This window comes from Crocodylus siamensis, chromosome 9 (assembly GCF_052110815.1).
Source record: "Crocodylus siamensis isolate JL-2025a chromosome 9, ASM5211081v1, whole genome shotgun sequence".
In the NCBI taxonomy this organism is placed as follows: domain Eukaryota; kingdom Metazoa; phylum Chordata; order Crocodylia; family Crocodylidae; genus Crocodylus; species Crocodylus siamensis.
In genome coordinates this window covers 15,732,403-16,234,766 of record NC_143403.1, presented here as the reverse complement: position 1 = coordinate 16,234,766, position 502,364 = coordinate 15,732,403, and the positions used below count along the sequence as shown (strand labels likewise).

General features: G+C 41.5%; 6 protein-coding genes and 2 long non-coding RNA genes across 30 annotated transcripts; 5 read left to right on the top strand and 3 right to left on the bottom strand.

Moving 5' to 3' along the window:
* Positions 1-23,012: 23,012 nt before the first annotated feature.
* On the bottom strand, positions 23,013-36,478 carry LOC149857154 (uncharacterized). Of its 8 annotated transcripts, XR_016444140.1 has the most exons (6): positions 36,340-36,478; positions 32,183-32,333; positions 31,627-31,714; positions 31,290-31,376; positions 30,208-30,336; positions 23,013-27,744 (listed from the first exon to the last, which is right to left on the bottom strand). It is a non-coding gene; the product is annotated as an uncharacterized LOC149857154 (long non-coding RNA). The 8 variants fall into 8 exon arrangements; XR_016444141.1 differs by lacking the exon at positions 31,627-31,714; XR_016444136.1 differs by lacking the exon at positions 30,208-30,336 and having other exon boundaries at positions 32,192-32,333.
* Positions 33,893-87,784, top strand: KCTD15 (potassium channel tetramerization domain containing 15). Of its 7 annotated transcripts, none has more exons than XM_090062598.1 (6): positions 33,893-34,024; positions 41,005-41,180; positions 70,033-70,177; positions 72,067-72,168; positions 77,885-78,190; positions 84,190-87,784. In XM_090062598.1, the coding sequence occupies exons 2-6, from the start codon at positions 41,017-41,019 to the stop codon at positions 84,343-84,345; spliced, it is 873 nt and encodes a 290-aa protein (XP_089918724.1). In that variant the 5' UTR covers positions 33,893-34,024; positions 41,005-41,016; the 3' UTR covers positions 84,346-87,784. The 7 variants fall into 7 exon arrangements, with proteins under 7 accessions (XP_089918724.1, XP_089918723.1, XP_089918721.1 ...); XM_090062597.1 differs by lacking the exon at positions 33,893-34,024 and adding an exon at positions 34,901-35,430; XM_090062595.1 differs by lacking the exon at positions 33,893-34,024 and adding an exon at positions 35,623-35,824.
* LOC149857152 (transcription initiation factor TFIID subunit 4-like) lies at positions 85,910-292,772 on the bottom strand. Of its 7 annotated transcripts, none has more exons than XM_090062592.1 (16): positions 291,685-292,772; positions 280,968-281,140; positions 265,353-265,490; positions 264,587-264,814; positions 264,042-264,164; positions 259,185-259,274; positions 257,754-258,011; positions 243,824-243,929; positions 238,354-238,468; positions 224,042-224,211; positions 204,437-204,567; positions 202,377-202,502; positions 190,471-190,527; positions 149,792-149,914; positions 140,559-140,611; positions 85,910-89,619 (listed from the first exon to the last, which is right to left on the bottom strand). In XM_090062592.1, the coding sequence occupies exons 1-16, from the start codon at positions 292,754-292,756 to the stop codon at positions 89,544-89,546; spliced, it is 3,039 nt and encodes a 1,012-aa protein (XP_089918718.1). In that variant the 5' UTR covers positions 292,757-292,772; the 3' UTR covers positions 85,910-89,543. The 7 variants fall into 7 exon arrangements, 5 of the variants coding, with proteins under 5 accessions (XP_089918718.1, XP_089918715.1, XP_089918712.1 ...); XR_016444134.1 differs by lacking the exons at positions 85,910-89,619; positions 140,559-140,611 and adding exons at positions 109,185-109,286; positions 112,110-112,371; XM_090062586.1 differs by lacking the exon at positions 85,910-89,619 and adding an exon at positions 138,200-139,570.
* A 7,867-nt stretch (positions 292,773-300,639) lies between these two features.
* Positions 300,640-325,443, top strand: LSM14A (LSM14A mRNA processing body assembly factor). 3 transcript variants are annotated; one of them, XM_090063034.1, is made up of 10 exons: positions 300,640-301,079; positions 312,236-312,399; positions 313,782-313,914; positions 315,197-315,316; positions 318,293-318,469; positions 318,823-318,885; positions 319,600-319,779; positions 320,901-321,081; positions 321,613-321,841; positions 323,513-325,443. In XM_090063034.1, the coding sequence occupies exons 1-10, from the start codon at positions 300,959-300,961 to the stop codon at positions 323,534-323,536; spliced, it is 1,392 nt and encodes a 463-aa protein (XP_089919160.1). In that variant the 5' UTR covers positions 300,640-300,958; the 3' UTR covers positions 323,537-325,443. The 3 variants fall into 3 exon arrangements, with proteins under 3 accessions (XP_089919160.1, XP_089919161.1, XP_089919162.1); XM_090063035.1 differs by having other exon boundaries at positions 300,646-301,079; positions 315,194-315,316; positions 320,901-321,072; XM_090063036.1 differs by having other exon boundaries at positions 300,661-301,079; positions 315,194-315,316.
* Positions 325,444-325,697: 254 nt separating this feature from the next.
* SS18L2 (SS18 like 2) lies at positions 325,698-329,081 on the top strand. Its single transcript, XM_090063037.1, has 3 exons — positions 325,698-325,844; positions 325,929-326,005; positions 326,510-329,081. The coding sequence occupies exons 1-3, from the start codon at positions 325,776-325,778 to the stop codon at positions 326,595-326,597; spliced, it is 234 nt and encodes a 77-aa protein (XP_089919163.1). The 5' UTR covers positions 325,698-325,775; the 3' UTR covers positions 326,598-329,081.
* Positions 329,082-330,135: 1,054 nt separating this feature from the next.
* Positions 330,136-435,294, bottom strand: GARRE1 (granule associated Rac and RHOG effector 1). Of its 2 annotated transcripts, none has more exons than XM_090063030.1 (14): positions 435,208-435,294; positions 382,112-383,429; positions 361,793-361,999; positions 358,460-358,600; positions 358,117-358,212; positions 357,810-357,971; positions 357,020-357,178; positions 350,935-351,032; positions 349,349-349,474; positions 346,414-347,411; positions 338,467-338,632; positions 333,353-333,487; positions 332,577-332,655; positions 330,136-331,626 (listed from the first exon to the last, which is right to left on the bottom strand). In XM_090063030.1, the coding sequence occupies exons 2-14, from the start codon at positions 382,604-382,606 to the stop codon at positions 331,300-331,302; spliced, it is 3,189 nt and encodes a 1,062-aa protein (XP_089919156.1). In that variant the 5' UTR covers positions 382,607-383,429; positions 435,208-435,294; the 3' UTR covers positions 330,136-331,299. The 2 variants fall into 2 exon arrangements, with proteins under 2 accessions (XP_089919156.1, XP_089919158.1); XM_090063032.1 differs by lacking the exon at positions 435,208-435,294 and adding an exon at positions 385,982-386,003.
* On the top strand, positions 434,797-462,823 carry LOC149857148 (uncharacterized). The gene is made up of 3 exons (XR_016444214.1): positions 434,797-434,905; positions 459,572-459,770; positions 462,000-462,823. It is a non-coding gene; the product is annotated as an uncharacterized LOC149857148 (long non-coding RNA).
* A 4,832-nt stretch (positions 462,824-467,655) lies between these two features.
* On the top strand, positions 467,656-495,677 carry GPI (glucose-6-phosphate isomerase). Its single transcript, XM_090063033.1, has 18 exons — positions 467,656-467,852; positions 472,203-472,293; positions 474,058-474,126; positions 478,732-478,851; positions 481,230-481,313; positions 481,387-481,533; positions 483,464-483,535; positions 484,723-484,767; positions 486,223-486,276; positions 487,790-487,850; positions 488,592-488,635; positions 488,950-489,102; positions 489,682-489,811; positions 490,226-490,302; positions 492,343-492,471; positions 493,063-493,138; positions 493,244-493,310; positions 495,130-495,677. Exons 1-18 carry the CDS (start codon positions 467,734-467,736, stop codon positions 495,251-495,253), a joined length of 1,662 nt encoding a protein of 553 aa, XP_089919159.1. The 5' UTR covers positions 467,656-467,733; the 3' UTR covers positions 495,254-495,677.
* The last annotated feature ends 6,687 nt before the right edge of the window (positions 495,678-502,364 follow it).

The window sequence follows — 502,364 nt, the reverse complement described above, 5'->3', positions numbered from 1 at the left end:
TGAAGCAGCAGTTGCTGTCAGCAAGCCCAAGTAAGCTCAGTGCCAGCTGACGAGACATCTCATGCCAGCTTCCAATCCCCTCAGCTATCCGAGTGGTCTCTCATCTCCTCTGGCCATCCCTCTGGCGCGAGCACCCCATCCATCCTTCCTCCTCCAGAACCACTGCCCCAGCTTCTTTTTTTCCAAACCAGGCCTTCATGACCACTCATCTCTTCCATGCCTCCTCTGGTGCCTCACCTGCATTTCCTTCATTAACATCTCTAATCTCGCCTTTTCCCCACATCCTCAGCGGTGGCGCTGGTTTTCTGTGCTGCAGGAAATTCACCATTTTGGCAAAAACCTGAACAAAAAATCTATTTTCCCATATTTCTTGCAGACACGGGAGTCTATACCATGAAAACCCTGACTAAAGAAGGGCCTTTTGGGGCCCCCAAGTAGGTCTCCAGTGCAGGGAACCTGGAAGTGCAAAAAACCTGGCTTGATCTGAGGGTTTTGAGGTCTCTATGCTCCTTGGTGCAGAAATAAGAGCTGAGCAAGACCAGGGACCCTGAAAGCTCCAATGATGCTGTCTGCCCTTCAGTCCTGGATCCCATAAATATTGGGAACCCCAGCCCTAGGCAGCCCCCAAGGCAGGGCTACCCAATTGCCACCACCCTTGATTTGCAGAAGGTATCCTGCAAGCCTCCCCCAACAGGGAACCTAGAAGTCCTGCAGCAGCTGCTGCCCACCGCTAAGGAGTCTGGAAGCACCGGGATTCTCAGCCACCCACTAGAGATCTAGGTGGGGCTTCAGGGGAGTCTTTGAGCCATAAGTGCCCATCAAGCAGAAACGGGGAGAAAAAAAATGTCCAAAGTCAATTGGCATTTTCTGACGGAACAGAATCTTTCCAACCAGATCTAAACCCCCAAGGATGCTTCCCATGAATAATCTTCCCCAGTGTCTGTTCTCTTATCATCTTCCAGAAACCCTCACTCTGTTATCTCCCCCTTATTCATCATGATTGAAATGTTTCCAGCCACCCCTACCTGCCTATCCTAGCCGTGCCTCCAGCCCTCCCAGACAAACAGAGCCATGTCCCCTTCCTTTATTCATTTCAGTCCATTGGTCCCATACCATTCACCATCTCCTTCTCCCTCCTACACATCGTCATGCTCCCTCCACCCACACAGTCTCAGTGATAAAAAGCTCCTCTCCGGGAACTGTGCTAAGAATGAGAGTTGTTCGGCTGTGCAATACTTTCTAGGAAACAGGCAAGAAGCAGTATCACTACATTCATTTAGAGCTGGACAAGATAGGAAACTTCAAGGTCTCCCTGGGGAGCAATCCTGACCTGAAAGGAAGATACTTGGGAGGACAAGAGGGACCTTTTTCAGTACTTATTTCTATTATGTGGCCTCATTCTATTGCATCTTCTTCTAGAAATCTGACAAATACAATTGATTGGTATCTATTAGCCTGTGACAAATGATGCTAGCCTGGTAAATGGATTTTGAAAGTTATCCTTATCTCCATGGGAATGAGTTCAGGGCATTTTTTCGATGAATACTCAGTGAGGAAAAATTAGTTCACAGGCAAAGGTAGAGTCCTAATTTCATGACAAGTTTCAGTCTCCAGTTCTCTCATTCATTCTTCACTTCTAAAGTCAAGGTTCTGTTGGGGGAATCAGTTAATAAGTATATGGACTGAGGTTAAAGGAGTGATGGGGCGGCTCTTTGCAGGAGTTATTTGATTTTTCCAGTATTAAGCTTTAGTCAGGCAAAAACCAAGCCCTCTTCTAGCATGTGTTATATAGCTTTCCACATACTCTTACGAAACACAATAAAATGAGGGGGAGTAAATCTGAGTTGAATATAAATTATTATAATGGCGAAATATTTTAAATGAATACACCATTGATTTTCAAAAGAGCAAGAAGGGAGTTTGGTACCTAAATCCAATTGAAATGCAGTGCAAGTTGTGTTCCCAATGCCTTAGACTCATTCAAAAATCCCAGCTACTGGTACCTGATGCCTCACATAGACAGATGTCTTAATCCAGCACAACACTATTAGTAAATGATGGAGTCATTCCTTCCTCTAGCTACACAGACTACTCAGCAGGCTTGTGAGGGTCAATAATGATTATTTCACAGATTTCATAGATTTCATAGACATCAGGGCTGGAAGGGACCTCAGGAGATCATCGAGTCCAGCCCCCTGCCCAAAGGGCAGGAAGTCAGCTGGGGTCATAGGATCCCAGCAAGATAAGCATCCAATTGACTCTTGAAGGTGTTCAATGTAGGTGCTTGAACCACCTCCGCTGGCAGACTGTTCCAGACCTTGGGGGCTCGGACAGTAAAGAAATTCTTCCTTATGTCCAGCCTGAAACGGTCTTGCAGGAGTTTGTGACCGTTCGACCTCGTCATCCCTTGGGGCACTCTGGTGAACAGATGTTCCCCCAGATCCTGGTGGTCACCCCTGATAAACTTATAGGTGGCCATCAGATCACCCCTGAGCCTACGCTTTTCCAGGCTAAAGAGTCCCGTGGCTCTCAGCCTGTCATCGTAAGATCTGTTTTCCTGACCTCTGATCACATGCGTGGCTCTCCTCTGGACTCTCTCAAGCTTCTCCACATCCTTTTTGAATTGTGGAGCCCAAAACTGGACGCAATACTCCAGCTGCAGCCTCACCAAGGCCGAGTACAAGGGGAGAATGACGTCCCGGGATTTGCTCGAGAGGCATCTATGGATGCAAGCCAGCGTTTTGGTGGCTTTACTAGCCGCAGCATCGCATTGGAGGCTCATGTTCATCTTGTGGTTAATGATGACCCCCAAGTCTCTTTCTTCTGTAGTGCTAGCCAGCGTAGGACTGCCGAGCCTATAAGGATGCTTCAGGTTTTTCCTCCCAAGGTGGAGAACCTTGCATTTTTCGGTGTTAAACACCATCAGGTTCTCGTCTGCCCATTTGCTGAGCTTGTCCAGGTCAGCCTGGATCACCCGCCTATCTTCTGGTGTGGATGCTTTGCCCCAAAGTTTGGTGTCATTGGCGAACTTGGCCAGTCCACTCCTAACTCCATTATGTTGGAGTCTTTTACCATTCAAAATCTAAGATGACTGTGGAGGCTAATATTTTTGGTCTACTAATACTCCCCTGATCCTAGTCTTAGAAGAGAAGTAACAAAAGAACAAGATATGGCATGGATTTCATGGTCTAAAACAGCTGGGCTATGGGATCCTCCCACCTCAGAAGGTGTTAAACTGGGAGCATGACTGAGAGACCCAGGGTTACAAGTACAGACCAGGTGGTTTGCAGACCCAGAGACATATAGGATTGAATGCTTGAGTTCTCAAACAACAGACTTGCAGTCATTCAGAGACAGGGTCCGAGCTAAAATGTAATCTAAAGAATTCTCCTATTCTTAGGCAGTTTAGCACTTAACCACTAGTGTTGTCTGCTAGTTATCTTTTCATACTAAGCTTAAATGAACGATCAGGCTGGGAAGAGTCGCACATTCCAGCCTGGAAAGAGGACATATAAGACAGAGATATCTCTTCCCCCAAACTAGGCAGTAAGCTCCCAGCTGTGGTCCAACTGAAATTCACAGTGCTCCCCTAAGCCACCATGTGGAAAGTCACTCTGTTTGGCTCCGGGCATTCATATTTTTGACTTAGAGTCCAAAGCAAACCTGACTTTAACCAAAGGCGCCTGCAGCAGCCATATCAGGCAGGATTACAGAGGGTGCATTTAAAAAAAAAAAAAAAAGAAAAGAAAAAAGAAAGCGATCAGCCCCTGTCTTATCCTGTGTTACAAGAACAAGAGATCCCAAGATGAAAGGCAAAACGATTATCTAAAAAGGAAGCAGTACCATGTACAGTGTTTGGTCAGCTACAGAATTCACTGCCACTCTTTTTTTTTCTTTTTTTTTTAAAAGAGGCTGAATAATTTTCTGATTGTTAATAATGCAGCAAGCCTGGCTAAGATAATAAAAAGGGAAAGCAAAGCTCATATTTCAAGACACAAAACCATGAGAGGATTAGCTGTCTCTTCCAGAAATCATACCAAAAATGCCTAGGTGTACTATGAGGAGTTTTCCTATTTCCTCTCCCCTGAATTATTAGACACTGGTTATTGCTAGAGGCTAGATTCCAGACTAGAGAGAGCAATGGGCTTATGCACTACAGTAAATCTGATATAACTTCTTCTAGAATCATTTCTATTATGTCCTAATGCCTGACTCCAGCCTGAAAGAATAAGGCCATTCTGCTGTCTGGATTAGTTGGTAACAGAGGATATAAACTATTCATGTAAAATATCTTGCTGTAGATTTAATGTCTTTAAAATCCAATGTTCCTATTTTGAGGAAGACAGAGTATAATGTTAGCAGGAAATAAGATTCTAAAATCTAATTAAATTGCTTAACCAAAAGCATTTAAATTATGACACTACATGCTACAGGTATTTAATAGGCCTATTATGCAAAAGAAATGACAGGACTTTTACTGTCTGCTCTTTCAATAAACGTGAAAGACCTTAGAGGATGCTGCCCTCACCTGGTAGCACAATACTAAGAACAACAAACGGAAAGAGTTACTTGTTCATGTGCTATTCAACTGCTTAAAAGATAGGCGATAGCAAATGCACCTGGATTTTAAAACCTGAATAACTAAGGTAAAAAAGTCTGCACTAGTTGTATGACCAAGATAGCCCGTAACTCAATATCTGCTTCTCTCAGCGGAGGCATCAAAAGGAGCAAAACCAACTTCAGCCCCCTGTCAAATCATATTCCCCTATTACAGGAGGTGCATCTTTGAGACAGAATTATATAAAATGATGGGTGAAGGGAGAACTGAATATGTACTAAAAACCTGAGGGAACACAAACCCCAAATCCCCCATGCAGTAATGATTACTAAAGAGGAGTGTTAGCTTCAGAAAATAATATGTGCTTTAGACTAGAAGCTGTAAAAATATATATGCACATACTTCAGAGGACAAGAGACAAACACCCATTTTGGTAGCCCTGTACTCCATCCCCAAATAGCTCTTCTTCCTCTGAGGAAAGCCAATGGGCCTTGCCCCCTTCCCTACCCCCATCCCACAAAAAGAATGCTTTTAAAAACAATGCTGTAGTGTATGAGCACTACTTACATGCACAGTTAACTATAGTTGTGTGTGTAAATGGAGCATTTTTCACATACAAAGAGTCACCAAGACACTTAAAAGATCACTTCTGGTCATCCTACTGGTCACCTGTGCACACAAACACCTACTGTATGCATGCAAATACAGCTATTTCTCATGCGATGAATGTATACACTTGCATGTGGCCTTAGGTTGCTGCCCTTTTGAAATGTCAGGCCCAACATAAATACTGTCAATGCAGGTTTGTCCCCAGCAGTACCTCCAAGTGCTTTGTCTAAGGTATTGCTCATTCTCATTTGAAACATCCTTAATCCTTTCTAAAATGAGACAATGACCTCCGTGGAAGTTTCTTATGTCTTGGGAACCGCTATGCATAATCCCAGATTTTCACTAAAAAAAACCTGTTATTAAGACCCTCACAGAAATGCTAGGGTGCCTATACATGAGCAACAAGGCTGCTCTGGTACACTGTAATTACAGATTAATTGAATCTGCTGGAGTGTGGCAATTACTGCGCTCCAGCAGGTTCCAGTATCTCATGTATCAGTGTCCCCATGCTCAAAAGTGGAGGCGAAGCACTTTAACTAAAGCTCATCCTTCGACAAGGATGCTGATAGGAGATACTCTGGCACTTTAATTAAAGCAGCTCTTGGAGCACCCCCTGCTCCCAGAGCATATGTATAAACACCCCTGGATTCTCATACTAAGGTATAGCATTATTGGACCATACATCCTCTTGGTCCAACACACTACACTACACTACACTAAATCCAGTTCCAGAAATGTAATTTGCTATTTGAAACTTAAAAAGAGCTAAATACTCATAATTCTTACTAGCAAGCCCCAAGAGGGAAGACTCTCCTCCAAGAGAAATGTCTAAAAGTACAACCCTCTTTTCTTCTCACATTCAAGGTTTGTTTCCCATTTGTTTCCACTTGGTCTTAGACTGATATTAAGTTTAAATATCTACTTTGGAAGATACGGCCATTCCCTTTTGAAATCAGAAACATTATTTTTAATTTCCTGGGACAGCAACATCAAAAATTAAAATCAACAAAATACCCCACCCTTCATAAACTTCCCAGCCCTCTTGAAAAAATCCAGCAGCTGCCTAAAAGCCAAAGCCAAACAGTGCCCCAGTAATGCAAAGACATTGCTGCCAGAAAATGTCATTTCTAAAACTGTTGATCATTAGCTGAGTACCATAGATCAGGATCTTCTTAACCAGCAGCACTAGAATAACTTGAGAGGATGGCTAAAGCCACAGAACACCATTTTTCCTATAATTACTGCATAATGAAACTAATTTCTTTTCACCCTGGATGCCTTTCACCTCTTGCCAGCAGCATTAGTGCAGAATATGGATGTTAATAATGAGGGTAGTAAGAACAGAAAGTGTTTTAAGATTTGAAGCCTGACTATTTAATGGTGTTCATCCATAGTATAGCATGCAGTATAATTAATACAACTGCTCTTTACCAATTCAAAGGACATACTTGCCTACTCTCGTCAGTAGTCTGATACGGCAATGAAAATACTTAGGCCCCTTTATATACTTTCTTTTCTTGAATCTTTAGGTACTTTATAACAAAAATATAGTAATGCAGCTGTCACTCAGTTTAGGAGACTTCTAAAAATAATGCATTGGTCCCATAGAGTGCTTTACACACTCCTGAGAAAGAGGGTTGACTGATGAAGTATTCAAGAGAATTAGACTGACACACAGAGCTAATTCCTGCTGTTGTGTGCAGGGCTGTCTGCACTTTGGTCAGAGGTGTGATTGCAGCACAGGTGGGCATTCTCTTCCCAGCTTGCGCTGACCTCACAACAGCATGACTCCAGCATGGGCTGTACAAGCTTGCCGAGGACACTGGCAGCACACAGGTTGCTAGGCCACACCGAAGGCTATGTTGGTGCATATTCACTGCCACAGTTACCTGTAATGGCTAGATTAAAGCTAGCAAGAGTATGCCTGTGTTTGCTGCAGTCCCAACTCTCATTGCAATGTGGACATGTTGGAGCTGGGCAGAGGAGGGAACTCCTACCTGGTGAAGGGTTTGGAGATTCCCAAATCTGGTTTTGCTTTTCTTTGGAAAATTCAGCCAAAAATTCAAAAATCTTTCCAATCAACTGAAATATTTCAACTCTGACTAGCTATTGCCGAGTTGTCTGAACTTTTGAAAATTTTACCTCCAAAAGTAATTTTGGGAAAATCTATGTAGTTTTGCAAATCTCTTCAATGTTGACAAGTCTGCATTTCCAGCAAAAAAAAGATTTCTAGTGAAGTTCCCCAGCCCATCCGCGATTCCCTGCATCTAAAATCACTGCACATAACTCCTGCCCTCTTATTTTCTTCCCCATTCCCATTGTTTTCACAGAAAATAAAACTGAATTAAAAACGTAACCCTTTGGTTACTTGAATCTGTGTATCCTTTAAAGCAGGGATATCCAACATACGGGTCGTGGGTCAGATCCAGCCCGTGGACCACTCTACCTGACCTGCCAATGGATGCTGGTGTTGTGGCCAGAGAGAACAGCCCGTTCTCATAATACTGCAGAATCTGAGGTTCTCAGGGGCCCTGGTAGATGTGGCCATCTGCAGGAAGACCAAGACCAGGAAGACCCTGCATGCCAAACATAGAGAGTTGCCTCATGCCCTGCACCACAGCAGCAGCTCTAGCTCTGACACAGGACAGAAAGCAGGAGTGGTGTCTTCTACTGATGAAAAGCAGCCTTTTAGGTACAAATACTGCCTTATTGAAGTCCATGATAATCTAGGTTCAAGTGGAAAAAAACAATACTAGATTAAACCAAAGTCTGGAGAGAATATCGGTATGGTATAACACACCAACACTAAACCACTTCTCATTCAGAGCCTTGGCCTCCTCTTCATTGGGACTTGTGCTCCTAAATCACCTACGTATGACAAGCATCTTTGTATATAGACCTTGGGAAGACCTTGCCTATAGTCTTGGACCTGTTGAAAACATTTTCTGAATATTTGGAGGGGAAACTTATGCAGGAGCATTACAGACTTTCAGTGATAATTGAAGGGAAGAGTCATGAACAGCCTTTTGAGCCACAATCAGTTTTGTACTGAATGTATTCTCCATATGCCTGGAGCCAAAGGATGTGTCATCCCTATTAGAGACTGGGTGAGTTTACAGAGACCGCCCCCAGAGAAGAAAAGAGGCTATGAGCAATTATACTCACATTATTAATATACTGCAAGAGGATGAAAAGACAGACTGCAGAGTGAGGAAAAGCTACAATGTGAGGATGTCACCTTTAAGATTTATACTGACATTAAATTGTGAAGGTCACAAATAAAAAAGAGAAGAGAAGAGAATGAGCTGTTGCTTGCAAGCAGCTAAGTGAAGAAAGACTTGCACGGGGTAAAAACAATTGAATTCTGCTTTGAAAGTGGAGATGGGTATAAACACACATTCAAACCCACCCCTGATAGTTTTGTTCTTGTGGCATGGAGGACTCACCACCTCAGGTCTAGAAACACATCTGCTCTCTCTCTGCTGCTTCAACTCAAGATAAAATCTATCACTGATAGTTGGGTTTGTGATACGCCTGTAAGGCCCCAAGCCGATAGAAGAGGAGACATTTTCAAACCAATATGAATACTCATCTTCCAAACATTTAGGCAAGATAAGAAACTGGACCTGGTATTCTGCTGTGCAGGGCACAGCAGGGATTCAGAGTAGTCTCAGCATAAAAGTGTGAACAGCTGCTGTGTATGCACACATAATTCACACAAGACCTTCAGTGTGTCAATGAAATGCTTAGTTAAATGCACCCTTCCCCAGCTTTACCTTTGCAGTAGGCAGAAGTAGCTTGTTGGCCCCACAGCGGAAACAGCAGAATTGAGGTAGGGCAGCCTCAGGCATCACCTTGGGGGATACAAAAAGAGCTCCCAGTGAAGGTGGCAACTGGCTGCCCTGCATTTTGTACTGCCACCGTCCAAGGCACAGAGCTGCCCTACAGAGATGCTGCTGTAGTACTACTTTCACTGACACTGGCCTAGTACCATAATACAAGAAAACCATTTTTTCTTTTGTAGTAGAATATTTGCAAAAACTCAGCCCCTTTGATGTGCAGAATCAAGCTTCACAATTATTTTTGCCTGGCAGAATGATGCTGTTCCCATTGTACAGACGAGCATGTTGAGGCAGGCCATTTAAGGCTTGCCCAGAAGCTAAAAGGGTGCATGAGTCAGAAACAGGAATTCCCAGCTCCCACATCTGATATTACATTTACTTTTCCTGTACTTTTGAGCAGGTTGCCATGATGTTTCCATTTCATTATACTTCTGTACTGAACTGCCATTTTGCACAAAATGTAGTTCTGGTGCCAAACTACACCCAGTTCCACCCAATCCACAGTCATCCTGCTGCAGGCAAAATACAAAGAGAATTCCTCGCATGTTGGTGTTGTGCCATGAGGGCAAACTAATCTATAATAGCACCGGATGAGGTAGGCTGTCACCTACAAAAGCTTCTGCCCAACCTATAGTAAGAAACCTATAACAACGTCTATAATTATAATGAAGAGACAGGGAAGCAAATAGAAATGCCTCTTATAGAGCAGAGAACCATTGAGTATAAACTTAAATCTTCACCTTTCCACAGGCCAAGGAGAGTGGATTATGAGGGCTGTGTGCTTCTGCTGTTCCCAGAAAGAGGAGCAGGAAGGTGACAAAGGGTAAAAGCACTAAAGAAGAGAACGGGGTCAAATCCTAGTTTGGGAGCACTGGAGTTTAATGATGAACAAAAACAAGCCGCTTCACAGGTAGATTTTTCTCTTTGGGGGTGGGTTACTAGTCAGGGCCATGCACATTTAGAAGTTGTATTAAATTATTGAAAGCAATGTGCTCAATGGACAGTAAATGAGGAGACATGCCAGGCATGTCACGGTTTTGTGCTCCCTCAAAAGGCTGCCAGGTAAGGAGCTCCATCACTGGATGCAGGCGGCAAATCCCTAGAAGCTGGGTGGTGGCGAGGCCCATGTACCCTCTCAGAGAAGGCTCCAAGTAGGCAAGCTCAATTACTGCAGTTTTATGTACTAATTACCAGCACACATTTTCTGGGGTCATTGGAAATAGCTCATAAACTTCAAAGTACTGGTTAAAACCCAATAAATCCCATCCCCTGTCAGGAGCAGGTCAGATTCCCAGCGCAGATGGGGCCTAAGGGCAGGTACCGCAGCACAGCTGGAACTTCTTGATGGCACGGACAGGACAGTGATTTCCACTGACACTGTAAACTTACTGTGTCAGTCACAATGCTATCTGGGTCACTGCCACAAGGTTATGCAGCATCAGTGCTAGTGGCATTAGCCCTTAGTGGTGGCTCACGCGGCACCTCGTTAGAGGCAGTTCTAATAACTAGACATGTTGTTAGAGCACAGTGCCTAGCTCAGATGAAGCTTCAGCCCAGGTCCCAGGAGTGACACTAAAGCCATCTAGGATCAGTAGCTTAATTAACTGTGGCTCTGGCTGTTCTACATTCAGAGCAGGGGACTGCCGCAGCTGCTAGTCCGTCTTTGGCAGTGAAGCTATCAAATTTGCTATCCCCGTCTCTTCTCCCTTCGTTTGCCTCAGTAGCTAGTTGCGGGGAGACAGAATAGCCCTGCATTTTAACCCGTTCCCTCCCACAGCCTGAAGTAGGTCATGCACAAGCTGCTGCTACTAAATCCCCAATAAAACCATGAAGACTTTGGAGCCTGAGGGAAGTGTTGCTCCTGCCACTGTTTCCATGGCACTGCCAAAACCTTTAGGCTGAAGCCCTGCTGTGAGTGCTCTCTTCCAGCTCTCAGAAAATAAACTTGCTTTGAGGCCTCTGTGGTTATTGTTTCCCATCCCTTCAATTCTCCTTTGCACCATATCCTTTTCCCTGTTTTGCCTCCATTTCTCCCATCACCGGTAGAATTATTGGCAGCTCACGGACTCGAACCCATAGTAAGAACCATACTCCGAGGTACTGCGAGCCGTAGGTGGAGACAGTCCTGTGCTGAGAATCTTAAAACAATCTAAGCAGATTATTAGGCCTAAGGGCCTAATAAGAAGCCTCCCAAGTCTCTTACCCCCTCCCACTATACAACTCCTTTTTCCCAGCATGTAAGATGAGCTGTATGGTGAGAAAGCAAAGCAAAAGGGAACTAAGTAAAAATGAAGAGAATGAAGTGAGCAGATTTTTGCACTTACTGCATTTCTGGGAATTTTTCTCAAAAGCCTTCTCCCAAGATACCCACGCGACCTCTCCCCCAGCAAGTCTGAGCACTGCTGAACAGGTGATTGCAAATGAGCGTGTGAAAATATACTAGTGCCAGCAAAAAAAAATACCTGTTGACCTAACAACCCTCCCCCAGGAGAATGGAGTCTTGTTTGTGCTAAGCAAAAAAATGTTCTTTTGAGCACAAAATATTTTGCACTTGAGGTGGTAAATGAACAGACATTTGAGAAAGTGACCTCCTGCCAACCTCCACGGCATCCTCAAAATGTTAAAAGATGCAGATCCAGGTATGATTAACACAGAAGTACAAGTCAAAGAGAAACAAGTTAGTTAAAAGAGCAGCCAATTTTTCTTGCATCTGACTCCTTTTCTTTTCAAGAAGATTTTACCTTACAAAAAGAAAGAAAGAAAGAAAAGAAAGAAAGATAGCAGCAGCAGCATGTCATTCTCCCCTTTCCTTTCTTGCAACAAGCTGTCCCTTCCAGATATGGCAAATGTATCAACTTATTGCTGGAGAGAATAAGGGCATGATTTTTCCTTCCTTTGATATGAAAAAAAAAAAAAAGATTAAAGTATAAAGAACTAAGACAGTGGAGATATAGGGAGAGAAGAATTTATACAAAACAAAAAGTGGAGCTAACTTTATTTTACTATAATATTCCATGAAGCAACAGTGGCATCCAGTGGTATATTTCCATAAGAAAATATTGTCAAACAATTTTACTAACCCTGCCTTCCATTATCATCGTTTTCAAAAAAGGTTTTCCAAAGCAGATTTTCTATCATATACTTACAGTGTTGTAGGCACAACCATTAGCACCCAGTAAGAGGAATATATATGAAAAGTCCGCATCCGAGTCTACCAGCTAATTAAAAGGTAATATGCCCCATTTTCACAAACATTGGGTCCAATAACAATTAGCATGCTTTCAAAATTACCTTCAGAAAAATCTGGAGAGCTTTGTGGATCAACTTTGAAACTGATATGACATCTGGGCAGTGTTAGATACCAGCATCTTTTAAGTTATTTATTTAATTTTGGAAATGTTAGTGATAGATTTGCCCTTATGTCCACAAGAGGGCAGCAAATACATTATTCTGCACTGTTCAGGCTCTCCTACCCTCAATCTTCTCTTACTGTCCTGTGCAAGTGTTTGTTCATTTTTGTTTCATGTGGTGTAAGTAAATGGACTCTGTTATTGAGAATATTTATTTAACTGCCAGTGCAAAAGTGGGCTTTTTAGAGTCACATGCAAGTAAGCATGTCACTTTTTCTGCCTTTTTATTATTGCTGAAATGGGGAAGAACATAAATAAGCACTGCTAGCCTTACAGAAGGATTCTTAGCTTGTCATGCTATGCCTTGCACTTGGAATAAGAGAACAGCCTGAAAATTGTCAGTGATAAAAAAGAAAGCCTCAGTGCCATCACTAGATAGTAAGTGGGCAAAATTTGATAGCGCTATCATCATTATTAGAGTGAGAGAGGGAACAGTGTGTAGTGATTGAAGTACAGAACTGAGAACAGGGAATCACAGGTCCTGCTACCATCTTAGCCAGTAACCCACTCTGTCTTGGGCAGGACAATCAATTAATTCATAACCCACAGTTCCCTTAACTATAGGATGATAATTCCTCCCTTATAGGCACTGAAGCTTCATTAATGTTTGCAAAGCACTTTGAAAGCCTTAGATTAAAGGCACTGTCAAACGGCAAAGTATTAATGTCAGCCAGCTATACAATGAAAGAAGGAAATTGTTTATTAAATAAGCGGGCATACAAATTAATTCTATATGCAGCTCTTCTGCCAGAGGCAAATAGCAGTAAAAAGGACCAGGTTCAATAAAATATGATTTTTAGATCAGATCTGTAGATAACTTTTGAAATGAAGATGTCGCTTTATTCCAACTTAGAACTGCATTCACACTTACAGATTCTGTGAAGTTAAAACTAAAGCTGCCAATGCCCTTTAACCATCTTTCTTCCCCACCCAGCCACCCCGGAGGTACCTTTAGAAACCTGATTACCCAGTTACCTTCCATCTGGAAACCTGGTTATGCAGTTACCTTTTGCCTGGGAAAGATACAGCATTTCATTAAGAAGAAATTGATGCTTGGTGAGCATCTTATTTCTGTATGTAATTTTACTGATTTTGTACCCATCTGGTTAAAATGGGAACAGCCTACAGGTGGATGCAGTTATGCTATAGAAGCATCTTGTAACCCACCTCCATGTGGAAAATATTGATAACTTCCTCTATATTAAGGGATCTATCATTTTAACTATACAGGAACCACTGTATACATGAAATGCTGAGTGCTATTGCAGACTCCATAGGTGAGGTTTTTTTACTTCATTAAGCTGAAGTTTGGGGTAGGGGAGAAAAACACACCTTTTATTAACATAGATGACTCTACCAGCAAAGACACTGGAGCAGTCATACCTGGTTTAAATGCCTTTCTAGGTAGAATCGCTGTATAGCTTAAACCCCAAATAGAATAAACTATGCTGGCAAAGTTTATTTGGTTGGGGATTGAAAGGCATCCCAGCTAGGCAAATGTTAGCAGAGCTCTGGTAGCAAATCCATTTTAATCAAAGGCAACCCTGATGTCCTTACTTACTGAGGTCTCAAAACAGCACTCACTGCATTTAAACCTCACTTGTGAATCTAGTTTGACACTGCAGCAGTCGAGTCAACTCAAGAACAGGGGTGAATGGTTGTAGACTAAAAGCAAATACCTGTTCTGTTGAAGTCTGCTCTATTAACAGATCTAACACCACCGAACCAGGCCTGTCCCAGTCCAATGCAGGCAGCTCTAAGGAAACCTTGAATCTGTTTCCTCAGCTGGAGTTTCTGTCCCTAGTGGGCAGTCTGAGCAACACAAACACTTCCGCTAGCTTAGCTTATCTACCCTGGGTTCAGCTTCCCAGCCCAGACTCTCTGCCAATCAGATCAGGGGGACTTTCTTTCCTCCTGGCAATTTTCTTATTTTCCCCACAACTAATTTAACAATAAAGCCCAAAATACAGTTTATGGAACCACACTGATTATCCAGATGTAGCCTGCCAGTCACTCTCTAGCCCTTTTATTCTGCTGCAGGATGAGCCAGCAAGCTTCTGCTCCCTGTAAGCTCATCCTGTCCCAACCCAATCATCAAGACATATTCAGCAGCAGACTCCAAAGCTTGATCTGCAAGGACCAGATCCAATCTAGGGGGAAAAAACAGAGATAAAAATCCTACTTGAATATTCATTTTCAGCTACCTCTCTTTTAAATCATCCCAAGGCAGGTAGAGACAGCTCTCTCAAAAGCAGATTCTCAGGCAGGAACAAGCTTCCTGCTCTGTACTGCAGGATGAGCCCATGAGCAGCAGCTCTCCTTGTCTCTAGCAGACAGCAAGACAGATCACCCGGTTACATCCACATCTATGTTACCAGAACACCTAGACCCCCCCCGGTCAGACATATTCCCCTTACAAAAGGCAGGTTTCACCCTGAGAACCATAACACTCATGCAGACAAGACCTGGAGCTTGTGGGGAAGGAAGGATTACCCTCCCCATATTACTAAAGGGGAATAGAGAGATTAAGTGACATAACCATGGTCATGCAGCAAGCCTTTGGCAGAGCAGAGACTTGAGCCCAGGTTTCCAACTCCAAGGGCCTGCTTTCCTTGATAGCTTTTACCCATGTACCTGCTTAGGTGCCAGCTCCTAGGAACTGGGGTCCTGCGGGGAACTCAGGAAGAATGCCAGCGAGCCCGGGTCAGATTACAATTGTCTGCTTCATGTCCAGGGCACTTAGGATGCAATTCACAGTAGACTCTAGGTTTTTCCTAAAATCTTCCATATCTGGGAGCAACCTGCTCTCAGAGCAAGGAGGCAAAGCCACGACAGGGATAATGAGGGGAGAAAACAGCTCCCTTACAACACTGCTCCCAGCCTAGACCAGGCTCTGCCCCACCTGCCACCATCCCTCTCACTCCTCCTCCCCACACATAATCCATCTTCTAGAGCCCCTCTCCAGTCCCAGACCCTGCTGCCCAACAAAACCCCAGCTTCTGAGGTACGCGAGGAACTACTTTCTGCCTCCCCCACATATGCCAGTCAGGGGAGCCCACAGAGGAGATTAGCAACACAACTCCTGTATTTTGTTTCTTGGCAAACAGTCAAACTCCTTATGGGAACATCAGATTATCAACAAACAGGCAAAAACTTGCTGAGGATGGAGTCTGCCTCCTGAAACACCTGACACACCACTTTACTTGCTTTTATCATAGACTATTTTCTAGAAAATAAAAATTTAAAGAAATGTAAAATAGACAAAACACACAAAAGGCTATCAAATACTGCTACATCTCCTAGACACTTCCAAAAGTCCAACTGATCTCAACAGAATGGGAAAGGGACTTACCAGATGTGGGTGTCAGTTATATGAGAAACCATAATTTGACCCATATTAGATCATAGGATAATGCAATCTACAACAACAGAAGGTGATGACATGGAAAAACCTCTAAGTGACAGGGAATGACCAATGTCAGATGGAGGAAAAGCATCACAATGATCTCATTAGAGACTTCATAGCCTTAGAGTCTTTTAAGAAATGATATGAAGCTTGTTCTTTTTTTCCACTAGGGGCCTCTGCCTCTTCTTGGCCAAGATGGTCATCTCCCCCAAGTTCTGAGCATAGCAATTTGTAAAGGCCTCATATATTTGGAATGTGTTCCCACAGCATAGACTTACCATTCAAAATCAGTACACTAGCAGTGATCTTGGCTCCAAGCCTACAGTGGTTTCAGGTGGCGTTTTGTTAGCATAAGGACTACAAGATTATTTGAAGAGTTTGCAGATGCTAACCAAGGGACAAGTGTACTCTTTCCACCTCTCCCTCCCAAAGGACTCCTCCCCTTCTCTGTTTTCATCCTCCCTTTCTCCATCAGACCAGGATATTACAGTATTAATTGCAGGCACGAGCACTGATGAGATTATTAACATGTTCTCTCTGTATATATTTAAGGCATATTTCTGTATATCCACACACTTCACATTCAGTCAGCTGAGAAGCATAAACTAAACACTCGTAAGCTAAGGTAGCAGTGACTGAGTTCCAGAAGCAGCTTGTTCAATAGGTAGCGTTCCTTCTTCTGAGGTGATTTCTGTACTGCGGACGTCTGTGTTTTGTACAGAATCCAAGCATTAAACGAGCTAACTCTGATACTAAAAGCAGTGCAGCCAGCACGGAGCTCTGTGCATTAGATGACAGTAATGGCATTTTTCTTTCTTTAAACTGAAGTCCTGATAGTTTTACTTTCTACAGGAATAAGTACTGATGCTAGCTCTGGTCAGATTGCATTTCCTCCTTTATTTCCAATCCACTTATAAATTACAGCAGACTGCAGCTTTTACCTACAAGTTGTAGGGCTATAGTCTGTTTCCTATCTGCTGCTCAGCACATACTCTAAATTGGTGTTCTGAGGCTTAATGTTTTGAGATCCTTGGAACAAAAGCTACTGTAGAAATGTTATTTAGCAACATATTTTCCCTCTAGTCATTAGGACTGCATCTTCAACCAGTATGGATTGGGGTGAGAGGAGACTGAGAATGCTCACACACCTACTTCACTGCTTAAGTACTGAGCTTCCCACTTGTAAATGCCACTTCAAATTTTGTGAAATATCCTCTGTTGTTATTTGCAGACATCGTTTCCTGGAAAGATCATCTTTCCACCAGATGTCACACTTCCCTCTTATTTCTTGCCCACTCCTTTACCTTTGTAACTTCAGATCCGATTCACAGAATACAAAGGATGTTTCTAGCCATTCTGATTTTTGTCTCTTACTGCATGCTTCCACAATCAGACCTTGGATATCAGTCACTCAAATCTGGTGCTGATAATAAACCTTAACATGGATTCTAGAAAGTAGTTTTATACTGCATAGTTATATCCCAGGCCTTATTTAAATAGTAGCTCTTAAAACATCACTCAAAAGAAATTTCATATTGCCAGCATCATAAAGTACTAAACATGCAGCTACAGAACAAGTCATGGGAATAAATATGTAAGTTTTGCTTCATTAGACAGCTTGTTTCCAAGGTTCCTTGTTTGCAAGTGTGAATGGGTAATTAGAACAGCTGAAATCCCTTCCCTTAAAGGTTTTCATCTCCTGATATGCTGTAATTGAGAATGGCCACATTTCTTAGTGGCTTTATCTTTCAACCATACCCAGCTAATATTTACTCCATAGAAGGAAGACTCATAGTTAAAAATAACTGAATAACTAATGTAAGAACCCAGGGTAAAATGATCAAACGTGCCTAGAATCTGGTACTTAAATCCATATGTAAACACCAAAATAAGTGGCATAATTTTCAGAAAGTGAGAGAAAATGAAGTTATCTGAAATCAATCAAGGTGTTTGTATGCCTGTGCAAAAGATCAGGATTAGATCCAATATAGCCATTGTCCTTCACAGGATGGAGTTTATGCACACCACTCAACATCTTTTCAAGCTTTTCTTGTGCAAGTTTGCTATCAAGATATTAGCAGCAGCCACCTGAACAGCTTGCAATCAGCCTTTCCCCATTTTGATAAGAACAGATTGAATATCATGCTACAAATTAATCAATGGGAAGCAATAATTTTAACATACATAATCCTACAACATTGCACCAGAGGTGCAATAAACATGGTATAGTATTACACTCCAAAGGTTTATAGTTTCTAACTTTATATATTATCCTTCCTATCCTTTAACAATGACCTATTTTTAGACACACATCACACTGACTGGGCATGTCATTTGATAGAATACCGTCCTGAAGATTCAAGTCTGTCAAAAATAAATATGAAAGACAAACTGGTACATACAGGTTGCCTTTGAGACCTGCTTTCAAGTCCATTCTGGAATGCAGTGAATGAAAATCATTTCAAATGAATGTCTGCTGGTCTCTGCCATGTTTCTTCTGTAAGCAGTGCACATCACAAAGCAGCTGAGCATTTCCAAACAGACAGCTCAAAGAAGGTACAGAATGAAGAAGAAAGCAACAAACCTTCCCCAAGCCCACGTGCCAGCACCTTGCCACCTTCTCCTTGCCTTCCTCAGAGATTGAGGTTGCATCTGAGTGCTGGAAAAGTTCTGAGATTTAGCTATTTTCTCATTAAACTCTTCTCCTTGCTGCAGAATTAGGTAAGCTAGTTACTGGTACCAAAGGCAAGACCAGCTACATGATACAAAGTAGATTTTATTTTTTATAATAAATACAGAGCAGACTGTATTTCTCCACATAACAAATATCACCTAGCAACACTGAGGAAGACCTCCTAACAAAATGACTCCTGCAGGTATTGGCTGTTTACTCCCATGTAGGACTTATGTTTCTACCTTGCCAGATGACATCAAGGCCATATTGCCAGAGGCACTGGGAGTTTTGACCTCTAAAAGGCAATCTTCTCACTCTCTGTTCAAAAATGTAGCATTTTTTCATATTGAAGGCTTTTATCTCATATCGGTAGGTATCAAGTCTATAAATAACATACCAAAACCTCCAACATAATACAACTAAAGTTAATGACAGTTTTGTGATTAACACTGTAAATATTTACAAATTAAAAAGTTATCACTACATTACCATGACTGCCAGCTCATGAGAAAAATACACAAGCTCAATTCCATCACTGAACATAGCAGGGATGCCCAGAAAGAGAAACTAGATCAGAAGTTGGCTCGGGTGGTGCAGAAATTCAGGATGGCAGATACTGTCTAGATCAGGAGTAGGCAACCCATGTTTGGTATGCAGCAAATTGGAGAGGGAGAAGGGAACACAGTGGCAGATAGGGCAGGGAGCAGAAAGCAAAGTAGCGGATAGGGCAGGGAACATATGGAATGAAGCAGAATTGCAGATTGTGGGGGAAGGGATCAAGGTGACACTTGTAGAGGGAGCAGGCCTTATTTGTGGCACTTTTGCCAAAAAGTTGTCTGCAGCTGCTCTAAATCATCAAATCTATCCCTAAGCACAATGTTTACAGTCTCTCTTACTAATCTACTACTAATTAGTGATGATGAATTACGTGTTCACCTGATACTGTTCTCAGATTATTTACTAAAGGCAAGTTTTCTTTCTACCAAGTTAAACTTTAGGATGTTTTCAGTATTGACCTGACTCTGGTGGAAAACGGTTCTAGTCTTAGAAAGGTTTTTGCATAAGAGACTGAAAAGGTACTCTAGAAACAGTTTTTATTTTAACAGACATGACTGACTTGTTCTAATATTTTATTAAACACATTAATCCTTTTCCTTAGGGGGAGTCTAATGGACCAAGCAAGTTAATATTTTAATAGCATCTCCCAATACTTTTCTTTTGTATCCACAACTAGCAATGAATTTTTGTTCTAGAATATTACCAATGTCCATCCATTCCCCACTACTCAGCAACAATACGTTTAATTTTGCACTGCAAGGATTAGATAAAATCCTTAGCCAAAGAGCAACTTTTCTGCATAGGAGCTGATGAAACCCAGGCCACCTGGAACTTTACAAGTTACAGTGGGTTTTTCAGAGGTAAAACTGTGCCTTGCTCACATGGCAGTAAGAAAACTAACAGACTGGCCTTGCCAAGGAAGGTAGTAATTTCTAGCAAATACAACCTTCCTAGTAAAGTATGTTTGATAAAGTGTTTTTATGGGGCACTGCCACTGGTCACCTTAAGTATCTAGGCAGCAAGTACAATATTAGTATAAATGTAATATATCCAAAATGGATTCAGCTTTACCATACAAGGATTTGAGTGCTTAAATGCAGATCTCCCCATACAAGTGCACTAGCCCAAACTCACAAGGATCTTGTTAAACTTTTTTGCCTTGACAGCACTGCTTAAGTTTATAGTATAATTCTGAAGTAGATCCTAGGGCCAGTATTCATATGGCTGCTTAAATAAAGATATTTTCCTCTGTACTAAATAGCAATTCATCCTGCTAGTACAAGTCTTCCTCATTCTAAAATTTTAAATAAACTTTTCAAGGAATATAATCATTTAGTTTATATCTCAGGAAGGTTTATTATAAACAAATTTATAATAGAAGGAACATGCCAAAATGGAGAGAAGGGATTTTTGGAGGTGCAGAAATTTTGACTGGGTGAGTGATGGCATTGTCATCTTTTTCTGAAACAAAAATATCCCAAATGTTTTAATCAAAGTGTTTCTGATATGTGTGTACCACATGTATGTTTTGAAAACATTTCCTTTTTTCTTTTAGTTTTTAATCCTTTATCTTCCAAAGAGGGGAGAGATAGAGAAGTATTATATCACTTATTCATAACTTGATCAAATTTTTGAAGCCCCTGAAAAAACAGCAACCTGAATTCATGTTTCCAGACACCTGAATTAAAAATCTATTTCTAGGGAGAGAAGTGTCAGCACTACTTGGAACAGCACTCCTGAGAAATTCAACAGTTGAAAAAGGCACGCCATACTTTGCAATGCAGTGTGAAACTTGGAGTTTGTTGCTATCAAGGTTGTTGAATTTCTTCAGCTATTAAACACACTGAATCCAATTCCCAAACAGTCTCCTTCCAATCTCACTTCTTAAGAGAAAATAAGGTCCTATGTTATTAAACTCAAAATTCAATCAACTCCAGAGTATTGGAAATCTCTGAATATTAGGCCAGCACGTACAACTGAAGTCCTTTTGCCCTGTTCATAGGTTACTTAGCTTGAGCAGTATTACTGTGAAGTGGAATTAGGCTCAGTCATTTCAATGTCCATGATTACCACCTTTTAAACATCCTGCCTCCACTGCATCAGAATTTGCTTTTAGCAATGCCCGTATTTTCTTTAGCATTAGGCAGGTGATTGTATTTGTTGAGGTTAAGCATAAGAACTAGTCAACATAACATACAATACCCAGTAACACTAGGTTAATCCACTTCTGTTTCTACTGTCAATCAGCAATGATTACCTGCATTGCCCAATTTACCATGTGAACTATGAACGAACCTAATCATGTCCAAGCCTTTATGCAGACTATAAGTTATATATGTCTTATAACCAAGTCATGGCATAGTTGTTGTAATAAGGTCCCCTGGCAGTTATATTTCCTGTGGGGATGGTACTTTATTCACTGTTCTCTGGCATTTATGTGAGAATCTTTTTCCAGCAAGAGAATCAGGAGCAAGAAGTAAAGCCAATCCCACTAATACATATATATTTGCAGCTTGATGGTTCCCCCCGATTGCAAAACATCTAAATATATATATAGTCAGTGGGGCTGGCTTTACTTCTTCCTCCAAATTCTTCTGCTGAAAAAAGATTCTCACATATATTTGTACCAGGGGAAAAAATAAGCATATAGATAGATGCATATGCAAGAAAGATTATTAATTAACATTACCAGCAAGAATTACATTGCATATTATCTGTATAATGGTACCGCTGTATAGACTCATAGACCCAAAGCATGAAAAGCTAGGACCATGAAGCTTGGATTAAGATGGGACCCATATCAATCCATACAATGATTTTTAATTAATTGAACCCTGAACTGCAAATTGGCTGCTGAAAATAGGAATGAGAACCCAAATGGAATATTTTTTTTAATGACCATGTCTGTCAATAATAATGAGAAACAAGAGCAGTGTTTCCTACCTCTTGAGGGACTGCATTTTCCTGGGCAAAAGGTAAACACCGTTTATCATTTGAAGAGTCTGTATCCTAGTTTATTGTGAGTTGCTATTAACACCACTAGCAATTCTCACAACATGCCTGGACAGCTAGCAGATAGCTAAAAACAGACAAGGGCAAACCAGCTGGATCTAGAGCTGAGAAAAGGCAGTCTCCAGACCCCTTTCCACACAGGTGCACCCTCCAAACCAATCACCTCCTCACAGCCTTTAACTGCTCTCCAGGTAAGGGGCTCCACCTGCTCCGACTAGCGCAGAGCCCCTCTCCCTGCTGTCCGGCCCCGCAGGTCTCCGAGGATCCTCATTCAAAACCAACCCTGGCAGGTCCCCTGGGAGCAGCAGCTGGTTTCCTAGGCAACCACTAGTGGCCTAAAAACATCCCTGCATCATTTACACAGCTGATAGGGAAGCTGGAGGTTACCTCAGTGGAGGAAATAGAGTGAAGGGATGCTTTTGGCCCAAGAGGGCTTCCTCTTGAACCTGGACAAGGTGCACCTCCACCCAGGGCCACAGAGCTCGGCCAAGCTGCAGACCTGTTCCCCCAGCTGCAATTAGAGAAAACCGGAGAGGCTCCTGTAGCTGCTCTGCACGAGCTGTTTACACACAGCAGGGACACTGGGCTCTCCCTTTCTGCCTTGGTGCACTTGGCAAACACGCCTATCTTTTAAAGCAAAAAAGAAAATAAAGAAAAAGTCCCGATGCCAACCTGCATTCTTTCAACCTCAAAGCAGAAGACGGAAAAGTGAGAAAGTTAAAACCTTGTGATTCATATAAAACGTTCTTCGTAATGTCCATTAACAATTCAAAGGCAGTATGAATTCCGAATTTACTGGTAATTAAATGTTTATTCAAAAAATAGATATATCCAATGAAAACGAAACCTAAGACTCACAGTGATTTTGATAAGGAGTAAAATCAGTAAGGCTGGCAACTCTCTCACTTACATGGGGGCAAAACCAGTGGGTCAAGACACGTGGGGCTTTGCTGTCGTACTGGAGACAGAGCTGTTGAATGACAGAAGAAACCAAAAGAGAGTTTTGTCAACCTGTTTTTTTTGGAGATTACAGGCTTATATTGAGAGAGGTCCCTATAAAAGGGCTACATTCAGCCTCTAAATTTCCTTCATTCACCCAATTCCTAATAATCCTCCTCAAGCCAAACATGGGAGAATGTAAAGGCTATTCTATCCCTGGCTGGCTACTCCATCCCTACCACAGACGAAGAGGGGTTCGGAGCTTGTAGCCTTCATTTCCTCATTTGTAACACCTTTTTTTTCTTTAGGCAAAGAAAATATTGAAAGTCTTGAAAGTAGCTTTTTTTAAAACCCGTGTTTTCACAGTTAAAATAGACCGTGGCTTTAAGGATCTATGTTTGGAGCAGTCAAAGACTGGCTGAGTCAAGTGTTTGACAAGGTCAAACACAGCTCAGAGAGCCCATTCCCACTGCAACCAAAGTGAATAGAAAAGAAAGGTACAATGCCAGGCCCTTAATGCACAAGTCAGCTGGACAGCCCTGGCTTATACCCTTCTCCATGTAGTCACAACATTAAAGTCAATTGCTCTTGTAGACACTCACCAGATGGAGTAAAAGTTGTACATTGTACTCCCTAGCAAATTTAGAAGAATTATTCCCAATTTACATTGCTTTAAGTGAGTGCAGGATGCAATAGCTTTAATATACAGAGGCTGTGTGTGCATGCAGTTGTCTTTACCAACCTGCTGTGATCAAAGTCCACACATTGTGTAAAACCAAAATTCAATGCCTTTTTGAAGCTTGGCTTTATTAACAAACAAAATCAACAACAGCATAGAAATGCTCACCTCAGGTTTTTCCACAGCTCTTCTCTCCTCCAAAAAATCACTTCCATTTCCCATCCAGCTGAGCTAAAGAGCCACCTGCTTCAGTGGGTCAGTGGGACCTGCTTAACTCTTTCCCTGCCTGATCAATCCAATGAGTAGTTTCAAGGAAAATCAATCTGCCTGGTAAAATGTGTTACCTTGTAACAAGCTCACAAAGGACATCAGATAAGATACGAAGATTTTATTTTGTAAATTTAAGAGTGCTGTCTAAACTAAACAAGGAAGAAAAATGTGAGCTAGATCCCAAATCTAAGTGGTAGCAGTAGCATGTTAGAGACATGGTTAGCTGTGTTGATCTGAAGTCTGATAGCATGTTAGGATCAATATTCACCATATAATGTCTGGAAGCTCAAGTCAGGACCAGGTTTCCTTTGTGCAAAAACTTCCTATGTTTTTTATACAAAGGCTTTACACAAGGGAACATGGTGATTGTCCAGAAAGTTCAAAATGTATTTTGAAATCAGACACAACAAATGAGCATGAGAAACAAAAGGAGGAAGAGGAGAAGGCATGAAGAATAAAAGTAACAAGGTAACATGACACAGCTTGATGGTTCCCCCTGGTCGCACAACATCTTGAATGCTTATTGCTACTTATGTATCTTAATAAATAAAATGATCAATTCCTGATTGCCACTTATCATAGCCATCATTAGCTGGCTGATCTCTTGTGGTATATTCTTGAGGAAGGATTTTAGAAAAAGGTAGTGGTCCAGCAGAATAATTTGGGATGGAGCTCCATGGGCATGGACATTTTGAGCAAAGCAGGGAAACAAGTATCCATACCTAGTATCACTGGGATACACTGTGTGCGGGCGCAATGAAAAAGGAATACGAGCAATAGACAAGTAATCAATGGGAGCCTCAGACATTTTAAACATATCTTTTCACAAATGAACTATTTATGTCAGGAAATCGTTCAGTGCAGGCCTAGCCTGAAAAAATTAACATCAGGAAGTTAAACTGAATAATGGCTTACTGCATATTTAATTTTTCTCTCCACCAAATTGAAGTGAACTTGTATAATGTTCCTAAAATGGACAGAAATATAAGAGCATAATTGTTACTATAAACTAGTTTAATAAGTGTGCTACACTGAGTGCCGTAACACCAAATCATTTTTATTTCAAGCTAAATTTGCTGAAAAGCTCTTCCTGCAAATTCCACAATTCAAAAATCGACTGTAAAGTAAAAGCTGAATATTAAATACCATTGCTCTCCTTTAACTAGCTTTCTTCCAGAGTGATGATTTTGATGGACAAGGTTGCAAAGCATTATAATAAAACATGCAAAAGAGGCTGAACAAGAAAGTTGGATATCTCCAAAAATAAAGTAGCATGTATCCTTTTTCCTGTGTAGAACTCCCATTTATAGCAAGAATCACTGCATATTTTAAAATAGGATTATGTCTTAATTCTCATGAGTAAGGAAATCAGACCCATAAAGGCAAAGACATTCTATCCAGGGCAAGATTCTGGTTTCATCTGAGCAGTTGCATATGACTCAAGAAAAAAGAACGATCCCTGCGTTTTAAGGACCTAACAGCACACCTCCTCAAGACTGATGCATCTTCCAAAATGCTTGCTAGGAAAATATGCATGACTTAGTTGTTTGCAAACTGTCTGCATGTCAGAGTGTTGGCATGTCTGCTTTATTCATTTAATATAATTGAGCTGATGCATTTGTATTGGCGCTAGTCATGTTCAAAATTCTGCAGAGTCAGGATTCTCTTTGAAATATCATCCCCAGTTTTCCACATACAGAATATTTGTCTCTGCTGTTTTAACCAAAAACAGCCCTCTGAGCACATGCTTTTCTAAGGCCCAAGAATAGGACAAAATAAAGTCCCAGAATCATTGTTGCATGGAAAGCAGTACAGTGGAAGAAAAGGGCCATCCAAGAGCTAGTTAAAAATCCCTGATTCTTGGGTCCTATGTAAATTCAAGCTTAGCTAACACCTATCCCCAAGAGGCTAGTTGAGGATGGATGAAGTACACCATTTTCCATCTACTACACCTCTGATATAATGCCAACCTTCAAGGGGATGGATAGTTTGGATATGCACCAAACAAAAGTGCCCCTGAATGCCACAGGAATGAAACAAAGGGACTAGAATGAAAAACAGAAGCCAGCCCCATGGTAGCATAGGGATCAAATAAAAAAATAAAAACTCCATCCGCTCCACAAATAAAGGCTGTCTTTCATGAGGACAGGAGTATCCATCCTTCCTTCCTTCTTTTTGTTGCATGCCCCTTCAATGATCTTTAGTGCCAATGAGTCCCACAGTGGTCCCCAATTCATCATCATTCTCCCACAGATGTATATTGTGAACCCTAATTCACTTTTTCACTGAGGATTGCCCTCTAACTGTAATAGATGGAGGGGCAACTGGTTGGTTTGGGGTGGGTTGGTAAAGAATCTTGGTTTTCATGAAGCTGATAGTGAGTCCAGTCATTTTATATGCTTCACAGAAATGATCAAGAGTGACCTGGAGCTTTTAAATTAAGCACACATGACACAATCATCAGCATATTTGAGATTGGTAATGAACATGTTGGTTATCTTGTATTTGGACTGTAACCAGTTGATGTCAAAGACATTCCTGTCCATGTAATACTGGCTGCTGACTCCAGATGGAAGTCTATCAGCAATGAGATGCAGAATAGCGGTGATATAGATGGAAGATAGTGTTGGTGCAATCATACATCTTTGCTTGACTCCAGTTCTAATAGCAAAGGAGTTTGTTTCTGAGCCATTGCTTAGGATTGTCATTGTCATCATTGTGAAGACGTCTGATAATGGTAACAAATTTTGGTGAACATCCAAATCTCATCAGGATCTTCCATAGGGCCTCTCTTTTGATTGAAACAAACGCCTTACTCAGTCTAATGAAGGCCGTGTAAAGGTCTCAGTGTTGCTCATGGTGCCTTTCCTGCAGCTGTTGAGCAACAAAGACCATAACTTTTAAACTTCTGAATGTTCTGAAATCAAATTGGGACACAGGTAGTCTCCTCACTGAGGAAAGTGAGGCTGTTAAGGAAAATGCAGGCAAGGATCTTCCCAGGTATGAACAGGAGCACATTACCATGATAACTGCTGCAATCCAATCTATCAGTATCCTCCTTTCTTCTATATGGTAATGATTCTGGCATCTCTCAAGTCACTGGAAATCTGTTCATATCTTCAGATTTTCATAATAATGATGTGTAGTTGGTGAAAGAGCCTTTCCACCTCGCTTATACATTTCAGCTGGTATTCCATCAGGACTTTATGCTTTGTTCATCTGCTTAGCAGCTCTGAAGGCTTCTTGATAAGTTGGTGGAGCTGCAAGGTGTCAGGGTGTTGCAGAATGGCTTTGATGAGCATTTCCCCTACCTGAGTCACCACTTCTTCAAAAAAATAAACACAGCTGATGGCATTCAATGCTGGATAAAAAATCTGCCAGCAATGCCTTTGGAAGTCTCCAGAATTGTGTCTTTGATAATCATAACATTAGGACTCAAATCATACTTCTTGTCTACCAGGTTGTCATCTCCATCTTGAATAGGAGTGAAACTTGGACAACATACTGGAGGCACCTAAAAGCTCTAAAATGTTACCATCAGTGTTGTCTTCAGAAAGTCTTCCATATCAATTGAAAGGACAGACGGATGAACACCAGTGTTCTGGCTCAAGCAAACACCACCAGCATTGAAGCCATGTTCATATAAAACTAGTTCTGCTGGACAGGACGTGTCATAAAGATGCTTGACAACCATCTCCCAAAAAAGGTCCTATATTTCCAATTCATTGATGGTCACTGCTCTGGGTGGGGGGGCAAAAGTCGACTCATGGACACCTTGAAGATCAACCTGAAGGAATGAGATACAAACATCAGTACCTAAATTAGGAGACTGAAGCACTGAATCATCTCCAATGGCACCATGAGGTATGACAAGGCATCGGTCTTTCTGAGCAAACTTCTCTCTCAAGAAAGAACTGTGACCTGACATCACCAGGATCTACTCCTCCCTCCTGGAACTTTTTGTCACATCTGCAGTCAAACATGAGGATCTCAAATCAGCCTCCTCAGTCATCTCTGGACTCACCGATGACTTCCCTATTTACTGGAAGACTGCCATCCTCACATCAAGGGAATGCCAACGACAACAAATTTAGTTTTTGAGCATTTCTCAGCTCCAGTTGAGAATTTTGTTTTCTGTCATTCATGTGTTTTGCAACATAGACATGTTTAACTTTCTCCTCAGAACCCATTAAATTCACCTCTGCTTTAATAGCTGAGAATTCATCATGTATTGTCTGTCTCAAGAGAATGTATCTGTCTATAGTTTATTGTCAAAAGGGATTACAGCAACTTGCAAACCATTTACATTAGAACTGATCTCATCCAAAATTAATTCTAGGGCCTAAAACTCCTCTTCGGTTTCCACAACCAACATCATTCCTCCTCTTCTCTTTGCCTGCATCAAAGCCCTTAATCAATATATTTACTTATAGAAGAGATGATGAAGAGGACAATTATTTAGATGGTGAAGAGGATGATTACCAAGACAGATGCATTAGAAATACTTCCTGATATGTTTGTGCCCAGAGAGCCTTTAAATACATTAAGATTAGACGCAAAATGAAGTTTGTATCCCTTTTCACCAGTTCATTGTATCCTACCATTCAGAAACATTTTTGAGTATTCCAGACCTTAGTTGGAAAAAAGAACCTTCCTTAGATGTGTATTCAACAGGGAGTCGTCTGAGTACACAGGATTTTATACATCGTTCAGCTAAGTCAGCGATCCGTATGCAAAATCAAGCACTCAGGGACACCATGTGGATTTGTGACACTCTTTGGGTTACTTTGTGTCTGTAATAAACCAACGAATGGATTCAATTAATTCATGCAAGTGCTTTCTCATCTGTGACATATATAATATGGCTAATCTTTATTTAACAAGTAGCAAAAGGCTAATATGATGCAAGTTACAAATGTACATTAAGAAATCCGCCTTAAAATTGGCTGTTTAAAAAGATGTGAGAGGACCTTACAGAATGACAATCTAAAAAAAAATCTGGGCAATACTGTATTGAAAAAATGTTGCATGTATTGATTAATTAAATAGCATTTTTGGGTGCTATTTTTGTTGTTAACAGTCAGGAACAGAAAATGAGAATAAAGTACTTTCTATGATGTGAAAAAATACTTTCTGTAATGTATTTCTTGCCTAATCTAAGTGTGCTTAAGCTAATGGATGCTGCAGTTTGTTCTGAAGATTATTTCCAATATATAATACAGGTATTGTCAAGTGTTTGCAGCTGTGAACAGGGAGTTGAATAATGGGCAATTTTTAAAAATCCAACTATATTTAGGCATTTCAGTAGAATAATGTCTTGTAATTCACGTAGCAGTCAGACTGTCTGATAAAGAAAATTGCAGAATACTTAAGGAGAGAGAAGGACACAATTTACAGATTCTGTAATCATCAAAATTCCTTATTTGTACAGTCATAACTAATGCTCCCATAAGACAAGGTTTTTTGCAGATGATATCTTTTATTGGACCAACTGCGTGGAATAGACTTGTGTTGGGGTAGACTTAGACAAACTTTCACCTGGAGTGTCTTCTTCAGGTCACTCCCATGACATTCCTCCTCACCCAACCAATGGCAAACTATGATGCCAGTCTGACTGGGAAATACCAAGATGAACTTCTCATGACGGTCTGACTACCACTACAGTTGGCTTTAAACCCATTCCATGTCCTTGTCTGCTCTGGTAAATTTCCCTACTTCATTTTTTATTTTTTCCTGCTGACAGAACCAAGAAGTGTTGGGCTGTCCAAGGTATTTTATCTTTTGAGGTTTCTGACCCAAATAATTGCTTCTCCACATGGGCAGAATATTTCCAGTCTGAAACTCATCTCACCAACTTGTCACATCCTCTGGGTCAATCTCATTCTCTGTTGTTAAAATACGAGGGCTGGTTACAAGACCTGCTGCATCTTGGTCTTGTTTCTTATGTACTTCTCTGTGTAACCTCATTTTTCCAGAGAGAAGGCCCGGTTCTGCCCACGCTTATAAATGCTGCAAGGGTTTCTTGGGTCCAGAAATTATTTCGGAAGCATTTTTCACTCAGCAGTTCTTTTTTCCCCTCAGACAAAAGTACCTTTATGAGACAATGGCCACGGAGCCATGAACAGAGAGAAGCGTCACTCATAATGAAGATCTTAGGTTTAAAAGAAGTGCCACATATGTTATATTTACACCAGTTAAGTGTGGCCCTCAGCCAGCCCCAGCCACATGAACTGTCCCATCTATATCTTACCTTATGGCCTGCCTTGCTGCTGTATTCACTGCATTTCCTGTTTCTCTATCAGAGCCATCCTAAGAATATATTGCAGACTACTTCTCTTTGCTTCTGGCTTGACTTTCATGACAGGCAGCAGAGACCAAACTGGGGTGAAGAAGAGGCAGAAATTAGGACTGAGAGTTGTAGGATTGTGGCTGGCAGACTTCCTGTGCATGTGGAACAAAACACATTGGGGTTGTCCAGCCTGAAGTTCACCAGACCTTCTGGGTTAAGTCGGACTGAAGCTGGGGGTTGAACTTAGGGTTTTTTAGTGGAGGTTGGTATTCATGACTTGAGGGTGTCATTAAGATGGATCCTCCATAGCAGTGTAGACACAACCCTAGTATCCCTAATTCTTCAGAGTTCAGTACTTGGATTTTAAAAATATTCTCAAGTGATCAGTATCTTTAATTGTTATTATTGATACTTTATAAAACGTCCAAAAACAACATGAAGCACCTTACAGAAATCCAAAGCCTAGGTCTTTGTTCCAAGTCATTATAATCTTTGGATCTGATCCTGGACTTTTTGAAGGCAGAATTATAATTGACTTCTGTGAAAGCAGCATCAGCCCTTAATTTTAGACATAACACAAACCAGGTGAGTGGAGGAGTAAAATGGTGAAGCAGAGCAAGGCCTATGTGACAACAATACTGAGCACAGACTGCAATGTTCATATTTATTAAGATTCTTTTTTGGAATAAGTAAGAAATAATATTTAAGAAGCTGTTATTGAGATTCCAGTATTCATGGAAACAAGGTGGTTTTATTTCCACTAAATTCAACATTTGTTGATATGCTTCCTAATTTTCAAAGATGATTATTTTAAAGCCCCAAAAAAGCTGGACTGAAAGGAGTTATATGACTGAAAAACTGAAGTTGTGCATGAGTTCGCAATATTTCTTATTTTAAATTCCTTGATATTAAATACACATGACGTGTTGTTTCAGGATAGCATGAGCAGAGGTTGTTGAAAGCTGAAATGTAGTGACTTTAACAAGGCTTCTATTTCAATGCTGAGTAAGGCTGACAAAACATTATTTGATCAGCATCCTTACCAAAATCAAATTTAAACTATGGGATAACAAGATGGAACCACATGAAATGCAAAATGGTTCTGTCCATTTCAATCCATAGTTCAAGATCTGCAATAGGAAAGAAAGAAGTATTAATAAAGAAAATTATTTTTTACTATCTGTGCTATTTAATACCTTCATAAAATACATGTTTGACATTTAGTCAAGAACTTTTAAAACACTTAAGGAAAGCTATCCTCTGACCTATCTGATTTAATTACAACATTCTAAATCTGAGCTCAGAAATTTTTATGTCATAAATTTTGGTTTGTTTTAAAAAGGGCATAATCATATGGTTGAGAAAATAAGTTATGCTCACTTGTAAAATTGTTTCTTTTGTGTTTGCTGCATAGTATTTAGTATTTTCCTTTGTACCTTTTTTTAATAGTTGAGCTTTAAGAGAAACTCTGAAAAACAACAATGTTAGAATTCAAAATAAAGTGGAAGATTTTATTTTCAGGGTCACAAGTACCATAGTGAGATTTCTCTCTTAAACAATGACACTTAGTATCTCTGTAGTTCTATGAATACTTTTGAAGTGTCATATTAAAACCAATCTCTTGGCCTTCAGGCAAAGAGAAGCAATTAGTCTTGGAGTTGTGAATAAATAAAAATCCATTTATATACCCGTCCTTGACATGTACCTTGCAAATCTTAGAAACTTCATCTAGTGGGAAAAGAAATGGTAAATCATGAACACCAATACTAATCATATTGCAATGTTGCTTCCTAAAACTGTTTAGTTTGTATCAATCTTTTAAGTATTAATTCATATGTATATATTCATACATATTGAACACAACAACAAAGAAGCATCCACACACTTGAGTGAGAAGAAAGAACTAAGTGAGTGCATATAGAGGTATCCAGTATACCTTTAATACCTTCTACATTCGTATAGGCAAAAAAATCCTCTCAAGAACATTGTCCTTTTCTAGTCACCATAAAAACAATGCCGAACAAGTTGCCTGCAATCAATATGCTTGTCTTTTTCATCCTCAACTGCTATTGTGTCTTTGCTTTGATCTGCAAACAAACAGGAAAAGATCTGTATTAACCACACCATGTATTATCATGCAGCACAACTGTATGGCACCTTGTGGAGATGGGTTGGGGTTGAGTGAGGAAGCAATGTCTACTTGTTGTTCGGGAAGATAATTTTATAAGCTCTACTGCACCTTGATTCAGGAGCATTAGACTGTATGTTGTTTTCATTGCTGCTCAAGATTCTTACATGTCTTTTACAACTGGCGCTGAGCAACCTACAGATTAAACAAAAAATCAACTTGCTGAGTTTTATCAGATCTTCAGTCTGTGCCCCACCAAGAAGATAATTTGACTTTGGCTGCACAAAGCATTACATCTCAGTTCTCCCCTCCCTCCCTGGGGAACTGCACTTGTTGAACAGAATGCTGTAAAAGGGAAATGACTTGGCTAGGCTCTTGTCCAGTGCTAGGGTGAAGCAGCTCTTCAAAGCCATCCTTATGTTCAGAGGTTAGCTGCAAATAAAATCCACCCTTTTGCACTGCGCTGTCACAGGTGAAACAGTGACATGCCTCAAGGGTCAAAGGAGAAACAGTTGCCCCAGCTACAAAACATACCTGGGCTGGTAGGATGGTCAAGGCAAAACAAATCTGAGTCTGTACTGGATGCAAATCTCTCAGCTGACCTAGTTCTCATTCTCCTTTTCATTTCAGAAGCTCAGCTAAAAATCCATAAATTAAGGAAATTAACTGATGGAGCCTCCGGCATCTTTGTAAGCTATTTAAATCTTTAAATTTACAACATCTTCTGCATATATCAAGTAATTGAACTAACTGCAGGGATGTAACTTTAATGAGAAAATTTCCCTCTTCTCCTGTAGTTTGTACGCGCTCTCTCAAAATAAAAAAAAAATAATAATAAAAAAATAAAAACTACCCTTAGGAAAAAAAGTTTCTGTTTATTCCTGCCATGGAAGATAACTTTCAGAAACCTCCATTTGAGGGGCTTCTGCCTTCTCCACTTTGTTCCTCGATGGTGGGATTTAAAAAGAAGAGCAGTCAACCAGTTTGCAGCCTTCCCCGCTCAGCCCGAAGTGTCAGGAGAGCGGAGAGTGGCCGCCCCACGCATCACCTCCTGTCTCTGCTGGAAGAGCTCTCGGGTGAGGACAAGCACTTCTGATTTCCCTTTAACTGTAAAAATGGCTTGACCTTTGCAACTACGACAACAACACAATAATAATAATTACATAACTTCTTTGCACTTACAGTTCTTTGCGGCTAGTAGGCGCTGGAGTTTTAAAATTAACCTCCTCCTGGTCCACAGAGCCTGACTTTTATTTGCAGTGTGCACACCCCCCGCCCCCACAGCCCATCCCCAAGGGCTGCACAGCAATACCCCGCTGGAGCCATGCGGGGAGGGGGGGGTCAAGGAAAGAGCCGTCCCCAGGGCTCCGCACACAGGGGACACACGCTGCTGAAAGTTTATTGCGGGGGAAACCTCCCGTGCGTGGGGGCGGGGGGAGGAGGAAGATGCCACGTTGGGTGGCACTGCCTCAGCCACGGGGATGCTGTGCAAAACCACCGGGACCCGACTCTCTTTTGCTTTTTTTTTTTTTTTAAAAAAAAGTTTATTCGGGGGCTTGGCGAAGGGCTGAAGAGGAGGCAGAGCACTATGCCACCTGGGGCTGGCAGCAATCCAGCCAGTGACCCCCAGGCGCCCAAAGTTTGTGCGAGGTAAACTCCCCCGGGGTGGAGGCAGCAGCGGGCGGCGAGCCCCGCGCCGCAAGTTTGCGGGGCCGGGGGAGGGGAGGGGAGGGGAGCGGAGGGGAGGCGGCTGCCGCCGTGGCCGAGCCCGGAGCTGCCTGTCTGCCTGGGAAATCTTCATGGCAGACATCTCCATCTAGCCGTGCGCTATAATTGAAATGGCGCTTTTGGCCAGGGGCGGCCTGCCAGGGCGCTTTCTGCAATAGCACAATGCATGTCGATAGACGTCATTTGGTTTTAATGGCCTACAGGAAATTTGGCGTTTACAATGCGAGACATTAGCAAAGGGTGAAAGGGAAAAAAAAAAGGGGGGGGGAGAAGGGGAGGGGAGCCAGGCTCCCCCCACCCACATGCCCCCGGCCCCGCGCCTCCCGCCTGGGGCTGCTTCCCTCCTGGGCTGTTATTATTATTCGTATTATATGGGGGATTATTTTAAACTTGGGCTAGTTTATCAACAAGTGCAGAGCGGGTGCGACCCTAATTGTAGCAGGAGAGTCAAGAGCTGTGAGAAACGTGCCCTGTGTTACTTATTTGGGAGCTGAAAATTTATGCCTAGTTGGAAACGCCTGGGGAAATATTACATCAGACCAAATGACAATGATTAAAATCAGCTTCCCCCCCCCCTTCCTCCTTCTTCTTTTCAGTAAGTCTATTGAAGGACGTGACAGTGGCCTGATACTCCACAACATTAAACCGTTATCCCCCCAGCCAGGCAAGGAGAGGAGCTGGCAGCCCAAACCGTTAGCAAAAGGCTCCCGCCGCCGAGGAGGGAAGCGAGGGGATTTGGGGCGGGGGCTGGGGCCGCCCGGATTTGGGGGGATTATTATTTTATCGCTTTTTTTCCCCTCCCCCCCGTTTTTTTTCCCCCTCCGTCTGGACATCGTCCCCAAAAGGAGGGGGGGAAAAAATCCCATTTTCATCGCAAAAATTAGCTAGGGCGAGAGCAAAGGGCTGAGCTAATTGTAGCCTAATCCTCTGCCCTGGAGGCGTTTGCAAAGCCCTGAGCAAGAATTCGCTTCTTCTTTTTTTTTTTCTCCCCCTCTTCTCCCTTCCCTCTGTTATTTAGAGACGGGATTATTGCCTTTCTTCTCATAACAGCCTCGGCGGTTTCATTTAAAGGCTTCTCTCTTTTTTTCCCCTTCCTTTTTTTTTTGTGCACACACAAAATAAACAGAAAGAAACAAAAAAAAGAGAGAGAGAGAGAGGGGGAGAGAGAGAGAGAGAGACAGGGAGAGAAGCTTTAAAAATCATAATAATCCCAGCAGGATCGTAGGAGCAAAGCTAGTAATAAGCGGGGGGGGACACGAGCCCGTCCACACCGCCGCCCGCCGGAGCCCCGAGCAGGAGGGGGCTCGCCGGTCTCTTCCGCGCTCAAGGTAAGACGCTGCTCCGAGTCCTGCTCCCGCGTGTCCCCGCATGGACTGGCGAGTGCGCATTGCAATGCATGGGCTTTTTTTTTCTTTTTTTTTTTTTTTTTTTTTTTGGAAGTGCCTCTTCTTCAAACTCACTCCGGTCTGGGCTCGGGAGGAGAGGCAGCAGGCGGCTTTTTTTTTTTTTTTTTTTTAAAGCTACAGGCTCCATTTTCGCCCGCCCTGCTCGGCTCGTGTGTGCATGCCGGGCTTTGCTCGCCCCCAGCATGGGCAGCCCCGCCGGAGCCGCGCTCCCCCGGCCGCCCGGGCCGCCGCCGCGCCGCTGAGCCGGGCACGGAGGAGCCGCCGCCGCGGCGCGGAGGAGGGAGGCAGCGCTCGGGGGGCCGCGGGCTTTTGAATGGTACACACGGAGCACTGGCAGCGGTTGCGCTCCGCGAGAGGGCTGCTCCGGGAGGGGAGGGAGGGCCGGGGCTGCCGGCTGCCCCCCGTTCGCCGGGGGGGAGTGGGGACTTTTGGTGGGGGCACAAAGGGGGGCGGCACAGGGGGGCGAGGTGGCCGTGCAACTCCAGGAGACTCGCGTGCGAGGAGCCATTGGCGGCCCGGGCTCGGGCTCGGGCTCGGGCTCGGGCTCTCTGCTTCGCATCCGTCGGAGGCATCTCCTGCTCGCTCCGCTCCGCCAGGCTAAGCCGAGGCGCCATGTTGTGCTTTTTTGGGGGCTGAGTGGTCCCTTGGGGCAGGGCTGCGCGGACGGACAGCCCCGAGGGCCGCGCCCCGCGCTGCCCACCCGCGGGGACAGGCTTGCGGGCGACGTGCAGCTCGCCCTGGGGAGTGCCAGGAGGGGGGGAGGGAAGGAGATTTCTAGTCCCTTTTTTTTTTTGTCCCCCCCCCCCCCAAGCCAGAGCTGCACAAGCTCACCAAAAGTTTCCGAGCGAAGCCCCCTCCTAGCAAGGGGCCCGCGGTGTGTGCGGCAGCGCCAAGGTGTGAGCGTGCGCTTGATCTTTGTAAGCCATTGGCCGAGGGTTTCCAATAACCTGATCGCTTCTTTGTCTCAGGCTGGGCTCCCCAACTCCACACTCGCCTCCAAGTCGCTTGAGAGAGAGAGGCTGGGTGTTATTTGTACGTGTGTACAGAGACAAAGGTAATTGCCACGTCTCTGACATGCTGACCCTCTGGCTGGGCTGAACCCAAGCGCCCTGGAAATAAGAGGCAGTGCCATGAAGCCACGAGAAGGCAAGGTTAAGTTCTTTAGCTGGTTATTCTCCAAAAGGGCTTGAGCTGGGGGGGTCGGGGGCTGAGACCGGGGCTTTTACTCTTAGTGCGATAATAGATCTGCTGTTAAAGAAATCAAGGTCTCTGGGGTGGGGTGGGGGGGTGGGGGGGGAGGAAAAGCTTCAACGAGAATCCAATAAAGGAACCAGTCAGGGAACAGATGTTGGTGCTGATCTCATTAAAGACGAGCCAGTGGTCCTGCAGCAGACTGGACTTTGTGCCTTTGATACACGCAGCTAGCTGACTGCATATGGGTGGAAAGATGCCCCCTTTCAACATCTTAGAGAGCTGTTTCATGGCAGGTCCTTAAACCTGCAGTTTTCATTTCATGTCTTAAATGTGCATGAAGGAATTAAACTGCACGAGTGAATAACAGCATTAGTTTCAATTAATTTTTATCCTGGCAACAATAAACTTTAGAAACAAAGCGCTTTTTACATCCTTAATTAGCCCTGCTTCCCATCTGTAGTCTTTTAAGTGTCTGTTCCTTGATTTAACTTTGTCCCTCCTTCAGAGCTGCTTTCTTTTTCATTCTTTCCCTTTTTTTCTTGTTATCCCTTCCAGACTGTTGTTTCTTTTCTGCAACCTTTCACCTCCCCTGTCCCTATCTGTCTGCCTGGCTTTGTGCAGTTTATTTCTACTGTATTTTCCCAACATCAACAGCAGTATTGGTTACCATGGCCCCAAGCTATGTGCAGAGGTGGGAAAGCTTCATCCGCCCAAAAGTTCTTACACTTTTGAAGTCTTTCTTTTAGTAGGATCTGAAATGTATCATCTAGAGTGTGTATTAAATGAACAGTATTCCTAAAGGCTTTAGAGCAAGAAAGGCAACACCCTGGAAAATTCTGCAGTCTTTCAGCATTCTCTGCCCTAGGGTTATAGCCTTGGGCATGGAGCTGAATGGAGCTCTTACAACTGCCTTCTGTTTACCTTTTATGGTTAAAATAACAGCTTAGCAAAGAAGCAACTTCATGGAGAAACGATTCAGTGAAATCATCTCAAGCTGTAGCAGCAGAGCTAGTTTAATCACCCCTAGAGAGCTGAACAACTGTGAACACAATGGGACACAAAATCATTTTGTGTGTAAATGAGCATGGCATTGTGATTATTTCACTTTGCATGGGCAAATAGTTTTTACAAGCAGTACTTATGCAGTTAGCTTAGAAAGGCAGGAAAAGATGAGCTGGCTGGGAAAGATCTTGGTGTGCAATGTTTGAAAAACCAAATATTCAGATAATTTGGGAATCAGGCTCTATTGATTTTGCCTTTAGCAGGCTCCTGTGTTACTTATGAGAACAGGGTTATTGCTTGTGCCACTGGTAGTGATGTTATACCCTCTTGTAGACAGCTGAAGAGTAGGGATTATTTTACATGGTTTAATAAATGAAGTTTGTTAGTGTTTCTGCAATATTTACCCTAAAGGTTTTAATTTCACATCAGTATTAGAAAACACATGCATAAAGGCTTTCACAGGATAAGTACTTTTAGGATTTTAGCTTTGTGCATAGAAGAAATACATTACTTGATGCAGTGAATTTTAGGTCAGTTTACGTGAGAGAAGAAGCTGAAGAAGGCAGTCAGTAAACTTAGGGTTAAGGTAGCTTAAAGAATTTGGAATATTTATATTTAAGATGAATGGAAGTCCTTACCTGACTTATGTAGTGTTTCAGCATTATGCCCTTTTGATTAACAAAAATATGACTGGCTTCCAGAGCTTTCATCAACATTTTGGGTCATTTTTAAAATATTAATCTTCAATAACTAAACAATAAACCCGCATTTTAGTTCATCTGCCCTTTCCCTCTGAACATCCTCAGTAAGTATGAAAATCCATATAAGTTTGAAAACTATTTCAGTTTGCTGGTGATTTTCTATAATTAAGCATTTTTTCAACACACACTTTAGCTGGGAGATGCCAAAAGCAGAGGATTGTTCAAAAGGTCCCTCCAGTGAATAGTATAAATTAAATATCTCTACTGTATGGGTATGGCCTCAGTATGAGTCTCAGACAGTTTGCAGATCAAGGAATTTGCTGGTATACTAACATTAAACAAAATCATAAGATAGCAGCAGTGTTTAAATATGCACAAATGGACTCAGATCACTTGATCTTTAGCTATCTGTGCATATTTTAAAATGTACGTCTGTATTTCCAGACAAACAGTTAAATGTAAGACTTGTTTAAAGAGTACTGCAAGTCCTTTGATTTCATTTAGAAATTGTATCAAGGGGTGTGGGTAAGCCCTAATTAGGCATATTTTTTATGTACATCTACATGAGCTGTATTTCCATATACAGGCAGCTCTGTATCCTGCAAGGTCTGTAGCTTTATCATTAGTGATAATAGTTAGGGTCAGAACAAAGGCAAAGTTGACATTTAGAATGTAGCTACTGACCCTTACATTTAAGTGCAGAATGCTCATGAGTTTACAATGCTCTTTGGTAGGGAAAAAAATCTCTGTGTTGGTAGATAGATATAGCATCCACATTTGTAAAGCTAAATGCTAAAAGACTGTGCTGGTTTAGATGTTAAATGGTTTTAAAAAGTTCTTTTATTTGGGTTATATGACACATTTCCTAAGAATGCCTACAACAGGACTTTGTAGGAAGAAACATCTTCAGTTGTTAAAAGGATTCAATCACTTTCCTTGAAGGTGGTGCTATAGTAGAAATGTTAATGCCAATTTCACGTCGACTGACACAGAAGTTCCAGGACAGTGTTGATGTTTTGTTCGGTGTTCAGTGCAGATGTCCATTCTGCATTTGAAGAAAAAAGGATGTGGATTCATAATGGGGTGATGTATTTCTGAACTTTAGCTGTAGAAAATACTTATGAGCTAATCTAGACGAAATGTGGAAGCTAAGATGTTGTGGTGCCTGTATGAAGATGTCCAGATTAATTATGTTTTGAATCCCTCTCCATGTAGGTCAGAAGTAATATATATTTTAAAGACTCTTGTGAATACTGAGTTCATTGGATGATTTGAACAAGTATAGTGTGCAGAATATGTATTGTTAAAAAGTGAGACCAGTTTTGGAATTTTAAGAAACGTGGTCAAGTCAATCTTTGAAAAATGGAAATTCACTTTGTAATACAGTATATAAAGTGCCTATCAGATGTTGGGAAGAACCTAGATGTTTGGTAGCCTGATTGCAAAACAAAATACCAGGAAAATTAGATTATATTTAAAAATGTCTCTAACTATAATGTTTTACATATGTTGCTCTCCACATAAGGGACAGAAAGAATGGGCATATTCTAAAACTTGCAAAAGCTTGAACAATTTTTCCATGTGACATACGTTCTGTATAATGATTTGTTTAACTTAAATCAGCTGTATGAGATGCATATTAGTACCTAATAAAGAATCGGTCATTATCTTTTTCTTATACTATTAAAGAGATGGTTAGACTGGTTTTTTGCTTTAATAAGTCTATTCCCCATCTCCGGTCTTTTTTACAAAAATAATGTTACTTTAATTTAGGAGAAACAGAAATTCAGCACATGGATTTGTAAATCAGCTACAAGTCTTTGGCTGCAATTTGGTTAATTTCAATTTTTTTCTTGTAATAAACATACACATGATTATTATATATACATGTGTTTGTGCGCGTGTGTTTGTGTGTATGTATATTTCTAATTTCACATGACATTATATAGTAGCCATGAAAGCTTTCTGTCATGAAACACTGGTCATTTTATGTATCTTTCTGCCTTAAGAGCTTCTGGGCATTAATTACCTTCAGTTTGAGAGCTTATTACTTCTTTTTTATATCTAATATTAAGATTTAACCAAAAGTTATCTAGTTATTTCACAATTATTAAAAATAAAACCTAAAATTGTTCTTAGTTTGATGTGAAATTTACTACATGTATAAACTAAATGCCTTAGGTACTGAGGAAGTCACTAATTTAGAGGTGTCTCGTTACTGAGACAAACTTGCAAAAACCCCTGAATCCCAATTCACAAATTGGTTATTCGTTTGTCAGGGGATATTTCACATCTAACACATAAGCCCGCGACCTTTAATTAGAATTTTGCAGTTTGTTTTATGCCCCTTGAGGCTGACACCTTGAAAAAAATTTTTCTTGATTTCTTATTGCTAATAAGCATCTTTCTCTTCCCCTCTGGTACTTTGAAGAAAATGATGCAAATACACTTAATTACAGTGGTGGCAATAATTTGTTAGCTGAATATGTGATCAGGCAGATGCAAAAATGATCTGATTAGATCTGTGATCACACTAGAAAGAAAGGTAACACGCTGCTATATTTAAGAGAAACTGTTCTTTTTTGTCTTCCATTTCCAGGAGGGAAGAAGCATGTCCCGTCTGTCTCTAACACGATCCCCAGTTTCTCCCCTGGCTGCTCAAGGAATTCCTCTCCCAGCTCAACTCACCAAATCCAATGCTCCTGTGCACATCGATGTAGGAGGACACATGTACACCAGCAGCCTGGCTACCTTGACAAAGTATCCAGATTCCAGGTAAGACCTCAGTGTTTTCAGGCTGTGCACCTATTTCTTTTCATTGCATGGAGATACACGTTTATCTGTGGAGAATATTTCAGGTTGAAGTGTGTTTTATTATGTATTCGCAACTTATAAATAATTCAGTTTCCAAATTATACATTAACTTTGCTAGGGTTGTATAAGGAAGAAAAAAACAACTGAAAAATGTATCTATTATTTAGAGAGCCTATTCATTTCCTTTCTCCACATCTTCCGCACCAGACTGACGTGTTTGACGTACCTGTTGATGTGACTGTCCTAGATTATTCACAGGGTTATGGAACGGCTGATCTCTTTTAAAACAAAAAACGTTTTGTGGGGGGAAATTATATTCAGTAAAGCTAAAGGTTATACTTGTCAGCCAGCAAAAGCTTTAAATATGGCTGCAGCTCTCTTGTTTGATAGAGCTCTCAGCTGATGTGTACTCGCTTATTCAACGCCAGTGACACGAGTCATTTTCAACAGAATGACCAGCACACTAAAACACATTTCTGTGCAACTGCCTATGACATCAAACATGTGTAATTGTTTCCTGTCCAGGCTAATGACATGTCTGATCAGGATTACTGAATCCTGGTCAGGACTTTAAGACAGTGGAGCCTGCATGCATATAATATATACACACACAGCTGCTTCCGTCTTGTGTTAAGGCCTAGTTCCTGCAACCTGTTTGGCACCATGGAAGGAATGCAAAGACACATGTGAAAGGTTCATGCCCTACTCTGATAGCCTGAAAAATGCCAGTTATTTAAGGGTTAAAAGCATATTCATCAGAGTGCCCCATGGAGTATACTTGGTATCTATAGATGTGTAATTTAGTCAAAATGATCCCACATGCAAATCAGAATTCAGGTCAATGGATTTTATTGTAAACAAGACCTGTATTTCTACAAAGGAGCAGACTTTTTGGTAGACAGAGTCTGGGTGAATCATTATTGTCAAGGTATTTTTCCCTTTCGAAGAACTAGGGTTTTTTCTCACAGATTTGGCAGTTTCCCAAGCAGTAAATGACATTTATGGAGACACCTTGAAATGGCTCTGATGTCATAAAGCAGATGGCTGTGATTTCATTCCAAGGATAGGTAGTGTATTGAACTGGTCTGTGGAAAAGCAACATTCATTGAAATGCCAATATTTTTAAATTAGGCAAAAACAACATGATTTTCTGGACATCTTCTGTTTCGAGAATTCAGTCTGGTATTTAATTGCCAGGAAGAAATCAATCCAGTGGGGAAAGATTTATAACACAGAAAAACAGACGGATGTTTCATAGTACAAAGAAAATACTGAGAGTATGCAGCAATTGCAGTGGAGTAGCACATCTGTTTGCACATTAAAAAAAATCACTGCTGACACTATTTTAAAAATACGCCTCATATCAGAGTTATTTAATAGAAACTTCAATTGTATAACTTGCAAAAATATAAAGATGCCAAAAATAAATACACAGATTTTGCTTAAGGCATTTTGGTTGTAATATAGACCTGTTTCTTCTATCTGTTAAAACAGCAGTGTATCCCTCTTGGCATTTTAATCACAAGAACAGTGTCATTCCTACCTAGATGCTGGTGTACTGTGTGATACTTTATTTTGTCGTGTCTCACATTCATATATATTGAGATACCTGATAAGGCCTGAGCCTGAAAAAAAACCCTTTTATGCAAATAATCCTTGCCTGTTACTTCATTGAATCTACTGATAGGACTGAGAGTTTGCAGAATTGGACCTTTGAATCTGAAAGTTTGAGTAACAGCATACACTTGGTAGCAGCAGTTAAAGAAAAGTTTTGCCATGTATGTATTGAAGTTTCATTGAAGTATACACTTCATATTTCAAGACAAATTCTGGTTGTTTTGTTTAATTTTGCCATTGGGCTTCTTGCAGTGTTCAATATTTGACTTAGATGGTTACCCAAATCCACACTTAACTCTGCTCTCATTCTCATTGAAATCAGTGGCAAAACTCCCAATGACTTCAGCAGGAACAGGTTTGAGTCCTCAGTCATGCTCTTGAGAGAAATTCACAGAACCGTTGTTTTCACTGATCTGGGGATGTCTCATGAGGACAGAGATTGCTTTTACTGTGGTCATGAATGAGAGAGGGTTTCTGGTCTTCAGGTGATGAGGAGAAAAGGAGATGTATTTTTGAGTGAGGCAGCTAATAATAATGCAGAAGCAGTGTAAACCCATGCTGCAGTAATGATGTACCTGGCTACACTTGGAGATACGACTATATTTGCCTTCACACAGACCTTACTGGGTTACTCAGACAGGTTAAACTCTTTAGTTTGGTCATCACTATTTCAAGTCTCTAAATTAAACAAATTTATAGGCCTGGTTCAGCAAAGCATGTGAGTATGTGTTTAGGTCCTTTGCTGAAAAGGCCTGATCTTCATATGCTTAAAATTAAGCACCTACTTAAATACTTTGGTCAATGTGGGGTACAGTTCTAGAAAATAAAGCTTTGGTACACTTAAAATGAAAGCGTGGAGGATAATTTGCTTGTTTACTGCATTCCATTCTTCGTTTGCTTTTGAATGCTTTGAAATCCTAGATATACTTTTAGCTAGTCATTTGTACTTACATGCATACATGGACATTGTGTGTGTATTTACATTTATGCATATCCCATACTTACGGGAAATAAAAAAAAACATTAAATCACCTTTATGCTTTAATTGACTTATAATAGGCCCAGTTCCCTCTGGTCCTGAATACACTCGGTTGGGTCCCACAGAAGTTAAGGATTCTCAGTATCTTAAAAGATCAGGTCTAATAGAAGCCAATATAGATATGACAAGTTCCTGCCTATACCTGTTTTCCAGTCACCCCTATGCTGTGATATTAATCACGCCTAACAGGAGGCAGTGCCATATATTTCTTATTGTAATTTGTTAGGATTGACCGTGCTCAACCCACTCATGGCTTGGTTTTGCTCTGCCATTCATTCATTCTACAGTCAGCTCTAATTTATGAAAATAAAGAGTTTGACTCTACAACCTTGACTCATGAGAAATCATTGATTTGAATTCAGTGGGCCAAATTCTGCACTTAGTTTCCCAGTGTAATTTCAGAAGTGACTTTGGTGAAATCGTTGATGTTACTGTCATCAGGATAACTGGTAAGAAGAGAATTTGGCCCTCTGAGTAAATCTGGTCCTAAAACATGGTAGTCCTGTTTCCATTCGTTAAATTTCATAGACTCTGTGATGGTGCATGTCCTTCAAGGGAACTCAGTTGTCTATGTGACAGAAGTATAAAGCTCTCTACTGTGAGAGGCACATTAATGCTGTGCCTTGATGATCTGTGCAGGTTGTCTGGTTTGAAAAAGAAAACAGTGAAGCAGCATGTGGCTGAGAAGATAAACAGATGCTTTCAAACATACTTTTAAAATCTGCAGTTTTTTACCTTAATCATGATTAGAGTATGATACATTTTTCATCTGATAGAAACAGTAGGTTAAAAAAACCAAGTTGGCCTTTCAAAGGTTGAAAGGCAATGAGGTAAAACAGCCCTCTGAAAAATAAGGAATGGACAACAAATGTAATCAACACACCCATGACAATTAAGGATAAAATTATCTCAGCACTGCCATTATTGACCTTTGTTTTAATGGAGAATTGCATTTTGGGGGCTTGATCTTCTTTTTCTTGTCTACTAAAACTCCCTTGAAAAGTTAGTAAGTGCCTTGGATGAGCAAGAATATTGATATTCTGCTTTAGCTGGGTTTGTGCATTGAGTGCTCCATTTTTTTTTTCATTCATTTATTTTTAATAAACTCTGAAAACAAAGCTTTAATCTGGTAGATTTGTGTTAGAGGCCTATAAAAGAAACGGCTGTTGATTTCAGACACCTTTGTGCACACCCACAGCCAGTGTCTCACTTTTAAAATAAACAGCCAAGTTATTCATATTTGAGTGCTCACCCCTCCAGAAATTTCATTCATGTTTTCACCATATTGACACTAAAACTATCGTATTACACACTGATGCAGATTTACATGACAGATGTGTAAGCTGTGAAGGATCTATGATATCTGTAAAATGAATTGAAAATTATACCTATTTATTCAATATGATGGGGTAGTTCTCTTTTTAAAAATCTCTTATTGGGCAAGCATGTAGATAGCAACAAGCTACCAAAGCTTCTGGTCCTACCTCAATGAATTCAGTAACAAACCTCTCACTGGAGCAGAGTCAGGTCCCAAATCCATATCTTCCAGAGCTAGTCAGAATCTTTCAAAATGTCCTTGAATGTTTTGATCAGAAAACGATCAGAAAAAAGAGAACAACTTTTCTCAAAATGTTTGTCTGATTTTTCCCACCATATCTAGTATTTGACTCAGAAAGTGCTCACTCTTCATGCTAGGTATCCTGCTATGTTGGGTAGATACACTGACAAGAAACATTGTTGGCTAATATATACCTGTGTCATCTTTAGCTCTGGGCTACTGTATTGTCCTTTTATTTAAGAATTGTAATAACCCTGGATGAATAAAAGGAAGCAAACATGAGACGATTGAGATTTTGAATGAATGTAGTTTATGTACCCATGTTCCTGGGATCAGAGAGAGGTCCTCTGTTCTTGGCTAAAGCCCTCTGTACCGCTTTGCCCTGTAACAGCTGTAGCACAGTCCCACTGCAGCTCTCCCAGCAAGTCACTCCCCATGTTGCTCTGTTTGGGTCCTGCCACTTTGTGACTGCCTGCTCTTTAGCTTCCTATAATGTGAGTCACATATAACCATTGCCTTTTCTGGGGTGTTTCTGGAACACTTTTTGACCAAGGGTCTCTGTCTATTGCTTTGTGCAGCTGAGTAGTCCAGATGCGCTACCCTCAACAGCATAAGTACACCCCTTCTGAGATCTCCAGCTATGTGGGCATTCTGGGTTTATATCTACGTGTACTTCGGATGGAAACAAACAGATGCAGATGATATATGTGTTCCAAAATGATTGGGTTTTTACTCTAGTTGGCACAAAAAATATGAAGCTGTAGACAAAATAACTCCATGAATCTTTCTGCCTCAGTTTCCTCATCACTCTAGAGCATCCCTTGGGCTTAGGCTCAAGAATCCATAAGTGGTCTATGCCCTCTTCCTGTACAGGGCTTCTCTGAATCCCTGACTCCCCCTCTTTCCTGTGCAACCATTTTCCTTCTTCCTTTCCTAGTCCTGCAGTTAAACTGGCTTTGACACCACAGTGTGCCCTCTTCTGTCTCACTAAAGCTTTCTATGTCTCTGTGAATCCATCTCAACTCCCCATAAGTCCATGAGGGTCTTAATCCCTGATCTCTTTTTGGTTTTGTTTCCCCCACTCCAAACCTTCTCCATGCAGACAAACTTGGCTGGAATGATTTCCCTATACTTCAGTCAGTAACATAATGTGTTCCCACTTGAATACGATCCATCACGATTACAGGATTACACGATTCTGGAAAAGCCATTGTCCAGAATATGGCTGATGATTCCACATGCACAAAGCCCCCAATTGATATAGCAGTTTCATAAGATGGACCAGAATTTTAAGATGTGCATAAAGAAATTTCCCAGATAATCACAATCACATGAGCTAAGGAGAGTGTTCACGTTCAACTTTGAAAGTCTTGGTTTTCCCAGTCAGGACTGCTTGGGTATGATTTGGGGTATATTCTTTCAGCGATATTCATGCTTGAGAACTCAGCTAAGTACAAACAGGCAAAAAGCCTGAGGCTGAATTGATTCAGTCTTTGCTGGTTTGTCTAAGTTGCAAAGCTTGAACCAATAAGCAAATGAACAAACATTCACTTTTGATCCAGGAAATGCAGCCACATGCTTGCAGTGGCTCAAGCCAGAAGCCAGGTGGTGCTGGAGCATGGCTAGCCAGCATGGACTGTGTGTTTCCTCTTCCTGCTGCCCGCAAGACCTCTCAGATTTGCTCCAGACTCATAGAAGCAGGACTCTGCAGGGTTGCTCATCACTTCCTCTTCCTGCTTGCAGGTGCCTCTGGGATTTGTAGTCCACAGTAGCAGCCAGAGCTAAGCAAGCAGGGCAGGTCTGTACTCAGGGGAAGGGAAATTTAACTCCCCCCCAGCCCCAGCCTCCAGCAGGGGTTTGCTGGGACGACAGTGAGACAGTCCTCACTGTTCCTACTAAGGAGTGGAGGGGGGCAGCCCTGCTCTCTGGAGCAGACAGCACAGTCCAGCCCAGCTCAGGGCTGCAAAATACTGGGGGACGCTGATTAAACTTGAACCAGGAAGGGGTCTGGGACAGAAATTTCATAATCCGGTTTGATATAAATCAGTTAAGTCTGATACTACATTCAACCTTAAATCAGTTTCAGGCATTTTGAAACTGGTGTATGTACACTGAACCTCTGCTCTGTTACAGGTTTAAACCAGTTTCTGATCACTTAAGCCCATTTATGTGCAACTTTTGTCCCTACCCCTCATGTTTCTGCATATACACAATCAGTGTTGTGCCATTTTTATCAGGATGTATTTGCCAATGTGCTATCGAATGTCTATATTTTTGCTGTCGTATCTGAAACTGAAAATTATGGCCATTTAGAAGATATGGCAGCATATTATACATTGGCATTTAGACTGAAATTCACCCGTCTCACACAAGACTTTGGGCTTGAACAGGGAACTAAGTGTGGTGGGGGTGGAATTTGCCACCCTGCAATCAGGTTGTGGTCATGAAGCACAGAACCTTTGAGGCCAGAATCTTTCCTGTTGGTTGGAGTGACATCTGCTACCCCATTGCACCACCTCTGCAGTCATTCTGGGCTGTTGGGACCTCACAGTTGTAGATACAGATTTAATGTTTGCCTGATTATCCACAGCCCTCTCCATTTCTGCCTGCAGTGGCATGGGTGGAGTATGTTCTTCCTTAGCACTTGGTTTTCATCCCATTAGGCAGTTCAAATGGAATAAGGATGTCAGGCCACTGCACACTTCACTCTTTTCCCATCAGAGCCAATGGTAAATCTTTCTGATGTCACTGGAACAGAACTGGGCTCACACTTTAGGGATTTATACCGTAGTATGCTATCCAAAATGCAAAGATTTTTTGAGTCTTCAGGCACAAAAGGATCATTATATTAAATATACATTTTGAACTTAAAACTCATGAACTTTAAGGCAAAAACCTAATGAGGAGTCACTTTTTTTCCCCTCAGAGGTGTATGGAAGACTCAAGACTATGGCATAAACATTACACACGTATAATTTAGACCACGTTTCGTGATTCATGATTTTGTCAGAGAGGCAAATCTTCTTGTGGGTCACGTACTTGGAATTTGGCTGTTTAAACCAAATAGGCCTGTGTTACAGATGAGAGCAATTAAAAGTGTACAAATAGTTTTCGACAATTTAATGACTGTGCACAGTCTTGTGTTGTATTAACACTAGAACTTTCATTGACTTGAAAAGTAACTTGCTGTTTCATATCATTCACAGACCATTTAGGGCCAAATAGTGTGGTTCTTACTTTGTTGTGGCTTGGGCAAAAGTCCCATTGGTTTCCAAGGGAATGCTGGGTGACAGTGTTGTGTAAAACCACCATTATTTAGGATCAAGTGGTGCTTCTCTGCCTCCTCAAAATGTCTGTATAAAAGCCTACAACCCCCGATACAGCAAGAAAGAGTTGGAGATAAGGAAGAGGGATTATCACTCCCAACCTGACGTTTCTTGACATGAAGCGGCTGCATAAAGCATCAGCTCTGTCGCTGATGATGATGTCCAGAGCAGGGTGAGAGGAAGGGAAGGATACCTAGGACTAAAAGTGGGGACACCTGAATTCTATTGCCAGGATTTTGGAATAAGTAGTTTATCTTAAAACCCACTCTCACCATTTGTAAAAAGGGATGTTCCTGTTTCACAGGTGTGTTTACTGCACTGTACAGTGCCATGTAATCCTCCTTTGAATAGTGTAAAGTATCATTCATCCTTAATCCACTAGCATCCAAGGCCCCACGCTTTGCAGTTGATGGGGCAGTTTGGCACAAGGTGGATACAGTAACCATTCCCTCGCTTCACTTCAAAGCTTACCTCTCATGCCGCTCCAGGAGGAAATGCATTGATTAGCATTCTGCTGAGCGTACGCACAGGAAGCTGCTGTGTGACCTCCCCGTAGTGCGGGGAACGTGACTCGGTCTCTCTGAAGAGAAAAGAATGACAATAGCAGGATTACAGCTTGGAGTAATCATTTTATACAGCCTGTTGCTTTCTTGCATGACAGGGTAAAATCCTTGTTCTGAACATAGTATGAGTAGCTGGATGGGGCACTAGGAGCTGCACAGGGTAAGGGATCTTCATTTGTTGCCCCAGAAAGCTAAGCTGCAGGTGCAGCTGCAGCCATAAGGCCACGTCAGGCCCTCTGGTCCCCTAAAGCCTCACTTCTGAGACACAGGGACAACAGGAGGGCCTGTACCTGCCCACCTGTGCTCTGCCTCCTGTCTATTAAAATGCAGGGAGTGACTCTGGAGCTGAGCTCTGTGCTGGCCCCACAAGTCCTGCCTGTCCTTGCACAACACAGCTGTTGCTAGTGGACTTTACCCAGCCTTTGAGGTGGGGGCAGACTTCACTCTAAGGTCGCGCACCTCCTATCTTAACTGGACGCTGGCCGTAGGGTTCTCATCGTGAATGAATTACTTGTGTGATGTTTACCTAGAAATTGAAAGGAATTTGCAAGGAAAAGTTGCATACCTCATCTGTGCTTGCTGTTTTCCTTATAAGTAATACTTATCCACATGTATGTAGGTACAGCCTTGATTGTTTGAAATTCTTTGGCAGGAATGAATGTTGCATTACTTGTGGGTTGGGGGTGAAACAAGTGAAGAAGGGGGAGGAAACAGACGTTAAGCTCAAGCTTATCAGATTCCTGAAAATGTAAGTGGGTCTACATTGCTATGTACAACAGGGGATGCCTCGAAAATAGGATTAGAGACACAGACTGTGTTTCCTTGGTCAGCTTAGACAATCTGTTGGGGAGAACAGCAAGAGTTTCTTTTGATTATGGAAGGGTCTAGTCTCCTCTCACTGAAAGCACCATCCTTATGACTGACATAACCAACAGTCAAGTCAGCTTTTCACATAGCGTTGGGGGTGGAAGGTAAGGGGGTAATAATTTTGGTAAGGAAGAGTGGTGAGCAGGATTTCCAGGCTGTTGTAGCTTGCCCTGTCTTCATTTTCCAGCTGCTCCACCTTTCATTTTTCCATTCATTGGCAACATTATTGTTTCTGAGCACAAAGCAAAATGGCTCTTTCCATTGACCTCTTTAATAATTCTCTTGCAATGCTGCCTGATACGGGTGAGAATGCAGACAGGGTCTAGGTTTTGTAGAGGGCTCTGCAGAGCTTCAGGAGGCTTCAACAACCATAGAGGGGCCTGACACTTTTCAGTTCAGAGCATCACCCAGATTTTCTGCAGTTTCTTGAGTTGTAAAACACTTGTTAGTTTTACAATTTCTTCATTATTCATTTCTCCATTTCATTCTGCTCCCTTCTAACCCTCACCCAACCGTGGCACCACCAGCATAGACTAAATATGCCGCAGTTTTCAGAGCATTAAAATGGAGCATTAAAAGCATCAGCATGAGCAGAATATTTTGAGAAACTTCTCCCACAGGATGTTATGGAAGTAACCTGATTCTGACTCTTATGTGCTAGCAGAGCCGGTTTTCATGTTGATGAACACGGTGTAAAGTATTCTGTGTGTGTTCTCTGTTGCAGTTACAGCAGGCTTTACGCTCAAAACAAAGGGGATTCTCTTTTATTGATTTTTTTTTTCTTTTAATGCTGTGCATCCAAAGCTTCATCACCACATAGAGGAATTATGTAAAGATGAAGATACAGTGTCTTTCCATTGGAAATAATGTCCTGAGGTAACAGTTAACCACTGTAAAAATGCAGTAGAAGTGGTGTTACCTCCTGGTACTTGGCCTTTGAATTTCACTGTTGTTTATCTAGTACAAGTCAAATTTTGATTTCTGTAAGCCCTATCATGAAACACAGGCATGGTATGAAATGGTCTGTTCAGGAGACTATTTCATGAACTCCTTCGAATGCTTATGAACCGCTTCTCCAGGTTGTGTAGGTGATGGGTATCTGTTTGCATGAACATGTTACAAATGAATTTCTCCAGGCTTAATTATGTTAATGTCCCACTGGTGGTTATTGTAGGTAGGTGCATGTGTGTGGGGCTATGTATTAAGGACTTACATGCTTGTGTTGACCTATGATATCTAAGATTTTAAAAGATATTGGTCCATATGAATTTCCTGTGTAATCCCACTGAAGTAAATGGAGGTAAATCTGAGACAAATGTGGTCCTTTATCTGAGGTCAGCAAGGGTTTTACCACAGTCTTTAACAAGTCCAGTAGTTATTGAATTCTCTGTAATGGTTCTTCCTGGAAAATACGTTGGACCAAACGGATCCCGTAGGTAACCCTGTTGACCTCATTGGAGTTCTACGGGGGATGAACACGCGCACCAGATGCCATTGGAGATTACAGGTGCTCCAAGGAAATGATTACACGTGCGACTAAAAGACAAGTGAAGCTCTAGAGTCGTGTTTTGATGGTAATATGCGTTTTGCCTTCTGTAGCTGAGGAACTAATTCTTTTGTTCCACGGACTTCACAGCCACGTGATTCCCTTGGTTTCATTGGAGTTTCCCCAAAGTTATAAGTGAAATCAGAACCAGTGTGTTCTGGGGCTAATGAAGACTTTAAGAGAAAAATGTATATTTTAAATAGAATAAATACATAGCAAGGCAAGGTATCAGATTTAAATAATAAAAGACTAAAGATTACTGAACAGGGAGTCAGCAAAAGGCTTTTGCTAATACAGTTAAAGCTACTTTTTACTTTTATCCACATTTATTTTCTTGATTTGGCCAAATATCCCTACTATATGAATTTAATATTAAATTGATTACAGTGTAGATATCCTTATCGAGTGCTGTACTTTACATTGTCATTAAATAATGACTTCACATATCCTTATCTTCACTTAGATACATAAGTATTATTAAACCTCATTCATCCCTAGCATAACTCCATTTATGAATAGGCTTATGGCAGGAGCAAACATAGCCCGTGATCTCAATTTTACAAATGGGAGACACTGCAGGGCTGGGATTAGAACTCAGGAGTTCCTAAATCCCGGCCTGGCTCAGTCTACTGGGTTGCAGTGATGTATGTATATATCTTTTTTTTATATTATAAAATCAGGGTTCTCACCCTGCTTGATTTGTTCTTGTTTGAAATTTGCTCAAGCAGGATGGTCATTAGCTTAGCATGAATGCACCCTTGCTCTGAACTCATACAGTCAGTGAGACAACTGCCTGCTTATCAGAGCAGGCGCACCAGGACAAACAGGCAAAGCAGAGGTATTGCAGTGTTCACATGTGCTATGATGATTTCACTCGACTGTAGTATGCTGTGCGTTCAAAGGCTAAAATTGCGGCTTTTTTATCTGCTGAGGACCACATAAAGCAGTACCTGAAAGGAATCCTGCATGTGGATGGTGGCAAGCTACTATGCAGCATTTGCAACGTTATTCTTGATCATACTCAGAAAGAATCAGTTGGCAAGCACTGGAAACTGAAATGTGCAACGTAAAGCTGAAACGATGAAGGAATCACAGTCCAAAGGGCAGGCTCCTGTTACGTCTGTGTTTTAATGGAGTGCAGATGCTACACAGTGCTGGCAGGTAATGCGTTTAGAACTAGTAGAAACTTTTGCAGCAGCAAATCTTTCTTTTGAGAAAGCAGACAATGTGTAACTCAGGGACTCTAATCTCTGGTGTCATACTGTTCTTCAGGGGTTTATGCCTTTCTTTTGCTGAGTTGGGCCAGCGCTGTCCGTGCCAAAGTTTGCAGCTTTGCAGTTTGGAGAAGGTGAAGGATGTTGTAGGAGACACTCTGTGCTCAGATAAACCCCATATAAGCTCCTTGGGATGCATTCACGTCTAATGTGAATGTGGCTCCACTGTTTATGGTGGTATTACACCAAAGGTGAATTTGGCCTTATGACTTCAGTGAAGTTTCATGGGCAGAATTAAGGTGCTAGTATTTATGCTGTTATTGAATACTGGAAAGTTTTCATGGCAGGGCTTTAGAGTAAAAGTCAAATATAAATTTGTAAAATAAAACATAAAAACATAAAAAGAAAAATAGAGACCTAGACAAACACATTTCCTTGGGGTTTTCTAATATTTTAATTAAATTTAATTTTTGGGTCTAAGTATTCACTTATGGGCCTATTTCTGTTCCCAGTTATCTCAGTGGAAGTTTTGCTGTTGACTTCAGTGAGACCAGAATCAAACTCGTGGGCATATTGAGAACGAATGTCTCTCAGTCGAACTGAAATGGACAAGTAGCTGGAGAAGTCTTTATCAGTAATCCCACTGAGACTACCAGTTCAGGGTTTACTTACTGAATAGATTTCTAGTTTCACCACATTGCAGAGTGGAATCTAGGACATTTTTAGGTAGCAAGCATAGTGGGGTCTTCCTCCTTTAGGGACAGTTTTCTCCACGCCATGCTGTCAACAGGTCATAGGAGAAGGTCTTTCTTTTTTTTCCGGAAGGCAGCGTCAGCATGCCTTGCTGCTGCTAGCAGGTGCATCTTTACAGTGAGCCTGCCATCTCCTTTACCCCGTTCCACTTTGCTGCAGATCCCCTGGAAATGCCATTCAGGTTGTGCCTTGCCCCTGCAATCTGCTCACCTCCTAACACAGTTAGCATATGGGCATTCCTAGTCTGTGTGAAAAGAAGCATCTTGTTGTCTGAATTTCCCTTTCCACATTATTTTGTTACAAATCATTCCTGACACATTTAGTTTCTTTAGTGAGCCACTGAGAAAATACTTCAACTTAACCAAATGTGAAAATAAAAAGGGCCATTATTCATTTACCAGCTTAAGTGTGATAGAGAAATGTGGCTAGGTGAGACCAGTCTCAGTGTTCAGATCACTTGTAAGTAGAGAAGGGTGGCCGGTCCCAGTCTCCAGCCTGCCTGGAAGAGGTGGGTGCAGCTCTTATGGAAGTCTTCAGACAAAAGTGGGAATGTTAATAACAGTGGGTGCATCTATGCAAGGCATTTACTGCAGTTGATTAATTGGCTCCGCAGGAAATGTCTTGGTGTCTACATGTGCAGGGCTATGAGGCTGGAGTAATAAACTCTGCAACAGGGTAGTACTTATAAATATAAGTACTATTCTGTTGCAGAGTTTTTTACTCAGCAACACCACATGTGGGTGCTGATGCAGCTGTCTGGGGCAGGAGGGTGCTTTGGTGCAGGGCCTGCCTGCCAGCTAGCCCTGCACTGGAGAACCCTCATTCCCCAGACAGCATCTCTGCAGCACGTTGTGCTAGGTCAGAGCAGCCCTGGGCTGGCAGGCTGAGCCCCCTTCCCTGCGCCAGCTGGGGCAGCTCAACATGCTGTGGTCTGGGACGCACATGGAAATGCAGTGCTTGGGAGCAATAAAATGGTGCAGTAAGCGCCAGAGTTTTTTGTGTCACATTAATATGCACGTGTAGGCATGCCCAGTATGAGTTGCACCTTGGAAATTCAGTAGTGTAACTTGCATTGATTTTTGTGGTCAGGGACTGTGCAAAATTAGTATGACTTTTGTGGTAAGTCAACAGAAAGAAAAAAAGCAAAAAAACAGAAGAGTGGAAAATTAAACTTGTTTTTTCCTATTTGACATAGGCATGCTCCTAAAATATTACCAGGACACTGCATCTTGCACTGTTTGCACACCCATTGAATGTGAGTTGTACTGCTCTGCTCTTTAAGCAGTGTGATAGCCAGTAGGCCAGAGCTGCTTTCAAAGCCAGAGGGTAGTCATCATCTTCTTGTATCCTTCTCATAAACTAGACATTCTTCCAGAATTGTGCACAAGTGATGGCTCTTTCCAGTGCTGCAGCAAGGTCCTCTTTCATACAGGTCTGAGTCAGCAAATGAGCAGGTTCTCTGTAGTCTGCCCTTCTCTGAACTCACATATATTCATGTCATTGGAATAGCCCCATTTGATCATGTTTGTTTTTGATCTCCCAGTTCGCGTGCGCAGGCAATTCAGGCATTGCCATGTTGGCCAGTCTAGATCTGCCCCTCTGGGAAGGTCCTCCTAGGGGTCAAGGTCCATTTCAGAGTACCGGATTGTGTATAAGCTTCCTTTCCACAACCTCAGTCGCATCCTGTCAGCTGTCATGTCCAAGGCACAACACTGATCACAAAACTCTTTCCCGATTCAGAAGGTGATTCCTGCTTATGTTGGTAGGAATTGCATTTGTAGGGCTGAGGCAGATACAGGTGCTGTGAGTACAGCTGTGTTCAGATCCCACCAAATTTGGCCTCAGATGGTTTTGAGGAGCTACCAGCTTCCTCTGAGAGCTTGTGCTCTGCTGCTCTGAAAAACCAGTTTAAGAGAAAATTGTTAATCTTACCTATCTGAAGCTCTTGCAGCCCCTGCCTCCCACCTGAAGGGAGCACGTGGGGAGAACATTTAATGAGCACATTTACATATTAAATAAAGAGCCCTGTATAGGCCTGGAGATTCCCACCCCACTCCTGCCATGTGGCAACATCCCAGCAGTTTCACAGCACCTGGCCTTGGCGTCCCTCTACACCTGAAGGGGGTGGGGAAGGACAGGGCTTGCACCATCAGAACTGGACAAGTTACAGATAGAGTTTTCAAAGCCAAGGGGAGGCATTTAGACACACAGGGTGAACTCTTGGCCCCATGGAAGTCTATAAGCATTTTACCCTTGTCTTAAATGAGCCAGGATTCTACCAATGGCGTCCATTAACATTAATGCAAACTACTACCTTAGTGGAAATGATACCCAAATCTGTGTCCACCTGTCTCCAGCTGATTTTGTATAATAAGAAAAAAGAAAGAGAACCCACATTTGACAACACTACAAATACATCTTTGTTTTTTTTCAGTGCCCTCAAAGGAGAAGGAGGGGGGAAGTTACTTAAAGCAATAGCAATAACAGGCTCGTAAAGGCAAGAATACTTTGAGCAGTGTATCTTCAAATGTACTAACAGCCAGATTCTGGCAAGGGCATAATGCCTTCGTCTCCTACAGAATGTATATTGAGATGCAGTTTCTGCAGGATTAGGTCTTTGGGGAAATTAGGGACCATGGCAATGCTAGTATTTGAACGTGTGTTAATAAAAAGCATTTTCACACCAGCGCTACTTTGTAAAACAAAAATTTAGAAAAAAGTCTCTGTTAACAAAACAAAATGCAGAAGACCAAGGACTCTTCTAGTGGTCACAGTGGAGCAGTGGTAATGATGACATTACAAAATAAGATATTTTTAACAGGTATGAGTGAGTCTTCATTAAATTTTTATATTTTACTAACCTATTTGTACAAAAGTCCTAGGTGTCAACAACAAAGACCCAAAAAGAAAAAAAAACTATGAGAGCTTTATCTTGGAGAAAACAATTTTGTTGGAAATAACAGTTAGTTGAATGCATGCGGATGCAAAAATCTAATTTAAAAGGATGTGCCTGCCCTATGACTTGTTAAAACAATTCCTGTGGAACTGGCTGGACATCAGTACCTTTTTTCATTGTAAGCATAGTATTTTATTCCTCTGTGTATAGCATTCAGAGTTTCAAGTGTTTGTGCTTCATGCTACTATGGGGTACTGCCAACCGAAAGTGTATGGGAGGGTCAGATTCTGGCAGCCTTACTCTTGCTGAATGGTGTTTTCCTCTGCAGAAGCCCCACTTGAAAGTAGCAGGACTACTCTCACAGAAAGTTACTAATAACCAGAAGCAAGAATAGAAACACCAGCTCCTCAGCTGATTGCTGGAATAAGTCTTAGATTGCTCCAGGTGCTTAAGTGTATAGAAGAGGCTCCTGAAATGCTTTGACCACCCTGAATGGCTGACAAGTAAATTAAATAAATTGATTTTGTCCATGTCACACAGATCTTTATGATTGGCATGTTTGTGCCAGTGACTTAATAGTCCTGAAAACTGAGCTACCATTCCATCCTCCAGGTTGATCTTTCCAAGCCAAGGCTGAAATATATGGTGGAAGTGGATTGTCAGAAAACCTGTGCTCTTATGGCCAGAAATTATAATGTATTTGTGCCTTAAGGAAGGGACTGTCATCCGCAGAGTTCTTGTGGATTTATTAAATAAGAAATAGATTCGTATAAAAATAAAACAATCATCAGCCTAGTTTGGAATAAGTAAATAGATCATTTTCCTGAGTTACCTATTATAGTCTAACTTATGAGTTTTTGACTGGTGTCAGATATTTGGGAGGAAAGGGTGATTGCACATTAATTAAACTACTAAATTTACCGCACATGGCCTGTTTATTTAAGTAGCAAAGAAAAACTGGAAAGTAGTTTATTTCCTCTTTCCCTACTGTGAAAGATTGGAAAAATTAGTGGAATGATGTTAGTGATAGGCAGATAACTTTTATAGAGATGTGCAACTTCTAGCCTTATTTCAAAGTTTTATTCTCTTTCTTGGTTAGAACAGCAAATGTATTTGATATCTGAAGGCTAAGTGAACACGGCAGAAATATGGAGTGTATACAGAGTGGTAGCCTTTCTTTCTGTATGTGCTTCTACTTACTCAGCTATAAATGTGGTTAGACACTGAAAGGAATAAAAGCATTCATAATACAGCAGTTAACAAACTATCAACTGTTTGTTCAGTGAAATCTTTTTACAGCTGTTAAAATAACACTAATAAGCATACGAAAACTAGTTTAAAAGGGGGAAATAAAATCATTAGACTGATTTAGAGCTGGATGTTGATTCATTTACTCATAAAGTAGTGCCTTTCTCCGTGAGTAGTTTCACTGATTACTACTCATGTGAGTCGGGGCAGCAGCATCAGGACCCTGAGGAACATGTATACTACTGCCCAATTTGCAAACCTCTGAAACATTCAGAGTTCATTCTGGTGGGCCTAATTCAGACCTTGCACTAAAGTTAAGTCAAGAGGAAAACCAGTAGACTTAAATCAGCAGAACCTGGTGGAAATGACATCATAACTGAACCCTGCACTAGCTGTTTTCCCTTCAACCCTGGTCCTCTAGCGATAGCTCCCCTCACTTCCTCTTTCTTCCACTCATTACAAGATGCACTGGAAACCCAGGCAAGTGGAGGCATGTGCTGGTGTGTGCAGGTCTTGGTGTGTGCATTAGCTGAATTTTCAGAAAATATCCCTGTACCTGGAAACAGCATTGGCACTTTCAGTGTTAAGTGTTAATGTTGATGCAGATTATATTTTCATTCTTTACAAATAAACTGTTTTTATGAATTATTTTTTTAATGATGTTCATTAAACAGAACACAAATTACCCCATTCTTAGAACCAGTCAAAGCTGAATCCAAAAAGACACTGAAGGTCTTCAACCATAATTTCCAGCACCTCCAAAATATCAGATTCTGAACTCTTCAGTGGGCACATTTGATAAAACCTGTTCTCAGACTATTGTTTTGGCAGGTTTTTATCCACTTGATTTATTAGCTGACTAAAATAACATCTACCTTTTCTGTCATCCCCCCCTTCCCCACTCCCCTCCAAAAAATCTGTTGTGTGGTTAATTTTTTTACTTTTTCATGGTAGTATTATAATATCCTGCTGGAACTTTAAGAATCATTTTGCATGGTGGATGGTAACGGTCCCTTTGGATTATTGACTTTTAAAAATACATGTTGATACTATATATACCAGCTCAAATCTATTGCAAAAATAGATATTCTTGCCTGAACGGCCAAATATAAAGTATTAAATCTAGGTAATAGTAATAGATCCAGTAGTTCCTCCAGGTGCTTAATAGTTAATGAGTGTAATATCCTTCAAAAGCACTGCAAAGTGAGCATATGGCTCAAAAAACTCCTATGGCATTCCAGCATCAAAGTTAAAAGGCAGGAACACAAGGTTATAGAAATTAGAGATGGATAAACCTATTACCTTGTAGGTTATCTTGTCTATCCTTCTGCCAGGGCAGGACTGTATTCCACGGCTTGTCCTTTGCTTTGTTCAAGTCAGCTGTTCAATAATGAAAGATGAACATTTTGGGGTTACAGTTTTTTACAGCCTCTGGCTTGTTCCCACAGAGCAAATTCTGTATTTACACGCCTGTATTTTATCATTTACTTCCATAGTTTTTTATGGGTAGGATTTTGAAAAGTGCCTAAGTGACAGTGGCACGCAAAGGTCATTAATATGAAGTTGATGATGAGACCACAATGTAAAGAAGGGTTAGTGGGCCCAAATGACTTTACCATATAGGCCCACAGGAGAAGGGAGAGACAGGGCCATCCCTGGGGGGGTGCAAATTGGGGTGACCGCCCCTGGCCCTGGACTTTTGGGAGCCCTGTGGAGCCAGGAGGAGTGGCTGCGGCCCCTCCTGCAGGACCTGCCTAGTACTGGTGAGTCCGCACTGCCACCGGCTTCGCATCCAGCCACTCGCCAACTCGCCCCAGCCCACTGCTGCCACCCCCCCCAGCCCACCGCTGCCACCCCCCCCCTTCTTCATGTCTGGACCCTGCACAGGCTGACTTGTCCTGGGCCCCACCCCCTGCCAGGGTCATATCTGGGGAGAGACACTAGGAAACTGGCTAAATGACATACAGAAAGGTAGCAGTGGGTCTATGGTATTTTCCTCTCTCTCTGGTCACAAGAAAGCCTCTAAATTAAGGGTGCACTCATAGAGATTTTTTGGGCTGATACCAATGGCTGATTTTTTAAGGAGCCATATTGGTCAATACCAATCCAATTCTGATATGCAGCTGGGCAGCTTGGAGAGCAGCATTGGGCTGGTAGGTCCATTGTGGGGGGAGGAATGGGGCATGGAAAGGGCAGATCAAGGCCCCAGTGGTGAAGGAGGGAGTGAGGCTAGGGCACGCACTGCTCAGCCAGGGTGGGGTGGGGCATGGGGCGGAGCAGCAAGTGGCTTGTTGAGAAGGTGCAGGGAGGGGGTGGTGGCTTCTGCTGCTGCAGACACCCCAGGAGGGCATAAGGGGCATGTGCCCCTGGATCTGCGTGCGGGGCAGGGTGGGCTGCCAATGCTAGCTGGGGCTGAGGCAGCACCAGGGTCTTCCCAACAGGTGCTGGACTGGGCTGTGCTTGGGGCGGGCAGCAGCAGCACTGGGAGGGGGGCTGCAGGGAGTGCTGCAGCCACCCCAAAATTTGCCATAGCCCCACCCCACATAGTCCTGCTCCCAGCACCACCTGTCCCAGGTGCTGCCCAACCCAGCTCCCCTGCTGGGAAGAGCCCCACACCATCTCAACCCCAGCTCACAGTGGCAGCTGCCCTGCCCTGCATGCAGATCCAGGGGCACATGCCCCCCATGCCTCCGTTAGGGGATGCTCACAGCGGTGGGAGCTGCCCCCTTCTCCGCACTCCCTGGAAAAGCCACTCATGGCTCTGTCCTGCACTTTGCCCCACTCGGGCTGAGCAGAGCCTGCCCCACTCCCTCCCTCACACCGGGGCCTTGATCTGCCACCCCGTGCCCCTTCCCCCACAACAGACTTACCAGTCAGTGCTACTTTCCAAGCCACTGGGCTGCACTCCTGGCCATGCCCATGCTGTGGCTGTGCACATGCACAGGGCATTTATTGGTCACAGGCAAAAAAGGCCGATTGCCAATACTCTCAATTTCCCATGTATTGGTGCCGATCCGATATGGGACTGATGTATCAGTGCACCTCTACTCTAAATCTCTTCTTTCGATTGTATAATGTGGTGGAGAATCTGCATTGCAGCTCTGTCAAGGTTAATTCATTTTCTCCCATGGGGATGGGATTTATGGGGAGGTATGTGGGGACTAGAAGCCCCATCCCTGTGGCCACCTTGGTTAGAGAGGTCATTGCAGAGTGACTCACTAAAAAGCATTGTTTTTCAGCAGATTTGCAGGATGACATTTGGAAATTCGAGTAAGAGCTAGTGCTGATCATTTTGACATCAAATCCCCAGGGCAGAGGCCTCAAGAAGAGCTGTGGGCAGTCTTTCTGTGGCAGCAGGTCTCCTGAGTGAGCTGTGCTGCCATAAGAGGCCTGGGAGAGTGGAGAAAATGTCTGCATACTTTGGGACATGAGCATGGTTGGAAGGGCATAGCCTCTGCACTCTAGCTGCCTGTGGGCCCATGTACCCCTCTTTCCTGGTAGGATGGTGAGCCAAAAATGTCTTAAGTCTACGGAGCAACTACTCACCTTTCACAAGTTTTTGCACAAGAGCAGAGCCGGTTCACTCCTTATTGTCTGTTTGTGTTCTTGTTTGGGGGATAAAGGCCAGGCTGTGGTATTTAGGTCTTAAGGATGTGGAGAGGCATCTTACTGGATTTTAAATCAATGGGGCAGCTTAAGCTTTACCTTTGAAAATCTGCCTTCAGTGTCAATGAAACCTTGGTGTTAACAGTATGTAAAAAAGCCTCTAAACCCCCAACTTTGCAATTCCCTAATCTCCCCTTTCTCTTACACTATAAAAGTGAGCAATGGACTTTTATTTTTTTAGAAAAAATATTTCAAACCAAATTCTCTCTTGCTCTGATGCCCTTGTGCCAGGTTTTTTCCTTAAGCAATTTTATGTGGGTAAGTTTTTAACCTCTGAAAGTAAGCAGTCGTTTTATATACCGTGGCAGACCCTTTCTGGGCACGGCACAAATGGCTGCACGTTTTGCCCTGGAGTGCTAGAAGGGATAATGGTGCAAGGTGCTCCTTCTCCCTCACACTCTTGGCTGCTTGTCTGGCTGTCAAGATGAAGATAAAAGTCCCCGTTGGATGGATGACAATGTGTGAGTACACAGAACTCCCATACAGTGTACTTCTGTGTCTTGAGCTTTGTACTAATCATAGATGAAGTTTTAAAATATAAGCCAGATTCCAGAGAAGCTAGAATGGAAAGGTAAGCTTACAGCTTCAGGCTTCAGCTGACCCCCGGCATGTGCTCTGGACAGAGGCAGGCAGTTTTCATCTCGTTCCCTCAGAATTTCCATTATGTCCCAGCATAGGGGGACTGATTTAGTGGGAGGCTTCTTCCTGGCCTGCTTTTCAGGCAGTCTTAGACCCTGAAGCCCACCCTATAAAGAGGAGGTTGTAGCTGTTTTTCATCATTGCCGCTTGGTCCTCTGAGGACTTTTGTAGAGACTCTGGAGTGAATCTGTGCCACTAGTTTTATAATGGAAAGAGTGGAAATGTGAAAATAAACTGCTGGAAGTATCAATTGGCAGACAGCAGTACTAGAGCTAGAGCAGGGTGCTGTGGCTTGAGCATGGAGCTAGGAGACAGGATGCCTTAGTTCCAGTCCTGGCACTTGCGTGTCGGTCATGACAAACTCGTGTGGAAGAGGCATTTGGCAGCCAATCATTTCTCATGCTGGTTTTATGGGGATTCATAGCTATAAATGGACGAGTGGTAGAAAGAGGTGCTCCTTAACTGTATAAGCAAGGGATGGAATAGTTCTCTGTGCCCATTAGCAAGTCCCCTAAGCATTCAATAAAGAGAAGTGCAAAGTCCTGCACTTAGGAAAGAACAGCCCCATGCACCAGTACAGGCTGGGGGTGGCTGGCTAAGCAGCAGCTCTGCAGAAAAGGACCTGGGGTTACAGTGGACAATAAGCTGAATATGAGTCACCAGTGTGCCCTTGTTGCAAAGAAGGCAAACGGCATACTGGGCTGCATCGGTAGGAGCACTGCCAGCAGGTTGAGGGAAGTGATTATTCCCCTCCATTTGGCACTGGTGAGGCCACAACTGGAGTACTGCATTCAGGTTTGCTCCCCCCACCCCCACTACAGAAAGGTTGTGGACACATTGGAGTCCCCTGTACTAGCCATACAGCTGGGTTTTGATCCTGAACTCCCAGCTGCTCTACTCCGTGAGCTCCTGTTTTTCTTCAGAGCAGTAAAGGGCCAGCATACATGGAGGCTTGGACCAACTAGGATCCCTTCGCACCAAACGCAAGCCAACTGTTTTATGCCTGCTTTTGAAAATGTACATTCCCAACTAATTTGACATTGGGCAGAAACAATGTCTACAGAATCAATTTTTAATAAATGTAAACGAATAAATTATAAATGACAAAAATATCACTGACCCGTTAATTATTAATCAAGTAATTACTTAAATTAATAGTTTTAGTGCAACACTGTGATGAAGAGTTTTGCTGCCATCACACCACATGCTTGTTAGTAGAAAAGTGAACCTGATCTGTGGGGAACCCTGGCATGGTGGATAGGGCAGGTGCGGGGGCAGGAACGTGGTAAGTGACATTTGAGGGATTAGTGGCCCCACTTTTATTTCTTCCCGTCAGGTCTTGCTCTCTTAATGTTGTCTGAAGTCTTCTGGTATTCATTGTTTTACTTCAAGCCTGTTGAAGAGAGATTATTAGGTGAGAATCTCAGCCCTCGTATTCAGAGAAGAGCCATGTTCGTCTGTCCCTCGCAGTCGCAGAGAAAAATCTCAAAGAAAATTGTGACTCTCCCTCCCCACCACAAAAAGAGGCAGAAGGTAAACATTTTGACCCCATAATCCCTGCAAATTTATTAAAACCTGGTGATTTGGGGGTTTGAGTTGTGAAATCTTGGGGGTCAGTAGTTCTGCCATTGCTCAGAATGCCTCTCTGGAGACTAAGAAATTATTCTGATGAGCATCATGGAGAGGCTCGTCCAGTTCTCCAGGTGAAGAGCTGGTGGCTGGGGTTTCTGGAGTGTCTGGACAGAAATGGGGGTGTCTGTAGATACCTAAACACAATAAACTATTTCTTTCCCTCTCCAAGGAACCCAGAAAAGCATATCCTGGCATTGTTGTCCATTGTTGTGAGTCGGCTGCCTGCATTGTTCATTTTCAGTCTAAACAAAGGGATCCTTAATATCATAGTAAAATCAGTATACAGCTGGAAACTCACCCTTTGGCATTTTGGCTAAATATAGCTGAGAAAGTCTTTAGCAAAACCAACAGCAGCACAAAAACAGAAATAAAACTGACAGGTTACATTCAGAAAGCAAAGGAAAGTAGGGGGGGGAGAATGTTGGATCAGGGGTTAAATTGACCCGTAGGCCCACTTGACTGGAATTGGGACCACAGCCATTCTGGGGGCACCAATCTGCTACGGCAGGCTTGAGAGCAGCAGGAGTAAAGGGGGACGGCAAAAAAGTGGACCCTATGGAGCATGTCACAGCTCAGCATGTGCTTAGCATCTGCTGCGTGCTGCTGCTGAGCGAAAGGGATGCAGCGCAGCCAGTCAGGGCACTGGAGGGAGTGAAGACGGAGCCGGGAGGAGAATCTGCAGAACCAGGCAGAAGGGGCCGGTGTTTTAGGTCAATCCTGGATCTCTGTCCTGCTCCCCTGATGCATCTAAAAAATAAGGGGTGAGAATAGTGATGCTAGGGGATAGTAGGCTCAGCATCTTAAAGCCTGTGGGTACTTTTCGACTTCGTTCAGTGTGGATTTGATCTAATGTCTGAAACTTAAATCCTTGCCAAAAAACGTTCATTATATCGACAGTGGAAGATACGTAGAAGTCTGAGACCGGGGAATATGAACTGCTGAGAACGTCCCAAGTCTCTGAGCCTGGGTCAGAGTCTTCTGACCGGTCTTCACTTTCTTGAACTCTTCAGTGTCTTCCAGAAATCAGTGAAAACGGGACTCCTCTCCCCCACCCTCCCCCCACAAGCTCTGGCAGGCAAGTGGTGTCTGCTAAGGCTCATTTCATCTCACCACAGATTCTCTAGTGCTGTTGAATTCCCCTGTTGAGTTGCTTATAAAAATAATCACTTGTAGACTGAATGGTCTGGAGGTCCCTTGCAGTGTAAACCATGCTGTCCTGCCATCTTTTCCATTTCCCTTCCCCCCCTTGCCTCCCTGAGAATGTCTGCTCTGGGACATGCCTGGACACCGCCAACCCAAATCATGAAAGGCCCCAGGGTACTCGGCGCCCAGCTATCCCAGCGCAGTGCTTCAAGACACATGACCCTCTGTTGCTGCACAGTCATATACATGTCTGCAGATCTGGCCTCAGTCTAGTCTTGTAAAGGATACACATAATTCTTGCGGTTTACAGACAGGCGATGTGTGTGCTATCGTTTCCCTAAATTGCTATGTATTTATTCATTACCCTGTTCCTTTACTGAACAGCATACCTCTTTGTTTCGTTGCAGCCCGTGAACAAATCAAATGTCAGTTTGCGCGCGCTGCTAACGCATGCAATTTTCTAATGCTCCTCGTAGAAACACGTCACAAGCAAACTTGTTGTGTAGGGCTTCTACCTGAAGCCAAATGTTCTTGTCATTTTCTTTGAAATCACCTGGTGCTGGGAAGCATGTCTTCCTCTGACCGACTCCCCACAGGTGGAGTTTGTCTGTGCAAAGCTGGTTACAAGGGAAAACTGCTTCTGGATGCAGGAGGTGCTTGGAAGTTTTTTTCCTGGAAGCTAACAGCCCCCTGAAACGCCAGCCGAATCCTCACAACATTGCTCCACTCTGGTTTTGGGGTGGCCGTTAAATCTTTCAATGCTTTGTGAGCTTCCCCAGCCACAAATTTAGAAGTGAAGAAATAATGCTGCAGGCAATCCACAGAGGCCTGAAAACTCGCCTTTTGTTTTCAATACAATAACAATCCTGCACTACATTAAGCACAACCTAACTAGAAATCCTTTATCCCAGCCTCCCTGCCTCCCTCCTCTGTTGACAAACATTCGCCTTTTCTTGTACCAGAAACCTGGAGAGTAGCCACTGGATTTCCTTCATGCACCTTTTTAAACACAGAAGAAAGGCTCCCAATGGGTAGAAGATCAAAGCTGCAGCCTACCTGTAGGAGCTCGCAGAACTGCTCTGTCACCAGGCAAATTTAATTCAAAACAAGTGCAGCCTCGAACATCAGCTGGTGTATCCCTGAACTTCTGATCGTTTCCAGTTTAACCGGGAAAAACCCAGGCTTCGGTGTAGCTTGTGAGGGTGCCTTCTGCAATTAACCCTTTAGTTCCTGACCTAATATCTAACACTTACACAGCATCTATTTAGTCTATAGCATCTGAGATAAATGGCCCTGATTGTTCCTAGTAAAACAGTTATTACAAGGGAAAACAATGGCATAAAGATTAAATAAAAAATGAATTCAACTTCTGGAGGTTTCTGGACTACTGCATTGCATAGAATAAACATGGCAAGGAAAAGCAAATTGCTTTTCTTGGTGGAGTTGCAAAGATAAAGATTGAAGGCAAAGTGGTAGACATAGTTGGGGTTTAGGAAAGCATTTAATATATTTTCCTAATTACTTCCAACCACCTAGGATACAGACTTTGCACAAGTATTGATGTTGGCCTTAATGATAATAAACAACAGACAATGGTAAATAGCAAAGTATGGATCCAAGCTGGGGTTGCAGAGTTTGTAGCAGACATAGCACAGCAGGGAATTGTGTTAGATCCAGTCTTACTTAATAATTCCATAGTTAATATAGAAATAAATGAGACATTAATTACATTTGAAGATGATACTAAATTAGAAAGAGTGAGGAACTTCTGATTTAGGAGTGATAGCGGAGAACAAATTACACATCAGCTGCAAGTACAATGCAGCCTTTCAAACCAGTGCAGATTTGGGCGGCAGACACAAAGGTATCCATCATGGGCAGTAGCAGCCGGATTGTCACAGTCAGTTCAGGGCAAATTGTTATCAGAGCTATTGATGAATTAGGAAGTTCCAAGAGCAGTGAAAAAGATAAAGTGGGCTGAAGAGTTTAATTTATGCATAAAGGTTAGAAAAAAGATCTTTGCATATATCTATTCACCGCTACAGGCTTGGGACCAACTGGCTAAACAGCAACTCTTCAGAAAAGGACCTGGCGGTTACAGGGGATGATAAGCTAGATATGAGTCAACAGTGTGCCCTTGTTGCCCAGAAGGCTAACTCATACTGGGCTGTGTTAGTAGGAACGTGGCCAGCAGATCGAATGAAGCGATTCTATTCAGCGCTGGTGAGGCCCCATCTGGAGGCCTGTGTCCAGTTTAGTGCCCCCCACTACAGAAAGGATGTGGACAAATTGGAGGGTCCAGAATAGGGCAGTGAAAATGGTGAGGGGCCTGGGGCACATGACTTATGAGGAGAGGCTGAGGGAACTGGGCTTATTTAGTCTGGAAAAGAAAAGACTGAGGGGATTTAATAGCAGCCTTCTGCTGCCTGAAGCGTGGATCCAAAGAGGATGGAGCTGGACTGTTCTCAGCGGTGGCAGATGACAGACCAGGGAGCAATGGGCTCATGTTGCGGTCAGAGGACTTTAGGTCGGATATTAGGAAAGATTGTCTCACTGGGAGGGCGGTGAGCACTGGAACGGGCACCCAGAGAAGTTGTGGAATCTCCATCCTTGGAGGTTTTTAAGGCCTTGACTGGAATGATCTAGTTGGGATGGGTCTGCTTTGAGCAGGAGATTGGACTAGAGCACTGGTTCTCAATCTTTTTTGTACCAGGACCCATCTGTAATCATCAGTGGCCTGTCCTGAGCCAGTGCCCTTCCCTGCCAACCCACTGCCTCCCATGCCCAGCTCCCTACTGTGTGGGGTAGGGGCTGGGAGCCAGGGGGTGGTTGTGTGGCATGGAGGGCCCCATGCAGCCCCTTGCAGGCTGAAACTCTGCCAGACTGCAAGGGAAAAGTCAATTTCCCACATTTTTCATTTGTTTTTGCAACCCTTTCATATATTCTTGCGATCCACTTTTAGGTCATGACCCACGGGTTAAGAAATACTGGGCTAGATCACCTCCTGAGCTCCCTTCCAACCCTAATTTTCTATGATTCTATATTATAGATTGGCTAAAGAAGGAGGAAATATGTTTGTGCACAGTGTAACTTGGGAACTATGGTTAGCTAAGGGTAGAGTTGATGCAATTACTTTAAGAGCATAAGTGCCAAGAAGGGAGAATATTGCTTCTTGGTATAGCTAGAAGTACAGGAGACATAGCTAAATTAAATCTATGGGGAAACTTTCTGACAGTGAAATCCAAAGGGTTGTAAAATAGTGTTATAGGTAAATAACAGGACTCCCAATAGCTGGGACATTTAAAACCACACAACACTGTAGCAACCCTGCAGTAGGGAACAGTGCTGCCTTGTCAGGGAGATGGACTCAGTAGGTCTTTTCTGTCTATTTCTTTTATAATTTTGCAAGAATACACAAATGTGTTACTTCTCAAGGAAGGAAAAACTAGAAGTGTGAAGAAGAGGGAATGCCAGCCAAGCAAATGCCCAGGTCTCTTCCCGTGGAGTACGTTGTTCAGAACTTTAAAGAGACCAAGACTATGTTCTCATGAAAAAGGAAATTTTTCTAACATTTTGGTCACCTTTATACCTAGCCAATTGGATATTTGGTGTCAGATCTAAATCCTTTTTCTTTGCCAATAAATAACTTCTCTTTATCTGTCTTTCAGTAGCCAATACATTGGCCACAGCACTGCAATTTCAAATGTAATAGCTACAGAAACTTGGATGAGCCACTCATAGCTCTGCAAAACTCAATTGTCTAAAATAGAGGTGTCAAATACATTTGGCCCCATGGGTCAGATAGGTGGCATGGGGGCAGTCCATGGGTCGGATCAGGCCCATGGACCCTTTCTCAATCCCCTTTCCCCAGCATACCTGAACTGGCAGCTGCTCCCACCAGTCCGGGACCTGCGCTGCATGCACCATGAATCTTAAGAGTGGCTAGTTTGGGCACTGCATGCAGCATAGTCCAGCTGGAGTGATAGCTGTGCTGCATGCAGTGGCTGCCTTAGCTAGAATGCATCATTGTGGTCCCTGCCTTGATGCTCCAGGACTGCACTGCATGAAGCACCTGGTCCAGCCTGACCAGGACTTGTGCTGCATGTGATGCCTGTGAGCACTGTGTGCACCATGGGTCCTGGACTGGATGGAGCAGGTGCAGTATGTGGCAGTTCTCAGTGGGCACCACGTGTGGTGCTATCTGGTTGCTCCAGGGTTTGCACCTCACTAGTGCAGGTCTCAGACCAGCTGGAGCAGCCACCGGATCAGCTATGCCAAGGGAAGAAGAGGAGAGCGTCCATGGGCCTGATCCAGCCTGGGGACCAGCCCTACGCCCCTCATCTGGCCTGCATGCAATGGAGAAGGGGAAAAGGAAGGGGGAGGGGGAAGCAGAAGAGGGTCTGTGGGCCAGATCCAGGCTGTGCCCTGCATGGGTCTGATCAGACGCAGGAGCTGGATTGCGGGGCTCCATGGAGCCGTGTTTGACACCCTGATCTAAACCATTCAACATCAAAAGCTTAGATGGACTGAGATCTGTCTGGCTAAAATTAGCTAATTTAAATTACTTCTCTAAAACATAAATGATTTTTCACTAATGACAGCCAACCTGGGGAAAAACCTATTGGCTAGCAACTCATCCCAGAACAGCAGTTCAATTCTAGATGAGCTATACATGGTAAACAGGGATTTTTTTTGCATCGTCAGCAACCCATATCCAGATCAGCCAAGCGTAGTCCACTGCAGGGCAAAAGCGTCTTAGACATTTCTGCAGTCAGGATCATGGGCCTCATTTGCAGCCCTTATTCTGGTCAATGAGAGTTTTGCCTGAGGAGCAACTGCAGGATAGGGCCTGACTACAAATATGTGTCTGTACAGATGTGTGAGAGTTGCATACGCTTGTATACATGTCTCTGTTTGTGTATATGTAACATTGATCGTCGTGCACCTGTTTGCATGCGTCATAGAATTAAGGTAATGCATTAATCTAACATTATGCACCTTGAACGAATATAACTGAATTAGATGGAATGTTTTTAAAAGTCTTGAGGGTGTGATGGAAATCTTGTCTCTTTCTTTTGCTCATTTTTTTTCTTTTCTTTTTTTCAGAATAAGTCGTCTGTTTAACGGCACAGAGCCTATTGTCTTGGACAGTTTAAAACAACATTATTTCATTGATCGAGATGGTGAAATTTTCAGATATATATTAAGCTTCCTAAGGACATCTAAATTGCTACTCCCAGATGACTTTAAGGTAAGGGAGGCCATAGTGCACAATCCATTTTTTCCTATTCAGTCATTTATTTTGGTGCGGGTCGGTTTGTGTGCTTGACCCAAACACACTTAACTAAACGTTGCTGTTTATTGTTAGAATTTTTTGCACTTGTGTATTACACTGGGGATGCTATCATTTAATAAATGGACCAGTGGTTGTCATGGATACCATAAAAAGTTAAACGATGAAGCTCACGGCTAAATCAGTTTTTCTAAACTAATTTTATTTTCTCACATTTTTAGCTTATTTATCAGGGTATAACAACAATTAAGAAGCGGCACCAGCAGCTAGCACTTACCATAGCTTAATGTTCAGCATCTTAAAGAAATGTTTTACATTTGATAGTTACAGGAATTAAAGTTGCAAAAATCTGTTTCTTATTGGTATTAAAATAGCAACGTTAAATAAACCCATGAGGATTTCTATTAGATGCATCTAGCGAGGACATTTGGATTTCAAGGAATGATCCCTAACTCAATTCGTGAAAGGCAAAATGGTCTCAGGGGGCTGGAATTTATTGAGGGGATTCTGTGGAGTAAATATGTTAACTGCATCTTATTTTGCTAATTTTGAATTTTTGATTAGCATGATTCATTTTTCTCATGATGTTACATTTGTTCCTTGTAGCGCTGTGTTTGGATTTACAGAATTAATGCTATCTCTATACACATGTATTAGAAAGAGAAGACAACAGCATCCCAAATGTAGGTGACAAGTGTCAGCTAGAGATCTGACTCTACAGTTAAATGATACTTCCTCCCCATTCAGGAGCTGCATGTCTCTGGCAAAAGAATCTGCCTTAGCTTTCCAGTGAGATTTCAACTTTCATGCAGGGCAAGATAATAAGTCTTGGCTGAATCATTCCTCAGATGACTAAGCTTCTTAGATGAGGATCATTACTAGATTTTGAATGGAGAGAATAACTCATCTCCCTCCCTGAAAGCCAACACTTAGCCCTATTTGCACAATTAAGGGTTGGGTCTTTTTATATAATGAGGATATGCTTACATGGCCACTACATCAAAGAGTTTATCATTTAAATTGGACAGAAAATGCAAGGCAGACACACAATATATAGTGTGGAAACTGGGATCGGAAGATACAGTTCAATATAGGGAAGTTTAGTCTCTTGTGATTATTTGCTATAAAAGTTTCGTACAAGAAATGTGGTCTAGAGGAGCTATTCGGAGGAGTGGTTGCTTAATTCAAGGAGCATGGAGAAGGGGAGAAAAGCTGGAGGGGACGAAGCAGGGTGGAAAAAGCAAAAAGGCAAGTGGGGGAAGTAAATGAAGAGAGGCAAGTAGGAATTTTACAGCACCAGAAAGCTGCAGACCCAGAAGTTCTTTTGGATGGTAAGAGAGAGGCGGGGAAGGGAGCCGAGTGGAGAAGTATCTTGCTGCAACTGGTAGGTGTTTTGGATAAATGGGTGGGTGCAAAGCAGAGGCGACAGTCCTTCATAAGAGGTGATAATATTTGTGAGAAATGGTCATAGTATTGGCTGAGACTTAGGAGGATGGATTTTTAGAGAGGCTTTGAGACAGGAGCCAACAGGATTTGGCAAGAGCCTGGATGTGAGAACATCAGTTCTCATTGTGAGCATTATTTGCACCGTGAGACTGTGGCAGAGCTGGGGGGTGTGCTCAGGACAGAGTTCAGTCTGCCCTTTGGACTGCCAATTTGGGCAGGGTTAGTTCTGGTTTATTTTGATCCTCCCTGAGAGAGCATTAGTTAAAGTAAACCCCAGGGTAGTGAGGGCTCGGGAACAAAGTAAAGCATTGCTAGGTAGGGAGTAACTAAATAAAAACGTGTAGAAGAACACACTGCAAAGCTGTATTAAAACTGCATTGTAAACGGATTTGACTTCACAGAAATCTTGTAATTTTACCAGCGTGATTAAAGTGACAGAAGACAACAATCAAAGGCTGCAAATGGAATCGTTTGGTGTTTCTAAATGCAAAACACTATTTAAGGTATAAAAACCTGACAGGTTTTCCAGCGAGACTTGCATTAAATGTTCTTTATGTCAAACAAAGCATTATCAAGCGTTTTGAATATTTATTAGTTTTTTACCCCTTAATTTAATCAAGTAGTTTATTAGCCTGCAGGTTCAGCCAAGTTGCTTTTCAACTTGAATTGCTGCTCAGCTGGTTATTTTGGAAAGTTTGGGATGTTAGTACCACACCAATGTTTTTGTGTTTGCTATTTAAGTGTTGTTTTCAGATGGAGTTAACACTGAAATTCAGAGAAAGTGGAGTATGTGTTCCTAGGCTAGTGATTCTTTATTATCAAGTCTGACTGGTGTGTTTACAGTGAATATTAACTACAGATCCAATTACTAATAAGCCAAGACATGAAAGTATTCTGCAGCTGACAGGTCTCCCTCCTGAGAGCAACATTCCTAACAGTTTATGCAGTTTTTATTTATTTATTTTGTGGCTCTTATATACAGCATAATGAGCCTTCAGACACTATAATGGTTGTGATTAATTTAATGCAATGATTAATTTAATTACCAGTATAATTAAAATCCAAAAGTTATCATTACAATTCCCTCCTTGCCTCAGCATGGGGAGGTGGAGAGCAGGTAGGAAGCTGGATACGGATCTCCAGCCCTGCACCAGTTTAGCCACAGTGAGTCACATCGCCCTAGGGACTGCTCTAATGTAAGCCCTCAGCCTCCTGTCCCTAAATGAAAGATTGACACAGCATAGAGGAGCCCTCAACCCTCCATGTCCCCTGTCCCAATCTGGCATGTTCAGAAAGGGGTGGCTGAGGCGGCAGGGTTTATCCTAAAAGGAAGAGCCTTTCTGCTATGGGAATTTCCCCACTTCTTTTATAACCAAAGTTTGTTGTCTTTACACTGCTCAGGGCTCATTATTTACCCCACAAGTCCTCAAGCAAAATGGGAAGACTATTGTGCTGGGTCTTATACATCCATATTCCAGAGTCAAGTCTGGCCCAAAGGTCTCTACATTTAAATAGGCAGCACAGGGGCAGCGTGGGGGAAAGGGAATATTAGTATTCCCGTTTTCCGGATTAGGTTGTTGGTCACAGAGATACGAAGTGACCTGTTGTGGGTCACATCCACATCTGGTGAAGCCAAGTGCAGCCTGAGCCACAAAGCCAGCCTTCCTCATTCCTCAGCCTTGTGTGACACTGGCATAACCATATTTAAGGATGCTCTTATCAGGGTGATATGTGGCTGAGCATGGATGACCGGCCAACTCTTTACTCACAGCCAGCACACCTTTACTCCACAAGCAGTCCCACTGGCTTTGATGTGGTAATGGGAGCAGATCCCAACCCTGAAGCCTCTCCTCCTCTCTCCTACTGCCAGTGAAATATAAAAGACACAAAATACAAAATGTGCATCTTAGGGTGGTTCTGACTCACAAGCACGCTGCCAGCCATATCTGAGGAAGTCAGCAATTGAGTGCACAAGCTGCAGTCTCCGAGTAGGTGCAAGGTAGTGGAGAGTCAGGCAGTCATTTGGGTTTCCTTTGTTCCTGATCTTTGTGATGTTCCTTCCTCTGCCAAAAACTTATGCCCATTCATTAGTGATGCTTGGTTCACGAGGCAGAGAAAGGCTACAGCTCGTTAAGTTACAGGAACCAACTGCTGCTCATTTGTAAGGAATGGACTAACTTGGGCTGGCTCTGAACTAGCTGTCTAGCATGGACAAGCTTGCGCTGCCACTGTGCTGTGGACTCGAGAGGACTTCGGACTCCAGGGTTATAGTCAGGTGCAGCATTATATTCTCTGCAACAAGAGGGTTTTCTTTAATCTTCCTTATCTTCTTGCAGATGGACAGGACACCCACTCCCCTCACTGCTACTGCTGGAGTCGCAGGCATGAGGAGTGGCTGGACAGCTTCCCTCCACACTGCACGTGCAGTAGGAAGAGCTGTTTGTGCTAAGAGAGGGATCCTAAACATTTCCACTGCCTTTTCTTTCAGGTGGATTTATGCAGGACACCAGCTGTAAGACTGAACTACCGAATAGTTAAACACTGTGCTGTGTTAAATTCTAGCCTGAGTGGGGATGCAACGAAGGGGTCAGGAGGGCCTGCTTTCTGTCTTTGTGGGCGGGGGGGCGGTTTAATAAAAGAATTATGCATTATTGGTCCAAGCCCAAGAATTGAACTGTTGGGTGCACACTTTTGTACACAAAGTAAACCTTTGATTGTCATGAGTGTGTTTGTGCAGTCAGAAGTTGGCCTATAGTACTAACCTCACGTGAGCAAGGGTCTGTGGTTATGGAAAGGAAGGAGCCACTTTGAGTTTGAAAACTGGTTGCTGGCTAATCACTGCAGTCACCAAAACTGGAATCGTATCTTATTTGTGTTCTGATTAAGCAAAAAATGCGTAGGACCAATGGTGAGTAGTCAGTGGTGACGTCGCAAGTAGAATCTAGACTGCGGCTAACAAAAAGGCCAGATCCTGATTTAGTTTGTTACTATTTTTGTTACTGTTGGATCAGAGGACTCTTGAGGCCATGCCTACACTGGCCCCAGACCGTGGTAGTGCAGCACAGCACACCCGCTCTGTGTGGGCCAAACCTGGAATGGGTGCAATGTAGCCACCCTTATAGCAGTGCTGGGCACATGCCGCTAAGCATACCTGAGGCAAGGAGTTTATCAGTGAGTACTTATTGCTGCTCTTAAGGCAACTACCTCCCATCTGTTCCTATAATTACTCTAGGCAGGGCACACATGCCCATAAAGCAATACAGCTGTGCCTTTGTGATTCCAGATACTGAGGGTGAGCTCCAAAGCCCAGTGAGGTCAGTGCAAAGACTCTCATTGAACTGAATGGCTTCGCATCATTGCATTAGGACTAAATGAATGGCTCGTTTGGTTATACGGTGCTTTCTATTTCTGACAGTGATACTCTTGTGATTTCTTCCTTGGAATGCTAATATTGGCTACATTAACAGCATGTTCTTTAATAGTGACCATGAGCAAAAATAAACCCAGAAGTAGACTGAGCACCTAGAGGTAGATGCAGTTGATGGGAGACGTACCATTTCGTCAGAGAGTGCTGGAGAGGGCCATGTGTGGAGGGAGCTGTTCCTGCCTGCCTTGGGCATAAGGTTTCTAAGAGCCTTCTGAATGCAGACTGGTAATCCCTGTAGATTTAGACTGATCCCTTGTGTATTCAAATTCATGTTCAGGGAATTCTGCAAGTGTGGACCAAGAAGCAGGGCTGGCTCACAAAAGGGTGTTTACTTTTGAAAATAAATTCACTGTCGAGCTTCATTTCAAGAATGTTTCTAAATGGGAGAGAGTCCAGAAAGCGGTTCTGAAAGTACTTTCCAGACCTGTAGTCCGTGGTGTCTAACAAAGCCCCCACCACATGGAAGCACAGCTTTGCCATGGCTGGTCTCTTACCTTAGGACGGTTGTGCGACTCAGCCGTCTTCCCTCCTGTGGACCAGCACATAAATCCAGTTTCCATGTAGTACATCTCATCTGATATTGCTCAGTGCTGTTCCTGCTAACACATGTTATTTGTAGGTCTCCTCCTTCACTGCTGTCCTCATGTCTTCTCCCAGCCCCTTACCACTTACTCCTCTCGCTCTCTATGATTCTCCATCCCCCTTCCCTTCCCATTGTGTGCATGAGTCAACCTCAAAATGCAACAAAGGGTGCAGATACCCTGTGTGTAACTTTATACATCGGGGTGCTTATTCATTAGCCTACTCGTATCTCTTGGTTATAATCAGAAAGAGCATATCCAGCTGTAGCAACAACAGTGGGGTTGCAGTACCAGATTTGACCCCAGTCTGTTACCAGCATTGCTAAATACTTTACTTCAATACAGTCCGGCAGCAGCGGATTCTACAGGCTGATTTTAAAGTCACACCCTTTATCAGTGGTACATTCATTTTGATGTAGTCTATTTTCTCCTGGGTTATGGCTCTAGAGAAGTATCCAGAATTGTTTTAATGCCACTAGCTTTTGCTGTAAATCTCTTTAATTTCACTCTCATGAGTATGCATTCCCCTCCCATGCTTCTGGGGACAGAGCATCTTCTCGTTAGTGGAGCAAAGGACTTGCGGGTTCCATTTCTAGGAGCTGGCTGAAAAAGTAATCTGAGAAAGTTGCTAACTCTCTGTCCCACAGAATAGCATTATGTATGACAGTCATTTGAACAGGGATTTTTGAGGCATAATCGACTACAAGCCCTCTCATGGAAGGTGCAAAGGCCCAGGAGTTACTGTTATTTCTGGAATGGTTATTTTTGTTACATTTAGTTCTCCATTTTCCCCCTCTCAAAACTGAAGGTGGTAGTTGAGGTAGGAGACACAAGCTACATCCCCCTGTATCTCCCACTCTAATGAGCTGTAGGGAAGAATCTTAGCATCTGGATTAGATCAGCACTGCTGCTTCCCCTGCCTGCCAGGCCCCTTGCACCCCTGCACACTGGTGGTCTGGTTTGAGAAGGAAGAACAAATCGGAAACCTTTGCTGAAAAGTGGCTAGTAAGCATATGCTGAAATCATCCTTGTGTCCATTAGTTGAGCTGCTTTATTTACTCTAAAAGAACCAATCACATGATGGACAAATGGCTGGCAAAAATATATTTTGTTGTTTAAATCGTTAAAGCCAGCAGAGTCCACAACCAAGCTCCTGGCCACACGCATGCACCTTGCATTGTACTGAAACTGCCTGGGTTTTCCATTTCTCTGTTTTTAAGACAATGGCTGCCAAGGCCTTTCCTGGTTGCACTGCAGATTTGGCCTCTTGGGAGTTTTCACAGCTGAGTTTAAAGTCCACAGAAAAGAAGGGGCTAAAGTGAAAGCCTGAGCAGAGTTACTGCCGCATGGCTACACAGGGATGCATGTAATGCGGTAAAATGTAGGCACACATTTGGTACTGTATTGATTTGCAAATCCCCAAAAAGACAAGCATCTTGTTTTGAGAAGGCAGAATAAAGAAAAAAAGCTTTTTCCTCTTAACCAAACGGTTCAGAATCAGTTTCCCCATTTAAGACACGGCTGCCCTTGGCTGCGGGGCCCCTTGCCAGAACCTGCAGCCGCAAGGGGCTGTGCCCCGCTTGTCCCCTGCTGCCTGTGCCATGTTTAAAGGGCTCGATGTGGCCAGGGAGCCCCTTTCCAGCCGAGCACGGGAGGAAATCTTGGTTCTGCTCCTGCTCCAGCTCTGGGGAAGGAACCCAGGCATCCCTAGCATGTGCTGCCCCCATCCTACGCCCCCCACAGCGTAGCCCACGTGCACACAGCCCAGCCTTGACTACTTTATTTCAGTGAGTTTATACCGCAATTTTGATTTTTCAGCGGATCGAGGGGCCCCAAAACTATATCTTGCAGGGAGCCACAAAATTTGTGGGCCGGCCCTGATCAGCAGGCCCTGCTTACTTACAGCCAGTTAACTTGGGATTTCTTAATCAAAAAGAAAAGCCTTTTGGCATTGAACTTATGGGGTAGCAAATGTGAGAGAATGATTCAGTACAATAGGAATGTTCCCCTCTTTTCAAGTACACTTAAAACTGCTCTACAGTGCAGTGCTTTGCATAGGTATCATGAAGGAAAAAGGGAAGATAAACTGTTTAGATACCTGTTGCCTTTGCACTGTTGCTAACAATTTTATAAGCCTAAGTAGGTCAAATGGGAACAATACTCATTTTAAAAAAGAACCATAAGCATTTCTAGTCTCTCTTTTTTTTCCAGGACTTTAATCTTTTATATGAAGAAGCAAAGTATTACCAGCTGCAGCCAATGATTAAGGAACTTGAGCGATGGAAACAAGAGAAAGAACAAAGGAAACATTTCCAGCCTTGTGACTGCCTGGTTGTAAGAGTGACTCCAGATCTCGGGGAAAGGATTGCACTGAGTGGGGAGAAAGCTTTAATAGAAGAGATCTTCCCTGAGACTGGGGATGTCATGTGCAACTCTGTAAATGCAGGTTGGAACCAAGACCCGACCCACGTCATTAGGTTTCCTTTGAATGGATACTGCCGGTTGAATTCAGTGCAGGTAATGGCAATGCTATCTCATCTCACTGCTGTTTCTTTATTTCTTGCTCAATTATATGCAAATTAGTTGCTTCTGCCCAATTACCTTCAGTGCTTAGACTGCAAGGAGACATTTTCTGCCTGGTGAGATCACAGTCTTTCAGGTTTTCCTAAGTCTAAGCAGAAAAATAGATTTAGATTTTGTGTACGTTAGTGCCATGCTGGTCTCATAATGGTGTTATACTGATAAATGCTAATTTTTTCATCAATGTATAGCTCGCAGCAGTTTTTTTCCTCCAAAGTGCCCCTAGGAAGAAAGAGTGAGAGTTCCAAAAACTACAAAAAAAAAAAAATCTCTGCGCCATTTTATAGAAAATGCAACAATGTGTAAATGCATAATTTATGTCTCACTCATAATTAAATGATGGTGCCTGCGGGATGGACTTAAAAAAATTGATCTCTGCACTTTTTTTTTCAAAAGGATGTTCTATAAAAATTGCCCAGAGTATTTTAAACAAAATGTATTTCATTTTATACTCAGAGTTTTGACATTAGGTTTAAAATTAAACATATGAAACAAAGGAAGATAACTGGACAGATAGGGTGGAAGTGGGAATAAATATGTGGCTGTCCCTTAGGCAGCAGCCTCAGTGGTCACGGAAGGTCTTGCACAGAGCATTGCACCTTGCCCCATGAAAGCCAAAGGTCTGAAAGTTTGTGGCTGTTCTCGTACTGAGAAGAAAGGAGTGTGCGGACTACACTGTTAACGCCAATGTTAAATAGTGCAGGCCGCACACAGAGCTCTTCTTTTGGGTGTCTCTTTTCCCAGGCAGCTCGGTGTCAGAGGTGATCACAAAGGAGGCCTTTTGCCTGTAGATGACTAGTCCAGAATTATAACTACCTGCAGCTATTTTGCTAACCGGGTTGTGGCAAATGCTTTTGTGGTCTCAGCCTATTTCCTAGTGGACAAGCATGTCCAGAACAACTGGCTAGGGAGGAGGGCTCTTCACACCTCATAGTGGTCTCCCCCCAAGGCATGCCCCCGGCTTAGGACATACAGTACGTAGCACTGCAGACCCATCTGCCCACCACACACTGCCCATGCAGGCATTCCCTGCACTGCTGCTTTGCAGCGTGGGGGGGATGATCCCAGGAGATCCTGGGGTCAAAAAAACCCATGCCAAAAAAAAGCAGAGTAGCACATGTGCGGCAGTGTGACTGTTTAACACCGGAGCCTGGCCAGCTGCAGCCACACTCCGCCAGCCTGCTCTACCCCACCCAGGGTAACCTGCTGGGTACCAAGCACACCTGGCACAGGCATCCCGCGGGGGCAAGTAGCAGAGGCACAAGTTGTGCCACTGCTGCTCGTCTCTGGGGAAACGCACGCTCCCACTCATCTGGATGTGCCCTTAGAGGGGAGGTGGAATGGGGTGCAGAGCACCTCACCTGCTCTGTGACTCAGTCTCCCGTGCTGCCAGCATAGCACGTTTCTGGAGAACTAACTTCCCCGGAAGCGGTATGGAAGGAAACATGCAAACGCTTTTTACTAACCTGCAAGCAACACCAGTATGAGCAGTTCTTCCTTCTTTCTAGGATGCGAATCATTGATGCGTTATACAGTAGCAAAGCCTTTTGTTTTAAAGCTCTCTGGAAAAGATATAGATATATTGGTAAATTTGGGTTTAGGACTAAATATTCCCATTTACTTCAGCTGGTGAACTCAGTGCCCTTGGCTAGTTTGAGATGATTCTTTGTGTGGTGGAGATTTAGGCTGGGTCCGGTCGCACAAAGTATGTCTGCAGTGTGATGGCAGGGTCCTGAGTCTCACTGGCATGGCAGTAAGCTCTGCCCAGCTGCTCTCATCTCAGCACATCAACCCCAGGAACAGGGTGGTGAGGAAGGACACCCAGGGAAATGGGGAGGCGGGGAGCACTCACGACCTGGTTCCCAGCGTGCTCACTCTGCCTCAGGGCCTGGGAGGCATCTCCATCTCAGTTTTGGGATTGACAGGCATGGAGCGGGGCAGGGTTATTTCCTCATTAGTGCACATTATCCAAATGCCACAGAATGGTGCGCTGAAAAAAATGTTGGAAAAAAGTGAAACAACTAAGGAGCCTCATTAGCTAGAGACAGACTCAGCAGTGCCCCTCATTTGGTACTGGATGTCTTCAGTTCACAGTGGTGTCAGTAGGAGTTTGGCAGATCAGCCAGGGGAAGGGGATTGGAGTGGCACTCCAGGAGGGTTCAAGGCTTACCTTGTGACATACCTGCCAAAAAAGGTTGGCCTCCACTGGCAGAGGCACTCCTACCCCTTTCCAGGTGGTACTCGGCAGAGCAGCGCGAAGGTGGGAAATTCTAATGGCATGAATGTAAACACAAAGACTTGGAGAGATGTGAAGAGGCTTGTGGCAAGAAGAAGAGAGAAATTTCCACAGAAAAGCAATGAGTAATGATGATGCTTGCTTGTTCTTTAATGAGACACTTGTTTTCACCGTTATTTCACTCCAGTACCCCCCATTCCTGGTGGGTCTATATGGGAGCACAGCATTTCTTACTACAATATTTATGAACTCTTTGGAACTTTTTCAAGTTCTTTCATGAAATGTTTCATATCAAGGGCTCTGAAACTGCACATGTGAAACAAAGAACATGGTAGCAGATTACAGCCAGAAAAAAAAAAGGCAGTTCTCAGTTTAGGATTCCTGGCTGGAGCTTCACGTAAAGACCATTCTTACAATTGATTTTTTTTAGCTTCTAAAAGATTTTGTGAATTATTTGAGCACACTTCAGAGAAAATGCTGTGAAAAATGGCACATGCTGAACACTGAGTCTTCATAATTAAGACCATATTTGTTAATGTCACTCTGCAAAATCTAAATGAAATGCATTAAATTAAAGTATCACATTTCTGCTTGGAGACCTTCCCAACAAAATAGCAGCCTGGGTCTGCACACACTTCGTGCTCCTGACAGAGACCGTACTTAACTCTGACATTCATCTATTCTTCAATATTGCTTTAATATAATACCACAAGGCAGTGGTAGATCTGATTCAATTTTGTTCTAGCTCATCCTCTTGGTGATATGCATCAATTTGCAGCCCTCTTGGATCTTACATTTTGAAAGTATAACAGAGAGCAAGGGTCTCAAAAGGTAGCTTTCACTTTTCCATGCTCACACCCTAATTGGGCACACAAAAGTATGCAACATGCGCTCACGTGCATGGACTGAGGCAGCATCCCAGGGATTCGGCCCATAAAATTTGGTAGAACTTTATTCATGTTACGGTTAAAAAACAGATTTAAAAATCTCAGCAATGTGGCAGGATGTGACCCATTTTGGTTCCTGCCTAAAAGATTGATGACCCCCTGGTTTTTAATGCTAGATTGTAGCCTGCAGTCTACTCCTCAGAGCACACAGGTAGCACAAACGAATCACTTTGTTCTGTGTGCAGTGGTCTACGGACGTAATGTCTGCCTGACTAGTGTGTTTTTATACAGCTGGCTCAGTAAAGAAAAGCCTTATGTTGTAACATGCAGCCTGCCATACCCATGGGCTTAGCCAAGCACCTCAGTACTAGTGGAGGGTTTTATAAGCAAATTGATTTGTTGGAAGTTTTTAGCTGGGTTTTGAAATCTGATCAAAAATTGAGATTTGACCCATCAGATCTGCCTTTCTCGTTCCAATTAATTGGAAACACCTCTGCCAGCGCGCATGGGCTCCTGGCTCCACCTTGCCTCCTTTAAGACCCGGGATATTTAAAATAAGTAAATAAAGTCTGGGCAGTGGAACAACTCAGTGACTTCCTTCCTGCTCATACTACTCCCCTTATAAACCAGAGGGCAAATGGTAGTAAAAATCATAATCAGTGCTACATTCCCCTGCTTGCTCTCACACCTACCTGAATCTGGATCCTTCCCTTCTCCACTTGCATGATACTTTTACATTAAACACTCCATCCTTCTCAGTTTTTTCCCCTCTTTTCATCTGCTGGGGAGGTTTTTCCCTTCCATCCTGACACTTCCTGACATGTATAAACTGTATAAAAACCAGGGCAAAAGTCAGTGAGATCTGGCACACATAACTCTGGGAGAACACTAGTCACCTTATCCCCAGGCCAGGCCAGGCAGTGCTCCTAGAGCAAGCTGATTCAGAGCAGCCCCTCCCTGGCTCTGGCAAAGCTGTGCTAGCAGGAGCACTTCCTTTCCTTTGCTCATCCCTCAGCTAGCAAGCACAATGCTCCAGTTGTCTGCCAAAAATCCAAGGAAGCAATTAAAATGATACGGGCTAATACTGGAGACTTCACAAGAACATCCCCATGAATGGACCGTGGGGATGTTAACATGGGCTGTGCTATCCTGGAATAAGCACTGAATTCTGCGTCCTGTTACAGTAAATGCTGATAACTGAGCAGTTTCTGGGGCAAAAAAGAAAACTGAACAAAAGAAACAGCACCCTCAAAAATGTACCTTGCCATTTGTGTGGTTCTCTGCAAGAGGCCAGGGCAAAGAGGCTAGATAGCATTTCTTATTCTCCCTATAGTGAACCCCTCATGCCTTGAAGCAGATTTGTTGGCATGGGTTTTAGTACGTGTAACTACAAACCTAATCCACCTAATGGTGTCACTCATAACAAGGCATGAAAAGAAATTAGATTTTTTCCTTAGCATAGATTCTATCAGGGCACGGTCTTGAGTTTTCCCCTCCCTAAGCGCATGGCTTTGCTGGCACAAAAAATCTAGTCAAATGAGCAACTTTTTAAAATAAGCCAACAGCACGTCCCTACCTGCTTGGTGAATGAGTCAATATATTGTGGGGGACTTGGATTTTAACAAATAATCAGCCTTGAGTTTTAATGCAATGGACCCAGGATTTCATGGCTTTGTGACACAGTGATTTATATGGTACCTCAGTGAAGAGAGAGACCTTTATATACTCTAAGAATAGTACAGTCTGCTCACTCTTGGTGACATTTATAGGTAGTAGAACAGGCAGGAACCGTTTTCCCTGTCTGTAAAATAAATATTGTGTCAGTTCATTTAATCATACAAAGAAAAGATGCTTCTCTGACTTTTCAGTTACATGCTAGTATTAGCATTTCCCCTGAAGATCATTTCTGTGACACTTTGGTTGGGCAGGATTTGGTCAAAAGTTGCTTTACAGTGTGGCGGTAGTGGCCTCTGGGAAAGGTTTAGCTGGGAGAGGATTTGGATGCAGATATCACATCTGGGCGTGGGATTCTTGTTCCACCTTTTTATTCAGCAAATCCTGATGGGGCTGTGGGGCAAGACCCACTTTCAGTCACATGCATGCTACCCTGCTGGGAGTCTGCAGGACAATGGGATCTTGCTTTGCATGCTCCACTGCCTTGGCTGGGCTTTGGAACTGCTTGTGTTCCTGGAAGATGCTTGAGGCCACTGCCTTGGTGCTTTATCCCATATGGATGTTTGCCATGGCTGATGGCTAAAAAGCTGCTGCCAAAGCACTCTAAGCAAATATGAAAAAGAGCATTCGTGGGAGGTTCTTATAACAAACTGGATCTCTCAACCATTCTCTAGCCCTCAAAACTGAACTTCAGTAGGAAAACAACAGGGAAGGCCACTTGTGGCACTGGAATACTGAGCACGGCTCAAAGAAGCAAAGGTGCAGCCTTTTTCCTTGATGCTGTTCATATTAATAATGAATAATGGGCACTTTTTATTATGACTTAAACCTAATGTTGCTTTCCAGTAAGAGATAGCATCAATATCACTGCAGTCCAGTATTTTACTATATAATGTACTAAACTGCCCGGCAGAGTGCTTATTTGTTTGATTAATTTTTGTTTTCTACAGAGGTTTGCTTTAAGCGAGACTTTAATCACAGTGTAGTCATTTAAGAATAAGTTATAGAATTATAGCTGTATAATATTCATTCTATGAGAAGTGGAGAGAGCAGATGCATCATTCACATCCACTGCTCCTGGATGCCTTTATCACATTCAGATTGGCCAAAATTAATCTGCATTCTTTTTCACATTGCAGGTGCTTGAAAGATTATTTCAGAAGGGATTTAACGTGGCAGCTTCATGTGGCGGTGGGGTGGATTCCTCTCAGTTCAGTGAATATGTGCTGTGTCGTGAAGACAGAAGACCACAACCCACCCCAACGATCAGAATAAAGCAAGAGCCCCTGGACTAGAACCTCCCCTTTCCTCCTTTGTAACCGTAGAAGTGTTTAATAGTCCCTCATGTGAAACACTAAGGATTTGCAAAACAGTATTAGCAAACAAATTTTGACTTTATGTTGCCAATTAGTGGTATTCTCAAACTACCTGTCACCTAGCCAGCCATGAAATGCATTTGAAAAACCAGTTGTTCGTTTTTCATGATGAAATCACTGAGCATGCTCAGCGTACCAGGCTTTGTGGGAACATACTTTCAGCCAAGCAGCTGTGATGTTGACAAAAGCAAAGCTTCACAACATACTGACCCTTGATTGGACTTCTGCAGAAAGACCTATTAAAGCAATTTGAATATGTCAGCTGAAGAAATGAATCTGACAGCTTTCCCGACTGCCTCTCCCATCAGCGACACAGTAATGTAGGATGCAGAGGCCCACAAAAGGAAGATGGTACATTAAAAACTGCACTGAATATCTTCCCTGTCTGAATGCCACACCTCTCATATCAAACATGCTTTCCACCTCCGTATGTTATGTTACACTTCTGTGATTGTACTCATTCATGCTAGCAAATGGCTTATTTTTATACATTTACAACTGAAATAACTCTGTCCACAGAATCAGAAAGGGACCAAGTCATAGTCATCTGGTGCTCAGTATTTTAAAAGCAATCGACAAGACTAATCCTGGCCAAACTTTGCAAAGGTAGGGATCTGGTAGTACAAGTTAAAGTAAAGCCACTTGACCCTGAACTACATAAGCCCAGACCCCTGACACCCTTCTTTTAAAGTCAGTTTTGCTGTCTTTAACTCAGTTTCCAAGTCTTGCATTATCGGAGGAGCAGTCATTCTGCTGAGCAAGTTCTGTTCCCCATTTCTTAGTCACATACTAAGCCTGTTTAGTGCCCATGTGCCAGAAGTGATGTTAAACGTTTTGGATGCCCCCTACTCTTCATGGCTCTGGAATTTTTGCTATGTGATGCTAAACCCTATTCTTCTCTTTAATCGGACAGGAGCAGGCCAACTTTTGTTTGGAGATTCTTTTCTACTAATTTGAAACGACAACTAAAATACTAATTCTGTACCTGCTCTCTGCCTATGTACTTTTCTCTTTAAAGCTGCCCTTTGTCTACTGGAGGCTACTGTTCCTTTAACGAGTACAGCATCAATCTTCTGTCTTATGCAGCTTCCTTAACTCAGGAGACAGCACCATGTTTGCAGGTGCAAGTATATAAATAGCATTCTGCTAAATCCTGTTTATTGCTGTTTAGCATGATTGGGTCCTCAATAACTAATTCACGTGTTAATCGCAATTTAGTTTCTCCCACATTAATTTATAGAACACTGTTGTAGACACTGAATTTTAACTAAACTGTTTTTAGATGTATAAGTACAGCCATATAGAACAAGGGAAGAGTATGAAGCAGTCAGCAATATTTGACAGTTCTCAGTCTCTAACTCCAAATGATTAATTAGGCAGAAATCAGGACTTAGAGGTGAGGACTAGAGCTTTCAGAAGCGACAAGTGATTTTGGGGGCCCGAGCTGGAGTCTGTATCCAGGCCAGGTTTTTGGATGGTGCTGTGCACCTGGGTCCATCTGAATATCAGCTTCGCAAACCGGACACCTGAAAACACAAGTCTCTTGTGAAGATCTTAACATGCTTGCATTGGCCTGCTACCTTAGCAGAACAGTTGCCAGACACTTGGGCAAATCTATCTCCTTTAAAGAGTTTTAAAGCTATTTTATTTTGTGGTTTTATACTCGTATGACACTAAATAAAATTGCTAGGTACTGCCATATTTGAATAGATGGCACGGCATTCACCTATGTAAGATATCTGTAGAATTGTATATTATACATTTAATATTGTAAAAAACTTAACGTATAATTGTCATGTATTTGTGTATACACATTTCTTATACAGTTCTTCATGCCATAAACATTTCTGTAAAGTAAAAGATCAAAAATAAGCAAGTAGGGTGGAACACTCACTTTCTCTCCCATATTCTTAAAACAGGTAAGAAGGTTTGATTGCATCTCCTCTACCTTTCGCTCAGTTCATTATAGCTATCCCTTCAAAAAGAAGATTTATTTATTAGTTTGATACATTTTGTTCAATTTCAGGTCAAATTCCCCTTAAAACCATCAGTGCAGTTTTTTGTTTTAACCACATACAATTTATGTTTACAACCTGAGCAGGAATATTCAGCATATGCTGTTCTGTTCATTAAGAGTTAGTTATTGGAGGGAAGTTCTTACATAACTCTATTACGTTTCAATAATATGGGCCCAATTCTGCTCTCCTCACTCAGGCAAAATTTCCACTCAAATCAACAGCAGTTATCGTCTCTGCACAGGATCTGATCTTAAGGGTGTTGATATTGAGCTGCCCCAGCAAGATTAAGGTCCCCCTTATGTGAACTAGAAATTGAAGGTGCTCGTGTCCTCTCCCAAGGAATGCTTTTAGTTGTATGCAGAGAATCATTTGGAGTATTTGTGGTCAGTTAGTTTGTTTTTCCTCAGTTTGGTAATCACCATATTTTTATAGCTCAATAAAGCAGCTACAGTACTTCTAGCAGTTTGGTAAGGTGGCAGCATAAAAGGTTCCAGACTTCGCCAAGTGAGTTAAATGTGAACTTGAGATGGAAAGTTTGAGCCGTGACATCACAACATTAACTGCAAACTAGCAGTGAAGCAAGCAAGACATGTGGAAACAATCACTTTGTTAGGAGAAATATGCCTTTTTAAAAAGAAAAGAAAAGCTAGGACATATTCTTTTAGTTAGTGACTTGAGGTCACTTATTTAAAGTTTATTACAGTTTCATTTATATCTTTTGTACGTCTACCCCTATATTCTAAAGCAGCAATAGTAACAAAACAGATTTGATTTTTTTAAATGTCTGACCCAGTGCACCTTCAGCAAGATCATTGCTCAAAGTCATATAAAACTATCAGAGTATCTCCAGTAAAACTGTGGTGTGCAGACAGTGAATGTTTTTAGTTTGAAGACTAAAAAGTAAACGTGGCTTGTTTTTTAATCTAATTTGACTGAACAAAATTGTTTGGATTCTCTCTGGCTGAGTACTGAAATTGTGGTTTTAAGGACTTCAGTCTTCTCTAGCACTTTTATATATACCCTTCTACACCACTGTACTGCCAAGTTTGACAAAAAAAAGTGAAAGAAGAATGTTATGTTGTGCTCATTAGCCAAATCTGTTTTAAATACATTCACTGGACTGTATTTAATAGCTTCAACATCTGATGACAACTTTATCAGATGTTTGAAAAAGAGTAAGAATCAGCACAACAGAACATTAAATATTCAAGTTTAGTATTTCTTTGTGGATATTCTGTCCATATTTTATTGCAAAATGTTTCTGAACAGTGCTTACAAACTACAAGACAATGTGAAATTGAAATTCTTGTTTGATAAATTAATACTGTGCGTCACTCAAATGTGTTACTTTAGTAAATTGTTTATTTCTTTACAAAAGAAGTACAAATAAGGAAGTATGTTTTCACACAAATTGGGGTATTTACGAGTATGTACAGAAATCGTCAAAATAACATAATTCTAATAAACACAAGGTCTTTATAAACAATATGTACAAATTATCAATACATTTAAAACATAATTTTACACTTCCTGGCCTTAAATACCTTATGAATAATCTTTTGGCTAAATAGCAGCAGTATAAATTTTCTTCTGCTTTTCATAAACCTTAAAAAATAATTAAAACTTTTGTTTTTAAAACTATTGGACAAATAGTTCTATTTGTGCTTTCACTATTGTTTTCCATCAAAAAACAAAACAAAAAACCAAAAATAATTGCCTCAAAAAGTGGCAAGCATAAACACATAGTAAAAATCAAAAATATAAATAAGCAAATGTTTCCCTTCCATGGTTTCAGATAACACTGTTATGTCTGAAGCATAATTGGTGCCCACCTGCTCACTCCTTATCTTAGCCAAAGCATACTGAAAAGATTCACACCAACTTCAATTGGCTTTCATCTGAGGCCCTTAAAACTCCAATCCATCAAAACATTTCAGTACACGTGCATACATAAAGTTATGCATATACTTCAGTGGTTTTGTGAATTGGAGTCTTAAGGTCCAACCATGCAAGGTAAAGTCAACTCTTGTCACTTCAATGAGGACCCTGACAGTCTTGCAGGATTGGACCATTAGGACTGAACACTGTTCCCCGGGCTCCAATGAGCAGGGCTGGCCCCTTGACAATATGCCTTTGCTGTGACTTGAAAAAAACAGGTAGCACACTAAAACCTTTACTGAACAATTTTTTTTTTAAAACCACCATCAAACCGTACACTTCACAATAAATAAATTAAGATTTTTTTAAAAAATTAAAAAAGCAACTTTGATTCCTGTTAGTAACCAGCTGCTACAAATGTGCAAAAGGCTGAGTAGATTTTAAAAACAACTGGAAGCTAGTCAAGGTAAGTCAGCTGGGACCCGAATGCACAGATTTCATACACTTGGGATTTGGTTCAGCCAATGAGCATCATGTTGTGCAGTAAAAATAAAAACGCTAAATATGTAAAATATGCAGGAGTGTGCAGTGGCTATTTCTTTTAGCTGTGCAAAAAATTGCAAATACAACTGATTTAAAATAATAAGAGGCATCACTGGTTAGTCAGTGAAAACAGCACTAATAAAAGGTAAGAAGAAACAGAAAAGCTAGCAATGCGACTGAATGTACTGCTAATAAAACCAAATGTCATGATTAGGTCCCGATCCTGCAAGCCCATCTTCTTGCAAGCTGCCCCTTGTCATCAATGTAATGACCTGGGTATGCTTTTGCAATCTGGCCCTAACAATCTGTATAACTTTAGTGGCATTGAGACTGTCTAGCCTCATCTAAAAATGGCCAAATGTAGTAAGACATTAAGCACAGATTCCCCATCAGTGGATTTAACCCCCGTTTGCACATTTTTCATTGCTTTATTTTTACATAAGGGAAATTTATTGCATGGTCTGACAATGTTACTAAACAAATAACTGGAACACTGACATCTGAAAAAAATAGAAGGCACATTAAAATGACAGATCTTCAATGCAGGCTGAGCTTCTCTATGAGGAAACCAGTATAATTCTTGGCCTTATTTAAGCAAAGCTCTGTAGAGCAGGAGAGAATGGCTTGTTTCTCTTTCCTGTTCCATGTAAAAGATGAAATCCCTGAGGTTTACGCGAGTTATTTTCTGTCGTGCATACTGCCTGGATGAAGGAGTCCCAAAACCAGCCTGGCCTCCACTGGACATGCCCAAGACCTACAAAAGACATGCAAAACAAAGTCAAGGCTGTAAAGCTATATGAAGACTGTCTTTTGTTTCCAGATTCTATGGCTTCTAATTGCTGGACTATTTTTCAGAATCTTAAAATGAAGATAAGAACCTAATCCTGCACGCATTCAAACACAAGCAACTATCCTATGGTGAGCACCCATTGTGTTAATACCAGCAAGGATACTTGGCTTTCAAGACCTGGCCTTGGCCCTGGTTAACGCCTCAACAGTCGCATTATACCAGGGAAATATCTGACCCAATAAATTTCAAGAACATTTTCAGGGGCCTGTTTGGTTGAAGTAAATGAAACCATCATGGAGAGCTAACGTGCAATCCTACCTGATGTTCTTTGCACCCAGGACTAAAAGAAGGTGGGCGCTGTGTGTTTATTAACATACTGCTACTGTGGTAACCCAACAGCTGTTGAATCTTGGAGACCTAGATATCTTCCTCTGGGCTGCAGACACAAAGGCTTAATGTGGCATGAGACTGAAGCAATCTTGCTAGAGGCTACAATCAATCCTCTGCTGGTAGGTGGACAAAATTATACAGGACAGGAAATCTGGCATGAGGGGACGTCTGTTACTATGACACAGTGCACACAAATAATGGCAAAAAAATTTCCAAAGCCACCTTAAATAATTCCTTTGCCAAATTATGGCTAATAGGGCTCGAGGTTTATACCCCTCTACACAGAGATGAAATTCACTCTTAGACCAAGAAAGCCAGGTTCCCAATAGCTAAGACCTTGAGACCATCGTTCGCAGATCCTGGACAGGAATGTTCGTTCTAGAATGAAAAGTCTGGTCACTGGAACTTCAAATGGTTTGTCATCTACCTCCATTTAGGAAGCCATTGTTTTGAAAGTCTTCTTGTGGCTTTTGATTGATTTTTAAGAAAGAAAAATAAAGTCATTTGAAAAACATTACCTTTAAAAAGACCTAAAATATTTTGCAAAGCTCCTGGAATTTTTGAAAAAAAAGTTGGAGAAGTCTTTGAAACCCAAACTTACCTTGATCTTTCCGTTCTAGCACATTACAAACATGACTTAATGCAATTTTAGTACTGAAGAGAGGGATGCTGTATTCACAGTATGAACATTATGGTTGATTCCTCTTACTGCATTTCCTTTTACATCCCGGAACAGACAGATTTGCACTGATGGCTGTTCTGCTTAAGAGTTATTTCTTCTCTTTCTGATCATTAAATCACTGCAATGAGGTAAATCCTGTTTTCCATATCCCCAAAGACTGAATGCGATGGCACGACTATGGATGTGTTGTGGGGCAGGAGGGAGAGAGGCCTGCAACCCCTGTTTCACTACAAGGATTTGATCTGTGGCTCTCAGCTCCCCAGCATGGGTAATTTTTGGGGGGAAAGGACAGTGAATTCACTGATTCAATCACTAGATCTCACTGCACAGAGGGAACGTGCTGCAGCTGCAGGGGCGGTTCATTCCTTGTTCAAGCCTCGGGGCCTCCCCCATGCACAGCCCATTTACCCTAGCTGTGCTCTGAATCCTGGTTTCATGCCACATCATTTTGCATTCTTAGCAGGGAGCAGCACCATGTGATCATGTATTTTTACAGATCCCACATATACAAAAGCAATATCCACATGATAAACTGCAAAGCCATGCAAAGAGGCACATTTATCATACCTCTGACTGCCTCTACCTGTACTCTGACTGCTCATCCATTTCTACAAGGGCCACTGCCATTATTTTCAAACCTCTAAAGAACCACCTTTTAATTCTTTTAAATCAACCTGACCCAGAAGTGAATTCCTTCCTGCTTTACCGTCAAATGGGAAATCTCCTTTCCCTCTCCCACAAATTGAGAACCATATAGCAGACAACGTTGGACTAGTGACAAATGCACTTTTAACAAAGGTGGAGATCCCAAACTCATGCCAATAAAAACTCTACAATGTATTATCATATATAAAAACTCTATACTGTATTATCATATATGTCAGTCTAGAAACTCACTACAAGCACCAATAAAGCATTAATGGACAAATTTTCATTTTTTCACTTCAGAACAAGTGGAAAAAAAAACTGGGTTGGGTTCTTTTTAATAATCTAAAACCATTAGAGCTAATAATAGCTCTGCATTTGCTGACCAAAGGAGCTGGAATGAAGATGATATAAATCAAATTCATTACATTTATCTTCTGAAGTAGTGAACTTTTGGTAGAAAGATCATAATTTTTTATAGCTGGTATAGTAACTGTGACATTTGCAACATGAAAGCAAATTTTGTGTATTCATAGCAGCACCTATATTAAAATAAGCCACTCAGTTATCTAATAACATTCTGTAATTTAGTTTTACAATGTGAATTTTTATGAACAATTTCAGAAAACAAAGCATGCATTTAAATAGACAGCCTAATAATTTATACCTGTCATTACAATCCCTAATTTGAGACCAACTTTTGTTTGGTCTTGCAGAGTACTTAAAATTATTTGCAATGCTCTATATGGCAAACGCACACACTAAGAATTACCACAGATTTTTTTTAATTATCTACAAAAATGCCAACATAGTTCAAATTAATTGTCAAGAATAGTGGGACTGAAGTAAAGCACATTTGTCAAAAATGCATCACGGTTTTATCAGCGCGATAGATTTTTCATTAACCCAAACAAGCCCTGTGTTGTCTGTATCCATGGTAACTAATAAAACAGTTACAAAGATAAAAGCTCTAATAAAAACATAAATGGTTCAAAATTGTTTACATCCTTTATTTCATGGCCTGCCACACCCAACCTATTACAGAACCATGCCCATACTCATGTACATCAGAACCACATTTTGTAAAGCAAGTAACTTCTCTATTTTTAATATGAGGGGGATTTAGAAGACAGGCTTTAGACCAGGAAAACATTTCATTTACATTTCGGTCTGTTCTGCCCTTTCATTTGGAAATGGTTTAAATCAGCTCTGGGCAACTTCCTTCCTCTACTCCCTATTGTATCCTCCCTCTCCTTTGTCCCCTCTTCTGTTGTTCTGCCTTGCTGCCTCAGTCCCACTCTGTTCTGCTGAAATTTATGAGAGCCAGGGGTGAATGATTTCTACTCTGCAGGCTGTAAATCTCCAAGGACAAGAAGGAAGCCGGCAGGGAGCAGTTGGCTTCTCCAGTAGGCTCTACTCATTTCCTCCGTGCTTTGCATGTGTGTGGACTGAAAACTTATACTCATCAGAGCAACTTTTACTTAGCAGCCACCATGCACAAAACAGAATGGAAAGAGAGACCCGCCGGACACCACGTGCAGGAAGAAGACAGCGCAGAAGATGGAGCGCTGCCATGTTCCCTGTAGTGGAGTGAGGCAATGGCTAGTGAAGTGATAGGAGTCCATCAGCTTTACCAGGCTTTGGATCAAACCCCAGGTACACATGGCAAATCACTGAACATCTATCTAAATCACATCAGATTGCCAGGCACATGTCAACTGACTCAAATGTGTGACTTCCATCAGAGAAGCAGCAGAAGAGACGACCTCTGGGGCGTTAGCATGTTCAGGACATATTCGAGCTATTCCAAACTTGTTTCAAACATAAGGCAGAATTCGGGACACATCTCCGCCTGTTCTTACAGTTGTCCCACATGAGTAAACAGATGCTGCAGGAAAGGTAGATTAAAAATGGTGCAAAATAAAACTCCACCTAACCCTTGCTCGGCCATGAGGTAAAGTGTCAATAACATTATAAAGAAATGCACACAGTTAACATGGACGGGACAGAAATTAACTGCTCCTCTCTCCCTTGCCCCCAGTTTTACTGACTACACTAAAGCAACACCAAGCATCACTCAGAGCCAAACCGGCTCTGTGCATTATGTTCCAGCATCCTCTTCAACAGCAGGAGATTAAAATTAAACACACAAAAATATACTAGTACTTTTAGTAAACATAACTGCATAATTCACGTGTGACATAAAGGACATTTGAATGTATGCAGAAGGGTTTTCAATTAAACTAATTAACCAGTACTTTTTTCCCCCAAAACTGAAAAATTTCAAGTTTTAAAAATGTTAAAAGAACTGTGGAAATATGCTCTGAGATACTTGCTGGGAAATGCTAAGATGAGGGCAAACAGAAGACTGCATTTAATATTTTATCCATCCCTCCTTTACCAGAAAACAACTCAGTCTTGACATCTCTCCTTTGAACACAGTCTTGAACTGAGGCTATTGCTTCTCTGTGACCCAGAGAGACAAGGCAATAATGATAAAAAGATCTACTGGTTTTCTTCCCAGGCTACATGGCACGTCCTTGTGGCAGACTAACACTTCAAGCCAAAGTCTAGAAGTGGGAATCATACACAGAGTATTCAAAGTAAAAGCAAGATACGGATGCCTCTGGCTCCTGGGGTTCCTGATTGTCACGTCTAAGGCAGGCAGGTGGGATGAGGGTTACATTCCTGTATTTTGACGTAGGGATGCAGCTTCAGAAGCAAGGGCCTCGGTGGGAGGTTGTGGGTTGTCTGACACTGGGTGGGGAAGTGGGGGGATAGGAGATGGGTTGAAGATATGGGGGGTCTTTACCTCTAAGCCCTCCTCTGTCCCGAACTCATGCAAGACAGAGAAGGTTAGGGAATATATCAGATCAACTGATTTTTGGAATAGGAACCTTTTGTGGTCACAAGTAGTATTTCACAAAGAAATGAGTCAGGATCCTGGAAGAGGACACTTAAGCAAGTGAGCCAATGCTTGCCATATTGCAGGCTGGATGGATCTGACTGGCTGGGAATAACAACTTGGAGACTGCGGGAACAGGCCAGAGTTATATCAGCCCTTTCGCTTGATGGTAGATGACAACTGCTTTTAAATCATATTTGCTGTTTTGCTGTCCTGTTAAACTTGTCTGTCTGAAACAAGACAGCAGTCAGAGTGACAAGAGTATTTTCCCAACAGCTCACCCTGAGATGAGACTACTCCACCTGAGGCTACGCTCTGGGCCAGACCGCAAGACAATCATTGCCCTAGGCACAACTAACTGTGCCAATCAGGATCCAAATCTTACCTGGCAGGGGAAGCAGTGTGACCACGTCGGCGAGCTTCCCCAGGGTAATTGTCTCTGATATGTCCTCCATAGGAGGTCTATATTGAGCAGATTCTTTTTGGTATTGGGTGGTGGAACCAGAGCGTGCTCCATCCACTCCATGCATTGACCTGGTATTGCAGTGCTTCCAGGACCGGCGCAAAAGAAAAGAAAAAAAAAAAATCCAAATCTGGAGGTTGCAAAGGGACATGTTAGTGCAGCAAAGTCTTCATCCAAATCAAATGCTGCACTCTCCAGTAACAGAAGCACCACACTGAAACAGAGCAGGAGCTGCTGGCCAAGCCTCTTCTACGAGGGCCTTTTCATGCTGGAATATGGACCAAGACCCAGAAATATGAGGGCCATTATGGGCACACTGCATGGTTCTCCCTTCTTGGCCACATCCAAACGAACGCAGCCGTGCAGTACGTGGCGCCACAGACGCATCTGCAGTGCCACATACCATGTTCAGCTGTTTTCCATGCTACAAAGGAGCACACCACAGTGAGTTTTTTTGACCCCTGGATATCCGGAAAACACAAAAACCTGTACAAAAAAAAAGCAAAAAAAAGCAGAGTGGGGCACACAGGGGCAGTGTGCACAGCTCAAAACCAGAGTCTGGCCAGCCAGCCTCTGAACAGCAAGATTGCTGCTTCTGCAGCCCCAAGAGGCCTGCAGGACTCCAGGTAAGGCTACTGGGGCTAGCCCAGCACTGCCCCAGCCTCCCCTACCCCACCCAGGGTAACTTGCCATGCTTCAGAGAGCACATGGCACAGGCATTCCCCAGGGGCAACTAGCAGTGGCATAAGGTAGACCGACACTAGTTGTCTGCGGGGAACTAAACGTCCATGCTCATCTGGACGTGGCCCTTGTGAGCATCTGGGAGAGGGCTACAGATAAGGGCACAATGAAGGGCTTTGCTAACTGAGGTATAACAAGCAGAATTTTGTTTGTTATACCTCAGTTAGCAAAGTAGCACATTTTAGCAGGTCAATGCAATTTTCAATTACTGTCTGTTTTTCGATGAGGAGTCCCAAGGCAAAAGAATGATGGTCCCAGTGGGCGCATCTACACATGACACTAACTGCGCAGTAGCCTAATAACACTGTGCAGTAGCGTGCCAGGCAAAAACCGTGCTATACACTAGTGCACAGTATTATCAGGCTACTACTCAGTAAGCATCACTAAAAAAACAGTGTGCTGGCACTACTGCACTGCAGTGTGCATTACTGCACATCAAATTAGTATTTGGTTAACCAAATACTTGGCTAACCAAGTACTAAACTTAATGCGTAGTAACTATGGCATATTAATGAATGTGTAGGCACACCCAGTATGCGTGCTTGAGAAACAAATCTTAACAAATGAAGATGTAGGGATGGAAGGCAAAGATACAGATACTTAGGCAAAGATCTTAAGGAAACGTGGCACTTTTGTGCCAGTTAGGTTTAGCACAGAAAATGGAGACCTAAGCTCAACTGCTTGTTCTGATCGTGGCTTTTTGTATGACTAAGGAAAAGACACCTTTTCCTGCACACCTGCTCTCTCTGTTGCCTTAGTTTCCCCATCTGTAAAATGAGAAAACTTACTTCCTTTTTAAAGTAAGTTTAGAACTTTGGCTGAAAGATGCTTTATGCATGCAAAGCAGTTACCATGTGTAATTAGCTGCAGCTATGATAAGCACCTAATGAAACTACCAGGGTGACTACTGATTTCAATGGAAGCGGAATCAAACCATTAATCATATAAACAACAAATGTAGTAATATGTAAATGGATATCAGCACCTCTAAAAAATATATTACACAAAATTATAATTTCAATCCCACAATTAGGTCTGCATGACATGGTTGCTTTATAATTCTTCTCACAAAAGACTCTTCACCAACCTATTTTCATTTCAAAATGTTTTTAGCCAAGGATAGTTTAGTGCAGTTGCTTCTAAATGCTCAGTTCTGACACGCGTTTGCTTGCTACACCCTCTTGGATGCAAATGCATTTCATTTCCCCTGGGCATATAAACACACACCTTACCCTGCAGTCAAACATCAGAAAAACTGATTTGCACAAGTATTTACAAGTGCCTCAAATACCAACACAATTGCAACATTTTACAGACACTATGCAGTAATTTTTAAGTTACGAAATAATAAGAGGAAGGTAAAGTACAGTAAAAGCCATGGATGTGGAGAGAAGTCTCTCAGTAAAAGTGATTGTTTTAAGTTTACAATTACATGATGTGACTCAGAATAAGAGAAGTGGCTGCCACGCAAGAAGAAAGCTATCTGATGTACTTGCTTCTTGCCTTTATTATGTTAAACACAGCCACATCTGGAGGGCCATTATAATGGAAATGATCTTCTTTGTTACAAACTGCATCACCCCAACAAACTACCAGTGGAAGTAGATTGGCATCTGCTACTAATTTGCCCACCTAGCCTTTCTTATAAGAAAACTACAAAAGCTTGGTCTGAACTCTTGTAGGAGCTGGGCATGCAACATTATTTCAAAGAAAAATAATCCTCAGCTGTAGCAGGCTGCCTGAATGGAAAGAAGCAAGGCAGGTTAACTCTAAAGTGGATACAGGCTATTTAGTTTGCCTGCTAAAGGGCAATTAATACAGGTGGTCATTCTCAGAGTGAAGTTAGTCTTCTTTTAAATAATTTCAGCTCCCTAATCAATTCATCGCAACAGGCCCAGGCATAAATTCTGCATGACGGCTGGGAAGAGAAACTGAAGCTCTGCATAAACACAGGTCCATTTCTTGCATCGCATTTAGAAGGCTGGTCTCAGCCCTTCAAAGATCTTTCTGTGTTCTTGATTCTGCACAGCTGGGATATCCAGAAAAGCAGATGATTTACATCCTCCAGTTTCTTAGCAGATGCTCAGGTTGGCCTCTGCATTCCCCATACTTCTGTATGTATTGGTTACTAACCTACTCTTCCTTTGCCAATGTCTAAGTCCCCAGACATCTTGCAGCTACTACAATACACTGCCTTGCTTAGATTTGAACATATTTCCTTGAAAAAGAACTGTAGGATTTGGACCATTCTATTGCACTGGTAATTCTATATGGAATATCCTATTTATTCTATTTCTATCATACACATTTTCATTGTACCTGGAATGTTTCTCCTATGTTTAAATCAAGTACTGCTCCCTTTGAAATACTGATCTTGCCAATTTTCCTGGCATTCTGGCTCTCTCACTTGTACTCATCTTTCAACATGAGTTTACATTATAGTACAAATAGCTTTGTATTCTTGCCCACCTTCCTCCAGTCCAATACTATTGCATAACCCCTGAGCTGTCCCTTGGCGGGGGGTGCCAAGGACAGTGCCATACAGGCACATGCTGAGGGCACCACCACTCCGTGCGGCTGCCACATGCTGCCAGCTCCGTATTCTGGCCGCTCACAGGCTGACATGCCCTGCACAAGCTGACATGCCCTAGGCCCCGTACACCCCTAGGGGCAGCTCTGCATATCCCCATATTTTTCTTCACTGGGAGACAAATAACTTCAAACTGCTCAAACATTCACCCCTATACGCACTGACTTATCTTTATCTTATTATGTTTTCAATACAACGATTTAACAGCAACTATCCCACAACCTTCAAAACTCCAATAGGAGTATCTTTGGGGTCTGCAAAGCAGACTCAGATATTAGATTATGTAATCTCACTCTTACAAAAAGCAAAATGAAAAAAAAATGAAAACCCAAAAGATTAAGTTTTAATACTTGTTTAAGAAAAAAATCTTACAAATGTGAACCATGTAGCTCAATGCAAAATCATCTTCTTGACTGAAGAAGAAAATCATCATCCGAAACAAAAGCTCTGAAAGTGAATTGCCCTCATTCATCTCATCTGACTTGTGGTCATCTCACAAGTGAGCAGTGACGGAATTAAGCCCTAAATACTAATACTGTCAGTTTTCAGGACAAATTGTTGGCTTGAAAATGAGATGTTAAAATCTGAGGGTAAAGTATATTTTAACCATGGCTATGATTTTGCAATTATCAGAGAAAACAATTAATGTTTCATGTGACTCAGGTGAGGCTATAAGGAGTAATGAAGGATCACCCACAGTGAGAACTGATTTTATCCCTTGGCCATTTATTTCCAGATTTCTTAGCATTGTCAATCCTAGTTCTTTTCAATCCAAGATTGTTGTGTGTTGGTTTGTTTGTTTAAAATTTCCCTTCTTTGAACAAGTTCCAGGAGGAAGTGGAGGACAGCTCCAGCAGAGGGTGGGCTCAATTGCTGCAGACATTAGCAAGTTCATGGGAGTGTGTACAGCAGGGAAACTGTCTGGCTAGGACACAGAGGCAGTAGATTGTGGAAGGGAACAGAGTGGGACAGGAGGAGTTTTTTCAGCATAAAAAATAAGTGCTTAAAGCTTCTTATGTATTAGAGTAGTAGTAGAGTAGAGATTGTAGTAGAGTATTTGAAAATACTGTCAACATGGAGGCTCCATTTCCTTTCTCTCTCTCTCTCTCCGCCCTGCTCCCCCTACCTCTTCTATAATTAGTACCATCTTCTTTTTGTGCCTTACTCTGATGCCTTTCAGATGCTGTCCAAGATTTACCATGCCTTCCTCTTTCACTTCCATGTTCTCTGCAGCACTTACCTTTCCATACCCTACTAAAGTCTCCCTAACACCAAAGAACTGCTTTTTATACCCTGGACACCCACTCATTCCTCAGGCTTGCACAGCAACCCTTTTTCAGCCTCATTCCAATATCCTGCATAGCCTTCTCCATACCTAACTCTTAGTCCCCAAATCCCATTCCTGATGGCTTGGCCTTTTCCTGCCTCCGGTCCATCCTTCCCTCATTCAGCCTCAATGTTCCTCAGTATCTTGCTCTCAGCCCAGATGCCAACCCCAACGTGCAAAACCCAGCACGGGTTTGTTGTGGGTAGGTCTTGCGTGACCAATCTCATTTCCTTCTATGACCAGGTGACCTATCACCTGGACAAGGGAGAAGAGATTGATGTCATATATCTTGACTTCAAAAAAGCCTTCAATCTGGTATCCCATGATCACCTCTTGGCGAAACTGGCCAATTGTGGCCTTGGGTCCACCACAATCCACTGGCTGGGAAATTGGCTCCATGGTTGGACCCAGAGGGTAGTAATTGATAGAAGACAATCATCATGGTGTCCTGTGACTAGTGGGGTCCCCCAAGGCTCTGTCCTTGGACCCATATTGTTCAACATCTTCATTAATAATGTGGACATTGGAGTCAGAAGCAAACTGGCCAAGTTCGCTGATGACACCAAATTTGGGGGCAAAGCATCCACACTAGAAGACAGGTGGGTGATCCAGGCTGACCTGGACAGGCTCAGCAAATGGGCGGATGAGAACCTGATGGTGTTTAACACTGAAAAATCCAAGGTTTGCCACCTTGGGAAGAAAAACCTGCAGCATCCTTATGGGCTCGGCAGTCCTACGCTGGCTAGCACTACAGAAGAAAGAGACTCGGGGATCATCATTGACCACAAGATGAACATGAACCTGCAATGTGATGCTGCAGCTACTAAAGCGACCAGAACGCTGGCTTGCATCCATAGATGCTTCTTAAGCATATCCCGGGACATCATTCTCCCCTTGTACTCGGCCTTGGTGAGACTGCAGCTGGAGTACTGCGTTCAGTTTTGGGCTCCACAATTCAAAAAGGATGTGGAGAAGCTTGAGAGAGTCCAGAGAAGAGCCACGTGCATGATCAGAGGTCAGGAAAACAGACCTTACGATGACAGGCCGAGAGCCATGGGGCTCTTTAGCCTGGAAAAGTGCAGGCTCAGGGGTGATCTGATGGCCACCTATAAGTCTATCAGGCGTGACCACCAGGATCTGGATGAGATTGAATGGTCATAAACTACTGCAAGACAGTTTCAGGCTGGACATAAAGAAGAATTTCTTTACTGTCCAAGCCCCCAAGGTCTGGAACAGCCTGCCAGCGGAGGTGGTTCAAGCACCTACATTGAACACCTTCAAGAGTAAATTGGATGCTTATTTTGCTGGGATCCTATGACCCCAGCTGACTTCCTGCCCTTTGGGCGGGGGCTGGACTCGATGATCTTCCAAGGTCCCTTCCAGTCCTAATGTCTATGAAATCTATGAAAATCTATCACAGCAACCCGATCATGAGACCATAAACTAGTTTAGACTACATATTCAAGGATTCCTAATCCATATCCTTACCAATCCAGTTGCCCATCCCTATACACTCTTTTCCCTGATATACCCTCTCAGTTGCTCCTTTACTCTACACCTCTCATATAGAACTTGATGAAACAGCAAAGCCCCAAGTCAATGCCAGGTCATCTTACATTTATAAACATTGAAGTGATAACAAACTACTCTTTACAAAACTGAAAACAATGCTTAATCTCCTCTGCCCACATGCCCAAATTGTTGTCCCTATCTGCCCCTTCCTACCCCAAAATCAAAAAACAACATTTTAAAGGCCCTTCTCCTCAAATATGGTTAACAAAGAAACAGAAATTGAAAGTCCAGACCAAAAACATAAGCCTATTATTTCAAAACTCTCTTTATGTTTTTTAAGCCACATTTCTAGAAACATCTTTGCTGAGAAAAGAGATACAACACGACCATTTTCAGGACAATCAGCTTCTTTTTTTAGCAAACTGATATTAGTAAGTACAACTAGGTAAAAGGGACTGAAAAAGAGAACTCTCTCAAGTACATGAACTGAGGATATAATGAGAACAGGAACGTGTCTGCAAGAAATTTAACAGTAACATTCTGAATACAATATAGCCTCTGGAAAGAACAAGCCACAAGCCCAACTAACAAAGACTTAAACTAATTATATCTTGATATGACAAAGATATGACCCAACATTCCATATCAATAAATAACAAAATCTGGACAAATCCCTCATATGATATAAAGGGGCGTAATGACCTACCCAAATGTGCTCTTCAAATGCTAATCAACTCTTAAGTTTCATATCCTGTTAAAGTTGAATACCATTCAGAGTACCTAAGGGAAACTGGAATTTACAAGTAAACACTACATGCTCTATCATCATTTTTGCTTTATTAGAAATCAATTTCAAATAATATAGTTATTAATGATTTCACATAAATTACATAGGATGTTAAAACCAAGACCGTTAAAAAACCAGGTCTGGGGACCAGCACAGTTTAACTAGTAAAACAGGTACTATAGTATATGATGACAAAGAAGTCTGAGAGAGATTCAAAAGAGCTCCCATGCACAGAACAGCAGAAAGCCTATGATAAAATTGCTTGGTACCAGTTTCCCCACAGTTGACAATGGTGAGCATATTCACCGAAATCTTTTACACAAATAAATGCCAAGAAAACAAAATGCCACAGCTACAGAATAAACATATTTTCCAAAATACTAGCCAAAAATAGAGATTAATGATGGGATGGATTTTGGCAAAGTTAAACAAAAGGCAGTGATGTGTAATACATTCAGTATCTTTGGAAGGGAGCTGGCACAACCAATCAAAAGCAATATGAGAACCTGAACAGATGATGATGGAGGGCAACAGAGCAGAGATACACAAACACACACATGCATACACAGCAAAAGAGCTTAAATTAATTAGCAGAGGCAAGTAAAAAAAATAATATGGGCTCAATAGTATAGAATGATGCTACTGGCCTATTTTTACCATTGGCAATAAGATATGAGAAACAGCTAGCTCTAGTAGAAGCAAGTGCATTATGATACAACACAACATGAGCATTATAAAATGCGAGATGAATCTCAAGCCCAGAGGCTCTTTAGCACCACTCCAAATCACAACTCTCTGCCTTCATTTTTCTTCTTTGCTACCATTCCACTTCTCCCAGTATTTCTGATTTGATTAACCCTTTTCTCTCCTTATTGTCTGATATTTTCATTTCCCCCCACTATAAAATTAGATCCATAAACTAACCTGAATAATAATGATAGAAATTACAGATTGTGGGCCAGAATTCCCAAAGTGTTCTGCACTATGCAGTTCCCATGAAAACAATGGGAACATGACAACAGCCACTAAAAGGGAGCTGAGTTCCTTTGAAAATTTAGTCTAGGTTATGGGTAATGTGGATTTTTTGAAAATCTAAGCCGAAATTAATGACAACAGAAACTAACCTGTAATTTAACTTGTAGACCACTTTCCCATAACCCATCTATAAACATCCTCAACAAGTTTTAATGGAATGACCTTCCTTACATTTTGCCTGTTAGGAATCACCAGTTATATATTGACTTGGACTAAGCTCTCTGCACTCTAATTTTGTTGCTTTAAGTTCTGTAGTCCAGTTCAAACAACTACAGCACTTCTATTTTCCTGGCTTTAAATACATCTTCACTTTGGTATTCTTGAGAAAGTATTTTATTCAAGTAACATTTTCATCTATACTTTTCGGGTGTTGTGAAAAATATTTTAGGATTGCTAATTTTTTCCACACAGGATACATATAGTACTACCTGAATGCGGTATGCAGTAACATATGGTATAGTAGGTTAGAACCATTTGCCATCTGTTGCATCTGAACTATAACCTTTATAATCCCATATCAGCTTTTGCCACTAACTACTGCAGTCCTTAGATCTTGGCTTCTACTTACCCTTTTAAAATTAAACTGCAACAAAACTGATGGCTAGGTTATATGCTGTTCTTCTGAAGCCTTCAAAGTTCCCCGGTTGATATTAGATGGGGTTCTTGGGCCAAAAAATCCTTTAAAACCAAAAGATTCTATTGTATGCCAATTTTTTTTCAATTAACAAGGAAGACTGTAACCAGGACATCTTTTACCATTCTCAAAAGACTTTAAAGATCCTGACAGCTTTATTCATTTATTCATGAAAAAGAAGCAGGCTCTGCCCTGTTTAGGCCTTATCCTGACAGGTGAATTGCCTGCAATGGGATTCATCTCAAGATCAGGTTTGTGTTTTTTCATGGAAGTTTCCTGCACTTGGCTCTGACTCTAAGCAATTCACTGTATCAAGTAATCTATTCTTCTGCTTTGCACATGACACAGGATTACTACTGAGGCATCAGACTGGCACTCCCACAGCTTGAATATTTTAATATGAACAAATATAAAACTCAGATTTAAAAAAAAAATCAATAATGCCGCAAGTTGAAACCAGAAATTGACAAATGATCCAAGACAAACCATTTTTACTAACAAAATGGAAGGCTACTGTTTTACTAATAAATATAACCCCAAACCTGTTCTCACAGGAATGGTCCTTCTTTGGAAAGCAAAGATATACAGTTGACTGATGTAAATTAAAAGCTAACTGACAATATATCAAAGTTCAGCTAAATGAGTAATGCTTAGTATGGGAAAAAGTCAGAAGGTTCTCAGAGCTATGTCTTTGTTTATTTGTAAAGTTTTACTACACAAAAACAATGAATAAGTCTTAAGGTTCAAAAAAATGTTCCAGTGGAGCAGTGTTGTCTTCACTTCCAGGTTAAATAAAAGCTTGTATTTCAGAATGAGTAATACCTAAACGGTTTAAGAGATATGTTACCAACAAAGCTGATTTCTTGGTCCCACTAACATCCAAGGAACTTCTACCATTAACTTCAATGGCTAAGTACAGACAGTCAAAAAACCCAAGGCTCAGTTGATTCAAGCTTGGCAGACTTGTCTTAAAATGCATAGATTGAACAGATAAACAAGTGAACAGACATTTACTTTTGATTCTGCAAATGCAGCCACATGCCTGCAGTGGCCCAGGCTCCCTGCTCAACTGGGGCAGACAGCTTGAGCCAAAGCTAGCCCACCCACCTTGTGAGAGTGGGTTTGTGGGGAAGGTGCAAAGTATCCTGGGATGCTGGGGGACTGAGTTAAATTGAATCTGGAGGGGATCTGGGACAGAAGTTCAATAAACCAATTTAATTTAAATCTGTTAAATCTAATACAGCAAAAGCTTTGTTATCTGTCACCCATTGGGAGTGGGGGGTGCCAGATAAACAAATATGCCGGTCACCTGAGAGGCCCGAATAAGTGTTTTTGCCTGTTCAGGCCGCTGCCTCTCCCTCTGCATTTGGGGCGCCGCTGCTTCTCCTGCCCACCCTGCTGCGTTAGTGTGCTGGGGGACAGGGAGGTAAGCCCCATGCAGGCTGCTATGCCCTGGGCCGTGGGGGCTTGGCAAAACCAGAAGTGCCATGGTGGGCTCTTCCAGTTTCATTTTTACCTTACAAGCCAGCATGTCGGTTAATAGAGCATGCTGGTTTGTAAGGTGCTGGATAACATGGCTTTTACTCTACTACATGTATCCAGGTTTATTTTAAATTGGTTTTGGCCATTTTTTAAATAGTTTATGCATACTGAACTTCAGCTGAATTACAGATCTGAACCAGTTTCCAATCACTTACACTGGTTTGTGGGTCATTTCTATACTGAACCAATGACAACAGAATTTGACTCCACTTTATGATTTGCAAATTCTGCAAGACAGATCAACTAGTTTCAGCCATCAACAACCGTGCTAAAGGTGAATTTAAGTATGAGCTAATGTTTGTTATATTGAAGTGAAATTGTTTTGCTTACATAGATCTATATTTTGTTCCCAGCCATTCAAGTGTGATACCTTGGCAGGTTCTCCAAGATACTGAGAAACCCTTGTAGCACAACACTTTTTCAGGAATGATTCTATAAATTGAAGGAGGAGTTCTTTTTCGCATCGAGAGATGTTTTGTCATCCATGTTTAGTTTAATGCTGATGTTGGGTTTTTAAAGGGAAGGTTTCAATTCTAATTATTTTAGAATAGCTTTTCTGGCATACTGCACTTCAGTTTTAAGTCAATCCTCTGTCTTTCCAACAAAAGGGCATGAGAATATTGAGCTAAAATATAGGAAAATATTCGTGGCCTGGTTGTAATCTGTTCCACCTTTACAGAAATATTATTCCTTTATCATATTAGAGAAAACTAATGACATCCATAAAAAAATAGGCACTTCTGGTTTTATTATATTTAATAAAGAATTAGTATTTGACAGAATCATTTCCTGTGGATGGTGAAAATGAAGGGGAAATCAGATATGAAAATTACTGTTCTTCTCTAACATCCAGACTCAACTCAGAACATTAAATTATAATACCTCAATATGCTTCTCTTTTGACTTATTATCCATCAATATCATTTAATGTCTAAGTAGTAGCAAAGGACCCAAGGAGTAAATTTATATAGGAATACATTAGTGAAAGATTTTTCTACTAACTTTTTCTTTTTTTTATTTAGATAAATATATATACCTGTTCCTATTAGGAAAAACAATGACTTCTCCATTTTGAAATATATGACTTCTACAAACATTCTTACCCTTATGGTTTCTGTTTAGTGTTTGAACTAAGAGAGATTTAGATTTCTTCTATGTGTGAAGAATCAGGACATGATATAATTTTACTTTTTCACACATGAGTAGGTTAAATATGTTATTCAATGTTATCTTGAGGCACAAACAAAAGGCATGTAGGTTAGAAAATCAAAACTACAACTTAATTTACTACCTACTTCAGATATTTTGTTTAATATGCAAATGATGACATCATGAAAACAATGCTGGATTAAATTGCATTGTAGTTGTAATAAGTCTCCCACATCAAAATAGGTCAGTAACAGTATATGCTTCATAAATAACTTCTAGCACATAAAAACATTATACTTTTTCCAACCTTTTACTGAGGAAAAATGCTTGATTTTTCTTTTTGGAATTCATGCTAAAATGCTTCTTTCCTCACAAGTACAATAGTGATAAAAACTTCAATGGGCAACAATTAGAGTATACGCTTCACTTTTCCTCCCCATTGCAGGAGGATGTTATCTTTTATATTTTGCAATTCTCTTTTGCATTTAAATATTTCCTACCTCTACATTAAAAATGCCTTTTATTATGCAGTTCCACAGGCTTTCTCCTAGGTTGGCACCCCCAGAGCTTAATCCTGATTCACAAAACAAAAACGTCTAATTACCCCAGCTGCATAATTCATTGGCCCATAAATAGAAGTTGGCCAACTCGTGATCTTATCTGAGAGACTCTACAGAGCATGTCTGAGGAGCTCACTACACCAGGGAAGCTTTCATCAAGGCTGAGTAGCAATAAAGTTCCTGCCAAACAGTATGAGAGGATTTTGCAATCAAAAATAAAAAAAGAGGGCATAATGTTCAGTTACAACTGCCCAGGCCTCTCCTCCTGTCATCACCAAAACTGAAGAGAGTTTCATTTTTGCAACTCAGAACTTTATTGTCCTTAATGGCTCAGTCTGCTTCTAGGTAAGTTGCTTGACAAAGTACTCGGATCAGATTCATGACCCACCACAGTCACATGCAGCACACTAAGGTATACACACTTCATTACTGGGACTAAATTAATCGACTCTGGAAACTTAGCCTACTAAAATGTCCAGCACTTTAAAAATACTCCAGTGATATACAGTAATCATATACAAGAGCAAAATGAAGGATAGGTATTATCCAGATGAAAAAAAGCCAGAATACAATTATCAAGCGCTCCTTACTTTACATAAATTTTTCATACCATTGCAAATGGTGTAATGTTGATGAAAAGCTATGTAAATTCACACCACTCAGACAGACTTCCTAATGCAGCTCAGCAGATCAAAATCTTATTAGCACTGTCTGTCTACAGAATTTCTTCAGGTTTCTATTTTTTATTTACCAGATTTCCTTCTCAAGTTTCATATGATCTTTAAAAAACTGCATCCGATTCATTTGTTTAAGATGTCATGCTCAAATAAATAAGGCCCACTATATTACAAATAAGGCAGAAGACCTGGGCCACTGTCTAGTTCAGTTAGTGACATATCTCATAGTTTCTTAGAATCTTAAAATAAAAAGAAATTACTTTCACGAGTGTAATGAAATGGTTTCTATTCAGCAAAACCTGTACTATGTAATGATGAAGGTTAGCCAGAGAACAACAATCTTATTAAGAAATATTTCAAGATTACAAAATTTATGCTGGTTCTGCATCACTACTATGTTAGACAGCCTTTGCAGCCCAACAGGAGCTGGCCTTTCCCCCATACCCTAGGCCACGCCTTAACAACTGGGCTAGACAGAACATTTTTCTCATTAAAAATAAAGGAGGCCAACTCATTTTTGAGGTGGTCTCCTTTCAGAGCCCATCTTGGCCTGTCCTCTGGAAGCATTTCATCAAAAATGGTTTTGAACCTAATCCATTTCAACAATGTTTGGGTTTTGACAAAAAGGTTTTTTATTTATTTGTTTGATTTTGGATAGAAAAAGCTTCTCCAAGAAACTTTCAACCAGTTCTAAGAGCCTAACGTTCTAGCCTGATTCTCTGAGAGCCTACTCACATAAGTACTCCTTACTCATGCAAGTACCCAAAGGGCCAAAAGGACCGTTCCTTGACAGGTTTGCAGGATCTGGTCCTTCCAGTATAATGAAAATATATACCAACAGTACTGGCCAGGACAGTGGTTTACCTGACCATTACAGGTTTTACTCTACAACAATTATTAGCTGTGGAGTTTACCCCCTACCCTCCAGTGTGGGGTTTAAAAGACTGAGAATAAAAAGGAAAGTTACTTGAAGCCAGATTGTGCCCTCCTAAGCAGGTCTCCACAGCTATGTTTGAAGGGCCATGTCGTATACTTCAAGTAGTAATTAACAACAGAAATGTTTGGAATAAACGAGAAAGGACAGGGCATTTGAAAAAGAGTTAACAGATGTCCTTAACATTGCTGCTGGCCTGATAACATTGTTGCAGTAATTTATTTGATGTGGAGTTTATTTAGCTGCTACAAACATATAGGAGTTATAATAATCATAAGCAGGTTGCATTAAGCACAATACATACTGGATATACAACATAGTGTTAAATTAACTCAGAGCCTGTATACTTCCATGATAGCATATGAACAGTACCTTCTATATTCTGACTTTAAAAAGCTGACAGAAAAGCATCTTATAGACTGCAATGAAAAAATATTAGAATTCTTTTAAATATAATTTCATCTGTATTTTGTGAGAGCAAACAGATTCGATTCAAACACCAAATACTGGCATACTTCAGTAAGCTATCAGCACAGCAGTGCTGCCTTTTTTCCCTTTGAAAAATGAAAGAATTAAATTCAAAACAAACAACTTCAATTTAACACCAAACTACAGGATAACCAATCTTAAAAATGTCAAATTGTAATGGATCTTAATACCCATATAAAACACAAAAATAGTGGCATTGTTCCTTGGTAATGCATAGCAACCTTACAGAATTTCAGTGAAGGAGAAAGAAGGGAAAAACACCTTATTACTTCTAACTCCTGCGAGCCATTTTGGTCTCCAAAGGTTTTAGACTGCCTGAGGCCATGTGTCTGCAGTGTTTCGGGAAATGACTTGCCTTCGCACGAACACTGCTATGTTCTGCAGCACTGCTGCCCCCCAGCATCCCCGCTCAATTTCTGTTTAACTCTTCCTTACCTGTATCAGCCTCTTTTTTTTTTTCTTTTTTTGAAGCAAGATTTGAGAAAGGTTTGGGGTTTTTTTTCTTAATATTGCTTTTCTGCCAACTTCTCTCAGAAATACAAATAAGAACACAATTTATCTCCACATACCTTTAAAAGAAAAGAGAATTGCAGAGTTTATGCTCTGCAAAGCATTTGCTAACTGAACTAGTATAACTAACTATGATCACAGATCTCTAAAGTTTGATATTGTTCAAATGTTTGTATATTTTGCCTCAATAAAAATAAAGAATTAGTTAGGAATAGGTTAAAAATATCCTCATAAAACACTAGTGTAGCACCAACAAAGAGCTTGAAAAATGCTTCAACTAATATTGTATTTAGATTTTTAATTACATTCCAAACACTGCATTATATGCCATGACTAATTCTCTGGCTAAAGCCTCATTACTACTAACTAATTTGTCTGAGCACCAGTATATTAAAGGGAATAGGAAATACCTTATCTCATAGAGGCGAAGGAAAGAGATTTCTTCCTACTGATAATTTTCTAAGTAACTTGGGCAAAATATTTTCCCCCTTTTCATTTTATGCACAAATTCAAGTCTAGACACTGCAAGCTATTTTGTTTCATAGGTTAAAAAAAAAAATACCTTGAGAAAATTCCTAGCCAAGGTCACTGCTGATTGACTCAAAATATGACAGAGCATGAGGGTACTAAAATATTCTGTTAATCTCAGAGACTGAATAAGCAGCACTAACTAAGAGGAAAATCAATATAATACTCCTCAGTGAGGAAGAAAACAGAAAAATAGTTTAGCAGTTAAGTGGTTAATGCAATTCCTAAGTGTTCAGCAATCATTGCAATTTAGTGCCATTTCGATTATTACACAATAAACAGACCATGTTGTCTGGAAGCAAATTTTTATGAGTATAGCTGAAGGGGTTGCAACTTATTTAGCTGCTGAAACTCTAAGGGAAAGAACATTTCTGAATGCTAACACTACAGATCAGAAATATACAGGTACACTAGAAAGGTTATTTTTAGGTCACTACTATGGTAACTAACCACACTGACCTTTAAAATTAGTATGCAGTTAAAGAAAAATAAAGTTCAGTAAAATGTTCTTTAAAAGGACCTTCTTAATAAACAATATTTCACATTCTCATGGTCGAATATGCTATCCATTTTTAAGCTATTAATTTCACAAAGGAATATCATAGCAACCCAGTCACGAAATTCTGCTAAAGCTGGAAAAACTTGCAGACTGATTTACCTACCATAAATGTATGTTTAAAGGTAAACTTTTTTAAAATTAAAATTTGTGACATTTATTTTTGTGATGTTATCACATCACAACAAAACAGAGGTTAAGACAGTGTTAAGACTCAAAGTGGCCAAAGCAATGTCTTGTTTTGGCCCAATTCTCACCAAAATACAGAATTTAAAATTGATTTCAAGGGCAAACTGTGCCCTTGAATTAAGAAAACTGAAGGTTATTCTGTAAAAAGCAACCAGGAGACAGGTTAGGGAAGAAGAGAGCTTAATAAAAGGACATTAAGGATGTACGGTGGGCAGCAATGGGGCCTCAAAAAAAGAAATACTATACTGATGGAAAAATACTTCTAGGCCTGATCTTGTAGTCTTTATTCAGGCAAAATTTCAATTAACTTAGAACTCGTCCTTTGTACATAAGTAATGTTACCTTAGTTGTATGTTTCATCCCTCTGCTAGGCAAGAAACAGAAGTTCAGTTTTGGTGGATCAGAAATGTATGTTGGCTAGTTCAATAACACACCCATTGAGAAGAGTATTTTAACAAGCAACATCATATTCAGCACTGGCAAGATGCATCCTTATCCTGCCTAATTACAGATTTCTGAATAGAGATTTCATTTATTTTAATTTGACTGACATCAGCCTTTCAATGAACAGCTTCTAGAATATTCTAGAATACTGATTAAAAAAGATGGATAAAAATAGACTTTTTTATTTTTTACTAAATCTATGTCACATTTTAGATCTGTCAGTTTTTGCTCTTCTAAAATCTTTTTTATTTCCCTTTTAAAAAAAAACCAAAACTTGCAAAACCCAGGCTGTAGTATTTTTTTAAGATGCCCTAGATGCTTATTGGTGATATTTACCACCAGGCAGTGGTCACTTTTATATTTATTTAGTTACTGTAGTACGCATGCATTGCACTTAAGCCAGAGAGCTATCTATTGCCCAGTTGTGCAGATAGGTAAAGCAGAATGAGTAGCCACCATTTATCTTTATTACCTATAGTACTGTATCACCTTAGGTGCCACCTGAAACTGAGGTCCTAGTATCTTAGGCCCTGCACAAATGTATGGCAAGACAGACCCTCAACCCAGAAAGATTTACAATCTAAACATAAAAGACAATGGGTAGGAGAGAAGAAACATTACAATATTTTCTTGCATTCAACCGCCAAAAAAAGCTGGGGAAATTATGAGAAAAGGGCTCCCCATGGATCTTGGAATTTGGCAGCCAGGTGGGGAAGGGCGGGCAAGGGGTGGGGAGAGAAGGCAGAATGGTTGCAGTGTTAATGACATGGCTCCAAATTTCTGGACCCATAGGGGAAACCCCCACCCCCTGCAACTGCATACTGGATCAGGCTTGTGTGGAGTTGTTCTGTGGCTGGGGTGCTGAGTCTTAGAGAGCACATGGCCCCAGACCCAGCATGCCAGGCTTCAAAAAACAACAGCAAAAAAGAACCTTGAGAAAATTCCTGTACACTCGCTCCAGAAGCATGTGCCAGGTACAGTGAGTCTGGACCCGTAAGCCAAGCTGAACCCGGTGAACAGCTCCAGACCCAGCGTACAGGGTTGAACCTGCTGCATAGCGCCAATGCCAGCATGCCATATTCAGCCCTGCCATGTGGCCCCAACTCTGGCATGCTGGATCAGCCCCCAGCCCCTGCCCCAGAGACCCCAGACCTCAGGTACTTACCTGCACTCCAAGGTATGAGTCTTTTTATTCTTCAGCCCTTCCAAAAATAGGGTGCAGGTTATAGTCAGGGGCATTTTATATGAAAGAAAATATGGTAATATCCCCATGTTAGAGACGGGGAACTGAGGCACAGACACTTTAAGCAACCTGGCCATCACACAGGAAGGCTGTGGCACAGAAGGGACGTGAATCTGAATCTCAGCGACTTTACTGTGCTCCATGTGTCCTCACACTTCTGATGAGTCCCATTATAATGAGGAACCTAAATACAAACAAGAAGTCTAACCTTATGCAACCAGATTTGAACATTCATCTCAATGTTTTTACAGAGTTACAATTTTATTGAGACATATTAGATCAAATGGACATGTTTTGTGCATTGCTTAGCTATGCTTCAAACGAAGCATACAGATGATATGCCAAAAATCTCTGCTGGTATGCACTGCCAAAGTAATAAATGGAGTTACACCAACAGATAAATTGTTTCCCTACTTATCTTAATTATTTAGTTAATTTCTAACAATATTCTGTGTATAATATACCTGAATAATTGTTACAGCATAGCTGCATACAGGAAAAGTGTCTCTATGCCAAAATGTAAACAAACATTTTACACCTTTCACTCTGAAAATTTCAGACCTCAAATACACATTCAATTAGCTCCACCGTTCTATGCAGTTATTTTGGTGGTAATAAGTAATCAGAATTGTCACTTTTTGAAAGCCAACCAAAATTCTGAGCATTCTTCCTTATATCTTTTGAGCCAATCCTGTTCATAGCTTCTGGCCATCACAGTAGCTTATTTAAGGGACAGAAGATTGTAAATGTGCCAACCAGATGAGAATGTTAAACAGGAACAGACCAAGCTAATACAACAGGTAGACTTCTTATATTGAACATGTTCATACATAATACCAGAGCTGGTCTAGATCATCATCAAGGATGACCAAGAAAGCTATCCGTTTAAGCTTTATTATATAGCACATATAGCACAACTTCCAAATTAATGTTATGTTTAAAAAAAAAATCAAAATTCTTATTTGATTATATTTAATTTCAATACTGCATTGCTACTTTATAAGGCCGATTACTTTGATGTACTGGACCTTATAACAAATTATTTTTAACAACTTGAAAAAAGAAAAAGAATTTGAAAGTGGGGAAAACTCGTATTTATGTAAATTAATTCTAAATGTACACTTTTAGCTATCCTGAAGAGCCCAATCTGATACAATACAGAGAAACTAGCAATTGGAACAAAAAGTAGAAACAATTATGGTAGCACACTGATAAAAATGCTGTTGGTTAACTATACAGTTTGCTTTAAAACACAGATTTTACTTGCCATAGACCATCTAGGAACCAGTACCCAGGGTTTATAAAGATACCTACTCAAAGAACACAGTGGGTTAATATATATTTTATTTCACCCTTTTTAGTATGAAAATATATTTAAAATACAATAAAATGATATGTAAGTCTAGAGACTACATAGAAAAATCCAAGAATGTCAAATGAACAAACTTTTTAACTCTGCAGTTTTTATTTTATTATTAGATGCTATTCCTAACTTGTTAAAATTGATCAAATAGAAAGCTCTGAATAGAGAAAAAATTAAGCCAACTAGAAAAGTGTGACTTGGATTTAATATTTTATAATTGCCAAGGGACATACTGAGATCAATGAATTTTTGCCCGAGATGAACGTCAGAAAGAGATGTACTTCAGTCTTTTAGGGAACATTGGTCTATTTAATTCTTGTGTCTGATGCATGTGAAATATGCCTGTCTTGGCCTTCTTTCTTGCCTTGAGGCCATGCTGGAGGCAGACATTACCACTTTTAATAGGCCGCCATCTGAGGAATGGCAAGGGATCCAATAACCCATCGACTCTAATGGATTTGCCTGTTTATTCACTTACACCTTTTTGCAGCTAATTTTAGTTTTGCATGCTGAGTTGTTTCACTTTAAATTAAATGAATAGAAACAAAGGGAAAAAGACTGTGCAGCTAATAAACCATGATTATTTTCGAAGTTCTTCTCAACAGGATCCTCCATATACTAAGGTATATCATTTGAGAATAGATTCACTGCTGTGCTTTTCCACTTGTTGTCCAAATTAACATAGGTTCTTTCAAATTTAGTGAAACAAAAAGTAGGTTATTATAAACTCTTACTGTAGCAGTATTAACTACTCAGTTTATAATAGTGTGATTGGTTTGAGCTGTAGGTTACATTACAAATTAAAATATTACCAGCAAAATGGTATAATAATTTAATCTAGCCCCCTATCTATATTGTTAGACGCCCAGGTTTTATGTCATTTATTGTAAGCTGCTCTGAGCTCTCCTGGATAGGGCAGGGTATACTACTACCATGAATACTACTACTAATTATCATGTCAACTGGAATGCTCCTATATGCAAATATTTAAGTAACATTGTTTAGTAAAAATATCCTACAAGCTTTATTTTGAAGAAAAACAAACAATGTATGCAATGTTTTATTAGAAACATTAACTCTAAATTTGGCATGGATTATTTGGCTGCTCAGTAAAAGAACTGTGTTTGCTACTCTTAAAGAGACCTCTTCCTCCCCACCCTCCAAACTGGTACTTCATGAAAAAGCACTAACTATTTACAACCCCCTCAAAATCCAATGTTTCAGCAACCGCCTTTCCTGGGAAAGGCTGAATTAAACTCACCTCAGATGTCAACAATGCCATTCTTGGCCGAGCCACAAGTATGTGCTGTAGCAGGTTGCAAGAACCCTTTTTCCAGAGGCCTGTGTGCACTTACTGGGCCTGTATACTATATCTCTCTCATGCAAGATGCATCCCCCCCCTCTCCCCCCCCAAATAATTGGAGTATTAAGTAAGGGAAGCTGATTTTCTGACTGCAATAGAAGCACTCAGCTTCGATTCCTGCTCTAATTCCGGCAACACAGGGAGTCAACAAACTTAATGGCTTCCTGTTCTTCACTCCAAAAATGTAAATGATCACCTTTTTTTTTTTAAATGGCCTTGATGTTCCACTAATCAAGCTAATTTTTATTAGGGCAATGTTGCTGTCTGCTAGCTGCTTCTGGTCTCTCTCCTCCTATTTAACAGCCTTGGAGGCTCTTTTCAAAATCACAGATCCACCCTTGGAGAGCAATCTTCTGCAACAGCTAGGGTTTCTGCTTTAATTAAGCAGAAAAGGGAGGGTGAGTCAGGGGAAGATTAGGCTTTGTGCCTGTTCTATTCAACCCTAACTCTAGAAAAAAACAAACAAATTTCTTCATTCTGCCTTTCAAAAACAAGGTACATATTACATTCTGGAGCGTATGGTAAGAAAATATGGTAGTGCTAAACTATCCTAGTTCAGGCAGAGAAACTGCAGACCAACAGATCTCATCTCTCACGTGGCAACAAGTCTTTCCCAGGATACAATGAATTTCAAGAGCCTCCTGGGTATTCCCACTTTTAGGAACTGCACTCCTTAGGTAAGTTAGGTTTAGACTCATAACTATCTGTATCCACTGAAGGAAGTATTATTATGGCATTGATCATTCATATCTAATTGGAAGCTGACTGACTTCTTGAGGATATAAGCAGAAGAGAGGGAAGGGCAGCACCTTAGAGGTTTCAAATAATATGACTTCTGCTTTGTGTTCCATCATCAAGGTACTTAAAGAAATTTTCAATAAACACACCAAGAACTAAAGAACCAACACCCAGCCTTGAACTACCTCAAATAAAAAAAAAATACTTCTGTATCAGAGACACACATCATGGGTTAAAACACAGCAGCACTGGGCCATCTGTTTCCTTTTCACAATAGAAGCCTAAAAATGTATAAAATCTATAAAGCATAAATAGCAATTTGCCATGTGATTTGTGGAGCAAATCGTAGGTACATGGCCATGTAAACCAGAAAACAGTTACATAGCTATAGTTAAAAAGTTACATAGCTATAGAATAATTATTTTTTTCCAAATCATATTTGTAGACCTGGATACTAACTCCCAGACACAGTGTGCAAAGAAAAATGGGAACAACAGACTGAAGTTGGGATTGATTTACTTCATTAGCTGGGATTACAAGTTTAACTTACAAACCAGAGGTCAAAATTTCTCATTAACAAGGGGGCCATGAATTGCTGCAGGGCTTGGTTCAAGAGGAGACCACTCTTATTACTAACTACACATTTCAATCTGTCTTTGATGTTCTCCTTCTGCCCTCCTCCCTTTTATTTTTTGGCAGAGGAGTTGATTTTAATTGTAGCTATACAACACAGCTCAGTTTGCCTGAGAGCCAGCCTCCACATCTGCAGTGAGTGCAGTTCTAGTGATATTGGGTGCAGTCCATAGCTTAGGGCTAATTTTAATGGCTCCCCTTTTCATACAAGGCTCAGATTGTTTTCCACGTGATTCCTGTTAATTTAGCTGCAGGAAAGGGCATCAGTTTTCCTTGTGAGTTTTTGATCCATACTCCTAAACTAGGTGAAATGTATTAAAAGAAGAGAAATGATCACAAAGTGAGAGATTTTATATTCTACTAACTCCTTAACCCCACCCCAAAACTAAATTTCTTCATATTCCAAACAGAAAAATAATATTTAAACAGACTTTTTTTACTCTCCATTTCTGCTTTAATAATCCTTTCATTTGTCAAATGCTGAAATGAAGCTGTTGATATACTTATGGCTGCCATGTAATGGTAACAGTTAAAAAAGTAACAACCTAGAATATTAAAAACCTATATATTGTATATTTGTCAAAACCTCAGAAAATTAAACTAAGATTTCATAGTATATTTAATGAAAAATAAGAGTTCTGTGTACTATGGCAGCAGATGGTATAGTGCCCCAGCAAGTAATGAGATGTTTAATGTATGCTTTCTGTTTTTGAAGAACAGCAGTGAAATAACTGAAAACACTCAAAGGTGAGGTCTTCTCACCCAGCTGAAAAAGTGGTTATTTTATAAGACTTAACAAAGACTTTAACTTTTTTTAAAGAGGAAACATGTTACTGAAAATGGCTGAATTATTAAAACATTTATAATTCATACATAGTGATTATCAATCAAATGGGGTTGTATGATCAAATTAATGCTATTCTGTCTTTACCTAGGATAACATTTAAAGAAATATATGTTTAAATTCAATTTGTATGCATTATTCTGAGCTCTTAGCTGTAAGAAATGCCACAGACGCCTTACTGTCCTTTTAACAAAAAACCTATGCAATATCAATCTGCTAAACACCCAATGCAATTTAAATGCAGAAAAAAACTGCAATCTGTAAGGGTAACCCAAATAAACTTGCATATAAACTGAGATAAGTAGCCTTAATTCAGTAAAACTGTCTCCTCTTTGCTTACATACACTTATTTTGACTGCAAAAAGATATCATCTCTAGCTTCATACCTATTCATTACTACTAATAAAAGGTAACTTTGCACATGGTGAATTCATACAGGTTTATGATGCACAACCCCGTGCTGAATAGAGGGGAAAATTAGGTTGGTCATTTTTATTTAGGACTAAATGCAAACCCCTCTGCTTATTCCAGTAGACAAAAATCTTCTGCATACCATTAAACTGATCTGTTGTGCTGTGTATATACCATTTTCTACTAGGTCAGTTTTGGCTTCAAATGTAATTTGCAGAAATACATATTTTCAACCAATCCCTCTCTTTCAGGATTTATATTAACAATTCTTTTAATACTTAATTTTCCAAGTTGCTCCAAAGCCTAAATGAAAACACTGAAATATAAGCTTTCAACAGACACCCTGAACGATCAGTATATTAACTTTTTCTGGTAGTAAAGTCAGACCCCTTTTTGTGAAAGTCTTCTATTCCTAGTTTGTAACTAGTCTGCCCGCTGGAACTTTGTAAAGACCCTTTGTTTGTTTCTGGATGTAAGATTTAGTGAGAGACAAAGCTAAGCAGTCTTGGTTAGCTATCAGTTTCATTCCTTTTGGCAGCATAGGTCAAGACACTGGCCGTGACTTCAAGTCACCTTTACAAAATCTGCTAAAGCGTCAGTTTCGTCTTATCAACACAGGGTGCAATGGCTACCTTTAAGTTTCAACAGGGGGTTATCTTAACAACTAGGCATCTTTAAAAGGTCATTATTGCAGTCTAATTTCAAACTGGCACCAAAATGAAGGGTTGTCTTTGTATGGGATTAATTTTAAAACCTCAGGATTTGATGTCAGTGGGAAATAACCAGCGTGGGACTCATAATGCTGCCTTCTCCTGCTTCTGGCCAGTGCCTAGGGCTAATTTCTTAGGAGATGAAAACTATGACAAGCCCTTCAGTTAAGCTGAAAGCAGGCAGCAGTCCAGTAACACCCACAGGCCTTAGAGGCATCCTGTGACCCCCTTAGAAAAGTCACATTCACTTTGCTCTTGAGAAAGGAAAAATAGTGCTAGAGGCATTTTGTTTTAAACCATGTGAAATAAGGAAATGTGAGGATGTGAAAATGAAGTGAAAAAAGTTAGAATTCATTTCCTCCCTTTGCAATGGCTTAGAAGCAAAACTGGTTCATTTTGAAAGAGTGTGTAAAAATCTGATACATTCACCAGTAGGCAGTGTCTACAAAATGCTTAAGGTAAAATATGTAAATATGTAAAATAATCTCTTGAAAACCATCTCCTTTTGTGCTTGAAAGCATTTTCTAAAAGCATCTTTATTTCTTAGTAGCATTAATACACAGCTAGAAATAAAAGTTACTTTTTGACATAACAAAAACAACAACAAAATTGAAGGCATTGAAAGAAAAGAATAATTTTGAAATAAATCTTTATTGTGATGGAGAAGAAAAATAATGTACAATTTCCTTGTACTTCTGCTGCCCTTTTAGTATTAATCTGAATAATAATAAAGTAACATGTAAATTACAATTTCTAAATTTTAAACAGGGTTATTTTAACTATCTTAGACTTAAGGCAAAGCTAATCTGCCAAGTCTCCACTGTCATTTCATTCTAAAACTGTACCTCATTTTTTACTACTATTATGCTTTTCAACTCAGACTTGCTTTTTATCTCATAGCAAAGCAGATCTAACCTAATTTCCTCTTTAATATGTCAGAGGTCTACACAAATGTACATTCAGACTGTTTATTATTTGGCTAAGCACTGCTAACCTTGTTCCAAAATACTCTTGTTAATAAAATGTTGTACCTTGAACTGTTATTTGAATGCAAAAATAAAAGTATACGAATACTTAAAACATTTTATTCTTTGGCCTAGTTTCTTGAAACATCTCCATTTTTATAAAAAAAAAAAAAAGAATAAGTAAAAGGAAAATTCATTAACATGAATCTAATTCACAGAAAATCTGTTTCATTCCAATTTATAAGTGAAGTCTCAATCCATGGAAACAAACTCTTTGCATTAAAAAATTAGCCTTTAATTTATTTTTTGTTTGTTCTGGGTATGTGTGTGTATCTGCATTGAAGGGAACAGGATGCAAGGGAGAAGAGAGGAAAGACAAAGGTAAAAGGTGGTGCCCCGAAGCCAGCAAGCAACCCAACTGAGTGATAGTTTCAACACAGGACTATGGTGGGATATATACTTTTCAGTTATAGGAAAATAAACACTGCATCAGATTTCAACACATTCATCTTAATCTTTGAATCTTGACCAAATACCAAATATATTAAACTAAAAATAGAAGTAGGTACTAGTACTTGTATGGTTACATCTCAACATGGTGCAACACAAAGATAAATTAGCTCTTGCAAAAGGCCCTAAAATGCTGTCTTAAGTATCTACTGTGAATTCTGGCTGTTATATAACAGGGTGGGAGTCAGAGCTAGCCATCTTTACCACAAACTGGAAATCAAATCTTCTCAACCCCTGGCCCCTTAAACTTTAACAAATCAGCATTTGAAGGAAAACGTAAGGGGAGAATCTGACAATGGCCCTTTGGCTCCAGTCAACTGTAATGTGCATCAGTGTTGGAAGTGTGGTGGCTTGCATCTAGAGAATGAAACAATGGGAACTAACCTGACACTTAATTATTTTATTCCTTCTTCCATCTACTCAAAGCTCAACTTTTTGTATAATGTGTTTCATTGAACCAACTGTGGGGAGGAAAAGATACATTTTAATATGTCATTCATTTCTCCCCTGGTTTTCTGGAATGCCTTCTTAGCAAAATCAATTTAGCTCTCTTAGTGAAATCAATTTAGATAGGGCATGACTGGACAATCACCTTGCTGTGGTCACCTGACCACAGTTGTCTTTCCGGTCTGGTGCAGGGGGCTGGACCCGATGATCCTCCAAGGTCCCTTTCAGCCTTACAATCTATGAACTATGATTCTTAAAATGTTCTTGTCCTGGTCAAATTCTGAATTCTCACTGTCTACATGAATTAAAACTTCACATGCACAATCTTAGGTCTTGTCCAACTCGCACTGGATAACAAGTAGGTGACCAAAAGTCCCAGCTGGAAATATGGGGCACTGCCTCCTCTTCCCCTTCCCAAGTCAGTGCACGTGGCGCCACTGCAGGAAAAGGCAGAGAGGTATGGTGCAACAGGCAAGCAGCTGCTGTGTCTGCCCTCACCACTTCCTGAGGCATTGCACCACTCTGCCTCACTACCAACTCTTCCTTGTGCCCGGGATGCTCATTTTAATCTGCACCCCATGCCCAGAACCACTCTCCGAAATCTGAGGCAGTCCCAGGAAAAATGGGACACCTGGTCACCCTATTAATCGGTCAAAAATATCATTTGCCTCTCCTGTTTTGGTTCATAGACACCTGAGCAAGTGATATTCATGTGACAGTTGTCTGCTTTATCATTCTGTGCTAGTGATAAATATTTACAATATTTAGTCTCTGAAGCAGGTATTGAACAGATTTCTTATAAAATTGCCTGTATTAAAGAAAGGGCACACTAACATAATAGGCTTGCACTGCTGCTTCACCACATGGCTTACATATCTCATTAGACCAGTAACTCAATATTTCCACATGTGTTCCTGACACTCCCCTTTGCTAAGTTGTTATAAGGAGCTCTGAACTCCATTATGGTCAACCAGAATACTCTGGCCCGTTGACTGCAATTTCTACTACTCACATCAGCCACTGAACTCTCATAGCATATGGGCACAGCAAACATCAAGCCTGTAAGAGCCACAAATATCCAAAGAACATGGCCACAAGGACATTTTCACTCAGTTGTGTCTAAAAGGGAGAACTCTGATGGCAAAGCCGGCATAACTGAACAACTTCTTCCTATGACTTCAGTATTTCCATTTACTATATTCTCTTTAAAAGGACTTAATCTGATAACCTCTGCAATATATGGTAAAAAAATAACAACTGCTGAAAGGTTACATGAAGAAGAAAACTGTTCTACTTTTCTGTAACACTAACAATAGTATTTCTGTGCATATGGTTATGAAAGACAATGTACTAGTAGAGAAAGGAAAGTTAGCAAGAATATAACAACTACTAATTTAGCTCATTATATTAACTAAAGCAGCATCTCTTAGTAAACAATGTACTCTTCCAATATCATTTTCCCCCCAACAATCTCCATATAATGCTAAAAAACAACTTGTAATAAGGTAGCGGTAGAAAGTCTTATCACTTTGTAGCACATGGATTTTCTCTCCTACTCTTCCACTGAAATACTGAACTGCATTGACCCTAGCTGAGCTCATAAGTCCATTAGTCAAGAGAATAGGTATGTATGATGTGGGCATTTGATGTAAATAAATAAAGACTACAATTTAAAAGGACATGTAGCACCAAATGCAGCCATTCTTTAAACATGCATACACAAGACCTAATATCCTTTTGTTCAGTGAATTTCTTTTCCTTTTTTGTGTCCTTGTGACAAGAAATTCACAGATTCATTGAAATCTGACAGGGCTGTGCTATAAGCGCTTCTGCTATGGCCTCAAACTTGTGACCTCTGAGCTGTCAACTATGCACCTTAGTGCCTGCACCACCCCAACCCCCCCATTCAGTGACTGAGTGACTACATTAGCCTTCTTATTCAATTTACCACTAAAAGCTATACACAAATATATTAGAATATTGCTTATAAAAGACAAAAATTGGGTTAGGCCTCTATTTTTACGTCAGATGTGTTAAAACATTCTAAAATAATAAATACTAATCATGACCATAGTTTCAATTTGGATTTTACCCTGCTCTGATAACTTTTCTCTTTAGGTGACAAACTGGCAGTACCTGAATTCATTAAAGTCTGATTAATTATGCTGCTTTTATACAAAGAGAAAAAGACTTCAATCAGAAGTGGTAACCCTTACACAGTACCTACCCAGCAGTACATCCGAACAGCAACTCCAAGATCCATTCACTTCCTATCTGATTTACAAACTCTTAGTGACTACTTGTCAAGTGCCTATCAGATAGGTCAGCTAAACTGAAATTGATTAGATAACTGAATCAGAAGTCTAAGATATCTTACAGTTGTAGTAAACAGAAACATAAAAAGAAATCTTACACAAGGTACTAGAGCACTTTTTCTCAACCTGCTTGGCACAAATCTAGCTTGATTTCTCAACAATTCTTCCCCATTTCAGTATTTTCAGAGAGCCAAATAATAAAAGATTTTATCCTCATCTATGCCAAGGTCAATCTCAACTGAATATTTACAATATTTTCTTGTCTGTGGAAATTTCCTTATATTCTTCTGAGCGTTAGTATCATTTATTCCAGCTGTGCTTAACCCCTGGCCCACAGAGGCTGTCATTTGACTTGCAGGGCCCTCCAAGGGTCCTGAAATTTGATGAGATAGGAGCAGTGGCAGTATAGATTGTTGGTCCCATGCTGCCAAACTTCCGTATCCACGGGGAGCTTTGTGGGCCAGATGACATGGCCGTGTGTGAGAATGTGTACCTGGATCTGGGTGCACAGGATTGGACCAGCATGCTTGCTTGATCCATGTATGGGATCTTGCCCATGGACAGACCCTGTGATATTCATCTAGCCCATAGGACCATAAGGGGGGCTGATCCAGCACTTCTAGTCTACTTCTTCTCAAGAAAGCATATCACCAGAAAATGCACAATATTTATGTTGTGCATAATCCCTCAAGTTTCTGTCATCAGGTCTGTAATTACTCTGGCATGGTATCATTTTATACAATGGTACACAACTTTCACTACAACACAAGAGTTCAAAGAGGAGTCTTTTAGTAGAGCTACCCATATTACATAAATGCCCTCTCTTCGTAAGGAAAATGTCTCCCTTAACAGTAATACAGTATTGTTAATTACTCTCTAATCTATATGCTTGTTAATGTACAAAGGTAAATGAATAACAAGGTGCAAAATGAGAATACAAGTAAGGGAGGTCAAAAACAAGGACTGTATAATCAATTTGAGAGTGAAAAACCAGTCAAAAGATACATCTTGGAGATAAAGGAATAACAAATCTCTCAGATATGCATTCTGCAAAAGAGCCTATCCTTACTCAGGCATTGGTTATTAACAGCAAAGACAAAGATGAACACATAAGATAAATTCAACTATACTTAATCAGGAATAGATGTACAGCCATCATGGCAACAGGAGAATTCACACTCCCTTGGACTGCACTGAAAGTGGTGTTCTCTATGGGTTAACTTTGGCTCTGAAGTATTTCAAGCTTTTATATTGCGAGACATGCTTTGGGGAGATATTTTTAAAATGTATAGTTTGGGATATCACTTTGGTATGCAGATAATTCTCAAAGTCTCTCTCTCTCTCTCTCTCTACAGACTTAGGTCTCGTGCTTAAAGTTTGGCACATACTTAAGTGCTTTGCTGCTACAGGCTATTTAAGGAATTTGCTTGTACCTACAGAATTGTATTATGAGGGTAAAAAGTCTAACTAGAAATTTGTTGAGATTAAACCTTAGGAAAATATATAAATATGCTGATTGGTTTGACCTGGTCAGGTGAAAGGATAGAAAGTGCTCCCACTACAGGCCTCCCTTTAATAACCTACTGCTTCAGATAAATAACTAGACAAAGGGGTGACTACATTTTCAGGTGATCAGGGCGGAATAGCAACATACTAAGAAAGTTACCAGATTTATCAGCCTTCCTTCTTACATATTAACTGGGTAACTGTAATGTAAGCCACTGTGAGCTCCAGACTGGACTCTAGAAACATGCTCCAAAACTGAAGCTCAACCTCAACTGCTCATAGCTGCTGTATAAGTGCCTTGTATATTGTATTGGTTATTACCAAGGCTGAGAAAGGGGAATTCAGGATACCTTCTGTTTTGCTTTCTGCAATGGTTGCCTATGTCTGTAGGCAAAGATTAAGGTTTAAGTTTTAAAGACCTAACTGGATATAGTTCCAAGCATCTTAATAAGTTTCGGTCACTTAAAGAGGGCTTGTGATTCAAGGGAAGACTGGGTTTTGCCTTGTGTAAATGTTTCCACTCTGCAGGGTTGGACTTCTAGAATGCTTGACCTTCAAACATTATAACATGCCAGGGAACTAGCCTGTTGTATCTAAGATATTTCTGAAGTTTTCAAGCTTTCAGTATTTTATTATTCAGTTCTACCTGTCATCTATATAGCAAGGTTCAATGGGGTTCTTTGGCAGATAGGCACCACATAAATAAAAATGATCACTGTCATCATGATGATCATTATTATTATTATTACTTCTACCCTGAGCTAGAATCTGCAAATATGTATTAGGAGCAAAGCCCTGTCAGACATTAATGGAAATCTGTTTGTTTACCTCTGAAGGAAATCAGCTGTGGTTATGTATTTAGTCAGCCTTCCAGAGTTGCGCCCTCGTTGGCACACAGTCAATTTACCCTTTGGTACTACATCAGTATGGGCCACCAATATGTGAACTTAGAGAAGGATTGCATCTACATTCAGAGACAATCCAGAGGAGAATCAGAATTAAATAATGTTTACAGAACAATTTTGTCCCTTACTCAAAGATTTTTTTGTTGAAGAAAGCGTTCAGTAATAATACGGTAACTTTAAAATAAATATAGTTTTGAGCTGGCCCAGGGGGTTGGCCACAGTACAACATGCTGTCTCAAAAGAGACCTGTGAGCTCTATAAGCATGTCACTGATTTGGATCAGAAACTGAAACAAAGTGAATATTGGAAGTAATTCCAGAGTTGTTTGGAAGCAGTTATATAGAAAGTGCTTACAAATCAGTTCACTTCAGGCTTTAAGAAATAACTTGAATACACCTAGTTTATATTTTTTTGACACAAACACTTGCAAAAGGTATTCATTAAGTATGCTCACAGCCCAGATGCACATGGATCAGAGTCTGAACCCTTTTTACCACTCATCTCAGGCTGGGAATATGCTAAATGACTGGGTGCCAGAAAGCAACTCATTATGTTCTTTACCCGCCCCTTTGGCTACTGCGAGAAGTGGTGGTGACAGGCCCTAGAGGAGACAGTGCCTGTAACCCTCTAGAACAAGAATGTATAGGTGCCTATGCACTAGTGCTCCAGCATACCTGTGACCGTCACAACCTGAGAAGGAGATAACACAGAAAAAGGACTAAGGTATGAAAAGAATAGTGAATCTCCAAAACACCAGCAGTTTCTGTCTCTTTTGAAATGTATATATGTGCTACCCGTCTCAGTTAATGTCAAGAAGCAAAGTTCTGTGAAGGAAGGGAAGACAATCACATATATTCAAAGGTGATTACTTAAAATAAAAAACACGATGAAGGAATAAGACTGCTTTGTTCTTCATATTCTTGCTTACTTGCTTGTATTTATAGATACGGACTTACATATATCTGAAGAAAAATATTTGAAACCATGTTCTTGCCAGCTAAGCTGCTCTTACAGACTCTCCTCATCCTAAGAGCTCAGCACTTCAAGAGACTGTATAAGTAAAAGTGGTAAAAAAAAAATCTAGTTTGGCAAAAAAAAAAATCTATATGTATCTTTGGAAATGAAAGCTGTAAAATATTGAAGTAAATATAGAGAAGATTCATTTATAAATAATCTCTCTTAAATACTTAAGATGGTTATTTTCCTTAGTCCCATCTTTATTCATTTTTTGCCCAGAAAAAAATCTGATGTCATACATAGATAACAGATTAAATAAATGAAGAAAGAGACTATGTAAGGCCTCTTTGAACTAATGAAAATGAATGTAGGATTAAGTTGGTTATTAAATTACAACCATGCCCTTCAAGAAAAAATTAAAATATACAAACATACATATCTTCAGCTATTTTTTGCTTTATTTTCAAAATCATTTCCCAAAGATTAAATAAAAAAAAAATGCTGAATTTGTCTAAAATTTACCATTAAGAACTGTGTCTATATTTTTCAGGAAGAAGCTCCTCTCTCTCTCTTTAAACAAACCTTTGGAATACATTTATTTTTAACCCAAGAACAAAGATGTAATCTAGAATTTGCAGTGGTGAAGAAATCTGCTTCAAAACCTTTTTTTGATGTAGTGACTGGCTCAACCAATCTGCTATGGCCATTCAACCAGTTAGATAAATTTCTATAATGATTTCACCATTTTAGGTTGCCCATCTGCAAGTTCTTACTGTCAACATGAATTACTCTGTATGCTGTGATTCCCCCATCAATTGAGACAAAGTATGACTGTTGTAGTGTTCTGTTAACATGACATGCTTCTCATATATCTGTATTCCAAATGTCAAGATGATATGGTACAGTCAGCCAGAAGTGTTCTATTATCAGATTTAGAAGAACAATTCACACTAAAAGCTAGGCTTCAGACTAGGTAGGTAAAACATTTTGTTTGATATGCAATCTCTAGTTTGGTGTCAATTCTGAACAAGTTCTCCATGTTATGGTGTCTTTCTATGCAACTGGAGTGTAAGCAGCTTAGGGAGGATTAATCTGACACAGCTTGATTTGTCTGTTTTACGTGACATTCATTCTAACCAGACAGAAGTTAGGTAGCTTTGTCTTGAGACAGAGACCAGGGAATTATTATGGAAGTGTTTTTGTTTTGATTTTTTTGTTTGTTTTACAGGGTAAAATTATATCACAAAGTACAGGAAAAAACTCAAGTAACTTTGAACTTTCAGGAAGCAGCTAGCCAAATAACTCAGGGAGATCCTGAGGAAGTAAACACAATATCAGAAATTCTTAAAATAAAATTTTCATTATGACTGAAGGGAAAGTACATTTAAGCTAAAGAGGAATGTGTCTATACAATTAAAGAAAATAAATGAAAAGTATATTAGAAAACATTTGGCAGGGCCTTGTTTAAAAACTATTTTATATAAATCCAAAGTCATCATTTAGATAAGAGTAAAAATAGTGTCTGCAGAATCTGCAGCTTGGAGTAACATTTCCACAATGAGAAATCTTGTTTACTCTTCTTTTCATATATTCCTGTAGTACAATTTAATACCTTTACATTTATTACAAGCTGGGGGGACTAGTAGATATGCTGGAGGGTAGGGCCAGGATTCAGGGTGACCCTGGAAAAATTGGAAAGCTGGGCAAAACAAATCTCATGAGGTTCAACAAGGACAAGTGCAAAGTCCTGCACTTGGGGTGGAACAACCCCATGCACCGATACAGGCTGGGGGTGGCTGACTAAGTAGCAGCTCTGCAGAAAAGCACTCGGGGTTACAGTGGACAATAAACTGAATATGAGCCAGCAGTGTGCCCTGGTTGCAAAGAAAGCTAAAGGCATACTGAGCTGCATTGTTAGATGCATTGCCAGTAGGTCAAGGGAAGTGATTATGTCCCTCTAATCAGCACTGGAAGGGCCACATCTGGAGTACTGTGTTCAGTTTTGGGCCCCCCACCACAGAAAGGATGTGGACAAGCTGGAGAGAGTCCAGCAGAGGGCAACAAAATGGTGAGGGGGCTGGGGGACATGACTTATGAGGAAAGGCTGCAGGAACTGGGCTTATTTAGTTTGGAGAAGATAATACTGAGAGGAGATTTAATAGCAGCCTTCAACTACCTCAAGTGGGATTTGGAGCTGGACTGTTCTCGGTGGTCGCAGATGACAGAACAAGGAGCAACAGTCTCAGGTTGCAGCAAGGGAAGTGTAGGTTAGATATTAGGAAGAATTTTCTTACTGGGAGGGGAGTAAAACACTGGAACAGGTTACCCAGAAAGTTGATGGAAGCTCCATCCTTGAAGGTTTTCAAAACCCAGCTAGACACATCTTCGGCTGGAGTGATCTACTTGAGGATGGTCCTGCTTTGAGCAGGGGGTTGGACTAGATGACCTCCTGAGGTCCCTTCCAACCCTAACTTTCTACTTAAAGCAATACAAAGATAAGCAGCAAGAACTAGACCATTTTAGACCATCATAAAAATGGATGTATTGTTGTAATATAAGGACTATATAAGGTCTTTTAAAAGTTAAATGGGATAAACAAACAATAGCTTTGTTTCTCATTGTGGTTATTATTGGATAATCTCCTTTTTCACTTCAAACCAGTTGCTTCTGGATAAACAAGAAATGGATTATGAACTGTATTATGCTTCTACAACAGAAAAATTGGAGAACAAACCACCATCTTAATCTCAAAGTTTGAACAATTAATGAAAATAGCTATTATAAACAACAATAAAAATATCAGTTTATGAAATAAAAATTCTGGGTTCAGAAATTAAGACTCTTTCCAAAAGATCAATAGTATGTCTACTGAATTGTCACTGAAATATCTATGATCACTTTTTTCCAAGCAGGGGAAAAGCTACTAACTTTTATTTAAATTTGACCAGATTCCTTTGCTTTCTTAGATTAGAGTACATAGTCTATATACATGACTTTTAGAACTACTCTCTAAAAGCCGAGATTTTTTTTAAAGTATTGCAAGGTTTTATTCAATTTACTTCAGTTACTTTTTCATGAGACCATAATTAAGGAATTTCTTAATTTGATATGCAACTTTAAGAGTTTGCTAGTAAAATATATGACTGGTTTAACAACAACATGGCCACAGACAAATGGGTCAGGTCAAAGCAACAACAATGACTGTAAAGGGTAAAAGATAATATTTTGTAATTCTTCTCACCTATGAGCAAAACAGTCCAAAGAACATGTACACTGAAAAATAAAATCGTCTCGTGATCTCATATTCTGTTACATCACTTTGTTTCTTGATTAAAATCTTAAAGTAACTGATTCAACATTCAAATCCAAAGCATTTCTTTAAGCAGATGAAGAAACAGAGTTAAGTATTCTCCTTTGGGGTTCTTTCAGTATACTGGGTTCAGAAGTCATACTCTATTGTTAGAACATCAAAGAAATTAAGAAGTTTCTATCTTAAACTACTGTTCAGTAAGAAATTCGCAAAGCTAAAGGCTATATTTCTGCAATAGATTCTGGGTGGAGAACGCCGTATCACTATACAGTGATGGAAAGATGAATAAAAACAGGGAATTAATCAAGGGTGCCACTATTTTTCTTTACATCTTCTTCAAAAAACAAATGTTTTCCCTATTTTAACTTTTTGTCCTTTTAGAAGTCTTCCATTACTGGCTCTGAACCAGTTTATATATCCTGTAAAATTTGAAGAATGCAGAAAATGCTCATTTCTTCTAGCATCCTATGGAATTACTTCTACTCCAATTACCTGCCTAGCTCATAATACCACTAAGGACAGTACTTGCAGCTTGCATGCAGATTTCTTCTGTTATTAAATAAGGTAAAAATGGAGTCAATGGGAAATGAAAAAGTCCTGGCACTTGTGGTTATAACTAGGGCTAAGAAATACTAATACGAGAGAATTTTCTAGCGGCAAGCGTCTTACCAAAAGGCCAAGGGCTGTCTTACTTTGCCAGGGAAGAAGTTGAAAGGAAAGTAATCTTCTGAACTGGCATTTTCTGATTTTTTAAAAATAAATTATTAGTAAAGATGACCAGATATATATTGGATTTGATGATAAGCACCAGGCAGCTAACATATTTTTTCACATTCATCAGAACTAACCATGCAAACTGCTTTGTAAAAGTACTTCTGACTGAAAGGGCGAAGTGGGAGTGTTAAGGGAGGGAAAAAAGTTAAAATTAAGACAAGCCTAAATCTCTTAGACATTGCTAGGCGATTCCTTTTATAGCTCAGGAAGTGGCATCACAGATTACTGGTACAGCCTAGGAAAAAAAATCTCCTCTGCCAACACTTCCTTTATAGAGAAATCAGACTGCAGTGCTGCTGTCTCTTTGATCAAGAAAGAAATCCCATGCCAATGACTTTTTTCCCCTGACAGACTGCTTGTCCTTTTTAATGTTACATGAGAGCACCAGCCTGAGTTTCCCTCCCCTCAGAGCTAGTATCACTACTACTGATTAGAGATGCTGGTCTGCCTAGGGGTACTCACGTCTTCGGCCAAAGCTATTTAACCTGTTATGCTCCCTTTACTTCCAACCTCTTCCTTTTGAGATGGAACTTTCCCTTTTTGTGGGGGTCTCACTCTGCTGGTTTGCCAACTTCACTCTTCTAAACTCTTCAGTAATTGGCCCACTGTAGGGACAGTTGGGTCATATTGCTTATCGTTATGCCCCAGGCTCTGAAGGAGAGGAAATACCTTTCTTACTTGTTAAGGATGGCATGAAGAGCTGTCATTTCCATGATGTCATGGATAACATTCATGATGTCTTCCACTTTACCAAACACAGTTAAAGAACTGCATGCCATTACAAGTGAAAAATTCACCCTCCCTAGCCATGCTACCATTCTTCACCCCTTTGCTTTCTAGTTCAGCGCTGCCACCAGTCCAATGCGAGAGCCGGCTATTATTAGGATCACAAAAAAGAGCACAAATGGAAACAGATCTAGTGTGCTACTCCCACCCATGCAAGTAATCAACGGACCTTGTCCCATGGCTTATAACTGAAGATAACTGAATGTAAAATCTTCTGCAGGTCCTTAAAAGACTTAGAAGCCCAAAGACTTGTACTACTAAATAACTAGGCGACTTATCTTAACACAGCAGCTGCACTTGTTTAACATAAGCCACTTTACTAAGAACCTGTGCAACTTGTGTGAAATCTCTTGCATCAATTTAAAAATCATTTTAGCTTGAGCCCAAACATTTGCTGATGGGAGCTACAAAAACCAATATAAACCAAAATAAAATGGATACCAGAATGTTCAAATTATACACCTTTGATTAACACAGTCCAGTTGCGTAGATCAGAAGTGAGGCTGTTTTGAAAAAAATGGGGCATGCTCCTAAGTCTCTTAGACCCTTACAAGAACTTTACATATAAACCTTTTATTGTTTGGGGGAAATCTCTCTTCTAAACCATTTTTATTAACCCTAGTTTTATCCCACAGACCGTGAAGGTAGACACATTTCCTCAAATTTTCCCTATATGTTTTTCCTCCTCACCCAGTGCTCTCCCCCCATGCGATAGCTGGCTACACTTTTGTGTTTGAAAAGAGGTGCCAAAGTTGGTGAGCTGCGATTTGCTGCAATACACGATGCCCTTCCCTTCCTGCTGCACCTTCCTTACAGCAACTGGCTGCAAGCCTGTAACTCCAAGGCAAGCAGTAACTAAGTAACTAATAAATAAGGAGTGGAGTATACCACTAAAGTAAACAGTACCCCAGCTATAATTAGCTAGCACAGACAAGCTGCTGGTGGTAGATGGTTCCCCAAGTTCCCTCAGGCCATCTCCAGTCCAACTCCCTCACAGAATCCCTTTAACCGGCATGCTCCTGTTTGACTCCAGGCAAAACAACAACAAAAAAACCCATTTTTTTTCCCCAGTCTCTCACTGAAAGGGACTATGTAACAAAAGAAACAGCAACACAGAGATCTAACAATTAGATTTTTTTTTACCATTTTAATTATTTTTTAAGCAAAAAACATAGCATATAAGGCTTGGAGGCATAATCTGGCTGACATACTAGTCCTACATTCAAAACAGCAGCATTGCAGTTGTGCAGTGTCAAACAACGCCAGTTTTTACAATGCATTCTTTACATCCATTTGATCAACAGAAACATTTTTAATAGGTATGGATTGTGAGGGTTTTGCCTTCCTCTGTAGCAGGGGACAGGGTGAGAGCTGCCCCCTACCTGAGGTCTCTTGAGCATATATAGACAACATTTCATAGAAGCAGGATGTTGGGCTGCCATGGTTCCCCCTGCTTTACCTGTGGCAGGGTAGGGTATTAGGTCTTCACTGCGTCAGAGTTGATGCAGAATTTAGATTATGGATTGCACAGAATGGTTTGGCTAGGGATGATCCTACTTGAGATAGGGGTTTGAACTAGATGACTCTGGATGTCCCTTCCAGCCATACTTCACTATGACTATGAACTGAGGAAAACAGGAATGGGGCATTTCTAAAATAGAATACATTTTGAATTACAGACCAGTAAAACCTGCCTCCACACTAACTGGGAAAAGCAAAAAAAAAAGGTTAAATGCACACTCCGCCCTGCAACACTTTCGTGCATCTTATTAACTCTCTGCAATGTGAATAGTACTGACTTCAAGGCGACTACTCAAGGGCTCAGCAATCCAAAATCAACGTGCTTAAAGTTAAGCATGTGCACAGTTTGCTTTTATGTGAATGTGGGGAAACAGGACATTTTCTTACTGTCAGTCTTATGAAGAAATGCCTCCAGTATCTATCTGGGGTGTAAAGTATCAAACTTTTAACCAAAAAAAAAAAAAAAAGGTCACTTTCTAAGACATCTGTTAAGCTGAGTATACTTACTGAGGAGCAGAAACAAAATGACTCCGATGTTAAAAACTTGCAACTCAAAAACACCCTTGGAGAACCCTTTAGCACTAAGCTTTATCTTTGGCAGTTATTTTGAAACAAACCACCAAAAAGGAAACATGGATAACAGCAACGTGGCCAAGAATGTAGTAAACCAGCGTGAACGCCATAGACTTCAAAATTAAGTAAGGGCTTCCTCAAAATCTTTTGACAATACTAGGATAATCTTTTAGGACAAACAATAGCTCAGAGTCATTAACACCTACATGCTAATATGGCTGGCCTGCCTGTATCACAAATTGATGACGGTGGGTCACCTCAGAATGACATCTTTGGTATGTGAAGGGGCCTGAATCTGGAAGAAAAATTATAATTCATTCCAGAAAGGGCTCTCCTGAATCGGGAGAGAAGACAATCAAAATTAAATCATGGCCTGTTAGACTGAGGCATGAAGTCCTGAAACAGTGAGATACCCATATTGGTTTAGATATTACTATGATTTTCACTGTCTTACCCTGTAACCTCCTTTGATCAGAACAAAGTTATCTAAAAGAAAGGTGATAATTTTTATGACATGTTGAGTTGTACCACTGAAGCCCTGGGAGGCCCAGGTGAACATGAAGAGAATCTTTTTAATACTTCAGCAGATCTTGAATTCTAACTATATATTTTTTGCAATGTACAATACTGAAAGACTGTTGAAACATATGATGGGTAAAAAAGCAGCTCCTGGCTGTAATGCTGCTATGTGGAATTTATTATTCAGGGTCTTCTTCTGCTTTGTCATCAACATTATAAAAATAAAATGACATTCAAATGTAGTGGAATGGATTAAAATTGGAATTTTACACAAAAACAAAATCAATCTTAGGAGCATTAAGATTCTAGACAGAGTGTAGAGCAGAAATGTCAAACTCATCTCGCCATGCAGGATCCATGGCATGGGGCCCCTCCCCCAGCATACATGATCCTGTTAAAACATCTGACCCCCAGTGATGCCCCTGGGTCTGATCAGACCCACAAAGGGGACATGGAGTGGCCATGGTGTGAAACTGAATCAGGCCCATGGTTCTCCTTCTCCTCCCAAGATACCCAATCTGTGGTCACTACACAGCTGGACTGAGATCCACACTGCGTGTAGCATGAATCCCAGAGTGCATGGAGCAGGGGCCACGTGCAGCGCAAACTGGCTAGGGCAGCCACTCTGTACAGCTCGACTGTCACTCTGGCCATACTACGCTGTGTGCAATGCCCATTTCAGCCCCTCTGGGATCCGTGCCACATGCAGCATAGGTCCTGGACTAGCTGAAACAACTGCCAGATCAGGTATGCTGGGGGAGGGGAGCAGAACCATGAGCCTGATTCAGCCCCATGACATGGTTGTGTCACATCCCCCATGTTAGTCCGATGATCAGACCCAGGGGCAGCACTGGGGTTTGGATGTTTAACACCCCTGGTATAAAGCTAGTTTACTACATTTTTCACAGAACAACCACTCCCTTTCTGACCTCGCTATCCTCATGCTCAAGGGAAATTTATAAAATACCTTTAAAAGGAGAGCCTGGGAACAAAAAAATCATAAGTTGGCTGGACGCTAAGAACCAAGGACTGAACACTGATATTGTTTTTATAACGTATTATAATCGACTTGATTCCTGAAATTCTTCTTTCACACTACAGGTGATAATGATCGTCCTTCTTTCTGATAGGTCTTGATCTGTTATTAATCAAGCTTCTTTTCTTCTATTGTTTGTCTGCTACCTCTGGGAATCTCTCACTTCTTCAATTTCACAGCTCTACACACTGTTTTAATTGTCCCTCTGCCTGCTGATGAAGAATACCCTGCATTTAAGAGCTGGTATAATTTGATCCCAACCATGCAGTTGTTGAAGAAACAATATCACTCACAAAAATCCTTGCCTCTCATAATGCTTCCATTACGTTTTAGAAATGGGAAGTACTTGCATAGTTTTGATAACCCTTGTAAAGAAAATAATCCCTAGATGTTCCTTGTTGCAAAAGGAGAATTGCAGATACTATTTGTGTAATATCATTGTGGATGGAAGGGAAGAAAGAAGAATGATTTTTCAAACAAATAAGATGATATGCTTCTTAAGCCAGAGAATTTGACTTAAAATTTATGTCCCACAGTTCTTAAATAGTTTCCATACTAGAAACTAGCAAAACCATTCCCCTAGAATTCATGGCCAAAATGTATTTCTTTTGAAGGCTCAGAGAGAAACCAAAATATTACATATTTTTACCGTTGCCTTAACACTTGGTACTTGTCAACAGCCTACTGGACTTCCTGTGAGGACTCCAGCTGGGATTATCAAAGGAGTCCAAGAAGGTCAAAGACCCAGTGCACCTAAATTTAAAGTTTCCCTAGGCTCATTTAAAAATCCCAACCTAAAAATTTATTTTTAGTCCAAGAGGAAAATATAAATCAGTTCAGCCCTTGAGGTCCAGTTGATATGGAAAGGGTTTAGAAGAAAAGGAAGACAAATCCACTTGATGGTATTGGCCTAATACCTGAATCTTCTGGAAAAAACCCTAGAAGAAGAGACCTTGACATTTGAAGATACACGCCTGAATCTCTCCAGGCATATGTTGAAAGGTTAAGGCATAGAAGTGCAGGGTTTCCTGAGACTGGCAGTACTGTGTGGCAGGTTATGTAAAATGGCCTTGCTGAGGCCTAAAATTGTCAATGCACATTGGGTCTGATCTAGGGCCCACTAGAATAAATGGAAAGAATCCAATTTATTCCAACAGGATTTAAATTAGGTCTTCACAGACTCGCTTTCTTTTAGCATTAATTTTCCATTGGGAGACATCTTTTGAAGGAAAAACCTTAGAAGTTGACTGCTAGAGAAATGAAAATCCTAGGGCAAATGCACACACACCAGTTACCATGAGGTGAAAGGGAATGGATACTGACCAGGCATCTGCAGCTCCCCTGCACCTGCTCGTGGGCACACTCCTATCCAACTGTAGATAAAAAACGAATCTTACTCTTCAGGGCTAAGGCGGCTGAGAAGCAGGATATGTTGGACCAGGGTGTGGTACCACACTAACAGAGCTATTCTGTGTCTAATAGGCAAGTTAGGTTGGTTAGAACTAACTCATTGTGATTACACAGAGATATCTTAAAGGGGAAAGGAGAGACCTGAGAATGACTAAGATTATGCAAAACTCTCAATGGCAATTAGCTGCTTTCTGCAACAGGAAAAGAAATAAGCCTTCATCTACTATAGGGACTGAGAAATAAACCACGAACTGCTTAAAAATGAGTTTTCTATGTTCAAAATTGTGGGAAAAACAACAATAACTGCCACATGAACTTGGACTAAACAGGCACATAAAAGACTATTCAATATATAATATTGGTAAATAAAGAATATATGAATACGTTGAATATTACTTCGCTTAGAAAATTCTTTTTCCTTTTTAAAAAGTGCAATCTTTCTTGAATGGATGAGGACTTCAAACATTTTTTTCAAAACACAAAAGCTATGCCTTGAGATAAAAACCTTTGAGAAGCTTGTATGTTAGATCAACATATCTGCAGTCAGATGGGATCAACTACCATTGTCACCTTCAGTAGTAGTAGCAACCAAATTTGTCTTGGCCAGTAAGGAAAAATGATTACAATCATTGAACCTCTGTCAGAATATTTTGTGTTACACAGATCAAAGGAATATATACAGTATGCAAACCTGTTCTACCAGGGAAAAAAGAATGCTTTTGCTGGCACAAAGCCACATTTTATTTTCTTGTACAGCAGGCTGACATTCTCTCTCTCTCTTTTTAATCAACTGAGATCCACATAAAATTTTTCTGTTGCCTCCTGACTCACTAACCTGCTTGCAACAGACATAAGAACATATTCCTGATGATTTTAATGCAATGAAGAATTACTCACTAGCAATATAAGCAGAATGGTAACTAATATGTATGATGTCCTTCTTTTTTACTGCAGGGGAAATGAATTAAGTTAGTATTTGTGAATCTTTGTGAATTTGTTTCATATAACATAGTAGGATGTTCCTCTTTTTAAAAAGGATGCAATTAAAAGAAAAGTTTTAAATTTCAAAAAATCGTTTTATAGCAGGGGTAGGGAATGTTTTTGGCTGGAGTGACCAAAAAATACAATGTCTACCTTGTAAGGGGCTGGAGTGCCAGCATGCCAGAAAAACAGAACTGGGGTGGGGGGGTACATGCCAGGACACCCTGCATATTAATACAGTTCATAATCATAAATGTTGCTTTTTTTTAAACAGTAAATACCAGATTTTCTAAAAATCTTAAACCTGGCAATAATAAATAAAACTTCATACACTACCTTTGTTGTTGTGTTGTTTTTTTTTTGTTAAGCATGTTGTGATGAGAGAGGGGGAAAAAAAGAGGGGAGGCAGGGGGAAGGGAATGAGAAAGAAGAAATGACACGCACTGGCTGCCAGAGTCTGGATGCTTCCCCCCCAGCAATGCAGGCATGTGGGCAAGCGGTGCGGACATTGGGCCCACAAGGCTGCAGCCACTGCTGCTGGTGTCCCTTTCCCCCTCCACACTCCACAACAATGCAGGCAGGCAGGCAGGGACACAGATGGCACCAGAGGTGGTGCTGGGGGAGACTTGCTGTGTGGTATAGTGGCTGGGCTCAGGCTGCTTGCTGTGACTGCAGCCCCAGACCTGGTCATCAGTACAGCAGAAGCTGCTTGGGACCCTACCAGCTGCCTTGGCAAAAATCTAGGGGGGGAGGGAGAGAGAGGGACCTACCAAATTAATGGCAGGAGCAGGCTATGCAAAGGCTACTTTAGTCTTGAAGGTTCCCCTGTGTGCCCAGCCCCACTACTTGCTGCTCGCCTCCAATAGACAGGGAGACAAAAACTGAAGTTTTAAATATGGCACCATTTTTGCTGATTGCCGCTGACTGCCCAGGGGCCCAGGCCTCCCAGCTGTATGTTGCTGACCAGCCGGGAGGCATAACCTGTGCCATATTTTAAACTGTGGTTTTCACCTCCCTGCTGATCAGGAGGGAGCACCAATGGTGGGGGAAGGGAAGGGCACACGTATGGGATCTTGCAAAATCGGCAGGAGCAGCTCCTTTAGTTTTGCAGGTTCCCCTGCACACAACCACAGGCACCAGGGGTGGGATCAGCAGAACACAGGCAGCATTCCTGCCTGTGTTCTCCTGCCCCCAGCCTTGGTGCCTGCCATGGCGCTGGGACCTGTGGCTGCTCCAGAGAGCCTGGAGCAGTAACTTAATTTATTTTTTTAACTTTTTCCTCAGCAAACCTCCTGGCACACTGTGGAAAATGTCTCCGCGTGCCACTAATTGGCACATGTGCCGGGGATTGCATATCCCTGTTTTAGAGAGAATCTGGACTTAAATGTGGAGAATAAGAACACCATATGTGAGTTTTTGGTTTTTTAATTAAAATCTCATTTATTTCAGGACTGACAAAAATAAAGCTACATATAAAGCTGGGGTTTTTTTAAAGCCACCCAAAGGATTTAGGCATTCAACTTCTATTAAAGGTTGACAGAAGCCAAGTCTTTAAGTTCCTTGGGCTCCTTTGAAAATCTCAGCTTTATTTAGGGCTAGAAATGTTCATAGTACTTAGTACAGTATAGATGAATAAGAACAGCATTGACATAATACACCAAAACATGCATGAAATAACTATTCTGTTCTATTGTGTCAGTGATCCATAGATTAAAGTGTACTTAAATGCAGAGCAATACAATAAATCGTACGAGTTCTTCAGTTCAGTTGTGTCAATCCATGGGTTTAAAGCATGTCAAAATAAGCTTTAACTTACTGGGCCATAAACACTTAAGAAGGAATTATGGCCTCAGCTTACTCAAGGTTATCTAGGACAAGTGATGCTTAGACTCAATTCTCTTTCAATATTCTTTTGCCCATGTTATAAAAATAAAATAATTTACAAAAATCTAGTGATATAGCAATATAAAGGGCTATAAAGAACAAGAACAAGGAAAAAAGTTATCAGAAGGACATGGAATACAAAGAATTCATAATATACAAAGTATAATTGTAGAATTATTCCTTTTCAAAGAGAAAGTTTAGAACCTAACAACTCACTAGCTGCACAGGGTAGAAAAGACACAGTATTAGCTGACTGTCTCCGCTAACAAAAGAGAAAGGTTAACTGTTGGTGTTCAGACTTACAGACTTACTAGAAGCCTCAGTAGCAATCCTGAGATTCTGATGACTTATTTGCAGACTTTATTGGAATGAATGCTGCTTTTAAAGTAAGAGTAATTGTGGGCAAATGCTCCTGTCCCAAGGGCTTGGCTCCTCCAGATTACCATCCAGGCAGTCCTCAGACTTGCAACATAATTGGTTCCTGAAAACCACATCTTAAGTCGAAATGTTGTAACTCAGAACTGATTTTCCCATAGGAACAATATTATAAATGGGGGATTGGTTCCTGAACCAAGGTCTGATACCCTATTTTCACCCAAAAAACCCCCAAATTTTGTACTCAATCAATTATAGATGAGTAATATAGTTATATCAATATATTTATATTGTAAATCATATTGATTTGGAAGGACTTCTTTGAGATGACTTCCCTGGACTTTTTGAAGGGCTCTTGGTTGGACTTTTTGACGAGTTCTTGGCTGGAGTCTTCTCAGAAGTCTGGACTGCAGGTACTTATGGAGTCTTGTCTGGTTTCTTAAAGAAAGTATCCAAGGAAATTTGGACAGATGTTCTCCAGGCAGAGGGGCAATGCAGCAAACTTGTTCGGTGGCCTGGCATCAGATCAAGCGTCGTAAAGTTGAAACTTACATCACAAAGTTGAAACAGACTGTCAATTTATAAATGCCGTAAGTGCTGTTCGTTGCAACTTGAAACATCTTAAGTCAAGGACTGCCTGTAATGTCATCTCTTCTCATTCAAAGAGTGCATAAGGCCTCAAGGAGAATGTGAAAGGAGACCTGCTTGTAATGCTTTCAGTATAATAGCACAGCTTCACTTCTCTACTAAGTCTGACCCAAAGCACAGAGAATTGCCCAGTATCTAGATGAAACTGGCTTGAATCTGAATTAATCTGGACAAGATAGCAATTGTGCTAGCAAACTGTGGGAGACAGCTAGAAGGATGGATACTTAAACAGATACTTCTGATAAAAGGAGGTACAGGGCAAGATAGAGTTGAACGAGGCTAACTGAATCAGAGATGCTTTCGTGAGACATCACTACCTCATAGCATCTCATGAAGTAAACTCTAGCTCACTAAAGCTTACGCAGTTACCTTATAAAGGTGTACCTCTGCTTTGCTTCTGCCTAACTTCAGACTAAAATGGCTAATTACACCTCTGATAAAAGGAGTGTGACTGCCACCTGTACTATCAGTAAGCTTCTGGAAGATGAAGGAGACGCTATGGCTAACAATGCTTTATTCCATTTGTTTTACAGTATGCAACTGTCTTTATTCATTAACTTCATGTTCCATTTCATGATAAATAGTAAACATAAGAACCTAAGAGATGCCATACTAGGCCAAATCATAGGTTCATCTCACTGAGTATCCTGTATCTCACAACGGCAGAGAATGGATGCTAAAGGAAAGAGTATTTATGCAGGGCCTATCCAAACTGATTTGTCCCCTGACCCTCATCCCCTGTACCTTCCACCCACAGTATTACTGTCACCTACTACATGGATAGAACTGATATACAGGGAGATGCTGTAACATGCCTATGCTCATATGGGAAGTCTAGCAGATTCTCAAAATAAATTCCATTAATTTCATGTGCCCCAGCACAGTACCTTATACGCTTGCACCGGGCCTTTGTCACCTTAAAGCTCCTCCCTGGTACCATCTGGAAGGCAAAATTAGTCCAGAAATTAGTACTTTACCAGCAGCATGTGATGCCAGTGCTCCGGGAGTCACATGACCTCCTGAGTCACGTTCAAGATGTTGTTTTTAACTTGTACAGCCATAGAAAGTTCTGAGAACAGCTCCCTACAAGATCACTTCACTCCAAACACTGAGACTGCTGGAATCAGTGAAGCAGCTCATCTAGAGCTTCCAGAACAGTGAAAGAGCTGCTAGAAGTGAATTCTCTGTGGGCATAAACAGAAGTCATCTTTGGAGTGGGATGAGCTGTGCTGGGATGTGACACTGGGGTTACAGACATTGCCTTGGGCTGTTGCCCCTCAGGGTCTGCCCCTGCTGCTCCCAGGCTTTAGGGGCTTGAGTCTGTGGGACAACAGCCCAAGGTGCTGCACATGTCTGCAAGTAGAACCCCCATGGGAATTATTTGCAGGGTTCCCCATCTCCTGCAGATGCTCACCCCCAGGTCAGGGTGTAGCAGCAATATACACAAACTGTGGGAATTCCCTGCAAGGGATTCCCATGGCCTGCATGTGAAAGGGGTGTTGGGGGGAGAGGGAGCAACAGACCCCCTGGGGTATCCCCCTGCCTGATATGCATGCACGGGGATTCCTGAGGCATGTAATAAGTAAACAGACATTCTCCCATTTAAGGTGTCACAAATGGGGACTACCTTTGGTTGCAGCAGCATTTTTGGCACTTGGAGTGCAGCAAAGGGTAAGGACATCTGTTTGCTCCCAACCAGTGCCGCCATAAATGTTTTTATGGTAGCACAATGGCAACATCTGTTTGCAGCCTGTGAGGGTTCTTTGATTTTCAACTCATTGCTCCCACTCAGCCAAGACTAACTTTCTAAGCAAGATATAAGTGCCCATCTATTTTGTCAAGATTTTAGGAGTTTGTTCACCTATTAGTCATCCATATATATGATGGAAACCCATGGACCAACATACATATCTACACAGAACCAGCAATCACCTGAAACACACCAAGAAAACTGTAATTTACAGCCAAGCTCTCCAATACCACTGAATTTGCACCAAGGAGAATACCTGTGATTGCCTCACAAATCTCAAAAGGGCCTTCACCCAACAAGGATATTCCTCAAGAGGCTTCTGAAAGAGCCACCTGGATATCACGTAAACATTTGCTGCAGTGCAAACAGAAAATCCCCATGAATCGCATACTATTAGTTATGACATATCACTCTTCCCTGGAATCTACACAGAAAATCCTCAAACAACTGCAACTCATACTAGAAGATGACCCAATTCTTAAAGAAATCTTTCCAGAACTACCCACCTTAGCCTTTAAACAAGTACTCAACCTTGCTAACCTCATCACCAGAAGTAAACTCCCTATGACCCAAATCACACCAAATGGATGCAGACCATGCCAGGACAAGAAATGCAAAACCTGCCAACACATCTCCACCACCCCCACAATAACTACACCCCACAACAGAACCATCACCACTCCTGGATCTTACATCTGCACCTCCAGAAATGTTATATAGCTCATCCAATGCACCAAATGCCCTGATCAAAAATATGTAGAAGAAACCAAACAACAACTACACACTAGAATGGATGCACACCAAGAATCCATCAGACAAAAATATCCAAGTACCTGTGGGTGCACACTTCTCACAAGACAATTACTCCCTCTGACCTCTCAGTTCTAATCTTCAAAGGGAACTTACAAAACATCTTTTGTAGATGAGCCTACAAACTTCACTTCATAAATCTACTGGATACAAAAAATCATGGACTCAATATAGACATTTGATTTATGGCACATTACAACATGCCTGACATTTCCAGTAATGCCAACTGTCACAAAAACATTGTGAGACTTGGGATTTCTAAGTCAAAATAACTCATGATCTCCTGACCAAACCTTCAAACCTCTGGATTTTCCCAGCTGGTAAGTCTGTAGAGGAGAAGGGGCATGGGGAGATGGGGGGAGGCGGGAAATGGTGGCCCCCATGGTGAGGGAGGGAGTGGGGGCAGGAGCAGGGGCTAGGGTGAATGGGGTCCCAGGGCCAGAGAGGGTAATCCACAGATGTAGGGGGGCATACCCCCAGGGGAGGCATGTGCCCCTGTGGGGCAGAGGCAGGCTACCCGCTGCAGGCTCAGGGCTCTGCACCCTACTGCCTTTGCCCCAGGAGATCCTGCTGCTGGGCAACCAGAGGACGCACTGTGCAGCCAGCGTGCCCTGTGTCCTCCGCCCACCTGGCAGGCGGCAATGGCATTCTGGGGCAAAAGGTACAGGGCATAGAGCCCCAAGCCTGCAGCAGGCAGCTCACCTCTGCCCCACAGGGGGCTCATGCCCCCCATGCCTCCTTCAGGGGTGTGTGCAGGAACATGGAGATCTCAGAACAACAGCAGAGACGCCCTATGTCTGAAGAAGGGTGCTTGTGCCCAAAAGCTTACAAAGAACATTTTTTCAACTACTCAGTTGGTCTAATAAAAGGTATCACATCTACCCAAAGAACCTTGCCTACCTATGTCCTTAGACCAATACAGCTACAACCAAAATCCTTGCCGCCATCCTTATACGTATTTAGAAAACTTCTAAAAAAACTGACCTAAGTTAGCTTTTATGTACATCATATGTAATTTCTTTAAAGTACAGTTCCTTTGGGACCTTATAAGACAGCAAGGGGGACTGCATACTTGGGTGGTATAAGGGGGCCACTTTCCAGACCTGAAGAGAAAGAAAATATTAGACCTCATTCCCCAGCTACTGGTTCAGGGCTTGATAGCAAACATCCTGCAGCTCAAATCAGTGAAATTTTGCAAGCATTCAAGTTTTGGGGATAACGTACTAGGGATTTTTAAGATTGGAGTTCTTCTACTATGTTAGAGGTTTTTTTCCTCTTATCTCCAAGATTACTGACTTCAATAAGTGGTGATTCACTCAACTAGCCCTGAAGCTGCTGTTGGAAGCTCAGTATTCAAAAACCATCTGTGCCAGCAAGTACCAGGAAAGGGGCCTTCACATTTGCTTTCACTCTATACTTAAATTATACTCTGATATTTCATATGTATAATTTATACTTTTATATCAAGGCTGTCCAAATTCTAAGCAGCCAGGGGTTGAACACCTTGCATGCTATACCAGGAGGGGCTGCATACCTGCAGGCAACACCAGGGAATGCCAAATGTCCCCCGGACCATGCAGTGCATGAATACCACCCCCCCCCACTCCCACTGCACAGCACACCCACACCTCCTGCATCAACAGGATCCCAGGGGCCTCAACTTAACCCCTCATGGACAATACACAGCCCACTGGCCACCAGTTGGAGAACCCTGTTTTTTATTTAGGGATAGTAGCCATCTCTCTTGATGAAGAGTCAAAATGTGTTAACGTTACCTCTTATTCCAGGCAAATAATTTTTTTTATTTTTATACATAGCATTACCATACGTCCAGATTTTCCCAGAAATACTCTCTTTTTGAGTCCTCCGATCTCCGTCTAGGCGGGTTTTCAAATCTTACCAAAGTCTGGGTTTTTGCTCTGTTCCACTGGTGGGAGCAGATGGAGGGGCAATTCTAGGCAGGAACACCATGTGTGCAGGGAGCTGCAGGCAGGTAAGTCTGGGTTGGGAGGCTGGGGCTTGGGTTGCAGCAGGGCAGTGGGGCAGGCAGGTTGCCTGCCCCTCCAGAGTAGGGAAGGGGGTTGGGGGGCCTTTTAAGGTCGGCTGGGAACCCCGTGGCTGGGCTGGCAGCACAAGGGCCAGTGCCCACGCTTGCAGGGGCAGAGTGGCCAGGAGATGCTGAGGGGAGGAAGGGTGAGGGGGTAGGGGAGGCGGAGGGGGAAAAGAGCCATGGCTGAGCCTCCCGGAGCAGTGCAGTAGCCCCGGCTCAGGGCGGGGTGGTGCCTCCTCTTCCCTCCAGCCTGCGCCAGGGCCAGACTCACTCCAAGCCACCACGCTTCAGTCCAGTCAGGACTGGGGCAACTGAGAGCTGCAGCTCAGGAGTAAGGAGCACCAGCAGAGGTGGGGGGCGGGAGGAACAACAATGACACATGGCTTGGGAGTGAGGGGCACCAGCAGAAATGGGGATGCTGCAGGTTGGGAGTAGGGGAACCAGCATGGCCCAGCAGGGCAGGGTACTGCAGTTTGGGAATGAAGAGCTTTGGCAGGGCTGGGGTCTATGGGTCAGGAGTGAGGGGAAGCAGAAAGGCTGGGGTGGGCTGGTGCTTGGGAGTGAGGGGTAACAGAATGGGCAGGATGACAGCATACCACTGCCCCCCCAAAAGTCATCCCCCACTCCCCCTAGTGCAACAGGTGTCCTCTTTTTTTTGGAACTGAAAATATGGTAACCCTATACATTATAGTCAAAGATGAGGAACTATGAAACATGCACATTTGGCTCTCTACTGTGCTGCTCACACAGATTTTCAATTAGCAGAAGTAATGTTGTCAACTCATTTTTTTAAAGAGTTTTGTAATATTTGGTCATATTCTTGAGACCCTATCTTCTGCAGTTACATGATAAGCTTTATAAGGGAAAGTAAATTTCCATAGAAAAACCTGAAAATATGAACACAAAAGTCTCATAACACAAAAAGTAAATCAACCAAATAAAACACAAAAGTGCCCGTTTGGGTTATTTTTTAATACATTTAATAAGTTGGGAGGCCTGATTCAAAGGTTTTGCAGAAGTATGAGTCTCCAGAACTCAACATTTTAAAAATATTTTGATTTAATTTTGCAAGATAACTTTATAGAATTACCAAATGCAAAAAAAAAAAAGATAGAAAGGGCATTCAAATGGTCTACCTAATTCCTGCAAGATTCAGCTCAGTTCTCCCAAAGCAGCCTCATACTTTTTCCCACCCCTTCATAGTTGGTAGGGTTGGAAGAGACCTGAGCTGATCATCAAGTCCGACCCCCTGCCTTGGCAGGAAAAAGTACTGGGGTCAAATGACCCCAGCAAGGTGTTTATCCAGCCTCCTCTTAAAGACCCCTGGGGTAGGAGCCTGCACCACTTCTCTTGGAAGCTGGTTCCAGATCCTAGCCACCCTGACTGTGAAGTAGCGCCTCCTGCTGTCTAGTCTGAATCTGCCCTCTGCCAGCTTGTGACCGTTACTTCTAGTCACTCCTGGTAGTGCTCCGGGGAACAGGGACTCCTCCAATGCCTGCTGGTCCCCTCTGACTAGTTTGTAACAGGCCATGAGATCCCCCCTCAGCCTTCTCTTGTGGAGGCTGAACAGGTTCAGGTCCCGTCGCCTCTCCTTATAGGGCCTGCCCTGCTGCCCCCTGATCATGCGAGGGGCCCTCCTCTGGACCCTCTCCATGTTGTCCACATCCCTCCCGAAACACGGTGCCCAGAACTGGACGCAGTACTCCAGCTCCGGCCTGACCAGTGTCGCATAGAGGGGGAGGATCTCCTCGTTGGACCTGCTCATGATGCATCTGTGGATGCATGACAAGGTACTGTTGGCCTTCCTGACTGCATCCCCACACTGTAGGCCCATGCTCATTTTGGCATCAATAATGACTCCAAGATCCTTTTCTGCCTCTGCACTGATGAGAAGGGAGTTCCCCAGCCTGCAGGTATGCTGCTGGTTTTTCCCCTCCAGGTGCAACACCTTGCACTTGTCAGTGTTGAAATCCATCCTGTTCTCATCTGCCCACCCCTGTAATCTGTATAGGTCCAATTGCAGCCTACTCCTCGCTTCTAGCGTGTCCACTTCTCCCCACATCTTAGTGTCATCTGCGAATTTGAACCAGGTGCTTTTTACCCCCTCATCCAAGTCGCTGATGAAGATGTTGAACACTGCAGGCCTGAGGACTGGGCCCAGGGGGACCCCACTGCCCACATCCCTCCAGGTCAAATAAGACCCATCTACTACCACTCTCTGGGTTTGACCCTCCAGCCAGTTAGTGACCCTTCTAATCCAGACTAAAATTGTGCTCCAATAATATGCAGCCTGAATGTTGGTTTGGGTTTCTGTCTGACAGAGAAGTTATTTTTTCTACATGAACATATGAAATACAGGGAAAGAACTGAGTGGAAAACTGAGAAAAGGGTCTAGAAAATAGGAGGGTAGTGCAACAGTGCGTTATAGTGGATTAACCCACGCAGCTAACTAGGAGGAAATATTGGCTATCGGGTAAGTTCAGCCTCACTGAAAGCATGGAGATGTTGTGACTGCCACCTTTCATTTAAAATATCTGTAAGAAGAAAGCTCTTCTATGGAATCAGGTAGCTAAAACAGGGCATCCAACCAAAACAAAAGCCACATGTGGTTGATAAGGAATTTGAACTATGTGAGCAGAGGGTCTTGTCTGGGTATCATTATTAAAAGGGTATATATAAGATATAGAGAAACAGAAAAAGCACCACAGAAACTGACTCTGAAAAGGAACAAAGCAGGCAGACAATCCACTGCAGAGTGACCAGAGTAAAACTGAAGAAGGCATGCTGTTGCATAAGGAGCTGAAAGAGAGTCAGGGAAACCAGACCTTTTAAACAAGCAGGATAGCAAAGAAATAATAATATCTTTAGCAATTTCTCCTCCTAAACAACCTGAAGGGTTCAAAAAAATGCTGTATCGCAGGTGCATCTACATGTGAAATTAGGGAGTTCATGCTGGAATTTATTTCTTCTTGGTGCATTTACACATATACCTGGGACTGCAGTGCGTTGAGCCGGGATGGAGTAGCCCCAGGCTGGCAGGAAACTCAGAGGGTCAGCTCCAGGTAGTGGTGTTGGGTGACAAAGGGACTGGCTGCAGCGTGAGGGTGCTACAATGCGGGGCTAGCTGGCAGGCAGCCCCCGCACTATAGCACCCTCATGCCCCAGCCAGTCCTGGTCACAGCATACCCACAAGTTGTGGTGGCATAAATTACTCCGCCATAATACTTGTCCCAGATAGAACTATCCTATGGAAGAGTTACTTAATTTACTGCGCCCTAATATGGGTGCATGTGTAGACAGTGATGCTTTGCTGCAGAACTAATTAATCACCTCCACAGTAAAGCACACATGTAGATACACCGTGTGTAATTCAAAGGGCTAACACTAGCATTAAGATGATCCAGTTTCCAATACTAAACACTGTTGCAGTGGTATTTCTATGGAACCAAGGTGAAATAAATTGTTTTATCTTTTAATTTCTTTCAGCCAAGAGCTGAAGACATGGCAAAGTAAGGGAGGGATGGGATGGAGGAAGGAAAAATGCAGATGCTGCGGCCACTGCACAATTGCTGTAGAAACTGGAAGTCACCACTGCCCCTTCTGCCCCAGCTGTGTCCTTACACCTGGCTGTTTCCTTACACTGCTGGTGGCAATAGCTAATGGGGCAAACCTGTTAGTGAGGCTGTCCTACTCACTGACAGGCTCCCCTGGACATCGGGGAGCTGAGGAACAGCTTCCTATTGCCTCCTGGCTGGAGAGTGCGCCTTAGTGGAGACTTTTTACATTCCACGTTGGAGGTTGTGCACATCTGTACATCCCATAATAGGCAACCATCTTTTCTTGTATAGAGAGTAGATCTCCACCCTCACCCTGACCTCCCCCTCAAAACAAAACAACAAAAACAGGTGCTGGAAACGAGTGTGAATTATACAAGAGAAATATGGTAAAGAACAGTTCCTGCAAAAGTGAAAGTGAAACCTGACTGCAACTCACCAGGAAAACAACAATGAGCAGCCTGCCTACCTGCTGCTACTCACTCACTATACAGAAAGACTTTTTTCTTCATTCTGCCTTTCAAAACAAAATGCATATTATATTCTCAGATATGTGATAAAATATGGTATCTTTTGTGCTACAAACTTTGTAGCACTATAAAAATAAAGTGTCTAGGGCTTGAGAGAAATTGCAGCCCAAGTGAGTATAAAGGGGGCATTTAACAGTCATCTTAAGTGACCCTGCTCTTATGGTGCTGAATATTTTATCCCTAGAAAAAGGGACTGAGTGACCAGATGTAGTACAAGTTCTTGAAATGCTGTTTGGAGCCAATCATAGCATATTTAGGAGCTACAAGGAGGAAAAGCAGCACTCCATTCACAACTGGCAGACAATCTAGAGACTTGCACTCCTAACATACTGAGATACTGACAAATACTTTCAGGATAAATTTTCAATGGTCCAATTTATAGATAAACCAGGACTAGCAGAATAAAATTAGTGAAAGGGGGCCAAAATACTCCCAAGAGGCTGTGGAATCTGCCCCAGAACGTGAATCTTTCTGTGCAGCAGTATACCAGAAGAGGAAGCAGCTGTTAGTGAGAAAGATGGAAGCTGATCATCACAAGCCCCGTAGATATAGCTCTGAGTGTTAAGTGTCTGATGGAAAGGGGATTCTAATTTGGTTCTTGACATTAGAAAAGGTGATAAATTTAGTTTGTAAAACAAGGGAAATGGGCAATAATGGAAAGAAATCAAGCAGCAAGTGCAATTAAATGCTGGTACTGTGAAAGAATATTATGCCTATAAGGCTGGACAAGGCACCATTTCACAAATTTCTAGTGTAAGCTCCTCTGTCAGTTCAAGAACAGGAAGGAGCCCATGCTCAAAGGAAAAAGCTCAGAGATACAAGGCTCTGGGTAGCTAAATAACAGCAACAGGAGTTTAGCTACTGCTGTGTAATCTGTGAAATGCACCCAAATAGCAGACTTTGGCCCAATCGCTGCCCATATATGCTAAAAAGGCCAAGAAATAAATATGTAAAAATCGAAGCACCTAATTGGTTTGAAAATAAATCTCTAGAACCTAAGTCCCAGTAGCAGAGAGAGGGGATGAGCTAACTATCAGTTTGGATTTCCCTATGGCTAATAAATATGTAACATGTATCAAGAAAAGTATCTTAATTATTAAAGAAAATTCAAAGAAAAATTATACATTATACAGAAAAATGGCTTTTAAAAATGTATAATAGATTTCACTTTAAATAAAATGTATTGAATATTACAGTCTCAAGGTCTTGCTTGGGTGGTGAAATAGTCAAGAAAAACAGAATTTGAACCTTCTAAAAATTATATGAACATCTTTTCCACATTCTACAATCCACTAAAAATACCATCTACTAGTTCTGTAATTAATATTTGCGCATTCAGGAGTTTTCCTATGTGATTTCCAAAATCATTAATTTTCACAATGAATATTCAAAAAACCTTATTTTTTCCTCTTTTTTTTTTTTTTACCTCTCCTCCTGTGGTAAGCAGACCAGGTGAATCGAGCTTCCTTTTCTTCCGTGGACCAATAGCTGCCAAGGCAGTTAAATTGGCATCCCTCTGCCTCATCTGTGCTAGTTCTTGTTGCTGCATCTATTACAGGGAAAAACAAAAGCGATTAAAATTATATCCTGTCCTCATTTCCAAAATCTTATACTGATGCTTAGCTACACAAAATAGTCAAAACCGAGCATGTCTAATGTCTCACAAGACCATGATGTACCAACTGAGTCAAACTGTAATAGCTCTTACATACTGTCTCTGAACAGGAATATCTAAAGCATCACAGTGACCTACGTGCATAAATCCCATTGGCTTTCCATAGGATTTAGTGAGCTGTCTTTGAAAAATCTTACCTTTAATATAATACCTTGAAACTTACTTCAATCAACAGGTACTATATATTAACTATACACCTTCAGACCATAATTTCTGTGAAGATCCCAAGTACAAAGTAAATGCCAAAATAGTACAATACTTCAAACATTTCCTTTCATCTCCAAATCTGAAGTTTATTTTGACCATTTCATCTACACTTGATATTAATTTCGGAAAAGCAGTAAAAAAAAAAAAACCCTGTGTGTGAACATTAGCCAAAGGTTTTTCTGGAAGCACAATCAAAAGTAATCAAAAGTTGAGTTTCCAATGGCTTTATGAGATTAGAGGTTAGTCAACCCCAGATTTAATCCAAGTCTGGATCAAAGAAAACAACACACTTGATTTACAACCTTATGCATTCCGTAATACAGGACAGAAAACAAAAACTAAGAGAAAAGATTATGGCCATGTGATGAAAAGGTCAGATTGTTTTGCTCATTTTGTGTTGTATAATCCCCTGAGAGAGTTAATGATCACAAATATTTTCCACACACAATGCAAGAAGGATCTATATTCAAGTAATGCTAATATTGTATAAAACCAGTTCAAGTCAGATTTAGGTAAGTAGCACATAGTTGTAATTAGATGGAAACATTTGTATTTTTTAACATTACTACCCTAATTTCTTTCCAGGTTGCAATTATTTGGTTTCTTCAGAGGTGTCTTTTGTTTTCTAATTCCTCAGTGATATAATTTTTCTACCTCCAAAGAAATCTCAAGTCACTGTCTCATACACTTCCATGCAGGTTTGGGGTGTGTCAAAGATTGTATTCATATAGTCAAAACATGAATTGACAGGTGTGGTTACAAGCAAGTCTTTAACTCTGGATTTCACATACGAGGTAAATGTAAACTTATTGGGAACTGAGTAAAAAGGAACTTAAATAAACAAACAGAACATACTGCATTTTTCCCATCTACATTTTGTATTTTGTATCTACATTTGTATCAAACAGCAGAAATGTCTTATTTTCCACATTTTTGGATTTTCTAATTACTATTTGCAATTTATCCTAACTAGATTTACTGTACTTTTTAACTCCTTTGGCAAAGCTAGATAATATTATAAATGCAGCACATTTAAGTTTGAAAGCTGTTTATTCTTTCACATGCTCTTCTGTTATGCTTAAGTTATAGTTTTGACAGTTTCACAACTTAAATTTTATTCAGCTGAACATTAACACTAAAATTATTTAAAAATACAAACAATTCAAGTATCAGAAGGATAAAAAAAATCAATTAAAGAAGTGGAATGTGGGCAAAATGTCTAAATAATAGTGCAAAGGTCTGTATGTACTTCCTTTGCCAACTCATATTAGGTTTTTAACTCAAATATCTTTGGCTCTCTTCCAGATTAAATGCCAGTTAGACAGACCTGCCCGCTTACCCTTTCAAGGTAGATAGCAACAGTGGTGAGCTCTAATCATTTACAAAGGTCATGATCGGAAGCTAGCCCGTAAGCAGTCATTTAAAATTCGATTGATCCCTATTTGTAGTCAGGGAAAGAAAATGGACATTTCAGCTGTATTGTAATTATGAGGCTTCAAGGCAACTGTAAATAGATGTGCAAATCTAGATACTGGCAAATACCTTAGAGAAGAAATTATTACTATAGTATAACATATAGCTAGGAAAGGTTGAAGATAAAACTGCATATAAAAAAAGATCAATCATCTTTTTGCTAATTTAGAATGCTCACCAGCCTATAAGGGTTATCACAATTATCAGAAGTCTGCTGAATATTTAAGTTAGGGCCAACTGGCTCAGACTGATCTCAGACAAAGTTGTAAAGCAGAGGGTTACACGGAATGCGAAATTTTGCTCTGGAGATGAGTTTTAATTTCATGGGAGGTTAAGGTCAGAAATGCAGTAAGAAAGGTGACATGTATAATACAAAGGTCACTGCACAAATACGTTACTCAAAGTTATAGTTCTCAGACTTCAGCACTTACACAGGAGTACATATGCACTATTCTGCATTACGACTAGATGCCCATAATACATCTGAATAGTTGCTCTATGAACCATAATTTAGCACTTCTTGATTTTTGTAAATGCAAATTCTAAACCATGACATGTCATTACTATAATATTGGGGCAAATCCTCCCAGTATGAAAAATGCCTTGGGTGTTGTTTCACTATACAAAGGCAGATAGATTTGAGCCCCACCAAGGGGCACTGCTCTCATATGCTCATTAGTTTCTTTGTCTTTACCTTCTTATTTTTGTTACTGTTAAATCAATTTGCTGAGCCTACTTATATAATGATCATACTATTTCCTTTTTAAACACAGGCACACAGAAAGAAATATTCAACTGACTACAACGTATGACAGAAAGTGCAGTCAAATAGAGAAGACTGAACTGGGAACTGGGTTCCCCCATCTATCCCATCCTTTGCATCTTGTGCACTTATAGTGTAAGTTCCTCAAGTAGCAACTCTTTGCTACTTGCCTTATTTACTAACTGTAGACTATAATATACATATATATAACTTGCCTTATTTACTGTAGACTATAATATAATATATATTAGACTATAATATAAATAAATGTTAAATTTCCAGATGTGGAGCTCTAGACACATTAATAGATGCATAGCCTGTGAGGCTGGGAGGGACCTCAGAAGATCATCGGGTGCACCAAGCAGGAAAGACAACTAGGATCAAGTCACCCCAGCAAGGTGACTGTCCAATCTCCTCTTGAAGATTTCCAGGGTAGGCGATTGCACCACCTCTGGAGGGAGCTTATTTCACAGTCTGGACAGCATAGCTGTGAAGAAGTTTGTCCTAATGTTGAGCCTAAAATGTTCTTCCAGGAGTTTGTGACCATTGCTCCTGGTTTTCCCCAACGGTGCCCTTGGTTCACCAAGCCAATGATGTATGCCCCGATGTAGCAGTAAGCTGCTACCAAGTCCCCTCTCAGACTTCTCTTCTTCAGGCTGAAGAGTCCCAGATTCCTCAGCCTTACCTCATATGACTTGCCATGCAAGCCTCTGATCATATGGGTGGCCCTTCTCTGGACTCTCTCAAGCTTTTCCACGTTCTTGTTGAAGTGTGGCACCCAGAACTGGGCATACTACTCCATCTGCAGTCTCACCAATGCCAAGTACAGTGGAAGAAACATTTCTTAAGTTTTGCTGGAAATGCATTGATTGATGCATGCCAGAGTATTATTTGCCCTGCTGGCTACAGTGCAGCACGGCCAGCTCATTTTCATACTGCAGTCAATTATTACCCGCAGGTCTCTCTCATTCATAGTGCTCGTCAGATTGGCGTTGCCAACCTATAGGTGTGCAGGGGACTGTTCATCCCCAGGTGGAGCACTTTACATTTCTCAATGTTAAACATCATCTGGTTCCAATCCGCCCAACTTGACAGCCTGTCTAGGTCCACCTGTATCTGCAGCCCATCTTCAAGCATGATCACATTTCCCCATAACTTGGTGTCATCCACAAACTTGACCAGTGAGCTCTTCACCCCCACATCCAAATAACTGATGAAGATGTTAAAAAGCACTGGAGCAAGCACTGACCCCTGAAGGACACCACAGGCCACTTCTTGCCAACATGACACGGATCCATTCAGCAGAACTCTCTGGATCTTACCCCATAGCCAGCTTCCTACCCACCCAACTGTCTCTCAGTTAAGCTCACAATCTTCCAATTTTCTCATGAGAACATCATGGGATACCATATCAAAAGCTTTTTGGAAGTCAAGGTATACAATGTCAACATCCTCCCTCTTATCCAGGTGGCAAGTTACCTGATCATAAAAGGAGATGAGGTTGGTAAGACAAGACCTGACCGTAACTAAGCCATGCTGGCTGTCATTCAGAATCCTACCTTCTGCAAGCCTATCATATATAGACTCCTTGATGAATTTTTCCAGGATTTTCTCTGGGATAGAAGTTAGGCTAATTGGCCTATAGTTACCCAAGTCCTCTCTCCTTCCCTTCTTGAAGATGGGCACAACATATGCCCTCTTCCAGTCCTCAGGGACCTCTCCAGAGCGCCACAAGTTTTCATAGATTTTTAGGGTCAGAAAGGACCTTAGTAGATCGAGTCCAACCCCCTGCCCTGGGCAGCAAAGAGCACTGGGGTCAGATGACCTCAGCTAAGTACTTGTCTAAGACACCCACCTAAAGCTTTGTCTAAAGCTTTTGGAAGAGCTTCACCAGGGGTTCCACTATGACTTCAGCCAGCTCCTTCAGCACCTTCCTATGAATTTAATCCAGGCCTGCTGACTAATTTTTATGTCTAATTTTTTTAATTGGTCACACACCAGTTCTACGGCAATAGTAGGAAGGCGGTCATTCTTACCCTGCTCCTTCTGTACCCTATCTAGTATGTTTTTCCTCTTGGTCCTGTGAAAGGCTGAAGCAAAGTAGTCATTCAGGAGTTCAGTTTTCTCCTGAGCACTGGTATCCAGCTGTCCTGAGTTGTTGAGCAGTGGCCCTACACTCCCATTTGTTTTCTTCCTGTTCCCTACATACCTAAAGAAGGACTTCTCGTTGTCCTTGATCCCCGTTGCTAATTTTAGTTCAGTTGCTACCTTAGCCCTTCTAATCTGTTCCCTACAAGTGTGGGCCATTGTTGTACAGTTCTCCTTGGGGCATGACCCAAGCTTCCATTGTTTGTATGCCTCTTTCTTCTTTCTTAAGAAGGCCACGATTTCCCTTTTTAGCCAAGAGGGCTTCCTAGCCCTTTTACTACCTTTCCTCCACGTGGGAATGGACTTCCTTCGTGCATCAAGGATCGTGTCCTTATAAATGACCACTCTTCATGTACTCCTTTTGCCTTTGGTCCTTAGTTCCACAGCACTTCCTTTACTAGTGACCTGAGCTTGTTGAAATTTGCACTTTTGAAGTCCAAAACTTCAGTCCTGCTATCTAGTTTGTCTGCCTTGCAATGGACAGTGAACGTGATGGTTTCATGGCCACTGTCGCCCAGGCTGCCTTATATGTTTAAATTGGTCACCAGGTCATCTCCTTTGGCCAGGTGCAAGTCTAGAAGAGCATTACCTCTGATTGGCCACTGCACCTCCCGAGTCAAAAAAAGCTCTTCGATGCAAGTCAGAAAGGAGCAAACATAAAAAATACAGTTTAATTTCCAGCCCTAAAGTACACAATAAAAACAATAGACAACAGCATTCTACCAATTTACACCTTCATTATTACTAGGTATCAAAGCCCTACACCATCCATGAGATCCAAAATACACTGGAATTTCAAAAATAATTTTATTTAAATAATCAAATCTGCACAATAGATGACTCTGAATCTCATGAAAACTTATTCCCCTACTCTCCCTATCTGCCAAAACAGAAATACCAGTATCTTTAATAGACATACACACCTTCAAGGCTCTCGTCATTTGACCAAACTGAAGCCAGTCCCAACAAAAGTGGAAGATGACCCATATTTTGAATATGGGTAAAGATTGGCGAGACCATTATTAGAGAAAAATTCCCCACCAAATTCAGTAAAACTCTTGAAATTAATGTGAGAATTTGCCATTTTGGTCCCACCAGAGATTACTGAAAAGCTGCACTATATTAAGGCTTTTTTTCACCTGTTCTGCATCCCAAGCACAGGGCAAAACTGACCAATTTTGAGGCTCTTCTAGTCTTTTACAAACCCTAGTGGAGAAGAGGTTGCAATCACTTTCAGACATTGCTATTTAAACACTGCTTGAATTTTTTGTACCAAAAGCAAGCTGAAAATATAGACCTTCTTTTTTAAGTCTGTGTAATTGTGAAATTGTTTTTGTAAATAAATAGCTATGAAGGAATAAAGATATTAAGCTTATTTCACTTTACATATTCAACTATATTTCATATTAATAGAATGACCTATAAAAGAAACAAATATATTAGAAAGTATTTCCTAATTACAAACCAAACTAGGTAACTAATTGATAGAGTCCTTTTAAAAAAATACAGTTAAATAATCTGTTAACAATAACAATACATCTGATGGAAGAATAAATTCTCTCTTAATTAACAAGGTTTAGCTCCATTAAATACAACTCGTTATCTCAACCAACAAGATATAACAATTTGACTATGCTAATACATTCATTCTGTAGGTCGTTTTTATATTGAATTTCTTGTCTGATATTACTATTTAAGACTTATCCACAATTCACGTGCTATATTAATAGAAAGAACTCTCAAATTTTCAACATTTCATTTTATGACTATTAGAAGTGTTACTCGTTACTCTTTAGAATAGCTTAACTTAAAAAAATAAAATGCTCCTTTCACCCTTTTTTATCTGACCAAATTAACTTTCAGAATACTTTGAACAGAACCAAAATCAACTAGTTTTGGGGTTTTTTTTACTGTTTAACCCCAACTTTAGATTATAGAATCTCTTCTGATGAAAAGCATTATATAAAACCATGATGATAATGATTTCAAACACAGAGAGAAATCCTTTTTTTCTCTAGCATTATGATTATATTAATACTCCAAGAAGGATATTGCTTACTGGTTAACTACAGGGAAGCTAAAGAGAGTGTGCAAACATTGTTCTTTTTTCTTCATGTTATATTGTATATTATATATGACAAAGAAGTTTCAAAGTAGGAAACACACATTTATATTAAAACAGAAATTTACCCACCACATTAATTTTAATTGCTAGGAAGGCTATAATTTAGGATATGATATTAACAAAATGACAGAGTATCTACTTACATCGTCAATATTACCCCTGCTCAAAAATAGTTTCAAAAAACAGAAAGACCACATGTAATGTTTATTCATATTATGATTTGACATAATTTTGCATCAAGAATAAATTATTTAAGTGTCGTCTACCCAACAGATAATATGGTGATGACAGGTATTGAATTACTAATAAATAATTGTAAGATATAAATGTATGCCTTGCATTTACTGTTACTTTCCTATTAATTCTACTAGTATGCACATAACTAAAATCTCCTGTTCAAGGACATGAAAATAGGCTCATTTGCAAGATTTCTTCAAGAACCAAAATCTCCATATATCACTGCACTGTATATGAAATAAATACTATGCATTGGGAAAAAGCAATTGTTTAAATTATCCTGTTTCTTGAAGGATGTGAAGGATCTATTTTAAAGAAGTATTAATTCAAGACAGTCCTATTATGAACTCTGCTGATTTGCACTAATGTGGCAATTGCACAACGATTGCTTGATTCTTTGATGGAAAGAGTGAAAATTGGAATTCTTTCGCTGTTCTTGAAAATTAAATAGCTTGACTGATTCTGTAATCTTTCCTATACATAGAGGGCTTTTTCCTCTTAAGTGAATGGAAAAGCAGATTCCAAAACAGACTTTCTCAAGACTGACAGCATGTTATCTTGTCATCAAACCCCATCACTACCCAGAATGGGAGAGGAGAGGATTCTACTAGGAGTGCACTGATAGAGATTTTTACAGCCAAAAGCAGTGGCTGATTTTTAATGAGCCATAATGGCCGATGCTGATCCGATTGCCAATATGGAGCCAGGAAACTTGGAGAGCAGTGTCCAACTGGTAAGTCTGTTGCGGAGGAATGGGCGTTGGGGTGCGGGGACAGATAGAGGTCCCTGTGGTGAGAGAGGGAGTGGGGATGGGGCTGAGGTAGGGGCAGGTGCTGCCCATCCAGGATGGGGCACGGGAAGGAGCCACAAGTGGCTCATTCAGGGGGCACAGTAGGTAGTGGCTCCTGCTGCTGCATGCACACATAGGAGAGCCATGGGAGAGTGTGCCCCTGGATCTGCCTGCAGGGCAAAGACAGGCTGCCGCTGCAGGCTGGGGCAGTGCCAGGCTCTTCCCAGTGGGGGCTGGGCTGGGCTGTGCTTGGGGCGGGTGGTGGCATTGCTGGGAGGGCTGTAGCCACTCCAAAATTCGCCATTGCCCACCCAAAACCCATTCCCAGCACTACCCACCCTAAGCATGGCCCAGCCCAACCCCCACCACCGGGAAGAGCTCAGCACTGCCCCAGCCTTAGCCCCAGCCCATAGTGGCAGCCTGCCTTTGCCCAGCACAGAGATCTGGTGGCACACACCTCCATGACTCCCCGGGGGCACGTGTAGTGGCAGGAGCTGCCCCTTTGCCCCACACATGGCTCAGTCCCATGCCCCAACCCAGTGCCTACCCCTGCCCAAGCCCCAGGCCAAGCCCAAGCCCCAGCCCCACTTCCTCCCTCGCTGTGGGGTCTTCAGTCTGCCTTCACCCACAACAGACTTACCAGCCAGACCTGGCTGCTCTCCATGCTGCTGAGCTGTGCTACTGGCTGCCTGTGTGCTGCGCTGCAGCTGCGCACATGCATGGGGCATTTATCAGCCACGTTATTGGCCACATCAGCCAAAAAAAGCTGATTGCTGATACAGTTAATTTTTTTTACTTTGGTGCCGATCTGATATGGGACCAATGTATCATGCACCTCTAGATGTTACTACATCACTGATACCTAAAGTAAAAGCAGTAATAAATGTTCACATTATGCCAGGACTTAGAGTCCCATTGTGCTGGGTACCATTAAAATAAAAGTCTGTTATCTGAATGGCTTACTACCTTCAAGATACAATGAGGAAGAATAAGGGACAGGCCCAAAACACTTCAGCCAATTAATATTGTAAATGCCTGGTCTCCAGAACTGTACTTAAATGTACCGTAGATGTTTCCTTTCTTTTCATTTGAAGTGAGGAGAAAAGCTACCTTTTCTCACCTTTCTATCCATGAAAAGCAAGGTAAGGTCTGTAGATACTGTGGCAGAAGAGTGAATTAAGGGAGGGATATGAAGGGAAATAAAACAGCAACTACTCAGTAATTATCACTGAGTTTTTACCATGCATAATTGGCAATATAAGCTAAAAAGGACAGCATTATTTAAGGAAGAAACAGACTTGTATGTAGAAAAGAATGAGGAAGACGGAGATGGAAGGAGGAAATTGAAAACCATGATGGATTTTTCATATTTCTAAAGTGGAGCTAGGGTGCTAGGACAGAGGCCCTTGCTGAATCAGCTGGGTGGAGCCTCAACTGACTCTACATGTGCTGCTGGCTAGGACTGGGCCCTCAGCTTGAAAGGAGGACAAAATTTTAGGAAGCTAAGAATAATCAGTGGTGTCTAAAACAAAACAAAAGCTTCAGGAATATTAGAATGGATACAGGCTATTAATTCCAGCCAAGAAGAGTTCATTGTATGTTTTAGTAAGAGTAATTTTAGCGGAATTTAATATGGTATTAAGGAGTTTCTATGGTACTTCATGCATAAACAGAGAAGAATTAGTCCCTTAAAGTTAAAAACTTATACTGCAAAGTTACTATATGTCAGAGAAAACTTCTTTATTTGTATATGCAAATTCAGGAAATACCTTTCCTGGCCATGCTTTATGTAATTTTCACACACAACTCAGTCAAATGAAATATAATTTTCCCCAGAACAAAGTTACTCACTGCCCCATATCCCATAACTAAATGAAGCTTCCAATCCTCAGTTTGATGGCTGCAGGTCTATTTAAAAGAGATCAAGACTTTATTATACTGGAAGAGGTGTTTTTCCCCTTTCCCACACACTTCTAACTCAAAAACAGCTGAAAATTATTGCACAATATTTTTTTAAAAATCACCCTTGGGCAGAGACTAAGCTGGGAACATCTGAGCCCCCAAGGTGAATGTTTCACAAAATAATGAGCACCTGAATACTGTTTTAGAGCCTTAACTAGAGTGGTTTCAACCAGGTGTCTCTGCTGCTACAGACCCATACTGTTTATTACTCTTGATTTCATTATGTTTTAAAAGTTTAGTCATATTTACCATTTACATTTGCTCCATTACTCTACTAAGAAGAGAATTTGGAATTCTGGTACATAAACTGCCAGGTGCAGCCTTTTGTTTTGCCTTCCAAGACCAAAAATACCTACATGCTTCTCAAGTCACGTATGTTATCCAGTTAACCATATTTTTTCCAAAACAATCATCAGTGAAACAATAATTTTCTTAATACCACAAGCTCTCTGAACAAACTGATCCGTACATGTTTAGATTTGTATGTGCTTACCTTTTCCAAGAGTTTTCTTACCTGCACTTTAAAAAACAAAACAAAACATGGCATCTTCAGTTTTCCAAAATATTTTCTTTAAAAGTTCTTTCTAGAGTCAGATTTTCAAAAGGAATTCATTATTAGGCTTTTAAATTGTATGTCTCTTCATTTATTAATAGGCTTACTTTCTCTCTAGTACTACTTTATTCCCAAAATATTTATAAAAGCTCTTTTTATTCCCCCTAGTCCTTTTGATTAACTCATGCTGTGTTGAGGTTGCCAAAAGCTTCTTGCAACCAATTTTGTATATTCCTGTTTGGTTGCCTTACTGATTTTTCATTTATAGTACCATTTCTTTTTAACCAAACCTTTGGACAGTTATTCGTGCACCCATATTAACCACCACATAAGCCACATGTTTTAAACACAGAAAATAGAATGTTACATCTTAATGTAATGTCTTTCACTTTTTTTTCAAGACAACTTCTACAATGCTGGATTCCACTACTTCCTCGAATTTAACCTAATTTTCTCATTGTCTTAATTCCTCAAAATTTGCTTTCTTGAATTCAAATATCCATATAACTTTGATTTACATTTTGTGAAAACATCCCTCATAACACTCAAAGCTCATCTAACTTCACTCCAAACACACAGTTGGTCCAAATAAAAGATAGTGCCCCCAAAAATCTTTGCCTTTCCCATAATTCCTGAACGATAATGGCTACAACATCACTCTAATACTAAAATTGACATACTATTTTGTATTACCCGGAAATTTGGTATACACCTGATAGGGCTGCATAGATTAGGAAGTCAAAATTTGGATAATTTGATCATGGGATTTTTTTAAATAAAAAACTGGGGATGATGTGGGGGGTAGGAGGGGACAAGGGGGAAGACACAGACTGGGGAAGGTATAGAGCAAAAATTATTGAAGTTTACATATTCTATTAACTTGCAGGGATGCAGACCCAGGGAATCAAGTCACAACTCTGATTATGTCCCAGTTAAATTTAGTTGCTTGACATTTCTCTCAGGTAGTGCTGATCATGGATTGGCATGAGAGTTTCCAGAGACTTTTTGCATGAAACTGGTACACCCTGGCAATATATGTTTGTACTGCCTCTTGGCAGGAATCAAAGAAAACTCTAAGGGTACTCTGCTAAAATCTGTCTGGGGTACAGAGGGGGAAAGAAAGAGCAATATGTTTGTACTGCCTCTTGGCAGGAATCAAAGAAAACTCTAAGGGTACTCTGCTAAAATCTGTCTGGGGTACAGAGGGGGAAAGAAAGAGCAAAATAATTTATAGCAGCAATTTCAAATGGTGTTCCACCTGTATTTGAAAATAAAATATCACATATGTTTGCTGGAAAAGAAGAGCAAATTCTGAATGAGAGTTCTGAGGTATGGAATTGGAAGAGAAATACAGGAATGGGCCATAAAGACTGGGGTCAGAGCTCCCCAGTCTGAGAAGTGTAAAGGGGGATAAAGGAAGTAGAGAAGGAGGAATACTGGGAGGGTCTCAATGGTCCCCCACATATTTGTCAAGAACTAGGGGAGTCCATCCCTCTGGGGAGATCTAAGACCTCTGCCCCCCCCTTACACTCTCTTATGAACTAGAATATAGGGTGTCTCTGTGCTTTTTCAGACCCCCTCCCTGTTCTTGTAAACCCTGATTTGGGAGGTGGCAAGCTGAAGGACAATATAAAATTAGAGGAAATACAAAGTGATGGTGAAAGTGCTGTGGGGTAGAGGAGTTAACTAGAGTTGGGGGGAACTTTGGGTTGGGCTAGGGGGCTCAGGGCCTCAGAAATGGAGACCTGACTAAAGGCACAAGGGGCTTGATTCAGCGTATAGCCGAGGCTAACTGATGAAGAATGCAACCCACCAGGCAGGTGCTGCCTGTGATATATGCAGCAGTGGAGGGCTCTAGACAGCAAATGAAAACTTTGTATATGCCAATGCAGGAGTGGACAAAAGACAGCCTGTGGGGTGGATCCAGGATGCCAAGGGATTTTATCTGGCCTGCAGTGGGTCCCTCGCCACTGTCCAGCCTAGAACCCCAGCAGGCAGGGTGGGCCTCAGCCAGGTGGCTGTCTGGAAGCAGCATCCAAGAGCAGGACAGGTGGGTGGGGCTGAAGCTGGAGACAGGATCGTGGGGCAGTGACAGGGTAGGGTCCCCCGGAGCCTGGGGCAGAGCTGTGAGCTATTCTGCACGTGTCTCTGGGCAAAGGTTTTTGCTGTACAAGCTGCTATTACCATATTTGCTCACTTAAATTGTGCCCCATTTTCCAACAGCTGATTTTTGGAAGAAAAGATGCATGTTGTATGCTGGAAAACACAGTAAGTTTTCCTTTTGTACAAGCATGCAGTTTTACTACCGGCTTTATGGTGGCAATTTTTTAAACAAAGGGTGGGCTATTTCATTTAATCAGTTCTAATATCCTGGTATGCCATTCTAAATTTTTTTTGTGAATGCCTAATCAATTTAAATTTAGTTTTATCAATACCAAGACCCTTACCTCGATCCCAAGTTTTCCCATCCATCTTATTTTTCTGTCACTGAACAATATCACCATCTTCCCAGTCATCTGGGATTATAATCAGACCATTATTTCGACTCTCCCTCTAACTGGGCTCATCAAGGTAACTTTTCCATCTTGTTAGTTATTTTACGCTCATCTCTAAAATGAGGAATTCCCTTTGTCTAAAGAGTTAAAAGTTTTGCTGAAACCCTCATTTCACACCTTGAGTACTGTAGCCTCCTCTTTCTAGCTTTGATAATTACAACTTTCCTTCATTTGAGAGAGTTCAAAATGCTGCAGAATAAAATCATTTTGGTTCCATTGTTCTGATACCTCTCCAGATACATCTCTGTTTCAAATACAATCTTTTTGTTTTTACCTTAATGCCCTTTATAAACTAGCTGATCTTACCCAGCTCACCAAATAACTAGGGATGTAAATATTGTTTTAAAAAACATTCATTTAACCTCTTCTAATGATATTGGTTAAACAATTAATCGATAACACAGTAGCTCCCACAAGCCTACTACTGGGAGCCTCTCCCAAACTGGGGGAGTGGAGGGAGGAGGCAAACACAGCCAGACAACACAGTCCACATGAAACCCTGCACTGGGAGGGAGGGAACACCTGTGAATGAGCAGCTAATTACTTAATTGATGAGTCATTAGGCTGCCCATTGTTTTCCTCTTAGGCTTGGGTATTAGTACCCTTCTCCTCTCCCCACTTCCATCTTCCCTCTCTCTCTTCTGTCTGCCCTCCTGCCTTCCAACTCCTGCTGGGATACCACACACCTTCCCTTCCTCCCTTCCCTGACAGTCTGCACCCACCCTGAGTTAAAGGATAACCGGTAGCTAACTGGTTATCACTGCACTTATCAGTTAAACGATTAATCTCTTACCCTTTCACATCTCTACAAATAACCTGTCATGGTTTTCACTTTTCACCTTTCCTCTCCATCTTTCCTCATTCTTTTCTACACACAAGCCAGTTTCTTGCTTAAATAATCCTGACCATCATAGCAATATGCAGGGAGCAGATCACAGCTCTGCCCCAGTCCCTGATCCCATGCTCTCACCACCCTGTGACCCCTACCCACCTGTCCCTCTCCTGAATGTCATTCCCAGCCTGCCCCCATGCCATCCACCCAGCCAGGCACACCCTGCTCATGGGGTTCCCAGGCCAGTCTCCTTGAAGAGAGTACCCTGCATGCCCATTCTGTCCTGTGCCTGGGTGGTAGGTGCAGAGCAGACAGCCCGAGGCAGATAGGACCAATTGCCATGCCTTCATATGCCCGGCCTGCGTCAGCACCCTACCTCCCCACATGAACACCCCCGCCCCTACTGAGCCAGGACAGGCTGGGTCAGGTCAGTCTGCCCACAATGCACCAGTACCCTCCCCCCACCTGCAATAGTTCTCAGAAACTCCTTAAATGGCCCTTTAGCCAAAATAATTGCCAATCCTGGTGCCAACAGAAAACTGGGAAGGAAGAGGGAACATGATGTGGAAATGTTGCTAGAGGAGGTGAAGTATGGTGTTAAGAACAGAAGTGAAAGAGATAACCACCAAATAATACAAGTCTTGAGAATTTGAAACAGACTATAGGTCTAAAACATGTGAAACATTTAAATTGCTGTAATTAAATAATTTTTGTACGCCAAGGTAAATTACACTGGAATTTAAAATGAACAATCTGTAACCTTATCCCAAAGTAGCTATATCTTGTTATGCACCTAGCACAGAGGCAGGCAAAATACAGCCCATGGACTGGATCCAGCCCACCAGGTCATTCTATCTGGCCTGCAGGGCCCATAAAAAATTTAGAAAATTAATATTTATCTGCCCCTAGCTGCCTGTCAAAGATGACAAGGCACTAGGGGCAGTAGGACTCATGGGGAGCTGGCAAGTCTAGCCTGCCCACCCCCCTCGCCCCTCCCAGACAGAAGCCTGTACCTAGCAGAGCTTGGGACTCTGGGGCTGTTTCCCACCTCCCTCCACCAGAGAGGGAAATTCAGATAAGGGAAGGGGGAGACAGGGGAGGACCGTGGCTTATTGCCCCAGTCCTCAATGCTGGGCTGGGCTAGCTCCTGCAGTCCTGGAGCTACAGCCGGGAATCACATGGTGCCAGAGCAGCCGGCGGGGGGTGGAGAGGAGAGGTGGTGGCAGGCAGGAAAATGGGGAAATGGCAGCAACAGGGGAATGGCAGCAAGCAGGCACATGGGAGTGCAGTGACAGCTGGGCAGGAGTGCAGGGCCCACGCTGGTGTGCTGAGGCTGGTGCCAGCAGGGACCCAGGGTGGGGCAGCAGGGGTCTATGGAGCTGGGCTGTACCAGCAGGGAAAGTGGGGAGCCAGCCCAGCTCCATAGAGTCCAGCTCCTTCTGCATCCTGCAGTTCTGGCTGTACAGCTGGGACATGGTGCCAGAACAGCAAGCGGCTGGGGGTGTGGGAGAATGAACAACAGGGAGGATTCTTGTAAGTACAATACAGTAGTCATTCCTTTCTATTGATCACATATAATTTACATCTTACAAAGTAGCAGAAGGGCAGCAGTGGCAGATGGGAGGGTGAAGTGGCTTTGAGCGGGAGCACGGGGCCTGTGCCAGTGCCCTGGGGCCAGGAGTGGCAGGAGCATGGAGCCCAAGCTTGGCGGAGTACTGGTGGGGGCTCTGCCTGCTGTGGGGGAGCTGGGGGCAAACACATGCCACGACTCTCCTCTCCTCAGTGGCAGAGACTGGTCCCACCTGGCCTAGGCACCATCCAGCCCATGGCACATCCCTCCCCAGCATGGAGTGGGGCCATGGAGGCTCCGCAGCTGAACTCTAATTTTAGGTAGCCCAGGCAGCTCCTTCCAGCAGCTGCTGCCACTGCCCTGGCCCCATGGAGACTGGTGGGGACAGACACACACAGACAAGGCCTGCCCTGTGCCCACTCCACTCCTGCCCTGACTGGCGCGAACCAGCTCTGGATCAGCCAGGACTCGCATACACCACTCCAGCCCCAGTCCAGCCTGCCCCATGCCTGTTCTGACCCGCTCACCCATGATGAGCAGCGGCAGTACCCACGCAAAAGTTGCTGCTGGACGTGGGGGGAAAAGCTGCCACCACCACCTTGCCACTGCCAGGCATTCTTGCTAGAGCCACCTGGAGCCTGTACCTGAGCTGCCCTGCAGCTCCTCTCCACTGTCATCACCACCATCACCAGTGCTGCCTCTGTTGACTACCTTCACAGCAAAAGATCTCTTTGCACCACTAATGAGACAAAACTACAGAACACAGAGTTGAAATGAGATATTGTGGATACCCTAACCTACACATCTGCCTCCTCCTTTTGATCATATATATTGGGGACAAGAGGCTAAGATTCAAATTTCATATCAAAATTAAAATCCTAGCAAATTATTCCACTCATTCCTTCCCCGCCTCCTTCCACCAATGATTCAACACTTAACACAGTGGATACAGCTAGGGTGTATGCACGTAATTCCCAGTAGTTACTGGCAGTTTCAGGTTGGCAGAGTTAAAGTTATATTGGCATGTTCTTAAATATTAATTTCCAGGTTTTCAGAGAGTCCAATGTCATTGAATTTCATTTTTTGGAAGGGACAAGACAGCAGATAATTCACTAGCTCCAGGAGTTTCCGGAAAGACCAATACCAGTACAGCTTTGGTCACAGTTCCCTTTTTCTGATCTTAAAAGTTGCATCAGATGAACCTTATGTTATATGCTCAGCTAAATGTTGAGTAACAACTCAATAGGTATTTTCATAGTTAAAATGCTCCATGAGTTCAGCATTTTGCAGTTCTGAGTACTGTAAGATTCGGTCCAAGAATCCTACACTTATATTCTTCACTGTTGAACTACAGCTTTCTGGATGTGTAATACAATCTCTTGCTGCCACTGCTTTTGTTGCATCACCTATAAGTGCATTGAATTTGAAATAAATAAGAACCAGTACAGGGAAGAAGCAGGGAAAAACAAGGTTCTCATTTACTTTATCGCAGTCAACTGAAGCCTGATCTATGCAGTAAAATCCTGGCTTCAGTAGCGTCAGTGGGACTTCTGCCAATAACTTCCAAGTGGGCAGGATCTCACACAGAGATGTCTGTCAAAATAAGGCACCTTCCTATTTTTTTAAAGGATTTTTTTATGAAGCTTCATTGACCCCTTCAAATACTTAAGATAACTAGCAAGGTTAAGTGTGCTTAAGATATTAAGTAGCCAGAGAATCTTAGAAAAGTCTTCATTAATCAAGGTCTTCAGAAAGGAAATGCCCAGATTTTGATACCAGCCATATACCATTCTTATGGGAAATCTGTGTCTTTAAAGTGCCAGTCTCATTTTAGTAAATGAGAAAAAAGCAGCAATTTACTAAAAATCATTTGGCTGTAATACGTAATTTTAATCAAATAGTTAGAGAGAATGTCATTGAAGTTAATTTCTAAAGCGTTATAAACAGATGGGAAATGGGTAATATAGAGGATGGTTGCGCACTTGTAATGCAACATTCTTTTTGCAGTCTGGATCATAGTTTGATCAAGTCAAAGTGACATGACAAAAACAATTTTAATTTATTCTATAACTATATTCAACTTAAAAGTACACAATATGGCAAGCGTTCCTTTCCTGGCAACTCTATAAACTGACAAAGGAGTATGCAGAAGCAAAATAGCCAAAACACCCACCACCTTCCTTCCCCCAAAAGTTTCAGAGGAGGTTTTGGGGGGTTCACCGGTGAAATACAAGTTCCACGTGGGAATGCAAAACAAGCTGAAAATTCAAATAATCTACATCTTTCTTATTTTAAACTACAGTAAAACTGCCATTGCTCATTTCTCCTACAGATCAAGGGCACAAAATGCTAGTGTGGGGACAAAATATTTCAAGTAATATTTCATACACTGACAAGTAGTAAATTAGGGATTCTTGTAAGTACAATACAGTAGTCATCCCTTTCTATTGATCACATATAATTTACATCTTACAAAGATGTGAATTCTTGCATTCTCACTCCACAAGGAAAATCTCAATGATTTATTCATTTCAAATAAAAAATAGAAGGTAGATGAGAAGAATTACTTCACAGGCTGTAGCTTTCTCAGGGCACTAGTGCTAGGCTCGTCTTTCGCACTGCCCGAAGGGGCTTTGTGTGCAAGTCCCTCTAATTAACAAGGTGAATCATGCAGCAGTTCTCTAATTAGTGAACATGACAAGCCAATGGAAACAAGCAGACAGACCTGGTGTACAGATATGGTCAACAAAAGGCAGAGCAAGATGCCATTAAAAAATGTATATTTCATGAAAATAAACTACAAAAATAAGAGAAGCAGAGTATTGCTTAATTTTCTGTTTCATGTTTTATGCTTATACCTCATTTATTTTCAGACATAAATAACTACACAGTAAATCAAGGTTTTCATCTACAAGTCACACCACCTCTCCAAAATCAAAAGTAGCTATTCTGCTTGACACAAGCTTCTGCTAAAGGGGCATTATTTGTTTTCTCACTTGTTTTTCAGTTTTAAAGAACAGCAGTTACATTAAGCTTACAATTCTAAGAACCCCTAATTAATTCATTTTATTCAAAACTAACTCTTCCTGAAATCTTTTAGCACAGATGAATGCAATGAAAGTAGCAGGCTGACCTTTATTTATGGATCTATGCATTATGAAAAGTGATGAACACTCCCAAAATTAAACAAAATTTCAAACTTCAGCACAGGATAGAATAAAATTTGAATAAGAATAGAATGAGACATGCACTGACCTCATCATAACATTTTTTCCAAATACAAACTTCGTTCAATCTTGCCCTTTTCTTATCTATGCTTTCCCCACCTCCAAAACATCAAGTGAAATTTTAATTCATTTTCCTTTTTGATTCTGACTTAAGCCTTTTGTTTAGGCTACAAGACTCCTAAAAGCATTAAAACAGTCTGTAGTGGAAAGCACCAACATTTATCACGTGCCTCCTAAAGCGAAATTCCATTACACTTTCTACTATTTATACTCTGGTATATGTTATTAAATAAACTAAGCCATGGATTATCCTTACAAAGAATTCCTCTCCTTCACAATTCTCCAAAATACATACTTGTCATTCTCCTCTTCTAACTGGGAAGAAATAATTTCCTCTCACCCAAACATCAATGTGAAAAAATTGTCTGTTCTGACCACTGCTGTTTTCAAAGCACCATGGAATAAATACTGGTCGGTACATAATAGTATAATAGGCTACACATCATAGTATAATAGGCTACACACCTATAATTTAAAAATTCCTCTATTTATTTTGGTAAATCATTGGATGATTCAAGTTTGTTACAGTGAAGATTTGAATTCACCAATAATTTCATAATAAATAGATTGTGAACAGAAATGCTAAAATCACTGTAGACTACTTTAATGCATTTGATACATTTTCATTTACTATTTGTGAACTTCCCCTAACTTCTCTTAGATCCCACTCAACATAACCATCCTTAGGACAGTGCTTAGCAGCTTTAAATGCAGACTGAAGAGTGGCCTCTTTAAACATCAAGGCATAACTGATAATCTGCTAACAACTGAACTATGATCTGCCATATGCACAGAGGAAGTATTCAGCAAACAACCTGTCACAAATGCTTATTGTTTCAATAACCAACTCACTAAAGGATTTTGCTTTATAAAGCACATTACAAATTCTACCACACAATTTATTATCCAATGACAGTTGTAATTAAATGTGAAACAATTGCAAAAACAGGTAGTGATTGAGGTTTTTCAAGGGGTTTGAAGAATTACAACGGTCTAGATAGCTCTCAATATCCTAATATAACAAAAGCAAAAACAAAGTAATTGGAAAAATGTGCTAAACAGGAGATTCAAAATATAAACTTATCTAAAAATCAAGAAGCTCTAAATGGCTGGATTTTCACCAAATTGTATAAATAAGTATGGATGATATCTGTGTACACAATCACTGCATTCAAATAGAAAAGGTGTATCCTTATAATTTCATGGTTTCATAGTTTCTAGGGTCGGAAGGGACCTGAGCAGATCATCGAGTCCGACCCCCTGCCATGGCAGGAAAGAGCACTGGGGTCAAACGACCCCAGCAAGGTGTTCATCTAACCTCCTCTTAAAAACCCCCAGGGTAGGAGCCTGCACCACTTCTCTTGGAAGTTGGTTCCAGACCCTAGCCGCCCTGACCGTGAAGTAGCACCTCCTGATATCTAACCTAAACCTACCCTCTGCCAGCCTGTGACCGTTATTCCTGGTCACTCCTGGCGGTGCTCAGGGGAACAGTGACTTCCCCAATGCCTGCTGATCCCCCCTGACTAGTTTATAACAGGCCATGAGATCCCCCCTCAGCCTTCTCTTTTGGAGGCTGAACAGGTTCAGGTCCCATCGCCTCTCCTCATAGGGTCTGCCCTGCTGCCCCCTGATCGTGTAGGGGACCCTCCTCTGGACCCTCTCCATGCTGTCCACATCCCTCCTACAGTGCGGCACCCAGAACTGGACACAGTACTCCAACTGTGGCCTGACCAGTGCCGCATAGAGGGGGAGGATCATCTCTTTGTGATATCTTTTATCAGATAATACAGTCTAAATTGAAGGAGCCAATGTCCGCTTTCATTTCAACTGTGTAAACCCAAAATCTTGCTACTGATATCAATGGAGTTAATTCAGTATTATGCTAATGTCAAAGAGAATAATTTGACTCAAAATATGTAAATGATATAGACAGACACTGAAAAAATGAGGACAAGGGATCAATATACTCAGAATCAAACAGATAATCAAAAAATCATCTCTTAAGCAGAACATTCAGGTTGCTGGTCCCTCATCATATAACTATGTTATAGTCTCTAACATAGGTCTGATTCTGGTCACTGTGCTACTTCAAAACTCTCTTGTCCCTAGCAACGTCAAATTTGGTCTTTGTTTCCCCATCCCTATACACCTCCCCAAGCACAGACCTACAAGTATTTCCTTAAGAAAGTTTTTTAAAGTGCCCAGTCAAAATTAATTGAAGATATTTATGGAATATACATTTCTTTCTTCAAAGTTTAATGGTATAATTGAGCAAATTACAAAAATTCTATCATCATTAATTATGCAACACAGACAATTTCACAAATGTGTGTAATATAGATAACATAGCAGCTTTCAAAGATTGTCAAAGTGTGCATTAAACTGTCCAATCCCAGCCTGAAAGAAATTTTCATAAATGGAAAAAACGAAAGGAATCTTAAGTTCCGCTAGGGGAGAAGAAACCGAACACTTTTAGAGGAAAAAAAATGCTCTCTTGAGCTGGCATTAAAAACATCCAAAATTATCTATAGATAACTAAGAGTTAAAATCACTGCCGCCCCCCCAACAAAAGAACAAAACTAAGATTTTTCCTTTTTGGGTTAAAATTGTGGTGTGGGGGAGAATTACTTGTATACCCAAAGTATAACTAAGACCAGTTCATCTGATTATGAAAAATATTAAAAACATTGGGAACTCATGGCCTGACAATGTTAATATGTAAATTGATATTAATTAACACCACGCACTAAGAGAGATTTACTAATGTATTAAAATACCAACCAAAATTGTACTGGAATTTGCTCAGCCCAAGCAGATTTATTGAATAAAAGATAATAAATAGTTTGCACTTTCACCCTGGATTTCAAACACACTTTGTAAAAATTAATTAACATCCCATTTCTAAAAACATAACATACAGCTTAGAAACCACCACTTCTTGAAATGCACCTAGTCTTTGGAAGGAACACAGTGGCTACATAACTGTATACTCATAACAATTAAACCGATGAATGATGATTATGCTTACAACCATAACTACTGTAACTAGAGTTTAGCCTAGACAAAGGGACTAATAGTTCTCTTCTCATTAAATGTGCTATGGGTTTTTTAATTACCGCAATTGCACTATTTCCCTTTGTTTGAAAGATGGTGTCTCCAGGAGCACTGTGGCCCTAATCCAAAGTCCAATAAAGTGAACAGATTGTCATTGGTATTACAGGATTTCAAATCAAACCCAGGTTCCACATCCACCCTCAGAGGGCATCTTCACACATGTTCCAGGGAGGACTGGTGTGGAGGGAGGTGGGGGGAGAGTGCACTTTAAGAAGAGTGGCTCTCGGGAGCCACTCTAATTTGGAGTGAGAGAAGCATCTCTTGCATTCAGTGTCCCACACTTCAAAATGGCAGTGGGGCCACTTTAAATAAAGCTCATTTGACAAGCTTTAATTAAAGTGGCTCCACCACCATTTTGAAGTGAGAGGACAGTGAATACATGAGATGCTGAGTCTACTGGAGTGTGCTAAATACACTGCAATTACAGCATGTCGGAGTAGGCGTCCCACACGTCTACAGGCATGAACGACGTGTGCCCCCAGAGGCTGGCGGGGGCACAGCAACCACCTGCAGGTGGTGGTGTCAGGAGCAGGGGCATGGTGGCGGTGAGTGGGGAATGCCTGCAGGCAGCCGCAGTGACATCAGCGGCAAGGGCAGGCCAAGCGGGAACCACCTGCAGGCAGCTGCAGCAGTCCTGACAGCGGGGGGAGACGGTGGCGAGCAGTGGGCAGCAAGTGGGGACTGCCCACAGTCACAGGCAGCAGCAGCAGTAGTGGGGGAGGAGGGGTGGGCGGCAGTGACTACCTTCAGAAGCCAGCAGCAGCCAATCTCAGGGGGAGCATGTGCCCCCCCCCATGCCTCCCTATTTGTCATCTATGTCTACAGGCACCTACAATGCCAAGGCATAAGTTTGACCTCTATTTGCTAAAATCAGATAATATTTTTACCCAAGTCTAACCAAAAAAAAGGATATATAATCAGGCCAGGGTTATCTACCACAAGCATGTGTTCCTCAGAAGTCTTCCATATAAACCATGAGCCAGTATGACTTTACTTAACTTGTACTTTCAGAGGTTCCAAGATGAAAAAATTCTGACAATCTAAAAACAACTGGTTTTTACACAACAGAAAAAATCAGCTTGTGCCTACATTTTCCAACATCCACTGTTACAGTCATACAAGCAGTTTAAGGATGTAAAAATAAGAATAACTGAAAAACACCAATGACAGAGTTGTACTTAAATATAGAGCAACTTTCTTTGTTGAGTGCATAGTTTAATCTGTCTTGACTGGAAAGATGCAAGGGGTCTGATTAGAGTCAAATGACAGTCTGGACACTACACTCAGATAGTGATGTATATTTAGGAACTTTTCTGATCAGCACACCTTAATCAATCACACTATATATCCTCTACAACAGAAGTAGGAAAAATTCAGCCTGCGGGCTGGAACTGGCCCACCAGCAAATTGTACCCCACCAAGGCCTTCTGCCCACAAGGACGGAAGCAAGGTGCCCACATATAACACATGCCCCCAACCCACTCTATTGCACGTCACTCCCACCCTTGTGGGTGGAAGGACCTGGCCCACCCAGCAGTCAACTTCCAGGAGGGGCTGCTGCTGCTGCAGCTGCTAGAGGACCTCCTTGGCTTCCCTGGCATCCTGCTCGCTCTAGGGAAGAGGTAGGAAAGACGTAGAGGCAGAGCTGCACCTGGGCAGGAGTGCGGAGCGTGGTGGCAGAATGGATCCCATAACCAGGGGGCAGTGGCAGCATGGAGCTCAGGTGGGCAGGGTGTGGGTGAGGGAGGATAGAGAGTGTGGGGACCCACCCCACACTCCTCCCATGGTGCACAGCCCCAGCAGTTAGTGGCAGTGGCGGCAGCAGGTGCGGGCGCAGAAGAGAAGCCACATGCGCTAGAACTGGCTGCCTTCCCCAACCCTGGACCTACATGGTGGGGGGCCCCGGGAAAGGCAGCCGGTTCCACTATGTGGGGCTCCCCTGCTGCATAAGGTGTGTACAGCAGGGAGCACTGGTAATAGAGACACCCCAGTGGGGACTGCGCTCCTCACTGCAATATGCAGTGCTGGCCACAGCTGTGTACCACTAGGCACCAGTGCCTGCACAGGCCACGAGCACCCTGAGTGTTCCTGCCTGTCACTGCGCCAGCGATACAGACGGCCTGGCAGGGGCTGCACTCCTTGTAGCAATGCACAGCGCTGGCCAGAGCTGAGCACCAGCACCCCCTCCTGCTTCTGCGCCATGGAGGGGTATCCACACCCCTCCCACACCACAAATGCCACACACCCAGACCCTGCACCCAAAGCTCCCCACATATACACCCCCCCAACACACCCTATTGCTCCCCACAAAGGCACATCCCCTTCACAAACCCCCACATCCCACCATACATACACACACCTCCCCGACTACACCCCCAACACAATATACAAGACTAAGAATTTGTTTTTGAGTTATTATGCAATCACCTCTATATACGTGTGTGTGTGTGTGTGTGTGTGTGTGTGTACACACACTGTATGTAAACACAAATCATGACAAATATATTTTTTGTAATAAAATCTTGCTGGGATTTATGACCCCTGCTGACTTCCTGCCCCTCGGGCAGGGGGCTGAAATCGATGATCTTCCGAGGTCCCTTCCAGCCCTAGTGTCCGTGAATCTATGAACCTATGAAAATTAAAATATGTTATAGTAGGTGTCTGACTTTTAGTGTATGATTTGGTTTTTTCTAGTTCAAAGATGGCAACCCCCCCTCCCAAAAGGAGTATTTCCAGAGGGGAAAGAGGAGGGATGCCTTGTGACAAAGATCACGGGTTAGGGGTGGGACTTCCAGGTCCAAGATAGCAACAAGGGGGTGGGGGCAACTGTCACGGGGTGGGGCTACTCATGTGGCCCTTGAGAGCTCATCAAACTTTGTTAAGCAGCCCTCCACCCAAAATAACTGCCCGCCCTGCCCTATAAAATCTACAGATAATCTCCACTAGAATAACCTTTTTTGCTTCTTATAGCACTGACAGATAAACTCGATGTTACAAAATTTTGGGCTGCTTCAGGATTTTAGGCCCTTTTATAATGAGACACCACATATTCCCATAAATTAAGCACTGCCATCAAATCAGCATCCAACATAAAAAGACAAGTCATTAGTTACTTATGCACTTTCTGCCATCCCTTGATATTATCTTCTACCCCAAAATAAGGTATGCCCAAAGACACTGCTCTTCATGGTGCTAATGGTAATTCTGCAATAATAACACAGTTATCAACTGTGGTTCTAACTACTCTAACGTACAAAACTGTGTAAAAACACCAATACTGATTACAAGCATAGCAAAACAACTTGACTTTCAAAAACAGAATAGGTTCTAAGAAAGCAAAAAGTCTCTTCTAAACCAATCTTGCCCCCAAGCATTCTCTTTGAAACCAGAATTAAAAAATTACTACCAAAGATTAGACATTTAAAGCTAGAAAATAAATAAAAAGATGAAATTATATTGTTTCCCATAAAATTTGTACAGGTCCCATCAATCTTATTTTCATTTCATACATATTTCTTATTAAGAGAACATTTTCTGTCTCTACTGTCTTCCTGAATACAATTAACACCTGATTTCAGTTTTTATGTTCAGTCTAATTTCCCATTTTGTATCTTTGACACCTCCCTAAAGCCTACTTGACTTGTCTGACACATTTGCCAGATATTATGAGCACTTCTTGCAGGATGGATATTTTTTAATCTTACCTTTTGGGGAGTTAATAGATTTTCATGTGGTTTGACATGTGAATACAACCTTTGGCCATAAAGGGTGAAAAAAACCTTTAAAATGTAATAAGACTGATCGTGTGTCAGAAAGAAGAGATTAAGAATCTCCAGAAATCTACATGTTGGTGTTTCTGGTTTAAAAGCAGAAAACATTTTTGTCTTAAATTGAACGTCTGATTTGTGAAATTAAGTAGGCTTGGTAGCAAGGGCAGGAAGGTGCAATGGGAATTGCAGACGTTAAGTGTTTTATTTAGATTTTTGGGTGTATCCCTAACTGCATCAAACCAGATTAGCCAGAATAGCTATAGTTGCAGTAATACACAAGATAAATGACTATTTTTAGTTGCTTATCTTTAATTCTGGAGTACATTAAGAGTTAATTTTATGGAAACTACCATAAAGTCAACAACATTCATGAGTAAGAAAAAGAACAAAAATTATGCCCAGTCAAGTTTCTCTTTTCCACAATGAAAATCTCAGACATCATTCCAACTTCTACCCACTGAAACCACAGAAGTTCCTCCTACACTCCGCAGTTATTTCCAAAACAGAACAAAAAGTCTTATAAACTACTATTTAAGGTGCCTAATTCCCTCCAAAAATGTAACAAGTATCTAAATTTCTGTGATATTCAGACACACCTCCAGAAAACAAATACCTGAAAGAAAACTGACCATACTGTTTACATGAGGAATGGTAATACTATAATTTATTTACTTTTAAAAAATAGTATTACTGGAGGAGAAAAAAAGATTATGTGTTTGTTTTTTCCATCAACAGACTGAATAGTACCTTATTATTCAATTAAGATGATAAGCCCATCAGTAGGCTGTAGTAGATTAACACAAAACCTTTTTAATGCAAAGCTTAAACTAAAAATAGCAATGTAAACAATGCACCTTCAATATTCCCTGCACCTTCAATATTCCCTGCTACCTGATTTGTATATTAAATATTACTGGAAATCTATGACTGTAACTAAATAAAGTGATAAGTATCTTCTACTCTACAAATGATGTGAAAATTACACTAACTGTACCTAATTATAATCTTTAAGATACAATAATTAATATTCTGTTAGGTGAAAGTGACGGATGTAGTGACAGCAAACTATTTTTTTTGCAGGTATACAATAAGCATAAAATCTTAGCATGCAGTCTGATAGGCATAAGATGTGGGAGAGCCTCATGGAAAAACTATGGCATACAGCTACACAGATTTACTCTATTTCAAGTCACCAGACTTCTTTGTGTATCATTTCCCTATCTATTAAATAAGAAAACATCCTTCAGAAATGCTATAAAATGTTTAGTAAAGCCCTGAAATATACCAAATAAAAGGGTCATGGTATATTTTCATGCAAAAAAAAATTGTTCTGATGAAGAAATGTTGAAATAAAACTGACTTTTGGAAAAAAATAAATAAATTCAAGGCTCATAACTCAGTATATGCACAATTAAAGTTCAAACAACTTTAACTTTGCCCATACATGTTTTGCCTATTTTCTATTACCATTTGCCAGAAAAAAGTCTGCACTAAAGAATATATACATTCAGATATTGGCCTTTACTTACATAATGATAGGACACACACAACCTACCCAGCAGGCTACACCAGGAGAGTGAAAGGGTGCACTGGGGATAGAATTTAGTATCTAGACCCTGTATTAAAAAGGAACTAAAAATTTGTCAGAAGGAGGTTTGCAGCTGATTGCTGATGGCCAGCTGCCTACTGCCGGTGCAATGTGCAGTACCCAGACTGAATGGGCAGAGGAACAGAAGATTTACTAGGTGCGTCTCAACCCCCTCAAGTTACATCACGTGACTTTGAATGCCTAGAGGGACTGAGGGCAGATGAAAGCTGGCAGCTGTGTGCTGCCTAAGGCACAAGAAGGCTGCCAAACAGGGCTTACAAACATGCTAGCTCAGTGGCAGAATTAAAACCCTCACTCGGGTTTTCTCTGGAGTCTGAGGTCAGTGTGCATAAAGAGGATAGGAAAAAGATGACTTGGCCTGGAATCTGAAGCCTAAGTACATCTTGACCACTTAAGGCGAGTGTACACACAACAGAACAGACCTGACTCAAGGACCAGAACACCTAACAATCATGGATAAGCCTGTTGCTAGCACTTCCTGCCTTCCTCATGTGTTAAATTGGGCACAAATGCTGTCACATTCTAAAGACTGAACAACACACAGCACAGCTCGGCCCCTGCTCCAGACCAGGCTTTCACCGCAGCGACAAGCCAGGGCAGAGCTGCGATCCCCTGCCTGTGCGCCCCTAGCCAGAGCGTGCAGGCTACAAATCACAGCTCTGCCCTGGCTCCGGAGCAAGCTGTCCCCATTGCAAGATCCCAGCAGCTCCGGAGCAGCCCCCTGTTCTGCTCTGCCGTGCACTCTGTCAGCATGGCTGAGGCTGGTCTCCATGGCAACTCCAGCCTTGAGCTTTCAAAGCCCAGTTTCGGCTGGGGCGGCCATGGAGACCAGCCCCAGCCATGCACAGGGACAGCTGGGAAATGGAGTCCGCTGACGACTGGATCTCACCCGCAGGCCAGACTTTGCCCATCCCTGCTCTAAAAGAAAGACACCCCACCTCTACCCTTTTCTGTTTCAGTGTTTTCCTGACCCACTTCAAGCAGGACCATGGGCAGATCAAAAGATTTGGTAGAGGGGTGCAGCACACCTCATCTCAGATGATGGTAGAGGCCAGAGGAGGCACAGTTTGAGTCCCTGGTGCAAGAAGCAGGTGCAGGAAGGGGGAGCTTACCCTCCCTCCACTACTGTCCCTGGCTCACCGAAGTGTCAGGTTCAGCTGGGGATAACAGTGCTGGTGGACAAGTTCCTCCTCCTTGTGCTTACAACCTGCTTCCTTCTGCCTTTTATCCCCCATGTCCAACAATGCCCCAGAGTAGGTGCTGGGAGAAAGAACCTGCTCCATGTTGATGCTGCTATCCCTGGCTGAGCCAAGCACTCCATGCAGCTGCTCCCTGCAGTCCTCAGCTGGAAGAGGAAAGGAGCAGCACACCGGTTTCCCCAATGCCTATGTAAATGGCAGTGGGGGGCAGGTTCCTTCTTCTAACACCTACTCCCAGCCAGGGGGGAGATAGGGGAAGAGAAACAGCAGGGAGTAGGTACCAGAAAAGGAAACCTGCCTTCTGCCATCGCTGTCCCCAGCTGAACCCAGTACACTGTGAAGCCACTTCCTTTGCCTAAAGCCAGGCAAAAGGATTCTGGGGCTTCCACTATGCCTTGGTCAGCTGGGAACAGTGGCGACAGTGGGTGGATTCCCCCTGCCTTTGCCTGTTCCCTGCCCAGCCCCCTTGTGTCTCCTGCTGCCTCAGGGACTCTAGCTGCATGGAGAGGCTGTGGAGGCCCAGCCAGAGACCACGGTAGTGGCGGCAACAGTGGTGACTGCACCTTCGCATCCCCCCTATTCCACCCCTGAATAGGACTACTCACACACAAAGGTGAGCATCTCAAGCATCTATACTACTCTAAGGGGTGTCATGGGGTTTACCTGCAAAGAAGCAGCTGGAGGATAAGGCCTTTTCTCATGTGGGCTAGCTATTTTATAATTGTCCACTTCACGGTTATTTTTTGGTTTGTGTTGTCCCCACCCCAATTGTCCTCTTAAACATTTGGTATCAACCACTGTCACAAATAGGATATTTACCAAATGAGCCACGGCTACAACCCAGTCTGATAATTCTTGTGTACCTGTCATGCTAAATAGATTGTTATTATTATTAGATGTATCAATGCAATGTATAAAGACATGATCACATTTTATCTTCAAACAAATAAACACGTGGGATCTAGATTTCTCAGTCTTCACACTGTACTGACGAAATGGTCACATTTCTAACAAACACATAAATGCATGGAAATATTTTCAATATGTTGTATGTGACCACATGATAAATGATAACTAATAAAGATTAATTTGATTTTTTCAAGGTTATTGTTTACAGAATTGTTTACAGTAATGGTTTTTATATTGTCTAGAAACACTGATTTAGTTACAACCTTTCTACTTTGTTTTTAAAATGTCTGTTTCCCACAAAACGGCTAGTTTATGAGTGTCCTGAAGTGGCAGATGGGTATACTTTACAAAATGAACTAAGATCTCCTAAATCACTTCTCTGGATCGCATTGCTATCAGCACCATATTTTGATATTAAAACATACACCATGAAAATACTTGGGATTATATCTACTTTCTTAAACTAAGCAGTGCAGCATGCAAGATTTGTATTTATCAGGTTTTTGTACTAGTATAAGTATAGTGATATAACCAGGGCTAGGCATACCAGTGCAATTCACATTTACACAGCTGCAACATGTCTACAGTTGCAGCTAACAAACTCATTACAGGGAAAGTGTTTCATCATAATTGTTGTAGTTCTAGGAGAAGTGCACAGAGACATCTTGCCTTCTCCACGTTAATTCAGAAGGCTGTGCCTTTCTTCAAGTCCTCCTCAAGTTCTACTTGTATCCTGACACAAGCAAGACATAAACCAAGCAACAGTGGCTCTATTAAGTAGAAGACAGGGATCATCAAGTTTTTACATAAAATCTTTCTGACGATTTGGAAGCCATCAGGTAGCTGCTTAACAACATATTTACCTTTCACCCTTCATGCTTAATTCCCCCACCATGGTTTTTTAGCATTGACTTGCTGCATGTTGTTTCCTGCTTCAACAAACTCCTTCTGGGCGAGACTTGCTTCCATCTCTGTATTTATATAGCACTTAATACAACAGAGCCCACAAATTTGATTAGATATTTTTGGTCTCTTACACCCCTTCCTCCCAAAAGCAAGCAGGAAAAGTATTTAACTCTGAATAGTTAAAAGATGCTTGCTAAAGAATACTATCAGACTTTGATATTAATTCTTACATTTCCTATGCCTCTGAAAAGTTAATATTTCAAATTTAAGTAACTCTAATGCCCAAAAAGTATGCTCATTTTCACTTCTATTGTTCCAGCTGTTATCCGGTTAATTGATACAACTCTTTTCCTAAGTAATGTATTCATAGCAAAAATATGGATAATCAAATTTGATCTGACCTTCTGTCTAAACATTTTTAATTTTTCAACCGTACAGAAATTTTTACAAGATAATTAGTATTCACTGACAAGAAAAATCTGTCCTAATTGACATTGCTGTCCGCAATTTTTAAAATATACTGTTTCCCAATTTGGAAAATTATGATAGGATGTCTTGTTTTGATGATATCAGTAAGCACCAATACTAAATGACAGTACGTGTTCTCTGTTACCATATTAAATTAATGGCTGGAGTTGCGGCTAATAATGGTGTCAAGTGAAATCTGAGAAATGTATAGTTCCTAGATTATACTTTAAAAACAAATATTTAAATAAACAGAAACATCTTTAAGATGAATATTCTAAAGGGATCTCAAATCCCCAAACACCGAGATGGTTCACATTAGTTTGTCCATACGAAAAGGCCAAATACTGGTTTGTTCCAATTAAGATCATTAGATTCAGTACTAGCTTCTAAAACATTATTAACTACAATAGAAATGCAATCAGTGTCTCACAAAAATGAATATTTATGAGGTAGGATATATTGTTTAGTTCTGCACAAAGATCTATGTGCAGCATATGGGCAAAAATTACTTCCAAATATGGAACCTCTCCAGCATGTTTTGGCAAAAGGGATATGGCTTTGTTGGATGAAACCAGATGTAGTTCAGATATCCTCTGGACTAAAATAGGAAACCCTGGGCTTAAAAGGCAGGCAAACAAACCTGCTGTTTTTCTCTATGCCTACCCCCAGTTAATCTGCTTGTTCCCATATACAGATCTTCCTTGCTTCATCATACTTGGCTGGAAAGATATACAGACCTTTTGATACTTAACAGTTTTTCTTTCCTTTTGCTGCCCAATCTATGCCCTGCTCTTCCCCACATATAAAAATAATGTTGTGCTTCACCTTTGGCAAAGCAGGAAGTATCTTCATTCCCAATTTTATAAACGTTTACAGGAACTGAACTCAATTAGACTACTCTTGTGTAAAGTTACTTGCACATGTAAGTCTTTGCAAGATGGCAAATTAAGCTTATTTTTTACTTGGAAAATCAATGGGAAAAATGCCTGAAATGCCCACTTCTTGAAATATATAATGATTCTGCAGATCTATGGAGAATGTAACTATTTGTTAGAGATATTATATGCTGGCTGCAGAAACACTTACAGATCCCAGTTGGGGATCACAGCTCCATTATGCCAGGCTCTATATACACACATGATAATATTACCCTATCTCAAAGAGCTTACAGCCAAAGTAATTAGGATTTATGCTAGTCTGTATGATGGAATTTCCCTTAAGATGAAAACAGTACTGTAGAAATGTACCCAACTAGTATGCTTCATAATGGAGCAAAGTTTTCCATAGGCCAGAATCACATTTTTTTGAACAGCACGTGCTAAGTCACAGAAAGAGTGGAAATCAAAGAAATAACTTTGTAACTACAGGACAGCCACTTTCCCTAGTCTTCAGTCACACAGTTTAATTCTTTGGTACACAATTTCCTCTTGTCCCAAATTAATTTTGTTATGTTTCCAAAGAGAAAAAAACGTGGAAATCAGTTTTAACTGGTATTTGGCCAACATAATGGAATAACAAGAGAGCCAAATTCTGACCTATTGTGGTTTTACATAAGCCTGGTCTACACTGTCAGCTCCACTGGGCTATAAACAATACAAGGGACTTTGCCTCTTTTCCACCCAACAGTCTGGTGATAAAAATCCCTGTATCCTGTCTAATTAACAACCAGCTTTGGTAGCATCAACAGAAAAGCTTAAAAAAAGGTCCCAATTTAGAGGCACCTCTTTTGGACAATGAAGCATTCAACAAGATCATGCTCCTTAGGAGTTGTTCATATGTCAATCTTCTGATTGTCAAATAGCTTAAGGAGCTAAATGGAGATTTAATTTAAACTTATTTTCTGTCAAGAAGATCAAACCACTAGTGGAAATTGTTCTAAAAATCCTTTAACAAAAAAAAAAAGATTGCTGCTTTTGAATCAATATTTTTCCAAGTATTAGGAAAAACTGAAGGAAAGCCTCCTTTCAAATATCTCCCTCTAGAAAGATACTGTGCTACTAATTCCATTTCTAAACATTCTAATTTAAGTCAAATAAACGAGCTTACCAAACAAAATATCAACACCTCTTCAATAATACATTATGAATATAGGACTAAATGAAGTCAAGTGGCATCTACTTACAATAAATATTACTATAGAGCTGATAAACAGGTATCCATATGGTGTCAAGGAAGTATTTAATGTAAAAACAAAATCCCTATTTTAATAGTTAAATATCCAGGACTAAACTGGAATAGAAATATTTAGAATAAAATTGAATTTTCCTTCTAGCCCCAAAATAAGAATGATGTTAGATTTCCATGCCACTGTTAAAGCCTTTTAAAGTGCTCCAAATGCCCCCTTTTTTTTTTTTTTAAGAGGGAGAGAGAATAGTGTTGCAGATTTATGTACAAAAATATACGCAACACTCCCAATGGCTTTTGCATATATTCCCAGAACAGGCTGCATTTCAGCATCCAGATGCTTAAGGCCAAATTAAGGCCACATCCAGGCATTAATTTCTACTGGTAAGAATTTTGGAGAAATTCTTAGGAAAAAAGAGCCTGGGAGCTGGAGCGTACATGCTTTCCATCCCCCTGGCTGGAGAGCTACACAGGTGAGCTCTCCATCCAGGGCATACTAGAGGGCTCCCTAGACCAATCCTGCCCTTAGGGGAGGCATTCTTGACAGCCTGTCCGCTCCACTGCCTGGGAAGGGGGTAGACTATCAATAGGCAGCCCTCCAATTTTAAATCGTCTCACCTGCAACCGAAGATGGGATGCACACATGGCATTTAAAGTCTGTGTGGCTGTGAACCAGGGATGGAAATATTGTTTAAAAAATTATCCTTTTAACCTCCTCTAATTATATTGCTTAAATGGTTAACCGATAACACAGCACCTCAGACAGTCTGAGACACTTCTGGGGCCCTTGGGGAGAGTGGGAGTGGGAGTGGGAAGGAGGCAGTGGCAAGCCCAGCCAGACAACAGCCCATGTGAAGCCCCATGCTGGGAGGGAGGGAGCAGCTAATGACTTAATTGACAAGTCATTAGGCTGCCTGCTGTTTTTCTCTTTAACTTCATCAGCTATGGATAGAGTCCCACCTCACCCCTCCTCTCCTTCTCACTCCTCCCCTCCTCTCACCTGCCCTGCCACCTTCCAGTTCCTGCTGGGGCACTGCATGGCTTCCCTTCCCCCCTTCCCTAATGGAATGCATCCCACCCCATACTAAACAATAACCAGCAAGCTAACTGGCTATCACTGGACTTCTCAGTTAAATGATTAATAATCATTTTACATCCCTACTGGGAATCAGGTAGTGCTTCCCTGGCTCCAGTTCCAGGCCCTGCAGGTTCTGATATCCCCATTGGTGCTGCTCACCGAGGGGCAGCACTTAAAACTCACAGAGATAGAGCTTCCTTGCCCCAGTTCCAGGCCCCTTTGCAATCCCATCCCTGCTGCTGGGTGGTGGGGGCAGCAAGGGGAAGCCAGGAGGAGTTGGCAAAGCCCCCCAATCTCTTCCTCAACCTGGGGACTGCCCAGTTTGGGAAAGAGGTAGGGAGCAGTGGCTGCTGCTCCCCTCCCAGACCAGCCTAGGAAGAGAGGAGTGTAGCAAAGCCCTCTGCCCACATCTTACACCAGGAACTCTGGTATAAGAAGCAGGCAGGATCTTGGAGAACTTTTCCCTCCACTTGGCTCCTGGTGCCTGAGATCTGAGCAGAGGGAACACTGCAGCAAAGCCTATGTCCTGCTCCTCACACTGTGGACTCCAGTATACGAGGAGCTGTGGGCAGCAGCAGGAGAACAGAAGCAGATACCCCCTGTGCCTTCCCAGATGGGGCTGATCCTAATCTGCAGAAAGCATGGGAGCTTTTCTCCATGGCTTTACTCCTCTTGGTCTCCAAGAGGAGTTAAGGTGCAGCAAAATGTACAAGCATTCATTTTCCTGGGAGAAACTCTATTGGGAGCCCTGTCCTACCAGGATGGAGTTGGGTTTTCTCCCAAATCTGCTATTTGTGGTCCAGGAGAAAAAGCATGAATGCATGTACACTTGAAGTTTCTACAGGGAGGACAGTGATTATGCTGGTAGAAATGTGATGCATTTGTATGCATCCTAAATTTCTTATACTAGGAGCCATATTGAAAGAGATGGAGAAGGTGCCTCAAGTAGAAGGCACTCCAAAGCTCAGCAGTGGGCACAGCACCTCCTAGGACACTGGAAAAAAAGTTTGTCTACTAACAGCTCATGCTACAGCTGCAACCTGTGCTCTCCAGTACCCCTTACAGCCACTGGCCAACACACAGTGCCACCATTCTTGTCCATGCTCAGCAGACACCCTGACTAAAAAACTTTTTCTTTTCAGCTGTGTCAATAGCACTATACAAATGTTCAGAAGATGGAGCACCTGCACTGATAAATATAGGCATATGGGATGAAATATTGTCCCTACTGAAATGGGTGAGCACTTTACTAATGACTTCACTGTGGCCAAGATTTCACTCCAGTAGTGGAGAGTGCATTTGAAAATAGATTCTAATTAGGTGTTATCTAATCTTATCTGGGCCCTGGATGCATGCCTAATGTGTGTCATGGTGTCTCCTTTAGAGTCACAGAAAGCAGGACTGGAAGGGACCTCCAGAGGTCATCTAACCCAATCCCCCATCTGAGGCAGAATCATCCCGATCCAAACCATCCTGTACAACCATAATCTAAGCTCTCATACAACTACCCTCAACCCTGACACACCATAGACTTTACACCCTTAACCTTCCACAAAGGTAAAGCAGGGGAACGGCAGCCAACGTCCTGCTTCTATAAAATGTTGTCAAAATCTGCTCAAGAGGTCCTGGGTAGAGGACCACCCTCCCATCCCTGCTACAGGGGAAGGCAAAAACTGCCACAGTCTATCCCAATCTGACCATTGGGTAAAATTCCTTCCTGACCCCAAATACGGCAACCAGTTGGACCCTGAACAGAGGAGCAAGACCCTCTAGCCAGGAACCTCCAACGTTGTTCCTACCAGGAGAATCAGCACACCCCAGTTGAAGTCCCCAGCCTTAGCTATAGCCAACATCCAATGCCTTTAGGGAGGTTTAAAAACACCCTGACACAAAGCAGAAAAAAGGCAGAGGAGCGAGGGAACTCAACAAGCAAAGCCCAGAAGCATGGGAAATACCCACAGTAGAAAACAAGCGTGGCTATGCCTAGACTCCTGACCAGTGACTGTCCAACCTCTTGGTGAACACCTCCAGTGATAGAGTCCACAACTTCCCCAGTCAGTCTATTCTACTGTTTCAATATTCTAACAGTGAAGAAATGTTTCTGGATATCCAATCTAAATTTACTTTGCTGAAGTTTCAAGCCATTGGTCCGCTCTTCTCCGTAGACAGAGAAAAACCGTGCTTTCCTTCTTCTTCATGGCAGTCCTTCAAGTATTTGAAGACTGCTATCACGTCCCTTCTTAAGTGCCCTTTCCACAAATTGAACATGCCTCTCTTCAGCCTCTCTGCATATGACTTGCCTTCCAAGCTCTTGATCATGTTTGCTGCCCACCTCTGGAACCTAACTTCTCCACATCCTTTTTAAAACCCAGAACCGGAACCCAGAACTTCACAGAGTACTCCAGATGAGGTGTAAACAGTGCTGAGTAGAGAGGTACTATCACTTCTTGTGTATTGCACCTAATCTTTCTGTTGCCTTTTGCAATAAAAGTTGCAATAAGAACTGTATTTGCCTTTTATACGGCTGCATCACACAGCAGACTCATATTGAGTCTGTGGTCTATCAAGACTCCCAAGTCCTCTCCCATAAAGCTGCCATCCAGCTACGTGTCCCCCATTTTGATCTGTGTTTTTTGGTTTTCATTTGTTAATACCCTTTGTTAGTGATAATATAAAGACTTTAAATTATTCCAGTAGAATCAATAAACTTGGATATTTCAGTTTTAACCCTCAGTTAATGGACACTGGATATACCAGAAATTATCCTAACAAAAAAAGTATGTTTAGGATCTCACCTATGCTATCTTTCTTTGGAACCATCTATATTATTAATTATCACATGCTGACTCAGTTATTCCTAATCTTGCTCTATTCCAGCTAGCACCAATATGTTTTGTTTTATGTCCTTATTTCTACAGACGTTAGAGAACTCATTTCTTTAACTCCTATTTGTGGCTGATTTTCTATCCTTCCTATAGATACTTGCTAGTGTTTTTTCTAAAATTTGATTTTGAAAAGGTGTAACCATCCTGTACACAGGGCACAGTGCCCACAAATTTTGCCATTCCTTACATGGGTCTAGCAAACATACTAGATCTTCCTTTCTCTTTTTTAAATTTTACAGGCAACCCCTGCTTAGTGCTCTTAATTGGTTAGTGAAAAACCAAGTGTTAAGCTAAACAAGTATTAAGCAAAACCGAAAATATCTGACAAACCAAGATGGCAACCGCAAGCGTTTTTAATGACCCAAGACTGTGACCCTGAGCATTTTAACAAAATTTACTGAGTGCTAAGTGAAATCATGTATCAATTTAAAATTAGCATTATAGCAAGACAGCGCTAAGCAAAACAGCATTAAGCAGGAGTTGCCTGTAATTGAATAGTCATGTAGAATATAATGCAACTGAAATAACTTCATTTTAATGTTATTTTTCTTGAAATAAATATTAACATAATATAGTACTGTTTTCTTAAACAAGTTCAAAATTAAAATGTGATCATAAGTAGTATATATATCAGTATATATTCACTGATCCCTTTACAGCCCTTTCAATATAGAATTGCACTAGTTTAACCGAAAGTGCAAAAGTATGTAGATTTAACTAAAACAGTGCAGACCACTATGTAGACTTGTTTTGGTTTACTTATATTTTGATACTTTCTCTTGCAAATCTGAAACTAAACTTCTCATGGTTTTCATTTTAAGTGTTTTCATTTATTTTTTCCTTACGTTCTCTGTAAGTCATTTGTTTTCCAATTTCACCTTTCTCCCCCCATTTTTGTCTCTGGTGTATATTTCTCTTTCCTCATACCTTTTGGTCCCATTCATGTTCCATCAGTAACTATATTTCCCACTTTCTAAATCTACAGTTGACCTTCTCCCGGCTTTCGATCTCTATCCCATTTTGATCATTAGGCTAAGTGGTATGATCCAGAGCATGGTTTTGAGCACAGAAAAATGAGGATGAGGGGACTGTTTCAGTCTGTTGTGTCTCTAATGAATATACAGGTATTACTCTTGAAATATGGGTATACAGCACTCAAACCTTACACATTTACAGTAATATGGTGTCTTCTAGAAATAGTTAAGGCATTTTCAACTGTTTTACAAATAATGAACATAAACTAATTTATTTCCACATCTTCCTGCTTACAAGCAGGTCAAGATCCATCTAGTATAAGACAAAACCTGAAAATATTCTACGTAAACTAAGCATCTTGGATTCATACTGCATGCCTTTCTGGACAGCACTGACTAAACAACAGGCTTCCCACCAGCCAAAAGGGCACGTGCACAAGTATTTCCAAAAGCCCACGTTTAAGACAGATCAGGGAAACATCATTTCTAATTCAGCTAATCCTTGTAAACCTAACAGTATCACCTTCATCAGTTTACACAGAACCTGGAGGGAGACAAAATTCTCTTCTTGAATGTGGATCATCTGCTCATTCAAGAAAAGACCAGCTGGCAGTGCAGTTTTGAAACTGAAACAATTTTTAAAGTTAATTCAAAGCTTTTCATTTCAAATAATGTAATGCCCCAAACACCATCTGGCTAATACATCTTTTTGTATTATAAAACTGGTTATTTTGCCTCAGCAGTTCCAATGCAATTGACAGTCAGTATACAATCAGCTACTGATCCAAATAAGCAACATTAAAAATATTAAACTAAAATCATATCATTCCTAGTTTTCTATTACCCCTTTTAAAATATTTTGAAATATTTTTGGTCAAAAACCACTGAATAAATTGAAAAAAGAGTTTCGGGAGTTTAAATACTAAAAGAAGAGTCTTATCCTGTATTTTGTACAGTTTTAAATACGGTGAATGAAATTCAACCTTAGAGAGCACCAGACTGCTAGCCAATTATGCACTTTCATTAGGAGGGTGGGAAGCAAGGCAGGGCTAAGGTACAAAAACCTAGATGTAGCACTTGAACAAAAAACCTGGTATTCATTCCACATAAACTCAAACAGGTTATCACGTACTTGACAACAGTACTACTGCTATAAAAATCACACATCAGTTTGATCTGAATATTACCAATTAGCTTATCACCAAAATATTTATTAACTCAGTAATATTTAACAATTATACATTTTCGCTTATTCTTATGTATATAGCAACACTCCCTCTAGTGGATCAAGAAATGCAATGTATACTGAGGTTCCTTCAAATTTTTCAATTCAAGTGGTGCTCTTACAATTACTCAAAACAAACAACTAAATCTGCTAGACAGTAAGTTTTCCTATAAAGATGTAATCCTATTGCAGTCTGATCACTTTTTAAAATGTATATTTTTACCAACACCGCTAAGCATTTTTATTTTGTCAAACATCCAATGAACTAATCAGGATTGCACTGAATGAGACCATGGCACCCCAGATCCAATGAACTGCAAATATTTTTTGAGACAGTTTACTTACAATAAGATATAAAATATAATTAAAGCCACTATCTATCTAGCTTAGCTTTACAGGAAGTATAAACCATGAACATCTGAACAGTGCTTCTTTCTCACTTCCAGCAGTAGCACAGCTTAGTTGTCATTTCAGCAGCATGTTTTGCTACATTTCACTACCTTCAATTATTTCCGAACACTTTCAAAAACATTTTTTCTTTTATATCTACTGTCCACCTTAACAATCTATGTCACTAGCTTGCTTTACAATTCTGTGACTTGCATAAATTATGAAAACATTTTCAAAATCGTTAAAGTAGGAACATAGTGACCATGGTACAAAGTTTATATAAACTCTTTTTAGACAACTCTTCTTCACTGCATATTTATAGCAATTTGTAGTAATTCACACAGTGAAAGGAAACCTCACCTATTTAACAGATTTACTGCCTGTTTACACATACACATAATTTTTATGGCTTTGGGAATTATAAAATATTGAAAACACAGAGCAAACAAAGAATAGAGGAGAGAGATAAACAGGAAGAATTGTCATATGTCTCTTTCTCCATAACAATATTTCCTAATGCATTTCATTCATAATATTGGAATTTAGGTACAATTAACAGTGACCAGGGTTTGCCAAGTAGGTTACTGCTGAGGCACAGTATTTCAACTGATGTATATTTTAGGTCTTTCTATCTGAAGGTAGTTATGGACTGATCTGAGCATATGCATTTCTTAAGCCAGGAATAGGTTTCCCTCACACTGTGAGGGTTTAAGGCACCTAGCACCCTACTGAATTGTCCTCTCAAGCTATCAAAACAAAACTACAACTACTGTTACTTGCTTTTTCTTTTTTTTTTTTTTTTTTTTTTTTTACAAGTACAGGAACTAGGACTAGTGACTGAATAAATGCAAGACATCCCTATAGAGAAAGAAGTAGTGCATAGGTAATGACATTATTTAGTAACATTAATTGTTACAGGAACAAAACTGGTAAGCAAAAGTAACATTTCTAAAAAATGACATTTTCAGAAAGACAAAGGCATACTTTTTTCCACCAAAATCTAATGCTGCTGTCATCAACAACCCAACAAAAGCTACAGCCACCTAAAATGGAAATGAAAATGTAATGTATGGAAATATTCTCTTATAAAATCTCCTTAGGCTTCACATGTATTAATGTATTAGTTTGCAAACATTAAGATCAAAGGCAGAGCAACAAATACATCCTAAAAAGTTTTTAGTCAGATTTTTATTAACGATATACAAGTAGCAAGGCATAAAAAATTAATATGTTCAAGCCTTGAAATGTCAAGTGTAATGATCTCTAGCTCTGCTTACCTCCTTTGCTTTTTGTTTCAGTCTAGCTTGCTCTGGGTCTTCTTGCCTTGAGCGACTCTACATGTTTAAAAAAATGGAAAAAAGGTTAACAGATGGTTTAAGAACCCCTCATGTTGCAGTAAGTTAAAAAATAGCAAAGAAAGGGGAACAGGATACAAGGTGTCAAGGATGGGATGCTTAAATTCATAGAAGTGCAATTTCAAGCCTGTAGGCCTCACCCAATACACTGTTAAATATTCAGTTGTAAATAAAATCTAGTGGAGGTTTAAACAAAAAGGCTCAATCTACTTATGTTATTACCAACTCTAAAGTTTCAATAGAAGTTGGAATATGTTTCTATTATTTAATAGGTATATATGCATTCATTATGAAAACAACTCAGAAAAGGAAAATATCTGAATTAAGCATCTATCAGGTGTTTTTCATTATCTAATTTTGATTTAACTTAAGTAAGTCAATTATACTCCCATATTGTACTGACAAACTTATTTAAGGTTTTATTTTAATACGCAGCTATTGACAGAGAATGTACATAAATCTTGTAAAGGCTTCCTCTTAGCTATTAATGCAGCATAATTACAGATGCAAATATTCTGTAAAATCATACCTTTTATACAACATAAAAACATGTGTAAGGTTTAGGCCATTAATGCTTGCCTCTTAGTTTTATTAATTTTGTCATTTAATGAGCAGTACATGCCAAATGGCAATTTTTAATAGGCAAATGGCAACTTTTAAATCCATAAACAACAACCATATGCCCTATACATAAAATACAGCTAAGGATCCTGATCCTATACTTATTTACATAATATATGTAAAAGCTTATAACTATAATGACTGTAATGTTTATATATTTTCAAAATGAATTAGAAAAAAAAATCAAATTTATGGAATTCAATAATGACTCAAAATTACAGACAAATTACAAATGTAGTATTCTAGGTTTTCTCTATTTATAGTATGACTGGTTAAAATTAAGATAAAACAACATATCAAAGCTATAAGAAGTCACAATAAAAGTCATGATCACCATGTGAACAATTATTCTTGTCTTGGCACTTGAAAGGTATAATTATTTTCTCTTTTTTTTTTTTGTACATTTCTTTGCATGTTAAGTTTCCAGTTAACCTCTAACAGGCTACAGGAATAACAATATTTATGCCATTCCCTTCCTCTCCTCAGTGTTTCTAAATCAGAGAAAGGTTCAAGGTTTCAGAAAGGAAACTCATTTGCAAACATATAAGTGATGATGGTTTTTTGGTTGGTGATTTTTGCTGAATATTTTATGTGTTCTCATTTAGAGTGTAGGAATTTGGAAGTCCAAAAAGAACAGCAAAGGTTGAGGAGAGACCTAATTTGGCAGACACAACCTAGAACAGATCTGACTCCCTCTTAACAGATACTTCAGCAGTTAAAGCGAAACTCACTCTGAATTTTCTTTACTGATATTATTTTTTTTTCAAATTACATTGCATGTAGATTAAAAGGCATCATGCCAAAAAACAGGACTAAATTGGATTAAATAAGACTTCACTGCACGTCTGAAAGTCATCAGGCATATTAGCTTAATCTTTCCATAAAACCTAATAGTGAGTTTACAGCTGCAAGTGTAAACAATTCCCATTCCTTTTTGTCTCTTTTTATTCCACTCAAGCCATCTTCTTAATACTACTTTTCATACCCTTTTTTACTCTGGTCTCCAAGTTTTATTTTAGGCCAACCTTTATACTTGGAACCCTGCTCTACACCCAGTGTGCTGTATCTCTATCCTTTTTGTCCTGCAAATATGCACTTCTTCCAAAACACCCTAATGCACATAAAACACCTTAAACAATAAATGAAAAAGATACTAAAAATAAAAATATTAAACCAGGGAAGTAACTTTTTTTTTTCACACTTGTTCATCACTATTCAATGATTTTGGTTTTTGATACAACCTACTAGCACAACCTCACACATCTTTTTGGTCACATCTAAACAAGAAAAATAATTAATATATAATAAATATTCTAATTAGCACTTTTTACATGCTAGCGTAGACAGACATTAACATCTGTGGAAACTTGTTTTCCTAGTCATGGTTAACTACAATTGACTATTACCAACCCTTCTCTTTATAAGATACTAAACCTTGCCTCCAGTAGAGTATAACAACATGCTCATCTGTGACAAATATTTTCTAACATTTTAATATGTGGTAACATATTTTAGTCAGTTTAATGTCTGTAGATGAATTAAAATGCACAATATGATATAAGGTTTCAAATAAATAAGAAACTAAAGTGCTTCAAGTCCACAGTTTGTCAATTTCCCTAACTTCCTGGGACCATTTTTCCTAGCTTAGATACGTACGTACTTAGAAAGACCCAAAAGGTGTCACGACTTGCACATGGGAGATCTGTATCTGTGGAGCTCCTTCTGCATTTAGAAAGTATTCAATTTTTTCTTTAAAAAAAGGGTTGTTTTTACTACATTAATTTTTGTTTTTAACTAAATATATCCCCCTCAGTGATTTTTTTTTCCAAATCAGAGCACAGATTATTATGTATATAAGTAGAATAATAGTCCCTTTTGTTGATGCAACGCTTACAGTTCATAAATTTAGTGGAATAATAATTTATCCATGTAATCTGTAAAATCAGTGCTGCACTTTATATGAATTTTGCATCATATTTAACAAGTTAGATATATGACAGGATTCAGAAACATTCTCAAGCTTTAAGCTCAGAGGAATTGTATTTTAAAAGCTCTCAAGGCTTTCCCCTTAGGTGCAGGTTTGCCTTGTATTTTCAGTCACATTTCCATCACAATTAAGGCACTGAGAGCTTTACATTTTCTTTTACACACACATATATACACACACACACCCTATACTAGGGGACTTTAATACTTCAATTTCTTTTTTTTTTTCATTAAATAAAAGTTAAGAGTCACAACTGCAGGTGCTGCACTATTGAGAGCCACTGCTGTGCCAACAGTTTCAATTTTAAACCTATTTTCCCCATTGATGACATTAGAACTTTACCCACGGCTGTACCAGCTTACAACTTTCACTTTTAATTAAAGAAGTTAAATTGGCAACATGAAACACTTTGCTTTCACATTAGCTTTGTTAATAAAAAGTGAACGTTAAAAGCAGCATAGCTGAGGGTAAAACCCTATTCAAACAATAGCCACTATAAGGTGGAATGCAAGAGTGCAAGTGTGATATTATTATTATTGTTATTATTATTACTACTACAATTGGATAAAGTAACAAAAAATTAAAATCCAGACAATATCCCCCCCTTGCCAGGAGGGGGCTTATCAGTAATATACAAATAGTTTCAGTTCAGAGAGGTGTTCTTCTTATCAAGAGCAGCACTACATCAATTGTACTCCTAAACTGGAAAGAGTAAAAGGATTAAATGAGCAAACAGGTATAGACACTGGACCTTCCTCCCACTTTCACAGGTAGCCCTGGAAATTCATTGGCAGTATGGCGTAGGGAAATTTCTACGGACTTTAGCTGTGCTATATCTATTCAATAGAATGGCCTTTAATCTGTAGTGTAGTCAAATTTGGCACCATCCACACACACTAACATTAACTTCAAAAACTATTCAGGAATATAATAATAAATTTACTAATGTACTTTTGCCAAAAAAGCAGGAGACATTCTACATTCTTGCAATCACTGTATTTATTTTTAGTGCCCATGAATTTGGCAGGTTAGTCTACAACACACACTAAAAATAAGTTAAATAAAAACCAAAAAGGATGTACTACTAATGAGGGCCCAGTATGATGATATACATCACTCAGTTAAAGCAATTATAATTTGATAGCATCAGCAATAATATGTAATTAACCAGTCTCAGCAACTGCTACATTTTTCTCTTATTTTTAAAACAAGAATAACCTCAATGGATTATTAAATACATTATGTAAGCTTCATGGAATGGGCTCTGGAAGGATGATTTTCATAGATTTTCATGGTTGGAAGGGACCTTACAGATCATCGAGTCCAACCCCCTGCCCTGGACAGGAAAGAGCACCGGGGTCAGATGACCCCAGCCAGGTGCTTGTCTAATCTCCCCTTAAAGACCTTGGGAGCCCATTCCAGGTTCTGGTCACCCTTACCAGATTCTTCCTGATGTCTAATCTAAATCTGCTCCATTGTTTCTCGTTACCCTGAGGCACACTCTGGTAAATAGAGTATTTCCTATTCCTTGCTGCCCCCACCCCTGATGAATTTATAGATGGCCACAAGATCATCCTTCTCTTGCAGAGGCTGAAGAGGTCCAGGTCTCTCAATCTCTCCTCGTAGGACCTTACCTGCAGGCCCTTAACAATAAGAGCGGCCCTCGTCTGGACCCTCTCAAGGTTATCCACAACCCTTTTGAACTGCGGCAACCAAAACTGCAGGCAGCACTCCAGCTTCAGCCTCACCAATGTCACACAGAGAAGAAGTATCACTTCTTTAGATCTGCTCGTGATGCACCTGGTAATGCATGACAGAGTGCGGTTGGCTTCACTTATCGTTTCATCACATTGACAACTCATGGCCATCTGGGAGTCTACTATGACTCTGAGATCCCTTTCTGCTGCTGTGCTGCTTAGAAAGTCATCATCTCGTCTGTGCATTGTTGATTCTTTCAACCTAGGTGCAGCACTTTGCACTTATCTTTGTTAAACTGCGTCCTATTCTTTTCTCCCCACATTTCCAACCTGTCCAAATTCATCTGAATCCGTTCCCTGCCCCTTAGTGTGTTTACTTTGCCCCATAATTTGGTGTCGTCTGCAAATTTGATGATTGATGTTATCTAGCAATGAAATATTTCAGAGGGAGACAATGGGATCAGAAAGGAAAACCCATGGACTGCTCAATAGCAGAAATGTAGTCCCGCTGATGCAATGGCTCCTTCGTCAAGAGGCTGACAAAAATTTAAATTTACTGACAGCAAACAGGATGATGAGACAGAGGAGTTGCGATCAGAGTCAAGGATTAGCAACTCTTTTAAGAAGGGCAAACTCAGGGCTGTAAGAGGACTGAAGTGTGCCTGTAAGCAGTTAGGTAAGCAGAGAGGAGAAGAGATTTTCCTGGGCAACAGCTAATTTGGGGGACTTATTCCAGGAAAGGAAAGGAAAAAATAAAAAGATTCATGATAAAATAATAATAAGTAGGCAAAGAGGGACTAAACAAAGGATTTTTCGGAAGAAGGTCAAAAGCTTCACCACCAGCTTTGATAAAAGTACAGTGGAGCTAAATAGACTGAGGATAGTGATCACTTGCAGAAGGCACGAGTTTAAAGTTGGAAGAAGGTTCTCTTGGCTCAAACAGGAAGGGGGTACACATAATCTAGGTTGAGGGTGTTGGGTTGTGAGCTGATAAAAGGAGACTAGCGTGCATGGGGGCAATAGCCTGATATTTTTGCAGTTTTAAAACATAATTTAATTTGCTCACAAGGCCAGAAATCTTGAAATATTTTTTACACCATTTTTTCTTTTGCCTTCTGTATCTCCCTTGTCTGTAATTCTACCTATTGCCCACTCCAAAACATTTCCTATTTCTGTCTCAAGTAGGATGACTGCCTACTTGTTAATCATGCCCCAACTTGATACTAAGGTCTGGCTCTTTTACAGTAGGTCCTCACTGCTTATTATCCAACTTCAAAATCCAGTGCTAAATTGCCAAGCTGGTTTTCAAAGCTCTCCATGGGCTCAGCCCCCATTACCATTTTAACTTCCATGTTCCTTGTCCCGACTCTCTCAGCTGGAGGTGACTCTTTAATCCCTACTCTACTTTCCTCTATCATGATTTCAGGCCTTGTCAACAGAGGGATGGTCAGTCGTTGGTGTAGTTTCATTAGTATAAACATATATTTTAGAAGCAATTTATACCAAGTTAACCAGTATTGATGTAAACTGTGCCCATACTAGAAATCTGCACTGGTGCAGCTACAAGTGGCAGAAATCCCATGGAAGCGTTAGGTACTAAGGCAGTTTTGTTCTTTAAAACTTTTCCTAATATCATCCTATCTTTATAAAGCATTCAGTTATACTACATTTTAAGCCTCGTGTACAAATTAAACCTAATGTTCTATTCCCATTAGGAAGCTGCTTATTAGGGGTGTGTGAAACAGGCCTATTTGATTCGGATTTGGCTCGAATCAGAGACAGTGATTCGATCCGTTGATTTGGATCACTGTTCCCAATTCAATTTGGCCAAATCTGAAGATTTGATGCGGATTTGGAGAATCAACTATTCAGACACAGACTTAGCTTTAAATGTTTCATCTACATACCTTGAGGACCATGCATGGCTCGTGAACGCTGCAATGCTGTACCAGCAAATGGAGTGGTACACAGAAGCACAGGGGGGCCCTGTGCGTGCTTGGTGGCAAACCAGGAAGCAGATTGGAAGTACTTCTAGTCCCCTTCCGGGTCTGCCAGGGAGCAGGCAGGGAAGTCTCCCCTATGCACTCCCGGCTCAGCCATCAGTCACGGGGGGACCCCAGGTGCCCCCCCCAGACCTAGGAAGCACCAGTCGCTGAGCAGGGAGGGTCTGGGGGGCTCCCCAGAATGCTCTCCAGCAGACCCAGAGCTGGACCTGAACTGCTTCTGATCCACTTCTGGGTCTGCTGCCAGGTGCGCTGTGGAGCCCTCCGCACTTCTGTGGGACACTCCATGTGCTCCAGCATTGCAAAGTTCACATGCTGCCTGCTACCTAGAGGTATGTAGAAAAAAAATTTAAAGCTGTGTCTATGTCTGAATCACCAAATCTTTCCAAATCAATTTGGAGGGTTTCTATTCAATTCAGTGAAATTAAAGGGTCCTCTGATTTGATTTGGAGATTTGGCCACCAAATTGGGCCTAATCTCCACCAAAATGAATTAGGGACCAAAGCTTCGCACAGTCCTGCTGCTTATACCAAGAAAACCCCAAACTATTTTGCATATGTGGGATCTAAGCATATATGAAGAATTCCAAGAATCCAAGCTTTTATTTTAAAAGTCTAACATTTCTCTCCCTTAATGAAACGATGGTGATGGTAACATTCTATATATATTGTGTTAACATTATTAATAGTTCATTAACTATTATTAGAGTTATTGAAATATTAAAGCTAATGTTTATGCAAGGAACAACTGTTCTGAATTAATATTTCACAATAGGTACTACATTTTTCAGAAATCTAGATGCACACTGGCAGTTTTGATGGCATAAAACCTTTCACCTATAATCATCTAAAAGCAGCAAAACCTTCAACGCTTGACCTGTCCTTCAATGGTGTGTGTCTGTGTGAATTTAGTACTCACAAAAGGTACCTTACATATATAGAGTCCTATATACAGAAACACTCCATTTAGCCACCTTGCAATGCCATGTAGGCAGCAGCAGTGTAACTTTCTTGTATGTGCCTTTGCCCTTATCTACACCACAAAGTCCTGGTGCAAGAACCGTCAGCTAGGACTGTGAAATGCTCACATTCCATGGCCAGCAATGCTCTGTTGGCAAATTCCTGCCAGGGGTACCACTTTGCTACCATGCCTTCCACTGTTCAGAGAACCAGCATAGCTGAGAGACAGAAAATTTCCTTCCAGTAAAGTTGTACCTTCACAGGTTAACTAAGCTGCCTCAGTGTGGCTACTGTTTTTAAAGCACCAGCAGCCCCTGTAATAGAAACATAGCCTCCTGAAGGAACAGTATCCTAGGATGGTGGGTAGTACAGTCTTTGGAGTCAATTCAATAATAAGCTTCACTGCTGATAAGTCATGATAATGAACAGGCCACTAACTGCCATTACTTACAGATTTTGGTCATTTGTTATCTAGCCAGCTGGGCTGAATTTTTAACAACAGCACCTGTTTAATACATCTAATTGACAGCTCAGTTCACATAAACACATCAGGGCCTATACCATTATTGGAAAGTACAACCTCCTTGGATAAGCTGGTGCATTCAAACAATCAGAGAAGCTGGAGATAGGAAAGCCTCAGAAAGCCACCAATGTATCAATACATTGCTATGAAATTTTTCTCAAGATTTTGTTTAGTTCATTACTGATGTTAACTGCACCACTAACTTCACTAACATTCTGAGGAACCTCAAACTGATTATATAAAAGAGGGACACTAAAATACCCAAAGAAAAGGAAACAAAAATGTGTATGAGAAAACGCAACAAAATAAAGTTTAGGTAAAGAAAGGTAAGGGAAGAAAAATAAAGATGATTGCTTAAATTCTTCCTTGTAACTAATACAAATTACACAGTAAGAGAACCTTAAAGTGGATCCATTCTTTGAATAAAAGAAATAAAGCATAATCCTATGTGAGAGACAGAGGGAAAAAACCTGCCATGAAAGGAATTGTTTGAGACTGTGCAGAAAGTTTGTTCTCTAAGAAAGTCTTTAACTTTGATGTTAAACCCACCGTTCGATTTTATAGTTTCCTCACACGTAACAAGGCACATTTAATAACTTATGACAATATGCATACAAAACCTGAGAAGACGCAAGATAGGCAAAGCTCACTTAGTTAAACTGTGCACCTATTTAGGTAGAACAAATAGACTGGTTGAGGATGATCTAACACTACCTGCTGGAGGCTGAATGCTACAGCTTACTAAAAGGTTCCATAGTAATGGAACAAATTCAAAGTCAGTATATATTTTGAAAACTGATATAGAAAATAAAAAATGCCTCCTGCCTTGCATCAAAAGAATAATTAAGTGAAAATTATTTCATAATATTGGCCAGTTATTTTTATAAGGACCTGTTATTGTTTATATTAGTAGAGAAAATGAAACACAGCTTGAAAATATGAAAACTTAAGAAAAAATTAGAATAAAACTAAATATACCATTTCTATTAGCTCTTCCTGTCAGGACAGGTTTTAGATTAAGAACATTTTTTGTTGGTATTTTTAGAATGTAAAGATAAGCTCAGAGGACTCCTGGCTGTATTATTTTATGGCCTTCTGGCAGACTCTTAATTTCCAACTAAACCAGAAGGAGCATATCAAGACAAATTAGAGAAGATAAAGTGCAACAACTGGATCAACTACATATCCTACTTGGAATGATTAATATGAATATTACTTTTTAAAATGAACAATAGCCAAGAACATCAGAAAAAAACTTTCCTAAATAGAACTAGGCCTTATCAACAAGGAGAAGGCAATCCAAATTAAGAGAAACAAATATATAATGCCTGCTACAACCAATCCAAGAGAAATACTTAACTGGCAAAAAAGCATTTGACTGAGTTGATTCCACATTGAGATCATTAAAAAATTAAGTTGTGGAACTAGTTTATGAAATATATAGAAGTATGTTATAAAGACCCTTCCTCATTTGTGAAAGTGAAGGCAACAAAATTAGGAAAATTAACATCTAAAATACAACGCTAAGTTGTCCCATATTGCCTCTCTTGTCCATACTGCAACTAATTACTTAAAAATATTAAGTATTAAAGTTATAGGCAAAATTAGCATTAGAAAAATAAAGACTATTTGTAGATTATTTCTGAACACCAGTTTTAAATAGAATCTGAAAGATTAATTAGGTCATCTAATCTATCCCTGTATCCTTTCCACTACAGGACTGCTCCTTTGAGACCACTTTGTTGTACTGAGTATACCAACATTTACAATTCTTATACTTAATAAAATAGAAGACTACAAGAATACAGGCAATTGTTTTCAAAGTAAACCAGAAAATCTATACTTATAGATCTGTGAATACCTGAAGATTGTGTTCATTATACAAAAATTACAACACAATCAGTTAATGCAGATATTTAGAAGTTTCTGGAACATTAATTCTAGATATTATCTAAACCAAAATTTCTTGGGAATTGAGAATTAAAATAGAAAATCCCTCACTGATACACTACACTATGTTGAATGCTGCATACAGAGAACAGAGTCTAGCACCCACTGGGTACATCTACACATGCAATTAATGCGCATTACACTGCACCCGAATGCCCATCTACACGTGTGCTCAGGTCAGGAGCAAATTGAGCCTGACAGGAACAGCCTAGTCCAGGGCTGCTCCTGCCCTGTTCTTCCCCCCTGCAGCAGCCAGGGGGAGCTCCAGTTGCAGCTGCCTCTGTGTCAGCACCAGGCCAGCAGGGGGAAAGGGAGCACCCCTAGATTGGCAGGGGAAAAGGGGGTCAGGCTTGGGCTGGCAGAGGACAGGGGTCAGGCTTGGGCTGGCAGGGGACAAGGGGTTTAGCCTCAGGCAGGCAGGGGTATGGGGAGTGGTCAGCTTCAGGCTGGCACAGGGAGTCAGGCCTGGGCTACAGGGCAGGAGCTGTCCCCAGCTCCAGGGGCCGCTCTGAGTGGCACGGAGCTTGGGGCTAGCCTCAAGCTCCGGAGAGCTGTGAAGGAGCTGCCCCCAGTGCCAGGGACAGCACTTGTCCCACCCCTAAGCTGAGCAGCAGTTGTAGCCCCCTGCTGCCTGGGCTGTCGAGGAGCAATTTGCTCCCGGATATAGCATCTTCACATGCATTCACTCACAAAGCGTTGTTAGCTAGTACCTGTATTTGGCAAACAGAGCTTTACATTAATCTATTGTGTTATAATTACCATGTATGTGTAGACGATGATGCTTTACTGCACATTAGATAAGTCTAATGTAGAGTAAAACATATGTGTAGATGCACCCACTGACAATCAAAGGGAACTGGACAATTAATCTTACACTCCTTTGCAAATCCCAGCAATAGTACTCTATATCTCAGGACCTTATAGAAAAAGCTTAATTTTGAGAAATGTTGAACCACCCAAAATTCCACTGGTGTCCATGGAATTATGTGCGCTTGGCAATGTTCATGATCAAGTCAGGAGTGATTTTATGTATTACAATAACCATAATAAATACATCTCAGTGCATTAAGGGCATCATATCACATGGATTGTTTCTTCTATAATTTTAAACTAGATAAATAACTGGCTTGTGTGAATAATATAACGTGCTTTCAACTATTAGTTCACAGAACATTTTAAGAATTATAAATAAAGTAAAAACTGTATTAACTGGCATTCTACTAGCTGGAATACTCTATTAAGTGGAATTTCCAGCCAGCTGGCCATATGCAAGGGGGGTGAGGAGAGGGAAGCTTGTATGCAGCCACCTACCACCCTGTGGTGTTGGTACTCTGCATGCGGCCACTCCCTTCCCCCGTCCCCTCCCTGCCCCCACTCCACAAGGGTTTTCAAAAGGTTGAAAACCCCTGCCTCAGATAACCAGAATTTTTAGATACTTGGCACCCCCCATTCCCCACTTGTGCCAGTTAACACAGCTTTTACTGTAGAAGGTTTTAAGTACTGTTTAAATAGAAAACATAACTATATAATTGTAGTAGTAATATTAAAGCTAGTCTTGAGTTTAAATATGGAATACACTATTAACCCTTAATATGACATATTTACCAGTAACAAGAGGTCACAAGGGTTCTTTAAAAGCCAAACTGTATATCAGGGTATGTGAAAAGCGACTGATCGGCAAGGTAGGGAATGATTACAGTAGGTCAGAATATAGGGAGATGTCAGCAACAAAAAGTGTGGTCAGAGCAGCTGAGCCTGTTTACATACTGTGACTCTGACCTTCCACTGCATATCGTGCAGACCTGCTGTAAGCTGAAGCTTAGCTTCTCTCTCTGGGGTATATTCAGCCTAGGGTACAGTTGGAAGCACTGTTGGTCACCGTAACTGTGAATCTTCTCTCCCCTATTTACCTTTGCTTCTTGGATACACCAATTCACACTATACCATCTCACCTATATAGTCTTTTTTTTTTTGGTGAATTTGGTGCAATGTATATACATATATCTTTCGTGATGCAACATTTAGAAATAAATACTGTTATTTATGTAAACATCTGTTATTAAAATCAACTGTGTAGATCAGAGGTACCTTGGCAGCTTTTAACAAGATTTCCCTCTCTTGTTCATCTTTTCTTTGCTTTTCTAAACGCTCCAACTGTTCAAAAAACTTTAACTGTGATCGGACATCTGTAGCCTGCTCATACCATTCATCATCCTGGAAAAAACAAACATATTTTATTTTAAAAAACATGAAATCTTAATAAAATAAATCTTCACTGGGTTTTAGATCCTTTTCCTTAAAACCTTTCCAAACTTCTAATAAAGTAAGAATATATTTTTGATTCATATGGCATACAAATTATTATAAGAAGACAACAGCCTAAGGTTAATATTGTAGCAACACAGGTAATTGAAAAAATTACCCGATTAACAAAACAGATTTTTAAATACAAGATACATGGATTGATTAATCAATGTCAACTACACTGAAATAAAAAAATGAAATTACTAATAAAACTGGAATTACTGATCAAAAGACCAGGATATTTAATTTTATGATTAAATGATAAACAGTTAAACCTTACTCTATATTTCAGTTCCTGTACTTGTATTTAACTAAAATGCAGCATGAGAAACGTTACCAGTTTACAAAGACATTTACAGTTTAGCTATAGCAGATCCAAGTTTTAAAAAAATAAAATAAGCTCACTATATAAAGAGTATTTGCACACTACCAGTATTCAACAAAAAAAAATAAGACTCAAGTCAATAGCTAAACTGGTGCAAAATGTTGGATTTTTTTTTATGTGAGTTACAAGAATGAGAGTATTATCCATATTATTTGCAACTCAGTTTATCTGCTTGATATTTTCCTTCCTGAAGAAAAAAATTAAATCAAAAAAGGCTGCTAGCAAGTAAACAAAACAAAGTAAAATAATTTCATAGATTTCATAGACATTAGGGCTGGAAGGGACCTCGGGAGATCATCGAGTCCAGCCCCCTGCCCAAAGGGCAGGAAGTCAGCTGGGGTCATAGGATCCCAGCAAGATAAGCATCCAATTTACTCTTGAAGGTGTTCAATGTAGGTGCTTGAACCACCTCTGCTGGCAGACTGTTCCAGACCTTGGGGGCTCGGACAGTAAAGAAATTCTTCCTTATGTCCAGCCTGAAACGGTCTTGCAGGAGTTTGTGACAAAGATAAGGTAGCACTAGGCAGAGTAACCAGTTCCTTGAGGAAATTATTAACTGGGGAGAAAGTCATGCCTGGATGACTTAAGTCATCCACCTAGGATAGGCAAGGTTTATTTTTCCCATGCCAGAACATGGAATAAAATGGAACAAAACCATCAAAGCCACTGACCTAAGAAGGCTGAACAAGGGGGTTAAGCAGGAAATGAGCTGAAGATGAGTGTCAGAGAAAAAAAGAAACTTTAAACTTTTAAACCTTTATTATACAAATATTAAAAACAAACGGTTGACGTGCAAAAGTATGTGGCCCTCCCAGGGGCCAAGCATGAAACACTGGTTAGCAACAAAAAAGAACACCATGTCACCAGAGATTGAAATCTCTTTCCCCATTCCCCCCATCCCCCATGGGGTTGCACATATAGGACCAGCTATACGTCTTCCACCTTGCAGAGGGACCTCCCTCCATGACCCAGCACAACACAAACTGGTCCACATTTTGTTGCAAGGTGAAGTGTCCAAATTCAAATGTGATATGCACTGGACCAGAAAGTGGAAGAGATGGGGGACATCATTGGAGCTGACCCGTGCAAACTGATTTCTGCAGATTTTCAGTCACCTTCCTGGCCTGGCCCAGCAGGAAGCTGGCCAGGGAGATTACATTCCCCTTGACCATTCATTACAGGATAGAGGGGAATTCTCAGAGAAGTGCAAACCCAGCATGCCAAGGCAACAGTTTATGGGTGACTTATCAGGAAAAGTAGATAGGCTAAGCTAGTAATGCCAACCACCTACCAGGTGCCATTAGTTAAGCATAGCAAGAGTCTGATCAAACCAGTTTGGCATGAAGAGTGCAGGCATTCCTCCTACAGATAGCATAGAAAGGGAAGGATGAATTTATTTCTGAAATCTCAACACACACCATTCATACCCTTAAACAACATTCAATATCTACACACTTACTTTGTGAGACTCCATTCGGTGCTGGGTTATCATTGTTACTTTTTCTATCACAGTTCTCAATCTGTTTTGTGTTGCATGGGAAATAAAGGTAACCACCTCAGCTGGCACATCTGTAATTCCTAATTTTTTAGCTAAAGGAAGAAACAAAAATAAAATAAAATTAGCTTCCCCCACAAGAGAAAAGTCCTATGATTTCTCAGGCACCACGATTGTTTCAAATACAAAACTTTAAATATTTTTAAAATGCCTTTTCCTTTCACAAAGGGCCCTGCAGGATCCTTATTTAGAGCACAAAAGTGAATATAATGCATGTAAAGTATGGTTAAAAAAAATAGCAGCCCTCACAGATTTGGATGACATTTCAAAATATGCCAGAAAAGACTAATAAGGAACATATTCAGAAAAAAAAATACTGAAATAAGCAAAGAAATATCTTTCTGTTATGTTGGTAATTCATCATACATCTGGCTTATAAAATATTGCTAAATTTTATTAAGAAACAAATCTTTTTTCAGGTATCTGTAAAGTCTGAAGGAAAAATCTATAATTTTTGCCTTCACTCTTTCAAGATAAAAGTTCTGGATAATGGGCAGTTGATAATTTTATGTTTATTGTATAAAATTTAATACAATATTACAAAAGAAAATATGAAGCTTAATATTGAAGAGAGCTTCCAACATCTTATATCACACTTATACTAACCTACTTTATATTGTTCTACCAGTATAAAGGCAGCTTAAAGAGGGAGGAACTTATACTTGCATTTATTTTAAGTCCTATATATGTCATTAAAGCTGTATAAGAATTAGGGTCTATGGGTAAAATTTTCCAAAGTGCCTAACGCTGTGTCTGCATACACTTGGTAAACATAGTGTGCAGACTGCTTCCTTAACCGGAAGCAGTATAGCCACATTTTACCATGGCCAGACTATCTAGGACCATCTCTTGGCCATACTAATTAACTTGGTAAAAGCAGCACGTGACCTAGACAACTTTGAAGCCTTGGGCATTAACATCCTAAAGTGTTTACATGCTTTTGAAACATTCACACATGATTTCTGCCAGTAAATATCAAAGTTATGCTAATGTTTCTGTTATTCACCTGTTTTATACTGTCAATAACAGGCCACCACACTAACAGATGACAAGACCAATCTGGCCAGATGGCCCCAAACAAATTTTCCTTGTGGTTCCTGAAACACTACCATTGGCGATGGTACGTGCATTCCCCTACAGCAGGGATTGCAATTTATGGCCCAAAGGCCAGATCCAGCCCATGGAATCATTACTGGATACTGCCCATGGATGTGGGGCTTTAGTTGCAGTTGCCCTTGTGGGGGGCAAGTGCTGGCTGTGGGCACTCTCCCCATGACACTGTGAGGCTGCGTGGTGGCGGCAGCGAGATCCTAGTACACACCGGCCTCTGACCCAGGGTGGGTCATTCCAGCCTGTAGCTTGAAAATGTTGCCTATCCCTACCCTACGAGACTGGGCAACTTCTGATAGATCATGTTTTCTATATTAAAGGAAAGAACCATGCTATTTTAGACATAAAAGGCAAAAAAGCTCTGCTAAAACACTGCGAGTGATAACAAGTTACAAGTCAATATTAACGATGCCAAGTGTTTATTAAAAACCTGCCTGAATGCAGGTTCCAAACTTTTATTTCACCCTTGCAAATGTACTTGCCTTTCTGTCCATTTATAGTACAGTAGTGCTATTTAATTCTAGTTTGTAAAAGTGACCCATGTTGGTAAATCAAATAGTCCTTGAAGGTTACTTATCCAACTCTGTTGATTCATTCATGGTCTGCTGAAAACATGTGCAACTGATTTTTTTTAAACCTTGTTTATTATGTAAATGGTTGTTGTAAAGGTGAATTGAAGGATTGGAGAACTTTTAAAGGCTAGACAGTATTTTTGAGGTTCCCAGTAGTTTATTCGAGTAGATTCCTATATCATATACCTACTATGGGCCAAGTTGTTGTCACATTTACACTGAATACAAAAGGCGTAACTCCTCAGTTTTCAGCAGAGCTAATCCAAATGAGCCTCAGTGAGATCAGAATATGGCAAATAGCATTATTATTATGCACTTTAACTGAATACTCACAAAGCAAGCTATATGTAATAAAAATTTCTTAGAAACAATGGATTTATCAAATACAAGGAAATTAAGTTTCATTAATTACCGCTGGATAAATTTCAAAGAATAAGACAAGGCAGTACTCTCTCAAAACTAAAAGAAATGGCTTTTGAAATTATTTTATTTTGTTATCTATCTTCTGCCATGTTCAGAATGAAAAATAGGTTTCAGGATCAAATTACTAAAAATCTATTTCCAACAGATAGAACTGGTAAAGATCTGTTTGGTTCTAGTCAATCAATGACACCTTCATGTTTTGTCTAAGTCTTGCCCCTGCCCTAGCAGGTTATAGAAAGAATAGTCAATATTGGGTAATAATTCTTACCTTTATCAATGAAGACAGAGTTGTTACTGAATCAAAAAAATATTCCTAAGTTCCATATCTTCTTCATTGTGCAAAATGGTGATGCTATTGTTTAAATGCTATTAATCATGTATTATAAAGAACTGTTGTCTTGAGAAAGCAACAGTAAGATAAATTACACATTAAAATACCTGCATTTGCTGATACATGGAAAAATTAAATTTTCCTTTACCAATAAAGCAGCAATATTGATGACATTTAACAATTCCTCATTTATCACAATAATTAAGAAGTGCTGACAATGCATTTCTAGTTATACATTACAAGCTTCAGCCGCACCTGGTAAACACTTAGGTACATGAGTAGTCCCAAAGGGACTTACATGAATATGTGTTTGCAGGACTGGAACTTTATATTCTATTCCCCTCACTGGGACTTCCTTTGTAAGATCAGGAAAAAATTCCCATGGAAATCAATGAGCATTTTATGTGATGACTACAGGATATGACCCTCTATTAATGGTCAGAACATTCTAATGATAACGGGTTTATACTGTACTAGTGTTTTTATAATGATTAAACTCAACACACTTCTGAAAAAAAAAAGTGTTTGTGAGTAAAATATTACAGGGAAAGTGTTTTAGAAAGTTCACGCCCTTAAAGCGTTTCCTGAATTGTTAATTAGAAATACAGTTTTCATTTGAAAGGAAGGAGACAGGCAAATAAAACCTTGGGAGATTTAAAAACAAATATTATTTTCAAAGTGTTCCTATTTTTCCAGCCAAACTCAACAGCAGTAAACCATCACGTCTAAAAAATGAAGAAGACTCAGTGAACAGTAGTTTTATATTGATATATACTTCTGTTATTTTAATGATGTGATTTAAAATGAACTGGCAGTCTTCAGCATCACCCTTGGCTTTATGTCAGCAATGGGTTTGGTTCAGTCAATCACTGACACTACTGAAACAGTGAGCTGCCATTCACCAGCAGGGGGCACTGCAGTAAATCCTTTCTTTAGGCAATGGCACAATAGAAAGTCAGTTGATTAAAAAATGCATATTTCAAACAAATCTGTCATGATACAAGACTTACAACAACCATCTTCCAACAAAATGGTTTGGCATTTTTTCCATATGCACCACAGTAGCATTCTCTGCTACAAAAAATTATTCAGATGTATAAAATTGTTGAAGTAATACAGCCCAAAGTGAAAATTGCTTCTGAATTCTGTTTGTAGATACAGCTATTATAACTGATTTTTTTACTAAGCCATATGAAAAAGATTATGTTTCCTGAAGCTCTCTCTCTGCTCATCTTTCCTTCAATTTTTTTGATCTGTAGTGTCTATTTAAATGTATATTTTATTACATCACTACAGTGTATCATTCCCCCACTTCCCAGAGCTGAATTCACTATGTCACATATGTCTGATATTAATTTTTTTAATGACACTATGAAGTTATTATCTCTTAAAATTAATTTAAGTTGTCAATAGTTTCACACTGTAAGTGTAACCTTAAGGAACTTAGCAACAGACAAACACTTTTTAAACTGATCTTTGTTTTATCACAATATGAAAAGAAAAACTTTCTTGAGCTCCAACTCGTCCTCAGCCAAAGTAATAGAGTTGTACATGTAACAGAAGGCAGCACTGGTCATGCAGACCCAAATGCAGCAACAGTGACTTGTGCAAATGAAGTCTCATGGAACTATAGACATAAGAAATATTTTTGTGAAAGGCAGACTTGCACTATCAAACCCAAATGTGTATATGTATACACCTATAAGCAAAACTGACAGTCAGTACAAAATAAACTTAGTCACAACTAAAAGACAATATGCAAGTAAGAGGGAAAATTAGCCAACTAAAATCTAATAGATGAATTATGGTGGAGATGTATGCGGAGGTTTGAGGAAAAAATGTCAAAACATTAATGTTTCCTTGAATTTTAGGATCAGTAAAAATGGATATCCATTTCTGAGGGCATTAATATTACAGTGCACATAATCTTGCTGGCATTTCCAACACAACATTCCTGTTCTAGCAGAGAGGTCGGCAATCCCCAGCACATGTGCCAGAGTGTGACACAAAGGCATTTTGCTTGGCACCCATGCCTTGGGGAGGATGGCAGGGAAGGAGTCGGGGCTGTCTTGTCATGCAACAAGGACCAGGCCCCTCACAACTCCCCCACTGTTTTTGCCCAGAGGCATGTGTACACCTGCTGCCAGCAGCGAGCCAGGCCAAGGCTTTACAGACCCTGATGCGGCAGCTTGCAGCCTCCCTGCCACCTGCTGCAAGCAGGCCAGGCTCTGTGGCAGGCAGCAGGGGCCTGTCCAGAGCCCAGGCCAGCTGTGGCAGGTAGCCAGGAGGCTGCAAGCTGCTACACTGAGGTCTGTGGAGCCCTGACTCAGCTTGCTGCTGGTGGCGGGTGCAAGTGCACCTGGGGCCAATGGTGGGGGAGCTGCAAGGGGCCCAATCCTTGCTGTGGCAGTGCAGCCATGGACTCTTCCCTGCCATCCACCTTGTGGTGCATGTGCACCCACTGTCAGCAATGAGCCGGGCTGGGGCTCCACAGACCTCAGTTCAGCTGCTTGCAGCCTTCTGGCTGCCTACCACAGCCAACCCGGGCTCTGGGTTGGCCCCTGCCACCTGTCACAGAGCTCAAAGCAGGTGACAGGTGCTGGGAGCAGGTGCACATGCACCTCAGGGCAGATGGTGGGCAAGGGTGTTGGGGCTGCGCTGCCAGAACAAGGACCTGGCACTCCAACTTCTTGCAAGTTGAGGTTGGGGAGTTTTTGACACTAGCGCAGTTTCTTGTCCATGCAACTCTTGGATAAATACAGAAACAAGAAAATAAAGAAGCAAAGTTCAGATTTTCTATAAATTGAATTTATTTGCACCAAAAAAACTGCCTACGGACAAAAACCTAAACCTTTTGGAATACTAACCTTGTCTCTTCTTTTTGTATATTTAGAGCCTAAAATGTACCTCATTTTGAAGCATTTCTAGTATAAGAAGGGGTTAGTCAGTTCTTTGGTATCCCACAGTGTTCTGCTCTCTCTCCATTCCCGCTATGGGTTGGGAGGGGGAAAGAGAGGGGCAGTCGGCCAATGAGCACTGTTTGCTGAGCTTGGCCATCCTCTGCAATCTTGAGAACATGAGGCACATGCAAGAAATGTTCCTCTTCAGCCCTGGAGAGCAGGACAACCTCCACTCTGCATGCATGCCTCTCCACTATTGAACCCCTAGAGTTCTAGTAGGGCAGGAGGAAGTGTGTGTGTGTGGGGGAGGGAGGAGGGGACAGCTAGGCACTTAGAAGGGGTGTATGAAACAGGCCGTATTCAATTCAGATTCAGCCCAAATCAGGGATAGTGATTCAATTCGTTGAGTCGGATCACTGTTTCAATTTGATTCAGCAGAATCCGAATCTGAAGATTCGATGCTGATTCAAAGAATCAGCAATTCGGCCACAGACACAGCTTTAAAAGTTTTTTCTACATACCTCAAGGTACCAGCACAGCTCGTGAATGCTGCAATGCTAGGGTGGATGGAGTGTCTCACAGGAGCATGGGGGGCCCCCCATGTGCTCAGCGGCAGGCCCAGGTATGCCGAGCACGTGGGGAGGATCCCCCTGTGCCCCTCCAGCTCAGAGATAAGCCATGGGGGGGACCCTGGGTGCCAATCAGGAGGTAGGAGGCACCAGGAGGGGCCGGGGGATGTCCCCTTGTGCTCCCTGGCAGACCTGGAAGTGGACCAAGAAGTGCTTCTGGTCCACTTCTGGATCCACTGCCGAGCGCACTAGGGAACCGCCCCCCACGCTCCTGTGGGATGCTCCATCTGCCCCAGCATCTCAGCATTCACAAGCTGCCTGGTGCCTTCAGGTATGTAGAAAAAACATTTAAAGCTGTGTCTATGTCCAAATCATCAAATCTTTCCAAATCTCTCCAAATTGATTCAGAGGGTTCCAATTCAATCTGGAGAGATTAAAGGGTCTCCTGATTCTATTCGAATTGGGAGATTTGGCTGCCAGATAGGGCCAAATCTCCACCAAATTGAATCGGTAACCAAAGCTTCACACAGCCTTAGCACTTAGCCATCCTCAGTAATCTCCAGTGCCTGGGGTGGTACGCAAGAAAGCCTCTTCAGTTTCAGAAGGAGGGAAGATTATTTGTCGCATTCTTCTCAGCCTCCAAAACCAGGAGATTGGAGACTGAGCACATAAGAAAGCATTCATTAGCTGTATGACTCCACTCTTCCACCCTCTCCCATGGGATCACACCCCTGGATGGGAAGGACACCTTGCATACTGTTGTAGCAATTCTGAAGTGCTCAGATGAAGGGAATGAAGGAACATGGGAAAAGGGTATGGCAGCGCACCAACTGAAATGGAATTTGGAACAACTTAACTGTACATCTGTCTGTGGCTTAAGCCAGGGGTGGGCAGCACCCTGCAGTGTTGCGTCACTTTAACAGAGCTCGGCTTCAAGTACAGGCCACTTCCAACTCTAGCTCCAGCCATGGCCTGGGCTGAGTCACTGCCACCCCCCTGTAACAGTGCTACCTACCACTGCTTCTTCCTGGCACCTAGGCAAAGTCCCACCCACCTCAAAACACTGCTAAAGCCCTAACTCTCCACAGACTAGATAAAATGGCTCCCTGGGCTGAATCTGGCAGTGATTGCTGACCCATGACCTAAGCCTAATTCCTGGGCTTCCTGGAGAGCCCAAGTTCAACAGGGAGGTAAAAAAAACCCATGATTTTACTCAGAGATCAGTCAACTTCAGAGAGTAGTATTCTTAACAGCCCTGTCATGGCAATGGTCTTTCAAGGTTTACATTCCTTTCTTAAATCACTTCCCTGTAATACCGGTAAGTTTGAGACACAAGACCTGGAATTATGTTGTCCCCAAACTTCTCCAACTATTCATTGCTGGTTACCCCTACAACAGATATGGGAGAAACTGCAAGATTCAGCTCTAAATATGAATAAAGAACCAGCTCTATCCTGACTTATAGTGTAAAGGTGTATGAACCTGGGGCCTTCTTTTGTTTCCTTCAAGGCTTTTGAATGCCTAAACAAATACTTTATATTATATTACTCAGCAGCAGCAGAAAAGCACTGGCAGGACACATCTATGGTCTCAAATAAATCTTAAAAATTCACTGTGGGCCAGCTTTTAGTATTATAAACACCTTCCTCTACTTCCATGTAGAAGAGTACTCAACCCTAAAGTAGCCCCTGACCCTCACAGATATCCAGCCTGCAGTTATTATAATCAAACTATTTGAAATTTTTTAACCTGGATTCTCCTGTATTTTTATGCTTTTCCACTGATTACTACTTCCTCGAGTCCTTCTTGTTTCCAAATTCAGTATGTTCTTTGCCTTCTCTTCTCCCCACAGCACACCTCCTTCAGCATGCCTCAGTCTTCCTTTTATCCCCCTAAAGACTTCCAACTTATAGTATTAGGGGAAAAAAGAGAAAGCATTTATTCTGTTGCATTGCTTTAAGTTGTAAATGCTAAAATACTAAAAAATACCTTTAAGCTTTATAAAATGTTTATTTTAATAGACAATGTGCTAAGTTAATAGTCCCTGTTCAAGAAGAGAATAGTAAAAGTTTTCAAAGCTAGGACTAAGATAGATGTATTGAAACTGGACATGTATAGTACACACCCTCCCAATGTTAGATTCTGGTATATGCTAGTCATTTAGCTAATTTTCACATGCAAAAAGTTAACTAAATTACAGTTATGTATTACCACAATGTAACTGCCCATTAAAATATAAATAATGGAAGACCCCAAAGCTGGCATACTCCATATGCTTTTTTTAACAGATTAATTTTTATTCTATGAGAAGACACATATTTGACTTATGAAATCTATTGCTGGATATATATGGAGTGTTTGGGAGCTTCTCTGGGTTTCCTGAGGTGTAATCAATAGTGACATTTCAACACCTGTTCAAAACTACCAACACTGAGGTACATCCCCAGAAGGTATTTTGCAAATTTAGGGACTGTGGTAAAACATCAGCACAATAACTTTAATGCCCCCCCTTTCTCCCCCCACCCAAAAAAAGAAAACCCCCCAAAAAACAACTTATGAACAACTCCAAAACATACAGGTAAGTATCCTGGAAATATGCTGTCATTTTCACCACAAGAGAAAGCAGGCATTAAAGAAAGAGGTATCTATGTAGTTATACAAATCCCATGTAACATACAGGATTCCCTTGATTTATACAAGTTCTGTATATGTGGATTTGCTCTTATGTGATGACCCTTTTTATACCCCAAATTCATTATATGCAAGGTAAATTCACTCTTATGAGATCAGCATAGGTGTATCCCCCTCTCCCCCAAGCAGGTAAGTCTGTTAGTCTGTGAGGGAGGGGAAAGGGCCATGAGGGGAAGGGAAGGGTGAAGGTAAGGCTGGGGCTGGCACCGGGCTCTTCCCTGTGCTCAGTGTGGGCAGCAGCCTGAAGCAGGACAAGAACAGGCTGGGGCTGGCAGCACCACCAGGCTCCTCCCAGGGCTCGGGTGGGCCGCAGCAATGGGGGGGCGGGTGACTGCAACCACCATAAATTTCACTGTAGTGCCCCCATAACCTGCCCTCCCAGCACCGGGAAGAGCCCGGTGCTGTCGCCAGCCCCAGCCTGCTCTCATCCCACTGCATGCAGCTGTCCGCCCTGAATGCCAGGAAGAGCTCGGTTGCCGCTACTGGCTCCAGCTTGCAGTAGCTGCCAGCCCCAGCCTGCGGCAGGACAAAAGCAGGCCCTGAGCATCAGGAAGAGCCCAGTGCCACCGGCCCCAGTCAGCAGCGGCTGCCAGCCCCAGCCTGCTCTCATCCTGCTGCAGGCTGCCGCCCACCCCGAGCACCAGAAAGAACCTATTGCCAGCCCTGCTGCAGCCCTGGGGAGGGCTGACAATACCTGCTTGCAGCCACTGGGCTGCACTGTGCCCCTCTTCTCACTCCTTCCCTAGCCCCAGCCTCACTCCCTCTTTTCCTCCCTGCCATGGGAACGTATCCCTATTTCATACACTATAAACTGGGTTCCCTTTATGCAAATTTGATTCATGCACAGTTTTCTGGGAACACATCTACTGCATAAATCGAGGGAAACCTGTATTATAAAATTAATACATTAAACTGCATGTAAACTGAAATATACGAACTCAAAAAAAAAATCACATACCAAACTATTGCTAGTTTTAAACTGTTTCCCCTCTGATAAATGCCAGTAAGACTGACTTGGCGAAGTAAGGGTCAACAAAGACCAACATTATGATCTCTCTTAGGCCTTATTCACAGAAAAAGAGGTGAAGCATAGTACAGTTCTTCCAGTTCCAATGCAGCTACTATACAAGTACAAAGCACTTATACTGGTATAGTTTATTTCTGTAGAAAGTAATGGAATAAGCTATGGTGTAAACAGTTTTATGCCTATATAACTGCATCAACTCTCATTTGTGCCAGTATATTTTAGTAAATATTCAGTTATACCAAAATAAAATTGGTGTGTAAACCAGGCCACAATGGTCCAATCCTGCTTCTCTTGCACACTTAAAACTCTGAGACAAGTGACTGGGAGTTTGGAGAGTATAGAAAATGCAGTAACAGGCCATTCATGGAGAAAGAAGAGAGAGAAATCAGCAGCATAGTACAGTTAAACTCATAAAAATACCTAAAATCATCCAGCATCTCTCCAAGAGATGTGAGAGCTGCCAAACTCTGGAAATGTACCTTTCATCTCGTTTTCTGGTGAAAAAAAAGTGCTTGAGGAAGTTCAGTAAGAGGCTTAACCTAATCTAGACATAATAAGACAATCTAGCTTGCAAAATTCAGTCTTTAAACCAAATAGTTACACAGTTGAAGGATAATTACTAATCAATAGTTTTTATTCTCAGTGGTCTCTCTCACCAAAAACCAGTCCCCAAACACAGCTTTGTTTAGATAACTGGAGAAAACTGGCAAGGAAAGCTACAGAGGAGGACATCATGAATCAGGGAGGGGCATCTAGATGTGTAGACTGACCAACATACAGAAAAATCAAGCGTGCTTGGTGAAATATGGGACAAAAGATCAGTTGGTAAGTGGACATGAAGGGAGGATGCCAGCATGACTAGAGAGATCCAAGAAATAATAGCTTTCAGAAAATGAGACTTCTTCCCTATCACTACAGGACTCTGTAATTTGTAAGAAGTGCTGAAGGCTAAAAGATTTCTGAAAACTACAACTTATTCCCAGCCCACAGGAATGGACAGAAATGTCCACTCCCATTAAGTTGCATCACAACATTTGAGAGAAGCTGAAAAGTCAAAGAGGAGATTAGACCTGGAATGGGTACAGGCCATAAGGCAACTGAACAAACAAGAACCTCACTAGACGCAAAGATTACAACCACAATCTGTTTCAAAGATAGCAGATCTGATTATCTGAAATATGTAAAAAACTATCCAGGAATATGTGTCTCTTGGGAATGGGTTACTCGCTATAGCATTAGATCCAAAAGGGATGTCAGAGGGACCAAACTGGAAAGGCAAAATAATGGTACTGATCCAAGTCTTTGAGGGAAAAAAACAAGGAAACAAAAAACAGGGAAACTATATTCACTCCTGGGCCTAGCGAATCTAGAATTGTTTACTCTTCCCAAGGTTAAGCTTAAGATTAAGAAAAGATGCTAAATTATTACAGGACCCTGGGTCTAAAAATGGGGAACAGAGCTTGGGTAAACTGAGGTAAGCTGCCCCAGAAGTGCCAGTGAGAGTAGACATGCAAGGATGGAGACTGACCAGTCAGGGTCTACAAGAAGCAAGCCACAACTTGGTGGACTAAGTTATGTCTATATTATGACATGAGGGGAAGGCCAAGCACATGTAAGGGAACATGCATATAGATTTCTTGTTTGTTTTAAATAATTTTCTGCAAGTGTTGTGAACCTTTTGGCAAACAAATCCTATCTTACTTTGAGGAAACTGCTTCCATGTCACTGCATACTAGTACTCACGGGTTCCTTCAGGAAATCTATTGCAGGAGCCTACTATGTCACTAGAAGGGTATATAACCTTGGGAGCAAGTCAGGGAATAACCGGATTATATACAGCCTCAGCTCTCAGAAATGAAGCCGTTACCCTATCACCTTAATAGAATGCACTTGGGGGACTAGAAAACGATCTCAGATGGGGCAGCCTATCCAGGGACTAGGACAATGAGTTCTGAAAATACAATCAACTACTACTGTATATACTCATTACTAAAGAAAAGCTCTTCTCATTATGACCACTGAATCCCAGTACAGACTGGGTTCAAATGCAGCAGGAACAACAACATTTAGGGGCCAAATCAGTGCAGCAGTATTTTGAAAACATATTCACATTCACATTTCAGGGGAAAAGAATTGACTGAGGGGGATAAAAAAAGATATTGTGGAGAAACCTTTATGATAAACTTCAGCTTGCTTTGAAAAAAACACTGTAACCTTAGTATGAGCAGCAGAATTGCCAAATAAAGATAATTAGCAGTCATTTCAATCCATTTTAGAAACTGTATTACCTTTTCTCCTCTTTCCTTTAAAGATCCTTGACATGACTTCCCCCTCCACAAAGATGTCCCAGCATGTTTTGAGAGTTGGTGACATTAAGTACCAGCACTAGAGCATGGAGTCTGCCTATGGAAATAAAGTAAGTCAGCTTTATTGCAATATTGAATGGTTCTCTAAGGTTTTCTTTTTATTGTTCCTATTTTACAACCCCGAGTTTACAAATTAAACATGAGTTGGAGTCTGCCACCTGCTTCTATCATATGACGAGTCTTCATGGAATGGTTCTCCCAGCTTGACCCTCCTTTGAAGATCTCAAGAACTTCAAGCAATTCACAGACAAACCCTTATTCTGAGACAGCTGGAGGTGTTATGGAAGGCCCTGAAGGCCAGAACCACCCTCCGGGGACAACAGGATAATTAAAGGCTATACCACTAGATAAGAAGCATAAATAGAAGTACAGCATGGCACTATGAAAACAAAACTTTAATTCTCCAGCTGTTTCTGGGGCAAGTATGGCCATGTTCTTGGTTCAGTTACAGTAAAATCCACAAAAAGTTATGACTGAAGAGACCCACTAATTTTATTTATAAATCTAATGGTCTGAAAAAAGTAACAATTTTAGTTTATTCATGAGGAATTGCTGCTTGATAGAAGAATATCAATGCTGTTTACTAAATACAAATAGCACTGCTGAAAACATAATAAAGTCTCTTTTGTGTTGCTGCATATCAGAGCCAACAAGAATAATAAAAAGAAAACCTTAGAAATACACAAAAAATATTGAACAAGAGCTGTCTTACCTTTTACTGAAAGGCAAACTCCAAGCTCTCAGGTGGTACTGAAGTTACCATTCCCATACATGTTGGGACATCTTGTAGAACAGGAAGTCTAATCATCAACCTATTAAAAAACACAGAACAATAATACTGTTTAACAACATGTTTAAATGCCTATTAATTATGCTTATTTGGCAATACTGCTGCTGATACTAAGACCAAAGCATTTTTTTTATTTAAAGGAATGTTGAAACATCATTATTACTTAAAAGTAAAACATTTCATTAAATTGTTTAACATTATCAATAACACAAAATTAAAAGAAAGTATCAAATAAACAAGCATCATAGACTAATTTCCTTTTTCTGTCTCAAAATGCTAGATGAAGGTTCTGGATACATTTGTTAAAAATGAATGATGCATATTTTAAAATTTCAAACGATGCATATTTTAAAATTTCAAAACAAATTAAATCAATAAGATTATCTTTTCACTGTGACAAATATATATATATATAAAATATGAACTAAATAACAATGAATATGAAAGTATTTCAAATTTCAAATGCCATATTTAAAAGTTGTTCATGCAATGTGTCATGTCTCTGCAGGTTCCTTTATAAGAATTGAAATGGACCTTACATACTTGGGATGCAAACAATTTTGCAAATTAAATGATACGATACAATACCTAATGGAAAAATTCTTACTTAAAAGAAGCACCTAGAAACAAGGAAAATAATCATATAAGCATAGGTTGGGTGGGCTGCCCATGTTGTCAGAACAATGTACAACTTCAAAAAGCTATGCTTAGGAAGGGCAAGCATTATGCAAATATTAAAACTACCTCCAAAGACATTCAAGAGTAATGTCCACAGGAATGTAGGAGGCCATCATGATAGAAAAATGCTGGTGGAGAAATGGTAACATTTCAAACCACATTTCAGTTTAAAGACAAATTAATTCAAGAATAGAGTTATAGTCCAATGGTGAAAACAAAAAAAATCATTTTAACATAACAGAACAAAGAGAAGCAAAAAAATAACATGCATAGTAATCCAGTGGGCAATCAGATGGCTCTAAACATCAGAACACCAAGACAATCTAAGCAGATATAAAAGCCATCTTCAGTAAACCAATTACAGCCATAAGTATACTCTTATGTTAGCACTGTTGCATATTTGAAAGCACATCATCAATAGTACAAGTGTCAACTTATTCAAACATGAATGTAACTGTTGGTAAACAGGCAGGCAGAATAGGGATGACAGAATGCCTCTATTTATTATTAAACTAATAACAAATGCTCAGTGAAAATTAGACAGAAGGCTCTAAAAGTTATTGGAATACTCTTTATGGAACAAGGCCAGATTTTTTAGGTGATTCTAACATAATACAAAATGCCCTCCTGAGCATTCAGCTTATTTATTCAAAATATACACACATGCTGCTGTTTTATTCCATCATGCAACTATTGTGTAGATTCAGTACAACTGTAACATAACTTATACTCCAAAAAATGAAACATAGATATGCTTTTAACCCTTTAAGCTTTTTAGATTTAACAGAAAAGCACAAAGAAAATAAAGTAGACACCCAAACACAGAATGGTTTTAAGATCACTGATCAAGGCAGAAGAACCATCAATGCTGGCAAACAGCACTTAAGGATATGTTATATAAACAGTAACAAAATGTAAAATCTAAATTATGTTGAACCTAACTCTTACATTGACAGAGACAACGGCTTCACAGTAGCACGCTGAGCTGCCCTGCAGACATTGTATTTAAGAACAACTTCAGGCCTCTTAATTCCCAGGTTAGGAGAATTCGGATGCATCAAAGAGGTGCATTTTCAAGTTTCATGATAATTGGGTTGCACCTCCCAGTGTGTCCTTGCCTATCAATTTATTCTGAATAGGCCAGGCCCTACAGTTGCAATTTCTTATGAATAGGAAAAATGTAAACACATGGCATATCTTGTAAATGTAAAAAACTGAATGCATGGTTAGATTCATTAGACTGTCTCACATAACATACAAATACCAAATTATTGCTCAAAACCAGAAAGTTTCACAACTTACAACGATTCCAAATGAATGACAGGTAGAAAAAAATATCCATGACTCTCCCAGTGAATCATGATTCTTTACATATAAACAAAATAGAAATAAGTTTGATAGTTGCAGTGGGTTAGATATGGCTAGCAGTGGGGGTTCTCTCTTAGCCTCTACCTATAACAAGTATAGTGGGAAAAGGAAAATTGAGGATGAACAACAGGATTTTTATAGACAATACAATACATTAAATTGTGGAATAGTCACTAGCCTAAATGGTAGAGTAAGAATCCCCATTACTTGGTATATTTGTTGCTAGACCAGACTGAACATTATAAATATGCATTGGAAAACAACCCTGCATTAGCAAGAAAATGGATGGTTCGACTCAAATAGGCTTTTTGTGATCTACAGCTTCTCTCATTCACAGCAGCCTGTTTAGAGGCTCAATTCATTTGTGGAAAAGTAAAGTTAATGCCTCTTAGACACTTTAGGTCAATTCTGAGATTTCATATAGTTAATATTACTTGTATATCCTACAATGCATGTCAGTCTTATTTTGTTCCTGTACATTAACAATGTTCTAAGAAAACCTTTTCTTTTTTCTTGCTTTTCATATCTTTTCCCTTTTTCCTTAAATGTCATTGTCAGTGTATATAAATAAATTCATTTTTTGTTCCAACCTACTTTTATGTCCCATCACCTTTTATTAAAAGGGACTATAACAAATTGTAGCCTAATTTGTATCTCTTCTCACAATCAGACTGTTACTGTCATAATTCCTGAATCAGGGAGTTTCTACTTTTCCCAAGACAGCTATGAACCAAAAAAGTAAACTGCCACTCTAGCAATAACCCACTTACAAGCTATGACATGTTATGTAGGAATCTTGCTAGTTTGCCGAACAATGGAAACTCAAAATATCAACTTCAGAGCTAGTTTTCCAAGATCTCATGAAGCCAAGAGATTTATTCACCAAAAAACCAAAGACTGACTAAAAATGAAACAACCACAAAATGATTATAGTTTATTTTTCATGTTTTCTCTCAAATGAAAACTAACTATAGAGTTAGGAACTTTCACTATTATTTACTGGGTAATTGGAACCATGGTGCGGGTTTAATCAATTTTTCGTGGCTCATCAAGGAAATACTACCCAGGTGTGCTAATGGAGCAAGCAAAAGGGTCTAGAAAGTTTGTTAAAAATGCATACACAAACAGAACCAGCAGAACAAGAGAAGTTAGAGACTTTAAATATGGTTCTTTAAATGTTAGATGCCATTATGTTGTGCTGCCATACAGAAGAATCAGAATTTAAGCTTTATGACCTTGGCTGGACTAGCAACAAAAATATACTGCCTGGTGCAAAAACATTCATTCCTGACTTTGAATCAAGGCAGTTTGAAACAATCAAAATCCTTGTCTTCCTTCATGAATAAATGGCAGGAATTACTAGCCAAAGACGACAAGACATGAAATTGGAGACGGAAGGCATGTGGGAAGTCAACTAGTGTCTTTCCATTAATGCACCTTTCACTCATTACATTTAGAAGGAAAATAAAATAATATTTATTTATATTTAAAATAAACTTCAAACTATAATGCTGCCAACTTACTGTAGAGATTAGAATGTACAATATTTTAAGAAGAAATCTCTTTTCTATAACTTTGAGGCATTTGGCTGCTGGTCACTGCCAGAGACTAAATAGCATCTGCTCTCACTTTAGCAGTTTATATTCTGACTCTGGTGAATGGAAGCACAATCTCTGAAACAGCCTTTGGGGAAAACTACTGAGTTTCTCTACAGAACTCTTGCTCAGAAAAGAGAGAGGAGATTAATATTACAGAAAACTTGAAAGAACCAGCTTCTGAGAAAAGAGTGAATAACAGTTTCCTAATACTGTATATACGTCAAGCCTTTCTTTTACTAAAACATTACAAAGGTGCCTTAAAACTTAGCTGACTACTAAATATGACTGGGTTTAAAGACAGAAAATAAGTTACAATGGCAAATCTTTCAGATACACTGCTTTCTCTTATATCCAATGTATTTCACCTTGTTCATCAGCAGGCATAACAAAAAACAGAATAACAGGGGTGTAACAGAGACTCTCCTTTCCTAATGTGCTTAAGAATGTCACAGGCTCCTTGTCTGCGTCCTGGCATGTCTAGCCATAGCAACACATGGTAAAACTGAATTCTGTAATACTCAGTGTCATTATTTTAGGTGCCCAGTAGCACTAACTAATTTTATACATTCCTGTGTGATCAACAAAATCTGGCCACACACAATGGAAACAAAGTTTCTAAAAGCTTCAAACTCAGCTGCAGAAATTCTCTCCTTAAGAGCTGTAAATCCTACATAGTAGCCACAAGTGAATCCCACAACCAGTGTCAAAAACATAGAAGTCTATCTATAAAGCCAAAATAAAACTCTGTAAGTGGCTGCAGGAGCTCACTTGAAGTGGCTGTTCACTTGGATACGTTGCTTTGTGAAATGTAAATCCATGGAACTGTTCTTGAAAGTTATCACTGAAAACAAAACTTTTCCAAAAAGCCAGTAAAGCTTCAAACTAGCCATAGTGACTTTTTCCTCAAAGATGCAAACCCCAAAAGGCCAAGATGAATACCAGTGGAAATGGAAAAAATAACTAAGGCTTACACATGGCACCTTCATTAGTAAGTCTCATTTCCATTTTTTTTTCTATTCTTGTTTAACACAACAGGATAGCACTCCTATTGATACTGTTTCAAAACACTTGTACTGAAAGTTGGTAACACCAGATTCACAGAATATGTGTTGGTAACACCAGATTCACAGAATATTTTCCCATAGCATCATCATCATGACACTGCAATCAGATAACTATGAATTTACACAGCATTTATTTTTCCCACTATAGCCCTAACTTTATAAGAAGACTGCTCGCCATACATATAAATAGGTTGCAATGCTATAAAGACTTAAGGGGGTTATGTAAAAAAGTTTGAATTTACTGGGAATGAAACCAAGGGTTACATTTTCAAAAGCACCTGTGCCACTTAAAACCTTAAAGCCAATTGATTTTTAGCATGACTAACCCCCAAATTTTTTAAGACAGTCAGGTGACTGACTCCTTAAAAACCTGTAAAAATTCAAAACAATAAGATTAAGGCTTACAAATGCCAAGCATGTTTTGAAAATGGAATTTCAGCTTTTAAGGGAATTTTGTCCCTCTACAAATACTAAAGGACAATAACATAGTTTTCCTGACATTCTTAAATACTATGAGTGAGATCCAATTCCATTTATTGGGCATTTAGGTGGATCCTATTCTACCTTGCTCTTCTCCCTGGAAAAAAAAACATTAATGGGCAAGCCCTTACCACTTTTTGTTGTTCAGGCTATGGATACACATTACATGTATGCCAGGAGAAAAGCTTTTCTCCCAGCACAAAAAGAGTTCAAGGGGTTTTTCTGCAAGAGAGAACTGGATCTTCCACAAACAACAAAACAAAACTGAGAGCACTTCCAACAAGGAAGAACTCTTTTCCCACACCAGTCTGAATACCTGTAGTAAGATACCCCCAGTATCCCACAGTCCACTTTTCCACCATCCAAACAGAAGGGAGGTAGAGCATTGCTCCCTATTAGTCCACCTAGGGTAAGATGATCAGGGAGCTCTATGGCGACCCTGCTGCCACTGAACCGACCCAGCTCCTTGGGTCAAAATATGGAGGAATGTCCCGTCCTGTCAACCAACTGACTGGAGGCATTCTCCCACAACTAAACCTCTCTTACAGCTCCAGAACAGTTCTAGCTGCCAAGGCTTCTGCCTCTTGCCCCATGCACAGCTTAGGGTTGCCCTGGAGCTGGGCACAGTGCTGGGAGCTGGTCTCCTGCAGCTGGTCTCCTCTCAAAGGAAGACAGGGAAAGAACTGACTTCCAATCATTCCAGGTGTGTTGGAAATAAACACCTGCCCCTCCTTTCACTCCCAAGGTTAAGATAAAAGAATATTACAAACATTGAGCATTAACAGTTTTTCAAGAATTATAGCAAAAGTAGAAGAGGACTGCATAAGACCTAATAGGTATCACAGGATCTGGCCTATGTGAACACTACAAGCTCACCCAGTTACAGTAATAGGAAAAAGTACTGAGTACAGTATAATAAACTTCCCTTCTATTTATTCTTTTACAGTGTTACTAATTTTAACTTTTTTAAATTGAAGAATTAATTCATAGCATTTGTTTTTCAACTGGTAGCATAAATAATTTTATCTCCACTGTGGTATAAATTCCATGGAATTTAAGGCATTGTAGAAATTAAAAATAGGTACATGTATCTATATTTTTTTTTAAGAAAAACATCTGGGCAGACAATCTCAGTCCTTTGCTCACCCACTAGAGGAAAAATGCAGGAGTTCTGGACTATACTCACTCAAAGAAATGCTCTTGGACCTGAAAGTTACTTTACCTCTGTGTCTTAGCTTCTTGATGTGTAAAATGTGAACAACACCCTACCTGAAAGGGGCACTGGGAAAATTAATTAATGTTCACATGACACTGAGATCCATGGATGGAAGGCAAAAGAGAAACAAAGTATTAAATGTAAGAATTGTTCCGTTGCAATTTGAAACAAGATATTATGAAACTACTTGCATAAAAGAAATACTTACAGTAGCTTAATTACACCAGTCCAGAAAGCTACAGCACACTGTGCCTGAACCAAAACTTAAACTTGAAATGAACAGATCTAAAGGAACTACTATGAAAAACAAATGATATACTTCTCACCCATTTCTAGTATGCGCTTATGTAAAGGGATAGCTGCAAGAAAGGGCTCATCTTTACAAGACTGTATCTGTGTTCCAACCAAGTCAGAATTGGTTGCCATGATTCGGGCATTTTCTTCATTTAGGTTAACTCCAGCCATAGAGGCAACATCATTGATGTCATCATCATCTCTATAACAAAAGCATAAACAAAAGATAATTTTGTATGCAACACAACCTTTACAAATTCCAAAGAGAATAATCATGCAATGCCTAATAAGAAATGTGAACCAGTTTGATGGTACAGCTCCACATTATTATGGAAAAAGATTCAGATAAGAACATAATGTATTTTTCCAACCACTCAGCATCAAGCAATCTACAAAAGTGGTGTAATTTATCTCAAAGGAGACTGTATGCACCATACTAATTTGGCACCTTTCCTCTGCCTGGTAAGAGCGCAAACTGTAACAGCATGACAGATCATGAAAGTTAATGGCAGTCACAGACCAAAAGTCACTCACTTTGCCTTGCACACGGGTAATGGTGTGGGAGGCAATCAGTTAGCAACCAACAAACAAAAAGTGCACAGATATTAAAAACAATGCACTATTTTATTTCAAATCTCTCAGATTTTAGAAAGTTCTTGTAACACCTGGATCCTTTGTGTTTGGCTGACTACAGATAATTTCTGTTTAGGTTTGAACATGGTCAAGATATCTACTGAGGTTTTTCTTCCCCCCGGGGATTTACAAAGACTAGGTGCTTTTTTAAAATTAGTTTTATACTTCTATTATATTTTATTCTACCTAGGTCCTTATATATTGCCTATCATTGTAAATGCCTTCAAGTAAGTGCATTCCAGTACTGCATTAAGCAAGATAACTTCCATCTGCCATATGTCTGTCCTCTCATCGTCTCCTTAGTTTGGTGGCAGGATTGGTAGCAGAAGGACAGTATGTATAGAGTATCTTTTTGTGGGGAGGAGGGCAGGGAGCCAGGGGGAGGTCAGGGGGGAGTTTCTGCAGGGGGAGGGTTTGATTTGGTTTGGTTTCCATGTAGTTAAAGTTGGAGACAGCAAGGGCAAAGAAACACCACCTATGCTGAAGGTGTGTGATGGGCCTTAATTCCCTAGGCAGCACATTTCAGCCTGCTAAAGTCTCTCGCCTACAGAAACACTCTTCTTCATGATCAGGAAGCATTAGTGGCCTCACTGTAGCACACAGCAGCAGTGGGATCACTTGATTCCTTTTTTTAAAAGAAATTCCAGGGGATAATTGTACAATTAATCAGCCTTGATAGGTCTCATGCTGGGTTCAAAGGATTTCCATTTTTACCTTTCATTCAATGCATACATGAGACTGTTACAAAGGTCGCATGGGCTGCTATGAGAAAACATGGGCAGCTGGATAGTTACTGTGTGGATGACACCAACTTTGTTTCTGCCTTATCCAACCCAGCTGGTGAAGCTCACCCTGGAGTGGTAATTGATAAATATATCTGCAGAGTTCTCTGCTCTACCTATTACATCCATTGGGAATTTACATGCTCAATGAAAAGCTTCAAGAAATGTAGTTGCTAAAACTACAACTGAGAGCAAAAACAAATAAAAAATGTTTTCTAGCCAAAAAACTTCAGAGTCTAAAACAGAAAATCAGCACCATCCCAGAGAACTAAGCTATGTTAACTGTATGAGGTAAAGGCACCACTCTATCAAACCCATGTGAGCTGAATCAAAAACTGAAATGTGTGAATGTGGTGATCCTGAACACAAACACATATTTAAATCAAGTGGTACAAAGAATAAGTAGAGTTAGAAAAAAAGGCTGGAGGCCAAAATCTCAAATAACTCAGGTATAGACCAAACTATCAACCCTGTTGAGTACATGCATATATATATGTGTTAACTTGTACCACGAACCAGCAAAAACTGGTGAGACTGCTGAAAAAGCAGTGTCAAATCAATGGCACCTAGCTGTTACCCCAATAACACTCAACCCAGCTCACACAGCAGAGGAGTGCAGAAAGGTGTGGGCACACTATTTCTGCATGTACTTTGACCTAGCCAGAGTCCTCCGTCAACCTATGATCGTGGAAGTATCCCAGAAATGATGGAGGCCACACGCTTTTTCTCCCTCCACCTCAACTATTACTTTTTTCATGTGGTAGTGGTTGGATCATCTCACAAAGGATTCAGCATCCACAACTGAAAAACTGTTGTCCTTCTTGAGGGATAAAGGATCTTATATTGCACCTCCACCTTTCCACTAAAGACACCAGGAAGGCCTAAGAAAGTAAGCAAGTGGCATCCCAAAGCCCAACTTCAGTCACCACTGGAGTAAACAGTAGTGAAGCATATCAGACATATTTTAAAAATGCCAAACCACAGTTTAAGAGCAGCACTGGCTTTAAAACAATCGTATATGTGAATGTTACAGGATCACAGGACTGTGTACAGCAACACACTTCCTGCCTGTGCCTGTGATGCACAAAGTAGGTATTAGCACACACACCAATGTAAATAACCAGAACAAAGACAACTCTATTTGTCAAACAGCAAACAAATATAACTGTATATAGCTTGCAAAGAGATCATAACCATAACCAATTAGTCTTATACTAACATTCAACCATTATATAAATATGCACAAAGGCAAGTCATATATACAGTTGGACAAATGATATGCAAATTAAATCATGTTACAATTAGTACTATAGCCATATCACAAAACCTAGCAAATACAATACTATTTACCTCTATATCAATGCTAAATTGTTTTCTTTTTACTTATTAACGTGCTGATCCTTTATTCCTATAAAGGAATAAATTTCTTGCACCGAGGTAATATACGGCTAAAAAAACAAGAGTCATAATTTTGTGTTCAATAAAAAAAATAAATGCATCTGGACCCAGTATTTTAAAAATAAATTATGCTTCTTCTACAGGCAGTATAAGCCGCAATACACTGCTGAAAACTTTCATTCCCTTCAGCTGCTCTATTAAGTTGCTTGAATTCTAAACATGGCACTTGCATATAATATATGCTAAATTTACATCCAAACTTTTTCCCTATCATTTTCATCATAATTATGGCACTTTACATTTTTCTAAATGTAAATAAATAGTGAAAAGTATATCTGCATCAATAGACAAAAGTGGTTCAAGTGAACTAGTTGCATAATTATGAAATTATGGAACCCAGTATAAAAGCATTCATGGGTTTAGGTCATCACAAAAACCCCTAGATATAATAATTTCCACATCTCCCTTAGCAATTATGTTATATATAATGTATATAAAGAATAAAAAAATATTACAGTACAGATAATCATTGGTGACTACAGGTTTTCCAGTCTGATAGCAAAATCCCAACATTTTTTGAATATGAAGAATTGTAGCATGGAAAGGAGTGGTTTTGGATGACATTATGAGGAAATATAACAAAAAAACCTGGCAAACATTCTCTCAATAGTTTTCTATAAAAGTCAAACTATAACTCCAGATCAGTGAGTTTTCAATAGTAATTCTGTAGAACAAAGATGCCATCCAGTGGTAGGTTAGATTGATAGTTACTATTTCCCATTCACATAAGAGCATATACTCTTTCACAACTTTAAATTCCTGCACATTACACTGTGCTAGCTCTAAGTCTATAACATAACATGTTAGCTTATAATTCCCATTTTTGTACTGCTGTGTACTGGCTCTTATGGTTCTGGAGGCAGTACCACAACTGCACATATTTTTTTAGTGCAGGGGGAAGCTCTCAAACTGTTCGAGAGCTTGGACAGCTTAACCACCAATGAGTCGTTCTTCCTCCAAAATACAATCACAAAACCCACCTACTCTCCATTTGTGTCTCAGAATTATGGAACTGCTTACCTTGAATAGCAACGTAAAGACAGAAAACAAGTTATTTTTAGTTGTCCCTAATCTAATTTCAACAAATATGCAGAAATAAAAGAGCCAGCATTATGTAGCCAGCTATTTGATGCCTGTAATTTATAATTAAGTCCTTATTCACAGTTGCATACTATTATTCCCTCATAAGTTCTCAGCAGAGTTTGAACCTAGGACCTTCAAATACACAATGTGCAACTCTTGCACTTGAGCTACAGAAGTAGACAGTGACAGAAGCTAACTTATTCATGAAACCTTCTTTGTTAAGGAGTTACACAATCACTTGTTAGAAATGTTAAATCTGACTAGAATCTCAGATGTGAGATTTTTCTGGCACCCAAGTAAACATGAAAATGTGAAAGGATGGATGACACTCAGGAGATCTAAGAGTTCTCTGGATTACAGTTTGAAAAGTGTGATAAAATAGTCACAATATTTCAGGTGAAACTGTCATACTGAGTAAGTATCAGCGGCATACCATATTGTACTTTAAAATAACTTTGAAGTTTTAAAGGTTAGTATAAAACATGCTTTGACTTATAGGAGCCTTGTACACGGGACAGGGATTTAGTCCCCTAAACTGAAATGGAGGGTTTTTAATTGCAATGATTAAAAACCTACTACTTCAATTTAGCAGTTTCTCTCACCGTGATGAGGGGCCAGATCCTTTTCTTTTCTTCACCCCTGCAGAGCCTGCCCGCCTCTCCCACAGCCAGAGGACAAGATGCCAGCTGGCCAAGTGGCCTCTGAGCTGTCGGGGGGGGGGCCATCCTTTCCTCCACAGTGGCAGCACCACCCGGGGCATCCGGGGTGGGCTGCTGGTGCTGCTGCCACGGAGAGAAGATCCAGGGCCCCCCACATGCTCAGGCCCTACCAGCAGCTCACCCACCAGCCATGGGAGAGGCAGGCAGGCTCCATGGGAAAAAAAGATGTAAAAACTTGCCACATTTTCCCCCCTCCCTCCTCAGAGGAGCCTGCCCATGAGAGCTCCCACCCGGCTGTGAAGCCTCTGAGCTGCAGGGGGGCCTGGTTCTTCCCTCCATGGCAAGGGCACCCCCTGTGTGGGGTGCTAGCTGTGCGGGTGTTGCCCCAACTCACAGCTAACACCTGCCGGATCTCACTCTTCCCCAAGCCGGTGGAGGGAGCAGTACCCAGCAGGCTTCCAGTGCTTGGACTCGAAGAAGAGTTGGATCTGGTGTGTGCTGCCTGCGAGCTGGGGCTGCACCCGTGCAGCTAGCACTCTTCCCGGGTGGCCCTATAGGGTGTCGCTGCTGTGGAGAGAAGGACTAGGCCCTCCAGCAACTCAGGGGCTGCATGGCCCAGTGGTAGCTCGCATAGACAGGCTCTGCTGTGGTGGGGGAAAAAAAGCAATAAGGGGACTGATTCTCCCCCCCCAACCCCTCCTGCAGAGCCAGCCCACCTCTCCCATGACTGAGGGGCAAGCTTCTGGCAGGCCCTGAGCCCAATCCAACTGTTCCCTGAGCCTGAGCCCAGGCTGGGGCAGTACTCGCCTGTTAGCAGCCTGCCTGGGTGGCTCCAGGGGGTACTGTGGCAGCAGAAGAAAAGACTGGAGGCCCTCCACAGCTCAGGAGCTGCTCAGCCCACCAGCAACTCGTTCGCTGGACATGGGAGACACAGGCAGGCTCCATGGAAAAAAAAGAAAAGAATAGGGCCCCTCATTGTTTCTGCCTTCAGCCCACCTCTCCCAAGGCAGGGGGGTGAGCTGTCAAAGGCTGCAACATTACATATACCTACACTGCAGACTAAACTACATGAGAATGTGGTTTAGTTTGCAATGTAGCAAACACTTTTAAATCATGACACTCCCCCGTCCCCACGCATGTTTCATAGTTGGTAAGGTCAGAAGGGACCCAAGCAGATCATCAAGTCTGACCCCCTGCCATGGCAGGAAAGAGTACTGGGGTCAAACGACCCCGGCAAGGTATACATCTAGCCTCCTCTTAAAGACCCCCAGGGTAGGAGCCAGCACCACTTCGCTTCGAAGTTGGTTCCAGATCCTAGACGCCCTGACAGTGAAGTAGCGCCTCCTGATGTCTAGTCTGAATCTACCCTGTGCCAGCTTGTGACTGTTATTCCTGGTCACTCCTGGTAGTGCTCAGGGGAACAGGGATCAATGCCTGCTGGTCCCCTCTGACTAGTTTGTAAAGGCCACTAGATCCCCCCTCAGCCTTCTCTTGTGGAGGCTGAACAGGTTCAGGGGTCCCGTCGCCTCTCCTCATAGGGCCTGCCCTGCTGCTCCCGATCATGCGAGTGGCCTCCTCTGGACCCTCTCCATGTTGGCCACATCCCTCCTGAAGTGCGGCGCCCAGAACTGGATGCAGTACTCCAGCTGCGGCCTGACCAGTGCTGCATAGAGGGAGAGGATCACCTCCCCGGACCTGCCTGAGATGCATCTGTGGATGCATGACAAGGTACGGTTGGCCTTCCTGACTGCCTCCCCACACTGCCGGCCCATGTTCATCTTGGCATCCATAATGACTCCAAGATCCTTTTCTGCCTCTGCACTGATGAGAAGGGAGTTCCCCAGCCTGTAGGTATGCTACTGGTTCTTCCTCCCTAGGTGCATCGCCTTGCACTTGTCAGTGTTGAAATCCATCCTGTTCTCATCTGCCCACCCCTGTAACTTGTCTAGGTCTGATTGCAGTTTATTCCTCCCTTCTAGCATACCCACTTCTCCCCACATCTTAGTGTCGTCCGCAAATTTGAACAGGGTGCTTTGTACACCCCCATCCAAGTTGCTGATGAAGATGTTGAATGCTGCAGGCCCAAGGACCGAGCCCTGCAGGACCCCACTGCCCACATCCTTCCAAGCTGAATAAGACCTGTCCACCACCACTTTCTGGGTGCAGGCCTCCAGCCAGCTAGTGACCCATTTGACTGTGTAGGTCTCGAAACCACAGTCCTCTAGTTTTTTAATGAGAACGGGGTGAGAGACAGTGTCGAAGGCCTTCCTAAAGTCCAGAAAGACTATGTCCACTGCTACACCTGCGTCCAAGGATTTTGTGACCTGGTCACAGAAGGCCACCAGGTTGGTCCGACAGGACCTGCCTCTAATGAACCCAAGTTGGTTGCCCCTAAGCATAATCTCCCCTGCTGGCCCCTCACAGACATGCACCAGGATAACTGTCTCAAAAAACTTACCCAGGACTGAGGTAGGACTGACTGGCCTGTAGTTTCCTGGGTCCTCTTTCCTCCCTTTTTTGAAGACGGGAACCACATTGGCCCTTTTCCAATCCTCTGGCACCTCATCAGAGCACTATGAATGCTCCTAAAGCCATGCCAGGGGCCCCACAATGACCTCTGCTAATTCCTTCAGCACTCTGGGGTGGAGATCATCAGGACCTGCTGATTTAAATATGTCCAGTCCCTCCAGAAGTTCCCTAACTAGGTCCTCACTGGGCCTGGGTGCACCCTAGGCCTGGGTGCACCTCTCCTGGGCCTACGGGGGTCCTAGTTGGGGGGCAGAGGGGTGACACGGTCCCTGCTCAGAAAAATGGAGGCAAAGAAATTGTTAAATGTGTGTACAGCATGATGCAATTAAATTGCAAAAATGGACAATTTTCATCATGTGTACAAGCACCCATAAAGTTTTAACTTAAAATTTTCCTTCAAGTACTTCTTTCTGTTACAGAGTTTTAATTAAAATTAAAGTATATGCTAGATTTTATTAACAAATATAAGTGCGCACAATAATGGAAGTTACTACACATGCATACAACTGCTGGGGAGATACCAGAATACACTGCACGTTATCTTCTACCTTGCAGGATCCATGGAAAAACTGACAATCTGGAAATTAAGACCTACAACCTGAAAATAAGTTTTACAGTAGGTGCAATCTTGACACTAAAATCTTGGCAGTGTCCATTTAATAACCAGAAATGACATGGTGCTTTGTACATCACAGTGGGATGCTGAAACGTCCCAGATGTATGACATGCCTCAGCTCCTTTACTATACCAATATGCTCCCATGTCACCCAAATTGAATGTCTCAGAACAGACATTACATTTTTATATATTTTATATACAAAAATTAAATTAAACAGATAACAGAAGTTTAGTTTTTGTTATTTTGCTCTCCACACAATTTTTTTTAAATATTAAACAGCTTTGTTGTAGTTTTGGCTGTTCTAGCTTTTTTTTTTTTTTTACAGAAAAATCCAGAATTTGTTTTCTGTCCTTTCACATGATCACCCAAGATTAGTTCAAGCAAGCCACAGCTAACTTTGTCATCCTCATCTTAAAAGGTTTATGAGCATGAATCAGCACAAGAAAGTTACTGAAGTTAAAATAAGAATTCTGGAAGAATCTTACTTCCTTTCAGTGCAGGGTCCCCAAGCAGTTTCTCCCATTACTTTGACCGCATCAGGACTGTATGAATGGGTTCTGGGGGACAATGTACACCCACCTCTAAAAAAAAATCTGAACAATAATGGTCTTTTGCAAAAGGTAAGAGCATCTGGATAAGTGTTATATTTATTTATCCTTCTTCAAACAAACACAACAAAACAAAACAAAACAAATCTATGCCAACAGTATTCCCTACAGCCAGTCACAATAGTTTCTTTATTTTAAATTTGGCAGGTCTGTCTTCTATAATGAATGGCATCAGCCAGGTGATGGTTTTTTGTCAGATTTCACTTGGGGCTGGATCACTGTATTCCACTCCCTCACCTCCCTGTTTCAGTGTCTCAACAGTCTTATATTTTTACCGTTAAATATGTGCGAGATGGAGGAGAAACTAAGCAAATCTAAAAACATACTTGAGAGCTAAAATCTGGAACCAACAGACAATTCTGTACAGCCCAGAAAGCTGTAACGAAATGGATACTATTTTATATTGCCTCTGAAAAAGATAAAAAATGGGTCAAAATGGTCAAAAAAAAGCTGAAGTACCAGTTACAATGTGCCGTAAAAATCACATTTCTTAATTATACAATAAATGTTAAATTGACTAAACTTAAGATGTATGTTCAATTACTGCTTTTTTAAATAAACTCACACTACTAACAAGTAAATATTACTTTGTAATCTGCATAACTATCAGATTAATCTGGGTTTTCAAGGTTAAACACTGACTATTTAATTTATAAAGAAAAAGAATGCCTAGAACAGGGATAGGCAATCCCTGGCACACATGCCAGTGTGGCACATAAAAGCATTTAGCTTGGCATTTGCACCTCGGGGTGGACAACAGAGAAGTGGCTTAGGCTGCACCATCACAACATGGATTGGGCCCCTCGCAGCTCCCCTGCCACCTGCTTCCAGCACACCAACATTTTGCAAGTCCAGGTTGCAGGTGTTTTTGGCACTCTGCCCAAAAACACTGCCAACCCCTGGCTGAAAATTTGTTTCAACTAGATTGGATTATTTTGGATAACGCTAACCAAAGTTCTCAATCAAAACAACAATAATCTTCAGAGTAATCTTGACCAGGTTTCCTGGAAATCATGCAACACCACTAGCCTGTTTAGACTTGAACATGGAACTACCAAAGTTAACCAAAAGTTGAGAACAGAAAACTAAAATAGTTTGGGTAAAATCATCAACAACAAGACTTTAATACTCTTTGGAGCATCCTATTCTTCAGGTGCTCTTTTTGTAGTCAATGGAGCTTTTGGATTAAAATGCCCATTTTAAGTAAATTTAGATTTAATTGTTCTATACAAAGGAAAATGCAACATGTTAAAAGGCCTGCAATGGCAAATGGTGTTATTAGGAATACATTTGAAGAGGAAACCAGTAGGTATACTCTCTCTCATGACTTTCAATCGCAGAAATTTCAGGGGACCAACATTTGGAAAAACTTGCTAAGATAAGGAGCATAAACTAATGAGGGATAACCAGATGAATTTTACAATCTATCCCACAGCAAGAATCATAATGTGCTATCCACAGAATGCTCCAGAACAAAAGTTTTGTTTGGTCACAAACCTCTCTCTTGATGTTCTCCAATTCTGCCAATCAATATGCTCTTCAATATCATATCAAAATCTATGCCCTATGCTCATACAAAAAAAACAAAACCAAAAAAACCCAGCCCTAAACACACTGGTAAGGGTAAAAAAATGCCCTTTTGAATGAGTGAGGCTGGGGCTAGGGAAGGGGTTGGGGGAGGGGCTCAGCACAGCCCAGTGGCTGCAGGCAGGTGGTGTCAGCCACTCCCAGGCCTGCAGCAGGAAGCAAAGCAGTGGGAACTGATTCAGGGCAGGGGGTGGCTCTTGCTTCTACGCACACCCTGGGAGGGGGCTTGACGATGTGGTGGGCTGCACTGGGCTTTTCCCAGAGGGCACCTGCCACCTGCCCTGAGCACTGGAAGGAGCCCAGTGTTGCTGCTGACCCCAGCCTGCAGCAGCAGCCTGCTCTCTTGCACATATCTGGGGGCACATGCCCCCTGGGAAGAGCCCAGGGCAGCCCCCTAGCCCGCAGCCCTCCCAGGGTGAGAGTAGCAGCAAGAGTCGCACCAACTTACAGTTTCCTGGTGCAGCAAGGTTGGGTCATCTAGTCCAACCTCCTGCTGAAAGCATGACCATCCCCAACTATATCGTCCCAGCCAAGGCTTTGTCTAGCCTGGCCTTAACAACCTCCAAGCATGGAAATTCCACAACCCATGTGGGTAGCCTGTTCCAGTGTTTGGGCCTCCCACTACAGAAAGGATGTGGACAAATAGGAAAGATCCCAGCAGAGGACAACAAAAATGGTTAGGCAGCTGGAGACATGACTTCTAAAGATAGGCTGAGGAAACTGGGCTCATTTAGTCTGGAGGAGAGGAGACTGAGAGGAGATTTAATAGCAGCCTTCAGCTCCCTGAAGGGTGGTTCCAAAGAGGATGGAGCCTGAACTGTTCTCAGTGGTGGCAGATGACAGAACAAGGAGCAATGGTTTCAGGTTGTAACAAGGGAAGTTTAAGTTGGATATTAAGAAAAACTCTCTCACTAGGAGGGCAGTAAAACACAGAAACAGGCTACCCACATGGGTTGTGGAATTTCCATGCTTGGAGGTTTTTAACGCCAGGCTAGACAAAGCCTTGGCTGGGATGATATAGTTGGGGATGGTCCTGCTTTCAGCAGGAGGTTGGACTAGATGACCCCACCTGAGGTTGGAAGGGACCTGAGGAGGTCATCTAGTCTAGCCCTCATTCTATTAAATGTGCCAAGCTGGGCAGGAAGGTGGCAAGAAAGAGTGGAGAGTGTAATACAGAAATTATTGCTGAATTCCCATCCTGCCTAATATAGGTAATTCCCACACAATATACTCTGTTTTGTTAGGTTTAATATTGTTCAGAAGTATTTCTTCAAAACACAAACACCACAAAGCCATTAAATCAACATTTAAGTACATGTCCAGCATCCATTATGATACCAAAGTACAAAACACACTAATATCCCTCTCTTACACACCTACTTTCAATTCAACAGTGGTATACACACAAAAGTGAAGTTGCTTGTATTTTCAGAAAATTAACTCTCTAGCGCTGTGAATCTAGAGAAGTTATACTATGTTATTGCTACCCTTATTAAAAAATCCTCATAAAAAATTAAGCCGTGTTTAATATGAACAAAATCTAAATTACACAGTTACCACCAGACTACCATGATATTTATCTCATAGAATCATAGAAGTCAGGTCGGAAGGGACCTTGTAGATCTTCAAGTCCGACCCCCTGCCTGGGCAGGATTAAAACTGGGCTAGGAGAAAAACTGGGCTCAAATGACTCCAGCCAGGCAGGCATCAAGCCTCTTCTTAAATACCCCCAGGGTAGGAGCCAGCACCACTTCCCTTGGAAGTTGGTTCCAGATCCTAGCCATCCTGACAGTGAAGTAGTTCTTACGGAACTAGCCATTTATTTTCTGCGCTTTTAACTCCATGCATCACGTTCTATGTATGGTATACTACACTGTCACAGCTGTATGTCTTCTAGTAGATTAGATCAACAAGGTGAGGTCCACAGTGGAGGCTTCTACTCATCTCTCTTTCCTAGTTACAGAAAGCTTTGTTGGAGGTGTATTACTATATTAGTTACGTTATGGTTTTATAATACACAGAATGGAGCACCAACTGTAGAATTAGTACAAATGTTAACGAGATCTCCGTTATTATTTTCTTCTCTAAGAATCATTAAAATTAACTGTCCACATTAATGGAATACTTGCATCCTCTTTCCTGACAAATTTTAGCCAGAATGAGATTTTATCCCAAGATAAGAAGACCCACAGGTTTCAGGGGGATTTGAGTTTTATTTTGGCAAAACTACAAGATGGAAAACAGCTTGCAAGAGACTATCAGCTTCAATCTTAACTACAGAACAGCTACCATCACTTCAAAATAAGCTATGAACCAAAGTAGCATTTTTATAACATAGTAATTGTAGATAATACTGTGAAATAATCAGTTCCTACATCCCTCTCATGTGTAAATCTTTCATTCATTTCAGTATGTTTTTCATTTGGAAAATAAAACAGGTCTGTAAGATATCCAAGACTTAGAAATAACATGATTAGAAGAAACTGGAAAAATAAAAGTTCAGTTTTCCATTACTGACCAAGACATTACCCATAAGAGTGAAAAACTAAACTAAGTTATTTTAAAGAAAGTAGAGTATGAAATAATGAAACAAATATGCAATAATAAAGCACTAAGGGCAAAATAAATTTATACATAACACAACTATTTTTCAAAATTCTTGCTTTGCTTTAGATGCCAGTTTGCCTTCTGGCTACAAACACATTCTTCACACACGCTGGGAATGTTGAGGAAAACTAGTCAGCATTCAGAGGATTAATACAGATTTCCAGCTCTCTGCCTTGAGGCTTAATAGTCAGACATCTATTTGTCCTCAGGAAAGGTTAGGGGTTGAAATGCAAATATGCAAACAACTGAATTCTTTGTTAAGATATCAAGGAAAAAAAACTTGATCTCTACTGCTGTTTAATAAATCTTTGCAATTTTATGGACTTATTTAAATGCAGCATTGTGTCTTAGTATTTTGAAGGAGAAAACAATGCAAGGAAACAAACACATTCATTCAGACTAAAATTTGTTCTCTAGAGGAAAAATGACATACACCCTTGACAGCTTATTTACCAAACTCACTAAAGATTTATTGATTTATCAATCAGTGCCTTGAGCATTTGCTTCTCCCCAAGGGAAAATTAACAATTCCAACTAACCTAATATATTCTATGTATAAACTAAGTGAATGCAAGAATCAATCCTGGCACAGTTTACAACACCCAGTAAAAAAAAAATGCTGTCCCTTTTGGTGTATGTAAAATTGAAAGCTATACTAACGAAGAATAAGTGCCCATGTTACTTACTAACATAAAAAATACTTATTAAGACAGTACAATTGAACACAACAGACATTTTAAATCATTTAAATACTCAGTGGGAGGCAAAAGCATTGGAAAATAAAAAATTGAATGATTTTACTTCTAGATTAATACTAAGTACTACCACTATTAGTTGCAGTGCTGACGTGCCTCAGAGCAATTTCACAGGGGCTACAAATTCTCTTTAACTCTACCTGCAAAGGTCTAAGCCTGTCAATTAATTACTGGTTTGATAAGGTCAGGTCAACATAAGAATCCTAAAGGAAGAATCTGAAAGTCTAAAAGTACTGTCTTATTTTAGCAAGTAAACAAAAAGAAAAGGAAAATATTTTAAAATAACAACTCAAAATATACTTATATCCATGGAACTAATCTAAAAGGTAAGTAGGGGGAAGGAAAATGCAGTAAATTCAATATCAGTTTTCTAGTGCAACACCCAAAATATTAAACCCCCAAAATATATAAACATAAATAATGTTAATAATGAAGTTTGAAAGGATTAAACCAACACAGCTGCTTAATCACCCAGGTTACTGGCTTGAACCAGTGAATCTCCTGACCACTATGGGAACCCAAAGAATGCCCTAAATTGTGCTGCACAAACAACTCACATCAACAGCAGATAAGGCAATGAAGTTTTTTTCTCTTGTTATAAAAAACAGCATTTCCCTTAGGCTTATGAGACGATACCTGCAGCTGAGCTGCACAAGCCTATCTACATACAGGATGCCCTGTTGTCACAATTAGGATCTTCTCAGCAAAGTACATTTCATACAAAAGTTAAAATCTGATCCATAAAAATAGCTGTATTTTACATTTAGGAAGTCCTCATCTATGTAACTCCATTTACAAAAGTGATTTGGAAGACTTACTAAATGTTCAACACCCTGCATTTAGGAAAAGATCTTCCAGACATGTTTCCTATTAAAAAAATAGAACTAAATAAGTAGCTGTCATCCAATCAAAGTGCATAGATAATCTAGGAATTATTGTAAAATACTGCCCTCTGGTGTTAAGCCTATTCTAAGGGTTTTTTTGTTGTTTTGTTTTGTTTTGTTTTTTGTGGGGGGGGGTTTACCTGAAAGAACCACCTCCAGGGTCATTCAGCTTGTTTTTCTGATTTGCAGAGACCTGAACACCAACGCCCCCAGGACTTTTGTTGGCTTGTATTGTTGGTGCCTTCCCTACTGTGCCTGAAAAACACCAAGCAATGTTATTATGAGCTGTCTTAGACAATTTACATCAAAGAACCTTCTGTCCAGGAACTAAATTTAACTGTCTGTAAATTGCAAACAAAAGCAAGTTGTTATTTTTACGGATTCCTTTGCTGAAGAAAGAGAAAACAATTTAAATTTTAAAGATGCATATTCACAGTGATGTATTAATTCTTCACTGATGAAAAAACCTGAAGACTCTTAACACTGCAAACCATTGGCCATAGCTGGTTATAATACACATAATGGCTATAAATGTGTTTGCAACTGCTGGTAAACTGCTCTTCTACATGATCTGTACAAAATAAACAATCAGGACCTGTAAGTGGTACTTTCTAGGAGTTTGGGTACAAGTTGCATTTAAAGATATGCTAGAGACTACAGTATTATTTATCATGTTTTAAAAGGGGAAAAAATATTTTTTTTCCTATGCTGGCTCGTCATTGTTACGGATACCCCACACATTTTCAGAATTAAATACATGAGTTTTATTTACTGCTTCATTACTACTTTTACCCTGTACATAATCAAAAATATGTAGCTATAAAATATAAAATAGCAACATCCTCTTAAAAATCTAAACCTATTTTCTCATTTTAATAATATTTTGAAAGCAGTAAGTTCTTTGAAATAGACTTATAAGTACATAATTACATAAATGAACCCTGTGATTTTTCCTAATGGGCCTAAGGCCTTTATAAGTCAATAATAACTGGACATTTCACTCCCATTGGCCCCCACGAAAATCCTAAACAAAACTCATTGCAAGCTTCTGTTACTAATTTGCAGTAAAAAATTACCTTAAATCAACATATCTAGATGACCAGTTTCAGGAAACATCATACCAGTCCTTGGATGAAAAAGATTTGACCAAGTGAAACTTCAGTTGACTGCTTTGAATATTTTACTAGAATATGGGTTTGGGTTTTTCTGGTCTGATTCACTTATGCTTGAACAGTTCAAACCAATTTTTGGCATATGAATGATATTGAAAAAGGAGGTCTTCTGTGATGTTAAGTTCTACCTTCTTGTGCATATTTCTCAATATAATGAAAGTTATGTGCATAGGTAAAGACCCTGAGGCACTTAAAATAGTATCTGACAGTCCTCTTTGCAGTTGTGTTAGGATTAAATTGTCCTCAGGTAGACATTTTCACAAACCTTTGTGGTTCTATATTACTTTTTCATGAACCCTAAAAAAACTAATGTATAATTAGGTCAACTAATACATTCTGTAATAATATTTAATACCTAAAACAAAGAGGTTTGCCTTCACTGAGCAGAGCATTTTTTTTTTTAATTCTAAGCTTTGTTCAGCTTCATCCAGAGCTCTTGAACCAAAATCCATTTGCCATCCTTGTTCAATGCTGAGTCTGCTTTGTATTACAGAAACTGCAGCAAGACCCACAGTCCTAGAAAATCTAAAAGTAAGTTTTAGGAATTCACGCTGTGGGAAATTAATATATTTTAGATTCAGTATGTTCAAGATTCTTATGCAAAGGCCATCAGTCCTTAGGCTCATCAGTTCAATTTAGGATGAACTAATTTAAAAGAATTTTTGCTGAATTACTTGGAAACAGGATGATTAATACAACAGGAGAAAAAACAACAAAGTGCACAATGTATCAGGATCCTTTCAGGATACACAAAGGATATTAATAATAAAAGCAGTTGTAATGGCTCTGGCAAAATGTAATAAACTTCAGTGAATAAGTCTAAAATAGAATTATGAAATATTACTAATATGTCTCTGGAATTAATTAGCATCTATACTTTGTTTTTCTATGGATGGTTCACTTTGATGCACGATTATACAGAAAGAACAATACAGTTGCTAATCTTTTAATTTCTGGAAATCCATGTCATGTCTAAACTATGTATAAAAGCAAAGTGGAATTTAATGCACCACCCCATAAATATTACTGTGCTTAAATGGACTGACAGACTAATTAGATATAAGGTTCTAAACCTGCGATGGAGTACCTTTCTGATTTAGATCGCACTGTAGATATCTAAATAATAATTTCCTCAATTACATACTTCGTTATTGCAGGGCCTAAAGCAATGATACAAAACCTTGAAAACCAGACTTGTTTTATGAGGCAGCACAACACAATTTGCAATTATTTCTGTAAATTAAGATCAACTGTGAGTCTGGATATCTCATTGGATTGGTAATGATATACAGAGTCTATCATCATTACGTCTTAGATTTAAACGTAGGAAGCACAGACTGGAGAGATTAATTTAGGAGTCACTAGGTCTCCAGTTCTACTCCTAGCTCTGTAAATGATTTGATGTTTTTGTGGCTTTTGGCAAGTTCCTTTACCTGTCTCATTTCATTTCCCCATTTAGAAGGCCTTAGTTTTTATTCTGGTACAGTCCACTTTGAAAAGGGGTGTGAATTTTCACAGAAATAGTTATACTGGTACAGGTGATGGTATGGGTGTGAGTGTAGCTATACCAGGGGTAGGCAATTATTTCAGCTGCATGGCCACTTAAATGAGTTTTGGGGACCTGTCAGGGGCCACGTGCATATCTGTCTGTCTCTCTCTCTTCCTTGACTGCCTCTGGCTGTCTCTCCGTCCCTCTGTATCCCTGTTTGTCTCACTTTGTCGGTCTCTCCAACTCCTCCCCTCCCTTCAGAACTGTAGTTCATCAAGATCCCTGATGCTCAGCTGTGGACCCAGGCAGGAGCTGCTGGGGTGCTGGCTAGGCAGCAGCATCAGCTACAGCCAGGTTCTAGAGGGAAGGGGAAGGAGGGGAAATGGGAGGCAGAGAAAGACAGAGAGATGAGAAGAGACAGAGAGAAATGCTGCTGCTCTCCTGGTGCAACAGCAGCTCCTGCCTGTGTCTGCAGCTGATGCCACTGGCAGGTTTCAGGTAAGGGCTCCAGGCAGAAGCTTCTACCATACCAAGAGCTCAACAGGTCAGCTATGGACGCTGGTGGCAGGTTCTGCGTCCAGGCTCCTCAGCCTGTCTGTTGCATCCACAGCTGATGCCACCAACACTGCAGGGGAAGCCCCGCCTAGGTCCACAGTTGATGCCTGATGCTATTGGGCTGAAGCACCCCCCCACAACACCACGCAGTGGCCAGAGCCACTGGCTGCCCATAGGCCAGATCCAGTGAGTTGGCAGCTGTCTCCCTACAGGCTGGATTGAATCCATTGCCAGGCCAGATCTGGCCTATGGGTCATATTTTGCCCACCCCTGATCTATACAGTATAACCATCGACACCTGGCTTATACCAAAAAGTTCTACTGATTTAATTGTGATGGTATATTAAAAGCAGTACAACTCCTTTACATGGGTATTCCAGGATATTGGGATACTTTATCCCAATACATTTACTCATGAGAGGGAAGCAAAATAAATTATACTGCAAAGTGCAGCTTGTGTGTTTCCAGTTATGGCACATATCAGTATAACTATATTAGCAAAAAAGTCAAATTCCTATGTGACACAGTTATGGCAGTATAACTTTCAAGTGCACTTAAAGCAGTAATGTAATGTAAACAATGGGATAAAACAATGCTCACACTGTGGTGCTATGAGATACGGAAATGCTTGTAAAAGCTTTATAAAGCTTTATATTAATGCTCAGAATTATTTTTTATACCAGATTGTCAATTAAACTGTTATCAGATGATGTCCAAACAATTAATCAAGCATGAAATAAATTTGTTCTTTTAAGCCAATGTCTAACAGAAAGACATCTACTTCATGCAAGTAAAAATCAAAATTAGCCCAAGTGTTGGCAAAAAAAGACCAAATAACATCTGGGTATGGAAACTTAATTAACTCTTGCATTGATGCACCCTGCTTAGGATGTAGAGTATGAGAGCTCACTGAGCCATGACCTATTAGAGATTTTTCTGTTAATCAGTGTAAGATTACTATTAACTCCTGTCCTGAAAAATAAACGCACTTCAACACTGACTGGTAGCAAGAAATCCTTGGAGTGAAAGGACAGTTCATTTTCCAGGCCCATTGACCCTTTTGCCTCTGTGAAGAGAATGGCAAGTTAAATATTAAGTTGTGCTGGATTGTGATGGCGACAAATACTCACCTCAGAAATTTATAGGGGAATAGAAACGTGCAATTTATCGTATTTACTTACAGACCAGCCACACCTTTCCCTAAATGTCAACCTTCCAAAACTGGGAGGTGCGTTATAAGGAAAAAAGCTGATTTCCATGGCAGAAAGCTGCTCAGCCAAAAGCTGCTGCCAGTTTGGCAGCAGCTATGGTAGGGTTAAACCCAAAGCTTTTGATGTTGCAACTAGAGGATGAGTGATGCTGGCAAGGGAATGTTCAGCTCTGGTGAGCCTGGGCTGTGGCAGATAAGATTGAAAAAAAAAAAGATTTCTCCAGATGCTGCCTTCCCAAAACAAAGTACATCTCATTTTGGGGAGGGGAAAGGGGGTGGTATGTAAGTAAATACGGTATGCCAGGTTGACAATAAAGAATTCTGGATGATCAGTCTACCCTGAATTTGGACTGGAGACCTAAAATTGACAAGCTCTGTATCTCATTACTAATCCACAATTATTTAACTGCCCATGCATCCTGACAGGTATTAACAAGACTGTGATCAGAAAGGTTAAGGACAGCAAGTAGTTAAAGACAGAATTAACAAATACACATAATGATAAGGAACCAGGAGGGCTCCAAAATTCCTCTTAAGGCAACAGATGGAATCAGCCACCCAATTCGTTTATTTTTGCACAACTATATAGTAGAACTGTGTTCAATACCTAGCCTCTTGCTCCTGAAACTGATAGTGGCAAGGTATGCTGCAGCCCTCTAGATCACAAAAGAGTAACTGGTGGCAGATAAAAGGTATGTAGTTCAAAAGTTTCTCAAGGGAGTCCTACAGCTGGACTCTCTCTGCAGTTAGAAAGATAGTGGCTATAATGTATGGCCTCCAGGGTGAGAGTTAAAGCAGGAGGACTAAACTGAAGCATTCTCAGGGCTGCATCAGAAAAATGAAGAAATTCTCTCTTACACCAAGGGAAAAAAAATCTTAAAATGAAACAATAAGAGCCATATCCCTGACTTCAACAGGAACTTTGCATGAGAAACTGCCGGCTAAAGACTGATCACTTCAAGATTTTGTCCTAAATTATATTTACAAAACAATTAACGATATTGGTCTTAAAAATACGTTGACATTACATAGTGAAAACATGCATACTCGGCCAGTAAGGTATAAAATCATGTCAAGCCTGCCAATGTCAACACTGTAAGTTTTCCCGTGCTACTAATTTGTAATAAAATTACAATGAAATTCATACAAATGTAACAATCTCACTAAAACAGTTAAACCCATACCTTGTGGTCTAATGGGCTGAGTTATTACCACTGGCATCCTAATCTGGGTAGTCTGGCAGGCAGGGTTTCGTTTCACAGTTTGAGCAGATGTTGACTGGATAATCTGCTATTATTAAAAAAAAGTATACTTATATTATACTCTTTATACACAAACACACACAACGTAAATATATTTACATGTGTAATTACTATAAACATATGGGTCTCTAAAGCACAACCAGCTAGTGACAAAAGTCATATTTATGTAACGTATGTTGGTTGTGTGTGTGTGTATAGATATATATCTATATATACACATAGTTGCTGGTATGCTCTTGAAAAAAGGATAAATATTATGCGACAGAAAAGCCATGCTTCACAATCTTCATCCAAAAATATCCTGTATTTTACAGGGGTGAGATAAAAAATAAAGTTTTGTGCTTTTAAACAACTTATGAGGAACGAAGAAAACATTTTTATATAGGAAACCATCATGCTGGTCACTAATTTTAGTTATGTTCATCTGTAGCTCCCAAAGCTTTCAATTTTACTACTTTTATTATCACGCTTAAGTGATATATTACTAAAAATTATATTCCAAGTGGGACAGAGTCAGATTTTCAAAAATGGGTACCAGATGGACTTTTTGTGGTGACCATTTCAGATTTTAACTCATATTTACTTTAAAGTGTTAATCAGGAATTTTTATTACTTCAACTAATATTGGGCCAAATCCTAAGGCTCTTATCCAAATGAAGTCAAAACTGTATAGAAGTCTTATTCTTAGACCACTTACATATAAAATTGGAAAGAGCAAATATTCAAAACTGAAGTCTAAGTGATACTGAAACACATGTTCATGAAATCTGAGTGGAATAGGCACAGATATAAGAACAAGAGATTCAGAAAGAAAGTCCACTGCAGAGCTAGAGGTAATCCATAAATAAATTTAAGAAACCACTGGCAAATATTTGGGAGATAAGCCTATATACACTAAATTCAGAGTGCTGAGGACATCACAACCCACATAACCTTCACAGTTATGACTGTCATTACCATCTTTGTGTGTGACTGTGTGAGTTCAATCTATTTTTTGTCTCCCCCTCATTCACATGCACACACGCATGCACACATACATACACATACACAAACACACACACACCCCTTTAATCGTTTCCAGCAAGAAGACAATTTACTGCAATTCAGACTGAAACCTAATGTAGTGTGTTACAAAGAGTAAACAGGAAATAATACATCTGTACTTGGTCTGTACTCAGAAAACATATCATGTAGTTAAAGAATAAAGGGGCTAGGGGGAAAACCCCAATTTCAAGGAGAACTTTGTAGGAATATAAGTGAAAAGGAATAGGAATATATTTTCAAATGAGAATTAAAAGTAAATGAAGTCGGGAAACAGAGCTTTGCAGCAGCAACTGTACAGAAGGTATTTGTATCATAAACAGTGAGATCATATGAAAGCAAAGGAGGTTAGCATTAAATGAAGAAGGGGAGAATGAATAGAACAACATGAAATGGTGGTTGTGATATAGGCTGCGCCATGAAGTTTTGAAAGCCAAAAGGACAATTCTGAAGTAGATCTTTAAATTTATGGGGCTAGTGAAGGAATCTGAGCATATACATAATGTAGTCACAACTTTTTGAATGTAAGAAATGATTTAGTAGCAACATGTTATTTACATGTGCCCAAAATAGGACAGCTGGGAGACCATTTCATTCTGAGAGGAGACAAGATAAACATGGATGTGGAACCATCACAACTGCATACACAAGCAATGTTACAAAGACGATGAGAGAGAATCTTGCGGAAACAGAAGTGGTAGGTAGAACAAGGGAGTGCCAGGAAAAAAATGCAACCACACTGAAGGAGAAAAGGATGAACTGCATCAAGAAGGGAGACAGAGCAGCTGGACGTATTTGAGAATGCTCCTCTTGGCCAAACACAATGCTTCCAACATCTCAAGCAATTAAAAGAATCAGGCCATCAGTTGTCTTAGTTGAGAGAGGCAATGAGTAAATAGGGAAGAGTCATGAGAAGGCACTGGGACAAAGTAGCAAGCTAAAAAACGGAAAAATGAGATAATATAGGGAAAATATTTGAAAGATACTGAAAGGGAAAAAGGAATGAAAAGTGAACATGACTGGATCTTGATGCACAGGAACAATCATTAGATGTAGAACAAGCGTACTTTTAAAGGCTAGAAAGAAGTTAGAAAGAAGGGCAAGAGTTATTTTTTCTCCTAACTGCCCTATCTGTCTATCCACCACACCCACAAGTCTTTTCAAATTGTGTTTTTTAATGTCCATAATATGAAAATTCCTCTTCTCTATGAAGTTAAGAGCCCCTTCCTTCCAAATTAAGATCTTCTCTCACATGCTATGCTCAAAAAAGAAATATTAGATGTGGTACAATATTTTGTAAGGCTCAAGACATGAGTTTATTGCCTTTTGAATTAGCAGATTTTAAAGTACTGGGAAGATGTTTAAGTACTGGGACATAACAAAGACAAAAGCTAGTACTGAAAATACCATAAAAAGGAAGTGGATGAGGCAGTAAGATCTATAGAAGGAGGAGACGGTCAAAAGACCAGACAGTTCTCTCAGGAAAATTTCAATGAGGTTTGGGACTATAGAAAGAAGTTAAGTATTTTCCACTGCGTTGGAAAATGGGAAAAAAGTAGCATCAAAACTTACAGGACATAGAGCAGGAAGTAAAACTCTCTGGGTCACCAAGGACCTCTTACATTGTCACATAGTGTACAAACGAAGATATTTTGCAGCAGTCTATTTTAAAAATGCTTCCACTTTCCTCAGTTTATTTTACAACTGTCACTAGTTTACAGACTCATTGCTCAAAATAAAGTTTATTATACTTTTCTTCTTTATATCAAAGCAATAAAAGCTTTTGAAATATTTTTAAAAAATTATAAGCATGCCATTCTGACCATTTGTTTTTTGAAAGATGCTTGTTCTTCTACTATAATTTACAACATGAATTTTCAGGTAATAGAAGTGATCATATGACCTGGATTTAGCTAAGTAAATGCCAAAAAATGCTGCTAATGAAAAATAAGAGGTCTATTAAGGCAATTTAACGATTGTTAATGAATTGGTTAATAAATATAAATGCTTTTTTACTATGATAAAATTTTTAATCTGATTGTTAGGTTAAATAAGAGTCCCATAAGGCCTTATGGAAGCAAAAAATGCATAGAAGAGGAGTTATCCAGACTCAGAGGTCAAAACCAATATCTCAAATTCTTCCGAGACCAAATTCTTCTTTTATCACCACAAAGTGTGATCCTGAACCACCAGTGTGAATTTTTCTCTGTGCAAAGTATTCATCACTTTAATAAATTAGCAGCTGTATTTTCTACAAACTTGGGTTTTAGTTTCCAGATGAACCTCAAGTGTAAATCCATGCAGACAGAACTATAAATAGGGACCTACCCAAATCACAACTGCATGGATTTCACAGAAATCATAAAATCCAGTAATCTGTGAAATCTCAAGCAGTGGGGGTAATTTATTAAAAGAAATGCTGGCTCCTGATTGGGAGCCAGCGGTCCTCCTGGCTGTGAAGCCTGGCATGAATGGGAGTGCCAGCATGAAAGTAATCAGGCAAGATGGCTGCTACCCCACCCTTTGCCACTGGTTGGCTGAGAGGGTTGCCTGTCATACATGCTCCCTCTCTCCACCAATCAGCAGCAAGGGGCACAGCTTCCTGACAGACAGATCTCTCAGCCAATCAGCAGTAAAGGGCAAGGCGATACAACGGACAGCACCCTCCTCCAATTAGTGGCAGAGGGCAGGGACACCAGGCCCTATAATCTGAGGCATGGGGGGAAGGACACCATGATAAGCCCTCGAAAATGGCAGCCAGTCCCATGATTTGCAAACAAAATAGGCCAGCTGCCTCCTCGAGTTGAGTAGACACCTAACTATAGTATTTAAATATTGAGTTGAGAAAGTCATTAGCAAAGGTGGCAATGTCTGTTTCTTAAAAAAACTTGTAACCTCTTCAGGTGCAGAAGTACTGAAAACAAATCATTCAGGATTAACAAAAGCTTTAATATGGGATGAGAATTTTAAAAATAAATGACACTTTCAATTCATGATGCTGATATAAGCTTCTTTCCTTGGTCTGTAAAAATTACCTTCAGCCTTCTCCAGGCTGAATCTAAACCAAGCAGATGTGTTCCAAACCCAGCTGTATTCAAGATGTAAGTTACTAGCTAGTCAAAAGAAAAAGACAAGAGTTTAGTGCCCTCAGGATGTTGCATGCATCACAGCCAGAACTACTTAAATAACCCTAATAATGGCCTTATAACAAACTGAACAAAAGTTAACAAAACAAAACAAAATGTAAGAGATTTTCCAAAGTGTACAATCAGTTGTTCACCATTATTAAGTTCTCAGTTAAAAACAAAAGAAGAAAGAGGAGTCATCCCCTAAGATCTCCAAACAGAGTCAAGATCAAAATTTAGGGACTTCTCAACTTCCAGCTCCATGCCCAATCAGCAAGACCATATTGGCTCTTCACACTTTATCATTCCATAAATAAACCCCCTTACTTGTTGACATAACCTGCATACAGGACCTCCACCCAATTCAGGAGGTATAGGATCCCACTAGGGGAAATGCCTTGCTGGACTTAGTGTTAGCTACAGGGGATGACTTGGTGGGGAATTTGCGGGTAACAAGGTAACCTAGGGAACAGTGACCATCAATTGATTGAATTCACTATCCAGTGAAGGATAGGTAAACTAACCAGCAGGGCTGAAATGCTAGACTTCAGAAAGGCTAACTTCAGTGTGCTCAGGAGATTAGTTAGTGAGGCATTAAAACTCAAGAACATTGACAAAATGGGGGTCCAGGAAGGGTGGTCATTCCTCAAGGGAGTGGTCCTACGGGCACAGAAGGAGACAATCCCGTTGCACATAAAAGGGGGAAAAGGAGGCAAGAAGTCTTCTTGGCTGAACAGGGAAGTCCAGGAAAGCCTAAGGGCAAAGAAAGAGGTATTCAGGCTGTGGAAACAGGGGGTAGCTATCAAGGAGGAGTGTACCTCCCTGGCTCACATTTGCAGGAAATCAGTTAGGAAGGCCAAAGCAGGGTTACAAGTTAGGCGGACAACAAAAAGTCCTTCTTCAGGTATATAGGGAGTAAAAGGAAGGCACAGGGTAGTACAGGACTCCTACAGGACAAACTAGGGCAACTGGTGACAGAGGAGGGGGGACAAAGCTGAGTTTTTCAATGAGCTCTTTGTATCTGTATTCCTAGACACAGACCAAAACAAATCTCTCAGTTGAATCACGTATAGACACAGGAGGGACACCAACCCACCAACTGCTAATGCAGACTTAGTGAAGGGGTACTTGGAGGGGCTGGATATGTTCAAATCAGCAGGCCTGGATGAACTTCATCTAAGGGTGCTGAAGGAACTGGCCAATGACATAGCAGAGCCGCTGGCATGGCTGTTTGAGCACTCATGGTACTCCGGTCAGGTCCCAGAGGACTGGAATAGGGCCAATGTGGTCCCTATTTTCAAGAAGGGGAGGAGGGAGGAACCAGGAAACTATAGGCCAGCTAGTCACACTTCTATCCTTAGGAAAACTCTAGAAAAAATCATTAAGGACCACATTTGTGGGAGCCCAGCAGGGGAAATAATGCTGAAAGGAAATTAGCATGGATTCACTGCAGGTAGATCCTGCCTGACTAACCTTGTTTCTTTTTATGACCAGGTCACAAAATGCTTAGATGCAGGAGTCGAGGTAGATGTCATCTACCTAGACTTTAAGAAGGCCTTCGATACAGTATCACATTCTATTCTCATAAATAAACTGACAGGTTGTGATGTAGATGATTACACTGTCAGGTGGGTGGCAAATTGGCTTAGACATTGCACCCAGAGAGTGGTGGTGGATGGATCGATACTGACCTGGAAAGATGTGGGCAGTGGAGTCCCGCAGGACTCAGTCCTTGGACCGCTGCTAATTAATGTCTTCATCAGTGACTTGGATGAGGGTGTAGAGAGCACCCTATCCAAGTTCACAGGTGATACCAAATTATGGGGCAAGGTTAACACGCCAGAGGTTAGGGAACGGATCTAGGTGGATCTAGAGAGGTTGGAAAAATGGGCAGAACAAAACAGAATGAAGTTCAAAGACAAGTGCAAAGTGCTGCACCTGGGCAAAAAGAAACACCAACACACTTACAGGCTGGGTGAGGACCTTCTCAGCAGCACAGCAGTGGAAAGGAATCTTGGAGTCATAGCTGACTCCAAGATGAATAGACATCATCAATGTGACAAAGTAATCAATAAGGCTAACTGCACTTTATCAAGCATTAGCAGGTGCATGATGAACAGGTCCACAAGGGTGATGCTTCCCTTCTATGCAGCACTGCATCCAGTTTTGGGCACCACACTTCAGGAGGGATGTGGAGAATCTTGACAGGGTTCAGAGGAGGCCATTCATATGTCTGCCTGCAGGCAAGGCCCTACAAGGAGAGACTGAGGGACCTAGATATCTTCAGATTTTGCAAGAGAAGGCTGAGAGGTGGTCTTGTGGCTGCCTATACATTCATCAGGGGAGAGCAGTAGGGAATAGGAGATACTCTATTTACTAGGGCACCCCCTGGAGTAACTAGGAACAGCAGCCACAAATAGATGGAGATCAGATTTAGGTCGGACATCAGGAAGAACTTCTTCACAGTTAGGGTTGCCAGAATCTGGAATGGGCTTCCAAGGGAGGTGGTGCTCTCCCCTACCCTGAGGGTCTTCAAGAGGAGACTGGATGAACACCTAGCTGGAGTTGTCTGACCCCAGCACTCTTTCCTTCCCAGGGCAGGGGTTTGGACTCGATGACCTACTGAGGTCCCTTCCAATTCCAACCCTAACATCTATGAATCTACCCATCTAACTGTATCCTTCTTATGACTATAAAACATTTTCATCAGCAGGCAATGGAATTTTATTTTGAGTTCAATCATGATCTTTGTTGCATTCTTTTAGAGAATCAGAAAAAAAGAAGACCACCTATCTTTCTGCACAAGTCATCGGCATAGCAACGTACCACATAATGGCAAACAGCACCTACTAACAGGCTGCTACCCCTCCAGCCTATACAATTATACACAATGCCCAGAAGAAGCACATATTTACTGCCCCTAACTGCTAAAGATTGGAAAATTACAATCCAGCTCTATGTACATTAAAGGAAAGAACACTTAAGCATGAGGAATTAACAAAACATGTTTTTACACAAACATCAAACAAAGTGATAAAACAACAGAATAGGAAACAACTTAAATACTGAGATTTAAAAATGCAATTCTGAAAACAGTATAATCCCTCTTAAATTCTGCTCCTCACAATTAAGTTAGAAAACATTGTGTCAGAAATAAATATGCCTCTTAACTTGTACATGTGCATAATACAGGAAGGCTATGGTCTGATATGACATTTATCTTTGCTCATGAGTAAACACTTGCTAACTCACTTGTGGCTATGCCACTTGTGATTTATCAGTCTACTCACTCCTAAAGATAAATGTCAGATCAAACTTCAGCTATCATGTAATCTGGCAGGCTTAACTCTCAATTTGCTTGCTTTTGTGAGTTTTGAGTTCATATTTAACAATAATGTTGTCATCCAGGGACAAATTTTCACCATCTGCCTGTGAATTGAAATTTGCAAAACTGCACATGCACTGATTTTTCCGCTCCCCCCAACCAATGTATTTTTTTTTTAAACAGCCAGAAGCTCCTAATAATGGCTTCTTTTGCAACACCATGGACATAGTGACCAATGTTGTGATGCTGGACATGCTCTTTTTAAGAGTTAATGAAGACAGAAATAGAAAAGCCCTACTAGGACATGTAGCCCAAACACCTTTTTGCATAATTTTTCCCTACAATATATTCTCTAGACTAATTTTAAACATTTCAGAGGAGGGCCCTTTTATCACTTCCTTTGGGAGGCTACTCCACAGTCTAATATACTGCACTGCAGGGATATGTTGCCTTATATTAAGCCTAAATCCTACTTTGCTTAATTTTATCCCATTATTCCTATTTGTACTCCCTTGGACTACTCTAAATAATTCATCATCATACTTTGATGTTTAAATCCTTAAAATATTTGTACAGGTTTTTCATGTTCCCCCTATAATCATTGTTTGACCACACTTCATGTATTTAATTATCTTAATCTAAATCATTCCCTTAGTCATAATTTCATTGCTATTTTTTGAATATTATCTAATTTGCTAACATTTTTCTGATATTTAAAGATATTCTAAACTAATAGTAAATTATAGCCAGAATCCTATCCATAACTGTAAACAAGTCCCCATTATAGCCCCTCAAAAAAATTACCTTTCTCCTCTCTCCCTTCCACTCGTTTATTTTGGCAGAAGATAGCATAGGCTTGCACCTTAGAGACCATTTGGTTCAGAGGGACAAGAGCTTCCATAGGCAATAACTTACTTCCTCAGATGTTTACTTTGTGTGTGCATATACACACACACACACACATTTTCCTGATTATGTCTAAGCTACTTTCTGCTTTAACAATTTCCAAATACTTTCCTAACAACATCCAGTACTTCCAAAAACAGAAGTTCACTAATCATTTGCCTGGTTCCAGTTCAGGAACAGGAACTATTATTCTATTAATCCACGCCACTATTTTTAACCCTACAATGAGCTGAACTACTTTTAATCTCCCTTTATGTCATAAAATTCCTGATGATCCCACCAACTGCTTTCCAAACAGAAAGTGAAGAAGAATAACGGTTCCCTCTAAATCTCAAAATTCTGTCCAGAAACCACAAGCTGATCAATAAAACCCAAAACCAAACACCTGAGTACTGAAAAGCAAAAGTAAAATCCAATTCCCCATATTCAACCATACCTTTGTGGCATCTGATTTAATATGCCAGACTGAGGAAAATGGCTAACAACTATTCAAGCACTTACTGCTTTTGGCTTATCAAACAGCCAAGTTCTCACCTTCGAACATCATACACCAATTCCATAACATGCAATGTTCCATAAATATACATTTCTTAATGACAGACCTGCAACAAAAATAACGTATTTTTATTTCTTTTTATAAATCTAGAATTTTACTAAGAGTACCGTATTTACTCAAATAGAAGAATATCCTGATGATAAGACCACCTCTCGATAATTAGATTCTACATACGGAAAAATTAAATTTGTTTTTTTTTTCCAGGTATAGAATATTATTGGAGGTTAGCCTTGAATTTGTTTCCCTCCCACTGCTACAGCAGGAAAAATAAATTGGGGTGGTGGGGGTGCGGGGGGGTGCACAGGTAGGCCTTTGCTTTATGCTTCTCCCCCAGTTTTTTTCTCCTGGAAGCCCCTTCCCACTCTCCTTACTGTCAGATCCTGCTGTCCCTGAGCATATGGAAGTAAGAAGAAAATTTAAAAACAATAACCTTGAAATTAAACACAGCTGTAGAAATTTGCATATACTACCTATGCACTTAGTTCATCCAGAATTGATGCATATTACCCTTTTTTCTCCTTTTTTTTAAATTGCTACCAGTTTTAGCATGAGTACTCTAGAAATAGTACTTTGGCACCTACTTATATGTAGTACAAACTACGAATTATGTGGGTTCAAAGCCCAAAGCAGTTCATTGGGCTGCTTCCCAGTAGTGTCACTAACATTTCAAGCCACGGTGACCCCACAGCTCAGCACTGTTCAGTATATGTGTGTACTCCAGATACCCCACCACAAAAAAATCTATGTGCTAATTAGCCCCTACTCACAACTGGAACCAGGTGCTCTTGTCATGAATCCAGAGATGCTCCAAAAATGTATATGCAGATGAGGAGCAGGGGAACCTGCTCTGGCTTCACTTCATGGAGGGCACAGCCACACTAATCATATGCACCAGGCTGCAAGGGCTGACGAAGGATTCTGGGTCAACTATATGCAATGCTGCAGATCACTATGACTGGAAAAAGAGTTGGCAGTGAGGGGGACTGCACTTAATGAGCACTACCATACGTGTTATTCAGGTGGGTTACATTAACCTATTCTTGTGATAGCTTCCCATCTGCATGTTTGTCCAATGTGAGCTGTATTTGATAGTTGGTTTCCATTGCTGAGCACATGCTACTTTTGGCAGCAACTTAATGCTAGACAATGTATTTAGTGAGATTTAATTGTTTGTGATTATAAGACAAGGGGGCTTTTTTCCCCATGCCAACTGGGGGGAAAAAATCTAGTCTTGTAATTGAGTAAATACAGTACTTTTAAAGCTAACATTCCTATTACAATTATTCAGGTTTGCTGTCAAATCTCAGAACCAGCAACATTCCCAACTACACTTTCTTCTCATATTGCAATATCTCACCTTATCATCCTCTTTTATGAGCTTCACAGGGAAGGTCAAATTAATGCAAGAGATAAATCTGAGGAATATGCTTATGCTCCAGATTAACCAAATCCAGAGGAGAAAAATGAATTTGATTGCCAGATTTGTGCCACAGGAAAAAAAAGTCATACAAACATATTTTGATGGGACAGATCACTCATTCTTAAATCAGAACATAATGCGTAATACAACATCTAATACATCTGGATTATCAATGCTACACTTACTATGTACAACTGCAACAGATTTAACAAACAAGAAAACTGCCAACTTTGTTTGATTCACAGTTCTATTACAATTTACTTGTGATACTCATAAAAAAAATAGGTAATGACTATACACATGAATACACAGCTCCTACCATAAGGAATTCACAATTTCCTCCAAAATGCTAGACTGTGTGACTTTGGACATATATATAGACATGTAAATTGTTTTTTGGCTTATCTAGTTAGCTTCTCATTCATAATTTTTCTATATATAGACAAATCTTCTATACCCTAAGATTCCATCTAACTTAACTACCAGCAGTAATCAACAGTGATACTACCACATCACCTAGCTCTTCACAGTATTTTTCATTGTGGTTAATACACATTATAAAATAAGTAAATATTACAAACTCTTTGATGCATCGTTCAATTCTAAAACTAGTCTTCCTGCCTCCTACTGACATTTCCAATCATGTACCACAATTCTGCATGGTCAAAGATAAATACAAATTCTCTGCCATCAAAATGATACCAATCTCACTTCAGTTTCACAGCAACCACGTTTGTTGTTTTTTTTTAATTTAGAAAACAGTAAAATTAGCTTTCTATGACTCTGATATGAGTGCAACTTTAGGGGAAATTTATGAGCTACTATAAAGAAGCAAACAAGAAGGGTTTCTGAGGCAGGTTTTCCAAAGCAGTGGGCACAGGCCAAACCCAGCTGCTGCTGAACCTGACAGTTTTACCATCGACTTTTACAGGAAAAGCCTTTAGCTAATGCAGAACTTCTGAAAAGTCTACACTGTAAATGAAGAGATGCAATATTAAGCCTGGGGTTGGAGTGTCCTGAATATCTACATGATCAAATTAACACCCATTACATCTCTGATTGGCCAAAGTCTTCAGAAGATGTGTCAAATACTGAATCCTTTGTAAAATCAGAAAGATCAACTGACTAGTTCGTTGCACTTTAGAAAAACCTAAATGCCCCTGTAGATAGGCTGGCTTAAAGGGGCTATACTCTAAGTGGCCTTGCCTCTTTAAAACCGGACAGTCTGCGAAGCCAGCTGGAATTCTCTTCAGTGAGCTTCAGGGTTGGAGATTCTGGAGCCCTGCCAGATTTCTCCGGCAGTGCTGACCACCCCTAGGCAAGCCAGCTGTAATCTTTTTCTGCTGGACAGTAGCTCTTTCCTATGCTCTAGATTTGGGAAAACTAGATGTTGTGTGTGCACAGCACACAGTGGTCACCACTAAAAAGTCAATATTTATGAACAGTTACCACACAGTGGGCCTGTCTATACAAGAGATTTATTGCAAAGTTGAATAATTAGCTCCACAGTAAATGTCTCGGCATCTATACTTGCAGGCCAATTAGGCTGGAGTGAACTAATTAACTCTGCAGCAGGATAGTACTTGTGTATACTTGTATATACAAGTACTATCCTACCATAGAGCTTTTTATTCTGCATCAATGTACGTACAGACACTGATGAGGTCACTGGGGCATGAGTGCTTCAACATGGGGACTGCCTACAGGCTAGCCCAGCACTAGAGCACCCTCATCCCCCAGCCAGCCCCTCCACGGCATGTTGAGGCCGGGGGGGGGCGGGGGAAGAGCATGACAGATTGACCCCCATGCCCTTCTGCCAGCTGGGGCTACTCTGCCCCAGCTCAGGGTGCTGCAGTCCTAGGCTCACGTTCAAAAGGTGTGCCCAGGAGCAATAATCTCTGGGGCATTAAGCTCTGGAGTTTAATGCTTTGCATTAATTGCATGTGTAGACAAACCTAATGATGTCTAAGATGCCACAGCATTTACCACAATAACACGCAAGTTTATGGTATTTTTTAATAACACTATGTGATAACTGTTATCAGATGCTGACTGTTGACTTATAATACCATACTGGGGGATGAAACAGGGCTTTGGTTAACCTTAATTTTGGATCTGTTAATCAGTCATACCATCAATAAATAAAAACAACACAGCACTTCCTCTTCCTGTGAGAATTTTTTTTTATATAATTTTTTTCTATAATTGTTTATATATATTTCCTACATGTAACAGTCTTTAAACACATTTTTCAACCAAGTTATATGATAGACAACCTGCTGCATTGTGAAACTACAGCAGACATTTCATTTATCCTTTTCAGCTTCAAACAAACCCTTAAATATAACACCTTTTCATTGGAGAAACAAACATCTGACCAAATCTAAAATACGTTACTTTTTAAACTGTCACCTCTGGTATTTCTGAAGTTGTACATATAGAATAAGTTAACAGATTATCAAGCACATATTCATAGTGCCACTCTCCATACATGTGTGCTTGCACCACTGCAGGAAAAGCTGTAAACAGATGAATGAAGGGAGATGGTAGGATTCTGATTTTGTCTTATTCCATTTTGGGAATTTCATTTCCAAAACAGCCATAAACCTTACAAGCATCAGAGCAAGTGAGCTCTAAGGATATTTTGGTACCTTTCTTGTTCTAAATAAAATAATATCCCAGAATAAGTTTTTCCTTATGAAAGAAGAAGGAATTCACATGGCTGGACAGAGGACAAGAGCAGCCAAGTCCAGGTGCAAGATCACATCCACATATATCTTGTGTATTATAAAAGCCAAGGTCAAGTATCTCAGTATCTACCTAAGTAGTCCCACTGAAATCAGTGGGGTTATTCAGAGAGCAAGGTACTAGTTAATGCATGGAAGTGTGGCATAATTAGGGCAAAATTTAGCAAATAAAAGAAATGGTATAGCTGCTAGACCAAGCTGGTTGCTACCATAGATCTTTTTTTCTTCTGATTTTCTAATTAATAATGTATACAAGACTTTAAGAAAACAGAATATCTAATTTTAATTCAAATTAAAATCTAATCACAGTAGTATAATTTAACAAGGATAGTATAATCATATTAAAATTCCTTCATGTTTTAAAAGCTCTTTGTTAAATGTTGTAATTATTATATAAAAAACTCTATGATGTCATATATGAGAGAATGTTATATGAAACTTAATCATATAACATCATCCCAGAAACAGAGACCCTGCTCCAACAAAGACTCCCACATATATCTTCAGCTTTCCATAGGGTCAGCTGTTTCATTCAAATTAATAGGACTACTCACAGTGCACAAAGGCAGCATGCTAAATTTTTGCAAACGTGTGACCTACGAAATAGCATCAAAAAGGCACAATATAGAAACATGGAAAAATGGAAGTATTTCCCAATTAAATATAATAACAGAAATAAAAAATAACCCTAAAACCACTATTTTTCTTAAAAGTTCTCCTTGTAGTACCTACCAGTTGAGAACTCTGATTTGACTGTACCACCTTAACCTGAGGAGGCTGCATTGTATTTGATACAGAGACTGTGCAAATGTTGTTTGGTTGCCTTATTCCTATTGTCTGTGTTGCAACAACAGAGGAAATGCTTCCAGAGGCAGACTGAGGTATAATTTGTGATAGCCTGGTTTGTTGAAGTGGCTGCTGAGATGGCTGTCCTTGCAAAACTGAATGCTGACTGTTCAGTAAAGATTGTCTCAATGCAGGTAGACTTTTCTAAAAAGGAAAAAAAATCAAAAAAGAAGTAGAAAAGGAAACAATCACATATTTATTTAACCATCAAAAAATTCTGCTTCAAAATGCATTAACATGCATTAGAAAATCTCAATTATTAAATCTGGTTCTACAAGCTATGTACTGTTTCAGAAGAAATTAAATTGTACAGTTTGACATCTTTATATTTTGTAAGAAGGAAAATTCAGCTTGTATTTCATACCTATTATTTACACTGAATTTGGTCACCACTGTGGACCAGATTGTGATCTGCCCTACTGCCACAACACAAGGGAGTATACCATTACAACATTACGATGACCTGGAACTGGGCTGCTGGTCCTATGAAGAACAAAAAAGTGGGTGGAAAGAAAGAAGAACAGCAGGGATAAGTTCCCCAATACATGCGGTCAGAAGTAAGCTGTACTTTTCAAGGGCTGCAGTAAGTTACTTCTCCCCATATGCCTCTAATATCCAGAGCTAGATGCAATTGTTGGTGCATTAGAGTAGTATGGTTCCAAATTATTACTGATCCAACTGTATTTTGGTAGGGTTAGAAGGCAGCACTATTAGGTGCTCCATGTTCAGACCAGGTCATCCAAAAATTAGAGTTCTAAAGGAGCATATCTTTGAAGTAGCGCTCCAAGCTTCTAGAGAGTTAAATCTAAGTAAACCAAAGTCACTTTTAAACTTCTATTATTATTTTAAAAGTTAACTTATTACATAATTAAATAACTTTGAAGACAGAAAAGAAGTTTAAACTTATATATTTTATTCTAGGTTTGGCTGAAGGGGGAATGCAGGAAAGTAAAAAGAAAGAATTAATGGCATCTTACATGGGGAAAAAAGAGAAGATAAAGAAGCAAGAAAAAGGAGATGGGAGGTAAATATGGGGAGAATTATACCCTAACAATCTAACAGGTTACAAGTTGGGGAAGGGGTAAATATGAAAGCTGTGACAGCTTTGTGTGTACAGTAAAATACCTACCAATCATATCTAATACCTACATTTCTAAATTTGAGTTCATAATAATTTTGTAATTTTGACCAATGACATGTTCTGAGCAGTCGAAGCTAATGCCATATTGTTAGCTTGTATATTCTAAGATTTCTGAAACTAAAGTAGCAAAGTTTGCTCTGTAGATAAGTTTAGCATCTAAACAGTCTCTGTTTTACCTTAAGAAAAGGTACCAGATATGGTTGAGGAGATGATTTGAGCTCTGACTGAAGGCGGCCTGTAAACTCTTCTGGATCAATCTTTGCATCCTGAAAAGGAAAAAAAAATAAGAATTTGATTTCTGTTGTTTTTTCCAAATTATAATGAAAATATATACTAAGTCAGGCTAACATTGTGGAAATATTTATATCTGAACAGACAGGCCACATATAAGAAGACAGACTTAAAGTTCAAAGTCCCTCACATCATTTACAGCTATAAAATCCTTCTATCAAAAATTTATTTACACACACACACACACACACACACACACACACACTTATACTGTGCCTCTTAGAATTCAGGAATCTCTGACCTTTATGCATGCAACTCCCTCAGGGATGCACATTTTAAGAAAATGCAGAATCCCACAGACACACAAGTCTTCTCAGGACTCCATTCTGTTTATAACTTTCAGATAGTCATTTCTTTAGAATATATCAAACCAAAAAAATATTTAAAACAGACTAGCTAAACTATTAAAATATTTATGAGTCTTAAAAAGTCAAATTTATCAGTCTTATCTAGGCTAGCCCCCTGCTCAAAGCAGGACCATTCCCAACTATATCACTGCATTTGTCTAGCCAAGTCTTAAAAACCTCCAAGGATGGCGATTCTACCACCTCCCTGTTCCAGTGTGGAAAAGTTTTCCTAACATCTAACCTAAACTTCCCTTCCCTTCCCTTCCCTTCCCGCAGAGCTGCTACTTAGACAAACGCCCCCCAGCCTGTACCGGTGTGTGGAATTGTTCCATCCTAAGTGCAGGACTTGGCACTTGTCCTCATTGAACCTCATGAGATTTCTTTTGGCCCAAACCTCCAAACTGTCAAATTCTCTCTGAATCTTAGCCTTACCCTCCAGCATATCCACTACGCCCCCCAGCTTGTTGTCATCCATAAACTTGCTGAGGGTGCACCCCATCCCATCTTCCAGGTCACTGATGAAGATATTGAACAAAAATGGCCACAGGACCCAACCCTGGGGGCTGACAACTAGACATTAAACCATTGACTACTACTGTCGGAACCCAATGACCCAGACAGTTTTCTATCCACCTTACACTCCATTCATCCAACCTGTACTTTCTTATCTTGTTTGCAAGAATATTGTGGCAGACCATGTCAAAAGCCTTGCCAAAGTCAAGGAATATCAAATCCACTGCTCTCCCCACATCCACAGACCTACTCATCTCATCATAGAAGGCAAGCAGGTTGGTCAAGTATGACTTGCCCTTGGCAAATCCATGCTGACTGATCTTAATCACCTTCTCCTCTTTCAAGTGCTTAAAAATGGATTCCTTGAGGACCTGGCTCCATGATTTTTCCAGTGACTGAGGTAAGGCTGACCGGCCTGTAGTTCCCTGGATCCTCCTTCTTCACCTTCTTAAAGGTTCCACTTCTTGTAAGCTTCCTTTTTGTGTTTCAGCTCACTGAAGAGTCCCCTTCTAAGCCAAGCTGGTCTTCTACCATGCATGCTAGTCTACCTGCACATCAAAATGGTTCCTTCCTGGCATCCTACATAAATTAAAGCCAGCTCTCCTGGACTCCTTTCCGCCTCAGACTCATCTCCAAGGGGATCCTGCCCATCAGTTCCCTGAGTGAGTCAAAGTCTGCCTTTCTGAAGTCCAGAGTCCATATTCTGCAGCAATACTTCTTTCCTTTCCTCAGGATCCTGAACTCAACCATCTAATGGTCACTCCTGCCCAAGTTGCCATCCACTACTACACCTCCCACCAATTCTTCCCTATTTGCAGGGCAAGAAGAGCATGGCCCTGAGTTGGTTAACATATTGATTGGTTGTCTACAATTGATTCAGGAAGTCCATCCATGAGACTCCCTGTGGCTGATAGACTATGAGCAAAAAAAAAGTCTGCTGTATATGTTCTTCACTGCTTTAAGATGCATCTAGTAATAATCTTTAAGAACTTATTTGTGAAAAAGTCAATCCTGTTTTTATTGGAATCACTAATATTTTTGTTAGACCTCTCCCATTTCAGAAAGAGTCTTAGATTTATTTAAAATCTGTTCTCTGATGGGAAATTTGTAAACCCTTAATCCTTTTTCAGACCCAGGTTTTATAGGGGTGATGCTAATTTTGTTTTAATCAGATATTTTTGCATATTTATGTTATGAAAGATTAACCATACGTTCCATGCTATGGAAAAGTCTTTCTGCCATGCATCTGTAGTGTATATTAAAACATTTCAGAACTGAAAGCTTCTGTTAAGTCTTTTTTCTATCAAACCAATGACATTTACTTATTCAAGACACTATTTTGTTCTTGTATTTTATATTCCTTTTACAGCAGTTTAGAGTTTCCCACTTAAAATTTGGGACTTTCCTTTTGTTAAAGAACAAGGAATCTATACAATCTGGGAGTTACTGACTTATAATATGTTTCACTTGGGACCCAGTGCCACAACCATTTCCTAAAGAGGTCCTCATACCCATTCAGAACACGCATGGTTTTAACAAGACTTCATTTTAACAGGAAAGACTGCAACCTACAGGATTCAGAGGCTTAGTTATGTCTCAGAAAAGCTAAGAATTTTCACTTTTCCAGTCATACAATCCATTCATTTAATGATATTATGTTAATTATAGTGTTATTATATGAAATTATCATGTTGCTAGTGACTGTACCCAATATTGCAGTTCAGTTTCATTCCTGGTCTGCTACACACAATACTTATTAAGCTTAAAGAAATCACATAGTGACTATAACTAGAGAGCCTTTAATCACTGTCAGCTGGCTTATCAAACACACTGGAAGAGGGGAGGTGCTCAGTAGGGCTGTGCAAAGCTTCGGTAGCTGGCTCGATTCAGAGGAGATTCGGCCTGATTCAGGGACTGAATCTCCAAATCTGAATCGAATCGAGAGACCAGTTAAAAGCTCCAAATTGATTTGAAGCATCTGAATAGATTTGGAAAAGCTTCAGAAGAGATTAGACCACTTTGGAGATTCAGCCATAGACTAAACAGGCAGCTGACAACTGCCTCCAGCTGGTAAGTCTGTTGGGGTTGGAGAAGTAGGGGAAGAAGGGGCATGAGGGAGGGAGGGACTGGGACTGGGACAAGCTGCCCAGCCAGGGCAGGGGGTGTGTTACTCGGGAAGCAGGGCAGGGAGTGCAGGATGGAGGCACGACTGCCGCTTGCCCAGCCAGGGGGGCAGGATGTGGGCACAGCTTGCTCCAGGCAGAAGGGGGCAAGAAGTCCCTGCTCCCAGCACTGCCACACACGCATCCTGCACTCCCGCACCAGCTGGCAAGCAGCAGCAGGGCAGAGCTCCTGCTCTCAGTGCTAATGCAGCCACTGGGAGCAGAGTCTATGCTCTGCTGCTGGCCGGAGCAAGTTGTGCCTGCATCACGCACCCCCCCTCCTCCCCCCACGCCAACTAGACAAGTAGCAGAATAGCAGAGCCCCTGCAGCTCCCCCCGCCAGGGCAGAGGCGGGCACAGGCAGAGTAGCTACAGGAGAAGGCTCCAAGACCGCCCGGCCCAGCCCCCCGGCACTTTTAAAAAAAAATAAAGCCCCACACTTACTGGCTGCTGCAGCGGTAATTAGGACCTCTGGGCATTCATGGCAGAGCCCCCCCCCATACAGCACGGGGCAGTGGGAGGCACAGGGATCACTCCCCCACCTGACACTCTTGTGGCAGCTGCCCCACGGCACAGGTGCAGCGCAACTGGGAGCTGGGGTGGCTCTATGTATCAGCCCGAGCCAGGCACTGCTCAGCCCCAATGGCCTCAGCTCCCACGCAGCACACAATGCCCTGCCAAGCTGCACTGCACCCACACCATGCAACAGCTGCTGCGCAAGTGCCAAGTGGGGGGAGGGGCAATCCCCACTGTCTCCCCACTGCATAGGGGGGCTCTGGCACAGGTGCCCAGAGGCCCCAATCATTGCTGCTACAGCTGGTGAGTACGGGGATTTTTTAAGTGCCAGGCTTAGGCTGGGGCCAGCCAGGGCAACCATGGGGGGTTCTCCCGTGGCTCCCCTCACCCAGGGAAAGGCAGCCACAGCTGGAAGAGCTGCAGGAGAACCTGCACCTGCCTAGCTGTGCCTGACTCTCCTTGGCCGATGCGAATCACTGAATCTCTCCAAATCAGTGCCAAATTTTCTGAAACCGATTCAGCCGAATCGATTAAGAGCAGTGATCCAAATCTCTGAACTGAATCACTGTCCTCCGAATCGGCCAAATCCAAATCGAATACTTCCCTATTTGCACAGGATAGTGCTCAGACATTACGTGTACAAAGTGTGATAAAATAGTTATTATCTTTTATACTTTTGTTATAAATTAACTGTAGAAACTGGTCAGGTTCTATTGATCACATCAGTTACTACAGTTTCACTCTATTTTACTACTTTGGCATATGTATCAATTAGTTATGCCCTCATTATTAAACCTCCCTTCAAACCTCATGACTCACTCTAGTCACCTTCCAGGAAGGGAGAAAAAAGGGAGAAAACTTAATCAGAAGCTGATACCTCCTTAAACTAAGAGGGGGAGTAATGGGGGAGAGAGTCCAGCTGTGCCAAGACTTTGCTGAAGCCTTATCAAGACAGTGACACAGAGACAGGGCCTCTAGTCAATCCAATGCATCAATGGGATTTTTACCTGTTATAAGCAATGTTGTGAAGTTATATTCAAGTGAAATATTTATTTTATTGTATTTTGAAACAACACTTTAACCTTTCAGCAGTGCTTTACTCAGAGAAACAATAAATAAGTATTAAACCTAACTAAAACTTTTCAGCAGCCTCAAATAGTCTGCACAAAATAGAATTAACAGATTCAATCAGTTTAATATTTACCAATAAATCCTGAACCAGAGCTTTCACATTACGGGATGTTTCTGGAGAAGGTGAATTATGGGAAGCAAGTTTTATAAGCGTAGCTAAAAAGTTTTTGCATTTTTTCACATTCTCTTGCATTTCCTGTAAAAAAAAAAATTGAGAGAGACATGATATATATAGTGAAGTTTATATTTGTGAAGAGACCACTAAAAGAAGTTATTTGCAATTATTTACGGAATGGCATGAAAAAATGCTCTCCCTAGTACTGAACACATCTGACAAGTGTTCATATTACTAAGAAAAAAGCCACAGAACATAGACAATTAGGTCTGGAAAGAACCTCAAGTGGTCATCTAATCCAACCCCCTGCTCGAAGCAGGACCATCCCCAACTAGATCATCCCAGCCAAAGCTCTGTCTAGCTGGGTCTTAGAAACCTCCAAGGATGGAGATTCCAAAGCCTCTCTGTATAGCCTGTTCCAGTGCTTTACTACCCTCATAGTGAGAAAGTTTTTCCTAAAGTCACCTGCTAAGCATTTAACTTTTCAGAACTTATGTACTAACCTGTGATACTACTGTAGTCCCTGGTACAGGGGAACTAGGTACGACCTGGGGCTGTGCTGGTACTTGTGCTGTTGTTTGAGGTGGGAGTGGTAATCGAGGCTGACCTTGGGGTTGTGTTGGGGTTTGAGTTTGCCCTCCCGAAATTACTGTAGGTTGTTGAGAAGCTGAGGTTCCAGTTGCTACTGTAGTTTTAAATAAACTCTGAGCACTTGTGGTAGCTACTGTTACCTGTTAACATTAAAATAAAAATAAAAAAACAAAAACTAAAAAAAACCCAAGATGATTATCTTCTTTTAATTTCCGTCCTTTCTTATTATTTAATAATACGCAGTTAAAATCCAGTAAATACAAACTCATATTTCCTTCTGTTATGGAGCACAGTAGCTAAAGACAACAGGAAAATATGAAGAACGTTCCTTAGAATCACAAATTTTGCCTCATTCCTCCCATCATGTTGAATAGTACCTTGGCTCTTTGAATAATCCCCTTTAATTTCATAGGAAACGTATTCTAATATAGGTGGCACATTTGAACTCTTCAGCATTAGAGCTAGTATTCATATGAGTAACTCCAAGTGCAGTAAAGATGGCCCTTCATATTAAGACCTCTCCTAGTTAAAGCATTGGTAATACAATGCTGGTATAATGTTGGTAATACAAATACTTTATTAACATGTCATGAAAACTCATTTAGAAAAACTTACATTCATGAACTGATGCATATCACCACTACTCACTTTTATTAGTGTTATGCTGTTAATACTTACTGTGGTATGTGACAGAGTGGAAACTCCTGGCAGGGTTGCAGCAGATGTAACGCTAACTGGTGTAGCGGTTGACTGAACAACTTTAGCTTGCACAGGCAGTCCTAGCCGGACAGTAGACGTGGCTACAGAAGTTGGCTGCTAACACAGTAAGGAAAAAATATATATTTAACACTATGCATGCTTGAGAATTCAGTATAGTACAAAGTTTTGTTCAGGTTTGTTTTAAAAATCATAATGCAAGGTTTGCTGGTGTGTTTTTTAATCGCACTGATGAAATGAATATCTATAAATTAACCTCTGCAAAAAGTTACAAAAAAATTAATGTTTACTAAATAAAAACATAATTTTTTTCAATTCTACAATAGCAAATCAAATTACTTACACATCTGATATGGTAACTCTTCATAGTCCTACAAGTAACTGCTAGGAGAAGGTATACTAAAGCTTTTCAATTGCGTATGAACAATAATATATGAATCATTTGTCTTCCAAAAAGTGTTTTTGATAAAAGGTGAGAGGCTTTTGTAATGCTTTTAATGTTTAAAAATCCCCAGCTTAAATATGAGAAAATATACAATGAATCTGATGTCAACAGACACATGCTTCCTATTATGAAATCTGCGCGCACACTTCTTCAAAAACAGTATATTACTTCAGCAACATTTCTTAGATTTATAATGAATAGCAGGACCCAACAGTTGTGTACTGGCTGCTTTCAGTATTGCATTGAAAGAATGTTTTCAAAGGAAAAAAATAATCAAAAATTAAATTAAGATACAAATGTCTATGATACTGCAAGGAGGACCTTCCTTCAAGATTCCATGGCAGAACATTGCATCTTAACTCAAACTACCTGATACACAATTGGAGGAACTGGAGTCTAGAGAGACACCCTCAATGTTTTATTAACAGAATACTTCCTAACAACCAATCCAAAAATGACAGAGGAAAGAGGGAATCATAAAAAATCATGGGTTGAGAATTAAAATAAAGGGAAGTCAAAGAACTACCTCCTCATACACATCCTACCTCTCAAAAGTGAATGGAATCTTTAAAAACCATCTTTTTGATATATAAAGAATGCATAAAGCACACAGAGATCAATATTTAGAAAAGAGGTAAGGTGTACATCTGGATTAAGAGAATTTCAAGCCCTGTAACTGTTTCAAACAAGAAAAAAATATTTTAATTTACATTTATGGTTGGATAATTCTTTTTACACAAAAATACAATTATTTTTAAAACATATGGCTCACCTCTGATTCTTACATTGTCTACTAAACCTAAAAAAATATTTCTTCAAAGAACATTCAGTATACTTAAGAGATTTCTAGACGCAACAGAGGCCCAGACATGCACTCAAAGCCTCAAGCATCCCTTACCAATCACCCCAGCAACATCTTCTACTGGATATCAATCTTCTGTATTTGGAGGGGAGGGGGTAATCTACCTGATATCTGAACAAAACCTTTTTTTTTTCCATTGGATAGCTTTCAAGGTTTTGTTGTTAAAAAAATAAAAACACACACAACTTGATTCAGGATATTTTCCACGCTTAAGCAAGCTAGAGGCAATATACATCATCATCATGAACAGGTAAAGTCTGTCTTTTTAGAAGAAGCACAAAGTCTTTCTTAAAAAAATAAAAAAGAAATATATATTTCCTATCTCCATTTTAGAGGGGAGCTTTAATTCCCATTTCCTTAAAATAATGTTTCAGTGAAACAATAGCATTTCTGAGGAATGTTCATATAAATAAATATACTATAAGCCTTATTTACTTATGAACAGTATAGACAGCTTAAAAATACTACATGGTTATGTGCTAAAGCTCTGTGCCCTTCTTGTCAGTAGCTGCTTCCAGAGGTGAGGATTTATCAAGAGAGAATATATATAACCAGGCAAACTTCTGGCAACCATCTGATTCCAAGAAAGACCTGAAGCAAACACAAAGCTCAACCCAGAAAGCTACAGAATTTTTTCCTCAGTCATGAATGCCTACAATTTAGCATAAAAAGAATATACTTTCCAAATAAAACTGCATATAATTAAAATCACATTTGTGGTTCAACTCATTATTTTTAGTTTCACACTACCACTTGTGAAGTGATCAAGAAGAAGATATCATTCTGGTAGAAGTATCAACTGAAAAAGAACTATGAAGTAAGAGATCCCACAATTCACTTCTAACAAATAAACCATGAGGATGAATTGAACTTTATTCTTTCCATAAACAATCTTTACGGTAAGCTTGGAAAAATTATTAAGCACAAGACAACACACAAACAAAGCCAGAGCAAAAAAGAAAAAAAATGGAATGGTTCCTCATCAATGAGCACTATCCAAGCATGAACAAACAGAAAATTAATAGAGTAAGATAACGTAGTTAAGAAAAGTATGGTAATGCAAACATGCAAGGGGGTGAAATTAAGGTTGGTTAAAAATTTACTGTGACTATATAATCTTAAATATGCTGTTACCACAGTTTGTGTGTAAAAGAAATAATGTCTGAATACTTTTTAAAGACTGCTCTAAATATACAAATAGTAGAAACAGAACTTTTTTCCTTTTTATGAAAAGCCATATCCATGGCAAATAAAGGGAAGAAAATTGGTTTTGCAGTTAAAAGTACAGTCCAGACCTCACACTTTCAGCCTCAAACTATGCTTACCAGCCTCCCATCTACCTAAAAGTCTATTCTGCAAACCTGCAATTTACATTCAGCCATCAAGTAAGACCTAACCTCCTTCCCCCGAGCACATCCAAATACTCTCTTATCAGGGGTAGGAAACCTTTCTTGGCTGGGGGCTGGAATGACGCACCCCAGGTCAGAGGTAGGTGGCTGGGCGATGGCATAGTGAGAGCACCCGCAGTCAAAGCCTCCCACCTCCCCCAGCTAAATACCATGGAAGCTCCGCATTTGCAAATTCAACGGTTTTGTAGGCTAAATCCAGCAGAGCCCTGCTCTATGACACCTTTCTTTTAAACAGTTAGGACAAAGGACAGCAAAGCATATTACACAAGCAAGTAGATGCAGTAGGGAGGCAAATAAGCTGGACTATTTTTCTTTAAACAATGTAGCTAAAGAGACAAAATTTATGAGTCATCCAGTTGTTCACTACAGAAAACCACTAGATGGGTCACATTATCTCTTCTTCAAATTGCAGGAAGAGAAAAACTATTCTTGGCTCTTGTTTGGAATGATCAACCATACCGCCACATTTTCTTGCATATCGCATACCCCCAAATAAGACACAAAGCTTGTTTTTGAAAAGCAGATTTAAGACAAAAAAACATTTTCCAGAGTCATGGTTGAGTTCTGACCCCACAGCTGAATCCTTCATGGCTGATTCCTGACTGTTGCTGCTCAGGTAAAAGCTACCATTTTAACCCTCTCACAGCTGCTGCCAAATTGACAGCAACTTTCGGCTGCTACTGCCAACTCAGTAGCAGCTGTGAGAGGATTTAAGTTAACTGTGACATGCACTCCGCCCCCTCTCTCAGACTAGGAAAGGAGGACAGTCCCAGTAGCCATCACACCTCCAAAGCAGCCATTGCACACTTCAGTTCTGGCACTGAAAATCAGCTCCCCCCTCTTAAGATACACACCACAATTTTGGAGACCAAAGTTGCATAACCAATGCAAATAAATACATGAATTCAAAATTTTCTTAAAGGAGAAGGTACACATAGGTTCACATCTGTTTACACAGGACCTAAGTAATATCCGAAGACCATTTGTTCAATCAGTCAGAAACTGTACTTTTAAAAGCGATAAATTCGTAAAATAAGATTTAAATCACTCAAGAATAGCTTCAGGCCAATCACTAATGACAAAGACATCCCAAAGAAATTTGATCAAGGGTATGGACAAACATACATTTTAGGCACATCAAAGGAGGTAGGGAGCTGCTGCATTTGTTACTATAACATCTGCATGATCCTGCTGCAATACAAGTTAGCTAACTCACCCTAACTCTGAAGAGTTTTGCTACATTTATGCTGCTACAGAAGGGTGGGCAAAAATGGTGGATCCAGCTGGTGGCTGGACTCCATTTCCCTGCAGTCCCTGCCTGCACCACTCCAGCTGGTCTCCAAGAAGACCCTAGGAGCAGCCGAACCATGACAGCATAGGGCCATGACTGCAGGGTCATGGAGAATGGCCTGTAGTGCACTGGCTGGGTCTCCACGGAGAATGGACTGCAGTGGCACTAGCAGGGCACACAGCTGGGCAGGGAGCTGCTTCAGGGCTGGGATCACGTGCCCATGACAGCCCAGGGCCAGAGCCAGGGAAGAGCCACAATTCGCTGTCTGCATATCTGGATCACAGCTGTGCCACAGCTCTGGCCTGCACCGTCACTGCCAAGAGCTCAGTGCCAGCGCCAGCCCAGGAGCAACTCCCTGCCCAGCCACGCACTCTGCCAGCTCCTGGGGTCCCCATGGAGACTGGTCAGTGCTGCACAGGCGGGGCAGCAGGGAAATGAAATTCACTACAGATCCAATCTGACCCACAAGCTGGATTTTGCTCACCCATGTGCTACAGGATCATGCAGACATAACTGCTTATATCAGTATCTTTTGATACTGATACTGTTAGCTGTCTATACCTCAGAAGTGTCATAGGTGACAGAAACTTCAAAACAATTAAACAGCAAGGACATTTCAGATTCTTGCCAACAAATTTTGTTCTATGTTAGGTTTAATCTAGATCAGAGCAGTGCATACACATACACTAAACTACTTAAGCCAGGGGTGGCCAACTTGCAGCATGGATGCCACAAGTGGCACAGGCAGCCTCTGTGTGATAATAAAGTGGCAAATTGGGGAGGGGAAAGGCAGCACAGCTGCAGATAGGGCAAGGAGCAGAAAGCAGACAAGAGATCAAGCAGAGAAGCAAAGGGCAGGAAGCAGAAAGCAGAGGAGGTGACTGAACAGAAAAAGGATATCAGAGTTGCATTCAGAGAGGGTGTGGGATAATTTGTGGCATACCTGTCAAAAAGGTTTGCTCCTACTGAGTTACACGTTGCACAGGAAGCTAATAACTCGTGGTCATGTTTGTAACCAATAGACTATTATTATGCCATAATGTTTTTACATAATAACTTTTTTTTAATTATTAAAAAAATTCAAAGTAAGCTGAAACTGGGAAAATGTCATACTTGGCAAAAGAACATTAGTAGAATAGGACTAGATTAATTTTTGATCACCAGTGACAAAACTGATATATTAAAGTTGAAGAACTCAAACTGTATACCATGACACTAATCTGACTTCTATAGCTACTCACAGGGATACACATTTATTCTGCTCAGAGCATGATACTACATACAAGATTTTTTTAAATCCGTCACTTGAATTCCTGTTTGACTGGTGTATGTAGGAACTGTAATTTTATAACCAATTTCTGATTACAGAAGGTAATATTCATTTTATTTTTTATGTATGTAACAGCAGCCTAATTGGGTAAAAAAAGCAGAATGAGTGGCTCAAAGGCACTAAATCTAGAGAAGTCTAAACTACATAAATGAAAAATGTACATAAAAAGAAACTTACCAATGAAAAACTAGATGGCAGCACTTGCCTACTTTTCAAAATTCCAGAAGTATATCACTTCAAAACAAAATATTGCCTGTGTCAACCAACATATCAACGGCTAAAACTTATCAAATCTGATAAACCTTTTTACAAACTCTTAAATAACCCTAAGAATTATAATAAAGCAATTCATTTACTTGAGTGCAGTATTCTCAGATTATTTTACTGTATTTGTAATATATTATTTCAATATGAAGTGCTAGAGATAAAATAAACTAAAGCTTCCTAGAATTATAGTTTTTGCTTTCTGACTTTCTAAAACTTTTGTATCATAACTATACAGCATTTCAAACTTCAATCACTTGAACCATATTATTTAAAAAAAACTTCAACTATCACAAAGACCAAAGAACATGATAAAATAAACATTACACAGAACAATTAAGGAAGAAGAATAAAATAGTGCAAACCTAGTCCAATAAAATATTAAGTTATAAATATTCCAAATATTTTCCCATTTAATTTGAGGGATTTCTGAACCATTTACACAATATATGTAATCAGGACAAAGCATTCATGGTATAATCTGACAAATGTCACTCTCTCCAAAGGGATGTCCAATCCAGGATGCGTCTCAGCTAGACAAGATTACAATAAGCTTCCATAAAGAGACAATTCTACAATGATGTATATGCACATTTATATGAGAACAGAATGATAACTCCCCCTGGTGGCAATTACATGAAAGAATCCATATTCACATTTTGGAAAACATTATATGATTTTGTCATATGTACTCCACAATAGCAGGAAATATACTTATGTTCTTCCAGAATAAAATCAGATTTGAAATTAAGTGGTTTTACATTTCAACCACTGTTTAATGTAAAAAAACCTACTTATGAGCATATTTAATGTTGTAGGAATTTAATAATCGGTGCAAGACAAAAGTTAGTAATATAATTGCACCTTTTCAATTTGAATTAAAAACAAAATGACAACCTATGTCCAAAAGATGATTAAAGTTCTAATTATAGATTTACCCGCATTTATCCTTCTCAGAAGTAAAGCTTTTTAGACATTTTCCGTTATTTTTTGAGATTGAGATTTTTTTACTCTTTCTTCACAAATTTTTCTCGATTCCAGGTATTCTTCTGTAATATATTGCTGCACTCTGCAGCTTCTCCTGGACTGCTATAAAGATGCAGATATAGGAGCTATCCTGCCAGGATAAATGTTGTTCAGCTAACTCTCCTAAAGCTAGTAATATGGATCTTGCTGGATCAGTTCTTAGGACCTCTACTACGAATTCCAGGCAATACACTGTGCTACATTGGATAGACATCTTTCAACTCTATCTCTTTCTTCCTCATATTAGCTTGCACTACCCATAAAGGCAGATATTCTTCCCATTTTACAAACTGGTAAGCTGAGACAGAAATCAGTTAAATGTTTCAACAATGGGCATTCAATCTGTGACTTGCCAGTAACCTACTGCCTATGAGACCACCAGCAATGCCCACAGCCCCAGGAAATTAAAAAGTTAAAAACTGATGTTGACAGGAAGAACAAAGTATTGTGCTTCTCTGGTGAATGGTGCCATGGGCACACTCGGATGAATGGCCAGGCCACGTTATAAGTCAGCAGTGTGCTAGGCCTTGACACTAAGGTCTCTGGACAAGTGGCGTCTGCTACCCACACGTAGCAGAAGATCACCTGCCTCAAAACTGCCTGACAAACAAAAGCAAGGTAATAATAGCTGGCGTGAGTTGAAACAAAACGCTGAAGCCCAAAGTTTTGATATGGCACACAATTGGTCACCGGGAACAAATTGCTGAGGGAAAAGACGACTGATTGGTCACTGGAAATAAAACGCTATAGCCTAACAGTACAAAAGCAGTTGCGGGAAAAGCCCTGATGGGGGAAGTTTGGAATGAAACTTCAAACATCAAAAGGCCCGTGGACTGATCACCCACCAGGGCGGCCCTCCCCGAGCGCCATCTCGGGTCCGTTTTTGAGGCCTCCGCGAAGTGACTAGCGTTCCCCAGCCATGAAGCTGCTCCTGTTTGCCTTTGTGGTAAGCATGCAAGCCGAACTGTTAAATAGCCTCTTGAAATCTATGAGCCGTTGACCAGGTCTGAGACTAGGGCCCTGGCCAGCCACACCAAGACCACACATGGTTCTGAACACAAGGGGCCTCAGCCTGAACCTCGTGACCCAACGGACACAATTCCCCGTTGTTAACTGTTTGTAATTGTTTTAATTGTTTATATATGTAAGTCGTTGAGATTAGCATGGGAAGTAGTGGTAGCAAGTATTTTGTGCATTTTGTTATGCAGAAATAAAAAGTTTGGTATAACTCAAGCCGCGTCCTTGTTGGTGCCGACCGCACCGGCCCAGCCACGCCTGGCATCTCCAACCTACTGCGACAAATGGCAGAACTAAGAACTAAATCCAAAGCTTAAACTAGATCCCGTACATGCAGTCAGGAGTGGAAGGCATGCTGATCCAAATGTCTCCCTGCCCTTTATTGCTTTACTATCACACTCTACTCCAATCTATTAAGAAATACAATCAAGAAACCATGGTTCAGGTCAAACATAACAAAAAAAAAGTACTGACAGTATTAGAAAAGATCCAAAATGCTAGACAGCATTCTTGGTGGGAAACTTTACTTGGACTGAGTCCTACTGTTACAGAATTTCTTAAGCTAATGGTACATCCTATTGTTTCACTTTCTGTGCAGACAATATTGCTCGTGTTCATGATTTTATTTTGCTGGAAAATGAAACAGCTATATTTTCAGCTAAAACACTATTAAACCCAGCAGCTGCAAGGACTGTACTATGACAAGCTCCTTCAATAAGTAGATGTCAGGCAAGCCTAGGGTTAAATTACCATTCGCTGCATGAAGAGCTCAGCCGATGGTTGCAAACTGTACAGGCCTTGAGCAGCAGAAGCAGAGTTTCATTACCAGACTGACTTCCATGCAGTGATGGCATAGGTGAACCTAGCCATCAAGGAGGGGACTGTTAGGGCACTTTGTCACATTCACACTTTAAGGTTACACCTGGCTGAGTGGTGAATTATGGTATTATTTAAACTCTTCTTTTATATTTAGCCTTATTTTAGCATTGCTTATGTTTTTGTGTAGCCTTATTATTATTTGAACTTTTAATTCTGCTGGTGTCTGCAATATCAGCGGGCCTTGAGCTGTTCTCATGGATTGCTCGCATGTTGTTCCTTTCCTTTTTTATCACTGTGAGAAGTTTTTCTAACGTAACATAGTAATAGGCTTGTTACCAGCTCAAGTTAACTGAACTTAATCAGATGGATGAAATGATTGGACATGTTAATAAAAGGTGATAAGAGGAAACCAATGGACAATGCCCAAATCAAAACACCAGTAAAGGACCAAATTAGAAGGTTTGCATGTGACGGGTCTGTTGAACACAAGAATAGGCTGACTATCAAATATGGACAGTATACTGACTGCAGGGAAACCAATATGGAAGCAGAGAGTCATCAGAGGAGTGAAGTTGAAGAAAAGCATGAAAGGGGGCAGCAAGAAAGGTAAGTGTGTATTGTCATAAATACAGCCTTCAACACCTGTCTGGATTTTGATTGTGCCAGCAATAAAGACACACCCTCTGCTTTCAGGAACTGATTGGTCACCATTTCTGTGAAGCGAAATTACCATATGGAAATTGAGTGAGATTATAGTACTAAGTGTTTTTTCTCTCTCAATACAGAAACTGCTAAGATAACATCTGCTGTATCGATAAGGCTAGACTTTGGTTAAGTCAGCTGTTTGTGTATTTCATGTCTACTTAAGGGTTAACTGTGCTTTAAAGATTCCTTTGCACTATCTGGTAGACAACAGTGCTAATGCACAGCCACAGGAAATTAAAAAATGATGTTGACAGGAACAATATAGTATTGTGCTTCTCTGGTGAACAGCAGAACCAAGAACTAAATTCATAGCTCAGACTAGATCCAGCACATGCAATCAGGAGTGGAAGAGATGCTGGCCCAAATGTCTCCTTACCTTCTATTGCTTTACTATCTACTGCTCATCAGGTAAATCACATCTAGTAGAATTTATATCATTGTGCTGGGGACATTTTTTGCACTCACTTACAGAGTTTTCTTGAACTCATTTTGAAGTTAAACTAAGTGATTTATAACTTTCAGACCTCCTTTCTTACCTTTCTAAAAAATGATCTCATTTTCTGTTCCATCTGCATTTCTTAATGGGTTATCAGAAATCACTGTCAGGTTCTGCTGCTGCTTTGGCACATTATTTAATAACCTCTGAATTAATACAATCATGCCTTGCTAATCTGCCTATGTTTGGTTTACCTATATATTCTTTCGCCTCTTTCTCATAAATATTCCCCTTGTGGTTTGCAAAAAGCAATATGTAAATCTTTAAAATTAATATACTTTTTTAAAATCTTATTTATAAGCAAATACTTTCATAATTCATTGTAAATGTATTAAAATGCTAAATTTTACAATAATTAAGAAGGCTATTCACGAAGTGGGGATTAAGGAACAATTCATCTATCTTTAGGATTCATTCACTTGAGATTTATTTTGGCATGTCACATATCCCCCATAGGCCTCAGTTTTCCCCTCTGCAAAATAAGACTGTTCACTGCAAACCTGTCCTGAGGTTTATATTAGGAAATTCTTCTTCTGTGCCAAAGTCAAAACATAACTGTTTTTAGAGTAATATGCAAACTCAATCACTAGTAAACAATAGGTGATAAATTGTATCTACTAAAATCCCAAATTTGGTCAAAAAGAAAAACTAGTATCCTAATGTTATGTATTCAAGGTGAGCATCTACAAAATGACAGTGTTACTTCAGTGTGTTGCAAGTAGTAAAGTGCAGTGCTTTCCATTTAAGCACATAACTTTGGGACTGGAAAAAGGCCACAGCCTGTTCATTTACCAAAACTTTAATAAGCAATTGCTCATTAAGTATATAGAACAGTCACTGCCGTGGCAATTAGCTGCTCTGAAACTGACTAGTTCCCCCCCATTTTTAAAACTTCTTTCTAACAGCAAATCCTGAAACTGACTATAAGAAGCCTTGAAAAGGTGGGGAAAGTTAGTAAGTTTCAAGGCTGCTTGCCAAGCCACTGACAGGGCAGTGTACTTAAGGAGCGCTACTTACAACACCATCAGTGTTGTGACTTTAGCAGGCCCAAAAGTGATAAGCTCACTTCATTTTCTAAGTTTCTAATAGTCACTGATGGGGCTGCTATTAAAAGTCTTGGAAACGGAAGGGTAAGAGCAGCTATGAAACTTACCAGCTCCTGCCATTTTCAAGGCTTCTAATAGCAGCCCTTTGACAGTTGCTTCCTCTTCACTGTTTCCAGCACAATTACATGGATTACAGTTAGTTACAAAGTTGACAGTTACTCTTACTGTCAGCATTCAGAGTACAGTCAAGTTACAAAGTAGACTCAGCAAGACTGAGAAATGCTATGCACTAAAGGATATGCAGCTAACCAACCTGTATTACAATGTAAACAACAGGCAACAAACTGGTACTGACATGGTGTTATGCACTTACCTGGTATGAATATAATGGTGTACACTATACCAACCAACATCAGCATAATGAAAAGATACACTTATATTTGGTGCAAGTGGACTGCGCAGAGATTAAAGCTAATGAAAAAAATAAATGTTACATGGTGGTAAACTCAGATCCATCTATCTTGTGTTGTTCAGCTTGTTATTTAAACCCAAAATGTGTTTACTAGGGCTGTCAAACAATTAAAAAAAATTGATCATGACTAGTTGCACAATTAAAAAAATTAGTCACAATTAAAAGCGATTTTAATCACACAGCTAAAAACTCAAAATTATGTAAAATTATGCAGGTACTTTATATGATTGGCGGGGGTGAGATGTGTGCACACAGAGGGAATTTGTGAAGGCTGTGGGTGGGGGGGGTTGGTGCCTGGGGAAGGGAGATCCCCTCATGCCCTGGCAGGATGCGGGGTACTGTGGGTCCAGAGTGAGGGGCTGCAGCAGGGCTGGAGGGGCTGTGACTTGGGAGTGATAGGCAGGAGCAGGGCATGGGCATATCACTGCCCCCCCACAATCATATTGCCACCCCCCCCACACACAAATATCCTCTTTTTTGAAACTGAAAATCTGGTAACCCTATAGGAATGCAACCCTGTGCGATGTAGAGCAACACCCGGAAGATAAGTCTGTGGAGGAGAAGGGGACAAGGTGGGGGTGGGAGCAGATCAAGGCCCCCACAATGAGGGAGGAAGTGGGGCAGGGGCAGAGGCTAGGGTGAATGGGGCCCGGGGCTGGAGTGGGTCATCCAATGGAGCCACTGGCTGCTCATCCAAGGATGCTTGGGGGGAGGGCAAGTGAATGAAATGCTGCTTCCCACCTCTGTGGCCACCCCTGGAAGAGGCAATGGGGGCATGTGCCCCCCAGATTTGTGCACAATGCAGGGGCAGGTTGCCCATGGTGGACTGGGTCTCTGCACTCTGCTGCCTTTGCCCCAGGAGCTACACAACACCACGTTGTGTCTCCTACCACCAGGCAGGCAGGGGATCTGTGGCACGGACAGCGTGCAGCTCCCAAGGCAAAGACAGTAGGGTGCAGAGCCCTAGCCTGCAGCAGGCAACCTGCCTCTCCCCCCCCCCCACATAAATCCAGGGTTTACATGCCCCCATGCCTCCCCCAGGGGTATATGAAGCAGCAGGGAGCTGTGCCACCCCTGCGCCCCTGGACAAGCCACCTGCAGCTCCGTCCCATGACTCATCCTGGCCCTGGGGCCCCATTCACTGCCAGCCCCTGCCCCGCTCCCTCCCTCACTGTGGGGGTTTCAATCTCCCTTCTGCCCCTTCCCCTCCACAGACTTACCTGCTAGGCACTGCTCTACATGAGGCCAGGCTGCATTCCTGGCTGTGTGCATGCTGTAGCTGCTCGTGTGTGTGTCTATATGCACTGTCCTCCCACTCTCCTGCTGAAGCAGCAATGAGTCCACACCTGGGCTGCCCTGCAGCTCCTCTGCACTGCCACCACTGCCCCACTGGGCAGCCCAGAGGCAGCGGTGACAGTAGAAGAGCGGAGCCTCGGCATGATTAACATGTTTAAAATTCAACACAAGAACCAACTAACACATTAATCGCGCATATTAATGGCAAGTAATTGGCAGCCCTAGTGTTTAGATTCACTCTCTCCTGATTAGTTAATGGCTAATGAGAGGGAGTTAGTCTAACGTTGGGCAGAAAGCAGAGCAGGGTGGCACTTTAGACACTAACTTGTATAAAGAAACATGAGCTTTTGTAGGCTATTGCATTAGATGCTTATGAAATCAGGAGCCCACAAAAGCTCGTGTCTCCATGTGTGAGTCTATATTTTCACCCTGCCCTGCCTTCTACCTAATGTTAAAGCAAACTGTTTCAGAGTGAATAACTGAAGAGAATAAGACTCATAAATTTTACTTTAGAGATCTAGGGCCATGTATGGGAAAAGTATTTCCCCTACCTTACGCATTTTCACTGACAAAAACAGTTAAACTCACAAACCCTGTATATTCCTGACAAGTCAGAAGTATACTCCAAAAGAAAAAATAGTTCTGGCTATTAGACATTTTCTGGATACAGCATTTTGTTTTGCTTTGCTTTGCAGCATACATTATTTGCTGAACTTTTAGAATTAGATTCTTTTTCCTGACCAATCATGATTATTCACTAGACAGAAAAAATGAAATTACAGTTGCTTCTAAAAGCTTAGTATAATGTTTCTCATCATACATTTCCTCCAAAAGAGGAAAAGCAATAAGCCTTCCAAAAGAATTAAACACAACTATAACTCCTATGTAGTAAAAGCCTTCATTGTTTAAAGGATTCAGTTTTCTGGTTTTACAAAATTTTTCTAGTGACTGTTTTTAAATAATTTCTTCTCAAGACCAAATGCATACAAAAAGATTGCAATTGGCAGTATGAGTGAAAAATCTATAGTCCACTTAAAACTTCAGGCTAAATAAATTCAATTTTAATTTTCCCAAGGACTTTGTTTTATTTATTTAAGCATCTTTATTAATAAATCATGGTAAATACACATGGTGTTAACAAAAGGGAAGAAACAATATCACAGGTGCTACACAGAACTCTCAGTGCACATGAGCAACTATATAGCTATTTCAGTATTACAAAGTACTGAAACTACTACAAGCTCTAGGATAGTCAACATTCACATTGCTGCTTGATTCTAACATAATGTATAAAATGCAGCAGTAGCAGGGTTAACCTCCTTCTACTGCTGCTCCAAGTTAGCCAAAGGTAAATGATCACATATATACAATATAATACACTATAACACAAGCAGCTCCCAAATGCTTGCTGTCCACGACATTTTAGCATTAGGTTTGGGACCCAAACTCCAGTCTGTGTGGCAGTACACTGTGCTACCTATACATTTACAGAGCAAACCACCTACACTTTCAATGCACCCTACACCTGTAATCCTGAATTTATTCTCCCCTTTTTCCTTCTTAATATTAGAGTACTCTATTAAACATTTCCTACTTCAACCTTGATTATAAATCCTGGCCACAGCAACTACCGTTACAAGAAAAATTAATATTAGAACAGTATTAAGTAGATAAGAATAAATTACATTTTTATACAGCGACGCCATCTTTTTTAAGACTACCCCACCATTCAAACTCCATTTTATATTTATATTATTATTAACTGCTCTAATCTCAAGTCCTTTTCTAGTTTGGTACTTTTTCCCTGCTATTCATTTAGTTTTGGGTCATCTGTCAGAATTTGATTGTATTGGTATTTACACCCAAAAATGCAAAGATAGAGACAAAGCAGTCACACAGATTAAAGAAGGCATGAGGGTAGGCGTTGCTTGTATTTAAATGAAGTTTGTCAAAAATGCTTTAGGAAACTAGCATGGGCTAGTTTTGATCTTTTCCAGGGCTTCTCTGAAATGGGCTGTAAATGCTAGCCCCCTTTACTGTCGGTCTAAGTTGTCCATTAAAAATACCACAAACAATTTAGATTTAGGTTATAGCCCAAAGTAGCCAAGCTAAATACTATCTCTAAGCTGCCATCATTTATTGAAAAAAAATTGTGCTAACAAACCACTTTTAATTACAAGAATCTTGAAGCACTTTAGAAATTAAATAGCAACTGCTTCCCCACAGAAAAGAATCTACCTTTGTGTTGAAATAAGTTAAGATTTTAACAAACTACAGCAATTTCTAAGAAATAGTTTGGGGAATACCACAATCCATTTAAATCAACACAGACTGACAAAATACAAACCCAATTTGTAATCTTGACAGTACATAAGGATCAACAATGTATGCTAGATAAAGTGTAATAGAATATGAAATGACTAAAAGAACAGGGTATATTTTAACTTTCCCAAAATATCATGATGGGTAATTAGATCAAAACTGACTTAAAGGAAAGTAGTTCTGAAAATGGAGTATGGGGCAAACTTCTAGACAGTACATGAAGGAATAGGAAATGTATTTAGAGGAAAAGAAAAACAAAATAATTAAGAACAATACTACAATTTCTGACAGGTACTGGGGAGATTACAATTCAGTGATACTAACAAAAAGTGTTATTTTTTCATTATTACAACATGGAACCATATGGTTACACAGTAGCATAACACACTTAAAAAGATGTATATGACCCCAAAATATGAAAAATATAAAAGTACTGAATCCATAGCCCCTTTGTTTTCCTTGGAGATGTCCACACCAAGTTTCAACTCCATTTCAATCTGCTTACCTTACAATATTTGATGACCTCACAGCCCTGGGGGACTCAGACAAAAACTACATAGGTCTCGAAATGGAAGCATATACAGAAAATGGACATGTCCTGGCCTCCTGAAACTAGACTGACTTTGATATAAGAGAAGATACGGTATTTCCGTCCTCTGTAATTTCTTTTCAGTGCAAGAAAGAAAGTGTGGGGAAACAACATTTACATAAAAGTTCAGATTAAAGACAGTGTTCTTCATAAACAACAATGCTAATCAGAGAAGCCAAAGACGTACCTGGGCTGTTGATAAACGAAAAACTGGGCCACCTGTAGGGACTGAAAGCCTGGGCGAAATGCTGGTGGGCCCTTGCCCCTGGGTTTGTACTTGAGCTTGCACTTGAGCCTGAGCTAAAGCTTGCTGGGGTACCATGACAAGCTGTCCAGCTTCAGTGCGCACCAACACCATCCCTAATGAAAATGATCACAGAAGAAATAATTATTAAGTATCAAAAGCACATACGTTACCATGTAACTTTATAATTCACCCTGTATCTTTCTTGATGTTTTTATTATGGTATAAAGTAAATGCATCATAAAGTAAAAGCAATATTAGCAGAAAAAGAGGTACACTTTAGCTTTTAATTATAACAAGTTTGTTTACATATGTACAGTAGAAATGTACCAGTTAATCAACCAAGCATATAAGATAGTGACAAAACTTAGAGAGACAATTAGAGGCAATGTTATAATACTAGAACTAACCTAACTATTCCATAAACTTGCTTCGGCTGTCCGGGAAAACAAAACAAAGTGTGTGGTATATAGACACTCCAAAGAAGATGACATGATAGTTTTACTAAAACAGCTCGGCTGGAAAATGTGTATATGTATACACTGCACCAGATGCATTATTTGTGTATCCTGCATTCCAACTATTTAAGCACTTCTTAAATCATTTACACACATTTACTACGCATGTCTATCACTAAGCACTATACATATCACTAAGCAATATACATGACTCTTAAAAGTTTTTCTCCCCATGTAGCAGGAAGCAACTGACAATACCCACCACCAGCACCACACCCAAAGCACCTAAGCATACAAAGGACAAGGAGGAACAAATCTGGCAATTACTGTAGATTCTTGACAAGCCAGGATATCACCAAATTCTTTGTGAATGTAAAAAGGCATACACTCAGATAAGTTTCTAATAGAAATTCCAGAGGCAAAATCCTAACATACTAAGTGGTCAGTTCTACTAAGCTTCACCCTAGAAATCTGTCTTAAATTTTCTTATGCTCTAGGGTCAGCAAATCTGGAAGGCAGATGCAGAGAATGACCAAGAGAGGTGAAGCTGGACCCCAGATCGTTTACCACTTTATGGAAAGTCACCATAAACCACTGCAGTGTGCAAAAGCATACAGAATATGTTTCTGGTCTATCTTGCTCAGAGTACAAGAAGCAGCACTTTATATCGTCAGGAAAGCCTCTGCAGTTATCACTAGTTTTGGAGTAATCTACTCCAGATGCAAGAAAGACACGAGTGGCAAAGCCAGTATCAAAGGAGAAAAGAGGGATTTTTGAAAGCCAAGAGTAAGGCAGAATTTTTGGACACTTTTCCTAGCTAAAAATCAAAGCGCAATTAAGCATCTAGAGAGATAATTCATTTTTGTTAATTCTGTTGATGACATATGTTCAAAATCAATTAGTATTAATCAAATAACCAGTCTATTATGTCTAAATTCCTCATTTTTTCCCCAAAATGCCCAGGAGGGAACAAAGATGGAAGATCTTCCTCATATTTCCTTAATTGAGAGATACAACCATGAGCCAGCTGATAAGCTCATTTACAAGAAAAGAAAAGCAAAGTGCTACATTAAATGTCTGCTTTATAGACATTAACCCATGCAAACAAAACCACTTACTGCCCTAATTTAACAACTCTTCATAAAAAAGCAGATAGGTTTAGGGGGTAATTAGAGAGCATAAACAGAATGTTTTGCAATATTTTATGAAGAAGATGGAAACTTGGGCACTATCGTATCAAGTCAGGAACAAATTCCAGAGCTGAACACCCCGCTTTGCTAAGAACCTCCTGTCTCCAGCCCCCGGACATACAAATATACATTCCATTCCTGCAATGGATAAACTACTATGCCAAAACAACCTCACTAACCTCAGTGTGGAGCCTCCTAATATCAACTGCTGGGCTAAAAACCACAAAGAGAAAGGCAATCTCCAAGGATACAAATTAGAGCTTTAGAAAATCAAACAAAGATCTCAAATTGCTCCAGGAAACTAAGTGAAGCTACTACAATCTCTAGAGCATAAAAGAAATAGGTCCATGGGCAAAACAATTAAGAATAATAGGCAGCTGTACACAGCAGTACCTGACACTTTCTAGTGGCCTTACAATGTTGCAGAGGTACCCTGCAATAATCAGATCTTGAAGAGGCACAGATGGCCATGGCTGGGTCTATATAAAAAAATAAATGGTCATTGACTTCTTTCCAAAGCAGATTTAAAAAAAAATATCCTCCCAAGTTAATTATTCTTCCTCTCTCATGCCACCTCAGGTATCTCAACAATCTGAAAAGATAACAGTTCACAGAATAAACTAGACTATAAAACTATAACACATAAGTGTCAATTATAATATCAGAGCTTGTTTAGCTTCAAAGGTTTAAGTACCTTATGGTTAATATATGCACTGAGAGGCAATAAAAACAAGTACAAGATTCTTCCTAGAAAAGCCAGAAGGCTTGAGTGGGTTTAATATTGCCAGCACTGATTTCAGAGTAAAATTCACCTAACTGTCATGAGTACCTCCAAGACCTTCTTTGCAAGAGACCTTACAGTATGTGTGTGTGAGATACTGAATAGCTAGTAAAACAGCTATTCAGTAGATATATACATCACCTATGCAGCAGAAAGTTAGGTTCCAAAGAGTCTGGTGGGGTGGAAGTATTTTGCAACAATGACTGGATCATCATTAATACTGATCCAATGGCCAGGAGCCCTACCTAGAAAACTAAGATGTGTCTTCAGGCTGGGGTAGTTACAATAAGGGAACAGTCTGTACTATTGACTCCTGACTCCTCCTAGTTTAGAGTATTTTCCCTTCACCTCCCTTATTTCCCTACAGAAAGTCCATTTAAGTAGTCTTCCTGCACAGGTGAGAGTTGCATCTCAATCTTAGGACCTGATTAACTGGCAGAGACACTTGTGTCAACACAGAGGAAGAAAGCTGCACACTGGTACAGGAATCTGTGCTAGCAAATTCAGTGCAGAATCCAAGCTTCAGCAAGTAACTCCCTTCTGAGTCCATAACCTCCTAAGGGACAGGAGGATGCTACACTCTGTGGTAATTGGCACTTTTTAGTAACCTTCCCAGGCAGCCGAGTACTCTGCAATAATTAAATCTTGAAGACAGTCAGTCCCATAAAAAGAAAATGGCATCTGATATTTCCCTTTTTCATACTCCAGCTTTACTGAAACACAGAAATAGCTTTACAGAAGAAGGTGCTGAATTAGATATAACTGACACATATAAGAGGATTATTTAGCCACCACTAAATGTCCTCTGCCCTATTTCATTTTCTTTTTTGTAAACTTTGGCCTCAACTTCACACGGGAATCATCCCACTGAAGTCAAAGTCTCACTGAATTAATTTAGTAAACCAAAGGTGTAAGTCTCTTTAGGTTCTGATCCCACATTCTAGGCTAAAATCTAAAGCTTGTTCAGTTTTGTTATTCTCTGATATTGAAAACTGTTAGTTAAAAATATGAGAGTCAAAGATTTCTTAAGGTGATATCTTTTATTGGACCAACTATGTAGTTGGAATAAAGTTAAATAAGCCTCTGAATGCAAGACATTCTTTGTCGGGTCTTTCAGAAAAAATAAATGCATCTGTGTTGCAACACCTTAAATAGATAATAAAAATATCTTACTTTGTGCAAATCAAATGAGTTAATTTAATTTTCTAAAAAGACTTTTGATCATAAATGTGTAAACAAACATAAATATTAAGTTGTAGGTCAATTAATATTTACTGGGTAATAGAGAATGCAAGGACAAGGAGCCCAAAATATTTAATTTTCTATGAATTAGAACATATAGCAACAAATCAGTGACATGACTGGTTTCCATGCATTCAGTCTAAGAAAATTAAGCATGTTTAAGGCTTCAGTCTTCTAACAGACCAGACACAGATTCCTTCTTTCACATTATAATATCACTGCATTTAATTAACTGTTAACATAAATGCTCATCTTGCTACAGTATCATGGTCAGCATTATAACTTCACTTTACATCAGGTGTCAAACTCATTTTGCCCTTTGGGCTGGATGAGAATCCCTGGAATGGTCTGCCAGCCAGATCAAGCCATGCCAGAGCACAGGGCTGGTGCGGTGGGGTGCAGCATGCTCTTCATGCCAGCCCCCTGTGCTGCAAGCAATGCATGCCAGTCCCACTCCAGGATTGCACTACAGATGCATACAGGCTGGACCCAGCACTACACACAGCCCAGAAGGCCAGCATGTGGCGTGTACTGCACGTGGCACCCCACCAGACTGACCCTGGCCATCTCTGCTGCCAGTCTTTTCTAGGTGTCCCTCATCAAGTTATTTCACCTAAAGCAGGCATCAAACATGTGGCCCATGGGCAAGGTGCCACATGCAGCATGTGGAGCCGACCTGGCATGCAGATCGAACCTGGCACTTCTGGTGCTTCACGCAACACAGGATGCCAGCATGGCAGGCATGCAGCAAATAGCTCCTCACTGCAGTGGCCTTATATGCCTGTGCCAGCACAGACTGATCTGGACCAGCCCTGGAGACAATGCATAAGGTTGGTCTGGTGTGGGCACCAAATACAGCACACAGAATCATAGAAAGTTCAGGTTGGAAGGGACCTCAGGAAGTCATCTAGTTCAACCCCCTGCTCAGAACAGGCCCATCCCCAACTAGATCATCCCAGCCAAAGCTTTGTCTAGCTGGGTTCTGGAAACCTCCAAGGACGGAGATTCCACAACCTCTCTGGGTTAATAAAGGTACTTGTTCCAGTGTTTTACTACCCTCCTACTGAGAAAATTCTTCCTAATACCTAACCTAAACCTCCCCTGCTGCAACTTGAGACCGTTGCTCCTTGTTCTGTTATCTGCCACCACTGAGAACAGTCCAGCTCCATCCTCTTTCGAACCCCCCTTCAGGTAGTTGAAGGCTGCTGTTAAGTCCCCTCTCAGTCTTCTCTTCCTAGATGAAATAAGTCCAGTTCTCTCAGCCTTTCCTCATAAGCAGGGATCCTGGTTTTCTTCAATTAAAAATTGAAAATTCTCTGATTAAAAACCCAAAATTCATGATAAAAATTAAAGGCCCCACATAGCCCCCCACCATGCTGCTGGTGCCCCGCACTCCCAAAGCCTCACAGTCCTCCTGATGCCCCCCAGACACGCAGACAACAATGCCCACCCCAGCAGGTAAGTGTGTGGGGGAGAAGAGGCAGGGCAGGGCAGGGAATGGGAAGGTGTTCGGGGGTAGATCAAGAAGCAGGACAGTGTGCCCCTGTGCGGGGGTGCCACTCTGAGGGCCACACAAGCACTGGCTGGCCTGACAGGGGGTTCACACTTGGGGGCCACCACCACAATCTCTGCCCCTGTACCCTGCACTACCATCCTACAGCCACCCGCACGGCTTTGTGGGCAAGCAGCGCAGGACGCAGCAGCAGCACAGTGGTAATCACCATGTGTGAGCCACATATGTGCTGCCCGGCCGGGGGGTGGAAAGGGAGGCTTACATGCAGCAGCCACCACTGCACCACTACTTAAGCCTCGTGACTGGCTGCATGGCTCCGCAGCAGTGCAGGGTGGTGCAGGCTGCGTGCTGCTTGGGGGGGTTATGCAAGCAAGCACTGCCACTGTGGAACCATGCCCTTCACCCCTGGATCTTAGAGGTAAGTGAGGCTTGGGGGCTGTAGGACAGGGCTGGGGAAAGATGGGGTCAAGAGAGCAGGGATGTGCTGCCTGCCCTGGGCAGCACACCACAGCCGGAGGCAGGGCCCAGGGGGTGAGGGCAGGGGTGCAGGGCCAAGGGGTGAGGGCAGGGGTGCCCCTCTGTGGAGGGCTTTGCAGGCAAGCAACACGGGGCGCAGTGTGGTGGTGCCCGCCGCATGTGGGCCACACACATGCCACCTGCACAGGGGAGGGGAAGGCTTGCATGCGGCCAGCTGCACAGCTCCATGGCCAGCTCTGCAGCAATGGGGAGGGACGGGGGGCAGGGGGTGCTGCTGACCTGTAGGGCCGTGCCAGTGGTGACGGCTACTGCGTACAGAACCTCCCCCCTGAGCTGTGCCGCCAGACACGGGGCAGTGGCAGTGTAGTGGCGACCATGGCCACTGCAGGATGGTGGTGAGGATGGCTGCATGCCACCTGGCCGCCACCACACTGCCACCCTGTAGCCAGCTGCACAGCTCCACAGCGGCACAGGGTGGTTTTGTAGGCAGCAACCGTCACTGCTGGTATGGCCCTACAGGAAAGGGACAGCATGCCATTAGTCTTCTCAGCAACAAGGGTGCACTGTTGGCTCATAATTAGCTTCTTATCCACTGTAACCCCTATATACCCAGGGTCTGTAACCCCTAGATCCTTTATTGCAGAGCTGCTTCCCAGTTCCTAATCACCTGTTCCTAATCACCGTTTTTTCCTCCAGGTACTTAGAAATGGATTCCTTGACGGTCTGCTCCATGATTTTTCCAGGGACTGAGGTGAGGCTGACTGGTCTGTAAATCCTTTTTCCCTTTCTTAAATATGGACACTATGTTTGCCCTTTTCCAGTCATCCAGGACCTACCTGATTGCCGTGAGTTTTCAAAGATAATAGCCAATGGCTCTGCAAACACATTAGCCAACTCCCTCAGCACCCACAGGTGCATCCCATCCGTCCCCATGGACCTATACATATCCATTTTTTCTAAGTAGTCCCTAACCTGTTCTTTCACCACTGAAGGCTGCTCACCTCCTCTCCAAACTGTGCTGCCAGGTGCAGTAGTCTGGGAGCTGACCTTGCCAATGAAGACTAAGGCAAAGAAGAGATTGAGCACTTCAGCCATTTCTGCACCCTCTCTCACAAGGTTGCCTCCCCCATTCAGTAAGGGAACCACACTTCCCCTGATGCTCCTCTTGCTAACTACAAACTTGTAGAAACCCTTCTTGTTACCTTTCACATCCCTTGCTTGTCCTTGCATGTCCTGGACTGATCCCCTGTGCCTCATGCAGCGTTCACAGTGCCAGGTCCAGTGTGCATGCCAGACTGGCTCTGCATGTGGCATCTGACCAAGAACCAAGGGTCAGATCATATGGCTTTATGGGTTGGATCCAGCCCATGGGCTGTGTATTTGACACCCCAGCTTTACATGAAATAACTTGGTAAGAGACACCCAGAAAAGACTTGGTAAGATAAAAATGAACCGAAAGGCTTAAATGAAGTAAGGAAGGCTTAACTGGTCCTATAAAACTCAGACATCTAAAGAGTATGGTATGGATTAAACTGCAAAAAGCAGATAGATAACTGGTATCAAGGCTTACCCTACACCAGGGGTTTTCAACCTTTTTGGGCTGGTGTACCCCTGACAGATGGTCGACAAGCGGGGAGTCCACTGGCCCATCACTGAGCAGGGAGGTGAGGGGGGGAGTCCCCCAGCAGCTGATCATCAAGCAGGGGATTCCCTTTGCGACCAATCAGCAAGCCCAAAAATGCCATGGGTGAAACTGGGAGTGCCACTGACACATGGGTGAATGGCCCTGCTTCCCTGCACCACTGCCGAATACCCCCTGGGGGTTTCCCAGGTACCCCCAGGGGTACATATATCCCCAGTTAACAACACCTGCCTAATACGTTTGACCAGTAAACTCACCTTCTATTGGCAGTCTTGCATGTGTCCCCATACAACAAAGTCCCACTAATAAAGCCCTAACTAGTGGTTGATAAACCACTCCTCCAAACAGCCTTAAGTCTCTGCAGGCACTACTCAACCAGCACACTTCCTAAATGTCGAATTTGCTGTACTGGTAAAACCTATCGTGCCACAACAATCCCCCAGTCAATCTCTTTGCTCTTATGACAGTAGTCACATTTTGATCTCTGCTGCCCTGTCACGGCAAACTGACCCTAGTCAAAAATCTCCACGTGCTCTAAATGCCTCTTACCCTTGTGCAGTGGCACAACACGGACAGTCCTTTACTTGTCATAATTTCCAGGGTATTGTCGATGTGTCAGGTATTATGACTAGTAGTTGTGGGTTTATTCCTGAAGTTTTAAGACTAGACTTGACTTGTCTAAGCTGGCTTAGATAGGTAGGGACAATACTGCTTTGAGCAAGGGGGCCAACTGCATGACCTCCTGAGGTCTTCCCAGTCCACATCTCTGATTCCATGCTGGGACATTTATACAAGCACACAGCCTTGGCCCCATTTAAAACCAGAGATCCAGCTAAAACATATGTCATTTGCTGGTCCTAGAAAGAAATCCTAGATTTCCTAGGTCTATGGGGAGAAGGAAGGGAGCAAGACCTGCTCCAGAATGGCAAGAATAAAGTTACCTAGTTAAATGATGCAGACAAGATCCAAGAGTAGGGGTATGACAGGGATAACAAATGATGCAGGGCAAAGGAACAACAACGTTCTACCAAAAGGCAAGGTCAGCCAAATGAAAAACCTGGGGCTGGCCCTTGTAACCTGTTCTTATTATGAGTAACTTACATGAGCATAAAAAGAGAACATTCCACTGATACCTACTATTAAAAAGATAAAAAGGTCATACATATAAAGGGGCAATAGCCATTTATAGATTCAAAGTTCAAAATCTATACACTCTCATTCTAGTGATTTCATTTGTAATACTTTAACAAATCTATACTTTTTTTGCCAAGAACAAGAACAGTGGGTCATTTTCCCTTCTGTTTTAATAACCAAAATGCTGAATAAAGCACTGATGAAATCAACTTCAGAATTTGAATACAAAGTTATGACATCTTCAGATAGTAGGAAAAAAATACAAAAATAAAGAGTCCAACTATAGCCCATGGGCTTGATCAGTGTCATGGGGCCAGTCTGCAGGCTGGGTAGAGCCCATGGCCCCCTCCTGCTCCCTCTCCCATCATTCCTGATCCAGTGGCTGCTCTAGCTGGTGTGGGACCTGTATTGCATGCAGCACAGACCCCAAAGCAACCGGAACAGACACTGCATACAGTGCAGTCCGGCCAGAGCAGCAACAGTGCTGCATGCAGTGGCCACCCCAGCAAGACTGCACTGAATGTGGTGGCTGTGCTGGCAGCTCCAAGACTGTGCTGCACACAGCACCTGCTTCAGTTAGACTGGTGCCTACAAGCACTGTGTGCAGTGCAACTCTCAGACTGGCTGCAGCAAGCCCCTGTTGTGGCACGTGCGCCAGAGCAGACAATGCATGCAATGGAGCTCCTGCTCTAGCTGGACTGCACTACACAGTGCCCATTCTGGCCACTCCAGGATCTGCACTGTGCCGCACACCACACAGGTCCCAGACCAGGTGGAGCAGATATAAGATCAGGTATGCTGGAGGACAGGGACTAGCTCTACACCATGCCTTGTGCAGGTCTCATCAGGCTCAGGGGCAGCACCAGGAGCTTGTGCCATTGTCCTGGGTGGATCTCATCAACTTGGGAGCAGCACCAGGAGCTTGCGCCATGCCCTGTGTGGATCTCATCAGACTTGGGAGCAGCACCAGGAGCGGGATCTGGTTTGTGGATCACATAGTTGACATCGCTGATCTAACTGGTAAAAATTTCACTAAGAGGAATCTGATAGCTCTTCCAATTTAATGAGGTGTTCACAAAAACCCATGAAGACTTTGCCTAACCTAAACAACAGCATTGTAGAAAATACATATCGGGAGTTACATAAACTCTGACCAACTTCACAACTTCTCAAAACATCACTGCATTAGAGACCAATCTTTACACTGTCATACAATATACACAAATGCCATTTACCTAATATATCACACACTTTCCAAGCAAGAAATTAACAGTTCCAGAATACATAACACGTTAATACTTGAAGAATGTTGCATTATACTAATGGAAAAAGAAAACAATTAAACTTCATAGAAACAAGTCAGTAATCTAAATAGAGACAAAACTTATGGAAAATTTCTGTATGACATCAGAATCCAAGGATGACAGCATGATATTAGGATACTCTTTGAAGTCTGAGTCTGAAGGAAAAATTTAAAAGTAGGAATTGCCAGCACCAAAATAAATGGGCAAACTTTTGTTTCATGGTGTACCTTCCTGAACTCATATTTTTAAAGCAAACATAGCCACATGCCATGTACAGTTTCATTTTCCAAGTAACAGTAAATCTGAATAACCAAGGAACCACAAATGGAAGGAATGAGATGTGATGGTTACTGTAGAATTAGAGGTAAATCCCAGTGGGGAGATGCACAGAAATTGTATACAGCATACATTCTGAGATGAAGAGGTTTCCATGCTAAATGACTCACACTGTGCACCTCAGGACAGATGCTGCTTGAATAGAGAGAACTTTTCTCTGTGCCACTAGGAGTACAGAAAGATTAACAATATTTAAACATGGATGCTGAATTACACCTGATTATCTATGAATCAGCAACTGAAGTTACAGTTGTTTTTGGTCTGAGCTGTACAGCACAACTGCAAACTAACTTACCGTGTTTCTTGTCCTTCCTACAATACAGCAAGACGCATCCTTTTCGCTAACAGAGATTTTTTAACACCAGCAATACAAAATCCTAAATCAATTTAACATTTTTGGTAATGGTTACACGTTGATTAGAATTCATCTACGAGCAGGCACTTATTGGCATCCCACACGCTGTGCGTCGATAGTTCTGTTTACAAATCTCTGGGACAGCTACAACTTTGAAACATCTCAGTGAGAAAAAAAATGGTTAGCAAAGAAAAACAGCAAGCCTGGAAAGATTGCATGTCCACTTACCAGGTGGTATAGTAAAGCCTGGAGGCAACTGGATGGTGGTCTGCTGAGGCGGTCTAACAATCAGTTGCGGGGCCACTATTCTTTGAGCAGTGCCCACCGCAGGCCGGGGGGACAGTGACTGGGGGACCGCAGAGACAACAGGTACAGCAGCACCCGGCTTGGCTATGCCAACAGCAGGACCAGGCGGCCCTATAACATTCACCATGGGTTTAGATATCGCGTTAAGGGTGACCGTGGTGGATGCCACGGGGACACAGTTAGCAACCGAGCTTGGGGCTGGCTGGGTGGCAGGGCTGCCAGCAGGGGCAGCAGGGGCAGCATTCGGGAATGCGTTCACTGCCGGCGGCAGGGGGTTGTGTGTGAGGGGCTTAGTCTGTGCAGTGGAGGCATCGGGCTTGCCGTGGCTGGCAGCCGGGCTCTGATGGTTGACAACTTGTGTTACTGCTGCCGGGGCACAAGCCAGCTTGGGGCTGGCCACAGGGGCGCTGGAGGACGCAGCACTCCCACCGTGCACCGCCGGCGGTCTCTGGAGAAGTGACACGGACGGGGCAGCAGCACTGTCCCCGGCGGCCTCCCCAGCCTCAGAGCGGGGTGCGCTGCCAGCCGCGGCAGGAGGGCTGGAGCCAGAGCCGGGGCTGTCCCCGCTGACAGCCACATGGTTGCTGAGAGGCGCGGGGCCGGGGGCGGGCGGCGGGGCAGTGAGGGGAGCGGCTCCATGTGATTGCTGCACACTACTACTGTTTACACTCGCTCCCCTCCCGCCTGCCGCCGCCGCCGCCGGGGGGGACGGGGACGAAGACGGCCCCTGCGCGGGGGCCGGGCTGGACGCGGCGGGGCGCGGAGGCGCGGGACGCCCGGGCTGCAGCGGCTCCGGGCTGCGGCTGCCCCCCGCCAGGCTGCCCGGCGGCTGCGGCGGCGGCGGCGGGGTCCTGCTGGCGGACGCCTCCACGGCGCCCCGGCCGCCGGCCAGCTGCGATTCCAGGGAGCCCACCAGGTCGCTGACCGCCTTCTCGTCCACCTCCCCCGAGAAGAGCAGCATCTCCTCCAGCGGGTCCGACGCGCCCGCCGCCATCTTGCGCTGAGCTGGGAGCCGGCGGCGCAACGCGCAAGCGCGTCGGCCTCGCCGCGCGCTGGGCATCCTGGGAGGGGCCGGCCTAACAGGCTGCTCCTTCCCCCGCCGCTGGGGCGGGGCGGGGCGTCCCAGGGACTGGGTTCCCCGCCGCTGGGGGCTGCGGCGTCTTGCTCGCTGTAAAGCGAGACGAAAGCTGAGCATTTTCTATCTCGTTCAACTCGTGTGTGTGTGTGTATATATATATATATAAAAAAATAATATTTCAAGTCATATAAATAAAAAATATGTATATATAAAATATTTTTGATCTAGATCTAGAGTTATATATTTATAGATATGTATCTCTATATAGATATTTCTCTATGTAGAAGTATCTATACAATACTCTGCAGCATAAGGCTACTAAAAAGTGCCAGTTACGAGAGCTCTTTCATATAGAGAGATATTACAGAGATCTCTCTCTCTAGCTATAGATATCTCTCTGTATATATAGATATATATATATGTAGCTCTATATAGAGAGAGAAAGAGATCTATATTTATATATCTAACTATATATTTTCCCCCCACAAAAAAAATTACCTCTTTCTAGAGCTTGAATGCTGAGAAGAAGCAAGAGCCAGCGCTGGTTTTATTGTTGCTGTTTGAAATGAATGGTGATATTAATTAGTACTGTTATTAAAATGCTTGTTATTATTATTGAATTTGCTCAATTGAATTTGGACATTAGTTGTATATGGATGAAATTATGTTTTATATTATCATTACTAATACAGGTTTCCCTCTGTTTATGCTGTACGTGTGCCTGGAAAATCGTGCGTAACTCAAATTTGCATAAAGGGAACCCACTTTACAATGTAACAAACAGGGATATGTTCCAAGACCTTGACTGTACTGAGCCCCAGACCCATTTCTACCACTTTTACAAGACAATTTTGGCACTCACCAACAGCAGATAGCACACACAAGCACAAGGTACTGTCATAACAGGGATAGCAACTACAGAAACACGTGTCCAAGACAACAAGTGAGGAGCACAGATCCATACAAAAGACTATATTTTGGTGCACATCACTCCCACAATGCACCGCACAAAGCAAGTGACTGTGGGCCTCCACCACTCTGATCGTGTAAGAGTGAATTTATCTCGCATATAACGAATTTGTGGTATAAGGAGGGTCATCGCATAAGAGTGAATTTGCACATACAGAACCTGCATAAAGCGAGGGAAACCTGGAATAATAAATTCATCCAAATACTAATTTACAGATTCACAGAAGTTTATGGCTGGAAGAAATCTCATGAGATCATCAGGTCCAGCCCCACTGCTCTGGGCAGGAAATAACCCCAGCAAGGTGTGTATCCAGTTTCCTTCTGGAGATCTCCAAAGTAGGTGCCTGCACCACCCCCACTGGGAGTCTATTCCAGAGTCTGGTCACACAAACTGTGAAGAAGTTTTTTTCCTTATATCCAGTCTGAAACCTCCTCCTAGGAGTTTGTGACCATTGCTCTTGGCTCTAGATCCATGGGCCATAAAACTACAAGCAGGCATTGTATCTTCCCTCCCAGGCCCTGAGAGTTCAGATACTCCCCATATCCAGGCAGGCATCTTACATACACGTCCCAGGCCTGGAAAACAGGGAGTTTAGATGCCCCCAGTCATGCTTGATCGTAGCTGAAAGTGACATTGTTACTACACAAAACAGGGTGGTAGGAGGAAAGTCCACCTGAAAGCAGGGAGTGTCCTGGGGAGCACTGTTTCTTTTCCAGAGAATGGGAGAGCACAAAAGATGATTGAGAAGAATAAGGAAATTGAAAGGCAGGGGGTCTGAGATGAAGACGCTGTGAGCTGGCAGCTCCCTTTTTCTTAGATTGGCCATTACCTTTGGCTGCCAGCTACAGGGGAAGAAATGTTTTGCAAGTGGAAAGACAAAGAAACCATATTCTTCTTCCTCTGCTCTCAATTCAGCCACTTGCTTACTCATCCCTCTGTTATGTTTTATCTTGTGGGGTTGGAGAGCTGTCATTCTCTGTAGAGTTCCAAACACAAGGATGCAAAACACAGTTGAAAACCTTGGATGTTGCTGACATGTTCAGTTATGGCATTCACCTGAAACAACAAGAAAGCTCATCATCAGGCATAGTTAATGGTACACACACCTTGGGAGTTCTAGCAAGATACCTTCATCACTTTGCCACTACAACTACATAGAAATGTAAACTAACTATCCTTAAACAATAATTACTAAAATATAGGAATAACTGCACCTTAAATGTTTTAACAATTTAATTGATTACGACCACAGCAGATTAAATCACAATTGGGTGGCAATTTGATCTATCTGGGGGTAATTTGAAGTTTCTGCAGCGGAAAGAAAAAATATCCTGGAAGAGGGGGAGAACGATAGAAAGAGAACAGAGGATAGAAAAAGATAAGAAAGAAAGAGTAGATATAAAGTGGTCCTGCCATCCCAGAAATCATAACTAAAAATCAAATTCAGACCTTTCCAAAGCCATGTTATCTTGCTTAATCACATAAGAAAGTCCATTGCGGAGGTCTCTGATACATTGTCTCTCTTCAGAAATGTAAACCTTCCAAAAAGATGTAAATCCTTCCAAAAATAAACTTAGCTTGATTTTTCTGTTACAGCAAGAGCTTGATACTACTTTCTAAGTGCAAAGGGGCATCATAGCAAGACGTCATGGCCCTAAAAGATCTCCCTTATCCAGAAGACCTTTCCAGTCTGTAAAACTCACATAATAGTTACTTGCATAGTAGTATAGGACTTGCATAGTGGCCCTGGTCCAAAATATTAAGAATATCATCCCCTTCATTGTTGTCTCAGTGGCAAGAACAGAATACATAAGACTGAACCCAAATGCTCCCATTTCTTCCCTTTTGGAATATAGAAACCTTAGATGTATTTGCACAAAAAATAACAGCAAAATTAATATAGATTTCCCCTGTTTTGGCCCACTGCTTCATTTATGAGTTTAATCAGAGTTCAGGCTTTGCCCTACAAACCTGGTCAACAATCCTGTAAATGCATATGTTTAACTGTGCCTGTGGGACCAGCCCCATTAAAGCTTTAGTTTCCTAACTGAAATCTGTGCAAGAACAGCTAAGGCTGCATGAACAAGCAGCATGAAGTAAACTGCCAAATAATTTATCTCAACTTATTGTGTGAACTTAACAGGCAGCAACTATTCTGTGATAACTAAGTGCATCTCTTACTGCAGTGGTCACCAACCCAGGGATCCTGATCTACAGGTAGATCCCAGATCCTTTTAGTAGATCCTGGGCTGGGGGGACAGCTATGCATGTACACATGCACATACCCGTCGCCCCCAGCCCCAGCAGGTCAGTCTGTCAGGGAGGGAAGGGGCAGGGGCCAGATTGAGGCTCCTGCAGTGAACAGCTGACCATGCGGACCAGCCAGGGACAGTGGAACGTAAGTGGGGCCCCAGCCCAGCTGGGTGGTGGGAGGATTGGAGCCTGGGGGTGCTTCTCCAAGGGCGCGGGGGGCTCCTACCCCAGAGCCAGCAGGAACAGCAGCAGTGATGGGCAGGGAAGAAGGGGAACGGGAGGGACACAACATGTCAAGGAGCAGTGGGGAGTGGAATCTTACTTCCTCCAGGAACTTAAAAAGTCCCAACTGCTGCTCTGTGGTATCAAATGAAAGGGGGGTACATTTGTACCACTGTACCCTTTCCAGATCTACCTCTGGATCTGGTCAGGGATCAGGTGCCTTGGCATACACTTACTATGCAGGCCCCTTTACCACAGTGAATGTGTGTAGTCACACATCTACCACTTGGGGTGGGGACTGCATAGCCAAGCCACGGCCTTGGGTTTGGTGGATATGGAAGTACACAAATTCATTGGGGATAAATGGGGACTGCATAGTAAGCGAATGCCAAGGCAATGTAAACACTTGTGCATGTAAACACTGATTGAAGGGAATTAAAGTGTAAGCCATCAATTAGCTTTCATTTGCTGCAAACTAAGAGTACAGGTACACCACTGAAAGTGACATTGTTACTACACAAAACAGGGTGGTAGGAGGAAAGTCCACCTGAAAGCAGGGAGTGTCCTGGGGAGCACTGTTTCTTTTCCAGAGAATGGGAGAGCACAAAAGATGATTGAGAAGAATAAGGAAATTGAAAGGCAGGGGGTCTGAGATGAAGACGCTGTGAGCTGGCAGCTCCCTTTTTCTTAGATCGGCCATTACCTTTGGCTGCCAGCTACAGGGGAAGAAAGCTACAGGGTGGGTCTAAGTTCCCACCCTTGACCTCGAGGTAAATCATTCATGTTTTTCACACGCCCTTGCCTTCAGAAAATTAGAATTTGTTATGGAACATGCATGAACAACAATCCAGAGGGGTGGGAAAGGGAAGTTTTGTGTGCATATAGGATTTGTCCTATACGATGCACAGGGAAGAGTATGACAAGCTGGACAGAATATGACAATGTGGACAGAGGCAAAAAAATATGCCAGAGTATTGTGCATTTAACTGCTTATGGCTAGCCCTTTGTCAACCTGGGGTGGAGTAATAACCTGGGGGTGGCTCCCGCTGCTGTGCGCACCCCAGGAGGGCATGGGAAGCACGTATCCCCAGATCTCCACAGAGCGAGGGTGGGCTGCTCCTGCAGGCTGGGGCCAGGCTCTTCTCAGTACAGGGCTGAGCCGGGCTGCACTCAGGATGGGCAGTGGTGGTTCAGGGAGTCAGGCTATGGCGAATTTTGGAGTGGCTGCAGCCCCCCTATAGCTCCTTCCCAGCACCACTGCCGCCCACCCCAAGCCCAACCCCCACTTGGAAAAGCCAGACACCACCCCAGGCCCACCCTGCAGCGGCAGCTCACCCTGCCCCTCCCGGGATGCCTGCAGTGCCGGAATCTGACACCCTTCCCACACCCTGGAGACGTGCCGCTTGCAGTTCCACCCTGCACCCTGCTCCGGTGAGCAGCGCCTATCCCAGCCCCACTCCCTCCCTCACCATGGGGGCCTCAATCTGCAACCCCCATAGCTTTTCCCTCCCCCAACCCCTTCTGCCACAACAGACTTACCACCTTGATGCTGGGCTTCAAGTTGCCTGACTGCATACTGGAATCGGTATTGGCCAATATGGCTCTTTAAAAATCGGCCATCGATATCAGCCTAAAAAATCTCTATCGCTGCACCCCTAATAGTAACATCTAGATCTTTGTTGTTATTAATATGTGTATAAATGAAAGTTGTAAAATATAGTTTTACTATGCAAGGGAACATTACATAGTTTGAAAACAGCACGTGAAATAAAATTTATATGTATAACAAATATTTGTAGCTGGATATGTTGGCCTACCAGATAAACTTGAAGTTGACTCTAAGTCAATTTATTTCACAGAAAATAAATCTAGATACATGGATGGCTTTGTAAAATCCCAAATAGAATTTCTCTTTTTAATATCACAGTTTAAAGCTAAGGTTCCTTTTTTTCACTCTCCCTTTGCAGAACCCTTTACCTGCACAGCACTTAGCAGAAATGGAGCCTAGTCTGTTATGACTGTGCAACTAACCCTGTCAGTGAAAAATTTATTAGTATACATTTTTCTAACACACTGGGCCATTAAACTTGGTTTCTCCATAAAAACCACCATACAGGAAAGCTTTATAGTTTTGTATCTTTAGAAAATAAAAAATAATCTTCCCCCTGGCAGAAATATATGACAAACTGTGATTTATACTATTGATTTCAGAGCTGAAAAAAGGAACTATTTTTAATTAAAGATGAAGGTAGATTTGTGAGTGGTTGATCTGTAAAATACCTATACAGATTTTTCCCACTTTTTGACTGATTAGTTTTATCCTTTTTAGCATTATGTGCGCACACACAGAGCAAAAAGACAGAATAAATAACACATTCTATGAAATGTGGTAAAATTGCATCATTGAGCTACATATTTACCAACATTTACGCACATAGAACTCTATGGAAGTCAAAGGACCTAATCACTTATGCAAAGTTAGGCATGTGTGTAAGTGTGTAAAGGACTGGACTTTAGGTTTGCACTCAATTAAAGCAGACAGAGATCTGATACCTTCAGTGAAGCACAAATATAAATTTGTGCATTTGTTTGACTTGCTTTATTAAAGTTATTGCTGTCATTGAAAAATGTATCTTAAATACCTAACAGCTTACACTTACGCAAAGGTACTTAAAAAAACCCCTTAAGGTTAATTAACAAATTGCTTAGCTTCTCCTTTTTAACTATTTCTATAGTTATGCATGTATACGTAATATGACTAAAAGGGAGCATTGTGATTATCTAGTCCAGCGGTTTGCAACCTTTTTAGGCTACAGTGACTCAATAGGGTTAAGGCACCCCTTGGAAAATGCCCACTCTTAAGTTTTCACTTGTTTCTTGACCACAGAAACAAGCAGTTTAAGCAGTTTTTCTGTTGCCAAGAATTCAGAAAGAACACAAGAGATCTGAATGCTTGTAACACTAGGGCAGGAGTAGGCAACCCCTGACACATATGCCAAAATGTGTCATGTGAAGGCAAGTTGCTTGTTGTACACACCATGAAGCAGTGGGGAAGAGGCTAGGGCTGCACTGCCACAAGGACTGGGCACCTTGTGGCTCCCCCATTGTCCACCCCTGACACGCCAACATCTTACAAGTCAAGGTTGCAGGTGTTTTTGGCATTCTGCCCAAAATCATTGCTGGCCCCTGAGTTTATCTTGTGAATCATGTTTGCAGTCCTAACTATGCTTGTGTTGTGTGGCATCCTTGACAGGATCAATTAAAATTGCTACTCTAGTTCAACATTTTGTACAATATAGGCACAGACCTTCCCTGAAGTGCTTCAACTGGGACATATCTTTTACAGACCTTTCAATCTTGATTTAAACAGCCAACAATGGAACATAAAACTCAGTAAATGGTTCCAAAGTTGAGCTGCCTACCATGGTAAAGATTTGTCTTTGTCATTGCTGGGGTACCCACTCTGGGAAAACCTAGCCTGTGGGAGGGAGAGAGCACAACCAAGGCACTTGTCTTACTAGAACGATAAATCGGGGGGGCCAGGACACCCTGGGGTGCTACGAAACCTTTTGTAAATGTGCAGGAAGCAACCATGCAGGCTCAGGCATGCTGCTCAGGCACAGCCAAATTAACCCTTTAGTGAACCCTAAGCAAACAAACTCATGCGCCCAGTCAAGGCCCCCCCCTCCTGACCCTGGTGCTGCTGCCCACCAGGAACAGGGCTTGGAGCTGCCACTAGGAAGCAGCCGTTTTGGCCATGGACAACTGGTGCCTCCTGAGTCTGGGGGGGCACCAGCAAGGCAGGACTGGCAGGGTCCCCCAGGGGCCAGCCAGTGACCAGCGCAGTGATCCCCCAGCAGCCCATCACAGCTCAGGCATTTGTCTATACTCTAATCTGGCCCTGGTGACAAGCGGAGCAGAAGGGGCAGCCTCAGACTCTCCCTACCTGGTGCCCAGGGCTGTACTACACCACTCCATGCAGGGAATGGGCGCCAGCCTTGTGGCGCAGGACCAGCACCGTACCCAGATTCCTGGCCAACTTTTAGTATCAAGCCCCCCTTTGCCAGAGATCATGATAATAATCATTATTTTCATCTTTTCCGTGCCCCCGGCAGTCGCCTGCATCCGGCCCTGCGCAGGGTTTCTGGACCAAGCCTCTGACCAAGCACCTGGAGTCAGAAAAGACTGAAGGCCTGCACCAGGGCCTGCAGCTTTTATATGCATATACACGTATATGTGCACATATAATTTTTTTTAAATGAATATATTTCGTGTTCCAGGTCAAACCAGCCGAATCGGATCCAGACCACACGGACTGAGAAGGCTAAACACAGACACCAAACTACCACCGGCGAGGTCCTCTCTCAGCTCGCCCCACCCCCACGCGCGGACAGCAGCACGAGCCTTCCCGCCCCGCCGCCCCAGCTCTCGCGAGACTGCCTCGTTCCCGGCATCCATTTCGCGGCCGGGGAGAGGGGGCGGCTCTGAGGGAAGATGAAGGCGGCAGCCATATTGGTAGCTTCCGAGCGGTTTCGGCGGTGCTCGTGCTGAGGGAGCCTGCGCGGCGGCAGCAACAGCAGCAAGAGGCCGGGGCTTGCTTCGCCGCCTGCGGCAGGGCTCGGCAGGGGGGGGAAGTCCAGGGTGGGGGGGATCCTTGCCCGGCAGCCGGCGCCATGAGCGGGGGGACGCCCTATATCGGCAGCAAGATTAGCCTCATCTCCAAGGCCGAGATCCGCTACGAGGGTATCCTCTACACCATCGACACCGAGAACTCTACCGTGGCGCTGGCCAAGGGTGAGGCCGGGCGGGGGCGGGGAGGGGACCTCGGCTGCGGGAGGCCCGGGGGGCGGGGCGGGGCGGCCCGGGGGGGCGGGGCGGGGCAGCCTGCCGCGAGGCCTCGCAGCGCCACAAGTTCCCGCGGCCGCGCTGGGGGCGAAGGGGTGCCGGTGCCCCGGGCCGGGGGGAGCTGTTGGCGGAGCCGAGCAGGCTCAGTGTGACGCCCCAAGTCTGTTGTCCCTGTGGGCACCGGGCTACTGGCTTCGGTCATCCGCCAGCACTGTGTTTACCTTGGACACCGGACTCCACCGAGCTGCTGCCCGGGCTGGGCTGGTTTGGAAAGGGGGAGAAGGTTATCTCGGCCAAGCTTGCTTGTACCAGCACCCATTTGTAAACACCGACGGCCGGTCCCGACCTGTTGCCCCCCCTCTGCCCCTGGAGTGCTGCTAGCCTGCAAGGGAAAATACACACTTTTCTCCTTTTAAAAGAGAATCCGTTTTTTGAAAGCTTGCTCGTAACCTCTTTGTGTATTCTTGCCACCCGCTTTTGATTTGTGACCCACGGGTTGGGGAAACGCTGAGCTAGAGGAAGCGGATGGCTTTTGCTTCAGGGACAGTTAGTTGTACATGCACCAGTTACTTTTTCCTCCTCACACTTAAGTGAGCAGACAGGGTTACTTGGAGCATTTGTAGTGATGTGTATGCCAAAGGCTGGGGATTTTGTGCACTGAGAGGGAATCTGGAGTCCAGAGTTTGGTTGTTGGGTTTTTTTTGTTTTTTGTTTTTTTTTAACCTATGTGCAGATTAAGAGGCAAACATATTTGTTGAAGGGTGGTGGGGTGGGGTTAAGTTGGTGGTCCTTGTATGTTGTACCAAGTTCTCTGAGCTGTCATCCTGACTGTGTTAAAGGTTCAGAAACATTCCTGTCGTTCTGATATGTATTGTTATCTAATGTGATTATGCAGTTCTTGCTTTTCTGGCTATGCCTCACTTTCTACATACTTCATTTATATGGCATCCCTCTTGAGATTTTGCAGTCACTCAGTGGCTAAATTTGTTAGTTTGGAAGTTTGTGTTCTCTGTCAACAGGAACATCTCTTCCTATTGCTCCTCCATTCAGCTAGCTTCAGGTTACTTATCTGGGTTGACTTTCAGTCAGTTTGCCTGCATTCATGCCCTAATCCCCTGATTGAAATGTATGCTTGTGGGGTGACACACAAAGGTGGGAAAGTGTGTGTGTGTGTGTGTGTCTCTCTCTCTCTCTCTCTCTCTCTCTCAGGCTTGTCTAATGAGAAAGTTGTGCTGGCTTAACTTGAAGTCTAAGTTTAAACTAGTACTAACAGCTAAACGCTAGCTTTCTTACTTAATCTTACAATGAATCAGCTAGAAATTGGTTAAAACAAAATGTGACAGTGTTGAGGTGATGTAAGCATGATGGTTCATAAAACGTACAGAAAGCAAAGTTTTTTGTGAGGTTATCTTTGATTGGACCAACTGCATGGTCAGGATAGACTTAGCAAGCTTTTGAATGCATTGTATTCTTCAGGCCACGTTCTATCTCCACTGTGCAGTTGGTCCAATAAAAGATATTGCCTGCAGAAATCAATGCCCATCCCTTCAACCAAAATAATAGTTTAGACTGCTAATGAGGGCACAACTGCAACTTTTCATTATGGAGAGGTCAGCTTCTGTTTATAATGACATGTTCTGGTGGAACACTAGACTGCTGATCCTTTCATTAGTAGAAATGTAGGCTTCTGTCCTCCAAGTTAGAGGACTGTTAAGTATGAGAACATAAAAGTGTTTTTCTTAGGCTGCTGTTAGCCAACTAATTTTGCTGACACAGAAGTAATAGGAGAAAACTCCCTTTAGAAATTAGTTGGAGGAGGATTTGATCTCAAAATCCTAAATGACCTTGTGATTTGTAATTTGGTTTTTAATATAAAACTGGCATAATCAGTTTTTAGAGCTGTAACTATTTGGAAAACTTGAGGCTTGAACTACACTAGAAAAATAAACTAAACTTAGGCTAACTTGTAATGACTTTTTAGTCAGTATTGATAAATATTCTCTGTATAAATATTTTGCTGTGCCTTTAGAATAAATCTGACCACTTTTCAGAAAAAGCATATTTCAGGCCACAGCTTGAGTGGCTAACAGTGACTTGCAATGAAAAGTTTGCAGTTGTAATCAGTGAGAGGTTACTACTGCCTCTAGTGGTGCATTCTGGGTGCTTGAATTTGGCCTCTCACATTTGTCTGATGTGGTGGTTCTGTGCTTATAAGTTGTCAGCCTTAATAGGTCAACTCTTACCAGGTTGTAGACAAAATTGATGTTAAAGTAAATCTTGCTTGTCGGTTTGCCCTTCTAAACCCGCATGAGTTATTCCACTGGTGGACTCAAAGGTTTATTTAAAAAAAAAAAAAAAAAAAGTGGCTAAGTACATGAGTTTACATGCTGTGGGGAAAACTTTAGAAATACTTTAAAGTGAAGTGGCCTACCTAGAACAGGCAAACTGGAAACTTGAGCTTTGTTTTCTCCATTCTTCATGGCTCAAGGGCTGTTTGCACATGGCTAAGAAACTGGCTTTTAATTTCACCTGACTTGAAAATGAAAACTGGTTTCTTTGCAGGTGGCTTTTTCTAGTTTAGATTGTTATGTTTGCAGTGTTAAGAGACTTAAGGACTGACTCTACAAACACACCTTTGCACATGAGTAATCATGTTGTAATTGGTAGAACTATTAATGTGACTACTTGTGCATGAAGTTACCTCATTAGGATGAAACAGTTCAAGCTCCTTTTTAACTAACTAGCTAACACTGTTGTGAATTGTGTTTGTATGTTCACTGAAAATAATTTTACTTAACAAACAATAGCTGACTCCAGGAAACAGTTAACTTCTTGTCTTTACAGTCTGAGCTATTTTTAACTCTTAATGCTTTTAGTGTAAGATTAAAAGTGAAAGAATGGCAATAGTTCATCTGTAAATGACCTGCTGCAAGCCAGTTGCAATATTTATCTATAAAAATAAGGATAGATTTTGTTCCTTGTATTTTAATCTAGAGGTACCCAAATGTGGCCTGTGGAGCCTTGGAATCCAGCCTACAGGGCTCCCTGTGGGCCAAGAAACTTGTGGTTGGGGAGTACTACTACTGCTCCTTGCTGCAAAAATCCCAAGCCCTGCAGGGTGGGTTTGGGTTGGGCCACAGCCCTACCTCTGCATGGGCAGATAGCCAGGCCTGCCCCCCTTCTTTCCACGTGGCTGGGCCATACTCCCTTCTGCAGGGGAAGGCCAGGCCCCCTCCCCCTGCATGGGTGGTTTGGGGCCAAGCCAAGTTCTTTCCTTTCCACCCCTGTGGTCCAGTCACACCTCTTCCCTCTGTCAGATCATGTTGGTCCCTCTTCCTGCTGGACTGGATTGGTGCCAGGTCACAGCCCCCACTCCCCTGCAGGACCAAGTTAGGGCTGGCCCAAGCCCCCTTCTACTATGCACTTGGATTGGATCCAGGCTCCCTCCCTCCCTCCCCCCCTGCATAACTGGATGGGTCTTTGTCAGGTCTGTCCTGTGAAGGTATTGGGCACAGGCCAGAAAGGTTGAGCATCATTCTTTTAATCCATATTAAATAATGTTGTATGGAGGTAAAGGTGAAAGTTTGATTTAATTAGTGGGAGGTTTTTTAATATTAAATTAAATATCCAGGAGAAGGAATACACGTTTTGCCATTGCTGCCTCAGCCAGTCTTAAGCATGGTTAGCAAGTCCATATTCATGTTTTGTTTCTTAATCCTATGGTCAGGAGCATATCAAGAGTGGGGATAGGTGGTGGTAGGCAGGGTGGAAGTGTGATACAGTCTCACCTTTGACACAGATCCAGTCTTGGCTTCTGGATGCAGTTGCAGTGAGCTTGCCTCTACCACCTGTCAAGCATCCTGAATCTGTTCCTGTCTGTGCTGTAACCCAATAGGAGCTGGCCTTTTTGGCAAATGTGCAAAAGGTGGTAAATGATTAACCCTGCAGTCTCACCCCTGCAAGTGCCACTCCATCTTTCTCCTGCCCCATCTGCAGCCCTAGTTTCTGCTTCTTGCCCCATCTCCTGCAACTGTGTAGTCTTCTTCCTGCCCTATCTGCCACTGTGCTGCTTGTCCCTTGTCTGATCTGCCTTATGCTGCACAGAGGCTGCCACACCTGCTCTAACCATTTTTGAGCCACTGTGACCTATTCTGGAGGCAGGATGCAGCCTAAGAAGATGTCCTTTGAAGGTAGAGCTGAATAGTGCTCTAAGCTCTTCCCAAGTTCTTTCTTGACAGGTTAGTATTCCAGAAGCAAAACTAGCTTGGAGACTGATGTCTTCAAAAATCCCATTATAGTGGACATCTTTTGTCCTCTTGTTTTAGTTGGCTCTGATTCTGTTACTTATTTTTGAATCATACAGAAATAATTTAAGAGCACTAACCTAGGGCAACAGCAGTGGTTACATAGGGCTTTGGAGAAGAAAAATCTTCTGTGACAGTAGTCTGTATAAGGGTGTGAGGTCTAGGTCTAATGGGCAGTATACAAAAGCATAGAGCAGTTCCAAATTGTTAAGGCTAAATAGAGAGAACAAAGGCCTCCAAGGAAAACGGGGCCAGAGAGAGAAGTTGACTTACAGATGCAGTAAATTGGTAACAGCTCAGGGAATAGAACCTAGGTCCCTAGTTACTGGCCAGTGTTTCCTCTTCAGCACATTTGAAATCCTATTTACTTATTGACACAGTTGCTGTATAAATGAAGCTCCTGTTCACAGTGTGCAAAAAAAAATAAATAAATGCCTATCATGATTACGCTGCATGCCCAATCTTAGCTCTGACCTCACCAACACAAATGTTCCTGTTTAATGAAGTGTGATATTTTTCACACATGTAAGTAGGAGGTTGAAGGCTTTTTTCAGTCATGAAGAATGTGGTTAATAACATTCAGAGTGAGTTAATCCATACCCTGATAGTTTAGATTTGTTAACTGCATTGATGTTGAAAATAGTCTGCTACAAATACACCAGTTTTTAAGATGATTTCGCTATGCTGATAGATAAGCCTCTTTTTAAACAAAGCACTGTCCATAACCTTATATTAAATGGGTTTGTATCATATATCTGTTTTTCAGGTATTTTTGTTAGGCTTCTTTAAAACGTTTAGATTATTAATCATTCTGCTTATATCTGTATTACAGTATCTGCAAACCTGCAAAACCAGGGAAATGATTATAATTATTACTCTTGAGTCTGTCTTCCAAATGAACACTTTCTTCTGGCTTAATTTAAAGTTAATAGGAGTTAATTGGGAATTTCATATTAGAAACTATATTTAAATTCTGGACTTATCTGGGGAGACAACCAGATAGTTGTTTCCCTATAAGAAAAAAGGTCTTGTACAAATAAGATTGTAAACCAGTCACTGAATCAGCAAAACAGAAAAATGTGTGAACAGAGAATTGTATTTAGGGCCAGCAAGAATCTAAGTGTTCTGTGAATTATAATGATTAGTTACACTTTGTGTGTCCAGACCTAGAAAACAGCTGTGAAACTTCTGTGACATGCTGAATATGGGCGGAGATGGAAGAAATAGAAATTGCTGCTTTTCCATCAGCTGTAGGATGCTCATGCTGTACAGTTGCAAACTTTGCAGGCATCTAAAACAAAGCTGATATCAAAGACTGTAGTGGGGGATGGGGGAGAAGAAAAGTGTCTTCAGATTTGGTGGTAATCCTTAATGAAGGCATCACAAAAAATTAGCCAAAATCAAAACTTCAGGAGTCCTACCAGATTAAAAACCAGAGGTTCCCCTTTGTTTATGGAATTGGAAGGGAGTGAAAATCAATAGAAGAGGAGAGCACTGTCTCAGCCATACCTTTAATCTATGTCCATAGAACTACAATTGTAAAGATTTATTTCCTTCCAAAAGGAAAGAACAGGGGCATGGGGTTTGTCCTCCGGGGCTCTGTCACTGGTCTGTTGTCTAGAGGGAATTCCAAGCATAAGTTATTCTGACAAAATTTAATTGGTTCATGCAGGAGAGACAGCAGCTCTCAGGGAAGGAGTCACAAAATCATAATACAGTTCAGGAGCACAGGTGAACACTGTACCTCTCTGACATACAGGTAGTATGGTATGAACAGTTTTGCTCAGTCAGGATGGATAACTTGGTCACTACACTGGACAATAAGGCATAAGTTGGGTTTTTTGACTCTCCAAAAATTAACATAGGGGATGACGCAATGCAGAACTTCTTCATATTTTGTTTTATTTGCTTAAACACAGTATGTTCTTTCTTCCCTTCATTTTCTTGCATTTCTTTCTCATCTTTTCTCTCAGATCTTGCTTGAGTTTCTTAGTAGCAGTTTTTTTACCTGTTTTTGCTACTGAAATGCTGGCTAAGTAATCAGTGTCTTACACTAGTTGTCTAGACAACTAAACCAATCCCTATTGTATTTAGTTCTGTTCTTTAGTGTTGGAACTGCTTGCTGTGTATTTTACTATACACAGATATTTGGGGGTCTTTCACTTTTCTTGCTAGAGAGACAATTTCTTGTTGAGTTGTAATCCTTTTATTTTGTGATTTACCCTTTTTTGTTTCCATGTCCTCTTCCTTTTGTAGTGGTCAAGGAAAAAAAGGTTTAGGTATTATGACTAGGGATCTACTTAAATCATGCTGAAGTGAAGGAAAAATCTCAGTGCCATTTTTGCAATCTCTTCATAATGTTCCTCCCTCTTCCCCCCCCTCCCCCCCCCCAATTGGCCAAGGGGCCCTGGTGGCCCTGCCCCTCCCTCACCTCTGGCCAAGAGCGGTGCCCTTCATGCACCTCACGCCTCCCTGCTGATTGGTGGAGGGGTTGGGGCCACACAAACCAGCTCTCTTGGCCAGTCAGCAGCAGAGGGAAGTGGGAGCAGCAGTCATCTTAGTTGTTCCACTTCATGCTGGTGACTCCCCCCTTCTACCCTCTGGCAGGCTGCTAGACCAGGCCACTGCAGTAGCTGGCTCCCACAAAGGAGCAAGCATTTTATTTTTAGTGAGTTTGTTCTTGGGGTTTTTTTGTTCCCCCTGCCCCTGTGCCTTCCAAGAGAGAGGATTTTCCAAGTAGGTTCCTTCCATAGTTCATAAAACACATAGAATACAGTCTTCTGCTATTTTGCTACCCACTTTGTTAAGCTTAATTTCTTAGTTTCTACTCTGGCTTAAAAGTACAAGTGCAAGTCACTTGCTGAGATTATTGTAGGCAAAATGTCTATGATTTTTTTTGTAGTAGTTGAATGAAAAGAATAATACTAGAGAATATTAAGTCTGGCTTTCTGCAAGTTGGTTTACGGCCTCCAACAAAGTAGCTATCACCTATGAGAGCTCATGCCTCTGAACAAATTAACCGTTAAGGTGCTCTCCTGCCCTGCCTTCTACCTGGCTTCAAACTGACATGGATTGCTGTCTCACTCTACACATGAAAATGCTGGTCACAAACTCAGCAGCAAGATTTTTCTGAACTGGCAATTTGTGAGAAGAAATTCTTGATGTTGATTATTAGCTTCCATTATTGCTTATTTTCATGTTTAATCTTTCAAGTAGTTAAAAAGGAAGTCCCTAGACTTTCTGTAGCATGGAAGTTTTATTTTCAAGAGTTTGTTTTTTTTTTTGTTTTGTTTTGTTTTTTTGGTCATTCTTATCTACCTCATTCTGCACTGAAAATGAAAAGGACAGTTTGATCAAAACAGCTTCCATGTTATTTAAAAAAAAAAAAAAGAGGCTTCTACAGGAAGGCAATTAAAAGAGAGTTTGAGGAGCGTGTTGGATCATAGCCAATGACAACACTATTCAGAATGAATAAAAATCAGCATTTTTAAAAATAATTTTTTTCTTTTTAAATCAGATTAATTTAAAAAAATCTTAGGTTTTTTTTTTAAAGCATCTTAAAAAATAATCTAAAGATGTTAAAGCTCAAATATATCATCATGGCATAGGGATTATAACTTATACTGTTTGAGACAATATATTCATGTAACCTTTTTTAAAATGTCTTATAAATAAGTCACAACAGGCCATGAATTGTATTGGAGCCCAATTTTATGGGTTTGCTAGGGGTCCTCTATACATTGGTAAAGATTAAAGAAAACTACTCTACCCAATGGGACTCAAGTGCTTAGTTTAGAAAATCTCATTAAGCATCTTTGTGATGTTTGTTGCATAAACTGAAACTAAACTCTCCTTTTCATATGGCTGAAAACACACATTTGATTGATCTGCCTGGTTCTGTCATTACAACCAGGGTACAGTCCTCCCAACACAGCAGATAAAGCAGGCAAATTGCTGGGAAAAGTATGAGACAAATCAAACTGTGCAAAAAGTCAAGAGGGGAAAATTGTTAACCTGAGCCTGATGGGTGGAGCATTTCCCACAGTGATCCTGTAGCATGTGCTTGTGTGAATTACAGGCATTAAAAAATGAATGGTCCAAGCAGTATCTCCAGCTCACTTTCTTGCCAGTCTTTTTAATGATCAGTACCAGGGTCAATCCTTAACTGTTGAAGAAAGAGTTGGCTATGACCTGGGCATCCAGCAATCATACCTCCACAATACCAACTATAATAAGTTTCAGAGCTAAGTGTGAACTGTTCAAGAAATATGTTTGCTGATGAGGTTTAAAAAAAAGACACACCAGTGAACTGGTAAAAGTCACGTTAAGTACCTGGATCTATCATAGACTATTGAAGTGATAATCCATCTTTTAACAGCAGTAGCATCTTCTGCAGGAACGGAAAGAATATTTTCTTCCTTTGGACTAATTCATTCTAAATTGAGAAGTTGCTTGGGAACTGAAAAAGGAGGAAAGCTTGTCTGTCTTTTCCAGTCTATGAATAAACAGGAAGAGGAAGGAGAAGACTGAGTTTTCTGTAGCTGTATAACCCAGTATTTTAAGTTTTTCATGTTGACCTGGCTGAAATGATCTACTTAATTTTTGTTAAATACATTTCATATTTTATAACTAAAATAGTTAAATAAAAAAATACATATAGTTATTTTCACAAAACAAGTATACATGTTTGTTGAAGAAAAATATCCAAAAATACATAAACTTGTTAAATAAAACAATTTAAACATTGGTTTTGGTGACAGTTCCTGTCCTCCTACTATAGTGTGGCAAAAATATCCCCCAAATATCCATGATTGATGTAGTGAATTGGAAATTAGTTCACCTCCCAATGACTTCACAAGTATCTGCTTAATTAGCTTTAGTAAATAAAATAATTAAATCATAATTCAGTTTTCTGATGCAGCTACAAAATTTAATCTGAAAAATATCAAAATGAATTGCTGCTTTAAACTGTATAGTGTGAACCTCTAAAAATGAAACCTACATCTATCTCTGACTTATGAATAATATGTATTATGTTGTGATCATGCTGAGTCAGTTTTGTTTGTAATATCAAACAAGAATATACTTTTCTAGAAAACAGTAATTTAAATTGAGTGATTTAAATCATGAATTAAATTTATAATTTAAATCAATTTGATTTAAAACAAATCTACTCTGACACTATCTGTGGTGATTTGCAAGTGTATTAGCAGTTTCTATAAAAACTGTTCACTGGATTTATGTATTATTGTTCTAGATGCAGATAAAGACCCCAAAATCTGTGTGTTTTGTTTTTTAATACGTGTTAAAGAAAATCTAGTGATTTTCCTTCTTTTAAGAAGGATGATATGCGATTTGAGCACTTGAGGTGGTTAATTCTGTGACAACCAACCCTTGGACTTCGCTAAGGAAAATTGACTGATGGGCTTCATGAGAGAAGGGCATTTGTGAGGGCAAACGCCAGGCAATGGAGTTAGAATTGACTAAGCCAAGGTGACTTTTCAAAAAACATAAACATAAAGGGAGGTAGGAAATAAAGTACTTCAAATGGAGGTGGCAAGCTTGAAGGCAAAGGGCAAAAGATTCAAATGAGGGAGAAGGAAGTGATTTAGCCCACTGTTGCTGTTACAGTTCACTGGTAGTAGTTACGCATGTCAAAATGAAGGGAGCATAATAAAAAATGTAATTGTCTGTGCCAGTGGTTGTCATCCGGGGTGCCAACAGATCCTTTGAATGGTGCCATGAGATGTGAGGAGGTAAGTAAATAACCCAGGCTCAGGCTTGATCCCTATCCCTACTGCCCAGTTGGTATAAGGAGAGTAGATGTGTAATATATCAATTAGTTGGTGAAATTGGGAGCCACTCAATTAAAAAAGTTTTATGGAGGGGTGCCTCATCCAAAATTGTTGAGAACCACTGGTCTTTGCAGTAGGTGTTTGCAAAAACTATTGGAAGTCGGTAGAATGTATATATTAAATGTTACAGTATGACAGCTGCCAGAATGCTTTGAAGATGATCCTCTCCCAATGAGTTTTAAGATGCAGCTTAATCTGGAGTTCAGCTGCAAAGAAAAATCCATTACATGTGTTCTGGCTTGCTTTCATAATTGTATAACATTTATAATTTACAAGGTATAAAATGAGATTTAAATATTGTGATCATGCTGAGTCAGTTTTGTTTACCTTCTATCACTAAACCAAACTTTCAGATTGCTTTTTAATTTGCTATTTTAGAAGTATGAGTCAAAGCATCTCATCATTGTAATGAAATCCAGGTGTGTGTGTTTGGGGTGGGGGGCTGGGGATGCCTTATCTTTATCAAATGTAGTATCTGGAATTCTACTTTCAAGGATCTGTTATTTTGGAGCTCTTGTCTTACAGAAAGTGAAGGAAGAATTTTTTTTTTTTAACTGAAAAAAGAACCCTTGGGGTACGAATTCATCATTTAATATTAGACTTTACTTACAATTTTTTTAATTATCTACAAGTGTTCAGAGAGAGAGTGCTGTGTTTTAAAGGGAAAATCTTTATTCCACATGTCCGACCTAAGTAGAACTGGGCAAAGTAGTTTTCTTTCATGACATTTCAGCAGAGGTGGTATGCAACTCACAAGCAGAAACTGCTTTGACGTGATGCTAAAAAAGTGCCATCTAATGAATGTTAAGTAGCAGTCTGGTTTTGATGTCCTAGGAAAACAAAACTCAGTGATGCACATTTTCCCATTGTATGTCATGAGTGTTGGTCTGAAATACAGTTGAAATCCCTGTGTTTTTTTTTCTCCCTCCCTTTTCCCGCTCTGCAGTTCGTTCATTTGGTACAGAAGATAGACCAACAGATCGGCCTATAGCCCCTCGTGATGAAGTCTTTGAGTACATCATTTTCCGTGGCAGTGACATTAAAGATCTAACTGTGTGCGAGCCACCCAAGCCACAGTGCTCTCTGCCACAGGACCCTGCTATTGTTCAGGTAAAAGTTGTTTATTGCTGATGACTTAATATCAGTGTGTCTTTCAAATAAACACTAACATGAAATCCATCATGTTGAAGAATAAAATGTTTTACATTACCTTTCATTTTGGACCAAGTGAGATAGCAAGATGTGGGTGCCTTAACAGCATTATGATTTTAATTTCAGTTTTTTTTCCGGGCTAGTTTTGTTCAGCTCTTCTTGGTTACATGTGAAACAGTTCTCTAGTATGAAGTATTAGGCTCCATAGTTCAAAATTTTCAGAAATATTTTGCCCTTTTGATGTAACTTGACACGTGTTTAAAGGTCATGAATTTGTGTACTTAAAGCTTCCTGAAAATACAGTTCCTTAAAGTATATAAGACTAGATGAACCTAGCCCTCTGAAATGGCTATGATTCTTTTATTTTATTAAAAAAAACATGTTAGCTTGTATGCTCAAACTTGTATTAACCAAGATGATAAAAGTATGTTAAGATCTTGTTTATATACAAAAATGGCTCCACCTTTTGGAGTTGTGTTGGTTTTCCCTCATGCTTTTTGCAATTTCTCAGAATGTGTATAGACAGGAAGAACCAGCTATATCCTCAGCCTCTCTCCAGCATGTCCCTATGGGCAAAATTGATGATGAATATATCTTTGTCACAAAACTGGCACTGACAGCAAGCAGACAGCCTTAGGAACTATGCGAGGGGGGAGTTGGTCAGTTCCTCTTTAAGGAAAATGGCAAACCTTAAGAGAACTACTATGTAATAATGGTTGGCAACAGTAGTGTTGTAAAAGCAGTGTCCGAATTGCATGAATAATTTAAAAAGTCTGGCATGTTTGCACTCCATCAAGAGAGGATATACTTTGGGTTCTAACATGGATTAGGAGCTTTCTTTGCTCCTGATGTAGCCATCATTTAGAAGCCCAGTCTATGCTGCAAAATGTGCTTGTAGAACTCGAGCAAAAATTCGAGGACATTCACAGTCAAAGCTCCTCTGTGGCTGCAGAACCCTCCTTCTGTCAGTACCTTTTGCCGGCTCCAGTAATCCCTTCAACAGCTAATGCCTTCCCAGGGTGCACTTCACGTTGTGGCAACACAGCTGCTGCGTTGGAGCCATGCAGAGCTTTCAAGATATGCATGTATTCGGATTACTGGATGGTAGCTATTGCTTTCTATCCTGAGATCTTTAGCAAGTTAAAGCAATTAAAGTGTAGGAAAGGCCTGAAGCTTCTGTATTAAAAGGAATGTTTATAAATAGGACATCTGGGTTTATCTCAGAATACAACAAAATGAATGCCTGGTTTTTTTCTAGGTGGTAACATAATGGGCAATCTTATTTTATTTATTGCCTTGCTTTGCAAAATCCCTGTATTCTGTAATATTGTTTTCTTCAGTCTTCACTAGGGTCATCTTCTACATCTTCATTCCAGTCTGTGGGGTCTTATGGTCCTTTTGGTAGAATGCCAGCCTACAGTCAGTTTAGTCCAAGTCCATTAGTTGGCCAGCAGTTCGGTGCTGTTGGAGTTGGTATGTTCATCATTATTATTTTTTTTTATGTTTTGTATTTTCAGAGTTGATGTACAATGACTGGTACTTAGTATTCCTTTTATAAGCTCCTCTGTACTTGGCCCGATCCAGGTTTTTGATCAGTTATCACAAACCCTCAGTTTCTCTCGGTTTAATGTGTAAAAGCCATTAGTTTTTTGCTGCCAAGATGATACATATTCTCTTCCTTTGCCCCGGGTGTTCAGCAAAAGACATACCAAAAAAAATCGGGGAAGCAATTTATAAAGAAGTGAAAAAGGGCACAAGCAGCTAAAACTTCAGAAGCTGAGTGGCTGGGTTCTAAAATCCACCTTTTTCCTCAAAGAAGAAATCAAGGATTCATCTGCAGTGGGATTTTAGCCACTAGTGTAGCTGTGCTGGCAAAAGTCTGTGTTGACACCTGTTGCAGTGGTAATACCCCTTCTTACTCTAGTGGTTGAAAGTTGGTGTATGAACAACTTTGCATAGTTTTATAAATTTAATGAGAATTCTACAGAAGAAAAATACTTGTATTACTTAATACAAAAAGAAGAGACAAACATTCATTTTTCGGTGACTTCAGATATTTCCTTCTGTTTAATGTGCAAGAAGAAATGAAATCTACCTCTTCTCACCTAGCTGTGCACAGCTATTGGGCATAATTATCTATTTTATTTAATATTGTTTTCTTTGTACGTGATAACATCATTTCACTTTTGAAAATGGGAATGGTCTTTTTAGAGTAAATTTTCAAATGTGTTTAGTCATTTCTGAAAGTCAAACTTTGCTGTAGAAACTTTCATGTTAACTTTTTAGAATAGCTAGTTATAGATGGGTAAGACTGTAGCTTCACTAAAAACATAGGGGAGTCTAAAAATAATAGATCTGTAGCTGTCTTAAACTTAAATTGGTGAGCCACTGTTAAAATACAACCCACATTGATAAAAAGCATTTTTCTGTTTGTGTCGTGGACTCTTGCTGTCCTAACTTTGTCAATAGGACTCCTTAAGCTTGACAAACTTACTTATCAGGTTTAGACATCAGCTGCAGTATGTTATTGAATATTGTTCCTGTTTAGTTGTCTGAAATTATGCAGAACTGTAGTTAAGCTAGTAGTAATCCATGAAGTCACATGTTTAATGACCTTTTAAAAAAGATTTAAGGTCTTGGCCGCTTAGTTGTATTGAAAATAACTGCTCGTCTTAGCTTCAGTATTCAAATTTTATAAAATAAATTAGCTAAGCCAGTTCAAAGTGTTACAGCTCTCTTTTTTTCTTTAAAGCAGGAGGTTCTTTGACATCTTTTGGAACAGAAACTTCAGCTAGTGCTAGTTTGTCCCAAAGCAATGCAGTTGGTTCTGCCTTTACAGCAGATGCAAGATCTTTAAAAACACAGATGTCTCAAGGTAAGCTCTTCTTGAGTGACTAAAACTAGTAACCTTCTTTACTAGTCATCTTTTTCATTTATAATTACAGTTATGCCTAAGAGTAAATTAAAATGCATCTGTTCTAAGGCTGTCAAACAGTGGTAAAAAAATAATCACAATTTATCACTAGATTAAAAATAGCTGTGATTTAATTGTGCAGTTAATAGAATCCCAATTTTATAATAAATATTTTTGGATGTTTTTCCTATATTTTCAAATAAACTGATTTCAGTTACAACTCAGTGCTGTAAGAACAGAGGGGGAGTAGAACTGTGCTAATTTCCACCTAGTGATTCAGTACAGTAAGTGAAAAGGGTAAAAAAAACTAGGGTTATGATAGTTCCAACTCCAAAAAAGAGGATGCCTGTTTGTGGCATGCCTAACTCCTGACCTGTGGCCCCCTGCTTCCCCCAGCAATGTCTCTTGGGGCTGCTTGGCCCCTGCAAGCATAGGCACCAGTCCCTGTGCTGTTGACCTAGCCATGGAGCTCCCTGTCACCTTTTAAAGGGGTGCCCTGCTCCATTCCCCTGCAGGTACCTCATCCTGTCCTGTTGCAGCCTCTAGCACCTGGATAGCTTTCCCCAGTGCCAGCAGGCACCTACCCCCCACCCCCACACACACCGTAGACCAGGGTTATGTGTACCCCCGGGGGTATTTGAGAAGGCCCTAGGGGGTATTTGAGAAGGCCCTAGGGGGTATGGGCAGGTGAGCAGGGATGGAGTGGTGCCATGCACCATGCTGCACAGGTGCTGCCCACCCGGCCATACATGAGGGGTGGGAGAAGCTCGTGCATTGTGGCGGCTGCTGCTGCTGGTCCACATTTGGCCATATGCCACCCTGCCCCTTGCTCCGTGTCTAGCTACCAGGGGTACAGTGATCCAAGGGGGTTGAAAACCCCTGCCCCCCACACTTGCCTGCATCCAGCTGCTGAGTCTGCTCTGTGACCCTACCTGGCTGCTTGCCAGCCAGGGAGGGCACTTTCCCCAGCATGCATGAGCTCAGCAGCAGTGATTAACACATGTTAAAACAATTAACATGTTAATTTGTTTTTGTGTTAGTCACACGTGTTAATGGTGATTAATTGACAGTCCTAATCTGTTCATGTAATATAAAAAAAGGTCTCAGACTAAAACAAACAAGAAAATTCAAGACGCGTTTTACTAATTTAACTCTAATGTATCAAGTTATGATGTACATATAGTACTGATAAATTCTTAGAACTCTTTTTCTCCTTAAGATATTTACATAAACACATTTCACTACTACATTGTTGATAAATGCATCGTTGTTGCAACACGTTTCTGTTGGTGGTAGTTCCACGATTAGTTTTATCATGATGAATATTCAAGTTCTGTTGTGTTTATGTAGCAAAGGACTTGGGTGAAACAGTAGTCTTCATGCTGTATTCTCAATGTCCCGAGAGCCGCTTGGATTTGTTGTCAGTATCACTAATGCATCTTAAAAATGTACATATCTGCAATGTGGCATGCAAAGGTTAAGCTTCCTAGCTCAACAGCAATAGGAAGTACATGGCCAAATATGGGATTTTAAGGGGGAGCCAAGGAAATGTTTTCAGGAGGCCTGACCCCTGATGTATAAACTTCTTTGTTTGGCAAAGATGAGGAGAAACTTAGCTGGACATTACTGTTCATTTCGTTTGCAGAATACTAAAGAGAACAAAGTAATTGTTATATTTAGTCTTTCAGTACCGAGGCTAGGAAATCGTGTTACTGTTGTTGTCATTAATTTTCTGCATTATACATATTGCTTGAAAGGTAAAAAAGTAATTAAATTCATTGTCCTATATGGTAACCCTAGTTGGATTTTGTATTTGGTCTATCATTTTTGAGAACTGTTGGAATCAGTAAAGTTGTTGGGGGAACTGTTGCTGCAATAACAAATATACTAAGCATTTGCTCTTGACTACTAAAAGCAGTTTGTGGCTTTTAGTACTGTGTAGTTTGAAGACTTTTACCTGTCAAAATCTTCCTATGAGGTTTTCACAAGATTTCTTGGCACTTAATGCCTGTTCCCTGTTTCAGTTCTCAAGTCTAGGGCTAACGGGTTATTTTGCCCTTTTTTGCTAGCAGAATTTGGAATTTGTCCATATCATATTCAGTTGTGCAGTCTGTGGCTGGATGCCTCTGCCTCAAGGGAAGCTTAAAGCTGCAATAGCAAGAATGTTGCAAATCAGGATGCATAAACAGAACTCTGTGGGTAGGCTTCTGCACTCCTCTGTCTGTGCCTGGCATCATCCACTTCTGTTTATTACTTGGTAAAATAGACAGCAATATAATAAAACTATAGTAAACTGCCTGTCAAGAATGATGGGGGGGAGGAAGCTGGGATGGAGTGCCATTATCTGATGACCCATGCTGCTGCTTGCGGGGAGCAGGGTGGGGGAGCCAAGGCCAGCAGTGCCTGTCTGGTCCTCGGCACAGCTTCAGAATCATGGCAGCACTCCCCCATGCTTGGAGCACTCTGGCTGTTTCCATCAGCTAATCAGAGCACTGATAAAGCATGACAGAGAAAGAAAGAAAGAGACTTTGGCTTTTATAATATTTGAATCAGGTTTATATACAGTAAATGTAGGTGTGCCACTTGAGGCAATTTTTTTCCCCTCCTTCCTTCAAGGAAGGAGTTCAGAAGAATGGTTTGGCTGGCAGGAGTTACCACAAGAATCAGAAAAATGCATTCCATACCTAATAGTGCATGATGGCTGGGTAGATGGGGATTAATTGTCCTACCCATTTTTTTTCCCTCTTACACTAGGGGAAGGGGGAATTACTATAGTCATTCTAGATTAGTGGATTTAAGGTTGCAGAAATGTTTTTGTTTCCTTTTTGGACAGAGCTGTCTTGACTGGTAAGACTGACAACCCCTTCAGACTGGGTTGGTTGGTTTGAGATCTACAAATCATATTATTGGTAAGAAATAACTCTGGTTACTTTGTAGGTCGTTCAAGTCCTCAGATAGACCATTTGAGGAAGAGCCCAACCATGGAACAGGCAGTACAGACTGCTTCAGCCCACTTAACTGCTCCAGCACCTGTTGGGAGGAGGAGTCCTGTACAAGCCAGAGCACTGGCATCTACAAGTCAAAAATCACTAGAAAATCAGGAGCACAGACGAGGTAGGACTTTGGAAATTTTTGTTTTACTGGTCTTCTGTTTCCCCATTGTACAATCGAGAGAGCCTTTGAAAGGCATAAAAATTTCTGCTATTCATTTTTAATTGTGCCAGTTGTCTAAATCTTATCTTTTTATCCAAAGAATTATAGCAAGCTTACTATTAATTTCCCTTGGAACAAAAAAGAATGGGGATAGAATGGCGAATGTGTATGTTAACTCTTGATTTTTTCACTCCCCCCCCCCCCCCCCCCAGCAAAAAAAAAAAAAAAAAGAAAAACTATACAACATAGCTGTGTATAGAAATATGATGGACCATACATAGCTTGAAAAACAGTTATATCTCTCCTCTCTCTAGCTGAAGCACACAAGGTTTCAAGGTCAGAAAATGAACAACTCAGAAATGACAAGCGACAAATTGGTAAATATTTCTTGAAGAAAAAAACTAACATTGCTTTTAAAACTTCATTTAAAGCTTCATTAACATAATTACCAAACCTGCAAATGTAATAACCATTGTATTTCAGTAAAGTGGATATTAGGGAAACTTTTTTCTTCTAATTAAAAATTGTTTGCAAATTGAGCTAACTTGAACTGCTGTGTAGTGTGTGGTACTATAGAAAATTCTGGCACCATAAGACACTTTCACAGAACAGCTTATTGGATAGCAGTAGTGTTCATTTGCAGTAGCATTGCAACAAATGAAGCTGAAAGGAAATGTATTACTAGCAATGGATTAAGCAGTGATTTGACAAGAACTATAAGTACAAATAACTGATCATAAAAGCATGAGCATGAAATTCTAACTTTAATAATTATTTACTGGCGAAGTGGCTAAATAAAAAGGTAAAATATTGGGTTAAAGCATTACATTCAAAATATTTTCCTCCTTTAAGTCTCTTTTGACTCCTACAGCTTCCTTGTTCAAATAAAAGTGATAAGTAGGCTCTTCCTAAGGTGTTTGAATTTCTTTGCTAGTGTATTATTTATGGTATTTGAACTTAAGATTGTGAAATGCTCTAACAAAACATCCATTTTATTTGCAAGAAATGCAGAAGGATTACGGAGGGGGTACAGACCTGTTATGCTGGGGCAGTTGAAAGCTGTAAATGTCTTCGAAACTTAATCCTTACAGTTCCAGGAGCCCCTTCAGCACGGAGAGGTCGTGGAGGCCACCGGGGTGGCAGAGGAAGATTTGGTATTAGGAGGGATGGCCCAATGAAGTTTGAGAAGGACTTTGACTTTGAAAGTGCAAATGCACAATTCAACAAGGAGGAGATTGATAGAGAATTTCATAACAAACTTAAACTGAAAGGTAAAAAAATATCATTTCTGTACAGAACCTTCAGCATTGGAAGAAAACAAAGATTTGTGTAGCTTCATGAACTTAATCCTGCTTAGGGGAAACTTATTTTTCATGCTAACCTTTTATTTTTGTTTGTTTTCCCCCTTAGGATTTCCCCTCACCCCTTCCCATTTTTACCCTAAATTACTAATTCTGTGAGATCTTTCCTTATGTATTAGTAGCTTGAAAGATATATTTGGCTTGGTACTTTAGTCTGAATTTTTAAAAGAATTTTGTTTAGTTATAAAATGCAAAATATCTCTAGTTACACAATTTGAATATATTGTACATGTTAGAACATTACTTTCTTAAGTAATGTTTCTTTATTCTACCCTTTTCAGCCCTCAAACTTGTCTGTGGAGAAAACAGCTATAAAGATGTTCTTGGACCTTTAAAAAACCACAGGTGCAGTCTGACTGCATGCAGTTTTCTGGTATTCCTGGTGCATGTGGACTCCAGGTATTGGAAATCTCTCCCAGGGCCCAGTGTGCCAGGACTTTAAAAACTGCACGTGTAGCTAAGCTGCACACACAGTTCTCTGATGTCCTGTTGCATGGGGCCCTAGGACCAGTCCCAGGGCTGGGACCCGCAATCAGCTGACTTATGGACCTAGCCCCAGTACTGGGAGATTCTGTAAATCATAATGGAACCATTGGGATTGGATCCCATTGCACCATTAAACGAATGGGGCCTGGGGCCCCATACTGATACTGTCGCCTTTAACCTGCAAAGAATCTAGATAACAGCAGACCAAAGGATGGCAATGCCATAAATCTAAATGAAGGAGGCATTGGTAATAGCAGCACTCGGATCTGATTATAGAAAACTATTCTGTGTTCTCTTTCCAGGTTATCCAAGGGTTGTGCGTGCTAAATCTTGTTAGAAGCGTTCCCTTTTACAGTTTACATATTTCACAAACTGCTGTATGCTTCCCTTCAAATAGGAATGTCCTGAGGACTCCTAGGCTTCAGAATTTTTCATTGTACTTTATAAATTAAAAATACAGAATTTTTAAAGGTTACACATGGCACAAGCTAGTGTCAGCCTTCTGTTCTGTCTCCATTTTAATCAAACTATTTTTGTTTTTCTAGAAGATAAACTTGAGAAGCCAGAAAAGCCTATAAATGGAGAAGATAAAGGTGACTCAGGTGTTGATACCCAAAACAGTGAAGGGAATGCTGATGAAGAGGATCCCCTTGGCCCTAATTGCTACTATGACAAAACCAAATCCTTCTTTGATAACATTTCCTGTGATGACAACAGGTACTGCCTGTAAGAAGAAATTCATTATTCTAATCAGTGCTCTGCCTCTCATAATGTAATGTCAGCAGTACAACCTACATGTAACTGAAATGTGACTACAAATGGGAAGTGAGCTGAAGTCAAGGCGCGCACAATTTCCAGACCAAAAACCAAAATGCCCCTTTTTTAAGGACAACTCGGTAAAATATCAGTTTGGCACATGGATAATGACAGTAAGGCTTTTTAGCTTTATTAAAGATTTTCTTCAGGTTTTAAGAACATACTCTAGAATGGGTCATTACCATAGAGTTTTCAGGAGTTTAAGCTCCTTTTTTGCATTTACTGCCTACTGCTTTAAATTTACATAGATTATATCAGATATTCACATGCCTTCAGTTGATGCTACTTCAAAGAGAGTTAGAAGGTGATTAAACAAATGATGTTGTCTTTCATGTTTGTCTCATGACTTAACTGTTGCTGGACAAGTTTCACAGTGTAGACTTTTCAAAAGTAACATTCTTAGACTTACCTAAAAGTGGCTCTGGTTTCTTTATGTGGTAGAGAACGAAGACCCACCTGGGCAGAAGAGAGAAGGCTAAATGCAGAAACCTTTGGAATACCACTGCGTCCAAATCGTGGCCGTGGAGGTTTTCGAGGTAGGGGAGGAATGGGCTTCCGTGGCGGAAGAGGACGAGGAGGTGGAAGAGGTGGCTTCAATACCCCCCGAGGATTTCGTGGTGGATTCAGAGGAGGACGTGGAGGCAGGGAGTTTGCTGACTTTGAATATCGGGTAATAAGATGGTTGATAATTACTATTTTTAAGTACAGTTTGAAGTGACAATGATTTATACGCTTAAATTTTCAGTTATAGATTTAAGATATCATCTATGCTCGCTGAAAATTGAAACCCACTGCAGACTCGAGTGGGTATTGGGACAGGCTTTTAAAAATGATACCAAACTTGAGAATAAACTTCTATTGCGCCAATTTTAGGCAAAAGCATGATTTGTTTAATTGAAAACTTTTTGAAAAAGAAGGATAGTTCAGCAGACATAACTCTAAAACACAGTTAACATTATCAACATTGACAAATATCAACAGCAGCCAAGACCTGAAAATTACTTTTGTTTCCAAAATGCCTACGTATTTTTGTATTTTAGATTTAAAAAATTATAAAGTTCTACAAATATTGAAGAGTCGGGAACAAGAATTATAAGTATCTTTAAGCAGTATTCTGAAATCTAAGGGTTTGGAGGTGAGAGCTAAACTTTGGTTGTATACTAAGTTTCTTTTCATAGCTTTATTGGTTATGAAATGTTTAGGGTAAATGTGAATAGAGGAAGTCTTGTTTTTAATCATGATCTATTGTTGTTGTTATTTTTATTTTTATTTTTTAATTTGATAGAGCAACATAATTTTGTGGTGACAGTAAGAGGTTTAATCTTTCATCCTTAAGTGTTTTGTGACCAAATTACTGCTGGGTTCTTCCAAAGAAGTAACTATTCCTTAGGTGTGACAAACCCTTTGCACATATTAACTGTCACAACCCCTCTAAAATAGTAGCTTTTGCAGGAGTTAGCAAAGCAAAGGGCCTTGAGTTGGCCGTTTGTAGAAAGGGAGAGTAGTAATTCTTGAGCGATGCAGTTCTACTGTTTTTACTGTTGGGCTGAGTTTGATTATGCAAAGCTACGGCCATAACGGTTCAATTCAGAGTTGTTGTTATGGGAAGTCATACAAGATTGACTTTTTCCCTCTAACAGGATAGATCTTGGAAGAAACACTTATTTTTCTTTCTTTAGGCCTGCTTTATAAAGATGACCTAATTCAAGTCTTCACTAAGCACAGGACACCAAGTAACTTATCTAGCTGAAATAGCCTGATGAATTGAATAAGCCACTCGGTCCTCTTACAAAGTTACTAAAATGCAGTCTTTGAAGCCTGGGTGAATCTCTTATTTCCTCTCCTTCCCAATGTTTTCTAGGAAGGGCAAAGCAGATGGATGTCCCAGGCAACAAATGGCAAGTGTGCCTAAGGTGTTTCAAGCAAAGCGCTCCCCCCCCGCCCCCCTCAAAGCAGAACACAGATCTGTAATGTGAAGTGTAATAATTGGCCAGTGGCTGGTGTAAATCACCATAGTGCTGTGGAGTTTTAAACTTCAATCATTTAGTCACAATGAAAACAACTGTTTCTGGAACCTGTAATTCTCATAAACGGAGAGCTATTTCTTAGCCTACATGAATGTGGCTAGCTTGGAATGTGCCAGAATAATTGAGAGGATGCTTTGAGCAGAAGTTAAGTTTATGGAAACAGTCTCTTTGTGTCTGTGGTTATAGGTTTGGGGAAGTACATACCTTAATACCTTGGTGGTCCTCTAAAATTAGTCTATCTGCATATGCTCAAGCTATTGACCTCGAACATCTTGAAACAAAAAAATAACTTTAATGTTATATATTCTCTCTAGAAAGACAACAAAGTTTCTGCATAGTCTACAAGAGAGCTGGAACCAGATGAACTGCTAGATCTTCGTGATTCAGAGAATTAGTCTCAGTCTCTGCAAAGAATGAAGTTAATTTGCTGTATACTTGTCACCAGCACTGGGATTTAACTATTTAACTTCAAAGGGGTGTAATGCAGTTACTTTTTGAAAAATGGCCATCTTTGAGAACAATAAGCATTAAATATATTTGAGACAGAGACGGATTAGTAATTTCTTATGTATAGTTAATTATAAAGCAGTACTTCGATGGAATTTAAGTATTTTTTCATCACTGAAAGGATTTTTTCTTATTACTAAATTGTATTTGATAATTGCTGCAAGTTGCAAGGACAATTGTATGCAGAAGGCCGTCGATACTGTGAGTGTTTTTGATCCACTGAAGGTTGTTTTTTGAAAATCCTGTAATATCCCTTTTGAGATAGTTGTACTTGTCAACTAGGGTGCTGGACAGTAGAAAACTTGCTTTGTCAGTCGGATATGTACACACCGTAAATACTGTTTCTTAGGCAAAGGAAACTTTTTTTATATAGTTGTAAAATTCCATTATATCCCATTGCCAAAGAAACATTACGAACTTTGTATAGCTGTATAAAAAGCAACTAATTTTTTAAAGAATAAACATTTTAAAGTTGGCAAACATACTGTGTTATTGCAAAAGTTGATATGCTAAACCACAGTCGTTTTTTTTCCTTGGTAGCTTTTCAGGCTTTAAATTTGCTTGATTTTTATATCAACTATAATGAAGATTTTGAAAATGTTCTTCCATTATACAAAACTGGATATACCCTTAGTTTCTCTCTTGCAAGAACTTGATTTTGTAGTTTCTGGCATATCACAGGATTTGACCAAATTGAAGAAAGTATTTTTCAAATAAGGGCAAAAATAAAACTTTTTCATATGTCAAAATTTGCAATTAGTTTTACTTAGTAGTAAATATTAACTTTTTTTAAAAGAAGAACCTGGAGCAGGCATAAGAGTTGAGATGCTCCTTCTGAAATGCCTGGTACAAAAGTACAATGTCTCCATTTGTCAGTTCTTGAAATGTTAACCTTGTTGTAATACCTGTAGACATAACCAATTTGAAGAGAATTCTTAGTGTTTTGAAGTTGTTTGCATTTTGATAGACTAGCTTGGAGACGAGACAATTCTGGTTCTTAGACCAGTGAACCCAGAAAGGCATGGTATGGATTTTTTTGCCAGTTCTAAATGGCTAGTTACAACTTTTTTGATATGTTTAAATTATAACTGAAACAGAAATCTGGTCATTTGTGTTTGTATATGTATATGAAGGCCATGGGAATAAAGGGATCCAAAGATTAAAACTTTTATCTAATTTGCTGGGTTTTTTGTTAACTTTATCCTCAAAATGTTCAGTAGAGATAAAGATGTGGAAAACTGCACTGTTGGAAAATTGGAATATTTAAGTGGTTGATAAAAACCCTTAATTTTATAACTTTTTGTATAGCACTAGAAGAGAGGATTTTGTAATTGGTTTCCTTATTCAGGTCAAGTATTTGGCAGCCGCAGAAGCTAGATGATATTGTTTAGTAATGTTTTTTGCATGTCAACAACCAATGCCTTTTTTTGGGGATCCACAAATCATGATACTGAACAACTTTTGAGGTTTTTGAACATAAAAACAAGTGCTGTACTGTTGCAATAACTATGTATACTGTATGAAGTGTCCCAGGCTTATTTAAACGAGATAAACTGTAAATAATACCAATGATACATGCTGTGAAGGTATGAGTTGATGCATCTTCCTCTGAAAGTTTAGGTTACAAAGTGGGGTGTCTTTTGTACCCCAGTAACTGGCAGCATGGCATACCTTCAGTGTATCTTGCTACACAGAAGCAAGGTTTTTATTTTAAGCCAGAATAAACAGTTCAATAAAATCAGTCTTCGAACATTATTTCTGGTTGTAACAGCCCCACGCGGGCGGTAGAAACCCCCTCACCCCGCGCGGATGCAGGAACCTGAAGGGAAGCGACGGAGCCCCGGAGGGGGGAGGGGGACTTCGGCCCCGCCCCCCCGCCCGCGCTGCTCCGGGCCGTACCATCCCTGCGGGCGCCCCCCCGCGTGTAATAGACCCACCCGGGAGCCAGCGGCGCAGAGTTGCCGTCATTGCTCTTGGTAGAAAAGGCGGTGACGCGGCGCGACCCGGACCAATCGGAGCGCGCCCAGGCGCGAGGGGCGGAGGGCTCCCGTGACCCCGCGGCGCGGCGCCATGTCGGTGGCGTTCGTGCCGGAGCGGCTCCGCGGGAAGGCGGAAGTGAACCAGGAGACGCTGCAGCGGGTGAGGCCGGGCTCGGCGGGGCGGGGCGGGGGCCGCGGGGGGGCGAGTCCGGCTTCTCGCGGTGACCTCGCGCCTCCCTTCCAGCTGCTGGAGGAGAACGACCAGCTGATCCGCGCCATCGTGGAGTACCAGAGCAAGGGGAGAGCCACCGAGTGCGTGCAGTGAGTCCCGGGGCGGGGCCAGGAGTCCGCGCACAGCCCCGCTGTCGGAGGCTTTTGGCTTAAAATAAATGAGCGAGGCTGTACTGACTGCGTCCAGGTTCCTTCTCCCGGTTTGCTTGAGGCTCGTGTTTGACCCCGTTTCCGGATAAATTCCTTGCGCTGGGGCTCGTGCTCGCTCACCTCGGCAGACACGGCCTCGCGGCTGGCTAAGAGGGATGTGCCTGCTCTCGGGGGAGGAGGAGGAGAAAGGGATGCTTGTGCACACAAGTAAAGGCAGGCCAGGGTAGCACTTTGTCAATATGTAAATAGCTGCCAATGCCCTTTGCTTTCTTTCCCTAGTAGCAAAGGTTCAGTAAACTTGGGGAAATAAGAAATTCAGTCGAGTTGGAAAGCTAAGATAACACTTGTTAATGGAAGGCTACCAAGACTGACCCCATTCTCCTTATTGCAGGGAATATGGCTGTTGCTTAGTTTTGCTCCAAACGAACTCTCTTTCCATCGTAGGTACCAGCACATCCTGCACAGGAACCTTATTTATCTAGCTACTATTGCCGATACAACTCCACCCAACGTACAGAGGACTGCGGACTGAGCATGCAGCTCTGGACACATTGCAGATGCTTGTAGATGTGGAAGTAGGATTGAGTTGCAGTGTACCCAGGCCAAGAGGAACCTGCTGGAGGATCAGGAGGGCTCTCATCCTCATTAATAACTGGCTAACTTTGATTAGGATTCCAGTGGCACCCGGGGAAGATCCTAGAAGAATTGGGTTCTCCACTTCAAGATTATGTTTAGCTTCCCTGAGGTTGGAAGTGGGAAAGCAAGTAAAAATGGCCCCCTTGCCCTGGCTTCTGTTAATAGTGTTCTTTTTGGAAAATAAGCCTATTTCCATGCAGCATCTTAAAAGTTGGGAATAATGACACTTGTTGTTAGAGGTGTGTCTTGAGTATTAAAAGCTGATGCCGCAAGCATGAGAAAACAGAGATATGGGGAAGTAGTCAAAGATTTGCTACAGATGGTCTTTAATCTTGCTGTACAAATCTGCAAGCTGCTCACTCCCTCTTCCAGTACTAGTTACCAAAATGTAAAGTAGGATTGATGCCCACCAGTCTCGTGAGTTGTATAAATTCACCATGAGAGTTCCTTCAGTGCTCACAGCAGTTTTGAAAATCTCCAGAAAACAAGTTGCTCTGGCTACTAGATGTTGGAAAGTAATATTTAGCTAAAAGTCTCCTACTGCCACAGTCACACTTGTCACAGCACAAACACATAATCAACTCTCTACAGAGAGTAACACACTATCACTGATCAAAGCAGGAAAGTTTCAGCTGGCTATTTCTCTTCTCTTAACTAAGCTGTCTCTGCATCTTCTGGTGCAGGGGTGTCAAACTCATTTGGGTTACTGTTGCAGATCTAAATTGTGGGGCTTCTCACAAGCCAGGCAGCCCACCTCTGGCATGCTGACTGGCCTAACAGAGGAGCTCAGATATTAAACCTTGCAGCTGCTTCAGTGGGGTTATCACTGCTCCAAGGCAGACAGCAGCAGCTTAACTCCCGAGGTGCTGGCCCTGTGGGCCAAATCTGAAGGTGGGTCTGTCCAACTACAAGAAGCTGCCTAGGCTGGATGTTTGGAAGCTCTCTCCTGTTGCATTTGCAAGTGCAGGTCCTATAGTAACATTGCTACTTTACTTACTTACCTAAAGGGAAAGTTGCAGAAATGTAACTGGAAGACATGGAAGTGGTGAAATTTTCCTTTATCACCCTCTTACAAGCAGTTACGTGCATCCCATCTTTATATTTTGGAAACTGCCTCCATTGCTCTGTTTTCATGAAACAGGATTCAGACCTTGACAGGTAGTCATTCCACTTGCAAGGAATTGTTATTTATCGGTTCTGGTATAGAATAGGATAGGCACTCATTAAACTTGATGGAAATACTTGCATTTAAATTTGTTTCCTACCTTCCTAACAGCAAATTTTAGGCTAATGTGTACAGACACATTGTCTTGCACATTTGCAGCAATGCAGTTAACTTAAAGGATACATTGCAATATGACCCTGTTTTCCTGAATGAAAGTTCTTCCTAAAAAACACAAGCATATTTAGGATTTGTATGATGCACTGTATTGCTGCAGCTACAAAACAGCTACAAAAAACCTCCCTAGAGATAAACCTGATTAGGATTTCAAAGTACAGAACTGAAGAATTGCATTTCCCCTACCAAATGTGAAAGCTTATGAAACATTTTGAATCTAGAGTTTTAATTTTTTAAGAAACAGATTGAAGTAATTTAACTTTTTCCAGAAATCATAGGTAGATATTGGGCAGTGATAGACAATTTTGGTAAGTGATAACCTTGTCCATATATATTTCTATAAGGGAATACTGTGGCAAACAAGTGGAGAGAAATCCAGTCTGCTCACGTGTTAATCTGTTCAAAATGCCATACATTGGATATTTGGTAAATAAACAAGTTCTGGTAACAAACCCCTCTGAATCCATTTTGTCATCAGATCCAATCTCATCCAATTTTTATAACGTTTCTGTTTAGATGTGTTGGCAAAGGAGATGTACATATCTGAAACCTATGAAATACAGCTATTCAGTTTCTCAGTTGTATATTAAACACTTCCTATTTGTTAAACAAATAGCAAAACATACATGCTGCCATGGGACTTTATTTTTGTTGGAAATCAGAGGTAACTTGCTATTTCTTATTCATGTGAACTCTGCTTGCTGCTGAAATACAAAATGCTACCCTGTGCAGTACAGCAGTGGTAACTTCCAAATTGACTAATGAGTAATTATTAACCCTAGTGGCAAAGCAGCCCAAAATCAATTGTAGGGGAAGGTATCGGGTTCTTCAGTGTGTACTATTTAATTTACTGCCTATTTAATGCATCTTACTACCTTCAATTAGTTAAATAATTCTGTATTAATGAAGTAGTATCTTTGTTCACAAACTGAAGTTACATCTTAAGGTCCTGTTTATTTTCCAAGGGGTGTAGGTTTTAAACAGGTCTGATCTATTAGTAAATATATCTTTTTAATAAAGCAAAGTTTTGTTTTGTTTTGGGTTTTTTGTTTTGTTTTTACTTATAGGAGCTTTAAAATACAAAATGTACAGTTCCAGTTCAGAAGTATTAGTTATTCACAAGAAGCTCTGCAATAAAGGTAAATTAACTAAGCACCAAACCCTTGCACTTGGCAGTGTAAATGATTTAAAAAAAATGGCAAGACTTAAGCCAAGTGCAACAATTTTTAAAACTCCCAGTGTTAGGTATAATTGGAGGCAAAGGACATAGCACCTTTATGATCAAAATGTAGATAGGAAGGACTTAATCTTTGTAATTCACTTGGATAAGTTCAGAAATTGCCAGTAAACTGCAAAAATTGCAGCAAGAGTTTTGGCACTTGTATGGTTCAAAATTATAAATATTTCTATTACCTGGCCTGTTGGTCTTAGTATGAATAACTGCAGGACGTAAGTATGACCAAATTTAGGATCAAATATTAAGTGTCAAGTTTTAGGAAACTTAAAACCATTTGTCAAGCTGAGTAACTACTCATATTTTCAGCAGAGGGTTTTCAAAATTATAGTAGTACAGAACATTAACAAGTTACAGACAAAAGCCACACTGATTGTGCAAAGCACAGTACTGTAAAAAGTCTTATGTACAGCAAACAGTTCTGTAAACATGGTAAGTATGAATTTTCAGAAAACATGGTGACAATATATCAAATACAGGCAACATTGGCATCCCCAAACAGCACAAAAGGTAACATTCTGGGCATATAAATGCAGCCCATCACCATACAAACAAGAAAGGTGGTTGGGTTTTAAACACCCAAATGTTTTAATATTTTTAGTGTTGTATATATTTTTATATATATATTTATATATAGAGAGAGAGAGAGAGTGTGTGTGTGTGTGTGTGTGTGTAATTTGTTTTTTTGGTATCTTTAGATATAGAATATTTAAGTTTGCAAACAAAAAGTGGGAACATAAATGTGCTTTTATCTTCATTGGGAAAAAAAACTTATGTAGTTAGAAATAACAGCCCACTTTACTAGTAGTTAACGTATTAGAATGATATAATGACTTAAGAAAAATACAAAAATAAGATTAATACTGTCAAAACTTTTATACCAGAAAATATTGTGGTTTTTAGACTCTTTCAAAGATGACATATGAAAATTTTTAAATAAGCTTTAACTATATAAAGAATCTTCTCTAACTTCAATTAATATACAACGGGATAACTATACACATATTTACCATTGTTTTTCAATTTAAGCACCAGTCACTCCTCTAGATCCCACTTTGGTTGGAAGATTATTCCTAATTCCACAGGTTCACTTAATGGCACATTGACCAGAAATAATTACTTTATTCTCTAAAAAAAAATAATAATAATGTTCTTTTCACTAACTACTACCCACATTTTAGTTCTAGTTTCTTCTGAGCCAGCTCACAATTTTTACTCTAACCATAGCATTGAAATAAGACTTTAAATATATGCAAGTAGTCTTTTAGCTGTACTTCTGCACGCTTAAGGAGCACTGTGTGGATAATGCCTTTGGCCACATGAAGTATTTTTAAATCGTACATGTGAAAATCAACATAATCTGACCCACACACATACCTTACACCTTAGGCAGCCAAGACAGTTTTCGTGATGAATTTGAGTGGTTCTAGCTGATCTATACTTATATTACGAAATTACCACAAACCCAGTGTCTTTCCAACACTGTTGTCATACACCCACTTGTGTGGTACATTAAAAGCTGCTGCCTCACTTTGTTAAAAAAGTCATCACAGGCTGTTTACTCAGAGTATGAAGACTTTACAACCTGTCTATTAGAAATCTAAATAACAGTGCTGAGCAGAATTGACCAATATATTTGCTAAAAAATATTCAATGCATTTTAGCAAGAGATGTTTACCTATATAAATCTATATGAAAATAGCTATAAAATACAGTGCTTTATGGTAGTCTTTCAGTACTTTTTAAAAAAGGATTTTGAAAGTAACTGTAATATACACAAGTTTTTAAAAGCATTTCTACATCACAGTATTGGACTTTTTCATGTACATAACACATATATTGGCCCTGTTTATTCAGCACTGTAAAATAAGTCAAAAGGTTATGTATGTCACCAAAAAAATTCACTCTACATTTCAAAATAAAATAACCAGAACACAGCCGGTACACAGAACTGTGAAACAGATAATATACATCATTTATAAGACTGTTTGGCCCTATGCTGCATCTTTCCAATGTGAGAAGCGATTAGTATTGATGCAGGTAAGATGGTCTGCGTTCATGCTTTACTGGAAAAGATTTAAAGCCCTTATTTAGCTGTTTGTGCTGGGAAGCCTGCTGCTGTGACGATTGTTGTTGCTGGGCGTAGGCAAAACTGGAGGAAATCCCTGTTGATGGAGCACAGTCATTGGCTGTTGACCAAACTGGTGACTGTAGAATCTGCATCGTGTCATTCCATTGGCTAACAGGGTTGCTCATCTGATACAGTGATGTACTCTGACTGGGCAGTGTATTTGTGACAGGTGAAGTATGCTGCCAAGGAGCCTTAGGGGGCCAGGTTTTGGTTTTATTATCCTGTAAAGACAAAAATTCAGCTTTGTTTTTAAAAACCAAACATACTGCCTTTGGATACCATGCTTCACTATTGCTTACCCCACTTAAGGGTGTTTTACTTAAATTCTTTACAACAGGAACAGACAGCTACAGAAAAACTGCAAACAAAATACTTTTTTTTTTTTTTTTTTTTTAACTAAATGTTTTTGTAGCATTTGCTCACTGGAACATTCTTTTTCAAATGCTTGAAAAAATTCTGGCTTTTTTTCTTTACGCTTTCTGGCCAACTTATAAAGATAACTTGATGCCTTCTTTTTTAAATTAGTAAAAATGACTAGCGACCTAAACCACATGGCTATGTAGGCCTTTCTCTGGACATAGGTTGAAGAGCTTTAATAAAATTAACCTTTGAATATAGCTGCTTACCCCACAGTCTGACCCAAGACTCTGGTTTTAAATTTGTCATTTAAAAAAATCCAAAAAACTGCTTGGTAGTCTGCATCTCTGTGCTCTTCTGGTTTGTTTATTTTAGCACCCCAATAGCCCCATCTTTATCCCTGCTTTGTCCCGTTAAAATACAGAAAGCAAGGGGAAAAGAAGAGCACTGCTGGGAAACATGCGAGAAATATGTCTCAGTTCTCCTTACATCGTGGAACAGTTTGGGCAAGCCTATCAGCAGAGCACTACAGCTTGAGGTGATGAACACATTTCTAGTTAGGCTAATATGCAATATTGTTTTTATTTTTGTTTACATGAGCAACAGGGCAAAAGTCATTTTTTATAAAAGGTTTTAATACAAGCTTAGCAGTTTTGTTGAAACTTAATCCCCACTCATGCAAAGTAGTGTTAATTCAGTTCAGGACAACAAAAACAAGCTAAAGTCTGATCAGCAGTCTTCAGGGATATATGAAGTTGGGTTCTCTTGCTAAATAACCCTAGTTAGCATATACAAAAAGCAGTTTTCAGTTTACCTGATTACGGTCATCTACTGCAGAAAGAAGAGGTGGTGATGGCAGTGTGCTGGGTTCCTGCTCACCACTACTGTGTTTTCTACAAAACAGTTAAGACATTGACTGTAGTTGATCATTTTAAAAAGCGACTGTGTTCTTTAAAACATTTTCAGCTACTATTACTAGAAACAGTTCTTTAAAGATCACTATGACTACAGGATCAAACAACTTACACTGTACATTCAGTAGCTTTGATTATATTTAACTGGAGTGCTTTTTGCCCAGCAATGAAACAAAAGAATATTTATGAAACAGTGTTTTTTTTATAAAAGCTACTAGTTGGGGAACTTGGAAAAGTATTAATACTTAGAATGAGAAGTGCAACAGGAGATTAGCCTAGCTAGACAACAATCTCTTCAATGAGTTGAAAATAAGGCATCCTAGAAAAAAAAAAAAATTGAAACTTGGTCATATTACTAGGGAAGTGAAAAGAGTGTTGCATGTGGGTGCAGTGAGAAAAATAGGTGCATTAAAAGAAGACAGACAAAGGAGGTGATAAAAATATTCTGGACTGAATAAAGAGATTAATTAGAGAAGCAGATGTGAGGGTCACTGGTGTAAAGATTTGTTCAGTGGACCCAAGGGAGTATCCTATGTGGCTAACACCTTCCAACTCGCATGGTTGTCTCAATCAACCTCACTGAATACTTCACACAATGAGAACCTCTTTGTCTAGCCAGTTGTATAAAGTTAGGGTTAAGGTGATCTGGAAATGGCATTTGTACATCACAGTTTACCTTCTCTGCTTGACTGCAGCAATAAGGTCTGGCCCTGAGAACATGGAAAAGAGACTGTCTCCGTTAGCTGAGGAGGTCTCGTCACTTGAACTGGCAGAGTCTCCTTGAGTACCAGACCAGCTGTTTGTTACATCGCTGTGAGAAGAAAACAAGAAATTAGTATTCATTTCTGAAATACATACCACCAACTGTTAAAAGATTTGCTTCATGCTAAATGTTGGGAAGTCGAGACTAAAACCCTAACTGTGTAAAAAGTAACAGCGAGGGGATACATTTGAGCTAACTTTAAAATGTCAGTTATCACCATGGCTATCCAGCCTTTAAGATATAACAGTAAAGATTCTGAATGATTTGTTATTGTAAACCTGTCACATCTTATGTCAAGATTAAAATGATCAAGGGCAAAAAGTTGATTTTTTTTTTTTTTTTTTGCAAAAACCACTGTTGAGCAGCAGCTTTTCATTCTGCACTTTACTTCACCCTCATGTACCGTGGATGAAAGGTGTAAGCTAACAAGTGAGATGGGGTCACACAATCATTGCATTTAGACCCGATTAGCTTGGCATATGGTTTCTGATCTTTGTTGCACATCAGTGGCTACTTTATTGTGCATTACATTTGCACTTGTGGCTTGCTGGGTCTGAGATCAATTGAGCAACTGCCCTTGGTTTCAGTTCCTGATACAGGTGCATGACCTCTGTACAGCTGTATGTTGATATTGATTGCAACTGTGTTGTCCTAAATGTTGCTCGTGTTCATCTACAATTTTTAAATAAAGATTCAAGGGATATCACCGTTTCTTCTTGCATTTGGATCCCTTACAGCTGTTAACATGACCTTTGGCAAAACGGTTGTTTTGGAAGTATTTCCAAGCTTCTCACATGAGTAAGGACAGCCTTCACAGCGTTAGGTACATCATTTCGCAGAGGGTTCGTGACATGAGGCACAAGTGGAGCTTATAAAATAAATCATCCCCTGTTCCTTTTTGGTCCTTGCAAAAATACTTAATTTTTTCTTCCAATTTGTTTTCAACATCTCTAACAAACTCTTCACAGAGTTTTACAGTGCTACTTTAATTTTACTACTTTGCTGGCTTTGACAGCAAGAATTGGATTGTATTTTGATGCAATACAATTGCTGTCAGTGCCCAATGATGACAGGAAAAAAAAAAAGATTTTGACCCTGTTTGAAAACGTTTGTTTTGAGGAAACAGTCTCAAGTGATGTAAACCAGTTTTGACTACTGTCCCAGACAGAACTTTAAAAAAAAATAAAAAAAATTTCACCTTTTTTCAGAGTTCTTCTAGGTTAATACTGATCGGAGGACCATTCTGCCAAGCACAGCATCTGCATTAGTCTTCTGCAGTAACCTAATACTTCGCTAACTTAACACCAACTTTGGTGGAATTGCAGGCACTCTGGAGGATATGTCTAGAACTCAGAATGAGCTGGATAAACTGGAGAAATGGTCTGAAATCAACTGGATGAAATCCAACATGGACAAGTGCAAAGTCCTACACTTAGGATGGAATAACTGCATATAATACAGACTGGTGGATGGCTGTCTAGTCTAGAGAAGAGAAGACGGTCCCTCTCTGACAGTCTGTAAATTCTTTTCTACTGTAGGAGATGAGACTAAAAAGCAATGATCTTGAACTGCACTAGAGGACATATAGGCTTCAGGGAAGACCTTTCTCACTATGAAGGTGGTTAAGCATTGGAAGAGACTACCTAGAGAGGTTGTAAAATCAGCATGCTTGGAAGTTTAAGAGCAGGTGTGACTGATGCTTGGCTGAGGCAATTTAGTTAGGGATGATCCTGTCTTGAGCAAGGGGCTTGACTAGAAAACCTGCTGAGGTCCCTTCTAGCCCTATGCTCTTCTATGACTCTGTGATAAAAAATATGAATGGAGCTGCAGTTAGCAACAAGAAGATATCAGTTATGGATATCAGTTAAGTTTTTAAGACCTGGCTAGACAAAGCCTTGGCTGCCATGATCTAGTTGGGGATTGTCCTCTTTGAGCAGGGAGCTGAACCAGATGACCTCTTGAGGTCCCTTCCAAGCCTCACTTTCTGTGATTCTATGAAATACCGGGCAGGGACACAATGGAAGCTGACAGGACTCTGGTGGAATGTGCTGGGTTTACCGTGGTGGTCTTGGAGCATAAATTTACACAGCCCAATATCCATTTAGATAATCTCTTAGATGAGATCACTGTGGTTTTAGATCTCTCAGCTATAGATACTAACAGCCAGAGAGACTTTCTGAACAGTGAACAGCGTTTATGTAAAGATAGTGACTCCTTCACATATAGAAAACATAGCAAAGCCCTGGCACAGGAGGACAAAGGATTTGAGAAGAGTACCAGTTTGTTAACCTACTGCCCCAAATGAAATTCTGATTTTGGGCAGGGACATGGGATGGGTTCTTAGAGTTACTTTATCTGGCTAAAAGGTATTACTTTAAGTTTTATGATTTCACACATTCATTACTGATGGAATTGCAGCCATGAAAGTTCTTATGGAGAGAAGCAACTGACATCTTATTGTCATCATTTCAAACAGTGATTTTATTAGGAACATGAGAATCAGAGTTAAGTTCTGCTGCAAGACTGGTCTGAGGGAAAGCCCTAGACAAGCCCTTAAGGAAACTGAGGGAGAACACATACCATCCCGATTGATGGGAGAAAGGCCAAGACTGTGGCCAGATTAGCTCCAACCAAACTTATGGAAAGGTTGTTATAACCTGTTATCTATGAGGTTCAGCCTGGGTTCATAACCAAGTGATCCAGTGGGTCTCTTCCCCAGGAAAGAATTTGCACATAGACATGTCTGCATGGGATCCTGTGGCATCAAAAGGGTGCAGGGGACCATGTGCATAGACAATCCTCACTTATTGATGGACATTTCTCAATCAATAGGATGAGTTCCCTCAGTGTTTGAAAGCAGTCCTGTAGGACCATAGTCCTTGCAAATGTAATCCAGGCAAACCCTCACAATACTGGATAAGTCTGGATGGGCGCCAAGGTCAGTTTCTTATGATTGAAAGGAGCCCCAATCAACTACGATGGATAAATAGATCCGCAGACCTTTGTAGGTTGTCTGAAACCTAATTCAGTCTCAAGTCAGTTGTTGAGGTATGCTATCACTTGCTTTTGTGTATGGGTGCCCACTTCTGACAGGAAACTGATGAAAAATTTTTACAGCTGTTTATAAACTGAGCAGCAGGACCCTGAATTGATAGCGGTCCCAACCTACCACAAATCAAGTACTTTTTGTGGGAACATCTTATTGTGACATGAGGGTATGCAGCCTGTTGGCCAAAGGATAACAAACCAGTTTCCTTGATATAGGGAGGATATTACTGCCACCAGAATGACTGCCTTGTATCAACAGTGTTAATGATGTAGTTGTGATGGTTCACAAATTGTGTGAGGCGAGCACTATCGTTGACAATATCTTTTACTGGACAAACTGCAGGGCTGTAATAAAATCAGGATGAAGATATCACCCACAAAAATCCTTGCCCTCTTGAATTGGGCTTGCAAACACAGTGAGCTCTCTTAGGTCCCAGACTGGCTAACAATCGCCTTTCTTATACTAGGAAGTAGCTGCTGTAGAATCCCTTTTCTCTGACATGTTGGGGAATTCTCTCTATGGGATCTGCTCCTAGGAGAAACTGACTTCTTAAAGCATTACTGGTCCTGGAGGAAATGCTGACAGCAATGTTCAGCCTCTAGTGCTGGAAAACATTTTGGTGCCAAAAGGTCTGCAAAACGAGCTATGGAAGGTGCAGTCTACTTTGACTGGGCTGGGCACGGCTGTAGAGCTCTACAGCTGTAGAGCTATTTGTTCACCAAATAGTTTAATTATCATAAAGGAGGGTTACAACATCAACCCTTCAGCCAGCTGAGACTAGTGAATTGAATTCCCCGAATGGCTTCCTGGCAGGGTGCTCTTTCTACCTCCTGTACTCTGACCTATGCATCTCAGTACTGGATGCTACCGAATCGCTTCAAGCTTCCACAGAAATCCTTGGCCCTGTGTAAGTCTTACAGTTCGATGGTAGTGCTGGAGCTAAAACTCTTGGTTCCACTCTATTGCTGATCTGCGCTGAGGGATCTCAGAGGTCTTTTCTCCCTCATGCAGATCCTTCCTGGATCAAGAGGAACTACTATTTTCATTTTGTGACATGGTGATGATGATGATGACGACGACAGTTTTCCTGTTTATTTCTGATTTTTTCATCTCCCTCTACAGATGGATCAGGGTCTGCAAGTAGGTGCAACATACTGACTCCCAGTACTGAAAGCTATATGATACTGCTCAAAGGCTTTCGACTGGGTCAGACCCAGAGTTGAGGCACTTAACCAGGAGAAAGGACTAAAATTTATCATCATCCTTAGTTTGTATAACCAACAGATAAAGCAGCTGTCAGGTATTTGAGCTTTTACCCATGGCAAAACAGCACCTTGGATGGTCATCGAAAGCTGGAGTTGGGCCATCAGAAGGAAGGCCATCTTCCAAGCAGTACTACCTCCTCCCTGTGCCACAAAGACTGGGCTGATTCAGCTCTGGTAACTGAAGAGCACACAAGCAGCTCGGCATTTGTAGTGGGCCAAAGTGGGATTGCCTATGGCATCAATGAAAGTGCGGGGCTCGTGGCAGCTCATTGCTCACCCAAAACTTGTGGACTACTGGTAAACAAAGAATAGACAAGGGATAAAAACTTGTCACCACTTTTTCTGGGTTGGCAAAGGGTTTGAAAAATAACAACTAGATCATTTCTGAGGCTGGACAAACTGGCCTTTATAGAGACCCACATTGGCATGGAGGGCCATGAGGATAGATAAGGCTAGACACATCCTATGGAAGTTGCTAAGGCAATAAAGGATCTAGTCAAAGCACCGAGCAAGGGACATGTAGAAATGAGAATGTATTATGTGGACAGTTACTGGAATGTAAAACAGACAGCTAATAATTTATGCCTAGTAATTTAAAGAACTCTTATGCCAGGTTCAACCTGTGTTTTATGCAGGGACATTATGGAAGTTGTTAGGGCTCTGGTAAAACGTGCCAGACATCGATAGGATGCCACCAGTATGATTTCTCTTACCCTTCTGTGAAATACTCAGGAAAAGGCCAGGTTCTGTGAGGATCATCAGGAAGAAGCCAGTTGCTACGCGTGTTGCTTGGGCGACGAACGTGCTGTGCTTGCCTTTTCTGTTGCATAGCTTGGCTGACCCCAGCTACATAACGGGCAAACTCTGGGTCGGAGCCAACTGAATAATAATAATAATAAAAAAAAAAAAAAAGGAAGTAGTCTGACAGTCAGTTGCTGACATTCAGCTATTTCTACTGTAATTATCCTTTATTTAATCCTTTAAGCTTGGCTGTCTACCCCAGCAAAATAGAAAAACAAACACCAGTAATAAATGCCAGTCAGCAGCAGATAAATACTTGCTGAAGCAACAAACAGTATCAAATAACTAGATAAATGAAAAGTGACTTCTTGATGAATAGGTACACAATATCTAGATACACTGTATAAGAAGAAGAAAAAAAAAGAGAGTCAATAGGCTTTCATAACAGATTTCCTCTGGTCTCCAATTCACTATTTGTTGTACTTCGCTTTGTGCTAAAGGGTTGTACTGGAATCTTTTTTTTTTTTTTTTTGCTACCAACCTCACCTGGTTATGAACTGGCAGCTCCCCTTCATCAGTCCCTCATTAGCTGCAAAATTACAGAGGATAAACACAAACCCAAACTAAATATATGGGATTCAAGCAAACTGCTGGGCTGGACTGCTATACAGGATTCCAGCTACAGTTCCTAAAGCCATAGCAGGGTTCAGGTGTCCTCCCTCAAGAAGTAGGCAAACAGATTTCCAGGCTGGACAATTAGAAGTTTTTGTAGCTGTTTAGCCGTAATAATATAAAAAACTGAACACTTCCTTGAAAGATCTGTGAAGATCCCTTCCAACCCTACCAACTACGAAACCTCTCCCAAGGCCTCACAGCCTTATCTGTGTTGTTCTCCACATATTTACACCTACTGAAAACGATAATTTGGACAGTGCTTTACCGTTTCAAAATGCTTTACCATGATTAACACATGCAGTGTAAAATGTTTTCCAGCACGTAGGTCCCAATTTAATTTAAGTTCTGAGTGCTACACAGCAAATAACCTGTTTGAAAGAACTATTAGAGGCCAATATAAATCAGACAGACTTCCAAGACTGCTGTCTTCTCTCTCATTTCATGTCAGTCTGTAGGCAAGCTCTTGTCTGGCTAGCTTCACAGGACGTTCCTAGTTTTAAGAACTGTTGCCTTACAGACTGAGAAGTGGAATTACTGGATCTCCATCTGCTCCCAGGGGTAAAGAGGGAACATCTGCAGAGAGCATTGGTCCAGGTGCGCAGAAAGTATGACAATTTTCTTTTGGTGTTTGTGTTTTTCAGTACTGAGCTGGATGAAGAAAACTCTTCCTATTTCACATGCTGAAGGAAGAGAATTCTATTCTATTTATTCTGTCTTGTTGGATATAAACACCCTAACTCAGTTAAATCATACCAAGCTGATGTGAATTATTTAAAGAAAAATCCCTCAGTTATATGGGAGGAAGACATTTGCTGGTGAACTCCTAGGGCTACTGTGGAAACAAGTGACAATGTTGTTACTCTCCTCGGAAATACCTGGGTCTGTGCAGTAGGGGGCAGAGGAGATGGCAAAGAGCAGCCCTCCGTTTTACTGTGGAGTGCCCACAGTAGTGATTTTCCTCTGCAAATATCACTTACTGGTGGAATATTACAACATCATTTCAAGTGAATTGCTAGTGCAATTAAATGGCATGCTTTACAACTAAAAAGACCATTTTACTGGATAAGAACAGTTCTTTACTGAGTAAGGAGCTCTTTGCATTATTCCTTCACATCTACAAAAACAAAATCAGAAGGCCTGAAGGCATCAACATCCCTTTCAATAGCATCATGCTCTTCCTCTATGCGGCAGACCACATTGAAACCTGTATCATCCTCATTGACTGGACTGACCAAAGCTACCAGTCAACTTTTAGAAGTCTCTTAATTATTTTATTTGAAACATTCTCTCTTTTCAGGCTGTTTCAAGAATATGGGAAAAATCATCAAGTTCACTTTCAAAACTGACCGTCCAGGAATGCACATCAGTAACAGAATTTGTTGACCGTTCTAAAGTATGCTTTAAAACAAATTTCAAAACCACTCTCTCCTTTATCTACTGCACTAGTCAAAGCATGAAGGGTTCCTCTCCTCAGAACTTGCATGTTAAGAAGAAACCAGATTTTCCATTTTAAAGTCAGTCATTTATTACAAATTGTTAAAGGGCAAGTCAGTCATAATAAGTCATCTCTAACTAAAATCACAGGATAAACTGGGCTGGAAGGACCTCAGGAGGTCATCTAGTCCAAACTGTACTCAAGGCAGGAACATTCCTAGCAAAACCATTAGAGCCAAATATTTATTTAACCTCCCTAGGTAATCTGTTCCAATGCTTAGCTATCCTCATACATAAAAGTTTTTCCTAACATCCAACATCAATTTCCCTTGTTGTACTTTAAGCCTACTACTTCTTGTCCTGTCCTTGGAGACAAAGAGAACAGTTAATTACCATCCTCTTTATAACAGCCTTTTTTTGGGTATTTGATGACTTATCAAATTGCTGTGCGTTCTCTTCTCCTCCAGCCTAAATAATCCCAGTTCTTCCGGTCTTGGGTTCTATGCCATGTAGATCTTATTTACATACCAATTTATTAAAACAATGAGTTTTTAGAAGTTTTTCTTCTTCTTCAATTGTTTTCTGAATTTATTTTAGCACACAGAGAAAGTCAGTTTTACTTCTTCCATGCACACAGTACAGTAATGCTTGGGTTTCACATGTCACAAAGGATAAAACATCCTTTTAAAGTTCATGGGAAGATTTTAACCGTCTCAACTGCAAAAAGTCTTTTCAAGTATATTTTTAACCATTTTTAAGTAGACCGTATCCCTTTAGTTGAGAAACCAAATTTGATTGGTGTTTCTTTTAGTTTTTAAATTAAATAACTTCTGGACGGTACCAGTAATGTCTCTTGTCATTTTAATGCAGAGAAATACTGGTCTTGGAGAATTCTGTTTCTTTTTTCATAAGTAGCAGTACTAGCAGGTTCATTTACAGCTTCTGCCAAAACAATACAAAGCTACATGTATTTAGCAAAACTATCAGTTGTGTAAACGTTACATTATTTACACTAATAAGACAACCTTGAATACAGGATGAGCCACAAGTAAATAGGTTCTAGATATGGAAAAATTATAAATTTGTTCTAATTTTCCAGGTATTGAAACTAATTATTGGAGGTTTGCCGTGAATTTGGCCCCTTCCCACAGCTACAGCAGGGAAGATAAATCAAGTGGAGAGGAGAGTCAGGTGCCTCCTTGCCTTCTGCTCCCCCAACTTCTGCCCAATGTAGCCCCTTTCCCACCCCCCTTACTCTCAGACCCTTCTTCTCTCCCTGAACACATGTAAGTGAGGGGCAAATCTGAAAACACTGACTTTGAAATAAGCATGCTTTGAGTAATTTGCATATACACAAATTACTGTGGATACCCATAGACTTAATTCATCCAGAATTGAGGTATTTTACCATTTTTGAAACTGCTGCAAGTTTTAGCATGCATACTCCTTAAACACACTTTTAAGCAGCACTTTTGTACTGACTTTAGTACATACTATACATGTTATCAGTCCAAATGGAGCCCCAAACAGATCACCTGGAAGCCAAAAGGCTTCTAGATCCAAAGACAAAAGATGAACCATATAGTTCACTGGGCTGGGCCCTAAGAGTCAACAGCATATCAAGGCATGGTGACCCCACAGATCAAATGTATTCAATGTAGTAGCTCACAATGACTTGAAAAGGGTCAGCTCTAAGGGGGACTGAGCTCAGTGGGTGCTATCACATAACCTATGGAAATGGGCTGTATTAACCCATCCTCGTGCTAGGTTCCCATCAGCATCTTGGCCTTCTGGTAAAGATCAAGCACTGATGGCACCAAGGGGAAGGTGTCAGGATTGGCTCTGCCCTCCTCAGTGCTGGCTTAGTATTGCAGTACCTTCAGGACTGTTGCCAGTTCCCCATGGAGGGAACACCCACCCATTTTTAAGGGCCAAAAAGGTCCCCATTAGTATTTGTGCCCACTATGGGCTTTATAGTCATGCTCAGTGTTGACTTTAATGAATGTAATAGTTGGTTTACAGTACTGAGCATATGCTGCTTTTGGCAGCAGTGTAACGACAGACAGTGTATTTAATAAGGTTTCCCTGTAGGCAAATGCAAGATGAGGGACTTCCCCCCCCATACTGTCTGAGGGGAAAAAAACTTACCTTATATTAGAGTAAATACGGTATTTTATTATATATATTTTTATTGTTTTGCTTTGGCAAAAGCTGTAAATAAACTAATACTATGACTTCTTAATAGTAGGAAATACCATCTCTTTAGAGCACCACTCTCCTTTGGAAGCCCTTCTTGTTTAGCAAACTTAAAAGAAGAAAGGTTAGTCATGTTCCTGACAGAGATAAAATTGATGCATGTTTTTATAATGCAACAAGAAATCATTATTTAGAATTTTTTGCATTGATGAAGAGCTTCTGCATGCACCAAGAATAGCATTTCTACTTCCCATTCTATTTTTCTCCTACATGTACATATAAATCAGTCTAGCAACACTACTGGAAAGCATCATGCCATGCTTTGTCAAAGCAGGTGATAATCCTTAGTAGGAACCTGCCTAGTAAAACTCAAATAAACAGGGAACACAATCTAATTTGGCTGAATTTCTATTTGTCTTTACAATTTCATAAATTTCATAGATTTCATAGACATTAGGGCTGGAAGGGACCTCGGGAGATCATCGAGTCCAGCCCCCTGCCCAAAGGGCAGGAAGTCAGCTGGGGTCATAGGATCCCAGCAAGATAAGCATCCAATTTACTCTTGAAGGTGTTCAATGTAGGTGCTTGAACCACCTCTGCTGGCATACTGTTCCAGACCTTGGGGGCTTGGACAGTAAAGAAATTCTTCCTTATGTCCAGCCTGAAACGGTCTTGCAGGAGTTTGTGACCGTTCGACCTCGTCATCCCTTGGGGCGCTCTGGTGAACAGATGTTCCCCCATTTCCTGGTGGTCACCCCTGATAAACTTATAGGTGGCCATCAGATCACCCCTGAGCCTGCGCTTTTCCAGGCTAAAGAGTCCCGTGGCTCTCAGCCTGTCATCGTAAGATCTGTTTTCCTGACCTCTGATCATGCGCATGGCTCCCCCCTGGACTCTCTCAAGCTTCTCCACATCCTTTTTGAATTGTGGAACCCAAAACTGGACGCAGTACTCCAGCTGCGGCCTCACCAAGGCCGAGTACAAGGGGAGAATGACGTCCCGGGATTTGCTCGAGAAGCATCTATGGATGCACGCCAGCATTTTGGTCGCTTTACTAGCCGCAGCATTGCATTGGAGGCTCATGTTCATCTTGTGGTCAATGATGACCCTCAAGTCTCTTTCTTCTGTAGAGCTAACCAACGTAGCACTGCCGAGCCTATAAGGGTGCTGCAGGTTTTTCCTCCCAAGGTGGAGAACCTTGCATTTTTCGGTGTTAAACACCATCAGGTTCTCATCTGCCCATTTGCTGAGCTTGTCCAGGTCAGCCTGGATCACCTGCCTATCTTCTGGCGTGGATGCTTTGCCCCAAAGTTTGGTGTCATCGGCGAACTTGGCCAGTCCACTCCTGACTCCAATATCCACATCGTTAATGAAGATGTTGAACAGTATGGGTCCCAGGACAGAGCCTTGAGGGACCCCACTGGTCACAGGGCACCATGATGAGTGACTACCATCAATCACAACCCTCTGGGTCCAACCATGAAGCCAATTTCCCAGCCAGCGGATCGTGGTGGAGCCAAGGCCACAACTGGGCAGTTTGGCCAAGAGGTGATCATGGGATACCAGATCAAAAGCTTTTTTGAAGTCAAGATATATGACATCAATCTCTTCTCCCTTGTCCAGGTGATAGGTCACCTGGTCATAGAAGGAAATGAAATTGGTCAAACAAGACCTACCCGCAACAAACCTGTGCTGGCTGTCCCTTAGGATGTTAGCCTGGGCCAGTCCCTCAAGGATGGCCTCCTTAATAAACTTTTCTAAGATCTTCCCCAGGATAGAAGTCAGGCTAATGGGCCTGTAGTTAGCCGGATCCACTCTCCTCCCTTTCTTGAAGATCAGCACCACACTGGCCTTCTTCCAGTCTTCGGGCACTACACCAGAGCGCCAGGAGTTTTCAAAGATCCGTGCCAGGGGCTGGGCTATGACGCTCGCCAGCTCCTTGAGTACCCTGGGGTGCAGATTGTCAGGGCCGGCTGACTTGAAGGTATCCAGCGTCTCAAGGTGTTCCTTCACGAGGTCAGCATTGATGGAGGGTAGGGGATCTCCCTGTCCCATAGCAGGCATGGGCGCCCCATGGGACTGATGAAAGACTGACGCAAAGTACCTATTTAATAGGTTGGCTTTTTCCTGGGCATCAGTTGTCAGTTGCCCCATCTGGTTTAGCAGGGGTCCAACATTGCCCTTGCTTTTCCTCCGGCTCCCCACTTATCTGAAAAAGGACTTTTTGTTGTCCTTGATGCCTGAAGCTAGTTGGAGTTCAGTTGCAGCCTTGGCTTTCCTGGTTTGGTCCCTGCAGGACCGGACCAGCGCGGAGTAATCTTTTGCTAAGTTAGGTATATCGAAGAATACTGACCATCTTTAGAATAAACCCAGTGGGGCAGGGCTTGTCCTAGGTTATAAAGCTTGCTGAGAGGACAAAGTAGCTATATATAAAGTATAGTATAAAATAAGGGGCTGGTTGTTAGAAAATCTTTATGGTCCTGATGTGCAAACGAAGTGGGAAACAATTAATGGTTTGAAAAGAAGGTTCCTCTGCCATCTCCCTCCAAGCAATTAATAACTGCATAATTTCTGCAACAAGCATGCATATCTGTATCTATATCTATATAATTTTACAGGGAAGCGCCAGATCTAGATATGCATACTTGTATGTACATGTATGTGTGTATATATATTACAGAAACTATGCAGTTATTAAGTGTAAGTGTGTATATATGTAAGTAAATATACTTACTTACTTACATGCGAGTCACCTTTAACTAGGTTTCAGTGCTTGGTTTTGTCAAATGTAGTTCAGTCACTAGAGTTAATTTACGTTCTCAGATGGTTGCTCTCAGGAGTGGCTACAAATATGATCTTGTTTCCTGTTCAACAGTAATCCCTCTAACTTTACAATTCACTGGTGGTTCATGAGCAGCTGGATTATGGAACTGGCTTGCTTCCCTAGGTTTCCAGGCTTTCCAGTGTAAAGAGGAACTGAGAGGCCCATGCAAGCACCTGGAAATTAAGAGCCACTATAGTTGTCTTTGCAATAAGCCACTATGACAGAACATGGGAGCAGATGTTGGTAATGGAGGACAACTTTTAGGGAGCACGTTACCAACAGGAGAGAAATGGGACAAACAACCAGGCACCATATCTCCACAAGAGCCAAAGGAAAAGTAGAGCTAGGCAGCAGAAAAGCATGGCCGGGGCAGGGAAGCAGCCAACCAGCAGAATATGATGTACAAGGGAAAGAGAAGCAAAACACACAGAGATGTCAGGAAGTTAGGAAGTGCTACAGGGTAGTGTGAAATTAGGAGGGATGGTATCTACATTTCTGAGCAACAAGGTTATCACATTGTATAGGTTTAAGGACCAATTAAACTGAGGCTACAAATAAGGGCTCTACTCCCATGCCCATGACTTCCTGGATGTCTCTTGAACTCTATGACTCAGTTCACCTGCCCCAGAAAAGCAGGCCTGTCTACATTTGTAAATTCTCAATATCTACTGAGAAAAGACACCGGAAGCAGTAGCACTCTGTTATTAAACAGAAACATTTAACCACATTCTTAACTTGTTTTTAAAAAGCTCATATAAATAACATGCAATTAAAGGAAAATAGCACACACCTGCAGGGTCAAAAGGCAGAATTTCTCCCAGCATCCCAAAGACTCCATCACTTTGGTCACGGTTTGGCCACGTGTTATTTCTCGGTCCTTGAGGTTTCTGTCCTAACATCTCTGACATCATATTGTCCATATAGGTGCTCACAAGACCCAAGCTGTACAAATCAGAGCTCAAATCCGAAAAGCCGTGATTGTTCCATTGGTTAATATGAGACAATCCAGCCCCAACAGCCTGTGCTGGCTGTTGTGAAGTATTACTTAGCCACTTGCCAGGTACACGCTGTTGCTGTGGTCCAATAGGTTGGAGCAGATGTTGGTAGTACTGCATCTGTTGTTGTTGCTGCTGCTTTTGAGACTGCTGTTGCTGTGACAACCCTTGCTGCGATGGATGCAGAGACGCATGAGACACAGACTGCAGTTGCTGCTGAACAGCTCCTGATTTTTGTTCTGTTGCTGGAGAAGAAGCAACAGAGTTCCTTCTTTTCACCAATGGAGAAGTCTGCTGCGATCTGCCCATATTAAAACGAGACAGGAAGTCTATAACATCCTGCATTTCCTGGTCAGTGGGTAAATTCATACCTTTGTCATCCTTGCTATCATCTGCTTTGAAAAAATGATCATGTCTTTCAACAAGAAATCCATTAACTGTCTGACTACTTGTGCTCTGAGGTGGCTGTAATGTATCTATTGTCCTGGGGAAATTACCAATGTTCAAAATGCTTTGTAACCGTGTGTCCATGTGACTGGGCATTTTCACTTTCTCCTCTGAGTTGCTACCTGTAAAGACATTTTTGGAAGGCGTACTGGGAATAGAATAACTTCCACTGTTACTTGAACTGGCGCAGGAAGTTTTCTTTGTAAACCGTGAAGTCAGTTTTGAAAAAGTCTTTTGCAGGCCTCCTGATGATTTGCTTCCATTTCCTGATGGCATGTCAACTTGATTCGCAAAGTCTGAGATCTCCCGCTGCAATTGGATCTGAATACAAGGCAAAGCTTGTTCCCTGTTGCAAAAAACAAAACCTATTTCAAACCTCTGGGTTAAGTCAGAGCTGTTCGACTGGTGGTACATAGGCTGCTTGCAGCCCACAAGGAGTTACACTACACTCCCCTGAGCTCCTGCCTGGCTAGTGCTCCCTACCATGCTCCAGCTGCAACAATAGCCAGAGTCTCTTGGTTCCACCTCCCTCTTTTGGCTTCTGCTGCCTGCCCCTGCTCCAGGGGCAGGGCAGTGCAACACAGCATAGCTGAGGTCGGTGAAGGTGAGCCATACAGGTACATGGTGCAGAAGGGGACACAGGCACATGGTGTAGCAGTAAAGGGAAGGAGGGCCTGTGCAAGCATACAATGCAGTAGTAGGGCAAGGGCCATTGGCACGGGTGTATCAATATCAAGTACTAGTGAGAGGAGAGTGGATGCCTTGAAGATGAAAAGTGCAGGGTGGGGAGAAGGGGCGGGGATTGGGTTCTGGTGCAGTGGTGGGAGCAGGGACATCCACACATCACATGGCCCAGGGGGCCTGTAGCTTGCCCTGGAACAACCTGTGGAACAACCTGTAGTCACACAGCTCCTGCTGGTGTGGCCTCTGGTGTGTTTGGTCCCTAGCTGCTTAGAAGTGGGAATGCCGTGGGTTATCTATCCTTACATTATATCCCATTATTTCCTAATGTCTACAGCTTCAATCTGTGGTGCACTGGGAACTGAATAACTGGGCTGTTATGGCTAGTGGGTTAAGGTCCACAAAGTTTTCTATGAAAACCTTGACAAGACAAAGTATTTCCTGTTACAATAATGGTGCTGCCTAACTAGCCAATTTAAAAATAAAATAGTCTAGTTGACTTAAAGGCTTTGTATGGCTAGAGTGTCAAAGTCTTTGTGCATTCATATTTCCCCCACTCCTGCCAATATTTTAACAGTGCTCTGAAATCACAGAATCATAGAAAATTAGGGTTGGAAGAGACCTCAGGAGCTCATCTAGTCCAACCCCCTGCTCAAAGGAGGACCACCCCCAACCATATCACCCCAAGCAAAGCTTTGTCTAGCCAGATCTTAAAAACCTCCAAGGATGCAGATTCCAACACCTCTCTGGGTAACTTGTTCCAGTGCTTTACTACCCTCCTAGTGAGAAAGTTTTTCCTAATATCTAACCAAAACTTCTCTTGCTGCAACTTGAGACTATTGCTCCTCAGTGATGGCACATAACAAAAGAACAGTCTAGCTCCATTATCTCTGGAACCACCTTCAGGTAGTTTAAGGCTGTTATTAAGTCCTCCCTCAGTCTTCTCTTCCTCAGACTAAATAAGCCCAACACCCTCCCCCACAAGTCATGTGCCCCAGCCCTCTAAGCATTTTTCTTGTCCTCCTCCGAACTCTTTCTACATTTGTCTTCATTCTTTCTGCAGTGGGGGGCCCCACAACTGGACACAGTACTCCAGAAGTGTCCTCATCAGTGCCAAATACAGGGGAATAATCATTTCCCTCGATCTGCTAGCAACACGTAGTAATGCCGCCCAGTATGCTGTTAGCCTTTTTCGCAACTATTGACTCATATTCATTTTATTGTACACTGTAACCACAGGTCCTTTTCTGCAGAGCTGCTACTTAGCCAATCAATCCCTAGCCTATACCACTACATGCAACTGTTTCACTGCAAATCTCATAGTATATCCAATGACTGTAATAGGCTAGTAGGCACATTTGTTTCTTTACATAAGAAAATGTTATACCAAAGTTTAGAGAATCTACAGCATCTTTTCACTGACCTACAGGCTGCCTATACTGTCCTCATTTTCTAGAGCTATGCACTGCCTCAAGACTAGCACTTATTCTCCATGATGAACAGACGCTATACTAATTTTTGCAGTACCATATTGAATTGCAGTCTTCCAAATAAATCAGGCTTTTTATTATGGATAGAGAAGAGGACAAACAGGAAATTTACCTTCCTTCTTTCCACCTGTTAATGTCAAACACAGCAGTATAGAGCACATCTACCAGTCCCAAAGTCTTTTCTGGATCCAAACTCCTCTGTAATAATGACATTGTGGCTGGATCTTCTTTCAGACACCTACAAACATGGAAAATTCCAAATAATTCCACCATCTTTAAAAGAAAAAAAAATCTAAAATTTTGATGAACTGGGCAAACAAAATCTAAGGAGATTGTTGTTTATCTTGATAATCCAGTCTGAACTATGCCACGGAGAAAGGCAGCTACCCACTTAATTAAATCCAGAGTCCTTGCACATGTCCTGGAAGCAGGGAAGGATTTTTCCCCCACTTGGAGAAACCAAGCAGCATTCAGAATGTGTACAGAATTGAGCTAATATAAAATCCTAATTAATTTATTTTTCAAAGGGTTTTGAGGAGGAACCATTGCTTTCACCAGGAAGGGAGAAGTAAAAAGTTTTAACTATCATCAGATTTGTCTGGCAAGGAGCCAGAGTGAATAAAGTGACACATTAACATCTGGATTTTGTCAAATATTAGATTAGCATCTCTACAAGACTGAAATGACCAGGCTGTATCAGCATTTGTCAGTAGGGGGAGCTCCCCCAATGATTTTGAGTTACAACTCAAATACTCCACTCTTTTAGACCCCTTTACAAGTAGAACAATGTATACAACAGGCAAATCACAATGCCAGAAATGCCAATTTATGAAATGGAGGAATTAAGGAGTTTGTCTTCTTCTAGGGAAAGGAACCATTGATTCACACCACTTTAGGACATGCCATAATTGTACCAATATGGACAGGTTGCCTCCATTGAAGACTCAGAATCACCAACTCTACTGAATACTGAGAATCATAAGCTGCCTTGTCTTCAAGAAGTCCACAATATTGGGAACTTTGGAGAAGGAGGTACCTGAAAATATGTAGTCTTTGCTGGATAACATCTTTACTTAAAATGCAGGTCTGTCCTGGCAGTCTAGCTGCTAAACAAAAGTAAGAAATCCTTTAGGTCCACAGTCTAACACTACTGTGGGGCCACCAAAAACTTTCAAGAAAGCCTCAGTAAGTCACTCATTTCCAACCAGAATTCTGTTGGACAAGAAGGATTTGTTACTTTTTTCTTCCTGCTGAAAGAGACGGTTACTCTAAAGACCCTCTGAATGAGGGCCTTCCCTCATCTTCCATCCAAGAATGAGGGATATCTCATGCTGAACCTTCATGAAGCGTCTCCCCTGCTCAGGTACAGTGACTTAGCAGTTAATGCACTGAAGGTCTTTTGTAGAGGGGGGTATTTTTCCCTCTTCATCTGTTTAATTTTTTACATCTATTCTTTTTTCAAACCTCTTCAGTTTTCTAGCTGACAGATTTGCCTCCCTTCATTGTCTCCAAAATACAGGGTAAATGCAAAAAACTTCTAGATGCAGCTATAGGTCAGTCTTACAGCAAGAGCAACATCTATCCTTTGATCAAGAAGCCTACAGAGATGTTACACCTGAACATCATCAAATCTCTATATAAAAACATAAATCAAGCTTAAATTATGCCACATTATCAAAGTACAAGATATTTATTTACCACGTTGATGGAACTTGCACAACAATTCTGGATCCTTCTAAACTAATCTGAGGAGCATATGCTTCTTTATTTTCAATCTGCGCTGTATCCACAACCACCTAACAAATGAAGTGAAAATATTTAGATACTTAAAAAACAGGTTTTAGTTATTTTTACTCCCTGAATTTAGGGTTTAAAATCCCAACCTCTACTATGTTACAGATTCAAATTATAATGAAAATCAGTAAAACATACAAAACAACTAAATAGCTTCAACATATAAAAAGTGGACAAGATATACGTAGATTAAAAATATAAATATCCTTAATTCTATCCATAACCATACATTGTACTCCTGCATCACCACCTTTGGTATCTGCTATTATACAAACACTCCAGTAACTATCAGCGGTGCTACCCGAGAGGTCTGGAAGCATGAATATTAATTCTTGAAAGCTATAATTTTTATATTGTCATAAGCATCTACTTGATAAATTTGTTGGAAACAAATAAATGGTTCTTCAAAACAAAGACAAAGCTTCACGCGAGACAGATTAAAGGTATTTTAGTTGAACTCTACCACAACTTTTCAATTCTACAGTATTCTGGAGTTTTAGAAGGTATATCCACATTTCCTTCCTCTGCCAACTTCAAAGCATGTCATCATTATTAGGTTGTTTTACTTAAATGAGGGAGGGGACCTGCCCATTTTCAGAGTTCTCATCCTCATCTGACAAAAGGTTTCTGAAGCTGGAGGCTTTGGAAATTACCGTTCTGATCTTTTTAGGGAAACGAAAAGGGAATGGGCTTCCACTTCATATAAGCCTCGTTACCAGTGATACTGTGAGAAGGTTCCACATTTAATTCAAGGTTTCATTTGAAATCTAATCTAAATGGGTAGTCCATCTTGGTCATTTCTACAATTCTGCTATTTAGGTCATGCTGACCCACAGCTTTTGACAGTCACCATCAGTTCTTGCTTCAGTGATTAACAGATTAGCTATATCATTTAACCTTGAAATGGCATAGTCCTTGAGGGCAAACAAGCCTTAAGAGATATAACTGGCATGTCTGCAGTCACCATCCACTGGTTCTGTTTCTGTCTCATAGGCAGGAATCAACTCGTGGTGATGGACAAATGTGTCACATGAAGAATTTGAAATAGAGGGGCCTGAAGTCTATTCTCTCTTCTGTCAAACTCATTTAAATCACAGAAAGGAAACCAGTGCTGCCATTACCCAACTCTAGGGGTTTCTTCAGAGAGCTGATGACTTTCCTTTGGTTGTCCCTGGATATGTACCCAAGCCCATTCCCTCCTGTTTGTGACCAGTATCTGAGCACACCATTACAGAAGACAATTTTGACTGTTGTCTGTACTGCACTGTACATGCTTTTTCATCCGCGCTAAAGTAATGTCATTTTACTGTTTTGTTCTGGTTTTATTGCAAGTTTAGGAAACTTTGATTTTATTCAGGCAGTTGATGATCTTAGTAGCACCTTTACTATGAGTTTAATAGAGTAAGAAGGGAAAGATTTCTTCCCAGTATTCATGGGCAGAAGCTATATGCAACTTAGATGTTTAATTCAGAATCAAAGTCTTGCTCAAGCCCAAATTAACTTTTTAACGCAATTACTCCACATTTGGACAGGGTTCCAACATCCAGGGTTTAGAAAGTCCCAGGGGCTCCTCTGGGAGTGCCGTGTTAACAGTAGGAAGAACAGCAAGCACAGAACTACCCTAACTATAGCTTCATTTGAAACTATACCCATTTAAGAATGTCACAGTAACTATTTTTCCTGAATTAAACTGCAAACAAACCAGAAGACACCTTCAATCTGTGGTACTGATGTCTAAAGAAAGAGGTGTCATTTGATATGCTCCTTATTAACATCACCGTGTATGATAATATAAACATAAATGAAGACGATAAATGAACTTCAGCATTATTGCAGGAATTAGCAGCAGGACTAAAATAAATGCTTGTGTCAGGGACAGAAGGTCACACAAAGACACAAAAATATCAGCCTACTCCATGTGTACAAATAAACACAGTGGGTGTTCTTCAAGATAAGTTGTGATCTATATCTCAGTACTCCCAAAATAAACACTCACATTTTAACAACTAATGAAATAAAGCTAACTATCCAGGCTTCCTATACAAATACACTAGATTCATGGTTGCCTTGTGTTATTGAAGCAACACAAGACACGTGGAGTGTTCTGGTATATCTTCAAGGAGTCCTTACTTATCGAACCATGAGACACTGAATTCAGCACAGTGCAGCAGGACAAATCCTGAACTTTCTTGCTTTTGCTAGTGGAAGTCATAAACATGTTAAGTAGCTTTTACAAGGGTCAAGTATGATTTTAGAAGTATTGAGCAGTTGTAATTTCAGCTGACTTAAATATAAAATCAGGTTTTTACATCAGCAAGCTAAGACAAGTTATTTAGTGGTCTCTTATTAAAGACTTTGAGGATATGAAAAAGTTAAGTCACACCTAACTTTACTTTCTAATCTTGTTTCTGATAAGGTTCTTCTTAAAATATTCCACAGATTTCATAGACATTAGGGCTGGAAAGGACTTTGGAAGATGGAGTCTAGTCCCCTGCCCCCGGGGCAGGAAGTCAGCTGGGGTCACAGGATCCCAGCAAGATAAACATCCAATTGACTTAAGGAATCCAGAGTAGGTGCTTGCACCACCTCCGGCGGCAGTCTGTTCCAAGCCTTGGGGTTTCGGACTGTAAAGAAGTTCTTCCTTATGTCCAGCCTGAAACAATCTTGGAGAAGTTTGTGATCATGTGACCTTGTCATTTCATGGGGCACTCTGGTGAACAGGCGTTCCCCCAGATCCTGATGTATACCCCTTATATACATATAGGCAGCCCCCATGAGCCTGCGTTTTTCCAGGCTGAAGAGTCCTGTAGCTCTCAGCCTCTCAGCATAAGGCCTGTTTTTCTGCCCTCTGATCATGGATATGGCTCTCCTCTGGACTCTCTCAAACTTCTCCACATATCTGACAAAAATGTGCACAGCACAGGGCAAAGAAAATTTCCATGAAACTGTCCTATAATATTTAATTTGGGAAAATGACAAATTAAACCTATGAATTTCAACTAATGCAGAAAACTCCTGCATTTCTAAAAACAGTAGAACAAAGGGTGCATTATATCTACTTATGATTCACATTTATCTAAGTTCTGGGCAAAATAAATTCAAAATACAGCCAGTACACATTTCTCACACCCTGTCTGCTGGGATAATTAGAAATCAGCTTCCTGTTCATCAGACATCTATTGTTCTTGTTTTACAGGTGTTTCCTCCCTCATCCCCACCCAGAGTATGCTCTAGAAAAGGAATAGAATTTGTCATCATTACACAATGTTATGCAAGTGTATCTTCACCTTGCAGAATTCCTTATACAGAATTTCTTAAAAAGGCGTGCATAGATGTTCACAAACATGAAAGTGGCAAATTTTGGTTCTGATGAGATTACAGTGCAATTTAGCCAAAAAACAAAAGGATCACAAACCAAGCTACAAGATAGTATGCAAAGATGACCATACATCTTTCAAGAGTGAAAGATCGTAAGTTATGTTCATTGTTACTTATGCATCTTGTTAATGCCACTTTGAAGATAAATAGCTTCCACTTTTACATCATTGATGTAGGCAGTAAATTGAGTTACTCATGTTCCTAAAACTGGTAATTTCATTTTGGCTCCAACTATAATGAAAGGAGGCCCTTACCAGCAGCTCTCCCTGCTGCCAGCATGGAGCCCTCATGTTAGAAACAGCAAATGCTAGTGTGGCTGTTCCTTCCTTAGGTCCAATTTCTTATACCTTACTGCTTTTATTCCAATTTTTTCCACCAAATACTCCAGCAGGTATACAAACCACTTCACCTAACCCCTGTGGAGACCAACCCTATCCTTATTCCAACTTCTCTTGCATTTAAGTTTTTCAAGTAATTTCTCTTACAAAGGCACCTAACAGAGACTTTAACCATTCACTCCTCTCATTATCCTGTCACCAAAAACTCCCTTCCTGTGCCACAGAACTTGTTGGCTAGCCTTTCCTATCAACAACCCCTGTATCATGGTGAGGACCAGGACTGACAGTAGTTACTACTGCACAGTTAACATGGCTATTGTTGCCATGTTAGCAGGGAGGAAAGCAGAACTGCAAAGTGTAGTTACTTTCATTTTAACATTGCTTCTGTGGCAAGTCAGACTTACTATTATATTCTCCTGCATTAAAAACATGCGCAAAACCACCTTTGTCTGCACATCTAACAGTCAAAGAAACTAAGCCATCTAGTAGGGTACTTAAGATCAAAGTGATACTCAGATACAAGAGAGTGACAAATGCTTATGATTGCACTAAAAATGATCAACAAATGCAATACCAGAAGAAATAAACTAAGACTGGAGGGAATTCATGGTAACTTACTAATCAGCTAGACCTACTTGAACAAAGGCACTAAGGGCATTTTTACATGTGTTCCTGACGTGGAGCCAGTTGCTTTTAATTAGCAAGTCACGCTAATTAAAAACACCCATGTGTCACATGCATCAGCTGGGGCAGTATGTCCCTGCACTGAGAAAATGGCAGTGGGACATTTTGAACTAAAGCCCAAATGTGTTTTATTTCAAAATGTACCACCGCCATTTTCTCAGCGCAGAGACGTGCTGCCCCACTGATACACATGACACGCAAAGCTGCCAGAGCACATCAATTTCCGTCCTCCAGCAGACTTGATTGAGTCTGTTCCAATTTCCAGCATGCTGAAGCACGCTCCTCTCCTGTGTATAAGTGCCCTAGCTGACTTTTTTGATACACTGCAATATGCATCTTTTTCAGAGACTAAAAAACCCTGCCAAATCTTGATTACTTACGCTCACATTGCAAACAGTAAAATCATTGACAACAGATGATCCAATAACAGTTAGACCAACTTAGCACTGGCTTAAAAACAACTTGATTAAAACTCTTATGTACAATGACATAGCTCCAGAAGCGCACACATTTACTTCCTATTGCATTGCTGGTAAAGGAAGGCTGCTCCCATTTTATTAATGAACTAGACTATAAGTTCACAATAGTCTAAAAGAAATATTACTCCCGAGTAAATAGGAGCATATTTTGTTAAATAGAAAGGCTGCAGTGATTAGTTATGTTACCATAGAGGCATATTCACTTAAGAAGAAACAAGTAGTTTAAAACAAGTACTTTTATATGCTGTTTGGAAATCAAGGCAAAATAAATGCATCTTTTAAAAGTGAAGATTTACCTGTCATATAACCACTGTAGTCTCAGTTAGATATGCTATTTTACTGCTACTTAAAAGAACTGACTTTAGATGACTATCAACCAGAAAATCCAGCTCCCATTCAAGTATGCATAAAGGGTAGCAAATTCAAAGCTGTCAATTTTGAAATGTAGTTCTGCTATCGTTAGCAGTATTTTTCAGTCTTCCAATTTTATTACGTAAATGTTTCTTATCGGCATCATACTGTACAGACTGAAACTTCTGATTTAGTTTTAAAGCTTGTAGTGTTTTCCTTCACATAAGCAACTGGCCACAGTGTTCAAAATATACTGCATTACACTGTATCTTCCCTTTGAGTTTTCAATCACAATTAGTAATTCTGAATCTATGATCTTCAAGGAGCCATGCTGCTCATTAGCAAAACCAAATTCTCGGCAACAATGGAAATGGCAGAGCTCAAAGAAACTGCAACCCAACTTCCAAAATATTTTAATATCTGGAAGAAAGTTAGTATGGCTTTTATAAGAGGCCGGATAGTGAAACTACTAGCCAAGTTAGCAAAACTACAACGTTATAATACGCAGTGTATATGGTGCTGTACACTTATTTTATGACTATGAACTCTAGAGCTGAGAACAATAGCTCCACACCTACAAACAGCAGAAAAGCCTCAACTCTATCTCCTGTGGGGCCTTAGGATGCTCATCACCCTGCACACCAGTAGAAATGATTTCAGTTTTACTCCAACAGAAGAAGAGGTATTCTGGTCCAAAAGTAGTTTTTTAAAATAATCCTTTTATTGCTTATCTATCCTCCACCAGCCATAGTCACTTACCAGTCCAGCTTGGCCAAATAATAGCTGCACAGCAGTTTTGCAGGCTCCCCGCCAAGTAGAAGGGCAAACCTGATTTAGTACTTCAGTAACAGGAGAGTCATCATGAGGTGTAAGTCCGTTATGGCAACCAGCCTCTTTAATCAGTTGAAGCATTGTATGCTGCAAGTCACAAAAACCAGTTACATGCATTACTCAAAACAGGCTAATATGCATATATTTTACAATATATGTAAAAATGTTTAGGGTACAAAAAAGTCATATTTAACATACAAGAGATTTCCCAGCCTTAATTATTGCACTTGCCACCTGTAAACAATTTGTATAAACAAATGGAAAAGCTGAAATAATCAAAACAAAATTATTTTCTACCACCACAAAGCGCTCACCAGTTTCTGCCCATGGGAAATGGTTTAATCAACATATTAAGAAGAATACTGCACAGCAACCACTGAACTAAAATATAATAATTCAAATGCAATTAATTTTAATTCTTCCAGGAGGAGGAAATTCGCTTACTTGGGGAGTGGGGGGAGAAAGAAAACACTGACAAAAGCCTGACAGCTCACCTGTGAATGGCACTCTATACTCTACTAAGTTGACTCTTGTATCACTTCTAAAAGTCCATTTTGAATTCTTTTGGTACAAATTGTTTATAAAAATATATTAACATGAGCCTTGCTATACTCCTCTGAAAAATGTGCATTTTTAAACACAAGTGTTATGTCAAACTTCTCTATTTACTTGATTCTTAATTAAAAATTTAAAAGATGGTTTGACTTTGAGCCATTACCGTTTTCAGCTTCAGGTTCTCTGCTGCAGACTCATTAAAGGATATGCCTTTCAGAAAGTGGGATCCTATCTGAACAGGTACAGTTGGGAGTTCACACTGAATTGGCTGAGGTGGGGTTTGTCTCCTTCCTGTTTGCTGTGCTTCAGCTTCACTACAACAGCCCTTGAAGACAAAATGGAGATCAAGGAATAAAAAAGGACAGTAAATAAAGAGAGTAGAGAGTAAAAGAGTAAATAAAAGTTTTATAAAAAAGCATCGTTCTTTACCATTCATTTTTAAATAGGGAAGGGAAAGATATGGATCTTACCTGCAAACTTGCTTCAATAGCTTTTGGATTTAAGTGAAAGCCAGCCTTCATTGCATATTCACAATGGCCTAAACTCTCCAAAGCAATTTTGTAAGCCTGATGTTAAAAAGATTTAAAGATGCAAGTCAGCCAATAATCAATGATGCAAAAGCATACTTATGAATTTACACAGCCATGTTACATACACTGTGGGATCTTCTATAGAATCTTAAAATTTTACAAGATTCTCATAAGACTACAGAAGTCCCCAGTATTTTTCCAGCTGACTGCACTCCATGTTTCATCCCCCAATCTGACTGGAATAGACATATGCAAAAAATATTAAAGCATCAAAGAAATGAACCTGCAAAGCACTGTCAATTTTCATGTTCAGTTCTTTCAGTTGCTGTTCAGGGATTGCCACACTTTGTGAGCAGAAGAGCTGCTGAACCTCAATTCCAGCCAAACACCCATCACCGCCTCTCTCTCGCAGCCGAGATGTGGCCTTTAACATAAGACACAAACAGAAATACTCAAATAATTTTGGTCCAACATGATGATGGATCTAGTACACATGTAACTGAAATAAAAAAGTGAAAAGAACCTGGAACAGAATAATTGGTGCAAATATTTAAACCTTTTTGTTACTCTAAAAGAAAATATCACACTTCATATAACATACATGTGTATACCTCAGATAGTGAAAAAGTGACTGCTAGCAGCACAAGTCAATGCTTTTTCACATCTCAATTTCTCAATACTTTAGTGGATTAAGAATCCTGCTATCTAGGCCACAGTGGGTTGGTTATTACTGAATGGGAGTAAGAGTGGGGGAGGGGGAGGCTGAGTGCGTAGGTCACCTTTACATGTTTCAAGGTGGGGGGCACTTTAATTAAAGTGCTCTGAAAGCTGCTCTAATTAAAGCGCCCTCAGCATCTTGTGCATCTGCAACCCCGCGTTTCAAAATGGTAACAGGGGTGCCTTAACTAAACCTCACTGAACAGGCTTTAGTTAAGGTGCCCGTTACCATTTTGAAGTGCGGGGATGCCAATACATGATACGCAAAGGCTGTGGAGCATGCTAATTAGCGTGCTCCAGCAGACTCTGTTCGAGTCTGCTCTGATGCTCTATAATTACAGTGTGTTGAAGCAGTGTCCCCGCACATCTACAGGCACCCATAATTTCAATTGGAAGGATGGCTGTGCTCTCGCTGCACAACCAGGACTAATCTCACCAGCCCATATACATGGATATATACACAGAAAAGACACCATGTATGATTGAGGGAGATTATCAGGGCAGAACTTGGAAAAATCCATACAAAAATGCAAGGCCATCCTAGCTGAGTAAGAGTTACTTAGTAAATTTTTTGTCAAAGAACATTATAAATTCAAATATCCCTTTCTTTAAGTTTCTGAAGTGTACCCCCTGCAATACTAAACATACTATACAGTGCCAATTTCTTAAAAGTTCATGGGAGGAGTCTTGTCTGAAGTAAGTTGTCCTAGGTGACAAAACCATGATTTATGAGAGCTGCGAGTTAGTTTTGTTTTGTGTTGTTTTTAACAGATGCCTTGGCCATGACAAATATGCAGCCCAAACAACGTAACAGAAGGAGTGCCGCATACTCCAAATTCAATTCTTGGTTATTTAAAGAGCTTAGATGCTCACAGAATACCTTAAAGCCTTGCAATTACTGAGACAGGTGATTTAAGATAGAAATAGATTAAATTGTTTTGCTGTAGCTATGTAACAGGAGAGAACTTATGTTCTCTTATTTTCTACTTCTGTATACTCAACAGACTTAATTTTCCTTATATATGAATCTGCATTCACAAACAGTTATACGTTTTTTCAAAGAAATGGCTTAAGTGGGTCAAGATGCCAAAATACATACCTAACTTTAACCGTATTAATTGTGCCATTAAAGACCTATCTATCCAAAGAAAAATGTCTATGTAGCAACTTCCTAGAAACTAAGAGCTTTACAGATTGAACTTCATGAAGTATAAGATTAATTTATGCTCAACACAGACAAAACTTCTTGTCAGAACATCAGTGTTTAACATAATTTTTAAAACTGACAAAACTACAGCATAAAATTTAACAATACTCCAAAAATATAGGTAGGAACTTAAATTCCTGCTTTACTCCAACGAAAGATAAAATCAACTGAAGTAGCAATTGCAAGTCCTTGCTCTAGATTCACGGTTCCACAGGAAACATGTTTGCTGTCCTATACCTTGCAGATTTTACTTGATAAATGGAAATCCTGACAGGATTTCCAGTCAGGATGACTAACATGTCTGTGTGGGCTGCTAAATTCGACTTCAAAAGCACACATACACACATTACTTTAATTTTAAGGAAACTACATATTCAGAGTCTCAGTCATTTTTGATCTAAAGAGCTATTTATACATTTGAAATAACCTCCAGGAAGAAGAACAAACAATGCAGGTATATTAAGGCTTGTTAAACTATCCTCCCTTGAATGTATTTTTCCTTGCAGAGATGATATAGATTTTATAGAGCGTACATGTTTTTAAGGTATAAATCTACAGATAAGTAATATGCTTAGCCTCTGAGAGTCTGTAATTCAAACAATATTGAGTATTGCAGCTTTTCGACAAGAACTGTCATGACCAAAAACTAAGATACAAAACAATATGTTGACTCTACATACTGTATTTCCTTAAATAATTTCTCTGAACACTTAAAAAATAAATAAAGAACTACGTCTTCCCTAACTAAAACATTATAGCAATTTCTCTCTTTTTTTTCCAGTTTTCTTTGTCCATCTTTGTATACAGTTAATTCCTCTGCTTCATTACAGACTATTTCCCTTGTTTGTGGATGTCTTTCATGCAGCCATACTAAAGAGAAGAGACATCTTTAAATACCATATTTTCCACATACAACTTGCACCTTTCCCCTAAAATCAGCCCTCTCCAAAATTGGGGTCCATGTTTTAAATAGAAAAGCTGTTTTCTTCACTGGATAAGAAACCACCCTATAGACATTGTGCATGCCGTGCAGTTGCCAAGATGACAACTTGTCCTGTGTTAACTCTCTTGCAGCCACAGCTATTGACTGAGCGCAGTAGCTTTTGCCTAAAGCACAAGTGAGCTGCTGGTATTTTCCTGATAGGGCTTGGGATGGGGGAACACCACTTATTTACAAGAATTTATATAAAAAATTACTTACTGTAAAGAACTAACAGTTTCAAGGCCCTGGACCCTAACTTTATGTGACAGAGCCCCCATGATGCATGACATCCCAGGAGATGGTCTGGATGAAGCGGCTAGCACTAGGAATTTTCTGGGCCCACGCTTCCTGGACAGTCTGTTCCTACGAGGACCAAAGTGACATTCTGCCATGACTCTGGAACCATCTCCTCCCCCCACCCCCTTTACATATCCTGACTTCCAAAAATAAAGGGGCATGTTTTATTTGGGGGTATGTTGTATTCAAGAAAATATGGTAAGAATATGCAGTTGAAACACCACAAAAAGCAGCTCAAGTTTAGGCAACTGTACCAAAACTGGTTTTAATTTTTTAATATGGCTGGCTGTCATGTTTAGTGTTCCATCAAAATAAATATTAAGAAAGTTTTTCCTTATTAGGTCAACTAATCCCAATGTTGCACGTTACTAATATGAAGTTGAAGCAGCATCACTAATGAAAGATGCCCATACCTCTGCTGCTCCTCTCCATGATCGTACTGCATCCTCTAGCTCAGTTGTAGGGCTCAAATTGGAGGTCCCAGCCCCACTCGCATTCTTTCTTTCTTGGGAAACAGCTTCAGCAAAACAAGAGTGTGCTACTGGCTGGACCTTCTGCAAGGCTTGGGACAAGAACTGGAAGTGAACCTGCATCACTGTCAAGAAACATCGACCAAGAACCTGGAGAAAAAAAACAAACCTCGCAGTGAGTTTGGGTCAATGTCTGTGCATCTTTTTTTCAGAAGCAAGCCCTGAGGTGAGTTAAATGAGAGAGTTTCTTAACAACTTAGCTGGATCAATGAGAATCAATTTATAATGCTTCACAAATCAAGCAATATTTAGCTAGGTATTTAAAATAATGTTAAATGTCACTACAGAATTTTTAATTTTTTTTTTAAATGTATTAGGACACATTACAAAAGAAAATGCAGCTTTTTCTTTTTGGGAGGGGTCAGATTTCTGCTCAATATGGATGAACTGTCCTGAATTACATCTTCACATTATGGTTGTTTCAAGAATGAAAATCTAAGCTGACTGATATGCTAAGCCATATCAAGTGTAAAAATCAACATACATACAATGTGATAAAATGTGTTGTAGCTTCACACAAAAAATGGGACTATTTTACACTTAAACCAGTACAGCCAGTCACTAATTAGTGAGTGTACACTAAGTTCACGGCAATATTAAGAAGTTCAACAAGTTTACATCATCCAAGCAGAACGTTAAAGCAGAACGTTAAATCAGCAATAAACATCAAAACCTTTTGACATTTGAGAGAGCGAATATTATTCGTTTGCCCGAGTAATCTTGAATGCTCAGGAACAGATACACCTAGAGAACCTGCAGAGACTTGCATCTCAGTCTCTTGCATCATCATCTGTTATGAGGCCTTAGTTGACAAACATTTTAACTCTAAAATATTTCACAAAAATGACTCGTGTAATATTTACTGTTTGGACAGCAGCTGGGAGAAGAAAAAGCAAGAGAATGACTGCTAAAAAGCAAAGCCAAGCACTTGCTCCCTACTTCCAAACCCCCACAAACCCCAAACAAATGGGCTGAGGGGCTTGTCTCTATACTGCTTACCCCCTGCAAATACAAGTAGTAAAAGATGCAAACTTAGACCTACTACAAAAGGCTGTCTCTTGCCTTTGTGAATCTCTACTGCAACCAGTCTACTTTTGACCCTTCATTCTTCCCAACACAGTAGCTAATAAATACGCACAGCATTAGCACGAGGAGGCCACATCAACATGAGACACTGACTGTACATTAGCTTGTTACTACTGAGCTGTAGTGTCACATGGCAGGAAACGTGACGCTACTGCACAGTAGTAACAAGCTGCGCAGTAGCATTGTCGAATGTTTTTAGGGGATGCTGACTGCGCAGTAGCTTGTTACTACTGCGCAGTCAGCATCCCCTAAAAGGCATTCAATGATGCTAATGCGCAGTAAGTTCGGTTACTGCACAGTCACTTAGTACTTGTTTATACAATGACCGCACAGTCAGCGTCTCATGTAGACATGGCTGGATAGAATAAAAATCAGGATCACATACTTCTAACAGTTTTTGCTCTGCCCCTGCTATCAGAACTGTGGTACCAAAGGGGAACTTGGAGAAGATGGGGAAAGGAAGAAGAAAAGAATATGCCAAATTGGCTTACAAAAGTACACAGGCTTGCAAGGCATTATGGCAACAAATATTTTAAAAGATACTGTGGAAACATCTGAATAGGCTTCAGATAGCATGGACCAGTGAATAATGCACTCGACTAGGATTCAGAAGGTTTAAGAGTTCTGTTCTCTACTCTGCCCTTGACTGACAACAAGACCTGTGGACCAGTCATGTTCCCTCCACACCGTTTCTACTGAGACTGTCTCCTGTTCAGGGAAGGGACTGTCCCTATTGTATCTGTACCCAGTGCTGAAGACAAAAGAGCGCCAGCCTCACGTGAGGTTTCAAGATGTTACAGGAATATAAATAATTAAAAAAAAAAATTTAATTTGAAATACAAGATAAAGTTAAAATGTAAACTGTTACCTTTTTGTGTTTGGAATACGACTAAATTTACTTGTTGCAAATACCACTATGGATATACTTCCCTTGCAATGCAACTTATTGCAGTATTTTGTCACAGAGAAAGTGATAAAATACAAACATAAATTGTTTTCTGTACTTTACTTTTTCATTTGTTAAAAATAGCTGGTCAAAACTGAACTCTAGCAGTTAAGAAATACAGCATTGCATTTACATATAATAGACAAAAGGCATCGTGTCTTCAAGCACAAGAAATTATCTGGCTCATTTTCAGTTACATTCTTTTTGAATAAAAATATTCAGACACAATCATCTTACTGGCAAGATTCTGTAGTCACACTAACAGTCATACACATTCAACTATCTACTTTAGCAGAACTAGCAGTGGTGATTTTTTATTTTTTTTACTGCAACCAGTCTACTTTTGACATTCCATTCCAGTTCAATCATTTCCCCTCTTTGTACCAAGTATAAAATTAAACCTTTTGTAGTATGTCTGACCTCTACAAGTGCAGTGTGTCTGTCTTTAATAATAATAAAGATATATTAAGCAAGCAGTGAGGACAAAAACACCAGTTTTATTGATTACAAAACAAGAAAGTTTTTTTGTTTTGTTTTTTTTAAATGAAAAATGCAGGAAATAGAGGAGGAAAACTGGCAATGCAAATAGTTCCATCCATAGCAAATACCAAGGGCGATATTTCCAGAGGGGGTTGTGGTGAAGGGTAAAGCCAGGGCTCATGAGGAATTTCAAGCTTGTTGAATTTCAAAGGACATCAATGAGAGGTTGAAATCTTCCCTCCTTTGAAATAACAGTGAAAATAAACAATCAAAAGGGTAGGATCCCACAATGTTAGACAAGAAAGATGCAAAAGGCAAGGACTTCTTAATGCAATATCTTTTATTGGATCAACTATGGGAGTTGGAATAAAGCCAGACAAGCTTTCAAATGCAAGACATTCTGAATAACATCTGGACCACCACAGCTACAATATCACTTTTATACTATCTTAGACAATAAAAATAAAATTCTAAACCTGGCACTTAAGTCAAAGTCTGCTTCACTGAGCCTTTATTTTCTCATGTGTTTTAAAATCTAGATCTTGCCTTCAGTAATTGCTCAGAAATGTTTTTGACCGTTTAAGTAAAACATTGGGAGAATGTCACTCGGAGAAGATTGCTGCACTATTCCATCTTGCTGGACTAGAGTGTAATTAGAGGGGCCATACATACTTCCTTATAAGAATTCACTCTTCAGAATTTTTCTTCTGAAAAGGAAAAGCACACCGGACTTCTATTTCTTGCGGGATATAATTACCGCTGTCAAGACCTGGATAAACACCCTTGAGCGAGGTCAGGAGACCAGAGGGTATAGAATGCAGTACGATAATGATAGTACTTGTTGCACAATCTACCTGCAGGGACAACACACAAACATAGAGGTATGCTGCTGCACAACCTATCCATGCTGGGTAGCCACTCAGGTTCACAGCTATTCAAGTAGGTTCCAGCATCTCTTTTTCTAAGCTTACTCCTCCTGACTCTCATATTTCAACACTAAATTCTCTTGCAAGATACTACAAAGGGAATATTCCTGAGACTTACCAGAAAGCAGGGACCACCTTAATGCCCCCCAAATTTAAAAAAAATAAAATAAATGTCCTCTGCCTTCCTTTGCCTCCTTTCTTGGAAGCCACAGCATCCATCCCTGCAAACATTTAATTCCTGAGAAATACACCTCTGGCACTTGTTATGCTATTCCTGCTCCTTTATCAAGTCACCAGGAAGACAAAATTCCACTCTGTATCTCTGGCTGAATAATCTTATGGGGAGGAAACTAGCATCATGTTTGGACAGCTGGGTGTAACACGCCTGTTGGAGATGCCCTGTTGTCACCCGCCCTTGCCTCCCAAACTGACAAGGTTTGTAGAGACTGTTTCCTCTGTATGGTTTCCTGTTATTGGCTTGCGAGGAGTTATGTGAACATATTCCTTCCTAGCTAGTCTTAAAATCAGAGTTTTCCTTTTCAGCACATTCAGCTACTGTCTTCTTGAAGGGCATGTTTCAACAGTAGTTGCTGCTTCTCACATACACCATTTGAGCCAGCTTTAAATTTGCCGCTTTGGGTGCTGGTAGCAATGTAACTGCACCAATGCACAGTTCAGGGGGCAGCTAAGCATTTTCCCAGCTTCTTCGATGGGTTTTTGCTGAGTTTCCTGCTACCTGGACTGCAAGAAGTACTCACACTGACTAGTTTAAAAGCTAGCTCAAGAATGTCTTCATGAGCTTTCATAACAATAGTGACTGCAGACAGACAGATCCCCCAGGGTAATACACATTTGGAGCACAATAGTTCTAATCAGCAGATCAAGGTCCTTTAATGGTAGTTCACCACTTAGCACAAAGAGTCCTTTCTACAGAAAACTGACCATCTTGGTCTACAGCAACACAAACAAGTGGGTTAACAAACAAGGTAACAGTAAAACAAACACGGCTTTGCATAACAATAGTTCTGGGTGACCACCTGCCTAACCACTGCTCCACTGACAGCAATTTTGGGTAGTTTGACAGACGCAATGCATGAAGAAGGTTAAGGAAAAAATGAAGAGAATGCAGTTACATGATTTTGGGTGGAGGGGGGTGAAGCCCCTTCTCTCTAGCAGATCTCCTCTAAAATTGGGAAAATTTGATGATTCTATTTTATCTATTTTAACATTTTTAAACAGACTTTTCTTCCTGAATAAAACAAAAAATCCAAGTCATAAGCAGGAACCTTTTACAAAAAAGTGCACTTAGTTGCTACTTTGCTATGAGGTAGAAGATAAGCAGAGGCAGTTAGAATGCCATTAAATGTTCATTAGATTCTTCATAATCAGTTAAAAAAGGTATCAAGTCAGCTTTGGGATATGCTTACACTCTTGCAAGTTTACATACTTGGCCTCATTATAGAAGAATGAACTGAATCTAAATGCTTATGTCTTTTCCTAGGCAGATGGTAAGGTAGCACATCTGATATGAGCAATCATGACTATGCAACAAAAATAAAATGACACCTGTCACTTCTACTTAGCCTGGAGATGCCTGAAGGAAAACTGAAGCTCTTTGGTACTGACATATAGAGGAGGGGGGGAAAGAGCAACACTTCAGAAGATACAACTGTAAAACCAATTAAAGGGAATAATTCAGAGTCAATAACTTGTAGGTCTACTTTCTTTCAACATAGTCATTTAAAAACCAATTTAAGGAAAATTTTTAAAAGATTAACAAAGCAGACACTGCAAAGTAAAAAAGTTGACCCTAAGGTTGTTTAGTTTTAGAACAAGTCTCTTCCTGATGACAAAATTTCTATCAATAAATAGAGCAATTTTTATTTCCAATGAAGTCTGCCCTCTGAATGAGACTGTGCACATCTAGAAGCACTACATATATATTTCATTATGCCATTGTGGAAGTTTTGTTGGGAGTAATGAATATTTAAGAAACTTTGAGCAACTATTATTGCATCTCTTCAGTGTGAGGCATGACATGCCTATCTGGATGCAAAAGATTGATTTTTGCATTTTTTCAGAAACAGACCTTAAAATTTAACTACTTTGAAAAACAGGGAAAAATTAATCGTATAATCTATTTTAATTGTATACTAAAAACTATGCTTACTTAAGAGAGGAATAAGGATATCCCTGAGATATATGGTATATTTTAAAAGTGCTACACTTGGGACTATAACTAAAACTTTTTTTTTTTTGTAATTATTGTAGGTCAGTAGGACCTAGACACCACACCTGGAATCAGGACCCAACTGCACTAAGCATGACTGAACAGACACACAGTAAGAGATAATCTCATCTCTAAAGAGCATATATTCTACATGGAAAAGGACAGCCAAAACATGGAAGTGGAAACAGAAACCCAGGGTGTGTACAGCAGTTACATTTTTTGCAGAGTCCCCTGAAAGCACTCTAGCTGTAACACAACAAACATTCACAGCTGCAGAATACTTCTAAAATGGTGGATCATGCAAAAATTTAACCCTCATCTGATGTAGTATCAAACAGGAGTGCTCTAGGGCTTTTCCTAGGGCTAATTTTGGGCGATTTTGCCAGCATCCCATGAGGCTTTGCAGGGCTAGGCAGGTGCTTGCAAAGAGCAGCCCCTCTCCCAGGACTGTCAGAGAGGAAACAGAAAACCCGTCTCCACCCTGCGCAGCCAGAAGAGATGGGGAGAATGAGCCCCCCTTGCCACATGTGCCTCCCCAAGCTATCAGTGCTGGGGTCTTTGGGGGATAGGGCCAGGCCTGCAACACAGGGGGAGATCCTCCCTCACCCCCCACAAGTGTCTTTCCAGCAGCAGCCTTGTGGCTACTGCACCTGGAGCTGGGGTGGGGTGAGAGGGAAAATGAAGCCCCCCCTCCCCCACTTCATGGGCCTGGCCAGGCTATCCCTGCTGGGGCCTTGTGGGCGACCCAGGCTGGGCCCAGGAGGCAGGAGGTCTCTGTTCCCCCCTCCAACTCCGGGCAAGGCAGCCACAAGTCTGCCACTGTAAAGATACTTCTGCAGAGGGTGGAAGGGATGGAAGCCCCTTCCATACCATGCAGCCCTGGCCCAGTTCCCCTTCCCCCCCAAACACACACACGATCCCAGTTGGGGTAATTCGGGGGGACTGTGCAGCCAGGGGGCTCCATTCCCTTCCCCCACTCTATCCACTGCTGACATTTGCCAGCTGCGTGGCGGCAGGGCTTGAGGAAAGGGATGGTCTGGCAGCCTCCTGAAGCACCCCTGCCTGCTGGCCTGGGCCAACACAGGAAGGCTCTGAGCCCCTTCCCTGCCCCCCCACAAAAGGTGAATGCCTGTTGGGTTCAATGGCCCCCTAATTCATGAGAAAATGACTTACCTAAGTTAGCACAGCAGAGCAGTGACAGAGCAAGACAGAAAACTTCAGTCTCCAAATCCTAGCTAGAGCCCTATCCAGGCTGCTTAAAGGCCAAAATGTAGCTTACTGCCTTTCCTCCCGTATTTTAGCACTGACAGCAGTTTGAAGTCAACTGTTCACAATCTTTGTGGCTTTAGAAATGCCTCCTGTAGCTCAAAAATGATGAATTTGCTGGCTTTAAGTCTTAGAGGATAGCAGACTATTTAAGAGCCTGAGATCAAAGTGCTGCTTTGGCTGCAAGTGGCTCATATACTGTTTTTCCCCTCTGGATTGCTTTCCAATAGGTGTTATAATCTTGCTGATTAAAATGACTCTCCATGTAGTAGATTTTCAAACAGACTTGGGGATCAGGACACCAAAATTAAAAGACAACATATACCAGTGTAGATTACAAAGTATGCTCATATACTTCAAAGCTGACCCATGACTCATGTAACAATCCTGTCAGTATGATTTTTAGCTAAAAACACAGACCAATGTGCAGCTAGTCTTGAACTCTTGATAGCAGTTTTTCTATAGTCTGTTCCCAATGATATCTCATTGCAAGTTATTCTGCCTCCCTTCCCTTCTCCAGTAAAAAAAAGTGCTGCATCTCATAAAGGTAGCAATATTAAACTAGCCTGATACATTATTGAGAAGAACCTCATTAGCAAGGTACTATTTGGCTACAGGTGTATTAAACAGGCAACTAAGGTGACCAGATGAATTAGATGCAATATTTTAATTGTTCAATAGGATTGTTGTTTGTGACAACAGACTTTTAGATTTATGTTACCTTGTTCACTAACAAATTATTTACTAACTATACCAATACGCAACTTCAGAATGAAATTTTGTGAATGGGCACAAATACATTGTTTCAACTATTTTTTTTTTTTTTTTTTTTAAGAGGAAAGGAGGATTAGCCATATCCCCTGAAAACAAACAGCAGCAGCACTACAGGTCTGAATAAAAATCTGGAAGGGCATTGATTACTGAGGGCTACTCCAAGTGTCAGTTAAAAAAAATTATTTAGTCTTCCAGAGCATATTCAAAATCTACAGAAAAGGAAGGAAAACCTACAGTTACCAAGCTCTGCAGCATCATTTACATCAAACATGTTGTACTGAATGATAAGGTGTGAACCACTTCGCTAGGCTTCAAGTTGTTTTTAAAAACTACTCCCTTCCCTTTGCCCAGACAAAACTGAAATTCCCGTTAGAACTCTGGATACAATGAACTCAAGAGGTTACCCATCAGGACAAGATTTTTATTTTTATTTTTAGCAGCAGTGGGTTGTTCTGACACATCCGAGTTATATTTTCAAGCATAACTGAAGAAAGTCTGCATATGGGGATGCCGTTTTTCACCAAAATCCTTTCAGACGACCAGCTAGCAACATTGCCAATACAACAAAACCCTCAAAACTCATCTGAACTGTCCCCATGCCGTTTCAATAGCACATAAGAAGCACATAATCAGCTTCTTGTTTTCCTAGTCCCCTCTTGCTGCCCCAATTCTTTTCTTTATCTGTACTCTGAAGGCACATTTTTACACAAGTTTGAGACAAACTGCTATGCCTACAAAGCAGGGGTGTCCAACCTTTTTTAAAGTAGGGCCAGATCATGAACTTTTTATCACCCAGTGGGTTGGCGAGCCATATTCAAAGACCTCACAGAAAGCGGTATCACATCAGGAAGTGATGTCACGTGACCTTTGACACCAATGAAGCTGCAGGAAGTGACAATGAAATGGGTCTAGAAATGCGGTTTAAAATCCAAAATAAAAACAATATAAAAGCAACAATGAAATGATACCAAACACTTGACTAAAATAAACACTTTGGCTTCTACTCACTTCTCAATGAATGAAAGCAGCATAATGCAGGCTTGCCCTGGGACACCTGGGCGCACAGCACCAGGCAGAGGAAGCCGTGGAGGAGCAACCATCCAGCAGCAGCAGCGAGGTGGAGGAGGAGAAGCAGTGCCTCAGGATGCTGCCTGGCTCCATCGGGGACGAGGAGCCCAATCTTCACATGCAGCCGTGCACGCGCAGCCTGCCTCCCTACTTGCCCTTGGCTCCCATGGAGGAGGAGGAGGAGGAGGAGGAGAAGGAGAAGGAAGAAGGTGCAAGTGTGACCTTGTGCTTCCTCCTCACAAGTGCATGCACACGTGTGGCACCCCTGCACGGGCTCCTCAGCATCCCGCCCGGGGAACGCAGCCCCACTGACAGCTGGGCAGTTGTGCGTCACGCTTGAGAGCTCATCCCTGCCCTGCCCCGCCCCGCCCTGCCAATGCAGCATGGGGCTTAAAGGAGCCGGGGGGAGGGGGGGAGGGGGCGGGCAGTGCCTTGGCCCAAGCCCTGGGACCTGCCTGGTGCGAGCTTACCCGCCCTGGCCTCCATAGCTGTGGTTGGGGGAGCTGAGAAGGGCCCTGCTCCCCCTGGGGAGAGGGTCAGCAGTCACTGGGTAGCCAACTGCCTCATAGTCCATGTTCCCCGGTCACTTACTGAGGGGCTGGGGGAGGGACAAGGGATGGGAACGAAAGTAAACAGTGTTTACTTTTGTTTCCCATTGCAGCACCTCGGGCCTCAGAAAATGGCTTGGCGGGCCACATGTTGGACAAGCCAGCTATAAAGCATCTAGTCTGCACATTTACTTAAAACCTTGGCCTAAGAAACGAGATTTAACATTGAGTAGATACGGGTACTGTGTAGGATTTGATTTTGGATATCACTAATTTAGAAAGTGCCCAATTTACAAATAAAAAGATTACTTTGGCCTGGACTCCAAGCCAAGGTGGATTCTTTCCTTTAGATGCATCACCATCAGTAGCAGATTTTAATGATCAAAAGATAGCCTTTTCAAGTCTTCAACTCTACTAATCAGCTACTAGTTTGAATACCTACAAGTGCCTCCCATGCAACAGCACATTAAACTCTCTCAACCGAGGAAGTCTGACACAGTCGGCATGACACTAATCCTTACAGTGCCTTGCTTTGTTTTTATTTTTTATTTTTAAAAGGACACTTATTTCTCATACTAGAAACTAATTAAATCATCTAGCCAGTATCACTTTTTATGTGGCTTCCAAGACGCATCTTTTTTATGGCATTTCCTGAAAGTTAAGTCACCATAAGCTGGAAAAAAAACAGATTTAGCTCACTGCTGAGTCTTCAAATCTATGACACATTTTCATTAGACTTTCTTTTTATTGTCAAAGATAGGGGAATTCCACTTCAGCAGATCAGGTCAGATAGCCAACTCCCATGTTGGATCATTTCCTCTTGGTATTGTAACCAATCCTAGGAATTACAAGTTAGTGTGACCAAATCTGTAAAACTTCCCCTAAATTAAAAGTTTCTTCCATCTCATATCTGTGCAGTTTCATGAAGCTGATGTCCCGGCCAAGAAAGTCTAAGAATGGTTTACCCTTCCATGACTAAAGCCGGGGATCAAAGGAGATCCTAAAACCTCAAAGATGCTGGCAAAGGAAGAAGCGGCTGAGTAAATGGCCAGACACTGCCCATGGGGTGCCAGAAAAGACCGACTGGCTGGCAAAATGACACCCAGGGAAAGCAGTAAATGCTTTTAGCAAGACAGTATCTTCCTGCTGCAGATAGAACCAACCGTGCAGAGAGGCACTTAGCAAAAGGGGACAAGCAAAATTTAACATGCAAGACCCACCCAGGCATATGGACTGGTTTATCCTTTGTTCTCCAGGCTTTTTACTACTGGGAAATCAGTAAATAATGTTTTGAAGGGTGTTCATAATTTGCTTTAATTGGCACTCTGAACCCTGAAGTGAAAGGGCTTACAGATAACAAAATGAGGTAACATGATTAATAACCAGGACTATTTACAAAAGATCCAGTAGTTCACCCACAGTGAGAAACACAAGCCAGGACCATCAAAGGGATGCTCTCAAGAAGGACTAAATGTCCTGACAACATCCTATCCTAGAATTTCTCAACCAACCAAATGAGTATGAACAGCTGAAGTAAGAGTACACTCCTTTTTATCAAGTTAACTCTTATAAAAGTGAAAACAGAAGGGTGCTCCACCCCATCTTCTTTTCAGGATAGATAAAGAGAAGAGTTCTTTATGAAATGGTAAGATATGAAGGCACTTATATAACGAAGATAACAGAAGCTTTATAGAAACCAGTTTGAAGAGATTTTTCTGTGAGAAGAAATTGCTCTGGGTACCAACTAATATTGTCTTGTCTCTGCCTTCTGACTAGTGATGAAGAACAGCAAAACAAAGACTTCTGCAGACAAAGACACTGTTTCCAGTGTTCATAAGTGCCCTACCAAGAAGAACAACAGTCCCATTTGGTAGACAAGTTATTCTTCCTGGTTTCAATATTATACAATGTTGAAATTAATATAATGTCACTGAGGTGCTTAAGGACTTCATAGACAGCTAGTTAAACACCAGCATAAACCTTATGGAAAAAGGTGTAGTTCTTAGGCTTTTACACTAATATAGGTAAATTTATGTTTTTTAATAAGGTCTACTAAAACAAGAAACTCCACTGCACATATTTCCTCTCTTGGGGAAAGAACAAACCCTGCGACAGGTGTTAGTCATGTTGCTTAAAGAAGCATTTCTCAACCCATGGCCCACAACCCAAAAGTGAGTTATATATATATGAAATGGTCACAAAATTTAAAAATGGATTCTCCTTTAAAGGAGAAAAATGTGTGAAACCATGACTTTTCCCTTGCAGGCTGGCAGAGCTCCAGCCTGTGAGGGGCTACCCACACATCCACCACTTGCCCCACATGCTAGGGGGTTGGGGCCTAGGGGTGGGAGGGCAGCAGATTGGGAGCAAGGGGCACTGGGTTGGGACTGGCCATTGGTGTCTACAAATGGGTCCAGGTACAAAAAAGGTTGAGAACCACTGGCTTAAAGCACAACTGGGAAGTACTCAAGACACTACAATAATGAGTTTGGTAGAAGAACACAGAATCCAATATTTGCAGATTTGGAGCCATAGAACTGACTGCCTGGAATAACAGAAAAAGTGCTCATTTCCAAAGTCCCAGTCCTGAACTTTCATATAAAATAAGACACATTAAGGGCAATTCATGTTTTGAAAAGCAACCAAATATATTTAAAGCCTAATAATACAAGAGGGATATTTTAAATACTGCAGAAGAGATGTGGATAATTAAAGTTCTATTAATATGAAGAAATATACAGAGAATACACAACAGAATGTTAATATTTTCATCCTATCTACTGCATAGAAATCAATACTTTGGTGCACTTGATTAGCAAGAAAAGAGACTATGCAAAATAACTAAAAATTGCCCTTTCACTGTAAAAGAAAGACCTCACCTACTAAGATCTAGATATAAAATCATTTTAGAATAGGCTCCAACATGACGCATGCTGGTTTTAAGCTGTGTATTGTTCTTTATTTAAGAGATGTGTTTGTCTGATCCTGGTCAGCTGCGTAGCACAGTCTAATACTGTCTTGAGAAAAAAAAAAAAAAAGTAAAGTATCGTAGTAACTATTTGTCACTGAAGTTCATGCTTTAAAATGGGGATTCAACAGAACTGAGTTGATTGGACATGGTTATCCAATGTCAGACGTGACTCTACAGCAGAAAAACCTATGGTGTGGGCTGCTTACATAAGGTCAGCTGCACAAGGGACTGCAATTTCTAATCCAGCACTTTCCCACATGCCATAGGCTTAGAGAAAGTCACGATGGTAGAAGCTAGATTATATACTTCCTTAAAAAGAGAGAAGCATCTTACTTCACCCCAACCAACTCTGATATTCACAACTGTAATCTCCCTTGTGTAAACTGGAAAAAGCACCTCCTCCACTTCTCTTTCGCAGTCAAAACCAACCAAGTGGTTTTGTAAGCAACTTGAAGCTAGCTCCTGAATAGTTTTAATGTCAAAACTCCATTTAGTGAGCTTAAGACACCATGCCACAGTGACCTACAAGATAATGAAATAGCAATGACAGCTAAGCAGAAGAGAAGAGACCATCATTTTTCTTTGGAAAAAATAGAACTAAGCACATTTTATTTTGATTTCTAAAGATCTTCTATCCCATCGAAGATTTTCCTAATCTTCTACATTATTAATTTGGAATCTGTTTGCTGTGGGACTAATACAGTATTTTCTGATTCAGGCTAACTTGACTACATAATTGCTTGGATGGGTGTAATTGTAGAGAATGGGGAAAGAAAGTTTAAAAATTTTTAGTTTAGATAACACGACTCAAACCAGATAAGTCTGGTAAGGTAAAGCCACTATTAGGAAGAGACAGGACAATGAGGGAAGCATGTGGGCAAATATATAGAGAGACCCCACACCTGTTCCTATTTACAGAAAACCTGATTTTGCGGGTTCCATTGTTTCAAGCATAATGTCATTTGTATATAACTAAATAGTTCTATCACTATTATAAAAATAATCATGTATTTTCCTCATTCATTTTTATAGTGAAGTACTTTGCCTTGGAACAGATTCCACACATTTGGTCTGAAATGCTCAGTACTAGCGACTCCTAAAACACTGCACCTGTCTTCTTGCCTGGATTCCTTAAACAGGAGGGCTACTGCTTTGGGGAAGTACAGAGATGATTCAACAAACTCACCTCCCCCGCCCACCCCCCGCATAAAACCGTAGTCTTATTTCAGCATAGGGACCCAGAAAAAAATAGCAACAAGAAGGTACACTAATACTCTGAGATTTTTCTAATATACATGGCAGCTGTTATCTTGTTCTCTGAATCATTCCTTGTTACTGGTGTTTGATATTGTTGTCCATTTTGGTCAACCAATCTCAACAGAGCAGACTAGTCATCCTAGTAGGGGCTGAAAACATTAGTATGCGGTTCAGGATTTGCCGCCATCTGCACTTATTAGAATCAAATTGTAGCACTTGCTATAATGAGCACCAACAAACAGTTTTAAGTTCCTATATGTTATGAACTGGAAAGAGTAGATTCAAATGCTTTATGCTGCTGGAGTACCTAAAACTGTGAATCTCAACCAGGGTGCCCTGAAATCCATTCAAAGGGTGCCACAGGGTCCCACACTTAGATTTGCAAACACGATTCACAAGATACACTTAGAGATTTCAAACAAAAATCCATAGTTGTGGTTTTTCTGAGTTCATTGCAAACAAAAACATGGTTCTGTTGTTTTTCTGTAGTCAACAAGAGCAAAAACTAAGAGTTGGCATTTTCTGAGGAGTGCTGTGAGTCTATCCAGAGGTGTCTCGAGTCTAAAAAGGTTGAGAACTACTCACCTAAAGGAAAGGTGCTATGACACTGGAGTAACATATTGGAATTGTAAAGTTAAAAAGCAAAGATATCTAAGGCTGTTGGTTATAGCTGTGTTGGTCTAACGACAGAAGCAGACAAGGTTCTTTGGGCAAGTGTGATATCTTTTCTTAGACCAACTAAATCATTGGAAAAATGGTTCTTTGCAAGCTTTCAGCACAAGCACCCTGCAAAATGCAGGTCTGTGGAAATGCAAATACATGGCAAGGAGGATCAGAGGCCGTGTGAGACAATAGGTATGAGACAGGTAGTTGGGGAGGATGGGCGGAGGACATGGGGGAAAGAGAGAGGCATGTTGACCTGGTGACAGAATGTAGCTGGTAAAATGTAGAGAAGTTACGTGGGGTTATCAGATGGCAAGTATGTTAATGTGCCATAAATCCAATGTCTATATTTAGTCCATGATTTTTTGTATCCAGTAGGTTTATGAAGTGAAGTTGGTAGGTTCATCTATGAAAGGAGTTTTGTAAATTTCCTTTAATAGTTAGAACTGAGAGATTGGAGACAGGGTGGTTATCTTGTGAGATACAAGATATCCAAGTGTTTGTCACTAGCTTGGCTACTAAACACTGAAAGGATAATAATACTCCTACAGTGAATGGTACTTACTGAACAATGTTGACGTGGAAACAAGCTATTTCCTCACATTAAAAATAGTAGGTTTTGATTTCTGTTAGGCCCATTCAGTGCTTTGAGACGCGTCAATTTCCAGGGCTACATTCGCCATTCAGACCTCACCCTTTCCTGCTGTTATCTTTATGAGAGTTGTACAATAGGACATGTCATACTAAATTATTTGCACTGAGAAACATTACATGAATTTAATTGTTAAGCAACAATTTTATTAAGAATCCCAGACATGGAATTTTCAAGACAGATTCTGTAAAGTGCAAACTACTTGGCAGACACACTGATGCCAGTTTGCAACATAGCAAAATATGGCAGATAAGTCATATAACCTTTCAGTGAACACTGGCCTTAAGTTCTCCTGGAGCTCCAATTCTACTTTTACACAACTGGGAAAGCATAACTGGGAAGTACAATTACAGAAACAGATAATACTTACTGCTGGACAAGACAAAGACAAGTTTAACTTTTCACTTAAAAAATAAGTTCTTTCCTGTAGTTGAAGACCTGGCTCCTAGCTATTTTTACATTTTCCTTTCCTCAGCAGGTTTGTTAATAATTTTGGAGGTGGTCAATCTGCACACAGCCTTTTTGCCCATTTGTGAGGCCAGATGGAACCAGCTAATACAATTACAGAAACAGATCATACTTACTGCTGGACAAGAGTGTACAATACCCTCTCCCAAAAGCACTTTTGGAAGGTAAACACAACAATGTTCACTTTCATGGCATGCCAGTACCTCCCATACAATGCAAGCAGTTTAAAAAGGGAGTTTGTATGACCCCAAAGTAGAAATCAGTGGGAAGACATCAGTCTGCTCTTACACAATGGAGGATTACCTTCTTTCATTTAGATATACACATGATTTAGACCCTGTTTGAAGTTATGAGTGTTTAGTGTCTCACATCTGAAAGCCAATATGAACACACACATTCACATTAATGATCAAAGATTCAGTAGAATACACAGCAAGACAGTTTTAACATGCTATTGACAGCTATTACAAATGTTAATTGTTCCTTACACGTTTCTTCTAAATTAGCGTTAGGACTGCTTGCTGACTTCAAAATAGCTAGTAGTCATCATGTTAATTCTGAAGTATAATTGTAGAGAACAGGGGCTCAGGCAACTTGAAAAAGAAAGCCAGTAACAACCAGGCAAGTCAGAGTATTTGCGTTGCTGGCAACAGTTTCTCATCTGGATAAAGCCAAGAGTAAACTACCTGCAAATCATGGAAGATGCAACAAAACAGACAAGCTGGACTTCATATTTACACACTAGGTAAAAATGCATCTTTTCATATTCAGTGAATAAATGCTGAGCAGAAGTTTTATTCAGACAGATTTTTTGTTCTCAGAACCCTTTAATTTTACACAAAATCTTAAGTCTTTTAATGTACAGAAAGAGAAAATAATTCCCATTACATTTCCATGTTGCAGCTCAATTTCAAACCTAATTATTTTATACCTCAAGTCCTGTTTCCCCCTTGTTTATGGCCAAGGTGAACATATGGTTCCTGCCATCACCAGAAGTAATAATGCAATACACCAGATCCCTGTAGCGAGACTGAGATTTACATTCAATATTCCAGCAGCACGCATTATTCAACTTCAGGTTAATCTGTGCGTTTTCCCTAGTTTCATTACTATACTAGTTGATCTCCATGAAGTTCCAGCTTTTAGTATTCTTTATTTTTAAATCAGTCAAGTGGAGTACAATTTCACTGCACTGTCCTATAGTACTAGGGCTCAAGAGCAGAAATAGAAACTTAAAATCATTTAAAGATGCACAGAAATTCATCTGGACTTCCTTCCTCTTTCAATACAATCTGTTCCTCACCAACATAGGCACAAGACTCCTCAAAATTCTGGTTTAATTGTTTGAAGAGGGGAGGGGTTCAATATTTGCAATTATGCAACTTAAAAAAAAAATTGGTATCTGAGGCCAAATAAGCCAAAACTAATTCCAAATCCAAGAGACCAGAACCATAAGGGGCCCTACTACCAGCAAAAATCCTCCACCTGCACCTGGGGCTTCAGATGTTTCCAAAACCTTTGACAGGCATCCTACTTGCAGGCCCAAGCCCAGAGGCTTGGGGTTCAGATGCCCCTGAGATTTGCTTGCCCTTAGCCATCAGGCCCTCAGAGCAAGCAAGGGAGAAACTGAAGCAACTAAGGAAGCCTGACAAATCTTGCATGTTCAGTTCAAGCTCGGTGTCTCGCCAGTAAGCCACCCAGGAGAAGTTACCCTTTCATATACTGAGGGTTACTCAATCTGAGTGAACAATCTGTGTTCTGCCAAAAATAACTTGTGATAGTAGGAGCAGCAATGACTACTGTAGTTAAGGTTGCATAACTGTTTTCATTATAACCCAAATCAGTCAATATTAATCAGGAGTTAAAAAAGCTCTCCAACACCAACTGAGTCTAAGTCTACTACCCATATAAAAAGCACACCATGCCCTCATTGAGTCTTCCCCCCTAACCTGCATTCAATTTACACTGCCACGCCTTCATTGTCTCTTCAAAACAAATCCTCCTCCACTCCTAATGAAAATTAATCAGTTCACACATTCTTATATTCTGGGTTTTCCCCAAAAATACTAAATCCAAGATGTTTTCTCACATGTTTCTGTGTTCTCCAAAAACATGTAAAATGCTGAATCAGTAAAGCCATTAGCTGTAGCTGTGTAGGTCTGTGAGCATCCCAGTGAAAATTAAACTTAGCCAAGTTGTGAGCTGTTAAAAATAGTGCGTCTTTGCATGTCTTCCCATAAACTTGTTGAGCAGTGAAGTTAATGAAGAAGGCAACAGCTAATTTAGCAGCTTTGAGAAAAGCACTTGCAGATGCATGTGGATTGAGGCAGACTTGGTAAAATACAAAGAGCTTACAAAGAGAGTTGCTGTGCCTCATACAAAGTGATCACTGATGAAGACAAAGCCCTGCTTCAACGTACCGCAAAGAAATACTAAACTCTAGAACTCTTGGTTCAGAGATAACACCTTTTATAAAAGGTTTTGCATTTATTTTTAAATCACACCAGCAGAGTTACCAAATACATCCACTCAATATATCTCAGAAACTCTCCAGAAACCAAAAGCATATCATCACCACTTCGGAGACAAACCCAGGGCACTGGTAGAAATCAACAGCTGTCCGCTTCCTATTGCTCACCTCGGAAATAAGGCAGTAGCCAGTTTAGCATGGTCCTAATCATGCACAAGAAACACACTTAAGACAGCCTGAAGGCAGCTCTGAACAAGAGCAATGGGACAGGGCATGATTCTCAGTAACACCCATGAGCTCATCATGGAGGCAGTCAGTCTAGATGTGTCCTAAAATTTGAGAAAACAATTTCCCCTTGCAGACCTCTTGAAGCACTGTACGTGGAGCAGGGTGCTCAGATACCGTCTGGAACTAAGTAAGAGTTGCATTCTTACAAACTTGGAAGCACTGTGATCTTCCAAGAAATTGGCAACAACATGCTCAGCTTTTGTAATCATTGTGCATATCTACTATGAGTCTTTAATTACATGAGTGCATTTTCCTCTCTAAAAACCATAAACTAAATAGAATTGTGTACAACTTTACACTGACAGAAGCGTGTTCTACCATGTCCAGCAGGAAAAGCAAATTCTACCAAAGTACATGGGAAATCTGTTGGCATAACCCACCAAATTATTCAGCTAAACTTTAAACTCAACTGCTTCAACCTCTGACACATCTAGATAAGGCAGTGTTGCTTCTAGAAACAAAGGTGTGTAGCATATTGGCACTAAGAAAACCATAATGACCCTGAGGCATTAATAATGTAGACTAGACGGGAAAAAAACAGAGCTCAAAGGAGGTTGCTATGTGCAACACCATGCACATGCACAAGGCAGGATCTTCTCTGGCTAAACCATCACAGTCAATTTGTACATAGTAGTCAATAACTACAGTGAAACCAATACAAGTATAAAAGCATGCTTTCAGATGCTTCACATTCCTATCAGAGGGTTGCAAAACTTTGTACAGCATATTATATTTCTTAATAAAATGTAATTATGGAATACAAAATGTATTAAAATGCATAAGCACAATGAGTGTATTAAGGTTGGAACATGCATCAAAATGATAACATATTGGTTTGTAATACAAACACATTACCTGAGCACCGGTTGCTTTTAAATTAAGGTACTACTTCAAATACTACAATTGGTCTCATTTATTAGAGCACACATTGCTAAATTTAAACCATGACAAGAGTCAACCTGATGAAGAACAAAGTGGCAATGCCCAGAAAACATGTCTTAAGTTAACTTGTATTGTCCTTAGATTAGTAGACGCACACATTATAATTTACGGCAAATTAAATACAATAGATCTCTGATACTTTTACGAGTTTTCCAATGCAAGAAAAGCAACAGTAAAATAGTTTAACTTAAATAGTACTGTTTTACAGAGCATAGTTTATACACAGGATTTTTTTTTTTTAAATAAAATTCATTTATTGAAGTTTGGTTTAAAAATAGAAAACATATTTGCATAATCAACTAGATTTTTTCTGTATTTTCTTAGTTTGCATATGATTCCATCCATTAAAAAAAAGCTAGATAGAAATCCTCTTTTGAAAACATTAATTTTTCCATTTTTCAATTAATTCCATTAATGAAATGGAACAGCTTTTTTGGAGCCAGCTGAGGGTATAGTTCCCAGAATACTGGGAAGGTTTATTTTTGGGTGGCGGTTGTACAAGGCTGGCTGAGTTCCTTTTTGAATTGTCTTAAGGCCGCTGGGATTTTGTTGCTGTGCTAGTTACATTTTAAGATGCTTAGAACCTTGCCCTAGTCATCTTTACTTTTCAATCTAATATAAATAAAACAACAATGCATGTCACCTTCAACAAGCAACAAACAAAAGATGGCACAGCTTGCTGTGAATCGTTAAAACAATGTTATTCTTAATGGAACAGTGATCCTGTGATCACTAAATAAAGCAAGCAGCAATATATATTTTTTAATAAATGCATAAAACATCGCCTAATTTATGATACAAGAAACAACAGAAAAAGACAAAATTGACTTTCTAGATTATGGTAGCTTAACTTCCATGCAAATCTTTTTTAAAGCTAACCGTTGGTACAGGAGAACATCAAAAGATGCCTTTTAACATACTCCAAAATTAAGCAATGCAAACAGCCTTATACCACTTTGTCCTCTGAAACTTTAAATGAACACTATACCTATACATATCTCCACACACGCAGACTCCCTTTCTTGGTGCGAGAAGTACTCCCCACCAAAAAAAACACATGCCGAAGGTAGAGTCTTAAGTACAGTGCAGATCTCACAAAAATAGGCCTAAGTAAAAGGATGAGAGAACTTCACCACATGCAAAACAGTATCACCTATGGTAACCTACCTCAATGTCCTGTAGGCTGAATTCCTTCTGATCTTTGAAGTTTGCAGCTCCAGCGCTCAGTTCCATCAGCATTTTTGCTATTTCTGGTTTTATTGCTGCTGTGAGTCGACTTGCTGCTTCCATGACATGTTCCTGCACGTCTTTCAGTTGCATAGCTGCCTTAGAATAGTGCGAGTTCCTAAATACGCTGCTGAAAAGGTCTGTAAGGAAAGTGCTCGCACGGCAAAACACATTGAGTGCATCCAGATACTTGGAGATTCCCTGCTGGATGTCTGCAATTGGAGTAGTATGGGACACAGGATGGTTGCAGCTGCCTGCAGCAGCTGAGGGGACCAAAGGGGATGCTGGGGTAGTAGATGCCAGCGGTGCGCTCAGGGTCCTGCCTAGCTCAGGCATTTGATACTGCTGGTGTTGCTGCACTTTTTGCTTGGACCCGCCAAGCAAAAAGCGCCGCTTATAGTCCATTTTACTTTCCTGTGCACTACAGCAATACATAAGTGAGCAGTTGTCCAAAAAACTCTTGGATTAACAACCTGTTGTCAGATTTCTTCCTCAAAAAAGTAGTTACGTGTAGTAATAGTGGAGGACTGCGTATGCAGGTTTCATAAAAGGCATTTCAAAAAGGCAAGCGTCTATATAATCTGTATCAGCTGTGAGAAAGGCAGCAGATTTGCTGACTCAGTATTTTCAATGTTCAGTGCAGCCCTGCTGCAGTTACGAACTGTCCTCAAAAAGCAAGCTGAAGAATCTCAGAAACGCTGTCTCTGGGTTGGTAATCTCCTCTACACACTAGATGCAACTAAGGAGCAGAAAAAGATTTCTCTCTTACAATTTCTTTGACAGCATGTTGTTGAGACCTGATGTTAAAGTTTATAAAAGTTATTTTTGTCAATGTAAATCATCTTTTGTTAGTAATACCAAGAAAGAAGTGGAACAAAACCACTGATCAACAGTGATTATAAAGCAGTGCAGAGGCTCTTCCCTTGAAAAAGCAAGACTTATGTCAGCAGATCAAATATCTTCAAGGTATCGTCTGGACAGATCCAGTCTGTCAAATCGGTTTACTTGTAGTGTCTCTTCGTAATACTGAAAGGTTAAAAAAAAAATCTGTCTTGTTTTCTGAAGAGACTTTGCAAGGACAAGTTATTAAAAATTTAGTGTTTATTATTGCAAGCCTTTGCCTCCCTTCCTTCTGTTTGTTGAGGTAGTTGTTTCTGTTGTAACCTTAATAAGTGGTGCTTCCAGATTGAGTTTGCCCTCAATTGTAAAGCCTGAACAAGAATGCACAAATGTATTTGTAAGGCCTCTAGGTCATTTCCTGTCAGGAAAAAAAAATAAAGTTAGAAAGGTTAGGAAACAATGAGCAGTTTTGTTAAGATTTTAACTCCTGCTGCATCCTGATATATTTTTCTTTGGGTAAGCTGTCAACAATACATCTGATCAAAAAGGAGAAGGATTTAAATTTTTTTGAAGGCACATTACAATTTAATACAATCAAATTAATAGATTCAGGACTACTGCATATTCTCTCATGACAGCTCTCATCTTTAATAAATAGTATCTTCTAAATTGCTGAGTTTGGGATCAGCAGATAACCACGGGTTTCACTTCACCAGTGTCAGCAACAGTAAAGGGCTGTGCAATAGGCAGGGCTCTAAGGTTTCAACCCATCACGTTGTCAGGACAAAAATTTTGTCAATCTAGCAAAACAATATTTATTAACTACACTTTTAACACAATATTTAACTCAATCCAATTAACTCAATATTTAAAGCAATACAGTTGCTGGTTTCCCCTACCAGAGTACACTTGTGAATGTGATTATGTAGAGCTACCACAAAATATACTATTGTTTTTCAGTGCAACTTCAACAGTCCCCATGCTGTAAGGAGTAGCACTTGAGTTATTCAACAAAGAACAAATATTCCTTTCTCTATGTGCCTAATTTAGTATATACAAGCCGGGTTAATATTTCAGAGATGTTTCCTTAAGAGCTAATCTTAAAATTAATTATTCTGCTTCAGTACCCAAATTCAACATTTCAATATGCACCGACTTCTGTTTTTAAGGAATTCTCCCAACAGCACTTTAAATGTCATGTGCTTAACTGGAAACTTTTAACTTGCTGGACAAGTTTAAAGTGCCCTGGGGAAAACTTGACTAAACGTCAGTTTTCCTGATAGCACATATATACAGACAGCGAGACAGCGTTGGTTATCAGTTTGTATGCAGGATACTAAGAAGTAAAATGCACTGCAGTATATTTGTCAGAATCCTGTAAGTTTTATTTATTTATTTGAAATGCATTACCAATAGCTATTTACTTTTCCCCAAAATTTAGGGGTTCTATTTGCTAAGGGGCCCAGAATTTCAGAGTACAACAGAAACATCAAGAATTATCACACCCAGTATCTTAAATAAAACTAGGAGAGACATTCAAAGGTCATGGTAAAGATTGCATTATTTAAAAAATATACAACATATAAAGTAATAACATCTGAAATATAAAATACAGAACAAATTTGTGTTTATGCAGCATATTTTTATGTATTTTGCTCAGCTTGAAGTAAGAAAAACAGGCTAATCGCTAACTTATTTTTAGGTAATTTCACTGTCATATCTGCATGGGTTAGCTTAAATTTAAACATGACGTGTTTACACTTTGCTGTTCTGAACCGTTTTTGTAGACAAGGAAACAATAATCATGCTCAGGAAAAAGCTTGCCTCCAAGAAGGGAACTGAGTTATAATTTAAAATCGAAATTTCACAAAAGGAAATTGTTCATTCTTCTTGATTTCTTACAACAGTTTGGTCATGGGTATACCCAAGAGTAAAAATATTCAATCGTGAGAACATCTGAAATTCCTATCACTCTTAGGGTCTCAGCACTCCTACAAGCCATACCATTTGTTATTCTTGACCTTGAGCATATATATTCACCATAATTAAATTTGCAACATAAATTGCGCAAAGTGATCTTTCCTCTGCCTTTTCCCTCTTACTTTTCTTTGAACTTTAATGTGGTTTTCATTCTTTTCTCATGCTACTTTGAGTCCATGAATCCAATGCAACTGAAAATCTGTAGCTCCACATTACAGCAGTTTGCCTGTATTCTAGCCAACTCTTGCCATTTAAGAGGGAACTCAAAGGATTTCATTATGTTGATGCAAGAACAGCACATTATCAGTCACAAATGTAAATGTGTGGTTCCTTCTACATTTTGAAGACAATGGTGAAATTCAAGAAAATCAGGCAGAGGAAGCTAGTCCCAGAAAAATCCAAAGTACTGTAAATCAAAATTATATTCTTTCATGTATGTTTTTATAGTAAGATGACTTTGCCTACATGACAATAATTATAATGGCATGTGAACCTATGCTACTAACAAATGAACCTCTGGGTAGATACCAATGAACCAACAAAGCTATCTTTGGTAAAAATCTCAATATTGTACAAAACATATAAAATATTGTTATAGCATTGAGGGCGTAGTTTTAAGAAACAATGTTATTTATTTAATATAGTTAATATATTTTAATAATATATTATAAATGGTAATAGCATTTTAATTTAACACTGTTAAAGTACAGTCTGAGAAAGCTGTAAGACAATATAGCTAAAGTAATACAGGTACCGATGTCTGAATTTCCCCAAATTTGAACAGCATTTATAGGAGCGGCTTTTCTTTTTATCTGCATGTACAAAAAATTATATGTACATGAGTTTTTCAATCCACCTGTACAAAAGAATCCTATGCAACTACTCCACAGAAAGCCTCCATATAGCAAACCTGACATTCTTGTTACAAACATGTAGTGTTAACCTTCTTGGTACAGTAGTTTAAAGCAAGAAACCAAAAAACAGACTTACTCTCCACAGTGTCACAACTATGTTACCAGTCATTCAAACCAATGAAGATGGGAGATTTATGAAGACGTAATCCCACTGTTTTAAAAAAGAATGGAAGCTGGGTGCCCTGCATCCCTTCGGTTTGATATTCGCTCCATAAAGGCTTAAACAAAACAGGTCTGAGTTGAATATCCAACAGATATTGCCTCGGTTTGTATTCTACATTCATAACTCCACCCTAGCGGAGGAAGAAAAGCTAATTCTCTTCCTGTAAGGTCCTGAATGTAGAAGAGTTTTGCTTTTGATAGTTAAACTGTATTAAGTTTGAGACTGACCTCACACTGCAGTCAAGCATGTTATCAATTTCCTTTCAGTGATTTCCACATATTACACAAGTAAGAAATTTACGGGCAAATCTAGTGAAATCAGTGTGTTATTCAAGTGACATTCCAGGCTTTAAAAAAAAAAAAAAAAAGACTCCGACTACTGTTCTAAAACTGTATATGAGGGTGTTCTCAATGAGGTCTATTATCCTCTCAATGCGTAGGCCATAACTCATACATAACGATGGAGATAATGTGAGAGCTAAACTTTGGAAGTTTCTTAAGAAACCCATCACAGTTCCCAAGGGTATGCTGTATTTTTCAATCCTTATCTATAACACTTGTATTTCTCAGTTTATGAATGCATTTACTAGAACATAAAAAAAAACCCCATCACAAAACCCACAGGTCTGAAAGTAACTCAGATCAATTTACTCTTCAAAAAAATTGGTAAGGGGTAGAGGAAGAAGGGAAGGACAGAGAATTCATTACTTTAGTCAGGAAAAACCTGAGCAAACAGAGCCTGCTATAAGGTCTACAGTTCAGCAAGCTACCGGAGGCCAGATACAAACCTTCAGTTTCCACCAGACAGATTGCAGCTCTCCAGACAGAAACTCAAGTTCTGCAGATGTTCAAGCTTTTTCCTCCCAAAGCAAAGATGGCTGCTCCAGGCACAAGTGCCTGGAGACTTTGGGTTTTGCCAGTAGGTCTCAGTAAGTGGATCTCTTCTCTGCCCAGCCCCTGGCCTGATTACCCAAGCCCCTAGAATCTCAGCTGCTACCCGCTTCACTTAGCTTTCTCTTTCCCTGGTTGGCCTGGTCCTCACAGAGTATCGTCCTGGCTCCTCCGTGGCTCCTTCACTCAGCCATCTTTGTCCCATGTCTCCACATGAATCGCACAGCTCTCCAGGGGAAGCCCAATTCTGGTCTGTCTTCCAGCTTGTTCTTAAATTTCCTGGCTAGCCCCAGCCAATGAGAGCAGGCTTCTCCTGGCACATGATCCCAGGCCTCCGGACGAATGCCCCTCTCCCAGGCCCCGGACTCATCTTCTGGGGTACTGGTGGCCACATGGCTTGCGAGTGCTAGGCACCTAATTTTTTTTGATGGGTGCTCAAGCCCTGGAGCACCCATGAAGTTGGTGCCAATGGCTCCAGGAGAAAAATAATCTGGGCACAACCCTGGTTAACTTGGTCCCAGGAAAATTTCTTCACGCTTTCCCTTTGCTTAACTCCTTCCAGGGACCATTAGGAGCACAGCTATAGAAAAGGCTCCCATGTCTTTGAGAGACTGGGGTCACTGGTCTATAGCAGTCACAGGTGGCAGCTGCTCCCTCTTCCTGTAGATGAGAGGAGTGGAGGAGCAGCCACCAGCCACTTCCACCTGCTTCTCACAGCCGCATACCATGCGAGAAGGCTCGATCTGCCATGTGGCTCCCTCTGCTCCACTCCTGGGCATTAGGAGCTGAGTGTGGGAAGCACTGCTTCCTGCCTACTTCCCCTTGATCCCCACCTCAGCTGAGCAGCAGGGGCCGCAATTGAGAAGCTAGTACAGCTAAGCAAGCCAGGCTCTCAACCCTGCTGTTTTCTCTTGCCTCCCCTCCATCACTCACCTGAGCAGCAAGAGGCAGCAATTTAAAAGTCCTAGGGGCTGGGAGCTGGACTTAGGGAAAGCCTCTGCACACCTGGCAACCAGCCCTTCCAGCTTCCTCTTACCATTGAGCTGACCCAGGGCAGTGCAGGACAAAGCAAGCTGTTGTGCTGCAATGGTAAGCCTTGAGAGATTTGCTGCAGTGGTGAAACATGTCTGCCTTGCCCCGCACTATGCTGAGTAAGCCCAGAGCAATGCAGGGTGAAGCAGGCTGCTGTGCTCCTGTGGCAAGGCTCCCACAGCCTTGCTATAGTGGACAAGTGGTCTCCCCCATCCCTGTACTCCTCCAGGTTAGTCTGGAGAAGTACAAGAAGTGGGGCATTTTCCTGTGGGGAGAACCAGAAGGGTTCCCACCACTGAAGAATACCCCCCTCCTGCCACTCTGCCCCTCCCCAACCGCCATCAGTTTTTTCTTGAGGTGGGAACTCTCCCTGGCTTTCTGTGGCACATACTGCTTTTCAGCAGCTGTCAACCACATCATAGCTTGCCCTCTGCTTTGACAGGGGAGAGGACAGGCTGTCATAGTTTCATAGTTTCTAGGGTCGGAAGGGACCTGAGCAGATCATCGAGTCCGACCGCCTGCCATGGCAGGAAAGAGTACTGGGGTCAAACGACCCCAGCAAGGTGTTCATCTAACCTCCTCTTAAAAACCCCCAGGGTAGGAGCCAGCACCACTTCTCTCGGAAGTTGGTTCCAGATCCTAGCCGCCCTGACATCTAACCTAAACCTACCCTCTGCCAGCTTGTGACCATTATTCCTGGTCACTCCTGGCAGTGCTCGGGGGAACAGTGACTTCCCCAATGCCTGCTGATCCCCCCTGACTAGTTTGTAACAGGCCACAAGATCCCTCCTTCAGCCTTCTCTTTTGGAGGCTGAACAGGTTCAGGTCCCGTAGCCTCTCCTCATAAGGCCTGCCCTGCTGCACCCGATCATGCGAGTGGCCTCCTCTGGACCCTCTCCATGCTGTCCACATCCCTCTTGAAGTGCGGCGCCCAGAACTGGACGCAGTACTCCAACTGTGGCCTGACCAGTGCCACATAGAGGGGGAGGATCACCTCTTTGGACCTGCTCGAGATGCATCTGTGGATGCATGACAAGGTGCAGTTGGCCTTCCTGACTGCCTCCCCACACTGCCGGCCCATGTTCATCTTGGAGTCAATGATGACTCCAAGATCCTTTTCCGCCTCCGTGCTGACAAGAGGGGAGTTCCCTAACCTGTAGGTATGGTGCCGGTTGTTCCTCCCCACGTGCATCACCTTGCACTTGTTTGTGTTGAATCCCATCCTATTCTCATCCGCCCACCCTTGTAACCTGTCTAGGTCTGATTGTAGCCTGTTGCTTCCTTCTAGTGTGCCCACGTCCCCCCACATCTTAGTGTCATCAGCAAATTTGAACAGGGTGCTTTTTACCCCCTTGTCCAAATCACTGATGAAGATGTTGAACAGCGCGGGCCCGAGGACCGAGCCCTGCGGAACCCCACTGCCCACGTCCTTCCAGGTTGAGAAGGACCCATCCACTACCACCCTCTGGGTGCGGCCCTCCAGCCAGTTGGCGACCCATTTGACTGTGTGGGTGTCTACACCACAGCCCCCCAGTTTCTTAATGAGAACGGGGTGAGAGACAGTGTCGAATGCCTTCCAGAAGTCCAGGAAGACTATGTCCACTGCTACCCCTGCATCTAATGAGCTGGTGATCTGATCGTAAAAGGCCACCAGGTTGGTCTGACAGGACCTGCCACTGATGAACCCGTGTTGGTTGCCCCTAAGCATGCAGTCCCCTGCTGGCCCCTCCTGGATGTGTGCCAGCATAATTTTCTCGAACAGCTTGCCTAGGATCGAGGTAAGACTAACTGGCCTATAGTTTCCCGGGTCCTCCTTCCTGCCTTTTTTGAAGATGGGAACCACGTTGGCCCTCTTCCAGTCCTCCGGCACACTCCTGAGCACCACGAGTGCTCGTAAAGTTGTGCCAGGGGTCTTGCAATGACCTCTGCCAGTTCCTTTAGAACTCTAGGGTGGAGATCATCCAGACCGGCTGACTTGAATATGTCCAGTGCCTCCAGAAGCTCCCTAACTAAATCCTCACTAACCCTTGGCCCAGTTGTGCCTCCCCCGGGGCCCAAGGGGGGCCCAGCAGGGAGGTGGCTGTTCTGGTCCCTACTTAGGAAGACAGAGGCAAAGAAATCATTACACGTTAGCTTTGCCGTCTGGTGTGATGACCAAATTTCCCAACGCGTCCTGCAAGGGCCCCACATTACCCAGGACCTTCTTTTTACCCCCTATGTATTTAAAAAAGGACTTCTTATTGTCCTTAATCTGGGAACCCAGTTCCATCTCTGCCCTGGCCTTCCTAACTACCCCCCTACATCCCCAAGCAACTACAGAATAGTCCTCCCTGGTGATGACCCCTTCTTTCCATTGGGTGTAAGCCTCCTTTTTAGCAAGGAGACATTCCCAGATGCTTTTGGTGACCCATGGAGGCTTCTGTGCTTTCCTGCTTCCTTTGATCCTGGTTGGGATTATCTTCCTTTGGGCTTGGAGGATCGTCTCCTTAAGGAGCGACCACTCTCCTTAGACACCTGGCTTCCCCCCCTCCGGGACCTCAGCGCTTCTCCAACTATCCTCCTTAGCTTGCTGAAGTTTTCCCTCCTAAAATCTAGGGCCGCTGCCTTACTGCATGCCTTTGCCACCTTGCGCTGGATGGTGAATTCCAGCAGGCGATGATCACTGTCGTCCAGGTGGTCGAGCACCCGCAGCCCTCTCACCAGGTCATCACCCGTGGCCAGCACTAGGTCCAACAAGGCGTCTTCCCTGGTGGGGCTGTGCACCTCCTGGGTTAGATGGAGGTCCTGCACTCTGTCTAAGAACCTATGTGAGCGGTCAGACCTGGCTGACTGCTCTTCCCAGCAGAAGTCCAGGAAGTTCAGGTCCCCCATGACTACCACATCCTTAGCCTTCACTACCTCTGTGAGCTGACCCAAGAATTCCTGGTCAAGCTCTTCTCCCTGGTTGGGAGGTCTGTAGTAGACTCCCACTGTTAAGTCTCTTTCCCCTCGACTGCCTTGTACTCTAACCCAAAGCACTTCAGAGTGCCCCTCCCCTGACTCCTTGCTAATTGATGAGGATGTGTATTCCTCCTTAATATAGAGCACCACACCCCCACCTCTCTTTCCTATCCTGTCCCTCCTGTACAGCCTATAGCCCTTGACATTCACCACCCAATCATGTGTTGAGTCCCACCACGTTTCTGTGATCCCTACTATGTCCGGGCTGGTTTCAGCCAGCAGGAGGGTGAGTTCCTCCTGCTTGTTCCCCATACTATGAGCGTTTGTGTAGAGGCATTTGAGGCCTCCCGTGGATGTGTGTACTGACCCCCTAGTCCCAGTGTTACCCTGGCCCCGATCTCTTACCTGTTTATTTGCTTCGCTCATTGGTTTGGGCTGGGCTGTAGTTATGGGTGCTGTTTGGGCTGGCAGTCTGATGTTTCCTCTGCCATTAATGTCAATTAATGGGTTCCTCCAAGACAGCAGACCTTGCCTATGAAGTTCTCCAGTTATGGGGCCTGGGGAACATCTATACAGGCCAGCTCCTGGGCTGTTTTTCTATGGAAAGAAATTTCTTCCGGAAGACATGAACTTACGTATGTAGCTGGAGTCAAACGGCTCCCCGTCAGATACACTAGACCAAATTCCATCTCATAAATCCTGTTTCTACCCAAAGTCACCATGCTGACAGTCACAGAATTACTCAGGCTTCACCCACTCACACCAACTCCCACCATACACTGAGTATGCCAATATAACCAAGGGTGAGATGAAAAAGCAAAATCTTCAGGTGAGTATAAAAGTCAGTCTCCAAATCAGATGTATAGGAGTTGTTCCTTTTGCTTACCCCTTCCAAATGGGTTAGTAGTAGTTGAGAAACCAAATAAATTAGTATGGACATCTACAAATGATTTGCTCTGAATTAAATCGGTAGGCTGCTGGAAAATAAGTAAGTTAAAGGGAAGGAGCTCTAAACAAACAGCACTATTATGCTCCTTTTATACAAATAAAAGTATAAAAGTAAAGGATGCAAAGAAAGAGCCTCTACTGAAAAATCTCTTCTGGAAAGAAAAATCTGCATGTTTTACACTTAATGGTTTTGATCTTTTGTTGTGCAACTGGATTCTCTTTTTCTATTTTTAGCATTTCCCATGGTAAACATATGCATTAAAACTATAGATAAAAGGTAAATAGAGTCTCTATAAAATAGATACACTCTAATGTTTTGAAAAGGAAGTTAGTATCAACATGTACCAGAAGTAAAATGGAACATACTGATGTTCAAAGCAGCAAGTTTCAGCCCTATTTATTTGTTCACTGATGCTATTTCATTCTACCTCCAGTCCAAACTGTGCAGTCCTCTCTGGGTAAAAGCAAGTAGTTTCAGCAAAATTACAGTTACACTTTGTATCCCAAAATAACAGAATTTCTGAGTAAGTAATGCATGTATTTCTAAAGAGGTTGGCTGGCATAAAACTATGCTGCAGAGCCATTCAAAAATAAGAAGAAAATGGTTTTCAAAAAATGTAACAGAATTAAGTTTTAAAGGACTGGCTCTGCATTGTGCATTTGATAGCTATGGAATAAAATACATAAGCAGTCCTGGGAAGAGGATGCAGAACCCAGAACAGAAGGATTACCTTACTAAGCCAGACCAAGGGGCCACTTGGTGGATGTAGGACACCCCCCGCAGTACACTTGCGCATCTCATGTGAGTGTTTCAATTACTAGGCTATGCAGTAATTATTCCTCCCTCTCATTTTTTTAAACTACACTAGCACTTTCTCTTAAATTCCCATCTGTACTGTGGCCCAGCTTCAACAAGAGGGTAGGGTAGTCTTGCCTGAAACCTGGAAACTGGGGCCCTCACCTGGGAAGTTAAAAGGTACCAGTTAGAACCCAATAATCCAATTTAATGGGCATGTGTTCTAATGCATAAGCCAGGGTGGGTTTGATTTAAATCAAACTGATTTAAATCATTATTTAAATCACTGGTAAGAAAGCCTTGATTTAATCAGTATTTTCTACAAAAAGTACATTCTTGTTGTTTGATATCCTTTATTCATTTAACTTCTTGAAACTTTACGTTTTTAGAAAAAGGTAGGGACTTGACTGTGTGTACACAAACTCAAAAAATGACAATAGGGCTGATGGGTGGGCAATCAGGTCTGTTTTCTCTCATCTCCATATACTGCTGTTAACAAGAACCTTATCTTGGAAAACAACAAACTCTCCCTAGGCCTGAAGAAGGGCATTTGTGCCTGAGAACTTGCAAAGAACAATTTTCCAACTATTTAGTTGTTCTAATAAAATATATCACCTCTATCCAAAGAATAGATAACCTTGCCTGCCTATGATTTCTGGAAACACCAATCCACAGTTTAAGAAACAAAACTAAGCATCACAGAGACACTTACTGGGATCTTGAGCATTGAGTAGAGTGGTTTTCTTTAATCTTTACTAATCTATAGAGAAGCTTCTGGGAACACCAGAAGATTGGGCCTCTAATATCGTCCATAGCCCATTATGACCTATTTATAGCACTTCTTAAAAGGTTACATGAATATATTGTCTCAAATAGTATATAATTAGAAGTTATAATCCCTATTCCATGATGACATCTTTGAGCTTTAACATATCTTAAATTAAAACTATATTTATACAAGTTTATTTTTTTAGAGCATCTTAACAAAAAAATACAATTCAATAAAAAATACCTGATTTAAATAAAATATGTTTATTTTTTTATGGTGATTTTTATTCACCCTGTCCTAAGCTATGCCGTACCATCTCCCCACCCCTCCACCAGTGGTTTTTAAATGGAAGATGGTGGCTGGAGTGCGTGAAGCTCCAGGGAGCCATGTGGAAGGGCACCTAGTTTATAAGGTTACAAATAAGCTTAGCCAGGAGACAGGCACCAAGTGTCTCTGCACTGCCATGGTGGTGGCAGTTTTGGACATGCAAATTCTAAGGGCCCAGAGAACTTTTCTGGCTAATATTTGGGAGCCTTTGGCTAGGTGAGGGGGGTTGAGAATTGTACCACAGGACTTAGGCGCCATTTAGGCACTTTCTTTCTTTTGTGGATCTGGGCTTTGGTAAGTTTCTCCATAAGCCAAATATTAAGTCAACTCACAGACTTTTGTGACTAGTTCATTTGTTCATATTCTAAAGTGTGACAGTACTGAGAAATTATCATATGCCATAACAGCATTAGAAACAACATTTCATAGATATTTGGTTTAAGACAAGGCAAGTAAAAGTTATTAGTGCCCTTACCCTTTAACAGAGACAAGCAATACATATCACATTGCTTCTTTCTTGTGGTAAAATGTGTTACATTCATCGAGGCTAAGTACAGACAGTCAAAAAGCCTGAGGCTGAATCAATTCAGTCTTAGCAGCTTAATCTAAGCTACACTGAACCGATAAGCAAGTGAACAGTTAAGTTTGATTCCAGAAATGCAGCCACATGCCTGCAGTGGCCCAGGCCAGTAGCTGGGGGTGTGCTAGAGCACGCCTCCCTCCTCAGCTGGAGTAGACAGTTTGGGCCAAGGCTGGCCCACCCACCCTATAAAATGGGAGTTTGCAGGGAAAGTGTAAAGCATCCTGAGACACTGAAAAACTATGAGTTCACTTGAATCTTAAGGGGATCTGGGACAAAAAAAAAACCCAACCAAAACCAAGCAAGCCAAACCAAACTAAAACCAAACAATAAACCAATTTAACCTAAATCAGTTAAGTCTGATACTACATACATCCAGGTTTATCTTAAACCAGTTTCAGCCATTTTTAAAGTGGTTTATGTGCCATAAACTTCTGTTGCGTTACAGATTTAAACCGTTTTCCGATCATTTATAGTCGTTTACGTACAATTTCTCTCTTTAGCCCTAGAGTTTGACCATATTAATTGTGCTTGAAATAACAACTTGTATGTAATAACTGATCAGATAAGACCTGGAAGGCATGAGAATTTGTGACCAAATTTTGCAGTTTTTTTCCATACTAAAAAAGATTAAATGATCCATTACATTTAACTTCATTACTGACAGGACAGGCTTCAGACCAAGCACTTGTAGAGCAGCAGATCAGGGAGAGAAAGGGGATCAAAGTAGCACTCAGGGAGGGTTAAGAGTTAAATTTATGGCATGCCTGCCAAAAAGGCTGGCTCCAACTATTTTAGATTGTGCTCCATTAATGGCTAAAGAAAGCAAAAAAGAAAAATAACTCTTTACTTTAAAATGTTTATAAAACTCTTGCCAATAAGAATAATGATTTTTCTGTAGTGGCTGGTCACAACTATAAAACAAAACAAGTTCCCATATAAAGGCTGTTGGTCTAACTGTACTGATGAGTCAGGGAGACAAAATTCATGAAGTATTATTAGTATTTCAAGCATATTACTGGTTTTGAAATACAGTTAAGTGCTTTCATATAGCTTTCTCAGCGTTAGACAGCCATGCAGTAAATGGTTTAATTTCACAGTTCTTGCGGAAGTTTGATCAACTGGTTATTATCCTACCAAACCACAAACATTCTCAAAAAGTCTCATTCAATTCAGTGAACGTACGAAAAGCATGGAATCAGTGACTCCCATAACAATACTCCAAATCAACTTGGTTTAGAGCATGAGGAAGTTGTGGAGCATGAGAAAGTCCATGGAACATAAGGGAAGTCTTCTAAGGAAACCATCAATCCCAAAACAGTAACATACAAACTTCTTAAATAAACTACGGATATGTGACCCGTGTCTTCCATTTTACATTACACATGACCATCCCAAAAGTTAGACGCTGCTTTTTGACTGAAAAAAAACAAACAAACAAACAGAGCTCTCACAACTAGAACCAGGAGCTAGTATATCCTCTTAATAAAGGCTAATGGCCAAGTTACTCAAAGACCCTAAATTAAATATATTTTTTCTTCAAAACCAAATTAAGAAAATGTAAAGATGACATCTTCAAGACTTTTCCCTGAGTTCCTGTGGACAGGAGTTCATTTCCATACTAACAGAAGCCCTACTTGGATTTCCTTGATACTGAAGGATTAGAGGACTAAATCTCAATTCAAGTCAAAGTTTACAAATAGCAGGGAATGCCAGTGGCATAACTAGGGTGAGGTGACCTGGGCAGCCAGCCTGGGTTCTGACTTGGGGAATGGAGGGGGAGGGGCTGTTACTGCAGCCACACAATCATACACAATGCAGCAGAGGAAACCAGAAGCTGCCTTGCATGTGGCAGCTGCCCCAGGCACCCGGCCATATTGTTATTAGGACTGCACAAAATTTTGCCGAGCGTTTCATTTCAAAGCTGTTTCGACATGTTTCAAGCTCAAAACAGCAAAATCAAAACAAAACAAAAGCACTGAAACAACTTCGAAACAACATGAGAGCACTCGAAACATTCTGAAAGGTTCAAAACATTTCAAGTTTCAAAGCCGCCCAGTGGTGGGAGGTGGGGGAGAGCCAGGGCTGCACTCCAAGTAGCTCCGCAGCCTCCTGTAGCTTAGCCCGGTGGAGAGTGCAGCCCTGACTCTCCCTGCCTCCCAGCTGCGCTAGTCAGCTCCACCAGTCCCATGAAGCACAGCCCAGCAGTGGGAGGCTGAGCACAGCACCAGGTCTGCCCACCTCCTACTTCCAGGCTGCACTCTGTGGGGCTGGCAGAGCTGATCAGAGTGCAGTGCCAGCTCTGCCTACCTCCCACCACCGGGCTGCACTTCAATCTGCTCCACCAGCTCCATGGAGTGCAGCCTGGTGGCAAGAGGCAGGCAGAGCCGGCACTACACTCCAATCAGCTCTGCCAGCCCCACAGAGCACAGCCCGGTAGCAGAAGGGCAGAGATGGGGCTTTGCTCCACCTCCTGCTGCCAGGCTGAGCTCCATGGAGCCTGGCGCTGGGCGCAGGCTGCACCCATTGCCAGTCCCAGACAGCAGCAGCAGCAGCTTCCTGTCTTCCTCCCCTGGGAGGAATGCAGCACAACCCCACAGCCCTCCCAGGGGTGCAAGCCCTCAGATCTGCACCCGGGATGACAAAAGGCTCAGGCTGCCTCTCCCACCTGCAACCAGCACTAGGCGCGGGCTGTGCGCAACACCGGACAATATTGCTGCTGCTGCTGCAGCCTGAGCTGCCTCTTCCAGCATACAGATCTGGGGCTTTGCACCCCCAGGAGGGCTGCCAGGCTATGTCAGATTCCTCCCAGGGGTGCAGGCCCACAGATTTGCGTGCCAGATGAGAGGATCCCCAGGCAGCAGCAGCAATTTTCTCTGGTGTTGGGCACGGACTGTACCCAGCACTGGTCCCAGGCGGCAGCAGCAGCCTCCTCTCGCCCGGTGTGCAGATCTGGGGGCCCACACCTCCAGGAAAAGGAGTCTGGATCAGCCCTGCAGCCTCCCAAGGGTGCGAGCCCCCATATCTGCCCACTGGATGAGAGGAGGCTGCCACTGCCAGTGTCATGAACAGGGATCCTGGTTCTCCAATAAAAAAATTCCCATTTTTTGGTTTTAAAAAAAAAAAAAAAAGTAACCCAAAATCCACATTTTTTCATAATCAAAATGAAACACTATTAATATATAGATGTAGATTGTAGTGATGGTTCATTTTAAAATCACAGAAAAATGTGGATGGGGGGTGTTAAACTGAAAATTGGGGATTTTTTGAAGAGAGTTGTGCTTTGAAGAGTCTGAGGTGCAATTTTCCAGAAACCTCTGCACCCATCTCCTTGAAACTTGGCAGGTGTCATTCCCTCAGAAGGGGCTACCATCCCTGCAACTTTCACCCAAATGAGGCAAGAAATGACAAAGTTTTAGGCATGTTTATGATTTCTCATTATAGCCTACGGGCAAAACAGCCAAACAGTTTTGACTGAACGAAACAGGACAGTGCTTTCAAACAGCGAAATGGATGTCAAAACAAAACAGTGGCATTTCGCACTGCCCTAGTTATGCCTGTAGGGAATAATATTTGCTCATGTTGTGCTTGGAGGCCCAGTTATGGTAAATTTGCAAAAGTACTTTCTTGTAAAGGAATTTTCACTTAAACCTAACTCCTGAGACAGTAGATATCCTTAATTCCTTTCTGAACTACTGAACCCACAATAACAATCTAGGTAGTGGTAGAAGATAGAGAAAGTGATCTCTTTCCTGATTAATTCTGAACTGGCAGTCCAAAGAAGACAGAGTACAGAATGGTTTCTCCTTGCTAAAACCTAAATAAGGCTGAAAAAGCAACAAGTAATGAAACAAACTACTGGTCTCAGCTTGGTGCCTATGAAGACATGGAACCGAGTACAAGGATTACAGAAAATAAATGGGTCAAAACCAAAATAAAAGGGGGGTTTTTTGGGGGGGTTTTTTTTTTATAGCAAAAAGCCTCCCTGTAGTCTATATAAGGTATGCATTTACTAATATCTAGTAAAAAGATAGGAAAACTAATCATCAAGCAAAAACGATCACTATTTCCTCATTTTCCAATAATCCAACAAAAATTTTTTGATATAGTCAGCTTTCACAGGGACTATGACATTGGTACTGAAGGCTACACAATTTGCAATATCATATTAGTCACATCTAAATATAAATGAGATCACTTTCCACAGTGGCCCCAATTCAGCACTGGATTTAAGACTGAATTTCTGTTAAAGCCAATGGAATCTCTCATGCGCTGGGTACACCTACACGTGCAATTAATGCAACACAAACTCTGCAGCCAGTTCAGCTAGAGGAAAACTGCTTCTTGGTGCAGCAATCTACATGCGCGCCCAGGATAGAAGCAATTTGAGCTGGGGAGGAGCAGGGCCCCACTGACTGGGATGACAGTGCAATTTACACCCGCAGTCAGTGTCCACGTGCGCATTTCAGCACAGTAAATTACTGTGTTGCAAGCCAATACCGCACCTGACAGTATTATCTTACAGTGGAGTTAGTTAATTTACTCTGCCCTAATACCCATGTACACAGTGATGCTTTACTGTGGAGCTAATTAGTCTAATCCACAGTAAAGTGCATGCATAGACAGACGCATCCAAGTACTTTGCTGAATCAAGAACTAAACTTGTTCAGTGTAAATTAATGCCAGATGTATGTCTCAATACCATCCACTGGGAAGTGAAACATTTAAACAGACAAACACCACTACATTTCTGCTATAATAAGCATCTCACTTAAAACATAACTAATCACACCCATGCTTGCAAGCCAGCAGAGCTCAGAAGATTAAGCGCTGAGTTCAGTCTCTGCACTTCAGCTTCCTCATGTGTACACACAGGAATGATTCCTACCTTTGCACATCCTTCCAATGCTACGTAACATTAATAGAAATGCTTCTCCTCACAAACTGTTAATTTCTTTTAATGAAACTCTTCATTACACCAAACAAGAAATATCTTAAACAGGGAAGCGAGAAAATACGATTGTGTGGAACAAACAGCACAAGTCAAGCACCAAAGTATTTAGCTTTGGTAAACTATATAAATAAAGACAAAATGTGTGAAAGCAATTCCTTGAAGTTTGAGAAGCCCAAGTATTTACAGCACTGAAAGGCTATGCAAAATCAGTTCTACATACTGCTGTGATGATCTTACTAAGGTCTGTGTTTTGATAACTGCACTCACACTAAGGTCATAACACACTCTAAAAGTATCCCATGTACTGAAATGGGACTACTTATAAAGCAAACTGTATTCAAAATGAGTGTCACAGTATGTGGTCTTAAGATATGTTCCAATGTACCCTGCAGATGCTGGAAACCCATCATGATTAGAATTGCATCACCTGTAACCTACCTGTAACTAAAAGAAGGAACCTTAAAATATTTAGAAACCTGTACAGAATTCCACAGAAATAATGAATGTTATTGTTATTTTATACTTTCACAAAAACTGGGCACAGCTGAGAATCTGGAATTAAAATGCATTATGCATGGAAACTAACCTAGTTTTATATGATTCTGATGCTAATGTTTCTACAGCAGGTAGTCCTAAATTCACTTCTCTGGTAGGGAATCTGAAGTTCTGCTCTTGAAAGGCCTTTTCAAAAGGGCAGCCCTAGGTGGCAGGCTGCATCAAATGGCCTCTCAGGACACACTTCGCAAACATCTGCCCTATGGGATGCATGTAAAGTTACGAATTGGCCGAAAGTATTTATACCGACAGTGACACTTTTGTCTTATTTTGTGATTTTTATTAGAAGTAAAAAGTTCTGAACACTGGAAATCAAGGAAGATAATAATAGTTAAGACAGCACTTTAAAATACTTACTATTAATGGAAATTAATGGTTCTCATTAAAAACTGGGGGACTGTGGTGTCAACACCCACACAGTCAATTGGGTCGCCAACTGGCTGGAGGGCCGCACCCAGAAAGTGGTGGTGGACGGGTCATTTTCGACTTGGAGGGATGTGGGCAGTGGGGTTCCACAGGGCTCAGTCCTCGGGCCCGCACTGTTCAACATCTTCATCAATGACTTGGACAAGAGGGTAAAAAGCACCCTGTTCAAATTCGCTGATGACACTAAGATGTGGGGGGATGTGGGCACGCTAGAAGGGAGGAAAAGACTACAATTGGACCTAGACAGGTGACAGGGGTGGGCGGAGGAGAATAGGATGGCATTCAACACTGACAAGAGCAAAGCGATGCACCTGGGGAGGAACAACCGCCCATACCTACAGGCTGGGGAACTCTCTTCTTGTCAGTACAGAGGCAGAAAAGGATCTTGGAGTCATTGTTGATGCCAAGATGAACATGGGCTGGCAGTGTGGGGATGCAGTCAGGAAGGCCAACCATACCTTGTCATGCATCCACAGATGCATCTCGAGCAGGTCCAAAGAGGTGATCCTCCCCCTCTACGTGGCACTGGTCAGGCCGCAGCTGGAGTACTGCGTCCAGTTCTGGGCACCACACTTCAAGAGGGATGTGGACAGCATGGAGAGGGTCCAGAGGAGGGCAACTTGCATGATCAGGGGTCAGCACGGCAAGCCCTATGAGGAGAGGCTACGGGAACTGAACCTGTTCAGCCTCCACAAGAGAAGGCTGAGTGGGGGGATCTAGTGGCCTGTTACAAACTAGTTAGAGGAGACCAGCAGGCACTGCGGAAGTCCCTGTTCCCCCAAGCACTACCAGGAGTGACCAGAAATAACCGTCACAAGCTGGCAGAGGGTAGATTTAGGCTAGATGTCAGGAGGCGCTACTTCACAGTCAGGGCAGCTAGGATCTGGAACCAGCTTCCAAGAGAAGTGGTGCTAGCTCCTACCCTGGGGATCTTTAAGAGGAGGCTAGATGTATACCTTGCTGGGGTCGTTTGACCCCAGTACTCTTTCCTGCCATGGCAGGCGGTTGGACTCGATGATCTGCTCAGGTCCCTTCCAACCCTAGAAACTATCAAACTACGGAACTCAAGGAATCAGAAGACTGGTCTAATAATTTTTCTTCCAGCACAGAGGAGGTACCTGGCTGAGCACTAGTCATCCAAAAGTGTACCTACACAAGGCGACATATTGTCTTTATATTACACTGCATCCCAATCAGATACTAAAATCTGATGTTTCTTTAAACTGTGTAAAACATATTATTTCTGATGCCAGTTGGTACAAAAAAAATGGTCAAAAATCCGTGTGCAAATTATTCACTTCCTTTTTATATTAAGTAGTCATTTAGATTTTAATTATCATTATGCCAGTATTTTAGATATTTCACTTATTTTATCATTTTCCTCTTCTTTTGTTTTTTAAGTCCATCCTCAGAACCACCACATTTTCATCAGGTATGTCTTATGCCTAGTTCAGTAGGAGCTCTATATTCTGAAATTAGCACATACTTTTTTTTAGTTCTAAAAATAAAAAGAGGAAAACATTGTATCAGGAAAACTCTGACCTCGGCACATACCTTGGCCAATGGCCTCATGACAGTTGTGAAACATGAGCTTTTTCTCCTCGAGCTAAACACAGAGATTCATGTCTCCATGCTGCAACTCTTGTGTTTTGACAAGCAGACTTTCCAAACAGTTTATAGGCTTACTCTATTCAAGTGAACAGGGAGTTTTTGCCTGGGAAAACAAGCCATATTCTATACTGGAAGGATAGGGACATGGTGATCAGGTTCTTCACATCATCTTGTTAATATGGTAGTATTCTGTTTATCAGAAAAACTGTAATCATGCCAATATAAAATGAATGAGAAGCATATTTTGACATTAGATGAACATATTTTATATATGCTCATGTATCAAAACCAAAACACAAATGCAGACTATAATACTATTGCAAGTGGCAAATTCATAAATAATAGCAACAGATCAACTAATATGGTTAACTAAAATTTCAAAGTAGGTATTTGAACTAATTCAGAGAACTTTTCAAAATCATGTAGTGCCTTCACGTGGGGGACAACTTTTTGCTTACACTAAACTGCCTAGCATTGTTTTTTGCAACTAAAGATACAACTGACCAACAAATAATTTAAGATTACAGGGATTAAAACCTTGAACAAATAGTATACATTTCCTCTCAACCATTCTTCATTTTTCATTACAAGAAAGCTGCTTGCTTCTCCCCAGAAAGAGCTAGAATTTAAAAAGTGTTATATTAGACAAAGTGGAGATTTTGAAAATAAGCGTTATTTCAACCATATAATGGTCCCTCCAGATTCCAATGACAGAACAAAATAAAAATGGAAAATCCAGTCATCAACATATTATTTTGCAATACCATCATGTCTCCCTTCAAAAATCCCTAAAGCTTTGTGCTCATCTGATCCCTCTGCTTGCTTTCCAGCAGATAACTAAAATATCCTCTAAGAGCTGCTCAAATTTCTGCAAACATGACTGACGGTATAAATAAATAAAAAGAGAGAGAGAGAGAGAGAGAGGGGAGAGGCTTGTCTTTTGACTTTTTAAATCTTTATTATAAAATTACTAAAAGCAAAAATGTGCAAGTGCAAAAACATGACAGTGCAAAAGTGTGCACCTCTTCTAGGGGCCAAGGACAAAAGTTGTCAGTGACAAGTACAGCATATCACCAGAGACAGCCCACCCCCGCCCCCACATGCCCTTCATGGCGTTACACATTAAGGACTAGCTGTCCCTTTTTCACCTTGCAGAGTGTCCCCTCAATGGCCCAACATGGTATAAACTGTTCTACATTTTGTTGTAAAGTGAAGTGTCCAAACTCAAATGTAATACACACCCAGACCAAGAAGAGAAAAGAGCTAGAGGGCATCAGAGCCAGCCCTTGCAAGCTGGTTTCTTCAGCTTTTCAAGGTCACCATCTTGGCCTGGCCCAACAGGAAACTGGCCAGGCAGATCATGCTCCCTTCAATTGCTTGCTACGGGAGAGAGAAAATGTAGACAGAATCAAGTCCAAGTCCAACATACCAAAGAATGCACCAAGGGGAGCAAAGAGTGGCTGGGGGGGGTGGGAATTAAAAAGGCAGTCAGTGTTTTCCACTTCATCTTTACAGAAAAGGCAGGCCACTGTTGCCACCAGGTCTAAAATGGAGGACAAAGGTATCCACAGTACAGCCCCGTGCAGTAGACACTGGAGGTCTCCAGTTCTCTTAGCAATGGGCAGCTTGTACAGGGATCATCAGACCAGGCAGGCTTACTCTGGCGTAGCTGCCACTTTGTGCCTTCTCCAGGTCATATTGCAGGTAGTGAGGACCACGGGCAAGTCACACTTTGACTGTTCACATGCAAGTACCTGTCCAGACACTTTCAAAGCAGATCCCATGACTGTTCCTGTTGGGCACAGGAAGGGACATAGGGTACTGGCTTGCCACTCATCGCTGTCCATGGCCAGAGAAATAAGCAGTGATGGGAAAGTCTGTCCAGTGAGCTGCAAATGGGGGATGGGGGTGTTTGGAGGTGGTCCTCCAGAGCAGCAAATGCATCTGTGGGGTGGGTAGCTTTCACTTCAGCCAAGAAACATAAAGCACAGCATACAGAGTGCTGCCTGAAAGCTTTTGTTGAGAGCCAAGTGGATCTGGCTGAGGCAAGGAGGTGGTTCAGCTTGATGATGCATGACTGGACCAAGAAAGCAATGAGATTTCCAGAGGTGATACTCAGTGCCCCTTGATGCCACACCAAGTTATGGACCAGGGGCTCCTGCAGTAGGTCTGGAAAATGCAAACACCTGCCTTGGGGTTTCAGTCAGAAGTAGGCCTGGGCCAAGCTGCAGCAAAAGGGTGGGAGACCATCCCAGCCAAGGCAATCAGGATCCAAGAAAAAATGTTCCCAATCAAGATAGAGGTCCCCCACCAGATGCAAGAAAGCAAAGGCCAGCTGTTGCCAGGGGAAGGGCTCACCAACAAAGAGCACTCAAGGACTCGCAGGCAGAAGGCAGCCACCCTGCTGATCAGGTTGATCAGGCCTTGACCCCACTCCTGGCAGGGTCACTGGCAGGTCCTGGATGGCACACCTGTGCCAGAGCTGCAGCTGCCAAGTTGTTAATGACCAGGAACCTTAGCAAGAGAGGCTGGGATGGCACCAATGCTGCTGCTGTATTAATTCCTCAGCCTCCTCCTTGAAGCCCCCCCAGTTCTTGCTAGTTATTCCAGCAAGTCTAGGAAAGTGCCCAGGTCTTTGAAACTATTGTGGCACAAAGATTGGCCCCCAGATAGGTCTGCAGGCTAAGTGTTGACCCAAGTGCCCTGAAAAATGTATCACTTTTGGCCCAGGTGCTGAGGGCTAGGCCAGGTGCCCAGGTGCTGAGGGCCTGTCAGGCACTGCTGCAGTGTGTGGAGCAGTGGCTCAATCATAGAGCACTGGACAGATATTCCTGCATACAGGGAATAGGGCACACAGTTCTTCAGATTCCTTATTATATACATAATAAGGAGGCTAGAGATGTCCCAGTACAGAAGCCGTTCACCTTCAGGTGTCTAGAGATGTCCCAGTGCAGGAGCCAGATGGCTGAAGCGAAGATGGGCCCAAAACCAAAGGCTTCCAGAGTCTATAGTAAGTTGTCACACCAGCATGTCACACAGCAGAAATAGGCAGTCCTGGATGGTTTTGCCTGGCATGCAGTCGCTCTGTTTGAAACCTGTAACCCAGGCTATGACCATTTTGAGCCAGCTGGCCATTGTTTTGATCAGGTTTTGTAATGAGCACACAGAAGCGATACCAGTAGCCAATTCTTAAGGTCACTGAGAAATCCCCTTTCTTGGGCAGCAACATGAGGACAGCTCACCAGCAGCTGACCAGTACGATGACATCTTTGAGTCTCCCCTGGAAAGTGCAAGTCCCAGCCAAGGAGAGGCCAGAAAGTCTTGTAAAATTCAATGGGTCATCCGTCAAAGCCTGTGGCGAGGCCTTAAATGTAGCAGTTGGCTCTGACAAGGACAGATCCTGTTCGAGCTTGTCCGTTTTAGATGTGGAGAGCTTGGGGAGGCCTTCACGCAGGTGTTGAATTGCTTCTGGGCAGACAGGCTCAGCTGCAAACAGCTCCACACAGAAGCTAAATGTTTTCGCTCTATCTGAGAGATCTCAGCAGGGTCTTAAAGTGGCCAACGATCTTTTGTTTTGCACAGTTCCTCTAGGTTAAAAAAGAACCAGGCCAAGGCATCAGCTTCTGTGAGTTCTTAGGAGTGGGCTTGAGTTTAGGCACCCCATGCTACACCCCCTGCCAGTTCTCTCAAATGCTTTTTTTCTGGAGCTTGAGACTCGTACAGCCCAGGGTCATTACTGGGATCCCTCAGCGAAGCCTCAAATTCCAGAGGGAGAGAAAATAAAAGTTAAGTGTTACAGAGCAAAGGACACTCTCTTAGCATTCTTGAGCAAAGCGTGGTTTTTTGAAGAGCTTCATTACATGTTTATCATAAATGAGGTAGATTAAATCTTAGAGACTTCAGTAAGTACCGTCTCCTATTAATAGTTTCAGAAATACTGTTTCCTATTTTACACCACGGCATTAATTTGTTATCCTTTGCCCATACTGTGCACGCCAAGCTGCGCTGTGTTCCATGTGAAGTTAAATACACTGGTTTATGGTGCTGGAAGAACTTTTAATTCTTTCTATCAATAATTATTCAAACACCTAAATGTTATCTACATGTTTTTACTAACTTACGTTTTGATTATTTTCTTTTTAGGAGCAATCTGTTTACATGTTCTCTGTTGTTTTGATTCAAATTATTTTCTTGAGTTTAAAAACAAGCTAAATGTTACATTGATAACTAAACAGTATTTAAACAAGTCTCATTTTCAGAGAAACATGAAAGCCATACTTTACAAATGAAATCTCCTAGTCATTTTTATAAAAGACTAAACTTAGATTGTAGTAAAATGAAAATTATTTTCCATAATTAGTACAGATCCTAATAAGGAATATGAAGAACTTGAAAGTACAGTATTTATTATAACAGCTGTTTGCTTACAAAAGCATACATGGAATTCAGCTGACATGTCTAAGAAGTATGCATAGCTTTTCTAGCTTTAGGCTGTAAGCTACTGCATAAAGTACTGGGGATGGAAATATATCCCGCCGTCATTAAACTACCACTCAGAACACTGCTAGTGGTTTTGGGTTTTTAAACAAATTAAAACTATTCTAGAAGTCAAAGTCAATACTTAGTGTTTCATTTGCCTTCCACTGAACTCCCCAAATACTTACCTAGAAATTATAAAATATTTACAGGTAATAGCGCACTATGTCTAAAAGTTAATCAGTTTTCTTTCCTAGCTGTTGTAATTTCACAGTTCTAATATAATAAAGGGCTTAGTCTGTCTGTGTGTCTGTCACACTTTTGGCCAACTATTCATGCACCACTGAGAGGGTGGGCAGCAACTGGCTACATAGGCCCAAATATGAGCTTCTGCTGGGGAAGTTTGTGGCAGCGGCAAACACACCGCAACTGCCCAAGTAGTGGGGCTTCCCCATGCCCCCCTGCCTGAGGGCGAAGCGGGGGTCATGATGGTAGTGCCACCCTGCTGCCCCCCAGAGTAGCTGGCAGGGAGGGGAGTAGGGCAGGGGGGAGGTGAAGTGGAGGGACGTCACAGTGGTAGCTGTTGCCAGGGCCAGGCAGCAGGGAGGGAGGGAGCAGAAAGGAAGTCCCAACAACAGCCAGCAGGGAGGCTGCATGGGCCCAGGTGGACATGGGGCAGGGGGAGACAAAGGAGGGGTCGTGGTGGCAGCTGTTGTCGGGGCCAGGTGGCAGGGAAGGAAAGAAGGGAGAGAGGAAGGGAAGTGGGGAGGGGAGGAGAGGGCCCTGCACTGACAACAGTTGGCAGGGAGGGGAAGGCAGTGGGGAGACAGGGAGGAGAGGAGAGGCAGGAGGAAGCCCTGCTGCAAGGGGAAGAAGCCCCTGCATTGGAGGCTGGAGGAGGCTTGAAGGTGAGGCGGGGGACATGTTAACACTCCCTGAAATCCCTCATTCTTGATGGGCAATTAGCTAGTAAATAATAAAAATGAATAATGTAAACAGATACATGGCTAACAAGTACACAAAGATGATCTCTTTCTCTAGAGAAGGATCTCAAAGGTTGGCTCTACTCTCTCAAAGAAGGCTATTTAAAAAAAAAAAAAAATCATTTTGCCCTAACAGATATATATTAGATTATATTCAGACAGGTGATTTGTGTGACAAAAACAAGTTTTTATACTTTTTTTTTCATTATTACTGTTAGCCCCTCAGAGGCGATATGTCAGTAAGAGAAGATACTGCATTCTACTCCTTTGTTCATCCTCAGTAAAATTGTTTTTTTAAGTTTCTTTCTGTTATTTGACTTGCACAAACACTGCAATAAAAGATGTAAACTAAGGGCCTAACATGGCTTATAGAATCTTGAAAAACAAAGTTTGCACAGGCAAGCATTCAAAAAGTACCAATATTAAAGTTACCTCTGGCAACCTTTATTTCCCGCTTTCCTACATTAGCGCTATGATACAATCTTTTATTACACGATCATATATTATTTTTCCACATAGAAATCCTGCTTCATACAAGGCACAGACCAAAATGATACTTACTTAATAAGCTGCTACAAAATATTTTGTTTTTTCCTTGATGGACATGTGGTCCATACATTAGCAGCTACCCACTACCTCAGGATAGGCTTTTCTATAGCACTAACTACTATAGTATCCAAGTGCTTCACAAACATTAACAAATTCATTTTCATAACACCTCAGTCAGAGCTCAGATAGAGATTCTAGTCACAAATGTCCACTAGTTGTGAGATAGTTGTGCACCTGATTTTAGAATACTTGGTATTATAAAGCACTTAATAGCTTCAGAGTACTGGTCCCACTGATTTTGGTTGCAGCTCTGCACAAATAGCCTCCGCAAACCAGACCCAAGGTCTTAGTTTTCCATCCAGAGAATGAGAAACACACAGTTAATGATCACTTGTGAAGTCTAATGTCTGAAGTTTTAGCGTCCTGCCTAGCATCACACAAGGATCCTGTGACAGCAGAAAGAACATAGTAGAATTCTCCACGGCAGCGTTAAACAGTCTGAATGAACCACAATACCAGTCTGCCTGCAGCCCCCTCCCCCTTCCACTCTGCATTTTCCAAATCCAGTCAGAAGAGAGGCAGCCTCCAGACAGCCTCCTGCAGCATACAACCCTGATTCATCCCCAAGCAGAATGGAGAATATATTGTGTGTCTGTGCAATTAAAGATTACATACAATGCATCAAAACTGATGGGCCAAATTAAGGTTTCCCAGGAAAACTTAAATCTTGCATTTCCAAATTTTTGAGGGCATGTACTTGCAAACTAAAGAATGTTCTTTGAATAGATTTTTCAACTAATGTCCTGGGGTTCGTAAAGAAAAAAAATTAAAAGACCCCAGAAAAATCATCATAGCATCATGTAGCAGAATATTGATTGTTGTTACACCTCCTGCACAGACCCCTACCACCTAATCTAACAAGAATAATTGATAACCAGTATTACAGGTTTTGTTTCCCCGCAGGAAAATGTGGATTTTCTCCTTTAAAAAAAGAAAAATGCAGATTTTTCCACTTTAAAGGGAGTAAATCATGGGAAATTGCAGGTACAACCTGCAAGGACCTGCTTGGGACTGCAAGGGGGGGGGGGGCAACTGGAGGCAGGGGGCACTATGTGTATGTGTGCGCACACACATGGCCAACATGCAGGCTGGCAGGGTGGTAGGAGCAGTACTGGCAGCTGGATACAGGTAAGTCTATGGGGGTTGGAGGCCAGGGCATGTGGAAGGGATAGGTGTGGGTGGGGGGCGGCTGCCAGCACTGGGGAAAGGTGTCTACTTACCAGGGCTGTGACAGGACAAGGGCTTAGACAGCACTGGGTGCAGCCAAAGAGCCCAGCTCTGCACTGTTGCCAGTGGGGTCCTCCTGGAGGGGCAGGGTCCTCCTGGAGGGGCCTGCCCCTCCAGCAGGAGAAGGGGGTAGGGGTCCTTCAGGGGCAGTGGGGAGCTGCGTAGCCATTACCAATACCCTCAGGGTTGGGGCAGGCAGGAGACTCTGCCCAGGGCAGATGTGGGGAGTGGCCAGGCTACGTGGCATAGTACAGGAGTCCCAGCCTGGGTTGAGGTAGGCGGTGGAGTGCAAGGTACCACAGGCATCCCCTCCTCCTTCCAAGCTATGCCAGGGCCAGACTCACTCCACTGCCACACGCATAAGCTGGAGGCACTGCACTCCAGCTCGAGCCTCTCACCCTCCTCCTGCTGCCCGCAGCATGGCCTGGGACAGAGCCACACTTGGCTTCATACTGCTGCTGTGGAGTGTGGTGCTGGTCCACCCCACTGCATATAGCCCCAGCCCCAGCCTGTGGTATGGGGCCATATGTGGTGCTTTTTCATGAGATGTACTGCACACATCACCATCCTGTGACTCTGCATGGAGCTAGGCAAGGGGCTGCAGATTGGGAGTGAGAAGCGTCTGCAGAGCTAGACGGGCTGGGGGGCTGTAAATTGGGAGTGAGGGACACAAGCAGGGATAGGGCACTGCAAGGCAGGAGTGAGGGGCACCAGCATGGCCCAAGGGGCCAGGGGACTGTGGGTTGGGAGTAAGAGGCATCAGGAGAGGGGAGGGGAAGGGCTGCAGGTTGGGAGTGAGGAGCACTGGCAGGGCCGGGAGAAGCGGGAGACTGAGTCACAAGTGAGGGGCACCAGCCGGGCTGGGAAGGTGGGGGCTGTGGCTTGGAAGTGAGGGGCAACTGCATGGGCAGGACACCAGTATATCAGGGCTGCTCAATGCCACAAAGCAGCAGAGGGCAGGGGGAGGAGGGAGGACAGCTGCAGCTGGACCTGCACCCTAGGGAGTAAAAGGGGCAGGGGGAGCTCTGATTTTCCATGGTAAAAAAAACAAAATCAAACACCAAAATATACAGGTATTTCGAAAGTATTCATTATAATCATTAAGGCACTGGTAAGCCTCCAAATTGCTTTAAAATTATTAATATATCCATAAAGCATTGTGTTAACCTGGTACCTGTATATACAGTGGCATTTCATTTCAGTTGTGGAAAAACATGGATTTTGGAGGTTATAATCAGTGAATTTGGGGTTTTTAAATAGAGAAAAGCAGGATCCCTGCTGATAACCTGATAGCTGTAGAAAAACAAACAAACAGTGCTTTACTGGAAGAAGAATTGCATCAATTTGAGTCTGCTTGCCCAGCATCTATATAGCTCACGTACCTCAGTGAGGCTTTTTGGTGATTTTACCTGATGGCTAACTCAATCAGCTACCAGATAAAAGCACCAGAAAGGCCCACTGAAGCCCATGAGCTGGGGCAAGCCGGGTCAAACTGACATAAGTACTTTTCTGGCACGTGCTATGCTTGGCAAACTGAAAGTAAAGTACTGTTTTGTTCTCCCCCCCCCCACCCCACCCCCCGACATATCTGTAAGCACCCTGTAGTGCAGTGCTTCCCAACCTTTTCCTCAGCATGACCCCATTTAAAACACTGGAAATCTTTTGCAACCCCAAAATGAGGCAGAAAAGATCAATGCCCCTTTCCCCCGCAGATGACATGGCTCAAGTGGGGCCTGTGGCAGGCAGAGGATGCAGGCTGCTGCTGCGGACTCGGGCTCTCCACATTTGTCATGGTGGCATAGCCAGCATGGGGCTCCAGGCAGCAACACTGAGCCTCCCTGCCCTGCTCTGCCCTCCCATGCCGGGTCCTGCCCACTGGGCCTTGGAGGCCCCGCAAGGGGAGGGCAGCAGGGCAGAGAGCCCCAAACCTGCAGCAAGAGGCCCACATCTGCCCCCATTCTGTGCACAGCCACATACCTCCCTCCCTGGGAGTGCATGCAGTGCTAGGGACCCAGCTCCCCACACCCACAAGCTGCCCATGGCTCCATCCTGCTCCCTCTGCCAGGCTCTGTATTCCTGCCTTGGCCCTGGGCCCCATGCACTGGCATGGCTGGACAGCGCCCCCAGCTCCAGCCCTGCCCCACTCCCTTCCTTCCTCACCATAAGGGCCTCAATCCACCCTTCCCCTACCCCCCACAGATTTATCTGGAGGAAGCTGCAGGAGCTGCTCTCCACACTGCCTGGCTGCCACATGCATGTGAGCATGGGCACATGTGCATGGCACTCCTTGCCTGATCACCCTCCTCCTGCTCCCCCCAGCCCCAAGGTTGGGAAATGCTGCTCTAGAGCAGATAAGAAAATTTGACAGTCAACTCCATTGATATCTACTGACAGCAAAGGAATGGCAGAACACAGCTATCCTGGGCTCCGTTTCAGATGCCGAAAGGGAGTGTACTCCAGATGGCACGAACTTCTGTCTCAAGCCTGTCCCTTTCCACCCTATCCCCCTCTCAGCTGTTCCTATCCCATAGTTCCTTCTACCTCTTCAGCTACCAGATTGATTCTGGTCCCAATCCTTGTGTAAGTCTCCACCCCTCAGGGATCCAGTTCCAGTCTTGGTCTCTGTTCATCAGCCTCTAATCTAGTCTCAGCCTCCCCAACACCACAGTTCTGAGTGTTGTTCCTCTACACACAAGTCAGACAACCTCGTCTTCATCCTACCCAGCTGTTAACGAGGAAAAAGTCACTCAGAGTACAGGATAAGCCAACTCCATGAGCAACTATACATGAGTGCAGAGGTTGCCCTGGAATTCCAGATTAATTGAGTCTGCTGGAACGTGACAATTATGATGCTCCAGCAGCCCTCCTGCATCTCGTGTATCAGTGTCACTGAACTTCAAAATGGCAGGAAGGGCACTTGAAGTAAAGCTCATTAGTTCAAGTGCCCCTGCTGCAATTCTGAAGTGTGAAGACTCTGATACATGAGACAGTGCAGCACTTTAATTAGAGTGGCTCTCAGAGCCGCTCTAATTAAAGCACTGCCCTCCCACCCCCAGAGCACATGTAAAAGTGCCCCATGGTTTTAGTTCCAGTGTCTACCCCCACCTCAATCCCAACCCAGAGCAGCTGTTATGGGAAAAGCTAAGCCCTGTAGTCCAGTCCCGTCATACCCAGAGTCTCTAAGAGGACGGTGCAAGCACAGTATTGTCAGCCCTGTGAGCAGAGGCCAAGTCCTTTGGTCTAAGCTCTTTGAAACAACAGGAAACAGTCTGCCCCCTTCTTCTCCAGCCCACCTGATCTCCGCCCCTCCCGCAGCATATTCCTAACAACACAGGCCTTGGAAATGGTGGGAACCAACACCACTGTGAAGGCAACCAAGCCCTGAACCATATGCAAATAACATCTCTTCACATTAGTATACCTTTATTTCTGGCTGCAGATGTGTGACAAATTTTCTCTCCATAAATTCCGTAATAGGATACTTGTGCTAGTATATTCCATCTTACATTTTTCATAGGTTAGGCCATTGTAGTAACAATATGTGGTCTATGGATCAGATATTAGTGATTAGTGATACAAAAGCATCTGAGCATATTCTGTAAGCTTAAACTTATAATTATCATCAGAGCTTGCTTAAAACTAAGATCTATTTCCCCCCTTGAAGTACATAACACCAGTATTATAAGGAACCATTTATACATGCACATACATCCCTCCCCCAACAACAGAAGACCAGGACTGTATATTTAATTAGTTAGATATATTTAACTGGAAAACATTTTAATATTCACTAACAAAACTGATTTTCATTTACAAAAGGAGACCACGCAGAAACATAAGAAAATTGCATCTGACCCCAGCTAAAACAAAACAAAAAAAATTCCAAGCAGTTTTAAGCTGAACTAGCAAAAGCACTTTTTTACCATGGTAAAATGTGTCTACTCTGGGTCTTTCTTGGTACAAAAGTTTTAAAAACACTAAACACACTTATTATACTATTACTAGATCGTTGTGTAGCATCTTCAGTGTATACCTGACCTAAACTGTGTTTTAAATGATTAACAATTAGATTTAGCAAAAATAGTCTTCTGGCTTCAGGGATTATTAATGTTGAGGAAGTACCGAAGGCCCAGCCAAGGTTTTAGTCTCCTCATGCCATGCACTGTGCAAAATCATCAGTAGGCTTCCGTCCAGGAAAGTTTACAATATGAAGAGAAAACGACCAACAAGTGACAGAAGGAAAAGAAATACAACACATGAGAAAAATATTCAGACTGATGATTGGTAAACATCTTTTTGCTGTTGTTTTTTTAAATCCCCAACTGCCTCCCAGCTTAGCCATTGTTATTGCTTTTTTCCTCCACTCCTCCCCCCTCATACTACAGACCTTGAAGTAACCTTGTTCTATTTTTTTCCCTGGAGATCAGAGAAGGCTCCATGTCTGAAACATAACCTCTAATCTTATTTTCTATTTCTAGCATACATTTCATGAACTGTCTTTCATTTTTTTAATTAAATATTCTCCCATGTTGTGGGTTGTGCTTACTATAATTAAAATAAGAATATATTACCCTACACTTACAGTTGAGGAAACTCCTATTTTAATGTTTTAAAATAGGATAATAGATATTTTTTCTCTGTTCATAAAAGATTTAAAAGGTTTCTTTACATAGAGATTTTCAATCAAATTGTTCAGCACTGTGTTTAGCTAAAGTTTCCCCCAAATAAAACTGAGAAGACTAAATTAGAACTTTATGAGATGCATTTTGATTTTGCAAACTATAACTATTCCTAATAATTCAATATAGTAAGGTTATCTCTATATAGCCATATAAAATGCTATTACAATGAGATTCTTCTACTCTGGCAGTCTCTAATAAATTCCTAATGGAAACTTAATTCTTTGGCCAAGCTTGACATAAGATTTTCTATTTTTTTAATAATACAAAGAGCACTATTTTGTGTGCTGACCATCTGACATGAAGCATGGAATTTCTTCCATTATATTATTTTGATTGCATTCCTTAATTGAGCACCGAGCTGAGCATCATTAGCTAGTCTCAATCAGCAGTACTTAACTTGATATGTTAAGTCACCGAAGAAATTCCTAGGCCCTCTGTACCGAGGCCAGGTGAACTGGCTTGGTGCAGGACTGCTCCCCAAGAAGGTTACAGAAGCACAAAAAAAGAGCTGAAGCGGTTGCTACTGCAACCTTAAGACTACACAGTGTTTCATAGGCAGAGGTACCTGAAGAGTTTGGCTGGTGGACTTGCATAGTTTTGAGTTCACCAGCCATATCTCAACACTTCCCTGTGCTGGGGGTGAAGGCCCAGAGAGTACAGCCCCACAAGGCAGATCTGTCCCTCACTATGCCACTTCCTGCAACTGCAGAGAAAAGGAACAACTTGTCCATTATGCATTAATGACTGGCACAATAATCACATTTCTATTGAGTAATACAACAGACTTCCACTGTACTAATTTACATAGCTTTCTGAACTCTTTGATTATCCGGAGGCACTTCTAACATTCCTGTCACCCAAGTAGCCAGGGACTCAAAGCTGGACCAATTTATATCTACACCATTTATTCTTGTGTTGCACCACAAGTTTGATTAGCTCATTTACTACAAATAAAAAAAGTGTCCCTGTTAGCTCACAATCTCACTTTCTCCTGCTGTATTTTAAACACAACTGAAAAACAACATGACAAGGAAAGGATGAGCACCTGGTTCCCAGTTCTCATAACAAGACATGAAGAGTTTAACAAAAATATATTTAGAAGTTATATATTTCATTAACACAATATATTTTATATAAAACTACATTCACAGCTATAACGTCTTGATAAATACATTAAAACTGGTTCTATTCTCCCTTCATAGCTTCATGTTTCTATCCCATTCTGGGTATGGCACACTAAATCATAGGAGTGATTTAAAATAGCTTTTAGAGTGATATTACAGCTTCAGTTCCCCATGTGAGGTGGGGGAGGGTGGGGAGTTGAAAAAATAACCAGTTTAAACTCAATAGTTTACAAAAACCTGGTAGCAGAACATTTTAACTTAGTTCAGGCAGGTAGGAACAAAAAATAAAAATTTGCCGGAAGATCCGACAAGGCTGAAACTTCTTCAGAAATGGAATAGTGAGAAAATAAGTTTCCAACAGCAAAAGGTAAGGAGGCCAAAGCTGAGTGGACGGAGCAGCCTGGGTTACAGCCTAGGAAATATCATTAGTCTGGAGAAGGGCAAGTTGATGAGAAGTCTGAAAATCCCTGTAGCAGCTCTCAGGTAGATTTGGAAATGGACTGGAAACCAGCCAGTATAAAAATTTAGAAACAAATAGTAACAGCTTTTAAATATAGCAATGACAATTAACTGCTCAAAGGCATGGGTAAGGCACCCAAAATAAGAGATTTTAAAAATATGTTTTGATTTCTTTCTATTTGTCTTCTGATTCATGAGCTATCAAGTTCCACATTTTCAAGCATATTTCCTTCAGCCACCAGGACAAAAGGACCAAAACAGATTCTTACAGAAATGGCAGGACTAAAGCAGCCGGAGTTTTAAAGAAAAAAAAATAAATCTCAAGACTCATAATAAAGCTGTGAGTTTTTAACAGAGCTAAGAAAGTATTTGCTAAATGAGAAAATCACTGGGGGAGAGGGGAGGAATTTTTCCAAACTCTGAAATCAGCCTCAGCATACTTATTAAGATGCAAAATGAAACACAAACTCCCACTTTCCAGTGATTCTCCAATAACTGCCCCCAAAACATCTCATGTTATAAAACTGTTTAATTAGTCTTATATCTAACACACTATTTAATAGCAAAAATATTTGGTAGGTACAGCTCATATATTTGAAAAAAATGTTTTCATGGCCCACGTTTTTACAGAAAGTTAAAGAACTGAGCAAATACCTTCCAAAGACCTGGATTATTTAACAAAATGGACTCTGTTTACTTTACCCCACAATGTTTCCATTCACAAAGGTTTTAGTCATGAAAAAAAATGTTCGTTTTTCACTTGCTGACTAGAATGAAGTCCCAAGTCCAATATCATAATTTTCTACATTAGTATCTCTGCTTCTCTATAAAAGGTAATTTGAGGGGTTTTTTCTATACATAAGGCAGCAGATTTAACTCACTGTAGTTGAGTCACTATACCAGCTCACAGAAATGTCTCTTGTTTCTAAGTGGTTCAGTTTATGAAGCCAGACTTTCTTGGCAACTAAGCAGAGTTATGACAATTAAACACTGGAGATTCTGGGCCATTAGATGAACTAAGCCTTCAGTAGTAATACAAAGGTACAACTTCAAAAAAGTTTAAGAGAGTGCTGGTACAAATCACTGGTTGTTGCATTACATACCCATGATAGAAACCTAGGGCGCATCTACACATTCATTAACACACTTTAGTTAATGCACATTAAATCTAGTACCTCCATTGTGAGGTACCAGGAAAATGTGCATTAGCCTGCCTTAATACCCATCTTCGCCTGTCATTAACTAAACAGCATGCTTTTTAAGCAATGCTTAATGTGCATTAACTAAAAAGCATGTTTTTAAGTGATGCTTTAAATGCGCATTAAAGTGCCCCTGTAGACACACCCTTAACTTCAAAGCTAACCTGGCTCACTCAAAGCAGTCCTTACAGTTATGAAGGTTTTTTCCCCTCCAGAGATTTCATATAAATCTGCTTTACTGATCTACTGTCAAGTATTTCCTATTGACTAACTAGCAAAGCATATTCTGATACACTAGCTGGCTATGCTAAGCTTTTGTCTACATAATGACCTAAGTAAAATGGGAGGGAAAGACAGCAATCAGAAGAACAGACTGGGGTCAAGTCCAGACATTCAGGGGGGTTAGGGGAGGTTAGAGTGCATCCAAAATGGCCACCAGATCTAACTTAGTTTGCCCTGGGTGTGGAGATCTTGCACCCAGACCAGGCCTCAATGATCAGAAATCAATTTAAACCCATATCAGTACAGAAGTCCTCCACACAGACTAGTCTAAAAATTGTGGAACTCGGTCTAAGTTAGACCCGGATCGATGCAGGATCAGACTTACTCAGTCTAAGTTAGAATGAGGCAAGGAACTTCTGTACCTGTGCAGCCCCAGGGCTGGGAAAGCCCAGCTACCAGCCCCACCCCTAGGGCTGCATTTTTCCCCACACACCCCTGCCCAGCACCAGACTATTTTTAGCCCCTCACCACTGTCCCCCCTGCCCCTCCAACTCCCCTTCCTGAACATCGCTCTGGGTGCTGCCTGGTTTTATCTGAGTTCGCTACTACCAGGAGCCAAACAAGTAAGTACTGGTGGGAGGAGGGGTGGAAGAGAAGAGGATGTAGGTTTGCCAGGAGGGGTTGGGGGTGTGTGCTAAAAATAGCCCTTAGTACCCCCACAGACCCTGCAAGTCCCCGCTATCCCGCCAGACCCTCCCAAACCCCAGAAATGCCTGCGGACACAACCTGCTCCCCATCCCTGCTGAGGATGCCACCTCCCCACCCCACATCACCCCAATCCCTCCCATGGACCCTTCCTGTCCACTGCCCCGCAGACACCCACCTGCCCCCCATCCCCTTGATCACTCCTGTGGACCCTGCCTGCCCCCCCAATCCTCCCATGGACCCCCAATCTCCCCTGCCCCAAGCCTGCTTGCCCCTCCATCCCCCCACTAGCCCCATCCCATCCTACCTGAGAATGGATAGCCACTTTGAACCCGGTATAACATCCCCCACCACCCTGAAATTTCTGCATTTAGCCTGGGTGAAAATCCTAGTACCATTTGAAAATGCTAATTTCTTGCTCTGTAGTTAATAGTTCCCCAGACATACCATATGCAAATTGGGGTGACTACAACAATTCATGTCTTAATTTGGTTAAAAATAAATTAAAAAATTAAGCAGTCTCCTAAAACAAAATTGCTCTTGCAAATGCCAATATACAATTGTATACAATTCTAAAAAATGAAGCAGCAATTCTCTGAAAGAAAATCTCACTGAAAAGGGGTTGTTCTAAATTCTTGTACAAGTAAATCTGCGAACAATTAATAAACAGCTCCAATTTATTTCCCACAAGCATCATCAGCTGGTATCATTGCAATTCTGATGATAATATTCTAATAGCTACTGTCTGTTGAGGAGCACAAAACAGTCACTATAGCCCACCAAAATGGAGGCTTTCTGAATGCTCTGTTGCTGAAAATGTTTTAAGTTAGACAAGTGGGATGTTGTTAACCTTATCTAGAAAGATTACATATTGAAGGCCAAATATGTGATGAAATAGATGCTACATTAATTTTACAACCCTTCAAAAATGCATTATCAATCACTGCATTACTGAATACCTTTAAGAGGGTAGAAAATAACTGTGATTTCAAAATAAAACCATTTTGTATTCAGTGAGTGGGAAGCTACACAGCAGGGAACTCTGATGGCAGTGTTTCCGGATGCACCCATTGTTAAAGACTCTGTAGAGAAGTGATGTGGTCCAGTAAATGATCATTGCACACAAAATGGTTTTATTTTGACACTGCCATTACTTTCTGAAACACTCTAGTAATTCCCTAATATGCATCTCCAAGTCAAGTCAAACCACCCATCAAGGAGTTCAACATCGAATACTGTAGTGAAAGAATCGAGAATTGCTAAAAGTCTGAACCTTGGGCTTTCTGTCTTTTCCTATCCCGACAATCCTGCACATCCTCCCTTTAAAAGTATGACAGGGTTTGAATAGAGACTTTGACTTCAGCCAAAATGGTCCTGATCAGGATTTCTTCAATACCCGGCATCTCTCTCTAAGCAATGCCCTAGGCAAAAGTAATTCTCTGTTCTCCTCATGTTCTTACAGGGTCATATAATGATGCCCCCAGAAAGTCAGAAACCAAAATGAAGCTTATACCTTCTGCTCTGCACACAAGGCCATAGGGTTAGCATTTTATTTATTTCTATATAGTTCTAGAGACTATATAGAACTTCCATAGTCCTCCCACTACTTTCAGAGACTGCATGCCTGTTCATCAAGAATCTTATTTATAGGAGCCTTGAATGATGCATACAACCTAAACTGAAAAAGCAGCTAGAAAATACAGCCTTAAAGGCTAAGCTGAAAAAAAAATCATTAAGCCAGCTGTAAGGATGTTAAAACTGGTTCTATCTATTTTAAGTGTGGCTGAGATGTCCTGGAGTTGTACTGCAATAACAAGAGTCTTATCCTGCATTAATCAAAATCTTTCCATTTCAAACTAAGTTTTTCTTTGTATTTAACTTTTGATCTACAATTAGTAAAACCCTATAATATTTTATGTGACTATACATATAAATAAAACATTGCCTTCTTTACATGTCTGCCGCAACTTGGCAAATCTTTTCCAGTCATATGCCAAACAGTTGTGCATACTTCCAGGCCTATGTGCAAACCACGTTTCTTCCAAAAACTCCTTTTTTCTTTTACTTTGTTCAAATACATTACCTATTCTTTCCTGGAATAGAAGGGGGAATGCTAGTATCAAGGGAAACCTATACACGAGCACCAAGGCTGCTTCAATGCGCTGTAATTACAGCACATTGGAGCAGACTCTGTTAAGTAAGTCTGCTGGAACATGGTTAATTACCGCGCTCCAGTAGACTCCAACATCTCATGTATCAGTGTCCCTGTGCTGAAACTGGTGGTGGGGGTGCTTTAAATGAAGCTTGTTTGATGAACTTCAGTTAAAGCATGACCCTGCCACCACTTTTAAGCAGGGGAGCCACTCTAATTACACCCGCCCGACACACACTCACTCACTCACTCCCAGAGCATGTGTATAAATGCCCAAGAACAGCAACTTACACAACCTGTTGCCAGGTGCAAGAACCCTCTTTTGCTGAAGCTTCTTTACTGCTGAAGGGACCTCTCTCTTCTCCCCAAACTGAAAACTCACCGAACAACTGATTTTCACCCATGGGCCAGGACAACAGAGTGAAACCATTTTTCATGCAAAAATATCAGGCTAGAGATGCACAAAGAAAAATATGGCAATCACATTCTCCTATAGAACAAGCGGTGCTTGGGAACAGACAAGCACCACTTTACTTTTTAACACTAGAAACAAGGAATAATAGTACAACCCCACATGTACGTTTTTATGGATTGTAAGAATTGTGGTTTTAAACATTTTCAAACAGTATTTAGAAGCATTTAAAAACCTTCAGCTACTGGAAAACATATTTAGAAACAACAAACAGAAGGAAGTCCCAACTACATCATACTACTTTGTACATTTAGGGCATTATTTTAAATGGCAACAATTTGGACTTGTATTATCATTAGGCTACAAGTGATCAAAATGTTATAGTATTATGCATCAATGCCTTCTCTACCTCTCTAAGACAAAAACCCAGTTTTGGAAAAGCTGAAACAATGGTCCTAGTTAGAAGCTACCCCCAATATCACTATTCAACCTGGCAAAATCCTCCCACCATTTCAGTATGGTAAATTCTGCTTTGTATTTCGCAACTACTGTTTTATCCTCCCTGTTTAATAAATAAATCGAAAGAAAAGTGATCAGTAAAGTTACTGGTGAACAGCAGTGTGGGAATCACCCAAGCAGTTCTGAGTCCTATAACAGAAGAGATAGATTAGAATTGAGGAGCAAAAGCTGTCAAGAAGCCTTGAAGAAGTCTTTCCTCCTCCATTGAAGTGTGAAGCAGGTTTATTATTAGTAAGAGGAAAGTGCAAGGAAACACAGAGGGGCACAGGAAAATGAGTGCTAGATGCAGCAAAAAATTAAAAAAAATAAGGAGGGGAGAGAAAGAGTGGACTTAGCAAGTAACGGGAATAACAACGGGATTTCTACTGGCATCTAATCCGGGTAATTAAATTATCTTTTTAGATCCTCACTATAAACATGCATGGGGTATTCCGACGCATTCTGAATTGTAGTCAATATACAATTATCTAAAATGACGTGGTTGCTAGGAAAATGTAGAGATATCCAGACTTAACTACCATATTGCCTTCTGCACAGAAGAATCTTCCACTGGCTTGTCTTTATGTCTTTCAGATGATTTTGTTGGCACTTCTTTGTCTCCAGGCTGAAATATGTAGATTCCATTTAAGTACACATTCCTTTGTCCACTTCTTGGACAAAACAGCACATTTTTACTGGTAAGGGTTACTTAGCTACCTCTAATAAAAAATTGTTTTCATATTGCATGGGAGAAGGGTGAAGCGTTTTAGTACAAAGGCAGCAGGCAGGCACTTCTGTTGCAGAGTTTGCAACTGACCATTTGGGCCTGACTCCAGCGAACAGGAATGCAACACAATCCATCTGGACAAGTTGGGTGACAGCAGTTCCAGAAAGAGCTTCATTTCATAATTTGTAGGGGGAACAAATCTTCACCTTGCAGCAAGCCACAAGTCATCTAAGTTTAATTATATTTGATATACAAAGCAGCTCTTGCCTAATAATGGAGACTTATATTATCAAACAAACAAACAAACAAACCAAACAAACTTATTTTGGCTTATAAAATTGTTAAGATGGTATGTATCTATGATACAGGGGTCCTTGACAGATATGAACTTGCTGCATGTGTGTTTCAATTACCTTACCCTATGATTAGAATTACCCATCATTTTCAGAAGCCAGAAAGAATAAGGGTGTCATCCCAAGGTCATCAGATTTAGATGATTTCAGACCCAACGGTGTTCAAGCAGTCCAACCAATACATAGGACCTAGACTTAAAACACCAGAAGTTAGTGTGCAGCTCCTAGTATTTGAGCAAAAGCAAGCAACTTTTTGATATAAAACAACTGGAAGCAACTGTGGCATAAGCTGCCAGGCACACCAGTACCAGCCTTCTCTACCACTGACTCTAGGAAGACTTGCTCATGGGATACTTAACAAAAAGTTTTAAAATACAAGAGAAAGCAAATACTTAATAGTATCTCCCCCCCACCTAGTAACCTACTGTAACAGGGAGTCGGAGGCTTCTGTTACTTTAAGGGAGGAGCCACAGCAGGGATGTCCCCAAGTGAGGACAGCAGCACATTATAAGCCAGCCATTAGGCCAAAATGAAAACCCCTGTGGGTGGCTGGAGAGCCACCTGCAGGAAGGGGTGAGGCTTTAGAGGCACATAAGGCAAGTGCTTGAAAACAGTCAGCCTGGCCCTACAGACAGCAAAGAGTAGCTTGTGTACAGGATGGCTGCACAGAGGGACTGACTGGCACTCAGGCTATCCCCAAGATACAGGTAGAGCGCTAAGAAGGACTTATAGCCTGTGGGGGCAATGACTCAGTGTGGGGACTGATTTAGTTATACAGCCGGTGGGCTTGCATTTTTGTTCTGATTAAGTACCAATAGACCAGGTGTAGCTATAAGAGGTGGAAAGGAAGCCACAGGGATGCCTGAGGGGCACGTTATATTTCAATCTCCACCAGGGGCAGAGGTGCAAGACACAGGTGGTCTGAGCCCGAGAGGGCTGGAGCCAGAGCCCAGAGGGGGTGACCAAGGTGGCCAGGGCCCACCAAGAGACTGAGACTGAGACTGAAAAGCCAGACCAGAGCCAATGGGCTTAGGCTACTAGTCTACAGGTGGAGTAATCTGTAGTAGCTGTAAAAGGAGTAACTGGCAACTGAGTGACATCTGTGAGGCATGGGCAGGGCTGTAGGGGTAGAAGGAGGCCATGAATAGCCCTTAAGGCAACTGGTGCCCTGGGGAAAGGACAGGGCTGGGAGAGCCCCCACTTACTGCTTGAAGGGCAGTTCTGGGATCAGCCAGGTCCGAGAGGCACCCACTGGCTGAAGAATAGATGAAGACTCACTCTGGGACTCTGGGGCAGTCTCCCTTTTTGCAATCAAATAATCCATCAAGGTATGGCAGGCAGAGGAAAGAGAGGGTGTGGGGGGGGGAAATAGGAGCTGTGTGGCCATTAGGGGGCATCACAGCTGCCCCTGGGGTCTGGTTGTAAAAATCCCAGCTCTAAGCCAGAAATAATATCTTCCAGAAAGGCATCCAGAGTTGATCTGAAGAATTTACAACATTTCTAGTCCTTTTTGCAGGATTTAAGAATGCTACAGTAGCAACACACTCAGCTCCAACAGTTCTAAGAGCACTTCTTGTCATTCAAAAGTAAATAAATAATAAACAAACAAACAAACAAACTCCTATGATCTAGAGGACCCCCTACCAGCCCTCAGCTAAAAATATGGTCACTCTGATATGGAAGAGAATTGGGTGGAGTACAAAAGAGCCTAAGGAACCTCACTAACGTATGTGCAGGAGCATAATTGGGGGGTGAATCACTTTCTGGTACACATTTTTCTAAACTGACAGCATGTTCAGTGTTTAATCAAATGTCAAAGAAGGGAAGCTATCCCAGAAACTAAAATGGGAAAAAAAAAAATCTTTCCTGCGATGCCTTCAAAGGAAAAGAAGAAAACCCCCACACTGTCTTTTCCCTGAAACATCTCACTAAATCTACTGTGTTGACTACAGATTTACTCTATCATACCAATCTGTCACCACAAAAATGTGCCATTCCTATACAAAAACAAAACATGTATCATTAGTGGTTTAGAACAGATTTCATATCCAGCAACATCTGCAAAGCAATAGATTTCACTTAACCATACTAAAATCTTTTTTAGCCACAAAACCAAACAATAGATTCATTTCAAAATAGTACAGGTCATATGTAATACCTTTCCACAAGGATAAAAATAATAAGTGCTTATGACCAAGGATCACCGCAACACATCATTTTCAATCCCCAAACCCCTAAATCATACTTATTTTAAAGACTAACTATTAACGATCATATGAAAAAATAAGACATTACTATTAGTGTGGATAACATGGATTTGCAAAATACACCTGCTTGCTCAAATACATTTAAGTGAATTTGAATTTAGCACAAACATTTAACTTGTTTTTCACAATTTTGTACCAAATTTGCTAGTTACCAAATGCGTTTGTTTAAACAACTGACTCATTCTTTGCAGTCCTCCCCCACTTTGAGCCTGAAATGAGGTCAAAACACTGACTTTAATATCATAATCTTCTGCACTGAAAATGACTGGGATGTAGAAACAAAATAAAATTAAAAGAGAATTGAATAAGGTTGGTAAGAGAGAAACGTTTATATCCCCAATAGCTGCAAAATAGAGATAGAATGATAGTAATATCTTTGAAACAGAGTTTCTTTCCAGAAAGGCTCAGGCAGCACCATGCACACTGTATGCATCTGTAAGCAATGTAAGTAATTTGTAAGCAATGCATCTGCTTACCAGTATAAGCATGTATTATTTAGATGTTTTAACTGGACATTTTTTTCCTCAATTTGCTCCAGCATGGGAACCCTCTGTGAATACATACAGATACTTCAAATACCCTGTGGAAAGGTTGGGCTACTAATATATTTTCATTTTGGAAATGCAACTCAACACTAACCTAACTCTCCACTTTGATATGAGCATATAGCAGTTTTTGCTCAAGAATGTGAGTACAAGCTGCAGTACCATTAACATTTCCAATGTTTCAGGGGTATCGTAATTGGTCTACCTAAAATGAGTACTCTGTGAGCTCAGAAAGGGAATTTCCTTATTCTTCACTGAAAAGTGGCATAAATAAAAATTATGTAATGAAGCCTCAGTTTGTTCTTTAGAGGCAAATAGTAGTTCAATATGCCATTTGCTTCTCTGATCAGATTACCAACAGTGGAGGAACTTGGATGAAAAATTCAGTTATAGTAATAAATAACTTAACTGAGGAATCAGAGAATTTTAGTCACCCACACACCTTGCACACAAAAATAAAAGTCAGTATGTGCTGGTTTACTTCCAAAGCAATCTTGCTTCTTACGCAAAATGAGATACATTTTCCTTCTTCAAAACAACCAGCAAATGTCCAGCTATCTTATGCAGGTCTCAAGTATCAATTAACAAGGATGCTGAAAAAAAGGTTCTTCTGAATGCATTTAATAAGTTTTTTGCTTTGCCTAAAGATGCACTGTGTTTTTAAAATGTTTGACTATTCTTTCAGTCATATAATAGAGCTTGTGTATATTGCCAGCTTGTAAAGGTCTGCTTCTTTTAAAGGAAGACAAACAAAAGAGCTATTAGCTTATTATATAAACAGAAGCAAAATTCACTGCTCCTCCAAATACAGGCTGACATAAACACTGACATATCTTTAATTGTAGTCTGCAGATCAACCAGTTTCAACCAGAGTGCTATGGCATCCTAGGCTATGGCCAGATTCTTCCAAGAGTGCACTGAGATGTGAGGAAATAAGCAATCCCTGCCTGCCTGATCCACCCCCCCCCCCACAGCCTGGTCCCCACTGCAAGGAGATAAACCCTGTAATACATAATTTTTTTTTGACAGTGTGCCACAACTTGCAAAAGTTACGAAGGGGAGGCTTGAGTCCAATGAGGGGTGCCTCAAGTCCAGAAAGGTTGAGAACTACTGCTCTAGACACTTTATTATGATACCATGCAACAAGCAATGACAACTCTATAGCAAGTTTGCACGATTCAGAACTCCTCCAGTCTAACTAACCTGCACAGTAGGGCATGAAAACATCATTTAACTCAGGTGGGCCAAATACGGCCCACAGGCCTGATTTGGCTTGCAAGGTGATTAGAAAATTAATATTTCTCTGCCCTTGGTTCCTGTCAGAAATGGCAGTAGGACCCAAGGGAAGCCCAGTGGGCTCCCACAACGGCAGGGCCCGCCCAGCCCACCAAAAGCCCCATGAGGGGCTTCTGGCCTGGGACCATGCAGCTGCCCTGTGCCAGAACCGCAGGTAAGAGGGTGGGGAAGGAGGAAAGGCAAGGATGCAGCCCAGGGAAAACCTGAGCAAAGCAAGGGGGAAGCAGCCCTTCTCCTGCCCTGTGGCCAGCACGCCACGCTACAGCCACTTACAGCCTGCCTGGGGCTGCCTGTGCCTGCACCAGACAGCCCCACGTGGGCTGTGAGCAGCTGCAGCAGAGAACACTGGCTACGGGACAGGCAAGTGTCCACTTTCCCCCCCCCCACGCTCAGCTTTTCCCCGGGCTTCTTCCCTGCTCCTTCCCGGCAAAGAGGAAAGCAGCCCTTCCCCATCCCATGGCCAGCGCTCCCTGCTGCAGGCACCTGCAGCCTGCGCAGGGCTGTCTGGAGCAGGCACAGACAGCCCCAGGTGGGCTGAGAGCAGCTGCAGCACAGGGTGCCGGCCATGGGGAGGTCGAAGAGCCACTTTTCCCACCCCCCCACACTCAGCACCACCTTGAAACCCAGCCCCGCTGCCAGCCTGGGCTGCACATGGTGACAGCAGCTGCAGCCCCCTCACTTGCTGCACTAGGCAGTGTTTGCCACGGCCACCTGTGGGCTGCCCAGTACGCGCTCTGGGTGGGCAGCAGCAGCCAACACTGCCCGGGGCGGCATGCAGGGGGGCCACAGCTGCTGCCACCACATGCAGCCCTGATGGGCGAGCCCAGAGCTAGCGCAGAGCCCAGGCTGGCAGCAGGGGCAGGTTACAAGCTGGTGCTGAGCGTGGGGAAAAGCAGCCCCTCACTCGCTCCATGGCCAGCGCCCCATGCTCTAGCCACTTGCAGCCCACATGGGGCTGCCTGTACCTACTCAGGACAACCCCGCGTGGGCTGCGAGTGACTGCAGCAGAGCGCGCTGGCCATGGGGTGGGAGAGGGACCACTTTTCCCCACGCTCAGCACCAGCTTCTTTCTTGCCAGCGAGCAGGGGGTCAGGGCTGTGCGCTGCCCCCTGCCTGTACCGCCAGGCTGGGAAGCACTGGGAGTGAGTGGGCGGGGAGCCAGTGGGAGCACAGGGCACACATCAGTGTCCCAGGGCCAGGGCCAGGGCCAGGGCCAACAGGGCCCAGAGCAGGGTGGCAGGAGTGCAGGGTCCTAGCTGGCAGGGGCTCCATGGAGCCGAGCCAGCTCCCCCTCTCCCTGATGGTTCAGCCCAGCCCAGCTCCAGACTCCTGCCAGCCTGTGCCTCGCTTTGGGCCCCACTGGTGCTGGCCCTGGGACATGGGACTACAGTCCCAGTGCCTTGGAACCAAAGACATTGGGACACTGGTTCCAAGATGGTGACCAGGCGAGGGGCACCTGTCAAGGGGTGGGGCTACCCATGCAGCCCTTGACAGCCTGCCAAAACTGGGCAAGCGGCTCTCTGCCTGAAATAACTGCCCACCCCTGGTTTAACTGGTGAATACAGTAATAACCAGTGAGTTTACCAGTTACCTTTAGCTCCAGGCAGGTGTAGTCTGGCAGGGAGGGGAGAAAGGGAAATCCACAGTGTGCCAGCAGGAATCAGAAGGCAGCATAGCTTCTGGGAGGGAAGAGCCAGAGGGCAGGGAGGGGAGAGGGGGATTAGTACCCATAGCCTAACAGGAAAACAGAGAGCAGCCTAATGATTCATCAATTAAGCAATTAGCTGCTCCTTCACAGGTGCTCCCTCTCTCCTAGGGCAGGGCTTCACATGGGCTGTGTTGTCTGGTTGGGCTTGCCTCCTTCCCCCTCCCCAGGAAGTCAGAGTAGTTCCCAGCAGCAGCAGTGTCCAGGCTGCTGTGTTATTGGTTAAACATTTGATTGATACAATTAGACCAGGTTAAACAAATATTTTTTAAGTGATATTTACATCCCTACTGCAAACCATGCTTGGGCAAAGGATGAGAAGGCATTGAGGTAATTAAGATGGCAGACATTTTCTCAGGCATTTCCCACCTGCAATCTGCTGCTGTCCATCCCTTAGTAACCATGGCTGCCCAACTATGGCAAAAGAGCTGCAACTACTTTTAGAGTACTTTTGCTTGATGTACATAATAAATCTAAATACTTAAGCAGGGGAAAAATAGCAGTCCCAGTATGTACTAATATTACCCTAGGGATGCATGCAAAATCTACAAAAGTAATGCTTAGACCTGGAGAATATTTATTTTCCAATACTTTTCTTCTGTTTCATACAGCTGAGCTGGTGTGAGGTTTGCTTCAGAGGACATTTTTTTTAATACTCCTGAAAAGACAGTCTATCTTATTTCTTTTTCATGCCCTTTGGTTTTTGATTCAGGACTGTCCTTTGCCCAAGCAGAGGAACTGTGTTTCTTCTGATCTTTTTGGTCTTAGTTTCTACAGCCCTTGAAACTGAAGGGTGTTTTCAACAAGAACATGTTGCTTCTGTGCGTCTCTTTTGGTCTGTCCTTTCTGGTTGCTACAGCTTTCCTATATTCTAGTTTTCTGTTTGGCCCAATATCAGATGGCATATCTGGTACCCTGATGATTAGATTGGCAATCTCTTTAGCTGGTTTTAAAAGGTGCTTTTTAAGCTTTGCCTTCCGCTTCAACATGAGGTATAGAGGGTTATAAACATCAGAGACTTAGTTACAGGTTTCCCTGGAGTGAGCTCAAGATAATCAGGTGTTATAATTTATTTATTTCTAGGAAAGTTCAAATGTCTTCTTATTCTCCAGCTATATTCTTCCAAGACACTACTACCTGAAGTCTAGGATCGACAGCATTTATTAAACAGGAACTAGTTGAAGAAGGAAATTTGCAGAGACTATTTCTCTTAGCACAGCGTACCAGCGTGAATTACCCTTAGTCTGTCTGCAGGTTTCTGGATAGTACCAAGAATCCCCAGAACAGGATTAAGTGTAGTATCAGGATGACATACCCTACTTAAAAATAAACTATCTTTTGTATCAGCTCTGCTTTCTGAATGGATTCAAGATATAATGCACTACAGTGAGCTAGTAATGAAATGACAAAGGCATGAATCGCAGTAGTGACATCTTCACTGGAAGAAAAAGGTCACTGTGGCTCTTTCTACCCTCCTCCTACTCTTTGGCCATGGGAAGAAACTTTGGCATTCCACATATCTCTTTTTAAAGAGTCCCCAAGATACAGCATGTTAGAAGAGAGCATTGGAGATGCGGAGCATTTTGAAGCGATAAGGAAAAGATAAGTTTGCACCTAATGACAAGTTTGCAAAAGATATAATCAAACAACAGTACTCCTCTCTTTCCTGATTATTCCAAAACACATCAGCTGCAGCCCACAGGGAATATTCCCTATTCCATACCATTGAGATATGAGCTTTGAGTGTACTTCTGAATAACAAGAGTCACTGGTACAATACTGGAATTAGGAATTTAATCAACATTCTTCCATCACACAACTAACTAATGTGTTAACCAGGTGTTCGTGAGAAATCATAATGCTACAATGTAACGCTAAAGGAAAAAAAAAATCCCAAAGCAATTTATCCAAAACCCCGAGAAAAAGGATATTACAGGTCGCCTAGTTGTCTGAATGCTCCAGACAATCAATGTTCTCCAAACTTACCCTACAGAGATATTTACAAAATGAGGAAGACTAGTATCACACAAATACCACAGCGAAAAGCGACCAAAGGAAATGGGGACAGACTTCAGAAAAAACAATTATACCTATCCAAAAACACAAAAAAAATCCAACAAGCAATTGGAACAGCAACAAACAAGAACAAAAACCCACAAGAAAGGCTGCCCACATTCCAAACAACACAAATTATGTTGAACTTTCACTAAATTTGAAAACACAAAGTTGTAATTTCAGGGAGCAAGCAGCAAGCCTAACCTAAAAGAACAACATTGTTTTTAAAAAACAGCCAGGAAATAAAAGTACTGTTAAATTGTAATTTTAATTTTCAACACATCTTTCCTGGTTTTTCTCCCTTCCACTCCTGAAACAGTGGGTGACCTTAAAGTTTTTTCTTGAACATTTTTACTAGTATGCAAAAATGTTAAAGTTTTAAAGAGCACCCACTACATCCCAAGGACTTATCAAAGCTTTTATTTTTAAATATTTTGGCCTAATATTTATTCAGTCAATACTAAGGTGCTCTCATAGTTTCTAGGGTCGGAAGGGACCTGAGTAGATCATCTAGTCCAACCCCCTGCCATGGCAGGAAAGAATACTGGGGTCAAATGACCCCAGCAAGATCTTCATCCAACCTCCTCTTAAAAACCCCCAGGGTAGGAGCCAGCACCACTTCTCTCGGAAGTTGGTTCCAGATCCTAGCCGCCCCGACTGTGAAGTAGCGCTTCCTGATATCTAGCCTAAATCTGCCCTCTGCCAGCTTGTGACCGTTATTCCTGGTCACTCATGGCAGTGCACAGGGGAATAGCAATTCCCCCAATGCCTGCTGATCCCCCTTGACTAGTTTATAACAGGCCACTAGATCCCTCCTTCAGCCTTCTCTTTTGGAGGCTAAACAGGTTCAGGTCCCATAGCCTCTCCTCATAGGGCCTGCCCTGCTGTCCCCTGATCACGTGAGTGGCCCTCCTCTGGACCCTCTCCATGCTGTCCACATCCCTCTTGAAGTGTGGTGCCCAGAACTGGACACAGTACTCCAGCTGCGGCCTGACCAGTGCCACGTAGAGGGGGAGGATCACCTCTTTGGACCTGCTCGAGATGCATCTGTGGATGCATGACAAGGTACAGTTGGCCTTCCTGACTGCCTCTCCACACTGCCAGCCCATGTTCATCTTGGAGGCAATGACGACTCCAAGATCCTTTTCCGCCTCCGTGCTGACAAGAGGGGAGTTCCCCAACCGGTAGGTATGGTGCCGGTTGTTCCTCCCCACGTGCATCACCTTGCACTTGTGAATAGGATAGGATTCAACACAGACATCTGCCTACCTTTGTAGCCTGTCTAGGTCTGATTGAAGCCTGATACTTCCTTCTAGTGTGCCAACATCCCCCCACATCTTAGTGTCATCAGCAAATTCGAACAGGGTGCTTTTTACCCCCTCGTCCAAATCACTGATGAAGATGTTGAACAGTGTGGGCCCGAGGACCGAGCCCTGCGGAACCCCACTGCCCACGTCCTTCCAGGTTGAGAAGGACCCATCCACTACCACCCTCTGGGTGCGGCCCTCCAGTCAGTTGGCGACCCATTTGACTGTGTGGGCATCGACACCACAGTCCCCCAGTTTCTTAATGAGAACGGGGTGAGAGACAGTGTCAAAAGCCTTCCAGAAGTCCAGGAAGATTATGTCCACTGCTACCCCTGCATCTAATGATCTGGTAATCTGATCATAGAAGCCCACCAGGTTGGTCTGACAGGACCTGCCACTGATGAACCCGTGTTGGTTGCCCCTAAGCATGCAGTCCCCTGCTGGCCCCTCCTGGATGTGTGCCAGCATAATTTTCTCGATCAGTTTGCTTAGGATCGAGGTAAGACTAACTGGCCTATAGTTTCCTAGGTCCTTCTTCCTCCTCTTTTTGAAGATGGGAACCACTCTCTTTTAAGGGTTTTTATTAGTAGGGATATTTATTTCCTTCTCCAGAAATAAGTATTTCTTGAAAACAGAAGGCCAACCATACTACATATAAATCTCAAAAAATATTTAGCAGACTTGTATAAGTGATTATTCTGACCAACTCTTCTATGTTTCATTTGATTGCAGCTCATGTACTGTGAATGGCGCACATATCAGTTTGAATATTTACATCCCACTGCAGACCATTTTGTGTATATATGAGACTTAGAAGCCCAACCACGAGCTTCTCCTATTTCCACTCCAAATATACAGGAACTCTTCTCTCTCCATCTCTCTCACACACCTTAGAAGTTCTTCAGTATCAGATACAGCAGCCTTTTCCTTTCATCCCTCCGCATTTTAACAACCACTTCTTCATAATCTTAATAAAAATCATATACAAGAGGCAGCATACCCCAAGCTTTCACTATACATCCCACAGTATCAAACCTCAGTAAATATAATAGAACAATACAACATTTGTATTTCTAGAGTGACCAAGTCATTTCTAAGGCTCCTGGTACCATTTAATGGCACAATAGGATCTTATCCCCCATATGGATGACAGGGATCAGATCCCATTGCACCATTACAACTTGCCAGTGCAGGGGAAACCAGGTCCAGCCAGGGCTGACAGTCAGGGGGTATGGGGCTGGAGGCAACAATCAGCTGACTCTGGTCTGCCCCAGACCATACCAGGGCCATTTCACAACACCACCATGGTGAGCTGACAATTAGCTGATTGTCAGCCTCAGCTGGGGCAGCTCCAGGTGCAGTCTGAGACAGAGATAATTCAGGCCATCCTGAAAAATCAGATGTCTGTCAATCCCTCAACATGCCTAGAAGCTGTGGCCAGGCTGCCACGTGTGGGGGATGAGACACTCCAAACTTGGGAAGAGACCTGTCCGAAGCCTCTGATCCCCCATGCCCCAGAAGCCCAGCCATGGCTGCCAGGCTCAGGGTTACAAGTCCCTGGTGGGAAAGCCCACCTCAGTATGCTTTTCAAAAGTTCCCTATGTCAGGACCCATGGCGCAGGTCAGGGGCAGCCGGAAGCTCCTGATTAAGCATTAGGATCTGTCATATGCCGGCTACATGACACATGTCCAATACAAGCACAATACAAATGAGTCACAAAGATGTTACATATTATATGTGAAATGTCTTTGTGGCATGTCTACAATACATTCACACCATAATATGTTTTTAAATGTGTGGCTGGGTTATTTATGGTGCAATTAACACCTTAATAATGTCCTAAATGCAATGTATGCCAGGCAGGGCCCCAAGACATGCCATTTTTTAAAACTTTCCCATGAAACTAAAAAGAAAACACCTCTCTCTCTCTCTGTTTAAATACAAGAGATTTTTTTCCAATTTGCTTCAAGTTTATCAGAAAAGAACAACTTTAATAATAAATTTTAAGACAGCCATCGTAAAAAGGGTTTTCATAAATTCTCTGGCATCTCGTCATGGTAATTCAATAGTCAACCTGCAGAGTAGGATTTCTGGACAGAAGCATTATTCCAATAGCCCCTTTAGAAAAGGAGAGCAGTTAAGACACTATTGCAGTAGAAGCCAACAAAAACCACAGCTCTACATACACGAAATTATGTACAAATAATGTATATAAACAAGAAAAAAAAGGAAGGAAAAAAGGAACAATAAGACAATAGGTAGCTTCATATAAGCCTAGAGACCACCTCCACCTTTCAAATTTTACAACAGTAAAAAGTTAGTATTCAGTCAGGCAAGATTCTTATGTTTACTTAATAAAATGATATCTAGGCTGCAAGTAATGCTATTTGTGTGAGAAATGCTACGATCAAAACCTTAGATTTTATAAAGTCCTATCACTTGCCCTCTGACCCACCAAATTGTTTCTTTATGGTATTGCCCAGGTTGCCACCCTTCATAACATTTAAGGTCCTGTCCTGACTAACATCCAACTCTAGAAATTAAAAAAAAAAAAAAAAAATCTACCTGCCTACAATTAGCATTAGAAGACAACCTATGATCCTTGCCCCAAGATGCAGCATGGCCATGCACCGTTTAAGATTTACGACACATCACCTGAGAGGTCTGTATTTCCATTGTAAATTAATTTATCTGTGTATAGAGCTTGTAAAACACCTTCAGAGCTCTTCAAATACAGAGGAACTTTATATATGATCATATTACTATCATTCCTGATGTGTGTAGCTACTTGGAATAGGAAACCATATTCAGCACCTTTTGATATGCTGTCATGAATAGTATTTCTAACATCCTCATCTCACTTCTCACAGCACCAGAAACTGTCACAAACAACCTCCTGGTTAGTCTGCTGCCACACCGTAGATCGGCAGCTTCAATGTCCATATTTTTCCACAGAACATCTATTTTGTTTCACAGGGAACAAGTACAAAAAGAGACACGTCCACTGCAACCTGTAAAGGGAGGAGTGGGCACATAGCTTATACAACAGGAAAAATATGTTTTCTGTGATATGCGGTAGAGGAAAAAAAATGATGACCACTGGTGCATGTTAAGTGGGAAAAGAAAATGTGTTGCCAAGTAATAGACATTTGGGGAAAAAAAGACTGCTGAAATTTGGAAACAAACACAGGAACAGTACACAGAGATGAAGCATGTGGCATAGAGATTCTGGAAAGGATGCAAATCAACTATTTCAGTGAATCTCAAAAATTGAAGAAATTTAGATGATTTTGAAAATGCTGGTAATTTTTTCTATTACTTTAGAACCACAGACCAAAATGCTGAACCTCTCAGAACATTGTGGCTAGCCCGACTCCTGCACACATCACTTCTAGTTTCCAAGCCCCCCTGCTTGTCCTGATTCAAAACTACAAACAACAAAATATTGATAGGAAAAAACAATTTTTCAGTATTTCCGGCCTACACAGCAACACCAAAACGATGCTTTTGGGAGATTTTTCCCACCAAGCTCCTCTGGCGTTCTCCCCGTCACCTACAGCCGACACCCCTTTTACCTGTCACAATTTTCAATTCACTTGGACACTAACAATGTAGAAGCAGAAAAAGAAAGGCCAGTGAAAGGGCTCCACAGTTTTTTTTGGCGCAAAGCTGGGAAGAACAGCAGACAAGCGAGGTCTCTTCCAGCTTCAGCAAAAAAAAACTGCAAGCCGGGGCTACATTTACATTTTCACAGCCAGCCTTCATGCCTCGCACCTACGCACTTACTTCACCTATCGGGCCGCAGCGCCCTTTATCTGCTGGCTACAAGTCATGCCACACCCTGGTATCCAGAGACACCCGGGCCAAGCTCTTCCACCCGCCCACAGTTGATAGTTTCCCTCGTGAGGCAACAACTCACTCAACACAGCTGGCAAACTTGCACCCCGCCCGAGCACCGGGTCTTCTTCCTTCAGAGGACCACACTCGCTGAAGGCGACTGAAAAGGTGCCATGAACCCAAGGGGGGTGGGGCGGCGAGATTTTTTTTTTTTTTTTTTTTTTTTTTAAAGAGTCTTTAAGGTGATCCCAGCTGAGGCTGCCTCTCTACGGGGACGGGGCTGAGGAGAAAGTTGAAGGACCGGGACCGGGACCGGGCCCCGCACTCGGTTCGCCCCCCCCACGCAGCAGCAGTATGGCCGGGCCCGGCGCCCCCCGCCAGGCGACCAGGCCTCTCGGGCGCCGAGCCGGCACCCCCGGGCTGCTCCCGCGCGCAGCTCGCGGAGGGGAGGCGACCGGGCCCGCACTCACCTGCCCGCCACGGTCGCCCGCACGGCGCACTCCGGAAACGGCGGCTCGGCTGGGCTCGGCCGGGCGCCGGGGGAGGGACCAGGCGGCGCGGGGCGGGGAGGAGCCGCGAGTGACAGCGGGGGCGGCGCAGCGGGCTCCGGGCCGGAGGGAGGTCCCGGCCGCCTCAGGGCCGGACTGAGCGCGAGGGCCGTTCCCGCCTCCTCAGGAGCTGCAGGGTCCGGAGGGGTTTCCCCCACAGCGCTGCGAGGGGTGGGGGCGCTTCTTGGGGGTCCCCCCACTGTATGGTCACCGTGCCTGGCAGGGGAAGCTGGGTCCTGGGGGCCTGGCCGTGTCTTTGGGTCCTGGGGGCGCTGCTCTTCTGGCGTGAGGGGTTGGGGTCCTGCGGCTGTGTGCCCGTGGGCAGGTGAAACTGCGGGGCACGCAAACCCCTTGTGCGCAGGACGCCTGCCAAAGGATTTGGAAATGTGGGCAGCTTTTTACTTATGGTATTTTGAGTTACAATGTTTCGTGCTTGCAATGTTTATAATTGATTTCGACTTTACGAGGCTTGATCTGACACCACACCACGCCAGCGAACAAGTTCGCTGTGTCACCCGTCTCCCACCTATCCAAGCTTCCTTGGACGCTTTCTTTGAGAAAGCGGACAAGGCTCCAGGAAAACCTGCAGCCGAGACTCCAGCCAACAACCCCTCAGAAAGTCCAACCAGGACCCCTTCAGAAAGTCCAGCCGAGTTACCTCCAAGAAGTCCTTCCAAATCAATATGATTGCCATGTACCATATAAATACGTGAATGTAGCTAGATTACTCATCTATAATTGATTGAGGACAAAATTTTGGGTTATTTTTGGCGAAAACAGGGTATCGGGCCTTGGTTCAGGAACCAATCCCCCATTTATAACATTGTTTCCTATGGGAAAATCGGTTCTGAGTTGCAACGTTGCCACTTAAGACGCAGTTCTCAGGAACCAATTGTGTCGTAAGTCTGAGGACGCCTGTATCTGAAGCCCCTGGTGGGAGTGGAGGATGTTTGCTGGTTGTAGGAGCGCTTATGGTTCTGGGCTGACTCACCGGTTTGGACTTGATTTGGCTGGGAACACACAACATTTCTTTAAAAAAAAACCCAAAGCATCAGCAGGATATGGACAGGGCCCTTGTCCCCATTTCAGCTGTGGTACATAAGGGTGCTCTCGGTGCCCCACGTTGTTATGCTGGGGAGCTGGTGCAAGGAGTTGCTGGTGCAGCTGTAAATGTGGGTAAGGCAAGCGCTTGTGTAGGACCCAGCCCAGTGGCCCTGATCCTGCTTGAGCAGGTGGATGCCCTCCTGAGTCCTGGCTCCCATTTCCTATGATTGGGTGAAGTCATGAATACAGAGCCTGGGAGGTAAGAAAACAGTTGATACATGCTTTGAAGTATTAATTAGATCAGTCATTCTCCTGTTTAAAACTTGGGTCAATGGTTTTTCTTCCTTAGTGTGGACATTATTGTTTTTTATGATGGAGGTTACTGACTATTCCTGTCACCCGTTTTGTTTATCTTTTGTTTTTTTAAACTGCTGACTGAATTGCTTGGCAGAGTTCAACACCATTGTTAAATGGTCTTAGTTGGGCATTAGAGAAATTTCAGTGTAGCATATCTGAAAATTGGCTTCTCCAACTAGTTCGTCACTGTGTATTTACTAGTAATTGTATGTAGTCCTCTGGATATTGTTTGAAATATGGTGACTCCATTTACACACAGTTCAGATGATGACGAGATTTGTTGTATGACAGGAAATGTGATTGCAGAAGATAATACATTTTCAAATCCAGTTATAGTTCTCTGTTAGAGAAGGTAGCTAATGAAGCTCACCCTAGAGGGCTTGCTCACGCATCCTAAATGTAAATAGGAATGTAATGCATCTCGGGAAGTGTTGACTGGGGGTTGGAACAAAAAGTAACATTTGGGTAATCAGAGTGGAATAGATAAAAAACATTATAATAGGCAAACACTTTGCACCATGGGCCTGAAAGCCTGATGGGTTGACACATGATACACCCAAAATACCAAAAACACTGTTAAGTGGAGTGGAATTAAATATGTATCTGTTTCATTGCAGCTAATCAGAGTAGTGAAACTCAATTTATCAGACAGGTTCTAGCCAATGGCTACAAGGCAGAGAGAGTCCTCAAGCAGGGTCCAAGGACGACTGACTCAGTGGTAGAATGCCCCAGTCTCCCTTTCTTTTTGGCAGCTAATGGTGACCAAAAGTCATCAGCTTGTTGCCCCCAGATTATGTTGGTGTCCTCATGTCTTCTGCGCATGCCTCTTGCTAATGGGTTTGGAGTTTTAACTAATAGGAATCTGGGAAATTTTTCAAATCCTGATGTATGCCAAATGGGCCAGAGGACAGAAAATCCTAGTACCACTAGCCTCTTTATCAAAGTGAGGAGTTGGGGAACACAGTGGCTGGAGCAGATACTTTTGCTTAGAACTCTGCACTTAGCTTGTAGGAGTTTTTGGTACTAAACAATCTACATGGGTAAGATCACAGTTATGGGGTTTCACCACGACAACTGTGGCAGTCAGGAACTGCACTTTTTTCTTACCTTTGACTGGCAGGTGGGCTGGCAGGTGTCTGCTCTGTAGACAGGTATGCTTACAGATCAGTACAGAATACAAGCTGTAAGATGTGTGGGAGGCAGAACTAGTTGGCTTTATCCTTTGAGTAGGTGTCAGATAAAACTTTCAAGCTCTGCTGTAATTAATAAAAATATTTCACAATAGGGAGAAAGGAAGGGATAACAAGAAGGGTTATTTTTGGGACAAGGACAAGCATTGCTATTTGAAAAATTAAAAAATGTAATGTTCACTTTTAAGGATATTGTTAGGGAGTTTGATAATGTTTTATAGGCACATAAAACATTATCAAAAGTTTTATGTGCCAATATAAACAATATACCACATTGTTTCTGTTTTTCCTGCTTCTTAGCTCTTTTACTCCACTACTTTAGGCCTTGATCCTGCAAACACTTAAGTCTACTGAGATTACTTGTGTGTTAAGCCCATACTTATGTGTTTTTAGAATCACAGGTGTAATCGGACATGTTACTCTGCAATGCACACATACTGAGGAATATATTGCTGCAAAAATAACCCCATTTAATTCAATGGACCTAAAAAAGTAAGGTGCTAGTTAATAACTGTGAATGTGGAAGAATCAAGCCTAGAATTATCATTTTGACTTTGATTTCCTGTGTTCATGTCAGCCTACAGCTCTTACAAAGCTGCTAGTAATGCCTCTATGATTGAATTGGTCTATAAGGTGCAAATCTGCCTTTCCTTTTGCCAGCAGTTATTTTGCATGTAGCTATATATACAATCATAGAAAATGAGGGTTGGAGGGGACCTCAGGAGGTCATCTATTCCAACCCCCTGCTCAAGGTAGGACCATCCCCAACTAGATGCATCCTAGCCAAGGCTTTATCTAGCTAAGTCTAGCTAGCTACAACTAAAGTTTGTATTGACCACTGCATAATAAAACACAGTATTATCGAATAAGGATGAGACAAAATGCTTAAAATGCGTTGGTCCCCTACACAGATACCTGTTGTAACAATTCTAATTTAAGTCGCTTTTCTTTATCTACATAGTCCCAGTATTTATGTAGATAGATAAATATACGCCTAATGTAGTCAGATTTATTTTTTTACTTTTGTAATTCCCCCAGCAATGTAACAACATACTTATTTCCCTAACTTTTGAGAAGGAGCAATAAAATCAGCGATTTTTTTTTTTCAAGTGATTCAATTTACATACAATGAATGTGTTCAGCGATACGTAATCTTTTCCTATGAACATTAAGTATATCTGAGAAATAGTTTCCAAAAACTCAGTTGAATAAGAAGGGAAGGAAATCTGCACGCTAGTGGAACAAAGAATGCAACAATGCTGTTGAGAGAAAGGAAGCTAGCTTTTAATAACATTAAATGTACTATGAGCGCTACTGATCTCATGGGTAGTAAGAGGAAGAAAGCTCAAAGAAAAGACAGGGATTTGGCACATACCTATTCTGTTAAAATTAATTAGGGTATTCCTATCAACAAGGTGTGAGATAAGATTAGCAGGATGAAGGTTGCTAATAAAACCACCAAAGACTGATTTGTCTTTTGTGCATTAAAGGAAAAAAATATTTACAAGGGGTGATCTTTTTTTTATATGACAAGGATGTTATATTTCGGGAAAGGAAGTGTGAGAAATTCAGGGTAATTTTGGAGAACAGTGTTTGTCAGTAATATTCTATTGTATCAACAGTGATTTCCACTATGAGAGTACCAGTTATTATAATCTAGAGTAACATAAATCCTGTCGTTACAGTATGTTGGAACACAGGAACACCAGCAGCATTGTAGCACTGATACTTGGGCTATGTATTTGTGGTTTGAACATAAGAACTACTAAAGATACAGTTTGAAATTGTAATATGCTGTACAAAATGTTTAGCCTATATAATTATGTGGGGCCACATCCCTCTAGTGGATTGTAGCCAAACCTGCTCTTGCTGTCTATGGATCTTTAACAAAGCTGTCGTACATTCAGACCAGTAAGGCTTCTAAAAATACCATTCACAAATCATCCATTCCAACTGTCAGAGTGGTAACAGTCCTTTTGTCCTGCAGCCCTGGACAACCAAAATCCCATTTCAGACAAGTGAAATTTAGTTATTTGCTGCCTGACAGGAAAGCTGCTGACGTACACTTAAAGCCACTCAGTGCACTGACCGACTATTGTGTCCAACCTTCGGCTTAAAATGGGAACTGGCCTTCTGCCCAGCTGCTTTATAAACATTCCCAAATGGCAGAAGAAATGAATTATTTCCCCAGCCTGCTACTTTGCACATTTTTCCCCTGCCTCCACTCAGCCAGTCTCACTTTGGGAAGACTGAATATGACTGACTATATAATTACACAAAGAAAGTGCATGTGGAGGGAAGATGGAAGATGGGATGACCATTGTATTTTCTGGTTAGACAAACACATTTGGGATCCAGGTCACCTTAAAAAATATCCTACGCTGCCAGCCAAAGATACTGATGCCCGTAAAAATAAAAATCTCTCTTAATCTTATAAAGTCAATCCAATTCTCACTGATATCTTGGGGAGCCTTTCCATTGACTTCAGTGAAAGTTGGGTCTGCTGCATGTCCTGCCAGCTAGAAGTCTCAGACTCCCCATATTGCTCTTCTCATAGATGGCTCTGATGTCACCTACACTATGAAAAGCAAAAAATGTCACTTGATTGGCAATGAACAAGCTTTCTAAAGAGCAGCCAGCAAGTAGGAATGTTTTGGAAGAGTTGCATGTGAGCAGACTCCCTGCAATCCATTTTTGTTTACAGGTAGTGGAAGAATTTCAGTTATTTTTAAGGTCAACATCCTTAGTCCAGAGATATAGCAGAAGTAGTTTTTAAATGGTAGACATAATTACTGAGCTTTATAAAAGTTTTGCTAAGAAAACTTGTCTCCAAAACAGTGGGCAGAATTGCAGGCCTGGATTCCTAAGTAAATTAATCCTCCCCTCTGCCTCCACAAGCCAGACAAGGAGCAGGCATGAAATGACCCCAATTGCACACACCAAATAGTCATCTGAATTTTATATTTTTAGTGCAGAAAATCAGCTTCTTAAGCACAGCATCATTATTTTGAATGTCTGATGATTCAGATGTCTGGGATCTTACTGCTTATATTCATGAAAACGTTCACAAAAGGAATTAGCCTACAAAGCCACAAAAATGCAGTTTGCAGCCAGGACTCTGGTAAAGTAGTTTGCATGTCTTCCAAAATGTTGGAGAAGTAGATATATTTTAGTAAAGCATTAATACATTAGATATATTTAATAAACTAGTTCAAATGTATTTTAATAATTTACCCTGGTGTCTAATACATTATTATGGACTTTTAAATTTGTTAGGTATCCAGGTTGTAGCCATATTGGTTTAGACTAGAGGAAAAGGCAATCAGGACTCATAGTAGAGATGATATCTTCATTAAAGAATTGCAGTTAAAGAATATTTTTTGCAAAATTGTTGTTGGTCTAATAAAAGATATCATCTCTACTATGAATCCTGATTTCCTTTTTAATTTGTTAAGCACTATCAATAGGCTTAGCACTATACCTAGTAGAAAGGAAATGTGAACACATTTGGGGCATACTCGTAGAAGCCTCCCAGTCAAACAGGTATGTCCTGCATGTGTGAGCGGATTAGATATAAAATAGTCTGTGTGTTTAGAAATGTGCATGTAGTGATTCGGGGGTGTAGACTTTAGCCATGTAAGTTGATCTAATAAAAGATATCAGATTTGCCCAAAGAACCTTGTCTGCCTGCAGTGATTCAGTACCTTCCACTGTAATATTCTTTGTCAGAGCAGAGTTAACTCTCCATAACTATGACCCGTCTGTTATTTTGACATATAAGCAGGTCTCAGATTGCAAAGTTCAAAAACACCATTTAAGGAAAAGTGGAAAGAACTTAGAATGCGTCCTGCTGCAACATTTGGAGAGAGGTTTAAGCAAGTATTAGCATAAACTAGACTTTAGATTTGTTTCCAAAATATGTTGAAGACACTTAGTGCCAAATCATACTCTCGTTTCCTCATGACTAATCCTAGTAAGACTACTCACATGCGTATAATGAACAGGATTTAGCTCTAATTAATTTGCATCAAGTATTGGAAATTATATGAGATATTTTAATAATCTGTTATTGATACATATTCCAACATTAGCTGTAAATCTTAAGGGAATGTTTTTTAAGAAGTAAGAGCCCACATTTTTAGGAAATAGTTTGTTAAAGCTAACAAAAAGGGTCCTTTCAGGAAAAAGTGTCTATGTTGTGGTTGCTGCAGCAGTGAAGACAATGTTTTGTAGTCCATTACCTTTGGAGGGCTCTGTAGCAAAGGCAATTTTATTGAAATAGACTTAGAGGAAGCATTATCACCCTATTTTATTTTATTTATTTTTTTACAAAACTGCCAAATAAGGGGTAGTTGTTTCATAGATTCATAGATGCTAGGGTCGGAAGAGACCTCAATAGATCATCGAGTTCGACCCCTTGCATGGGCAGGAAAGAGTGCTGGGGTCAGATGACCCCAGCCAAATGCCCATCCAACCTCCTCTTGAAGACCCCCAGGGTAGGGGAGAGCGCCACCTCCCTTGGGAGCCCGTTCCAGATTTTGGCCACTCTAACTGTGAAGAATTTCCTCCTAATGTCCAGTCTAAATCTGCCCTCTGCTAGCTTATGGCCATTATTTCTTGTGACCCCCAGGGGTGCCTTGGTGAGTAGAGCCTCACCAATTCCCTTCTGTGCCCCCATGATGGATATATAGACAGCCACAAGGTCGCCCCTCAACCTTCTCTTGCGGAAGCTGAAGAGGTCCAGGTGCCCTAGTCTCTCCTCATAGAGCTTGGCCTGCAAGCCCTTAACCATATGAGTGGCCCTTCTCTGGACCCTCTCCAGGTTAACCATATCCCTCTTGAAGTGTGGTGCCCAAAACTGGACGCAATATTTCAACTGCGGTCTGACCAGCACTCGATAGAGGGGAAGTATCACCTCTTTGGTTCTGTTTGTCATGCATCTGTTGATGCATGATAAGGTGCAGTTAGCTTTTCTGATGACTTTGTCACACTGATGACTCATGTTCATCTTGGAGTCCGCTAGGACTCCAAGATCCCTTTCTGCTTCCGTGCTACCGAGCAGGTAATTTCCTAGGCAGTAGGTGTGCTGAACATTTTTCCTCCCTAGATGCAGCACTTTGCATTTCTCCTTGTTAAATTACATTCTATTGTTTTCTACCTATTTGTCCAACCTGTCCAGCTCTGCCTGTAGTTGTTCCCTGCCCTCCGGTGTGTCCACTTCTCCCCACAGTTTTGTATCATCCTCAAACTTGGACAGAGTACACTTCACTCCATCGTCCAAGTCACTGATGAAGACATTGAAGAGTATCGGTCCAAGGACCAAGCCCTGCGGGACTCCAATGCCCACGCCCTTCCAGGTCAATACATACCCATCCACTACCACTCTCTTGGTATGACCTTCTAGCCAATTTGCCACCCACCGACTGTATAATCATCCAAGTCACAGCCCCTTAATTTGTTCATTAGTATGGGGTGGGATACCGTATCGAAGGCCTTCCTGAAGCCTAAGTAAACAATGTCAACCCCTACTCCTGTGTCCAGGTGTTTTGTAACCTGGTCATAAAAAGAGACTAGATTAGTCAGGCATGATCTACCTGCTACGAATCCGTGCTGGTTTCCCCTCAGCATAATTTTTCCTGCTGTGCTCTCACTTATATGAACCTGAATAATCTTTTCAAAGACTTTGCCAAGGATGGAGGTGAGACTGACTGGCTTATAGTTGCCTGGATCCTCCTTCCTCCCTTTCTTGAAAATAGGGGCCACATTGGCCCTTTTCCAGTCCTCCAGGACCTGTCCCATGTGCCACGAATGCTCAAATAGTCTTGCCAGTGGCTGTGCAATGACATCAGCCAGTGCCTTCAGTACCCTTGGATGGAGCTCATCCAGGCCTGCCATGTGTTCGAGAATGTAATATTGTAAAAGTAGTCCAAAAGATGGCAAACCTACCTTGCTTTCCAGGATGGTTTGGTTAGGGACCAAAGCCTTAAGTGAAGGACTGGACTAGATGACCTCAAGAGGTCCCTTCCAGCCCCACTTTCCTATGATTCCTTACAAGGTTCTTTGATAATATACAGGAAAATATTGTTGATAAAGCCATTGTAATATGTGCATATGTATTTTGCTAGTTCTACTGTATTTACTCAAATCTAAGACAACAGTTCCACCCCCGCCCAAGTCAGCATAGGGAAAAAGGCTCGTCCTCTTAGATTCACACACAAAGCAGGAGGAGGGAAAGGCAGGCAACTGCTATAGGTCTGACTCTGGCCCTGACCTGTGACCCAAGACAGACTGATAGTAGTTGCATGCCCTGCCCTCTGCTTGCCCTCTGTCATCTGCGCCCCCTCCCCACCCACCGTCAGGCTCAGCTCGTCTCCAGCTTGGGCCGGATTCCCTCCCAGGCATGAAGCACATGGAAACTCTGTCCCCCACCCAGCCAATCAGCAGTCACAATACTTGTGTGTGGCCTGCAGGGGCCACACATCCACGTGCTGTGCTCTATAACCTGGGAAGGAATAGAGCCCAAGCCACATCTGATATTAAGGGGAGGAGCAGAGAGAAAAAGGCAAAGCTTGTGAGGAGTGGCAGGAAAGAGAGGTAGGGAGGGTGCAGTAGGCTGGCAGGGCATAGGGAACAGGGGCCACCTGACACTCCCAGTCACCTGATCCCACCCCTGCCTCCCCGCACCCCTTGCCCCCTCCCATTGCTTTTGTTGCTGTAGCAATAGGGAGGAAGAATACATTTATGACAGCCCTCCAATAATTAAAGTCTATACCTAGAAAATTATAACAAATTTATACATTTTCCATACATAGAATCTAATTGTGGGGGTGTCGTCTTAAATTCAGGGTCATCTTAGATTCCGGTAAGTGCAGTATTGTTCTGGACAAACTCTTAACAGATGCTTGAAGTATAGTTTATAATCAGGACTTGAATGATGCAGTTGATATATCAGTCTTTGTTTTCTGCCGTGGTAGATAAATAGCCATAGTTGCAGGCCTGGTGACCAGCAGCAACATGCTGACCTGGGGAGACAGAATACATATCCAAACTTTTCCTAGAAGACAGCCTTAGGGACAGTTCCATCTTGCCAGGGAGATGGAACAAAATGAAGACTCCTAGGAATGCCATTTGTGTGCCTCTGTATTCAAACCAGCAATGCCCACTTTGTTCACCACTTTCCAGATTCCTGCCCCTAGACCACAGAAACTCTCTACTGTTGTCTGAGAAGTGTGATTTGCCACTACCAGAAACAACTACCTACAAACATGCAAAACTGACCCTGGTGTCCACTAGCAAAAAACTCAGGGCTATTTTAGTAGAACGACTCCTCTGCAGATTTGGGATTCAGTATGCCTTCTTGTCATGCATATTTGGGTTTGAGGGGTGGTTGTTTTCTCTTATATGGGATGATGACTGATAGGGAACATGGAATACACCTGAAATTTGCTATCACCCTATTCTTTCTTTTTTATCAATCATTTTAAAAGATGTGATGCTGATTTTGCAATCAGATTCTGGGATTAGATCCCTGAACAGATCTCATTGAGGGTTGGGGCCTAAAATTATATAAAAGGAACTTAACTGCTGAATAAGTTCCAGGATTCATTTCAGTGGCATTGTGACTATCTCCAGAGTTAGTGAACTAAAGATCACATTTACAGTTGGGTTCAACCTGTCCTCTGATAGAAAGTTCCAAAACATGAAGTCCTCTGGAGTTGAAGGTGATCTGGACTACATAACTACCAGAGTTTAGAGGGATTGGATGCAAATTTCTTGCAATTATACTTGTAATTAAAGGATCTGAAATTATTTGCAGTATAACAGTTTGGATAGCACCTAAAATGACTGTAAAAATAGTCAGATAGTCAAATAATATGGGTAGAGTTCAAACAGAATCTGGAAAAGGAGTGACAGGCTGAGATCAGTTTTACACTGCCCCATGGAAGAAATGCAAAACTCTAGAACTCTTGTTTCAGAGAGAATTTCATAGTTAGTAGGGTCAGAAAGGACCTGAGCCGATCATCAAGTCTGACCCCCTGCCATGGCAGGAAAGAGTACTGGGGTCAAACGACCCCAGCAAGATGATTGTCTAGCCTTGTCTTAAAGACCCCCCAGGGTAGGAGCCAGCACCACTTCACTTGGAAGTTGGTTCCAGATCCTAGCCGCCCTGACCGTGAAGTAGCGCCTCCTGATGTCTAGTCTGAATTTACCCTCTTGCCAGCTTGTGACAGTTATTTCTAGTTCCTCCTGGTAATGCTTGGGGGAAAAGGGATTCCCCTAATGCCTGCTGGTCCCCTCTAACTAGTTTGTAACAGGCCACTAGATCTCCCCTCAGCCTTCTCTTGTGGAGGCTGAACAGGTTCAGGTCCCATAGCCTTTCCTCATAGGGTCTGCCCTGCTGCCCCCTGATCATGCGAGGGTCCTCCTCTGGACCCTCTCCATGTTGGCCACATCCCTCCTGAAGAGCGGCACCCAGAACTGGATGCAGTACTCCAGCTGCAGCCTGACCAGTGCCGCATAGAGGGGGAGGATCACCTCCTTGGACCTGCTTGAGATGCATCTGTGGATGCATGACAAGGTACAGTTGGCCTTCCTGACTGTGTCTCCACACTGTCAGCCCATGCTCATTCTGGCATCAGTGATGACTCCAAGATCCTTTTCTGCCTCTGTGCTGACGAGAAGGGAGCTCCCCAGCCTGTAGGTATGCTGCTGGTTCTTCCTCCCCGGGTGTATCACCTTGCACTTCTCAGTGTTGAAATCCATCCTGTTCTCATGCACCCACCCCTGTAACCTGTCTAGGCCCAATTGTAGCCTATTTCTTCCTTCCACTGTGCCCACATCCCCCCCATATCTTAGTGTCATCAGCAAATTTGAACAGGGTGCTTTTTACCCGCTTGTCCAAGTCACTGATGAAGATGTTGAACAGTGCAGGCCCAAGGACCGAGCCCTGCAGGACCCCACTGCCCACATCCCTCCGGGTCGAAAATGACCCGTCCACCACCACTCTCTGGGTGTGACCCTTCAGCCAGTTGGTGACCCATTTGACTGTGTAGGTGTCAACACCACAGTCCCCCAGTTTTTTAATGAGAATGGGGAGAGAGATGACACCTTTTATTAGACCAACTGAGAAATTGAAAAAAAAAAATCTTTTTCTGCAAGCTTTCAGGCACACATGCCTTCCTCAGGCTCAGGGAAAAATAAAGATGGTAAAATGTCCCCATAGGTAGAAAATAAACTTCATTTTTGCATAGAGGAAGCTGAAGGTGGAAGTCTGTTCCTCTGGGTCCATGAGAGTGTCTTTGTGAATTGCTCTTTGATGTACAGATAAGAAAGCATTCCTTCCCTGGTGGTGTCATATGGCAGAAAGGCAGAGAGGTGTAGAAATCTTTCTTGTTGTTCAACAAGGAAGTTTAAATCCAAAATCGGCTAAAATTCAGCACGGCTACCAAATACATACCTAAACCATGGAAGAAATACAGTTTGAAAAGGCACTCGGAGGAATACTCCTGGGAGAAGAGCAAGAGGCTTTTTTTGACATGCACATAAAAAAAAGTCAAGTTAATAGGGTCTTCCTATTTCTTCTTCTAAACTAGAATTATGAATTACAGGGGAACCTCCTTGAAACTGAAACTAGACGCAGGGTCAGTTGCTGTATGCAATTCCCGAGAGGGTTTTCTGCACTATTTATAAATATATATATTCTTTAAAATTGTGATAGCACTCACGGTCTTATACTTTATGGACCTAAATGCATTAAAATGCAATGATGGTGAATGATGACCATGTAATATCAAATTTTATAGATGAATATCAAAGGGATTGTTTCTGTTTTGTAAAACCCAGAGATTAGTTTGGCATGTTGCTGAACAATCATTTATCTTTGCTGACAGTCTGGTTTACACTGCAAGGATATGTGCTGTTGTACAACAAATGGTATAGTTCAATTGGTTTTTATTTTTAGATCCCTTTTGTAGCAGACCCAAACTGGCCCATCATTGTTTACACCAGCGATATCAGTTACATTCCCAGTGGGACCCGCACTGAGAGAAGAGGAAGAAGCCTGGCAGTGGGAGCAACAGCATTGCCAAGCATAAGCCTTATCATTTTTAACTTCGGTGGATCAGATACCAAGATTTACCACACCTGGATGGTGCTGCCAGGCTGCCATTGCTCCCAAATAGGGTAGCCTCCTGAGATGCTAAAAATCAGAACTAGGGAATTTGCTACTGTTTGGAATAATATGCACACGACTAAAATGCCATCCATGGAAGTCATCTCTCATTTGATCTAAAGAAAACCTTAATCCTCTCAATATGTATACTGTTCAGCACTTAAAGCAGGAAGCATGTTTTTGAAGAATAAATACTCATGGCTTGGTTCTGCCCCTTTTGAGATGAACATTATTCTAATTGTTAATTTTATTTGGAATAAGATTAGAATATTACTTTAGAGTGTGAAAAATGTTTTATTGCTAGCAAACAAAACAGCTCTTGAAGAAACTTTAATATAACTTTTCATTTGTAAAAAGTATGCTTTTTCAGGAAAGTATTACATTTTTTTCAAAATGAAGTATTTTAAAAATCGTTATTCTTTATAGTGTAAATATATTCCTATAATAGGCATAGGAAAGTAGTTATTCCTCCAATGTAGCAGGCACCCAAGCTTGTACTAAGGGTGAAATCCTGGTTACACTGACAGCAGTGGGAATTTTGCATTGATTTCAATGGAGCCAGGATTTAATGTGATTGGCTAATACTGTTTAATTGAGAAATACAGAGAATGTCTAATCACAGGACTGTGAGTCAGGCTTTGCCAATTGTTTCCTCTGTGGCCTTGGCAAGTCATATAAAGCATGTGTATGGTTATAAAAATATAAGAAAAAGAAACTCCTTGAAGGATCTGCTCTGTATGGGCTTGTAGAGTCCTCTGCTTGCTTTATAGATACATTATTTTTTATTTTATTTAGCTTTGTTTGCATGACAGAGGTAATGCAGCTGGAAGAAACTGGTTGCTTCTGACAGATGTATCATTAACAGAATCATTAACTTAGTTGTGATTTATGGATTTCTATTTATTTCTACATGCATGTCAGCTTGATGTTGAATATCCAAGGACAACAATTAGTAAGAAATGTTCTCTTGGAGAATTTAGAAGCTGACAAAATGTGATCTGAACACCAGAGAAGGGGCAAATGGACATTCATGAAGCCATCTTATCAGAATTATTTTTTAGGATAGAACCTTTTTTTGTACCTGTGCCTCAGTTTCCTTTTCATTACAACAAAAAACAATACTGGAGGAATGGAATAGTTACTGTTTTTATGTCATGTCTGAACAAGTTTCAGATAAACAGCATCCCTGAATATTGATGATGCAACAAAAGCATCAGGCAGAATCTCCTACAATAGAGCTAACATCTCATGGGAAACCATAAGAAGGTGTGTGCATAGTTAGTTTTCTTTTGTCACTGGGGAATCTGTATGGCTGAGAACCTGAGACTTGTATTGTCTTCTGGAAAAGGGACACATCTTAGCACAGGTATAAAATGAGAGTGAGAAAATGCAGCACTATGTTGCTCTGCAGTGTCATCTGCTGTTTAAAAAGGAATATTACATTAAGGCCTATTCTATCCCATTAAAGTCAATGGGTGTTTAAAATGTTTGGTTGTGTTCAAACAATAATGTTTACAGCAAGATTGCCAGGACCAGGAGATTCTGGCCTGGAGGCAGACATCTAAATCGGAAGAAATTTTGTACCATCTGAGTAAGTGTTCTTGACCAGCATTTGAACCTGTTATTTCCATTGTAGCAGATGCTATTGAATATTCAAGGTTTTCTGTTGTTCTTCCAAAAGAAAACCCATGCTTTTTGCTGTATGTGATTTAAGATAATGGAAAACAGCAGGGTAAATTCTTCCATCATGAAACTCGTGACTGTAGGGGAGTTGCACCAGAGGTTAATTTGTCCCAGTGACACTAGAGAAGAGGATGTGAATCTAGTAGGGGATAGCTTCTAGTGAATAACTAAAAATAATGGTCTTTGTCTGAAATAAGCCATCCTGAAGACACTGTGACCTGGCACCACTAATAGGACTGTGGTTAAAAGAAGGAAAAAAACACGTTTGATAAGGTACCATGATCCGCACATGCAGGAAAACATCCCTTCTTAAAAAAAACGAACAACAACAAAATGTACACTCCCCCCCACCCAAGAAACTTAAATTCTATTATCATTATGATATTCCAAAACCATATCAATAGTCCCTCAACACAAATATACAATTCAGCTACATATGCACCTTGAGGGAAGAAGAGATGCAATAGTGACAAAAATGAAACTACTGTCATCTTGTAATGTTTGATTACGGCTTTAGGCATAAAGCTTTTTAAATGACAAATGTTCAGTGAAATAGTATTTTGCCATTATACTGCAGTGCACCATTCATCTGAGGATTTCAAGACCTTAACAATATTCATTAAGTATTCTTCTACAACTTTGAAGGGACAGTATTATCTTCATTCTATAGATGAATAATCAAGGCACTCAAAGGTCAAGTTCTCCTTTTAAAGGCCTTGAACAGGCAAACCCATTCTGTTATTTGGAGTTATTCTCTTCCACATGGATCTCTAACTACGTACATGTTGAGATGTTATTGTCTTGCTCATACTGATCCCCTTGCCCAAGACCCCCATGAAAACAGAGATGTGTAGAGATTTCCAATGTACAACAGAAAGCCAAATTGACTGTTAATGCAGCTCAAGGCTCTTTTAACTTTTCCAGAGTTGCCTTTACCTTGGAAAGCCAAGATCTCAAAGACAGTAGCACTAATGCCACAGTCAAGGGGAGGCCAAGGCTATTGGAAACACTTGGATCTATATAGGAACCAGTGGCCACAATTTGATTGCTGGCTAAATGTAGATCTTTGGGTTGGTCAGTTTGGGTTGGTCAATTTGTGGCTCATTCCATAGGCAAGCAAGTCTTTCAGAAATGTCACGATGCTAGAAAGTTGGGACTTCCCTTAGAGAGAAAAGGAGGATCCAGGCCAAGATGGCTTGCCAAGACCATGCACTGAATCAATGACCGAACAGGACTTCAGAGACTTCCACAGCCACTACAAAATACTGCATAAATACAACTCCTACACATTCTTATCACCATTATGCCAAATTTGTGTCAGGGAAGAGTGACTATCTGAAAGCAAAATTTCATCATTGTTTTATACAGATGTGACACTAAGTGTGTTTTCCCATAAATAAATAGTCCAGTTGTAATTGCAATATATGATGAATAATCAGAAAACCACTATTGGATTTTGATATGTATCTTTGTACAAATTTGTTAAACATCTAACTTGTGCCTCTAGAGTCACATGCAAGTGTAATGTTTGCGGGTCATGCTCAGTAGGCCTACCTTTCACAGTAGGCCTTACTGGGGACCAAAGAAATGGTCATACAGGATCAGTCTGGGGTCAGTCTAGTTCAGTATTATGTCTCTAACGAGACTAGTACACAATGATTCAGATGTAAGGACCACAAAACAGACAGATGTTAAGTAGACTCTCCTCCAAAGTTAGACCTTATGTTGAGCTCTAGTAGAAACTAATTGAATTAAGTTTTGAGATAGGAGATTCATATGCATTCCACATTTTTTGTTAATATTAACAACACTGACTTGGTGCCACAGTGACAGTTTGGGATTTTATGATTGTGGAACGCTGTTCCAGGTTAGAGGCTTATTGGGAAGAGATGGCAGCCACCTCACGGCAAGGGGGAAGAAATTGTTTTCTTCCATGGGACCCTTGCAGGACGCCATGGGAAACTTGGTCATCACATCAGACGGCAAAGCTAACATGTTTAACGATTTCTTTGCCTCCATCTTCCTAAGTAGGGAACAGAAAAGCCACCTCCCTGCTGGGCCCCCCTCGGGCCCCGGGGGAGGTACACCTGGGCCATGGGTTAGCGAGGATTTAGTTAGGGAGCTTCTGGAGGGGTTGGACGTATTCAAGTCAGCCGGCCCGGATGATCTCCACCCTAGAGTTCTAAAGGAACTGGCCGAGGTCATTGCAAGTCCCCTGGTACAACTTTACAAGCACTTGTGGTGCTCTGGTGAGGTACCGGAGGACTGGAAGAGGGCCAACGTGGTCCCCATCTTCAAAAAAGGCAGGAAGGAGGACCCGGGAAACTATAGGCCGTTTAGTCTTACCTCGATCCTAGGCAAGCTGTTCGAGAAAATTATGCTGGCACACATCCAGGAGGGGACTGCATGCTTAGGGGCAACCAACACAGGTTCATCAGTGGCAGGTCCTGTCAGACCAACCTGGTGGCCTTTTACGATCAGATCACCAGCTCATTAGATGCAGGGGTAGCAGTGGACATAGTCTTCCTGGACTTCCGGAAGGCTTTTGACACTGTCTCTCACCCCGTTCTCATTAAGAAACTGGGAGGCTGTGGTGTAGACACCCACACAGTCAAATGGGTTGCCAACTGGCTGGTGGGCCGCACCCAGAGGGTGGTAGTGGATGGCTCCTTCTCAACCTGGAAGGATGTGAGCAGTGGGGTCCCGCAGGGCTCGGTCCTCGGGCCCACACTGTTCAACATCTTCATCAGTGATTTGGACGAGGGGGTAAAAAGCACCCTGTTCAAATTTGCTGATGACACTAAGATGTGGGGGGGACGTGGGCACATTGGAAGGATGCAACAGGCTACAATCAGACCTAGACAGGTTACAAGGGTGGGTGGACGAGAATAGGATGGGTTTCAACACAGACAAGTGCAAGGTGATGCACCTTGGGAGGAACAACCGGCACCATACCTACAGGTTAGGGAACTCCCCTCTTGTCAGCACGGAGGCGGAAAGGGATCTGGGGGTCATAATTTACTCCAAGATGAACATGGGCCAGCAGTGTGGAGAGGCAGTAAGGAAGGGCAACCGCACCTTGGCATGCATCCACAGATGCATCTCGAGCAGGTCCAAAGAGGTGATCCTCCCCCTCTATGCGGCACTGGTCAGGCCGCAGCTGGAGTACTGCGTCCAGTTCTGGGCGCCTCACTTCAAGAGGGATGTGGACAGCATGGAGAGGGTCCAGAGGAGGGCCACTTGTATGATCAGGGGACAACAGGGCAGGCCCTATGAGGAGAGGCTATGGGACCTGAACCTGTTTAGCCTCCAAAAGAGAAGGCTGAAGGAGGGATCTAGTGGCCTGTTATAAACTAGTCAAGGGGGATCAGCAGGCATTGGGGGAGTCACTGTTCCCCCGAGCACTGCCAGGAGTGACCAGGAATAACGGTCACAAGCTGGCAGAGGGTAGGTTTAGGTTAGATATCAGGAGGCGCTACTTCACAGTCAGGGCGGCTAGTGTCTGGAACCAGCTTCCAAGAGAAGTGGTGCAGGCTCCTACCTTGGGGGTGTTTAAGAGGAGGTTGGATGAACATCTTGTTGGGGTCGTTTGACCCCAGTATTCTTTCCTGCCATGGCAGGGGGTTGGACTAGATGATCTGCTCAGGTCCCTTCCGACCCTAGAAACTATGAAACTAGGATGGCTGGCTTGCTGGAAAGGGCTTTCAACTAGGTGAATTGGGGGATGAGTGTGCAGATGAGAATGCAAGCCGGGGCACAGTCAAACAGGAAGGACATAGAGAGGGCGGTCAGGGAGGTGTCAAGAGGCTGGAATGACAGGGTGGTAGGAAACTGGGGGTTACCAATGAGGGACTTAAGTCTTTATACACAAATGCTAGGAGTATGGGGAATAAGCAGGAGGAACTGGCACTCCTGCTACCAAATGGGAAATATGATCTCATTGGAATAATGGAGACCTGGTGGGATGCCATGCATGACTGGACTGAATGCATAGAGGGTTACAGGTTGCACAGAAGGGATCAGGTAGGGAAGAAGGGTGGAGATGTAGCTCTCTTTGTAAAAAATTGGTATGCCTCCTCAGAGACCCAAACTGGTTTGAGAGAAGGGTGACTTGAGACCCTGTGGGTCAAGATATGGGAGGGATGAGGAGAAGGGGACTTGATGGTAGGCATCTACTACAGACCACTATGTCAGGAGGAGGAGCTGGATCTGGAATTTTGCAGAGAGCTAATGGAGGTTGCACATGACCTCAGTTACCCTGACATCTGCTGGGAAGAGCACTCAGACAGATCTGACCAGTCACATAGGTTTTTTACCTGCATGAAAGGACTATATTTAGTACAGAAGGTGAACAGGCTGACCAGAGGGAAAGCTTTGTTGGATCTGGTTCTAGCCCCAGTCTGAGGATTGAGGGTAATCTGGGAGATAGTGATCATGAGATGATAGAATTCACTATCCATCATAGGGTGGAGAAGTCAGCCCGTAGGGCAGAGGTGCATGACTTCAGGAAGACTGACTTCAATGAGCTTATGAAAATAGTGGGAGAGAACCTATGGGAAGAGGGACTGGAGGGGAAGAGAGTTCAAGAAGGGTGGTTGTTCTTCAAAGGAGTGATTCTCAGAGTGCAGAAACAGTCCATTTCTGTATCCAGGAAAGGTGGTAAAGGGGCCAGGAAGCCCTCTTGATTTACCAGACGAGTCAAGGAGTGCTTAAAAAAGAAAAAGGAGGCTTACGGAGAGTGGAAACAAGGGGTAGTCACCAAGGAGGAATACACAATTATAGCCTGTATTTGTAGGGAGAGGATAAGGAAGGCAAAGGTGGTGACCGAGATCAGGTTGGCAACCAAAATCAAGGACAATAAGAAGTCCTTTTTGAGGTATATAGGGAGCAGGGGGAAGACCAAGAGAAATGCGGGGCCATTGCAGAATGGGACGGGACAGCTGACAACAAACGTGGAGAAAGCTGAACTATTTAATGAATACTTTCCATCAGTGTTCCTGCATACAAGTTGTGGTTGCCCACCTGGTTGGATACTGGATGGATGTAGGGGAGCATTGCCAACCAACAGGCAGTTTTGAACTGGTGAGAGAGCACTAAGAGCGGCTGAATGTCTTCGAGGCAGGACCAGATGGACTACACCTAAGAGTGTTGAGGGAATTGACTGAAGTCATTGTAGGACAGTTGGTGAAGGTATCTGAAGACTCGTGGTGCTTGGGAGAGGTCCCAGAAGACTGGAAAAGGGCCAATGTGGTGCCAATCTTTAAGAAGGGGAGAAGGGAAGATCTGGGAAACTATAGGCTGCTCAATTTTGGAAAAAATGATCAAGAATTCCATTTGTGAGAGGCTGGCAGAAGGCATGGTGCTAAAGGATAGTCAACATGGTTTCATTGCAGGCAGGTTGGGCCTGACCAACCTCATCTCCTTCTATGATCAAGTAATGAACAGCTTAGATGTGGGAGACATGGTTGATGTCACATACTTGGATTTTAAAAAGACCTTTGATATGGCCTCCCATAATGCTCTTAAATAAAAACTGGGGGACTGTGGGCTGGCAGAGTCCATGGTTAGGTTGGTTTGGAACTGGCTGAGGTCAAACCCAGACAGTGTTAGTGGACGGGTCTGTATCATCTTGGCGGGAGGCAGCCCGTGGTGTTCCTCAGGGTTTAGTTCTTGGCCCTGTGCTGTTCAATATCCTGATCAATGATTTAAATGAGGATGTGGAAAGCATGCTGGCCAAGTTTGCAGGTGATACTTAGTTATGGGGAAAAGCGGTCAGACTAGGGGATAGGTTGCAGATCCAAGCAGACCTGGAAAAGCTGGAAAGGCGGGCAGAGTGGAACTAGATGCAGTTCAACAAGGATAAATGCAGAGTGCTTCATCTGGGGAGAAGTAACCAGCAACATGAATGTAGGTTAGGAGGCTGACAGAGACTTCACAGTATTTCAGATAAGTCTGTATCCTGCATGTGTATAAAGACATTGTGTTCTTTATATTACAGTAAAATCTGGCCAGCACGATGACTAAAAGGGACCTCAGAGTTATAGTTGATCACAGTATAAACATGAGCCACCAATGCAACGCTGTAGTCAACAGAACTAATAGTATACTGGGATGCATTAGCCAATGCATTGCGAGCAGGGCTAAGGAAGTGATACTCCTCTCTACTCGCTGCTTGTGAGCCCCCAGCTGGAGTACTGTGTCCAGTTCTGGGTGACACACTTAAAAAAAAAAGATGTGGAGAATTTTGAAAGGGTCCACAGAAGGACCACAAGAATGATTAAGGGCCTGGAGGACAAACCTTATGAGGAAGGACTAAGGGATCTAGGACTGTTCAGCCTGGGAAAGAGAAAACTGAGGGGGGACTTGGTGGCCATCTATATATGTAAGGGGTGAATATCAGGAGCTGGGATAAAAGCTATTCGCTAGGGCATCCCATGGGAGGACAAATAGCAATGGACGTAAACTGTTAGAAGATGGTTTCAGGTTGAATGTAAGGAAGAACTTCTTTATGGTAAGGCTGACCAGAATCTGGAATAGACTTCCCAAGGAGGTAGTGCAGTCCCCAACCTTGGAAGTCTTCAAGAGAAGACTGGACAGACACCTTGCTGGGATCATTTGATCTCAGCAGTATTCCTATCCAGAACAGGGGGGGTTGGACTCTGATCTTTTGAGGTTCCTTCCAGCCCTTCATTTCTATGATTACTTAAAACAATCCTAGATATGCTTGATCTCCATATCCATATAATACTTTTTTAAATCTTGTGGAATTCTTAAGTCTCAATGGTTTCCTGTGACCATGAGTTCTGCACTTTTCCATGTGCTGCATTAATAAAGTATTTATTTTTCTTAGGCTTAAATTTACCACTTTTTAACATTATTAAATGTCCCTTTGTTTTTGTATTGCAAGGCAGGGAGACTAAAACAATGTAAAGTTTTGTAGTCTTCCTCCTCTATGCAATCTATAATTGTATGTACTTTTTTCATGTGCCCTTTTGTTTGCTTCTCTTAGAAGGGAAACAACCTCGGTTTTCTCCATCTTTCTTCATGTGAGAATTCTTTTATTACCTTGGCCATATTCCCCATCCTTCTCTGAACTCCTTGTAGTTCTGCATTATCTTTTTTGAGATGGGCTGGCAAAGACTTCACAGTATTTCAGATAAATCTGTATCCTGCATGTGTATAAAGACATTGTGTTCTCCATATTACAGTAAAAGCTGCATTAACTGGCATTTTAGTAACCGGCATGCTCTACTAACTAGAATTTCCAGCTGGCTGACCAGATGCAGGTGGGTCATGCGGCCACTGTCACCACCCACCACCCTGTGCTGTCTCCACTCCATATGCAGCCACCATCGCTCCCACACCCCGTACTCCGTATATGGCTCCCATTTCCCCCCCAGCTCTGTGTCCAGCTGAAAACCCCAGCATTTTTAGATTACCGGCACCCCCCATTCCCCACTCATGCCAGATAACAGAGCTTTTACTGTATTAATCATCCCGTTCCTTAAGTATCTGAACACTTTGCTTTTCTGGTGATAGCTGAAATTTTAATCACACTGTCTACTTTGACCAGGTTTTTTCTTGACTCAGCACAGTTATTTCAGAATCCTGAAAATGTTATTCATAGTTCAATTAATCCCCTTCAACTAGCAGTACTCTGCATTTATTTGCAAACATGCTTTTGTTTGGTTAGGCTTTCTGAAGTTCCTCATATTCTTCACTGGTCCTAACTAACATGGATAATTGTGTCAATCTATAGATTTTGTTAATTCACTACTCGCCCTTTTTCTGAGGTATTAAACAACACAGGACCTAGTACAAAATCTTGAGACCACCTGCTGTTAATCTTTTGACACAGTGAAAATTGGCCATTTAATCCTACTCTTTGCTTTCTGTCTCTTTTCTAGCCAGTTTTTTAACCTTAACAATACTTTACCTATTATCTCATGACTACTTAGTTCTTTTATAGTTTCCTGCATGAGATCTTGTCAAAGACATTTTGAGACTCTAAATAAATGATGTCAAATTGTTTTCCTTATTCCCTAATTTTTGTATACTTTCTAGGAGATTAGTAAAATGTGACCTTCCTTGGCTAATTAAGCCCCATCTCACTGTTATCTTCTAAGTATTTTGTTATTCTGTTTTAAACATTGTTTCTCAACTGATTTTTTCCAAGCACAGATTCATTAATTTGTAATTCTTCACATGACCTTCAGTGCCTTTTTTTAATTAAAGAAATTGGCTACCTTTCAGTCTTTTGGAATGGTGGCTATATTTCATGAGACTGTGATTTTTGTCCCCTAGCAGCCCAGATAGACCATACATAATTTTTTTGTAGCTGTTTTGAGGATGTTTATAAATTGGCCTTGGTTACATAGTGCTTTAAAACATGATTAGCACTTGGAATACAACTTTCCAACATACAACAAAGAAATACATAAAATATGAGAAACTCACTGTGATACATACAATAGGCTAAACCAGCTGTGATGGAAGAAAATACAACTTCCATAAGCCTTCACTAGGATTTTTTTTTTCAAAATTTAATTTTTATTGTTATCATTAACAGTGTTAACTTCATTAACATTAACCACCAGGGTTAAGAGTGTTGGAGCTCTGGTACAGATAAACTGATGCTTGTCTCTGGCACGTCAAACTCCTTGTCATCTCACCCTGCTCTGAATAGGTCAAAATATTGGATACTAAAACACTGGTGACTATCTGAATCCCTGTGTGCACTAATCCTCCAGTCTTTGCTGTTGTTTGTTGTTGTTTGTTTGCTTTTTGCAGTTAAACTGCTGTTAGCAGGAGGAAATATTTGGAGAATGTCCCTTGTATGGACTATGCCACTGATACAATGGGAGTTGTGCTTTCTTGAGATCAGAGTGGAATTGTGGAACAAAGATTTGATCTGTGGTATATTTGCAGTTGCAATTTCCCAAGTCAATAATTTCTTCATGCAGGAAACATGATACTTTAGCAGCTGAGGATTTCCAGAACCTTGGAAAAGTTCAGACTAAGATCCAAGACAAATCTGAACTTGGTGATTTGGAATACACCTCTAGTATTTTTAGGGTGGCAGTTTCAAAAGTGCTGATTATACACAAAACACTTTTCCCACTTAAGTTGTTGGAACTTTTACCTTTAACTTCAATAGTTACAGAATTAGTCCAGCACTGAGAGAAACTGAAGGTCCTACCCTTTGTGGTTTTTTTATTTGCTTTGTTTGCTCATATACTAATTCTTTGTCTAGTGGATGAGATTGGGAAAGCATTAAAAAGAGCACTACATTTATTCTACTGTATAATTAACTGTGAGGCATGGAACAAATATGAGAATGCTATACAGGCAGTCTTCTCAGGAGTCTTGGCTTCAGGGTTTTCTAGAGTCTTGTCTGCTTTCTTAAAGGAAGTGTCCAAGAAAGTTTGGACAGATGTTCTCCAAGGAGATGGGCAAAGCAGTGAACTTGTTTGCTGGCGTGGTGTCGCATCGGATCAAGCGTTGTAAAGTCGAAACTGACGTCATAAAGTTGAAACAGGGTGTCAATTTATAAACGTTGTAAGAGCGAAACGTTGTAACTCAAAACGTTGCAAGTCGAGGACTGCCTATATTATGTACAAATGCCAAATAATCAATGCAGTACTGCCATCTGTTGGCGGTTGTGATTAGCAATGCTGCAGAAGAAATACTTGACAATCTTGGATATGGTATTTCATTTATCTTTGAACAGTCACATAGAATGTCTGTACACTATTAAAGTAGCTACTACTTTCTCCTTTACAAGAAGGTTGTATTTTACTAGTGCCGTATACTGTGTTAAATCAGAGAATATCCTTTGTAGACCTGCGTTGCCACAAAACAGGCAATAGATGCAAGAAAGCAAAGCTAACTGAAGACCCAGAGCTACTATCCAAATGGCTTTGATGCTTCTATGGGTTTCCTCAGAATCTGCTATGTCTGGAGATGATTTCTACTCTCTTTTCTTTGTGAGATGTCTAACAGAATTATCTGGACAGGATCTCTGCAAATGGTCACCAAAGGTAATCCCTACACCAGAGCTGCTGCTTATGGGTTTGTCTTTAGGACTGGATGATCCAGATCAACATGAATAATTTTACAGAGCTTTCTGAGTCAAGAAGAAAGAGATATGTAAATAAGATTCAAAATGTAAGTCTACATTCTACCTAATAGGAATTTCACAACTTAGAAGTCCAATCTCTTTCCCACTGAAGTCATCAGTGCAGTGAACTAAGGTGGAGTGGATATAGTTCAGGACTGAAAGTTAGCACTGGGAGTTCCAGTTCCCTTGTGCCTTCCTCCTGCCCCTGCAAGTCATGTAGGCCAACATTTTCTAAAGTGTCTAGCTAGAAGTAGCTGTAGTCCAGTTTTCAAAAGTGCTGAGCATTTGCACAGTGGAGTATATCTGAGGCACTCAGATGGATACACTGGGAAATTTAGGCATGACTGATGGTTGCAGGTTCACTATGAAAGTCAGTATTTATATCTGAATACAGGAGTTCTGAATTAGTTCTGTGCTTTGCCACTACAATATAGTCCAACTTGCAGTGGTGAAAATGAGCATGCTGGTTAACTTTAATGAGAACTGGATTGGTCCTGATTCTGTGAGTCCCCAGGAGGTTTGTCTGAGTAATGGGTGGTAGACCAGGTCTCCAACTGTAAACAGTGAGGCTGCTGAAAATTTGGCTTTATTCAGATGTGCCTCAGAGCTGAGCTTTTTAGAAACCCCTGAATCAACCACTGTGTTTCTTTGCTAATGCAAAAATATTTTATTTTCTCAAAGGAAAAAGTCTTGATCTCACATAACTAACACAAGACCCCATGCAAAATTATTATACAATTTTGTTTTCTAATAAGAAGTGATTAAAATGCGTTTTAAAACCTTGCTAAAAGACTAGTTCAGAATTGCAAAAGACGACAATAAGGAGAGAATGCTGGGAAGCCTGAATGAAGGGAAATCAATTGTTTTTAGCACAAACTTGTTCACTCATATAAATTAATCATAACACTTACCTTTCAAACTTGTCATCTAGCATTTTTGGTATATGTAAAGTGCTCTTGACAGCTTGTGTAGGCCCGATAACCCTCATTTAAAAAGAACAATTCTCATTCAACAGGACTGTATTACTATTTTTCCTTTAGTATGCAGCTTCCTTCTAATGTGGCAATTTCATTCATCCTTTTCATGAGACACACAAACAGGGCATTCTGAAGCTGCTATTTTTGGGGCAGGTCTTTGTAAAGTGATGTCTTTCACGTATCTTACAGGGAGCGAAATCGATCTCTTTTTCAGAGGAGTTTCTATAAGAGGAGTTTTTTTCCCCACTAAAAATGCCTTCTCTGAGCCCTGGCACAGATCCTAGGGTCTGTTAAAAATAGGTCCTGATGTCTGTGCAGTCAATTGATTGGGCTTTGGTCAGTTACTTGGTATCAGTTAAAGTACCACTGAGTCTACACTTGCCATTGTTAGTATAAGGTTTTACCCTGCATCTAGATTCAGGATGCCATAAGCTGATTTGAGAGTGAGTAGTTGGTGTGACAGGTGTCAGCTGTCAAAGACAACTGTCTCAACTGATGAACCTCCTTAGTCCTAATTCTTTTTTTGCCTTCAGTGATAAAATCAATTGACCTCTGTAATGTGGACAAGGCCTTACTGTTTTTGTAGAGTACAGCAGTTGTGGTGGGTTATGGAGCCTTAGTCCACTGAATAATGTAAAGTTTAGCAGTAGGATCTTGACCACTGCATATCACTCCTATGCCATAAAAGTTTGTTTCGTATGTTACAAGACTATTTTTAATTCTGGAACCCACAGAGGACTTCAAACAATCTAAATAAGGAGAGAAAAGGAAATGGTGACAATTGAGAAGGCAGAGTAGGAGACATTAAAGGACCATTAAGAAGATTTAAAAAATCAGTGTATATGGTATTGGGGAGAATTTTATTTAAAAAACTTAGAATAATGTAGGGTATTACTGTAGGTAGTAGAGTATACATAAACTGTAGAATAGGAGAGCTATGAAAAGATAATAAAATAAGGTTAGAAAGAGGGATGTGAAAGCAAGAAATGAAGTTGCTGTCTGTACCAAAGATCAAAATAATAAGGTTCTTATTTGACTCCTGATCATTCAAGCACCTGCACACAAGCTTAATACTGTGCCTAGCACTGGTGCAGAATTAGGTTCTGAACTTTACTTGGCAAGTTCCCATTTTCTTCCTCAGTGGAATAAAGATGCAGGTTTGGCTTTGGCAGGGAGAAAAGTCAGACAAGTATGAAAGCAACATGAAAAAGGACCAGGAAGAAAGAGACAAAAAGAGCATTACGCTAAGGAGGGATGACAGACTTTAGGTGGAAACAAGAACTGAGATGCAAGCAAGAGCACACTGATGGAGCCCTGTAAAGGTAAGAAGTTCAAATATGATGTGGGAATGTAAAGAGAACCAGTAAGAGATTCAAGGAGCTTGTATCAAATGGTCAGAGCAGTGAGACATTAATGCTGATTTACCTGTCGTATATTGCATAGTTTGGGAAGGAGTGGTTGGAGCCAGAGAGGCCAGAGAAGAGGGAGTTAAAATAATTCTGGTGCAATTTCACAAGGGGAAAGAATGAGTGAGAGTTTGGATAAATTATGTAAGTCAAGGGTGTCAAAAATGCAGCCTGCAGGCTGGATCCAGCCTATGGAGTCATATCATAAAGCCTGCGGTACTAGCTGCTGCATGCTACCTGCTTGCTGGGTCCAGGGCCGCTCTGGATCAGGCCTGCAGATGGGTTGTCCATGTTGGCTTCAGCACACATGACCTGTCTGGCCTGGGCGTCATTTGCAGCATTCACCCCAGCCCACCCCTGTGCATCCTAGGCTGCACCAGGCTGGAGCCAGCACACACTACAAGCAGCAAGTGACTTACATGCACTCATGTGACTCTAGCCCTGTGTGCTGGATCTGGGGCTGGTTTGGATCAGTCCAATAGACTGGAGCCGTATGCCAAATCCAGCAAGCAGGGCTGGTGTGGCATGAGATCCACATACAGTGCACGCCCCAAACCAGTACTGTGTATTGTGTGCTGTACTATGCTGCATGTGGGGCTGCAGTGGGGTGTGTGCTGCATGTGGCACCAGCACCAGGCTGGTCCTGCACGTTGGTTCTGGGGCTGGTCTGCAACAGGCTCATAGACCAGCCCTGCATGACAGAGGCAGTATGCAGGGCCAGTCTGGTGCAGGTGCCACATGCAGCATGTGCCCCAGGCTGGCCCCACTCATTGTCTGTAAACTGCACCCAAGACCGCTGTGCTGCACACAGGGCCGAGGCCATCATGTTCTGCATGTGGCATAGGGCTGGAGCTGGCATGTGCACTGCACGCGGCCCACATAGCCAATTCAGAGTGTGTACTGCATGCAGTGTCTGCACTGGACCAACCCTGTGGGCTGGATCCAGCATGGGGTCTGATCTGGCCTGAAGACTGGTCTTGCATCCTTGTGGGCTGGATAAGTTTGACGCCCCTGATGTAAGTCAAACTGCAGCATAATTTACATCAGATTTTCCTGTGTAGCAAATTTGCTGCATAGAAAGGAGTGGACTCTTGACCAGCTTTCTCAAGCTTGCTGCCCATTGTTGGTGCTAATAAAGGGCCTGGCCACTAGATGGCAGGGGAACCAGTTTTCATTATGCAAAGGGCTATACTGAATGGACCAACAAGGCATTATTCATAGTAATTTTCCCATATAGTGAAGCTATTATACATTTGTCAAGAGGCAACTTTAATCTAGATTTGAGTGATTTAGGGCTGTCTGTTGTGTCCGCTCCATTTTACTACAGAGGAAAGTCAGTTGTTACACAGTAAATATGTGCTTCATCTGCACCATGAAATAATACCTACTAGATCACCTAGATGAGTCAGGAACACTTAGGCTGCTTACAGATGTGAAAAAGCCCCCAAAATGGCACTTTAAGCTTGGCATATCAAGTGCAGTGCACACCCAGAAAAGGCATCACGTTAGTTGGACCTGGCTTTCCAAATGCCTATATAGATTGAATCAGCTTTAGATAAAAGTGCCAAAAAGCCCCGCTGAGGCACCTGATCTATACAGATGCTGCAGAGCTGGGTCAAACTAATGCACTGCCTCTTCTAGTAAAACACTGTTTTGTTTTTTTTCATGTCTATCAGCGCCCTCAATGGTTAACTGTATCAAATGCTACCAACACATCAAACAATGTTAAAATGGTTATTTGTCCTCTCATCATGCCTAAGAAGAGATCATATTCTAGAGTTGTGACCATTCTGTATCCTGGACTGAAACTTGACTATGAACAGATGGTGACAATGATAAAGATGTATAGCCCTTGGATTCTGTTGCTCTATTAATTTCTCAGTGACCATGTCCAGGGAAGAAAAATTGAAGCTAAGTGGTAGCACGTTTGATTATTTGTGGTCAGTGGCTTCTTTATGTCTTGCTGGACATGTGTGTGTGGGGGGGAGTGGTGGTATATTTCCCTCTTCGCAAAAGCCATCTTAATAGTCCACTCAGTCTTTATCTTTGTTTTCTTTCTGTGTCCTTGCCTAAGGGGATGGAGGCGGCCTATGGTTGAGGCTGCAGTCAACAGCAGGTGATTAGACAGGCTCAGGCAGCTGCATACAATCAATTTTTGCCTTGAAGGAACTGCCTAAGCCAATGATTGTTAGGTATGATTCTGCCTCTGAAGACTTATTACAAGGTACTATGGTGAAGGAAAGCATCTGAGTTGTTGAATAGTCATTGCAGGTTTATGGAAACCAATGACAAGAATGTGAAATGCAATGTGAGATGAAGGAGGCTTAGGATCTTATTTTCAGGATAGGAAAGGAGATTATATGCTTGCTAGTATGGTTAAGGTTCAGTGAAGCACTGAGGAGGAAGGATGGTCTAGATGAAGATTTGGACTGTGACTCCCACTATAGCACAGACTCAGTGTGTGATTTTTGGATGATTTGCTCTATCCCAGGCCCACAGAATTTTTTTTTTTAATTTAAATTTTTCGTACTCCAAGCAAATTAGTCAAAATAAATTCTAAATCCATGAGTCAGTCCAGAACCATAAGCAGCCCTACTACTGGCAAACATCCTCCACCCTCATCTGGGGCTTCAGATGTTTCCAAAACCTTTGGTGGTCATCCTACTTGCAGGCCCAAGCCCAGAAGCTTGGGGTTTGGATGCCCCTGAGTTTTGCTTGCCCTCAGACATAAGGACACAGTGGCAAGCTAGGGAGGAGTCTCCCCTTTCCATAAAGGCCAAGACCTTCCTACTTCAGCGGCTAAGTGGGAGGTTAACTATACATTACCTTGGCAGGTACTATCCCTGTGCCAGGAGAAGGTCTTCCACAGGTGTGACTAGGAAGACCACCTCAGTGACCATGGTGTTTCCCTTGCCAGGCAAGCATAGGACTATGCTTGATCTGAGCCCACAAAAGGCCAAGAAGTGATCCCAAGCCCACAGAAAGTCTTAAGTGTGTAAAGTGGGGCTTAGGTGAATAACATGTAGAGTCCAAATTGCAAAACCCCACCTAACCCATTAGATGTTTCAGTGCTCATGAGTAAAGTTCCCTGAGGGCCTAAGGTTTGGCTTCTGTGCATGCCCAGAAACACTATCTTTGGACAGGGCTGAGAAACTTTGGAGTCCCTCCAGGGCCAGTCCAACCATTAGGCAAACTAGGCAGTTGCCTCTGGCACCAGAATTTGAGGGGCACCAAAAATTATATTCAGAACAAAATAACAGGAACATCATTCTAAATAACAGCCCTGGCCAGCTAAGGCTCCATCTTGGTCTAAGACTTTTGGTTCGGTAAAGGGAAAAAGACCTCTGAAAAGATCTCAGAGGAAAGTTCACTAGAATTGCAACTCCGACCATTTCAACTCTCAAGTGGACTTATGACAAGAGTATACTGCTGGCAATGTCATCCTAAAAGATGAACCCCTACTCCTATATCATCTTACCGCTCATGACACTGATTTCATACACCTTCTTTCTCCCTTCCAATCACCCTCTTTTAAATCTAAAGCACCCTAAATTTTGTCAGCTGCATTTAAGATTTCGTCAAGAGTAAGATGACCAAAATTCGCTGATTCTGGGAACAGATATGTATTGTGCGTGTAATTCAGGAAATGGGCTTCAAGGTAGGAATGTTTTAGTTTGATTTTGTAAATCTCATTCAATTTATATGATGAAAAGTGTGAAACAATCCTTCTGTTTGTTTGTTTTTATTATTTTATTGTTCATTTCAAATATCAAATAAGTACATGTAAAAGTTCATGCTAGACTTCTTTATCTTTCTCTATATTGGAAGTAGTGGGGGCACTGAGGTATACGGTTGCCTAGGGTGCCAAACCGGCCCTGAGTCCCTCTTATGCTCCTGCCCATCTGGACTCTTCAGACTCAGCATGCTTCTGCATAGGTGCCCCAAGGGACCCAACCACAGCCTTGAGAGAGCGCGGGGGCATCTTAAACCTCATCCTAGGGATTTAAATACCTTACTCAGCACTGCAGAAGGCAGCTCTAGCAGCCTGGGATTTTCAACCCTGCACTTTGTTTTGAAGGTAGGCACATAAGTTGTCCCTTTCCAGGGGGATCAAGTCTCACTCTTACTTAAAAATGCCAGGATGGTTGTGCCATCCCTGCTTTTGTACACTGTGCCTTGTAGAACCCCCCTGCTTTTGTGTAATACCTCCACAAGATGCCTCTGTGGAGCCATCACACCTCTCTCTCTCACAGGAGTGTTGTAAGGATAAGTACATCTATAATTGTGGGATGCTGAAGGCCATGGATGAGGAAAAAGAGGAGCACTACAAGACAGGAATGTTTATCTGCAATAAGCTAAGCTTGTTTGTTACTCCTTGAAATATTTTATCATCTCTTTTCCAGCCAGCTATTGCAAGTGCTAAGCAATGGTCAGTCAGTGTCTGCCTGTCCTTCCTGACCCAGCACTTTCTCAGGTATTTCAATCCTTTCTGTGAATTTTAGGTATGGCTGAGACATCTGGATGCACATGGTCCCTTCAGGGGATGTGAGTCACCAAGTCTGGGTTTCTCTTTACCTCATCTCTCTGTGAAGGCCTTGCCCTCCTCACCAGGAAGGGGAAAGCTACTTGAAGCACAAAGCTTGGGCCCTTTCACACATGCCCTTTGTTGTTCTGAATCCCCTGCCCCATCGAGTGAGACCGAAGAAATCTTCTCGGGGCTGGAACGTATCCGAGCCGAGGGTACGGCTGCCCCTGCGAGCAACTGTGGAGCCTCCCAAGAGCTCAGTCCTGGCATGTGCTGAGGGGCTCGGTCAGACCAGGAGACGGGTCAGACAGGTCTGACCAGCAGGTGCGTGCTCCCGTCCTCAGGGCACGAGAGGAGGGCGCAGGCCCCCGAGGTCTGGTACTGCGTGAACCTGGCAGCAGACCCCGCAGGGTTTGGCTGTGACCTGTGGAGCTGCGGCATTGTCAGGTCTTAAATATGAAATGATTGTATTGGAAGCTCGAAATTATCATATTTGCTGAAAAACTGTTGTGCACTGAAAAAATATGCAAATAAGCCGTTGTCGTGTTTACTTTATATTGCTCACTGTAAATCCCCAGGGAGGAAGGGAGCACCGCTCATGGAAGTTGAAGCATTTCTTTATTTCCAAGCAAGCAGCTGTCAGAAAGGCGAGCCCCAAAGTCAGCTTAGACTCCCTGAGTGACTTGGGTTTTGCATGTGCTATATCAATGAGTTGTCTCGAAAATGACCGAGCGTTTTGAACAGGAGTTTTACTATTCCTGACTGCACATCCTACGCGGGTGCAAGCGCCCGTGCGAGCAGCATCGTGGCCTGCGCCTGGCCCGCCCCGGGGGACGAGCTCCGCGCGGCGCGGCGCGGGGCGGGGCGGGGCGGGGCGGCCCCGCTCGCTGCTATAAAGCGCCGGCGCCCGCGTAGCTCGGCCCGCCGCTCCTCGCACCGCAGCTCTGCCTCCGCGCCTGCACCCGCACCCGCACCATGGCCCTCTCCAGCGACCCCAGCTTCAAGAAGCTGCTGGAGTGGCACAGGGCAAACGCCTCCAAGCTCGTCCTGCGCCACCTGTTCGAGGCCGACAAGGACCGCTTCCACAAGCTCAGGTCAGGCCCGCGGGCGGCCCCGGGCGCCGCGGGGAGGTGGGGGATGCACGTGCGCCCGGGCCCGGCCCCGGCCTTCTCCGCCCGCTTGCCCTTGACTCCTCCTTGCGGGCGGCTACGTGCGGGGAAGCACGGCCCTGCGCTTCGTCATGGCGAGCGCCGTGCTCGGGCGGCCCCGGCCCGGCCCCGCGCCGCGGCGCCCGAGGCGGAAGGAAGGAGCGAAGGGCACGAACGCCCCTGCCGCCTGGGCCGCCCCGTGGCTCTGCTTCAGCAGCTTCTGCTTTTGGGCTTTCATAGGGCTTTCTAGGGTCGGAAGCAGGAGAAAGTGCTGAGGACACGTAACCCCAGGCAGGTGCTTGTCTAACCTCCTCTTGAGCACCTCCAGAGTAGGGGAAAGCATCACCTCCCTTGGGGATCCTTTCTGTATTTTGGCAACCCCTTTCCATAAAGAATTTCTTCCTGATGTCCAATCTAAATCTACTCTCCTTCAGTTGGTGACCATTGTTTCGGGTAACCCTGAGGGGCGCCCTGGTAAACGGAGTATTCCCTGCTTGAACCCCTGGTGAGTTTGTAGACGGCCACGAGACCACCTCTCAGCCTTCTCTTGTGGAGGCCCTGCGCTCTGTCGGATAGATATAGATAATATTCTGATTGCTTTGCAACAGGAAAAAGAAAAATTTGGGTAGCCACTGAAGGTAGAGTCCTAAGGGACTGAATAGAATAACTTCTAGTTGGGACAGGGACAGAAGTAACAAAGAGATTGAGAGGTCTGCATAGGCCCCTCATGAGTGGGCTGTGCAACGGAGAGGGGGTTGATGAGGGTCTGGCAATGGTATGATTTGAAGGTGATTTTTGCTAACTTTGAAATGATGAATAACCAATGACTCTGCTTTTTGCTATTTTCATTCCTTCTCTTCCCGGGGCATATCTAGGTTCTTGTCCCAGTATCTCCTGATAAACCAGTACATGTGAATGTCAAGTGACTGGCAAATACTGCTTTGCCCCATTTGAACATGGTCACAGAGCCGAGTTTTGGTCATTTCTTCCTTTCTAACAGAAATGGCTCTGTGCTGGTAAGGGAGTGGTCTGCACCGTCAGAGGACTGAACTAGGGAACATGGCAGTGAAGCACCACAAGCCTCTTCTACTTTTGCACACCAGGACGATAGTAACAATGTTGCCGTGTGAGCCATAGACTCTGTCATGGTCCTATTCATTGACATATGACCAGCACTGTACTCGGGTAGATACATTGCATCCATTTCAGGGTGTCACACGCATGGAGCGGATGGACTCCAGTCCCACCTTGCTCCTTTGGAGCTAGTACTGTTTGGGATTTCAGCTGAATTATTTGGCTGCATGATTGCAGAATTACAGATGGAGGCTTTTGATTCCAAATGGAGGAGCACAGAATGAAATTGTGACTGTGTAAACATGCCTGCTAACGTGCATGGTAGATAGGGAAACTCCAGAATGTAATGTTTAGAAAAATTCCACCCAGAATATAATTATCTTGGGTATTATTTAGTAAATGCCTCAAACTTAAGTTACCCAACTGAGTGCCTCACCCTTAATATAGTGTCTTACATAAGTTAGGCCCAAAAAAGACTTTCATATGAAAACTTGCATATCCTAGTTCTCGCCCGCTTCAGAGATCTGATCAAGCCTTAAGGGACACTTAATGAGACCCTGACACTGAAACACTAACTCTGATGCTGTGACAGAGCTAGTTCTAGAAGCATGGGAGTGTTCAATAAAAACAGCCTGTTGCCTGCTGTAGGGGATCTTGCACCAAAATCAGTGGCTATCACACACAACCCAGGAGATACCCGAATTCTAGACTAGTGATTTCTACCCTACCCCCCAGAAGCCAGTAACGTAGCGCATGGAGTGCTGTGGGTTTTATGTGTTCGAAGCAGCTTGCCCTTCTCCGGATAGGCCACTGAAATCTGCACCAGCTGAAGGGGCTTTCTGTTCTAACCCAGAGTTGAGTGCATTGCAGTAATCTGGACTTGCAGTTGCAAAGATGTGAATGATAGCAGCAAGGCCTGTGTCCGAGAGAATCCAGAAGTGCCTCCAGGCTAGCTGCAAATATAAGAAAAGCATTACATGTCACCAGGGAATCCCTGAGCAATGATGAATCCAAGGTTGTACACAGCTTTTTATATTTAATGAGGTAGAGGGAGAGGCATATTTTGCCTAGGTCCATGTAAATGGCTTCACTGGAAAGGGTTACATCACTTAAGTGTGGATGTGCCTTACGTGACAAGCCCTTGTTTCCGTCTGGGTACCATAAACCATTAGATGCCGCATTGCAGGATGAACAGTATAGTATAACATAATTGATTTGTGGGTCTTCTGGGTTTCCTTTTAAAGGAAAGGACATTGGAGTCTGCAGTAAGATTTACATTGTACCCCTTCCTACGTCACCTGAGGTAGTGGTAGTTGGATGTGTTACTGTAGCCAATGTAGCTCTCTTGTGTGGAAGGTAGGCCTGCGATGTCAGCCTTCAGGTGACAGAATACTCTCTGACATTAATTGCTACTAATTTTTAGTAATGAAAAATTAATCTCAAACTACTTAGTTTCCTGTATATTGAGATTGGTTTGTCCTTCATTTGAATAAATAAAATATGCCTGTGGAAACATGGAGTCCAAGTTTGTGCAATGGAAATAAAGTTAAAGGAATACATCACACAGTAAGTGTTGCCCTTCACAGTAAGGGGTGCCAGAATCTGAACTGGGCTTCCAAGAGAGGTGGAGCTCTCCCCCACCCTGGGAGTCTTCAAGAGGACCCCGGCACTCTTTTCTGCCCAGGGCAGGGGGTCGGACTCAATGACCTACTGAGGTCCCTTCTGACCCTAACATCTATAAATCTATGAACCATACAAGGAGTAGAACAAGATCTCTGTGACTGATTACTTTCTGCTGCGTTGCAATCTGTGATCTTTTTATTTTTGTGGGGTTTTTTTGTTTGTTTGGTTTTTTTTAACATTCTGAAAAAAAAATAGGGAGGGCGGATAGTTCATCAGTACAATGGGATCAAACTTCCATTGCATGAAGCTTGTTTGCTACATTAAATATCTGTGTCATAGCTGGTAGGGTCAGAAGGTACCTGAGCAGATCAAGTCTGACCCCTGCCATCTGCTTAAAGCTTTTAAAAGGGGTTGTCTGTGCATTGCTTTTGTACAGCTTTAAGTAAGACTGTTTCTATACTTCAGTCAATGTGTGCAAGCAGCTCCTGCAGTCATCTGAGCTAGTTTGAAGCTAACTGGGTTGGGTACCAGTAATAGCGTAACTGCAAAGAGCAAGAAGCAGCAGACCAAATACTCTCAAGGCAGTAGTTCTCAACCATTTTAGACTCTAGGCACTCCATAACTCTTGTGAACTGATCAGCACCCCATTTCAAAAACTATTATGGTGCCTGGCTCCTTGCAGACGAACCAAGCAGTGGTGTAGAGGAAGTGGCCAGGCAGGGAGGATCTTGAGCCTGCATTTATCTCCTCACTCCTCAGGTACCCTTCAAAAGAGCTCTAGGGCCATGTTGTATAGTACAGATGGATCTTAAATCAGCGCACAGTTCATCTGTAGTGTGGATGTAGCCATTCAGCAAGCCCGGCCCTGTCTTCCTTACCCTCTTCCTTTCCATACTCCTTATCCCTTCTTTCTTTCTCCTAGGTAATCTGACTCCACTTTAACTATTGCCCTGCTAAAATCGCAGAACTAATATGTTATTTGCTGTTATTTTGGTCACTCTGCATGTGAACAAACACATTTTGCATATTGTATTTTAGGCAGATCTAATGCTATAAATGTGCATTTTGTGAGACTTCAGACTATAGCCTCCAAACAAAGATTAGTTAATTTGGATAGCTCCACTGGACGGTGAGGATTAAATTATACAGTTTGCAAGTGGGATTAATACTGAGTGGTGTGTGCATCCTGATTGCTTTTGTGCTTGGAGCTGTAGGCTATTGGTCACCTTTTTTGAGTGAGAATGAATGTGGGTATTTGATATGCTTTTTTTTATATTGTTGTAATTGTTAAAAAGTAGCCTCACTTTGAATATGACTTTTTTATTTCCATTAATGTTGGATAGATTTCTGCCTAATGTGAAACAGTTACAAGTAGAAAATGGAGGCTATAATTCACCCTATTGAAAATTATAGTCTTAAATTAAAACTACCCAGTAGAAAGCCTAGTAAATCCTCTTGAGAAACCTGTGGGCAAAACTGTCCCTTAAGTCACTCTTATAGCTGTTACAGAACTATGGCCCAAATTATTTGGGTAATCTTCCTGCTGGTAATTTCTCTTTAGGGAGGGTACAATTAAACAAACCACACTTCTTTTGGCAGCTTGACTCTGAATACTGATCATGGGGATATCTTGGTGGATTATTCGAAGAACCTCGTTACAGAAGAAGTCATGAAGATGCTGATTGACCTGGTAACTTCTTAAGCACCCACAGTATTAATAAGAACAAAATAAACCCCATACAAATGTAGAAGGTAATCCTCCGTGGGAGAGACTGTTCTCGCTCGGAGGACCTGGTTCTTTTCCATTGTTGCAAAGATTTGATGTGCAGCAAAGATGTGCCATAATGAGGTGGGATTGCTCACAGAGCTGAGGGAGGCAAGACGCTGTAAAAGATGGCTGCTGTCTGTTCTGTTTCTCTAGGTAGAGCATCCAGCAGAGTGGGTTTTTGTTAAATTTGGCAGGAACAAATTTAAAGTTAAAGTTGCTTCTATGCAGCTAGCTATTCTGTTCCCATGTGCTTGCATTAGCCATTCTTAGCTGGGCCGTTGTGATTTAACTATCCATAAATAGAACCATCAGGTACTTTTAAAGAGCAATATAAGTGCGTTCTCTTTTTTCTTTATGGATTCAAACCTTTATATTCTCAAAAACAAGAGCCAAATTCAATTATTACAGGTGATGTACCCTTAATGCTATTTCTCGTCTCACTTAAGTCAGGGCTGTCCAACTTCAAAGCGACTGGAGGCAGCACATCACACCAGTCCAGTCCTGGGCTACAGGCTGCATGCTCCAGGGGCTGTAAATCCTTCAGTCTTCCAGTTCCCTGTCCCATGCAGCCCCCTTGCCCCTACCACACAAGTCCCCAGCCCTGTTCTTTACCCTGGCCTGCTGTTGCTGCACAGGCAGCAAAAGTCCATCCCCTCTCCTCTCCTCTCCTCTCCTCCCCACACTGCCACTGCTAGTGCAAAGGCAAGCCCTACAAGCAGTATGAGCCCGCACCCCATCCAACCCTGCCTCTGCCACCACCGTACAACTCCCCTTGTCCCCTGCTGGTGTGTTCATGGAGGCAGCAAGCTTCCCAGGTCCTCTCTGGCTCTGTTTCTTGCCCCAGAGATCCTGATTGCTGTGACAGCAGTAGGTGTGATGAGGAAATGGTGGCCAGGTGGGAGCCCATGGGCTGCACATTAACTACTCATGGGCCATGTGCAGCCTCTGGGCCACTTTATGCAATGCTTTATGCTTTGTTGCTTAAAGAATCTGAAAGTCTGAGACTGTCACTTCTGGTGGGATATATTCTTTAAAAAAAAGAAAAGGTTTGCCTGAATAACTTCCATGTAGCACCCAGGTTTGCTGTCCTTGCTGGCTACCCATGTCACAGATGAGGGGAACCTTGCATATTTGGAGAAATTTAGGCCAACAGTAATGTTTTGTTTTCCCACCCTACTGTCTTAAAAATGGGGGGTAGCCTAGTGCATTGGTGGTGCTGACAAAAAATTAATGAAAAATAAGTTGTGAGCCTCTGTGTATTCACTATTGCTAACATCCCCCCCCCCCATGAAGAAACACTTGAAACAGGATCATGTCTTGTCCCTGGTGGGCCATTTCAAAGGGACAGTTTTGGGTGCTGGCCTGTATCGGAGGCTCACAATGCATTTGGCACACTAGCCACACTTTGGGAACCTCTGGTAACTGTTTAAAAAATACTAATGGGCTGCATTTGATGCATGGGCAATGCTTTGGGAACCCTTGTTCTAAAGAAGCAGCTGCAGTCAAATGGGAGAGTGACTCTAAAGCTGCAAAATCATGGATCATGTCAGCCAGTCGCATTTTTGATGTAGCCCATTCAGTATTTTATGCAGCTAAGGGGTCCAACTGCAGCACAGAGGATGTTCCTTTGGGACATTATGGCTTCTTACTATCCTTAAGTGAACAGTCTATTTTTATACTTCTCAGGCCAAGTCCCGGGGCGTTGAAAATGCTAGGGAACGAATGTTCACTGGGGAGAAGATCAACTTCACTGAGGTAAGGCTATTTCTGTCATGACTCTGTCCTCACAGTTATGCATATTTGTGCTGGGTGGGGGAGGGGTCTAAAATATAGTTGTGGTGCCCTGAACTAATGAACATGAGGCTACTATTCGTTTCAGTGCTTACTGTACATACATACTTTAGGGAGGAGGCACGAACAAGCTATGATGATTAATAGGCGTTGAAGGGACACCTTTGCAACATACTGGGTCCCAACCTGGCACAAGCATGGGGAACTGGACTAGGAGTTGCTCCCACAGTCCCTTCAAGAACTGATGCAGTGTGGGGAAACAAGTGTTTTCCTTTTTTGTTCTTGTGGTGGGAAGGAGACTGAATTGCCCATTTGCAAATTTAATATGGGAATGATTGCAGGACTAGTCTTAAGCAGAAGCAAACCACAGGCCTAGCAGACTGCATGCAAGATATTCTATAGGAGCTGACACCTGTAGCTCTCATCAGCGGGCAGTATTTATCAGTGGAGGTTGGTTGTAAACGCAGAAATCAGTACTACTTAGATAAGAACATGAGCATCTTCCCCTTTTTCTAGTCTAAACACCAGCATTACCTTTTTAGAATGCATGCTGTCCAAATTTGGTGTGGGTCTTGAAGACTGCAGAAGGCAGGACAGGCTGGCACCTTGGAGACTAACTGGTTGAGAGGCATAAACTTTGTAGGCAATAGCCTGTTTCATCATACCATCCAAAGTATGATGTTGTCTATGAAAACTTATGCCTTTCTGAACTAGTTAGTCTCTAAAATGCCACCTTGCCCCACCTTCTGCGTGACTTCAGACTAACACAGCTTTGTGTAAGATTTAGGCTAGGTGGTGTAAAAAAATGCATGTAGCTGCTTATTTTGTTGGCTTTTCTTCTTTCTTTCTTTCTTTTTTTTAGCAAAAGGAAAGGGAAACAATTAATTCTAGCAGAAAGAGTTCAAAAGCATGGAAGGACTATGAAATAGTAGTCCTTTCATGCTTTTGAACTTTTCTGCTAGAACTAATTGTTTCCCTTAGCTTTTTTGTTCACACAAACTGAGCTTTTGCACTAGCACTGTTTGCTCTGAGTAGCTCAGCAGTTGCTGGAGTATTTGCAGAGGTTGTCCACTATGCAGGGTTAGAAAGGCAATTCCTTTTCCTTTTGTATTACTTGTTTTCACTTTATAGACGCAACTGACTCAGCCTTAGCCAGTGTATAGGAGGTCAGGGAAGAGAACAGGGTAAAAGTAAAATAAATCCTTAACTGGAGACAAAACTGTCCTCTGCCTTTTGAGAGCAAGCAATTAAAGCCTCAAAAGTGAAACTTCTGATTTTTAAATTTATGTCTAGCTATTGTCACCAAAAAATGTGCCTGCCGCTCAGCTATAGCTGTGTAATTGCCTCCGTACAGACATTGATTTTCAAAACATTGAAAAGTATACCTTAAGGCAATTGAAATCTTCCAATTCTGAACTCCCATCCCAGACTCAGCTCTCCAGACAGTTGATGAAGCAAAAGCAAGCTTCTGTGGGACAGAGCAGTGAAGCCTGTTGAAGCCTGAGAAACAGGAAGCAATTCGGGGAAAAGATCCCTGGTCCTAGTTCAGGCAGGAATTGCTGTCTCCTCCTTTGGAACTACAGGTTTCTTGCAGAGTAACTCTTCAGCCCTCCCCACTGTCACCCAGGTGTGAATATCCTATTTCTCAGGAGTGAGTTGACTTGGCAGGACAGTACTCTGTCCCACAGTCCTGCGGAGCTCCTGCTTTATCAGCTGCCTGGAGAGCTGAGTCAGGGTTGGGTTTCAGATTCCATCTTTTCCAATATAAGCATGAAGAGTGTGGTCTGTTGCAGAACACTCCCTTGGGGTTGCCCTCACTTCCCTGTCTGGGAACAAACATATCTGTCAAGGTAATTGTTTAATCAGAAAATGACACTGAGATGTTTAAAAGTAGTTTAAGCTGCGACATGCTCAGTCCCACAGTTCACTCCCTATTTCAGTGCTGCTAATGCGAAAGAAATAGCATTAAAAAAGTTGCTTTCTGCCTGGGGCTCTTGTATATATTGAGCAGAACTATGGCAGAAGGCTTCTTTAGAACTAAACCTATATATTAAATTTGCATGCTATCAGGCCATACAGAATATCTTATCAAATGAAGAATTTATTATAAAATGGAAATAGCGTCATGAACTAACACAGATATTGTCAAACATTGATAGGCTCTCAGCTCATACTGGTTTGGGTTTTTTCCACCCCCCTAGAAGGTAGTTGGTAGTTTTGAAATCTTCTACCCAAGGGAGCAAACGTGCTGATAAACTAGATGGTGGGTAGTGTCTGCTTGATCCTTCTATGTGTACCTCTGTCTATCTGTGTGGCATGCCATTCTGGTGGTATGCCCAACTAGGGAATAATCCTTTCCTTCACCCCCAATTTAGAAACAGAGAATGTCTTCATAATTTAGTTCAGGAAGTTCTGGTCTCCTGAGCCACAAGCTGCAGCACAGTTGGTTTGTATTGCACACTTGGTGGCTAACTCATAACATTTGGCGGTTCATATCTTCCTTGTCTTTATCCTACAATGCTGTTCATTGTAGTAGGGAGTAGCGAGGCATACCAGACTTGTTCTGTTTGTTAATTACTGCTAGCTGTAGCTTTTCAACCCTAGATTAGAGCAGCAGTAGCCTCTAACAATCCATGGACTCCCACTGTACGTGGCAAGGGCCATGTTTTAGCACCTGACTTTCATATATTAGTTGGAAGTTAGGGAGTTGGTGTGCCTCTGAGAACAGAACTTGTCTGTAGTTCAGGGTGGACAAAAATCAGCAATTAAAACAGATTTTTAAATTTTAATTTGATTTTTTTTTTTTTTTGTTAAGATGCTTTAAAAAATAAAGCTATAAAGATGGTTTGAATTTAAGATATGTTTAAGCTCAAAGATACCATCATGGAGTAGGGATTATAACTTCTAATTATATACTATGAGACGATACTTTCATGTAACCTTTTTAGAAGTTTTAGAAATGGGTCACAACAGGCCGTGGACTATATTAGGGGCCCCATCCTATGAGGTTCTTAGAGGCTTCTCTATAGATTACTGAAGATTAAAGAAAACCACTCTACTCAATGAGACTCAGTCTAAATGAACCCATTAAGCATCTCTGTGATGCTTAGTTTCAGATCTCAAACTGTGGATTGGTGTCTCTAGAGATCATAGGCAGACAAGGTTCTTTGGGTAGATGTGATATATTTTATTAGACTAACTAATAGCTGGAAAAAATGCTCTTTGCAAGCTTTTGGGCACAAACACCCTTCTTTAGGCATAGGGAGAATTTGTTGTCTCCAGAGAGAACATCCTTGTTAAAGGCAGCATATGGAGATGAGAGATAAGACCTGATTACCTACCCATCACCCTTACTATTGTACTGCAAGTTTGTGTACACACAAAGCCCTTAGCATTTTCTAGAAGTGCAGCATTTCAAGAAGAATAAAGGCTATCAAACAACAAGACCGCATTTTTTTTTTTTTTTTTTTTTGTAGAAAGGAATGATTAAATCAAGGCTTCGTGACCAGTGATCTAAATCATGATTTAAATTGATATGATTTAAATCAAATCTACCATGCCATACCTTAATACAGTGGTTCTCAATTTTTTTTGTACCAGGACCCACTTGTAAAAATCAGTGGCCAGTCCTAGCTCAGGACCCCTCACTCCTGATCCTCTGTTCCCCGTGCCCAGGCTCCAGCCCCTCAGTGCGTGGGGCAGGGAAAGCCCCAAGCAGTCCCTTGCAGACTTTCACTTGCAGGTTGGCAAAGTTCCAAGTCACAGTTTTTCATGTTTTTCTTTTTTAAAGGAGACTCTATCTTTAAAGTTTGTTCATCTATTTTTAAAGTTTGTTTGCAACCCTTTCATATGGTCTTGCGACCCACTTCTGGGTTGAGAAATGCTGGCTTAATATGTTAACACTGCATCCGGGTATTAACTATGTGAGCATTCGCAGAGCAATTTTATTGAGAATAGTAGTATAGAATAGTACACTTATCACATCCTTTCCTATGACATGGCTTCTATTAATATGTGCTTATCTACCTATTCCAAAGTAGTTATTGATAAACTGCTGAAGAACGTTCACTCCCTTAAGTATAATATCTTGAGTTGATTATAGAATCAGCCCTAATTGTTCTTTTGTTGCATAACTTTCACCTACTGAGCTCAAAGTTGCTATACCTCCTCGAATGTTGAAAAGCGGTTGTAATGCATCTTACATTTCACAAGATCTTGGACTTCAGTTACACATTTTATTTCATTATATTTCACTACAATCCATTATTGGCCTACTGGACAGGTTGCACACCTCCATAGAATGCTTTTTTAGACCATGTTTCACTGATTCTTACAAATCGAGTCAGGTGGTTGGATGCCATAATACTAGCTATGTTGGGAATATGGAGAGATGCAGTCTACTGTTAATAGAAGTCTTTCACTTTAAGAACCTAAGAGATCCTTAGGTAGTGTTCAGGGCACTAACGCCTGCCTACACTGCTGCCTTTTAGATGTGGTGGTTTATACATCTGCACTGCAGAATTGCTTCTGTTAACATTTTTATATATCGACAATGCTTTCTTATTTCAGAACCGGGCTGTGCTTCATATTGCCCTGAGGAATCGTTCCAATGTTCCAATATTAGTTGATGGCAAGGATGTCACTCCAGAAGTGAACAAGGTGTTGGACAAGATGAAACACTTTTGCCAGGTATCAAGCACCAGAGTTAATTTGTTTCAACACTTCTACTTGTATAACTCTGCTCTGTTGCCTCTAATATGGAGCACTGCACTGCCTAACTTTAGAAAGAATGAGGGGCAATAGTAGCTTGTACTAATGGATCCAGATCTCACTTGAATTGTTCTTTGAATGACTGACTCACCTAATTCTCAAGGAAACACTTCCCTGATTTCTCATTTAGTAGAGGAGAGGGCTTGCAGTGGGGGAAGCGCAGGGGAGACCATTCTGCCTGTCTCCTGCCGTCCCCAAGCCACTCCTCCCCCTTCTCCCCCCACACGAGGGCAGGAGAGGCAGCATGAGGACAGGCACAGGCATGGAGATGCAAGGGGTGGGGAGGGCATGTGGTAATGGGTACAGGGGCCAAGTGGCAGGGGACAGGCATGGTGGGGAGCAAAGAGCAGGGGGCAGGCAGGAGTCTGGCTTCTCACCCTCCTGTCCCCTACCATTCTTTTCCCCGCCACTTCTGTTGGGGGGGGGGGTAGGATTTAATTTGAGATGACCCTCCAGTACTGAGATTCTATATATGGAAAATTATAACAAATTGATAAGATAGAATATAAGTACTGGGTATTCATCTTAAACTTAAAGTAATCTTGGATTCAGGTAATTATGGTGTATTGGGGGGCATATTTTTATGGCACAGATGGCATTAAGGCACACAATTACTGTTTTTTTTCTCTCTCTAACTTTTTTTAACAACTTGCTCATATCAGATTTGCTGGAGAACAGTTATCTACAAGAAACTTCCCCTTAAAGTCATTATTCTAATCTGTGCATCAGTCTGGAGGTTCCCAGCTCACTTACCACTTCTGCCAGTTGCACTGACAATTCCAGAATGTTTTATCCAAGAGGAGTCCTTTTACTATAGATTACTTTTTATAGTCTCTTCTAGTTATACAGTCATTTCTTGTGGTCTTCTGTTAAGACATCTGTAACCTTCAACTGTACTTGCAATTTTAACTATATGACTATTCACTCTGGTTAGTTCAAACATTTACTCCAGTCATAAATAACTGCTTTGGTTTGGTATAGCATTAGCTTTAAAGTGTAAAAGTCTGTTGGATTAGTCCTGGTATCTGCCATAGGCACAAAGAATTAGCACTCTAGGGACAAGTGATACAGGAAAAAATATGGATACCAAACTGGGAACTGGCTTGTGACTCGGTGAGTTTTATTTGCCTGGGTGCCAAACTTGGATGCTAATGAGCTCTTGTCTGCGCTTGGTAGTTTGAGAGTGTGAATCCTGCCCATGTGGTAGTAGCCACTGCCTGACAAGCATGTGGTTAGTCTATGCAAAGTGAGTTTGGACTAGATCCAGTTCCCAGTGGATAAATGCCAAAACCAAAATAATTGACACTAATTGGTACCCATGTTGGCAGTCTTAGTCTAAGCACTGAATAAGCCATAGAAATCGTACAGCCTCTTTATACCCTAGAAGTTCTTCCTCATGGTTAGGATAAGAAGTATGGATGGTGCAATGTGGGGAAGCTGCCACTGCTACTGTCTTTGCTAGACCTGTTAGGTAGGTTGGACTTTGGTCTTCAGAGCTAGCACCTGGAAACTTTGTCTTCATGAAACGTGCCCATGTGTGTTACCAAAATAATTGTATTTAACTAACTTGTTCTGTCCTATCCCAGTGTGGACATAAAACCTGGGGTCACTTGATTTTAGCTGAGGGTAAAACTCAGCAGGTAAGATTTAAAAGCGTGGTCTGTAACTGAGGTTGCCATAACTACTACCATAACCATGTGTCTAAAGTTTTTCTTTAGTGGAGTCATTTTAACTTAAAAAGGCATAGCTGAAGAGAAAGTGCTATTGGAATAATCTGAAGTGACTTAAGCACACTGCAGGAAAGTTGCGACATTAGAATTGGGGAATTTCTTTAGAGATCTCTCTAATTTTAAATTTTGGTATTGGTATTAGTATGCAGAGCTTTGGCTGGAGTGGTGTGGGGGAGTCCCTTGCATACTGAACAGCATGAAGCTTTTAATATTCAGTACTGCCTTACAGTAAGGGGCACGTTCTACCTTGTGAACATCAGGTACAGTTCTCACTAGTTTCGAGTAGAAACGTGCCTAGGTAAAATCTGATTTTTATTTTTATTTTTTAATTTGGCCCTTTTATAGGGCAGTTCCTTTCCAAATTATCAAGCCCTGTTTCTTATGTTTCTTTACAGACTTTATTTTCTTAGCTGTGCATTTGTTTATTCTGTTTTCTTTTGATTAATAGGAGAGCCTACTTAGAGCCTCTTGGCAGGAGTTGATAAAAATAAATATACTGGTAAATTTCTTATAATTTAATCATAATTGTGAAATAAATATATATATATTTTTATATATTTATTGTAGAAAGTTCGTAGTGGAGACTGGAAAGGCTACACTGGAAAGTCCATGACTGATGTGGTCAATGTTGGCATTGGTGGCTCAGACTTGGTAAGCTCTGTGGTATTGATTTCCACATATCCGTGTGTGTGTGTAAGATGCTAACTATTTTGCTATTTTTCAGGGCCCCCTGATGGTAACTGAAGCACTGAAACCATATTCCAAGGGAGGTCCCCGTGTTTGGTTTGTGTCTAACATTGATGGTACTCATATGGCCAAAACCCTGGCTGAGCTTAATCCTGAGACTACACTCTTCATCATTGCATCTAAGGTATAGCAAATACACATGCTTGTCTCTAATTTTTCTTGACTTGTGAAAGGTTTGGCCAAAATAAATGCCCATGAATCGCAGAGCATGCAAAAAAGAATTTCCCATTGTTTAAATTATGCTCAGTTTTTGTCCAAAAAAGGTGAGCTGTATCCAAAAAAGATTCTGAAAACATAACTTATGATCCTTCTGGCACGGAGTCCTCAACATCATTAGAGTTGGGGCACCTCTAAGAAAATGCCAACTCTTAGTTTTCACTTGTTTTTTGACTAGGAGAAAAACTAGATCAATTCTACTGTTGCAGTAAATTCAGAAAGACCATAACTGAACTCGGTTGAACTCTCTGGGGTTTTCTTCTGAATCTTGTGTGTGTTTGTGCACCTAATATTCTGTGGAGTCCTTAAAATTCAAAATGAGGTTTAACTTATCCCCGTACTTTTATTTTGGGCACTTTCCACGTTTACATTGTAACTTTTATTTTAGACTCAGCTTCTTGAGCCGTAGGTTTTTTAACACAATAACTTTAATGCACTATATAGTACACCCAAGCTATCTTGAAATTAGGATTTGGTAACATATGTCCTAAATTTGTTGTTTGTACTGTGGTGCTGTCTGAGACCTTTTCTGTGTACTATGTAAGCACATAACAAAATGACAATCCTCTCTTCAAAGAGTTTTAAAATACTAAGCTATTAACTAAGCTACAGTAAGTCTTTTTAATTGCAACAGGGGAAGAGCATTCTGCTTTTCTCAGACTTACTGGAGTTAGCTCTACCTTCATTTATTAATATAGTTACTGAGTGTTTTTTTGTCTTCCTCTTTGGGAAATACAAAGTAGACTGTTCTGCCTGCTGTCTTGTCTGAAGAAATAACAAAGACAGAAATGCTGTAGTTCTATGATTGGCCTCCCTTCACTTTGAGACCAAAGGGGTTCTGTTGTATTTTACAAAGGCACAAATTCCCACATGTGTAAAGCTGACCTTGATTTGCTTATTATCTCATACTGGCAGTAATATAGAACAGCAACTGTGCATGGAGTAAGACGAAAACTTCAAAATGACCAGTTACATTGTTTTGTGTATAATTGAGTTCAAGCATCACGGTTCAGAGCCTTAAAATATTGCCACGTTAAAAGAGTAACACTTTGATTTCTATTTGTCAGACTTTAGATAATTGGATATATTTGGAAGTGAATGAATGGCATTTTTTCCCCTCCTAACAAACTTAAGTTTCATAATGAAATAATTCTGGAGATGGATGGGAGTAGAATGAACATTATGTTCACCCTCAAAACTAAATTTTGATGGTTGAGTAAATCAGAATGGCTGTGGATGATCTTTGCAGGACTGCATGACTGACCTTCTCTGCACACTTCATAAAGCAGGAAAATGGTCTCTCTAATAAGCAGAATGAAGTTATAGGAAGAGTCAAAGCAGAAATAAGGAGAACAAAGTGTCCTGAATATGAAAAATGGAAATTAGAACCAATAGGAAGAGGGGCAACAACCTAACTGGATAGTTGTCCTGGTTGGACACTTTTAAACTTTTTTCTTTAGTGCTGATGTCTAACTGAAAGTCTTGGAGTAGCTAGTCTAGTCCCCAGTAGCTTCAGTTATACAAATTGAAACTGATGTCTCTGCAAACAAACATCATAAATACCCATTAGGTGTCCAAACCTATTGTAGTATGAAACCAGGAAGCTAAACATGTACCTAGAAATACAAGTTTCTGCAGGCCTGATTGTGTGCTCTTCCTTGAAAGCTGTTTGCTGTTGTCTCTATCTCGTATGAAAATGTAGATTACTCTGCTTGAAGCTGGAATAACTTGATTGGACATAGTTTCACAGACTGAACTAGTCTTGCATTTCTCAAATACAGTTTGTACTTCCTACTCGTGACTATTGACATCTCTTTTTTTCTTTTTCTGCTGCGCAGACTTTCACCACCCAGGAAACTATTACCAATGCAGAAACAGCCAAAGAGTGGTTCCTCCATGCTGCTAATGATGTAAGTGTAATATGCTTAAGTTATACAACAGAATATAGTATCTGCTAAGTAGAAACTGCCCTTAGTCATTCTGAGGAAGCCTTGGAGCAGAGCCAATAGGTGCTCAAACACCAGCTCTAGAGTTCAACATGTCCCAAGCACATTAAATGCTGGTGCATCATCATTAAAGTTGCAGGTTGTCTGTCTCCTTTAAGTTAGTGATAAAACCATTTTAGTTTTTAACTTTAGATGGTCATTTTGAGTTGCACCTAAAATCCCCTGTAGAAAACTATTTGGCTTTTAAAATCATGAGTAGATGTTTGTGCCTCTCAACTACCCGATAAGATGGCACAACTGTCAGGCTTCTGTGCAGAGGCAACTTGAGGCGATGCTGCCTCCAGGGATTGGCCTTCCAGTACTTGGCAAAGCTTTCAAAGCTATAAAAGAAGTTGTAGCTGATGTGTACACTAGCATGACTCCAGCAGATGCCCGACCTATGATTTAGGAGTCTTCTATCTCGCTCTTTTCCTACCTGCCTATGACTTACTCTTTTAAATGCAAACCTGTTTCTGACCTGTTCCCATGAGCATGGCTGTACTTGCTATCAATCTCAGACTTTGAGGCTGTTCCTCACTTTACTATCCATACAATGGCACTTCCCTGTCTCTACAAGTTCCAAAAGGCTTAAATGGCCAAGTGAGAGGTTGGAGTTCAGACCTGTAACTTGGAGTAGTGCCACTAAAGTAACAAGGAAAGGATCTTCTTGCCTCTCCTGACCTTTTGATTCTAGTCTCTCTCTACTACTTCTGAAAGAAATCCTGGCTGCTCCAAAATCTGGTCACCAGGACTAGCTATATACAGTGATAGGCAGCACTGTTTTTGAATGTGGAGTATGGTTGCTCCAAGATATTTAGTACCTGCTGTATAGAGAGACTACCTTTTTATATTTGCACATTACTTTGAATTGGTTCCAGTGTGCTACCAAATCTCTTAAAATAGCCATATGGTCACAGGTTGAACTCAGGTTCATTTAAGAATGCAAATATAGCACACGTGGCAATGGTAGTAATGTGTTCAAGTACAAATGACAGCAAATCTAAAAGAGATTATTAATATTTCTATTGGAGCTATGCCAGCTTAATTACCTGTAATGCAAAATATTGGCACATTGTATGTGTCTAATTGCTTTAATTTTTATTTTATTAAAGCCTTCTGCAGTGGCCAAGCATTTTGTTGCCTTGTCTACCAATGGAGTAAGTATATTACTTTAAATCCGTATTAAAGGCCATGGAGTTATCTCATGTAAAAAAAACTCATGTCTGTTCAAGACAAAATCCTTCTTGGTTTCCAGATTGTTCCCCTTCCAAGAAGGAAGTTTTCTTGTAGATGAAAAGTGAAAGATTGTGACTGGTGGATTAGAAGAAGAGCTGGGCTGAAGGGGTGGGGAGCGTATCTAGTATGAGAGAACCTGTTCAGAGATCCTGTATAGACATGAACTTTCCCCTTAGTTGAATTTACACTTAAAGTAGCTTTCCCATTCTCACAAACAGTGTTTCTTACTGCTTAAATAGTCATATCCTGGATTTTTATACCTGTTGAAACCTCGGGGATAAGTTTCATAGACATTAGGGCTGGAAGGGACCTCAGAAGATCGAGTCCAGCCCCTTGCCCAAAGGGCAGGAAGTCAGCTGGGGTCATAGGATCCCAGCAAGATAAGCATCCAATTTGCTCTTGAAGGTGTTCAATATAGGTGCTTGAACCACCTCCAGTGGCAGGCTGTTCCAGACCTTGGGAGCTCGGACAGTAAAGAAATTCTTCCTTATGTCCAGCCTAGAATGGTCTTGCAGTAGTTTTTGACCGTTCGACCTCATCATCCCTTGGGGCGCTCTGGTGAACAAACGTTCCCCCAGATCCTGGTGGTTACCCCGATAAACTTATAGGTGGCCATCAGATCACCCCTGAGCCTGGGCTTTTCCAGGCTAAAGAGCCCCATGGCTCTCAGCCTGTTGTAAGGTCTGTTTTCCTGACCTTTAACCATGCACGTGGCTCTTCTCTGGACTCTCAAGCTTCTCCACATCCTTTTTGAATCGTGGAGCCCAAAACTGGATGCAGTACTCCAGCTGCAGACTCACCAAGGCCGAGTACAAGGGGAGAATGACGTCTCAGGATTTGCTTGAGAAGCATCTATTGATGCAAGCCAGCGTTTTGGTCACTTTAGTAGTCACAGCATCGCATCGCAAGTTTGGTTTGTTTGTTTGTTTTTTGGCTGTGGGTTGTTTTTTTTTTCTTTTCTACTGATGAAAATAGCAGTATAAGCAACCCATTGTCTGAGAGTTATGTAACATACACTGATTTAGCATTTTGATTTGTACAGGGTGAAAATTTGCACATATAATGACAATAGGGTAGGAAAAACTACAGTGATTGGGAAAGAGGGCCTATAATATAGAAGAGGCCTCCTTTTACCTTAAAACTTCGTTAGGTCATTTAAAGTCCCCTCTGCCATCCCCAGTCCTCTTGTTTGGCCTAACCCTTCATGTGGCACATGGCTGAATATTAAATTAATTTGCTACACTGCGTTGCCATTTGCACTCACTGTTTACATCACTGAATATAGCTCTAGTTTCTCAGGCGTCCTGGAGTAGCTGTTTATGATGAATATATCCTGTAATTTGAATATTGTTGCTAATTTTTATTTTTCATTCTAGCCTAAAGTTAAAGACTTCGGAATTGACCCTGAGAACATGTTTGAATTTTGGGATGTAAGTAACTAGTTAGCACTATGCAATAGTTACTAACTGTTAGAACAATTGTATTAGCTTTGGAGAGCCCCAGAACCAGCCAGTATCATGTGAAAGATTGGGAGATACTGCAATAAATACACATGTGTTTGTTATGCAGTAGATAAACTGCATCACTAAAGGAAAATCAAATGAACACTGGCCTAGTGAAACGCATAAAAACCTTACCTCAGGGCCATTCAGTTTAAAGTCCTCTCGTCTATGCATTGCTGTCTAGGCAGCTGTTGGGTAACAGGAGACAGCGCCTTACTCCCAGTGTATATCTTATAAGTAGTTATTATAAGCTGTGACATTTGACAGTTGGAGGCCTACTGTATATAATCTAGGTCAGTAAAGGTCAATATCAAAAGAACAGGAGTCTAATCTGATATTTAAAAGGACACAAATTGTAAATTCAGTGGCCCTTATTCTCTGACTTTCTGAAGAAGTAATTTGAACTGTACCTGAAAGTGTTAGCTAGGTCAGCTCATGGCTCCTAATAATATGCCTGACAGATTAGAGGTTTGGAAGCTGCTGTTACCAAAGCCACAAAAGCTGTGTGTTTAGCATTTAAATTGGTTTATCCTTTAAACGGTTTCTTAGCTTGGCCAATGCCCCAATGATTTGTGGAACACCTACTCTGCCTGTACGATGTGAAAACTGTGATTTATGTAGGGAATAGCTACATGGAAAGGGGTATACTGTATTAGGAAAGCACTTAATGCATATTTAGCTGTCTTGTATTGAAGTTTAGCAGCTGAAAATGAGATGGAGCCAGTACTAAGTGACCTGCCAGTTCTCTGGATAGTAGCAAATGCTTGAGAACCTTTGCTTTAAAACATCAGGAGAGGTTACGTACTTAATGCCTAAGGGAGCATTGGCCAGTGGGATCACCACTTTGTGCCTTACACTTTGTGATGCAGTGTTACAGGTGAAAGCTTCATAAACTTATTAGCTGAATGGGGCTCCGAACATATGGTACTACATGTACAACATAGTCTTCACTAGCCAGAATAACTGCCAGCCTTCAGAACTGTTTTGTGTCATGTCTTGTTCTTTCCATAGTTCAACCTTTTTAATGTATTTTTCAAGCTTGTTAAATGTTAGAGTCATGAATAGACAGTGAGCATAAGAGTTCCATGTTTCCCAAAAGTTTCTGTAAACATGACTTGGAATTATATTTTGGGTTGAATACTCCAGCTAGCTTATTTTGGATTCCATAATAAAATAGTGCAAGTGTCTTCTGGGTTTGTTTAATGTTAAATCAGCCTTTTCCCAAAGAGGCTCACTTGTTTGATGTGTATGTGCAGAACATGGAAGGATGCTAACAAATCTCCCCCCGTAACATCTTGTGCTCTTGAAAAGATGGAATGGATTAGAAAAAAAATCAATTAATGGTTGGAAAAAAATTACGAAAGAGCAGTGTAAAAAGAAGTATCAGAATGTATTGCTTGGAGGTATGTTACTGCTGTCTAAAACAATCTTTTATTTGCAGTGGGTTGGTGGCCGCTATTCATTGTGGTCAGCCATCGGCCTCTCCATTGCCCTGCATATTGGTATGTATCTATGTTATAGAAACACAGTCATTACAGTCTGCGTGATATTTTTTTTGCTTCAGCAGTACTAACCAGATTCCTGCTTGAGTGGGGGGGTCAGACTTTCATATTGGTGTGGGAGGGTGGGGTCGAGATGTTAAATTACACAAACTCTTCTTCCACTAGCTGGATGTTTGTGCTAAAAGGCCAACCGGTGAAGGAGCAATTTCAAGTTTCAACACCATCTTCAACAGATCTGTACGTGGTGATAAATGACTACTTGCATCGGCAAAATATCCCTGATTTTACTTGTAGTCACAACCTTTCCAAAAGCAATTGTAACAAATACATTTCAATTGCATTTACTTTTTTAATGTTTTTAAAAAATGCATTTAGCTGTTTCTGTAGACACACATATTAAACATTGAAATACTTCAACACACTATCTAAGTCAAGATACTATATTCAGGACTAAAACAAGGATGCTACCCTGTAACCTCCCTCTCTGACTCTCCACTTCCCTCTCTCTAGTACTCCACATATGTAGGCCCTAATGACTGACACTACCTTTTTGTGTACTTTTTCACATGCTTACTTTGTCAAAATTAGGTTTTCAAGCAAACCATAGCATGACTTTTGACTCAGTTTTACAAATGGAAGGAAGTCTGACTGGGTACCAGTCTTGGTTGTTTTGCAGCCCGCTCTTCCAAGGAAATCAAGCGTCAGCTGGGAGAGTTAAACTGTATTTTGGTTTATTCTTAGGTTTTGACAACTTTGAGAATCTGCTTGCAGGAGCCCACTGGATGGTGAGTCTGAGAATGTCACAGATTACGTTCCAGTTAGCTTGGTCCCATGTTGCTATTAAAAGACTGGCACACAAGACTGGCTTTTAAAGTTCAGTTGTGGAAAAGTACTTGTCTTCCTCTTGTTCCTCATCCCTTTCATTGCTTGTAAAATGTCTCCACCTAGAAAGCCTCCCTTGTGATTAATTTTGTGGGGACAGTTGCCTTAAAACATGCAGACGATCCAAATTCTGAACCTAAGATTCTGACTCATGGAAGTCCGCTGTTTTATCTCACTGTAGTTTTTCTTTCTGTGTCTTCTCCTTGCAACATAATAGGACAACCACTTCCGCACTGCTCCCCTGGAAAAGAACGTGCCCGTTCTGCTGGCCATGTTGGGCGTCTGGTATATCAACTGTTACGGAACTGAAACCCATGCCCTTCTGCCCTATGACCAATACATGCATCGTTTTGCTGCCTACTTCCAGCAAGTAAGATCTCGCCTGAGGGGAAGATGTTGATAAGTCCATAAAAGATGGTCCATAGTTATGCAGTCAGGTTGTTACTTACTGATTTGATGGTAGCCATTTAGAAATAAATGACTTTTGAAGGGCTCTTAGGAGTGTGAATACCTTGCTATAGACAGCTCTTGTTTACTGTAGTTACAACAATTGATGCAAGCCCTCCCTTGCCAAAGAAACAACAGATTTTTATCCTCATTCCAACCCTCTGGTTTTGTATAAACCAAACACAAGCAAAAAAAATACAGTGTTTAAAGCAGGGGCAGGCAGCTATTTTGGGTGGAGGGCCACTTACTGAGTTTTGGCAAGCCATTGAGGGCCACATGACAGGCAGCCCAGGGCAGATAATATTAATTTTCTAAATTTTTTTAGGGGCCCCGTGGGCTGGATAGAATGGCTTGGCAGGCCACATCTGGCCTATGGGTCATATTTTGCCTACTCCTGGTTTAAAGCATAAGGCAGTCACTATTTAGACCAGCCCTGCAAGAACTGTAAGGGAAAACTTGTAGAATAGTCAGGTTGATAAACTTTCATCCTTCATGCTTCTAGGGTGACATGGAATCCAATGGTAAATACATTACCAAGAAAGGCACTCGTGTGGATTACAACACTGGCCCTATTGTGTGGGGAGAACCTGGAACCAATGGGCAGCATGCCTTTTATCAGCTGATTCATCAAGGTATAACCAGACTGCTTTGAGTATGTTAGCAGCATGGGTTTGGGGCAAGTTCTCAGTATCTGATATCAAAATGACCATAGACCACAGCACTTGTGCTGTTAAACCAGGGGAAGGATATTGGCTAATCTGACCTTTCATGGTCATTGAACTACTAGTGTTCTAAAGCCACTGGTTAACAAGGCTGCTGACTCTGATGCAGTCGCTGTAGGATTAGATTTTTTTTTTTCCTAAAAAAGACTCCTAAGTAAGGTTAGCCATAAACTTCATGAAACTTTTCTTGCTTTCTGTAGCTGGTTTAGAGTGTCTGGAACTTTTGTCATAATATTGCAGGGGAAGGTAGCAAAAGTTTTCTGCCTCTTTTTACCTGCTCTCTTGTAAAGTATATCTAGGTGACTAACAGTGTTTTCCTGGTAGGAACTCGCATGATTCCCTGTGACTTCCTAATCCCAGTCCAGACCCAGAACCCAATCAGGAATGGCTTGCATCATAAGGTAATGCAAGATGCTTTTAATCAATGGCAGTCTATTTCCTCTTACTATTGCTGAAGGCACTAGAGTTCATTCCACACTGTAATATGCCTGAACATACTGGTAAATAGACCATGTATTTTAAATGTACCACTGTGATTGCACTCTTAGGGTGTGTCCCCACGAGTGGAAACATGTTTGTTGTCAGGAAACACCCATGCTTGTGTGCTCTGGCGTGTGGCACATTGCCCCGTATGGAGTAGGGGAGAATGGGACCAGCATCTGTGCTTGCTCCAGCAGCCTCGCATGGGGTTCTCAGGGCTTCCAGGTGCTGCTGCTGTGGCAGTTCAGCAGCATAGAGCCTGGCTGGCAGCCATAGTATAGCTCCATCTGGCTAAGCTCCAGTTTTTGGTGGTACATGCTGCCAACACATGTACTGCCCCGCTTTTTTAAAAGCATAGGTTTTTTTGACACCAGGATCTTCCCCTGCACTGCAAACTTAATAGTATGGGGAACGCCAGCATGAATACCACATGAATGTCCACGCTTGTCTAGATGTGCCCATTGAGCGGGAACATGCAGTTTGTGGCACCTCATAGGGTTTTGAGATGCTTCAAAATGCATGTGGTACATGTCAAAAGGTTTTCTGTGCTGCATATTTTCAGTGCACAGCCAAAATTAGATGAAGTATCCAAAAAAAGCAGGGCAGCACATGTGGCTGCAGCATGCATTGCCCAAAAGTGGAGCTTGGCCAGCTGGAGCCCCAAGACCCTAGGTAAGGCTGCTGGGGCCAGCCCGGGTGCTGGTCCCAGCCTCCCTACCCCACCCAGGGCAGTTTGCCATGTGCCAAAGCACACGTGCAGGGGTATACACGGGAACAACTACCAGAGGCACAAACATACGGGGATGTGCCCTTAGTCTGTGAGCAAACAAATTTAGGTTTTTCAGCCACATATATTATAGCCTCTGACCTTGTACCTGGTGGAGGTCTTGTCTTTGCAGCTACAGTTTTAGAGGCAGACTTTGACAATGTGGCTTCTTGATTATGTTATTGGAGAGAGGCAGGTATTGGAGAGAGCTCCTGCAATCTAGAGTGCATACTGATCCTGAGTGTGAAGAGTTGAGTTCTCAAAGCAGATAAAACTCTCCTGACAAAGTACTGCTGAGCATAAAGCTTGAACTTCCTTCAGCCCAAATTAATGAAGTTAATAAGAAACTGTCTATGCCCAAGGTGGTAGATTTTGAGTCTGGATTCCTTACTCAGGAAAGATTCAATCTATCCACTTTATTTTGGCCCATTCTTAACAATCAAAAATTAAATGAGTTGACACTGACTACGCACTGCAAGTGTGAACTAAAGATTCTTCACAGGGCAAACATTTGTCAAGTGTGACAGAAACCTGATGCCCACAGCTAATATTTCCTGTAGTACCAACTTCAGATGTTAGTGCTGTTCATACTGTACTCTGTTAACACCTTGCCAGAGAAATCTGACACTGATTACAGGCAGGAATTAAAAAAATGACTTGCAAAATGGAGGACAGGTGGGAAGCAGTTTTACTGAACCATTGTTAGAAATAATATAGTATTGTGGTAACTGTGTGGGCCTAACCAAAATAGAACATGGTCTCTGCCTACAAAACTTTCCAATAACCTTCAAGTCAGGGGGAGAGAGGTGGTGGTTAACTTCAGTAAGTGTACAGGGTGAGTTAGCAGGCTCTGGAACTTGGCACATTCTTACAACTTATTGTCTCTCTTATTTAAAGTAAATGGATGCCTGGATTAGCCAGTTTGGAATAGGTCTGACTTCAGCAGAGCTAGGAATTTATGCCAAAGCTTTAAACCCTGCTTTGCATATATCCAAGAACCTGAAAGTACTGTAAATGCTCGTTAAAGACTCATGACATACCATGACGTTCCACTCTACAGATAGCTACTAGGTGCCTCATTTTAAGCAGAAATCCCAGTTGGTCCTGAGCTGTAACGTCTAGACAACGTTCCCATCCTTTAGCTAGAAGAACAGTAACTTTTGCTGCTTGTTACTATCTAACACCTTCCTCTTAGATCCTTCTGGCCAACTTCCTTGCCCAGACTGAGGCCCTGATGAAAGGAAAGACTACTGATGAGGCTCGTAAGGAACTGCAGGCTGCTGGCCTGAGTGGTGATACTCTGGAGAAGCTTCTTCCTCATAAGGTACCAGGGTTTTGAGAACTGTCTTAATTTCCTTCAAGTTGCACCTCCATTTTACTCCCCTCGGTATGTGCATTCCAAATTCTCAGGGGTTTAATGTAGTTGCGAGATGATTTATTAGAAACAGATGGGAAGTAGTGTGCCCTCTGGTGGCTATTAAAATGAACAGCAGCAAGCTATAAATACTGAACCTAAAGATTCGATGACTAACTTGGCTGTGTTTCTCCATGGGGCAAACTCCTTTCTTTAAAAACAAACTAGGTTACTGTTTTACTAACAGAACAGTGAGCAGGAAACCTTGCAGTGCTTATTGGGAGAGATTAGCTTTTTGCTGTCTAGGCTTATTTGCTGCCATCACTAGAGCTGAACCTGTGCATGCGGCTGGCATGTGGACGTGACATTTTGCTATTATGTTTACAATAAACTTCTAAATATGGCTTTTGGGATGACCAACAAATTGAAATTACTGTTCGTTTCCCATAGGACACTTCAGATCCCTCTGTGTATTGTCTTTTAATGGAAATAAAATGTGGGTTTGAGGAGTCTTCTGATGCAAGAAACGCTGTGTAATATTACTTTGGTTTGTTTTAAAAGGTCTTTGAGGGAAATCGCCCAACCAACTCCATTGTGTTTACAAAACTTAACCCATTCATTTTGGGAGCCCTAATTGGTAAGTAAATATGTTTCTTTACTGTTAATGTTATAGTGAAGTTTTTTGATGAAGCTTACTGATAACTTGGTCTATTTTTTTTCCTCCCCCCCACCATGCACATAGCTATGTATGAACACAAGATCTTTGTTCAAGGAGTTGTGTGGGATATTAACAGCTATGACCAGTGGGGGTAAGTCTGACCTGTTTCCTTATGAGCTATAGGACACTATAATTCACTGCTCCTTTGGAAAAAAAGATTAGGATGATGAAGAAAGTTTATGCACTGCATACATGCACATGCATATGCCTTTTTTGGATAAAGCAGCTTATCTCCCTACATAAACCTGTGCAAGGCATCACTCTAGGGAGGATTAAAGGACCTTAGTCTCTTTAAACAAATAGCAATATATAGGGAGGAGAGAGAGTAACTGAAGCTTTTGGGAATAATAGAGGAGGAAAAAGATACTTCCCGTTTATAGAAGTAGTCCCCTAAAAGTAAAAGGCCAACCTAAGTTACCTCACACCTACAGGAACAGTAACAATGAAGCAGCTTTGAAGTGAAAAGCCAACTGCTTTTTGATTTCCTTTCCTGTTTCAAGCAGATATCCACAGGGATAGTCTCTAATCCAGAAACTGTAACTCTGATGTAGGCTGCCTTTCAGATGATGCATCTGTGTAATACTATGGAGGTTTTTGATATGCTCAGCCCCAGATTTTCAAAAGCAACTAATAATTATTAATTCTGGGGTGTGGGGCTGTCTGGGTATATGAATCCAGATGGTCTAATTATGTCCCATTGAGGGCTTAAAATCACTAGACTCTAGAAAACCTGATCTTTGACTTATTCCAAAAACTAGACAAGTCCTCCAGTTTACTTAGTGATTAATTAAACCTTTACTCTGCCACACACCGGCACCATGGACCTCCTATAGGATTTCTGCCCTGTGAGGAATTTCTCACTTAGTCTCTTTCCACCAAACGAAGTCAAGACTTCCTCAGGAAACAGTCAAGTGTTGTTCCTTTTAATCCTGTTCTCACGTGCTAGGAGCAGTGTTGCTTTCCTGCATAAAACCTCACAGGAGGCAGCGAAGAGGCTGGGGAATGCCTGACTGTTCTGGTGAAAGCTGTGTCTTCCTTTTTAAGTAGCCAGTGGAAGGTGATGGGACCCTGCAGAACCTGGGTATCCACAGGAGTTCTGGTCATCTCAGTACATCCAGGAACCTGTTTGCATTCAGCGTACTAGTGCCTCTTTGGCCTGGTTCCTAGAGAACTGCGCTACCACCGCAGTCTTCTCTAGCAGCTTTATAGCAGTTGAACCAGGGGTTTCTGGAAGGTTGAAACCTGTCCAGAACACCACAGCTCCTGCTACAACAACTGAGGTCTGAAAAAGAGCATGACCACACATACTTAAACACTTCAAAACCAAAAAGGGTCCCTTCCATCCTATATCTGGTAGCAGGAGATCTGAGGTGACATGCTACGCAGCTGGGATTCACCGCCTGTAGGTTTCAGAAAATCGTGTTTTGCTTTTGTTCTTTCATTCCTAAGTTCTTATTGCCACCACAGTCTCTACTAGCTTCCCTGGAAAGCTGGACAAAGTGCCTTGCCCAAACCTATGGGGTTTTGTGGGTTTTTTTTCCCTTTGGCTGAGGATGCCACAGCCTGGTGTTCTGAGACAAGAACGTAAAACATTAGTCTGTAGCAGTGGTGCACAACCTACAGCCCCTGAGGCAGGTCTGGCCTGCAGTGCCATGTCATTCAGCCTTTAGGGATCCCCATAGGTCTGAAAATTTGGTGGCAGGGGAGTGATTGACAGCATGTGGTCTGCAGCTGGCTCTGCCATGCAGGGTTGGGTCAGAGTGTGTAGCACTGATCTGTGCCACGGCCTACAAGTTTCAGTATTGACTAATAGCAACATTTACTAAGTGGTTGTTGTTTTACTTTAAATTACTTCTTTATTTCTTCCTCCCTCTCGCTCGCTCTCTCTCTCTCTCCCTCTGTAAATGCAGAGTTGAGCTTGGAAAGCAGTTGGCCAAGAAAATTGAACCAGAACTGGATTCTGATGCCCCAGTGACATCTCATGATAGCTCAACAAATGGGCTCATTAACTTCATCAAGAAGCATAAAGCCTGAACTGAGAGATGCAGAAGACACCGACAATCTATCCACCGAAAACCCAGATCAATGTTGTAGTCATTGCTTTCTTGTTTTTTAGCTATTTTTAACCAAAATAGCACTTCACAGCTGTAGCTTCTTCACTTCTTGCAGTTTAATCCTGTTCTGTCAAGTGCATTATAAAGGAAAGCTAGTTTTGTGAAACTCAGAGATTGTATAGTTGCTATTTTTGTGATCGTTAAACTGTAAAGTGCAGCTGGTGTATCCCTCACTTCTGTCTCCCAGCTCCCTTTAAAGATGATCACATGTTGAAATTAGAAAATAAAAGACACAGTGGACAGTTAAGCCTCTTTACTCTGTATTTGAATAGCGCTGTCCTAACAGTGCTAGCCTTGTGACTATGTACAAGACTGGTACCGAGTAAACTAACTTCTGGTTGGTGTGTTTTTTGTTTTCTTTTTGAACTGGTGTTACTATATGCCTGGGATTTAGTATGAAGGGAAACTTAGGGAAATCATACAATCCAACATGGCAGAATTGCTCAGATTTGTAGTATGTGATTCATTGACATTTTGTGAGTACTGCAAGTGTGTTAAAGAGGAAGGGAAGATTGATAAGTGTGGTGAAGCCTTTCTTTTAGATGCATATTTTCTTCCGAACACTAGGTGAACAGCTACTCTAAATTGGTGGGAACTTTTCCTGATGTGTCATTGATGTTTCTAAATCTCCAAACATGTTTAAACGCAAGTGCACCAAGCATCTGTTTCTTACCAAGCTGCTGGAGCTTAACCATTTTCAGTATCTGTTCTCAGCAAGATCTTCACAAGCATTAATATTTTCTCTCTACAATAAGAGAGCATTAAAAAAATTAAATATTCCAAGCTGCTCCTTGACTAGAAAATAGTCTTGTCAAACATCTTAAATCTGTTACAGAAATTTTAAATTGCTCTTAAAGAGTGAGTCTTCTGTTAGCCACAAACTAGATGTTTCTTTTACAGTCCCCATATTTTTGCAGCCTATGAACGTACAAGTTGATTCTCAAAAATGGCAATGCAGGGGGAACTTGCTAGATATTAGGATTCATTAACTTAGAAGCAGACTATATGCTTAAATATTTTGAAGAAACAGCTAGAAAAGCTTGTAACTCCTAGTATGCCTCCATGAATGCCTTCTTTCCATGCTGTCTGAATGAGGCATGTGAAACTGGATCTTGGAGACCTAATGCAGTTGTGGCTTGTAACACTTACAGGATTATAAATAGTGTTGTAAATTTAGGTTATAAATGTAGGCCAGGACAGTATAGTTACTGTCCTGGCCAAAGAACTTGTGTTCCAGGATAGCAGCTGCATTGTGATATTCTCTCTCATCAGGAAAAGTAATAAATGCTAATCCCAAAACACTCCAAGAAATTTGTCTGGCACCTGTGGATGCATTGTGTATCTACAGTAAGAACACACCCATCTGATTATGAAATATCTACAGGCAAAGATGAGGTCAGCCTCACCTCCCTGGAAGGCTCCAGCAATTAGTCTTTGATGTCAAGCACTCCTCTCCACTCCCTATATCTTCACCACAAAACCAAAAAACTGCTGAAGGAAGGTTCTGTGACTGGGGACCTATCTGAGTCACGGTGAGACAATAGGGGTTTTTTGCAGCCCCTTTTTGAGATGCAGAGCCAGTTCAGGGGGTGTTTTGTGGTGGCCCCACCCCTTACTGCTGGTTGGCGGAGGGTGCCTTCACTCCGTTTACATTGCTACCGGGGTATGCAAAGCCGACTGGCCCTATTCGATTCGGATTTAGATTTGGCCCAAATTGGGGACAGTGATTTGATACGTTGATTTGATTTGGCCAGATCTGAAGACTCGATGTCGATTCGGAGAATCAGCAATTTGGCCATAGACACAACATTAAATGTTTTTTCTATATACTTCGGGGTACCAGCACGGCTTGTGAATGCTGTGATGCTGGGGCTCATGGAGTTTCCCGCAGGAATGCGGGGGGCCATCCACGTGCTCAGTGATGAACCTGGAAGTACTCCTGGTTCACTTCCGGGTTTGCTGGGGAGCGCACTGGGTGGCCCCCTGTGCCTCCCTGGCTTGGCAATAGGCTGCAGGGGGGCCCCCAGGTACCTTCCCCCACCCCAACCCAGTCACAGAGCCGGGGGGTGGGGCGGGTCCAGTGTGTTCCCCAGCAGACCCGGAAGTGAACCAGAAGTGATTCTGTTCCGCTTCCTGGTCTGCTGCTGAGCACGCTGGGGAGCTGCACCTCCCGCCCCGCCCTGCCCGTGCTCCTGTGGGACGCTCCATGTGCCCCACCATAGCAGCATTCTCAAGCCGCCTGGTACCTAGAGATACGTAGAAAAAACACTTCAACCTCCATCTGTCTGAACCGCCAAATCTTTCCGAATCTCTCCAAATCAATTTGGAGGGTTTCAGTTCAACTTGGAGAGATTAAAGGGTCCTCTGGTTTTTATTTGGATTCAGAGATTTGGCCACTGAATTTGGGCCAAATCTCCACCAAATCAAATCTGGGACCAAAGCTTCATACAGCCCTAATCACTACCACTTTCTTTGCTTTGCTTCTTGCCACTGATTAGCCACTGACTTCACTCAATCTACCGTGTTACTTTTTTGCAGTTTTGGTGGGTTTTTTGGTTGATTTCGTGGGAAATCAGCCGGTGCTGGATTTTCTGGTGATGGCAGGTGACACTGTTTGCTGTGGTTTTCGCAAACTCTGCAAAACCATGATTTAGGTAAGTCCCTATCTATAATACATTTCTTGGGTTTAAATTTGTAATATGAATTCTTTCAATTGCTTGAGCAAATGTTGGAACGGGGATGCTAGATAACGAAGTCCTTCAGTTCACTTTTTTTAAACAGGTGTGAAATAGCATTTCTTCCTTTAGGTGGGGGGGCTCTGCCCTTACATGAGCTAAGCTACTAGCAGATGTGCTTTGGTAACCACCAGGTCTTTCCTCTTCAGAATTCCTTGGTGTGGTTTTGTTCTTTGCCGGTGCACTTTCCACCTGACCACTTACAAATCCTGCAAGCTTGCCAAGAGAAAATTTAAAAACAGTGTGTGATTCAAAGACTTTAGACTTTGTTCCCCAATCATCTGCTTCTCTCTTTTCAGTATCTTTACTGACTTGGCCTTGGGAGGTATTTTATTGAGTGTATTAATACAGGAATGGCTGCTACAGAACCAATTTGACAGCACGAGGCAGGACTGCAAGAATCTGAGCTATGTCTTGCTTAACTGTTTGCCTTGAAAGAGACAAAGAGAAAAGAAGTGATCATCCAGCAGGGGATATTTGCATGAGGTTGGGTTTTCTGATGTGGCATGTTTTGCTCCTATTGGAGTCAATGGGTGTTTAAAAATTGACATCAGTGAGAGCAGAGGGAGGCCAGCAGTGGGTGCTTTGAAAATCCCACCCGCAACGTTCATTCTGGAAGCATTTCAGAAGTGCCTTGGGAAGAGGACTAACAAAACAGGCTGTCAATAGCGGTTGTCTCTCTTGGATATTAACTACTGTGGTTACTTAATTTAATTTTTACAAATATCCCCCCAAGCACATACAGAGAAAGCAGCTAGCAATCAGGAGAGCTCGAATTAAATTATTAAGCCGCCTGATCCAGACTTGCTTGCAAGGCAGACAACAGTCATTTAACCGCAGGATACAGAATAATTTAACCAAGCTATGCTTTGTATGTAGCCTACCATATTAAGTATTTAGAGTCACTGCCAGTGATCAACACATGCTAGCAAAAGATCAAATGAGATCTGTCCTAAGCTGCTGCTGGTTGGGCTCTGGACACTTTATTGAGAGACAAGCTGCTCTGGTTACCAGCACTTTCTGACAATGAGCAATCTTACTTCTCTTCCCTTGGTATTTTAACTAACTTTGAGCTTATCTAAAAATTAGAATGGGTTTGTGCCATTGCAACCAAGCTGGCAGCTAGGTCACCAGAGCCCCCGAGTGTATGCTGACAGGAGGAGTTGCTCTGTCCACATAATATGACTACTAGGGCTATGCAAAACTTCTGCAGCTGTTGTGTTTCGGAGGTGTTTTGGCCTGTTTCAGTGCCTGAAATACCAAATCTGAAATGAAATGGAAGGTTCCAAAACAAAATGAAACCATCCAAAAAATTTTGGAAAATTTCAGTGTTTCAGAGCCAGGCTTGAAGGGAACCAGAAACTAAGAAGAGGGAGGGGGTGAAAAGGGGAGGTGGGGAGGACTGCTCTGATATGGACATCTGTAGCTGGCCAGTGTCTGCCATCTGTCCCTGAGATCCCTTCCAATGCCAGTGCTCTCGGGCAGGGATGGCAGCCTGCTGTCATCCCGCGCACCGATCTGGGGGCCCACGCCCCCTGGGAGAAGTTTGGCACAGCCCTGTAGCCCTCCAGGGGGGCGCAAGCCCCAGATCTCTATGCAGGATGACAGCAGACTGCTGCTGCTGGCAAGTGATATGAGTTTTGCTTTGAACAGTTTGAGGTCCAGTTTCACAGAAACCCCTGCACCTATCTCCTTGAACCTTGGCGGGCTTCATGCCCTCAAAAGGGGACTATCATCCCTGCAATTTTAATGCAAATCAGGCAAGAAATTACAAAGTTCTAGGCATTTTAGTGATTCCCCATTATAGCCTATGGCCGAATCACTGAAACAGTGTTGAAACCCTGAAACAAATTCAGCCAAACTGAAATGGAACAGTGATCCAAAACACTGAAACGAATCACTGTCCCTCCAAAATGGCCAAAACTAAATCCAAAAATAGCTGTTTCACACACCCCTAATGACTACCTTCCTGAACAGGTTAAAATAGGCAGTGTTTTTTGTATAGATGCAGTCATTCTAAGATAGGGCTGTGCTGGAATAGTTATGGCAGCATTGGGGGTGTAATTTATTCATGCTCTGCTACGTTGTGGCAATGGCAGAGAACTTCGGTCTCATGACACTACTGTTATTTACATTACTGTCAACATTGCAAATGTGCCTGAACAACCCCTTCTCTTCTCACCTGTACAGAATATAGAGACTCCACGTGTACGTGTAGTACATTTCTCCGTCACCCGATAGCATACTGGTGATAAGATGTCTCTCTCATATGCTCTTGCATGCACTTGGGAGGATGCGTTCCTTAAAAAATATGCAATGGCCACTGAGATAGTTGTGCTTTTAGACGGAGGTGCCAAGTCCAGCTCCAACGATGGGAAGTGTGCTTGTACTTAGGTTTTAATATGAAAATAACTTGTCACAGATAAAGAGTCCTGAGTCTGAGGTCCCTTCCGACCCTAACATCTATGAATCTTAATTAAAAATCCCTTGGGGCTTGATATTTGCAAACCTCTGTTCACTGGTTTCAACAAATATTTATACCAGTAAAAGTTGGCAGGACTGTGCGTGGTGACCATTGGTAAACTCAACTGATGGAGATATTTAGGGAGTTCTCATTTGATGCCTTTTCCATTTCCTAGTAAATGAATCTGGACTCTAAAATTTATTTTTTCATAATCAGACCCACCAGGGTGTGAGGATGACTACTCCCTGATGTGTGCAGTTACATACAGCATCTGTTGTAGATTTCTGCTCCACAAGAAGGAAATTGGACCTGCAGGATAAATTGTCTTTTTGTTCTTCCACAGACTTGAGCTCAACTTTTTTATAGCCATGCAGATCAGCTTTCTATATTGCAAGTAGAAGAATTGGATTGCAGGCAATTGGAATTATCATCAACTTTCACCATTGGGAAATTTTTCTGTCTGGAAAATGGAGGCCTTCTTGGTTTAAATAATGTCAGTTGGTACTTGGTTTGAATAATGAGCTTGTTCTTCTCTACTCCCTGATTTGCACAATTTCTACCAAACTTTGTAACAAGCTTCTATGCATTTCCTTTTCTAGAGAATGGCTATCCGTTAATGGCTTTTGTGGTATTAGGCATTTTTATAAATACATTTTAAAAAAAGTTTGCTACAAGAGGACACCTGATAACCATAGCACAGGCTATTCACTGCCAAAAGGACCAGTTTCCTGCTGGTATGCAGAATGGAACTAAAAGAGAACAGATGCAAAAATAGCCATAATCCTTCTGGTTTATTACTCAGCTCTTACATGGGCCTGTAGCTTTAATGTTACTTGGTGAGGAAGCAGATGATTTTGTTAATTTTTTTTATTGGAAAACCGGAATTAAGAATATTAACACTCTACAAATATGTGATTTAATTAAGAAATAGCCCCTGTCACTGCTGGTTTTATTGCCTGTTAAGTGACTGCAGAAGAAGTTGGAAGGGCACATCTGGAGTTTAATTATCTGGGAAATAGGTGTAGAGAAGGGTAATTGAATATACAGGTTTGCAAATTTGTGAAGCAGGTTCTTTGTTGTCATGTATCCATACAACCCACTGACTTTATTTGGGTTGCTTGAGGTTGGGGGGCATAGGCAGGCAAAATACTTAGCTTATTGATTTGAAGTGATTGATGGTTTTGGACACATGTGACTTAAGAAAAAGAGAGAACCCCTGTCTCTGCATAAGCTGAGTAATGGAATCTATTGCCTCTTACATAAATGGACCACAGGTTTCTACCATGACTTCTATGAGATGAAAACCGACCGGTTGTTTGTAGTGCAGAGGGTGCTGATAGAGAAAGCTTGGAACTTGGCAGTGGACATTGAGGAGGAGGCAGGACAGATTTGCTGCTAATAGACTAAATTACAGACCTATCTATAAAACACAGGCTTTCATGAGCTGGAGCTTACTTCATCATCAGATGCTGAGAAAGTGAAGCATCTGATGGAATAAGTTCCAATGCACAAAAGCTTGTGCTATGTATATAACTCTAGTTAGCTGATAAAGTGCAAATGCTACCCTGCCTCTTGCTTGACTTAAGACTAACACAGCTAACTACTTCCCTCTGTCAATGGGCATCAACCCAGTCAGAAGGTGGAAAATGAGGGCTGCCAACTGATTTATCAACCCAAAGAAGCACTGATTTTGACTGCAAAGTGAGAGGCTTGCACCACTGAAATGAATATAGCAAGCTCCAGAAAGCTCAACAGTATTATTGCATCTCTGCGTGCACCTAGTGCATTGATGCTTATGTAAACAAAAAGCAAATAAGGACTTTTACATGTAT

Excerpts from the sequence above, each read along its gene's own strand:
- LOC149857152 (XM_090062586.1), bottom strand. The coding sequence starts at position 292,756 with ATGGCGGCGGGCGCGTCGGACCCGCTGGAGGAGATGCTGCTCTTCTCG. Across the intron at positions 264,165-264,586 it reads GGACTACAGTAGTATCACAG|GAAATGCAAGAGAATGTGAA; the intron begins GTTAGTACATAA and ends TTTTTTTTACAG. Across the intron at positions 243,930-257,753 it reads CAAATCAGAGTTCTCAACTG|CAGATTATCCAGTCAACATC; the intron begins GTAGGTACTACA and ends TTTTAATAATAG.
- GPI (XM_090063033.1), top strand. The coding sequence starts at position 467,734 with ATGGCCCTCTCCAGCGACCCCAGCTTCAAGAAGCTGCTGGAGTGGCAC. Across the intron at positions 478,852-481,229 it reads AGATGAAACACTTTTGCCAG|AAAGTTCGTAGTGGAGACTG; the intron begins GTATCAAGCACC and ends TATTTATTGTAG. Across the intron at positions 484,768-486,222 it reads TTGCCTTGTCTACCAATGGA|CCTAAAGTTAAAGACTTCGG; the intron begins GTAAGTATATTA and ends TTTTCATTCTAG.
- KCTD15 (XM_090062593.1), top strand. The coding sequence starts at position 39,417 with ATGTTTTGTTCGGTGTTCAGTGCAGATGTCCATTCTGCATTTGAAGAA. Across the intron at positions 39,489-41,004 it reads GGATGTGGATTCATAATGGG|GAGGGAAGAAGCATGTCCCG; the intron begins GTGATGTATTTC and ends TTCCATTTCCAG. Across the intron at positions 41,181-70,032 it reads ACAAAGTATCCAGATTCCAG|AATAAGTCGTCTGTTTAACG; the intron begins GTAAGACCTCAG and ends TCTTTTTTTCAG.
- SS18L2 (XM_090063037.1), top strand. The coding sequence starts at position 325,776 with ATGTCGGTGGCGTTCGTGCCGGAGCGGCTCCGCGGGAAGGCGGAAGTG. Across the intron at positions 325,845-325,928 it reads ACCAGGAGACGCTGCAGCGG|CTGCTGGAGGAGAACGACCA; the intron begins GTGAGGCCGGGC and ends CCTCCCTTCCAG. Across the intron at positions 326,006-326,509 it reads AGAGCCACCGAGTGCGTGCA|GTACCAGCACATCCTGCACA; the intron begins GTGAGTCCCGGG and ends TTTCCATCGTAG.
- GARRE1 (XM_090063030.1), bottom strand. The coding sequence starts at position 382,606 with ATGTATTGCTGTAGTGCACAGGAAAGTAAAATGGACTATAAGCGGCGC. Across the intron at positions 357,972-358,116 it reads CTATTGAAGCAAGTTTGCAG|GGCTGTTGTAGTGAAGCTGA; the intron begins GTAAGATCCATA and ends TTTGTCTTCAAG. Across the intron at positions 331,627-332,576 it reads CAGTAGATGACCGTAATCAG|GATAATAAAACCAAAACCTG; the intron begins GTAAACTGAAAA and ends TTGTCTTTACAG.
- LSM14A (XM_090063036.1), top strand. The coding sequence starts at position 300,959 with ATGAGCGGGGGGACGCCCTATATCGGCAGCAAGATTAGCCTCATCTCC. Across the intron at positions 301,080-312,235 it reads TACCGTGGCGCTGGCCAAGG|TTCGTTCATTTGGTACAGAA; the intron begins GTGAGGCCGGGC and ends CCCGCTCTGCAG. Across the intron at positions 319,780-320,900 it reads TAACAAACTTAAACTGAAAG|AAGATAAACTTGAGAAGCCA; the intron begins GTAAAAAAATAT and ends TTGTTTTTCTAG.